Below are 482,500 nucleotides of genomic sequence, written 5' to 3' on the forward strand. Positions count from 1 at the left end.
GATGGAAAAGGATAGACCAGATCCAGAAGTTGAAGTTCTAAATTGGAGAGACGTCAATTTTGACGGTATTAGGCATGAATTTTCAAAAGCTGATTGGGAACAGATGTTCGCAGGTAAAGGCACGGCTGGAAAATGGGAAGCCTTCAGAAATGAGATAACGAGAATCCAGAGAAAGTATATTCCTGTTAGGGTGAAAGGAAAGACTGGTAGGTATAGGGAATGCTGGATAACTAAAGAAATTAAGGGTTTGGTCAAGAAAAATAAGGAAGCATATATAAGGTATAGACAGGATAGATCGAGTGAATCCTTAGAAGAGTATAAAGGAAGTAGGAGAATACTTAAGAGGGAAATCAGGAGGGCAAAAAGGGGACATGAGATTGCTTTGGCAAAGAGAATTATGGAGAATCCAAAGAGTTTTTACAAATAGTTAAAGGACAAAAGGGTAACTAGTGGACAGCGAAGAGGGTTACCACAGATTACAACAGGATCTTGACCAGATGGGCCAACGGGCTGAGAAGTGGCAGGTGGAGTTTAAGTTAGATGAATGTGAGGTGCTGCATTTTGGGAAAGCAAATCTTAGCAGGACTTAGACACTTAATGGTAAGGTCCAAGGGAGTGTTGCTGAACAAAGAGACCTTGGAGTGCAGGTTCATAGCTCCTTGAAAGTGGAGTCGCAGGTAGATAGGATAGTGAAGGCGGCTTTTAGTATGCTTTCCTTTATTGGTCAGAGTATTGAGTACAGGAGTTGGGAGGTCATGTTGCAGCTGTACAGGACATTGGTTAGGCCACTGTTGGAATAATGCGTGCAATTCTAATCCCCTTCATATCGGAAAGATATTGTGAAACTTGAAAGGGTTCAGAAAAGATTTACAAAGATGTTGCCAGGGTTGGAGGATTTGAGCTATAGGGAGAGGCTGAACATGCTGGGGCTGTTTTCCCTGAAGGGTCAGAGGCTAAGGGGTGACCTTCTAGAGGTTTACAAAATTATGAGGGGCATGGGAAGGGTAAATAGGCAAAGTCTTTTCCCTGGGGTCAGGGAGTCCAGAACTAGAGGGCATAGGTTTAGGGTGAGAGAGGCAACTAAGGGGCAACTTTTTCACGCAGAGGGTGGTATGGGTAATGAATGAGCTGCCAGAGGAAGTGGTGGAGCTGGTACAATTGCAACATTTAAGAGGCATTTGGATAGGTATATGAATAGGAAGGGTTTGGAAGGATACAGGCCGGGTGCTGGCAGGTGGGACTAGATTGGATTGGGATATCTAGTCAGCATGGATGGATTGGAACCAAGGGTCTGTTTCCATGCTGCACATATCTAAGACTCTATAACTGCTTCAGCTATATCTCTCAGGAGTCTGCTTCATATCGTTTCCATGAAATATTGTCTCTGCATTCATTTTTCATCTCCCTCTTTCTTCAAGCATGCGTCATATTCTCTGGTTCTACTTTCCAAACAGAGGAGTGGTCATATTCCACCTCATCTAGTTGTGAAACAGAGGTGGGAATTTGAAGGTTTTCTTGATCCAGAAATCTGCTGGATTTCTTGAAGGTAATACTTGAGAAAGGCATTATGAAAGTAATAAAATCAGTTGAGCGTGCACAGATGACAGTGGGAATGGAGAGAAAGAAAGGATCCAAAACAAAGTTAGAGAGGCTCCAAGCTATGATTAAGAAGGTGATCAGGGATATAATTACAGAAAAGCCAATAAAAGGTGAAATCAAAGCAGCCAAGCCTAGTTTGAAGGCTGAAAGCACTGAATGTTTGTCAAGGGTTAAGCAGAAAGTCATGTCCAGGAAAGTCAGCATAAGGATGTGTGTGTGGATGGGGATAGCCTTATCTTCCAAACAAGATATTAAACCAGGGCAAAAAATGCCTCTCAGTTAAACAAAGAATCACATAACATTATTTCAATGATGATCAGAAGAGTTCTTTTCCTCCCAATGACTCAACCAATACTTACCAGTCAAATAGTATCACAAAATAAATTCTGGTCATTATCACATGCAGTTCAGTGATCTTGTTTTGCAAGGCTGAATTATCCGCCATGCTTCTGGCATTACATTAGTTTTTCAAATAGTGAATTCAATTTTGGGATAGCAAGAGAGAGTAAACAGTTGTGATGGTTTAGAATAGAGATCAGAGTAGACAAAGTACCTCCGAGAGGAAGATGAAAGTGGTCCTGCTAGGTGAAGACAGACAAGACTACATTGAGAATCAATCTAGGAGAGTCAAGTGCAATGAAGTCCACGTGTATGATCATACATATGGTTTTTAAAACATCTACCAAGAAATTAATACAATACCTTCGCTCCCATGATACAGGATCACAATGGAGCACAGCCAGTTGAAGTGACCAACACAATACTCTACTCAATGGAAACACTGCTGTCAGATCTGAAACCATCTATACCTCGTGCACACCAGAATCCACCTTCCATAAACTATTACAGGTGCTAAACTATATTTCAACATTAGTTGTTGGATGAGTTGAGAGTACTGAAGCACAGCTCATAAACCAAGTTGCAAATAACCTAACCTATATTAGGTTGAGCACTCCAAAACCACTAACTGCGGCATGCACATTAAAGGGCATAGTGATTAGAAACACTCGAAGTAGAATATTTGCATGTACATTGATGCATCTGTCATACATTGATCTATATCAGGTTAATAGAAGGAACAGACAAAAGGAACAATTTATCCAACCCTTGGGTGTTGCATTTTGATGCGATAACTTAGTGAAATGGTTAATAAGCATGACACAGAACATGCATATAATTTGCAATGAAGATATGAATTACATGCAAACATGGCACAGAGTAATGAATTCACAAAAGAGCACACTGGGAAACATTATTGCACCTGGGTTAGTGAAGTTCCTGGAAAAGATGGCAACTGCTCAGTGGGTGGTGTGAGAGCTTGTTTTAATTGCTGATCAAGAGCTTCCGTGCTTAGCTGTTGCACCTACAAGTAATGAATGGGAACAGTAGTTGCATCAACCAAGGCTTAGACTAAATGGCTCAGCAAATATAGGTTTTGAATGATATTCTCAATTTATTGTATAAACAGCATATTCCAATTTAGAGAAAGAATTTACCATTCTATATCATAAAATCTAATGTTCAACTAAAACAAAGTGAAATAAGCAAAACAAAATGCCCAAAGTATATCCTAATCTAGAGTTTTCGTCAAACACTATGCAGTATTTTCTGGTAAAGTAATCTACCAACACATTATTTATTGCTACATTTGTGAGAGAGTTGACATTATCTTTACCATGATTTGGTAACTAATGTCAGAAGTATCTTGATCAAAGCAAACAAGGAGATACAATTTTAATTGTAAGATACAAGATGAAGTGATCTGTGCTCCTCTCATCCATTTCCTTGCTGTCGATTCAGCAGAGACTGGCAACAGGAACTATGGCTATGGGGTGAGACGGTATATAAAATAAATCAAGTAAACCAGGAAATTTGGCATGAGTTGGACTGACACCACAGACCAGTGCTCAATGCTAAATTATTATACAAATTCTCAGACAAAGGAAACTGAACTAAGTTACACGTACTTCTTTGTTTTGCTTTCTCACACACAGACTTTTAAATTATGCACTTAAGTTTCTTGAACTTCTGGTTAACTTACTGGTAATCTGCCCAGTGGTGGCTTGGAAGGTGGAGTGCCTGGCCGTCCTGCAGTTGTAATGACACTCGTCAAGGATACAGTATAACTGGCTGGAGTCAAAGGTTGCTGGACAGTTAAAGGAAGTCCTGTTGGGCCAAGAGGTAGACTAGAAGGAGGTATGACAGACCCTGTGGCAGTTACTGGGTAGGACGCGACAGTAACTGTTGAAGTTCCTGGAGCAGCAGATGCTTTTCCTGAAATAAGCAAACTATCAACCGTGGTGGATTCTGCAACCAATCCCATCTCCGAAGATGCTGAAATGTGAGCACAGCCTGCAGCACTATGCTCGCTGAACAGCGATCGAAGCTTTTCATCCAAGGTCTTAATATTATCGATGCCTGTTCCTTTGGCGTTCAAATCTACGTCCACTTCAGAGCAATGAATATGGGGTTGATTTGGAAGAAAAGCTGTTTGAGGCCGATTGTGAATCAGCGTTTGCTGAACAGAAGGAATGCTGCAAACAGGCTGTGCAGTTCCTGTGCCAGATGCAGAGGTCTGGGTTGCTAGGGGCACAGAAATGCCCACTGTTTGAGGTAGGGTGGCATTTTGTGTAGTAACTGTTTGAACCACAGGAGTTTGAGTGCCACAAACAGGTTGCAATAATGGTGGTGAAGTGGAAACTGCCAGTGTCATTATATTACCACCCACTGGCTGAATTTCTGCTTGGGTTGCACTATACAAATTTTCTTTCTGGCTCTGAAACAAGTTCAGTGAAACTGAAGATTCTGCCAGGCTGACCTCAGGTCCCCCACTGAGCTGTTGGGTTGTCGGCAAAATCACAGCTTCAGTGGAAGATGGGGTAACAGAAGTTGAAGGTCCTACGCTGATAGTTGTTTCTTCTATCAAAGCTTGACCAACTTGTGATGTTAATGGCTGCACTAACGAGCTTACGACTGAAACATTTGTGACATGACCACTAATTAGTTGCTGGCTTGACTGACAGGTCCAAGGCGGAGGTACACAACTTGAAACACTAACATTAGCAGCAAGGCCACCAACAGACAGCTGAGTTGACTGAGGGGTTGGAGGAAGCAATATGGAACTAGGGCCAATCACACCAGCAATGCTTTCACTACTTAACTCAGCTGGTTGCGACTGAATATTCTGTACCCTGGCTTGGGACACAGAACTAGCAGTTATGAGACTAGCTGGTGCTGATGATGACACTGCTGTTTGTATATGAATTCCTTGTCCAATACTGGTCATTTCTGGATGTGCCACAGTAAATGGTGCCATAGTTTGATTGAAGATTGGAGGAGCAGTATTAGGACCTTCTTGAAATGGTTTATGCTTTAAATCGGAAAAGGCTTGTTGCAAGCTCACTGAAGAAGCCGAGTGTGATAGATTTAGATTGTGACTATGGGAACCAGCTGTAAAAGAACAGAACACATCTCAATTAGAACAAACAGCATTTGACAATACAAGACCTCTAAACAGTGAATTCAATCTTCCTATGTTGTCTTTTTAAGTGAGAGTTTCAATGCCAGTTCATACCTGCATCAGTGGAAGAATGCACACTAAGTAATCTAATCTAAATAACTTCCTGAACAATCCACAGTGGTGAGATGTTTAATATATAGCCTTTAAACAACAGCAAATGTAATACTAACTTTCTTTTAAACTAAATCTTGTAACAGTGGCCATTTTTATTCATGTGTACAAGTGTTTCTCAATTATGTCCATCATAGCTGACTGCCTGAATCATGTCATTAATGATGCAAAGTCCAACTACCTTGCTTCGATTTCCCCATTAGTCAAGGATCCAACATGCTTTTTCAACAGCTTTCTCATTCTAACATCCAACGGTCTACATACATCCATTCACATATCTCTATTCCTGCATCTCTCATTTAATGCTTTATCATTTAGTTCATATGACTTCTCATGTTTTTCTAGCAAAAATGCATCACTTGGTTGATTCATTTTCTTTGCCATGTGTCTGCCAATTTCATTAGTAGGTCATTTTATCCATTGTTTAGTACATATCTAAATTTCTTCTATCTGGAAACTAGGATATTAGCCCTTGCATATAGCAAATCCTGGATATTAAAGTCCAGATCTTAAATATCAAAAAACAATGACTCCTACGGAACCAACTATTCTCCACTGCTATGTACTTTCCGTCACATTGCTAAGTTATGTCCATGCTGCATTATTCATTTTATTAGATGGCTTAAATTTTACTGACATGTCTAATGTCATAGTTGGTTTAATGACTTCTGAAAGTCTGGACACATATCAACCAAACCACACTTATCAGTGCTATTATTGCAGACAACACAGTCAAGTTAATTAACATTTTTAAAAAATAAATTGCTGTTGACTTTCACTTATTAGCCCAGACTTTTCTAAATATCAATTAATTTTATCCCTGATGTTGACTGTTAGTTTGTTGGACTACAAAGAATAGCAAATTATGTATTTGATTTTTTTTGGGAGGGGTATTCTTTGCAGGTTTTTTTTTCAAAAAAGGAGGGACACAGTGACAGTGTCATCTAACAAGCTCTGGGAACATTGGCTTAAATCCCACCTGGTAACTGGTAGAACTTAAATTCAATTCATAAATCTAGAATGAGCAGTTAGTATAAAATATGACCACAAAACCCTTGCTGTTTGTTGTAAAACTCATTTGGCTCGCTAATACCCTTCAGGAAAGAAAATCAGTCATCCTTACCTGCTCTGATCTATACAATTGAAGACTCCCAGCAATATGGGAGACTCTTAAATGCCCTCTGAATTGGCTTACTCAGATAAATCAAACTGCTAAGTCGTCTAAAGAAATTAAACAGAACAAATCAAGCAACTCATCAAGCCTCCTCCAACTTAACCTTCCATACCTACAATCACTCCTATCTAGAAGAACAAGGACAGCAACCACACTGGAACAATACCAGCTGCAGGTTCCTATTCAAGCTGCACACCACCCTTCATTGAAATACATAGTCATTCCTTCATTACCACAAGGTCCAAATTCTAGAATTGCCCACTCAACAGCTTTGTGAGGTTTCCTTCATCAAGGAAAGCAGCTCATCACAACCTTCTACAGGGCAGCAATAACTGCTGATTGAACCAGTGAGAATTACTTCAACGAATGAAAGAAGGCACCTTGTATTAAATGAAGAACCAGAAACAATATGGCAAAATCCAACTTGGTCAACTCTGCAAATTCTTCCTAAGACATGGAGGCATGCAAAGAATAAATCAAACAAAATATCACATCATCACAGCCAGAAACATACCTTACAAACAATGTCTCAGACACCATCACCAGCCAATCCCTGAGTATGAACTGCAATACAAATGGTACACGAGGAGGAGAAAGTTGACCTGGGAGTCTCAAAATTGACTCCAAACCTCATGAAATCTAACTGTGTCAAGTGAAATATGGACAATGAAACTTCCATCTCCCATCCATCTACCCCCTCACTGCTGAGTAATCCCTACTCATATTGAACACCACTGGAAAGGAGGAGAGCTAGGTCTTCACAGTACATGGAGCAGTTCTGCAAAACACATCACACCTGCAAGATGGTGGGAAAACCACAATATGCAATGAATCCAATATTTTAATTCCCATACCATGAAGGAGGGTATTAGTTAACTATGTGAGCACCCTAACAAAACAAAAGCTGGAAACCAATATATCCTTACAATTATGAACAGGTTGATCAATCCCCAGAGGAAACCCCAAGGACAATTACTGCTAAGGCAGAGAAGTTAACCCAGTTCTCCAAACAAAATGGATATCTGGATATAACAGTTAAAGTCTTTTGCAATCTATTCACAGACACAAGGAACATTAGCACAAATACATCAAATCCTCAGCAGGCAACTCAGATCATGAACATCCTCATAATTGGGACAAAGGACTCCAATGTCTGTTGCTTAGCATCACGATTCATCTAACGAACCTACTGTTTTAGTTCTTTTCAACCCATTCACAGACATGAGAAAAAAAGTCCTCTGAAACTAATCAAAAGCAAAAAAGTTTTTAAAAAGAACAGGGCAAATCCTCTGTTAGACGATGCATCTGTGTTCTGGGAGCTGCTTACAAGAGCCTTTAGATTCCTCAAAAATCACTAGAGCAGTTCAAACAACCATGAAAGTCACACGATCAGTGGGTCAAATTCCAAACATATCAACCAGGAAATGAAGTGCTTGAATTATTGCCTGTACTCAGTGAACTGCCACAAGCATGATTGTGATTCATAAAATACAGTGAAAAGGATAAATTGACTGACACCCCAAATTGCCAGAAAGAGTACAGGCAATGAACTATCAATACGTTGTGAATTAATAACAGCATCAAGATGTTTTAGATCCAGACAAACAGGATCAAAGGAGAGCACAAGTCCAGGATATGTTGGTAAACTACCTAACTTAAAGGGTCAAAGTAGTGAAGATCCCCAGTCAAGTTTTTGTCAAAACATGATCAGTCAGCCAGATTCTGCAAAGACTGCAAAAAGGTCAATGCAATAACTAGGCAGATTCTTACCCATTTCTCACTTGGAACACTATTGATAAAAATAACATGCCAGATTTCAAACTAAAATACATTTGATAACGGGATGCCAGCAGATTCCTTCAACACCCCAAGTTAAAGAGAAATATTTGCCTTTGTCACTCAAGTCTTTTCCAATACTGAGTAATGCTTTTCAGGCTAAAAGGTGCCCCTGCCATTTTTTAGAGACTGATGAATCAAGTGGTAGCTACTGCTCCGAACTACAGTTTAGGCTGTACCAGTATAAACTAAAGATTTACAAGGACCACTTGTGCCTATTTGGAAAATTACAAACCAGTCAATTCAGTAACAAACTTTGCCAAAAGTGAATTTAGAAATTTTTGATGCAAACGTTTCGTTCCCTGGCTAGGGAACATCATCAGTGCTGTTGGAGCCTCGTGTGAAGCGCTGCTTTGATGTTTCTTCCGGTATTTATATTGGTTTGTTCTTGCCGCTTCCGGGTGTCAATTTCAGCTGCTGTGCTTTGTATGTGGGGTCCAGGTCGATGTGGACAACAACTTACGAGAACAAAGGACCCAATACCCAGCATGAGCCAAACTAACTTAGTTTACAAAATACCATGCAAGGACTGCACAAAACACTATATAGGACAAACAGGAAGACAGCTAACAATCCGCATCCATGAACATCAGCTAGCCACAAAACGACACGACCAGCTATCTCTAGTAGCCATACACTCAGACAACCAGCAACATGAATTTGACTGGGAAAACACCACTATCATAGGACAAGCCAGACAGAGAACAGCCAGAGAATTCCTAGAAGCATGGCATTCATCCCCAAACTCCATCAACAGACACATTGACCTGGACACCATATACAAACCACTGCAGCTGAAACTGACACCCGGAAGCGGCAAGAACAAACCAATATAAATACCGGAAGAAACATCAAAGCAGCGCTTCACACGAGGCTCCAACAGCACTGATGATGTTCCCTAGCCAGGGAACGAAATGTTTGCAGCAAAAATTTCCAGCTCGGCGAGCAGAACCACAACAACGGATACCCGAGCTACAAATCTTCAATCAGATTTTGAATTTAGAAAAGCACAGGTAACCTACTGACAGCATAACGACAAGTGGTGCCAAGGACAAAGATACAAGTATTGGAGTTTCTTGACCTTAAAATAAATAAAACATCATGAGGTTTTTTATTGGGGGATGTGGAGCTCCTATCACAAGTTGGTATCACATCACAGTACCACAGCTGCTCCCAGTGATTGATTTGCTTCAAACAAAAACCCAGATAGTGTAGTCAGGAGAACTCAGAAGCTGGAAACACTCCTGGCAAATGAACAAAGTGCTGGCTGCTCTAAATTTCACTAAACCCTTTAAGCTAGTAATTAACACCAGTATCTTAGGAATAGATGCAATTCTGTCACAAGTTGATAAATCAGATAAGGAAATCAGTGAGGCTCTTTTCTAATAGTCCTTTCATAGAATCCCTACAGTGTGGAAACAAGCCCTTTGGCCCAACAGATCCACACTGACCTTCCAAGGAGTAATCCATCCAGACCCATTCCCCTACATTTACCCCCGACTAATGCACCAAACTGACACATTCCTGAACACTGTGGGACAACTTAGCATGGCCAATTCACCTAACCTGCATATCTTTGGATTGTGGGAGGATAACGGAGCACACGGAGGAAACCTACAATGAAACTGGGAAAATGTGTAAACTCCAGAGACAGTCAACCAAGGCTGGAATCGAACTTGGGTTCCTGCGAGATAGCAGTGCTAACCACTGAGCCACCATGCCTCCGTAAAATTTGCCAACAATGGAAAAAATATTGAATTGCCACTGCTTCTTAAACAAAGAGACATATACCACTGATTAATACTGATCAGAAATCAGTAATCATTGTGAAAATAGGGATAGACAAATTAAGTGATTGCTGGGCCTCTTACTGAGATATTTGTATCATTGATAGTCACAGGTGGGGTGCCGGAAGACTGGAGGTTGGCTAATGTGGTGCCACTGTTTAGGAAAGGTGGTAAGGACAAGCCAGTGAACTATAGACCAGTGAGCCTGATGTCAGTGGTGGGCAAGTTGCTAGAGGGAATCCTGAGGGACAACATGTATAAGCATTGGGAAAGGCAAGGACTGATTAGGGCTAGTCAACCCTGTCCCTCAGGAAATCATGCCTCACAAACTAAAGTTTTTTGAAAAAGTAACAAGAGGATTGAGGAGGGCAAAACAGCAGATGTGATCTATATGGACTTCAGTAAGGTGTTCGACAAGGTTCCCCGTGGGAGACTGGTGAGCAAGTTTAGATCTCTCAAAATACAGGGAGAACTAGCCATTTGGATACAGAACTGGCTCAAAGGTAGAAGACAGAGGGTGGTGTTGGAGGGTTGTTTTTCAGACTGGTGGCCTGTGACCAGTGGAGTGCCACAAAGATCGGTGCTGGGTCCACTACTTATGCTGACATCCAAATCACTTATAAATGAAGAAGAGGTATAGTTAGCAGGTTTGCTAACTACACCAATATTAGAGGTGTAGTGGACAGCGAAGAAGGTTACCTCGGATTACAACGGGATCTTGATCAGATGGGCCAATGGACGGAGAAGTGGCAGATGGAGTTTAATTCAGATAAATGCAAGGTGCTGCATTTTGGGAAAGCAAATCTTAGTAAGACTCATACACTTAATGGTAAGGTCCTAGGGAGTGTTGCTGAACAAAGACCTTGGAGTGCAGGTTCATAACTCTTTGAAAGTGGAGCCTCAGGTAGATAGGATAGTAAAGGCGGCATTTGGTATGCTTTCCTCTACTGGTCAGAGTACTGAGTACAGGAGTTGGGGGTCATGTTGCGGCTGTACAGGACATTTATTAGGCCAATGTTGGAATATTGCGTGCAATTCTGGAGTCCTTCCTATCAGAAAGATGTTGTGAAACTTGACAGGGTTCAGAAAAGACTTACAAGGATGTTGCCAGGGTTGGAGGGACTGAGCTACAAGGATAGGCTGAGTAGGCTGGGGCTATTTTCCATCGAGTGTCAGAGACGGAGGGGTGACTTTTTAGAAATTTATGAAATCATGTGCAGCATGAATAGGGTAAATAGTCTAGGCATTTTTCCCAGGGTAGGGTAGTCCAATGCTAGAGGGCAGAGGTATAAAATAAGGGGGAAAGATTTAAAAGGAATCTAAGGGGCAATTTTTTCATGCAGACGATGGCATGTATATGGAATGAACTGTCAGAGGAAATGGAGTGTGGTACAATTACATTTACAAGGCATCTGGATGGGTATAGGAATGGAAAGGCTTGGAGGAAAAATGGGCCAAATGCTGATAAATAAGACTAGATTAACAGAAGATATCTGGTGAGCGTGCACGAGTCTAACTGAAGGGTCCGCTTCCTTGCTGTACAACTCTGACCTCTCACAGCATCATTTATTTTACCCTCTCAGGTGATCCTGGTAGAAAAGCTACATTTCCTTCTGTCCACCTGAGTTTCTGACCAATATATTCCCTAAATTTCTGATTCAATATTCTGGATTAGTCCTAATGGTTGCAGCAAATCTTAACTCCATCCACCCACAAGCAGCTCTATTACTGACATCTCATTTCAAATGCTTCTATTTATGCCTCAGATATTTCCACCTATTTCCCTATTCTTTCATATACCCTCAATTGGTTTGCTTCAGTGTCATCCATCTTCTCTATACCAGTTTTTTCTATTACAGGTTTAACCTGTCAACAAAAAATTAATTTTCTTCTTTCCTAAACATTGTAATAATAACCAAGAACACTAAGCTCTTAAAATTAAATGCATGAAGGTAGTTTAAAAGTCTACATACTTGGGAATCATTGACACTATACAACTACCACTGCTGGGTACCTTAAGCTCTTTGAAGTATTCTTTTCAATAATCTATTTCTCTAGCACGAAACCGAAAATGTAACATCTTGCAGACAAAGTATAATATGGATAAAGGTGAGACCATCCACTTCAGTGGTAGGAACTGAATGCATAACTCAAATTAGCACCTGAATGGTAATTGGGAAAGAGAAAGGTGCAACAAGACTCGGGTGTCCTTGTACACCAGTCATGGAAGTAAGCAAAAGTAGTATTTGTTAGCAAAACTCAGTAGGTCGAGCAGCACCTGAGAAAAGAAAGCAGAGTTAATGTTTCAAGTCTGGCTCTTAACACGAACTCTGCTTTCTTCCCACAGATGCTAACACATCTACTGAGTTTTGCCCACAAATTGTTTTTGTTTTAGCTCTATCTGAATGAAGAAACTTTACAAACAATCTTCTATGACTTGCATACCATGTCTAAGAAAACCATTTTTCTTTTTTAGAAATATTGTATTCTGAGATCAGCTTTCAGGGTGGTTCAATGAACACCACACTTGTTAGCTACCATGATTTCTTAGACAGCTTCAATTTGAATGGACATTTTAGAACAAAACCTAATGACAGTTTTAAAAGTAGTTTAAAAAAATATCATGAGTTAATCTCCCTGAAGAAATGTGAACTTTACCTCCAACATTATCTTCAAAGGAAAGGGATGCATGATGTTTAGGCATTTGACTACAATGTTGCATTTGCTGAGCAAGAACTGAAATATCACTAATTTATTCACAAAATATTACTCCAAAAATCAGAAAGCAATAGTAAAGAAGGGTATTACTGCAAATCAATATTTCAAAGACCGTACCCGTTTGAATTTCTTTAATTGAAGTGACGCCCATGTTGAAAGTTGGTTCTCGTAATCGGCTCTCAGGGACGGGACTCACAATAAACCGTCTTCCAGCAGAATGGACCACCTGTGTTGCAGAGCCTGCTTGAGTACCTACACCAACAAAACAAATTTCAATGCAATTTCAGAACAATTTCATCATGCTATATTGACAGTTATAGTTGTTTTGGCAACATCTTCTTTAATGGAAGATACATTTACACTAGTCTTGCAGTGACTTCCCATCACTGCTAAGCATTCTGTTATGACATGCAGTTTAGCAAAAAAACTTTTATATCCACTACTTTATGATTTAATTGCTTTTGAAGTTGAAGTTACAGTTATTTCGTTTTGAATTGTTTGGTTAGTATCACTATCACCTGCAGATTAACCAGTGCTGTATACAATAAACTTTCATAGATGAGGTGGGGAAGGAAAGAGAAACAGAGGACACAAGAGTGAAGGAAAAAGTCTTCAAAGGAATATTAACTTTGAAGCAAGATGTACAATTAAATCACTTCACTAAATATTTGACACGTTATTTCATGACCATAATATATCATAGAGCTTACAATAGGTCAGAGACTGGTAACTTTACAGTAAGTAATTCACCAGCTGGATGATTGCAGCTTCATCTACTATCAAGATGACCACTTCAGGGTGATGTAAAGACTGGAAACTATGTTTACTAGTTTATAATGTTCATTAGGAATCAAATTCAAGCTCAGTCTTCAATTTTTTTTGGACTATGCTAACTTATGCCATGATGTTTTCGAAAGCAGTTAGGTTCAGATTCATGAGAAACTCTCTTTAACACTAGCAGCAATGTCAGAGGAGGATAGTAAGCTGACATATAATTATGTTAACCTTGGAATATTAGCAAACATAACTACCATAAATGTATATACTTGATTAAATAGATATTTTAAACCACCCTTCAAATCAAGAAATAATGTTACCTACCTAGTTGAATGGGTGCTGATGTTAGGGGCTCTTCTTGTTTATATTTGCCCTCTGCTTTCTGCACAGAAAAAATTACAAATCAGTGAGGCTGCATTTGTTTAATGAGTTACAATCAATTGTCCTTTGTGCAATATAAATGCAAAAAGCCCTCAACATTGGAAGGCAGGAGAGAGGAAAACAGTAATAAAGAAATAGAAAATGGGTGTAATAGTTTAGGAGATCACCATAATTTTGCAACTTGCAATCTCAAGTCAGAAGAGGCAAGCAAGAACTAATAATTTAGGAAGGGCAGTAAGATAGAAACCATCCTGACCATATAAATATTCTGGTTAAAAGAGCAGGTCAGAGGCAGGTAAATTTACAGCAACTAATTCACTTGCTGTCTTCCCAAAACTTGCCCACAATCCACAAGGCAAAATTCAATAGTGTGATAGAACACTTAGCTGGATAAGTGCTGTTTTACTAACACTCAAGATGATGGTCAATATCACCCAAGACAAAGCAGCCTACGTCAGCTGCATCCCAATTACTATTCCACCCACCTGCAAAGCAAAGCAGTGATTGGGTCACCTTATAACATTTCAACATTCACCAAACTTGTTGTAATGCATGGAGGGATACAAAATTTGTACAACTTAATAAAACAAGCAATATGCTTTGGCAAAAGCTTTTAGGTTTTAAACAGTCCGTCGAGTTTCGCAAGACAGCTGCCCTGCGAAGGCACTCTGCTGTGTACCCTCAAAGGGTGATGACAACCTGTTAACTTAAATGTTCAATTTCTGACAACGTGTTCCAGCTAATTGAAGAAGCTGTTCAAAAGTAAGTTGTCCCTATTTTATCAGAATTCATATTAGGAGGAGGAGGAAGGAAAAAGCAGTATGTTGACTCTGACCTTGTTTATTCTGCCACCTGCCATTTCCAAATAGTGTGGCTGTTTGACAGACTTCTGATTCATGGTCCCAAAGCATGACACTCCCACTCTCACTGCCCCTTACACAAACAGACACACTCTTGTTCTCTCTCAGACGAATAGAAAACTACTTCCAAAGCTTGAATGTTCCAAATATGAGAAGAGACAGAATAGCTAGTGTTTCTTTTCTCCTTGGAAAGGAGAAGTCTGATCAGTGACTTAACCGAGGTATACAAAATAATTTATGGTCTGCAGAGTGTTAAAAGGCAAGACCTGGTTCATAAAACGTAGAACTGTGCAGCACACTAACAGGCCCTTCAATCCATGATATTTCTTCTGCTGGAGAGGTCAATTACTGGACACATAGAGAGAAGGTGAATGGTAGAACGATTAGAGGTGCCATGAAATAAAATATTACCATCCATAAGATGGCTGGTGTCATGGTTTCACTGCCAAGTTTGGTGACTGAGGAAAAAATGCTAGTTTAAAAAGGAACCTGTACCTGCAGTGTTGCAACTTGCAAGGCCAGGATAACTAGTTTATTCAGCTGGCACACACGAAAAGCTGAATGGCTTCTTTCCATGCTGTAACATTTCTATGGTTCTATCATACCGACTACCTTACCAAATATCCCATAATTCATCAAGTGCTCAACATGTTACACACAACTACAGTGCAAATGTTAATCTCCATTTTTAGTTTATTCAGTGGACCAAGAGACCATTACTGTCAAAAGATCCATAATTCATTTGGATGCCATTCCAGGAAGTCCAAGAATTGGAATATTGGTCACTACTACTTCTCCACATTATCCCAGGTCTAGTAGTCTAGATGAACATTTAGTTCAGGAGTCAAAATTCTAATGATCAGACCAAGCAAGATTTGTAAGAAACAACTCAATCTCTGCCTGAAATTGTTACACCACTGCTAATACTGATGTTTAGCATACCAGTGGCTACTAACAGCATTGGTTGCCCATCAGTAATAGCCTTCACGCAGATGGTGATGAACAAATCTTTGGAACAGTTGGAGTCCATCAGAAGCAGGTATATTCAGACCACTATTTAGGACAGCACTCCAAGATTTTGACCTACACATAGTGACTTAATTCCAAATCAGAATGCTGATTAGCTTGGAACGTAACTTATAGGTGATGACATTTGCATGTACCTGCTGCCCTGGTTCTTCTAGATGCTAGTTTAGAAGTTGCTATCAAGGGACATTAAGTAGGAGTTGCTGCAGTAAGTCTTGTATACAGTAAATGCCGTTGCTGCAGTGCAGCAGCAAGCAGTCTGCTTTGTCTTCAAAGTTTGAGTGTTATGAGAAAAGCACTCAGCTATGTTGGTGGAGAGCATTCCACCATTCAAATGACTTGTGTAAGGCTTGCACAGGCTTTGGATATCAGGAATCAAGTTGTCATACTATGCATATTTAAATGGCTATGTTAACTACATTTCTGGTCAATAACAACAACTCCTAGGATGATGATTTTGGGGGATTCAGTGATAATCATTGAACATCAAGGGAAGATGTTTCAATTCTCTTGTTGGGAGACAGCCATGTTCTAGTACTTCTGCAGCATGAATAATTCACACTTATTGGGTCATGACTGGAAATAACCCAGTCTTGCTGCATGTAGGTAGTAGGTGCTTGCGTATTCAAGGTCATAAATTGTCCCAAGCATTGTGCAATCATCCCTAAATGGACCTAGATTATCTGAGGTTGGGCCTCAGATAATGCCTTCAGAAACTCCGCAGCAATGACCTGGCTTTGAGATGATTTAATAAGGTAGGCAAATAACCAAATCAAAATCTGAATTTTTAATTTAAATAGTAAGAAAAACTAAAAATTAGATAAAATTTTGCTCTGTCGCATTTTACATAAAACAGTTTATTCGTTTCTGGGGAAGGCATAGCTCAGGGAGGAAGAACACAAATGAAAACTAATTATATTCCTATATTTTGCTAAGTCTGCTTCCGCTATCTATTCCAGATTATAGCTCACGGCATTAAAACAAAATCAACTCCTTTCTGGTTCTTTCACCACTTTTTGTAAATTTATCTTTACTGGTTGCCAGTTTATGCAGCTTCTCTCCTGATTTAATATACTAATTTTAAACACCCATTTCATTTTCACATAAATGTCATCTCAATATGACGACATTTGGGGAGAAAAGCTTGTGTTTCTATGCAAAGACAGTAGTCTCTAAAATTTAGGTATTTAAGAAATTATTTCTGGTAAACCACCTAGCTTCCAAAAAATGATCCAGTAACCAAGCTAAGAGATAAAGAACAGGCAAAAGAAAATAACTGGTAAATTGGAATTAAATGAGCTAAGTACATGGAGGGTATGGTTATATTTCAAACAGGGTTTTTTTGTGTGTTTTGAGCAATCTAGCTGCAGAATACGAAACATCTCTTTCCAGCAAAGTTCATTTGAATTTCTACATTTTGGCTAAAAGGGTTGAAAATTATTAACTGAAGAACTCCTAACTATGAATTTTAGTTGCAAGATTGCAGAGGTGGAACACTGCAGGGGGCTACACTTAAGACAACAGCAAGGCCCATGGTGAACTGGATGATCAGAGACGTGAATTGGCAACCTTGGCATAGATAATGAGAAAGTCCAAGAAAACTTAGCCTTTAGTAGCTCTACAGCAGGACAGACAATAATCAAGAGATAATGAGGGAATGCAAAAAGAACACATGAATCAAGGATGATATTAACCTTCATGGAGATAGAGAAACACAGATTGACAGAGATAGTCACAAGGAAGAATTCAGACAGCATTCATGAGCATTCCCTCGAAGAATAGGTTATGGATCCAACCAGAAATCAGGTTATTTGTGATCTGGTGATGCGTAAATGAGGCAGATTTAATAAATGTTCCCAAAGTAAAAGATCCTCTAGAAACCGTGATTATGACATGGGAAGATTCCACAGTCAGTTAAGGGGTAAATCTTGGTTCAGAAAGAGATACTAAAAAGTTAAAAAAAGGGCACAGTCAGCTGGATTACACTGAGAAGGGAGGTCAGCAATAAAGACAGTTGAGCAACAATGAGATAGTTGTTTAAGAAAATAGTTTGCGGCTTACAGCAAAGATATATCAGTGAGCAGGGCGGTTTCTAGGAAGGGATTGGCCAGCATAATTAACCAGGCAAGTTAAGGTTAGCATCAAACTGAAAGAACACAGAACGTGGCAAAGATTAGTGAACAACCAGAAAATTAGAAAAGTTTTAAAACCCAAAACAACAACCAAAAAAAGAGCAAGAAGATAAACATCAAGAGTAAACTGCAAGCATTACCAAAGTGGGCAGCAAGACTTTCTTTAATTATGTGAAAAGGAAGAGAGTTAACATAGGCCCTTAATGAACAAGGCTAGGGAAATAATAACAAAGAACCAAGAAAATAGCAGAGAAGTCAAACACTTACAGAAATAGAAGCATTCCAAAAATAATCAAGGGATAAAAGGGTTAATGATCCCCAAGTTCTCTTGAGCTGATGGGATGCACACTAGAATATTAAAGGAAGTAGCTACAGAGATAGTGGATGCACTGGTAGTTATCTTCCAAGGATGGCACAGTGACTCAGTGATTAGCACTGTTGCCTCACAGCGCCAGGGGCCTGGAGGTTCAATTCCCACCTTGGTATGTCTGTGTGGAGTTTGCATGTTCTCCCTGTGTCTGCTTGGGTTTCCTCCGTGCTCTGGTTTCCTCCCACAATCCAATGTGGATGTGCAGGTCAGGTGAATTGGCTATGTTAAATTGCCTATGGTGTCCAGGGATGTGTAGGTTAGGTGCATTAATCAGGGGTAATGTAGAGTAATAGGGTAGAGGAACGGGTCTGGGTGGTTTACTCTTCAGAGGGTCGACGTGACTTGTTGGGCCGAAGGACCTGTTCCCACAACGTAGAGATTCTATAAAAAAGAATCCTCAGATTCTGGAAAATTGTCAGGGGATTGGAAAATTGCCAACTGAAAACCTTTATTTCAAAAGGGAAGTATAACAAAATAAAGGGAAGTATAACAAAATAAAGGTAATTATCAGCCAATTAGCTGAACTTCTATTATTTGGGAAAATGTTAGTCGATTATAAAAGATATAATAGCAGACCATTTAAAGATACATATGATCAAGCAGATTCAGCATGGCTTCACAAAGGGGAAATTATGCATTACAAATTCGTTAGGATTCTCCGAAGTAGTAACAAGCAGGATTACCAAAGTACAAGCAATGGATGTAACGTACATGGGATTTTCAGAAGTATCTAACAGGATACATGTTTGGCTACCTGATAAGAACCCAGAGAACTGGCTAACTAATGGAAGACAGAGTCATGATATGAGGAGCATTTTCAGGATGGCAACCTGAAATTAGCAGAGTGACAGTACTCAGACTAAGTGTTAAAACTTCTGATTTCAGACATTTCTGACTAGAGTTATTGGCAGTTGAAGTGAAATGGGTCTGAAAAGGAAACTGAATCAAGGACTTCAACATAAAGTAAAAGCATCTATGTTTATTTGCATTTTTAATTTGATTAATCAGTTATGTAAAAGATATTACATTGTTGTTATGAGAATTTTTTTGATTTGTGTAAATCTTTTAAAAGGAGCAAGGGGTGGATGGGGAAGGTGCGTCTGTAGAGGGCAGGTGAGACTCAGGCTCCCCAAGTCTCTCAGAATCCCTAGTGTGGAAACAGGTCATTCGGCCCACCAACCCTCTGAAAAGCATCACATCCAAAGCAAACCCCGCTACCTTATCCCTCTAACTCCACATTTCCCATGGCTATCCCATCTCACCAGCACATCCCTAGGCATTATGGACAATTTGGCATGGCCAATCTACCTAACCTACAGATCTTTGATTGTGGGGGGGAAACCAAAACACCCTGACAAAACCCAAGCAAAGGAAGAACATGCAAACTCCACACAGATAATCACCAGAGGCTGGAATTGAACCTGGGTCTGTGGCAATATGCAGCAACAGCGCTAACGACTAAGCCGTCCCAAAAGGTCTGAATGACCTTCAGCTCCTAAACAGTAAATCACAGAGAGCTACCTCTGTACAGTACAGTGCAAGATTGGATGTTGTTATCAGGGCATAAGAGATCACTCTGCATTTGCCGCAATGGTACAGGCAAGGTGGTAATGATCAATATTCACATCAATTCTCATCTTTCCAATGCAGCAGGTGATGCTGTTCTGATTTAGGATTTCTGTTGATGACTCCACAGCATTAGCACCAACCCTCCAGTTCCATAACATATAAACAGGTCATACCAGCAACAATCTGTATAAATTATTGCTAAAGTGAAAAATGACCAAGCCCCATTTCTATATCACATCACATCCTGATCATCACAGGATGGAGTTGCTGACTAGCATAGCAATCAACGTCTTACCTTGTTGAATATGTATTAGACATGAGGAAAGTTCTCAAAGCGTTGACAGCGTGAACATCCTCTATTACCACAGCTTTTCACATTCTTATTTGCCTGTCTGAATTGCCTTTTGAATTGTCCCAAGAACGCCTTGGTGGCAGATTTGGACATGGACTGCCCGTGGCTCCATCTCCAGTCATGATTACAAAAATCAATTTGAGTGCTGACTTAATGCAAAGTAAAACTAATGAGGAAAGGCTCTTCATTTCTTCCTGAATCTCCTACACTTCACCCAAGCTCTCCACTCATCAGGACTTAATCCAACTGTCATGGGAGCAACCATATGCTGTTCAGCTTAATGTGTCACCTTAATGTGAATAGACACTCTGCACATGGTACAATTGCCAACAGAAACATTGTTCTGTACACTAATTTGCTCATTTGACATTATACATGCATGTAGAGTTTGTAGGAAAAATAGCAAAACGGACAGGCTGAATTGGTTTGATTTATTATTATTACCAACACTGAAATACAGTGAAAAGTATTTTTTGTGCGTTGTTTAGGTATATCATACTATACATGCTCGGGCAGATCATTACATATTTATAGACTGGGACTTTTCCCTGGAGTGACAGAGGCAGAGGGGTGACTTTATATAAGTTTATAAAATCATGAGGAACATGGATAGGATAAATGAACAAGGTCTTTTCCATGGGGTGGTAGAGTCCAAACCTCGAAGTTTAAGGTGGGGGGTGGGGGTGGGGGAGGGAAAGGAAGAGATTTAAAGAGGACTTGAGGGGCAACCTTTTCCACAGAGGGTGGTACATTATACAACAAGCTGCCAGCAGAAGTAATAGAGGCAGGTACAATTACGACATTTAAAATGCATTTGGATGGGTACACAAATAGAAAGAATTTGAAAAAGATATGGCCAAATGGAACTAGTGCAGTTTAGGATATCTGGTCGGCGCAGATCAGTTGGACTGAAGTGTCTGTTTCCATGTTGCAGATTATGTCTATACTGAGCAAAATTCTTATACCTTGATTGTTGTAGTTTACTACTTTGTGAAAAAATAAGTTTTCTGATTCTTAAGAGGAAAAATATTTCTGATCTCTACCATAATTGTGCCACTGACTTCATGTGAGATTGTAACACCTGATGTCGTTCTGGTAAATCATCTCTGCATCACAACTTCAAAATCTTTTCCTGAGGGGCAGAATCTATTGTAAAAATTGCCATAAAGTTTTAAAGTACATTATTTATATCCAAATCTGGCACCTCCACGTGGGCACAGATGCAGTTAAAGACAATGATCTGGAAACTGCTGATAGAGATGTACTCTTCAGCATGATGCACAATAAGAATACCCTCACTGTCATGTCAACTGACATGCACTGACTTTGATTAAATTTCTGCACGTGTATGACAGTCGCAAATTCAACTCCCTACAACTTAAGGTCTGTCCACTAATCTAACAATACTTTTCAATTATGAATCTAATCAGTATCAAAATACACTTCACCCTTTTGTTTGTTCTTTTTCAAAGCAATCTCTCTTCACTTTTATTTCATTTCAGTACCCAATTTAACATTAAATTGACTTTTCAAACTTGCACATCCAGGTCAAGATCAGCAATGTTTATTAATAACTTTAACCAAGATTACACAGTTGCATCTTCTGTTCACTTCTGATCCAGATGCCACGTAAAGACAATGTGTCACTTGAATCTGACTACAAATGAAGATGGTTACAGAAATCAAATAGGCAAATCAAATTTATTACTCTTGCTCACTTCAATTTCGGTCTTCAGTCTTTGACCTCCTACAATGTTGCAGTCAAGACTGGACTGCAAGCACTAAATCTTTTCTTCAGACACATTAAAGCTATCTGGACTCTGAGTTCAACAACTTTAGATCACAAACTTTGTCCTCCATTTTATTCATTTTGCAAATGCTTCCATGTTTTGTTTTCACACAATGCCAACTTTTAATCTGCCACTACTACTTACTCTGGACCAATTCTTGGTTTCTTTACTATAAACATTAGCCCTTTGCCTTTTGTTCCATGATATCTTGCAATTTAACCCCGCTTACACACTAATCTATTCCTAATCTTCTATTTTGCACTCTCCCCTCACCCCTTTCCCAACATTAAATCCTCCATTCAACTCAAAACATTAACTGTTTCTCCCTGCATAGATGCTGCCACAGCTCCTGTACACGGACAGTAATTACTGTTTTATTTCAGGCACACACGATTTTATTTTTGTTTTACGTGTCATCCACCAACTACTTGAAATTCTGTACAATGTTCAGTGACTTTAAAGTTAAGACTGAAATGGAAAATAAGTATGTGCAATAGAGAGAGAGAAAAGTAGAGGAAAAGAATGGCAGGAAGGAGCAAAGGAACAGAAGATTTATACAGATTCTGAAATCTAAACAAATCATGTGCAAACTCAAAAGAAAAAACTTGGCTTGCTCCTTTCTTGTATATATTCCAACCACAGGTGCCATGTCTATGTATGTTGCAGAAATGTACATGGATCTGGTGAATGAAAATAGATCTGTACCTTATTTGGGCAGACTGACACGATCTCTTCTCATATACAAGACAACATCAACACAGCATTATAATTCTCAACTAAACAACTCTCTAGAATTTCAAACGTTGAAAGTCAAATGGTGAAGGCCTTCAGGCAAATCTGTATAAGCTGTTACAATTAATAGTGTGTTTTCCATTAAGTAGTAAAGCAATCACAGCATACCTGTGCTTGATTAAAGCAAGCAGCTACCTGGGCTTTTACAGTCTCCAATCCTTGATCACCTTCTGGCTCCCCACTTGGATCTTCACTCAGCATTTCATCAGCTTTCTCAATAATTTCCCTTACTTGGTCAATAAATAATTCCCTCTCAGTCTCCAGGATAAACTCGTTCTGAACCTGTATCAGAGAAGACTGTAGATTACTCTCAACTCCTATCATTAAATTGTGTATCCTTAGCAATTAAGGGTATAAAATGTTCATCAAAAAAGTTTTCTGTAGTTCAATTTTAGCGAATATAATCAAAAGCAGTTTACTTTCATAACTGCATACAGGGATACTTCTTTTACCATCATATAGATGCACAATGGAACAATTTCTCATTACTGATACCATCAAAACATTTCAGGATTTTAAAGTCTCCTCTTAAATAGGACAACCCAACATTCTCCAGATAAACTTAAGTCACTCATCTTCTTTCACATAACAAATATGTAATGAATATAATTTTGTACTAAGATGCGCAATTTATCTGTATCATATCATTTATTTTTGAGTTTGGATTTATGAATTTTGAACTGGACGCACATAGGTTTTCTCTGTGATTGAAGGGCTGAATGATTAACTTGTATTTCTGTAGCCATGGTGATTTTTTTTTTAAAAAACAAACATTGAGAGAAACACTTGAGTAACGGGTTTGTGTTTACATTGTTTGCTAGTAAAATACTCCCAAATTAAACAGTTATATGTCAGCAATTAAGAATATAAGAACTACAAGACAATTCAGCCCTTCTAACCTGCTCAGCATTCAAGAAGGTGGTTGATGCATTGAAAGCAGTTCAGAGAAGGTTTACTAGAATAATACCGGAAATGAGTGAATTGGCTTATGAAGAAACGTTAGATAGGCGAGGACTGCATCCTTTGGAATTAAGAAGCATCAGAGGTGACTTAATGGAAACATCCACGATCCTTAGGGGACTTGACTAGATGATCATGGAAATCATAATTCCTCTTGTGGAAGAATCTAAACTAGGGGCCACAGCTTAAAAATAAGGGGGTGCCAAGTAGAGACAGAACGAGGAAAAAAAACAGAACTCAGTCTCTTCGGAATTCCCTTCCTCAAAAGGGAGTGTGCAGAATCTGTAAATATTTTTAACAGAGGGGTCAACAGATTCTTGATTAGAAAGGAATGCAAGATTATCGGGGGTATGCAGGAATGTAGAACGAAGCTAAAATCAGATCAGCCATTATCTCATTGAACAATGGAGACAGAGCGGCCGGCCGGCTGGCCGACCGAGCGAACGACCGACCGCACAACCGACCGCTTGGAGTAAAAAAAACAATTAAGGTTCAGTTTCCACCACTCCACATGGTCTCGGCTTAAGCTAGTTCATTGAATCAGATGGCCCATCAAATCTACACCAACAAAAACTATAGTAAATTTACACAGTCTCACTTTCCAGCACTTAGCCAATAGCTGTGAATGTTAAGGCAAGTGCTCAACCAAACACTTTTTAAAAAGGGTGAGGTTTCCCATCTCAACTAATGTAGAGAACATTGGAACGTGTCAGTCATTCAGTTCCTTGAGCCTGTACTGCCATTCTATGAAATCATAACTGATCTGTGGCCAAACTGCATACAGCTGCCTTTGGCCCATATTCCTTAAACAAATTTTCTATCTCTTATTTAAAATTAATGATTGATTTTACATCCATTGTCATTTACGGAGAAGAGCTTCAAACCACTACCACCCTATGTGCATAGAAGTGCTTTCTAACATCTATCCTGAATGGTCTGGGCACAAATTCTCAGACTCTGTCTCCTAATTCTAGAATCCTCAACCAGTGGAAAAAGTTATTTGTCTATCCGGTCTTTTCCTGTTAATACTTTGAAGACTTTGAGCAGTTTACCCTTTAACCTTCTAAATTCTGGAAAAAACAGGCTTAATTTTGATAATCACTCCTCACAACTTAACCTCTAATTCAGCTATCGTTCTTCTAAATCTATGTTTACAGACAAATATATCCTTCTAAAATGTGATGCCCAGATCGACACTCAGTACTCAGGGGGTGGGGGGCCAGGGACTCTAACCAGGGTTTTGCACAACTGCAGTGAAGCTTCTACAGACTTGTACTCCTTGATTTGGAACATTTAGCCCATTGATCGAATAGTTGAGTAGACTCACAGTCAATGTGTTTCTCAACCCATTTCTCCTACTTTCTCCCCTTACTAAGCAAGGATCTATCTCAGTCTTAAATAAACTCGATAACTTGACCTCCATAACCTTCTGTGACAAGAAGTTCCAGAGTCACCACCATCTGGCTGAAGAAATTCTCATTTCATTTCTAATGGGTTATCCCTTCACATCTCAGGTCTTAGTCTCGCCTACTAATAGAAATATCTTCCCCATGTCTATTCTATCCAGGCTTCTAAGTATCCTGTAAATTTCAGTGAGATCTCCACCTCTTCCATCTAAACTCCATCGAGTATAGACCAAAAGTCCTCAACTGTTCCTCATGACAACCCCTGCATTCCCTGGACCATTCTTGTGAATTCCTCTGGACCCCCTCCAACATCAGCACATTTTCTTCAATACATGGCCCAAAATTACTCAATATTCCAAATGCAGTCTGACCAGAGTGTTATACAGACTCCACAGGGCATCCCTCCTTTTATATTCTAGCCCTCTCAAAACAAATACTAACATTGCATTTGCCTTCCTAACTGCCAACTGAATCTGCTTGTTAAGCTTAATAGATCCTGAACTAGGACTGGCAAATCTCTTTATGCACCAGATTTCTGAAGCCTTTCCCCAATTAGAAAAAAGTCAAGTCAAAATGCATAACCTTAAACTTTCCCACACGATATTCCATCTGCCATTTCTTTGCCCACTCTCCTAGCCTGTCCAAGTGTCTCTGCAGCCTCCCCACTTGCTCAACACAACCTGTCTCTCCATCTTTGTGCCATCGACAAACCTAGCAGCAATATCTTCAGTTCTTTCACCCAGACTGTCAAATGTATAACATGAAGAGTTATGGTCCCAATACTGATCCCTGTGGAACTCCCCTCATCACTGTTACAATTATGAAAAAGACCTCTTTGTCCACACTCTCTGCCTTCTGCCAGTCAGCCAATCCTCTAAGTATGCCAGTATCTTGTCCCTAACACGACAGGCTGTTATTTTACTTAGCAGCCTAGTATGCGGCATTTTGTGAAAAGCTTTCTGGAAATCCAAACAGATCACATCCACTGGCTTTTCTTTACCCAAGTTGCTTGTTTTTCTCTAAGAACTCTTGTCAGGCATGACTTGCCCCAAAGCCATGCTGACTTTGCCGTATTTTACTATGTACTTCCAAGTATCCTGCAATCTCATCCTTAATGAAGTCTAAAATCTTACTAACAACAGAGGTCAATCTAATCAGCCTATAATTTCCCATTTTATGCCTCACGCTATTCTAAAACAGGGGTATTGCATTTGCCATTTTTCAGTCCGCTGGGATCCTCCCTGACTCCAGTGATGTTTCCATGATCTCCTCAGCTATGTCTTTCACAATTATTCCATTAGCTTTGTTGAATATTTTCTGCACCCGTTTGTGACATTTTAGATATCCATGCAGCTGAACACCCAAGTCTCTTTGGACATCTACTGTATTTAATTTCATACCATCTAGAAAGTACCCTGATCTATCCTCCTTCAGTCCTAAATGAATAACCTCACTCTTGCTTACACTGAAATCTACCACAGCACTGCTCATTCATTTAATCTATCAAAATCCCTTTGCAATTTAATACCATTATCTACACTGTTCACAATGTTGCTTAACTTGTCATCCACAAATTTGGATATATGACTTTCTAAGCAATTATTCAAATCATTAATGCCTCTTGTGGTGCAGTGGTAGTGTTGCTATCACTGGACAGGAATCCTGGGTTCAAGACCACCTGGTTCAGAAGTGTGCAGTTACATCACTGGGCAAGTTGATTCGAGGAAAGAAATAAGTGCTCTGAAAATAATTCTATTTATACTCATGTTCTGAAATCCAAACATATATTGAGTGCAAATAAATTTTGTTTTCCGTTTTATTTTAATTTCTTTTGCAGAATAAACTTTATTGTCAAACCTGCAGCACTCTGCTTATATCTCAATGAAAGGTCACCTTACTAAAAACAAAAACAAAAAATTTTAGTTGGGATCTGAGTCGGCAACTAATTACATCAGTTGGAATCGTAACATTCACCACAAACAGCACTTTACTTGACAGCACAGATAATTGACCTCAAATCAAGTCATTGATTTTTACTCACCATAATAGAAGCTATCTCTACTGGATTGTCACCATCCAAATCAAATTTAAAAGTAACCATTTTTCGATTGTGCGTTTCCAGTTGGCATTCCACAACTCTGTCTCCTTTATTTGAAACCTAAAAAAAAGTACAATGTGTGCATTGCATTCAAGTTGGGCAAGATTTATAAAAAGCCTTCATGAAACCCTGAAACTCTTATCCTAAGTACCTAATATAATGGACGCTTACGTTTAGAATTCGTAGCTTTGGTCTTGATGATTTTTCATGACGTGAACGACTCCTTACAGATTTACGATAATGCCGCTTTGCTGATCTCCCTTCATGTCTTCCACTTGCTGGAAGGCCTTCATTACCATCGCTCATCCCAGAAGCAACATCTGAGTGAGCACTGGAAATCCCAAAATAATTAAATTCATCTTCAAACAGTTTTCGGAGTATTACACATCTACATTAGAGAATGTTCCCAATGCACAGGACCAAACATGTGAGCATCCGAAAAAGTCAATCTTTAACTTTCACGCAGACGTTTCATCGGAATGGACCATATTCTGATAAAAGATCCACATTTAAAGGCTTTCAACATCAGATTTCACTAAATGGGACCTTGAACAGCATTTCTAGAAAAGTATGCTTTAATTTCATATTCCAATTAAGTAGGTATTACCTTCCAGTTTTAAAAACACTTCTAGAAATTTATGAATGATATAGAAAGTTTCCATGGTTTTATAGTTATAAATACTCTTCCTTGTTATTTGACATTTTTTAATCTAAATGCTAATTTTCTTGCTACAACAGAAATTCACAAGTTAAATTCTACTGTTAGGCTCCTATTATGCATTAGTGGTAGGGACACTCCTCCAAGTCACTTCACAGGAAAGACCAAGTCACTGTCCCTCATAAGGCAGTGGAGGCAGCCATTTAATAATTTTAAAGACAGGTGGATTGATTCCCTTGCCTAATAAGAGTCCAAGGTTGCTTGGGTGGATGGGATTGTGGAATTTAGAGCACAAGCAGATCAGCCTTGATCTTCTGAAATGGTGGAACACGGTTTAAGAGGCAAGTGGCCTGCTTCTGCTTCTAAATTGTAAGTTCATACATCTTTCCCGAGTTGCAGTGTACAGAACTAAATGTAGTCCTCTAGATGGGATCTAATCAATATACTTTTCAACTTAAGCAGATCTCCCTCTCCTGGCATCCCTTATCTCCAGAGATAAATATTTGCTATTTTATCACATTACGTTGCCTAATATGTGCTTTGTGTAAAGCTCAAAAGAAAAATGCACTTTCATATTATGTATTCTTAATCAGAGTTTTAAAATCACCTGTCCACAGATGAGCATAACTGCAACTGTTCCGCCTGTATTGGAGCCTGGGTCCCCTAGAAATATAATTAAAATCAGTGTTAACGAGTACTAATAACCAAAACCCGATTGAACAAAAATGAACATTTTCTTCTAATAATGCCATATATTGCTTTTCCTTCTCAAATTCTAAAGCAGTAACATCACTCATGATCAGTTTTGCCTTTCCTATGCTACTGCTCAAAAGAAGCTGATGCCAAGTTTCTTACTTCACTACGATAACAGCCTGGATGTCAGCAAGGGATAAAGAAGTGGCAGGAAAGCAGACAAAGGGGCAATAACTCCTCAACCTAAGGTGAGTGGAAGCATAAATATCTCAATAGCAATGCGCATAAAACAACATTTGAAAGACAGAGAAGAACAGAGATGAAATTAGAAGACAGGCCATGCTACTTGAAAGGTGAAGACTCAAAGGACTACATAGTCTACTCATGCCCATGTAGTATACTCTTTCGACTTTGTGGAATAATGGACAGCTAGTTATGTAGTGGCAGAATAACTACATTGTTACAGGCAATTGCTTGGGCAAGAAAATGTAACAATATTTAACTCCATAATGAATGTACACATTACATATTAAAAGGATCAACTAAAAAAGGAGAGACTATAAGTGATATTTCAGAACAGAAAATACAACTTGTTTTTAACAAGAGCTAAAAACTTTTAATGCACATTAATGTGTAAATTTCCTCTTGGTGTTGTTTCTTATTTTTCCTATATTCTTCACTGTTTCTTTTCCCCTTATGCCTTTTTGGTGCATGACATGGAGGGGAAGAAATCATACCAATCAATGGCATTTGCAATAGATACAGTGGGGAAAATATAGCTTATTGTTATTTCTTTCTCCATCACTTGTCTCTTCCCCATCCACTCCCTCACACTGTATCCCTTAGTCCAAATAATACCACATCTTCTGATTATGCTTCAGGAAAATCACCAACTCATCTCTTCCCTTTGGAAAATCCAGATTGCTCCTCAATTTCTGATTTGGTAACACCCACCTAAAATCAGTTGCACTAATTTCCCCAATTTGTTTTGTAGGAGTTGGATAAATGTGTGGCAGTGACAATGAACCTGAAGCTGCACACAACTGTTCAGTCAAAGAAATTGCCAAATCACTTGTGCAAATCATGAAAGTGGAGCCAAATCTGATATTTTGACAAATAGTAGATGCACTCACTTCCAAAAATATATAAATTCAGTTAGGAGACAGATAAAGATTGCTTTCGTTTCTTTAATAATTGCATGCCCATGCATCAAAATACCTCTTGGGATGCCTGTGTCTGTAATTGTCCTGTCTGGTTCTGCTGAACAGTGGAGGTACAAGGCTGTAATAATCTTGTTTGTCCAGGTGCTGTAGATTCAATATAGGTTTGAGCCATGCCTGCAGCAAGACCAATGTGATATGATGCTTGTGTAACAGGCTGAGATACAATATCCATGGAAACTGGAAGTGGTGGTGAGACGATAGTGGACTGGACGCTCCCAGAAGACTTTACAGGGCTAGGAGTAACAATTGGCAACTGGGTGGAATAATTCTGTCAAAGATATTAAAGCAAACAATCAGAACAACTAAAAGCTTGGTACAACATACAAAGCTGCAAAATTTATTCTTCTTGCAGAGGAATAAATAGCATGAAAAACTAGCACTTAAAGCTTTCCATAGCTTAATCTTTTATTCCTTATGAAATGAAGCAAAACAAATGGCCCATATCATTGCATTTTGTCACACAACAATTAAGGACGTTGTCTCCTCTTCACACTTACCTCATCCAACTTCTGTTCTCTTGGTGCAAAAAGGTAGCTCAAAGCCTAAGTAAATGCACTTCTCTTATTTGAGTTGGCAATAAATTAGTGAATACTTAAAATTATACAAATGCAGTATTTTAGTTATCAAAGTCAAAAAAGCCAATACAAATGAGTATTTTGTTCAAGTATATTTTTTAAATGTTCCCCTACAGTAAAATATCCTCCATTATGACCATTTATCTCATTGATTACATTTTTTTAAACAACAGTAAAATTTAGATGGATAGAAGGAAACCTGTAGGTGCAGCATATGTAAATTTCCAGGATGCTTGATAAAGATGACAGGTCAAATGTCGCTGCACAAACTAAGTGCACATAGATTCATTAGATAATAGGAAGCAGAGAGTCAAAAAAGGTGAATTTTTTTGGATTGGCAAGCCGTAACAGTGAAGTGCCACACAGAGTAGTGCTGGGGCTTCAAATATTTAAATTCTACATCAAGGATTTGGATGAGACAGCAAAATGTGCAACAGCTAAATCTGCCATGACACCTGGATAGATGGGAAAGTAAGTTACCTAGAGGCAGTAATGTTTGCAAAGGGTCATGGAAAGGGGACAAAACTTAACAGATGTGGTCCAACATAGGTAAATATAAACATGTCCATTTTGGCAGGAAAAACTCAAAAAAAGTATGTATTCTTTAAATGTAGAGAGATTGCAAAATTTAATGGTAGACATGAATCTAGGTATCCTGGTGCATGAATCTCAAACCTGGCAGCAGGTATGGCAAGTGGACATACAGCATTACAAATGCAAATTGAAAGGCAGCGTTGATTGAAAAGGTAATCAAATATCCAAATCAGCAAATTCCACTGTTGTAGTACATGATAGTGGTGGAACCACATCTGGATGTGTGTGTTGTTTTGGTCTCCTTATTTAAAATAGGATATAGCTGCTTAAGATTCAGTTAACTCATTCTTGGAACGAAGGACTTAGCTCCTGAAGAACGACTGAAAAGATGTGGCGCATGTTCATTGGATGAGAGAGAAATGAGAGGATATCTAATTGAAACAAGATCTTGACAGGTCCAGGGGAACACGAGAAGCATGATTTTTATTATGGGAGACACGGATATTATGAATACAGTTTAAAAACAAAAAAAAAATTCCCCCTTTCAAGGGCCTTTAATACCATTTCCTGAAAATTGTTTACTGGCCTGAGAAAAAGACCTGAAATCTGTTATCTCATTCAGTAAATTGGACAAACCTGCTTAACAAGAACAACTATGATTCTTTGAAAGGTGAGCAAAGGATTAAAACAAATAATTAGACATACTTCAAGTTACTAACAGTTAAAGTAAACAGTTCCTAATTTAAAAGCAATTTTCATTATTTACTCAGTTGAATGCTTCAGACTGATTATTTGAGGAATCAAGTAGGTAGCATGGGAAAATATACCTTAACTTGGTCAAACAATGAAGAAAACATGATTCAGTGATTCAATGTTTTACCTGTGTTGAAGGAGGACCCTGCTGAGCAGTATGCATTTGACTGATAGGCAGAACCTGGGGTTGAGGAACTATTTGACCTGGAACTGAACCACTGGATACCATTTGTGGAACTGAATACTGCACAGGCTGCTGTGGTACCGTCTGGGTAATTAAAGAGAGAAAAATGTGGTATTTATAATATTTGCAAGCAAGTTTTACCAAATGGCTTAAGTGCATACTTTAACCAGAATGTTAATCTTAAACAGATTTAATCAAACTTGGAAAGGAGATCAAATTACAATTAATTTTTATATATGTGTGTTAAATACTGAAGCGCCAATGGGACCACTTTTCAGCAACCTTTTAACAAAACACTTTTTGCGTGGTCAGGCAACCTTCTCTATCAAGCTAAAACGCATGCAATATCAGTCTCGGCAAACTCAAGATATTTTCAGCAATGAAGGCATTCTTCCGTTTTAGCTCAAACTCCCTGACAGCAGCATCCAAATATGAAACAGACATGCAAGGGACTAAGATTGTGCACAACGTTAGAAAGTTCTACTCCTCCATTCATGCCCACACAGCAGAAGCAGAATTTTATTTGATTCTCCTCAGCAACTGTGGATCATGTGATTAGTCAAGGTTTTGCAGTCAGCAGAAAAGGGGGCTCACGGGTGAACTCAAAGCAAGTCACACACAGCTTTAGCCATCAACTTAATTTGACTTCAAGTGGCCAGGCCTACAACTGATTGCAATGTTCTTTAACAGTGATTTCTAACATCACTGCAACTTGATGTTGTCAAGCTATCCATGCAGCTGATCACCTTAAAGAATTCTCAACAAACCAGTATTCTGCATTTTTAATTCTTTCAAGTAATATGGGCTTCACAGGCTGGGCCATTATTTATTACCACCAACTAGAGATAGGTAATTAACTTTCTTCTTGACCACTGCCAACTATGTAGTGCAGGAAGACAGTGCTGTTCAGGAAGGAGCTCCAAGATTTTGACCCAGCAAAGCAGCAGTGACATCTCCAAACCAGGATGGAATGTGGCTTGGAATAGGACATGGAGTGGTGGCATTCTCTCATACTTACTGTTCTTGTCCTTCTAGATGATAATGGTTGTGGGTTTGGAAGGTGCTAAAGGAGACTTGATTAATTTCTCCCTTGCATCTTATGGATGGTGCACAATGCTGCTACAGTACATCAATGGATGATGGAGCAATTGTTTGTAGATATGATATCAAGTGGACTGTTTTGTCCTGGATTGTGTGAACTTGTCAAGTGTGTTGGAACTGCACTCATTCAATTAGAGAACATTCCAACATATAGCTGAAAATGGTGGACAGACTTTGGGAGTCCAGAGATGAATTATACACTGCAAGATTCTTAGCCTCTCACATTCTTGTAGTCAGAACATTTATTTAGCTATTCTGTTCAATAGCAATAGTCAAGATGTTGATAGTGGGGAATTCAGCAATGATAAAACCATCGAGTATCAAGCTTGACTCAATTTCCTGGATTTGATACGACTGACCAACAACCACAACTATCTTCCTTGGAGTCAGGTATGAATCCAAGCAGTAGACAGTTTTTCCACGCCAGATTCTCACTCACTAACTTTGTTAGGTTGTTTTAATATTACACTCAGTCAAATACAAATGAAAAGCATAATCAAATCATTTTCTAAAAACTGACAGTAAACAAAATAAAGTCTGGAACCCACACATGGAGTTATGTCCACAGCTAAGCTATCACAAAATGTAAACAAAAACAAAAACTTAGTCTGAAAAAGTCTAATAATAAATGAACAGATGTTTAATACATATCACAATTAAGCAGCTCATTTTCAGAGCAGATCAGTTGTTCAGCATGTTATTCAAATCAATATTAGAAGTGCATGCATACCTAATAACTGAACAACACTTAGCTTTTTTCCCTTTTTGGGAATTTTCAGCAGTAACATGAGAAAGGGAGATTTTTCACTAAATCAACAGATTCAACTTTAGCCTGCAGAAGCCACTAATGGAATTTGAGCTCAGGATGGAATCAGTAGTCACATGGAAAAAAGGTGGGTTGATTAGGAACAGTCAGCACAAAAAGATTTTTTTTTCCCAACAAGTAATAGAAAGGGGAGATGAGGGCAACACTATTCATGCGGAATACATGGATTTCCAGAAGTCATTTGATACCACACCACACAAACTGGTGAGGAAGGTTATAGGTTATGATCCAAAAGGGACAGCAGCAAAGTTGGCTGAGGAAATTGAGTAAAGGTTAATAGATATTTTTCAGGCTGGGGGAAGCTATACATTGGAATTCTCCAAGGGTCAGTACTTGGAACTTTGCCATTACTGTTATACATTAATTATCTGGATCTTGTGTGCAGAGGTCAGTTTCTAAGTTTGAGAGCTTAAAGATAGACAGTAAACTTGGAAGATTTGTAAATTGAGGAGGAGTGTGTGAAACTCCAAAAAGGACACTGACAAATTGGTGGACTTGGCACATAAGTGGCAGATAAGCCTCAATGCAGAGAAGTGTGAGGTCACGTACTTTGGTTGTCAGAACATTGAAGCACAATATAAATTCAGGGATACAATTCTGAAAGGGTTCCACAAGCACAGGGTGTATATGTGCACAGATTGTAGAAGGTGGCAGGACAGGCGGAGAGAGCAGTTAAGAAAGCACACAGTGTTCTTTGTTTTATAAACGGGAGCAAAGAATGCAAGAGCAAACAGGTGATGATCAACTTGTGCGAGAAAACTGTCAGACCTAGACTGAAATATTGCACACAGGTGTGCGTGCCATATTATGGGGAAGATGCAAATGCATTGGAGATTGTGCAGAAGCAACTTATACGAATGGTTTCTGGAATAAGAAACTTCAGTTATGAGATAGAGTGAAGAGGTTGGGAATGCTCTCCTTGGAGATAAAGCAGCTAAAAGGAAATTTGTGGAAGTTTTCCAAATCATGAGCGGGTGGGCAGATTAGATAGGAAGAAGCTGTTCCTGTTCATACAAAAAACCTACAGGACATATATTTAAAGTGATGTACAAATAAAACAAGAGTGATATGAGAAAAAAAAACTAACACAGCAATTAGTTATGGTATGCATCAAATGCACTAAATGGAAATGTGGAGGAGGCAGGTTCAATTAAGGCATTCAAAAGGGCATTGGATGATTACTTTGACAGAAGTAGTGTGCAGCGATATATGGAAAATATAACGTAGCCAGTGCAAGCATTATAGGTGAATGCCCTCCTTCCACATCAGTGATACTGGAAGTCTGTAAATTTATTAAAAATTATAACTTTCACACACTTAGAAGTTACCTAGAAATTAATGTACTTACCTGGCACGCATCCATAAAGACTGCCCTGCAATTAACAGACATTCTACAACTTGAGCCTATCAATCTGAATTTACATTCTTAGTACAGTAAACAACTTCTTTAAAACAAAGAAACTTTTGTTGTTTTATGACAAAAAGAAAATAACCAACTTGAAGCATGGATTCTATGCTGCACAGCACAAATGAGTGCAAAAACTGTGCACACATCACACAAGGGGAGAGGAATTGATCAAAAGAAGAATGAAATTCTCTACCTGTGGAAGATACGCTGGGGTGCAGTAACTGCCAAACTACAAGAAATAAACATAACAAAGGATGAGATACAGCACGAGCTAAAAGAGAGTCCTATAAATGTAACCACAAATTCAAGTTGGCTACAGAAAAAAAAAAAGTGTTTGATGAGGAAATAAAAAGCAAAATGCCAGATAATCAAAACTTCCATCACGTGATTTAATTTCTCAGGTAATATTCATCTACAAAAATCAAACAGGATGATTAGTCAACAACACTAATAATTTGCCCATCTACTACTAGATTTGCTGGATCTCAGTTTCTAGCACAAAATTCAATTTTAAACATCTTGTAATACCTGATCATTACCTTGTTTGTCTGCTGTACGGATCCTGCTGGAGGTTGAGGGGATGCCTGCTGATTTGACACAGTCAAAGGAAGACTCGTAGGTGGTGGCTGGCTCTGCATTTGCACCTGCTTGATATTTAGATATGACAGAATTAATTTATGACACAAATATTATGCAGCCGTTGGAAAAAGAAGACAATGTATCCTGAATTAAAAGTCAATCAGGCATTTTAAGTTTGTGATTTTAAGTTGAATGCAATCATTTCTTCTGATAATCATCAATATTCTACACAAATTCAGTGATTAAGTCAATTAGATTCATAGAAATAGTAACAGTTTAAATGAGCTATTGCTGATAAATAATTAAGGTATCCTCCTCACTGATGTAGCTCAAAAAAAGTCAACGTAACAATCTTAAAATATATTCAGTTCAATTAAATATTGCAATTTAAAATCTACAGAACCTACAGAAGCTCTTAAAACAAAATGACTGATTTATGCAAGTCATGAAACAACAGAAACTATTCCTAATTTGCAGGCTGCTATGCATTTTCCTTTCCAGTGATCAGTTTTGCCTTGTAAAAGACTAAACAGATTTCAGCAAAAGGCATGAACACCTGAAACTCAAGTACCAAAGGTAGACCGCGTCCATCTGCAGAACCGCGATCCAGTGCAAAGTTCTGCTGGGATGTAACAAGATGGGGCCAGGATCCTTCCGTGACTTGCTGATGCAAGCCAGCTGTCCCTGATGTTGTCAGAAAGGACTGAGTGTTGAACTGCATTAGCATGGGTGGTTGTGAAGCTACTGAAACAGGCACACTTTGCAATGTTTCATAATGCATGCCATGTTTTGGCAAAACCTGCTGCTGCTGCTGCTGCTGCTCACAATGCAATGCTAAACTGGAGTATGGCATCAGGAAACCAAAAGATGGCGGTGACTGGAATTCTCTGGTCTCCGAGGACGTAGATTGACAAGAGTCACTCGAACACTGCGGACTAAGATGCTGAGGAAATTCTTCTGACATAGGCTGCCTGCTTTGCAGGAAGTCACCTGGCAGCAGCAGAGCATCAGAACTGAAATAAACCACCTGTTCTTCAGTCACTGGTTGAAGCCTGCTGTACAATCCAGTTCCTTGAGTATCCTCTAAGCTTAAATCCACTGAAGCCCGCCGATTTCGATAAATTCTCGGAGTTAATGACGGAAGAGGAATGTGGATATCATTACCTTCCATCTGCATTGAAGGAACTTGAAAGTCAAAAATTGACCCAGTTCTACCCTCATTTGCCTGTGCAAGAATAGGTGGTGCAGACTGAGGGGCAGTCAAATGTTGAACAGTCAGCATTGTATTCACAGTTCCAACGGTATTTCTTGAGAGAATGCTAGTAATTGCAGGTTCACATTGAGCAACGTTACCATCTTGTACCGGGAGGAACACTTGAGTTGACAGTGGAAATATTGCCTGTGGCTCTCCAATCTTCCAATGCTGTTCATGCTTTTGTATCATGTCTTGTGACAGTTGGAAGTGAGAAGATAAATTTGAAACTTGAGTCTGCATTTTAGTAGAAGCCATTCGCACTATTTGAGGCACATGACCTGTTAGGTTTTGTAGTGGGCATGGCAACAAATTTCGATCACTTAGGGATTCCTCACAATCCAAGGGCTGGGAGTAAACCTGCTGATGCTTTAGGTTTACTTCTGCTAGACTTTGATTCAAAGGAAGTGCACGTGCTGGAAGGTTGCTGCTAGTTACAGCCTCAAATGGATTCTTTGTAGTTTGCTGTAACTGCATACAACATGGATACACTTTTGGATTACACAGAAGTGGAATTTCCTCAAGCTGACTCAACCTTAACTTGTTTTCAAAGGCTTGAGTTTGTTCTTGTTGCATGTGACCTTCACTGTGGATGGGTTCACTGGTAAATCGATGAGTAACAAAGCCCTTTATAGCTGAGTTTTCAGAATTCCGATTTGTAAAATCACCAGAGAAAGCATTTTGGCCTACAGTCTTTATTATTGGCTGAAAATGGTGAGTATGAGCTTCCAGGATGGAAGTACTTTTACGGCGTTGAGAATTAGCAACTTTCAGAGAAAAACTTGGTGGTGGAGAGAAAGAAAATGGTCTTTCAGGAATAGGTAGATATGAAACAGTCTCTGGTTGTGATGGAACTCCCCCACAAGGATGCACTAGAGATGGGGACTGCTTTAATATGAAGACAAAAATCTCAAATCAGAGTCGAGAAAATTAAAGATGCATCATAAAATGAGCTTTTAGCTTGAATTTCATTAAGAATTACATTACAGAATAGCAATAGTCGAAGTATCTGACAAACACAGAAGAGATTAAAAAAACTGAATGAATGCATTAAACACAGTAATGGGCACAAGTTTTACATTAAGTAGTAGCATCTAAATACTATGATTAAAGGGACTGCAAATGAAAGGGATTTACTACTTGCAAGCTCAGGTCTAAAAACTCACTATGAAAAAATATTTAAGTGATTTGATCCAGTTGCCTCAAACTGGAAGAACTAATTGAACCTCTCTTACCTCATTTTACAGAATCAAAATAAAAATTAACCTTCCTTCACTTAATTATGCACTTATCTCAAAGTCCAACAGCAATTAAAATCTGTTATCAGATAAGCATATGCTGCAAACTTTTTTAATTCTGCTAAGTGGATAATACTTATTGAAGCAAAACAATGACAACAGTACTTATGCACTGGACAAAGTTCTATCATTTTTACAAACTGATGACCGATATCTATCAAAAACTTATAGTTCAACCACAATGCAGATAAACTGCATTTCAGCTGCTAATTATTTGATAAATCTTTTGGAAATATGGCTCCAGATTAAATCAAAATATTTCCATTTTTTTGTTATTCATTCATTCATGTAATGTGGCCGGCATTTGTTGCACTTAAGATGGTGGTGAGCTGCCTTCTGAAAACTGCTGCAGAGCATTTGGTGTAGGTATACCCATAATTCAGTTTAGAAGGGAATTCCAGAATTTGGACCAAGGGACACTGAAGAAACAGCAATATATTTCCAAATCAGGTTTCCGAATCACTTGCAGGTGATGGAGTTCCATGTTTCTGCTAGCCTTGTCCTTCTACATGGCAGTGGTCATGGGTTTGGGCAGGTGTGAAGGAGCTTTGATGAAATTCTGCAGCACACGTTGTGGATGCTACACACTGTTGCCACTTAACATCAGGTGCTGACAGTGAGAGATTCAGTGGCCTGTATATCAAGGGCTGGCAAGTAACATTCACAAGGAACCTTGCAGTGAGGAACTCGCCTCCTGATTCCAAAAACCCTGATCCACCATCTACAAGACATAAGTCAGTTCTGTGAAGAAATACTTTCCATTTACCTGGATGAATGAAACTCCAACTACACACAAGCAGCTTGACACCATTCAGAACAAAGCACCCTAATAAATCAGAACCACATCCGCAAACATTCATTCCTTCCAACTCCAATGCAACACAGTAGCAACCAAATATACAATCTAATAGATACACTACAGAAAATCACTGAGGCTCCTTAGGTATCACTTTACAAACTCGTGATCATTAATCATCTAGAAGGACAAGGACAAGCCAACAAACATCTGCATGTTCCCCATCCAAGCCAATCATCCTCCTGACTTAGGATGGCGATACATTTTCTTCTCATACTTGAATTCTCTCCAGGAACTCTGTGGGTGTACCTACACCAAACAGATTGTACCATTTTAAAGAGAAAGCTCACCAACACAAGGGATGGATCATAAATGCAGTTGAAGCCAGTGAAGCCCACATTCCCTGAATGAACATTTTCTTTTAATTAGCAATATTAATGCCATTGAATGTTATGGGGAGTCTTCCTTGTTTGGAATTCCTTTCCTGGCATGTTGCAAAAGTTAGTTGATTGACACTTTCAGCTAAAGCCTGGATATTGTCCATATCTTCCTGCTTTTAGACATGGACTGCTTCAGTATCCAGTGGTCATGAATGATCTATATATGCTGCTATATTTTATGGTGGATTTGTTCAGGATCTCAGATAAATAGTTAGAAAAGCTACAAGTTTTCCAAGTAGTGAATAACTCTTGAAGGAAACAGTTGCTCCAAGTACTTTGTTTAAACGGAATAAAAATCTAACAAGACTGCTTTTTTCTTCCAGTTTAAAATTCTACCCATTTAGAAAAAATTTAATAATAGAATTCAGAAAGCAAATATACACTTCAATTTAGTCACAAACTTGCATCCACTTTCCACTTTAAAATAGCAGATTTAATAGTCACAACTGTAAGGTATTAACAAAAAATAAATCCCATCTTAACTGTAAAACTTAGTGCCCAGAATAGTTTGTATTTAATGAGAACTTATCCTCATGAGTCACATACAACATACAGGGTTGAAACTAATACACGGGAGACTGGAGCGGCGTAGCTTGCGTGGAGGAGCTGAGTGCATAGGCAGGACGCTTTCCAGTGCTTTTGACAGCTTTTCTGCAAAGGTTTCTTCAGGAACAGTCCGAACATATGGGGAGAAAGAAGCAGAGAGGACTGGTGGCGGAGTGGTGGACTGTCTAGGAATGTAGGATGAATCAGGGATGGTGGAAAGGTGGGGAACACATACAGACATGCTACGACCTCGTCGAAGCTAAAAAAAAATTAAAAGTAAAGGAATAAATAACACTTTTCAACTGACCCACAGTAAACTGGATGTCAAAACGTACACAAAAACATTTGATAATTTGTGACAGCATTCATAATGGCGCTTTGTAAATGAGAGCTAGAAAGAAATGAAATGAGATGTTTTGCTCTGTGATGGTGCACAATACATCAAATTAGAAGAAATGAAAACTAGTTGATTAAGACTTGATGCCCAGGTATACTGTGCAGTTTAGTTGCACAGGATATATGGAGGCAGCTATTTCTGCTACTATTTTCAGATTAACTGGTTAGATTTAGTACTATGCAGGTCTCAATACACCAACATTTACCCAGCAAGTGCTACTGTTAGGTTTACTACTGGTCAGTATCAGATTGTATCCAAGAATGCACAAAAAGAAAAAAGATCCAATGTACACTTCTTGGATAGAAGAATCAAGTACTGCAAGCAGCCTGCAAACTCCATACTAAAATTAAAAGGAACTTTTCAAACAAAAAATAATGCAAAGGTTCAAGGGTAGATTTCAACTTGCATGAGGATGGATGAAAAGGTTTATGCATATCAGCAGCCGTCGGAATCCGTAAAACATCATGTGTAGTCAATAATGCATTAAAATCTAATTAACATGTCAGAAGCATGTTATGTTTTTGGCAATCCAAGAAAGCTCTACATCAGGCCTAAAAGTATCTTAAATATATCTTCCTGAATTTTCCATTTTTCAACATCATGACCTTAGCGTATTCTGAATAAATTTGTAGAGAATTGGTCAAAACCATCAAAGATTTTTAAATAGCATAGGCATCCAGTGGTAACTGTGATGCAAGTTACCACTTGCATTTTTGATGTTAGTAAGCAAGTAAGTTCTAACCTCAAAAATAATCCAACCATAAATTAGATAAATAAACTGAAATAAGCTCCAGCTATGAATTTGGAAATATTTCATATCAGACAAAGAAAAATCTTCAAACAGCACCTTTACCAATGTACAGGCTAAATATGGCAATTATTTAAAGCAACTTCAAATTTCACAAACTTACTTTTAAATTGATTAACATTAATTCTTGTCTGTCATTTTTGAATGAGAATGAATGACAAAAAAATTTTAAATTGTTAATTTAACCCTGTTGAAGGTTCTTCTCATTAAATTCAATGTTCAATAAATGACCAAAGCTCTTCAAATACATTTAATCAATAAAATCTCTCATTAAAAGGTTTCCTCAGAGTATGAGGTTATAAATACTGCTTACAAAAAAGTACCCAGCCCAATATACTTACTCCTGTAGAATGCTGCTGATGGCTACAATGCTGTTGTGATACTGCCTGGATATTTGAAGGAGTCTGGCTTGAAATGTGCTGTTCTTGAGCAGAACCATAGGAAACAGTTTGACTGCCATGAGAATCTGAAAATCCAGATGAACTCTGGCCACTATCAAATGTGCCATCAGCTAAAAAAGAAAAAAACAGTTTTGCATCAAAAATGAACTTCCAAAAAGTGTTACAGTATAAAAAGTGTAATATGTTTTTAACAAAATATTTTTCATTCATCTGCACAGCATTACAAACTGATGAAACCCACAATAAATGCACAATCCAGGTTGGACTATAGTTTTGGATCAGAATTTCTGATTTGAAATTATGGCATCAAGTCATCAACAGAACTAAAATTCAACTCTCAAATTCCTGAAATCTAATCATATTCAACATCAATAAGCAGAATGCACTGATCTTCAGTTTTATGGTGTTTACATTCCTTTCAACTCAAGGTTAAAAGACAAGCACCCACTCCACTCTGACTTCTTGAAAGGTTTGGTCTTCAATTCTACACCTTACAGATGATCACACATGGATTATCATAATACAGAGATAGATTCTTGATTAACATGAGAATCAAATGTTGCTGTCAACAGGTGAGTGTGCACAGTTCAGATGACAATCAAATCAGCCATGATCGATTTTGAGGAGTGCACAGGGCAACCTCGATTATCTGAACATGATGGCGGGCACTATTTAGTTTGGATAATTGATTATTCGGTTAATCGATTAAATGCCTTTCCTCTGGGGCTCAAGAGTTTTTAAAATCTGCTCCCCGTTCAGGAGACTGCAGCAGCATACAGCATGCGTTCACTGATGGAAACACATCTTTGATGTAATGCTTCCATCAGGGCCTTGAGATCCCCTTTGGATAATTGGTATTTGGATAATAGAGGTACCTCTGAAGTAGGTTCAAGTTACCTATTTTGTCCTTAATCATATCTTTGCACTGAGAAACCCATTACTACTATACATTACTTGAATTATATTATTTTGACTAAATGACTAAAGCTAGTTACAAACTATATCTTTTTGCAAATTTCAAAGCTACAATATACTGTATTGAAAAAATTAGACTGGGGTTCTATTAACCTTATTCTTACCCCTACTTGGGTTCTAGTGACTATGACATATGTCAAAGATTTTATTACACCTGTAGCCCATACATTCAGCTTATGGTAAAAAAAAATCTAACAACAGTAGTGGTAAACCTCCAAGCATATCAAACAACTGAGTGTTAAACTTTTGAATGGTTTTAAAATTTAACACACTCAAACAAGGTGGTTTTTGCTGTCCCCTGCATACACCAAAAAAGAAATCAATTTTGGGATCCTGCCAAGTGAGAAACTTATTTTAGAGCAAATGAGATAAGCACTTAACAGTGTGTTTTGCTCCCAAGTTCCTTATATTATTGTTAATATCTTTCGCTCTGCAAACTAGTCAATATTGTATCTTCCAAAAATCTCATGAGCAAAAGCAATACCTTTGTAGGTTGGAGTGTTACCTTATTCAAAAGACAAAGTTAGCACTCTAAATAGCAAAAAATATGCAACTTCCTCTATGAGTTAAGAGATAAAAGGTTAATATTTCTTCAACTTCAGCAGTAAAGATTGTGTACCAAACATACACAGTGCACCACACAGTATACAATCCTGTGTCTAAAAGAGATCGTTAAAAGCAAAATCTTAAATCAGAAGGTAAAAATAATAAGCTTGAGACACAAATGTACCCAAATCCAAACTCAAGAACAAAAAGGAATAAATTAACAAAATATTTTCTAGTCTAAAATTTATATTTATCAAGTTTTGAGAATAGAGTTGTTTTTAAGATAAACTCCCTAATCACCACACCTTGCTATCACAAGGAAAGCTTACCAGAAGAACCACTTGTTGCCTCCATCAGTCTAGCAATCACTTCTTTCTTACTATTGCACAAAAATTGCAAAGTAGAATTTCTCCCGTTGTCCAAGTTATAAATGACTCAAAATCACTGTTTTGAGCAAGGCTTGAGACAAGCTGATTTAATTCATTCAGTCGTTTTCTGACCACTCTAATGTTCAAGACCAAGAGTGTGTTCATGATGCACAAAGTCTACCGCTGTTTGAAAACAGATGGATGCATGAACCATGTATTACACTGAAGACTTCAGAATTTATTCAGGTGCCTTAAGTCTGGATCTAGTACCCCAGGGAAATTGTTCCCAAAAGGGAAGATAGCTGCTGAAATGTGTTCCCTAACAAAAAGATAACTTCTGGAACATGATCATGGAGCAATAAGAAACCAAATTCTCAGCATCCATATTGAGCAGTATGCCAGGATGTGCTATCACATGCAACAATATCTAGTAAAAAAAAGTGTTTGAATGACAACCACAAGTATTCATGCTCTGGCACTTCATAAACTTGGCACAAAGGCCCTGTTTACAGTCAGCTTTTCCCAACTATCTCTTTCAAAGACTTTTCACAAGCACAATTTATCCATGATTGATTTCCTTTAATGGGTTAACTTATGTTCTTGTATGTACACATGTTACACAAGAGATTTACTTCAGGCTATTTAAGTGAGGGCTTTATCATAGCTATAGGAATGGTCAAGACTGTCTTATGTAATGCTGTCGTGACAAAATAAATGAGGGGTGGGTGTTAAGAATCGCAGGAACGTCTTTAAAGTGAAAAATTGCTGCCAAAAGTGGGAGGTTAACTTGCAACGTTGGGGGCAAGGATTTTATTCTTCCAACTTCTTAATATCCTTATAATGCCAAGTGATTTCAGATTTCTTAGCAGTGACCGGTATATAGAATTTAATTAAAAGACATCATGTCAAAGCAAACAGGTTTCAGGTTTGATTATTTTTCATAATTTGCTTTTTAATCTGCCAGCACAGGCATGAGTACACTTGGGTTCTCACATGCCTATGTGCCCAGCCTTCAAAAGAAACAGTGATAATTAAAAGAGTAAAACCAGAAACAAAGCTCTACCGAATGGACATAGCTGACTTAATAAACAACTGAGCAGTTTAGGCAGGGTTAAGCAGGTTTTAGGTTTCTTTCACAGGATTTTGTCCCCCAGTTACTTCAGCAGTGATAGTGGTAGGGGAGGTATGACTGGCTTCATGACAACCAAATGAAAAAAAGAGGACAGAGTGAATAGTAAAAAGCAATTGCAAGTGTCAAACAGTCCCTGTTAGAAGTACAGGTGGGGTTCTTCCAGAGATTGATTCAACTTGTGGAGTCTGCTTTCACAAGGAGTAGTTGGGTGAGTGTCACAGATGTGTTTAATTAAAGCATACAAAAGTAGAATGATAAAAACTGGAACACCTCGACAGAACACACAAACTCCCAACTACAGTAGTCACCCGACGTTGGAATAAAATCCATGTGCCTGGCAACGTGAGGCAGCAGTACTAACCACTGAGTCACCATGCCACTCTAGAATCAGACTGGTTTAGTCCATTCAACTGAATGAGGGTGCAAAGGAGAATCTCAGAGAAATCAAAAACACTAAGCAATGAGCTTCTGCACCTCCAGACACTGCCTGGCTTGGTGTATTCTTCCAGCCTCCTACCGGTCTACTTTGCATTCCAGCACCTGCAGCTTTTTTATCTTTAAATTTTAAAGTACAAGCTGGAATAAGCCATTTACCCAATCAAACCTACTCCACTATTCAATTTGATCAAGTCTGATCTTTCTCAACACCATATTCTTGCTCTTTCCTCAACAACTTTTACCTCCAGACATTTATTTAGCAAACGTATTCAGTAGCTTGCTCTCCAAAGTCTTCTGTGTCACAGAACTCCACAGGATCACCACTTTCAGTGAAAAATTTTCTTCTCATCACTGTCTAAAATGGCCACATATTGTGTGTCCATGATACCTTGTACTCAATCCCATGGCCAGGAGAAATAATGTGTGTCTTGCATTCAGTCTGTCCGGCCCTGTTATAACTTTTGTTTCAATGCAATCTCCTCTCATTCTAAGCTTGTGAATATAGGCCCAGTCTCCGCAAACTCTTCTCCTACGACAAATCTGCCATCCCCGAAATCAGTCTAGTAACTAATTGTAAATAAATTTGTTTGGACATGCTATGGCACACCTCCAGGGCAGGTGGGACTTGAATTCTTACCTCTGGTCCAAAGATAGTGATGTTACTACTGCATAAGAAGCATGACAAATTAAGTTACACTGTTTAGGGTTAAATGAAGGAAGGAAGGGAGCACATATGAATTATAAATCCTGGCACAGACCTACTGGGCCACATTAAACACTATGAATTAAGTGATTAATTGTGCTCCAGTTCATCATTACCACAAGATGATTTACCAATTCAAATCCCCCATCTAAGGGAAAAAGAATTGGGAGAAGAATTATTCCAATCATAACAGGTTTCTATGATATGTTCCAAATACTGATAATCATAATTTAACAGACAGATGGTCCAAGTGGAAGCTTTTACTACTAAAGGAAGCTGAACAATAGATCTAAAGGCACCATCAATTAAAATGTATGTTTTCTCTAATGTATTTATTTTCTATAATACTTCCTAAACACAGTATACCTGTATGATCAGGCTGTGTATTGTGATAAGCTGTACCTGTAAAAATACTAATCATAACTGCATGTCCTGGCATCACTATCTGGCAAGTCAAGAATTGTCTTCACAGGATGCAAGTCCCCATAGCTCCACCATATGTTGCAAGTACATATACAATTATTATACCATACCTATAGGCCTAGTGCACAAAATGAGACTAGTGTAGGTAGCAGCACATTTTTGGTGGTGCAGACTCGCTGGGCCAAAAGGTCTCTTCAACACTATATTTTTTTGTTTTTATGTTTCTATGAAGTGACTCAAGCCTTCCCCAAAGGTTTTCAGTATTTTATACTCCATGTTCTAAAATACCATTTTAATTTTACCTTAGGTTTTAAAACTTAACTTGGTATTCATGGAATTTTCTGCTTCCAATGATACTGTAAATCTACACATGTCCAAATTTACACCGAGAGCTATACGAATAGCCAAGATTATGAACTCTGCTGATGGAATCAGTATTTCCTTAATTTTCATAGAAGAGCTCTCAATCATTTCAATCTAAAGTGGCCCACATTCTAAGTTTCAGCAATGGAGTAGAATATAATCACCAACTTGAAAAAAGTGTTGCAAACACTCCTTTTTGCTGATATTCAGTTCACCTAAACACAATAAAAAAGTCTTACAAAACGAACTTAATCTCAAATGCCCGATTCTTTTATAGTCTCTTGATATATGAAAACTCAAAATTAATTCTCCCTCACATTGTGGTGGTGGTTTTTGCATCGCACAATTTTTGACTAACTCCACAATATTTTGGACTGAGCTCAACAATTTCAGGCCATAATCTCCTCGTTTATTTTGGAGAAGTAGTGCTAATGATGACTTTTTCTCCATTTACACACCCTCTGAACACATCCTTAACATTCTTTACTTGTCCCATTACCACCTCCTTATCATCTTGCACCCCTCACGTTATCACGGACATTCCCTTTTGTTCCTTCCTCCCCAGTTCAATGTGTTACATCTCAAGTTATGACAAAAGACAAATCACCTATTTTTACTCTCTGCAGAGGTGTTTCCAGATCTGTATCCAAACGTCTGGACAAATTCGCTAATGACAACACTTGGCAGAGACAGTAACACTTCTTTCATCGGGGATAAAAAATTCAATATTACAATAAGACCATGAGACCATGAGACCATAAGACATACAAGTGAAAGCAAGGCCATTCGACCCACCGAGTCCACTCCACCATTTAAATATGGCTGATGGGTGTTTCAATTCCACTTACTCGCACTCTCTCCGCAGCCCTTGATTCCTTGCGAGATCAAGACTTTATCAATTTCTGCCTTGAAGACACCCAACGTCCTGGCTTCCACTGCGCTCCGAGGCAATGAATCCCATGGGCCCACCACTCTCTGGCTGAAGAAACGTCTCATTTCTGTTCTAAACTGACCCCCTCTAAGTTTAAGGCGGTGTCCACGGGTCCTAGTCTCCCCGCCTAACGGAAATAACCTCCCAGGGTCCACCCTTTCTAAGCCATGCATTATCTTGTAAGTTTCTATTAGATCTCCCCTCAACCCTCTAAATTCTAATGAATACAATCACAAGATCCTCAGTCGATCATCGTACGTCAGGCCTACCATTCCAGGGATCATCAGTGTGAATCTCCGCTGGACACGCTCCAGTGCCAGTATGTCCTTCCTGAGGTGTGGGCCCCAAAATTGGACACAGTATTCTAAATGGGGCCTAACTACAGCTTTATGAAGTCTCAGAAACACATCACTGCTTTTATTCTCCAACCCTCAAGATAAATGACAACATTATATTTGTTTACTTAATCATTGACTCAGCCTGCAAATCAACCTTTAGAGAACCCTGGACTAGCACTCCCACATCCTTTTGTACTTTGGCTTTATGAATTTTCTCACCATTTATAATAGTCCATGCCTATATTCTTTTTTTCCCCAAAGTGCAAGACCTCACACTTGCTCATAGTGAATTCCATCAGCCATTTCCTGGACCACTTTCCTAAACTGTCTCAATCTTTCTGCAGCCTCCCCACCTCCTCAGTACTACCTGCCTGTCCGCCTGACTTAGTATCATCGGCAAACTTTGCCAGAATGCCCCAGTCCCTTCATCCAGATAATTTATATATAAAGTGAACAGCTGCAGCCCCAACAGTGAACCCTGAGGGACCCCACTTGTCAACAGCTGCCATTCCGAAAAAGTACCTTTTATCCCTTGTCACACAGCCAACCCCAATCCATGGCAGTAGCTCACCTCAAACATCAGGGACCCTCACCTCATCAAAGGCCTTTTGAAAGTCTAAATAGATTACATCCACTGGGTCTCCCTGGTCTAACCTACTTGTTAGCTCTTCAATGAATTTAACAGGTTTGTCAGGCACGACCTCCCCTTACTAAATCCATGCTGACTTGTTCTAATCTGAACATGAATTTAGAAATCTCATCCTTAACGATTGATTTGACAATTTTACCTACAACTGAGGTTAGGCTAATCGACCTATAATTTTCCTTCTTTTGTCTGGGTCCTTTTTGAACAAGGGGGTTGCAACAGCTATTTTCCAATCATCTGGCACTTTCCCAGACTCCAGTGATTTCTGAAAGATTACAACCGTCTCTGCTATTTCTTCAGCCACCTCTCGCAGAACTCTAGGATGCAGCCCATTCGGGCCAGATGTAGTATCAAGTTTTAGACATTTTTGCTTTTTTAGTACTTTCTCTTTCTCTTTTGTATGGCTACTATACGCAACTCAGCCCCCTGACTCTCCTTAAATTGTTGGAATATTGCTCATGTCTTCCACTGTGAAGACTTACACAAAGTACTTAAGTTCTTCAGCTATTTTCTTATCTCCCAACAATAGCCTTCCAGCATCAATTTGGAGCGGCACAATGTCTACTTTTGCCTCTCATTTGTTTCTTATGTATTGAAATAAACTCTTACTATCATTTCTAATATTACTGGCTAGCTTACCTTCATATTTGTTCCTCTCCTTCCTTATTTCTTTCTTTGTTATCCTCTGCTTTTGTAGTCTTCTCAATCTTCTGATTTCCCAGTGCTCTTGGCCACTTTATAGGTTTTCTCTTTTTCTTTGATACATTCCCTGACATCCTTTGTAAACCATTCTGCCTAACCTCTGCCCAGATAATCTTTTTTTTCTCTTTGGAATGAACCTCTGTACTGCGTCCTCAATTACACCCAGAAACTCCTGCCATTGTTGTTCTACTATCTTCCCCGCTAGGCTCTGTTTCCGATTGATTTTTGTTAGTTCCTCTCTCATGCTCCTGTAATTACCTTTATTTAAATGTAACACCATTACATCTGATTTTGCCTTCTCTCTTTCAAACTGCAGACTGAATTCTACCATATTATGATCGCTGCCTCCGAAGTGTTCTCTGACTTTAACATAGTTCTACATAATGAGCCAGACTTTATAAAATAAGTCCAGAATAGCCTGCTCTCTTGTGGGCTCCATCACAAGCTGTTCCAAAAAGCCATCCTGCTCTCTTGTGGGCTCCATCACAAGCTGCTCCAAAAAGCCATCCTGTAAACATCCTATGAAGTTCCTTTCTTCGGATCCACTAGCAACATTATTCACCCAGATCCCCTGCATGTTGAAGACTCCCATGATCACTGTGACCTTTTTTTTTTTGGGGGGGGGGAAGAAGAGGTAATATAGCACTCCCATTATGGTCTTTTTACCTTTGTGGTTCCTCAACTCCACATCATCTGACCCCATGTCATTCAATGCCATAGATTATTTAATCTCATTCTTAAGTAATAAGGCAACCCCCTCTGCCCATCTCCTTGCCTTTTCAATATGTTGTAAATCCTTGGATGCTTAACTGCCAGTCCGAATCCCTTGCCACCCGTCTCTGTGGTGCGTGCCACATCATAATCTTTCACGATTTGTGCCATTAATTCATCTGCTTTGTTACGAATACTACGAGCATTTAGATAAAATGTCTTAATGCTAATTTTCTTATCCTCATGATTTCCAACATCTCTGGCAATATGTCCTAAGTTATCATTCCTTTTTGCTTCATTCTTAGCCTGCCTTGAACTTAAACCCTGCACACATGCTAACCTGATCTTTCTACTTGACTCTGCACTCCCTGTTGCTTTCCCTTTCACTTCCCCTGATTCACTAGTGTAAAGTCTTACTAACCACCGTATTTATCTTTTTGCCAGAACACTGGTTCCAGGTTGGCTCGGTCTCCACCTGAACCATCGGTACAGATCCCTTTGGTTTCAAATCTGATGCCAATTTCCATGAAATGGAATCCCTCTTTTCCACACCAATCTCTTAATCACGTGTTTACTTCCGTATTTTCTTATCCTTATGCCAATTAGCACATGGCTCAGGCAGAAATGCAGAGATTATGGCCCTTAAGGACCAGTTCTTCAATTTCCTTCCTAGTGCTTGAAAATCTCCAAAACAGGCCCTCCTTCCTAGCCTATGTTGTTAGTGCCAACGTAGACCACAACAACTGGATCTTCCCCCTCCAATGTCCTTTCAAGATGGTTGGAGATGTCCTGCACCCTGGCACTGGGCAGGTAACACACCACTTGAGACTCCCAATCCATGTCACAAAGGATGCTCTGTCCCCCCCCAATTGCAGAATCCCTGATAACTTGTCTTTTTGCTCCCCCTCCTCCTGAAAGGCCTTCTGCACCATGGTGCCATGGTCAGCTGGCCACAGCCCTTTACTGCATCCATACAGGGAGCAAAAATCTCATACCTGTTGGACAAGATCAAGGGTTGAGGCTCTTCCATTCCAAAACTCAGAATTCCCCTACCTGCCTCGCTTACAGTCGCACCCTGTTGTCCCTGATCATTAACCATGTTTGAATTACTTAATCTACCGGGTGTGACTGCCTCCTGAAACAAAGCATCCAGATAACTTTCTCCCTCCCGGATGTGCCGCAGTGTTTGAAGCTCTGATTCCAGATCATCAATTCTGATCCGCAGTTCTTCTGGCAGATAAAGATTTCTTAAGATGGGAAATGGGAGAGTTATTACTCAGATTTAATGTAAACAACATACATGTAACAGAGTTTCCAGCTGGCTGGTACTGCAAACGATGCTGATCTGCCTCAGGCTCTTCTGGTTCAACTTGGGTTGGTAGGGTTCCAGTAAGGGCAGAAGGAAGTGCTGTGGCAGGTAACTGGGAAGGATGTCCCCCTCCAGTTTGAGAGATACTGGCTCCTTGTTGAGTTTTCTGGTGCTGCAACTGATCATGCTTCTTCTGCTGTTCCTCTAACTTTTCTTGTTTCTCTCTAACCAACTGACGTTGTTCTCGTTTCCTTTTGATCAGAGATACACGATCTTTAATGGCTTTAGCCATGGTCTTATGATCTCCTTCAGATACAAATCCAGATTCCACCTGAATAAAAAATAATACTAAGTCAAAAATGCATCATATTTTCCATTTAGAGCAAATCAAGATAGTAAACCCTGAAGATTGAGAATAATGTTGTCTTTGGTACATTTCTTTCATGCAGATTATTTGTCTTGCAAAAAATGGCATGTGAGTGAAAACATTTCACTTTGTTATCATACAGTCATTGAGATGTACAGCACGGAAACAGACACTGTTGAGAAATGAGAAGTATACATTGCAGTTTCCACAATATCAAATTCTTGCACATGCTGTGGTCCACAAACGTGGTTGAGACTCAAATTCTAACATAGTAAATAGGTTTGCAAAAATACAATAACCTACCATTTCCTGAGCCACATCCTCCGGAACATCTCTTTCCAAGTCAAATGAGAATTCTATGGCTTCGTTATCCTTATACTTTCCTTTAAGTTTCTTAATATCTTCAATTCGCAGCCAAAGCTTAATTGCAAGCTTTTCTCCATCATCTTCTTCTGCCAACTCTACACGAACACCAGTATCTTCCTGAAAAAACGCATGGCTCAACAGATCCTTAATTGCATACCTAAACCAAATTCAAACAAAATATGAACAAAGTTGTTATTGTACTCCTTAAATCTAATGTCGATGTTGGGGCACTTGGAACTCTGCTTAATTGAAACAGCCAGAAACATCAAGTAGTTCTGAAGAGTCAGATCAGACTCAGGACATTAACTCCATTTCTCTCTACACAGATGCTGCCAGACCTGTTGAGCTTCTCCAGCATTTGCTGTTTCTACTTCAACATTGCATATTAGGTACATCTCAACCTGACATTAAGTAAAACTCTTTCCAATCACATGCCTCATTTCCAACTGCAGAATAGGAGTTTTTTTTTTCCCCTGGAGTAATTACATTGATTTCCAATACCAATGACCCTGTTTCCTCTTAAAAGATTTTGTCAATCAGAAACAGAAGTGAACTATTCTCCAATCTAGTTCTCTGTTCATAGCCCCAAGAGTCAGCAAACTAATGGGATTTTCAAGCCATCTCTGGACTAGATGGAACCAAGTCCTGGAGGTCAAATGTTTCCCAAGTATTTAAATATAGCGAATGAGAAGGCTCTCTGCCACTAAGTTTTCTTTAAGGCAAAGTTGCATTATTACTTAAGTAATTTAGGCTGTAAATAAAGTATAACAGTGATGTGCATACCCCCTGTATTATATTTCTATTATTTAGTATGCGTTTTTTTTTACATTGATTCTGTGGACCTCTTGATCAACCTGAATATTTGATCAATCGGAATGTTCCTGGCTCCATGTGCTCTTGTTAATTAAAAATTTGCTGTATTTACATTCACAACTACCTTCTATAAGCAATATAGTTTGAAACTTTTTCATTTTTCACAATTCCTCTGTCCCTTATTTTGAAAAGGAGCATCATATTTCAGTTTGGAACCTAAAATGAACATTGCCAAAACTGCTTCAGTCAGTCATGAATTTCACTAATTTTCGCCTCGCAACGTAACTGCTTTTGGAAATAGCTGACATCTCAGAAAGCTAACTTTTTATACAATTGCCAGATTCAGATTTTAATTCCCACATCATTTTAAAAGCAAGCACAGATATTCACCGTTCATCTTTATTCTGCCGAATACATCCTTCAATTATTTCTTTAACTTCAGGGATTGCGACCTTGTCAAAGCTAGCTGGTTTCACACCCTAAGGAGCAAAGAGAATTAAATGTTGAACACAAAAGATAAAAACCTGAAATTAAGATGTGAAATGTTTGGAATATACACAAGATTAAGTCAGCACTGAAACAGAAATATGGATTAATTTTTGGGTACAAACTTTCATTGCAACTGACTTAATCCAAAATATTAACCTGCTATCAATGTTAATTTTATCCAATGTGGACTATCAATTTTTTTGTAAAAACCAAAAAATGTCCTTCTGTTGGATAATTACAAAACTAGTTCCTCTTAATCTCTCTGTATGCAAAATATGTCAAATTGTCAGTAAGAATAACAGCAATAATGTTAAGTCAAACTGTCGGCAAGAATGAAGATAATAACAAAGGCAATACGTATTTTTTGAAGTGTATGTGCAGCTCAGCAATGAAACTGGGTACTAGAATTCTATGAAAACAAATGGAGGATAACCAGCATCACATATTTGTTCAAAAAACAAGTGATAATAATAGTTATTAGCGAAGTTACATAATTTCTGCAGGAGATAAACTGCACCTCAGAGGAAATGAGTGAACATTTGAGGATCCTGCTCAAAGTTTAGCATCAATGCATGTAACTTGCAGAACACATTAGGAGACCTGGCTGATAGGGATTGAATACAGTACAGATCCATCCATGCAAGTTATATTCCGTGATAATTTTCTGTAATGCAATAAGATAAACATCTGTACCTGTGCTTTAATGCGTACAGTTCTTTTTTCAATTAATAAGATAGTGTTGCATGAGTAGTTTTACAATACATTCCTGTATGACTCATTAGAAAACTCTATTAAACTCTGATTATATAGTGAAATACCCCAGTCAGAGATTCAAAACCAGCCAAGAGATGGCTATTCAAAGTTAGTGCAAAGGACATCCTACATACATGCACAAACAACAGATGACCATAACTCTCACTCAAACAATAAAGATTCTAACTGTGGCAATTTTCTAAGTTACATGGATGGGTTTGTTCCACTAGACTTGTGCTTAAAAGTTCTATGAGAAACAAATGAACATTTCTGGTTGCCTCATTAAAGAAGGGTTTTCAGAGAGAGACCACCATTTAGCCATCTTATCAGTATTAATATCAAACTGGAGGTCCCTTTTATAATCTTTGCTGCCCTTTGCTCATCACTTAGCTACATTAATCTTGAAGTTGTCATAAAACTACATCCTTTACTTTCTGAAGAGAAAATTTCAGAATCTTTCAACTGGTTAGAACTGGACTGAATTAACACAATGTGCTTTACAAAACAGGGACACCTTCCAAAGTAGAAGTGAGAAAACAAACATGTCGCCTTTAGGCTGTAACAAACATAAATCCAAACTCTACATGCAAAGAGAAGGATTGACTCACCACCCCAACTTATCTCAAAGAACCATAGTTTAAACTCTGGATGAAGCAAAGTTCCTTGTAAAAATGGATTACCCACATTCCAGACCAATGGACATTTTTGCCAGATGCTGCCAGGCTTACTGAATTTCTCCAGTAATTTCGATGTTTGTTTTACATTTACGTTCTTCCCTAAACATAGAACAAAACTACATGGACTAATGAGATGGGGTCTCACGAATGTCCTGCATTATTGGAGCAACACATACTTTAGTGTTTGGTCCCTCTCGTAATAAAGGATAGTATTCCATTAGACTATTTAATTATTGCTGTACCTGCAGAAAGCAGAGCTAATCTTCTGATTAAGAATGTTAACACTGCTCTTTCTTTCACAGATACTGCCAGATCTAAGTTTTTCTAGCAATTTCTATTTTCATTTGAGATCTTCAGCATGTGCGGTTCTTCTGGAAAAAAGTGTAGCAGGTCAGGCAATATCTGAGAAGCAGGAGAGTTGATATTTTGGGCATAAGCCCTTCATCAGGAACGTGCAGTTCTTTATTTTAGTTAAGAACATACATGTGTTTGAGACAGTTCAGAGGAGGTTTACTAGACTGATAGCTGGATTGAGCTGTACCTGCATACTAGCCTTTTACGAGAAAAAATGTTTCTCAACTAATGGGACAAAGTTAAGGTCACCTAGGTGGGCGATACAGTTTCAAAACTAAGAATTTTGAAGACAAGCATTGAGATAACAATTAAGATAATAACAGTTTATACAAACAATTGCTACTCAGCTGAGCTGATACAGGCAGAGTTATGGTTTGGAGAGCACATTTCTAGAAAAGGTGGGTCTAGACTCAAGACTCCATGGTAAGAGGTGGGATATTTGCACAGAAATGGCACACACCATAGCTTCAAGGTAAGATTTTACAATTTTTGATTTTCCTATGAAACACTGACACGGTCTTTGTAAGCTCCAGCTTTGTGAATATGCTATTACGCTCACAACACACAGCAAGACTTTAACAAATAAAGATCTTGCTATAAGAATCTTATAAATGTAAATCTCTTCTCTAAAATTACCAACAGAGTCACATTTTTTTTAATCGACCTTATGATATGATGTCCACACTAACAATGGACTCACCACACTATTGTTCTTCAGAAGCATTGCCTAACTGAATAAACTTAATTCAAGCCCCATACTGATCAATTTTATTGAACAAGGAATTCCATTCCATCTTACAATGAATCAAAAACAAAACACGGAGGGCTGTGGTGACAATCTGAGAAACAAAGTAGACACATATTTACAATCCGAAAATAATACTACAGGGTACTAGTATATTTAGCTTGGAGAGGGTAAAATGATCAGATGGTGCTCAGGTGCTAATTTAGTTTCCAAGTTCATGTTTTTCGTCACAAATTCCTTTAAAGACATGTACGCTATGATGAGAGCTACCTTTGTTGGTCAAAACTGTTTTGTTCTACAGAATTTTTAATTTTTAAATTATAAATACAAATATTCCTGGTTATTTTAAAATTGAGTTTTTTCTGCGTTATATGCGTACACACACAAAATATTTTTCCATGGACCAACTATCTATGTCACACCAGTATTTCCAAATTAGCCGTGTATGATAATATAGGAGAATACGAAAAACAACTTTACATATAATGCCCTCGTGATCACAAAGATACTGGTAATATGTGTCAAGTTGATCTTCATATAAAAACTTCCTATGTTATTGCTCAAGGGAGGCCGGTTGAAAATGCTGGCTTGGATTGATGTCATTGGTCCTTTAATATAACGGATGTGTACATTTATTTTTTGACCAGGTGCTATATGCCTAAGAATGAAAAAGGTAAGGGACTTTCAGTTTCATCTCTTCAGATTTTTTCAATGTTTTCAAAGGATTCTAACCTTGACAGACTGGGACGTTTTTCACTGGAGCGTAGGAGGTTGAGCCATGACCTGAAAGTTTATAAGATAATAAGAAGTAGAGAGAGGGTTAATGGTGGTTGCCTTTTCCCTTTGATAGGGAATTTCAAGACTAGGAGCACATTTTTAAGATGACAGGATTTTAAAAAAGACAAGAGGTAATTTTTTTTAAAACACCGTGGTTCGCATGTGGAATGAACTTCCTAAGGAAGTGGTGGAAACAGGTATAATTACAGCACTTTAAAGACATGAATAGGAAAGTTTGGAGGGATATGGACCAGGACCAGCCAAGTGGAACTAATTTAGTTTGGGATTATGGTCGGCATGGACTGGTTGGACCGAAGAGTTTGTTTCCATGCTGTACGACGCTATGATTGCTAACGCAAAGTATGACAACAACTACATTATGAATTCTCAGTGTAAATGATAATGTACTTATTCCACATGCCTTATGTTATAATTGTGGAGAAAAATGCACGACACTGGAATGTAACCTCACAATGTGAAGAGGCCTTTGGAATTAAGGTATGCTTACCTTAAGGATAACTATCAATTACTTCCAACAACTAAAAGCAGCAATGATGTGTTTGTTTTGATGAATATCGGCACCATTGCCAGTCAAGCATCAGTCACAAAGGACAATCACATCTGCTCCAGTCAGAAACAAGCACCTAAATATTCAAACTTCATTTTTCAGCATCACGATAAAGACTGTCTGATAATATTGAAGCTAAACGCATTACCTGATTGAAAAATATCAAAGGTAATCGTACTTCAATTAGATAACTCAACAGATTTCTCCAGTAGTGAAATATAGACAGAACTTCTTCCCTATGTTGAAGACAACAAATGCTCAACGAGGTTTTTATGGTTCAGAGTATACCCAGACACTAACACAGCAAGTTCAGAGGCATTCCATGCTATCGATGAGTATGTTTCAAGAACAGCCTGGATTAGAAATGCACAGTTGGTCTTAGATGGAGCTGGGGAAAAAAGGTGGTGATCAACAGGAGCTTCCCTTAGCCTTGTTTAACCTGATGCCATGAGACTTCATGATACCAATTGAGGACACAAAGGACAACTCTCCTGACTGTATACCACTGTCCTGCCACATTTAATGGATCTGTCTTGCCAGTGAGACAGGACATACCCAGATGTGGCAACTGTGGTATCTAGAACATTGCCTGCAAAACAAAATTCCTTCAGATTAATTGTGTCATCCTAGTTGCTCAATTAGTCTGAGGAGACCTCTCCTAATGCTGGCACAAGCCCTCTGGAAATTAGTGAGCATAACTTTACAGGGCTGACATGGGTACCATAATCACTTCTGGTGTTTGGTCGATATCAGACTGTTCAATTTGTTTCACTCCTTTTATTTAATTTCTGTTACAGACATGAAGAGTGAAACTGAAGTAAATGTAAGAAGTGCATAAAACCTCCTTGTAAACAGCAATGAAGCATTTAAAATTAAATCCAAGTTTTGCATTAGCGCCAGAAGGTTTACCACAGACTTCTTTCCAATCCTGAACTATCTCCTGTAATAAATTTCAAATACAAATAGACAGAAACCCAATGACTTCACAATTTCACAACAAAAATAAGGAACTTAAACAAATAAGCTGATTGAACAAGTCACTTTTTAGTTGATGAGTACACAAGTCACTGTAACTTATACCAATATATTCAACAGTGGAGTATTTTTAATCAAAATGTAATGCCTGCCCACAAATAATATAACATTAGAGATAATCTATTAATAATGATGCCCAATACATGAATGCGACATTATATTAATGTCATATCACACTTTAGTAAGAATCTCTATTTACAAGAGGGCGGGGGAAATACATGCAAATGTTGATCAAGTAAATATACACTGCTTGGAGACAAAGTTTAAAACATGATGTGATTTTTCTAATTCTGAGAAATCTTTTAAAAAGACACTTTTAATCTGGTGCCACCACATAACATGCATCAAAGTGACCTTTTTGATCATAAACATTCAATGACTTTTGCCACATTTCTAATAAGCAGTGCCATTACAAAAGATCTTCAGTTTCCAGCTTTGGAATCAAACGTCGCACAATATAGTAGAGGATATTGTAGTTCATAAAACTTAAGAACTAAGAGGAGTAGGCCATTGGCCCTTCAAGCCTGCTCTGCCATTCAATAAGATCATGGCTGACCTTTTTGTGGACTCAGGTCCACTTACCCGCCCACCTCACCATACACCTTAATTCCTTTATTGTTCAAACAAAATCTGAGCTTTAAAAACGTTTACTGAATTAGCATCAACTATTTCAATGGGCAGAGAATTCCACAGATTCACAACCTTCTGGGTGAAGAAACTCCTTCTCAATTCAGTCCTAAATTTGCTCCCATAATTTTGAGGCTATGCCCTCTTGTCCTAGTTTCACCTGCCAGTGGAAACATACTGCTATCTTATAAAATTATGAAGGGAATAGATATGTTTCGATAAACACCCATCCAATTTCTGTTACTAAGAGTCCCAAATTCCATACACTTACAGACACAGAATTCCAGGTTATTACCCACAAGTACATGAAAAGATTTCTTCATATCCCTCCTGGATCTCTTGCACCAAACTGGATAATTATGTCCCCTGATCCCCGTACAAATCAGTTAACAGGAACAGCTTTGCCTGGTTATCTTGTAAAACCTGTTCTTAATCTTGTATAATTTTTTGAAATCATCTTTTAATCTCTTGCTCAGAGAATAAAAACCCAGCTTTTCCAATCTAACCTTATAGATAAAAACCTGACTCCATCACCAATCTAGTAAACGTTCTCTGGATCCTTTTAGGGACATAAGAGATCCTTTCCAAAGCCTGGTGAGCAAATTAACACAAGTGGACACATGTATTTGTGGTCTAACCAGATCTTTTATAAAAAGGTTCAACATAATTTCCTTGCTTTTGTTCTCAATACGTCTATTTATGAAGCCCAAAATCCGGTATACTTTATAAGCTACTCTCCCAATGTCATTCCATCTTGTTCACGTTAATCAGAATCCCTCTGATCCTGTGCATGTTTTAGAACAGTGTAGCGAAGTCTATATTGTCTCTATGTATCCTTGGTGCCAAATTTAGAAAAGTAGAGAATTTACAATCAAAAAAAATTGTTCAAAAAGATTTTATAGTCAACTGCTCAGTTGCAAAATCTTGTATATTTGCAACTGACATAAATGTTGCTCTTAATGCTACAAGTGGTCTGAAGCCTTAAAATAGCAATCTCTAGAATGCAGTTGGTAAAAAATAGATTTTTCCATGTTGCAATTTGGAACTATTGATCTTTATTCATGCATGTACTGTTGCTTGCATTCGAAGCATCTGACTGAATCCTACCTTCCCAAAAGTGATGTTGGTCAGTTACAGGCTAATGGAAAGATCATGTGCACAAGTTAAAGATGACTGTTTATCCCCAATTTGCACAAGTTCAGCTCCAGAATAGCTGAGCAAAGGACAGAATGATTACCTCATCCAAGCAAAGACACCATTAAAAGAAGCATATCTAGTGAATTTTAACTGCTATTCCTCCTCCCAAATTCCAGCTCTGTACTCAGGTTAAAATCACTTTGATTGAAAATGTAACACTCAATATTCTTGATTTTTCTGACTAAAAAAATCCTGGCAAACTCTTCCACAAAGTTTGTTCTAAGAGTTATTACCATACTAGAGAGAGAAAAAAAGTCTTGCATGACCCTCACAAGACAGTATCTATTATTCATCCTAGCCACCCTGATGGTTTCAATTTTAAGATTCTCATCCTAGTTTTCAAATCCATACACAAGCGCTAATCTTCTCCAATTCTGTGCCCACCCAAAGATATCAAGAAACCTGACCTCTTAAAATCTCCAATCTTAAACTATTTATGACTGCAGCATTCACTGCCGGGGGCAAGGAGCAGAGTTCTCTCCACAAAATGCCCTACCACTCTTTCTCCTTTCAGATACCCTTTAAAGTTTACTCCTTTGACCAAGGTTTTGGTCATCCGTTGGAATACAGGTATATCAATGGCCTGGGTATCAGATTTTGTCCAGTAGTACTTGTGAAGAGCGAGTACTAAAAGCAATACATTGTTCTTGTTAAGGGCCAACCACAGTGTGAGATATAAGTTTCAAATAGATAAATTAAGCAAAGGAAAATCCTACCCTTGGGTAATTAGGAAATAGTTTTTTTTTAACAAAGTCATTGTGACCGTGACTTTTTTTCTCCAGTACTACTCCATAAATCACCTTTTCAATGAATTCAACGTGTACTTCAATACAGTAAGATCAGAGTTTTCAAACGAGGTTCTACTTTAGATCTGCCATGACTGTACTAATTATACCTTAAAGTAATCACATCTTTTAACTCTACAAGTCGCTTTCGAACACAAACTGTCAATACTACTCAGATAAAGCTCAATAGGCCTATAATTTTACCACTCTTGGAAATATACAATACCCAAATATACAAGAATCAAATATCACTAGGGTCAATCATATCTCTAACCACTTTCTCCTGTTAGATCCTGATCAAAAAGGGAGACATGTTACTTGAGCAATGGAATAGCTCAATATGCAGAAATAAAAACTGAAAATAGCAAATGAATCTACTAGTTACTCACCTCATTAGATCAGGTTTCTAGAAAGACATTGAAGGAGAGACAGTCTTTCAAAGTGGACTTCTCTGAAGTTAGATCAAAAAAGTTCTACTCCCCAAAGTAAACACTGGAGAATTTAAAGCAATATTAAAACTCTCATTCTGATTCAAATTAAATGTTTAGTTAAAAAAAAGTCAGAGTATTTGATTGTTGCAAACAAGGCTGTCTCAAATGCATTGCCCTCATTTTATTAAAAATGAGGCCTTTTTCACCTGTAAACTTTCTTTTAAATCAAAAGCAGGCCTATTAAACACTTCAATATTTCAGAATCCCATGTTCTTCCTCCACGATTCTCTGCAGTAGTAGGTGGATAGAATAGGAATAGCATCAATGAAGCTTTTCAACAATACTCTCATTCAGGGTTAACCATTCATTGGTACGAACATCAGCTTTCCTCTAAAAATTAAGGGCAAATTGTGAATTATCAACCTACCTTAAACGACAAATAATTTTTAGCTTTCAGCATTTGTTTTACTAATGATAAAAGTTCGATGAACTTAAACATTCAATATGCCAATTACAAAAACAGCACTGTTAACAAACTTCATGAATGTAGCTATCACTCACCTCATCAACATGGACAAGATCATTTTGATAGGAGCAGCAACAACAGTGGGAATTAATAATAAAAAACACTGGGGATCTCCCTCTATTCTCAGAATCCATCTGAGAACTTGAAAGTAGTCTAACTGGTCATAAAGAGCATTTTGACAAAAGAGACTACAGAAAAGAAATATGTAGTAAATCAATAGGCATTACATTTTCACATTGCTAATACTATGATTTTTATGCCCCTTTCGGAGTAAAGAATAAATTTAAAACTTGTCTCATCAATATACCTTTCCTTTGCAACAGCAAGCAAAACAAATACACTGCTTATCTAACCAAATGCCAAGTACTATGCTCTGCACCTCCTTTAAGGTTATTCAGTCACATGACCAAATTTAATTAACAACTTAAATGCCCAGTGCCTCCTGCAATCTTTTAATTATATTTTAACAGAGGCAGGATCAACTTTGGAGCAGGTTATTCAAGAAAAGGATCCTCCACGTGCATTAGGTTCCAAAAGATCGAGGAAGGAGATCACGATCCATAATTTTTCTCCACAGTAAAAATATTAAAATAATTGAAAAGAATTTCATTACTGGCACCTAAATCAACTTCAACAAATAATTATCACTGAATGGTTGTACGGCAACCAGTTTATTCTGGATTATTGCTAATACGTACTTGTTTGACTTCACAATTGTAGTAAATAACAAATTCTGAGATAGCGAAATTTGAAAAGCATTGTGAAGACAATTCTATCTCAATTTAACCTTCCAGGCTTAATGCTGCAAAACAGGAGTTCCATGCACTGAGAACGGGTCAGAGAGCCAACAGGACTTCTGCTGAATTCAGACATTGCCATTCATCAGAGAGGAGCAAAGTTTACCTGGACACTTCGTTTTAGGAAGTGGTCAAACCTCTTAGGATGGGATTAACTAATATATTCAGGGACAGGAGGATGCAACTACAGATGATGCAGGTATGGGCACTCAGAAGGTAGACATGCATAAGACTCAGCCTTTGCAAACTGTTAAACAGATCTGAGGTTCTTGCAAGTTATAAGGATAAAAAAGTGTGGCTACGCAGTAGGTGGGCAAATGGCACGGTAGAGAAGACGACTTAAAAGTGGGAGCTAATAGGAATGCAGCGATAGTAATGCAATTGCAATAGTTCTTTCCAGCCAAGAACATGAGTCCAAATGGAGTACTGCCTGAACCATACCAGAGTTGAAGCCAGTTATTCTGGGCTGGAAGAAACTTTTAATGGGAGAAGCAGAATCCAATTATCATGATTCACGTTGATACCAATTACACAGATACAACTAGGAAAGTGGTCCTGCTGAGGGTGTATGGCCAGCTGGAGGCTAATTTGGAAGTAAAACTAGATATTATTGTGGAACAGGGGCTGAATTCATACAGGTAAGTTAAAATAGAAAGATGAATACATGCTTCAGATTAGTGAGGGAGAAATGGATTTTGATTCCTGCCAGTTCTAGAGTAAGTGGGGGAACTATACCATTGGAATAGCACATATCTGTTCAAGTGGCAGGTAAACTCCAAAGTGACCAAAGTAGAGCCTTGAGCTCTAACATGTGGCTGATCCATCTTTAGGCCATGACATATTGGTAAAGAGATTTAAGCATGGCTAAGGTGCAAATAGTGGCAACAGGTGTAATGTTGATTAGAAGTAGATGAAGATTGTGAACAATTGATCAGTACACAACATCTCCAGTATAGACCTAGATTCATTCTGGTGCCAAATGAAGCTATAATCCTATAGATTCCATGCCATCTCTTCACAGAACAATTCAGTCAGTTCCATTCCCTTAGCACACCATGAATGATTGAACTGAAGAATTAAATTTGCTCCTAACACACACCAATGCACATTACATTTTACTGGCTGGTGCTTCTAACAGTAAGCAGCTGAAAAGTGAAGACATGTTGGTCAAGTTGGCAAATGCTAATTAAGTCATGCTCAGTTAATTGAGAGGCCTGGTCTCAACATTACTCTGTACAGTTGAAGAATTAGCTCCCTAATTTTAGATTCGATTCACTTCTCAATACATAACATTTTATTCTCCTTCCTCATGACTCACTGCACTTAGATGCCAACAATTCATGCACTGAGGCACCCAGAACCTTCTGCAATTTCTCATCATTTAGACTTTTTTTCTTCTTCCTGCCAAAATAGAAAGTGTGGAGTTTGCACGTTCTCCCCGTGTCTGCGTGGGTTTCCTCCGGGTGCTCCGGTTTCCTCCCACAGTCCAAAGATGTGCGGGTCAGGTGAATTGGCCATGCTAAATTGCCTGTAGTGTTAGGTAAGGGGTAAATGTAGGGGTATGGGTGGGTTGCGCTTCGGCGGATTGGTGTGGACTTGTTGGGCCGAAGGGCCTGTTTCCACACTGTAAGTCTAGTCTAGTCTAATCTAAACAGTCTGGAACTCTGAAGACTTCGGCACTCAGAAATAACTTCCCAAACTACTCGAATACCACTCGGAAATGGAACCTACTAGATTGCTCTAGAGTAAGCCAGCATACACAACATGCTGAACTGCCTCCTCTTGATTGAATGCTTTCAGTTGGTTCTTGACTGGGACAATGATGCCCATTAGAGGAAAAAAGAATTGAACAAGAGAAGAGGAGTAGACCATTCAGCCCCTACAGCTTACTCTTATCATTCAATGGATCATGGCTGATGTGACTGTGGCCTCAACTCCAAATTCTTGACAAAGAAATTTACAACTAACTTGAAAGCACTTAATTCCCATCTCTAGCATTTTGGAAAGAGTTCCAAAGACTCTCTGCCGAAAGAAAAAACAATTCCCCCTCATCTCCACTTTAAATGGGATAGCCCTTTTTTTTTTAAAATCTTGTTCCCTAATTCTAGTCTCTCCTACAAAGGGGTAATGAGTTGGAAATCAAATCTTCGTATTCTTGGCATCACAACAAATGTGAAGATTTAATGAAATTACTGCAAATCACAATTTGCCTCCAACCCACTGCTATCTAAGAAAGAAGTAAATCACCAACCTTTCCCCAGTAATAGTTAAAAAAAATTTAAAACACTTCACTTTAACCAGACCAGTAAAAAAAACAGGATTCTAATTTATGTGGATTAAACTTCATCCCTCTCAAAAATACTTCCTACCCCTAGTACACACAAATATTGAGTTGAGAGAAGGAAAAATAGTCAAGGGAACAGAGTTCTGTTCACCAGTCTAAAACGACCAAACTGAATGAGTTGGTTTTACAACTCTTAATTTCTTTGATGATGCTTTAATGTTATCTGATTTTAACTGGCTTTGGGTTTATTGGGTATTTGGTTGGATGGACGTCTTTGTCGCTCTGAATCAGAAGCAAGGTGGTTTCCTAGCTTCTCTGGTTTACTTCCCTCAGTGAGACAAAGTTAAAGTGCAACTTGATCAGATGGTTGTTGCTATGCTGAGCTCTCCTGAACCCATATGTCCCCAAACCACAACATTTTTGATATGCACGAGTTAGTTTCATTTGGTTTCTCCCACCCTGCCCCCACCAAAACTGCAAGCTCCTACTTGCACTTTCCATCTTCATTTCCAGTCCATAGGCCAAATAAAATGCAGTTTTTTAAAGCAGATGGAAGCCTGCAGATACATCACTACACATTTCACTGAAAACTTCAGTGTCATTGTCATCATCAAATCAAGATTTGGTTGAAGGTAGCGTGCCTCCTCTGAGATTTCATCTTCCCTGGAACACACCTGATATGCTTGCCTGCACTGTTCAGTGCACTGAGTACAGGAATTAGGTGGTCATGTTGCAGCTAGACAAGATACTGGTTAGGCCACTTTTGGAATACTGTGTTCAATTCTGCTCTCCCTGCTAAAGGAAGGATGTTGTGAAACTTGAAAACATTCAGAAAAGATTCACAAGAATGTTGTCAGGGTTGGAAGGTTTGAGCTGTAAGTAAAAGCTTTTTTTCCCTGAAGCTTCGGAGTTTTATAAAATCAGGAGGAGCATGGATAGGGTGAATAGTCAAGGTCTTTTCCCTGGGGTGGCGGAGTCCCGAACTACAGGGCATAGGTTTAGGGTGAGGGGGGAAAAGATTTAAAAGTAACGTTTTCACAGAGGGTGGTGTGTGTGTGTGTGTGTGTGTGTGTGTGTGTGTGTGTGTGTGTGTGTGTGTGTGTGTGTGTGTGTGTGTGGAATGAACGGTCATAGGAAGTGGTGGAGGCTGATACAACTATAACATTTAAAAGGTATCTGAATGGGTATATGAATAGGAAGTGTTTAGAGGGGCATGGGCCAAATGTGGCAAATGGGACTAGATTAAATTTAGGATATCTGATCAGTATGGACGAGTTGGACCAAAGGGTCTGTTTCTATGCTCTACACCTCTATGACTCCATGATTTTATATTCCACATTAAAAGAAACCAAAATAAAACCACAGATAGTTTTGTTGGATAACTATTTTTTTAACAAAAAATATTTGCATGTCTATGGAATATTTCCAAAATGGGGGAGGGTTTCTGAAGCAAGATGGTTAAGAATGCCTGATGCAAAATGCAAGCAGATTTTGTTTCACAAAAAGTTGCATCATTATAATGTACTGATGACCTTCTTTCAAAAAGTAATGACTTCAGAATACTGTTGAAGTTCAGTGTAATATGCTATTCCAATACGTTGTTTGGAAAATAACTAGTTTAAGCAATACATTTTCCCTCTGGTATACTGTAAACATTTCATTTTATTGCTATGAAACCTTCGCTCGTGACTTGGAACTATACCCACATGAAATAATTACTGAAGAAAATGCAGAAGAACTCACGTAAAATACCCCTTTAGGACCAAAGTCATTAACTTCATAACCTTACAACTTCCTTATGTATAAAACTGGTTTTGTACTGAAACAGCATTAAACAAATAACTTATTTGAACTTCACAAACCTTGAGTGAACGCAAAATCAGTCACCCGATAAATCAATGCACAACAGAAAACTAACTACCAGCAGCAAAAGACTAATTGAAACCAAAGTGCACAAAAATAGAACAAGTTCATGTGAAAGTCAGAACTGGAGTGTAGGAGGTTGAGGGGTGACCTTGAGGTTTATAAAATCATGAGGGGCATAGATAAGATGAATGACAAAGATGTTTTCCTTTTGGTAGGGTGTTCAAAACTGGAGGGCATATTTTGAAGATGAGAGAAAGGACATGACCGGCAATGTTTTTTTAAACACAGTGGTTCGTGTGCAAAATAATCTGCCAGAGACAGTGGTGAATGCAGGTACACTTACAACATTTACAAAAAACATTTGGATAAGTTCACGAATAAGAAGGACTTGGAGGGATATAGGCTTAGTGCAGGCAGATGGGGCTAGTTTAGTTTGGGAATATGGTTGGCGTGGACTAATTGAACTGAAGAATCTGTTTCCATGCTGTATGACTATATTTAACAGGTGATGTCAATAATCACCAAGTAGCAACAATCAACGTTATCTTTTGATTAAAAACAACTGGTTTTCAAAACGGAGAATTGGACGATCACCTCAACAAAAGTAATTGGCAGAATAATAGGGAAACAGGTTAGCAGAGTTTCTTTTGCAGAGAGCTAGCTCAGACATAATGGATTAAATGGTCACATTGTGCTATAATCATTGTATGATTCCTAGTCATCATTTTCCTGTGTCAATTAAAACACTTCTTTTTATTATTAAAATTTTGGCTTCTGTTCCAGAGGTTTCAGGTGGTCAACAACGGGGTGAAAGAGATTAAAATCAGCCAAAAGGAGGATGCAGGCACATTTATCCTTAATGACTTTCTCTCATTTTTGATTAATAAATACTTATGCAATGCATGTATGAGAACAGGGAGCAAGAATAGGCTATTCGGTTCCTCAAGCCTGCTCTACTAGTTAAGATCATGCCTGATGTGCTTGTAACCTCAAACCCACGTATCCACACAATTTTCTCTCCAACCCAGAGGCTCCCAGCCTCATTCCTGTAGAAGGGCTCCGCCCGAAACGTTGATTTTCCTGCTCCTCGGGTGCTGCCTGTCCTGCTGTGCTTTTCTAGCAACACACCCTTAACAACGATCCAGATACATCGCTTCCCTTTGCATCCTATAATCTTTCAACCTTTGCAAGGGTTTAACCCAGCTGTTTAGAAATTTTGAAAGCTGTTTCCATTACCTTTGCAAGGAAAGCATTCCAACGATTTTCAACCCTCGACAAATTTCACTTCACCTCATGTTTAAATAGAGGAACAATTATTTAGAAAGTGACCCCTAGCTCTAGACGCTCTTGGAGGAAACATTCTCTCCACATCCAAGATACTTTAAGATCTTACATGCTTCAAATCAAGTTGCCTTTCTTGTAAACTCCAGACATGGACCTTGCCTGCCGAATCTTTCTTTAGAAGATAGTCTGTTCCATTATAAATATCAAATCTGATAAATCTGCTTTCAATGCATTTACATTCTTCCCTAAAGGTGACCAATGCAATACACAGTACTTGAGACCTGGTCTCAACATTACTCTGTACAGTTGAAGAATTAGCTCCCTAATTTTAGATTCGATTCACTTCTCAATACATAACATTTTATTCTCCTTCCTCATGACTCACTGCACTTAGATGCCAACAATTCATGCACTGAGGCACCCAGAACCTTCTGCAATTTCTCATCATTTAGACTTTTTTTCTTCTTCCTGCCAAAATAGAAAATTTCACATGTTCCCAGACTATATTTCATTTGCTGGATCTATGCCCACTCAATCCTTTGTTAATTACCTTATGTACTCTAAGTTATTTTCCTATCTATGTCACCAATAAATTTGTCAACCATACTTTGCTTCCCTTCATCCAAATCATTTGTACAAATTGTTACTAGTTGAGACCTTGTGATGAACAATTTCTTAAGTCTTGCTAACTTGCAAAAAACCCATTTCCATATCCTGGTTTCTTGTAATTTGGTCACCTTTCAAAATTTTATTAACATTATTTCATCTATCATATCATTCCATCCTGTAACATACTGCATTCTTCAAGATTCAGATCCTAATCTATGCCACCTGCAGCCATGCCATGTCTCTGCAACAGCTATCAGATAGTACTTATTTCTATTTGTGCAGTCAGTTCATTTATGTTTTGGATTTACTTACATTCAGATACAGAACCCTTAGTTTTATTCATTTATTCTTTTTGTAACTTCCAGCTGGCTTTGGCTCTGCTCTGTTTTATTCATTTCATGTAGGCATCACTGGCTGGGCCAGCATTTATTGCTTATCCCTAGCTGACCTTGACAAGGAGGTGGTGAGCTGCTTTCTTCAAGTGCTGCATTCCATGGGTAGACCCACGATGGAGACTGCAGGATTTTATACAGCAACAGTCAAGGAATGGCAATATATTTGAAGAGAGATGGAGGGAGGCTTGGAGGTGAACTTGCAGGTGTCAGTACTCCTATGTATCTGCTGCCCTTGTCCTTTGAGATAAAAGTTAACTTGGGCTTACAAGGTCTGTCTAAGGAGCTTGGGTGAATTTCTGCAATGCATCTTGTGGATGGTACTTACTACTGCTACTGAGCATCACTGCTGGAGGAAGGAGACGCTTGCAGATGTGGTGCCAATCAAGCAAGCTGCTCTAGTGACAAATTACCTGCATGTTGGTGGAACTACACTCATCCAGGCAAGGAGGAAGTATTCCATCACAGTCCTAGATAGGGTCTTGTAGATGGTGGAAAAACTTTGGAGAAGCAGATGGAGAGTTACATGCTGCCGCATTCCTAGCCTCTGACTTGCTCTTGTAACCATTATATTTATACAGCTAGTCCAGTTCAGCTTCTGGTCAATGCTAACCACCAAGATATTAATAATGGCAGAATTCAGTGATGGTAACACTATTGCATGTCAAGGGGTGGTGGTTAGATTGCCCTTTATTAGAGATGCTCATTGCCCATAGCATGAACCTTACTTGCTACTTTTCAGCTCAAATCTGGATACTATCCAGGTCTTACTAGATTTGGACGTGGACTGCTTCAGTATGATTCGTCGCAAACATTATGCTGAGCATTGTCCAGTCATTGATGAACATCACTGAGGAACACCTATAGAGATATAATGGAACAAAAATGACTGACCTCAAACAACCACAACCATCTTCCTGTAAGCCAGGCATGACTTCAACCAGCGGAGGTTTCTTCCCAGTTCCTACGGATTCCAAATTTCCTAGAGTTCCTTGATGCCACACTTGGTCTAATGGGGCCTTTTTATCAAGCCTCTCAAATCTGGAATTCTTCTGCCCATGCTTGAAACCGAGGTGTAATCAGATCAGGAGATGAGTGGCCCTGGTAGGATTGGCTGAAGCCTGGCATCAGACCTCTAGAGTAGGCTGATCTTATTTATTTACATCGTTCCAAATTAGATCCCATGTGCCTATTACTCAGTTTAAAAATCTGTAATTCCATAGTTATGCAATTCATAAGAAAACTGACCAGCATGGTTTGGGTAGAGACTAGGTACAGACGCCACTTCCCTCGGCATGAGTACCACCACAAATGAGAATCTATTTCTCCCACACCATACTTTGAGCCACATGTTCATTTCTAATCTGATTTGCCACCTGATAATTTGCATGAGGCTCAAAGAAATAACCTGGAGATTATGATTTTTTTTGATATTCTGCTCAATTTTATACCTAGCTCCTCACAACAACTTTGTAGAACCTTCTTCTTTATCCTAACTATGTCATCAGTATCTAAGTGGACAATGACAATAGGACCCTCCACACTCCCACTGAAAATTAAGGGAAAGTACCTTAAACAGAATAACCAGGAAAAAAATAGACAGATTTAATATAGTTAAAGATGTCACAGGTCTTAAAAGGAAACGTATATCATCGGTTTTACCGTCAATTAATCTCAAAAGTAATTACACTGAAATTTCTAACTAATCTTTCTGACCTTCAAATGAAACAGCTGAATGTTGTTAGTTAGCGAAGCAAATCACATGTACATGCTAACTTATTTTGTTCTTTTCCACATTTAGACATTACAAAATGGCAAGAACAATGGCTATAAAGAGAATGCCCTTGAGAGGAAAAAACAGGTTACAGGTGAGACGCTAAATACTGATTTAGTTTTTTTAGGTGACCACAGGGTCATGGAACAAAGCAGGTAAATTGGTTCTCAGTACAGTTCACCTGACCTAAAGGCAGACAGGCCAAGGGTTTAAATAGCCAACAACTGTTCCTGGATTGAGTAAAATCTAATTTTATTGTTTGATAATACCATTCAATCTTTTATTTTAAAAGCTCCCCCTAACTAGGTTAGGATATACAGAACTCTAAAAAGGTGCCGAATATATCATTCCATTACATTTGCACATTTAATGTAACTGTGCAAACAGAAAAGTGAAGTGACTACATGATCAAGTTTAACGGTGGCTTCTGAACATTCCCCTGTGCCTCACCACCCACTTCATTACCTCCAGGCTGAAAATAATCTAACCTGCATTTGGATCATGGTCCACCGCACTCATACTGTGATCTACAGTCAAAAGGTTAAGGGGCGGCAACGGAACAAGTTGTTTTCTACCAAAGAGATCAGCATTTTTTTGCCAACGCACAAAAGCACAAGATGAAGAGCTATGGAGACACCATTAAGACTTTTATGCAGTAGTATCGTGGATTCAGAGCACCACAGAGTTTAATGATCACGAAAATGAATCTGGCAAGAAATCTGCAATAAATTCAAAAGGTAAGTTCTGAAGTTTTCCCAGTCTTGTAATCCAAGACTGAAAGTAAAAAATCAGGAAAATTGCTGTTGGAGTTACACAATTGGGATTAATGCGTACTGAATTTTCATGCTAATATTATACAGCCAAATGGTATATATCCAACAAGGGAGAAGCCAGTCAAATCCTATTTCACTCTGTCTGAACTATAAAAGAAAGAAAAACTCAAAAGCAAAGATCTTAGAGAAGGTAACATTAATGATTATAGCAAAACACATTTTAATAGTTATTTACAAAGAATGTTAGTGGAAGCTCTACCTCAATTATAATCAACATGGCAGGCAGAAAAGGGATATCTGCAAAGATCAGAAACTGACAGCAGGTATGGCATTGGAAGTATTTCTTATTAGCCTTAACATAATTAAATGTTGGAGTCTATCATGATTTTATTTCCTTGTTTTCTTGTTGCGAAGAGAGTAAAGAGTAAGAAATCTGGAGCCATGGTCACAATTTTTCACTAATCCAACAGAAGAAACTGGGAGCATTTCGGGTGCCACCATGCCGCCCCGAAAGTGGGCGGCATGGTGGCACAGTGGTTAGCACTGCTGCCTCACAGCGCCTGAGACCCGGGTTCAATTCCCGACTCAGGCGACTGACTGTGTGGAGTTTGCACGTTCTCCCCGTGTCTGTGTGGGTTTCCTCCGGGTGCCTCCCACAGTCCAAAGATGTGCGAGTCAGGTGAATTGGCCATGCTAAATTGCCCGTAGTGTTAAGTAAGGGGTAAATGTAGGGGTATGGGTGGGTTGCGCTTCGGCGGGTCGGTGTGGACTTGTTGGGCCGAAGGGCCTGTTTCCACACTAAGTAATCTAATCTAATCATTTTTTTTAAATGGAAATACAGAAGAAACAACTCATTTAACATCATCATGTTTTAATAATCTTTACAAAGGAAAAAAAAAGCTAAAAGTTAGCTTGCAGACCTTGAAAACCTGCAGATATTTTCTCCAGCACCTGACCCAAATCAAACTGAAACCAGAGAACTGCTAACAGAACAGAAAATGACCAAAACTAACTCTGAAATCAATATATGTAAACTAAAGCACAGAAAAAAGGCCACTTGGTCAAATAAGTCTTTTTTTTAATTTTAATTTCTCCATGGGAACCAACTTTCACATGAAAAGTCATCTTTTGCGGCTCACTTTGATTGCATTCAAGGAATTGGTGGTGAACATATTTGGTGGACAGCTGGAAATCAACTGGTGGGGGTGCAAAGGGAGGGAGACGGAAGAGAAAGAAACACAAAGCTGAGCATGTGGAAGGGAGGGAAGACAGACAGACCGACAGAGTGCACGTGACAGACACACATCGACTGAGCGTGCGTGCGTGCGCGACAGACACAGACACCAAGAGACAGACAGAGCGCGGGCGGGCAGGGGAGCTGGTGGGTGCGTTGGGGGGAGGAGAATGACAGGGCCCGCGCGTTGGGGGGGGGGGGGGGGGGGGGGGCGCCAGTGGGTGGGGGGTGGGTGGGAGATAGTCACTGATAGTATGTTGGGGTGTGTGTGTAGTGGGGAGGGGGGCCAACTGGATCAGACGGATGTGGGATGGAGTGACATCTGACACAAGCAGGCTATGGAGAGACCAGAGAGTGGGATTTGGGGGGGGGGGGGTGGCCTCAGATCTGGGGAAGGTTCCCGGAGGGGGAGATGGAGGAGGGCCAACTGTAGGCAAGGAGGGCTGGCTGAGGCAGAGTACTCTCACATGAGACTGGGGGTGGGGTAAGCACACAGACAGCAAGCAGAAGATTGGGCATGCAGAGGGGATGTGATAGGCACAAGGAATGCTGGAAGGATTTAAACCAAGTCACATATACCAGTGTGAAACTTCAGCTCAAAAACTTTAAATTTTTCATCTTGGTTTTTTTGACAATCAAGTCCAAAAGGAAGTCCCTTTCCCGTCAAAATATCAGCCACAACAAACCTACACACAAAGAACTGTTTCTCGTGAAACCTGGTGTGCATCACAGTTTTTTGTCATCAAACTTACATATATTGGGGCGCGGGGGAGTCTTTGCTACATTTGCTTAATCTTTCTTGCTCCGACGTTTTCTGAAAATGTTCTGAAGAGTCTAAGTTGAGATCCATATAACAGATGAAGGAAGCTCAATCATTTGTCTTCTCAAGTGATATGGGATACATGGAACAAAGAAACTAATCCACCTCATCTGTACAACTGGAACACAGATTGCATTGAATTCAGCATTTGATGAAATATAATTAGATAGCAATGGTATCATTCCAGTGGAATCTTAACATACAGATGCTCTTCCAGGAATGTATAAGTGATTTTCATGTTCAATTGTTGAAATCACAAGAGCCCACAAATAGGGATCCAAATCTTGTGAGTGGTGATACTTGAAAGTAAGCCTATTGTTTTGTATCTTTCACTTGACAGGACTAGTCGTTTTTTTGGATTTCACTATTTTGCTGTGTCTTTGTTTCACGTTGAGAGTGTTCAAATCAAGTCCTGTTATAATCGACACTTGAACTTGTTTTGACTCATTCAAGGAATGTTGGAATTGTTTGTTCATTCACTATTTAGTGCTTATTTCTAACTGCCCTCAAGTGGTGGTAAGCTGCTTTCTGGAAATGTTGCAGCCTATGTTGTGTAGGTGAATCCATAATGCTCTTTGAAAGAGAGCTCCAGGATTTTTGACCCAAACTGTATTTACTAACTTATGTGAAATTATACAGTATATTCCAAATTGGTTTGATTCATTTCAGGCATTTAATCACTCCTTAAATATTGCATCCCATGTCATGAACTACTTATCACATTGAGTTCCCTGTTTAATAATTGGGTGAAGGAAGGTAGCTATGGATATACTAACATGCAACAATTTAAAACCCTAATCATCGAGGAAGAAAAAGAATGTGCAAAACTGGTCAATTATGATACCTAGATTTCACATTTTTTCAGCTTGGCTGAGGGGTCTGGAAATGAATTGGAATAGCTGTCAAAAAGTAGAAAAAGTGAGGACTGCAGATGTTGGAGATCCAAGTCAAAAGCGTAGTGCTGGCAAAGCCCAGCAGGTCAGGCAGCATCCAAGGAGCAAGAGAATCGACATTTCGGGCATAAGCCTTCTACTCTTCTCTACTCTAAATGTCAAAAGGTACATATTTTTATGTGCCACAAGATCATCCTGCACCACCTTTGATCTAAGGATCGAGACAAATGACGATGACACCAGAGGAAAATTAAGCATAAATAACCCCAGTTGAAATGGAATCAGATGCCTGGATCGGACATTAGAAGTTCAGTGCAAGGGAGAGGGAAATTAAAGGGGAGATGATGATAGAAATTCATTACAGACAAGACAACATTATTAAACAGACATTACTCAGAGTAGTAGGGGTGTGGTACAGCCTGCCTGCAACATCAGTAGACTTGTCAACTTTAAGGACATTTAAACGGTCATTAAACAGGCATATAGATGAAAATGCAATCGTGTAGGTTAGATGGGCTTCAGAATAGTTTCACAGGTCAACACAATTCACTCAGATTTTTTCTTGTCTGAAAGTAGCAAGTAACAGCAACTTCATCTGTTGGCTTTTCCTCTTTATAGCAAAATACTGTAGAACAACTTAATTCAGCATCATCACTCAAATAATGCTCACTATTAGAAACTCACCACACCACTTTATTTCAGAATGCATCTTTTTCATAGAATCCCTACAATGTGGAAACAGGCCCTATGACCCAACAAGTCCACAGTGACCTTTCAAAGAGAGTATCTCAACCAAACCAATTTCCCTACCCTATTACCCTGTATTTACCCCCTGACTAATGCAGATAACCTACACATACCTGAACACTCTGGGCAATTTAACTTGGCCAATTCACCTAACCTACACATCTTTGGATTGTGGGAAGAAAACAGAGCACCCCAGTGGAAACCCACGCAAACACAGGGAGAATGTTCAAACTCCACTCAGTCGTCTGAGGTTGGTATCGAACCAGAGTCCCTGGCGCTAACCACTGAACCACCATGCCACCAGTGTTTCAACATGATTTTTCAATTGTGTTTCTTTGCGGGTTACAGGAACAGAGTTGAGTACCATAAACAACAAATCAATTCATGCTTGAGTGAATTTCATTCCAGTTTAGCAGTCTTGCTAAAAATGATACCAGCGCACTCTAACAATTACTGCTCGCCTCATACTTTACCACAATATACCAGAGTATTTCATTTCTAGAAAAATAATTTAAAATATAGCATTACTATTAGAAGTAGCCAAAATACCACAAACCTAGCTTGTACTTACACTGGTTACTCTACGATAGATCTGAGCAGCATTCTGGCATTCCGAGTATGGGTATTCTGAGGTTGCCATCTCTAGCATACACATCCCAAAAGCGTAAACATCAACAGACTCGTCATATTTTTCTTCGTACATCTCTGGGGCCATGAACTCAGGGGTACCTTAAATTAAAAGAACGTTTCAGACTCTAACAGACTGTCTCAGTGAGTAGAGGCTGTCGGTACTCACCGATGGCTGACGATAACCTGTGGGGGAAGACAAAGCGGAGGCGAAGGAGAGCCCTTCTCAGTTACTCAGCAACCTATCAACTCAAGCTTTCTTCTGCAAGGCATCCTGTATGGTGTACACCACAGAGTTGATCTAATTAATCTTTTACAACTGAGCAAAAGTATCCAAATTCTCTTTACCCAGGAAAAAAAACTCATGTTTTAAGTGTACTTTATACTGGAAGCAGGTACTTAACAGTTAAATGCAATTTTGTTTTTAATTCCATCTTTAAATCCATTGAGTTGCACTTTGTACAGGACAGTACACCAACTTTCCAAAACTCCATGACTGTTCTAGCACCTTAGATATCCAAATTATTTCCACAGTAAATTGCAACAAACTCAATATGGTTAAATACTAAAATAACACAGATCGTCCAGTTTTGTTTTCAGGTCAGACTTAATAGACGAGAAGAGACCAGATGAGGTTCCAAAGAGGGAAAAAAGGAAATTAAGTAGGACTATAGCTAGCCTCTGACTGCATTCTTTTTTAAATACAACCCTGTCACAGTAAACAAGTTGCCTTGCAAATGAAAACTGGCATATAATCAAGCAACTTAAAACATTTAATAATTTTGATCTTCAAATCATCAGAAAGGCAACTCACCACAGCCTTTATCTATAGCACTTACCGTTCAACTGCAGTACTGTTAGATCTACTGCAGCTAGGAAAAAGTAGATGTCCTACAGTTGAAAATACTTAGAATACAGAAAATTGAGTAAAGAGGGCTCAACATGATAACCAGACCAAAAAGAGACCCTGCTTATAGTTTGATATTCTGCAATAAGTTTTCATGTCAAAGACCTGAGAGCAGATGAATGTTATTATGCAGCACAGTAGGCCACAGTTTTGTTAAATCCAATATTTCAAAATTATAGCTGTAACACAAAAACTTCAAGTTCATTTTCCAAAGCAACAACCCACAAAGCAAACTTCAATGACTTTCAACTTACCTATAACGCTTTTTGCGAATGATGCCCTTTTAAGTGTAGCTAGGCCAAGATCCCCAACTTTAACTGATCCAGTAGGGCCTGTAATGAAGATGTTGTCACATTTCAAATCTCGATGGATGATGGGTGGTGTACGTGTATGAAGAAAATGAAGACCCTTTAAAATTTGACGACACCAACTTCGAAGCACCTTGATTTTCATTATCTTAAATCTCTTCAAATAACTGAAATAAAGATGGAAAGAAACAATGGTTACTACAAGAAAATGCTACTTAATATGAGCCATCTTGATGCCTTTTCTAGTAGTTCTGCTCCATAAAAGTTCAAGATCGATTTTCTTTTAAGAAGCTCTCCAAACCAGCTGTTCAATATCAATGTTTTGTTGGTGTATTCGATATGTCACAAGATACTACGAGCACTTACACATGTAGACCAGCACTTGACTGCTTTGCAGTTTTTAAAGGCATAAACAAAACTGATTGTAAATATTGGGAGAATGTTTTGAAATGTTTTTATGAAGGCTAGGACAACTGGAGTCAGGGCCAGAATGAGTTGAAATCCACATGTATACTTCTGGAGTACACACAACATAGAAGTCTGTCAGATTTAAAAGTCAAAATAAACACACAATCGCGAATTTCTACAGATATAGGCATACAAAATATATTTTTCACCATTAGCAATCGCATTAAGCTGCCATAAGGACAGCTCCTGAGTATTGTTCTGATAAAGATGACTGTGCTTTAAACTGGAAATATTTTTGAATTAAGTGCATGGAATAACTTTCACATTCTCTCGGTCTGAATTCCTTCACACACACACTGCCCCGCTTGCCCAAATAAAATAGCTATCATTAAATTAATATAACAAATTGCTTTCAACTTTAGGGATGAACTCAAAATGAGAAGTTAGAGAAAAGCCATTATGCTATCCTGCTCAAACATATGCAAATATTCTTCTGTAGGAAACATTAAAAACACATGTAAATATACATAATTCTAAGTAATCAACAATATGGTTCATAAGCGATATTCATTTTTTGACAAAATCACTGAAGCTTGTGTGTCAATAGATGTGGGCATCCAAGGATTTTTAAAGCTTTCACAGAATCGTCTATAACCCCCATATACATTCAATAAGCTAGTCACAATCCAGATTAGAGTTTACATTTTATTTGAAAAGTATCTGCAAAGTCTTATTTACCTGGAGCAGGATACACTAATGTGGGCTTAAAAACCTTTCATTTGATGCACTTCCCTCTAGAAAAATGATTACGCCCAGGTCTAATGGATTTGCAGCCATGCAAACTCAAAACCTGAATATTGACATTGTACATTTATAACTAAACTGTGACGAGAAGGAACAAATCAGCACGACAATGCACCAGCACTGTCAGAGCATGAAAATATGGTTTCAAAAGAAAAGAGCATTAAAGGCTCATTGTTCAAGCACAGGTAACATACATAGCAAAATAGATTAATTAAAAGGACAAATCCAAATAAATTACAAATTAAATAAGTGCCAATCATTACAGATATAGGCCACATACTGACCGCAGCAGAGATCTGAATATTCATGTCTTTCTGACATTTTGGAAGGTTAGGAGTTAAAGAAAAGGGAGGTGGAGTACCTCTAATGATGAAAGTTGAGATCAGCACGATATTAAGTATCCTAGCTCTTAACATCAAAATGTCACATTTATCTGGATGAAGATTGGATAAAAAAAAAATCAAAAATAAGTTATTGGTAGAAAGTTTTATGAGCTCCTCACAACAACTACACCTGTGGATGGTGTGAGAAGAAATAATACAAATTTGTAACAAAGGTACTGCAATAAAAGTGTGCCATTTTAATGTTCCTATAAAGTTGTGACGAGGCTGTCATACCACAGAGATATTTTGTCTCGTTTCTGTTTTGAAGAGAGGTTGTAAGACAAAGGTGAAGTGCTGTTTCTAAGAAAGTAAACTTCTGAGGCCTTGAGGTTTCTTTTACATTGAAACAATGGAAGCAGCCCAAGTGTGGCCAGCTTTCTACTTTTTTTAGGTTTAATTTCAAGCGCAAGCCTTTGAGGTCTCAAGAGTTGGAGCTTCAGTGTCTCCCAGCTGTTCCTTTCTCTGAATTATCTCAATGTTTTTTCTACTCCTGAATTGGAGAAATGCATTGGGAGAACCTGTATCTGAATTTACCTTTTTTGCCAAGAGGTGTGTTTATGGGATGTTACTATACTTCAACAGTTAATTGGTAATAGGTATCGTACCTATTATTCAGTTAAGTGTTCAGATAGTTAAGTTACTCTAAATTCCTGTCTTCTGTTTTCATTTTAACTATAGTGTTTAAATAAATTGTGCTTTGCTTAATGTCGAGTAGCTGAACCAGTCACATTGCATCTGGAACACAGCACTTCACATCTACCTTTACAAGAAAAAGTTATGGTCTAGGCTATCTTCTTAAAATATATTGAGGTGGTCTGGTCTGGTCTGGTCCTTAACAGATTACACAAATTGTGCAAAGACCCTAACTTTAATTTCTCTGTATATCCAATCATGGACTGAAATGAGAATTTTTTTTAATAAATCAAGGATTATGGAAGCAGCTGCTGTACTTTTGAAAAACAAGCTGCGAACAGTTATTTAAATGCTGCTTAAACTGTTGTTTGCTCACCAGTGCAGAAAGATTAGTTGCAGGCAAACTGTCACCAGGGAGTGTGTACAAAACAAGATTCGGGTGGCAACAAGTAGCTGACTGACAACTGGTTACAAATTCACAGGCCAATGACAAAGCCCATAGGCCTACCAACAACTATATGACTGGCTTCCTGGTAGTCGAATAGCTGTGGGAACAAATGCTTGATCAAAAACAGACATCCAGAAAGGGAAAGTTACGTTTTTTTTTCTCTGCAGTAAAAAAACACCCAAAGCCTGAAGGCAACCAGCTTATTTTATTTCTCAGTTGCTGGAAGCTGTTGTTTTTAAACGAACAAGTCAGAAACTTTATAACTAATCAACCAGTCATCATGAACATCCAGTAAAAGTACCTGGAGCACCATTTATTTGTAATAAATTCTTATTCCTGTTAAGCACATTATGCCAATCTGTGCTTTCTGTTAAGAAACAGGTAAATTGGGGATATTGCATACACTTTCATAAAATCTTTCATTTTGATGACACCAGGATTGAAAGGGCTTGATTTCCAGCTCACCATCACAGTGAGATATGACAATTGGCAAAGAGAACTTGGAGGATGAATTCATTCTGGGCAGCGTCTTAGAAGGATACAGACAGGTTGGTAGAGTGGGCAGTTCAGTGACAAATGAGTATCAATGCAAAGATGTTTAGGTGCTGCTTTACGGTAGGAAAAACATTCAAAGGTGATATAAAATATGGGTTTTACATTTTAAGGGAAAATGTAGGATCAGAGGGACCTAGGAGTGCACAGAACATTGGAAGTAGGAGGACAGGTACATATCAGTGAATAAAACATACAGTATGCTGCTTTATTAATAACAGGGTAGAGTACAAGGACAAGGAGGTGATGTTGAACTTGTACAAAACAGCTGTTAGATCTCAGCTACAGCATGGTGTACAGTTCTGGAAGCTCATTATAGGAAGGATGTGAACACAGTAGAGAAAGTGCATAAGAGGTTTACAAGAATGCATTTAGAGATGAGGACAGATTCAAGAAATTGGGATTACTCTCCTGGAGAGATGACGACCAAGAGGAGATCTGATCTAGCTTTTCAAAATCATGAGCAGCTGAACATGATAGATAGGGACAAAATGTTCCCACTTGTAAAATGAACAAGACAGCACTGACAAATTGATTTGCCAAAGAAACAAGTGTGAAGTGAAGATCAATGTTTTTTTTGCTGGGTAGTTAGGGCATAGAATGCATTGCTTCAAAGTGTAGCGTGGGCAATTTCAATTGAGATATTCAAGAGGGCATGGGATGTTTTGTTCGGATAAAAAAAAAACATGCAGGAATATGGGGAGAAAGAAGAAATTGATATAAAAGGTAAAGACATTCAAATAATGAGCCAGTGCAGACGCAATGGCTTCCTTCTGCGCTGTAACACTTGTGATTCGTGAACAATTGATTCTGGAAGCCACCAGGGAGCACACTACTTTAAGCTGAGTAATGAGATAAGATTAGTTAATGACCTCATAATAAAGTATCCTACAAAAAAAGACCAATCAGATTTTGATTTTAAGTATTAACAAATTTTACATTCAAGTTGAGGTTGAGAAAATTGAGATTGAAAGTAGAGTCTCAACCTTGAATAAAAAGAGCATACAATTATATGATGACACAATTGACTAAAGTGAAAAAAAGTTAAAAGGCAAATCAGAGAAGCAGTGACAAACATTTTAGTAGCTATTTCATAATTCTGTTGAGATATATGCCATTAAGATTAGATTAGATTACTTACAGTGTGGAAACAGGCCCTTCGGCCCAACATGTGAGGTAGCAGTGCTAACCACTGTGCCACCGTGCCGGCTACAAAGAACTTGTGAAGGGTACACCCTCTGTGGCTAAATAAAGTTAGGAATGGTATCAAACCCAAGGAAAAAAACCGTACAATTCTGTGAAGATTATTGGGATGTAAAATGATTGGGATCATTTAAAAAGTAGCTATTAAATTAATAGAGGGAGAAATTGAAGAATGAGAGGAGACTAACAAAAAAAAACAGATGGCAAGTGATTCTACAAGTACATTATGAGCAGCAAAAATGAGCATTTGTCCCTAACAGTGTGAGACTGAGGAATTAATAATGGAAAACAAGGAAATGGCAAAAACTTAAAGAACATTTTCTCCACAGTAGAAAACAAATCGCACCCTGAAATAGTAGAAAAACAAGTGCGACGAAGGAAGAAGGAACCTAAAACAAACAAACAAGATCAACTAGAATACGATTATTTGGAAAACTAAGGGGAAGAAGGGAGCTAAGATCCTCTGATCTAATGGTCTACATCCTAAGGTCTTAAAAAAAGACTACAGAGATGCGCTGGTTGTAATGATACAAAAATCCCTAGATGCTCAAAACACCCCACAAATTGGAAAACTCCAATCACAGCACTGAGTAAGATGCACATCACGGAAACAGAAGGAGATAAACTAGACCTCCTTTTGAGAATAAGAACCAGCAGAGGACTGAAGTAAAAGTAGGGAACACTTTGGGTCTAGTGATCATAATTTAATTAGATTTAAAATGATTATGGAAAAGTTTAAGCCTTCCATAAAAGTTAAAGCTTTTAATTGGAGTAAGGCAAAATTTAATGGCTGAGACAAGAACATTCAACAGTTGATTGGAGTTGACTGTTCGCAAGTAAAAAGACATCTGACAAGTGAGACTTTCAAGAGTGTGATGACATGAGTTCAGAGGCATAATGTTCCAGTTAGAGTGAAGAGTAAAGCTAGTAAGATTAAGGAACAATGAATCAATAAAGATACTGAAGTTCTAGTCAATAAAAAGAACTTTATTTGAGAAAGATACAACTTAGTTCAATTGAATCTCTTAAACCAATATTAAGATGATGGAGCATTCTTAAAGAAATCATGAAAGCAAAGAAGGGAGATGAGATAGCATTGGCAGTTAAGGTTAAAGGATAATCCAAAGAGATTCTACAAAAAGAAATTAAGAGCAAGAGGGTAACTAGAGAAGAGATAGGGCCTCTTAAAGATCAAGGAGGTCATCTTTGTGTTGAACCCCAGGAGATGGGAGAGATACTAAATTGATATCTTGCATCAGTTTTACTATGGAGAAAGAAATGGAGACTAGAGAATACAGATAACTTTTTAAAACATCAAAATTTATTTAACACTACAAGAGCGGAAATTCAAGAGGTCTTAGAGAACATAAAGATGGACAAATCTCTGGGCCCTGATCAAACGTATCCCAGAATGTTGGGGAAGGGGGAAATTGAGAGACTGTTGCAGAAAGATGTGCAACACCTATAACTACACGTGAGGTGCCTGATGACTGGAGGGTGGTTCATACTGCACCATTGTTTAAAAAAGGTTTACAGAGAAACCAGCGAACTATAGACCTGAGAGTGACTTCTGTTGGGCCTAAATTGTTGGAGGGGATTATAAAATACAGGATTTATGGATATACAAAGGGCAAAAATTGCTTAGAGAAAGTCTGCATGGAAAATAGTGTGTTTTTTTTTTGAGGAAGTTACCAAAAAGATTGAAGAGGGCAGAGCAACAGACATTGTTGACTTGGACTTTAGTAAAGCCTTTGACAAAGTTCCACATGGTGGACTAATTAATAAAGTTACGTCACATGGAATTCAGGTTGAGCTTGCCAATTGGATTCATAATCGGCTTAACAAGACGAGACAGAGCAGTAGGGTTGCTGTTCAGACTGATGGCCTGTGACCAGCAGTGATCTGCAGGGATCAGTTCTGGGTCCTCTTTTGTTTCTCAATTATTTAAATGATTTGGATGAGAATATAGAAGAGGCCTCAGCAGAGGCCTCACCTTCATTCCCCTACGCCCTCGGATTAATGAGTTCAACACGCGGCGAGATATTGAACAATTCTTCCGCCGCCTTTGCCTCCGTGCCTACTTTCACAACCAAGACTCCCGCCCACCCTCTGACGACCCCTTCTCCCGCCTCCCCATCCACCTGGACACCCCGTGCTGGCCTCCTACCCGCCCTCGACCTCTTTATAGCCAACTGCCGCTGTGACATTAATCGACTCAACCTGTCCACCCCTCTCACCCACTCCAACCTCTCACACTCAGAACGTGCAGCCCTCCACTCCCTCCGCTCCAATCCCAATCTCACAATCAAACCCGCAGACAAGGGAGGCGCGGTGGTAGTTTGGCGCACTGACCTTTATACCGCTGAGGCCAAACGCCAGCTCGCGGACGCCTCCTCTTATCGCCCCCTTGACCACAACCCCACCTCCCACCACCAAACCATCATCTCCCAGACCATCCAGGACCTCATCACCTCAGGGGATCTCCCATCCACCGCTTCCAACCTCATAGTCCCACAACCCCGCACCGCCCGTTTCTACCTCCTGCCCAAAATCCACAAACCTGACTGCCCCGGCCGACCCATTGTCTCAGCCTGCTCCTGCCCCACCGAACTCATCTCCCAATACCTCGACACGGTCCTGTTCCCTTTAGTCCAAGAACTCCCCACCTACGTTCGGGACACCACCCACGCCCTCCACCTCCTCCAGGATTTTCGCTTCCCCGGTCCCCAACGCCTTATTTTCTCTATGGACATCCAGTCCCCGTACACCTCCATTACCCCATCACGAAGGGCTCAAAGCCCTCCGCTTCTTCCTTTCCCACCGCACCAACCAGTACCCTTCCACTGACACCCTCCTTCGACTGACTGAACTGGTCCTCACCCTGAATAACTTCTCTTTTCAATCCTCCCACTTCCTCCAAACTAAAGGAGTTGCCATGGGCACCCGCATAGGCCCCAGCTATGCCTGCCTCTTCGTAGGATATGTGGAACAGTCCATCTTCCGCAACTACACTGGCACCACCCACCTTTTCCTCCGCTACATCGATGACTGTATCGGCGCTGCCTCGTGCTCCTACGAGGAGGTTGAACAGTTCATCAACTTTACTAACACCTTCCATCCCGACCTTAAATTCACCTGGACTGTCTCAGACTCCTCCCTCCCCTTCCTAGACCTTTCCATCTCTATCTTGGGCGACCGAATCAACACAGACATCTACTATAAACCGACTGACTCCCACAGCTACCTGGACTACACCTCCTCCCACCCTGCCCCCTGCAAAAACTCCATCCCATATTCCCAATTCCTTCGTCTCCACCGCATCTGCTCCCAGGAGGACCAGTTCCAACACCGCACAGCCCAGATGGCCTCCTTCTTCAAGGACCGCAGATTCCCCCCAGACGTGATCGACGATGCCCTCCACCGCATCTCCTCCACTTCCCGCTCCTCCGCCCTTGAGCCCCGCTCCTCCAACCGCCACCAAGACAGAACCCCACTGGTTCTCACCTACCACCCCACCAACCTCCGCATACAACGTATCATCCGCCGTCATTTCCGCCACCTCCAAACGGACCCCACCACCAAGGATATATTTCCCTCCCCTCTCCTATCAGCGTTCCACAAGGACCACTCCCTTCGTGACTCCCTCGTCAGATCCACACCCCCCCACCAACCCAACCTCCACCCCCGGCACTTTCCCCTGCAACCGCAGGAAATGTAAAACTTGCGCCCACACCTCCACACTCACTTCCCTCCAAGGCCCCAAGGGATCCTTCCATATCCGCCACAAGTTCACCTGTACCTCCACACACATCATCTATTGCATCCGCTGCACCCGATGCGGCCTCCTCTATATTGGGGAGACAGGCCGCTTACTTGCGGAACGCTTCAGAGAACACCTCTGGGCCGCCCGGACCAACCAACCCAACCACCCCGTGGCTCAACACTTTAACTCTCCCTCCCACTCCACCGAGGACATGCAGGTCCTTGGACTCCTCCACCGGCAGAACTTAATAACACGACGGCTGGAGGAGGAGCGCCTCATCGTCCGCCTGGGAACCCTCCAACCACAAGGTATGAATTCAGATTTCTCCAGTTTCCTCATTTCCCCTCCCCCCACCTTGTCTCAGTCGGTTCCCTCAACTCAGCACCGCCCTCCTAACCTGCAATCTCCTTCCTGACCTCTCCGCCCCCACCCCACTCCGGCCTATCACCCTCACCTTGACCTCCTTCCACCTATCCCACCTCCATCGCCCCTCCCCCAAGTCCCTCCTCCCTACCTTTTATCTTAGCCTGCTTGGCTACTCTCTCATTCCTGATGAAGGGCTTATGCTCGAAACGTTGAATTCCCTATTCCTGAGATGCTGCCTGGCCTGCTGTGCTTTGACCAGCAACACATTTTCAACTGTGATCTCCAGCATCTGCAGACCTCATTTTTTACTCGATGAGAATATAGAAGGCTTGGCTAGTAAGTTTGTAAAGTCAGCATGGTTTTGAAGTTTATGTAATTCTTTGAAGTTTACGTACGTATAAATAGTGGTTAAAAAGGGTGTTGGCATGCTTGCCTTCCTTGCTCAGTCCTTTGAGTACAAGAGTAATGTTGAGGTTGTACAGGACATTGGTGAGGCCTCTTATGGAATTCTGTGTCCAGTTCTTGTCACCCAGTAAAAGGAAGGGTGTTATTAAGCAATGCTATAGGAAGGATAAAAAGGGTGTGTGCGCGTAGGGTTGGGGGGGGGGGGGGGGGGGGGGGGGTGGAGAGACAGGAGGGGAAGTGGTATTTTTAATAAGGGAGAGCATTACTGCTGTACATAGGGAGGATATTCCTGGGAATACATCTAGCAAAAAGTTATTTGGGTGGAACTGAGGAATAAGAAAGGAATGATAACTTTATTGGGATTGTACAATAGACCCCCCCACCCCAACAGTCAGCTGGAAACTGAGAAATAAATTTGTGAAGACATTTCAGTTATCAATTTATTAGAAGATATGTAGCTCAGGTTGATAAGTAAGTTAGCTCGCTGAGCTGGAAGATTTGTTTTCAGACATTTCATCATCACACTAGGTAACTAATATGATTAGTGAATGTCTCCGGTGAAGCGCTGGTGATATGCCCCGTCTCTCTATTTATAGTCTTGGTTTCTTAAGGTGGATGATGTCATTTCAATTCTTTGTTTTCCCCAAGGGAACAGTGATAGGATCTAAATCGATGTGTTTACTATTGGAGTTCTGGTTAGAATGCCATGCCTCTAAGAATTCTTGTACATGCCTTTGTTTCGCCTGTCCTAGGATGTATGGAAACTAGGATAGATGTACTCAGACCCCTTGGCATCATGATAGCCCACAAAGCTGCCAACACACTTAAACAGTGACTAATGAAACTAAAGGATCCATCAGATACTACCAGCTAACCTAACATCATTTACAAGATACCATGCAAGAACTGTAAAAAAAACTCTACATTGCAGAAACATGCAGGAAACTTGGAGACACAAACACCAACTGGCCACCAAAGGACAGGACCCACTACCACTAGTTTCCATATATACAGACAAAGAAGGACACCACTTTGACTAGGACAGGCGAAACAAAGACACGCACAAGAATTCTTAGAGGTATGGCATTCTAACCTGAACTCCAAAAATAAACACATCGATTTTGATCCTATCACTGTTCCCTTGGGGAAAACAAAGAATTGAAATGACATCATCCACCTTAAGAAACCAAGACTATAAATAGAGAGACGGGGCATATCACCAGCGCTTCACCGGAGACATTCACTAATCATATTAGTTACCTAGTGTGATGATGAAATGTCTGAAAACAAATCTTCCAGCTCAGCGAGCTAACTTACTTATCAACCTGAGCTACATATCTTCTCAAAAATTGATAACTGCTTTCCCTTGAAACAAAGAACTGAAATGACATTACCCACCTTAGGAAACTAAGACCTATAAATAGAAAGGCAGCATTTCACCAGAGTCACTCACTGATGTTACCTTGTATGGTGACTAAATATTGTAGTTGCAAAAGTACGATTGCAACATTTAAAATGCATCTGGATGGGTGTATGAATAGGAAGGGTTGAGGGATATGGGCCGGGCGCTGGCAGATGGGACTAGATTGCGTTGGCATGAACAAGTTGGACCAAAGAGTCTATTTCCATGCTGTACATCTCTAATGACTAAGATAGGAAAGTGAGCTGTGAGGAGGACTTACAAAATCTACCAAGTTAGCTACAGTACCTTCGATCCCTTCATTCAAATCATCGATATAAAGAGTTGAGGCCCCAGCATGATTCACTAAATTCCTGAAATATGATTTGCCTTTGACAAATCCATGTCAGCTCTGAGTAGTTAGTTTGTGCCATGTTATAACGTCTTTTAATAATAGCTTCAAATGTTTTCTCTATGACAGATGTTAAGTTAACTGGCCTATCGTCTCCCGATTGCTGCTTCCAAACCTTTTTGAATAAAGGAGTTACGTTGGCTATTTTGCAATCTAGAGGAATCTTCCTGAATCTAATGTGATTTAGAAAATAATCCATCAGGACCTAGAGACGTGTCAATATGCAGATCCAAACATTTACTTAATACCATTCCTTGGTAATTGGTAACCACTGCATTTGTATTTTTCTCTTCCAGTTTGTATCTAAAGTCTATGCGTTGTTATGTCTAATACCTATGTAAATTCATTCAACATTTTTTTAAAAAGTTGGAAAATTACTTATTGAATATGAAACTATTTTAACTGATGAATGAATGCTGCCTTTTTAAAAAAAGTTGGGTGGTGTAATTTGATTATGTGAATATGAAATATGGATTCCAAACATTTAAGCCAAGTATGTACCTAAAATCATTCAGCCGGCTGCTAATCTTCTATTAATAAGTATTCACATAACATGTTGTGGTTCTGCTCGCCGAGCTGGAAGTTTTTGCTGCAAACGTTTCGTTCCCTGGCTAGGGAACATCATCAGTGCTGTTGGAGCCTCGTGTGAAGCGCTTCACACGAGGCTCCAACAGCACTGATGGTGTTCCCTAGCCAGGGAACGAAACGTTTGCAGCAAAAGCTTCCAGCTCGGCGAGCAGAACCACAACAACGGATACCCGAGCTACAAATCTTCAATCAGATTTATTCACATAATATATAACCCAACGAGCAGCTCTCATTCCATGCTGATGGAACAGCAAGAAACTATATTATGGACCCACACTGGATATTGAGCAATTATTCACAGGGTTGTTGCAGTGAAAAAGAACATTTTCAATTTATAAATGCCAGTTTTTCTGTGTACTGAAGTATTTATATAGAAAATTGCAACAGAAAAGTTGGATATTCCTTGAGCAAAAATTCTGAGAAGTAATACTGAAGAACTAAACTGCATTTATTTCAATGTAACGAGTCTTCGAGGTAAGGCTGATACATTCAAGGCATATTTGGGAGCATGGGATTAGGGTGTCATGGCTATCACTGAAACTTGGCCGAGGAATGGACAGGACTGGCAGCTCAATATTCCAGGTTTCAGATGCTGTAGGAAGGATAGAAAAGCAAAAGAGGAGGGAGAATGGCATTTTTGTTTAAGGAAAAGATTGCTGCTGTAACGACAGAAGATATTTGTGAAAAATTGTCCAGTGAAAATATATGGGTTGAAATTAGCAATAAAAAAGGAATGATCACCTTGATGGGATTATACTATAGGCCCCCCAATAGTCAGAGGGACATTGAGGAACAAATAAGTAGAGCGATCTCTAATACATACAAGAATTGTGGGGTTGTAATAACTGGTGATTTTAATTTTCCAAACATTGACTGGGACTACGATAGTTTTAAAGTCTTGGATGGTGAAAAATTTGTTAAATAGGTTAAAGAAAGATTTTTTTAAAAAATCAATGTAAATATTCCTAGGAAGGAGCAAAACTCGACCAAGTCTGGGACATGATCTACTGTGGGGGGGGTCCCTTGTAGAGATATTTGTATCTACGGGTAAGGTGCTGGATGACTGGAGAGTGGCTAATGTTGCGCCTTTGTTTAAAAAGAGATGTAAAGAGAAGCCCAGAAACTGTAAATCTGAGAATCTGACTTCAGCAATGGATAAGTTGTTGGAGGGGATTCTAAAAGATTGGATTTGTGTGTGTTTTGAGAGGCAAGGAACGATTGGGGATAGTCACCATGATTTTGTGCAAGGGAAATCATGTCTCACAAACTTGATTGAGTTTGAGGAATTAACCAAGACGACTGATGAGAGCAGAGTGCTAGATATTGTAAAGCTTTTTCACAAGGTTCCATGTGGTGGACTAATTAATAAAGTTAGATCATGTGGGATTCGGGATAAGCGTGCCAATTGGATACAAAATTGGGTTAATGGCAGGAGATAGAATGGTGGCAGACTGGAGGCCAGTTACCAGCAGTGTTCTTCAGGGATCAATACTGGGTCCACTTTTGTTTGTCATTTACATAAATAATTTGGATGAGAATATACAAAGACATAATTAGTAAGTTTGGATTTGACGCCCAAATCGGTGGGATAGTAGCCAGTGAAAATGATTTTCTAAGATTACAGAGAGATCTTGATCAGTTGGGTCAATGCATTGAAGATCAGCTGATAGAGCTTAATTTGGCTAAATGGGAGGTATTATATTTCGGTAAAACAACCAAGGTCAAGACTTACATGATTAAAGATAGGGCCTTGGGTGGTGTTGTAAAACAGAGGTACGTAATTCTTTGAAGTTTGCATCACATGAACAGGGTGGTTAAGAAAGCATTTAGCACACTTGCCTTCATTACTCAGACCTTTGAGTATGGGAGTTGGGTCAGCATAAGAAAAACAGAAGAACTAGAAATGCAGCATTGAGAAGTGCAAAACATTTTTTAAAAACTGTACTTACGTTTTCAGAGTACCTGATGTCATCAGTTCTGTCACCAATACTATGCACTTCTTTCCCTTTAAAGTTGATTCCCAAGAGTCATAAAATCTGACTATGTTTGGATGCTGCAAGCCCTTCAACATTTCAGCTTCTTCTTTAAATCTTTGCCTTTCTGACTTTGACAACTTTCGATCCTGTTAATGATACGATAGTGATAATGAAGGCTGTGTTGAGAAGCAATTTTCTTTAAATCTACATGTAAATTTAATTGGATCTATAATTTTTAAGTGCTTGACAATCAATAAGATGCAATATAGACAAGCAATGAATGGCAACCACTGAAACAAACAAACATAATTTGCAAGTTTTTTAAAAAATTCATTCACAAGGTTAGGGTGCACTAGCTAGGCCAACATTAAATGCCCATCCCTAATTGAGTCAAAAGGCAACCCCATTGCTGGAGTTACATTTCAGCTAGTTTTCTTCCCTGAAGGACATTAACAAACCAGATAAGGTTTTCCAACAAGTGACAATAAATTCATGGTCATCATGAGACACACACTGCCAGATTTTTCAAATTAAACTAAACTCAAATTCCACCATCTGCCATGGCAGGAGTTGAACCTGGGTCCACTGAACATTATGTGGATATCTGGATTAAGAATGCAGTGATAACACCACTAGGCCATCATCTCCCCTTAATAAATACATCAGTTAAACCATTCAAAAGGTCCAACCACGGTCAAGAACAACAGTTAAATACAGTCAATAGATCAAAACAAGAGATGTTATAAAGGTCAAGGAATTGATGCGGAAAGTAAAAGAAATCATGAGTAGACTTACAAAAGAATTAGTCAACTTTATCTAGGGTCTGACATACAAAAATATGAGTGAAAGTAAACACAGGCACATTATAATTTACTTTTTTCTACCTCTAATGAGGCATAAGGAAATAGCAAATATATTAAACGAATATATTGTGTCTCTTCAAGGTAGAAGACAAAATAAAAATACAGATTTGGAACTGAGAAGTGAGAAAAATTTAAACAAATCAATATGAATAAACAATACATACAGGGCAAAATAAAGTACAGTGACCACAGTCCCAGAGGATCACGGAGCTGCTCTTTCACCAGAGTACCAAGGTCCTAATTCTACAATCAGCCACTTCAGAGAAAGTCTGTGCATTAAGTTTCATTTTTTAATCTTCTTACATTGCAAGACAGTTCCCAAGGAATGTAATGTAGGAAATGTTACATCAATATAACAGGGAGAGAAAGGAAAAAACAAAAAGCCATAGTCAGTACACCTCGTCACTTGGAGGCAAAATACTAGAATCTATTAACAGGTGTAAGTAGCAGGGAACTTAAATGCTTAAGCAGAGTCAAAACAGATTTATGGAAGGGAACTTAAGTTTGGCAAAACTTTGAGGATTAACTTTGAAAGGGAAAATAGATTTAATAAGGTCCACATTGAGTTCTGCTCAAGTGCAGTGTGCACACAATGGGACCTTTTACGAGTAAGGGAAGCCAGTGAAATTATAAATTAAAGAGAAATGTATATCAATACAATAAAGATGGTAGGAAAGGTGATGTATCACCACTGCAGCATGTGCAAGCTCCAAGTTGCCACTGCAATTTATGGCAACTACTCTGATTTAAGTGTCTGCAGTTTGAGGAGCTTCAGCTCAAAGTTAATAAGCTTGAAGGCCAAGCTGCAGGCATTGAGAAGCATCAGTGAGCAGAAAGTTATCTGCATACTTTATTCCAACAGTCAGTCACCTGGGCACTTATTCCAGCATTATTCCTCAGATTAGCACTGTTTGATTTGGTCAGGTTTCCTAAATTATAAATTGATTATACTTCCACTTTTTTTTTAAAAAAAAGGTCAAGGTAGGGCTTGCATTGCATGTCTTGATTTGACAATACAATCTGATATTATAAATGAACAAGTCATGAGGCACAGAGGATAGGAGATAATTAATTCTGTTAAGTGAGACAAAATATTTGTACTTCATTCAAACCAATATATTGTAGTCGCTGATTACAAAATTGTGCCCTCTTTTTTGGACAAAAAAAATTGCAGATGGGATGATAGCTTTACGTACCTGCCACAACACAGTAAAGCTTTTGGCCCTATGCCACTTGAATTCTCGAAACTACTTAGTCCCTTACCCCTCTCTGCCTTTGACCACTCCACTAATTTAATTCTTTTCCAATGTCAGAACTAAATATTTGTATTAAAGAATTAATTAACATATTCAGAGAGTTTGGTTAACTTTATTCTTCAGCTGGCTATACTTTGGTAAGAAAACAAACCACAGCTGCCTGCAACGAAATCTATTTCTAGTCTCCGTCTCATAATGGTGGTGAGCACACTTTTAATCAACTACTTCCACTACATTGAATATAAATCCAAAACTCCCTTTTAAACCACAGTTTGCGTCATAAAGGTCATAATTAGAAAATACAATCACATTTTTCGTGCTAATTTCCAATGTTTGTGTTCATTTTTGTGTTCTATGTAATCTAATTGCAGTGCTTTAATTGTCTTTACAAAACTGGAAAGCTGATGAAATATCATGCAAGACCATTACTGTATCATTCAAAACCATTTTTCATTTTCCTAAAAATTAAAAAAAACTACAATTGAAATCAATATTTCTAAACAGTACTTCCTTACTAGAGCTCCACTCTAATACAGATTATGAAATCTTTTTCAAGGATGACTAGGAACCAGCAACAAACAGTAGCCTTGCCAGTCAAGCCCACGTTGCATGAACAAAATACAATTAATGTCAATTATTGGGCTGTCTCGCATTATTCACAATCAAGTTCTTCTTCAACATTACTTCATGTCCCACCTAAAAAATCTATATAGATGAAAAACAGCTTATTGTATTCTATCATTCCTTCCTTGAGAAAGGAAATTCCCAACTGAAAACAGATGTTTTGATACTCAGTTCAGTTTTCTTGAGAAAAACTTACGACAGGAATACTGAAAAACGCTGAAAACAAAATCAGCAAGTAAATCTGTAAATTATTTGCAATGCACAACATAGCTAGTCAGAAGAAAAATGTCTCCTCAACACTAGTTCTTGGTTTATTCCCCTTCATTTAAGTGTGCCCAGCTGAATGCCAATAAAACTGCTGCATGTTGTGATCCTGGTAATAAATGGTAGACCAAATGATTATAGACTGTATAAACAATGACTAGGAGCAGGATTCAGACATTCAGTCTTTCAATCTTGCTCCACAATTCAAGAAGATCATGGCTGATCTAGAGGTGGGTCTCAACCCCACTTTCCCGTCTGATAGATCAAAATTAATAGACCTTGGTTAAATAAGGATATCATGGGATTTGCACAGATGACAGGAAAATTAGAGTTATGGTACTGATAAGCCAGAGTTCATGGATTCAACCAGAGCTCAAGATTGCGGACACAATGGTGGTTTGCATACTAAGTTACTACGTTGTTTGAAGGGACAGTTTTAGACACAAATGTCCCCCCGTCTCCTTGGCAACCTTTATGCAGCAAAGAAAAACAAGACTAAATGCTACCCCATTGTAAATTATGGGAGTTTGCTTTCTGCAGATTGGGATGCTGCATTTCATACATTAGAACAATAACTGCACTTCAAAAATACAGGTGCATTATAATAACACTGACACACAATGAACGAAGAACCAGGAGGCTACTCTGGAGTAGACAAAAATGGGAAAGTAAGGATAAAGGGGTGGAAGAGGAGGCAATCATTCTCACCACTGATGCCACCCAAACCCAAATCATCTTATCTGACTCAAAACTCTTGAAAACACAGAGGCCACACTATTTCACTTACTCCACTCCTTGAGCCCTTAGACCATGCACCTGTCAGAGCCTCCACCTGCTGACCAACCTTCGAGGAGTCCGTCCCCAAAATAGTTCCCAAAAGGGTTCTGGATGAAGAGGCCACGAGATTTGATTCAGCAAAGAACACTCTCCACCCCAAAAACTTCTCCGCACATAACAGCATTAACTAAAACCACAAAGATGATCCATCATGTTTGTGACTATAATGCATTCAACCTATCCCAAATTATGTCCTCCCAACTTGCACCAAGTTAACAAATAATTAGGAAGATAAATGGAATGTTAACCTTCATTTCAAGGATGTTGGAATATATAACTAAGCAAAAATGTATAGGTCATAAGTCATACAGGACAGAAACAGATCCTTCAGTCCAACTCATCCATGCCAAAGTTTCCCAAACTCATCGAGTCCCTTTTGCCTGCGTTTGGCCCATTTCCCTCTGAACCTTTCCTATCCATGTACTTGTTCAAATGTGTTTTCAAATTTTATAACTATACATGCATCTACCACTCACACTGGTAATTCATTTTTGTTATTTTTTTGTATTTTTTGTTATTGACCCTGAAAAGGAAGAGGACTGTCTCCTTTACCAATGACTGCAGAAGGAATTCCTACACTTTTTAAAACCAAGTTATCCACACTAGCTGTTAACACTGCTGTCTGTGCAAGCAGCAATTGGCAGGGGTAGGGGTGTGCGCGAGAGACGCCACACTGCAGATAGTTGAGCCTAGCAGGTGTCTAGATTAGATTCACTACAGTATGAAAACAGGCCTTCGGCCCAACAAGTCCACACCGACCCTCCAAAGAGGACCCACCCAGACCCATTCCCCTACCCTATATTTACCCCTAACTAACGCACCAAACATTATGGGCAATTTAGCATGACCAATTCACCTGACCTGCACATCTTTGAAATGTGGGAGGAAACCAGAGCACCTGAAGGAAACCCACACAGACACTGGGAGTACGTGCAAACTCCACACAGGCAGACAGTCACCCAAGGTAGAAATCGAACCCAGGACCCTGATGTTGTGAAGCAGCAATGCTAATCACTTAGCCACCACGCTCTCTACAAAGGCAGGATTTTCCACTGACACATAGCTGATGGGTCTGTGGAGTTGAGAATGTGTATAGGTATAAACAAGCAGGTCTGACTTTTGTGAAACAAGCATGACTCCGATCAAATAAGAACTCACAGTTAAGGAAGTAAAGCCATACAGTGTCCGAGTGTTTTGTTTCAACGGGGCAGGGGGGTGGGGGGGGAATGGGACGACAATATTGGTGTAGTTGGCAGGATCGTTACAATTGGATGGTGTCAGCCGCCACCCGGGACATCGGTGTCTTGAGACAGACAGACCAACAAGGTAAGACTTTGAACCTTGGTCCCTCTCGATATTCCTGTGTGCTGGAGATGGTGTCCTTGTTCAATCACCTTCTACTCTACGGATTCCTCAAATGGCAATTAGGTCGGTCAAGAGACACAGTTTCAGAAGCATGCTGGCAGGCAGAGGTTCAAGTCCTCTCTTCTGTGGTGGGGCGGTGGGGTGGGGTGGGGTGGGGGGGGTGGGGGGGTGAGTGATTGAGGTTCAACTCCTCTGAACGGCTCGAGCCCCCGATGTTCAAGCTGGGCTCGAGCCTCCATGAGGAGTAAAGTGAGAAAGGGGTTAAAGTTACCAAGTGACGAAATTTGAGGCTCAGAGTGTCTTCGTTCTGGGGAAGAGTGCAGCTCGGATTGTGGTGCCATGTGGTCTGCTGCGAGAGCTTCCTCTTTTTAGGAGTGTAATTTCAGTGAGAGAATGCAAAAAAAAGAGAATCGCCGAAATTAAGGTTGTATTAATACCTGGGTTGAAAAAGGAAAGTTTCCATGTAAGTTGTGCCATGCTGAGATTGTTTGAGGTTTAAACATTTTGGTTTGTTAAAATACTGGCTCGGAAAATCTCTCTCAGTAACTGTTTTGCCTTGTTTGAATCAGGATCTCAATTCAGTGTTTTGTGGACCATGTAATGGGGCAGATTTTGTTTTTACTTTTAATGATACAACATATGTCCTTTTTAAAATTATCAGACTTGCAACTTTAAAACAAATTGATTAAGTGCCTTGAGCCCCTGTGTTTGAAATTCTACAATGCCTGCTTAAAAAACCACAGTTGGATCAGTGGTCATACTATAGCCAAATGAGAGTATTGTATTAAGAAATCTTTGCTGCTGTGCTTTTAATGCAGTGTTCACAAAAAGAAGAGTGCACTTTTAGTTTGATGTTTTGTTAAGATTTTCTAAAGAATATTAAAACTTGAGGCTGAGCTGCTTAAATTCTGTTGATTATTAAGACTTCACTGGCCCCCTTCATATTGCAAATTCAAAGAATGTTGATCTCTACTAAAACTGCCACCATAAAATTTCAGCTTTTATTTGGGAAGATTCATTTGGAGAACATATTTTAATATATTCTGCATTTGTTTCCCATGAATATTTGAGATTTAAATCAGAACTGAAACTGCCTCTTAAATGGCTACATTTCTTTTCTTGCTGTTCCAAACTTTTGAAATACTTTTCCTGACAGCTTTCACATTAGCCAAGTATCAATTTGTTAAAGGAAACTAAATTTTGAAGAACCTAATGGAGTTTGATTTTAGGAGCACTGCTTGCGGTATATAATCAACTGAATTATTTAGGCAGTACAATTTAGAAGTTTATGGATTGCATAAAACTTGATAATGTCATAAACAGTGAACAGAATAACAGATTTCAAGAATTCAAAGGCTGAAATCGGCAGACAATTTAGCGTAATTAAATGTGTGATTGTCTTCATACTGATAACCACCTTGGCAAGGAGAGGGGAGATGCAAAGATGCTTTCGGCAGCTAATGTCTTCTCTTGAGTTTCTCCATTCTCAGGTAAAGCATGCCTTCGGACTACCCCACCCCTCCACAAACTGAATCTGTTGGATCAATCAGCTCCCTAGTTATGAGCATGAGAAAAGTGAAGGAATTAACAACAATGAAGACGTCTGTATGCTTTTTGTTAGTAGCCTTCCTATGGATATTAAACCATGTGAGCTTTATCTTGTCTTTCAATCATTTAAGAGATATGAAGGTTCACTGATCAAGCTAACAACACAACAGCCAGTTGGCTTTGTTACACTTAACAGCAGAGCAGGAGCAGACACAGCAAAGAATGCTGCCTTCACCTACTCTGCTACTTCAGCTGCTGCACTCTTCGATGCGCTAGTATCCTCCATCTGAAGCATCTTTGCAAGGATGGAAGTCTCGTCAGTTTTGTGAAGCATTTAACTGCCCTTACCCAAGAAATCAGATTTCTCCGAGTGAAGCAAGAGCAGACTGAATTTGGTTTTTACGTTGGACTTTACGAAGAGGTTTTGGAGAACTGACTCGTTTCCACTCAGCTTGGAGGGGATAGAGTGGTCACTAAGAACTGTGAATTTAAGAACGTTACAGGTGAATTTTCTTTCCACATGGGAGGACTCTTCAAATTCTATTTACTGTAAAGGACTAGTAATTTTTGTTATTATAATCACTGCTTATTTTATATCATTTACTTGCTTAAATACTAGCTGTCAGAGTCTTATGAAAGCTGGTAATGCCATTAGTTAACAGGAAATGATAACAGGAGGGAATGAGAATGTAATCAGGTATAAGTAGGCAGGGAAAGAGTGAAGATCTGAGTTTTGTGAAACAAGAGGTTCGGCTGAGCATAACTCAGATCAGATAAGAACTCTTAGTTAACAATGGGGTGCTGGAGGGAAGGGTAATGGGTTAACAAGGTGGAAAAACAGTCATTATGTAGAGCCATTTAACAATATTGGAAGAATTCAGTATGCAAGGTCAGCTAACAAGGGGAAAATTATCCATTGCATGAATCCACTTAACAAGGTTAAGAACATTCATTACATAACAATAAAGGGCTTGGCCTCTGCTATTGATACTCATTGATTATAATGGTCTCCCAATTAATATGTATGCTGCCAACATCTATTTGAAGGGTTCCTAGGTGGCCAGGCAGCTTGTCAATATTTGGTCAGAGGCCTTCATCCCTCCAGAGGAGATGGAGTCTCTGTTTTTTTCTCAAAGTCTGAAGAAAGCCAATTTATTTTTACCATCAATTGCTGCAAGGTATTGTTTTTAACCAACAAGTCAGAGACTTTAAGTTGTGCATCAGTTATTCTGCACCTCCATCAATAAGTGAAAATACATGGAGAAGAGAGATCACATAGCAACAAGCCCTGGAAAGCCAAAAGAATTGTCTGAGCAAACCCTGTGGACAGGGACCATTGAACCATTTTCCCCAGTGTTTCCCTCCACCCATAACACCAACGTTTTTAGTCTGTTAGTATATGCCCAAATGCACGTGTAGGGGTAGCTTTCCAAACAGTTTAGAGTTTTAACTAGCTGAATTTATTAAAGTTCATAATTGTTTACCTGTAGCTAAAATATGTATTAAATAGAAATTCTCATTAGATACTGAAACTTGGTCTATGTTTTCTGTCAATCTGGCTCAAAAAAGGCAGGTAAATAGGGGAATTTTAATAAAATTTAATTTTTGTGACAATTCTGGAATAGGGAGATTAGTTTTCTAGTGCACTTACTCCAGTGAGGTATGACACAGGAAGGAGGAGTTAAGGCTATCAGCTTAGTCCTGATCTCATTGAATGGCAGAGCAGACTCAAAGGGCCAATTCCTGCTCCGACAATATTCATAAGGCTGCTATTCAAACTTCAATGCTTGAATCACTCAAGTTAATACAAATGCCTCCGAAATAAACAAAAATTCTTTTTTTTAAAATTACAATATATGCTGTATTGTCAGAGTTGCTTCTCATTTGATACTTTAAACCAAGGCCTTTTCTCCCGACTCATGTGAATTTCAAAACCTACCATGACAATTTTAAGCTCTCCCAATGTACAATTAACATTTATCTCTCAACCAAAAGAAACTATCAGTGAAGCTTTGACACCATGGCACCTGTAAATTAGCTGCCATGTTGACCTGCAGAGTAAATAGTCAATGCAAAAAAAGTAATTCACTACCTGCACAGTACTTTGAAACAACCTGAATGGGTCAAACATACTAAAGTGTAAGTTTCATTTTTAAAAATGTGTCCAAAGCGGAGGCTAAACATGTTAGTTTACACATAAACCAAAACATTATTTTTACTGACAATGGCCACACTCTTGGTGACTCCACTGCAGAAGTTCCAAGTTGAACTTCAAGGAAACCTGGCTTTTCTATTTCTGCTCTTCAGGTCAGCAATTAGATAAAATCATCCAACATTTAACCCACGTCTAGCAACGAAGCATACAGAACAATTAATATTCTGAATCTGAATTACATATTAAGTCAGAATAACTTTGAAAAGACATTAAACCAAGCTAGCAATGAAACTGTGAATCGCTATTAGCAAGGTAAACAGCATGCAAAATGGAGATAACATTTTGACTTTGAGTAAAGTCTATGCTACAGTGATGAACTCACTTCATTAGATCAGTGGAAGTGTTAGAATATTATTTTAGCAAGAATAAATACATACCCTTTTAATATTACCAAAATAGTGATGGAAAAGGATAGGCCAGATCTAAAAGTTGAAGTTCTAAATTGGAGAAAGGCCAATTTTGACGGTATTAGACAAGAACTTTCAAAAGCTGATTGGAGACAGATGTTCGCAGGTAAAAGGACGGCTGGAAAATGGGAAGCCTTCAGAAATGAGATAACATGAATCCAGAGAAAGTATATTCCTGTCAGGGTGAAAGGGAAGGCTGATAGGTATAGGGAATGCTGGATAACTAAAGAAATTGAGGGTTTGGTGAAGAAAATGAAGGAAACATATGTCAGGTACAGACAGGATAGATCAAGTGAATCCTTAGAAGAGTATAAAGAAAGTAGGAGTATACTTAAGAGGGAAATCAGGAGGGCAAAACAGGGATATGAGATAGCTTTGGCAAATAGAATTAAGGAGAATCCAAAGGGGTTTTACAAATATATTAAGGACAAAAGGGTAACTAGGGAGAGAATAGGGCCCATCAAAGATCAGCAAGACGGCCTTTGTATGGAGCCACAGAAAATGGGGGAGATACTAAATGAATATTTTGCATCAGTATTTACTGTGGAGAAGGATATGGAAGATATAGACTGTAGGGAAATAGATGGTGACATCTTGCAAAATGTCCAGATTACAGAGGAGGAAGTGCTGGATGTCTTGAAACGGGTAAAGGTGGACAAATCCCCAGGACCTGATCAGGTGTACCTGAGAACTCTGTGGGAAGCTAGAGAAATGATTGTTGGGCCTCTTGCTAAAATGTTTGTATCATCGATAGTCACAAGTGAGGTGCCGGAAGACTGAAGGTTGGCAAACATGGTGCCACTGTTTAAGAAGGGTGGTAAGAACAAGCCAGGGAACTTTAGACCAGTGAGCCTGACCTCGGTGGTGGGCAAGTTGTTGGAGGGAATCTTAAGAGACAGGATGTACATGTATTTGGAACGGCAAAGACTGATTCGGGATAGTCAGCATAGATTTGTGCATGGGAAATCACGTCTCACAAACTTGATTAAGTTTTTAGATGAAATAACAAAGAAGATTGATGACGGCAGAGTGGCACATGTGATCTATATGGACTTCAGAAAGGCGTTCGACAAGGTTTCCCCTGAGAGACTGATTGGCAAGGTTAGATCTCATGGGATACAGGGAGAACTAGCCATTTGGATACAGAACTGGCTCAAAAGGTAGAAGACAGAGGGTGGTAGTGGAGGGTTGTTTTTCAGACTGGAGGCCTGTGAGCAGTGGAGTGCCACAAGGATCGGTGCTGGCCCTCTAAATTTTGTCATTTATATAAATGATTTGGATGAGAGCATAAGGAGGTACAGTAAGTAAGTTTGCAGTTGACACCAAAATTGGAGGTGTAGTGGACAGCCTCAGATTACAACAGGATCTGGACCAGATGGGTCAATGGGCTGAGAAGTAGCAGACAGCGTTTAATTCAGATAAATGTGAGGTGCTGCATTTTGGGAAAGCAAATCTTAGCAGGACTTATAGACTTAATGGTAAGGTCCTAGGGAGTGTTGCTGAACAAAGAGACCTTGGAGTGCAGGTTCATAGCTCCTTGAAAGTGGAGTCGCAGGTAGATAGGATAGTGAAGGCAGCGTTTGGTATGCTTTCCTTTATTGGTCAGAGTATTGAGAACAGGAGTTGGAAGGTCATGTTGTAGCTGTACAGGACATTGGTTAGGCCACTGTTGGAATATTGCATGCAATTCTGGTCTCCTTCCTATCGGAAAGATATTGTGAAACTTGAAAGGGTTCAGAGAAGATTTACAAGGGTGTTGCCAGGTTGGAGGATCTGAGCTACAGGGAGAGGCTGAACAGGCTGGGGCTGTTTTCCCTGGAGCGTCAGAAGCTGAGGGTAACATTAGAAGTTTACAAAATTATGAGAGGCATGGATAGGATAAATAGGCAAAGTCTTTTCCCTAGGGTTGTGGAGTCCAGAACTAGAGGGCATAGGTTTAGGGTGAGAGAGAAAAGGTATAAAAGAGACCTAAGGGGCAACTTTTTCATGCAGAGGGTGGTACATATATGAGGATGTGGTGAAGGCTGGTACAATTGCAACATTTAAGAGGCATTAAGATGGTTATATGAATAGGAAGGGTTTGGAAGGATATGGGCCGGGTGCTGGCAGGTGGGACTAGATTGGGTTGGGATATCTGGTCAGCATGGACGGGTTGGACCGAAGGGTCTGTTTCCATGCTGTACATCTCTATGACTCTATTACCATTTGCTTTTAAAGACTCATTCACCTTACTATTCCTAGTCCCTAACCTATACATCCTTGCTGAAAATTGTCTTTGCTTAATCAGCTCTGTGAGGAACAACTCAATTCAGAGCTATTCAAATTTAATGACCCAATTCCGCTGAACAGTAACAGCTTACAGGATGCGAAATTAAATAACACTCTTATGCTGGGGATGTGAGTGATGGTAGATTACCACAGATATCATCTCCTTTCCCATTTCCATTATATATGCTTTTAACATCCCAGTTTCGACACCACTAAACTCCTTCAGCTGCTGCCAAAAATAACAACACACTCTGCCACTAGATGGAGCCTGGTCACAAATCAGGAAGCTGACTGAATGTGCTTCACCAGCATTACTGGCATTCCAACTTACACTCAGTTCTTACATCTAAAAATTTTATTCTAAAAGCTATTTCCTTCAAGAATGTACCAGCTCAACTTTCTTTGGACAGGAAACATACAATGGAATCTAAATTAAGTTTATGCATTGTCATGAGAAAATCTGATTTGCTTCACTGTTTTCCCTTAAAACGTTGGACTTGTCAACAATGCAAGTACAACCTTAAGTGAGGAATCAGTTTGTGTAACTTTGCCACAATTTCACTGGTAATGTAACTTTGAGAGCAAAGTGGAGACTTGGAGAAAAAAATAAATTGGCAAAGTCTGAAACACAAAGTCTACAGAAGAAAACAAGGTGGGGAGCCGGGAGAGCAGAAGGTTACACTCAAAGAAAATGTGGTGCAACTTGAGCCACAACTATCAAGAACAGAAGCAGCAAATGCATGCTAACAGCACCAAATGAACTTCCACTCCAATCTGTACAAAATCCTGCACCACATTTTAACAGAACTGCAAATGCACCTAGATCATATGAACTGCAGCAATTCAAGACAACTGCTCATCACCATCTTCTGAATGGCAGTGGGATGGACAGTAAAATGTTGACCTCACCAAAACCACCCACCCCATGTCTAACAGTACCTAGGAATCATACTTCACAGGACATGTCAAAAGGATGAGAGTAGTTTTCAACTATGCTGCCATGTTTAACTCTACAGAAAACCTTTCAAGGCTCACATTAATATTATCAAATTTCCAACATGAATTTTGTCATTACTACAATCTTTTATGAGAGATTACAGCTTTGACAAAAAAAACTGAATCCACTTAAAATCTTCCATAATCACAGCACATCCTAAAGTGCTTTAGAATCAATTTAAGCATAGCCACTGTCACAACAAATGCGAAATAGCAACCAATTTACACGCTCCAAGCTCTCACAAACCATGAATTGAAATAGGCTGAAGCTTAACAGTAAATATTTTAAGGCAATCAAGAAAGAAATTACAGACAGAACTCTGTTATTTTGCCAAAGCTATCCTTGTGTTTATACTTTGTTTAAAACCCATCACTTTCCTGATGATCAAGAAATTTTAAGAAGTTTGATTTGTCCATTTAATTTAACTTGCATTTTGGGGACAGGATAACTTCCCACTTCAGAAGTGCCAATATTGTAGCTGAACTGGAACAGCTTAGTTAGTGGCACAGATTTGATGCAGCTCAAATTTGTTGAAATATACCCAAGATGTTCTTATACCCTATGGCCTTTGCCGCATCTTGATATCTTGTGGAGTGAATCATAGTGGAGACTGGCATCTTTCGTAGTGGTGACTTTGAGAAGATGCCAAGATAGATCATCCAATAAGCATGTCTGGTTGAGGAAACATCTCACCTTCTCTTGTAGTAATGTGTTGGGTCCCTACCCCATCAAGCATATGTTGTTTGTGGTGTCTTCTTCTGCAGTTAACTTTCAAACTGCCCATCATTAACCAGAACTTGATGTAGATTAATTGTTAGAGGGAGCAAAAATTAGTTTTTTTTTCTCTTTACATTCATTAATTCATTTTTGCCCGTGATTCTTCTAACTAAAGATTTACAATTGGCTTTTTCCACAACATTTTTAAAATTGATGCTCTTGTTAACTTTCTCACCAATATACATGCTTCTGATTTGATTGGTCACTAGATATTTAAGTTCTAACCTGCTGTTTTCCAATATGCTGAACCATAAAAACTGTCAAAGTGGAGGGTTACATTTACTTGAATGTAGTAAACACAGAACTAAATAGCAAATCTTCTGTGGCCTGATCATGTTGAGACAAAGACTCTGCTATTTCATACCAGATATTATCAGGACCAGAGGCATAAGTTAGCAATGTTGAAGTTTTAAATATAAAGTATCAAACTGAGTGATAAGCTCAAAAAATATTCACAGGTAATGTGCATTTAATAAATACCTATGCACTTAATTTGATGCTTTTAAAAAAGGTGTGGACTTGCAAAACGGCACAGACAGCAGTAAAGGCAAAGATCTTGGTCCAGAAACAAAAGCAGAAGCAGAAAGAGCTGTTCGAATGTTGGGAGATTTTGGGAAAGAGGTCCTTGGGTGTTGGGATAGGAATCCCTAACTTAGTCATTTTATTAAGAATAAAATTGATTTTAAAAAAAAAAAGAGGCAAGCGCAATAAGTGAGATTTGAAATTGAAAAATGAAAGGCGACACAGGGTACAATTTAGAAAAACTCTGTACAGAGCAATGGGGAAGCAGCTGACCACTCATGGCCATACAGCATCAATGACTTGAGAGGAAGCTGAGATTCCCTACAGTGCGGAAGCAGGCGATTTAGCCCATTGAGACCACACAAACTCTCCAAAAAGAGCATCACAGCCAGACCCTGTAATCTTACATTTCCCATGGCTTAATCACCTAGCCTGCATATTCCTGCACACCATGGGCAATTTAGCATGGCCAATCTACCTAACCTGCACACCTTTGGATTGCAGGAGGAAATTGAACCATGAGGCAACCCACACAGTCACCCAAGAATGGAACTGAATCCAGGTCCCTAGCAAATGACCAGCAGCAGTGCTAACCACTGAGCCACCATGCTACGCTAAAATTCTTAGTAAATAAAGAAGGGAATTTTCACGTTCTGACATACATGAGATACGCGTGATTTTTTTTCAATTCATTCATGGGATGCGAGGTCACTGGCTGGACCAGCATTTACTGCCCATCCTTAGCTACATTCAATATGGTGGTGGTGAGCAGACTTCTTGATCTGCAGCAGTCCATTTGGTGAAGACATGGGAACAACACTGTAAAGATCAAGTTCCAGGATTTTGACCTTGCGTCATTGAAGAAACTGCAATATTTCTAAGTCAAGATGGTAGATGGCTTGGAGGGCAACTTGCACATGTTGTGCGCCCATGTATCTAATGGCCCTGTATCACGAGATCGCACTGGTCTAAAATTTGGAAGGTGCTGACCAAGCAATAGTGATGAATTCCTGCAGTGCTCCTGTAGGTGCACTACTACAATTTACAACACGTCAGGAAAATAAATATTTACTGATATGTTGCCAAGTAAGTGGGCTGCTTTCTGAATGGTGTCAAGCTTAGAGTGTTGTTGGAGATGCATATTATTCTTCCACATGATGTATTTGTGCTTTCTAGATGGTGAACAGGCTTTGGGGGTCAGGAGAGGACATACACACTGCAGGATTCCCAGAAACTGACCTCCTTTGTAGTCACAATATTTATATGGCTAGTTCAGCTTAGCTTCTGGTCAACGGTAACCCCATGGAGGCCGATAGTGGTGGATCCATCAATAGTCATGCTGTTGAATGTCAAAGGATGATGTTTAGATTATTTTTCTTGGAGATGGTCACTGCCTAGCTTTCTTGTGGAAAAAGTCCCAGATGCTGAATTGCAGGGAAACAGGGTAATGGAGAAAGCATTTGGTACACTTGCCTTTATAGGACAGTGCACAGAGTACAGGACTTGGAAGGTCATGGTGCAGCTCTACATGGCATTGGTTCGGCCACTTTTGGAATGCTGCATTCAATTCTGATCTCCTTGCTACAGAAAAGATGTCACAAAACTTGAAACAGTTCAGAAAAAGATTTCAGGATGTTGCCACTGTTGGAGGGCTTGAGCTACAAGGGGAGACTGAAAAGGCTGTGACTATTTTCCCTGGACCGTCAGAGGTTGAGGGATGGCTTTATAGTGGTATATAAAATCATGAGGGGCAAGGATTGGATCAATAGCCAAATGTCTTTTGCCCAGAGTATGGGAGTTCAAAAATAAATGGCATAGTTAAGGTGAGCAAGTAAAGATTCAAAACAGACCTAAACGACAATATTTTCAAGGTGAGGGTGGTACATGTATGGAATGAGCTGCCAGAAGAAGTGGTTGATTACAATTACAACATTCAAAAAGCATCTAGAGGAGTGCATGAATAGGAAGAGTTGAGGGGGATATGGGCCAAACGTCAGCAAATGCATTAGATTAATTTAGGCTATCTGGTCGGCATGAACGAGTTGGACTGAAGGATCTGTTTCCATGCTTACAACTTTTTTTATTAAGGTCATCCTATCTGATCCACTGAGATGAGTGCAGTATCAAGTTCAAACAGATACCGTGTTGGCAGGAATGCATTTTAAATTTCTGTACTCAATAATACAACCTATATAGTCTTTTCTGTGCCTATCAAAGACTTCTGTTTACAACTATGTGTTAGCCTAACAGAGTACATTTTGCTTGCTTCATAACATACAAAGATCAAAAAAGGCAGTCGCCATATGGAGTTTAGTGCAGAAAAGTGTGAGGGGATTCACTTTGGAAGGAGTAACAGAAATACAAAGTACTGAGCTAATGGTAAGATTCTTGGTAGTGTGGATGAGCAGAGAGATCTCAGCATCCATGTACATAGATCCTGAAAAGTTACCACCCAGGCTGATAGGGTTGTTAAGGCAGCTAATAGTGTGCTAGTTTTTATTGGTAGAAGGATTGAGTTGCAGAGCCATGAGGTAGTGTTGCAGCTGTACAAAACTCAGATCTGATCGCTGCATTATGGGAAGGATGACGAAGCATTGAAAAGGATGCAGAGGGGATTTACAAGGATTGTCTGGTATGGAAGGGAAGTCTTATGAGGAAAGGCTGAGGGACTTGAGGCTGTTTTCATTAGAGGGAAGAAAGAAATGGAGACATACAAGATAAATCAGACGGTTAAATAGGGTGGACAGTAGGTCTTTTTCCTCAGATAGTGATGGCTAGCACGAGGGGACATAGCTTTGAATTGAGGAGTGATAGATATAGGACAGATGTCAGAGATAGATTCTTAACTCAGAATAATAACGGTGTGGAACACTGCCTGCAACAGTAGTGAACTAGCCTTCATTAAAAGGGAATTTAAATGGTCACTGGATAAACATATGGATGATAATGGAATAGTGTAAGGTTAGATGGGCTTCAGCTTGGTTTCGCAGGTCAACGCGACATCAAGGGCCGAAGTGTCTGTAATGTTCTGTATCTAACACTTTACAAATGCGACTTTTACACTAAGTACATACAAGTAATCAAGAGAATTTCACTCCACACAGTTGTATTTGAAGGAAACAACATACCTCTTCAGCGACAGTTTACTAAACTAAATAAAAGTTGATGTGTAAATAAGCAAAGACTGCAACTGCTCGACATAGGAAAATCTTGATAACTGGACAAAGATTACTGGCAATAAATGCTGATAGATAATTTTAATTTATGATAATTCCCAGCCTAGTTACCGCTCAGGTCAACTACTCTAATGTCGCCAGCTGGCTTCAGACTTCACAACCTACAAAACTTTAAGCTCATCCAAACCTTTTCCATGTCCTAATTTCAATCAGGTCCCATTCACCTTGTTCACGGATTTACAATATCTCCCTTGTCAAGTGTCCTCATTGGAGGTTCGCGTGCAAACCAAGCACAGGAGGCCTCAGATATGACATGCTCATGAGCAAAGAAGAAAATTCAGGTCCAGCACACTTAACTGTATAAAAAAGCATTGCCTACAATGTCAATATGTAAATGCATTCCTAAAATTCCTCAAAAAACCATGCTCTTACCCCACTAGTGACAGCCATTATGTCATCTATCTAGCTCTGAAATCTTTAACAGGCTTTGTCAAAGTCTTCAAGATACGATTCACCTGCCCAACACTGCTCGCATCAGAACATTAAACTATACTTCAGAGTCTTATGGCAAAAAAGCAAGGGTACAACTAGAACAAGAAAGAAAAGCAGAGAAAGGGGGGACAAGACAACAAGAACAATTCAACAAAATTGAAAACAGGAGAAACCATCTGGCGTCGTCCCAGGCGCTGGAAAAGACAACAGCAGAAATAGCCCTCTTGACCCTAAACGTCCTCCTTAACATCCGGGGGCTAGTGCCAATTATGGGAGAGCTGTCTCAGACTCGTCAAGCAACAGCCTGACAGTGCTACTGACCTGACCAGACCAAACCTCCTCAAAATATTCAGTAGTCAGTCTAGACCCTAATGATGTCTTATTTTGAAGGTAAATGTAAGATGTTGTATTCCAGATGTAACTCAATTGATCAAACTACTGGATTTCAAAGTAAAACACACTTTATTCATCTGCTGCAGTTAAAATACAAACAAAGAAAGGAATTGGAAAAACCTCTCTTGGAAAATGTAACAGAATAATAATACAGCAACTATTGCTAATTAATTGTTCCAATGCAACAAACAAGACTGCAGATGCTGGAAACCAGATTCTGGATTAGTGGTGCTGGAAGAGCACAGCAGTTCAGGCAGCATCCAAGGAGCAGCGAAATCGACATTTCAGGCAAAAGCCCTTCATCAGGAATAAAGCTCTTTGGATGCTGCCTGAACTGTTGTGCTCTTTCAGCACCACTAATCCAGAACCAATGCAATAACATCCCAGAAACACACCCTTACCAAAAGACAAATTCAGAATACAGATGTCTCACATGCAGCTCCCACAGCAGGCAGCAAATCCCCAGCTTTTGGCTGTAACTGAGAGAAATAATAGCTTTTACTTATTCAGAGACCCCAACAGCAACTGCTGAAAGCTAACAAAAAATCCTGGGTCTGAGTGAGGTTGACCGAATGATCCAACGTTAAAAAAGCTCAAGGCCTCACAAACTATTTACTTCACAGACTTTCCAAATAGACTGCTCAATACCAACCTTAAAACCTCAAAAATAAACCCAGAACAAAATAACCTCAAAGCCACGGCATTGTCACAACAGTCATTTATGGAATCATACCTTAATGCAAAGATCTGGTTTACTTATCTTGTTCATGCCCTCATGATTTTTATAAAGACCATCACCATCTCTGGTGAAGTCCTGTCCCACAAGCACAAAGAGGTGAGAGCACAGTAGTGTACATTTGGGAGGGAGTTGCTCTGCAACTCCTCAACATTGACTCCAGACCCCATGAGGTCTCGTAGCTTCAGGTTAAACATGGGCAAGGAAACCTGCAATTTGAGAAGATTTGTAGCTCAGGTTGAGGTGCAGATTGTAAGCTTGCTCGTTGAGCTGGTAGGTTTGTTCAGACGTTTCGTCACCATGCTAGGTAAACATCAGTGAGCCTCCATTGACATGCTGCTGTTCTGTCCCACTTTCTATTTGTGTCTTGGTCTGTTAAGGAGGAGGTGATATCACTTCCAGTTCTTTTTCTGAGGTTAGTAAATGGCCCAAATCGGTGTGTTTATTGATGGAATTCCCGTTTGAATGCCAGATCCCTAAGAATTCCTGTGCATGTCTGTTTAGCCTGTCCTAGGATTGATGCGTTCTCTCAGTCAAAGTGGTGCCCTCCTTCGTCTGTGGTGTAAGGATACCAGTGATAGTGGTTTATGTCTTTTGGTGGCTAGTTGGTGCTCGTGCACCCTGGTGGCTACTTTTTTGCCTGTCTCTCCGATGTGGTATTTGTTGCAGTCCTTGCAAGGTATTTTGTATATGACATTCAATTTGTTGGTTGGTGTTGCAGGGTTCTTTAGGTTCATCAATAGCTGTTTCAGTGTCTTGCTAAGTTTGTGGGTTACCATGTTGCCAAGGGATCACAATAGTCTGGTAGTCATCTCAGAGATGTCTTTGATAGATGGTAGCGTGGCTAGACTCGCTGGGTGCATTTTGTCTTCTTGTTTGGGTTTGTTGCTTAAAAATCGGCAGACTGTCTATCAGGTACGCATTGTTCTTGAATACGCTGTATCGACTTTTTCTTCTGCTGCTCATAGTTCCTTTATACACTCCGGGGGGGCATGAACAAGTAGACAAGATCTTTCCCCTGGGTTAGCAGAGTCCAGAAAAGGGCATAGGCTTAAAGTGAGGGGAAAGACTTAAAAAGGGAAATGATCAGCATGGACAAGTTGGCCCAAATAGTCTATTTCCTACATCTCAATGACTGACTAATGGTTGACAGCTTCAACCTTGCCAAATAGTTACACCTATATTTTAAAATGTACATTTAACATTTACTGTACAGTCAAAATCCAGACTGAAAGAGAGGTCAAAACTACAGTGACAGTAATAAAAGTGTAGTATTGCAATTATTTTCCTTCTGTGTAGGTTCATCACTGGCTGAAAATAACATTTTTTGTCACAATGTACTTACGAGCAGGATCTCACGAAAAGTAATTAGAGTCATAGAGATGAACTAACACGGAAACAGACCCTCTGTGTAACGCGTCCATACCGATCATATAACAGAAATTATTCTAGTCTCATTTACAAGCATTTGACCCGTATCCCTCCAAACCCTTCCTATTCATACAGCCATGCAGATGCCCTTTAAAAGTCACAATTGTACCAGCCTTCACCACTTCCTCTGGCAGCTCATTCCATTCACGCACCATTCTGAGAGAGAAAAATTGCCCCTTAAGTTTCTTTTATATCTTTCCCCTCTCACCCTAAACCCACGCCCTTCGGTTTTGGACTCCCCAGGGAAAAGACCTTGGCTATTCACTCTATCCAAGCCCTTCACGATTTTAAAAACCTCTACGGTCACCCCTCAGCCTCCAATGCTCTAGAGGGTAAAAAAAACACAGCCTAATCAGCCTTTCCCTATAGCTCAAACTCTTCAACTCAGGCAGCATCCTTGCAAATCATTTTTGAACTCTCCCAAATTTAACAACATCCTTCCTAAAGCAAGGAGACCAGAACTGAACACAAATATTCCAAAAGTGGCCTAACCAATGTTCTGTACAGCCACAAATCATGACCTCCCAACTCCTGTATTCAAATGCACTGATCAATAAAAGGGAAGCATACCAAACATCATCTTCACTATTCTACCGTGATGTTTTATAAATTGTGTATCCTGTCACAGTTCTCCATCCTACTTACATTTGTATAAAAACACTCATGTCATGCAACGTACCACAAGAGTTTAGAAATGTAATTGTCTGATCAACATTTGTTTTATACAAGTAGCTGAACAGCAATTAAACTCCATGAACACAAGTAACAGTCATTTAGTGGCAACTGGAATTGGTGGCCTTAAATGGATCAAGCAACATAATGAATTATGCATCACATGCCACAACATTCCTGTCCTTGTAAAACAACCAATCCATAACAGATAATAATTTTGTCCATAACCTGGTTCCCAAGAAACAGAAGCCAAAACGTACTTCAGCATTATTCACTTTCCCAGATAGGTCAAATGTCTCTCACCACATATTCAGTTACAGGTAGTTATTCTATAAGATGAAGAATGCATTGTTGTGCAAACACACGTGACAGCAGAATGGCCTGTACACAGAATCCTCTAAGCCATCACAAGAAATATTATAAGAAAAAAAAGGTAGTGCTTGCATCATAAATATCACAGAGCACTACTTTTTAAAGGAAGGAGGGAGGGACAAAGCATTGAGCTACAGGTAGTATGTAGGGCTTTTGTCAGTGGTAATGACCCTAACTGAACTACAAGACCTAGTTTCAAGTCCCATCTGTTTTACAGTTGTGTAATAACAACAACATCTTTGAACAGGTTGGTTCAACATATCAAGACTCACCAGGCATTCAGAAAATGCTAGAATCTTTGGTTAAAGAAATATAGTATGCTTAGAACAAGTGAACATGGTTTTTACTAAAGAGAAGTCCTCTTTATCAAATTTAGAGTTCTTTGATGATTTAACTACTCCAGAAGATACAGGGAAACTGATAGAGGCTAATATCTATTTTTCAAGATAAGGGGTCATGAAGCTGGGGGTTAAAATATATTAACAGAGAAAGGATACATTAACAAGCAAAGACAGAGAATGGGCATAAACAATTTTAGGTTCATGGACAATGAACAGTGGAATGTGGCATGGATAAGTGTTGGGACATCAACTACTTACAAATGATATTAAAGATTTGGACAAAGGCAGAATAATGTCAAGATTTAGACTTTAAAATCTTACTTGCAGACACTGGCGATCAGACCTGATTGGCTGAATGGCCTTTCATATGAGATCATGTCTGATCCGATAATCCTCAATTCCACTTTTCCCCCGCAAAACCTTCGATTTCCTTGTATGATTAAAATGCTGTCTCAGTCATGAATAGACTTAATAACCCAGCCTCAACAGACCTCTGTGGTAAAGAATTCCACAGCTTAACTATTACCCCCTTGAAACCTTCCCCACCAACTCCAGGATGAAATTCCTCACCTCTACCTTAAATGTGGCCTCTTTTTTGAGATTGAGATTATACCTGATAATCCCAGACTCTCCCACCCGAGGTAACTATCTCCACATCTATCCCTGTCAAGTCCCCTGAATAACTTAAGTTTCAATAAGGTCAACTTTTATATTCCAATAAGTACAGGCCCAGCTTATTCAACTTCTCCTTGTAACAGAGGCCTTCAATATCTGGAATTAGTCTGGTGAACCTTCTCTTTGATTTATTTTTGTCGCATGTAACTAGGTACACTGAAAAGCTTGCTTTGCATGTATTACAAATAAATCATAACATACAAAGTGTATCATGGTAATAGATCAGAGTGAAGAATATGATGTTACAAATGCAGAGAAGGTGTGCAAAGAGCAGCATCAACATTCAAATTTTAAATTTAAGAGGTCCATTCACAAGTCTAACGCTAGGAAAGTAGTTGTTCTTGAATCAGTTGGTATGTGTTTAAGCTTTTGAAAACACTGCATGACAGTAAAGACTGAAAGAGATTCTAACTGGGGTGAGGAGAATCTTTCATTATGGTGGCTGCCTTTGAGGCAGCAAGAATTATAGTCAACAGATGGAAGGTTGTCTTCGTGATGGACTGGGTCGTGTTCACAACTCTGTAGTTTCTTAAAGTCCCGCGCAGAGCTATTGCCATGCCAAGCCATGATGTTGCTGGATAGAATGCTTTCAATGTGCATCTACAAAAACTGCAGAAGTGTCTTGACAGGCATGCCAAATTCTCTTAGCCTCCTGAGAAAGTAGAGGCGTTGGTTTGCTTTCTTGACCATCACATCAACATGGGTGGACCAGGACAGATTGTTGATCATCATTCCTAGAACTTGACACTCTCGACCATCTCCACCTTAGCATCATTGAAGAAGACAGGGGCATGCCCTCCACCGTGCTGCTTAAAGTTAATGACAAGCTCTTCCATTTTGCTGACATGAAAGACAGATTGTTATCTTCACACCATGAAACCAAGCACTCTCTTTCCTGTGTTCTGACTTGGCATTGGTTGAGATCTGGCCTACAACGGTCATGTCAGCAAACTTGCAGATGGAGTTAGGACAGAACTTGGCTACACAGTCATGAGTGCAAAGGGAGCGAAGTCAGGGGCTGAGTACGCAGCCTTACAGGCAGCACTGTTGAGGATTACCACACAGAGGTGTTATTACCAATTCTCACTGATTGCGGTCTGAGCCAGGAAGTCAAGCCAGTTGCAGAGGACAGAGCAAAGACAGAGTTTGGAGATTAGTTTGGTTGGAATTATGACATTGAAGGTGGAGCTGGAGACAAGTAGGAGCCTGACATAGCTATTGTTATCCAAATGTTCCAGGAATGAGCGTACGACGAGGGAGGCGCCATGGATCTGCTGCAATGGTAGATGAATTGCAAGGGACCAAAGGCAGGCTGGGAGGTGAGAGTTGATGTGAGCAGTGACTAACTTCCTGAAGCACTTCATAATTATGGGGATCAGTCACCAGAAGGTAGCCATGAGGCATGCTGCATGAATTTTTTTTTGGCACCAGGATAATGGTGATCTTCTTGAAGCAGGTGGGGATTTCAGATCGTATTAAGCAGAGTTTAAAGATGTCAGCAAATCCCACCAACTAGTGCCCTCAGGATCTGAGTGCATGACTGAGGACTCCACCCAAGGCAGTCACTTTGCATGGGTTCACTCTCAAAAGCAGATCCAATGCCTGCAGTGGTGACAGACAATAAGTGCATCTAAGGCTACTGGGGCAGGTGACAGCGTTTCACTGATCTTCTGTTCAAAACGAGCATAAAATGCATTGGGCGCATCAGGGAGGGAAGTATTTATGTCCACTATTCCGTTCAGCTTTACTTTGTAAGGACTGCCTCTCATGGCAGTTCATCTTTCCATGGATAAGGGGTCTAAAACTATTCACAGCATTCCAGCTAAAACGTCCCTTTTATACTCCACCCCGTTAAAATAAAAGTCAAAATTCCATTTGCTTTCACTATTACCCACTTGTATTTACTCACTGAGCTCTTCATAATTTATGCACAAGGACTCCCAAATCCCTATTTTGTAGCTTTCTGTAGTCTTTCTCCCTTTAAGTAATATCCAGTTCCTCTGTTCTTTCTGTCAAATAAAAGAACCTTATTTTCCCACATCTGCCAAGTTTGTGCCTACTCACTTCACCTGTCGATATCCTTCTGCAGATTCTATCACCCTCACCACTTGCTGTCCCACCAACTTTTGTATCATTCACAAATCTAGCTATAGTACGATGTTCACTTTTCTCAAAGTCATTAATATTTATTGTAAATAATTGAGGTCCCAGCACAGATCCTACAGCACTCTACAGACTATCTAAAAACGCTCCTTCTAGCTGATGATGCAAAGCTAGATGACGTGTTTTTTTAATTGGGGGGGCACGAACATAGAGGCAAAGTGGATATAGACTGATATGGCGAGTAACCATTAAAGTGGCTGATGGAGTATAATGTAGAGAAGCGTCAGATTGTTTGCCTTAGTTTTAATAATAGATCAATAGAATTTATTTTTTTTAAAAAGTTTGAAACTTTAAAGCGTTATGTCCAAAGCCACAAGAACCAAAATTAACATGCAAGTGCAGCAAACTATTAGTAAGGCAAAAAGCATGTCGACCTTCATACAAAGGTACTGGAGTGCAGGAACAAAGTCACTTCTAAAACTATAGGATTCTATTGAGATATCTTGAGTACTGTATGCACATTTGGTCTCTATACGGTCATAAAATTCACTGAACGTGGTCCAGCGAAGGTTCATTACTCTGGTCACTAAGATGATAGCATTGTTTTATAACAAAAGGCTGAATAAATTGTACTCCAATCCACATTCCCCCTGCTTTGCGAAGTCAGTGCCACAGCGAAGAACAAGAACTGCAACTGTTCATGGACATCAGCGGTGGCAATTCCCTAGACCACACTGAGGTGGAGCTCTTTGCTGACATGGTTCCAAAAACTGCTGAAAATTTTTCTGCACTGGAGTAGGGGTTTGGTGACAAGAACTCAATATACCACAATCATTCCCCAATTCATGAGCTTTAACCACGATGGCACTGGTGGAAAATCCATCCCTGGTGTGAAGTTTGCTGATGAAAATTTCCAATTCAAGCAAACAGGACCTGGTATCCTGTCTATGGCCAATGCCTTGCCAAATACAAATAGACACCATTACTTTATATATACAGTTAAAACTGTGTTTGGATGAAAAGTATATTGTATTTGGCAAAGTTAAAAAGGGCTATGCTACTGTGCCAAGGATGGCAAAATTCACAATACAGTTTGCATTGTTAAATGTGGACAATGCAAATAAAATTTGGTCAGTTTAAAACTTGATTACTTGAAATTCTACAAAACAAAGGCCTATATTCTCTGGAATTTAGAAAAATAAGTAACACTCTCAATGAGACAAACTAGATTATAAAAGGGTCTAACAGGATAAATGCTCAGATTGTTTTAGTTGGAGAATTTAAAACACTGGGGCAGAGTCTGATCCGATCAAGTGGCCAATCATTTAGGACTGAGATAAAGTTACAAAAGGTTGCGAATCTATAGAAGGTTGCCACCTCAGCTGTAGATCTCCCATGCTGACTACATTTAAGGCTGGAATCAATTGGCATGCTCTACGCAGAGGGTGTTACCTCTCAACTACCAGTAAAGTAACAATTTCTCACAAATGTATGAGCTGGAAGACATACAGCTCTTAAGAGCCTGCTCTGCCACAGGATCACAGCTGACCCGATTGTGACCTCAGCTTCACATTCCCACTATCTACTGCTAATCAAAGCTCCCTTGTTAATCAAGAATCTATCAACCTCCATCTTAGAAATATGTAATAACCATAGCTCCATTGCTCCCTGGGAAAAGTTCAAAGGCTCAAAGCATTTCCCCTCATTTCAGTCTCATACAGAAGGTTTTTTCACCCCAAAACTGTTTCCTACATTTATATTTTAAGAGTGCCAACTTGGTCACCTGGTGTGAATGAAGTTACATATCCAGTCTTGCAGGGTTCTTCCAAAGTTTTTGGCCTTCCTCAAACTTTCCTCTTAAATATGAATCAAAAGTTTGTAGGTGCAAGTGTCAATCCAGAGATGACCACATAATCCACAATGACACCTCTGCAGTGCTGCAAATTGGGAGAGATCACCTTTTGAACAAGACATCAAACAGAGGCTTTCTGGTACAAGGAGATTGTAAAACATCACATGCCACCACTTGCATTCAAAAATGAGATCTCTCTCCAGTATTCTGGTAAATATTTTTCCTTCAACATTACTAAAACAAATCATCTGGCCCTTACATTATCACATTTCTTTAAAACACACAAAAAAAGAACTTTTTTGCCATTATACATGTATTAAATTAAAATATAACTTACTTAGAAACACAAATATACATAAATTCTATGGCATGGTTTATCAAAAAGTTTCACAGTTGAAACAATACAATCAAGTATCCAATGAAGGAGAAAGTTGGGGCACGCATGCCATGGTGTTGGAGGCAGGGAAATGATGCTGTTCAGCATTAATGATCAAAGGTGTCAATATTGAAGACCCATACCAAATCAGAACAAGTTGGAAAGAAAAATCAAGCAGCAGGTTTTAATGGAACACAAGTTGTCAGTGCCTTCAGAAGCAAACCCTCTTTAAAACTGAAAAAGTTTCACATTTTTGAATTATGTTTCTATTTAGCAAGTGTTAGTGAATTAAATTGCCACCTTTTAGGTTTAAAGTCTGCCCTTCACATCACTTCTTTCAGGATCACAGTTGATATGGTGCAGGAAGAGGCCACTCAGCTCATATCAAACTATCCTTTGGTAGTTAAATTCCTTTGAAAGACAGACACTAATGCAACAAGGATTTAAATGAAGTGGCCAATTTTCCAAATGAACACAAACATACCTACAACAAAAGTAGGCAACTTACCTGTAATTCACACCAAGCTACTTCCACTGTCGTTTCTGTGTCTAGACCTTTATAGACGGTTTTGAAAGATCCTCTCCCAATTTCGATATCAAACTTCAAAAACCTCCCATCAGGAGAGGTTGCCACAGCCTTGGTCTCTATTTCTTCATTATCTTCCTGCGCCTTCCTCTCTTGATTTTTTGCCTCTTCCGCTTCTTTGCTCTCTGAACTGTCATCATCGTTAACTTTCAACTCTGTTTCCTCTTTAATTGGAACAGTTTTTTGCTTTTTTCTGTCTTTGCCACTACTGGTCGTGGTCCCCGCGTGGTTGCAAACATCGGCATCGGGCGAACGGACGGCGGCCCTAGGTCGTTCATCCCCAATTCCAGCGACTGTGCTTCCGTCTTTCGTATTGCCATCAATGCACTTTTCACATTTTTCTCCGGCAAATACAGGAATTGCCACAGTGACAGAGTCAACTGTCGTTGCTTGTACTGGAGGTTGCGCTTCGTTATTATTAGTAATACTGCTTATTAATGTAGCTGCACTATCCGATTCGGGTGGCGAAACGATAATGCATGTCTTACTGGGCAGATGGTCCAACGCTGTAACGTTGGAATCACAGATTACACTCCTCCTGATAAAACGTTGGTGCTCTGCTTTGCTGTCCTTATCCATAGTATGTCGCCGCCTCCTGAGAGCCTTAAACTCTTCTTTTTTTCTTAAACTTACTCCAAAACGCTCCCCTATCGTCGTATCTGAACTGGAATTGGTACCATTTTTAGGGGGGCGCAGTAAAGACCCAACATTGTCTGCGTTTTCCGACATTGCTACAAAAATTCAATTCTCAAAAGGCTTCAAATTAAAAGGTTTTTCTCCAAACAAGATGTCAACGCGAAGCACACAGCCAGTTGAATGTTTGAAATGGAAAAAAAAGTACCAAGTATGCGTAGAGACAAATGCAAACCGATTTTCTTTAAAGGAGTCAAAATAAATCCATGCTATGTTTGTGCAAAGGGTCGGGTCCATAGAACTGAAGCGTTCCGGTACGAAAAGTGAGATACGCAATATTGTCCAACTCAATCAGTTGTAACGCAGCGACATAAACATGGACCATCTGTTGTGATCCATCCATCCTTGATTAAAAACTTCGAACAATTTTCATCCAGTCTTCACTTCTCAAAGGGGCGATAAAGAAATTTAAAATGAAAACGAAAATCAAACCGATATAAACAAGGCCAAAATAGTTCCTTGTTCCCGAATGAGCTCCAAAAATAATATAGTTAAAAACGGCCAGAACAAAAAAAAGACAATCAACGTAATAATCCCTTTCAGCGATGCTAGTTTCTGTTCTCTCAACAGAACAATTCCACTGTTATGGAAAACGTCGTTTTTTTTTCAGCACAGATAATATACAACGCCACGACTGTCCCGCCGATGCCATAAGGTTCTGCTCGTCCAAGCTTTCAAAATGGATGCGATGCCTATGGTTTAAAAAAAGTCAGCAAAATTCAAATAAGCAACTGAAGTCCAGGCTGCCAGATGGACTAGGCCAGGATGCTGCAACAATAGAAAACCCCAGGGTAAGGTCGAACTGCCGGGGGAGAGGCTCACTGCAGAGCTATCCATATACGTAACATCCCGGCTTCTTCCTTTCACACTGGAATCGAGTTTTCGAGTAAAAAATATCTCTAATGGGTATCCTTTACGAACAACGATCGTGGATGCAAGCCCGAGCCCCCCACGCAGAAAAAGGGAGTGGGGGGAGGGGGCAAAGCGAGTAAATCAAGCGAATCTCTCAGCTCGAAAATAGACACGTTCCTCCTCCCAACTGTAAATGGCGGACACACTGCCTTTCGCTCACTTACTGGCACTTACCAAGAAGCTAAGCGCTCGAGCTCAAGGTAACCCATTCACATGCGCAACATCCACCGCACAGCCAGTTGGGAAGCGTAGTTTTTCCATTACAATTAATGGCGTTGGCGCGCCACACGATTTGAAACACGCAGAAAAAAAGAACTACAGTTCCCATCGTGCTACGAGAACATTTCGGTTGGTTGGCGTTTATTTACTCCACCCACATGGCGTCACGGCGGGCACGTTAGGCCGAGCACGTGATATGGACAATAGGAGGACGGAAAAGTTCGGGGTACCCAAGGAGGCGATGGGGATGGCTGTGGAAGTTTGGGTCATTCATCGAAGGGGAAGGTTTATTTTTGGAAATGTCCATTGATCTTCTCCAACTTCACTTTCCTTCTGAAATACACAGGACTTAAATTAATGAATCGTATATCATGGCGTGGTAGATTCTCTCCTGATTCTTCAAACAAAATAAAATGAAATAAAACCTCCGTAAATAATTCGAGTTGACTGTTCCAAAACAAATATACATCTGAATTAACATATAATGTAATGGCAGGATTCAGAATTTAGAATGAGAATAAAGCTGATCAAGCATTCTGCATAAAATTTATCAGAATTAATTTGTTTGTTCAGGGACACGTTAGGCCTCGTTATAGCCACCACTCTGGATATTGCACCATCACAGTGAAGAACGTGAAATACCTATTTCTCTCGTTCATTTTCGTCCAACTAATATGATTTCTTTGGTTAGCTTAAATGGTTTCAGTAGCCAGCATGACGATGGACTAGTTCGTGAAGGCAAACACTATACATGCAATGTATATGTACACTAAGGTATCACAATGAGAACCTTTTTTAAAAAGAATCTACTGATCTGCTTCAATTCTAAACCTAGTTAAAAGATTATGTCAATGGCTTTGTGCCAGGCCAATATTTTAGATGGAAAAATTGAAAATAGCAGCAGGAATAGGTTGTCGGGCCCTTCAAACCTACTCTGCTATTTAATATGATCATGGCTGATCATCCAAATCAATACCCTATTCCTGCTTTCTTATACACAAAATTCCACAGGCTATGTGAGGAAATTTCTCCTCATCTCAGTCCTAAATGGCTAATCCTATATACTTAGACTGTCACCCCGGTTCAGGATTCTCCAGATGTTAGAGATCTTTTTATCATTTACTCTTGGGATATGGATATTACCAGCTGGCCAGCATTTATTGCCCATCCTAGTTGCCCTTGAGAAAGAGTGATGCGCTGCCTTCTTGAACCGCTGCAGTCACATGTGGTAGGTTGGCCAGGGAGGGAAGACAATGATTTTAAACCAGCAACAGTGAAGGAATGGTAATATGTTTCAAACTCAGGATGATGAGTTGTTTGGAGGGGAACTTGCAGGTGACACTTTACAATATATCTGGTGACCTAGATGGAAGTGATTGCGGTTTAGAATGTACTGTCTAAAGAACTTTGGTCAATTTCTGCAGTAGATAGCACACACTGATGCTGTGAATGTCAGTTGTGGAGGCAGTGGATGCTTGTGGATGTGGTCCCAATCAAGTGGGGTGCTTTGTCATGGATGGTGTCAAGCTTCTTGAGTGTTGGAGCTGGATCCATCAGGTAAGTGGGGAGTATTCCATCACATTCATGACTTGTGGTTTGTAGATGGTGGATAGGCGTTTGGGAGTCAGGTGGTGAGTTACTCACCACAGTTATAGCTTCTAACCTGCTCTTGTAGCCACTGTGTTTGTGTGGCGAATTCAGGTCTATTTCCAGTCAACGGTAACCCCAGGAATGTTTGATGTAGGGGTATTAGTTCAGTGATGGTAACACCATTGAACATCAAGGGGCAATGGTTAGATGATCGCTTATTGGAAATGGCCGTTGTCTGGCATTTGATTAGTGCAAATGTAACTTGCCACTTGTCAGCCCAAGCCTGGATATTGTCCAGATCTTGTAGAATTTGAGCATGGACTGCTTCTGTATCTGAGCAGTCGTGAATGGTGCTGAATATTGTGCAACCACCAGCAAACATTCCCACTCTGATCTTATGATGCAGAGAAGATAATTGCTGAAGTAGCTACAGATGGTTAAGCCTAGGACTACCTTAAGCATCTCATGCAGATATGTCCTGCAAATGAGATGACTGATCTCCAACAATTGCTTTTCATCATTTACATGGATGATTTGGATGTGAACATAGGAAGTATAATTAGCAAGTTTGCAGATGACACTTGAATTGGAGGTGTAGTGGATGGCAAAGAAGGTTACCTCAGAGTACAACGGTATCTTAAACAGAGGGGCCAATGGGCTGAGAAGTGACAGATGAAGTTTAATTTAGATAAATGTGAGGTGTTGCATTTGGAAAAGCAAATCTTAGCAGGACTTATACACTTATTGGTAAGGTCCTGGGGAATGTTGCTGAACAAAGAGACCTTGGAGTGCAGGTTCATAGCTCCTTGAAAGTGGAGTCGCAGGTAGATAGGATAGTGAAGGTGGCATTTGGTCTGCTTTCCTTTATTGGTCAGAGTATTGAGTACAGGAGTTGGGAAATCATGTTGTGGCTATACAAGACATTGGTTAGGCTACTTTTGGAATATTGCGTGCAAATTTAGTCTCCTTCCTATCGGAAAGATGTTGTGAAACTTGAAAGGGTTCAGAAAAGATTTACAAGGATGTTGCCAGGGTTACTCCCTAGGACTGCACCATTAAGTGTATAAGTCCTGCTAAGATTTGCTTTTCCAAATGCAGCACCTCACATTTATCTAAATTAAACTCCATCTGCCACTTCTTAGCCCATTGGCCCATCTGATCAGGATTCCATTGTAATCTGAGATAACCTTCTTCGCTGTCCACTACACCTCCAATTATGGTGTCATCTGCAAACTTGCTAACTATACTCTCATTTTCCAAATGCAGCACCTCACATTTATCTAAATTAAACTCCATCTGCCACTTCTTAGCCCATTGGCCCATCTGATCAGGATTCCGCTGTAATCTGAGAAAACCTTCTTCGCTGTCCACTACACCTCCAATTATGGTGTCATCTGCAAACTTGCTAACTATACCTCTCATGCTCACATCCAAATTATTTGTATAATGACAAAAAGTAGTGGAACCAGCACCAATCATTGTGGCACTCCACTGGTCACAGGCGTCCAGTCTGAATAACAACCGTCCACCAACTCCCTGTGTCTTTTACCTTCAAGCCAGTTCTGCATTCAAATGCCGAGTTCTCACTGTATTCCATGAGATCTCATCTTGCTAATCAGCCTCCCATGGGGAACCTTTTCAAACACCTTACTGAGGTCCATATAGAACACGTCCACCGCTCTGCTCTGATCAATCCTCTTTGTTATTTCTTCAAAAAACTCAATCAAGTTTGTGAGACATGATTTCCCATGCACAAAGCCATGTTGACTGTCCCTAATCAGTCCTTGCCTTTCCAAATACATGTACATCCTGTCCCTCAGGATTCCCTCCAACAACTTGCCCACCACCGATGTCAGGCTTGTCCTTACCACCCTTCTTAAACAGTGACACCACATTAGCCAACTTCCAGTCTTCCAGCACCTCACCTGTGACTATCAATAATGCAAATATCTCAGCAAAGGGCCCAGCAATCACTTCCATAGCATCCCGTAGAGTTCTAGGGTACACCTGATCAAGTCCTGGGGCTTTATCCGTTCTCATGTGTTTCAAGACATTCAGCACTTCCTCCCCTGTAATATGGACATTTTTCAAGATATCACCATCAATTTCCCTACATTCTATACCTTCCATATCCTTTTCCACAGGAAACACTGATGCAAAGCAGTCATTTAGCATCTCCCCCATCTCCTGCAGTTCCACACAAAGGATCTTTGACAGGCCCTATTCTCTCCCTAGTTACCCTTTTGTCCTTAATGTATTTGTAAGAACCCTTTGGATTCTCTTCAACTCTATTTGCCAAAGTTATCTCATGTCCCCTTTTTGCCCTGCTGATTTCCCTTTTCTCCTAATGCCTTTATCCTCTTCTAAAGATTCATTTAATCTATCATGTCTATACCTGACATATGCTTCCTTCTTTTTCTTAACCAAACCCTCAATTTCTTTAGTTATCCAGCATTCTCTATACATACCGGCCTTTCCTTTCATCCTAACAGCAATTTACTGTCTTTGTCCTGCTTTTTGTGTATAGGGCATTATTGGGCAATTTTCCGCATTGTCAATTGGATGCCAGAATTGTAACTGTACTGGAACAGCTTGGCAAGGAGAGTAGCAAGTTCAGGAGCACAAGTCTTCAGTACTATTGCTGAATAATCCATCTCGGCCTCCTCCAGTAGTCCCCAACATCACAAAATACCAGTCATCAGTCAATTCGATTCACTCTATCAAGATACTAAGAAACAGTTGAGGGCATTGGAATCTGCAAAGCCAACGGCTGGCTTGATGTCAAGGCCTTTGGCTTTGCAGATTCCAGTGCCTCCAACTGTTTCTTGATGTTGCATGGAGTGAATTGCATTGAGTGATGACTAGTATCTGTGATGTTGGGGACTACTGGAGGAGGCCGAGATGGATTAGCCACTCAGTATGTCTGACTGAAGATTGCTGTGAATGGTTGAGCCTTACATTTTGCACTGTTTACTATGTATAGTCCTTTAGAAATTTATAGGTTTGTATAAGATCTTCCCATCATTCTTCTAATCTCCAGTGAATTTAGTCCTAACTGATCCAGTCTCTCTTCATGTGTCAGTCCGAACATGCTAGGAATCAGTCTTTGCTGCACTCCCTCAATAGCCAGAACATTCTTCCTCAGATAAGGAAACCAAAACCTTCTACTCAAGGTGTAGTTCGTGAAGGTTCGAGGCTGAATAGGCTGGGGCTGTTTTCCTTGGAGTGTTGGAGACTGAGGGGTGACCTTATAGAGGTTTATACAATCATGAGGATCACGGATAGGGTAAATAGACAAGCTCTTTTCACTGGGGTGAGGCAGTCCATAACTCGAGGGCATATGTTTAGAGTGAGAGGGGAATAACTTAAAAGGGACCAAAGGGACAACTTTTTCATGCAGAGGGTGGTACGTGTAAGGAATGACCTGCCAGAGGAAGTGGTGGAGGCTGGTACAATTAGAACATTTGAAAGCATCTAGATGGGGATTTGAATAGGAAGAGTTTAGGCCAAATGTTGGCAAATGAGACTAGGTTAGTTTAGGATATCTGGTCAGCATGGATGAGTTGGACTAAAGGGTCTGTTGCCATGCTGTACATCTCTATGATTCAAATTCCAGCAAAATATCTGTGCTCCTGTACTCAAATCTTCTTGTTGTGAAGGCCAACATACCAATTGTCTTCTTCACCACCTGCTGCAGCTACATGATTACTTTCAGCAACTAGTGTACAGATGCACACAGGTCTTGATGCATCTCCCCCTTTCTCAATATGTTACCATTCAGATAATAAACTGCCTTCCTTTTTTTTGCTTACTCACGTTACCTCACATTTATCCATATTATACTTCATCTACTCACTCAACTTACCAAATCAGACTAAAGCATTTCTGCATCCTCCTCACAGTTCAACCCCTTTCACAGTTAGTTGCCTCATCTAAATCATTAATATATATTGTGAATAACTGGGATCCTAGCAATGATCCCTATGGTACCCCACTAATCACTGTCTGCCACTCTAAAAAAGTTTATTCCTATTCCTTGTTTTCTGTCTGTCAGCCAATTCTCTATCCATGTCGGTACACTACCTTCAATCGCATGTGTTTTAACGTTACATGTTAATCTATTATGTGGAACTGTATTGAAGCCTTCTGAAAGTGTAAGTAAACCACTTTCACTAGATCCAACTTTATCATTTAGTTATATCCTCAAAACATGCCCAGTAGATTTATCAAGTATGAGTTCCCTTTTGTCAATCCATGCTGATTTTGTCTGACCCTGACACAATTTTCCAAGATCTTTACTATTAAATGTTTTCTGACATTTTGTCTAGTACTGGTGTCAGGCTCACTGATCTATAATTCACCATTTTTTCTCAATCTCCTTTTTTTAAATAGTGGGGTTACAATAGCTACCCTCAATTCTTAGGAACTGTTCCAGAGTCAATAGAATCTTGAAAGGTGACCACCAATGCATTCATTATTTCAAGGATGTAAATTATTGGGCACTAGGGATTTATTGGCCTTTAATCCTAATATTTTTTCCAACAGCATTTCTCTACTAATACTGATCTCTTTCAATTCATCCATCTCACCATACTCTGTGACCCCAGCATTTTTGGAACATTAATTGTGTCATCCTTTATGAAGACATAACTCAAATAAGTATTTCCTTGTTCTGCCTTCTTTTTGTTCCCCATTATAACTTCCCCTGTTTCTGACTGTAAGAGATCTATGACGTATTCACTAAACATTTTCTCTTCACATACCTACAGAGGCTTTTACGAACAATTTGCATATTCTTAACAAACTTACTCTCATACTCTATTTTCCCCCTCATCAATCCTTTTGTCCTCTTTTGCTGAAATCTACACTGCTCCCAATACTCTGGTCTGTTGCTTTTTTGGCCAATTTGTATGCCCCTTCCTTAGATCTAACACTATCTTTAATTTCTCTTCTTAGCCATGGTTGAGCCACGTTTTCCACTTTTCTTTTGTGCAAAACAGGAATGAACAATTGTTGCAGTTCCTCCATGCACTGTTTAAATTTTTACCAATGTCTATCCATCATCATATTATGGTCATCTTCCCCAAAGGATTACGACAGTTTGATTATGATGTATACCGGGCGGCACGGTGGCACAGTGGTTAGCACTGCTGCCTCACAGCGCCAGGGACCTGGGTTCAATTCCCGCCTCAGGCGACTGACTGTGTGGAGTTTGCACGTTCTCCCCGTGTCTGCGTGGGTTTCCTCCGGGTGCTCCGGTTTCCTCCCACAGTCCAAAGATGTGCGGGTCAGGTGAATTGGCCATGCTAAATTGCCCGTAGTGTTAGGTAAGGGGTATATGTAGGGGTATGGGTGGGTTGCGCTTCGGCAGGTCGGTGTGGGCTTGTTGGGCCTGTTTCCACACTGTAAGTAATCTAATCTATCTATCTACCTTTCTCATTACATCATACCTAGTCTAGGATGACCTGCTGTCTAGTTGCTTCCTCAGTGTATTGATGCAGAAAACTATCTCATAGACACTCTAGGAATTTTTACTCTGGACTGATTTGATTTGCTCAAAGTATAATACTGATTAATTTGTCCATAACCGCAACTGTATCTTTATTGCTTGCACTTCTAATTTCCTTTTTAACCCCTTCCTAGTGTTGGTGGATTCTGCAGATAATGATGCTGGGGTGAGAAGAGAATCAGATGCATTGGCTATGATTAGATAAGGGAGTGAGGATATAAAGTGGAATAAAGTGAGGGTAGACCGACTAAACTAAGAGGCATGTTAGGGCACATAGTACAAGTGCCCATGACAAAAGCTGAAGAGAAGATAAGCAGGATGAAGAGGGATAAAGCACACCTTCACATTAACATAGGATGCGATTGGTGCCAAGGTTAATGCTGTTAGGAATTCTGTGGGCAGAAATCTGATTATGGAGATTTGAACATGGATTTATGCGAAATAGAAGCAAAGACTTGGAAAACCCAGTAATCTCCTGTCCAGTGACAGTAGTAATACAGATGTAACTCAATAATCTCAGACTGACAAAAGAATATGTTTTTTGCCGAAGGATTGTTTTAAAATTATAGCTTCTGATATGTTTGTTCATTCTTAGAAGAATTACAAGGTTGGGTAAATAAATATTATTGTTTTCAATTTGAGCTGATTGTTACAGTTTTCCATTAACTTCTATAATACTATAGTCGTAAATGGAAACTGCTTCTTTAAAGAACTTATTGTGAAGAAAATGCTTATGGCATGTATTCACAGCAACCGTTACAATGTCCCATTTAAGTATCGCTCAAAATGTCACGAGAAAACTCAAGAAAAAGAGGTCAGAATGGAATCACAAATACTATACAATAACAAGGAAACAAAAGCTATTGTTCTAAAGGAAGGAAAAACAAAAAGCTGAACAGACTAATGCATATGCTTGAACCACATACTTCCTGTGCGAGTGTAGCAGAAGTCCACCATCTTACAGCAAAACACTTGGTCTAAGTTGCTGTACTGTAGTTTTACATAATGTGCATTCCTCATTTAGTCCAGATGTGTTATCAATCTTAGCTTTTAGGTAATAGATTGGACAAATTTTAATTGATAAAGAATTTAAACCAGTGTAATATATTGAATTAAGTAGAACAGCCCAGTTAATACTCACAACCATCAAATTAAAATATGACTTTTTTTATGTTGTCCTGTCTTTCAAATTGATCTAGGTGAAATCTATCCAGGGCCAGATTTATTTGATCTTAGTTGTGCTGCATTGTATGTCAAAAGAAATGATTCTGGAAAAGCACAGCTAATCAGATAGCATCCGAAAATCAGAAGAGTTGACGTTTTGAGCATAAGCTCTTCATCAGGATTGTGGGGAAGGCCCAAGGGGGCTGAGACATAGATCCCAGGGGAGTAGGGTTGGGATAAAGGTAGCTGGGAATGCGATAGGTGAATGAAAGTGGGGGTAATGGTGATAGGTTGGAGTGGAGGGTGGAGCAGATAGATGGGAAAGAAGATGGACAGATAGGACAGTTCAAGAGGGGGGTGCTGAGTTGGAGAGTTGGATCTGGGATAAGGTGTGGGAGAGGAGATGAGGAAACTTGTGAAATCAACATTGATCCAGTGTGGTTGAAGGGTCCCAAGGCAAAAGATGAGGCGTTCTTCCTGTGGCTAGAATTTGGCGGTGGAGGAGGTCCAGGACTTGCATATCCTTGGTGAAGTGGGAGGGGGAGTTGAAGTGTTCGGTCACAGGGTGGTGGGGTTGTTTAGTGTGTGTGGATGCATTTCCGTATTTCTCTGTTGTTTTAGTTACTGATAATCTGAAAATCTTGTTAATCAGTGGAGCTTTGTAATCGGAAAAATGGTTTATTGTAACAATTGTTTACATTTATAAAGTTTTAAGATAGAAATGGATTTTGAAGAAGTCTTTGAAGCAGAGAGCGGCAGAGTGAAGTTCAAATAAGGCTTGAGACAGTTTAAATGAGGTAAAGGAAAGAGAGCGTGACAGGAAGCCAGTGTCAGAGAACTGAAGACCAGCCAGGTCTGGAAAGGGATCTCATAGACATCACATGTAGCTCAGTGGCACCTTCTTTTTTAGCAGGTTATATTCCCACATCCAATTATTGAACGCAGAATTCAGCTGAACTGAAAGAATTTTACTTTGATGCAAAATGAGGCCCGTTTGCCTTCCCTTTGGGTATAAGAGGTCCTATAACACCACGCTGAAGAAAAGTAGTGGAATTGTCTCTGGTATTCTGGTTGATATATCTCCCTCAACATATACAGTATAGTTAAAAAAAACAGACTACACATTCATCACGTGAATTGCTATTTGTGGGAACCTGTTCTGTACAAATTAACTGCCAAATTTTCTATATTACAGAAACATTTCTGACTGCAAACGTCACAAAATGGGCTACATAAAGGCATTTTTTTCAACATTCTGTTACATTTCAAAGATTGTATATAGCTGCAGAAATGTCAGATAGAATGGAGTAGATTCAAGGTGGGTGGGTTGAGGGGAGGATAATTAGCATAGCAAATTTTGAGATGCCTCATTTTGTTAAGATGAATAAAGTTAATTCTAACTAAGGTTAATAACTTAATCCGTCAAAGGGTAAAATAAACCAAATAAAGTAGAGAAGCAAAACACATTCGAAAATACAGACTTAGTTGTAAATTAACATAATTTCTGAAGGAATAGAATACAAAGAAGGAAAACAATGTTGAATTTGTATGGAACTTCAAATAAACTACAATTGAAATACTATGCCCAGCCAGGGCTCCATAGTATAAAAAAGAATTATGAAGCTAAAATAAGCACACAGAGGCTGGTATCCCGTCATCATGTCAGCCAGCTCAGAGCCAATCTCCAGAATGGGGAGATGCTCTGAATCCTCTGTCTGTATCAACTAACAACCCCACTCAAGTAACTCATAGTCAATGAGATCCACCTAGCCCTCATTCCAATCACTATAGAAGCATCAGAGAAAGTTGAGAAACGATATATAAGTATTACTAAAAATGACCAAATGCAATTTTCCCATAAAGCAGGCAGAAGGGTTTGAGCTATAGGGAGAGGCTAAATAGGCTGGGGCTATTTTCCTTCATGGTCAGAGGTTGACAGGTGACTTCATAGAGGTTTATAAAATCATGAGGGGCATGGATGGGGTAGGGGAGTCCAAAACTAGAGGGCATAGATTTAAGATTAGAGGAGAAAGATATGAAAGGGATCTAAGAGACAACTTTTTCATGCAGAGAGTGGCGCATGTATGGAATGAGCTATCAGAGGAAGTGATGGATGCTGGTACAATTACAACATTAAAAAGGCATTTGGATGAGCACATGAATAGGACAGGTTTAGATGGATATCAGATGCTGGCAAATGGGACTAGATTAATTTAGGTTATCCGGTTGGCATGGATGAGTTGGACCAAAGGGTCTGTAAGAATCTTTCTTTGGTTGTCAGAAGATCAAGAGGGGAGTTGCTGGATATGTTTAACGGAATAAATCTATGAAAGTGATTCCACTTCCATTGACATTCCAGAAAGTTGGGGTATCAATATGTGATTGTCATTAACAGATCAAATAAAGTGGGGATTAATTGATTGTCATCAAATGGAATTGTTCAAACAGAGATACATAAGAAAAATGGAAAATCCAAGTTATTTACAAAAGTAAAAGGTAACAAGTCCTCAAACACCTAGAAGTACAATGGCAACAAATGTATTGAAACATCATCAAGAAACACACTGTCCCGACTTGAAACTATGTTGCCATTGCTTTACTGTCAAACTCCTGAAATTCCTTTCTAGCAGCACTGTTGTATATTGACAGCCCAAGGACTGCAGCAGTATAAGAATACAGCTCACTACCACCTTCTCTACGGCAATTGTGAAAAAGCAATTAATGCTGGCCATGCCACTGATACTCATTCCATGAATGAATGAAATAAATATCATTTCTACCATATAAGCATCAATAAAGTAAACACTAAATACTACCTATTTTATGCTCTAGTATCTAGAATTAACATGAGTTAAATGGCTCAGAGTCATTTAACTTTGCACCATAAAATTGTTATGGTGCAAAAAGAGTCCATTTCTTCCACTGTGTCCATACCAGCAGTTTGAACGAGCACCATGACTTAGTGTTATTCTTCCCCTCTAGCCTGTTAATTGACATTATTTCTATTTAAATAATTATTTCACACCCTCTTGAATTGTACAATCGGATTTGCCTCTGCACATTTCTAGGCATTTCAGATCTAAGCCACATGCAGTGTGAAAAAGTAATTCTTGCAACACATTTACTTATTGCACAAATCACTTTTGTTCTTCATGCTTTTATGAGAACAGTTTAGTGCGAATGCTCTGTCCTGATTTTGAAAATTTCAGTCAAATCTCCTTTTAGCCTTCTCCTCTCCAAGAAAAACAGTCACAACTTCTCCAATTCGCCAAACTATCTGCATAACTGAATCTTTCATCCCTGAAAGTATTTTCATAAAACTCTTGTTCTGTCTCCAATGCGTTCACACCCTTCCTAAACTGTGGCATCCAGGCTGCTGCCAAAGTCTAACTGTGTTTTATATACGTTCGGCGTGACCAACCTGCTTTTCAATTCTGTGCTGTCAATTTTATATACAGGTCAGAACACAATGCAGGACAATAAAAAATAGCCACTCATATCCAAAGAAATAGTTGCATGGCAGATCTTTAAAATTATCCCTAACATACATCTTATTGGGCTGTGTTCCTATGAATTAGCATTGGTAAGTCAGATGTTAGAGGCAGCACAGGTGACACAATGGCTAGCACTGCTGCCTTACAGTGCCAGGGACCAAGTTTGATTCCATCTTCTAGTGACTGTGATTTTTGCATATTCTCCCTGTGTCTGCGTAGGTTTCCCCCCACAGTCTCAAGATGTGCAAGTTAGATGGATTTGCCACGCTAAATTGCCCATAGTATCCAGGCTAAGTGGGTTAGCCTTGGGGAAATGCAGAGTTACATGGATAGGATAGAGGGTGGGTTGGGTGGGATGGTCTTCGAATTTGATCTTGGGTTGATGGGCCAAATGGCCTCCTTCCATATTGTAGGGGTTCTATATGATTGTGGTTCTATACTTTTGTCACTTGGGGAACCCCTGTATAGACACATTACTCTGTTTCTGCGCAACCTTTAGAATAGTGCCCTTTATTTTCTACTGTCTCTAATTTTCTTACTGTCTTTCTACTAAAGAAAGACCTCACACTTCTCTGCATTGAACTTTGTCTGCCATCTATTCACCCACTCCACCAAAGTGCCATTTTGGAGTTATATAAAGCTGTTCTCAAAGTTTACAATGCTTCCAAGTTTTGTATTGTCTGCAAATTTTGACATTTTACCCATGCACTCCAAGAGCTCAAGAGTTTTTAATGTAATCAGCATCCTCCATCAACAAAAATGTTGTCACAATCACTAATTAAATAACTTATTGGTGATATTTTTACTTTGACCTCATTATAACTTTTTCCTTTGTTCCTTTTTCTTCCACAGAACACTGAAAACATATAGTGCACCCTAACCCATCTTCTATCAGGGCACCATAGATTTAAAACAATGTATTAAGTGCAAATGGAAGTGCATAACCAAATGTCAGTGTTTCAAGTGTGATGAAACTGCTCCTTTATCAAGGTTGTGCAGTCCTTGGCTTTTTTCAGAGCACTCCAAAAAGTCTAGAGTTTGAATGGTTTTAGGGCCAATTTGATAAGAGCTAACAGAGACTGCACCAGACAGAAGACTTTCGAGTTTTAAATAAAACACTTGTAAAATGAAAGGAGTGTGGCCAGTTCTCCCAGCTCAGCTTTACTCAGTTTTTTTTTAGCAGCAGTGGTGGAAAAAGGAGCTGCTGGGCCCACAAAAGCAGGTCCAGATTGGTACTATCTCTCTGACTTCTATCCTGTTTGATTTTACCTTTTGTGCCAAGGGGTGTTTATGGGGATTGTTGCAAGTATTTGGAACAGCATCATTAAGTTGGGATGATCTGTTGGGTTTTCGGAGAGGATAAGTTATTCGGTAGTCTGTTTTCTGTTGTTTGTGTGTCATTCAGTAATATTGTAAATAAATTCTGTTTTTTTTCTCAACTAAGTGGTTTGACCAGCTAATTCTCTCCTGGAATATCCACTTTACACCTGCGTAAAACAATTAGCAAAGTTAGGGTCTGGACTACCTTCTTGAAACGATTTGAGGGGTCTGGCCTGGTCCATAACAAATTGGGGGCTCTTTGTGGGATTCGTTTTGTAGTTCCAAATGGGATTAGAGTTGATGATTTGGAGATGCTGGTGTTGGACTGGGATGTACAAAGTTAAAAATCACTCAACACCAGGTTAGGGATTAGGGTTGTTGGACTTACAAGTGGCAGCAAGTGTTAGATATTTGTCTCTGTTATTCCAGGTGTTGATTTTGATTGGTTTAAACCGTGCATGGGATCGCAATGGCGTTTTCAGTCACCAAGAGTTTTCTGGGTATGGAAGAAGTGACCTTGGGAGTTTTACAAAAGATGATTCAGGCCAAACCGGTGGCATGAGCAGGCAAGCTGGGATTGGAGCTGCCTCCTTCCGTGAAGATTGGAGAGATAATTACAGCAGTAGCTTAGCATTTAAGTTGTCTGGAAACGCCATCAGAATCTTTAGAGATGGCGAAAATTCAATTAAAAATGAAACAGCTTGAGTTGAAAGCAGAAGAGAGAGAAATTGCATGAAAGTTTGGACTTCAGAAATTGGCACCTAGGTAGGAGTTCAAAATTTCACTTTCTGAAGTATTGCGGAAGAGCAGAAGTTAAAACAGCAAGACTAGCAGCTGAAATGGCTGACAATTATGAGTTAGCCCGAAAAGCAAAGTTTGGCTTCCAGAATCAATTTCAATCCATGAGGGTTAGAAATTGTAGAAAAGAGAAATCCTCAATTGGAAAGGGAAAGATAGATCTTGGTGAAGATCATAAGGATAACGTACCACAGAGTAAAGAGGAAACTCTTGAAGGGGACAGAGAAGTGAAATTCTCACTGCAATAAAGTAGGCCACATGAAATCACAGAGGATACGTGCAGGTACCTTTGTCAGAAAGAGCAAAGACAATTTCACCTTTCTTAACATTGAATGGACTGTATTAGTTTAATTTGGTATGAAAAATGTGCCAGCCACATTTAAAGGACTAACCAATAAGGTCAATGCTGGATTACCTAACTGTGTCATATATTTTGATGTCCTGGTGATTTTTAGTCACACATGTAAGGAACATTTACAACATTTATCAGACTTGTTTGATTGACCTCAGAAGGCAAGCTTGGTGATAAACCTGACTAAAAGTGAATTTGCCAATGCCCAAGTCACCTCACTGGGCCATGTTATTAGACAGGGAGAAATGACCCCACAGGATGTAAAAACAAAGATAATTGGGGAGTTTCCCATGCCATTGACATAAAGAACAGTACTTTTGGTTCCTGGGATTGAGTGGATTTTGTTGAAAATTTGCACCAAGTTTTAGCAGTGTGGCTGTTCCACTCACTGAATTGCTAAAGTAAAGCCAAGAAGTTTCAGTGGACAGCAGACTGCCAGAAAGCATTTTACAGCCTAAAAGTTGTGTTAACCTCTGTCTCTGTATTATCCACACCTAATTATGCAAAGCCATTCAAGGTGGCTATCAATGCAAGTGATTTGGGTGTCAGTGCAAGAAGACAATGAGAAGATTGAAAGATCTATCGAGTATTTCTCCAGGAAGTTGAACATTCATCAGTAGAAATATTTGATGGTCGTGAAGGAGACTTTGAGCTTGGTGTTGGCATTACAACATTTCAGTGCTTCTATTATAAGTAACGTATCTGAGACTATCATAAACACTGATCATATCCATTGAGGTTTGTGAATACATTTAAGGACTATTTAGATGCAGTTTCTTATTACAATCATTCAATTTGAAAATTGTACAGGTGGCAGGATGAGAAAACGTGATTGCCGTTGCATTGTTGAAATTTGAATGAGAAACGGAGGCATTTGGCGGCTGGAGTACACCAGAGTGAAATGGATTGTCTTGTGCATGTTTGCACGTTGATAGTCATTGTAATTTAAATATATGTTTTAGAGTACTAAAAAATTTTTAAAGTGGCCTTAAAATGAAGCCATCTTTGGATATTGATCATTCTTTTTTTAAGGGAGGAGGAATGACAAAGCTGCTCCTTTATCACAGTTATGCAGTTCTTGGTTTTTTTTCAAGAGGTCATAAATGACACAGACTCCGAAAGGTCTGGGGGCTGAAGGGTTTGAGGGCTGATTTGATAATAGCTAACAGACTGCCTCAAACAGAAGGCTTTGAAGTTTTAAATATCATGAAAGGGGTGTGGCTGGTTCTCCAGCTCAGCCTTACTCTGGTTTGGATTTTTTTAGCAACAGTGGGGGGAAAAAAAAGAGTTGCTGGACCCACAGAAGCAGGTCCAGGCTGATACTACCCTTGTTTGATTTTACCTTTTGTGCCAAAGGCTGTTTATAGGGATTGTTGCAAATGTTTGAACCTGCATCATTAGGTTGGGATGGTCTGTTGGGTTGTCGGATAGGATAAATTATTCGGTATTCTGTTTTCTGCTGTTTGTGTTTCATTTCGTAATCTTGTAAATAAATTCTGTTTTGTTTAAACTAAGTGGTTTGACCAGCTAATTCTCTTCTGGATTATCCACTTTACACCTGCTTACAACAATTAGCAAAGTTAGGGTCTGGGGCTCCCTTCTTGAAATGTTTTGAGGGGTCTAGCCTGGTCTACAACACAATTTAGAGGATAAAACTTATTTATTCTTCCTATTTGCTATGACTGTTTAGTCAGGGCAAGTTATATCCATACATTAAATCAGGTAATGTTGGAAATACTCCACAGCTCTATCAGCATCTATGAAGACAGAAACATATTTAACTTTCCAGGTCAGTGACCTTTCCTTAGAACAGCGAAAAGTGAAATATGTTATTGTTTAAAGCAAATGAAAAGGTGAAAAGTGGTAGTCAAAAGGGAAAGTCTGTGATACGGTGGAAGGTAGGAGAGGTTATTTAACAACAGGCTTCGTGATGTAAGACTAAATGAAGCGATAATGGTTTACATAAAGAAACAAAATAGGTACCCAGACAGGGAAGTTGTGAGTGGCCAAATCATGAGATGTTTCTATGCAAATATAAAAAAAAGAAAAACAAAACAACAAGGAAAAACTAAAAGCCAGCAAAGAAAAGAAACAAAATGGGAACAAGTATTATGATCGGACATTATTGAGCTCATTGCTGAGTCTGGCAGGCTGTTGAGTGTGTGACCAAAAAGATGTGCTGTTTCTCAAACTCATGGAACATTGGAAAACTATAGCTACGGTCGCATTCTTGTACATCATTAAGGTGGGTGAAAAAGTTTTCATCTCGTGCTATTTCTTATTCATTACTTTGAGTATTAGGATTACTTATTGATTTATTTTTATTTAATTTTAATATCATTTATGAATTAGTATAATATATTAATATATGTGCTTTACATATATATAATAAAATATTATAATAATATAACATTTATGAAATAGGGTGAGTGGTGGGTCAGTGGTTCGCACTTAATGCCTCACCGTGCCAGGGACTCAGGTTCAATTGCAGTTTTGGGTGACTGTGTGGAGTTTGCACATTCTCCCTGTGCCTGTGTGGGTTTCCTTTGGGTACTCTGGTTTCTTCCCGCAGTCCAAAGATGTGCAGGTTAAGTGGATTGGTCAGGCTAAATTTTCATATTGTATCCAGTGGTGTGTAACTAAGTGGATTAGCCATGGTAAATGCGGGGATAGGGTGGGTCTGGACTTCTGTCTGCATTGTAGGGATTCAGTGAAATGTATGTCTCAAATTGTGAATCCTATGGTTTTCTTACTTTCCACAGTTAATTTACTCAATCTTCAGGAAATGTGAACAACTTAGTATTTGTCAACTGTATAGAACAGAGACACTTTTTGCTTGGTAGTCGTTTATTTATTGTATCATAAATTTTGATACTCTGAATAGCACTATCCTCACATTTGTCAAGGAAGTGGGGGATAACAGGATATCTGATCTGAATTTATGACATGTAAGATCTATTGATTGGAATAAAAGTTTGCAAAGAATTGAAGAATTTTGTTAATTGTCATAATCTAACTTAATCCCTTAGATTTATTGAAGTAAATTGAAAATTGGACATTCTAAATATACTGTACACTTTTATGCAACAAACAGTTAATTCTTGAATTTTGCAAAATGAAACACTAACAAAGGATCTATACATCCTATTGCTATCAAGGTCATTGAAGATAATTTGATGATGACTGCAGTTTCAGTGAGACCTTTCAAGGTTGTAGAATAATGAATGGAGTAACGTATTGTGTCTTGCAAAATGAGCAGGAAGAACTTCGCAAACCATTATAAATGATTTAGATGTAAACATATGAGGTATAGTTAGTCAGTTTGCAGATGACACCAAAATTGGAGGTGTAATGGAGTGAAGAAGGTTACCTCAGATTACAACAGGATCTTGATCAGATGTGCTAATGGGCTGAAAAGTGGCAGATGAAGTTTAATTTAGATAAATGTGAGGTGCTGCATTTTGGGAAAACAAATCTTAGGTGGGCTTATACACTTAATGGTAAGGTCCTAGTTGCTGAACAAAGAGACCTTGGAGTGCAGGTTCATAGCTCCTTGAAAGTGGAGTCGCGGGTAGATAGGATAGTTAAGAAGGCTTTTGATATGCTTTCCTTTATTGGTTAGAGCATTGAGTACAGGAATTGGGAGGTCATGTTGCAGCTTTGCAAGTCATTGGTTAGGCCACTTTGGGAATATCGTGTGCAAATCTGGTCTCCTTCCTATCGGAAGGGTGTTGTGAAACTTGAAAGAGTTCATAAAAGATTTACAAGGCTGTTGCCAGGGTTGAAGGATTTGAGCTATAGGACGAGGTTGAATAGGCTGGCGCTGTTTCTCCTGAAGCATCAGAGGCTGAGGGGTGACCTTATAGAGGTTTATAAAATCATGAGGGGCATGGGTAGGATAAATAGACAAAGTCTCTTCCCTGGAATGAGGGAGTCCAGAACTAGAGGGCATAGGTTTAGGGTGAGAGGGGAAAGATATAAAAGAGTCCTAAGGGGCAACATTTTCTCACAGAGGGTGGTATGTGTATGGAATGAGCTGCCAGAGAAAGTGGTGGAGGTTGGTACAGTTGTAACATTTAAAAGGCGTCTCTGTTTCCATGCTGTACACCTCTATGGCTCTATGATTCTATTTGAGCAACAGGTTGCTGGCAATAGCATAAGGACCAGCAAAAGCAATATAACTTTTAAGAAACTTATTGACATCTGGACTTTCAGGCTTGGATACAACTTCAAAATTGCATTTCTGGGGGGAAATTGCTGGATATGGCTTCCTCTGGAACAATTTGCAACTTTCAAAGGGCCTATAGTGAGGAGAAAATGGGAAAGCCACTAGTTGGCAATTAACATCCCCCATAAAGATCCTTAAATTAAGAAGCTAGCCCAGAAGAAAATGGAAATTTCAATTTTTTTTGGACAAAGCTGAACAGTCTGATAAATGTTAATACAAAGTTGCTAAAGTCTCTGTCAGGCAGAAGACAGTTTATTATTATCTCTGATTGTTTTATGAAATTTCAGCGATTAGCTAGTGCTGGAATGAATACCGTACCTCAGCTTACTGCCAATGGTCATTTTTGCACCATCTTTATCCTTCTATTTTTTCAACTGCCTATTGTCCTCAGCAAGGTAGTTGTAGCCCTCAGCATGGCTGCTGCCTCCTTATGCTGCTGGTCAAATCCTGGAGATGCTTGGCCCCTCTAATTGAGCACTGAGGTCAATTGCACCCTCTGTTTATTCAGTTCTTCCTATTCAAGTTACTATCAGCATCCTTCAGTTTGCATAAGAGGATGACAATACAGCAAACCAAACCCACTGGGATTACACTTGAGAAGATGGTGGTGAGCCACCTTCTTATTTTTGCTGGAATCCATGTGATGTCAGTACACTCAGAACATTTAGGAAGGGAATTCAAAGATTTTAATACAGAAATAGTAAAGGAATGGAGATGTAGAACTAAGTCAGAATGGTATGTGGCTTGGATGGGATCTTACAGGCCCTAGTTCCCATGCATTCATTTACTTTGTCCTTCGAATTGGGAGAGGCTGGGAATTTGGAATGTGCTGTCTAAGAAGCCCTAGGGAGTTTTTGCAGCCCATCTTTTAGACAATATATATTGCAGGCAATGTAAATGGGTTGTGGAGGGAATGGACATTTAATTTGGGGGGTGGTGTCCAAACAAGCAGTTTGTTTTGTCCAAGATGACATTGAAGTTCTTGAAAGTTGCTGGAACTACATTCATCCATGCAAATAAGGAGTATTCTATCACTGTCCTGACGTGCTCTTTGTGGGTAGTTAGCAAGTTCTGGAGAGTCACAGTATTGCTAGACTCGGATTTCCCTTTGTTGCTCTATCCTTACATTACTGATTCAGTTCAGTCTCTGGGCAATGGTATCTGCCAAGAGGTTAATATGGGATATTCACAGTGACAATGCCATTGGATTTCAAAGGAAAATGGCTGGTTTCTTTCTTGCTGGACATGATTATTGCCTGGCACTTGTGTGGTGTAAACATTAAGTGCCACTTATCAGGTCAATCGTGAATGCTGTGCAGGTTTTTCTGCATATGGGTTTGAACTGCTTCAGCATCTGAGGAGTCATGAATGGTGCTGAATATTATGCAATCACCAGCAAACATCCTCTTTTCTGACTTAGTAATGAAGCAACTGAAGATAGTTAGACCAAGGACACTAACCTAAGGAGCTCCTACACTAATGTACTGAGGCTGAGATGATTGACCATCAATAACCAATGTCCTCCTTGTGCTGGGTAGACTCCAACAAATGGAAATTGATCCCCTAATTTCCATTAACTTTATTTTTACTAAGGCTCCTTGATGCCACACTCAACCAAATTCTGCCTTGATGTCAACGACAGTCATTCTTACCTCCCCTGTTAAGTTTGGCTCTTTTGACCAGGCTGATGGTTCTGTCAAATCTCAGTGATCAGGTTATTGTTGATTAACTGCTGCTTGGTGACACTGATGACAATTCCTTCTACCACTTTGTTCACAATCAAAGCTAAACGCATTGTGTGGTAGTTGGCATGGGTTGGATTTGATCTGCTTTTTGTGAACTGGATATACTTCTACAATTTTCTCTACGGATAGAGGCTAGTGTTGTTGTTGCATTGAAACAATTCAGCTCAGAAACAGTTCAGCTAATTCTAGAGCACAAGTTTTTGGTAGTATTACTGGATTGCTGTCAGGTCCCACAGCCTTTGCAGTATCTAGTGCCTTCAGCACTTTCTCACATTGAGTGAATCAAATGGCTGAAACTCGCCAAGTGTCATGTAGCCTCGCTATTTATACCTCACTTTTAGATCTGCATCGGGCTGCTTCTGGTATGCCCTTCTGCACTCTTCATTGAACCAGGGTTTATAGTAGAAAGAGAGATATGCATGTCCATGAGGTTACAGATTGTGGTACAAAATAATTCTGCTGGAGCTGATAGTCCACAGCACCACTTGGACACCCATTTTGAATTCCTTTGTAAAAGTTATTGTTTCCCAGGAACAAGATCCAATATTTATGGTCTTCATGTCATGCTTACAAGCAGCTTTGAAGTGAAGCTTTGTGTGTTCTATTAGCGTTTTGGCCATCTCACTTCACAAACAATACTTTTGTGTCTATTTTTCACCCTACCAATATGTCTGGTCCAGTGAAGTCATCTCTGTTTAATAATTGCCAACATACCTGGTGTATTTGTCTTTGAGAGAACTGTCATATTCATGATTTTATCCTTTCATGAGACTTCCAGAATGTGACACAAATAGTGAACATTTTTGGGCTTCCTTTCTTGATGTCTGTCAAGTGCCATGTTTCACTGTCATACAACCAGGTTCTGAGAACACAGGTCTCTTTAACCAACATCTTGTTCCTAAGAGTTATATTGAAGTTATTCCGTGCATAATTCATGGGTAAAGTGGTAAGTTCTTGCTCAATGGGGTTATCAAGCTCTGCATCAATACATGGGTTTTCTGTCACCACAGACCAAGGTTGCAGAATTTACTCACATTTTCTGTGCAGTGATATTGAGTGTGATCTGGGTCAGAAGAAAGTGAGGACTGCAGATGCTGGAGATCAGAGCTAAAACATGTGTTGCTGGAAAAGCACAGCAGGTCAGGCAGCATCCAAAGAGCAGGAGAATCGACGTTTCGGGCATGAGCCCTTCTTCAGGAACGAGGGGGGAGGGGAAGAGAGCTTCTTCAAGGAAGGCATCCTTGCAAGAGGATTCACAGTAGGTTAAATGAGAAAGTGAGGACTGCAGATGCTGGAGATCAGAGCTGAAAAATGTGTTGTTGGAAAACATTCCTGAAGAAGGGCTCATGACCGAAACATCGCTTCTCCTGCTCTTTGGATGCTGCCTGAACTGCTGCACTTTTCTAGCAACACATTTTTCAGCTGTGATCTGGGTCAAGCAGGTGACACCCTGTTGCATGATCACAGTTTGATCAATGTTTGTCATTAAGGTACAAGCTATAAGCGTGTAAGGGACAACCCATGAGTCTTTGGTAGATGAGTTTCCAGGTAAGTGTTTAGCATAATGTCATCAGCCAGAAGGAGTTCTTAGTCAAAGATATGCTGCATCTTTGTCTTCTTTTTCAATCAGGATGAAAGATAAGGTTTGCCATTAGACTTATTATGCAGGGAGAAAGTGAGGACTGCAGATGCTGGAGATCGGAGCTGAAAATGTGTTGCTGGAAAGGCGCAGCAGGTCAGGCAGCATCCAAGGAGCAGGAGAATCGATGTTTCGGGCATTAGCCCTTCTTCAGGAATTCCTGAAACGTTGACTCTCCTGCTCCTTGGATGCTGCCTGACCTGCTGCGCTTTTCCAGCGACTTATTATGCAGACAAACTTCTTTGTAGGGAAGGCACTCCATTCTTGAAACTATTGGAAGTGGTGCTGTCAGACTGCAGAGTACAATGCATACTACCATGAAAGAACTGATAAGACTGAGCAGCTTTGGTGGACAACAATTCCTCTCCCAAATCTTGTAGAATTCTGTTCTGCTGATGGACATGCTACAGAATGTACATGGTGCCAAGGGCATTACATTACTTAAAAAGCAAAAGAGGGGACAGCTACTAGGACATCTCACTTCTCAAAATGATTGGGAGGTATTCCTTAAGATCATGCTTAACTGCAACTACTTGTAGACCAAGAACCACAGTATAATTTCTGTGTTGGTAATTTTATGGTCGGCGTGATCTCGATATGCCTTTTACAGGAGAAGAGTAGGAAATTAGATTATCTCCATTCTCTACTTTCATAGAATCACTAGCTAGTCCACTCCCTTTTCATTAGTAATCTGCAATTTTAACAAGATTCTTGCTGTGTTTTGCATTTGGTTATTTAAATGGATGAGAAATAACAAAGGTCTGAGCACTGGTGACTGAGGTATTCCTCATTAACTCCTCCCATTAAAATTAAGCTTCTCATGGTGCTTTATTTAATTGTTGTGGTTCTGTTCGCCAAGCTGGAAGTTTTTGCTGCAAACGTTTCGTTCCCTGGCTAGGGAACATCATCAGTGCTATTGGAGCCTCCTGTGAAGCGCTGCTTTGATGTTTCTTCCGGTATTTATGGTGGTTTGTTCTTGCCGCTTCCAGGTGTCAGTTTCAGCTGTAGTAGTTTGTATGTGGGGTCCAGGTCGATGTGTCTGTTGATGGATGTTCTTGCCGCTTCCGGGTGTCAGTTTCAGCTGTAGTGGTTTGTATATGGGGTCCAGGTCCATGTGTCTGTTAATGGAGTTTGTGGATGAATGCCATGCCTCTAGGAATTCCCTGGCTGTTCTCTGTCTGGCTTGTCCTATGATGGTAGTGTTTTCCCAGTCAAATTCATGTTCCTGGTTGTCTGAGTGTATGGCTACTAGGGATAGCTGGTCGTGTCGTTTTGTGGCTAGCTGATGTTCATGGATGCGGATTGTTAGCTGTCTTCCTGTTTGTCCTATATAGTGTTTTGTGCAGTCCTTGCATGGTATTTTGTAAACTACGTTAGTTTGGCTCGTGCTGGCTATTGGGTCCTTTGTTCTAGTGAGTTGTTGTCTGAGTGTGGAACTGATGATGTTCCCTAGCCAGGGAACGAAACGTTTGCAGCAAAAACTTCCAGCTCAGCGAACAGAACCACAACAACGGACACCCGAGCTACAAATCTTCAACCAGGCTTTATTTAATTACTTAACTCTGTCTTTTTTTTAACCAAAGGTCCTACCTTTCCCTTCACCTTATCTATTAAGTCGGCCCAAACATATTGTATCCTTCAATACTGCTGGCAATGTCCCATAAATCGTACACTCTAGTTTTCTTCAAGATTCTACAAGGTGTGCTGTTATGTTGTTTTAACCTTCAGTGTTTTAACTGATAATCATTCTCATTGACTTCAAAAGATCTATTATATTCATTTTACGAGATATTTTCTTATTCAGAATTAGATTCAACCCTAGATTGCATTGGAGTTCAATATAATTAATGGTTCACACGCCTATTTATCATCTGTTCAATGTCATCATCATTAAATCCACCAACTATCAATATCCAGGAGCTCCATTGACCAGAAATCAAACTAGACTCTTCATACAGGTACAATTGTTACCAAAGCTAGGAGGACTGCAGCAAATAATTCATCTCATGACTCCCCAAAGACAGTCCATTATCTACAAGGTCATAGAGTCATAGAGATGTACAGCATGGAAATAGACCCTTCGGTCCAACCCATCCATGCCAACCAGATATCCCAACCCAATTTAGTCCCACCTGGCCCATATCCCTCCAAACCCTTCTTATTCATACACCCATCCAAATGCCTCTTAAATGTTGCAATTGTACCAGCCTCCACCACTACCTCTGGCAGCTTATTCCATACATGTACCACCCTCTATGTGAAAACATTGCCCCATAGGTCTCTTTTATATCTTTCCCCTCTCACCCTAAACCTATGCCCTCTAGTTCTGGACTCCCCCACCCCAAAGAAAAGGCTTTGCCTATTTATCCTATCCATGACACTCATAATTTTGTAAACCTCCACAAGGTCACCCCTCAGTCTCTGATGCTTCAGGGAAAATAGCCCCAGCTTGTTCAGCCTCTCCCCATAGCTCAACTCCTCCAATCCTGGCAACATCCTTGTAAGTCTTTTCGGAAACCTTTCAAGTTTCACAACATCTTTCCGATAGGAAGGAGGCCAGAATTGCGTGCAATATTCCAATAGTGGCCTAACTAATGTCCTGTACAGCTGCAACATGACATCCCAACTCTTGTATTCAATACTCTGACCAATAAAGGAAAGCATACCAAACACCTTCTTCATTATTCTATCTACCTGCGAATCCACTTTCAAGGAGCTATGAACCTGCACTCCAAGGTCTCTTGGTTCAGCAACACTCCTGAGGACCTTACCATTAAGTGTATAAGTCCTGCTAAGATTTGCTTTCCCAAAATGCAGCGCCTTGCATTTATCTGAATTAAACTCCATCTGCCACTTCTCAGCCCATTGGCCCATCTGGTCAATATCCTGTTGTAATCTGAGGGAACCCTCTTCGCTGTCCACTACACTTCCAATTTTGGTGTCATCTGTAAACTTACTAATTGTATCTCTTATGTTTGCATCCAAAAGTAGAGGACCCAGTACTGATCCTTGCGGCACTCCATTGGTCACAGGCCTCCAGTCTGAAAAACAACCCTCCACCACCACCCTCTTCTACCTTTGAGCCAGTTTTGCATTCAATTGGCTAGTTCTCACTGTATTCTATGAGATCTAACCTTGCTAATCAGTCTCCCATGGGGAACCTTGCCGAACGCCTGACTGAAGTCCATATAGATCACATCTACCACTCTGCCCTCATCAATCCTCTTGTTACTTCTTCAAAAAACACAATCATGTTTGTGAGACATGATTTCCCACGCACAAAGCCACGTTGACTATCCCTAATCAGTCTTTGCCTTTCCAAATACATGTACATCCTGTCCCTCAGGATTCCTTCCAACAACTTGCCCACCACCGACGTTAGGCTCACTGGTCAATAGTTCCCTGGCTTGTCCTTACCACCCTTCTTAAACAGTGGCACTACGTTAGCTAGCCTCCAGTCTTCTAGCACCTCACCTATTACTATCGATGATACAAATATCTCAGCAAGAGGCCCAGCAATCACTTCTCCAGCTTCCCATAGAGTTCTCGGGTACACCTGATCAGGTCCTGGGGATTTATCCACCTTTACCCATTTCAAGACATCCAGCACTTCCTCCTCTGTAATATGGACATTTTGCAAGATGTCACCATCTATTTCCCTACAGTCTATATCTTCCATATCCTTTTCCACAGTAAATACTGATGCAAAATACTCATTTAATATCTCCTCCATTTTCTGTGGCCCCACACAAAGTCCGATTTGCTGATCTTTGAGGGGCCCTATTCTCTCCCTAGTTACCCTTTTGTCCTTAATGTATTTGTAAAAACTCTTTGGATTCTCCTTAATTCTATTTGCCAAAGCTATCTTATGTCCCCTTTTTGTCCACCTGATTTCCCTCTTAAGTATACTCCTACTTCCTTTATACTCTTCTAAGGATTCACCCGATCTATCCTTTCTATACCTTACATATGCTCCTTTCTTTTTCTCAACCAAACCCTCAATTTCTTTAGTCATCCAGCATTCCCTATACATACCAACCTTTCCTTTCACCCTAACAGGGATATACTTTCTCTGGATTCTCGTTATCTCATTTCTGAAGGCTTTCCATTTTCCAGCCATCCCTTTACCTGCAAACATCTGCTCCCAATCAGTTTTTGAAAGTTCTTAACTAATACCATCAGAAGTCACAAGTAAAATGGAATACTTCCTCCTTTCTGGATAAGTGCAGTTCCATGAACACTCACCGTTCCTTTACTGTCACTGAGACAAACGGCATTGTGGGTCTACCACATGGTTTGCAGCTCACCACCACCTTCTCAAGGGCAACCAAGAATGGGCAGCCATGATGCCCACGTATTACAAGTGAGTAAAAAAAGTCTAAATAAACTATGAATTTGAGAATTCATGCTTTGTTTCACTCATGATATCGCTAAAGTTATAAAGAATTTTTGTCAAAGATTTCCTCTTTTAATTCAATGTTTTTGCACCTGAAACTATTATTACAGTTCTCTCCCTAACTGCTTTTAACCTTAAAAATCACACAACACCAGGTTATAGTCCAACAGGTTTAATTGGAAGCACTAGCTTTCGGAGTGCTGCTCCTTCATCAACCACCTGATGAAGGAGCAGCACTCCGAAAGTTAGTGCTTCCAACTAAACCTGTTGGACTATAACCTGATGTTGTGTGAATTTGACTTTGTACACCCCAGTCCAAAACCAGCATCTGCAAATCATGCTTTTAACCTAGCTCTATCTTTTTAACCAAAAATCCTTTCATTCCCTTCATCCAATCTATTAAGTCATCCCAATCATATTGTATTTTTAATTATTGTGAGCAATGTCTCATTGGTGTATTTCCTAGTTCCCTTCAAGATTCTAAAAAGTATGCTATTAAGTCTATTTTAACTTTCAGTGCTTTAACTGACAATGATCTCATTGGTTTCAAAGGATATATCATATTTATTGTACGAGATATTTTCTAGTCAACCTGTTCAAAAATGTTATGATATACCTCTGGGGTGGGTGGGATTTGAACTTCAGCCAAATGGCTCAGAGAGAGGGATACTACCACTGTGCCACAAGAACCCTTCCATATTCATTATACTACATTAATTGGGGATATCTTAGGCAGATCGGTTCATTATAATGTTAATAAATTGTGCCATTCTTGAACTTTCTCCATAATTAGAAAATATTGACATGTTTTAGAAAGCTGTTTGACCATTATCAGTCCCTCAAAGCTATGAAATGATGCATTAATACATGTACTTTAACTATCACTGTCTTTCAGGTGAAGTATGGTACAAAGTGTTTTATGTCATTTTTAAGAGACATTATGGAGTGCTATATGCAAGTCTTTCTTACCAAAATTTGGTAACCCAGGCTGTCCTTCTACCTCCAGGAGAATATTATTAGTAAGTAGCACACAGTTATCTGGATGGAACATGGTATGTATTATGAACAACGTCAGTCACTTACCGCAAACCATTAATATAGCATGCTCTGAAAAGAAAGATTTTTTCAAAGAAGTTCTAAAATAGTATTTTGGGACACATATTCAAATTGAAGAATCAAAATTTGAATCGATTAAAATTTGGGTTACAGTTTTCTTTATTCTAATTTCCAAATACATTAAACTGTCTGAAAACCCCAGCAAATGTTCACTAACTAGATCTCCAGCTCTTTATTGAACTTCGAATTACAGGTAAAGATACAAGCCATTAAAATTTAACTTAATCTGGATCTGTGTGCAAATAGATGCAACAAGTTACCATCTTAATGTTTGATGAGCCCTCTGGTGACATAGTGGAGTAGATACTGCCCATCATAAGTATATTAGTCATACATTCATGAAAGTTGCAAGTTCAATCCTGCATGCATTGTTCACTGATTTCAGCTGCAGTATTGGGAATAAAGCCAAGTTTTCAATCTCTGCTACAGTATCTAAACTGTATTTGTACTTCGTGGATAAAAACAGGTCTTGGTTGTGGTGTAATTATCTTCAGTTTTGCCACAAACTCCATCCCTCTAGAATCATAGAATCCATAGAGTGTGGAAGCAGGCCATTTGCCCATCAAGCCCACACCAATCTTCCAAACAACATCCCACCCAGACCCATTTCCAGCCCTATTCCCTGTGACCCTGTATTTCCAATGGCTAATATACCTAGCATGCAAATCTTTGGACTTTGGGAGGAAACCAGACCAGCTAGAGGAAACCCACGGAAACACAGGGAGAATGTGCAAATTCCATGCAGACAGTCACCTGAGGGTCCCTGTGAGGCAGCAGTCTAACCACTGAGCCACCATGCTTTCTCTCTCTGGTAATTGTTTACAACTAGAATAAATTGTTTCTAACATTGGTGTCTTACTTGACCTCATAACTGACCATCATTAACACCATCTATTTCTACTTATGTTATTAGTACAACACTGATAGAGTACACATAGTCAGAGATGTAATTTCCACATCAGTTATGAACTTTAAACTTGGTTTGTGCTCGTAGGGGGATGCAAAAGTTCTCATCGTAGTATGTTGAAGAGGAGGGCAGTTATACTTGATCAATGCTTATCCCTTACACAATTTTTTTTAAATTTGGGTTTTATACTACTCTTTGATGTATGGAAATTAGTTGGTGACTGAAAAGAAATGATTGTCATTGCCTTCATTTAGTGAAACAGAAGAATTAGCTGTGATTTCTTTTTTGTGTTAATGCTTGCATAAGTTAAATAAGAGTGCATGCGAGTGCAAATCGTGTTGTATGTACATAGATTAATATAAATTACGTGCAAAGATCTTCAAGTTTTCATTTTTCACTTTGACAACATTGTTGAGTTGTGTATTGATTTGGTGGATAGTTTAAGACATGCCCCGGACAGGCAGCAGAAACGCTACAGAAAAATTGAGAAACATTATTCCAGTTTGCAGAACTTTATTTTGGGCTTTACTGTGACTTGTTAGGTTAGCACTGCAGCCTCACAATGCCAAGGACCTGGGATTGATTTCAGCTAGGGCCAATGGGAGAACTACCCATTTGGATACAGAACTGGCACAAAGGTAGAAGACAGAGGGTGGTGATGGAGGGTTGTTTTTCAGACTGGAGGCCTGTGACCAGTGGAGTGCCACAAGGATCGGTGCTGGGTCCTCTACTTTTTGTCATTTACATAAATGATTTTGATGCGAGCATAAGAGGTACAATTAGTAAGTTTGCAGATGACACCAAAATTGGAGTGTAGTGGACGGCGAAGAAGATTACCTCAGATTTCAACAGGTTCTTGACCAGATGGGTCAATGGGCCAAGAATTTTCAAATGGAGTTTAATTCACACAAATGCGAGGTGCAGCATTTTGGGAAAGCAAACCTTAGCTGGGCTTATACACTTAATGGTAAGGCCCCAGGGAGTGTTGCTCAACAAGGGCACCTTGGAGTGCAGGTTCATAGCTCCTTGAAAGTGGAATCACAGGTAGATAGGATAGTGAAGAAGGTGTTTGGTATGTTTTCCTTTATTGGTCAGAGCATTGAGTACAGGTGTTGGGAGGTCATTTTGCAGCTGTACAGGACATTGGTCAGGCCACTGTTGGAATATTGCATGCAATTCTGGTCTCTTTCCTATCGGAAAGATGTTGTGAAACTTGAAAGGGTTCAAAAAAGATTTACAAGGATGTTGCCAGGGTTGGAGGAGTTGAGCTACAGGGAGAGGCTGAACATGCTGGGGCTGTTTTCCCTGGAGCATCGGAGACTGAGGGATGAACCTATAGAGTTTTACAAAATTATGAGTGTCATGGATAAGATAAATAGACAAAGTCTTTTCCCTGGAGTGGGGGATGTCCAGAACTAGAGGGCATAGGTTTAGGGTGAGAGGGAAAGATATAAAAGAGACTTATGGGGCACACAGAGAGTGGTACGTGTATGGAATGAGCTGTCAGAGGAAGTGGTGGAGGCTGGTACAATTGCAACATTTAAGAGGCATTTGGATGGGTATATGAATAGGAAGGGTTTAGAGAGATATGCGCCGAGTGCTGGCAGATGAGACTAGATTGGGTTGGGATATCTGGTCGGCATGGATGGGTTGGACTGAAGGGTCTGTTTCCATGCTGTACGTCTCTATGACTCTATGACTCTAATTGCCTGTGTGAAATTTGCTCCAGCTTCCTCCCACAGTCGAAAAATGTGCAAGTTAGATGGATCGGCCATGGGAAATGCAGGGTTGCAGGGATAGGGTGGGTCTGGGTGGGATGCTCCTCTGAGGGTCACTGTGGACTCGATGGGCCGAATGGCCTGCTTGCACACTGCAGGGATTCTATACTTCTAACTATTTTAAATTAAACGCAATCATTCTGAAAGCGAATATGTGCATGGAGTTGAGAGATGCCATCAGCTGAATTTTTTTAAAGCGTGCCCACTTTATTGGAATAGAACTAATAATAACTCAATTGTACACATAACGAGATTAAATTCTTTTTTTTAGACAGAGTTGGGCTGAGCTGTTTCTAAAGCACTGATTATTAATTACACGAGAGATAATCGTGGAATTGTGAACTTAGATTTATGTCAAAAAGGCATTTATTCATCGAACCTTCAGTTTAAATAAAAAGCTATATTTATTACTGAGTAAACCCCCTCCTCTTTCCTCCGGAGAATCGCCCTCTGTTGACATTGGATTCCATTGCATCAATCACAAAGACACTTGTTCAGTCGCTGGTCCACTGCCTCGAAGGGCAGATATATTTAACGGAATTCACTGCCGGGCCCGCTAACCGAGCAGAAGAAGGGGATAAAAGAGGGTGGGGGGAGAAAACGTCTGAAAGAAACCATGAGCACTTCGTCGCTTGGGCCCCATGAGCGCACAGTGAGTAACCACTCGGCACGCACTTCATTCATGTACTCGTTTGTCCCTTCCATCCATCTCCTGCAGCTGTTGAAACTGTCACAGATGTGATAGTCTCCGTTGTGTAATTTGCAGACGTCCACCATTTCCCGAGATCTCGACAAGGGAGTGCCCGCCAGCCTCCCAGGTCTGAGGAAGATCGGGGGATGGTGATGTTCATACTGGGAGAGAGGACGAACGACCACTCTACTCACTTTCCTGGCGACGTGGCAATAATTTCAACCCCTCCCCCCTCCCTTATCTCAACCATTTATTTATTACCAGCATGTGGAAAGACTGTTGAAGCAGCTTTTTAAATGAGGGCTATCAAAGGTGATTGTGATGTTTTTTTCCCCTGTTAAATGACCTCGGCGGACGAGCGGGCAATGTTAACAAACCTTTACATTTGCACTTCGCCACGCCCCGTTTTGTTTGCGTCTGACAACATTTAGCTGCACTTTTCTCACCGTTAACCAAAAGAACAGCCTGACAAACAATGACAGCATTTTCAGGCATGTCCGGAATAGTTTGGGCACGTTGGGTTTTAACCTGTCATGTGCTATCCATCAGTGTCTTCAGTTCAGGCGTGGGAATTTGCCACAATGTCGAAATATGACTAAATCGATTTCAATTTGACATTAAATTCCAAATGAGTTGGGAATTAAAGCTTTGTAATTATCCCGCGTTACAACTTATAGTTGTTATCATTTTCATTGTGAGCAGGCGCACGATTCACTTTCAAAGCGTTTGTACTCGGTGTCCCTCTAACCAGTTTAAAATCACACAACACCAGGTTATAGCCCAACAGGTTGAATTTGAAGCACTAGCTTTCGGAGCGACGCTCCTTCATCAGGTGATTGTGACCCCTCTAACCAGTTACAGTACCAGAAGGGAGATTCAGACGAAACGCTTCTTCCTTTTTCCTACCAGACAGGAGGGACTCGCATATCTGAATAACGATATAACAGAGAAGATAAACGGGCGTTTGAAGTGTGTACCGTTGCCTGAGTTTTGTTTTCGCATGCACGATTCGTTATGTCAATCATACGAAATATGATTAATGTTTGTTCAATACTGAATTAAAGCGCTGTCTTTGGGTTTGTACGCGTTGATCCTGCCTGTGAGGTATCGTTCTCCATCACACTTTCTATATCAGTCTGAGACCTGGATTTAAGAGAACTCGGCCGTGCACCAGAGCCAAACAAAACACATTGGAGACTCATTGGCTCTGGGGTTGTTGCTGGCGTGGCCACGTTGCCATATTTGCGATGTGTATTTTCTCTGTGCCATCGTTCTGTGAAGCTTTTGGTGGAGATCTGCAGTTAACTGTGATGTTGATACTGAAAGTAGAACGTTCCCCATGGTTCCCCCCAAGGGAACCACGCAGTAAGTTAGGCGGCCGCGCATCAGTAAATTTCTGAATCTCTACTTTCTTCTTAGGACAAGATTGAACTATCCTGAAGCAAACTTTAATGTTTTATGAGTGAAACCTCTGCGTTCATACACTGCCAGGATAGGTGTTGGCACAGATCTACGCCAACAAATTATTTAATGAAGAATACATAAGATTGCCAACATAATAGAAGAAAGGACAAAAACACCTCTAAAAAAAATTCTACAGATTTATTTGTGCAAAAATACAAAAGCAAAGTTTAGCAATGCAGAATTCCAAAATAACACTCTCAAACTTACATTACTTATGAATTGCTTTAAATGTTTAGAAAATAATAGTCAGAAATTAGGAGAGATGAATTCTCAAAGTTCCTTTCACAGCATATTATTTCCATAGACTAATGATGAAAACCAGACTACCTCAAATGATGAGAATGACTTCATTTAATGTAAGCTAACAACCCTTGTCAATGACATTGCTTGCCAATGTTGTTGCTTCGATGGTTAAAATTAAACCATTTATGCCACCCCACCTGCCATCGCCTGCTAACCAATATTCACATATCGCCTTTCTCTTCGCAATTCTCAAATGACAATATTGCACAATCTCTTGTTTGAATCCGTCCAGCTAGGTTCCCTTTATCTTTTTTTAAAGAACTTCCTTTACACAAACATTTTTGATTAAGCTCACACTTACTTTCTATCAATCCTTTAGCATAATAGCCATTTTTCTTCCATGTTGGGAAATAGATGGTGACATCTTGCAAAATGTCCAGATTACAGAGGAGGAAGTGCTGGATGTCATGAAATGGTTAAAGATGGACAAATCCCCAGGACCTGATCAGGTGTACCCAAGAACTCTGTGGGAAGCTAGAGAAGTGATTGCTGGGCCTCTTGCTGAGATATTTGTATCATTGATAGTCACAGGTGAGGTGCCGGAAGACTGGAGGTTGGCAAACGTGGTGCCACTGTGTAAGAAGGGCGGTAAGGACAAGCCAGGGAATTATGGATCAGTGAGCCTGACGTCAGTGGTGGGCAAGTTGTTGGAGGGAATCCTGAGGGACAGGATGTACATGTATTTGGAAAGGCAAGGACTGATCAGGGATAGTCAATATGGCTTTGTGCGTGGGAAATCATGTCTCACAAACTTGATTGAGTTTTTTGATGAAGTAACAAAGAAGATTGATGAGGGCAGAGTGGCACATGTGATCTATATGGACTTCAGTAAGGCGTTCGACAAGGTTCCACATGGGAAACTGATTAGCAAGGTTAGATTTCATGGAATACAGGGAGAACTAGCCATTTGGATACAGAACTGGCTCAAAGGTAGAAGACAGAGGGTGGTTGGTGGTGGAGGGTTGTTTTTCAGACTGGAGGCCTGTGACCAGTGGAGTGCCACAAGGATCTGTGCCGGGTCCTCTACTTTTTGTCATTTACATAAATGATTTAGATGCTAGCATAAGAGGTACAGTTAGTAAGTTTGCAGATGACACTACAATTGGAGGTGTCATGGACAGCGAAGAGGGTTACCTCGGATTACAACAGGATCTGGACCAGGTGGGCCAATGGGCTGAGAAGTGGCAGATGGAGTTTAATTCAGATAAATGCAAAGTGTTGCATTTTGGGAAAGCAAATCTTAGCAGGACCTATACACTTAATGGTAAAGTCCCAGGGAGTGTTGCTGAACAAAGAGACCTTGGAGTGCAGGTTCATAGCTCCTTGAAAGTGGAGTCGCAGGTAGATAGGATAGTGAAGGCGGCGTTTGGTATGCTTTCCTTTATTGGTCAGAGTTTTGAGAACAGGAGTTGGGAGGTCATGTTGCGGTTGTACAGGACATTGGTTCGGCCACTGTTGGAATATTGTGTGCAATTCTGGTCTCCTTCCTATCGGAAAGATGTTGTGAAACTTGAAAGGGTTCAGAAAAGATTTACAAGGATGTTGCCAGGGTTGGAGGATCTGAGCTACAGGGAGAGGCTGAACAGGCTGGGGGTATTTTCCTTGGAGCTTCAGAGGCTGAGGGATGAACTTATAGAGGTTTACAAAGTTATGAGGGCATGGATAGAATAAATAGGCAAAGTCTTTTCCCTGGGATCGGGGAGTCCAGAACTAGAGGGCATAGGTTTAGGGTGAGAGGGAGAAGATATAAAAGAGACCTAAGGGGCAACTTTTTCACACAGATGGTGGTACATGTATGGAATGAGCTGCCAGAGGATGTGGTGGAGGGCAGTACAATTGCAACATTTAAGAGGCATTTGGATGGGTATATGAATAGGAGGGATTTGGAGGAATATGGGCTGGGTGCTGGCTGGTGGGACTAGATTGGATTGGGATATCTGGTTGGCATGGACGGGTTGGACCGAAGGGTCTGTTTCCATGCTGTACATCTCTATGACTCTATGTCTATGAGTATGAAACATTGCAGTATTTTTTTTTGCTTAAGGATACTTAAGGGGAGATCCAAGATGGCGGCGACTCAGCAAGTCTGAGTTTACAGTGCTCTTCCCAAAACCTGGGTAAAGTGAGTTACTCACCCCCACCACACTTACCAAACCACCCAAAAAAAATTTCTAACCTTAATTAGCTGCTTACTATTATATTTAAGCAGTTTAATATTAAGTGGATAATGAGTAAACCAAAGGGATCCCGCAGCTCTCAGAAAACAAAGACCCCTCCCCCACCCTCCTCTCCTCCTCCGGCTGCAGCTGATGTAAAAACAGGCCTTGAAGAGATGATTGCCAGGCTGGAAACGACACTCGTCAATTTCATTGTAGAATCCAGACAGAGATGGAACTCATTCGAAGAAAAGCTACAAAAGCACAGCCAGGCTCTCGAGGAACTGCAGGGCCGCGTGGAGGGGGCGGAGCTAAAGGCCACGACCTCCGAGGCTACAGCACAAACAGCTGCAGAACAGGTGCGAGCTCTGGAGCAGAGAGTCCGGGCCTTTGAAATCTACATGGATGACCTGGATAATAGAAATCGGAGAAAGAATATCCGTCTTCTGGGCCTCCCTGAACAAGAAGAGAAGGGACAGTTAGTAGTATTTCTGGAGCGATGGTTGCCCCAGCTTTTAAACCTGGGGGCTGAAACTGACCGGGTAAGGGTGGAGTGGGCCTACCGGGTCGCAGCACGCTGATCTGGCCCAAACCAGCGCCCACGCCCGGTCCTGTTCCGGCTGCAGAGTTATAGGGAGAGGCAGATACTCCTGGATGCCTCCAGAAAGCTTGGAAAGGATCCTAAAGCCATGATCCATGAAGGATCCAAGATTATGTTATTTCAGGACTACTCCCCGGCTTTGGCACGAAGGAGGAAGGCGTTTGATGAGGTGAAAAAATGTCTAAGGAACTTAAATATTCAATACACCTTACGCTACCCAGCGACGTTATGCTTTACCCACGAAGGATCCGAGTATAATTTTAGATCACCAGAAGAGGCCAAGGAACTTTTAGACTCGTTTAAATAAATCGTAAGAGACAATTAATGTTGGCTTGCCTCTTCCACACTCTGTGGGGAGAAGTGGATACTTTACTCTACTTTACTTTTGCTTCTGGGAGCAGGGTTGTCTTCCCTTGCTATTTTATGTTATTATACTTAACTGTAATCTGCTGGAGTTGGAATTTTATAGTTATGTGTGTTTGTACGTGGCATTGATGCTATCAGATATACTCAGGTATGGGTGGGGAGGGGTGGGGGTGGGACGCTTACTGTTAACTCTAGCTCGGTATTATATCTAAATCCTATTAAGGAGCACCCGGGTCAAGGGTGGGACACTGTTTGGGAGAGGATATGGTGGACCTTTAGAAAGGAAGTAAGGCCCCCTGAGAACAAGGGGGGAGGATCTCCATTCAAACATGTTTTTTTTGTTCTTATTGTTTGGAAATAGTTTCCTTTTTATTATACTGTTATGAGTGTATTAGAGAACATTTTCTCTTGTTTGAAGGATGTAAGTGACTCAATTATACACTCTGGATAATTGTGGATTAGATTAGTAGTTAACTGAGTTTCATTGTTTTTCTTTCTTCTTTAGTATCATTCCTTTGAATTTTGATGATTATATATTTAAGATCTATTTTTATATTAATGTTTGTGCTTGAAAGTTCTGTTTATTTTTGTAAATCTGTCAAAATATTAAATTTCTAATAAAAAAAATCTTTAAAAAAAAAGGATACTTAAGGATAGCTGTGACAATGATGTCCACCCAAAATCATACTTTTATGGTAGGTCTTTGAATTGCTATGTGTAGCCTATTACATAATCAGTTCGGGCAGCATCCAACGAGCAGTGAAATCGACGTTTCGGGCAAAAGCCCTTCATTAGGACTTTTGCCCGAAACGTCGATTTCGCTGCTCATTGGATGCTGCCTGAACCGCTGTGCTCTTCCAGCACCACTGATCCAGAATCTGGTTTCCAGCATCTGCAGTCATTGTTTTTACCTATTACATAATCAGTGTCAGTCCTTTTATTGTATTGTTTCATAAATTGGTAATAGTTTATGGATGAGAAAAAGCCAGCATATTTTTGTATAGTAATTCAAAAGGATTTCTTTTCTTTCACCCAGGAGGAATGCAAATAACAAATCCCATTAAGTCAGGTGAGGTGTCCCTGCATTGCAGGAACATTTTCATATGCTACATGGACTACTTTTTCTGTTGCTGTCTCAAATATGAAATTATCTAGCCTGAAAACACATGTCATGAAGGACAAAAACTCTCCTGTTCTATCTGCTTACCAAAAATGTGATTAAACTTTGGGTCCAGAATCCAAGTTTTAAGCCTTAAAATCCAATTATTTATCCTTAACTGTTGTGCAAGATCAGATACAATGCAAGCACTATTACATGATCATCTGATATACTGAAGCTGGAAGGACTTTCCAGTTCAATACTGCTGTCCCATGATCATTTGAAAAACTCAGGTTTGTTATATATACACATATATAATATATTATAGTCGGATTTCAATTAGCCATTTTAAAAAAAATCCAACTTATGGCTTACTTGTTCTGTTAAAGTGGGGGTTCAGAGAGATACTTGCCAATTATTAACACAAATTCCTATATGCAGCACCATTAGATGACAGTTCATAAGAGGTGTTTGGACACAATACATGGTTTGACACCTAGTGTCTGAACAGGACTTTTCCATGAAATAAGTAAAATGGAAGTTGTTATGATAATCAACAATTTTTAATTGAGAAAGTACTTTGGCTTAATAATAATCCATATTTTGACAGGTTGTCCACAGAAATCTACATCTGTATAATGATACAACACAGTTACATAAATTCAACCCAATAATTTGTGTTCTTCCAATAAGCTGCCCAATTTATTGAACCAACAGTCATTTTTTTCCAGGATTTTAGAACAACTTGCAGGCTTTACTGGAGTAATGTGGAAAGAATCCCAGTCATGGGTGCCAAATACTCAGTGATGCTATAAAACATTATGGACTCACCTAATTTGGATATCAAATTATCAAGTCTGTCGAACTGGATCCTGTTGCCATAAACTTCTGTCTTTGCTCGTCATCTTGGAGTCATATCCACTAATGGAAACCTCACACTGACAGGTTTGATTATTCAACATCTGACAAGTGTGAGTTTGTACCATCACAAGTCAGTAGGTGTCATGAATGAATAACATGGAATGTGCAATTGTATGACCACGATCCTCTTATTTGGACCCTGAAAGAGAGGCCCTATGTTTTGAGATGTGAAGTGACTGTTTCTTGGGAACATAGTTATTGTGGACATCAAGCCCTTTAAATATGAGCAAGTGTTATTTGGGTAAAGTCTTTGAAAAGCTGTAACCCCAGTCTCTGACTTTTTTTTTACCTTCCTTTCAAGTGTAGTGGCAGGATTACAGGTACCTGGTTTATTGGCAGCAACACCTTAATCTAGGTCTTCATACATGTGCCTTTGCAATAAGATGTGCTGCCTATGAATAGCTTGCCAATGTACTCAGTGACAGAATTGTATAAATTGGGGTCTTTCCTTATTGTTATTATTTCCTTAATTGCTATTTTAATTATTGCCTGTTTTTACAGAAAATCAACCCCACTAGATGATGTACATGGGTGAAGAAATATTATTATAAATGACTGGGGATCTAAAATATGACAGGGACCTGTCAGCACATGTTTTATTTGCCACAGGATTACACTTCATTAGAAATTTACTGCTGAGAAAGGAAGGGTAGAAAGATATGAGAGCTCTCTTCTTAGCCTAAATATGGTTCTAAAGGACTGTGTCCAGTTTGACCCTGATATTCTCCATGGGCCAATAATTGCCCCCACAATCAGTTCTTTTGGAGATTTAATCTTTTGTCATCTAAAGAAATTACTTCCTGTTTATTGATGCTAACCACCACATCCCATTGTTCAAGATGTTGATTGGCTCACCTGGGATCTATTCCATTTCCAATCAATAACAAACTATATTCTGTAAAAAAAACAAACTGTGTAATTCTTAAAATAAAACTGGCCACAGATGATAATCTCTTTTAAAATGTGAAAGGAATTGGTGTTTGGGGAAAAATCTCAGAAGCAGTTCATTCAAAACATATAAATTTGATGGTTGAAGTGGTAGGTGTTGATTAAGTTAATTGAAAATATGCAATGAATACAATTTTCATACTACTTAATAATTTGCTACTGACAGTGGCTCCAAACTGAATATAAATAAGATTTAATTGTGTTGCCAGACACGTGGTGCTTCACCAAATTAAAGTATTAATTCAGGCAAAGTGACTTGGAAATTAGAGGTGAGGATAAGGTGACACAGGTTGCTTGTGCATGTCGATTATCAACAAACTAAACAGCTGAAATGTCTCTGCTCATATTTGTACTAACTAATGAAGTTATTTTGCGGTCACTGCCCCTTGTATAGAATCATAAACTCTGTAAAGGTATCAACTTCACTGACAATAAAAACATCAAAACATTTAGCAGTCGGAACAATATCTGGAACTCAAAAGCTGCATTTCTAATATGAATACATTTTCAATACACTGATTCACCTGATGATAATGCAGTCTTTATGAAGGGTGTTACTACCACTTGATGTAATCTTTGCATATTGTTGTTTTTAGCTTTATGTTTGCCTGCTGGATTGGAATCTCTCCCTAAATGCTTCAATAATGTGGATGTTTTGTCTTCGTTTTGTTTGAGGGAGTGGAATTTTATTAGTTCCAGAATTATGCATGTTATAAGGGTGTGACTATCCTATAAGTAGATTGATTTAAGTTAACTACTCCTGTGACATGGCCACATAATCCTGCCTCACATTGCATAGAAACCTACAAACATGGAAACTAGGAGTAGTCCATTTAACTCTTTGAGCTTGCTTTGTCATTCATTTGGACCATGGCTAATCATGTATCTCAATGCCATATTCCTCCTTTTCCCATTACCCTTGATACCTTTAAAATCTAGAAATTTAGCAATCTTTTTCTTGAATATATTCAATGACTTGGCCTCCACAGGCTCCCATGGTAGAGATTTTCACAGGTTCACCATGCTTTGAAATATTTCCTCATTTCAGTCCTCAATGGCCGAGCCAGTTTCCTGAGACTGTTTCGTCTGGTCTAGATTTCATAGCCAGGGAAAACGTTCTTTCTGCAGCTAAACACTCCAGTTCTGAAAGAATTGTATACTTTTTAATCAGATCCCCTATCATTCTTCCAAATTTTAGTGAATACAGGCCCAGTCAAACCAATCTCTCCTCATAGGACAGTTCTGTCATTCCCAGTATCACCGCTTCACTCTATGAGAAGTAAATCCTTTTCAAGGCAGGGAGACCCAAATTGCATGCAGTACTCTGGATGTGGTCTCACCAAGGCTCTTATAACTATAAAACAGAAAAGATTACTTAATTGGTGACATATTGGGAAGTGTGGGTGTACAAAGAAATCCAGATCCCTTTGTACATCTACACTTCCCAATATGTCACCAATTAAGTAATCTTTTCTGTTTTACACACCCAAATGTTAATGTGGACAATGTGTTGATATTTGCAATGTCACGATGTCAATAAAACAGAGATATATAAAAATGACTATAAATGACAATAATAATATTTCAAGTTTTGTTTTGCAATCTCACTGTGAAAATTAAGGGAGATGGAGGTATTTGGGGGCAGTTATGTGGGGGGGCGCGCGGTTGGCGCGAGGCACTTGTCATAACACAATTACAAACTCCAATTTTTGAGATATTTACCTGATTGAAACATAGGCTGGAAATTAATGTATTTGAGGGGGTCTGTTGCACTAGCTGGAGAAATGTTGAGAACCCAGCATCACTTTCTCTTGGAGGCCTGATACTTGTATATTCCAAAAACGTACTTAATGTGAGTTACATTTCTCCTCTGTAATTGAACCCCCAGTTCAGCAAAAATTTCACCCATGAGAGCTGCTGACCAATCAGGTGTTGGCAAATTTCCAGTACCAGCAATATCGCTAGAAGTGATAACAACTGGAGGTATTACAGTGACCTCCTCACCAGGATCACACATGGATCATTGAAGAGAGGTGAATGTGGTTAGGTTTGGAGTTATGAGGTTGAAGTAGGGAGTGTTGGAACCAAGAGCATGTGGATAGCTTGCTGCTGAGCTCCTTCTTCCTGGTACTGGTTTCCTCGGTCAAGTGAATGCAGAGTACTGTTGAATGCGCTACTCAGCCCTCAATCTTGTAGCTGACTGGCAAACCTGACAAGTTAGCTGAGTAGTCCCCTCGAATAATTAAGTCATCTCTTGTATCTTCTTATGCAAATTTTTCACCTTTCTATTTCCCAACTTCTCTCTTCAAAGGCTTTTAAAAAATCCATTTGTTTGACCAATTTTTGTCATTGCTTCTTGATCTTGTACAAGGCTTGTCTTTTGTTTATTCACCTTTCTGAAAATTTACAGGCAATTTTTCAAAATTTAAAATAATTATATAGGTGAAGAGGGCACTCAGTCGACTGTGTTAACTAAATGCTATACCAACACGTAGCATTTTTATTAAAAGTTTCCATCTCACTGAGGAGGATTCTGGGTAATCCATCTCCAATAACTTGCTCTGAAAACTCTGATAACATTTTGATAGGTGTAACAGATTCCACCACAGCAGTTGAGACAATCCACAACATTTAAATAGAACAATACATGACATTCTTAAAACAAACTCAATTCACTTGATGTGAACAAATGCTTTAAAGAGTTCCAGTATTTAGGTCCACATTATTGCCAAAACTAATCAGTTCTTCCTTGGGATAATTGATCTGTGTACAGCATTTTGTTGAATTCTATCCATTAGTTTTATTAATAGATTGTTTACAGTCAAACAGACTAACAAATGGGTGAAAACATTGCTTTTTCCCACTTTCAGTGGTGAAGATAATAAATGGGAGCAGTCTATGAACAAGCTTTATGAATGCTCTAGAACATGAAACTTTAAATTGACTAATATAAATTCTGATATATAATTTAAATACTGTGATACAGACTGACAATGTAAAGGGAGAGAAAATGAGGGACTGCATATGCTGGAGATCTGAATCGAGAGTGTGGTGCTGGAAAAGCACAGCCGGTCAGGCAGCATCCGAGGAGCCGGAGAATCGACATTTCGGGCATAAGCCCTTCATCAGGAATGAGGCTTGTGGGAAGGGGGCTGAGAGATAGATGGGAGGGGCTGGGGCTAGGGGGAAGTTACCTGAGAGTGCGTTAAGTAGGCATAGGTAGGAGTGAAGGTGATAGGTCAGAGAGGAGGATAGAGTAGATAGGTGGGAGGGAGATGGGCAGGTTGGATAGGTCAAGAGGGCAGTGCCGTGTTGAAAGGTTGGATCTAGGATACAGTGGGGGGAGGGGAAATGAGGAAACTGGTGAAATCCACAATAATCCCATGTGGTTGTAAGGTCCCAAGGCAGAAGATAAGGCGTTCTTCCTCCAGGCAGCGGTGGTAAGGTTTGGCAATGGAGGAGGCACCGAACCTGCATGTCTTGGGGGAGTGGGAGGGAGAGTTAAAGTGTTCGGCCATTGGGTTGAGAGGTTGCTTCTTGTGTGTTCTCTGAAGCGTTACACAAGTAGGCGTCCTATCTCCCCAGTATAGAGGAGACCTCATCAGGAGCAATTGATACAGTAAATGATGTGTGTGGAAATGCAGATAAATCTCTGACAGATGTGGAAAGCTCCTTTGGGGCCTTGGATGGAGTTAAGGGGGAGGTGTGGGGAGGGGAGAGTGGGTTGGTGAGGAGTGTGGACCAGACAAGAGAGTCGTGGAGAGAATGATCTTTACAGAATGCAGATAGGGATGGGTAGAGCGTGGGTGGTGTCCCAAACGTAGGTGGGGAGTTCCGAGTACCAAACTCATCTCCACATACCTTGACACCATCCTCTCCCCCCTCATCCAGGAAGTCCTCACCTACATTCGGAACACTATGCATGCTCTGCACCTCCTCCAGGACTTTCATTTCCCTGGCCCCCAAAGCCTCATCTTCACCATGGACATCTAGTCCCTTTACACATCAACCTGCCATGACAAAGGCCTCCAAACCCTCTGTTTCTCCCTCTCCCGTTGTCCCCACCTGACACTCTCATTTGTTCAGCTGAATTGGTCCTTACCTTCAATAATTTCTCCTTTGAATCCTTCCACTCCCTCTGATTCCTGGACTTTCCATGTCCATCAATGGTGACTGCCTCAACATGGACATATTCTACAAACCCACCAACTCCCACAGCTACCTAGACTACCCCTCCTCCCACCCTGCCCCCTGTAAAAATGCTATCCCTTATTCCAATTCCTCCGCATTTGCTGCTTCTGCTCCCAGGAGGACCACTTTCACCACACAACACACCATATCTCCTCTTCTTCAAAGACAGCAATTTCCTCTCCCTTGTGGTCGATGATGCCCGCCAGTGCATCTCATCCACTTCCCACTCCTTCATCCTCGGACCCCACCCCTCCAACTGCAACAAGAACAGAACCCCTTTGTCTTCATCTTCCACCTCACCAACCTCCGGATACATTGCGTTATCCTCCGCCATTTCTGCCACCTACAAACAGACCCCACCATCAGTGATATATTTTCCTCTCCACTCCTATCTGCTTTCTGTAAAGACCATTTCCTCTGCAACTCTCTTGTCAGGTCCATGCTCAACGCACCCCCAATCCCCTTAACCAACCCACCCTCCCCTCCTGGCACTTTCCCCTGCCACTGCAAGGATTGCAAAACCTGCGTCCACATCTCCCCCTCCTCACCTCCATCCAAGGCCCCAGAGGAGCCTTCCACATCCATCAGAAATTTACCAGCATTTCCACAGACATCTTTGACTGTACCCGTTGCTCCCAATGTGGTCTCCTCTATATTGGGGAGACAGGATGCCTACGTGTGGAACGCTTCAGAGAACATCTCCGGGACACATACATGAAACAACCCCACTGCCTCATGGCCGAACACTTTAACTCCCCCTCCCATTCCCCCAGGGACATGAATCCTCCTCCATCACCAGACCCCTACTACCCGCCGCCTGGAGAAAGAACACCTTATCTTCCATGTTGGCACCCTCCAACCACATGGGATCAATGTGTATTTCACCAGTTTCCTCATTTCCCTTCTCCTCACCGTATCCCAGATCCAACCTTACAACTTTGCACTGCCCCCTTCACCTGCCCTACCAATCCCTCCCACTTCCCATCTATCTGCTCCACCCTCCTCTCCAATCTATCACCTTCACCCCCACCTTCATCTACCTATTATACTCTCAGCTACCTTCCCCGGCCCCACCATCCTCCCATTTATCTTTCAGTCCCCTTGACCCACAAGCCTCATTCCTGATGAAAGGCTAATGCCCAAAACATCAATTCTCCTGCTCCTTTAATGCTGCCTGACTGACTGTGCTTTTCCATCTCCACACTCTCAACTCTGATCAATATAAAGTCAGCTTCCACAGATACGCAAATTTTCTATGAGCAGATCTTTAATGAGTACCAAATAACTTGGAGAGCAGATCTTTGGGTTAGCAATGAACTCTCTAATTATGAGATACTACAATGGAAGTAATGCACGTAAGCCCTGTATAAACCCAATCTTGCTGATGATCAAAAATCCACAATGTCAGATGAAACTAAATGAGTTATTAATATTTGTTAGGATGTAAGATTAAACAAAAACAAGATGAATCAACAGTTCAGATAGTTAAAACCCTTTATTTAATTTTATATTATCCTTCATCTGACCATAGACTGTGGTAGCAATTGTGAAAAGTGCAGAGAAGGCAGGAATTTGTAGAATGTGAAAATATAGCAAGTAGTTAAGCAGGTGATTGAGGTTAATTGATTGATTAATTAACTAGGTAGATGTGAAAGTGGAATAGGGCCCAGACACGCCTTAGCTTGCCCATTTGCCACCGGGCGGTGGGGTCCCCAGTGGAGGGCTATCTATGCGAGAGTCCTTCCCCTTTCGCTCAGGGATCTGGGGTGGAGATATTTAGATCTGAAACTGGATTGTGTTTTGTCCACCTTTTCCCAATGCAAAACAAATCACTTTTGAACATGATTATGCTGGAGTAGCAACTAAATTCAATTAAGATCCATAATTTTGAGGTTCTAATGGTCTGAAACAGGATAAATTCTCTGCAACCATCACATTAAATGGAATCCAATTTTGTTAGAACTATTGATTTTCTTTTTTCAGTGCAAAGTATTTGGCGTTAAAGCTTTAATGTTTAGTACAAAAACAAATAGGTCTTGTTCGAACTACAAAGGTTAGATGGACAGATGAGGAAAGAGGAGACAGAGACTCTAGCATTGGATGCCTTATTTACTTAATCATGGCACTGCTGACAGCATTCTGAATAGAACACAACTCAGAAGCATTGCTGCTTTTGAAGATTTTGCAAAAGTCTTCATGAACTCACCTAACAAAAATTGCAGTTTTGCAATACAGATTTTATCTTTTCAGTGCATTCTTTAACCAATGCTTTCTCTGCAGAGTATCAGTATAATGTTCTCATTTTACAAATGAAACCAGCAAACTTTTTGTTTTATTTCATGTACAAAGTGCTCCCTCTTCTTCACTCTGTCTACCTGAACATTCATTTATGTGAATGTGGTTACTTCCAGAATTGTTATATAGGCTTATACACAACTGTGAAGAGGGTTTATGCCTGAAATGTCGATTCTCCTGCTCCTCGGATGCTGCCTGGCCTGCTGTGTTTTTCCAGAATGACATTTTTCAACTATGATTCTTAACAAACAACATAGTTGTTTTCTACTTTTCAGAAAGAACACAGGTGATAGGACAAACAATGGCTTGCACATTGGAACATCAACACTGGAATAGTGGTGCTTTGCCTTACAGTTGACAGATGGGTTTTTGGCCCTACTCGTGTTGGATTTCCCAATACTGAGCATGTTATAGGAAGGGGTAGAAAGCATGTCCTTCATCAGAAGAAGAATGGCAGAGAATCTCTGGTTGGTTTCTCTAGAAACTGGCCAACAATCACACCATGATGTTGAGGTGCCAGTGTTGGATTGGGGTGGACAAAGTCAGAAGTCATACAACACCAGGTGATAGTCCAACAGGTTTACTTGAAATCACAAGCTTTCAGAGCGCTGCCCTTTCATCATGTAGAGTAAGAGAGAAACACACAGACACAGAATTTATAGGCAGAGGGATCAAGGGCAGAGAGATCAAAAGATCATACAAAAGGTGTGAGTGGAATGTCGAATAGTAAGTCTCACCTGCAGAGACTTATTATTCGACATTCCACTCACATCTTTTGTATGATATTTTGATCTCTCTGCCCTTGATCCCTCTGCCTATAAATTCTGTGTCTGTGTGCTTCTCTCTCACTCCACCTGACAAAAGGGCAGTGCTCTGAAAGCTTGTGATTTCAAATAAACCTGTTGGACTATAATGATATGGAGTTGTGTGAGTTCTGACTTTGAAACAATCACATCAGCAGAAGACTTCAAACAGTTTGCTCATTCTTCTGTTTAACAACAATAGGTACAGGGTCTCATGGAGGTGAATAACATTTGTAAATGGGGAGGAGAGAGTGTATACTATTATAAGAAAATACTCAGGTTCAATGCATGGCTAGATGCAGCAGTAACTAAAATTAAGTACTGTGGCAGACATATCCTGAGTTTTGAACAGCATGAAAAAATTATTGATTCATTGGAAAATGGCTATGGTTAATGTAAGGTATGCTGGACATTGGAAAACTTTTCAGCCTTAACATCCTTATCATACTGTATCCTATTGTCATTTCAGAAATGGAGTAAGACTCCAGCTTCATGCTAATAATATGTCAAAATGGTGAAAGTACTCACGCATACAGATGTCAAAAGTATCTTTTCTGCACCTAGAATATTTCAATTTTCCACATCAATCTTTTACCATGAAACTTGTGAGTGGTAGGAAATAGGCTGAGACTAGCTTAAACACATTTCATGTATGACTCACAGTTGGCAAAAGATAGAATTCCACTACTCTTTTGAATTCAGATCTATGTGTTTGTGGTGAGAGGTCAATGTGCTAACCTGTTATACCACCCAGTTGCTAAAAAAGAAAACATAATTGCAAGTTACATTCTGTTGCATTTAACAACAAATAATTCTATCTCTGTCTGAATTAAAAGTAAAAATTCTGCACGAGGAACAGCATTTAACAGTGTCTGCATTTTTTTCTTCACAGCAAAACTAAAACAATTACTTATTTAAGCAGTCTAGGAGGTCTCCTCCAAATGAGGAATTTCTCCTTTTGCAAAACTAAGAGGCTAACTTAATCAATTACTTTAGTTTAGATTCCTTACAGTGTGGAAACAGGCTCTTCAGCCCAACAAGTCCACACCGACCCTCCGAAGAGCATCCCACCCAAAGCCATTCCCCTATCTTTACCCCTGACTAATGCACCTAACACTATGGGCAATTTAGCATGGCCAATTCACCTAACCTGCACATCTTTCGACTATGGGAGGAAACTGGAGTACCCAGAGGAAAGCCCCGCAGACACAGGGAGAATGTGCAACTCTACATAGACAGTTGCACGAGATGGGAATTGAACCCGAGTCCCTGGCACTGTGAGGCAGCAGTGCTAACCACTGAGCCACTGTGCTGCCCTTATGCAGATTAATTTGTGATTATAATTTTCTATTCAATAGAATTCAGTTTTGAAGGGACATTGGTTCCCAGGTGGGGAGTGGGAGATTATCTGGCACAACTTCATGTTAGTTTAAGTTACTGCAATTTCTGACATGCTAGTGGATTACAAAGCCAGGTCTTTGTTCTCATAAGTCCTAATTTATTTCAAGACAAGAATATAAAATAGTTCAAACCATGTGATCATACTAAAGCTTCTGATTAAACAAGTCAGAAACTGATTATTGAAGTGACACTGGTGACTTGTAACATATTGTCAAGTTGGATTAAACAAATTGATTGCAATTTAGCATCAGTACCTGGGTAGGCTTTTACTTTAATATGAAAGATGCTTTTAACACAGAGAAGATGGGCATCTTAGTCACCAGATGGAGAGCCAGTGAGAGCCCCAAATCAACTGTTTTAACTGGAAAACTGTGTGACTTTTCTGAGATCAAGTTCCCGCGGCTGGAAGTACAGCCCATCTGAGAGTTAAGTGTTAAACAAGGGCCAGCAGTTTTATTATGCGGCAGAGCCATTGGAGAGATGGTGGCTACTGCAAGCATGAAACCCATCCATAATCTAGTGTTGTCACTAAATCTCAGGTCATAGGCTGAATAATGGCAGGAGAGGGGACATTGGGGGAATGGTTGGTGGGGTGGGGGGGGGGGGAGGGTGAGGGGAGCAGTGTGTAGTGATGAGATGTATGCAGTAAAGACAGTGGAGTGGCTCTCAGAGCCCAATGCTCCCTTCCAAATACATTGTCCTTCAATCAACACTGAATTCAAAAGAAGGATCTCCCTGTAATCATTCAAGCAACCTTGCACAGATTTACGTACATGGTGAATCTCCTTTCTAGCAATGACTTAATGATAATGACTCAGTGATAGTGGGATGAGGTCCTTAAGTTATCATTAACAGTCCAGCTGTGGCCAACAGTGATGACAGGCTACCTTCAAGTATCTCCCCGCTAGAATTTAATCACATTGGAGGTAGGAAAGCAATGTGGTCTGTTACGACATGGGGTAAACCCTCCTGTTTAATTTACTTCACCAACACAGAAAAGATTTATCCTGTGCAGTAATGTGTCAAAATTTGAGAGACCAAGAGCTATTTAAAGTAAAATTTAACACATTTGTTTCTTAAAGTATAACAGAATAATTAACTAACAACTATTTACAACTCCTTCCTCTAACCTATATTTTATGTTCCCTTCTATAATAATAGTCTCATAAAACACCCTAATTAAGTTTTACCAAAAATTCAAGTTTTCAAAACCAGCCAGCTGTCAAATCTTCTATTTGGGTCTTCCTGTGTTTTCTTCTTTTTCGGGATTATGCTTCACACATCATGAATTGATAAATGTACCTTTAAGAGAGCTTTTTTGGGTAATCCCTACATGCTGGTGGCGTCACATTTCTAATCTCAACTGTTCAATTTTCCCAGTCTTATACCCCCAAAGCATTGGATTGTGTCATTGGTTTTAAAGATTGTCAATATACTCAATTCAAACTTGATTAGAATTTGGTATTGTTTGGGGGTATAATTTGAACTGATTGACCTAATTTGAATCTGTTTTTGTCTCCAGGCAACCAGCTACACTAACTGCTGGAACACATGCTATATTGTATCTTGTTGAGCATACTTGGTGCTGTTAGGTAGTTCTGCTAGTTTTTAACTATCTTAAAGATACAGTGCACCCACATCTTCATAACATCTTCCCCTGAAGAAAAAATGAATCATCATAATAAAAAGATGGCTTCATTTGTTCCTTCTGTTTTTTAAACACATTACCCTAACATGCAGACAACTTTAATGTAAGTTCACCTTAACTTCTTCCCATATACCTGTTTATATATGTAAGTGTTTATATATATATAAGTGTGATATAATTAGATTAGATTACCTACAGTGTGAAAACAGGCCATTTGGCTCAACAAGCCAACACCGACCCTCCGAAGAGCAACCCATCCAGACCCACTTTCCTCTGACTAATGCACATAACACTATGGGCGATTTAGAATGGCCAATTCACCTGACTTGCGCATCTTTGGACTGTGGGAGGAAACCGGAGCACCCGGAGGAAACCCACGCAGACACGGGGAGAATGTACAAACTCCACACAGACAGTTGCCCAAGGCTGGAATTGAACCTGGGTAGCTGGTGCTGTGAGACAGCAGTGCTAACCACTGACACTACAAATCTCATCTGAACTTTATCAGCTGAATCCATGATAATGCATTTGCGGTTACATTCTCACAATCCACAGCATGTACGATTTTTAAATTAAAAGTCTGGAACAGAAGACTCCAACGAAATAGTCTCATATTCTTGTCTTTAAAGTGTGCTTAGAATCTAAGCGAATTGTTATCCGTGTACACAACCACCTCCGACACATTGTTCGAAACATACACATTAAAATGTTGTAAGGCCAGTACCAACTCAGTAGTTCCTTTTCGATTGTGGAGTATTTCCTTGATCTTCTTCGAAACGTAACCAGCTGGTGGTTCAATCCCATCCTCATCTTCCTGTAGGAGTACAAGTCCAACTCCAAAGTCATTAGCATCGATGGCAACTTTAAAAGGTTTTGAAAAGTTTGGTGTAGCTAAAACTGGTGTGGTGGTTAATATTGATTTCAAATGGTTGAATGCCGCCTGGCATTGTTCTGTCCACCAAAACTTTGTGTTCTTCTTCAGCAAATTGGTTAATGGTGCCTCAACACTGCCGAAGTTTGGAACAAATTTCCGATTGAAGCCACTGAGTCCTAAGAATTGAAGCACCTCTTTCTTTGAGGTTGGTCATGGAAATTCCTCGATGCCTTCATCTTTGCATTCTGTGGGCTTAACCTTCCATGACTGATATTATGTCCCAAGAACTTCTCCTCCGCTTTCATGAATTCAGTTTTATTTAAGTTTATCACCAGTTTTGCTTCTCGTAGTCGTTCAAAGAGCTCTGCAAACTGTACCGTGTGATCTTTCCAGGATTTACTAAAGATCACTACATCGTCCAAATAGACTGCACAATTTGTTAACCCAGCCACAACTCTGGTCATGAGTCTTTGGAATGTGGTGGGTGTGTTGTTCATTCCAAAGGATATCACTTTAAACTGATATAGTCCATTTGGGGTTACAAATGCAGAAATATCTTTCGCAATCTCTGTTAAAGGTATCTGCCAGTAACCACACATTATGTCCAACTTGATAATGCAACTGGTTTGTCCAACTTTCTCAGTACAGTCCTCCAATCTGCGAAATGAATAGGAGTCTGATTTTCTAACGATGTTGACCTTCCGACAATCCATGCAGAATCATTGAGTGCCATCCGGTTTGGGACCTAAGATGATCGGCGAACTCCACTCGCTCTGGCTTGGTTTGATGATGTCCTCGTCAAACATGGCCTCCACTTCCATCTGGACCTGTCTGGCTTTGAAAGGATTAAGCCAATAGGGGTGTTGTTTTATCGGAGCAGTATTCCCACCGTGTACTTCATGTACAATAGCATTAGTCCTCCCCATCTGATTCTTACATATGTCCTTATACTGCTGTAACAAATCTAACCTATCCCAATCCTCAAGGACTTCTTCATTTTTAAATCTATTTTGAGGCACATCACAATCCACACCATATCGATTTGATTCCTCACTCTGCAGGGCAGTAACTAATACCTGCTTGTCCAGTTTTTTCTCTCTAATATAATAGTTTCAACATGTTCACCTGACATACCTTTTCATTTCTATTTGGCATCTATACTAGATAGTTCACCTGACTCAACTTCTTTTCAATTTGATAGGAACCACCAAATCTGGCTTTGGAGGGATCTCCTATCATGAGTAACAGTACTAACATGTTATCCCGTTGGGAACACGTTCGAGTTTCAAAGCTTTTATCTGCCACCTGCTTCATTCTATACCGTGTCCTCTTTAGATGCTGTTTAGCTAACCCACCTATTCGATTTAGTCTCTCCCTCACCTCCGTTATGTAGTCTAATTGTGAGATCTCTGACTTTGGTCCAGTCAATTTTTCTTTAATTAATTTCAAAGGGCCTCTCACGTCATGACCGAACATTAACTTGAACTTGAACATTAACTTGATTCTTCATTTGGGGCATTTCTAATGGCAAACAATACGAATGGGATATTTTTATTCCAACCATTTGCGCAGTCCTGACAGTATGCTCTCAACATGGTCTTCAAGGTCTGATGCCACCTTTCTAGAGCTCCCTGGGATTCAGGACGATACACACTGGATTTAAAGTACTGTATACCAAAGCTATCTATGACTTCCTTAAACAGCCTAGCAGTAAAGTTTGACCCTTGGTCCAACTGAATCTCTCTGGGTAGCCCATACTGTGTGAAGAAAGCTACTAACTCCTCTACCACCTTTTTTGCCTTGATACTCCATAATGGAATTGCCTCCGAAACCTGGTAGACTCATCCATTATGTTTAACAAGTACTGGTTCCTACTTTTAGTTCTTGGGAGGGGACCTATACAATCCATTATAACCTGAATGAAAGATTCTTCAAATGTGGAAATTCGCAACAAAGGTGCTGGTTTTATTACCGCCTGTGGCTTATCCTACCATTTGGTATGTATGCCACATATGACAAAAGTTAACTACATCCTTGTGCACTCCAGGCCAATAAAAATGTTTTTGTACCTTAGCCTGAGTCTTTCGTACACCTAGGTGACCTCCTACAGGTAGTTCATGTGCTACCAGTAACTCCTCCTGTCTGTATGCTACCGGCAACACAATCTGGCGCAGTTCGGCCAATTTCTCCTCTGCACAAACCTGCCCTGGTCTCTATTTCCATCTTAGGATTCTACTATTCAGATAATAACCTTTCGGAATATTCTCTGCCTCCTTTTCGGAGTACGCATCCACATATATACCTTTAATCATCTTGTCTTGCTGTTACAAGTCTCTTAGTCTTTCAGGACTAAACACTTCTGTCTGACCCTCTGCCTGTTCAGGTTTTTCCTGCACCATTACTTCAAACAGGGTTTGCACTAACTGAACCTTAAGTCCTTCATCTTTCTCTTTATTTTTCACTTTGTACTGTGACTTATGATCGTGGAATCCGGTTACCACTCGGTCTGGGAAAATACCAGGATAGTTCAGTTTTAACTCCTCAGTTTCTTGGTCTTCCTTGGGCTTCTCCACCACAAGGGGTATCATTCCCACCTTGGATCCTGCCAAGTCATTCCCAAGAACAAACTGAACTCCTGGAACTGACACTCTGTCAATCACTCCCACTGTAACTTCCCCAGTCTTAAGTTGAACTCCAACCTGATCTTACATCGGGGAACACTAAATTTCTGCCCATCTATCCCACAAATTACCATAATCTCAGATAACAGATGAGAAAGAGTGTATATTTGCTCATTAGTGACTGGTTAGATCCCATATCTCTCAAAATTATAACTTATTGTCCTTCTCCCCCTGTTCTTTCTGAGTAAGCTTTATTCACAGAGGCAAATTCTTTGTAGAGATCAGATACTAACTCCATACCTAGCCCCTGCTTAGGTTGTGCACTCTCCTGCAGCTCCTTGGCTCTTCTTGGGGTCTCCTTTACCACCTTCACTAATGCCACTGGCTGAGCTTCTTTTACCACATCTTTTCCCACAGTGCCTTTCTTTAATGACCAGCACTGTGACTTCATATGTCTCACTTTACCACAGTGGAAGCACCAGAGGCCTTTCACCTCCTTTCCACCCTCTTGGGCTTCATTTTTATCCTGTGGTAAATTCTTACCAGTGCTCTCTACTCTTGGTTTCACAATGTAGGATCTCCTCTTCTCCCAACTTTTTTCCCTCACAGAACAAAGTTCTGGCCAAAAGTTTGTCTTATGCACCAACATGTACTCATTTACTAATTCTGCTGCCCTTCTCACTCCCTGATCTTTCTGCTCCTCCACGTGAATTCTTACCATCTCTGGAAGGGAGTTTTTAAACTCCTCCAGCAGAATAATCTCTCTTAGAGCCTCAAAGGACCTATCTATTTTCAAAGCACGCACCCATCGATCAAAATAACTATGTTTAATTCTTTCAAACTCAACATAAGTCTGACCTTGTTCTTTCTTTATGTTTCTGAACTGCTGTTTATATGCTTCTGGTACCAATTCATAAGCACTTAAAATAGCTTGTTTAACCTCTTCATAATCTCTTGACACCTCATCGGGCAGCGCAGCAAATACCTCACTAGCTCTGCCTACCAGTTCAGACTGAATTATCATTAACCATAAATTCTTGGACCACTCCATCTGCCTAGCCAATTTTTCAAATGAAATAAAGAAGGTTGCAACATCTTTCTCATCAAAATGTGGCAGAGTTTTAACATATTTGTATATATCACTACCTTCCCTTTTAATCTCCTGTTAACTTGACTTTGCTGACTAAGTCGCAACTTCTCAAGTTCAAATACTCTATCTTTTTGCTCAGCTAAGAACTTTGTGTGTCTTTCTTTTTCCTCTCTCTTTCTCTCTCCCTTTCTTCTCTTTCTCTTTGCTCAGCTAAAAAACCTTTCTCCCTCTTTCCTCTCTCTCCCTCTATTTTCTAATTCCATTTTCCTCAATTGTAATTTCAGTCTTTCTACCTCTACTGCACTTGTCTCTTTCTCTGACACACTTAAGTGTTTAAGTAACTCCCTTACAATTTGAGCTTTACTTTTGAGCTTGGTTAAATCCAAATCTAACTTATTTGCTAATGCTAAAAGTATGGCCTATTTCTTTCCTTCTAACGTCCTTGGCAAATTTGAGAATCATCTTCAAATGCCAGAACCTCTTTAGTAATTTTAAGAGCCATTTCTCTCAATTTTAATTTAATCAACCACAAGTAAACAAATTGTCTCACCTACGTTTTATTTTAAAATCTAGGACACTAAACTCCAAGTGTTTAAATCTTCTGGGATTCTTCGTAACCCCAAATCTATTCAAATCTCTCTAAATCGGTTCAAATAACCCTAAATAGTTACAACACAGGATACCCTCCTGCTTAATTTACACCAGCAACACAGAAAAGATTTATTGCATACAGTAATCTGTGAAAATTCGAGAGGCCAAGAACTATTTAAAGTAAAATTTAACAAATTTATTTCTTAAAGTATAACAGAGAATAATTAACTAACAACTAGTTACAACTCCTTCCTTTAACCTATCTTTTATGTTCCCTTCTGTAATAATAGTCTGACAAATCATCCCCCATTAAGATTTACCAAAAATTAAAGTGTTCAAAACCAGCCAGCTGTCAAACTTTCTATTTGTATCTTCATGTGTCTTCTTTTTTGCCTCTTAGGGATTATGCTTCACAGGTCATGGATCGATAATGGTACCTTTAAGAGAGCAATTTTTTTGGACACACTCTACATCCTAGTGGCATGGCATTTCTCCTCCTAAGTGTTCAATTTTCCCCAGTCTTATACCTCAAAGCATTGGATTGTGTCATTGGCTTTAAAGATTGTCAATATACTCAATTCAAACTGGATTGGCATTTAGTTTTTTGGGGGTTTTTAATTTAAACTGATTGGCCTAATTGAAATCTATCTTGTCTCCAGGCAACCACTTACAGTAACTGCTGGACCACATGCTACATTGTATCTTGTTGAGAACACTTGGTGCTGTCAGGTAGTTCTACTAGCTTTTAACTTTCATAAAGGTACAGTACACACCACCCTCCTGTCTGATTAAATGCTCCTTTCCCATCAAATTCGCCATGAGGCAAGCTATTAAATCCCAGCCAGAGTGTAGGAATTTAAGTCAGAGAGCAGTGAATTCCAGAATCCAGGGCCTAGTAGAAATCACCAGGCCTTAATATTCCCTTGATAAAACAATGACTGCAGATGCCTTAATATTCCCTTACTGGAGGCTTTTATTACCAGTTGTAGTTTTGTGGCTGAAATTGGAATTCCAGACAACTGGCTATATTCTAGCATCTTTGGAAAGACAGAACTCTTGGATAGATATTGTGGGGTTTCTTGTGTTTGACCTGGCACTTGGATGATGGAATGATGGGCAGTGTTTTGCCAGTTCCCTGCTTCGATAAATTCTGAGGTGAAGTTGTCACATTTGGGCGGCACGGTGGCACAGTGGTTAGCACTGCTGCCTCACAGCGCCTGAAACCCGGGTTCAATTCCCGCCTCAGGCGACTGCCTGCGTGGAGTTTGCACGTTCTCCCCGTGTCTGCGTGGGTTTCCTCCGGGTGCTCCAGTTTCCTCCCACAGTCCAAAGATGTGCGGGTCAGGTGAATTGGCCATGATAAATTGCCCGTAGTGTTAGGTAAGGGGTAAATGTGGGGGTATGGGTGGGTTGCGCTTCGGCGGGTCGGTGTGGACTTGTTTGGCCGAAGGGCCTGTTTCCACACTGTAAGTAATCTAATCTAATCTAAAATTTGTTTGATGTTCATTTTCATCTGTGTTTGCTGCTGAAGGGTGTATTTGGGTAACTTCCTTTCCTTATCATCCTATTGTGATAACAAACTCTGTATTAGTTTCATATTTCCAGGATCCAGTGAATTTTGCCAATATTGTATTACAGTATTTGGCTCTGACATATTGGAGGAAGATATCGGCACCTGTTGGTAAAAGACTATAAAATTCTCTTAGTTTCCATGCTCTGTTTAGTGTCACACGTGTTACAATTCCAACTCTTTCATTTTCCACGTTTGTCTGGGTCTGCTTTTTGTTGGTGTTGATAGTAAAGTGACTGCTAGGGATTATGAGGGAGATCTAGGTTTCTGGTTTTTGAGGTGAGCTTGGTGTATGACAAGAATGCCAGGTCACTGAGGGTAATGAAATTAAGGAGACAATGTCTGGAAGAGATGCTTGTTAGTTAAGCTGAATTGAATTTTATATTGGACATGGTTTGAGATGGATCCCTTGATCTGAGCTCAGCATACTGTGATTCCTTAAGGTAGAAGTTACTTCTCAGGTATGTCTCGTAAAAGTTCAAGTTCAAGTGCAGAGATTGTCTGATATCCATGAGCTCTGGGTTAACTCAATGTCACAGTCACTGCGGTTTTAGCTGTTTCTCCTTTGTGCACTGTATGTGAGTTTTGATTATAAAATTTAACTTTGAACTTTTGAGAATTATTAATGCATGAGTTTTTGCTGCATTTTTGTTTGTACCTTTTGGTTTGTAACATATCTGAAAATCTAGGAATGAGAATTATTTAGAGTACCTCACATGCTTAAGGAAAAAAAATGGTGTGGAGAGAAATACTGGGAATTCACTTCATATACCAGGACCTTTTTATCTGCACCTGCCTGTTCCAGACAACAATGTGTGTACCTGTTTGGGAATATCTGTATGAGAACTGTTCCAACAGATTCACTGGGGATTCAAAATGTCTGCTGGAACATGTTCTGCTGGCAAATGCCAATGCCAATGCTGGTAGACTATAGAAATAAGGTACTACAATCTGCCACATTAAGCATATGGCTTATTCTATGCAATCACACAGAACATCGATCCATCGTATCAATTGTCCATATCACCCTCACTGTATTTAGGACATCTCTGGCATATTGTTCTCTTGGGAAAATAAACATTCTTGTTCTTCTAGAAAACTGGTAACAGATTGAAAATGCAATGTATTTTTCTGTATTTAGGATATTTATGCTTGGCACATCTGTGATCCAAACACAACATCATGGTCTTCAGCTGCAAGAGCCTCCACTCCATTAAAGTATAGAGATCCAGTCAACAATTATACAGAATCATGTAGGTCAGAGTTTGATTTTTAGGTGACAATCATGATTCCTTATTTTAAGACAATCTTTTATGCCTTGGTCATTTGAAGAAAGTCACACAGATGGATGTAGCTTTTGAAACCAAGACGCTATTGTTACAGCTACAAAACACAACAGAAAAAAATATAGAAGGTATGTATAGTTGCCAGGATACTCAATGCACATGCCACAGGCATGAAAGTAATCTAAAACAGTGATAGGAACAGAAACTGAAGAAATCTGAATCTAATTCCATGTTTTACTTGTACCTATTTACAATTCAACAAATATTTCAATTGCTAATATGTGTAAAGGTAACTGGATGCTTAATAAAAGCATATATTACATTTTGTACGGATAAATATCCATTAGTCATATTATTTGTGTTTGACCCCTGTGTGTCCTGTGTGTTTGAAAGTAAGGGGAAAGGAATTGAATGGAACTAGAAATATCCTCTCCCCTTTTTTTTCCTGAGGATGCTTGTAGGTTTCTGGACCTGGTATGCTGCATCTGGTTACATATTCTTTTTTTAATCCCTCCCCATGACTTTTCACAGGTGTATGTTACCCTCATCACTTAAGCATTGACAGCAGTAGAACAGCACTGTCTCATAGTGGCTAAATATAACTGGTGCTGGTGGTGGGAGGATTGGTCTCTACCCTGACATTGAAAAATCACTGTACACTGCTACTTTCACAGCTCTGGTGGGAATGTGCGGGTTGCTCACAAATTGTACAAAATGATGCAAGTCTTACATTTCGATATCCAATGACTAAAATGATGAAGGCATCTAACTTAGAAAGCCCATTTTTCAGATAGAGAGTTCAGTAAGTTTACGAAAGATATTCCCCATTTTGGGTCTGTTAAATTCACTTAAATTTCAGTAACATTAGTTCATCAGAAAGCACACTCTTAGGATCTATCTATCAATACTATCCTGAAATTTCCCCTTGGACAATTAGTCAAAAGTCTCAAAATACGTGAAAGTAGTAAAAATATTATAAACATGGTGATAAAAAATTTCAAAGTATTTTTTAAAAAGTTACTGAAAGACAAAGGGAATGACGGAGAAAATAAGTGAGTCCTTAACCACAGTTTTAACAGAAGTATGTTAGTGGGAATGAATTGGTACAGGAGGAGGAAATGCAGCAATTAGATCAGATAACTACAGATAAAGAAGTAGCACTGATCACAAATTTAGAAACAGAACTGGGCCCTGATGGGGGTTTGCATTTGAGAATCATGAGGGAAGACTTTCAAATATCCTTGGACAGGGAAATCATACCAGACCAAAGTTACCTGACAACAGCTGCAAGGGTACAAATGCGGGCTAGTGGATTAGTCTCTGCAACACAGAATTCAAGTTTGTCCTGAGGCAGGAGAAGTCAGAAATAGAAATAAGGTTAAAAAAATTCAGTAACACAGTGTCAAGGTTAGATTTGAGTAAAACTTATATCTGTCTAAAAATACATTATTAGTTATATTCCCTTTTGCAGAGTTGTTAAAGCCAGCATGGAGCACAAACAGCTTCTGATAAATAATTCCAACATTGGATGGGGGCTTAATTCAACAGCATCTAAAAATGTGAGCAAAGGTCATGACTTACAATTCATGACAATTAGTTCAATAATTTAAGTCTGTACCAGTGCTGACCATGCTGTTTTTTCATTGTATCTGTTAGCAGAGTGCCAGTAATTGAGTGGTTAGCGTCAAGTAAACGTACCTTGAACTGTTAAAAGCCAGTTTCTAGTTCTCAAAAAGGACATACATTATTTCTAGAATGGGCAATGGCAATTGTACAGTCAGTGATTCTGATCTGGGAAACATTGAAGAACATCGCAACATGAGAGAAAACAGGCTCCTGCATTGGAAGCCTTGATAGAGCATGTGTCAAGGAGGAGAAGTGACATCTACCTGCAGGGGACAGAAAGCCCTTCAGACTCATGAAAAAGGCAGTTGAAACAAAATTGTTGCAAATTTCAATGTCAGGATTCAAATCTCAATGCAAGAAGTTCAATAACCACATACCAACATTCAGAATCTGTAAATTTACCTTCAGATGTCCTATTATTTCAACTGTACTACTAGCTTCAGACATTGGTCAGTTTATTCTCATGTCAGGGCCTGAATGTATGTCCTAAGCCCTATAGAAGATGTAGTTCTGCTAGATGCCCATTACTGAGGCAGTGGCTAACGGCAGACCAAAAATCGCTAAAGATGTCAGTATTCCTACATCTAGTCTTCCATTTTCGATCCTAAGTCAGACTGATTTCACACTCTTCTGATTTACAGAATGCTGATGATGAAAGTATGCAACTGTTATTTTTCATGCTTGGTGTCCCCTATGCCAGCCCTGCACTACAGCCCTTCTCTTGTGCCTTTCAGATACTTCAGAAAATTCTTAAAATCAGTCAATGAAGAACAGCAAGGAGACAAGAAAAAAATGGATCTATCACTCAGTTCCACACTTGCACCTTAGATCGTGACACTGTGTAGAGGTTACCATAGAGGCAGGATTTGTAGTTGGCGAGATACTAAGCAAGGGTACACAGCAGTTAAGGCTGGAGATAAGGGTGGTGCGGGTTCCAATTCACTGGAGATCAAGGGCACATAGGTGTTCTGCTCCAGAGGGCTCAGATGAGCAATTTATGTGGCAGAGAAGAAGGCTGAAGAGTATCTAAAATGAAATGTTTTGTGTTTTGGGAAGCCTGCTAAAAAGGCTGTGATCATATCAAGGACGGTAAATGTGTCTAATATCAACTTCGCACAGGACTTGAATCCCAAAATTTCCATGATTGAAATGATGGCCAGCTCGACGTATACTTGTGCAGATTCAACCACGATGCAGTGTCTGATGGCCAATATTACAGGCTTCCATTGTAGTACAAGTAACAGACATCAAATATCTTGGGTTTTCCAATAAAACAACCATGGTTGTGAATTTGAATTTGCAATGGTGCTTACAAGGTGTCACCGCAGTCCAGCAATTAATCCTCACAACAGATTACTAAGATTATTGAAATGCTTCCTCAGGGGATTGGCAACATCTCGTTAGAGCATGAACTGTTGTCTTTCTTCAGAAGGCAGGCAGTTGTCCTTTCACTCCTGCCAGCCTATATGGTTGCTCTCCATGTTGAAATGGTGCAGTCCACAACTGGATATTCTAGACCCAGAGTTGCTGATGGTCACTCTCAAGATATCTGTAGACTCCTCAATTGGAAACTAGCTGCCTTGTACCAGCAAGACCATCCTGCATAGGAGCACGAATACAGAAAAACACTCATGGAATGCACAGGAGTGATTAGTTTCCTTTTGTATGTAATAAGGGTGGTTTCTTTTATAAGTTTGTTTTGACATTTGTTTGGTGATTTTAGTTTTGCATTATGGACAAATGGATGTTGTGATGGTCAATGATAGAAATAATGTGAGATCTCAAACTCTGACTGAATAGAAGCCCTCATAAAATCACAAATGTAACAGTGCAAACTGTTGGAAGTTATAAATATCTGCAGCTCCAGACTGGAAGGAGCCAGGCATAAAAAGGTTCCTCATAACTCCTACCTACACAGCCACCAGTTGTACAGTTCTTTCCCCATTCTGTCTATTTAGTTCTGACTGCAGCAAGTGGCATATTCCAGTAAGGGCATCTTTGTTGAATGTGTTTTAAATACTGCTCCTCTCTGAACGTGAGATACTATGATTATTCCCCGGACCCTGTTGGTGAATGTGGTCTGCTGTGGAGAACTTTCACTTGCACCCCACCTGTCTGTTAGCAGCTTGATCTGCTTTGCATTCGTTCTTTTTATTCTCAAAGTCATGCTGCATTCCATATCTGGGAGCAACTGGTTTATGCCAAAACTTTGAAGTCAGCAAAAACTCCTTTAGCAGTTGCCGCACCACTCCCTGCAGACTTGTGCAATTTGAAACAACTTTAGAAAGTACCAAGCACTTGTAGAATTGAAGTAACACCAGTAGAAATGAACAAGTAACCAATGCACAAGTACGTATATCCCTTTCATATAGTGTTTGGTCTGTCCTTGCTGTTGAGTGTGAGATCATTTGTGCAAGGCTGAAAGAGAATATTAATAGGAGCATTGAGCTCCAAATGATGCCACTGGTGTTAAATCAGCATTGAACACTGACAGGTCTCATGACTGTCTGCTCTGCATATTTCTTGTATGTGTGCAAGCATCCTTACCAAATGACTTTGGTCTGGCTTTGACTTCATTTTTACTTCTGTCAGTAATACTGCATACAGTGTACCTGGTGTTGAAATGTAGCACCTTAAAGAAGATTGGTAATGTAATCCAGAGTGTCTGGTTAATCCTCTGTGGGGTCATGAGTTCAAATTTTACATGGCATCTAGTGGAATTTAAATTAAATGAATAAAATCTGGAATTGGAAACTAGTCTCAATGATAGTGATATGAGAACACTCAATTGTTGTAAAGACCTATTTGGTTCACTAATGTGTTTTAGGGAAGCAAACCTTCTTTCCTTATCTTGTTTGGTCAACATACAACAGGCCCACAGTAACGTGGTTAATTCTTAATCATCTCCTGAAATGGTCTAGTAAGCCATTCAATTCAGAGCATTAGGGATGGGCAATAAATGCTGCCTTTGCCAGTGACACACACATCCCATCAAAGAATATAAAAAATAACTCAACTAACTTAAGTAATACTTTATCTGAAAGATTGTCCAATTACAACATGCACCCATTTTACACATACTGTTTAGATACTGTAAATTTCCAGCTTAAAAGGCAGATTCCATAATTGTTTCAAGATCCATATTGTGACAAAACAGCAGTGTTGTAGCACCCCAGTGACCCAAATCAGTAATTTAGCTAATTTAAATAAAGAAATTAGTTGTCTCGAGAAGAAAATTCTCATTTTTATATTTGCATCCAAAAGGTCCATATCTACAATGAGGGATATGAAAATAGCTGATCCCATTTGAACCTGTGTTTGTGCTTGTTACTTTTCTCTCTCTCCTTTATGTTTTCCCCATTTCAGGGTCTGAAATCAGGGACCCACTACATCTGGGATCATTGGTAAACATTGATGTACACCAGCATGTCACGGTATTCTGTTTTCCAAAATTTTCGCTCTTGTAATTGTGTAATTGACAAATATTTTTCTCACTAAAATAGGGTCTCTTTAAATTGCATTGATAATAAAATATGTGATTTTAAGTTGTTTAATTCCTTGCTTTAAAGATCTTTATTCTGGGACCTTCAAAGTTAGGCAGAAGAAAATAACATTGAGTTGTGTATAAACATGGATCAGAATCTTGTGCTTCAGAATCTGGCAGCAGCTGACAAATGATTCATGCGACTGCTGTTTTTTGTTTGTTGTTTATGTATCAGTAAATCCCAGAAGTTTTTACAGTACTGCACTTTCCATTCAATTAGGTTAACAGATGTACCCCAAGCATTGATCTGTCCATCACTTTGGAAGATGTTTGGGATAAGGTTATCTTAGACATTTGCAGTCCTGTATTGTTCACACCCACAGATGTGAGCAGGGAGAGTGAGAGAACAGAAGAGAATTATTTTTAAAAATTGAATTTAAATTTAAGATTGTTCCCAAATTACAGTATTCAAAAAGCCATTGAGAACAAGAAACAGAATCCCTTTCTTAACAATATTTAAATGACAAAATCAATTACAAAAGAGTTAAATATTTCACAAATTACAACCTCAATTTGATTCAAAACTTTTTATGTTTTGCAATTTTGCTATACAGAAAAGATATACTTATATTTAAGTTGAGTTATGTCAACATAGATTTGGATATATTTTCTTATTTATTTTTCAGCCAAGATCAATGGTTTTCACTGAAAATTAGTGAATCTTGAATAACCTGCTCATAGTTAGCTACGAGTTATGGATAGAAAAATTCGATCAACAATAATTTCTCTTTTCAGATAATCTTTCACTCTGAAAACAAATAACCTTGGCTGACAAGGATTCAGCTTCAGTTCTTCCACATAACCATTTCCATTTGGTAAAGCTCGCATGCTGAATTGCTGAAAAATATAGAAGGTGATATGGACACAATATGTGGAGAGGTATACATGCTTTCCCCACAGGGTGGATTTTTGATTGTTCACTTATTGCTTGAAGAAGGCAACAAACAGTATTTGCCCACAGGGAGGAGAATAATATTACAGTCTACTCTTCTATATCCTTGTTGATTTCTAAGATTAGCATTGATAGGTTTGAAAACAGGTTATGTATTGCTAATTCAAGTTACAATATTATCCTGCCTTTGAGAAGATGTTGAAAGAAGATATGGAAAGGAACAAACTAGCACTTGTTCACTTTTAGTAAATAGCCTTCTTCACAAATCATCTTGATTTATATTTATGTTAGTTTGTCCTCACCTGAATCTTGTGTCTTGAAAATGCTTGCACACAAGCAGTACAGTTCCACATCTGTCAGCAAGACACTAATACCGTACTAAGTTGAAAGTTTTTGCAGGGAACCTTGAGAGATTATTCAGTCAGGATGAGCACCCCAGGTGACTTTGATTCCTCTTCTGAGCAAATGTTCACACAAATTTTTTTTTCTATTCATTGATGCTGTCAGACTTTAGATTAGATTCCCTACAGTGTGGAAACAGGCCCTTCGGCCCAACCAGTCCACACCAACCCTCCGAAGAGTAACCCACCAGACCCATTTCCCTTTGACTAATGTACCTAACACTATGGGCAATTTAGCATGGCCAATTCACCTGACCAGCACATCTTTGGATAGTGGGAGGAAACCGGAGCATCCGGTGGAAACCCACGCATACGGGGAGAATGTGCAATCCCCACACAGACAGTTGCCCGAGACTTGATGAGCTTTTCCAACAATTTCTGTTTTGATTACACTGGATGTCATTGAGTTCTTCAGTTGACCGCTGAAGCCAGTATTACTGTTCTAACTCAGGAACTGAGGATTACTATTAGGACCTCATTGGCCCATGTAGTTCCACACTACATTTAGTGGTGCTTCTATTTACTACGAAAGTAAGGAATCCTGTGGCCTTGGATTCTTCATAAAGTTTGTTTAATATATAAAGTTTTAAGAAATGGCTAGAGGCAGATCTATTTCACACATGCTATTACCCCAAAATCTGGCAATTTGTCACCTCCCCATTCTGTTTGGAGAATGATGCCTGTTAAGAAAAGTTACCTTATATCTCCTCCTGAAGCTCATAGCCATTTTGAAGTTTTGAAGACAGAAGAAATTCACCATAGAATTTTAACCTTCTATGAAAGAAACATAATGGTTTTATGAAAAGGCCACAAATATCTGCTGCTATAGATTGAATTGATCTGCAGAAATGGTTAGCACTGCTGCTTCACAGCACCAGGGTTGCCAGGTTCGATTCCAGCCTCGGGTGACTGCCTGTGTGGTGTTTGCACATTCTCCCCGTGTCTGCGCGGGTTTCCTCCGGGTGCTCCGGTTTCCTCCCACAGTCCAAAGATGTGCAGGTCAGGTGAATTGGCCATGCTAAATTGCCCATAGTGTTAGGTGCATTAATCAGAGAGAAATGGGTCTGGGTGGGTTACTCTTCGGAGGGTCGGTGTTGGGCCGAAGGGCCTGTTTCCACACTGTAGGGAATCTAATCTAAAAATCTATATATAAACAATGAATGTGACTAATACATTGGGCTCCAGACTAAAGTTTATATTTACCTTCCCTTGGGTGCTTAACATTTGAAATGTGTCTATTTACTGTTGATTAGAACATTTAAAAAGTAAACAATTCCTCACAAATTTGGGTTTGTTCTTCTACCTATAGATAAGGTTCCATGATGAGTGACAGTGTGAACTGATGATATGCCTATTAGTCATAACATGCTTTTTTCTGAGAGGGCATTGAACCTTGCAAGTAATGGAAAATTCTGAACCTTGCATATATGCATGAAATTCCCTAGCTGACAGTCGGTATCTGGGAAAAGGCTAACTGTAATCTTTAGGTCTGTTCCCATTGCCAGGCCTCAAGTAATCCATTACATTAATAATATATAGATTCAACTGTGATGATGGAGGAAGTTACTGTCAGCACTACAATTTGCTTTCATTCAAATTTGTAGGTGAGTACCAGAAAGTTAGTGCTTTGTAAATTAAGTGAATGAAAGTTGATAAAGCGTTAAAAATGCCAAGACCATTTTAGGTTTCATAAACAGTATAGAATAATACTGAAATAATTAGGAGGTGGTTAGGGATGGGAAACACCAGACAAAGTGTCTACATAGCCTCTTTAGTACTTTACTAAAAGGGAATAGAGTTCATGATTAAAGAAGTCTTGCTACAATTGTTTACAGCTCTGGTGAAAGCACATCTGAAATACCATATGCACTCTTAGTCTTCAAATTCAAAGAAGATATGCTCATATTTGTAACACCATAGCAATGGCTCACTACTTTGATCCTGGTAATGAGGGGTTTATCCTATGTCCAGATTCTGAGAAGATTGGACACATATTCTCTTAAGGTTGGAAAAATGAGAGGTGATCGTAGTTAAATAGACAAGATTCTGAAGAGGCTTGATAAAGTAGATGCGGTGGGGGAATCTATATCTTCGGGGCACAGATAGGGAACCAATCATTTAGAATTGAACTGAGAGGAAACTCTTTGAAACTTTCTACCCAGAGGGTTATGGGTGCTGCATCATTGAATGTGCTGAAGACTAAAATGGTTAGCACTGCTGCCTCACAGCACCAGGGTCCCAGGTTTGATGCCAGCCTCGGGTGACTGCCTGTGTGGAGTTTGCACATTCCCCCCGTGTCTGCGTGGGTTTCTTCCGGGTGCTCCAGTTTCATCCCACAGTCCAAAGGTGTACAGGTCAGCTGGATTGGCCATGCTAAATTGCCCATAGTGTTCGGTCAGAGGGAAATGGGTCTGGGTGCGTTACTCTTCGGAGGGTCGGTGTGGACTGGTTGGGCAGAAGGGCCTAATCTAACTTAAAATAGACAAATTTTTGGTTTTTCATGGGGAAGTTGAGTTGAATTGATGATTAGATTAGATTCCCTACAGTGTGGAAACAGGCCCTTTGGCCCAACAAGTCCACACTGACCCTCCGAAGAGCAAACCACCCAGACCTATTCCCCGACATTTATCCCTGACTAATGTACCTAACACTATGGGCAATTTAGCGCAGCCAATTCACCCTAACCTGCACATCTTTGTGCCTGGGGAAGGAAACCCACGCAGACACTGGGAGAATGTGCAAACTCCACACAGACAGTTGCTCGAGGCAGGAGTTGAACCCGGGTCCCTGGTGCTGTGAGGCAGCAGTGCTAACTACTGAGCCACCGTGCTGCCCCAGTTATTGTATTGATTGATGAATGGACTGTATGGTCTAATCCTGTTTCTATTTCTTGTACTCCTCCATCAAGCATCTCTCCATTGCTTCCTCATCCTGTAAGGTATCTTGCCTTTCAATGACCACACCAATCAGAAATTAATTAATTTGGGCGGCACGGTGGCATAGTGGTTAGCACTGCTGCCTCACAGCGCCAGGGACCTGGGTTCACTTCCCACCTCAGGTGACTGTCTGTGTGGAGTTTGCACGTTCTCCCCGTGTCTGCGTGGGTTTCCTCCGGGTGCTCCGGTTTCCTCCCACAGTCCAAAGATGTGCGGGTCAGGTGAATTGGCCATGCTAAATTGCCCGTAGTGTTAAGTAAGGGGTAAATGTAGGGGTATGGGTGGGTGGCGCTTCGGCGGGTCGGTGTGGACTTGTTGGGCCGAAGGGCCTGTTTCCACACTGTAAGTAATCTAATCTAATCTACTTATGTTTATGGAAATATATCCTCAAAGATACTCTGATCAAGAAACTGAAATAATGTCATATGACAGTTGGTACTTTGGATCTGGACTGGGGATTGTTTCATCAATTTAGGGCACATACTCAAGCCACATTCAATTAACTTACTAACAGTGACAGAATTTGCATTTCTTATCTTTATTTAATCAAAAATTTTTTTTGTAAGGACCGTGCATTTTTATTTTGTGTTTTGAAAAACCGGGGACTGAAATAAGAAAGCTGTTCTAAAAGAGTATTTGAAATAATAACTGCAGGTAAGCAATTTACCATGGTGCCAATAATAGGCATCATGCAACCAACTGTTCGAATAAGCAGGAATTGTAGGATTGCAAGTGGTTTGGATGAAGGGGGAGTACTGATGCAGCTTTTGCTAGCAGCAAGAAGTTGGTTGGTCTATGGACTAGTGATAGATACCTTTTTGCCTCCCAACAACTGTACAATTGGTTCTAAGGTAATTGAACAGCTTGGAGCTGGAAACAAGTTACACAGAGAGAGTGTTCAGTTCTTCTGAGTTCAGGAGCAGCCTCAACGAGAGAAAGACAACTGAGGCAACATACTAATCAGTGGTAGAGTCATAACAATCATCTCGACAACAATACCAGAGAATGAAAAATTACTAAAATGTCCTATTAGTCTTTAACCTCTGTCCATAACCTATTTACTCCTACCTGTTTGTATGTGTGTGTGTAAGGAGGAGTCTATAAGAGGATTGAAATTTCAATTAACAGAATTACATGCCAATAGTTCATAACAATTGACCTGTGGCTGGAGTTAAATTACTTGTAATGAATGGTAATTCTTGTTCAGTACAGAAACTTGATGTCTGCTTTGTGCCAATTTGGGTTTAAAAGCCAGGTAAATTGGAGAACTTTGCACACCTCATAAAACCTGCAACATTTGTGACAATGCAGGAAAAGCAGGCCTCAATTTCCAGTGCCTCATCCTAGTGAGTTGTCTCATTGTGATTCTTAAACTCCATGAAAGTGCCAATTACTGGATCTAGAATTAAGTGCATCATTTGTGATCTTATAACATTTTAAATATTTTGGAATGTTGTACTGTTACAATTTGCTGTGTTCTTGTTCTTATTGTTATTATAGCTGAAATGATATTGGAATTATATAATTTTGGCTGACAATTATGTTATCCTCCTAATTTGGTCCTCACAAGTCTGAGAAGAATGCCAACTCTGTTTATCATGAAAGAAGCTGGGAACTAATATTTAATTGCATAAACAAGTCAAGGTCAGTTGTCTGAATATGACACTTTACTTCTAGAATATTGTGTGCAATTCTGGTCATCTTTCTATAGGAAGGATGTCGTGAAACTTGAAAGGGTTCAGAAAAGATTTACAAGGATGTTGCCAGGGTTGTAGGATTTGGGCTATGGGGGAGGCTGAATAGGCGGAGCCTGTTTTCCCTGGAGCATTGGAGGCCGAGGGGTGACCTCATAGAGGTTTATAAAATCATGAGGGGCATGGATAGGATAAATAGACAAAGTATTTTCCCTGGGGTGGGGGAGTCCAGAACTAGAGGGCATAGGTTTAGGGTGAGAGGAGAAAGATATAAAAGAGAACTAAGGGGCAATTTTTTCAAGTATAGGGATCCAGAAGGTAGAACAAAGGAGTTTCCACTTTTGCACTCATCCTACAGTTTGTGTTGATGAGGTAGGCATTATAGAGAGAATGATTAAACTTTCCACAGCTCTATGGGAGTAAATAAAGGAGTGTGGTTCTATTAATGACTAGTAGGGAAATAGTACAGGGTGGGGAATAGATACAGTTCACCTCAATCAAGAACATGAATTCCAAAGTCTATGTTCTGTGCCTGGTGTCAGGATTAAGAACATTGCCTTGATGCTGGAGAGGAACTTGTGTTGGGAGGGAAAAATCAAACTGTCATTGTCTGCACAACTACCAACAACATAGCTAGACCAAGAAAAATGTTCTTCAAAAGGTATACAAGCACTTAGGGACCAAATTAAAAAAGCAGAATCACAATGCGAACTATCTTTGGATGACTATCTGAGCCACAAACAAGTTAGCCGAGCTTAAATAAGATAAGATAATTAATTGAATGTGTGGCTCAAACATGGTTGTGGAAGAAATGGGTTTTGAATTATGGTGTACTGGCACCAATATGGGGGAAAGAGGAGCTGTACCTTTGGGACAATCTTTTTCTGAACCACGCTGAAACCATGTTTTGGTGAATCAGAAAAGTACTTTAAATAATAGGGGCATGGTGGGTCGAGGGAACATTTGGAGAGTTAACAAGAAAGGACAAGGCAACAGTACAGGATAGCAATACGAATAGCTGGAATGTGACAAGATAGGACAGAACTTTTGAAGAGAGCACAAGCATATAAGGTCAGGGTTAGGAAAAATGTTAAAAAGATAGAGTAAAAGGCTGTTTATTTAAATGTTGGCATTTAAACTAGGTTGGAGGAGAGGCAGGTGTACCTCTGTCTCACCTGGAAGGACTGTTTGGGGTGCTGGATGGAGGTGACGAGGGTGGTATACTGCAGGTTTTATATCTTTTCCAGTTGCAGGGGAATGTACCTGAGGGTTCACCTGCCTCTCCTCCAACCTAATTTACTGCATCAGGTGCTCCCGATGCAGTCTTTTCTACAGTGGGGAGACCAAACATAAACTTAGGGAATGGTTCGCTGAGCTTCTTAGCTGGGTCTGCAGGGGCCGACCTGACCTCCCAGTCACTGCCCATTTTAATTCCCCTTCCCACTCCCTTTCCAACATGACCATCTTTGATCTCCTCCATTGCCACAATGAATTAGACCACAAATTGGAGGAACAACACCTCATCTTCTGCTGAGTGGCCTACACCAGCCCAGAGGAATCAACATTGAGTTCTCCAATTTCAAATAACCTCCCTTCCTAACTCCCCACTCCCTTCCCAGCCCCCTTCCTCCACTTCCCTTCCACTCCTTCCAGCTACCAACTGGTTTCATTCCTCCCATTGTCCAACCAGCTCATACCCTCTACCTGCCTTCATCTATCCTCACTTCACCACCCTGCCCCAGCCACCCCCTTTATTTGCAGCCTCCTTTACATCCACCCACAGTCCTGAAGAAGGGTTACACCAGAAATGTTGACTTCCCCATCTCCTGATGCCATTTGGCTTGCTGTGTTCTTCCAGCCTCCTGCTTGTTTACCTTGGATTCCAGCACCTGTAGTTTTTTTGTCTCAAAATATAGTTTTAACACACTTTCTGCAATATAGAAAAGGAGGGTTCCAACTCTCTATATTTATTTTTAAAATTATCACTAGCTATTTAATACATGGTGGCTCAGTGGTTATCACTGTTGCCTCACAGCACCAGGGACACGGGTTTGATTCTAGCCTCAGACGCCTGTCTGTGTTGAGTTTGCACATTCTCACCGTATCTGCATGGGTTTCCTCCAGGTGCTCCAGTTCCCTCCCATAGTCGAAAGATATGCAGGTTAGGTGAATTGGCTATGCTAAAACATTGCCCATAGTATTCAGGGTTGTGAAGGTTAGGCATATTTCTCAGTGGTAAATGCAGGGTGGTAGTGGGATGGGTCTTGGTGGGCTACTGATTGGAGGGTCGATGTGGACTTGTTGGACCAAATGGCCTGCTTCCACACTCTGGGAATTCTAAAAAAGTTTTGTCAGTGAGAGTAGGAAAAAATTCTATTTCATCTCTCCTTTCATTTCTACAGCACTTAACCATTTTGACTCACTCTGTAATTCAAAGTTGCAGACTGTTCCTTTTACTACTTCTTTGCTGTTCTTTCAATATCTGGCTCTCATACAGCTCTGAAAGTCCACACATTTTCAGCAGTACCACTCCTAACACCATCTTACAAGTGATGTATGTTTAATAGCTACCACAGTGTACCCAAGGACAATAGGAGCAGTGGTCACTTGACTGTTGAAAGCCAGGTACTATAGTAAGTGCAATTGTATTTCTCTAAACACTGACCTTTCATGGTGGTGATGGTGGTAAATAAGGTTAACACTTAAAATATTAAGGAGAGGAATTCTTAAAAACAAACTTACTTATAGATTCAGTAAATTAAAGCCAACTTGCAATTTAGTTTGGATTGTCTACTTTCAATATTTGTTCACAAAAAAAAATAAAAGAGGTTTTCACTTGAATGTAGTTGTTGTGGTTCTGTTCGCCGAGCTGGGAGTTTTTGTTGCAAACGTTTCGTCCCCTTTCTAGGTGACATCTTCAGTGCTTGGGAGCCTCCTGTGAAGCGCTTCTGTTCTGATTCCTCCGGCATTTATACTGATTTGAATCTGCCGCTTCCGGTTGTCAGTTGCTGTCCACTGCAGTGGCCGGTATATAGGGTCTAGGTCGATGTGTCTGTTGATAGAATTTGTGGATGAGTGCCATGCCTCTAGGAATTCCCTGGCTGTTTTCTGTTTGGCCTGCCCTATCATAGTGGTGTTGTCCGAATCGAATTCGTGTTGTTTGTCATCTGAGTGTATGGCTACTAGGGATAGCTGGTTGTGTCATTTTGTGGCTAGTTGGTGTTCATGGATGCGGGTTGTTAGCTGTCTTCCTGTTTGTCCTAAGTGGTGTTTTGTGCAGTCCTTGCATGAGATTTTGTACACTACGTTGGTTTTGCTCATGCTTGGTATCGGGTCCTTTGTCCTGGTGAGTTGTTGTCTGAGGGTGGCTGTTGGTTTGTGTGCTGTTAGGAGTCCTAGTGGTCGCAGCAGTCTGGCTGTCAGTTCAGAAATGCTCCTGATGTATGGGAGTGTGGCCAGTCCTTTGGGTTGTGGCATGTCCTCATTTCGTTGTCTTTCCCTAAGGCATCTGTTGATGAAATTGCGCGGGTATCCGTTCTTGGTGAACACCTACACACGCAGAAAACAGCCAGGGAATTCCTAGAGGCATGGCACTCATCCACAAATTCTATCAACAGACACATCGACCTAGACCCTATATACCGGCCACTGCAGTGGACAGCAACTGACAACCGGAAGCGGCAGATTCAAATCAGTATAAATGCCGGAGGAATCAGCACAGAAGCGCTTCACAGGAGGCTCCCAAGCGCTGAAGATGTCACCTAGAAAGGGGACGAAACGTTTTCAACAAAAACTCCCAGCTCGGCGAACAGAACCACAACAACGAGCACCCGAGCTACAAATCTTCTCACGAACTTTGAATGTAGTTTTATCCAATCATACAATGTAGAAAATGTGGATTACTTCCTCCATAACTGGCACATTCTGTGATTGAAGATGGCCATGGTCTCACAGACCATGCAACATGGCTGTGCACATTGCTCGGTTGGGGTTCTGTAAGTGTGCTTGGCCTTTGGGTAAAGTGCCTCACATAAGCTGAAAGGACTCTGGGGCTTGGCATATTTTCTACAACTTGTCCTTGTCTTCACAACTGATATGGAAATTGAACAATTATTCCACCAAATGACTCATCTCAATCCCACCAAATCTCAATCACTATGCGAATCATGTGACCTGATGTACCAACCTTTGAGCAGGTGATGCTATTTGGTCAACTATGTGATGTGTGAACCCTCATCGTGGGATATCCAGCATCCTGATCAATAGATATGTTCTTTGGATGAAAAATAAATCATTGTACGGTTAGTGCCTTTTGCTTTCCTTCATATACTAAACAAAAACTTCAACCAATTCCACTTGTTTCTTGATGACAGCCTGTGATGATTTGATACCTCTGTTTGCATTTGGTGTGCTTGGGAGTTATTGCTGTAGGCTACCAATATATACACAACTCAGCAACAAGCAAGTTGTTTAACTCTGTTCAAGTTTCAAGTTAATCTCACCTCTGCCACTTTCCAGTGCTGCCAGTAACCATTGCAGCCAACTATAGTGTCCTAACAGGTTTAGATCTGTATTCAGCCTCAGTTTGTCTCCTATTAACTACACAACTAGAGACAAACAACCATTCAAATTGCCCACTGACAGTGAATCATGCTAAAACTCTAACTTCTTTTGTACTCAATTAGCTTGGACAGTCAAACTATTTGTTTAGCCAAGAGCACATACTTTCCTCACAATGCTATAAATAAGAAAATTCCTTCTCTCCTAAAAACTGACCACAAATGCAGGTATGTCAGTATCAGACTGTATCCCATATCCTGCTAGACTTCTTTTAGACACTCAGTTATCAAGTTTGGTTCTACATCAAATTCAGTCAGTACCTGCCTACTCCTAATAATCTCATATCACTGAGGCTAGTTTGTCTTCTAAAATAACACTCAAAGAAGATGCAATGGAAAATCAAGGAAAATTCTGTTGAGGAATACTTAAAGATACTTGGTGAAACTTGCTGAGTATTTAAAATGAAATTCTGTATAGTGTTCTGATAATGAATTTTTTTGTTGTGGTTCTGTTCGCCGAGCTGGGAATTTGTGTTGCAGACGTTTCGTCCCCTGTCTAGGTGACATCCTCAGTGCTTGGGAACCTCCTGTGAGGCGCTTCTGTGATGTTTCCTCCGGCATTTATATTGGTTTGAATCTGCCGCTTCCTGTTGTCAGTTCCAGCTGTGCGCTGCAGTGGACGGTATATTGGATCCAGGTCGATGTGCTTATTGATTGAATCTGTGGATGAGTGACATGCCTCTAGGAATTCCCTGGCTGTTCTCTGTTTGGCTTGTCCTATAATAGTAGTGTTGTCTCAGTCGAACTCATGTTGCTTGTCATCTGAGTGTGTGGCTACTAAGGATACCTGTCATGTCGTTTTGTGGCTAGTTGGTGTTCATGAATGCGGATCATTAGCTGTCTTCCTGTTTGTCCTATGTAGTGTTTTGTGCAGTCCTTGCATGGGACTTTGTATACTACATTGGTTTTGCTCATGCTGGGTATCGGGTCCTTCGTTCTGGTGAGGTGTTGTCTGAGAGTGGCTGTTGGTTTGTGTGCTAGTGGTCGCAGTAGTCTGGCTGTCAGTTCAGAAATGTTTTTGATGTATGGTATTGTGGCTAGTCCTTTGGGTTTTGGCATGTCCTCATTCCGTTGTCTTTCCCTTAGGCACCTGTTGATGAAATTGCGGGGATATCCGTTTTTGGCAAATATATTGTTATAGGTGTTCTTTTTCCTCTTTTTGCAGTTCTGGTGTACTGCAGTGTGTTGTGGCCCTTTTGAACAGTGCCTTGATGTGACTTCTTTTGTGTGTGTTGGGGTGGTTGCTTTCATAGTTTAGGACTTGGTCTGTGTGTGTGGATTTCCTGTATACCTTTGTGGTGAATTCTCCATTCGGTGTTCTCTGTACCATCACGTCTAGGAATGGGAGTTGGTTCTCCTTTTCTTCCTCTCTAGTGAATCGGATTCCTGTGAGTGTGGCATTGATGATCCGGTGTGTGTTCTCTATTTCTGTGTTTTTAATGATTACCAAGGTATCATCTACATATCTGACCCAGAGTTTGGGTTGAATTTGGCTAAAGAACTACAGCAGAAACTGTAACACCTGATCAGCGGATCCAGACACTCTGTATTGGCAATGCAGGAATTCTTGGACATCATCTGAAATATACACATAGACAAGGAAGAAACTATGGTCTCATTCGATGTAGCGGCACTGTTCACCTCTATCGACAAAACCCTAGCCAGAGAAACAATAGCCAACCTGCTGGACATACAGAACAGATAACAAGATGGGGAACCTATCAACAAAGACTGCATACTCAAACTACTGGACCTGTGCCTCACAACACACTTCACATTCAACAACCAAATATATGAACAAATCAACGGCATACCCATTGGCTCACCCATCTCTGGACTCATAGCAGAAGCGGTAATGCAAATGTTAGAACGAACAGTCTTACCGCAAATTCAACCCAAACTCTGGGTCAGATATGTAGATGATACCTTTGTAATCATTAAAAACACAGAAATAGAGAACACACACCGGATCATCAACGCCACACTCACAGGAATCCGATTCACTAGAGAGGAAGAAAAGGACAACCAACTCCCATTCCGAGTTGTGATGGTACAGAGAACACTGAATGGAGAATTCACCACAAAGGTATACAGGAAAGCCACACACACAGACCAAGTCCTAAACTACGAAAGCAACCACCCCAACACACACAAAAGAAATCGCATCAAGACACTGTTCAAAAGGGCTACAACACACTGCAGTACACCAGAACTGCAAAAAGAGGAAGGAGAACGCCTATACAATATATTCACCAAAAACAGATACCCGCGCAATTTCATCAACAGATGCCTAAGGGAAAGACAACGGAATGAGGACATGCCACAACCCAAAGGACTAGCCACAATAGCATACATCAAAAACATTTCTGAACTGACAGCCAGACTACTGCGACCACTAGGACTCACACAAACCAGCAGCCACTCTTAGACAACAACTCATCAGAATGAAGGACCCGATACCCAGCATGAGCAAAACCAATGTAGTATACAAAATCCCATGCAAGGACTGCACAAAACACTACATAGGACAAACAGGAAGACAGCTAATGATCCGCATCCATGAACACCAACTAGCCACAAAACGACATGACAGGTATCCTTAGTAGCCACACACTCAGATGACAAGCAACATGAGTACGACTGAGACAACCCTACTATTATAGGACAAGCCAAACAGAGAACAGCCAGGGAATTCCTAGAGGCATGTCAGTCATCCACAGATTCAATCAATAAGCACATCGACCTGGATCCAATATACCGTCCACTGCAGCGCACAGCTGGAACTGACAACAGGAAGCGGCAGATTCAAACTACTATAAATGCCGGAGGAAACATCACAGAAGCACTTCACAGGAGGCTCCCAAGCACTGAGGATGTCACCTAGACAGGGGACGAAACGTCTGCAACGCAAATTCCCAGCTCGGCGAACAGAACCACAACAACGAGCACCCGATCTACAAATCCTCTCCCAAACTTTGAATCCATATTTTGTGGAAGAGGATATGGAGAAAGAAATTATGGAAGCCAGGAGCTGCATTCACAGACAGCAGCCAACTTTCAGACTTTAAGCTACAGGTTTTCCAGAGCACAGAGAATTTATCTTGATTTTTCTAAATGAAAATGACTTAAGGCTGTACTTGCTTTCCAATATTGTCATGGAAATGTGTCAGCTGTTGAAAACTGATACGTAGTCCCTTATTTCCAGCAGTGCAACCTTGTCTGTGGCTGCTAATGTGACAAAGTAACTTAAATTACATGCAGCTTGATACTTCCCTCCCATTCCTGGTGCCTTGAGGTTGAAATGAACAGCTGATTGCTACATAGGTTTTATTTGTTGCATGCTCCATATTACCAATTGGGCCGTAGCTGATGGTGTGGATTTCTCCAAGTTTGCCACCATCTGCACCACATGAGAGAAGATTGGCTTCACTACTTGTACATGAGATTCATGCTCCTTGATCCTTAATCTGTTTTGAAAAAATCCTGACCTTTTTGTTCTTGAGCAGTTCAGGAAACTGCTGTTTTCTCATCATTTCTTCCTAGCTCCTCCTGTTCATTTGTGCTCTGTCGTTCACTCACGATATCCCTGTAATCATAGTCATGCCCTCAGCCCTAGAGATCACTGTGGATTTATCTAGTTTGCTACCTTAAGTTGTAAGATAGATTTGGTTGCTCCAAACCAATTTGGTGGCTCCAATCCAATGTTCTAGCCTTGCCAGGCAGTCATCAATGTTGTAATGGAGTTCAAGCCTTTTCTACCTCTGCATTCATCTCTCAATGCTCCCTTCTCAGTGGCTTGCTGTGTGTATAGCTGCTTATCTGCAGCAGTCTTTAATAGCTACTTGCTGGTTTAGTAATCCTCTGTCCTAGTGATGGTTACACTATCAAGTATGGATATCACTGAAAATTTCCCCTGTGTACTTAATTACGTCCACCCCGAACGAAAATACAAACGCCACTCTGCTATTTTGTTGAAGTCATCTGGAAAATCCTTCTGAATGTCACTGTGGAAATCAAAACTGATTTGACAGCTGAATTTAAACTTTGAACTGAGGATGCATTGTGACAACAGTACTTTTATGACAAAGAAGCTTTTGATGGTGCAAATGTTAAATGGCCTTCCCTTCAAGATGACTCCCAGTGAGTCTGAATACACATAATGCATTTGCCTACTTCCGCTCTTAAGCGAACATGGCAAAATGTCCAATCCAAGCTTGCAGGCAATCGGATATAATTAATTTCAAAATTTGGGAATACATAAACAATTATACTATTGAGAATAGGTGATTCACAGTAAATTAGATGATTTAGGAAACATTTCACTAATCTTTTTACAGAAAAAAATGGACATCTGGCTACAGCAATTTTTAACTCACATTAATTTTGTTTATCTAAAATCATATCAAAAGGCATTGTGCAGAAATGTTTTCTACTGGCTTCATTTTAGACACCCTACTTTCAGCACGGAATGTTATTGCCAATAGGAAAATAGCACACTTTTTCAAATATTTTACAGAGATGTCAGATGTAGGTTTTTTTCTCCCTAAGGAACTGAACAATTTCTCATGCAACTGTACCATGAAATCCAGTGCTTACATGGTGTATCCAAACATCAGTTTTCCAACAATGTTGATGTTTGCCAACTGAAGATCACCTAGTGCCAATGGTCTTTGTTGAGACTACATCTGAGAGTTCTATAGAAAGGTAATTAGGCCTCTCATGCTTTGCACATCTTTCAATGAAACAGTGATTAAAGATAAAGCCAGTTAAATTGGATAAATAAAATGCTGTCAGTATGGTACTATTTAAAATTGTGCTTAGAATCCACATGTAGTCACTTAGATGCACTGTCAGTCTAAATCATGGAATAGCAGGGTCTCTTTCTCCTCCCTTTTCTTCCTCGAGATTTGTCTTAGGCTACTTGTCTTGTGCAATGACTTATTTGAAATGTGCAATGATTTACTGAATAGGTAGAGGCAACACCACAGAGAATGAGCAAAGTGAACATAATCTATCCTTTTGAAGAGACTGGATAATGTAGACTGTGACAAGCTGTTCTATCTTGTTTATAGTAGTACAGCCAGAGAACATGGCCTGCATTTGAAAGAGAAAAACATTGAAAATTAATCTGCAATAACCTATTTTCGTTGCATCACATGACTACCAGGATGATGAGCTGAACAAGATGGCCCTTGAATTCATTGAGCAATGTCTATGTTGCTAATTTTTTATACAAGCCAGCATCAAGAATGTTGTGACTGAGGTGATCATATATCCATCCTACTTTCGAATTTGCCATGCCAACTGCTAACATCACCAAACTCTGTGTACATGGTTGTGATCCAATATATCAGCTACTTTGTGTGGCTGAGAGATTGTTTGGCAGCCATTTTCTGTATGTTAATTTGTTTCTTGTTGTTTCATGCAGAGACTTACTTGATGATGAATATTTAATTTATTTCACTCGTGTTTTATTGTTCCACTTGAAATGTGACAAAGATTGTTGGCCAAAGTTTTATCTTGTAAGCTGTAAACAATAAATGGAAAAGCGCTGCAGTATTGCTATTTGCTTTTGTAATATTCTTACTTGGAATGAAGTGTAATTTCCCTTTATCCACATAGGACAGGTAAATATTGGAATACAAAGCATTAATGAATTGGGTTAAAAAAAGTCACACGACACCAGGTTATAATCCAACAGGTTTATTTGGAAGCAGTAGCTTTCGGAGCGCTACTCCTTCACCAGGTGGTTGTGGAGTATAAGACCATAGGACACAGAATTTATAGCGAAAGTTTACAGTGTGATGTTGCTGTGTCCTATGATCTTATATTCCACAACCACCTGATGAAGGAGCAGTGCTTCGAAAACTAGGGCTTCCAAATAAACCTGTTGGACCTTAACCTGATGTTGTGTGATTGTTAACTTTGTACACACCTGTCCAACACTGGCACCTCCAAATCATTAATGAATTGGATACAACATGACCTAATGACCTAAATTTACTCACAATTTGCATTAAGTTTGAGGTGTAAATTTAATATGCCAGCAATTTTGTGGTGTGGGACCAATTTCCACCCTGTATTTGCTCTACCAGGATTTAATCTGGAGTTTTGTATGATTTTCATGTACGTACTGATGCTGCTATATAGTTCAATGTATCATAATGATGACAATGAGGGTAGGAATAACAAAATATTTAATATTAGTCCAAATAAATTGGAGCTGCTTTAGCTTGAATACGAGTGTGTGTTGCACATTCCTGATGAAGGGCTTATGCCCAAAATGTCAACTCTCCTGCTTCTCGGATGCTGCCTGACCTACTGTGCTTTTCCAGTGTCACACGTTTTGGCTCTGATCTGCATCTGCAGTCCTCACTTTCTCCTGTATGTTGCAAATGTTAACTGTTACTGGTAGAAATGCTATACAATCAGCCACTGGATTTTCTTGCTTTCTATTTTCCTAGAGAAGAAGCTGTACATAGGGAAGGAAAGGATAGTAAGGCAGCAACTGTGGAGAATGCACCTTGCATGATACTTCTCTTTATGGGCCCCATTTCATTCCTGAAAAAGAATTTATTAACCACATAGCCTTGAGGAATATCTTCATGTGGAGCTCTGCATGAAAGGATATCCTTCACCAAAGTGTCTTTCAGAATACTGTGCTAATTCCCACATTATATTCAAAGGCCAAGATCATTTATCTTTGGCTATAGGTTGGCACTGTGACCTCTCTAATCATTGTGAAGGCTTCCTTCACTTTAACACCAGCAGTGCTTCTTTCCTTTGCTACATTTCAACCAGGAATGCCTGAAGGTCTGTCTCATTTATATTTTGTACATCTGTTTGCTATTTCCTTCCTGTTTCTTCCTCCTATTTGTGTGCCTTTTTAAAGATGCTGTTATAGACCAGACAAACCCCGTCCAAATATATGAAGAAGGTAGTATATCACATACATTTTAAAGGTAAGTGTCAAGTGTTGCATTCCAGATGTAATTTGATTGGTTAAACTATTCAAAGTTAAGCAAAACACACTTTATTTTTACAGTAAAATACAAACAAAATAGAAATAAAATACAAACAAAATAGAAATAAAATAATTAGCTTAACTGCAACTATCCAAATGCTTAACTATATATACCGCTAATTAACTGATCCAATATAGTAACATTCTGTAAACAATTCATGATAAAGACAAAGTTAATAAAATAGATTTATGTCACATGCAATTCTAATCTCAGGAAGAGAACACCAGTTTTTAGCTGTAACAGAGAGAGGAATAAAAACTTCCACACCACATCCAGCTTCAAGACCCCAGCAACTGCAGAAAGTGAAAAGTAAAAATTGTAGTTGTGTGTAGTTTCCCCACTCCTCCCCCCCCCAACCCCAAAACCACCACCGCCACCAAATTCAGGCCGCTTCTATTGTTCCAACTTTTTTTTTAAAACCAAGACATCACAAACTGTTTATATTATTGACTTTGTGCAGCTTGGTACTTCTGTTTCAACCTTTCTTCATTAAAAAAAAGGATAAAATACAACTCTTAAAGCCGTAATATTGTCACAGTGCTGCTAAATTTTATGTGAGTCATCTATATTATGATCCCAGCTGATGTTATTGTTGGACAAGTCAGTTCCTAAGCTGAAACCTTGCTTGATAGATGTTTTTAAAACTTTATTGATATGGTGTGGTAGTCTTTCCCTGAAATATAAGCATTTAATGCTACATATTTGGTTTTAATGATAAAACAGAATTTTATTACAGAAAAGAAGTTAGGATAAAATAGGATAAGCCAGGCTCTCAACATAACATAATTGAAAAAAATTTCAAAAATGTGACAGAATAAAATCCCACCTATCCCAACACCATTGTTTTACACTACTCAAATATGAGACAGGCTTCCCTTCTTTATCACATCAGTCAGTTTGTTTTAACTGTTTCAACTCTTGATCTTGAGAGCTTGATCAACTCTTGATTACTCAAACAACTAAACTTAAACTTTATTATCAAATATCCAATATGACTAATGTGTCCAATATAATTCTGAAGAAGTCATATCAGGCTCAAAATGTTAAGTCAATTTCACTTTCTACAGATGCTGCCAGATCTGTTGGGTTTCTCCAGCATTTTCTCTTATTTTACATTTGAAGATGAGTCTTACTGACTGTATTCAATATGCTCACTCTTCTTCCTGCAACCCATCAACTCATGATTTAACTGGAACACTTAGCATTTGGATACGATGTGTGATTAGCCCTCTTCCATTTGCTCCTCTTCCCACTTGCTGAAGTGAAACAACCCCATACTGTGTACCATTTGGTACTGTCTCTCAGTGGAAAATTTTTTCTTTGCAGTATGTAGAACAAAATCGTAAACATGTTTACAAAAGACAAGTTTATGAATGTGTCACACCATGCAGGAAAAAAACCTCTTCACTGTGGAGAGCAGAGCGAAACTAATATTCCAATGAGATTATAATGTCCACTGAATGGAACTTTGCAAATTATATAGTTGTTAGAGTTATCACCTTATCAAGGTGTGGATGATACTTTTCATGTTTGATATGTCTTATAAAAAAAACTTGGTAATTCATCTGTCAAACCCACTATGGAGAAAATTGGGGAAGCAATGAGTAATTTTGTGAAAAGATTTTCTTAAATCAATGTTTTAATATACAAGATGTAATTACTGAAAAACAAATTAAACGTCAGTCTCATCAAACCTTGAGCACAAAATTCAAAGTTGATTCTTCATAGAGTGCTGACTTTCAGATGAGATATTGAATTCAGACCCCATTTACCTGCTTGATTGCAACAAGTATTATAGCATTATATAGAGAGGGGAGTTATCCCTAATATCCTGACCAACAATTATCCCTCACTGACAACTTGTTATTTGTGGGAGCTTGCAGAGCCCAAATTGGTTTTTTAGTTTCCTATGGTTTTACAAGGAGTAGACTTCAAAAGTACTTAATTGGCTGAAAACAATCTGAGACATCAAGTTGTCACAAAAGACATTATATGATTGCAAGTCCCTCTTCCTCCAATCTGACAACTCAGCATTATCAGGTGTACAACCAAGCCTCACTCAGCGTCTTTTGGACACAGATCTCAAAAGGTATTGAAGATCTCTAACTCTATGTGAAATCAGCAATTACACACCTTGTCAGTCTGGAAAATATTCCAATCATCACTGAAGACAAATCAAAAGCTAAAACTCAGCAAAACCTTTTGAAGGTTGTCCAGGTGAGGAGGGAAGTGCTTTCCCCTAGGGATGGCAACAAGAGGTAATCCTGCTTACCGAAAGTGATTGGGATAAAGGTGGCTTTTGAAGTCTGTGCTATTGGGCAGTTCAAGAGGGCCAGGCTCTTGTGCTGCAGGAGGATGAATGATCTCCCGCACTCTGTCAGGGTCTACTCAGTGTTTCATGTTCATGAGTTAGCATTATAAGCTTGCCAGTTCACAGGGCTGTCACAACAATATGGTCAAAACTTTTGGTGGTGGAAAAGCACAGCAGGTCAGGCAGCATCCAAGGAACAGGAGAGTTGACATTTTGGGCATAAGCCCTTTGTCAGGCATCTTCATAAGAGGCCTCAAATACAATCGGTGTCTTTCTTTTCATTTCAGCTATAAAAGCAAAAGAGAAAGCATACAGTGTGGTGAAGGTTACAGGGAAGCTAGAGGAATGGGAAGCCTTCAAAAACCAGAAGAGAATAACTAAAAAGCAGTAAGGGGGTAAGAAGATGAAATATGAGAGTCTGCTAGCTAGTAGGAGAAAAGAAGATTGCAAGAGTTTTTTTAGATAACTAAAAAGGTAAAAGAAAAGCAAGAGTTGACATTGGTTCACTGGAAAATGAGGCTGAAGAAGTAGTAATGTGTAACAAAGAAATAGTGAAGGAACTGAATAGGTACCTATTGGCAGAATACCAGAATTTGAAGAGAGTCGGGGATGGAGGTGAGGGAGTGCAGTGGCCATCATTAAGGAGAAGGTGCTGGGGAAGCTGAAAGGTCTAAATCACCTGGATGAGATGGACTACACCCCAGAGTTCTGAAGGAGATAGCTAAGGAGATCGTAGAGGCATTGATGGTGATTTTTCAGGGAGGGTCCCAGAGGATTGGAAAGTGGCTAATGTAATACCTCTGTTTAAGAAGGGATGGAGTAGAAGACAGGAAGCTATAGGCCGATTAGCCTGACTTCAGTCATTGATAAGATTTTAGAGTCCATTATTATGCATAAGATTGCAGAGTACTTGAAAGTGCATGGTAAAATAGAATGGAGGCTATTTTATAGACTCAGCTTCATCAAGGGGAGGTCATGCCTGACAAATCTGTTAGAATTCTTTGAAGAGGTAATGAGCAAGTTAGAAAAAAGAGCACCAGTGACTTCCAGAAGATAAGGTGCCACACAGTAGGCTGCTATATAAGACCCTCTGGTGTTAGGGGCAAGGTACTGGCATGGACAGAGGATTGGTTGACTGGCAGAAGGCAGAGTAGGGATAGAGCGGTCTCATTCTGTGTGGCAACCGGTGACTAGTGGAGTTCTGCAGGGGTCAGTGTTGGGACCACAACTATTCATGTTATACATTAATGATCTGTACAAAGGATCTGAGGACATAGTTGCTATGTTTGCAGATGGTAGATGGAGGGACAGGTAGTATTGAGGAAGCGGGGAGACTGCAAAAGGACATGTTAGGAGACCAGGCAAAGAAGTAGTAAATGAAATATAATGTGGCAAGTGTGAGGTTATACATTTTATAGTAGGAAGAACAGAGATGTAGACTATTTTATAAATGGGTTGAAAATTGTGGCACTGGAAAAGCACAGCAGATCATGCAACATCTGAGGAGCAGTAGAATTGATGTTTCTGGCATAAGCACCTTAACAAAACAAGGGCTTGTGCCTGAAACATCGATTCTTCTGCTCCTTGAATGGTGCCTGACCTGCTATGCTTTTCCAGCACCACACTTTTCATCTCTGATCTGCATTCCTTACTTTCTCTTATTTTCTAAATGGGGAAAGGCTTTGGAAATCAGAAAAACAAAGAGACGTGAGAGCCGTAATTCAGGATTCTCTTAAGGTTAACATGCAGGTTCAGTTAATTTTAGGAAGGCAAATGCAATGTTGGCATTCATTTCAAGAGGGTTAGAAAACAAGAGCAGAAATGTAGGGCTGAAGCTATATATGACTCTGGTCAGACTGTATTTGGAATATTGTGAGCACTTTTGGCCCTGTGCCTAAGTAAAGATGTAATGATCCCGGGAACGAAGGACTTGTCATATGAGGAGCAGTTGAGGACTCCAGATCTATACTCGATGGAGTTTAGAAGGATGAGGAGGGAATCTGATTGAAACTTAGAGAAGAACAAGAGGCCTATATAGAGTGGATGGGGAGAAGATATTTCCGCTGGTAGGAGAGACTAGGACCCAGGGCACAGCCTCAGAGTAAAGGGATGAACCTTCAGAATTAAGATGAGAAGAAATTTCTTCAGCCAGATGGTGATGATTCTGTTGAACTCATTGCTGCAGAGGGCTGTGCATTTAAGACAGAGCTTTTTAATTAGTAAGGTGATCAAGGGTGATGGGGAGAAGGCAGGAGAATAGGTTAGAGAAACATATCAGCCATGATCAAATGGCAGAGCAGACTCGGCGGCCCAAATGATCTAATTCTGTTCCTATATCTTATCATTTAACAATGTAGCACTACTTGCAATGCAATGCTTCTGGCTGTCATACATTTCTGGGATTTACACTTAAAACATAAAAGGAGCTATAACACTCAGTAGCTCAGACCATTAGCTCACTGACCTTCCTTCACAAATAGAGAATATATACATCTGATGGCTTTTTACAAAAGGCTTGATAGGATAAGGACATAACCACAAAAGCCGGCTTTAGGATGAACACTTCACAGATAACTCAGGCACACGATGTGGTTGTGCTGCGCAGGAACATGTCCAAACGGATTTGGGGTCCCTCCCATTTGCACTGTGCATTTTCTGAGAGGCCTCATTTTGAAAATTGATTAAGAGAAAGATGACAATAAATTTTAACTGTTGCTCATCCTCTCCCATCCCCCTTTAGAAAAGTTTATTCATCATAAATGCAGTGGCCTTTTCCGATCCTCCAACTTCCCTTTGTTCTTCTTCAATTCCTCTATGTCTATTGACCTTTTCACAATCTCTCTCAATATCCTGCTCTTCACAGACCCCACTTAAACCCCAATACCCATTGCCAGCCTTACCTTACATTGCATGTATCTTCTTCATCCTTAGTTCACCCTAATTAACCCATGAATTTGCAGCTTCCAAACCACTTTGTTTCATTTTTATCCATCTCAATCTTCCCTCTGCTTCATAGTTTGCTCCCTCAATTTGCTGGGTTCCTTCTAGTGCCCCTGTCAAATGATGCCTTTTAAATACCATTCTCTACCATGCCTTTTCACCAAGCCAACTCTTCTATGGACCATTTCTTGTTCTACCAAAACCAAGGGTCATAGTCAGAGGAAATGAGGCAGGCCATTTAGGCCTGAGATAAGGAAAATATCTTCATCCAGAGAATAATGAGCCTGTGGAATTCTCTGCCTAAAGAAAGCAATTGAAGCCAAATATTGAATGTTTTCAAGAAGAGGTTAGATATGGTTTCATAGCTAAAGAGATCAAAGTGTAGGGGAGAAAACAGGAACAGAAGACTGAGTTAGATGATCAAAGGGTCGAATCCTGCTCCAAATTCTATGTTTCTATATTTGAAGCTCTGCTTTTCAGTAAAGTACACTTTTCATTCCAGACTTTCTTTCAATTATATCCTGCTTACTGCTCTGGTCAGGTTTGCTGGTGTCAACTATTGAGGCTGCCTCACTTGGATCGGCTAGAGGGCCTGGTCAGTGTTCATGGGGAGAAAATGAGGACTGCAGATGCTGGAGATCAGACTTGAGGCTGAAACATCGATTCTTCAGCTCCTTGGATGCTGCCTGACCTGCTGTGCTTTCCCAGCACCACACTCTGGTCAGTCTTCACCCCTTAGTCAGCCAGCATTTAAGAACTATAACAAGCAAACTGCACATGACTGAGACTTCTCATGAACTGGTCGACCTGGTAATGTAGCAGCCCTCACACGGAAAGCATTTGCACAAAGAAATAAATTGGTTATGAGGGCAACAAGTAACAGAATAAGTTCGTTCTCAGTGGAGGTTGGAGGAAGAGCTTCCTTACAGATTTGTGAACATACATTTCTAGTTTTTGATTCACAAGATTGTGCCAATACAAGTAATTCTAATGGGCTGGAGGGATAATAAATATTCGTGGCATTCTAGTCAATGCAAAAGAGATTACCAAATATGAAGGTTAGCAAAGCCAACCTGCTTGAAAGAATCTGAGATCTCAAATAACAACTTGTAGTTGTGAAGTTAAATATTTACATCCCACCAAATTAAGGCCCCCACATGCACTTATCAAGGCTCCTGATTTTGCCCAGGGAAAATAGAAGACCTGCTAAATTTAACAGCAGAACTTTCTTTAAATTTTGGTCTCAAACAGAAGGTGCTGGAGAAGCTTTACTGGAGAGTCATGATGGATTGAAAACCATAACATGCCACTTTCTCTCCATAAATGATGTCAGTCTTGCTGAGCTTCTCTGCAGCAACTGGATTTCACTCAATTTCATTTCACTGATTCTAGCTCAGCAAATGACAACCAAAGATTCCTAATGAAGGGCTCCTGCCCAAAACATCAATTTTCCTGCTGCCTGACCTGCTGTACTTTTCCTGCACCACTCTAATCTTGACTCTGATGTCCAGCATCTGCAGTCCTCACTTTTGCCTAAATGACAACTAAAGACTGTAGCTGAATGATAGCCAAAGCAATCATCTCAAAAAGGTTAGAAGACAATAGCAGGGATCTGCTGCTCAGCCTCTGGTGCGTCTGCATTTGGAATACTAAGCAGTTTGGGGCTCTGTAACTAAGGGAAGATGTGCTGGTGGCCTTGGAGAGGATCCAAAGGGGTGTTCCCAGGAATGAAGGGCTTCTCATATGAGGAGTGGTTGAGAACTTAAGGATCATCAAGTGTCCTTAGACAGAGATAGATATGTTTTTGACTGGTAGGGCAATCAAGGTTTACAGGGAAAAGGCAAGTGAATGGAGTTGAGAAACATATCAGCCATTATCGAATGGCAGAGCAGACTGGATGATCTAAATGACCTAATTCTGCTCCAATATCATATGGTAGTCAGGGACCTGACAGCAAGAAAGATCTTGGGCTGGGTTATGGTTGCTTGAAATACCAATCATTGGGATGCCAAATTGTAGGCTGGATGGCAGCCTCTTTGGAGTAGTCCAAGGACAGAGTAGACGACTGAAGTGCTTATGGCAGGTTGGGAATTAATAATGAGTATACGATAATTTAAAATCACCACCATTTGGAATTGCCTTAAGAACTGGATGTGAAAGACAGCTACAAAAAGAAGTGAATCAAAGAATCCCTACAGTGTATAAGCAGGCTATTCAAGTCCACACCAACTCTCCAAAGAGTTACCCACCCAATCCCTACCTTTCCCATGTCTAATCCTCCTCTCCTGCATATCCCTGGACACTACTGGAAATTTCGCATGGCCAGTCCTCCTAATCTGCACACTTTTGATTGTGGGAGAAAAGTGGAGCAACCTGAGGAAACCCGTGCAGACACAAGAAGAATGTGCAAACTCTAAAGAACAGTTTTCTGCGGCTGCAATTGAAGCTACTTTCCTGGCACTGTGAGGTAACTGTGCTAACCACTGAGCCACCGTGCCACCACCTCAGTATTTTAATCAAACACTTTTGAACAGGAATTCACCCTGATGTTTTCCCACATTTTCACATATTGGATACACTTTGATATTGATTTCGCTTTAATCTCTTTGCTCAAGAGGTCTACTTTTGAATAAGCTGACTCACAAATATTACTCGCCATTAAAAAAAGGCGAACCGAGCTGCAAAATCAGATTCACGACAATGTATTTATCAATTAACGTAGGGGTTTTTAATCAGCCTTTGTATGCCTTTAGTCACGTTTAAAATATTTGCAAGTTCAAATTCGGACGGAGTTGAATGTATTCAAACGTCAATTAAGTTATAATCAAAATGTGTCACATAGTTTTCTTTAAGGGACATATTTGGGTGCGCGGCCTATGACTGTGAAGTGACGATATACCTGTATTCTAGTCATTGTCTAACCTGACTTGCCCGATGCGGCGTTAAAATAACACGACGCAGACTTTGAACCACAGAATTTGTCAACAGACGTTCCTTGAAGCAACAAATACCTTACAACAGCGAGTAAATAATGCTAAGTGCGTAAAAACCAACCAGTCCTTGCACACACACCCCAAGTCGATATGTTTTGTAGATTTGAAATGTTGTTTCAACAGGAACTTCAGTTCATTAACAAGCTTCGGGTCTGATGAGTTGCTGTCTTTAAACACTGCAAATGGTGGAGTGAGAGAGATATTAAGGGACATGTGAATCCGTTGTGTGTTTTTTAAATTATTCTAACCTGGTGATAGATAAGTCTAATACTTTCAGTGGCACTGGGTGAGAGAACTCGCAATGCATTCATTTCCTCGCGACCTTTGTACTTTAAACTGCACTGATTGACCGTCCGCTGTGTGTTTGGGTTATTCGGATCAAGGAAGCCATAAGAACTAACTGAGGGAGAATAAATTAGGAATAAAAAGGGACCAATAGAAGGAAAGAGAAAGGGTGAATTAAATTGATCTTTAAAAACAAAATCTCCAAACAATCCTGAACCTCATTTCCTCTCTTTCCTTTTGATGGTGGGCAGTGTCAATTACATGACCCTCTTATCTATCCAATGAGTGTGGGTGAGCCATTTCACCATCAAAGATGGAGATCACATTTCAGATTTCCTTAGCTCACAATATCATGCAAACCGGCTTCTCCAATCTTTGTCTATGTGGAGTGTCCACATTTGAAATGCTCTCTCACGTAGGCTGGGGCAAAGATTGGTGAGCAAGTTTCAAGGTTTTCCACAACAGAAAATATGAATTACAGAGAGAAAAAGATCCGAAGTGATCACTTCGAGTCATTGAGTCATAGAGATGTACAGCATAGAAACAGACCCTTCAGTCCAACCCGTCCACGCAGAACAGATATCCCAACCCAATCTAGTCCCATCTGCCAGCACCCGGCCCATATCTCTCTAAACCCTTCCTATGCATATACCCATCTGGATGCCTTGTAAATGGTGCAATTGTACCGGCCTCTACCACTTCCTCTGGCAGCTCATTCCATATATGCATCACCCTTTGCATGAAAAAAATGCCCCTGAGGTCTTTTTTATATCTTTCCCCTCTCACCCTAAACCTATGCCCTCTTGTTCTGGACTCCCCCACCTCAGGGTAAAGACTTTGTCTATTTATCCTATCCATGCCCCTCATGATTTTATAAACCTCTATAAGGTTACTCCTCAGTCTCCAATGCTCCAGGGAAAACAGCCCCAACCTATTCAACCTCTCCCTATAGCTCAAATCCTCCAACCCTGGCAACATCCTTGTAAATCTTTTCTGAACCCTTTCAAGTTTAACAACATCATTTCCTTCCATTAGGAAGGAAAGCAGAATTGCACGCAATATTCCAAAAGTGGCCTAATCAATGTCCTGTACAGCTGCAACATGCCCTCCCAACTCCTGTACTCAATACTCTGACCAATAAAGGAAGGCATACCAAACACCTTGTTCACTATCCTATCTACTTTCAAGGAGCTATGACCTGCACTCCAAGGTCTCTTTGTTCAGCAACACTCCCTAGGACCATACCATTAAGTGTAGAAGTCCTGCAAAGATGTCCTTTCCCAAAACGCAGCACCTCACATTTATCTAAATTACACCCCATCGCCCAGTCCTCAGCCCATTGGCCCATCTGATCAAGATTCTATTGTAATCTGAGGTAACCTTCTTCACTAGGCAAAAGTGAGGACTGCAGATGTTGGAAACCAGAGCTTAGATCAGAGTGGTGCTGGAAAAGCACAGCAGGTCAGGCAGCATCCAAGGAGCAGGAAAATCGATGTTTCGGGCAAAAGCCCTTCATCAGGAATAGAAGCAGGGAGCCTCCAGTGTAGAGAGAAAAATGGGGAGAAGGTAGCAAAGAGTACAATAGGTGAAGGGGGGTGGGGATGGAGGTGATAGGTCAGAGGGGAGGGTAGAGTGGATAGGTGGGAAGGGAGATTGGCAGGTAGGACAGGTCATGAGGACAGTGCTGAGCTGGAAGGTTGGAACTGAGGTAAGGTGGAGGGAGGGGAAATGAGGAAACTGGTGAAGTCCACTTTGATGCCCTGGGGTTGAAGTGTTCCGAGGCGGAAGATGAGGCATTCTTCCTCCAGGCAGTGGGTGGTGAGGGAGTGGCAGTGGAGGAAGCTCAGGACCTGCATGTCCTCGGCAGAGTGGCAGGGGAAGTTGAAATGTTGGGCTATGGGGCAGTGGAGTTGATTGCGGGTGTCCAGGAGATGTTCCCTGAAGCGGAGACCGCATCGGGTACAACGGGTACAATAAATCACATTGGTGGATGAGTGGGTGAAACTTAGATGGATGTGAAAGGCTCCTTTGGGGCCTTGGATGGAGGTGAAGGCGCAGGTTTTGCAATTCTTGTAGTGGCATGGAGGGTGCCAGGATGGGAGTGTGTGTTGTTGGGGGACATGGACCTGACCAGATGGTCACGGAGGGAATGGTCTTTGCAGAAAGCAGAAAGGGGTGGGGAGGGAAATATATCTGTGGTGGTGGGGTCCATTTGGAGGTGGCGGAAATGTTGGCGGATGATGCAGTTTATGCGAAGGTTGGTAGGGTGGAAAGTGAGGACCGGGAGTTTTACTTAGTTTAGATTAGATTACTTACAGTGTGGAAACAGGCCCTTCAGCCCAACAAGACCACACCGACCTGCTGAAGCGCAACCCTGGCAATTTAGCATGGCCAATTCACCTAACCTGCACATTTTTTGGACTGTGGGAGGAAACCGGAGCACCCGGAGGAAACCCACACAGACACAGGGAGAATGTGTAAACTCCACATAGTCAGTCGCCTGAGGCGGAAATTGAACCCGGGTCTCTGGCGCTGTGAGGCAGCAGTGCTAACCACTGTGCCACCGTGCCGCCCACTGTGGTTCTGTCCTTGTTACGGTTGGAGGGGTGGGGCTTGAGGGCAGAGGTGCGGGATGTGGATGAGATGCGTTGGAGGGCATCTTTAACCATGTGGGAAGGGAAATTGCAATCTCTAAAGAAGGAGGCCGTCTGGTGTGTTCTGTGGTGAAACTGGTCCTCCTGGGAGCAGATACGGCGGAAGTAGAGGAGCTGGGAATATGGAATGGCACTTTTGCAGGAGGTAGGGTGGGAGGAAGCGTAATCCAGGTAGCTGTGGGAGTCGGTGGGTTTCTAAAAAATGTCAGTGTTAAGTTGGTCGTCATTAATGGAGATGGAGAGATCCAGGAAGGGGAGGGAGGTGTCAGAGATGGTCCAGGTGAATTTAAGGTCGGGATGCTACACCTCCAATTTTGGTGTCATCCGCAAACTTACTAACTATACATCTTATGCTCACATCCAAATCATTTATATAAATGATGAATTAAATGAGTAATTAAAAACTGCCAAGCAGTAGTTCATTGGCAGAATTCTCTCTGTCATCTGGGTGGATTGACTGTGATTCCTTTGGCAGTTTCTGTGGGACTGCAATGGTGCTCAGTCCTCTGCTTAGCCAGGTCTGGGTTCAAGGCCCACCTCAGCATGTCATGGTCACAGAGGTGTCATAAAACATCCAACTAAATTGTTTAAAAATATTAAAAGCCAAGCAAAAGTGCAAAATAATAAAACATAAACTCACTCTCTCATTCAGTTATTCACTAAGTTACCCACTCAGACTCTCAGTCACCCATCTATTCACTCAACTAACCAACTGTTAGTCAGTCACTGACCCAGTCAGGCCTCCCCATCACTCACCACCACCCCCAGTCACTCACTCCTCTAATCTCCCAACCTCCCAGTTACACATGTAGCCCAAGAGGTTTGCTGTTAATATCACCTGGGAGCAGTATGGAGGCCTCTACAGGTACCAACCCACACTCCTCCTTCCGAACATTTCGGATGTCCTGGGCTGTGCTGCTGTTGTTTTCTCCACCAAAGGCAGACCCAACCCTCATTAGCCTCTCCCCATGATGGCTCACTAGGATCTCAGACTTTGCTTCACCTGCTGAGGGGCTCACCTAGCTATCATGCATGCTCTTGTGCTAATACTTGCCCCACCATTACCCTATACACTAAACCCAGCTGTCATTTTCCTCATTTCCAAGCAGCTAACTTCCAAGTGCAGGCTCCTGGCCTACCACAGCAACAAGTCTCTGGCTGAGTGAACACACTTATGTTGTGCTGCCCACTGCACTTTCAATTAAAATTTCTCTCCAGCATTTTCTGCACATCTTTATTTTGAACACTGGCTTGACAGGCAACACTAAGCCACAAGCTGCCTGTTTTTTCTCCAGCCTCAAGGAAGCTATATTTCATGTTCATATAGATATGAGAGGTTGCAGCCTCTTTTTCAAAATTATTATTTATAGGGGTGGGACTCCCCTCAAATTTTGATTACGCTGATGCTGCATGCCTCTGTTCTTTACCAGTTGTTGCAGAGGGGAAATGTGTGTTGTGTGTGTGTGTTGTGTGTGTGTTGTGTGTGTGTTGTTGTGTGTGTTGTGTTTGTTGTGAGTGTGTTCTGTGTGTGTTGTGTGTGTTCTGTGTGTGTTCTGTGTGTTGTGTGTGTATGTTGTGTGTCTTATGTGTGTGGTGTGTGTGTTGTGTGAATGTTGTGTGTGTTGTGTGTTGTGCGTAATGTGTTGTGTGTGTGTTGTGTGTGTGTTGTGTGTGTGTTCTGTGTGTGTTGTGTGTGTTGTGTATCTGTGCATGTGTGTGATTTGTCTGTGCTGTGTGTTTTGTGTGTGTGTTGTATGTGTGTGTTGTGTGTGTTGTGTGGGATGTGTGTGTGTTGTGTGTGATTTGTGTGTGTGTTGTGTGGGATGTGTGTGTGTGTTGTGTGTGAGTTGTGTGTGTGTTGTGTGTGATTTGTGTGTGTGTTGTGTGTATGTTGTGTGTGATGTGTGCGATGTGTGTTGTGTGTTGTGTGTGTGTTGTGTATCTGTGTCTTGGGTGTGTGTATTGTGTTTGCTGCGCGTGTGTTGTGTGTGTGTTCTGTGTGATGTGTGTGTTGTGTGTGTGTTGTGTGTGTGTTTAGTGTGTGTTGTGTGCATTGTGTGTGTATTGTGTGTGTGTTGTGTGAGTGTTGTGTGTGTGTGTTGTGTGAGTGTTGTGTGTGTGTGTTCTGTGTGTGTTGTGTGTGTTGTGTATCTGTGCATGTGTGTGATTTGTCTGTGCTGTGTGTTTTGTGTGTGTGTTGTATGTGTGTGTTGTGTGTGTTGTGTGTATGTTGTGTGTGATGTGTGTGTGTTGTGTGTGTGTCTTGTGTGATGTGTGTGATTTGTGTGTGTTGTGTGTGTGTTGCGTGTGTGAGATTTGTCTGTGCTGTGTGTGTTGTTTTTGTTGTGTGTGTGCTGGATGTAGGTTTGCTCGCTGAGCTGGAAGGTTCATTTTCAGACATTTCATCACCATATTAGGTAACATCATCAGTGAGCCTCTGGACAAAGCACTGTTGATGTTTCCTGCTTTCTACATATATATTTGGGTTTTCTTGGGTTGGTGATGTCATTTCCTGTAGTAATATAATTTCCTATGGTGACATCATTTCCTGTTCTTTTTCTCAGGGGGTGTTAGGTGGGGTCTAAGTCAATGTGTTTGTGGATAGAGTTCTGGTTGGAATACCATGCTTCAAGGAATTCTTGTGTGTGAACCCCACATGCACGAGAATTCCTGGAATCCTGGCATTCCAACCGGAATTCTATCAACAAGCACATTGACTTGGACTCCACTTACCACTTCCTGAGAAAAAGAACAGGAAATGACATCACCTTAGGAACTGACGATACTATAGGAAATGACATCACCAACCTAAGAAAACCCAAATATAGATGTAGAAAGCAGGAAACACCAGCAGTGCTTCGTCCAGAGGCTCACTGAAGATGTTACCTAGTTTGGTGACAAAACGTCTGAAAATGAACCTTCCAGCTCAACGAGCAAACCTACATCCAGAACCTCAACCTGATCTACAAATCTTCTGAAAACTTGCTAAGATCGGAAGAACCCTCTGCAGCCTGCTCTTGACTCTGGCTAAGGTGGCCACAATCAGGTAGAGGCAGTGTGTGATTGAGGGGTTACTTGACCTGACTCCTAGCTTCTCTTCTGTAGTTACATCTGTGCTCAGGTGTTCTGGATAGAGAGCATACGATGTCCACAGGTACTTTTGAGAGGATTGCAACTGGTGAGGACTGCAGGAACTGGAGTGCATTATCACTGCTTAAAACAATATATTAATTTGATACTTTTATATTAAAATTATAGTGCTCAGGGCATTGTTCATGGTTTATTTGTTTTAGGCTATGGGTCCCTCAGTATGTATTGTATCTAATGACACTGGTGGTGAGTTGTTGAATTAGGAGCTATACATTTATAAAGTCTCACTTATGAAAAAATGTTTTAAATGGATAAAGATTGATTTCTAATCTCCTCCTTCACTAACTGGCTATAAGAATTTTAACATACCTGGTGTTAGGATAACACCAAATTACACACATTCAACAGTCTCAGGTGCATCCCTTTAAGAGCTCTAATCTAGCAAAGTCAAAGTAAGTCATAAGAAATACAAGCAAGAATATGCCATTCAGCTGCAGGAACCTATTCCACTTCTTATTAAGATCATGGACGATCTGATTATTACCTTAACTTCTTTACCTACTTGTCTCCCATAACCTTTGACTTTACTGTCAATCAAAAATCTGTCTAAACTTAGCCTTGAAAATATTCAATGCCTTTATTGGTGTCTGGGAAAATAAATTCCAAAGATTAAGGACCCTCCAAATCTCTCCGCAGCTGCATCTTAAGTGGGAGACCATTTGTTTTTAAACCATGCACCATTGTTCAAGATGCCCTGCTGAAGGGAAGCATCCTTTCAGCATTTATCTTATCACACTCTGTCAGAACACCTATCGGAAGCTGTTAGTAGTCTGGGGCATGGTGGCTCAGTGGTTAGCATTGCTGTCTCACAACACCAGGGATCTGGGTTCACTTCTGCCTTTGGGTGATTGTCTGTGTGGAGTTTGCATATTCTCCCCATGTCTGTGTAGGTATCCTCCAGGTGCTTTGGTTTCCTTCCCTAGTCCAAGATGTGCAGGTTAGGTGGATTAGCCATGGGCAATGCAGGGTTACAGGAGTGGGGTGGGCTGTTATTTGAAGGGTTGGTGCAGACAGTATGTGCTGAATGGCCTGTTTCCACAGCGTAGGGATTCTATGATACTACAAAAGTGGCACAAGGTCTCCACAGTGTACACTCAAGGATGATGTCATGATGGCTAAATTTGTGAACAGTTAAACTTGACCATCATATATTCTGTCAAAAACAACTGCTCATTCCAAAACAAAATTGCAACTTAAAGGCACACAGTCAGTATGCAAAAGATAACAGATTCCAAATAGATTTGAAAAGAAATCTATTCCTCTTTTGAAGAATTAAAATATCATAATTCACAAGATAGTGGGCATATAATTTAGGAGGGGTGGTGGTGCAGGGGTCAGTTACTGTCTTTCTAGTTACTGTCTTTGTTCAGTTTCTGACCATCTGATGCTTTTATTAATTGTAGTACCTCATCAAACCTTGTTCCTTATGATTAACATACCAATATCAGCCTAGAAACTCCTACTCCTGCACCAGAACTTCAGTAGAGCTAGAATGTCATTCACCACATAGCAAAAAAAAGCATTGAATTTATAATGTATGAGGTAGGGGTCATTCTATCTAAAAGAACAAAGAACAGTACAGTACAGGAACAGGCCCTGTGGCCCACCAAGCTGACACATGACACCTTTCTAAAGTAAAACCTTTTGTCTTTACATGATCCATATCCCTCTATTCCCTGTGTTCATGCAACTGTCAAGATGCTTCTTCAATGTTGTTATTGTACCACTTCTATCACCAACTCTGGCAGCACATTCCAGGCACTTCATACCCTCTGTGTAAAAAATATAATGCCTCTCACATTTCCTTTAAACTTTACTCCTATTATCTTAACCCTATGTCCCCAAGAAAGTGATATTTCCACCCTGGGAAATGACTGACTATCCACATCTATCAATTTTTCTACTGGGGCCTGACCCCTGCACCACCACCCCTCCTAAATTATATGCCCACTATCTTGTGAATTATGATATTTTAATTCTTCAAAAGAGGAATAGATTTCTTTTCAAATCTATTTGGAATCTGTTATCTTTTGCAATTATAACTCATACTGACTGTGTGCCTTTAAGTTGCAACTTTGTTTTGGAATGAGCAGTTGTTTTTGACAGAATATATGATGGTCAAGTTTAACTGTTCACAGATTTAGCCATCATGACATCATCCTTGAGTGTACATCTGTTTCCTGGTTGACAGTAATTTCAAATCAACTGTGTAAATTAGTTCTATCCTCTGTTCACAAACATTGAAAGTAGACCATAGTAAGCATTGTAGAGTAAAGTTGTCTTTGGGAACATACATGTGCTAAAATGTAGCAAATTGTAAATTATTGTCCCGAGAAAGAAGACAAAAATTCCTGAATAGAAAATAACAGCTGTAAAAATGTAGACAAACTGGCAGCTGGTGGAATTAATTATAAGTGTCATAAAGAGCATTTTACAGAATGAATTTTGCTCTCTTACAGTGAGAGTTGAAGATTGAAATCGGAGTACTTTGCACATGTTGGCAATCATTATTCACACTGAACACTAAAGGAGAGTAACATTCCATATTAATTATTCAAACAAAGAATCTTAACCTGAACCTAGAAGAACAGCCATAAGGGCAGTGGGACTGTGCCCACTGGCAGTTTTACTGTTTCATATAGCTTAGACATTCTATTCGTTCTTTGCCAGCTTTACAGTTTTTCAAATTTATTAGTATGAGTTGGCATCGCAGGCTCGGCTGGCATTTGTTGCCTATCCCTAATTGTCCTTGTAAAACTGTTGCACTTCTTCAGGAGCAGATACACTACTGTGTTGTTGCAATCTTAGAAATGTTATTCCCTCTCCCCTTTGTCTCCAGCTAGGGAGAATGAAGTATTAAAAAGAAGTTACATTTCAGAATGCAAGGATACTATTAAATCTATTTAAACCAAAAGATTTAGGGAATGTGCCAATACTAACATCTCCAATGATTGAAATTGGAGATTGCACTGATAGGGGATGAATTGCAGAGGCCTTAAAATCTTCAGTGTCCTACAAAGCTTTTGTTTGCTTAAGTCCTACAAAGGATTTCTGCTCAATGATGATAATGTATGTGGAACACTTCATCTTGGGCTGAGTTTGAGGTCAAGTCTTTGGGAGGTGAAATAAACCCACTGTGGTAGCAAATGGTCATAACTAAAGAGAGAGAAAGAGAGACAGGTGTCATCTGGACTCGAAACATTCACTTGCTTTCTCTTCACTGATGCTGCCTAACCTGCTGTGATCTCCAGCATTTTCTGTTTTCAGGGACAGAAACAGACATACTGCTCACTCATTTGAAAATGATCAATTTCAAATTACTAATTTCTTTAGTGGAATATCTTTATTCATTCCAAGGAAGGAAGGACAATGGGGCTGGGGTGCAGTGAAAAATGCCTATACTGAAAAAAGGTCTATTGGAGTACTGTGCAACTGGGAATAAGAGTTCTACTTTTCCATAATCCACGTAAAATATGTATTAGCAAAACCTTTGCTGTTGGTAACTGCTTCTTAGTTGCTGAGACAATTGAAAATTCCTTAGGTATGGTGCTTGCTCTGCACAACATCAACCAATTTTCAAGTGGTTCTATAACAAAAATTCACTTACTTCTGGAAAGAGAAAAGGATCGAATACCAGTATCAGGCATCTTTCAGACCCACCTCAACAGTGGCACCAGATGTGTTTCCAATGCTGTTTGGACACATGAAGTGAGAACTACATTTGTCCACAGTTAATATTTTAATGGAAAATGAAGCTTAGTTTGGGGTTTCAGAGGATGCGTGCTTGATTTGAATTTAGATGTCTGAAAAACATACAGTTTCAGAGCTGCACTTTGAGATTTGGAGTTACGAATGTACTCATTGGGACAGATCCTCCTGTCAAAGTATTAAAGAGACTCATGGGTCTTGGCGTTCTTCATGACTAAATGGTACGACGACATCAGGTGAGGGGCAGATGAGTGGTTAAGTTCAAAATTACAAATGTTGATGGCTTTGTTTTGACTGCTCTATTGTTAGCTTCATTAAAATGGTACCTGGATGGTGTGACACTTGTATATTTGTGCAGTCAGTGCAGACTCCCATTGCAATATAAAGTTATCCAGTTGCATTTTAATGATGTCATTATGGTGCATATTGTCAATTTTTCTGGCACTGAAGATTAACTTACAGTTATGAAACATTTGTTTTAATAGTTAATTTATTTTCTCACTTTTAATGCTCTAATTCGATATTTCTTTCATTCTCTTTCTGTACCTGACTTGACATTGAACTTACACCAATATGCACTTCCTCAGTTTTTCTGTTGTTAATTCCATAATCTTTCAATCTGATTGGTTAAATATATACATAGTTGCTTGCATTGTTCACTCAGGTTCCAGAAGCTTGTTGTCTTCACTGTAATGTTATTAACTCACACAATGAGCAATTAGGCATAAAAAATTTTAAACTCTAACATGCAAGGACATGTTGAACAAATGACAGATGCTAATGGATGTACTGCTGCAGCAGCAGATGACTAAATCTCATCTCTCCAGCTGAGAAGACAGGGTAGAGAAATAGATGAAAAAGGATTTGAATGATTTGTGCATACGATAAAACCTCACAAATTTGGTCCCTTATTTGTTCCAATCTAGTAATTGCTGCAAGAAATCCCCACTTTGAGGTGCTTTTGATTGGTTTCAGTACCTTGGCTGAGCAAGGTTTCAGTGGCCCTTCCTACCGTCTCTGCTATCTTTAGAAGTGAAGATGCTTTGCTAAGGCAGGGTCATTCTCAGCTGCAGTTCTCTCTATGCTAACCCTCGATCTTGCCATCCCAGTCTATATTGTGAAGTTGTATGGCAGCAGTTTGTGTCAAATGAAGAATTGTATCAACATTGAAAGTGGTAGGATACAGAAACCAGCATGACTTCAGGAAAAGAGGGACTAAAAGGGAACAAAGTTGCTCAGTAACCTTGAACACTTAAATAGTATATGTCTTTTAAGTGAATACTTACGTAAATTAAAAAGAAAGTTAAAAGAGTTTGAAGCAGCATTCTATCCATGGTGGTTGAATTCAGAAATTTTAATTTGTTTATTTTTAAGTGAATATTTTGATAGACAGATTGTATATTTTGAGGTTAGTGATGCAGTTGATTCAATGCAGTGAAAATCAACAGCATCCATAATTTTGAGTCTAGCCAACATAAAAGGGAAACAGGTGTATCTGACTGCATGTTGCTTCAGTGCCTTCTTGACTGCTAGCCTATAACTCTTGTGCAGTTAATACTTTCAGATCCATTTGAGACTGCACTCAATACACATCAGCATTAAAGAAACAACTGTGAGCTGGTTGTTACATTGCATTAACGTGCTATTCTTTTTCTTTGGGAATCCTGGGATCAAATTTCATCTGGTCTTTCTACCAGCTGTAAGGGAGCAAATTGAAAAAACAGGACCATTTCAATTCAAGTCTTGATAGGCAAGAGACTACAACACAGAGACTGTAATAATTCATGATCAAATGGCAAAAAAAAACAGATGGTCTCCTAAAATAGCCTATGCTGATGGAGCATAATAAATGGAAATGGCACATTGCAGTTGAAGGAAACTCCTAAGGTTGCAGCTGGGACAAGTGTAGTGATCTTATACTGGAAATACCTAAGCAGGTAACGCAGCACCTGAGGAGAAAGGTGCAGAGTAAATGTTGCAGGTCAGTAACTGGAAATGTTTAGAAATATAATGGTTTTTGACTAAACCTAGAGGCAGATATGGAAATATTTCATTGTCAACACTTTTTTTGTTGTATGAGCTGAGTATATTATCAGTTCATAAAGTTCAGTTATTAATACATTTATGTATAAAACAAAAACTGCTTGCCAATCAAGTCTGAAACTTGACAAAGTATTAGGCTTTTTATTACTATGGTACAAGTGTCAAAAGTTATGGTGGGAAGTCTGGCATACTGTACTAATAAAATAGACCTAACTTTAAAATGTCAAAGATGATCTTTATTACCTCTGTTTATAAAGGAGAGTTTGATGAAGTTCACATTTGCATTGAAGTCTCAATGTAAATTGAATTCCTGTATAATCTAAAGTTGTGCATTCCAGCACATATAGACTCAAATCATTCTAGAGAACAGTAGAATCCTTTCATGTTCAATTGGTTTCTCAGGAGCTAGTTCTCAGAATTCTAAAATAACAGTAGAAAATGAAAACCACAGCATGTGGGAAGGTGGCATGCCAGTGAGAGGTCAGAGTTCAGGAATTTCATTCAGCATTCAGATGTGTCACAATGATGGCCAACAGTAAAATTGATGATTTTAAAGATAAAATTTCAAATAAAGATTGCCTTGAATTTTATTTATTTATTTTCTTAGTGAAATAAACCCTCTGTTTCCAAAACGGGGTATCTGAATCAAAAGTCTGTGACTAGTGGGTCTTTTATGTTCAGTTTGTAATTTGGATGCTGGTAGCTGGATATTTTTGTGTTTTTGAGCTGGCTTACTACAGTAATGGGCTGTTTGTGATATGATATTCTGACACATTCAGTTCAAACTGGACATTTAACTTTACAGCAGCATAAATGCAGGGAGCGTTTCAGATAATTCATACCTAGAATCTAAATGAAGAGACCACCATTCAGGCAGTTTAATTTTGTGGAAAAACATCAGCAAGCTCCCATGCTTTTACTAATGCTGCTCTTAAACTATCCCTTTGCAAATTCAAAGACTGGAGAATGATTTGCCTTAGTTGACCTCTCTGTAGGGAAGAACTTGGCCATTTCTAATCACCTCCCATAGAAAAGTGACTGAACTCAGTTATACAATGACATCTAATTAAACAGCACATCACTGCACTCAATCTTTGAACTATTTTCAACTGTTTCCTTATCCACATCCATCAATTGGCTACTAAATACATTCATACTCACCCAATTAAATTCAACTATTATTAATACCATGCTGATGATCAGAAGGAGTGTGATGACCAGACAATCCCATTTTGCCCCAGTCTTGCCTAGGTTTGCTGGTCTCACGAAGGAAAATGTCTGCTAAACATGATCCTAGTGTGGCTGGGCTGACAGAAAATCCTAAGCTTTTTCATGCTCCTTAATATCTCTGACAGGAAGTACCTTTGTGTGACAGTATGATTAACATTTAATAAAGTTGGTTACCTCTCAACTTCTTTCACCCTTAATTGAAAATTCTCCTGACACTGACAATCAATATTATCCTATGACCTATCAGATAAAATATCGATGAACTGTCTTTACCGAAGTAACTGTTGACACAAAGCGACATATTAGTTAATGATCTTCAACTATTGTGATGTGCTGCTTTTGTTAATTCCTTTAACATGTAGTGCTTTTATTACAGTATCTTGTATTTATATACATACACTGCAATCACTTGTATAACTGGGCTCAAGCTAATGAATTTGGATGATTGGATGTACTGTAACACATTTCCCTCAGGTGTACACTGCAAGACGTAGGTGGGAGACTGAGATCTTTATACCATTAGACCAGATACCATGATACAGTAACAATAGCTTGAGCATTTCTCTTAAAAGTACTTTGCACATCTGCTGTGAGACATAACAATGACTATTTCCTTGCATGAGTCACAACTGACAAGAAAGAGAAAATTTGGACATTATATTTAGTTGAATAATAACACTTTTCTGATGTAAAACAGTACACTTTGAATATGTTGGTCCATTAAGTACTTTGGGCAAACACTATTGTAGCTTAGGAAAATGATCTGAAGTAGTTGACTTTACCGCTGCTCAGCTGGAAGCATGAGTAAATATGATGGCAGCACTTGGTGAGAATAGAATAAGAAATCAGTTGAATCTTCTTCAGCAAACATACTGTTAACTGCAATTCTGCAAGTAAGAGATGTTATTAAATATTAGATTCACCAATATTCTCCAGAGGATAAGGAGAATATTGTGGAAAGTTTCAAAGCATTATTTTCAACGTCAGTACAGGTGTCAGAGTGTTATGCTAGTGAGAAGGTCTCTAACCTAATCATCCACCAGAGGTCTTAAGGTTAGCTCAAATTATCACTTAAACTTGCAAATATCCTTTTGGATCAGGAGTTTGTGCAACTAACACTGACTTCCATAAGTGAATCAAAATATTGTTTATGCATGTCTATTGGGATTTTTTTTAATAAACATTTGCTGTCTCAAAGTGATATAGCAATCATGAGGCACCATCTGGACACCTGCTACAACTGGAACTAATTTGTATATCCAACATTTAATTGTCATGTTATCAATTCTGAGTTAAGTTTAACTTAATAACAACATTTTAATGCAAAATTGTTGCTACGACGAAACTAAATGCATACCATGTAGATGGGGCAAAGAAAAGTCTTTTGGGTGTAAGTAATCTCCCTTCTACAGATGTCGGCAAGTGTTCAACTGAATTCTCAGTGAAATTGCTGTTGATACAAATCTCACTGCTGCATTAGAGCACAAACCTTTCACTTAGTTTAATAAAGAATTGTCTTCTGTATATGCAGTTCACCATATAATGTTTCCTTGATTTGATAAGGCCAGAGGAAATGAAATCTCATCAGCTGTTCCTCAGCACCAACCTCTGTAGATGTGACAAATTTACTTAAGCTTTGTCTCCAACTGCAGCCTCCTACTCCATTAAACCAAATCCAGAAGTGATTTAGATGAATCTTCAGATTGTATGTTGAGGGAGTGCTGAATTGTGTTGCCATGATCATTAAATTAAAGCATCTTTTCTTGATCTCAATAGGAAGTCTTTCAAACTCACTTGGCACTGTTTGGCAGAAGAGTGTTGATTACCCAGACAGTTGTTAGGGTAGAGGTTGAGGTATTAACTTGTAAACTTTCAATTTGAAGTCCTACTATAAAAGGGAGTAAGTAATAAGACTGAGATAGTTGGTTCAGCTGTTTGCAACAATCCTTACGTTTTGTTCAGTGGGTTCTGGCTCCCAATGCACAAGTTTTTATAGCCATTGGCAAAGTTAAATTCATTAACATCAGTTGAAAAAAATGCAGTGATAAATTAGTAGTTCATCTGTACTCATTTCCCTTGTGTTTCATTGGTAGCAGAGCTTTTGGCATTGTTTTCAAATTTCATTCATTTTGCTTTGTTCTGCTCTTCAATAGATTGTTGTAAAATCCATGTCTTCACCAGTGTCTTTGGTCACCTGCCTGAGTTCTCCTCCTTCTGTTTTAATTCATTCCTGAATAGAATCATAGAGTCATACAAAAGGGAAACAGACCCTTCAGTTCAAATCATCTGAGCCAGCCAGACATCCAATTTGCACTAATCCCATTTTCCAGTATTTGGCCCATATCTCCCCCTATTCATATACCCATCCAGATGCCTTTTAAATGTTGTAATTGTACCCACCTCCACCACTTTCTCTGGTAGCTCATTCCACACATGCACCACCCTCTGCATGAAAAAGGTACCCCTTGGGTCCTTTTTAAATCTTTCCCCTCTCACCTTAAATCTATGTCCTCTAGCATTAGACCTTCCCACCCTAGGAGAAAGATCTTGGCTGTTCACCCTATCCATGCCCCTCATGATTTTATAAACCTCTATAAGATCACCCCTCAGTCTCCAATGCTCCAGGGAGAAAGCCCCTGTCTATCCAGCCTCTCTCTGTATCTCAAACTCTCCAGTCCTGGCAGCATCCTTGTAAATCATGTCTTTGGATATATAGTATAGGGAAATATAAACATGCAAAATTAGGAGAATGAATAGTTATGATTACTCCATCTTCCTGCCTTTCACCCCATTGTTTATCACAAATGTATGTACTTCTGTCTTAAAAATGTTTGGAAACTCTGCTTTCACCACAGTTTGGAGAGACTTCTGAAGACTCATGACCCTCAGAGAGGGTAATCCTCATCTGTCTTAAATTGGGTGACTCTATTTGTAAATAGTGATCCTTTGTTCTAGATTCTCCCATCATTTTATCAAAGAATTTCCACATTTATTAAATTCAAGATTCCTCAGGACAGTATGTACACTTTGCCATGAAGAATTGAAAGGCAGCATGTTAAATATCGGAGGTTTTTGCAGCATTTGAAGGTTGATAGGGAACTAATACATGAGTCACAAGGTTAGTACGCAGGAAGAGCCACACCATTGAAAATGACATTAAACTTGTTTCTAAGGTTGATTTCACCCTCATCTCATATTCTTCCGAATGACAAGCTGACGTTTATAGGAGGATGGATCTTTTGCTTCCATCCTCCATCAATTCCCTCACCACAATTAAATACTTGGGCTTTTGTCCTGTCATGAACCAAAGGAACTGCAATCTGCAGTAAGTGATGGAAAAGAACAATCGAGATAGCAAAGTATGATGGCAGTGACAAGAAAACAAGCTGCAGCTGCCAGGACAGATACTGACTCAGTGCAGACTTTAGATATTAGCTCAAATGAAGATCTGTTCCTGGAAATTGTCTGGCACTCCAATCATATCTCAAACCAATTTGGACATGAATGGTCTAGTTTCCATTGAACAAAGCAATGCATCATAGATTCTTGACAATATCCAGGACACAAATTGAAATCTTATCTACTAACTCAATTTTAGTGCCGTACTGAAATCTTGTTGATTTACCACTGACGAGTGATCAGATTTTGGATTTATTGGTCACTGGATTCACCTTTATCAACAAATTAATAAAAGCTGCAGGTATGATTGAAGACGAGAAAGGGTTAGGGCTCAAGCACATTGCTCTTTTTGTTAGTAAAGCAACATAAAGTATGATGGAAACTTTGAGGTTGTGATGTACTACATTTTTAAAATTAAGCTGGTCTCTTTGTAAATGCTATGAAAATGGTTTGGTTATTTGAGCAACTCACTGGGCATTGCTCAACACCACACAAAAATATTTTTTGGTTACAGTTTTGAGAGGGTTACAATAATTTTACATGGAATGAATGTGTATGAGTACATTTCACTGTGCCAAAGCACACTCTAGGAATTTGGATGAAATCATAAATTATGAGGAGTTGGAGCAGTTAATGAATTTTATTCAACCCCAGAATGTGTCACTGCCTTAATACATACCAGACATTTTTCATCTGTAATTCCTTTGTGTGGTTTTCCTGTTTCAGTATGAATGCACCAGAAAAAAAACATGGAATCACTTAAGATGTTTTCTGTAATGTTCATGATGTGTTTTCAATTGTCAGTGTGTGTTTCTGGGTGGAGGAAAAATGTTGATGCTCAATAATCATCAAGCATTTCAGTTAGTGGCTAGTTGGCTTGGTATATTTTACTCCTCCAGTTTTTCTCACTTTCTGCTATTAATTTTTATTTTATCTATTTCTTAAATCAGTCCCATTTACTCAATCTTTGGTTTATCCATCGGAGAGGTGGTGGTTAGGGAGAGGAAACTAGAAATATTGAAAGTGATGTGAGGATTTATTTGTACTTCTTTCAAGTTAGCATATGGTGAGCAACAAATACAATATGGTCTCCTCTACCCTGGGGAGACCAAACACAGCCTGGGTGACTGTTGTGTGAAACATACCTGACCTATCCACAACCATGATACTGAGCTTACAGTTGCTTGCCATTTTAATTTGTCACTTGCTCCTGTGCTGACCTGCTGTAGTGTTCCAGTGACCTTTAACAAAACTTGAGAAAACAGTACTTTACCTTCCAACTCAACACCTGACAGCATTCTGGATCCAATACCGAGTCATAACCTCTGCCTCCATTTTTTAAATGGGTTTTAGTTTTGTTTTTTTTGCTGGATCAGTCTTGCCTGGCTTCTTTCTTTATCCTTTCATATTGTATATATGTTTTTATGTAACAACTCATATTTCATTTGGACACAACCATTGTTTCATCACCATAATCCATACCACTCTTTGCCTGCTACTTCAAGATCTATTTTGTTATTTAATCTCTCCTGCCCTGCAACCTATCATAGAATCTCCCTTTTACAGTTTCTGTAGCATCTCACCACTATAAACTGGTTTAAATTCTGATCAAAGATAAATTGATCTGAAACATTAACTGTTTCTCACCATAGTTGCTGCTTGACGTGATGAGTGTTTTCATCTTTTTATGACTTTATTTCAAATTTCTAGAATGCAGTGTTTTACTACTGTAAAAATGTGGAAATATGGGGGTTTGGAAAGAAATTCTGCAAGTAGACACAGGCAACTGAAGACTCTTACTAATTGAAGGGAGAAGGGAACGGGTATACACAAGAAACCAGAGTTACTTGAATAGAAATTTTGAAAAATAAAGGGCAGGGGGAGATGTGACGATAGAGGCTATGGAATTTAAACACTAAGATTAAAACTTTTAAAATTTGAGGAATTTTGGCAATTAGTATGCTAGCAGTCAGTTCTCAGTTCATTTGAACTTCATAGTCTTTATCTTGAGCAAACACTTTTACTCATACATACTCAGGTCTTGTAAATACATGCTCAGTTTTTCATTTTATCTCACACATTTCAAAGTTGCATTCATTTTTGCATTGTATAACAATTACAACTAGGATAAGAGGTTTTCTATAAGCTCACCCACATTCCTCTGTTTAAAAACTTATGCAAGCAAATTGTTATTCTTCACAATAAATTTTGGAACACTTTGGGACTGTCTAAAGATGCTAAGGTTATAGGTCCTCAGACAAAGCTTTTTTTCACCTCTCTATTTCTTTGATTTTATTTTCTCTTCAATTCTGTTTTTCTGCCTTCCCTCTCCATCTCCCTCCCAGCTGCTTGCCTTATTTTACTTTATTTGTGTTTTGTTTTCCCATTTTTGTTCCTCTTCTTTCGTCTCCCTCCTCTATTTTTCTCTTTGCTCTCTCATTTTTTCTCTCTCTGATCAACTTTGCTTTTCTCTTTCCCTATTCCTAACTTTACCACTGACAGTTTTCTTTATTGTTCACCTCTTAGAGTTGGAGTTGGTGAATGTGTGAACCAGCAGTGGGTAGAAGGTAAAGGTAGAAGCAACTGTTAAGCAACCAAGCACCAGGGTTTTAGCTACAGAAAGAGCTTAATTACAATGGAACAGAACTTGTCCAGGTCAGGTATGGATGGAATTTCCTAAAAGCTATTAGTAAATCAGTTGTCTTTTCACAGAAATCTAACAAATTCAATTGTCAATTTTTCTCACTAGCCCCCAAATTGTGATACTTACCAAATCCATTTTAATTATCTATGCTGGTATTTACAGTCATACCATTTAGGTTAGTATGCCAGCACTATAACTTCAAAAACTAGTAATATCATGAATTTGAAGTGCTTTACAATTCGAAATTTAACTTACCAGTCTCCTGGGGTGTTAAGTTTGATGTTACGTGTGAGGAATTTCTGTGAGAGTCCTCCAGAGCCTCATTGGATGGAAGATTGAATAATAGAGTGAGACAAAGAACTTCAAAACTATTTCTTTCAATCTTTCTAATTCAGTTCATTCCTTCTACAGTGATAATAAAATCATTTTTGTGAATATTCTAAGCAAAAGCAAATCCACACTTCTTATGTTGATTATACTCAGCGCCATTTTTATGACTATTTTTTGAAAGAAAGTAGTGAGATAATCTGCAGTGCTGATATTGCCACTTAAATTTTCTGTGTATTCTTTTGCAGTGAAACGTTAAAATGATGGCAGGTTCCTTCAGTTACTGTCACATTATGCAGTAAGCAATAATTATTCCTCATGCAATAGATAAAAATAACTCAGCAAACAAGCTGTGGCTTAAAACATAAAATCACTGATCCCTGTGACACTCTTTGTACAGACCACTTCTTGTACCATTCAAAAGTCACATGAGATGCTGCAGAGGATTTTTGTGCAGTCCTGATCTTGCCCCTCACACAGCTGCTCTTCTGGCATGTTTTCGGACATCTTTACTTCTAAGAACCGGTTACTTTGAAATTTACTTTTGGATAAAAGGAACTTTTCCTGTGATAACTCTTTTGTCCTTATCCTCAACCAGCATTTCATAGTTACTTAATTGCTGCTGTAAATGTTGTTTTGCACACAAAGTCCCATAAACTTGTGAATCTTGTATTTTTAAAGTGACATGCAATCCACTTACATAATCTAGGTGGCAAATTTGAATTTTCTTTGTTTTTGTCCACATTGTATTGTGTTTGGTGACTATTTCTTCCAGTATTGCAGAGTTTGTACCAAAATATGAAAAAGTTCAATTCAGACTATTCCCACAGCTGCAGAACTGTTCATGCCATAAAATGAACTTCATTGTTATCAGTAAACAAAGAAATAGCATTGATATTATCCTGCATCATTTGCTGGTTGAAATTATGTAATATTTGAAATAATTAGCTTTAATTGCAGTTGGAAACCAATTGTTTGCGAAGGCACTTTCACTCAGCCTCTCATTGATTTGTGACTTGACTGTTGGTCCCAGAGATGGTTTGTGCCAGTAACCGATGTTGGTGAATGTAAGGCATTGTCCAACTTCTGAATTCAGTTTGTAGTTGGTAAGTTAAATAACCGACTGGCTTGAAAACAAGTGTTCCACAATTTGCTTTCAGGAAATGAGATCAATTATATAACGTGATACAATGGCTAATCATGTTGAAAAAAGACCTTGTAAGGAAAAAATTCAAATTTGAGCTAGATATTAATCGTGTTAGTTAGCTAAGCTAATACAAGACACAGCTTGAGCTCTTTGGTCTCTTGATCCTGCTCTGCCATTCAATAAGACCATGGCTGATCTATTGATCTTAACTCCACTTTTCTTCCTGTCCCAAACCCATTGCTCCCTTATTGAAAATCTGTCAAATTTTGCTGAGAATATAATCAAGTTGCCACTGTTCTCTGGAGAAAATAATTCTAACAACTTAGGGTAACAATCTAAAAATTCTTCTTCCTCTGATGTGAATGGGAGACCTGTTATTTTTAAACCATGCCCCTCCACTCTAGATTCCCCAAGGGAAAACATCTCCCAACAGCCACCTTAACAAGTCTGCTCAGAATCTCATGCTTCAACCTCTCATTCTTGTAGCCTCCAATGAGTATAGGCTTTCATTACCTGGTCAGCTGTTCTTTGTGAGGCAACCCCTCCATGCAAGTGAACATCCAAGTGTGTCCAATGCAATTGTATCCTTAAGCAAGGAGACCAAACTTGTACACAGTACTTCAGCTATGGTCATTAAGACTCTGTAGAGCTGTAGCAACACTTGCCCATTTTTTGAACACCACTCCCCTTACAATAAAAGCTAACATTCCATTTGCATTTCTAATCACCTACACGATAGCTCTGTGATTTATGCATAAAAGCAAACAGATTTCTTTGCACCTCAGATTTCTGCAGTTTCTACTTATAAATTTTTAGCTTTGTATTCTTCCTGCTAAAGTGGTCAAGTTCACATTTTCAGACTTAACTTACTTGCCCTTTGCAGACACCCTACCTCCTCATGACTTATTTTCTTTCCCATCTTTGTCAGACATTTATCTCTTATGTTCTTCAAAGTCATCATATAGATTCTTGAGAGCTCTACTAAACACAGTTTTCTAACCATAGAACAGCTTATTTTAAGGACAAAAGGGCAACTAGGGAGAGAATAGTGCCCCTCAAAGATCAACAAAGTGGCTTTTGTGTGGAGCCGCAGGGGTTGGGGCAGATACTAAATGAGTATTTTGCATCAGTATTTACTGTGGAAAAGGACATGGAAGGTATAGAATGTGGGGAAATAGATAGTGACATCTTGAAAAATGTCCATATTACAGAGGAGGAAGTGCTGGATGTCTTGAAACGCACAAAAGTGGATAAATCCCCGGGACCTGATCAGGTATATCCTAGAACTCTGTGGGAAGCTGGGGAAGCGATTGCTGGGCCTCTTCCTGAGATATTTGTATCATCGATAGTCACAGGTGAGGTGCCGGAAGACTGGAGGTTGGCTAACGTGATGCCACTATTTAAGAAGGGTGGTAAGGACAAGCCAGGGAAATATAGACCAGTGAGCCTGATGTCGGTGGTGGGCAAGTTGTTGGAGGGAATCCTGAGGAATAGGATGTACATGTATTTGGAAAGGCAAGGACTGATTAGGGATAGTCAATATGGCTTTATGCGTGGGAAATCATGGCTCACAAACTTGATTGAGTTTTTTTTGAAGAAGTAATAAAGAGGATTCATGAAGGCAGAGAGTTGGATATGATCTATATGGACTTCAGTAAGGCATTTGACAAGGTTCCCCATGAGAGACTGGTGAGCAAGATTAGATCTCATGGACTACAGGGAGAACTCACCATTTGGATACAGAACTGGCTCAAAGGTAGAAGACAGAGGGTGGTGGTGGAGGGTAGTTTTCAGACTGGAGGCCTGTGACCAGTGGAGTGCCACAAGGATTGGTGCTGGATCCACTATTTTTCATCATTTGTATAAATGATTTGGATGTGAGTATAAGAGGTATAGTTAGTAGGTTTGCTGATGACACCAAAATTGGAGGTGTAGTGGACAGCGAAGAAGGTTACGTCCAATTACAACAGGATCAAGATAAGATGGGCCAATGGGCTGAGAATTGGCAGATGGAGTTTAATTTAGATAAATGTGAGGTGCTGCATTTTTGGGAAAGCAACTCTTAGCTGGGCTTATACACTTAATGGTAAGGTCCTAGTTGCTGAACAAAGAGACCTTGGAGTGCAGGTTCATAGCTCCTTGAAAGTGGAGTCGCAGGTAGATAGGATAGTGAAGAAAGCATTTGGTATGCTTTCCTTTATTGGTCAGAGTATTGAGTACAGGAGTTGGGAGATCATGTTGCGGCTTTACAGGACATTGGTTAGGCCAGTGTTGGAATATTGCATCCAATTCTGGTCTCCTTCCTATCGGAAAGATGTTGTGAAACTTGAAAGGGTTCAGAAGAGATTGACAAGGATGTTGCTAGGGTTGGAGTATTTGAGCTGTAGGGCGAGGCTGAACAGGCTGGGGCCGTTTATCCATGAGCGTCGGAGGCTGAGGGGTGACCTTATAGAGGTTTATAAAATCATGAGGGGCATGGATAGGATAAATAGACAAAGTCTTTTCTGTGCAATGGGAGACTCCAGAACTAGAGGGCATAGGTTTAGGGTGAGAGGGGAAAGATATAAAAGGGATCTAAGGGGCAACTATTTCACTCAGAGTGTGGTATGTGTATGGAATAAGCTGCCAGAGGAAGTGGTGGAGGCTAGTACAATTGTAACATTTAAGAGGCATCTGGATGGGTATATGAATATGAAGGATTTGGAGGGATTTGGGCCAGGTGCTGGCAGGTGGGACTAGATTGGGTTGGGATACATGGTCAGCATGGACGAGTTAAACTGAAAGGTCTGTTTCCATGCTGTACATCTCTATGACTCTATAACTAACTCAGATTCCTGGCCAATCCTTTATTCATGTTAATGTTATTGCCAACACTGTCAATTTTTAAATTTTGTGTATGTGGCACCTTATCAAATGTCTTTGGCAATCAAAATGCAATACATCTCCTGATCCCCCACTATCATCCTTGCTGATGATTTCTTCAAAAAAAACATATAAGTTATTTGTGATTTCCATTTCACAACACTATGTTGACTCTACTTGATTGCATTCAGACTTACTAAATAGCCTGCCAGTACTTTCTTAATAACGGATTTTATCATTTGCTCGTGACATGTGATGTGAACAATAGCATACAACTTTGGAGTTGTGTTGAGATTTTAGGTTATGTAGCTTAATAAATTCTCTTGCAATATCTCACCAAAATTACTGAATTAAGTTATATCTACACCACTCCCATGGCATTTCTCACATTGAATTCCAGCCTCATCTTACTGTGCGTTGTTCCCAGAACAGCTCACTGCTCAGTGCATATCCTGGAATTCACCAGCATCCTACCTGCCCAAACCATATTTAAAAGCCCGTTTTACATTTGAAGCAAGCAGTCAGTTTCGAGCTTCTGTTCATGGTTCGTGACATTGGCCCAGGTTATGGCAGGCAGAGTAAAAGAAATTGACCTTCTACTGTGTGGTCAGGGACCTGGAGGTCCTGCTGGAGGTGATACTAGACAGGATTTCCTCTTTTCACCCCACTGCATTTCAAAGTCAGGAGTGGAGGCCACAACATCAGATTGTCCACTCCTGTCCGAGACTGCTAGCTGGAATGATGCAACCTCAGTCTTCTGAAGAAATGGTCAACACTGTGGGAAGGACATATATCACAGAATGTGTTACTCATATCCTGGTTCAGTTTTGGAAGGTACTGTGTTATCAGTGCCGTGTTTCCTTACCATCAAGTCCCTCTTGTCCTTCATTTTTGTTTACAGTCATTATTATGGAATAAAATTCATTTTCTGAAAGTCTGAGATGAGTTAAGGGTAAGAGGAGCCTCCAAACTGCTGGGGAATACTTCAGTCTTTGATAAGTAGAGTTAAATATGAAGTCTATGATATAATTGGCTTCTAAATGTAGGGAATCAAACCCTTGGGCAAGCTCAGGCCTGGATTCAGTTTTGATTGAATGTCTGTATTTAATTTGATCATCTTGAGCCAAAGCAAAGTGCACACGTAAAAGTGGAAAGTAAATGGAAAGCTAAGTTTTTCTTGATCTAGCAAGTGGAAATATTAATAATTAGATTTTCCTTTCGTGAATACTCAGATCATGCATTACTGCTGTAGATTGATGGCCCAGCAAAATATTTAACCTTTCCAAATCTCTGGTGTTCAGCCAAATGGTTTCATTTACCACATTGATAATTTGGAACAGACTTCAGCCTCTGATCTCAGAGGGAAACTCTTTACAGTTGTTGCTATATTTCTTTAAAAACTAGCTGTAATTTTACAGAATAATTCTGTAGAAATCTTAGGAATTCATTCCAGTAGAAACCTTTCACCAATCATTTTGCTGCTCCTAAACATATTATACATTGTCTATTGTTTGTTTCATGTAAACTGAAGAGTTTTCTAAGATACTTGTGTGTCGATGATGGTGGGCAATCATTGTTTGGAGCTTTGCTGCTGGTGGTCTTTGTAGCTGACCACCAGGAGGCACTAGAGACTGCAGATGTCAAACGCCTCTTGATTTTTCTATCACCTGCAAGCAGACACTGCAGTCTCTGCTTGGCATCTTCACACACTGTGTGGACTTTGCACATTACATGACATAATGAAGGATTTAACAGAAAAATGCTCAAACCCATGTTCAACTCCTCTGAGTGTTACATCACTCAATGCAGATGTGATGTGAGTTTTTTTTTTCGTCTTAGTAAGTGTATGATTGTTTTTAAACACACTGGAGGCTTGGATAAATTTTTCGCCAGGTAGGTTTTAAAATGTCAGTAGTTCTGAACTATCAACAAGCAAATCACAAATTTCCAAAATATTAAAATGCATGCTTGAATCATGGACAAACATTGCTCATGTTGACTATGATGTCACAAGCAAGCAAGGTAAAAATTGATGACAAATTTTTGCTATAAATTGTACTTTGCTATAAATTGTACTTTGAAAAAACAGTCCACCTGTCGAGGTTAAGGGCCTAGACTACTACTTTAACCTAAGAAGTTAAGAAAAACAAGATTTAATTGAAATATCCATGGGATTGAGAAGTTGAAGTTAGTCTTGTTATTGAGAAGGGATGTTTCAGGTTAGCAAAATCATCCAGATTCATTGTTTCTAGCTAATTTGTTCTTATTTGTAAAGGAAAATTCATTGTTTCTCCTTCAGCTGTTACAAAATCACATCTGTCGGTCCAGGATGGAAGTTCGTTATCATGGGAAATGCCCACAAAATCTGTTGGTGTATTTGAATTTCTGATCAGTTAAAATGAGAAATTTTTGAGACTGTTTGCTGCAAGTGTATCTTTGCACAGCTTTATTGTTGCCAGACTGACAATATATTTTAATGATTACACTTTGAGTAAAATTGACCTGTTGGCAAGGCTCTATGAATTGAATAATGAAAAATTGGCATTATGTGGTATCGTAAAAAGGGTGCAATTGGAGGATGAAGCTTTGTGCAGTTATTCCCAATGGTTTTGGAGAAGCGCAGGAAGATTGTAGGTGAAAAGGCAGGTTGTGAGTTAGTGGGCGGCACGGTGGCACAGTGGCTAGCACTGCTGCCTCACAGCGCCTGAGACCCGGGTTCAATTCCCGACTCAGGCGACTGACTGTGTGGAGTTTGCACGTTCTCCCCGTGTCTGCGTGGGTTTCCTCCGGGTGCTCCGGTTTCCTCCCACAGTCCAAAGATGTGCGGGTCAGGTGAATTGGCCATGCTAAATTGCCCGTAGTGTTAGGTAAGGGGTAAATGTAGGGGTATGGGTGGGTTTCGCTTCGGCGGGTCGGTGTGGACTTGTTGGGCCGAAGGGCCTGTTTCCACACTGTAAGTCTAATCTAATTTAGCAAGAGATATTGATAGGTTAAGTGAGTGGGTAATAAGTTGGCACAGGGAGTAAAATGTGGGAAAATGCAAAGTTGTTCAATTTGGAAGGGAGAATAAAAGAACAGTATGATTTAAAATGGAGAAAAATGTGCAGAAAACTGCAATACAAAGGACTTGGGGGTACTTGTGCATGAAACACAGAAAGCTACCTGCTGCACTTACATGCTAATCATTAAGGCTAATGGAATGTTGGCCTTTATTTTAAGAGTAGGCGAGTCTTACTGCAACTGTACAATGTGCTGGTGAGACCACATTTGGTCCCTAATTTAAGGAAAGATATCATTTCTTTGGAGGCAGTTCAGAATAAGTTCATTAGGATGATTTCTGATATGAAACACAGTTAACTTGAATGCAGATCATAAATACTACAACTCCTGAGATATATTGGGACTTCACTGTTATGCTTAAATACAAAGTTCTCTTTATACAACTTGACTCTAATACAAGTGATTGTCTTAGGAAAACCTAAACAGGTTGTAACGCTACCTACTGGAGTTTAGAAGAATGAGAGGTGATCTCTTTGAAACATATAAGATTCTTAAGGAGCTTGACTGGGTAATTGCTGAGAGTATGTTTCCCCTCATGGGAGAATCAAGGACCAGAAGGTATGGTTTCAGAATAAAAAGGCACCAATTTAAGACTGATATGAGGAGAAATTTCTTCTATAAGAGGGTTGAGAGTCTTTGCACCTCATTGCCACAGAGAGCTGTGCACTCATTGTGTATATTTAAGTCTGAGATAGATAGATTCTTAATCTGTAGGAGAATGAAGAGTTATAGGGTAAGGTGGGCAGGAAAGTGGACAGTTGTCGGATCAATCATGATCCTATTGAACGGTGGATCATATTTGAAGGGCTGAGTAGCCTACTCCTGTTCCTACTTCTCATGGTCTTACCATGTAATGTCACATTGGATGAACAATAAGCAAGACATAGCCTTCAAAGATCTTCTACAAGGTCAGAGTATAAACTGCTTTTTAAAATTGAAGTGTACAATGACTGAGCTGCACCAACACTGGGGTGCTGAAGGAGATGATGTGTGAGAGCATGGACCCTGTGCAAACTCAAATTGAATACTGAATGTTGAAATGCTGCTACAGTAACTCTCAAGCACCTGATATATATATTTGGATGTCTGACTTTCATCTTAACTACTATGGTTCTACAGTGTTGAAAACCTTGAGGAGATCAAAACTTCAGGCTGTGTACAGCCATCATCCCAAATCTTAATGCTTCCACATCAGAATGAGCATCTGTCTTCCATATGACAAATGGACTTAGTTGCAGAAACTTTAAAATTACCAATTTTCTGGGATGTTCTAAATGCCCAGGTTGTGTCCCCTACTTAGAGTCATAAGAGTTCTACAGTTCAGACCTCACTTTTCCTGCACTTGGCCCATATTCTTCTGATCCTTTCCTGTCCATGTATTTGTACAAATGTCTTTTACATGTTATTAATGTACCTGCCTCAACCACTTCCACTGGCAGCTCATTCCATATGCTTACCACTCTCTGTGTTAAACAGTTGCCCCTCAGATTCTTTTTATTCTTTCCCTCTAACCTTATAAAGATGCCCTCTAGTCCTCGATTCCTCATCTGGGAAAAAGACTAGCATTCATCCTATCCACGCCTCTCATTATCTTAGCCACCTCTATAAGGTCTCTGTCTCAATTTCCTACGCTCTGAAGGAAAAAGTCCTAACTTATCCGACCTCTCCCTATAACTCAGACCATCAAGTTCAGTCAACATTCCAGTGAATTTCTTCTGCATTCTTTTCAGTTTAATAACATCCGTCCTATAACAAAGTGACCAAAATTGAACACAATACTCCACCAATGTCCTGTATAACTGCAACATAACTTCCCAACTTATAAACTCAGTGCCCTGACTGATGAAGGCCAATGTACCAAAAGCATTCTTCGCTGCCCTGTCTACCTGTTACTCTATTTTAGGGAACCATGCACCTGAGCCCTAAGATCCCTCTGTTCCACTACACTCCTTAAGGCCCTACCATTCACCATGAATCTTCTACCTTGATGTGACTTTCTAAAATGCAAGCCCTCACACTTATCTATATTAAACTCCATTTACCATTTCTCAGCCCACTTCCCTAGTTGATCAAGGCCCTGCTGCAGTTTCTGACAACCTTCCTCACTGTCCACGATACCGCCTGTTTTCGTGTCATCAGCAAACTTACTAATCATGCCTTGTACATGCTCATCAAAATCATTGATATAGATAACAAACAGTAGTGGGCCCAGTACCAACTCCTGAGGTACTCCACTAGGCCTCCAGTCCGACAAGCATCCTTCTACTATTACCCTCTGCTTCCTACTATTAAGCCAATTGTGTATCCAATTTATCAGCTTGTCTTGGATTCCATGAGATCTAATGTTCCAGAGCAGCCTACCATGCGGAACCTTATTAAAGGCCTTGCTGAAATCCATATAGACAATGCCTACCGTCAACCTTCCTGGTCACTTCATCAAAGACCTCTAACAAATTTGTGAGACATGATCTTCTCTTCATAAAGCCATGCTGACTACTCATAATCAAATCCTGTCTTCGCAAGTGCATGTATATCTTTTTCCTCAGAATCGTACCCACCACAGGTGTTAAGCTTACTGGTCTTATAACACCTGGGCTTTTCTTTGCAGCCCTTCTTGAATAATGGTACAACATTCGCTACCCTTCAGTCTTCCACGACTTCACCTATGGCTAATGATATTGCAAATATATCAGCCAGGGCCCCTGCAATTTCTTCTGTAGCCTCTTGCAGTGTTGTTGGATCAGGAGACTTATCCACCTTCATTCTAATACATCCAACACCTCCTCTACTGTGATATGGACTGTTCCCAAGAAATCACCACTAACTTCTCCAAATTCCCAAGTCTTACATAGAAAATAGAACATAGAGCAGTACAGCACAGTACAGCCCTTCGACCTTTTATCCTACTGTGATGTCAAATTAACCTAAGTACCCTTCACTGTACTATTTTCCTTGTACCTATCTAAGAGTTGTTTAAATGTCCCTAATGTATCTGACTCTTCTACCACTGCTGGCAGTGCATTCCACACACCCACTGCTCTCTGTGTAAAGAACCTACCTCTGACATCTCCCCTAAACCTTCCAACAATCACCTAAAAATTATGCACCCTTGTGCTAGCCACTTCTGCTCTGGGAAAAAGCCTCTGGCTATTCACTCTATCTATGCCTCTCTTCATCTTGTACACCTCTATCAAGTCACCTCTCATCCTTCTTCTGTCCAATGAGAAAAGCCCTAGCTCCCTCATTCATCATAAGACATGCCCTCAGTCCAGACAGCATCCTGAGAAATTTCCTCTGGACTCTCTCTAAAGCTTCCACATAATGAGGTAACTAGAACACAATATTCCAAGTTCTTCATGTCTTTCTCCATGGTAAACACAGAAAAGGAAATATATGTTACTTCATCTAGCTTATATGACAAACTTTGGGAAAGTGAACTCACCCCACTCACTGACTACAAGATCATTAATTTTCACTCCAGTGTACTTCCTATTAGGTCAGTGTAAGCAATAGCCACTTTTCTACAAATCCACTCTACAGTTTGGTCTTGGATCCTGTAAATGTGATGGATAAAGCCATTTCACTGCATAGCTAAGAAATCTGAACCATGCAAGTAGACAACTTTGATGCAGATCTTAAATACTACAAATCCTGAGTTACAAAGGGTCTTCATTATCATGCTTAAAGATGAAAGTTCTCTTTGAGCATTTTGATTCCAATTCAAGAGATGAATTATTTCTGAATCCTATCAAACAAGGGTTCTGTGTTCCTTCAACAATTTATTAAAAGGTTTAAAACGTGAAATTTCCTGCAAATTCCAACATTTCCCAGATCTTTCCAAACTAACTTATCACTTACTAATTCTCAGTGTTGTGACTGCAATTTCCATGGTGTTAAATGTTTTTAAAGTCAGTAACCTTACAACATTGTGATGGTTGGACAACCTCACAGAATTTTATTTCCCAGCATTTTGATATAGTTTTTTGAAAGCTGAGCTAACACATTGAAGTAAACAATAGGATGGCAAACATTGTTACAGCATTCATGTCAGCTGATATATTGGATGTTGTTTCACATGGATGTAATAATTCTTTATCTATATCCTACACTATATTACTTGTCATGCAAGGAGCTCTGGATTTGTTTGCCTGGACTTTGTGGGAATATTTCATGTTTAAGTTTAAACTACTTGTTCTCTAAAGCCAGCCCATTGTTCAGATTCTATTTTGCTTGCTAATCTTTGATTCAAATTAATCTGGAGCAGATCAATTCTCATCCCACTGAACTTAATTCCCCCTCAGTTAATTATTCTTACCCTAGAATATTCTATGTGCTTTTCCATAAACAACTTAAAACTTATGATAATTTATCACACTTCATCTACTTGCCTCACCTCATTCCCATTACCAGGTTTAGCAGTATTGAAAGAAAAGACACCAAGAGCTTGGCAGCAGGTATTTCAAAACTAATTCAAGTCCAACTGAACAACAGATCTGGACATCAGAGAAGTCAGACAATAGGCAGCATCAGTTCGAGAGTACAGATGGCCACACGATCTGTAGGTAGGGCATTGACCAACCTGAGAAGAGCTGATTTTCTACCAAGTAATATCTAATTTCCTTCAAGATACAACATGTATTGTAAGGGTCCTTTTACTTATAAAAAAAGACTGAAGTTATTATTACAAATACAAATAATCTACTGACCTGTACCAGCAAGTTCTGTCTGTCTTAAAACAAAATGAACCAGTGACCTGCAGTTCCAATTTTAAAGAAAGGTAGTTAAGTAGTCCTAAAGGTACAACTGTGCCAGAAGGAAAAACAGCTTTTCTACACTAAGGAGTCTTTTACCTCTGTCTAGACTTCAATAGATTCCGCCATCTTCTTATTTCAACTCAGTGCCAAATGTCTGCATAACATTGTTTGCCATAGACAGTATCTAGTTTGTAATTCTCAAAAACAACACTGTTACGTGAACAAGACAGTAAAGGAGCTGCAACAGGCAACAAAAAAAAATGGAAGCAGAAACAAAAAAGATTGAAAAATAGGGAAGCAAAAATTAGTGAAAAGAAATTAACAAATACTACCTTGCACTCTAAAAAGAGAGAAGACTTCCGAAAGAACAATGGAAGGCAAACATTTACTTATGGATTGGACTGCCAGTAATATTTCACTAAATTATAGTTGTATAAACAACCAACAGTTCTATCTTACAGATCAAGTGACAAATAACATTGACAAAAGAGCCCTAAAGACATTGCTTGCCACTGACAAGGAAAGACTCCACAGAATTAACACATCTTGTTTTTCCACAGACAGGAAATCAGAAAGATCCTGAAAGTCTATGAAAGCCCATCACATTGTTAGAATTAGCATATCTCAAACACCACATTTATTATAAGATACCACTAACAGGGATACATGGGTGTGATTTTTTTCTGAAGTGGACCATCTGAGGGACTTAGTGATTGCCTCCACACCAATTAAAGACTTCAGGAAACATAATCTTGGTGAGAACAGGGCCATACATTTGATGCATTACGCAAGAATGGATGCAGGTATGAAGCCACAGTGGTAGTTCAACAACAATTACATATTTTAAGTGCAACCAACATCATTAGTACGGTAGGCAAAGTGTACCAACCAACAAATCTGTAGCAGATTTGTTGTACCTATTCAAAAGTTGACCAGTTTTTCTTGACACCTTTATAGCATGTGGCACCAAGGGTGTGTATGTGAAGGAAATCTGGTTCTAAAGGCCAAGCCAGACCACAGAATAAAAACCAGTTACCAACATCACACTAGCAACAAGTGCTAAGAAGGTGCACAAATGCAAATGCATCAACGAGTTTCAGAGTCAACTGAGTAAAGGCCAAATTTCAGGAGATGACCAAACATTTCATATTGCTAACTTTATATAGTTAACCACGACAGCAGAGGTTATACATTTATATCCACAATCTTCCATCCACTCATTGAGTGAAAGTAGTAATAGATCTGTTCACAGTGCAGTGGAAGATTATGTACATGTGACATAGAGATAACTTCTCCAAATTTCCCATTGTTCAGCAATTTAGCAACACAATGATCTTGACCAGTGCTGACACAATGACCACAGTTTTCAGTTTTCTGAACAGATAGTGTCTGACAACCAACTTGTTGCTGGCAACTGTTTCAAGTCAATTCACTCAATGGAGAGTGAGCCATATCATCTCAACACCCCACTACCTGCGCTCAAACAGTTTAGCAGGATGAATGGGATGTACCAGCAATTTAGTGATCTTAAAATATCAAACCATGAAACAAGCTTGTCACATTACAAAAACAGAAATTGCTGGAGAAACCCGACATGGCTGGCAGCATCTCTGAAAAGAAAATATTAACTTATGCTTGGAAGGCAAGATACTCAAATATCTGGACTGGAGCTTAAATCAAAACAGTCAAGTCTCTAACAAGAGAATGTTAACATTGTTAGGAACACAGGAACAATGGTGGGACATTTAGCCCTATCATTCAGTACAAATTATGACTGATCATATACTTCAGCGCCTCTTACCCTTTGTGTGTTGGTAATCAGAAATGTATCAATCTCTAATAATGCTCAAAAAACTGAGCTTGTACAGACATCTGTGTAAATAATTCACCCTCTGTACACCACTTGAGTCAAAGTTATAATTGTCTTGATCAACTTTGATCTCATTAACAAATGGTCTTACAGGTTATACAGGAGTGAAATCCTGTGCAAGTTATTTCATTGCTGCCCTTATTATTTGCAAGTTTGCATAACAGGAATCATCTGTCTGCTTATTATCATTTTAGCCAACTATTGTCCCTACTCCTGGGTTTTTAACAGTTAAAAAAAATCTCATAGTAATGGCTTACAAGAAGACACAGTAAAACAGATGTTTGGAGCAGTTATACAATATATTGAGTCAGTCAGGAAATGGTGGGAGAGACATCAGGAAATTTGAGTAATGGAGTTGTAATGGAAATGCAATGTTTTGTGTTTGCCTTGCAAGAAAAATTTGTGCTAAGGAAGTGTTGATAAAATATGTCTGCTAAGACAATTCCCAGAATGATTGTAGATTTTCCAAGTAAATAACTGTGTCATTATTGAAATTCCAAAAATACATATTCCTTACATTTCTATTCCCTTGTCCAGATATTTCTTTGCAGTGTCCCATATTTTAGGGAAATGAATCAACTAATCCACTAATGTGGCAAAAATGATTATTGTCCCTTTTCTTCATTTTAGTCTAGGTGCAAAACAAATTGTTTGAAGGTGGTTGTATCAGACAGTTTTGGGGCTTAGATGTAGTGCTGCAAAGAGTTCAATAACCTCAAAAATGGGCAAGGCCAATGAATTCATCTTCAAATACAATGTTTTACCAACTGTACCACCAGGCTCTGATGCCACTCAGTTCACTACACCATCACTTCCTGAACTCAGTAACGTGAATTATGGTCAGATCATATATACCAGAATGCTGCTCTTTTTTTCCATACACATTGTTTTTGTTTGATCAGTTCAAAGGGACACATGGTGTTTGGAAATGTTCTTGTTTGGTTTGGGTAAGATCCCAATGTCACTTTTCAGGCACAAGTTTTCTGAATGCATTTTAATCAAATTTATTTAATTTCGCAATGAATTAATTTTATAAATTACACCAGGTTTGCCTAATACCTTTTGCAAGAGGATGACAAGTTTTCTGCATTGCACTTTAACTCTGATTAAATAATTAGAGAATATAAATCATGTACAAATGTCCCAGCCTTACTACCAGCAATGGCATTAGTTTAGTGGTAGCAGAACCTGTTCTGCCATCGGCATTGATTCTCATAAACTGCTCTAAACATGCTGTGTGTTTGTTGATGAAAGTTGACAGAGAGATTATGCAGTCTCTCACATGGTGGGTGGATGGGGGTAGAATTGGGACAAAGGCCAAAAAGACAATGTAAACAAACACAAGCATCATGTGATAGTGCAATGGGGCACATGTGAACTGCTTGTTTTGAACGATGTTGCCTATTAAAATAGGAGCTGATGTTTGCACAGCCAGGAAAACACCACGTGGATAACCCGACCTCTGATAATGTGCTATTCGTAGATTGAATTAAGTAAATAGAGAACTGGCTGACATGAGTTTAAAAATGAAAAAGAGGAAGCTTTACAGGGTCCACCTCTTGTGCACTAAAAAAAATAAAACAGGAAAACTGTTTTCAGAGCAGTTCCAGATGTTTTCCGTACTTTAGTATTGAAATAAATGCTAACCCGTGGAAGTGGTTCCACAACCAATTTCGTATAATGTCCCTCAGGGTGTGGGGATACCATAGCAACAGCACGTGCCTCATGGTAAACTTCATGTTGCATGCTGGTCCTCAGTGAAAAAACTTCCTCAAAGCAAAGCTATACTTACTCCGCAGGGATAATCTATTTTTCAATATTTTGGAAATCTGGCATTTCTCAGCACTTTGTGTTCGGTGGCAGGCCTTGCACCCAGCAGTCACTGTACTTGTGAACAGGTACTTATGTTAGTAAAGGTGGCCATGTGTTAGCAAAATTGCTTCTGCCATTGTGGAAAGATTAGCAATTGTGCAACAGATTGAGTCTTCAAAAAAGAGTTTGCAGAAGCAATTGCTTCTGCACAAAATTCAAAAACAACCAACTCTTATACAATATCCATGTCGCAATATTCACTGGTGAAATGTCAGGATTTCTGACTGGTTTTGCCTGCCTTCAGTAGGAACATTGGGTTGACTTTTATTGGTGGAGAAAGGAGCTGTAGACATCTGCTCCTCAGTAGGAGATAAAGTCACTAGATGTAGGAATCCCAGCAGTGCTGGAGCTCAGGAGTGGGCATGGTTAAAGCTGCAAACAGTCCCCAGGGTGAAGTTGACACAGTCACCAGAGGGGCAAATCTGGAATTTTGGACAGGAATGAATTGAGGAATCTAGATTTTGGGAGTTTGGAGACTGAACTTGAAAAGTGGAGAGTTAAAATCTTGGAGACAGCACTCTTGAAAAGATGGGGCCCCTGAACTCTCCTGCTTTTTTAACACTTTTTTTTAAAAGAGGTTTTCTCACTCCCATCTGGCTGCCACTTCCCAGCAGTGGAGGCAGAAGGAGGGCCTTAAATGTACTGAAACTGGCCAATTAAGGGTTTTAAAGGCCACACCTGGAGTACTGTGTGCAGTTTTGGTCTCCTTACTTGAGAAAGGATGTAATGACACTAGAGGGGTTGCAGAGGAGGTTCACTAGGTTGATTCAGGAGTTGTGGAGGTTGGCTTATGAGGAGAGACTGAATAGACTGGGATTATATTCATTGGAATTTAGAAGAATGGAGGGGATCTTGTAGATACATATAAAATTATGAAGGGAATAGATAAGATAGCAGTAGAGATGATTTTCCACTGATGGGTGAAACTAGGACAAGAGGACATAGTCTCAAAATTAGGGTGAACAGATTCAGGACTGAATTGAGAAGGAACTTCTTCACCCAGAGAGTTATGAATCTATGGAATTCTCTACCCAGTGGAGTGGTTAAGGCCTCAGTAAATGTTTTTAAAGCTAAGATAGATAATGTTTTTGAACAGTAAAGCAATTAAGGGTTACGGTGAGAGGGCGGTAAGTGGCGCTGAGGCCACGAAAAGATCAGCCATGACCTTATTGAGTGGCAGAGCAGGCTCAAAAGGCCAGATGGTCTACTTCTGCTGCTGGATCTTATGTTCATAAAAGGTCATTGGGCACCTTATCCATCACTGGTATTATAGGGACAAAGCTGTAGCTTACCCTCTTTCCACAGGATAGCTTTACTGAATGAAATAGGATCCATTTTCTTATCCATGATTTCCAATGTATATAAGTTCCTGAGTCATTACAGAAGAGAAAATATGTAAAATAGAACATTGAGTTTGTAGAGGAGATGCATTTCTGGCAAGCAATAGCAGGTGCAGGTAGCTTCTGTCTAAAGCAAGGAAACACTTGTTTTCATGCTTTAATGCCATTCGGGTTTCTGTTTTTAAAAAACATCCCTGAAAATTATCTGTATTTCTGGCAGACAGCAGCTTCTGGAATCCTGGACAGGTCCATTACCAATTCTTTGTGACTGGGGATTATTTTGTTCTCACTAGAAAGGTGGACAAATTCAGTTTTGCCTGTATACTTCACACACTATATTTCTTTGCCTCCATTTCAAGTAGCATAGAATTCAAGGTACAAATATTGTCTGCCTCTTGGCCACACCATTTAAATTAGCATAATTTGGAAATCCAATTGAATTCCATGAATTTTGGTGGATGTGCTCAGGTAATGAATAGCATATGTTTAAACTGATGTGCTGAACATGGTGAAAGCTGAGTTAACTACAAAAAAAAAGACAATCAAAATAAATTTTGTTTTGGTTCCAACATGCATCCTTTGGTATCTTAATTGTCTGTTATCATTGTCATCCAGCCCTTGGCCCTGCATTTATCTTGAAGCAATAATACTGATTTAGTGTCCTGTTCCCTTTGTCATTTTTGTTTATGCTGTGCAGTCCGAACTCTTCTGTTCCTTACCTTTTCTTTCATTGCTCATTTCCAATTCAATCTCCTATTTGATATCCAGTGCAATTTTGCTTGCCGCCAGCTCTCTTTATTTACCCTTTATTTTCCTTTTTCAGAATATCAAAAGGAATCCTGTTTGGAAAATGTTCTTGGCAATTGTTTTTGTTCACTTGCAGAGTCGTTATTTAAATTAAAATGCATCAATGGTATGAAATGTCATCTCGTTGAAACTGCGAGTCTTTATTTTCCCAGCTCCACTGAATTGTTTGGTATTTTACACTGTTATCTTTTGGGTTTGTAAAAATATAATTGTCTTAAATGTTATATGTTTTCCTTTACTTGCATCATAACTAATCTGGGAAAGTAAATGGCAAATAAAAAAATTCTATGTAGTCGGTTGCAAGGAATAGGTTCTAGAATAGTACCAGCCTATTTGGATGTGTGGTGATAATATGGCTTTCAGTTGTGTATTTTGTCCTTTTTGTTATGAAGAGAGATTGAGACAGAAGTGTTTGAACGAGCTGGTCAAAGCCAATAAAGTAAGCAGCTTGTGAGGCCTTGAAGCGTTTTCTCTCCCTCTCTCTCTCTCTCTCTCTCTGTCTTTGTTACAGCTAAAAGCTTGGGTTCTCCTCCTGCTGTTAGATTTGCATATGAAACAATCTATGTTACTGAATTTGCCTTTGCCAAGGGAGTGTTTATGGGATGTTACTATAATGGAACAGTTAATGAGTTATTTGTTTTGTTAAGTATTTCAAGTTACAGTTCAGTCAATTATTTTCTTTTATTTTACCTGCATTTTAACTATATTTATGAATAAAGTGTATTTTACTTTAAGCTTGATAGTTTGACCAGTTGAATTGCATCCAAAATGCACATTGGATCTTTAAAATTAGAAACAGCTAGACTATCTCCTTGACATGTTTTGAGGGGGTTTAGTCTGACCTATCACAAATGTTTCACCTCTGGGGCAGGCAGAAGTTGTACTCAGATTTTTTGGCTCAGAGATAGGGACACTGTCATTATACCACAGGCTGAGGTAGAGGTTCTACCCTGGGTGGAATAAGCTTTTCCAATTTGAATTCCTTTACATTCTTAGCACTCCATCATCAGGTGAAGCACTGCACAAATTATATGCTATTTTGAGTTTCCTTTTTGCTATTTACAATTCATTCCGCATTATTGCTATAAGGTTCTTATATCTGCGATAGTAAATCTGAACAATTCTATCCTTAACGAACTGAATTTGAGTGAATGTGTAGGCTTTTAATAACCTGGTCTAAAGTAAATAATTATTACTTAACCCAGAGAAATTAGTGGAATTAAAAACTTCTCATAAGTACATTCTGTGAATTAATCTAAAATCATGAAACATTTCATTTCAGAAGTAAAACATGAGTCCCAGTTTGTTTGCTTGCTATCTTTTAAATTAGAGTTTTGGTTCAAATTGTGTGTTTTTTTTATTCCCACAGCTATAGTATGAAATGAACTTTTAGAAGGTTTTACTTCCACTATAGGAACATGAGGGCAAATTTAATTTAAATGAATTCCAGTAGCTAAAGTCACTGGAGAGTAATATTATTTGGTGTAAAAGCAGCATTCCACTAGATTTTGCTAGGTTTCTAGCCCGATGAGTTGTTTTAGATTTTCCCCAGTGGGAATTTTGCAGTCCACTACCAAACCTGTGGGGATGTGGAAAAGACAATTAGTGAAATAATGGCAGTGTGCACTAATACTCAAATACAATGTAGAGTGCATTGATAAGACTTGTGTTTACTTCTGGTAAGACTATAACTGTTTATATATCAAGTTAAGTGATATGTTTGTGCCCAAAGCTCCTAATCTATCCACCTCCCAAAGATAGTGCCTGTCCCAAAGTAAATTTCACTCACATCAATGGCCAGGAAGGTTTAGTGCAGATTCTTCCACATGGTAATTAGCATAGTCAGATTCATTTTAGAATAACAACCGTCTTTAGAAACCCCAGTCATCAGGACTCAGTAGTCAGAGCACAGATCTGAGACAGTGTAATTAAACTGAGGTTTCCATCATGACAACTACATCACAATGAAACCAATCTTCTGCCTTTGAGGCCTGACTCACACTCTAACTGTTTAGCTTCTCTTCCTGGGTCCTATTTTAGTTGTTATTGTGAGTGATACTTCCCTAAAGCACTCTTGCCCTTTTTTTCAAACCCAACATCAACCTTCTCAAAAGAAACCTGCTGACCCCTTTCATCTCTACAAAGTGTCACCTCATATCCAACCTTCTTTTCCTCTTCGTCAAGGGAAGTGATGTCATCTGTCAAATGCTTGCCAATTCCTCCCCCAGAACCCCGTGCTTGAATTCCATCAACCAGTTTTCACACTTGCCGCAAAGTATGGAAACTTTTAAAGTCATAAATTATATCCAATATGACAATTATAAAGATAAACCTTCCCTCCTCATCCTGGCTGACTTATCTGTGAGCCTTGGATCATAGATTGGTCATCATAACCTTCTCCATGCCTCTCCACTGTTGTTCTGCTGGAGTGTCTGGAATTTTCTAGTTCCATTTATTTTCCCAAAGATCAATCTTTGGCTTCCTCCTATAACTCTTCAATCCCTCAGCAACATCATTTGAAAGTACATTATAATTCCCTCAAATGGAAATCACAGTTCCAAGCATGACATGGCCACCAGTTATTAAAATTGGAGATGAGTGATAGACCAGAAGGAAAAGTGCAGATTGAGTTATTGAATACTGTCAGAAACTGTGGAACCAGAATTAGATTGGAGGAAGTCCAATAATGTGTCTCAGCTCAGGTTTGGATGAGCGTTCTGTGGCATAATTCTAATATTTCCATTGACTATCCCAGTCAAATTGGTGCTGTTTTCCATTGTGCAGTTTTATAGTGGTAGAACTCTGTTATCTCTCATTTGAATTTCATCAGTTTGAACTGGATTCAAATTCCAAGTCTGAGTAGGGTGTCATGTTATCCCTGCTTACATACTTTTTGATGACATAGTCTGAATACCAAGAATGGAAATACCACAAAGAACCATTGGCATCTGTCTCCATTAGATAGGGAGAATTTGTTGTATATTTGAGGGGGGCACCACTCAACATCAAGGGTGGGAGAAGGTTAGGAAACAGGCATTTTATAATCAATGTCTTTGGATTCCCAGTTATCTCAGTTAGTGAGGCCAATTGACATACAATTTACAAGGATTAATGGGCAGCATGCCAGATCTGTTCAATTATACATAGCATTGATAAATTTAAAGTATGCAAAGAATGTTATCTCAAACTTCATGCAGGTAGCTTTGAATCTAAATTATGCTCTGCAAACTGGAGTATCTATTTTCAAATAAATAGATGGTGTACTTGTTTCTCAAGTGGGAAATACAAAGCCACAACAGCAGCAGGAATTAGCAGAGAGGATAGCATAATAGCACAATCTTAGAGTCCAATGTCTGAAATATATCTCAGTAGATCCATCCAAATCAATACTTCTAAAGTGAAATAAACAACTTGCTTGAAAGAATAAAACATTTCAGTCCAATCTCAAACTGATTGGTTGTTTGAAAGAACCGTAATGAAACCTGAGAATATTCACTGCTTTGATAAAGGCTAACTTATTGTTTCTTTATCACCATGTCTGCATAGCCCTCCCATTGCACTTGAAACTCATGACAATCTTTTGCCCCTCTAGTATTCCCATTTCAGTTCTGTCTCTGTTTTCTTCAACTTCCCCTTTTTACATTCTGAGAATTCATGGAATCACTACAGTATGGAAACAGACCATTTGGCCCAACAAGTCCACACCGACCCTCTGAAGAATATGCCACCCAGACCCATTCCCCGATCCTATTACTATACATTTCCCTTAACTAATGTGTCTAGCCTACTCATCTCTGAACATTATGGGCAATTTAGCACAGCCAATTCACCCAACATCTTTGGATTGTGGGAGGAAACCAGAACACCCGGAGGAAACTCAGACAAAGGGAGAATGTGTAAACTCCACGCAGACAGTTGCCAGAGGCTAGAATTGAACCCAGGTCCCTGGCGCTGTGAGGCATCAATACTAACCACTGAGCCATCATGCTGCCTAGCCCATTGAGCCGCTGTGCCACTAGTCCACTGAGCCACCGTGCCACCCAGCCCACTAAGCCCAGTGCCACCACCATTCTGCCCACATTGATATTCCACCCAGTGTTACTAATCTTGTACCTTTTTTGAGCTAGTGATTTCCAACTCTTCCCTGTCCTTCCCACTCTTTCCATCCTTTTGGCACTCGCTCTCTAAAATCTCAAACTCTCAACACGCATCTCCAGCATTCCCATTTTGCTACTGTTTTCAGTCTTCCCAGCATTGTATTTTCTTAAGTTCCATAATCTATGCTTCCTCACCCTGACTCCATCCCTAGACTCTTCAGCTGTGTTCTCCTGGGCTCCTCATCTTCAAGTTTGCCCAAGGCCCCATGATTCAGGTGTTAATTTCAATTAATTGCTCTGGGACAAGTCATAATGCAGATTTTAAATACAAGAGGGAAAGAACAATGCAAGAATGGAAAAAGTCAAAAGAATAGCTTGCTTAAAAATGATGCTCATTAGCAAACTGGTTCTCAGAGGCCAGGAACTGCTCAATTACACAGACCTCATCCTGTTTTTAAAAACCATTCCCTGGCCTTGCCCTTCCCCATCTCTAATGTCTTCCAGCGCTATAACCCCTTGAGATCTCTGCTCCTCCAACTCTGGTCACTTGCACTTCTGATTTTATTTGCTCCATCATTTGTGGCCTTCAGCTGCCTAAGCACTGACCTCTGGAATTCCCTGACTAAATCTTTCATCTGTTTAGCTGTCTCCCCTTTATGAAGATTCGCCACTTGGCAACAGTTTGTAACAAACAGCTTTTGTGCTTTGCTTCTGCTCCTTAAAGTAAGGAGGTAAGGCCAATAGCATATGGTAATATTTTGCCAGAAAATAAAATGTAGAATTGTTAATAATATTACCAAAGGGATGAAAAATTATTGGAGGTGTGCAGGAATTGTAAAGTTGAGATTAAAATCAGACCAGCCATGATCTTATTTCTTTTGTAAATATATTTATTAGCAATTTTTTTTAACTTTACAAACATATACAATTATTGAAAAAAAAACAATCACAAATATCAGCATAATAAAAAGAAAAAAAACACAAATTACAATACAACTACTATCTACTAACCACTAACCTACTCTGTAACACAAAGCAAACCCTAACACTGTGCAAAGCAACACCAAAAAAAAGAAAAGCAAACAAAAACCAAAAAAACCACAAAATACAGAGCAGCTATGCTCAGCGCAAAGCTCCCAAACAAAGGAACTGGAGCATTGTATACATACCCTTATTAACTCGGGAGACCCCCTCCAGGACCCAGGGCTTGACAAATCTAATCATCCTGGTTAAACAAATGCCATAGTTAAGATAACCGATAAATCTATATCCAAATAACTCAAGTAGGGCTGCCATGTCTTATAAAAATTGTCTGTTGTGGTGCACCATGTTTGTGAAAAAGTCCAAGGGAATGTGCTCCATAATTAATTTCTGACATCCCAGCAAGCCCAGTGGGTTCTCAGACACCCAGTTCATCAGAATGTTCTTCCGTGCACAGTATGCAAGAATATTAAATAGTTTCCACCCATGCCCGTCTAAAGATGGTAAAGTTGGTAGACTTAAGAAGAGAGATATCGGTTCTACTTTGACTTCAGTCCTCAATACCCTCCCTATCTCTCCTGCCACAGTACTCCAATAAACACGGAGCCTGTGGCATGTCCAGAAGTAATGGGTAAGAGTATCTACACTTATTTTACATTTGGGGCACACTGGAGATGCCCCTTTTGTAAACTTCGCCAGATGGTCTGGTGCCAGATGAGCCCTGTGCAGAACTTTTAACTGCGTAGCGCATGTCCTATTACAGATTGAGATTTTTTGAGTATTCTCCCATATGTTCTCCCATGTTTCAGAAGAGATCTCCACTCCTAGCTCTTGCTCCCAGCCCTCACATAACTGGTTAATATCCTGCCAGGCCCTGCCACCCAGCAGGCGATAGAGGGCACTAACTGAAACGGTGCTTGTGGAACATAGCAACAACCTCTCTGTAACGGGTTTATAGGGTTTAGTGAGAAGCATAGTCTTCTTCTGGATGAAATTCCTAACTTGAAAAAAATGGAAAAGTTCTCTGCTGGGTAACCCATATTTGTGGCTCAGTTGCTCAAAATACATCATAACCTCCCCCTCAAACAAGTCTCCCAAACTAGAAACTCCTCTCGCTGCCCATAGTTTGAACCTGGAGTCCATCATCCCTGGTCGGAACCCTGGCATGCCAACTATAGGTGTAAGTGACGAAGTCTTGGATAAACAACCCTCACTCTGATACATTGCCCTCCAAGCCCTGACTGTACTAATGACAATGGGATTCCGGCAGTGGTCCATAACTGTCCTCATCTTATCCATGAACAGCAGATTAATAAGAGGGCACTTTGTTTGGGAGCCTCAATATCCAGCCATATTGAGTTTGGATCGTTACCTACCCAATCACAGACAAAGGACAGCAGGGAACTCAATTGATGCCTTCTGATGTCTGGGAAATCAACTCCTCCCCCTCCATGAGGCAACTGCAATTTAGTAAGTTTAATGAGGGGCCGCCCATGATGCCAGACAAAGGAACCAAACCACCCCATAAGCATCCGCAACGTTGACCTGGGAAACATTATAGGGTGATAAAGCAAACGAGGACGAACATTCATCTTAATGAGAGATATTTGGCCCAGCCATGAAATTGGAAGAGCTTCCCATCTCTGGAGATCTCGCCTAATATTGTTGAGCAAATGAGCAAAGTTAGTCCGAAATAGCAGATCAAATTTGGGGGTAATAAAAATGCCTAGGTACCGGAACCCTGCCGGTGACCACTTAAAATGGAACTTAGAGCCACCTTCAACTTCTGGCACATCCTTAAGGTTCCCCAAAGCATAACCTCCGATTTTGCAAAGTTAAGCTTATATCCTGAAATAGCCCCAAATGAATTGATACATTGTATCAAATGGAGTATGGAGGTCATCGGGTTCAATAAAAACTGAAAAACATAATCCGTGTACAATGTAATCTTGTGTGCTCGCGATCCCACTTCCGGAGCGGTTATGTGGATGTTCTGACGAATACCCTCTGCCAGCGGCTCTATCACCAACAATGGTGAGAGGGGGTAGCGTTGCCAACTACCCCTACCAATTGTAAAATTCCCAGACTTAAGCCCGTTGGTGATGACTGCGGCCAGAGGGTGGCGATATAAAACCTCCGCCCACCTAGCAAAGACTCCACCCAACCCAAACTGTTCCAAGACATAAAAAAGATACAGCCATTCCACCTGGTCAAATGCTTTCTCTGCATCTAAAGAAATCACCAATCCCTGACAAGCTTGCACCACATTCAGCAACCTTCTAATATTTTTAGAGGACCTACGGCCCCTTATAAAGCCTGTCTGGTCCTCTTTAATAGTATGGGGCAATACCCTTTCCAATCTCAGTGCCAGGATCTTGGACAGAATCTTAATAGAGAGATGGGCCTGTATGAGGCACAGTCCTCAGGAACTTTCCCCTTCTTATGAATTAGGGAAATATTAGCTTCTCTCAAAGATGGCGGTAAGCGTTCATGCATATAGGAGTGATTGTACATCTCCAACATTGGCCCTGACAGAATCCCTATAAACTCCTTATAAAACTCACCCGGGAGACCATCAGGGCCAGGTGCTTTCCCACTCTGAAGTTGCCTAGCTGTCAAAGGGGCATTAAGGAGAGAGGCCTGTTCCTGGAGGTCAAGGTTCTTAAAAAAAATCTCCATTTTAGCCCTTCTGTCTTCGCAACCTTCAGATTGATACAATTCAGAGTAAAAGCTCCGAAAAGCCTCATTAATCTTTTTAGCATCATATATAAGGACCCCGTCGCTGTGTCTGATTGCAGTAATGACTTGGGGAGCACGCTTTTTCCTAGTCAGGTACGCTAAATACTTCCGTGGCCTATTCCCATATTCAAACAGCCTTTGTCTAGCAAAACTTTCTTTGCGTTTTGTGTCAGTATTGAATTCAAGGCAGCCCGGAAGGCCATGATCCACTGTAGCTTAGTCACCAAAGGCCGCGCAAAATGTGCTGCCTCAGCGGCTTTCAACCGTGTCACAAGTAGACGCTGCTGTTCCTCCTTCTGTCGTTTCCGGCTAGCCGAATAGGACATAGCTAAATCCCTAGCAAAGGCCTTAGCAATGGACTACTAGCCATGCCTGAGTTGATAGTCAAGAATTCCTGAAACTCCTTTAAAAAGTATTCCACAAATTTGGAAACCTTAAGGAGAAAGGGGTCCAAATGCCAATGCCGCAAAACTAGCCCTTCACTCTTGGCCTTAACCTCCTAATATACTGCCGCATGATCAAGGACAGCTATATTCCCAATTTTACAACCCATAATCGAACCCAGAAGGGCTGAGGGAGCCTGAAAGAGGTCAATCCTTGTGTGACATTTATGTGGGTTTGAAAAAAAGGTGATGTCCCTGCTGGTAGGTTGAAGACATCTCCAAATATCCACCAGCCCCAACTCCTCGCATAAGTCAACCACCTGCTTGGCCTGCGAAGAAATAGTTGTGGGACCACAAGGCATCCTGTTCACTGTCAGATCCAAAAGACAATTAAAATCCCCCGCTATAACAATGTGCCTTGTTCCAAAAGCACTCAACTTAGAGAAAGCACTATTCAAAAATTTGAGGGGATGCGCCGGAGGACAGTAGACATTTAAAATGCCATATTCCTCTCCATGTGTCAGGACTTTGAATATCACAAACCATCTCTGCTCATCTTTCACCTGCTCTGATAATGTAAATGGAAGATTTTTCTGGATAAGTACCGCCACTCCCCTACTTTTGGTAGTAAAGGATGAAAAGAATACCTGGTCATAACCCCCCTGTTGTAATTTCAAGTGAGTTTCCTTTCCCTCTTAAGGCTAGAAAGCACTTTTTTCCTTTTAATAGGTGAGTGACTTCCCTTAATGTTCCAGGTGCACCATTTAATAAGACACTTAGCCATATCCCCTTTCAGACACCCTTGAACCCCTTAGATGGAGAACCCTGCTTATAACCCTGCTGCCAAGCATAAGTAAATAAAGACTCATAGAATCGAAAAACTATACATACAAAAGCTACTCTATCATAACTATAAACAACTATTACTACCAAAAAACTACAAAGGAAACCAACGATAGAACCTTGAATGGAAGACTCTTCCCCCTGCCCATAGGGGGCACTCACACTACCCATCCCCTTCTTCACGGCTCCTTCAAACCTGGACTGTGTCCCAGCCTTTGTCCAGGAAAAAAAAACAAGGAGATCATCCTTAAATCAAAGGACAAAGTCAGGATGAACATTCCACCCATCCCTGGCTTCATGACACCCCTATTTGTGACTAAAAGAGAAGCAGAACAAACAAAAAAAAGGGAGAGAGACAACAAAGAACATCCACAAAATTTCCTATCAGAAAATCCAGTTATTAAAAAAAAGAACAACTTATTCCAAAGTCTTTTCCCCCCTTTCCAAAAAGGAAATTATTAGGGAGAAAGAAAGGAATAAAAAAAGGAAGGGAAAACATAGGGAAAGATAGAAACTAGAACAAACATTAACCATATTTTTCAGGCCAGTCTGTCTATTTTAAAGTGTCCACAAAATTTTTAGTCCTATCCGCTGAGTCAAATGTATAAACTGAGTCCTTGTGGCTGAAATGGAGCACTGCGGGGTACATGGAGTACTGGATACCCAGGTTCCTCAGCCTCTTTTTAACTTCATCGAAGGACTTCCTCTTTTGGATTACAGTTGCAGAAAATCTTGGAAAAACATGATTTTTGACCTCTTGTACAGCAGCACCTGCGGGTTTTTTTTCCCAGGGATCTGGAAGCTTCTATGACTTTTTGCTTGTCCTTATATGATTGGAAGTGCACTCGGACCAGGTGGGTATGCTGCACCGGCTCTGACCTGTGCACTGTAACCAATACGCCCTTTCAATCTGAAATCTGCTGGACTCGATGTGAAGGCCCAAAAACTTCAGCAGCCAGTTTTCAAAGAAGCTGACTGGCTGCTGAAGGTCGTCAATATGGTTTTGCAAGGCCCGCACCTCTCGCTCCAGCATTTGGATTTGACTGGATGAGGACTCCATTCCAGCTTCTGAGGCCTTAGTTTGACCCTCCACCTCCTCCAGCCTCTCCCCGAGGCCCTGAATCTCCTGCTCGCGCTTCTGCAGCATGGATGCGATAGTTTGGACCTGGGCACGAATCTTCCCACGGATTTCCTCAATCACAGCCGCAACTTTCAAGGTAAGTCTCTCCATCGCCACAGCCAATTCCTGTGATTCTGTCAGGTCCCCGGGGGGTTCAGGAGAGGCTGCTGCTGCTGCAGTCTCTGGTGTTGTAGGTGTTGCAGGGGAGTATCCTCCCTGCTGCTGTTTGCTTGCTCCATTTCCCTTTTCCCTTTGACGTTCGTTTTAAACGAATATTTCCACCACATAAGTTGGCCAGGGATGGCAAAAAACATCGTTATGCCTTGGCTGTTAGGCAGAGCTGTCCACAGCAGTTCTACAGAGTCGCCGCCATCTTGCCGAATCAGCTATGATGTTATTAAATGATGGCACAAACTCAAAGGCTGAGTACCCTATTCTTGTTGCATGATTGTATGTACAGATAACTAGAAAAGGAATTGGTTTTAAAAACAAAGTAATCAGAATTCATTAGGTCACCAGGCCCTGACAAAATGTCTGTTGAAGATCTCGGAAGTGAATTTACACCCTCTTCAATCTCTGATTGCTCCCTTCCTGAACATTTGCTTCCATTTCTGGAGATAGGCTCGCCAGTGATATTCATTATAAACCCACTGACTCCCACAGTTATCTGGACTACACATTTTCACACTGCCTCCTGCAAGGACTTCACTCCATTCTCTCAGTTTCTCCAATTCCATCGCATCTGTTCTGATGATACCACCTTCTGCAAGAAGGCCTCAGAAAAAGCCACCTTTTTCCTCGACCAAGGACTCTGCCACCATAGTTAACAGAACCCTTACCGTTGTCTGACCTGATTTCTGCACTTCTGCCCTCACCCCTCCCCTTCTCTCCCACAACACTGATAGGGTCCCCCAGGTTCTCACTTTCCAACCCAGCAACAATGGCAACCAAAGAATCAAATGCTGGTATTTCTGCCATCTCCAGTGAGATGGCACCACCAGACACATATTCCTCTCTTGTCAGCATTTCTCCTTGACCATTTCCTGTTGGACACTCTGGTCCACTCCCAACACTTCCTCACACCCCCCCATAGCACCTCCCATGCAATTGCAGAAGGTGCAACACTTGCCTGTTTACCCCCTGCTTCTTCACTATTCAAGGCCCAGAAACACCTTTCAGATGAAGCAGCAATTTACTTCATCGTGTCTACTGTATTCATTACTCACAATGTTATCTCCGCTACTGATAAGAGCATAAGAACCAGGAACAGAAGTAGGACATATAGCCTTTCGAGCCCACTCCACCATTCAATAAGATCTTGGCTAATCTTTTCGTGGCCTCAGCTCCACTTAGCCACCTTCTCACCATAACCCTTAATTCCTTTACTAATAAGAATATATATTGGGGAGACAAAACAAACTAGACAACTGCTTTGCAGAACAGCTACATTCTGTATAAATAAATGACCCTGAGCTTCCTGTTGCCTGCCACTTCAAAACATCACTGTGTTCCCTGGCCAACATTTCTCTCTCAGGCTTGCTGCAGTGCTCCAATGAGGTTCAACGCAAGCTGGAAGAACAGCATCTTGTTTTCTGTCTGGGGACCTTGCAGCCTTTATGATTCAATTTTGAGCTCATTAATTTTATAACCTGAACATCATCTTCTATGTCCTTTATCCACCCCCACATTCCATGCCATATCATAATACAGGCAGCTTTCCGGACAACCACAGCATTTCTACTGACTTATGGTCCCCGATATCAGCTTTTATCTTTCCCCTGGCAGATTATCATCTATTCCTTCACCTAACTGTTATTCTCTCTGTCTAGGCTTTATCTGTCTATCCACTCACTGTTAACCCCCAATTCCAGATTTCCAGTATCTGCAATTTTTTGTTTTATTTGAGTCAAAGATAAGTTGTATTTGACAGATTAATTTTTTTTTGGGAGATGCAATGTGATGAATAGTGGAATGTGTTAAATAATGTTATTAGGAATTTTCAGAAGACAATCATTAATGTAATAAGGGTTAAGGGTTGTTGGTAAAAGATTGACAAGCTATTTATGAATTTTAGTATTAAATCTTTTTCAACAATTCAATTTTACCTTGTAGCTGGACAATTCAAATATGAATGACCATCTTCCATTCATGTGGGCTGGGTCTGCTAGATCATTCTGACTCTGCAATTGGGACAGATGTTCATGATACTTTACACTGTATGCAGTGGCTGTGATCAAGCCTTCTATAGGCCAAAATAGGACATAATATTAATTAATTTAGTTTATATGCATTCAGGCACAATGGTAGAAAAGCAAATGTATTTGTTTCTGCAGCACTCTTATTAGATCATGGCATACTGACAGTTAAAAAGATTTTTGGACAATGCTTATTTTGTGTAAGTAAATGCAAGAAAAGAAAATTTAGAGTAAAACTTTATTACAATCTTTCCAGCCTGAAGCTAAAATCTTTTAGAGTGAAGAGATATCAAAATATATGTTTAATAAAGCGGAGGACAGGAATGAAAATAAAAAACAAGAACAAATCTGCAACAGAAACTGAACAAAGTGATAATAGTAACTGAAATTCTTCAGTGAAGCTTTATGAAGATGGTCACACTCAGGGCACACCATACCAACCTGGTTTATGATAACTATATATTGACTAATTTACATCAGAAATCCTGCTAAATGAGTAACTTGACACATAAGTTATGATAAATATTTAACAGCAAAAATCAGATCGTGCAGTTAGGGAGTGTGTGCAAATGAGATTTTTAATAACAGGATGTGGTTTTGACGGTTGGATTCAAATTGCTATTTGTAACAAGTCACAAACCTTATCACCTTTAAAAAACAAAACTAAGTTCACATTTTAAGATGTTTAATGTACCATGCTGGAAGTAAATTTTGTCATCTGAAACAGGTTAAAAATAGGGATTGTGTTTAAATATATCCAACAGAGAGACACAGTTTAGTGTTATGAATTAAATCTGGACAGGAGAAAGGAGGGAACTAGGAGGATAAATTACAATTGAATATATAGATTTTTAAGGTGGCTTCTGAAAGTTGAAAGACAGAGAGAGAAATGTGTTGGAACAGGGAATGGGGGTTAAATAGCTGAAGAGTCTGCACCAATGTGAAGAGTGAAATGTGGAAACCTTAGAGTTTGTTTCTCCTGCAGTTTGAACAGAGTTGGTGCTATACCCAAACCCAAACAGTATTGAGCAAATAATGCTTCTTTATTTGCCTGAATTCCAACAACTTTTCTATCAGTTTATCATTTACTTAAACACTTGCTGATACATTTTTTTCCAAATTACTTTCTGTCCGTTGTGGTGAATAATTCACAATAAATACAGTTGATTACAAATATTCCAGTAAACAAATCCATTTTTTCTCATTGCTATAGTCTCTCCTTTCATAGTGTCATAGAGCTATACAGCATGGAAACAACTTGTTCATGCCGACCCAATATCCTAACTTAACCTAGTCTCATTTGCCAGCATTTGGCCCATATCCCTTTAAACCTTTCCTATTCATATACCCATCCAAAAGCATTTTAAATGTTGTAATTGTATCAAGCTACACCACTTCATCTGGCAGCTCATTCCATACACACACCAACCTCTGTGAAAATGTTGCCCCTTAAATCCCTTTTAAATCTTTCTCCCTCACCTTAATTCTATGCCCTTTAGTTTTAGACTCCCCCACCCCAGGGAAAACACATTGGCTACATACTCTATCCATGCACTTCATGATTTTATAAACCTCTGTAATATCTTCCCTCAGCCTTCAATACTCCAGAGAAAATAGCACCAGCCTACTCAATCTCTCTCTATAGCTCAAACTCTCCAACCCTGGCAATATCCTTATAAATTGTTTCTGAACACTTTCAAGTTTCACAACATCTACCTATAGCAGGGAGACCAGAATTGAATGCAGTATTCGAAAAGTGGCTTAACCAATGTCCTATACAGCCATACATGTCCTCTCAACTTCTAAACTCAATGCATGAATCAATAAAGGCAAGTATACCATATGCCTTCTTCACTACCCTGTCTACATGCGACTCCACTTTCAAGGAAATATGAATCTTCAATCTGAGGTCTGTTGTTCAGCAATGCTCCCCAGGACCTTACTATAAAGTGTATAAGTCCTGCCCTGATTTGGCCTTTCCAAAATGCAGCACCTCACATTTATCTAAATTAAACTCCATGGAGACATAACCCTCTCTCACTAGTATCCTTACACACAGATAAGAAAGGACACCACTTTGACTGTTTCAGATTTGTTCTCGTTTTTATTTTCATTCCTGTCCTCAGCTTTATTAAACATATATTTTGATATCTCTTCACTCTAAAAGAATTTAGCTTCAGGCTGGAAAGATTGTATAGAATTTTACATCTAAGACTTTGACTGGGACAACATATCCATCCCAGGACGAGCCAAAAAGAGACACAGAGAAGAATTCCTAGAGGCATGGCATTCCAACCAGAACTCCATCAACAAACACATTGACTTGGATCCCATTTACAACCGCCTGAGAAAGATAACAGGAAATTACATCACCACAGGAAATGACACCACAATAGGAAATGACATCACCAACTCAAATAAACCTAATCATATGAATAGAAAGCAGGAATCATCAACAGTGCTTTGTCCAGAGGCTCACTGAAGATATTACCTAGTATGGTGACAAAACATCTGAAAATGAATCTTCCAGCTCAGTGAGCAAACCTACATCCAGAACCTTAACCTGAGCTACAAATCTTTTCAAACTCCATCTGCCATTTCTCAGCCCATTGGCCCATCTAATGACCATCCTTTATGCTCTGAGGTAACCTTGTTCACTGTCGAGTACAGTACCAATTTTGTTGCCATCTGTGAACTTACTATCCATACCTCCTATGTTCACATCTAACCATCTTCAGAATCACATCAACAATTATAACAGGAAAGGGAGCAAACTCTTCATTTCCAGAATAGAAACAACATCTTCATCAGTTCAGTAATACAGGAGTTTCAGATTTGTATTCTGGTGACTGGAGTCAAGAGTAGAGTGGTGCTAGAAAAGCACAGCAAGTCAGGTAGTATCCGAGGAGCAGGAAAATTGACATTTCAGGCAAAAACCCTTCATCAGGAATCTGATGAAGGGCTTTAACCTGAAATGTCGATTTTCGTGCTCCATGGATGCTGCCTGACTTGCTGTGCTTTTCCAGCACCACTCTTATCTTGACTCTGATCTCCAGCATCTGCAGTCCTTACTTTTGCCTTGTTCTGGTGACAGGAGTCAGGGGAATGGTTAGAATAGAAGACAGAGAAATCCTTTGCAACAGGCAGGTTGTTGGAAACATACTTTATTCAGAGAGAGCGTTTGATAGTTCAGTTTCAAAACATTGTTAAAAGGACATGAACAGTTGAAGGTTGTTGTCTTGCACTCAGAATACCAAGAAATGGACTTTGGGAAAAAAAAGACTCACCAATTTAAATGGAATGAGGAGGGTGTTGATTGGCTGGGCTATAGCAAGAACATTTTGTGAGAACTAAGATTGATAGTTAATTGGAATGTAGCACCTCCATGTCAAATGTGGCCTAATGAATAGCATTGTTTCATTCTGAGTCTGTTTCTTGTGTCCTAATTCTGACACAAAGCTTCAACATCTGGCTTCTTTTAAGCAAAGTTTTGTCTGTACTAACAAGCATTTAAGTTACAAAAATTGGGATAATTTGAGATGTAGGAATGTTGAGTCAGTTGAATAAGGGTAACTAGGGGGGGAAATAGGGCCTCTCAAAGATCAGCAAGGCAGCCTTTATGTGGAGCCGCAGGAGATGGGGCAGATACTAAAGGAGTATTTTGCATCAGCATTTACTGTGGAAAAGGACATGGAAGATATAGAATGTAGGGAAATAGATAATGACAGTTTGGAAAATGTCCATATGACAGAGGAGGAAGTGCTGGATATCTTGAAATGCATAAAGGTGGATAAATCCCCAGGACCTGATCAGGTCTACTCTAGAACTCTGTGGAAAGCTAGGGGAGTGATTGTTGGGCCTCTTACTGAGATATTTGTATCTTTGATAGTCACAGGTGAGGTGCCGGAAGGCTGGAGGCTAGCTAACGTGGTGCCACTGTTTAAGAAGGGTGGTAAGGACAAGCCAGGGAACTATAGACCAGTGAACCTGACGTCGGTGGTGGGCAGGTTGTTGGAGGGAATCCAGAGGGACAGGACGTACATGTATTTGGAAAGGCAAGGACTAATTAGGGATAGGCAACATGGCTTTATGCATGGAAATCATGTCTCACAAACTTGATTGAGTTTTTTTGAAGAAGTAACAAAGAGGATTGATGAGGACAGCGCTTTAGATGTGATCTATATGGCATTCGACAAGGTTCCCCATGGGAGACTGGTGATCAAAGTTAGAACTCACCATTTGGATACAGAACTGGTTCAAAGAAAGAAGACAGAGGGTGGTGGTGGAGGGTTGTTTTTCAGACTGGAGGCCTGTGACCAGTGCAGTGCCACAAGGATTGGTGCTGGGTCCACTACTTTTCATCATTTATATAAATGATTTGGATGTGAGCATAAGAGGTTAATAAGTTTGCTGATAACACCAAAATTGGAGGTGTAGTGGACAACCAAGAAGGTTATCTTTGATTACAACGGGATCTTGATCAGATGGGCCAATGGGCTGAGAAGTGGCAGATGCAGTTTAATTTAGATAAATGTGAGGTGCTGCATTTGGGAAAGCAAATCTTAGCAGGACTTACACACTTAATGGTAAAGTCTTAGGGAGTGTTGCTGAACAAAGAGACCTTGGAGTGCAGGTTCATAGCTCCTTGAAAGTGGAGTCACGGGTGGACAGATAGTGAAGGCGGTGTTTGGTTTGCTTTCCTTTATTGGTCAGATATTGAGTACAGGAGTTGGGAGGTCATGTTGCAGCTGTACAGGACATTGGTTAGGCCAATTTTAGAATATTGTGTGCAATTCTGGTCTCCTTCCTATCGGAAAGATGTTGTGAAACTTGAAAAGGTTCAGAAAAGATTTACAAGGATGTTGCAGGTTTGGAGGATTTGAGCTATAGGGAGAGGTTGAACAGGCTGGGGCTGTTTTCCCTGAAGTGTCAGAGGCTGAGGGGTGACCTTATTGAGGTTTATAAAATCTTGAGGGACATGGATAGGATAAATAGGCAAAGTCTTTTCCCTGGGGTGAGGGAGTCTAGAACTAGAGGGCATATGTTTAGGGTGAGAGGGGAAAGATATAAAAGAGACCCAAGGGGCAACTTTTTCACGCAGAGGGTGGTACGTGCATGGAATGAGCTGCCAGAGGAAGTGGTGAAGGCCAGTACAATTAAAAGGCATCTGAATGGGTATATGAATAGGAAGGGTTTAGAACATAGAAAAATAGAGTGCAGTACAGGCCCTTTGGCCATCGATGTTGCGCCGACCCAAGCCCACCTAACCTACATTAGCCCACTATCCTCCATATGCTTATCCAATGCCCGTTCAAATGCCCATAAAGAGGGAGAGTCCACCACTGCTACTGGCAGTGCATTCCATGAACTCACGACTCGCTGAGTAAAGAATCTACGCCTAACATCTGTCCTATACCTACCTCCCCTTAATTTAAAGCTATGCCCCCTCGTAATAGCTGACTCCATACGTGGAAAAAGGTTCTCATTGTCAACCCTATCTAATCCTCTAATCATCTTGTACACCTCTATCAAGTCACCCCTAAACCTTCCTTTCACCAATGAAAACAGCCCCAAGTGCCTCAGCCTTTCCTCATACAATCTTGCTACTATATCAGGCAACATCCTGGTAAACCTCCTCTGCACACATTCCTGTGCCTCTACATCCTTCCTATAGTATGGCGACCAAAACTACACACAATACTCCAGATGTGGCCACACCAGAGTCTTATACAACTGCAATATGACCTCAGGACTCCGGAACTCAATTCCTCTACCAATAAAAGCCAGTACACTATATGCCTTCTTCACAGCACTATTTACCTGGGTGGCAACTTTCAGAGATCTGTGTACATGGACACCAAGATCCCTCAAGGTTTGGAGGGATATGGGCCAGGTGCTGGCAGGTGGGACTAGATTGGGTTGGGATATCTGGTTTGCATGGACAAGTTGGACTGAAGGGTCTGTTTCTGTGCTGTACATCTCTATGACTCTATGAATCAATATATACTGCAGTTGAAGGAGACAGGAGGTGCAAAACAGAGGTGCTGCTGTGTAACCACTGGCTGGATGGTGGAATTATGGGATGGTAATTCCCATGAAAAATGTAGATGTAGGAATTTGGAATTGAAATTGCGATGAAATTTAAACAGATGTAATTTTTAACCTTTTAAAAACAGGTAGTTTGTTGTAGGTGAATTCAAACACGTGCAGGTGGAGGTGAGTAACAAATAGGAAAACTAATGACCTGAATCAAAACCTAATCTCAAATCAGAACTCGGTGATAGTTGGTTGCTGGGTTTAACATTCTTGATATTACATTGGGTAATGAATGGGCAAATTAAAAACTCCCTACAATGATATTCTTCACCAAACCTGATTCACAAAATTATAGTTTTACATATTTGATGAATAAAGTTTACGGTGACATAAATGGAGGAAGAAAGTTACAGAGGAAATGGTTTTGAGTAACACTGCTATGATTCTGCATAATGACTGATACTGTTTGAGTTGCTCGAATTAAATGCAGTTTTAGTTTTCAAAATGTACTTAACTTAGCCACATTCTTTTAGGATGGGATTTGCCGTAGACCATGCAGTCCTTATTCAGTTCACTTTTTTTGTGGCTTTCAATTCTATCGACTCTCAGAACTGGAGGTTGGTTTCCTCTGGTAGGAACAAATAGAAATAGAATCCTGTTTATGCCATGAATATAAATAGAAATAAATACATTGTACTGCAAGGATAAGTTTGTAAACAGCAATAAATGAAACCATGGGCAGTCCAAATTCCAAGTGGACAAGTCAACCCCACAAATTGTCCCATAATTGGCAGTAAATGACCAGCTTCACTCAGACAGATGATATGAATGGCTGCTATAGGAAGTGGACATATTACCCTGGTACAATAGAGGATGTAAGAGATCCTGTGGCTCAATCTGGCCAGAAGCTCTGGAATTGAGAGAGTTTATGACCACCATCATAAACTAGCTTTCACATCCAGATTTGTTAATTGAATTCAAATTCCACCAGCTTTCATGATGGGATTTAAACACATGTCCTCAGAGCACTGGTCTGGGTCTCTGGATTACTGGTCGAGCTATAGTATTGAAACACACCATCTCCCTGAACAGATTGATCATCAACTTGCAAATCCTTTCAAAACATGACCAAATCAGACTGCAAGAATAGGAGAGGATCCTGGCTGGCCAAATGAGAGAAAGGAAGTTGGCACCTCTGCTATCACTATTGCCAGGCCCGGTGGTCTCCTGGCCTGGCGTGGCAGTCTCTTGGCCTGGCGTGGCAGTCTCATGGCCCGGCTTGGCACTCTCCTGGCCTGGCGTGGCAGAATCCCGGCCTGGCATGGCAGTCTATTGGCCTGGCGTGGCAGTCTCATGGCCCGGCTTGGCAGTCTCTTGGCCTGGTGTGGCAGTCTCATGGCCCAGCTTGGCACTCTCCTGGATTGGCGTGGCAGAATCCTGGCCTGGCGTGGCAGTCTCATGGCCTAGCGTGGCAGAATCCCAGCCTGGCGTGGCAGTCTGCTGGCCTGGCGTGGCAGTCTCATGGTCCGGTGTGGCAGTCTCCTGGCCTGGCGTGGTAGTCCTTTGTTGGTTTGTAGTGGTGTTCTGGCCCGAAGTATCCACAATATGGACCTCTGGCCTCAAGATGATTCCAGAGCAGGCTCCCGCCCTCACGAGCATCAAAGGGAAGCCTGGCATGGTCTGGAGTCAAGGATCAATGTGGACTGGATGTGAAATGCTGGCATGGACTGGGTTGGAAAGATGGTTATTGTGAACTTTTTATTTTCCTATTTTCTCATTTATTCCTACAATCTGTTATGCTGTACTTCTTATTTCTTTTTTTTAAATTTTGTTTTCCCTAAGAACTTGTACTGAAGAATCTGTGCCATACATAGTGCCATACACTAAACAAACAGTTCTTCCTAGCCATATCGGAAATTAAACATGCCTTCCCTGAAGATTCTGTACCTGGGTAGCTTGTATCCAAGATGGCACTGTAAACTTTTCACTGTACTCATTTGAGTACCTGTGACAATAAATTGATTCAATTTAATTCGTAACTTTAGATTTAAACATGCATATAAAAATTGTTTATAGCCACAGAAACAGACTCCCACTGCCGCACAATACATCACTACTGCACAATAAAGTGTGCTTCCTGAGGTTTGGGATATGCATTGTCATTGAAGGCAAATGGAATGGTTTGCACTTAACATGTCCTATGCAATTTGTATGTGACTGATGTATTTTGGCTGGCATTACCAGTCAGATATGCACCATTAAGTAGAGCATCGCTTGTCTATATTACTGTATCTGCATCATTTGAAGCTTCACTCATCAAAAGCTGAAGGATAGACTCTAATGAACAACAGAAGCAAAGTGAAGAAAAAAGTACAAGCACCACCTAGCATGAATTAAATGGAACAAAGAATAATCTGACATGAGTACAAGTAAAAAGTGAGGTCTGCAGATGCTGGAGATCAGAGCTGAAAATGTGTTGCTGGTTAAAGCGCAGCAGGTCAGGCAGCATCCAAGGAACAGGAAATTTGACGTTTCGGGCAAAAGCCCTTCATCAGGAATGAGGAAAGTGTGTCCAGCAGGCTAATATAAAACTTAGCCTGCTGGACACACTTGGCTCATTCCTGATGAAGGGCTTTTGCCCGAAACGTTGAACTTCCTGTTCCTTGGATGCTGCCTGACCTGCTGCGCTTTAACCAGCAACGCATTTTCTGACATGAGTACAAGTCAAATAATTCAAGCAATGGGTACTACTGACATAAAACTGTCCCCTCTAATATTGCCTTGTAACAATTCTAACTTAATCTTCTGACTTATTCCTGTAATATTCCACTATATTATTCCACATTAACAAATATTACCCCATTCTTATTCCACAGCTGACATACTCATGATCCCTGTAGTTTGGGAGATATTCTCCATAGCATGTTTGAGCATGCCTCTCCAAATTAGACATTTAAACATTCAACCTTTTCAAATTTGTAGGTGAGGTTTGAATCTTGAGAGTGCTAATTACTTTGTGAGTGTCTCTTTTGTCTTTCTATCACTGTTCAAAAAATTATTTGAAAATTACTCTGCCATGTTTCTGTGAATCCTCGTATTCTAAGTTAGTAAATATGCTTCCTTTTATATTACCCATGTGTTTCAGCAGTTGGTATGAAGCTGTACAAATGATGTTAAATTGCTGAGCTTGAAATGGCCAAATCTCTAAAAATGGTTTCCCTTTCCATTTCCTCCAGAGCTCATTTGGGTTTCATTATAAGCCCCTTATTTTCTCTCATTCATGTTGCCCATGGTGACAATATCAGTGCATATGGGCAAGTCTTCATGTGTGCGATGACGACACCTGTCCATACGTTTCACTCTATATCTAGGTTCCTTTATTGTTTGTGCTGTCAGACATCTTGTTCATTGTCCGGACTTTGAGCTATAATTTTCTTAAGCTAAAATATTGGGCAGGGTTTGCCCACCACCTTTGGTCGGGCACAGACTTTGTGTTCTCACAAAGACATCCTCTCTTTCATCATTGGCTTAGATTTGATCACATTTGAAAACTGACGGTCCTCTTTGACCCAGAGCTGAGATTTTGTCTCATCATCACACAAACTACCTATTTCCACCTCTGGGGCATCAACTGCTTCTTCTCACATTTCAACCTATTTGCAAGTACAATCGAATCTATTCCTGAGCTCTCCAGACTTAGATACTTGAATACTCTCCTGGCTGACCTTCCATGAACAACGTTACCACATGTAGCTTAATCATGAGTGGTTTTGTTCTCCCATTAGATTTCCATAACTGACCTCTCCTGGCTCCGTTAACCAAAGTTTATTGAAAACACTGCTCTTTGTGTTTCAATTAACACACAAAAATTCTCAGTGCTCTGTAGCTTCCTGAATCAGGTTCTTAACCATCTTGTCCACATGTTAGCAGGTAGGTCCATCAGCACCAATCTTGATGTTTGTAAAAATATAGCTCAGAATCAGGACAGAATTGGGAACTCAAATGTTAGTCGATAGAATTATTTTAACTTTCTGCCAGCCTCCAATTTTGGCCCTGGTTATGGCTGAAGATACTGCTTGGTAACTATATTTCTTGCATAGATACTGCAAGACCTGCTGCATATTTCCATCATTTTCCATTTTAATTTTAGACTTCCAGCATCCACAATATTTTTCACTTGTGTTAATGATTAGTTCATGGACACAATTCTTCCACAAACTGCCACCATGAATAGATTTTGCTCCACTCACCCACAGAAGTTCTATTTGTCTCTGTTCTGATAAATGGTCTTTAGGCTGAAATGTAAACATTAACTCTCCTTCTGTAGAAACATTGCCAGGCCTGAGTGGTGTGGGGTATCTTCTGTTATTATTTCAGAACAGGCCATTTATACAACTGCTCTATGTCAGTGTTCTTATTCCATATAAGCCTCCTCCCACACGGCAATATCTAACCCCAGAGCATTTGCTCTGTTTCTCCCCGCCTCGTGCATTTATCCAGATTACTCAAATGTATCAATTGGTAACATTTCAAATACCCATGTTGAAATGCATTTCAATTTTTAACCAAATTCTGGGCTACTTGTTTTATTTTCGTTTAACAAGGAATAAAGAATTGTAGATGCTGGTGAACTGAAACAAAGTCAGAAATGGCAACATCTGTGGGGAGAAAGCAGAGTTAATCCTTCGAATCCAGTAACTCCTTGTGAAAACAATTCCTTGTTGAAGTTATTAGTCATTATCTTAGACTTGTAATTCCCAGTTTTGGACTTCACCAAATCTTCATCTACTCCTTTAAACCCCTTCACAGTTTAAAAAAATCCTTCTTTCTGCGAGATGTTCAATTTGAAAGTGCAATCTTTCCTATTCTAGAATCATAGAATCCAACAACAGAGGGGAGCTGTTCAACCAATTCTGCCAGAGCTGACTCTTTGAAAAAGCTGTCTAACTCCCTGTTCTTCTCCCGTAGTTCTGTGAACATGTGCGCAGAATAAATGACAGCTATTTATCTTCAGGTTGTAATTACTAAGTACAAGAATCTACTCCAAAACCAGAGGTGATAAAGGGGTAAGTGTATCATCTGCATTAAATGTAACTTATCACCTAATTAATTTGTTAAGATGACTAGAAGATAAAAAGGGTAAGTGAAAATTGATAATGTCTTCTAAGTGAATGCCTGAAATGAGAGCTTTATTGTCTAAATCATCGAATGGAAGGTTTAGAACAGAGCTCCAAATAGTAAATCAAGCAGTGACAGCTATTGTGAAGACAACTTTCGATCAGCCCTTGAATTGACTTTTTATAATTGTGACTTTTCAAAGAATAAAGGAATATAGTCACATTGTTTATTTTCTTGACACTACCTTGACTCATGATGATCAGAAGTGATGTCAGGTGACGTGGATCCAATAACCTAAACATTTAGATTTGTTTTTAAACATAGTATAACATGGAAAGTACAGCACAGAAACAGCTCCAGCCAATTTATTTTAAAATATGTTTGTATTATAAATGACTCTGGGGCCTCAGAGAGTTAGAAAATTTATTTTGCAGCATCATTAAGAGTTTACTGTAGGTATTAGGTTACAACTGAACCTCCAATCACAATGTTTATTTGCTCAATCTGGATTTTGACTATTTATGCAACATGAAATATTTGGGCAAGTAACACTGAGAATTAATTTATCAATACATAACAAAGCAATTTCACAGGTTTAAACAGGTTCTTGCTCCCCGGTTTAGTTTAGGTTACACTCCATCTCTGGATTCTCTCTAATACCTCTGGATCTTCTTCTGTCAGGACAGGAGATTCTACAAACATAGTACACCCATTTTGGACAGCTCTGGATGACCTTGGTAAAGTTCAACCAGTATCTATCAGTCACCTTTACTCGGAACAATTGTCTTCAAATGCAGAAACCTGCTCCTTATTGAATCTTTCCAAACAACAACTCAAAGTCATTGCATTCTGATTACAATATGTGAGGTAAGAATCATTCTAATAGGTTCAAGGGTGATCAATCCGCGATTAGCCCTTGAGGTGATTTTGTTTTAATTTCAAAAATATGCTTTATTCATAAAAAGTCTTTATATACATATACAGTCGCAAGAGCAATTTGATTCCTTATACAGACTTTTCATATCTAAAACAAACAAACCCAAGGTTTGTTTCATACATTGAATGATGTCACTCCCTAGTATCCCCTAATTGGTATCTAAAATATCAATCACTCACAGGACTATCCTTCTCAACACGATAAATATCTCTGTTAACTTATGAATCCTTGCTGAGAAAAAATATTTCACAATAACTTCTTTTTCCATTTACGTGGGATATGGGACTAAATGCTGTCTGAAATGACTTGAGACATCCTAGTATCCTGTCACCAAATCACCCTCTATTCACATGTGCAAAGTACATGACACTGGTCCAGCTTCCTCAGAGCCACTTCTCAGTGAACAGAATTTCTGACACTCCTGTTTGTATCTGTCAGCCACAGCTCCATGACTGGGCCAGGTTAATAGTCCCAATCTGGGGATGTAGGCAACATTCACTGTGTCCATCCCAGACTCAGGGGTTTCTTCAATGTTTGATGGAGGGGAAGAACCCATGGGTTCTGACAGTCTTTCCAGTTGTTCCGAGGGGCTAGATATGTTTTGCGCTTGTCCTGTTTGAGAATTTGCAGCTTTCATGTGGTCCACCTTACCTACCCAAACATTATTTGTTAATGGACCTGACATGTCAACCATGCCCCTTACCCATGCAAGGCCATTTCTGTGGTTTTGGCACCAACTTTGTCACCTGAAGTGAACTGTCTCTCTTGCTTAGAAGAGTTATGTGCGGCATGAGCGTTCCTAATGCCATTTCACCACACACACCCCCGCCAAGTGCAGCAAGATCAGATATAACCTGGTACAGAGGCTTCTCTCCATTAGCAACTCTGCTGGAGCTATCTCTGGAGTTGCATGAGGGGTGGTCCTGTAATCAAATAGGAACTGGGACAGTTTGGTATCTAGTGAAGCAGTAGGCTATTTCATGAAATTTGCCTTCAAAATTTGGGCTGCTCTTTCTGCCACAATGTTGGACAATGGATTGTGTGGAGCTGTCCTTATACAATGAATGCCGTTCAACTTTAGGAAATATTCAAATTCCATGCTGGTAAGTGATGGCCTTCTGTTTGTGACCAACACTTCCAGGAACCTATTTATTTCAAAACATAATTGCAGCTTTTCTATCATGTGTGTTATGAAGGTGCAGGTGTGTACTGTATCTTTCAGAGAGAAAAGAAGCTTACACTGACTGACTGAGCGCAGAGTATGCTGAAAATTTTTAAAATGTAACATTTGGTTGAAACAAATAGCTAGAGTTGTGTTGTCATGGAACAAAATCAAATTCAAATTTGAATTAGTTTGAACTATGCCCCAGATACCAAAATCCAATCAAATTTGAATTTTATTGTTTAGGATGATGTCAAACCACTGAACTGTTCCAATGTTTTGGGGTATAAAACCAGTCATTTTGAATAGCTAGGGAGAGAACAGCAAGGAGCACCAACTAGTACAGACTGCTAGCCGAATAGGTCTCTGAAAGGTACCTGTCCATAAGAATAGTTACGCAGCTGAAGACCAATGAAAAGATGACTCAGGAAATACAGAGGAAAATCTACAAAGGAGAATGGACAAAGCTGGCTGATTTTGAAATATGATTTTTGTTTGTAAATCTTAATTTTTTTTATCAGACCAGTATTGTAGAGTGGGAGGTAAAGGATACATTTAAGAGAAAGGAGTTCTAAATAGTTGTTGTTTTAATGTTCTCCTATGGACTTAAAGAATAAAACTTTTAATTTTTACTTTAAATTGTGAAATCTGGGATAGTTCTTTGCCTCTCAAAATTTACCAGATTACGGTGCATTATGAGCTTCTCTGTGTGTCGGCTTTAAATTAGCAGAGTGGTTTACTCTGTGTCGTAAGTTTGGGGACTCTCGTCCGTAATTTGAACAGGTTTAGACAGATCCAGTCTGAGATTTGGACAGATTTGTACAGATTTGGGGTACAAAAAAGTCCAGTAGATTTAAACATTTGCTGGTTAGTGTCGTAGATCTTGAAATAAAATGTAGGAAAGACCATTTGTTTAATTTCAGTTACTTGCGGTTGGTTAAATTAAATGCAAAAGGAATGGCTCTTAAAAATGCTCGAGTTTCAGGGATTTACAGACAATTCCCAAATTTGCCAAGAAAGTTTAGAAAGAAAAGGAAAAATCATACTCTTAGAATTAGCAAAGAAGTTAGAATTGGGTTTAACCAAGGACCAAAGTAAAGCTGAAATTGTAAGGGAATTACTTAAATACTTAGTTGTGTCAGAGCAACAGAGAAGTGTAGAAGAGTTAGAAAAACTTAAAATACAAGTTAGAAGATAAACAAAAGGAGGGAGAAGAAAAAGAAAGAGAGAGAAGGTTCTTAGCTGAGCAAAAAGAGAGACAATTTGAACTTGAGAAGTTGCAACTTAGTCAGCAAAGTCAAGAGGGTTGGAATATAAAAGCACCATTGTGCTACTGAGACTTTATAAAGCTCTGGTTAGGCCCCATTTGGAGTATTGTGTCCAGTTTTCGTCCCCACACCTCAGGAAGGACATACTGGCACTGGAGCGTGTCCAGTGGAGATTCACACGGATGATCGCTGGAATGGTTGGTCTAACATACGAGGAACGGCTGAGGATCCTGGGATTGTATTCATTGGAGTTTAGAAGATTAAGGGGAGATCTAATAGAAACTTACAAGATAATACTTGGCTTGGAAAGGGTGGACGCTAGGAGACTAGGACCCGTGGACACAGCCTTAGAATTAGAGGGGGTAAATTCAGAACAGAAATGCGGAGACATTTCTTCAGCCAGAGAGTGGTGGGCCTGTGGAATTCATGGCCGCGGAGCGCAGTGGAGGCCGGACGCTAAATGTCTTCAAGGCAGAGATTGATAGATTCTTGATGTCACAAGGAATTAAGGGCTATGGGGAGAATGCGGGTAAGTGGAGTTGAAATGCCCATCAGCCATGATTGAATGGCGGAGTGGACTCGATGGGCCGAATGGCCTTACTTCCACTCCTATGTCTTATGGTCTTATGGTCAAGTTAGCAGGATGGAGATTAAAAGAGATGGTAGTGATATATATAAATATATCAAAGCTTTGCCATCTTTTGATGAGAAAGATGTTGAAGCCTTCTTTATTTCATTTGAAAAATTGTCTAGGCAAATGGGGTGGTCCAAGAGTTTATGGGTAATGCTAGTTCAGACTAAACTGGTAGGCAGAGCTGGTAAGGTATTTGCCGCACTATCAGATGAGGTGTCAATAGATTATAAAGAGGTCAAACAGGCTATTTTAAGTGCTTATGAATTGGTACCAGAATCATATAGACAGCAGTTCAGATACATAAAGAAGGAACCAGATTAGACTTACGTTGAGTTCAAAAGAATTAAACATAGTTACTTTGATAGATGGGTGTGGGCCTTAAAGATAGATAACACCTATGAGGCTCTAAAAGAGATTATTCTGCTGGAGGAGTTTAAAAACTCTTCCAGAGATGATGAGAATTCATGTGGAGGAACAGAAAGTTCAGGAAGTGAGAAGGACAGCAGAATTAGCAGATGAATACATTAGACAAGCTTTTGGCCAGAATTTCATCCTGTGAGGGATAGAAGTTGGGAGAAGGGTAGATCCTACATTACAAAACAAAGAGTAGCGAACACTGTAAAAATTTACCACAGGTAAAAAAGAAGCCCAAGAGGATAGAAAGGAGGTGAAAGGCCTCAGGTGTTACCATTGTGGTAAACTGGACAATGTAAAGACACAGTGCTGGTCGTTAAAGAAAGGCACTGTCAGAAAAGATGTGGTAAAAGAAGCTAAACCAGTGGCATTAGTGAAAGTAGTAAAGGAGACTCCAAGAAGAGCCGAGGAGCTGCAGGAGAATGCACAGCCTGGGTAGGGGCTAGGTATAGAGTTAGTGCCTGACCTCTATAAAGAATTCGCCTCTGTAGGTAAAGTTTACTCAGAACGAATAGGGGGGTAAGAAATTACGGCACATCTGGATAGTTGTGACAGGATAGGACAGAGTCAGCATGGATTTATGAAGGGGAAATCATGCTTGACTAATCTTCTTGAATTTTTTGAGGATGTAACTCTGAAGATGGACGAGGGAAATCCAGTAGATGTAGTGTACCTGGACTTTCAGAAAGCTTTTGATAAAGTCCCACACAGGAGGTTAGTGAGTAAAATTAGGGCGCATGGTATTGGGGGCAAAGTACTAGATTGGATTGAAAATTGGTTGGCTGATAGGAAACAAAGGGTAGTGATAAACGGCTTCATTTTGGAATGGCAGGCAGTGACCAGTGGGGTACCACAGGGATCCGTGCTAGGACCGCAGCTTTTTACAATATATGTTAATGATATAGAAGATGGTATCAGCAATAACATTAGCAAATTTGCTGACGATCCAAAGCTGGGTGGCAGGGTGAAATGTGATGAGGATGTTAGGAGATTACAAGTTAGGTGAGTGGGCAGATGCATGGCAGATGCAGTTTAATGTGGATAAATGTATGGTTATCCACTTTGGTGGCAAGAACAAGAAGGCAGATTACTACCTCAATGGAATCAATTTAGGTAAAGGGGCAGTACAGAGAGATCTGGGTGTTCTTATACACCAGTCAATGAAGGCAAGCATGCAGGTACAGCAGGTAGTGAAGAAGGCTAATAGCATGCTGGCCTTCATAACAAGAGGAATTGAGTATAGAAGGAAATAAGTTCTTCTGCAGCTGTACAGGGCCCTGGTGAGACCACACATGGAGTACTGTGTGCAGTTCTGGTCTCCAAATTTGAGGAAAGATATTCTGGCTATTGATGGAGTGCAGCGTAGGTTCACGAGGTCAATTCCGAAGGAATGGAGGGATTACCTTACACTGAAAGATTGAAGCGACTGGGCTTGTATACCCTTGAGTTTAGAAGACTGAGAGGGGATCTGTTTGAGACATATAAGATTATGAAAGGATTGGACACTCTGGCAGCAGGAAACATATTTCCGCTGATGGGTGCGTGCCGAACCAGAGGACACAGCTTAAAAATACGGGGTAGACCATTTAGGACAGAGATGAGGAGAAACTTCTTCACCCAGAGAGTGGTGGTTGTGTGGAATGCTCTGCCCCAGAGGGCAGTGGAGGTCCAGTCTCTGGATTCATTTAAGAAAGAGTTGGATAGAGCTCTCAAAGATAGTGGAATCAAGGATTATGGAGATAAGGCAGGAAGAGGATACTAATTAGGAATGATCAGTCATGATCATATTGAATGGCGGTGCAGGCTCGAAGGGCTGAATGGCCTACTCCTGCACCTATTGTCTATTGTCATAACAAGAAGTTATAATTTTGAGAGATACAGAGTTTGCACTCTTTCTGATCTGTTACCCAAGACTGTGGTAATTTGTGGGATAGATGGGCAGAACTCCAGTGTTTCCCTATGTAAGATTAGGTTGGAGTGCCAACTCAAGACTGGGGAGGTAACAGTGGGAGTGATTGACAGAGTCAAGATTACAGTAGTGCTGGAAAAGCACAGCAGGTCAGACAGCACTAGAGGGGCAGGAAAATCAATGTTTCAGGCAAAAGCCCTTCATCAGGAATGAGGCTGGGAGCCTCAGGCGTGAAGAGATTGACAGAGTGTCAGTTCCAGGAATTCAGATTTATCAGGGTCAGAGGTGAACTGACACCCCTTGATGTGGAGAAGCCCAAGGAAGTTCACAAAACTGAGGAGTTAAAAGAAAAATATCTTGGTATTTTCCCAGATTGTATAGTAACCTGATCCCACTATCATAAGCCACAGCACGAAGCAAAAACTGAAGAGAAAGATGAAGGAGTTGAGGTTCAGTTAATGGACACCCTGTTTGATGTAATGATGCAGGAAAAACCTGGACAGGCAGAGGGTCAGACAGAAGTGCTTACTCCTGAAAGGCTAAGGGAGTTGCAACAGAAATACAAGACGATAAAAGATTTATATGTGGAAAAGGAGGCAGAGAATATTCCTGATGGCTATTACTTGAAAAATAGAATCATAAGACAGAAATGGAGACCACGTCAGGTTAGTACAGAGGAGAGATGGCTGAAGTGCACCAGATTGTGTTGCTAGTAGCATACAGAAGTGTTATGGGTAGCTCATGAACTACCTGTAGGAGGTCACCTAGGGATACAAAAGACTCAAACAAAGATACAAGAACCTTTTTATTGGCCTGGAATGCACAAGGATGTGGTTAACTTTTGCTGCATGTGTCATACATACCAAATGGCAGGTACACCACAGGCAGTAATAGAACCAGTACGTTTGTTGCAAATTCCCACATTCGAAGAAACTTTCACATGGATTATAATTTATTGTGTAGGTCCCCTCCAGAGAACTAGAAAAGAAAAAAGAACTGGAGAAACAAGTATTAGTTATTGCCCAACAGAGTGAGGAATCAAATCCAGATGATGTGAATTTTGAGTCCCTCAAAATATGTTAAAAAATGAAGAAGTCCTTGAGGAATGGGATGTGTTAGTAAACTATCTGTCTCAGGAGCAAAGAACACAGTTGAAATTGATTAGTACCCACAAATAATGGTTACATCATTAATTCCACCCACCAAATGGTCTTTCAGCATCTGATTAAGGGTTAAACTAAAATGTTACAGGCCTCTGCCAGTCGTTGTCATCTCAAAAAATCCCGACACTGATTTGTTTGTTACTGCAGTATGAGGACATATGTAGGAATCAGATGGGGAAGATTAATGCTATTATACATGAAGTAGTGATAAAACAACACCCCTATTGGCTTAATCCTTTCAAAGCCAGACAGGCCCAGAAGAAGGTGGAGGCCATGCTCAACGAGGACATCATTGAACCAAGTCAGAGCGAGTGGAGTTCGTCAATCATCCTAATTTCCAAACTGGACAGGACTCAATGATTTTGCATAGATTATCAGAAGGTCAACACTGTTACAAATTTGGACTCATATCTAATCCTGAGATTGGAGGGCTATGTAGAGCAAGTTGGACAAGCCAGTTACATCACCAAGTTGGACTAACTGCGTGGTAATTGGCAGGTATCTTTATCAGAGACGGTGAAAGAAATTTCTGCGTTTGTAACCCCAAATGAGCAATATCAGTTTAAAATGATGCCCTTTGGAATGAAGAACACCGCCCCCCACATTCCAAAAACTTATGAACAGAGTTGTGGCTGGGTGAACAAACTGTGCAGTCTCTTTGGACGATGTAGTGATCTTTAGTAAGTCCTGGAAGTCCCAGCTACCAGATATAACCTCTTGCCAACATCTTCATTTTGGACAGCTTTGGATGACTTCCATAGAGTTCAACCAGTATCTGGCAACGACCTTTGCTCAGGGCAATCATTCTTGCTCCCCATAATAAAATGCAATCCTCTACAGTGATCTGATCTTACCAAGTCCAGAAAGATTTCAGTTCTGGTCGTGATGACCCTTTTGTTTTCCCCATCACCACCAGCTGTTTTAGTTTGGCCATGACTATTTTACACATAAGACAAATGGCACTGGGCAGACCTTGCTGAACTGTGGAATTGCTTCCTGGTCAACATGCAAGGTGTTCTTGGCTTCTTTCATCGTCCCTACACTTTCCTGAAAAAACCTCTGGGTATTTAATTAGGACCTCACTCAGGCAGCCATTTTCTAATCAAGAAATATTGAGCCTATTAAGGTGAATCTTTCTCAAACAGTTTTGCCTCATCAGGCTTGGGCCTGAGTTTTTTACTACAATCAGTGATCACTGAACCAGACCGGAACCCAAGTTGTATCCCTATTCTGGAAAGGTTCCCCATATAGATTCTCATACCAGACCGGAACCCAAGTTGTATCCCTAATCTATAATCAAGATTCTCAGTCTAACCAAGGTCTTAGGCAAACATAAGGGTTGGAGTCCAGAGCGAATTTTATTAAAGACTGGTTCTGCATTCACTGAGGTAGCTGTGCTGATATCAACCTCCATTAGAACCAGGCGACAATTTAATCATATATTTATTTTGATTGGTTCTGTCACTAAGCAATTTAACTGTTCCAAGTCAGATGTAGGTGGGCTTTCCAGGGTGTGCACAGTCCTGAATATTAGCCCATGAGTTTGCTTACTCAATTCAGATCTAGTCTAGACAGCAACTACAATGACTTGCCAACTCGGATCCTGAACAAAGTTTTAACTACTTGGCTGAGGCTTGGGTTTATTTCAGGGTTTTGCTGTAGGTCCCGCTGTTCAGGATATGTCCTGAGTGAGACTATACAATTGCCTTCACTCAAGTGATATTCTCAAACTCAGGCAGCCTGGCGAGGGTATCCATTTCCATCGGCATGCCCGATAAGTCATGTTCTCCACTTGTCACATTTTCTAATGAAAAAGCCAGTTGCAGTACCTGTTTGAAGTCTAGTTGGGTTTCAGCTAGTAACCGCTTTCGCATGGTTACATCATTAATTCCAACAACCAAATGGTCTTTCAGCATCTGATTAAGGGTTAAACCGAAAAGCTACATGCCTCTGCCAGTTGTCATCACCTCAAAAAATCCCGACACTGATTTCCCTAGTTCTTGAATTGCTGAGTAAAACCGATCACATCTCAGAATCAGGAGAGAATTGAGTTTGTAATATTCCTTAAATAAATCTGTCAACTGTTGAAAAGTTTTAGTACCTGGTGCCTCAGGCAATGTTAAGCTCCTAATAACTGAAAAAGCTGTGGGTCAACAAGCAGTCAGAATTTCTCATTGCTTTTCATCAGCCCCATCTGATTTGCCTGGAAAAGATAACACATCCTTCCCACATACAGGGCCTGGTCTTCAATGGCAGGATTGAATGAGGCCTCCCAAATAACAGCATGATGCCAGAAATGCTTACGCCAACTCAAAAATGATTGTTGAGAGCAGGTTTTTCAGGGGCGCATTTTTTTTCTCTTGTTGCCACTGAAATAACTACAGAAGCCAGTATCCCATCACCAATTCATCCTTTATTCACATATGCATAGTACTTAACACTGGTTGGATTCATTCAGGACCAGCTGTCAGAGTGACCAGAAGGTCTGGCACTCCTGTTTAATTTTTTTTTCTAAATCTCCTTTCGTTATTTTAGTAAACAGTAAAATACAATTAACAATAAACAGAAAGCAGCAGTTCACAAAAAGACCGCTTTCTACAGGGAAAAGGGCAGCAAAGCCAAACCCCAAACCCCATTGTTCAACCAGTTTTCAAGGAGATGAGGACAAACCTCAAATCCCACTTCCATTCGTCACAAAGGTAACAGTAGCAAACACTGGCAAGACAGTGCAATCAAATCAGAAACAGTGCATAGAACACAGACCCAATATAGCTATAAAAAAGATACCAGACACCTGTCTGCAGTGCATGCTGATCAGACCGTTCTTGGCTAGCTTTCCTGCAGGACAGTAGTTGGCCTTCTGGTCTTTGGCTGCCCTGCGTACTGACCGCCCCGCCCCGGGCCTGCTTTTCTCCAGGCTGGTCATTGACCACCCAGCTCCCAATCGCCCCACGTACTGACCAGACTACCCTGGGCCACTTTCACACGGTCTGGTTGTTGGCCTTCCGGTCTCCGGTCACCCTGCGTACTGACTGACTCTCCCCAGCCTGCAGTCCTCTAGTTCCCAGTCACACCACGTACTAACCAAACCACCCCCGACCTCCTTTACGACAGTCGGGCTGTCAGCTTTCTAGCACCCGGCCGCCCCGGATACTGACTGACCCTTTCCCCTGGCCAGCGTTCCTATGGACTGGACTGGCCATCAGCTGTCTGGCTCTCGGCCTCCCTGCACACTGACTGGGACACTCCTGTTAATTTTTTTTCCCCTTTTTCTTTATTTTTCCCCACACTACTGCCTAACAGTGGTGGTTCTTATTTTTACCCAGCACCCAAGTCTTGTGTGTGTAGGTTTCAGACACAGTGAAGAACAACCAGTGTGTAAATCTTTATTTATATTCCACCACCAGCAAGCAAGTAATCACCAGAGTGGCCAATGACAAGCAGTGCCCTCTCGACAAAGGGCAATGCTGCGTGATCAAAAAGTGAAAGGGAGGGCAGGGATTGCACCTAGTATTCCCAGGCGGTCTCCCATCCAAGTACTAACCAAACTCAAGTCTGCTTAGCTTCTGAAATCAGGTGTTTTCAGACTAGTAGATCAGTAAGTAACACTCCTGTTTATTGTTTTTCTTTCTTTTTGGAAATAACCAGAAAGAAAACCCAGAAAAAACAATCACAACAAACAATAAAGAAAAACAAAAAATCAAAACAAAGTCTACCTGAAACAAGGGGAAGAGACAAAAGGGAAAACTCTCTTCCTCTGTAGGAAACACCAACAGCAGTAATGAATACACTGACTGTGTGGTCCAGGCAGTTCAGAAGTCATGCCCCCTCCTTAATACAAAATGTAGAATCCTTCACACACTGACCCAGCTCCCTCAGAGGCAGCTCTCAGAGTGAACAGGATGTCTGACCCGCCTATTTATTTTTGCTTTTTTTTTGTCCCCCACACTACAGCCTAACAGTGGTAGTGCTTATCTTTCCCCAGTACCCATGTCTTGTGTGTGCAGATGTCGGACACAGTGAAAAACAACAAGCGTGTAAATCTTTATTTATATTCCACCACCAGGAAGAAAGGAAACATCCTAGTGGCCAGTGACAAGCAGTTCCCTCTCAACAAAGGGCAATGCTGAGTGATCAAAAGGTGAAGGGGAGGGCAGGGATTGCACCTAGTATTCCCAGGCGGTCTCCCATCCAAGCCTGAGCCTGCTTAGCTTCTAAGATCAGACAACATTGGCCGTTTTCAGACTGGTATGACTGTAGGTGACACTCATGTTTAATTTTTTTTAAAGTTATTTTTCTTTTTTCCTGTTTTTTTTAACCCCCACACTACTGCCTAACTGCGGTAGTGCTTATTTTCTCCCCCAGCCCCCATGTTGTGTGTGTGCAGGTGTGGAACGCAGTGAAAGACGCAAGGTACACAAATCTTTATGCGGTTTCCACCACCAGGAAGAAAGGAAAGACCCGAGTGGCCAGTGACAAGCAGTGCCCTTCACAAAAGGGCAATGCTGTGTGATCAAACAGTGAAGGGGAGGACAGGGCACCTCTCCCTGAACAGCTCCAGGGTGTTGATGGACACCACTTGCTCCTTCTCTAAGGACACCCGGGCTCTAACGTAACCACGGAAGAGGGGCAGGCAGTCGGCCCTAACGACCCCTCCACGGCCTGCTGCCTGGACCTGTTTATGGCCAGTTTGGCCAGGCGCAGAAGCAGACCCATGAAGAGGTCTTCAGACCTGCCCTCCCTCCTCCGTACAGGGTACACTCCTGTTTAATATTTTTTCTTTCTTATTTTTCTTTTTTCTTTTTTTTGTTTTTAAAAAATTTAACCCCCACACTACCACCTAACTGCGGTAGTGCTTATTTTTTCCCCAGCACCCATGGTGTGTATGTGCAGGTGTGAGACACAGTGAGAGACACAACGTGCACGAATCTTTATTCAATTTCCACCACAGGAAGATAGGAAAACACCCGGGTGGCCAGTGACAAGCAGTGCCCTTTACATCAAAGGGCAATGCTGTGTGATCAAACAGTGAAGGGGAGGGCAGGGACTAAATCAAAATAGAGTTGGAGGGGGAAATGATGCACTCCACTCCCTGCAGCGCCCACCTCTCCCTGAACAACTCCAGGGTGTTAGTGAACACCGCGTGCTCCTTCTTCAAGGACACCCAGGCTCTAACATAACTGCGGAAGAGGGGCAGGCAGTCGACCCTAACTACCTCCTCCACGGCCTGCTGCCTGGATCTGTTTATGGCCAGTTTTGCCAGGCCCAGGAGCAGACCCATGAGGAGGTCTTCAGATCTGCCCTCTCTCCCTCCTCCGTACCGCGTACACCCCTGTTTAACTCTGTCAGCCAGGGGTCCCCGATTGGACCCGGTAAACAACCCAATCAGGAAACTGGTATTCAATGAGGTTCACCTGGTTGACCTTGTTATAATCACTAGACTGACCTGTCCCCATGATTGATACGCTAAGCTCATCATCTCAGTTTTGCTTAATTGGTACAAGTTCCTAATTAAATCAAACACCTATCAATGACTGTTTTAGAGACCATATGTAGATACTCTTTTACCTCTTTTGTTTGTGAGTGCTTTGAATTAGTTACTTGACTTTTGAAACAAGGACATAACGGAAATGATGCTTGTAACTGTAAACCTAAATAAAATTAATACAAAAGATCACAAATGACTAATAAAAACATGTTTCAAAGTAGGTAGTACTTAAACATTATTAAGAAATGGATGAAGTGTAAATGCATCAGAGATGGTGAGGTAATGAGCTGTCCTTTTAGATATAGTCACTACAAATACATGAATAATAAAAGTCTAAAGAATTAAAGTTACACTTGAAAACATATGTTTGGAAGCACTAGCTTTCAGAACGCTGCTCCTTCATTGGCTGGTTGTAGAGTATAAGATTGTAGGACACAGAATCTATAGCTAACATTTACAGTGTGATGCAACTGAAATGATATATTGAAGAAGACCTGGATTGTTTGTTAAGTCTCTCAACTTTTAAAATGACCATGTTGGTTTCGGTTCTTTCATATGTAAATCCCAGAACTTTTTTAAAGTTAAATTCGCAAGTGAACTTGAACACTAGGTGCCATGTCAGCTCAGATAATGCATTGAAGGTGTAGGTTTAAAATCTGTCTATCTGTGTCCCAATGTTCAGGCTGATTCTATTTCTAAAAAAAAAGGATTTACAGAATTTTACATGGATTCATGCAGTTTTTGAGCAAAATAAAATATAATTTTGCAAGTACAAATTCACCCCACAAATTTATGTGCTCACACGTGTGTGTGTGTGTGTGTGGGGGGGGGGGGAGAAGCCTGTGAATGTCTGTGAGAGAGTGTATGTATATGCATATGTGTGTGAGTGTAAAGGGGTATAAATCTGTGAAAGGGAGAGTGTGTATGTGTGATCGCATGGGAGAGAGCTTGTGTATGGGAGTGGGTCTGCGTGAATGTATGGGTCTGTGGGTATGTGTGCGTGTGTGCACGCTGTGTGTGTGTGAGAGAGTGTGTCGTGCATTGGGGTCACCTGTGGTGTGACAGGATCCCAAAGTCCCAGTTGAGACCATCCCCATGGGTATCAGAGTCTGCTCAGCCACTTTGCATTGTTGCCTGTCCCGAAGTCTGCCTTGGAGGATGGTCACCTGAAGGTCCAAAGGCAAATATCCTAGACTGCTGAAGTGTTCCCCAATTGGGAGGAAATACTCCTGGCCAGTGATTGTTGTGGGGTGTCCATTTATATGTTGTTTTAGCTTCTGCTCAGTCTCACCAATGTGCCGTGCCTCAGGGCATCCTTACCTGCAACATATGAAATAGACAATGTTGGCCGAGTCACATGAGTACCAGTCGTGTACATGGTGGGTGGTATCCCCACGTGTAACGGTGTGTCCGTGTCGATAGTCTGAAACGTCGTGCAGCGTCTGCTGTGACAGGGTTGTATGGTGTTGTCCTGAACGCCGGGCAGTTTGCTACAAACAATGATCTGAGGTTGGTGGTTGGTTAAAGGTGAGAAGTGGAGATGTGGGGAAGGTGTTGGTGAGATGCTCATTCTCATCGATAGTGTGGCTGCAAAGAACAAAGTTTTTGGCTCCTGGGAAGTACTGGACAAGAAAAGGTACCCTGTCGGTTGCAGCTCGTGTCTGTCTCCTGAGGAGGTCATTCCAGTTTCTTGTTGTGGCACTTCAGAACTGCCGGTTGATGAGTTGAGCATTGTACCCCATTCTTATGAGGGCATCCTTGAGTACTGCCAAGTGCCTGTCATGTTCTTCCTCATCTGAACAGATCCTGTGTCTGTGTAGGGCTTGTCCGTAGGGAATGGCTGTTTTAATAAGTTTTGGGTAGAAGCTGGGGAAATGCAGCATTGTGAGGTTATCTGTGGGTTTGCAGTAGAGTGAGGTACAGAGGTGCCCATCGTTGATGGAGATGCATCTGTCCAAAAATGAGACAGATACTAAAGAGTAGTCCATGGCAAGATTACCTACAGTGTGGAAACAGGCCCCTCGGCCCAACAAGTCCACACCGACCCTCCGAAGAGCAACCCACCCAGACCTATTCCCCTACATTCACCCCTGACTAATGCACCTAACACTATGGGCAATTTAGCATGGCCAGTCCTCCCTAACCTGCACATCTTTGGAGGAAACCCACACAGACTTGGGAAGAATGTGCAAACTCCACATAGACAGTTGCCTGAGGTGGGAATTGAACCTGGTACCTGGCACTGTGAGGCAGCAGTGCTGCCCCCAGTTTGATGATGAAATGAAACTCGTTGATATCACTGTTTTTAACTAGGTATATTGAAGGCGTTTTCTTCCTCATAGACACATGGCGAGGAGTCACTGAAACAACTACGTAGTGATATTAATGAGTTTTATCCCACCAACAAACTCACCCTGGACTACTCATTAGTATCTGCCTCATTTTTGGACACATGCATCTCCATCAAGGATGGGCACCTCAGCACCTGAGTCTACTGCAAACCAGCAGATAACTTCATGATGCTACACTTCTCCAGCTTCCACCTGAAACATATTAAAACAGTCGTGCCCTACAGACAAGCCCTATGCTTGCAGGTCTTGTTCAGATGAGGAGAAAAGTGACAGGCACTTGAAAGTACTCAAGGTTACCCTCATAAGAATGGGGTACGATGCTCAACTCATCGACCGTCAGTTCCGATGTGCCACAGCGAGAAACTGAATGACGTCCCCAGGAAACAAACACAAGCTGCAACCAACAGGGTACCTTTTGTTGTCTAGTATTTCCCAGCAGCCAAAAAATTATGCCATGTTCTTCGCGGCCTGTAACACATTATCAATGAGGATGAGCACCTCACCAACACCTTCCTCACACCTGCACCTCTCACCTTTAAACAACCACCGAACCTCAAACAGATCATTGTTCGCAGCAAACTGTCCGGCTTTCAGGACAACACCATGCAACCCTGTCATGGCAGACACTGCAAGAAGTGTCAGAGTGTGGACACAGATACCACCAATACCTGTGGGGACACCACTCACCGTGTCCGTGGCAGGTAATCATGTCTATCCTTTGTGCTGCAGGCAAGGATACCCTGATACATTGGTGAGACTGAGCATACGCTACAACAATGGACACCACACAACAATCACTGGCCAGGAGTTTTCTCTCCCAGTTGGGGAACATTTCAGCAATCCAGGATATTCGGCTTTGGATCTTCAGATGACTGTCCTCCAAGGTGGACTTCGGGACAGGCAATAACGCAAAGTGACCAAGCAGAAGATGAAAGCCAGGTTTGGTATCCATAGGGATGACCTCAATCGGGACCTTGGGTTCACACTGCAGGTGACCCCACTGCACTACATACTATCTCAAACGTGTGCGCGTGCACGCACACGCACACACACACACACACACAAACACACACACGAACGCACACGCGAACACACACACACACCCTCTCACAGGCTTATACCCCTTTACACTCATGCACATACACATATACACACACTGTCACAGGTACTCACCTCCCCCACCCCACCCCCCAACCTCCCACACACATACAAGTTTGTGGAGTGAATTTGTACTTGCAGAATTACATTTTATTTTGCTCAAAAACTGCAAGAATCCATGTAAGATTCTGTAAATCACTTTATTTAGAAATAGAATCAGCCTGAACATTGGGATACAGACAGACAGACTTTAACCTTACACCTTCAATGCATTATCCGAGCTGACATGGTACTTATTAGTCATAGAGTCATAGAGATGTACAGCACGGAAATAGACCCTTCGGTCCAACTCGTCCATGCCGACCAAATATCCCAACCTAATCTACTCCCACATGCCAGCACCCAGCCAGCAAATCTTAAAAATGTTTAGCATAGCTAATTCACCTAATCTGCACATCTTTGGACTGTGGGAGGAAACCGTTGTTATAAAGTCATGACTTGGAGATGCCGGTGTTGGACTGGGGTGTACAAAGTTAAAAATCACACAACACCAGGTTATAGTCCCGCAGGTTTAATTGGAAGCACTAGCTTTTGGAGTGCTGCTCCTTCATCAGATGGTTGATGAAGGAGCGTCGCTCCGAAAGCTAGTGTGCTTCCAATTAAACCTGTTGAACTATAACCTGGTGTTGTGTGATTTTTAACATTGTTAAAAAGTTTAGCCATATGTAGCTACTTCTTTTTCAAAGCACTATAAGTTAAATACAAAGCTGATATAGAACATAAATGCTATTTCCTTTTTCTTCATGCATGCAGTCAGTAAGTCCTTCCTAGCCTTCCTCTGTTGATAACACGAGGTATTTAATAAGGATTTACTGGGTTGAGAGGATATAAGCTCTCACCATCCAACCTTGAAGGAGATTAGTATGTTACTTTTATTCTGTTTAAAATCTGACGGTGCATTTCTCAATCAAAACAAGTTTAATCACACTCAGATGATATTAGACTAAATGAGTTAACAAGGGCAGTGAACTCAGAGGGCTGGGGCAAATGAGTTGATTTGATGTAGTGTAGAATAAAGTAATTTTATTTGTCATCCTTTCCTCCAAGATCAAGGTGCTATATGAACACACAAGCTACATAAAAGTACAGTCATACACGGGGCAGCGTGGAGTGCATAGAAAAGTGCAAAACATGCAAGACAGCACAGTAATTTCTGACAAGGCAAAACAATAGGCACAGTGGTGGAGAAATTATGATGAACAGCAATTCAAATGTCGTCCGAAAATTGCAAATGGAATAGAGTGTGATCATATAATGTTAAGGAGCCTGATGGTTTGGGGGGAGAAACTGTTGCATAGTCTGGCCGTGAGAGACTGAATGCTCTGGTATCTTCTGCCAGATGACTGGAGGTAGAAGAGTTTGAATGAAGGATGTGTGGGGTTGTTAGCCTTGCGGATGCAGCGTATGGTGTAAATATCTGTAATGGAGAGAAGAGAGGGATGTTTAAAAATAATGGAGAAACAGTAGTCACTGTTTGCAGAGGCTGAAAGAGAAAAGATATCTTAGTGAAAAAAAAACTGGGAGGTGGTTTGGTCTCACACAGTGACAGCATGGTGGTTCAGTGGTTAACACTGTTGTCTCACAGCACCTGGGGCCTGGGTTTGATTCCAACCCTGGATAACTGTCTGTGTGGAGTTTGTACATTGTGCCCATGTCTGCATGGGTTTCCTCTGGGTGCTCTGGTATCCTCCCACAGTCCAAAGATGTGTAGGTTAGGTGGATTGGCCATGGTATCCAAGTATGTGCAGGTGAGGTGGAACAGCAGTTGGAAATGCCGGGTGACAGAGATGGGGTGGGTCTGGATGAGATGCTTTTCAGAAGATTGGTGTGGACTTGATGGGCAGAATGGCCTGCTTGAACAATGTAGGAATTCTATGAGTTAGGATTTTAAAGAAGAAGTAAGAAATGTGGAATAATGTAAGATACAGAGACATTGAGCAAGTTCCATAACAGTATTGGCAGAGTCGAAGCCAAGAGTTGAAGGTGAGGCCCTCACCACCGCCACAGTAGTTTGGGTTGAACAGATGAAAGGTGGTAGAGTCAGTTGAGAAGGCTTCAGTAAATTGTTGTCTCAGGCATGATGTCAATCAAATCAACTTCAAGAAGATCACTGTTGTTAAGAGCCTTGTTCATGCGTAAACGTACATTTTGGAGAGAGGTGTGGGAAGGGGTGATGTTTATTGGTATACTGACAGAGACCAAGGAGACAACAATGGGTGAGGTGAATGGAATTAGTGAGGAAATTAATGAGATCAACCCTCAGCAAATCTTTGTCATACTGCTGAAAATGTCTCCTTCGCAAAGATGGACAGTAACCTTAGCAATTTATATGAAATCTACAGCAACCTCATCTCTTCCCCACTGTCTACATTTAGAGACACTCAGTCCAACAATAAAAAACTTGTTGTTCCAAGTCTTAATTGAAGCATTGTCATGCCTAAGTTAGCAATTATTGACCCTGTTGTGGTTCTGCTCGCCGAGCTGGAAGTTTTTGCTGCAAACGTTTCATTCCCTGGCTAGGGAACATCATCAGTGCTGTTGGAGCCTCGTGTGAAGCGCTGCTTTGATGTTTCTTCCGGTATTTGTATTGGTTTGTTCTTGCCGCTTCTGGGTGTCAGTTTCAGCTGAAACTGACACCCAGAAGCAGCAAGAACAAACCAATACAAATACCGGAAGAAACATCAAAGCAGCGCTTCACACGAGGCTCCAACAGCACTGATGATGTTCCCTAGCCAGGGAACGAAACGTTTGCAGCAAAAACTTCCAGCTCGGCGAGCAGAACCACAACAACGGATACCCGAGCTACAAATCTTCAATCAGATTTTAAATTATTGACCCTGTTAATGAAGTGGCTGTGTCTGACCAGAAACCCAGTGCCATTTAAGTCAAATCCCACCCCAGAAACTGTGAAATTGAATCTAGTAAAGCTATTGATTGGCTGCTGCAGCATAAACACAAAAGCAGGAAAACTAATTGTCATGACCTGATTGATATCAACAAAAGGAACTTGATACCCCGGTTTTGTCTACCTTATGTGAGACTCAAAACCCACACATGTAATATGATTAGCTGTTGATATCTTAGGACTGGGTGGTAAAGACAAGCCAGGGAACTATAGACCAGTGAGCCTGACCTCGGTGGTGGGCAAGTTGTTGGAGGGAATCCTGAGGGACAGGTTGTACATGTATTTGGAAAGGCAAGGACTGATTTGGGATAGTCAACATGGCTTTATGCTTGGGAAATCATGTCTCACAAACTTGATTGAGTTTTTTGAAGAAGTAACAAAGAAGATTGTTGAGGGCAGAGCAGTAGATGTGATTTATATGGACTTCAGTAAGGTGTTCGACAAAGTTCCCCATGGGAGACTGATTAGCAAGGTTAGATCTCATGGAATACAGGGAGAACTAGCCATTTGGATACAGAACTGGCTCAAAGGTAGAAGACAGAGGGTGGTGATGGAGGGTTGTTTTTCAGACTGGAGGCCTGTAACCAGTGGAGTGCCACAAAGATTGCTGCTGGGCCCTCTACTTTTTTGTCATTTACATAGATGATTTGGATGTGAGCATAAGAGGTACAGTTAGTAAGTTTGCAGATGACACCAAAATTGGAGGTGTAGTGGACAGTGAAGAATTACAACAGGATCTGGACCAAATTGGCCAATGGGCTGAGAAGTGGCAGATGGAGTTTAATTCAGATAAATGTGAGGTGCTACATTTTGGGAAAGCAAATCTTAGCAGGACTTATAGACTTAATGGTAATGTCTTAGGGAGTGTTGCTCAACAAAGAGACCTTGGAGTGCAGATTCATAGCTCCTTGAAAGTGGAGTCGCAGGTAGGTAGGATAGTGAAGAAGGTGTTTGGTCTGCTTTACTTTATTGGTCAGAGTATTGAGTACAGAAGTTGGGAGGTCATGTTGCGGCTGTACAGAACATTGGTTAGGCCACTGTTGGAATATTGCGTGCAAATCTGGTCTCTCCTATCGGAAAGATGTTGTGAAACTTGAAAGGGTTCAGAAAAGATTTACAAGGATGTTGCCAGGGTTGGAGGATTTTACCTATAGGGAGAGGCTGAACAGGCTGGGACTGTTTTCCCTGGAGTGTCACAGGCTGAGGGGTGACCTTATAGAGGTTTACAAAATTATGAGAGACATGGATAGGGTAAATAGGCAAAGTCTTTTTCCTGGGGTCAGGGAGTCCAGATCTAGAGGGCATAGGTTTTGTGTGAGAGGGGAAAGATATAATAGAGACCTAAGGGGCAACTTTTTCACGCAGAGGGTGGTATGTGTATGGAATGAGCTGCCAGAGGCTGTGGTGGAGGGCGGTACATTTGCAACATTTAAGAGGCATTTGGATGCGTATTTAATAGGAAGGGTTTGGAGGGATATGGGCCAGGTGGTGGCAGTTGGGACTAGATTGGGTTGGAATATCTGGTCGGCATGGACGGGTTGGACTGAAGAGTCTGTTTCCATGCTGTACATCTCTATGACTATGTCTGTATGACTATGACATGATGCTGCTTTGTCAGTATCACCCATCTTAAAGGAACAAAAGATTACACATGGAATGTCATGTGGTCCACATTGATATTCATTCCAGAATAACTGATTTCCTAGTTTGTCCCATTGCACAATATGACATTGAATTCAAAATCCAGTTTGTTGCCCTTTCTGTTTCCTATCTCTGTGAATCTCTAGACTGTAGTGTCCTTGTTTCCACCCTCCAACCTTCCACCCCATCCTACTCTAACTGGTAAAGAGCCATCAAGTATCTTACTGGACCTTTGTCTCAAAATTATTCTGCTTTACTTTATCACTCTTAACATTCCAAAACTACCTTAAAACCAACCTCTTCAATCATTGGGTTGCCTTCCCAATTCTCCTCTTTTTCCAGCTGAGATCTGATTCTAAACACTGAGGTGCCACAGGTCATTTATTTAAATAATTGTTGTTCATAAAACTTACCTTGGGTACATTACTTTGAAAACCTTTCAAATGTGCATTTTATATTTCTTTTTGAAAGTTGATGTTGTATGGTTTGTGGTCTTGTTGCAGGTGCCATCGTGTATCAAGTGTTTTGAAGCATATAATGGTGTTTTTGTATCATATAATAAAGAAAATAATTTTGAAACCTCACAGTTCGCCACAGTTTCCTGTCTTTCAGTCTGGTTTGAATGGTACCTGGATCCAAATGGTACTTCCAACTGGTATTCTCTTTCTGTTCTTTCCATAATTTTCCTACTTATTTGTGACTTATATAATCACATTAATATATTTGTTGTTGCTTTCTACTCAGATGAATGATCCACAAAAAGATACTACTGACCATAAATACTGAAAATTAAAGCGACTGCTTTAGTTGTTGCAATTTTCTTCTCTTTATCTTTAGAATGACACCTACAACCATAACAGGAAAGGGTTTCACTTCCTGAATCAGAACAAATCTTCATCAGTGCAGTCACATGAGGAGTTTCAGATTCATATTGTAGAAAAAAGGAGAAGATTTAGAAATGGTTGCAGCAGCAGATGGAAGTCTGTTTTGTAATTGTCTGTGTGTTGGAGACAAATACATTTTACAAATAAATGGTTTGATAGTTAAATCACAAAGGTGGCACAATTTTGAGGAGTAGGGAAGTCAAGTCATTTGGAGAAAACTAACACAGCCTGAACGGATAGGAAATGTAAAACTGAGGTGTTACTGTGCCAAAATTTCTCTTGTGGTTCAATTTTTTTGACAACTATTCTGGCATTTAGGCTCAGTAGCAGACTCTTTGGCATACAATGGTAATAGGCTCTGTTACCTTTTACTGTGCTGCAAACGTCAGTGATGCTGTGTATTTGGCTTTAGGCCCAGTCTTAGTGCTTCATGTGGAGACTGAAATCAAGAAGGAAGGCCCAGCAGCACTGAGCAGCACCCAGATGGAACAAAGCACAATGGTGTTCATTATACTGGCTTGTTAAATCTTCATGCTATATGGCAATCTCACGCTGCTGTTTCTGCCTGCACATTATTAGCAACACCAAGAAAGTAGTATTTTCAGGATGTGGATAATCCGGGTTTACACCCAAATTTATAAAATAAAATTCGGCCTGTTAATGGCCGCCTTCGATAGATCTTGACTGTGTCATTGCATTGTAGTGCTGCCCAAAGACAAATTATTGTTTACAAATATGAATATTATCGAGCAGATTCAGGGAAATCCAATGAAGTTCAAACATGGCTAAACTCATTAACTACTACCAGTTCAGAGATTTTACTCTGAAGGTGCAAATTCAGGTAAGATTCTGTAATATTAATCTGTTCTAGGTGATCACTCAATGTCTGACATCACATCCTCTGCCTGGACAATGTCATGTTTCAAATTCAGTCCCATCAACTTCAAATATTGCGCAGGGAGAGTATCGGCAAACAAAAGTAATGTAGTTTGTTTTACAGTGTTGAAAAATATGAATTTTTACCTGAATTTATATGCAAAGTATTTTGCTTAAGGTAAGTTTTATGAACAACAACTATTTAAATTTATGCAGTCCTTTGAATACCCGAGTATGTTTCTACCATTTAGGGGATTTTCTTTTTCGTGTCTTATTTCTGTTTAACTTTTTTGAAACATTAACTGTCCTGCTCCTCAGATACAGCCTGACCTGTTGTGCTTTTCCAGTGCCACCCTTTTCGACTTTAACCTTTCTTCACCATTTATAGCTTTTGGTAGATGGACCAACAGTTTTGTAATTCATTATAGTTTCACCAACAATACCTTTGAAACAAAAGGATGAAGATCTTCATTGTGTGAACGGAGTGGTGCTTTTTCAAGAGGTTGAGTTCCAGAGAAGGTGGCTTGAGCTGTTGTTCATTCAGCTGTCTGCCAGAGAGATTGAAGTGGGAGCAGGTTACTACTGTAACTATCTCCAATTTTGGCAAGGAATCTTTTTTGAAAGAAGGCTTGATGAATGAAGAGTAAAAGGTATTCCATGTTCTTATTATGTTATTGTACGTTTACATGATCATTTTATCGCTGTTGTAGGATTAGACAGTGCAGTAAATGCAGTGAATTATCTTTACATCTCAGGAACCCAGATTTGAACCCAGAATGAGAAGGTCCTCCCTCTTTCCGGCTGTCGCAAGTCCTACTGTGTGTTTTGGACTGTGTCAATCATTTCCTAGGCGATATAGTATTGTAGCACACAACTATCTTCAATTTCAAGTATAAAGGCATGTTGGGAGTTTCAATCAGTGTGCCATAAGGGCAAATGTTACACTGGTGAAGAGGAATGTACTTTTTTAGGTTACTTAATGCGTAATTTAATGTAGAGTTTAATGGATTTTACAGTTCACTGCAGGATACTACAGGGAGGACTCAATGTTGTTATAGGTGTCCAAAATGGAAAACCATTTCTTCGTAACCCTGACATTAATCAATCCGAGAAACACAAACTTCCAAAACATATTGCTACTTAAGGAGAAATGTAACTGCAGAATCAAAGTATTCAAGTTGAAGTAGTGCTCTGATTGTAACCTCGTAAATTTTAATGGTTATGAGTAAACTTTAATTGCTGATCTCAAGAACTACAAAGTCTTTCAGATTACATATTCCAGAAACCAGAGCATTCAAAAACATTAACGCCGACCACACCCACAGGCCGAGGTATGTAATTATAATTCAGACGGACATAAAAGCATTGATGGGGGATTACTGGCTCACAGAAAGCATCAAATGTGCAAATTGCTTGTAGCTCGTTGTTCCTTAAAATTAATCCATTCTAATTCCTAACAGTTTAATTATCTGAAGACATTCCATTAAAGGGGAAGTTTAATGCTTTTAAAAGACTAGGAAAGCAATTTTTCATTCATTTCATTCCTATTTACATCTGCACTGAGCCATGAAAGGAATTGTGATTCATGGTGTTATCTCTCTTGGGTGGGTGAATTGGGATTAGAAGCAGTTCAGATAGCAAACATTGAGCTGTAGAAGAAAAACAGCAAGGGAGAAGTGAATGGAAAACATCCCCATATCTTGTATACCAGTCTTATCCAACAGAAGGGTCACTGAACTGAAAAGTATTAACTCTGTTTTCTCTCCATAAATGGTGCCAGACGTGCTGAGTATGTGCAGTACCTACTGCTTTTGTCAAACAGATGTCGAGAGAGCCACAGTAAGGCTCACTGATGGTTTCCAAGATAGCCTGTCAAGCTGTTGGTCAATATACAGTTTAGTGTAACTGGAAGTTTTTGTAAGGAGCTGATGTTGGAAAAAGAGGCAGCTTCTATCTGCTGATTGGAGCCTATGAACAGCAAATGTGGGAGAGAAAGAGTCTGTGATTGGAGGAATAACGAGTGGCATACTGTCAGTGGTTCTAACCTGAAGTCTGGAACTCCAATGGTTTTAGGGTGACATTGGCTTGGGTAGGGGGGGGGTGAAAGCTGAAGATTGAATTGCTGTACTGGGTGAAAAGGAAGGCAGAATGAGAGCCATTCTGTTGAAGGAATGGGATGGGGTGGTTGTGAGGCATGAGAACGTCAGGCCACAGGAGTTTGAGGATCATTGAATGAGAGTGGAGCTGCTAGGGATGGGTAATGGAGAACAAAAGTTGGATCATCAAGGGACATAGTGGAATGTTTGTGCACGTGGGTGATTAGGTGTCTCAGTTGCTCGTATATCTACCTCTTCCTCTTCCTTATCAAAAATATATTCACAAAGCCTGAACAGCAAATATATCCACAAAGCATGAGTTGCATGGAGTGTTCCTCACAAGGTGAACCGAGGTCAGCATTACTTAAATATGTCCATAGCTTGGCCCCGGTCTGCACCTTGCTCCCTGGTGATAAGAATGTGGGCTGAAAAAGTGTTGCTGGAAAGGCGCAGCAGGTCAGGCAGCATCCAAGGAGCAGGAGAATCGACGTTTCGGGCATGAGCCCTTCTTCAGGATAAGAATGTGGGGCCAAGTCAATCTCTCTCTAGCTCTAGTTGTTAACGAAAAAGGCAAAAATTATTTTATTAGTTAAGCATTTTGCACTTTTAATAGTGACCTTTAAAAATATTCATTTTAAATAACTATTTATTGCTTTAGAATTTGTTTCTCTGAAACTCTCATTACTGGGGTGCCAAACCCCATCTTTGCAAAATTTAATTACTGGTCACCTTATGAAGTCAGCTTATTCTGAAGTAGTCAGTGCCTCAGTCATGAGATGGAACCAAGCTGAACAAGAGCTTTGCAAAATGCTGTTGGAGCTATGCAGATGTAATTTGTTGTTGATGCTTGGGTTCATTATTTGATATTTAAATAATTTAGCTTGGCATTTTAGTAAAGTACATTGGAGGTGCTACCATTGGCTAAGATGTTACGGTTCCATCTGCCTGTTTTAGTCAATTGGTGGATGCCAAACAATCTGCAGTGATTTTAGGAAAGGATTAGAGTTTTCTTAATGATTTGGCATTACTTTTCCATCAAAATCACGGATGCAACATTACAGGATCATTCATCTGATTGTTCCACAAACAACAATTGTGTGCGAATATGGCTTTAATTTAGTCAGCACATATCGAGTGCAGAATGTTACTCATTACTATGACATAAATACAAAAGCACTTTCTAAGTAGGCCCAGGTGGGGTGGAAGGATTGGGGGAATTGCATAGGCAAAACCAGAAATCAAATGATTACATTCATCTGAAGTGGAACTCTGATGTGGTGGAAGCACTTAACTTGGTGGTTAAAGCTGAGGTTTTGTGATCCATATTTTAAAAATGACTTTTAAAGCTGCCTGAGTTCAGTCGGGGGAAGCAGCAAGATAGAAATTTTTTTTTAAAAAACATGGTTTATACAAGTCCCAGCCCTTCTGAATCAATGGGACTCACACTTCCATGACACCAGAGCTCCAGTTTTGGAGTGAATCTGGATCCTGAAGGGGAAGGCAAATCCAGGAGAAGAAAGATGCACAAGGGTGGGTTAGGGAGGAGGGGAGACTAAAACCTGAATGTTTGGAAATGGGAAAGAAGCAATGATGAGTCAGAATACAGGAAGGAGATAGAGTGCTTGGTGTCATGGTGCAAGTGTCAAGTTCCTAGGAGTGACGATAACAAACGATCTGTCCTGGACCTCCCATGAAAGTGTAATGGTTAAGAAAGCATAACAATGCCTCTTCTTCCTCAGGTGGCTTAGGAAGTTTGGCATGTCCATAAAGACCCTCACCAACCTTTACAGATGCACCATGGAATGCATTCTATCCAGGTGCATAATGGCTTGTAGAAGTATGGCAACTGCTCTGTCCAGGACCATAAGAAAGTACAGAAAGTTGTGATAGCCTAGACTACCACAGAAGCCAAACTCCCATCCATGGACTCCATTTACACTTGTTGTTGCCGAGGAAAGGTTGTCAACATTATCTAAGACCCTCTCACCCTGGTAATACCCTCTTCCAATCTCTTTCGTCAAGCAGAAGATACAGAAGCTTGACCACATGTACCATCAGGTACAAAAACAGCTGCTTCCCTGCTTTTATTAGACTGCTGAATGGACCTCTCCAATATCAAACCATATGTGGTTCTTGCTTTGTACACTTACTGTGTAGTCGTAATGCTGTATGCCTTACTCTGTCTGAACACTCTATGATGATCTGGATGTCCTTGCTTGCAGTAATCTGCTGGTACTGCTTGCAAAACAAAACTTTTCACTGTACTTAGATACATATGACAACAATAAACCAAATCAAGATACCACAATATGGAGGGTCTGACAGTGGGAGATTAGGGAAGTAGGGTTGTCAATTATAGGAGATTCTGTAGCAGGTTGCATTTTTTCCCTATTTTTAAACTTATTTTATTCTGTGTCATTTCATGTCCCAATGTGGAAATTTACCAGCGTAAAATGTTTCAACTTGTAGGATATTCTGTTTAATGTTGCTTTCTGATAAGGAAGGCCTAAAAAAATTTAACCACTGGTTGAAGGGGCTGAATTTTATGTTTCTGTGACTACTTTGTATTGAGTTTTTATGTGGAGAGTTTGTTGCCATGAGGCTGAGTGAGTTCTATCATTCTGTGTTGCTTAACTACCTATGACATCCTCGACTGTGCCTCTCACATCCGATTTCCATCCTAACTTACCACACACCATTCCCTGAACAACTCACCATTCAGAGGATGTTTACCCAAAAGCCAGCACCCCTTGTATCTGCACCATCTGTAAAAGTTAGTTGTAAACCTGGACAAGCACTGTCATTCTGGAGCTACCATGCACAGTTCCTGATATTTGCCTTGGACACGGCAGACAGGGAGAGATCAGAACACCACTGTGTGACCTGGAGGTTCTGCTGGATAGGTTGGTACAGATACAAGATTTCCCCCTGCTTCCTGGTCTGTCATTTACACCCAGGTTAAAGCAATCTGCAGAAATGCCCAGGACTGGATGAAGGAGGTCAATTCCTTCTCCTCTCTCCAGGGCAAGTGTCACTATCTTTTCTCCAATACTTAATTCTATTTCTGCTACTGCACCAATCACCCATCAAGCTCATGCTCTACCATTCTCACGATTGCATGATTCCTATCGTCCTGTGTTCTTATTCTTGAGAATTAATTTTTCCTCTCTTGGTGTGACTGAAGCACTTTTGGTATTTCTGAAACGTAACAAGATATTATATAAATTCAAGTTTGTAGAACTTTTCCTGTCCATTAGAATTTTGAATAGTATTAATGATGTTATCAAATTGAACTTTGTCAGAAGGAAGTTGTGAACAGATTCCCCCCTATATCACTGCATTTACTTTTCTGAAGGAGTTCTAATTGTCTCTGATTCGCATAGTAACTTCTGAGTAGGATGTTGTCATTTTGGCTGACTTTGCTTTTAGGCAATACTATATTACTGAAAGTTTTTTTACTTAATAAAGAATAATGACAATTTCCCAAACAAAAATGAACAACTTGTTACAGTGAAGCATGTCTTCCTTTGAATCCCACTTGTTGACCCATCAGCAGGAATGCCAGGATAGAGTCATAGAGTCATACAGCACAGAAACAGACCCTTGGGTCTAACTCATTCATGTTTCCCAAATTAAACTCGTCCCACATTTCTGCATTTGGCACATATCCCTCTAAACCTTTCCTGTTCATGTTGTAACTGTACTTGCATCTAACACTTCCTCTGGCAGTTTATTCCACATATCAACCATCCGTTGTTATCCCTCGGGTCCCTTTTAAATCTTTCTCCTTTTAGCTTAAAAATATGTCCTCTAGTTATGAAATTTCACACCCTGTGGAAAGACCTTTGCTATTCATCTTATGTATGCCCATCATGATATTATAAACCTCTCAACCTCCTATCCTCCAGTAAAAAAAATTCCAGCCTATCCAGCCTCTTTTTATAACACAAGCCCTCCAGTCGCACAACACCCAGGTAAATCTTTTCTCCAGTTTAATGATATTCTTCCTATGACAAGGCAACCAGAATTGTATGCAGTACTCCAAATGTAGCCTCACCAATGTACTATACTCAATGGTCTGAGCACTGAAGGCAGGCAGGCTAAATGTTTTCTTAAGCGCAACTTTCAAAGAACTATGTACCTGAACCATTTGGTCTCTCTGTTCAACAATACTCCCCAGGGCCCTACCATTAACTGTATAAGTCCTGCCCTGGTTTGCCAACTCACATTTATCCAAATTTATCTCCTCCTTCCACTCCTCAGCCCAATTGATCTAGATTCCTTTGTAATCTTAGGTAATCTGCATCACTGTCAACTACACTACCAATTTTAGTGTCATCTGCAAGCTTACTAAACACTCCTCCTAAATTGTCATCCAGATCATTTGTATAAATGACATAGGTTGCAATAAAAGTCTCTTTTATAGGCTTTCCAGTTGAATGTTTATTTATATTTGGGGCAGATTGTGTAATTACCCTATTTCCTCACTTCTATTTTTTCCTTCCCCATCCCAATTTTTTTCTCCTCTATTCTAAGTACATTGACAAGAAAACGAATTCCAAAGCATCACTGGCTTTTCCTGATGATTTAACCAGTGCTGCCTCAAATTTCATCTTAACTTTGATGAATGATTGGTGGCAATCTCACGCAGAAAAGGAAGCAAGATTTCCGCTACCTCCTGATGAAATTCCCAACATATTCGTCAGTTGACTATTGGACCTCAGTTGGCATTCTGGATACTATTTTAGGTTTTTTCCCAACAGAAGTCATAGGAAAGTGATCATGACTAGCAATCTATAGTTAATTTTACTCCTCTTGAAGTGTGTACCATGAGACTTATCATCACATTCTTGGAAATCCATTGGTTGAGGTCAGTCACGCAATTCTTCACAGAGCAATGCTTTTATCAACTGAACTGTTGGAGGAATGGGGAAACTTTATTTAAGCTTGTATGTCAGCTTTGGGCTGAATCACATTACATATTACAATGGAGGATCTGCAACCATGTAAATGGTGGACCTTACTCAGCTCTATGTTGTTAATCCGTTTAAAATACTTAAGTACTTTATGACTTCTTTTGCCAATGCACATGTTGCCATTGGAAATCATTGAACATGCAATCTCTAGTATCTTCATGGCCCTTGAAATTGCGCACAGGTCTTATGATGCATTGTTGACCCACACTTATGAATTGGAATGCAGGGATTCTACTGCCTGCGCATTTGGATTGCTGCCATGTTCAGCCAATGCTAACTGTACCATTCACTGACTGGGTGCAGCAGGAAGCCCCAATAATATGAATGGCTTTCACCCTTAAAGTTAATCTGAAATTTTTGAAAGCTTATTTCTTTGTGGTTGTTCAAATGCATTTAAAACAGTAATCTGCTTTAGATTAAAAACATCACGATTATTGTCAGCTTTTAGGACAATGACTTGCGCAATTTGCTGTTTATGGTTGAACACCAAGTGAATGTTAAAGGAATAGAATCCCTTTCAGTTACAGTGTAGGGCAGAGTTGACATGTGAAGACTGCAAGGTGAATTTGAAGTCAATGGCAGATTGAGAAATCTGCAATCCGAGCTAAGCCATGTGCATGCACCACCTGTTTGTCTATAGCAGAAGAGAAAGAAATGAATGTCTTTTTTTAAAAGGAACTCTTGAGTGCAACAATGGACATCAAATTGCAAAATGTTGCTTCAGCCTGGAAAGATCCAGGCACAACCGTTTATCACTATGACTGTCTTCATAGCTGCTTGCAATGCAGTCCTTGTCCTGCTTTGAGATAGCAGTTGTAATTGCAGAATGTGTCCTTACTAACATGGCATATGGTTAGGGATACATGCACTGCATGTACAATTTTAAGTCAAATGATCCTTATAAAAACAGCTTCTGTGGAGCACAGACTTTGGCCTGGCTCTCAAAATCTAAGTTCAATATTGTCATCTAGTTTGGTCTGAAGAAATGCCTGAGAGCTAATGGAATGAGAGGATATGTTATGGGTTTATTCCAGTTTAAGTAGGTGAAAATTGTTTTTTTTAATATGAGGAGTTGTAATCAGTAGAATGTGAGTTTTATGGATTATGGCTAACTGAAATAAAGCTCTTACTAAAAATATGGACTTGGACCCTGTTTAAATGCAGTCATCTTTCACTATCTAACAAACATGGCCTTGGGAGATTGTTAACATAAACATTTGGCACATTGCAGCACTCATCAGGGAACAATGCTAACACCTACACAGTGCCATATAGTAATTAGTTCCCTCACCTAAGCTACTGTGTTAAAGTCTTATGATAAAACCAGAATGTCTTATCATCTAATTCATGGCCCATAATCTTAAATGTTATAAAGTAAGATATCTTCTCATGTATAAGGAATCCTCAAACATTTCAGTCATATGAGACTTACAAATTTCACTTGAAATTTCAGGTTTTGTTTATACAGTCATAGAATGTACATGACATTCATTATGCCAGTATTTATTGCCCATCCCTAGTTGCTTGTAAAAAGGAGGTGATGAACTGCCTTTTTGAACTGTTGCAAGGTGTTTGTTATAGGTAGACCTGCATAACTTTTAGGGAGGGAGTTCCAGCACTTCGACCCTGCGATAAGTACTTGGGGGAACTTGAAGGTGACAGTGTTCCCATATTTCCGCTGCCCTTGCCCTTACAGATGTAATGGTCCTTGCTTTGGAAAGTGTTAAGGCTCCTTGGTGTATTTCTGCAGTGCACCTTTTAGATGGTGCTACTGTGCTGCTGCTGGTATGAGTGAATGGTGGAGGAAGTGAATGTTTGTGGATGTGGTGCCAACCTTGCAGGCTGTTTGGTCCGAGATGGTGTCAAGTCTCTTGAGTGTCATTGGAAGTGCACTCATCCATGCAAGTGGGGAGTATTCCATCACACTCCTACCTTGTGCCTTGCAGATATCGACCGGGCTTTGGGGAGTTAGGTGAGTTACTTGCCATAGTACCCCTACCCTCTGATCTGCTCTTGTAGCCACAGGATTTATATAGCTGGTCCAGCTCAGTTTTGAACAATGGTAACCCCCATGGTATCGATAGTGGGGGATTCAGTGATAAACATGCCATTGAATATCAAGGGTGATAATTAGATTCTCTTTTGCTGAAGATCATCATTGCCTGGAACCTACGTGAAATGAATATTATTATCCACGTCGGCCCAAACCTAGAAATTGTTTGGGTCTTGTTACATTTAGGCATGGACTGCTTCAATAGTTGGAGTTATGAATGGTGCAATCATCAGTGAACATACACTCCCTTGAGGATCACCTGCTGAGATGAGTGACTTCCACTACCACAACCATCTTCCTCTTGCGCTAGCTGTGCTTCTAATCAGTGGAATGTTTTCCCCTTGTTTCCTATTAACTCCAGTTTTGCTTGGGTGCCTTGATGTCAAGGACTGTCACACTCACCTAACTTCTGATATTCAGCCTCTTTTGTCCATGTTTGAACTAAGGCTGTAATGAGGTGAGGAGCTGAGACGCTGCCAAACTGTGGGTCAGTGAGTAAGTTATTGCTTAGTAAGTGCTGTTTGATAGCATGGTTGATGGCACCTTCCGTCACTTTACAAATGATCAAGGATTGATGGGGTAATAATTGGCTTGGGTGGTTTTGACCTGCTTTTTGGTTATGGGAATTGGTTGAGCAATTTTCCACATTGTTGGGTAGATATAAGTGTTGTAACTGTATACAAACAGCTTGGCTTGGGGCATGGCATGTTCTAGAGCACACATCTTTAAGAATATTGCTGAAATCTTGTCAGGCCCACAGTCTTTGCAGTATCCAATACCTCCAGTTGTTTCTTCATATCATTTGAAGTGAATCAATTGGCTGAAGACTGGCATTAGTGATCTCCAAAGTTTCCTGAGTATGAAGTTAGTTTTGTGTCACATATGAATTTATATTATTATTTAATATTGAAAATAATTTAACTGTGATGGGAATTTCCTGTGTCTAAGATCCCAGGAATATTGCCAAAGGTTGCAACCACTAGGTGGTACTATGGAATAAATGTCTGAAATCATCTTCCAATTTTACTGTCATCTTGCATAACAAAAAATGTATTTTTTCTTTAATTTAACACAGGGACTTTTTTACAGATATGTCAGAACATGGGAATTGCAAGATGAAGATAAACCATAGTTATTGTAGATCACCTAGCAGTCATGTAAAGGAAATGTTGGCTAATCAGGACAACGAATCTCCATTTATAAATCCAGGCACAGATTCATGGCGCCACCTCGTGCTCCCGCGAGGAGGTTGAGCAATTCATTAACTTCACTAACACATTCCACCCTGACCTTAAATTTACCTGGACCATCTCTGACACCTCCCTCCCCTTCCTGGACCTCTCCATCTCCATTAGTGACGACTGACTTGACACTGACATTTTTTACAAACCCACTGACTCCCACAGCTACCTGGATTACACCTCTTCCCACCCTACCTCTTGCAAAAATGCCATCCCGTATTCCCAATTCCACCACCTCCGCCGTATCTGTTCCCAGGAGGACCAGTTTCACCATAGAACACACCAGATGGCCTCCTTCTTTAGAGGCTGCAATTTCCCTTCCCACATGGTTAAAGATGCCCTCCAACGCATCTCATCCACATCCCGCACCTCCGCCCTCAGACCCCACCCCTCCAACCGTAACAAGGACTGAACAGCCCTGGTGCCCACCTTCCACCCTGCCAACCTTCGCATAAACCAAATCATCCGCCAACATTTCCGCCACCTCCAAAAAGACCCCACCACCAGGGTATATTTCCCTCCCCACTCCTTTCTGCCTTCCGCAAAGACCATTCCCTCCGTGACTACTTCGGGCCAGGTCCACGCTCCCCTACAACCCATCCTCCCATCCTGGCACCTTCCCCTGCCACAGCAAGAACTGCAAAACCTGCGCCACCTCCTCCCTCACCTCCATCCAAGACCCGAAAGGAGCCTTCCACATCCATCAAAGTTTTACCTGCACATCCACTAATATCATTTATTGTATCTGTTGCTCCCGAAGCGGTCTCCTCTACATTGGGGAGACTGGACGCCTCCTAGCAGAGCGCTTTAGGGAACATCTCCGGGACACCCGCACCAATTAACCACACCGCCCTGTGGCCCAACATTTCAACTCCCCCTCCCATTCTGCCGAGGACATGGAAGTCCTGGGCCTCCTTCACCGCCGCTCCCTCACCACCAGACGCCTGGAGGAAGAACGCCTCATCTTCCGCCTCGGAACACTTCAACCCCAGGGCATCAATGTGGACTTCAACAGTTTCCTCATTTCCCCTTCCCCCACCTCACCCTAGTTCCAAACTTCCAGCTCAGCACTGTCCCCATGACTTGTCCTACCTGCCTATCTTCTTTTCTACCTATCCATTCCTCCCTCCCCCCGCCCCCGACCTATCACCTCCATCCCTCCCCCACTCACCCATTGTACTCTATGCTACTTACTCCCCACCCCCACCCTCCTCTAGCTTATCTCTCCACGCTTCAGGCTCTCTGCCTTTATTCCTGATGAAGGACTTTTACTGGAAACGTCGATTTTACTGCTCCTCAGATGCTGCCTGAACTGCTGTGCTCTTCCAGCACCACTGATCCAGACAACTCAGAAGGAGACCATCTAGCCAAACATCCTTGAACTGGCTCTTTGGCAGTTCAACACATGCTTTGCAAATTTTGCACCTTCAATATTTTTTCAATTTCTGTTTGAAGGGAGTTTATTCTAAATAACATCTCGCTTTTATTAATTCCACCCTATTTATCCCTCACATATCCTTTTCAGTTCTTCCCCTCTCTTGCATTCAGCTTGGATCTCCACTGAAGTATGAGCCTGAAGTTTACCATAAATTGCTTCATTTTTATCATCTATATATTCAGTGATTAAGGAAGGTAGTTAATTTACCCTTCTGGGAATAAGTCTCATCTGTGTGCAAGAAATCCTCCCTTTAAAGTCCTCTGTTTACCCGCATGTGTTTGATTCAAGTTCACCTGGCCATATCACCTTTCAACTCATTGAAAGTTGCATATTTTTACATTTAATTTTCTCTTGACCGTATTCAAAATTGTTCTGAATCAAATAACATTGCAATCTTTCTTCACAATTGCTCCCATTGAATCATGTTCAACTTGCCAGTCTATAGAGGATAACTGAAGCCTCTTTAGCACCACAATTGTTCATGCAGTTTTCTGTAGTTTACCTGCAAAAATTGCTCATCTATCTCTTCACCACTCTTTGGTGACCTTAGTATCATTATCCTTCAGTTGTCTAATATGTCCTCTAATCTTTAATTTTTACCAAGTGGATTCTGTCTTTGAACTCTGAAGTCCTGCATCCTTTTCCAGTGCTGTAACAGTATTAGATTAGACTTACAGTGTGGAAACAGGCCCTTCGGCCCAACAAGTCCACACCGACCCGCCGAAGCGCAACGCACCCATACCCCTACCCCTACATTTACCCCTTACCTAAACACTACGGGCAATTTAGCTTGGCCAATTCACCTGACCCGCACATCTTTGTGACTGTGGGAGGAAACCGGAGCACCCGGAGGAAACCCACGCAGACACGGGGAGAACGTGCAAACTCCACACAGTCAGTCGCCTGAGTATCTTTCATCACTGTCTGAATCTCACATCTCCCTTCTTTGTCTTTCCTAAGTGGATGGTTTTTATTCTTTCATTCAATGTTGCTGCAGCATTTATTGTCATCCATAATTGCTCAGTTAACCAAAAGGCTGATTTGTAATGCAGAGTGACAAGAACAGCATGGGTTTAATTTTCGCACCAGCTGAGGTCATCATGAAGGATTCTCCTTCTCAGCTTCTCTCATTGCCTAAGATATGGTGACCCTCGGGTTAAACCACCTGCAGGTTTCTAATGAGAGAACAGTCCTGTGGTCTGGTAGGACCGGGGTGGCTTTACATACAATATATATCTTCTAATGTATATATCTGTCTGCCCGATATATATGGTTTAGTTTAGTGTTCCCTTAACTCCTAGTTATTAATTTTGTAGTCAGTTGAGGGGAACACGATAGTAGAAAACCTTGCGAACTGTTGGTGCAAAATCAACTGTTCCTCCCAATCTTGCTACACTTACCAGATCATGTGAATAAAATTACTTTTTATCCCAACATATTATTCTTGAAAAGGTTTAACTGCAGGAACAAAGACTGGTTAGACTGGATTGTTTTTAAGAGTAGTAGAAGCAGAAACCTTCATAACATTTTGGAAGTATTTATATGTGCACTTGCAATGCTAAGGCTTAGAAGCCTATGGGTCAAGTGCTGGAAAATGGGATCAGAAATTTAGCTGGTTATATTGACGACCTGAAGGGCCTTTTTCAGAGCCGTGTACTTCTATATCTCTATTGGTTCTTTTGGCGTTCTCGAAGCAGCAACCATACCACACCTCAATCCTCTCTGTTCCAGTTACTTTATGCCCAGTTTATGTAATTGCTCATCATAATCTATTTCCCTTTTCCACAATCATTAAGGCTTTTCTATTATGTATTATTTCAGTACCTGCACAATCCTTTTTAGTATCCTGGCAAGTAGAAATTTACACAAGTGGCTGCATCAATAATTTATAAACTGGCAAGATGCCTGTACTATTTTCAGAGCACTATAGAACTTGCCTGAATTGGTGACACTAGGTATGTTGTTTTAGTTCTGTTGTACTGGCTATCCTTTATAATTTTATTTGTACCCAGATCCAGATCGTATCTTCAATAAGATTTTCCATGATTTTACCAAAATGGTGTCAAAGTCTATAGATTACATGCAGATGTATTGGCAAGGCTTCATGTCGGTGAATGATAATTTTGCGTGATGAAGGGAATGCAATCAACTCTGTTCCTACACTTTCATTTCATCATCCCTCAAATATTTAGCAGCTTTTCTCTCCTAAGCCTCCTATTGTCTCCCTCTGAGGACTATAGATCTTGTAAGGGAAATAGACAGTTGATACATTTTAGGTACTTCAGTAAACTGGACACATTTCATGTTCAACTGTAGTGAGGATTGACATGCTCTCATTGGTGTCACAGGTGAGTCTGATCCTGTCTTCAGCTGATGTTTAAAGGGCATTGCAGTTGAGATTGTTCCAACTTGGTAATATACCAAAGTAAGATTAGGTCAAGAGTTTGATTCATGGATGTCAAGCATATGGACAGGAATGTTCTTTTAATTCCATTGAGAATCAGTGCAGAGCTCAACCACAATGGATTGGCTGAGAGAAATGAAGATGATAAATCATTCAGAGAACACTCTGGCTTTTGGTGTTTGTAGATGAAAAAATATGAAGACTACTTTAATTATTAACAAATGTTAGCTTTATTACCAAAAACAGAAAAATATTCATGTGAAACTGATTTCTTGATCCTTGAAGAATTATCTTATGAATAATGTATATAATTTACAGACATGCTTCTGCCCTCTTGTGACCATAAAAAGTAACTGCATGACATTCGTGCCTAACCTATCCCCTAATCTTTGTTTTGAGAAAGTAGAGACTGACATGGTATGCAAGCGACTCAAGAATGTTACAGTGCAATTACTGTGCACTCATATGTTGGTAAACAATCAAAGCAAAGGTTACACAGTCAAAGCTTAAAAAATAAAGTGCTGCCCATTTAAGATAGAGATGAGGAAACATGTTTTCCCAAAGGGTTGTGAGACTTTGAAATTCTGTTCTTCAAAAGACTCTTTAAATATTTTAAGGCAGATGTAGATAGATTCTTGACTGCCAAGGGGATGAAAGATTTTAAAGGAATTTAGACTTGAGGTTAAAATCAGGTCAGCCATGGTATTATTGAATAGTAGAGCAGTTTTGAAGAGCTGAATAGCCTACTCTTGTTCATATGTTTACACACATTTCACACAGATTCATCCATGTTATCTATAGATAAGGTGCAATTATATACAAGGGTCCAGCAGTTTAGGCAGGCATAACATCATAGCTGGATAAAATCTGCTTGGATCACTGCTCAATGTCACTGTGGGAAGACCCTGGTTGGGAAATAAAATTGTCCAAATATTGGTAAGCACAGGATTCAGCTCATAAATATTTGTGGATATTGAATGAGGATCAGTGCTTCAGGTTGGAAGAGAAAATGAGAATGTTGAAATAATATGAGGGAAAGCAGTAGAAAATGATTCTCACTATTCCCTTATATGTGAAGCAGTGGTACTGGGCACTGATGCAGAGTTCAACCACAAGGGGTTGTCTGACAGAAAAGAAAGATAATAAATCATTCTGAGGACTCTCTGGCTTTTGGTGTTTGCAGGCCTGTCATGGATTGTCATTGTGATACATGCACAGTTGAGATGTTTGTTTTAGTTTTCTAAGAGCAGCAAGGCTGCGTCATTTTGGCCATTTATAACAATTTGCTTTCAAACAGCAATAGGACTTTTTTGGATTTCAGTTCTTGACAATCAGCAATTCTTCTGTCTAATTGGAGTGCGACAACACAAGAGAGCTAGGTCAGAGAACCAAAGAGAACAAAGGCTTAATTCACAATTACAGTGTGAGGCTGTAAACATAGGAATCAGCCAGCAAGCAAAGAGAAAGACAGGGCAAGAAAAAAATGCTAAATATTCCCAATGAATCTCAACTAGCTGCAAAAATGCCTGAATCAGAAAAAGCATATTATTAAATCTAAATTACTGTTGTGTTCTGCAATGAAACACAAATCCAATATGCAGCAATTTTTAGCTCAGAAAAAGAACAAAAGTAAGTTGTTTAAATGTTTTTCCATTCTTCAGTTTCTCTTGGTATCATGTATCCTCACGTTCTTGTGATTAGTCTATTAGGATTGCATGAGCAAAGAATTTTCCATGACTGCCTTCTTATGTTGTGTGTGAAGGGTTTTTTTCTTATTCTCATCTCTATTCAGTATGTGGAATAACCGGCTGGCTGCTTTGACTCAGATCTGATGGAGCAGGCTCATGTGTAACAGGAAACCCACAGAGCACAATCGACACCAACAGCAGTTTTGCAGTTGCAAGTCAAACATTTAACAAGTTGTTTATTCATGATGAAGAATTCATAGAAGTTTCAATTATGTGTTTACCTATTGATTTTTAAAACAGTGCTAAGAATTAACAATGTCTGATTAAAAAGATAGATGGAAAGACATGAATAGTTACATATAAAGAACTGATATTACCTTTCACCCACAATCTTGCTGATTCTCCTGCTAAAGGTTCTGGCTTATACTGGAGAATATTCTACAGCATTTCATTTTTTGCAAACAAGCTAAAACATTGAGATTTTGTATGCTATTTGAGCATGAAGGGACAAGCCCAATCCTGTCCTGACCTAAATTCCATTTCATACACACACATTCACTGTCTCAGCTCACTCAGCGCATACCAAGGGAAATGTATATTGGGCACCTTCAGCACAAGAACACAGAAATGCAAAATTGAGGATAAGCTTTTGCTGCAGTGTACCACTTAACATTTATCATTCTTATATTATTTTACCAGCTCTATAAATCGCAGCAAAATTTTATAAAGCTAGTGTTGATTTTCCTAACCCATATCCCTCCCTTATAGTTGATCATTAATACTGTTCCTACTCTTAGAAGAACCTCCTGTCTGAAACAGCACAATTCTTTGAGGACACCCATCAGTGAGAGGAAGGAAAAGGAGCCTGTGAAAGGAATGTCAAAGATCTTGAGTCCAAGGATCAATTCCACGTCCCGGAAACACCTGCCAAATATGCAGTCAGAGATATGGCTCCAGAATTGGGCTCGTTAAGCCTTTCAAGGTCCAACAGAATTCATGATCAGTAACATGGAACTTCATAGGTGCATAACCATGTCTGTTGGCTAGGGATTACTGCTGATGACTACAACAGAAGTTAAGAAAAATAAGCTAAATAATTTGCTCTGTTTGGTTTCATATTTTAAAAAGTGCTTCTGTCATTGAATAGGAGAAATGGTCATTTAGAATCTTTACACTGAAACCAATTTGTAATCGTTACCACATTCTGAAATTACTGCTTCAAAATAAATTTCAATACTGTCATTAGTAAAATTCTATGTTGAGCAATTAATGTCATCACTTTAGTCAGTCTTCTAGTTTCAGGTGGCTAAATAAAACAAAAACAAGATTATGATGGAGAAAGGAAGATTAGAAGTGAACAAAGGGTGAGTGGTCAGACAAGAAGCATTTTCTTACATTGGTTCAAGAGAGAGGTGCATGGTGGGTTACTTTTTTTTCCCATTTAATGGAAGACCATTCAAAATCTGGACAGGTTTGGACAGTCTGCGTCAAAGTGGGGTTTGAGTGGAAAGGATGTTCTGGTAATGAAAAAGATATGGGAAATCTATTTGAGATCAATGCCTATGGAAATGTAAAGTGTCTCAGTAGATTTAAAATTTCTCAGATCATGAAGCATTTCATATTAATATGCAATGAGACCAGAATTAGGCTGATGAGTGGCAAGTAACATTCATGACACAGAAGTGCCAGACAATGACTATCTCCAAGAGTGAATTGTTCCTTGATATGCAATAGCTGAGTGCCCAACTATCAACTTCCTGGGGGTTACCATCAATCAGAAACTGAACTGGATTAGCCATACAAATACTGTAGCTACAAAACAGGTCAGATCTTGGATTTATTCCCTATCCTCACTTTTCCAATTAAATGATTTACGAGATTATTTTAGTGTCATTAGGAGACAACAATTTTGAGTAGACAAGAATCATAAGTAGACCAATCCTAGCAGGCGTGATGATCAATTCCTACCCAGAAAGATATATATTGATTAGATTTTGCATTGAAGAGCAAAGCATTCACCACTTATCTCGAAGGAAGTTATCAACACAAGTCTGGCAATCTCCCTAGCTTGGGACTTCCCCTTTATCAATGGTTGTTTAAAGTCAAATGGCTTCAAGCAGCAATGGGCAGCAAGCAGCAAAGCAAGAAGTTCACGCAAACAACAAAGCAGGAAATTGAAAAAAAACCATTGAACACCTTAACTTTGAGCTTGTGCTTTAAGAAAGCTAAAACAAAGGCAATTAAACATTTTTAAGTGAATACTTTTTAATTTTTTTTAACTTATGGAGACGTTTGACATTTCACAAAAACATAATCAGCTAGTGAGGATGTTTAGCAATAATTATGAAGTTAATATACCATTAAAACTCACTTTAAATGATTTCCTATTGATTACAGTCTGGGGTGTGGCTCAACATGGCACCCTGTGGAGAAATATAGAATCCCTGACAGCGAGTACGATACTGGATTCTTGTACTATTTTGCACATGTGTTATTTTCAATGGAGTAATGGTAGAAAATGCTGCATTTTGTAGTTATTTTCACAAAATATGCTGAAGCTGAATACTGGGACCAGCAAGATTTTTACTGTCCCACTTAAGCTGTTGAAGGTTACAAGAGGCATATAAATAGTTTACAGAGAGATATTGATAGGTTAGGTAAGTTGGCAAAAACTTGGCAAGTAGATTATAATGTGAAAAAATGTGAAGGTGTTCATTTTGGAATGGAGAATGAATGAATTATGAGCAAGGATTAAACAGGTTGGACTCTATTCAGTGGAATTCAGAAGAATGAGAGGTGATCTTATTGAGACATATACGATTCTTAAGGAGATTGAAAGGATAAGAGGATGTTTCTCCTCTTATGGGAGAGTCTAGGACCCCAGAAAGCACAGTCCTGAATCGATTTAAGACTGAGATGAGAAATATTTTCTCTCAGATGATTAATAGTCTTTGGAAATTCTTGCCACAGAAAACTGTGGGGCAGAGTTCTTGTATATATTTAAGGCTGAGACAGATAAATGTTTGAACAGTAAGGGGAATCAAAGCTTATGGGAAAGTGGATCTGAGGAGTTTTGAATTAGCCACCATCCTATTGAATGGTGGAGCATGCTCAAGGGGCTGAATGACATATACCTGTTCTTATTTCCTGTGGTCTTATGAAAAGAAGTACTAGTAAATTGCTGCTTCATTTGGAAGGAGGGTATGGGCCCTCAAATGATGAGGAGACAGAACATGAAAGGGCAATTGCTATATTCACTGCGTTTGTATGGTAAAGCTGTTGTGCGAAGGAAAGATTATTGGGAGTGGCTGAGAGTGGGCCAGACTGTTGTAGAGGGAATGGTCACTTTGGAATGTTGAAAGGGAGGAGAGGGCCAGTTATGTTTAATAATGTATCTGTTGGAGGTAATGGAAATGAGGAGAATGATGATTTGTTATGGAGGCTAGTGGAGTGGAAGGTGTGAAGGAAGGGGCTCCTATTGTTTTAGGGTTGAAAAAGTGGGAAGGAAAAGCATGGAAATCAAGGACATTGTCAACCACAGTAAGATAATTAATGATTGAGGGTAAATGAATATATGTTTACTGATGAAGGTTGTATCATCAGAATGGCTGAGAAAAAGCTGAAACTGGGATGTTAGAAAAACATTTCTGCAGGAATTGGGATGGTGTTGAGGCAGCTGTGGGTGTCAGTGAACTTCTCATGAATGTATACTATATTTAAGCAGTCAGTATGTATTTTGCATTACTTAATTAGTATAATATATACCTTCCATAATTTGTTGACAGATAATTAATAATTTTGAAATATGTATTTTAATTCATAGAGATTAGTTTTTTTATTAAAACTGAGGATCATGATCAATATTTATGCCTATTTTAAATTGGTATTTTAAATCGCACTAAGTTACAAGCAAAAGCAGCAGGTGCACGTTAATGCAGTACTGCAACTCATTCAACTCCCTCAAATAACTGTTTCCCTCACTGTTAGGGGCATTACCAGGGAGCAGCTGGAAAAGATTAACAACTAATGCTGCTTCAGCATTCTCCTTATTGCTGATTTGTGACACCAGGAACAAGTTGCCTTATCGTCCATTTCCTGCCCTGGATCAGGAATACAATATGGCCAGATACCATGAGCTATGTCATCCAACAAATATGAAAATGGGTCATAGGCCACAGGGATTAATGAATTTCCATGCACGATCAATTCTTGATCTTGGCTATGTAACTAGGGGAGCTAGACAACTGACTCAAGGTACTTCATCCATCTCACTCGGGAAAAGATACTAGACAAAAATCATTCTATTGTTCCTATTGCTTTTCCAGTTAGAACAGCAAACAGGAGGTCAGGAAAGTCAAATAAAACAAAGAACTGTGAATATTGGGGATCTGAAACAAGCAAAACAGAAATTGCTGGAGAAACTCAGCAGATCTGGCAGTGTCTGTGGAGAGAGGAACAAATCCAGTGAGTCTTCTTCAGAACAGGAAAGTCACCTGCTCCCATTTTTAGTTAAGGGAAGCTTTCTGGAATGGAGACAGATTCAAGGAAGAAAAAAAGGGATAACAATGCAAAGTAAATTGCTTCCTCAAAATGTTATGCTGAAATCATTTATGTCACTATAATTATTCAAAGGCTAAATCGTAAAAACATCTATTCATGGAGATGTGCTTTGATAATTGCAAACTGCTTCAGGTAACCAACCTGCACCCCAGGGATCAATTACGAATCAGTGCTGCAAGATACAATTTGATGCTGGATATAATTCCTCATGGTGTTACAGCGTGGTCTAAAAATACCCTTTTACAGCTCGCAATTATCTCTTTGTTCTTCCCATATTTAGTTGAAATATCATAGTTTGAAATCAAGGGCAGCAATGTAGTCATAAAGTCATAGAGACTTAGAGATGTACAGCACAGAAACAGACCTTTCACTCCAACTCGTCCAGATAACCCAATCTAGATTTGGAGATGCCAGTGTTGGACTGGGGTGAACAAAGTTAAAAATCACACAACACCAGGATATAGTCCAACAGGTTTAATTGGAAGCACACTAGCTTTCGGAGCGACACTCCTTCATCAGATGATAGTGGAGGGCTCGATTATAACACAGAATTTATAGCAAAAATTTGCAGTGTGATGTAACTGAAAATAGACATTGAAAAATTGATTGTCTGTTATGTCTTTCATCTGTTAGAATACAGTGATAGTTTCACTTCTTTCATGTGTAAATCACAAAACCTTTTTCTTAAAGTTGCATTCTCGGGTTAGCTGTTAACAATGGTGATAGCTAGATAATATGTTGAAGGTGTTAGCCCACTGTGTTCTCTGTCTATGACCTGATGTTTAGATTGATTCTAATCTAAAAAGTGAGATTACAGAGTTTTACATAAATTCATGCAGTTTTTGAGCTCAGAGTTCTACATGAATGTATGCAGTTTTTGAGCAAAGTCCAATGTAACCCTGCAATACAAATTCACCACACAAAATATACGTGTGCATGAGGGTTTTTGTCTGTCTGTGTGTGCGTGTCTGTCTGGGTAGGGGGTTGTGAGTGTGAGAGTGTGTGTGTGTGTGTGTGTGTGTGTGTGTGTGTGTGTGTGTAGTGAGTGCAGAGTGTCTTAAGTCTGTGAGGGGGTGCATGTGTGAGTGTGGGAGTGTGTGTGTCTATAAGGGTGTGTGTGGGTGTGTGCGTGTCTGTGTGTACCTGTGTCCGTGTGTATGTGAGAGTGTGTGTGTGTGTAGTGCAATGGTGATCACCTGTAAAGTGACATGTACCCAAGGTCCCTGTTGAGGCCCTCCCTATGGGTACCGAACTTAGCTATCAGCCTCTGTTCGGCCACTTTCCTTTGCTGCCTGTCCCGAAGTCCACCTTGGAGGATGGTCACCCGAAGGTCCAAGGCTGAGTGTCCTGGTCCACTGAAGTGTTCCCCAACTGGGAGGGAACCCTCCTGTCTGTTGATTGTTGTGCGGTGCCCATTCATCCGCTGTCGCAGTCTTTGCTCGGTTTCCCCAATGTACCATGCCTCCGGGCATCCTTGCCTGCAACGTATAAGGTAGACAATGTTGGCTGAGTCACATGAGTACCTGCCATGTACAAGGTGGGGGAGGTGTTCCCATGCATAATAGTGGTATCTATGTCCACAATCTGACATGTCTTGCAGCATCCATAGTGACAGGGCTATATGGAGTTGTCCTGAGAGCCGGGCAGTTTGCTACGAACAATGATCTGCTTGAGGTTTGGCGGTTGTTTAAAGTCAAATAGTGGAGGTGTGGGGAAGTACACCAGATCACGAAGAACATGGCGTAATTTTTCAGCCCCTGGGAAGTACTGAACAACGAAGAGTACCCTGTCAGTTGCAGCACATGTCTGTCTCCTGAGGAGGTCATTACAGTTCCTTGCTGTGGCACGTCGGAACTGGCGTTTGATGAGCTGAGCATCGTACCCCAATCTTGTGAGGGCATCCTTGAGTACTTCCAGGTGTACGTCACATTCCTCCTCATCTGAGCAGATCCAGTGGATGCGTAGGGCTTGTCCATAGGGAATGGCTGTTTGGCTGTTTTAATATGTTCTGGGTGGAAGCTGGAGAGGTGTAGCATTGTGAGGTTGTCTGTGGGTTTGCGGTAGAGTGGTGCTGAGGTGTCCGTCCTTGATGGAGACACACGTGTCCAGGAATGAGACAGACAGTCAAGAATAGCCCATGGTGAGTTTGATGATGGGATGAAACTTGTTGATGTCACTGTGTAGTTTTATCAGTGACTCCTTGCCATGGGTCCAGAGGAAGAAAATGTCATCAATGTACCTGGTGTACAATGTTGGTTGGAGATCCTGCATAGAGAAGAAATCTTGTTCGAACCTGTGCATAAAAATGTTGGCATATTGGGGTGCAAATTAGGTCCCCATGGCTGCTCCCTGTGTCTGGATGAAGAATTGGTTGTCAAAGGTGAAGACGTTATGATCGAGGATAAAGTGGATGAGTTGTAGGATGGTGTTTGGAGACTGGCAGTTGTTGGTGTTGAGTACAGAGGCTGTTGCCACGATGCCATCCTTGTGGGGGATGCTGGTGTACAGGGGATCTCCAGCTTCTGTCGCGACACTACGGATTTTTTACAGAAAATCAGCACCCACGGACCAGCTGAACCGGAAAAATTGCTCGTCACAATGGACGTTTCCGCACTCTACACCAGCATTCCCCACAAGGATGGCATCGCGGCAACAGCCTCAGTACTCAACACGTGGGGTCTGAGGGTGGAGGTGCGGGATGTGGACGAGATGCGTTGGAGGGCATATTTAACCACGTGGGAAGGGAACTTGCGGTTTCTAAAGAAGGAGGCCATCTGGTGTGTTCTGTGGTGGAACTGGTCCTCCTGGGAGCAGATACTGCCCCACGTGGTTAAAGATGCCCTCCAACGCATCTCGTCCACATCCCGCACCTCTGCCCTCAGACCCCACCCCTCCAATCGTAACAAGAACAGAACGCCCCTGGTGCTCACCTTCCACCCTACCAACATTCGCATAAACCAAATCATCTGCCGACATTTCCGCCACCTCCATAAAGACCCCACCACCAGGGATATATTTCCCTCCCCACCCCTTTCCGCCTTCTGCAAAGACCGTTCCCTCCGTGACTTCCTGGTCAGGTTCATGCCCCCTTACAACCGACCCTCCCATCCTTGCACCTTCCCCTGCCACCGCAGGAACTGTAAAACCTGCGGCCACACCTCCTCCCTCACCTCCATCCAAGGCCCTAAAGGGGCCTTCCACATCCATCAAAGTTTTACCTGCACATCCACTAATATCATTTATTGTATCCGTTGCTCTCGAAGCGGTCTCCTCTATATTGGGGAGACTGGGCGCCTCCTAGCAGAGCGCTTTAGGGAAGATCTCCGGGACACCCGCACCAATCAACCACACCGCCCCATGGCCCAACATTTCAACTCCCCCTCCCACTCTGCCGAGGACATGGAGGTCCTGGGCTTCCTTCACCGCCGCTCCCTCACCACAGATGCCTGAAGGAAGAATGCCTCATCTTCCGCCTCGGAACACTTCAACCCCAGGGCATCAATGTGGACTTCAACAGTTTCCTCTTTTCCCCGTCCCCCACCTCACCCTATTTCCAAACTTCCAGCTCAGCACTGTCCCCATGACTTGTCCAGACTTGTCCTACCTGACTATCTCCTTTTCCACTTATCTACTCTACCCTCTCCTCCCTGACCTATCATCTTCATCCCCTCCCCCACTCACCTATTGTACTCTATGCTACTTTCTCCCCACCCCCACCCTCCTCTAGCTTATCTCTCCATGCTTCAGGCTCTCTGCCTTTATTCCTGATGAAGGGCTTTTGCCTGAAACGTCAATTTTACTGCTCCTTGGATGCTGCCTGAACTGCTGTGCTCTTCCAGCACCACTGATCCAGAATCTGGTTTCCAGCATCTGCAGTCATTGTTTTTACCCTCAACATATTGTCTAGCTATCACCATTGTTAACAGCTAACCCGAGAATGCAATTTTAAAAAAAAGGTTTTGTGATTTACACATGAAAGAAGTGAAACTATCACTGTATTCTAACAGATGAAAGACTTAACAGACAATCAATTTTTCAATGTCTAATTTCAGTTACATCACACTGCAAATTTTTGCTATAAATTCTGTGTTACAACCGAACCCTCCACTATCACCTGATGAAGGAGTGTCGCTCCGAAAGCTAGTGTGCTTCCAATTAAACCTGTTGGACTATAACCCGGTGTTGTGTGATTTTTAACCTAATCTAGTTTCATTTGCCGGCACTTGGCCCATATCCCTCTAAACCCTTCCTACTCATATATTCATCCAGATGCCTTTTAAATGCTGTAATTGTATCAGCCTCCACCACCTCCACTGGCAGCTCATTCCACACACACACATCACCCTCTGCATGAAAATGTTGCCCCTTAGATCCCTTTTAAATGTTTCCCCTCTCACCTTAAACCTATGCCCTCTAGTTCTGGACTCCCCCACCCCAGGGAAAAGACCTTACCTATCTACCATATCCATGCCCTTCATGATTTTATAAACCTCTATAAGGTCACCACCACACCCCCAAGCCTCTGACGCTCAAGGATAAACAGCCCCAGCCTATTCAGCCTCTCCCTATAGCTAAAATCCTCCAACCCTGGCAGCATCCTTGTAAATCTTTTCTGAACCCTTTCAAGTTTCACAACATCCTTCTAGTAGGAGGGAGACCAGAATTGCATTCAATATTCCAAAAATGGCCTAACCAATGTTCTGTTCAGCTGCCAACTCCTATACTCAATGCTCTGACCAATAAAGGAAAGCATACCAAACGCCTTCTTCACTGTTTAAGGAACTATAAACCCACTCTCCAAGGTCTCTTTGTTCAGCAACATTCCCCAGAACCTTACCATTAAGTGTATAAATCCTGCTCTGACTTACCTTTCCAAAATAGCTAGCGATGTTTCACTGTCAGATCTGTAGCACTTCACTATTATTAACTTATGCGGTGCTTTAATAGTCTCAGCTTACAAGATATACTAGAGTGCTTGTTTGTAAAATGATTTCCACTAACCACACAATGCTTAGCTTTAATCACCTATTATTTTTCTCACATTACCTATTTCAATCATGATTTAAAGAAAATCAATAATAAATGATTTAAAATATAATAAAATACCTGCTAAACATTGGCACATTTTTTCTTTGTACAATATCTTCTAAAGTTTTGCATTGAACCAGTCAGGTAAATCTTTTCCTTTTTGTGTTGAAAAAAATTGATTGTAACAGAGCACATTATGTTTGTTCATCCTTAAATTTTGCAACAAACTAACTTTTTAATTGTGATCAAAAATGCAGATTCTTTTGAAGCAAAGGAAATCCAAGTGAAAAGTTGAAAGTGAAAGAAAGATGTACTTTAAACTAACTCATCTTAGGACCTAAAAATGTTCCAAATTGCTTCAGTCAATGAAGTACTTTTAGAAGTATTACTTTTGTATAGTGACAATCAATTTGCACATAGAAAGGTACTACAAACAGGACTGTTTCAATATTTGTACAGTGGTCTTCACTAATACAAACTGGAATAGTATTTATAATGCTAAGTCCAAATGAGCTAAGTTCTATGAGGGTAGCATGCTTTTAAACTCAAATCCTTTTCATAATATTATGATCTTAAGGAATCCATTGTAGCTTAAATGTATCAGATTATGCAAAAATGACCGAAAAATGAGGAAGTGCACTCAGTGTACTTGAATCAAAACCCTGAAATTCCCTTCATTATAACGCTGCAGAATAACAAGCATGGCATACTACATATATGAAGTAAGGAAAAGGATTTATTGAGAAATAAATTCTAGTGACTATTAACCATATCAACTTGGGAAGAGGAAATCAAGGTTAAAGATAGGGAAAAAAAATTGTTTTGCAGTTTGTTTATAGAATTTAGGTTGCTGGTAAGAGTTAGAGTAAATTAAGTTAGCTTGTGTTGAACTAGTTCATTGTAGCTAAAGGATACCAATTGCGTATTATAAATAATTTTAATGGGCAGAGTTTTTAGTTAGCTGTGGGTAAGGATCAGAGGCTGTGCCTGCAAACTAATGTCACCAGCTTTCATGCTGGTTCAGTGCCATGACTCTGGCCCCAGCCCTTTTCAGAGTCATAGAGTCCTACAGCATGGAGACAGACCCCTCAGCTCAAACTGGTCCATGCCGACCAAAATGTCCATCCACACATCCATGTTAAGGTTGAAATGGCTATCCCTCTTTTAAAATCCCTTTGGTGTGGAATATGAAGTTTATAAAAAGAGGAATTCTCAATTAATCCTGAAAGGGGTTATTTCCCCACCCACACCCACACCCATCATGGTTTCTACGCTGTAGCTGCTAGCTGTTCTGCATTGAGTGGGCCTCACCATCACAATAACTATCTAACTGTGGTTGCTTTAAACTTTAAAATGTCTGATCTTTTCTTCAGAGGAAGCCTCCTTACTCAGGCATTCCCCCCTCCCTTCTTCTTCTCGCTCTCTCTCTTTATGAATCAATTGCTCTCATATTGGCCTGTGGTGTAGCTGATGTATCAGTGTTGGTTCTGCAGCTTCTGGTGTCTCTCTGCTCTCCGCATTGAATGGTGTGCCTGCAGTTTTGGCATTAGTTAGCTAGCATTTTAAAAATTGAGGTATCAAAAACACTCACTGAAGGGTTGAGAGGTGGAGCTGATCCTAATGTCATGTTTTTGACCCTGTAGCAAAAATATAACCCAATAAAGAAGTGGCTCTAGAAATAATGGATACATTGGTCATTTTCCAGGATTCAATGGACTCTGGAACAGTTTCTATTGATTGGAGAGTAGCTGATGTGACTTTTCTATTTAAGAAGGGAGGCAGAGAGAAAAATGAGGGTGAGAGACCAGTCAGCCTGACGTTGGTAGTGAGGAAATGCTCAAGACCATTATCAAAGAATTAATAGCTGAGCATTTAGAAAACAGTGGCAGGATCAGACAGGGTCAGAATGTATTTATGAAAAGGAAATAATGCTTGACAAATCTACTGGAATACTTTGAAAATGGAACTTACAGAGTTGATGAAGGGGAGCCAGTGATGTGGTTTATTTAGACTTTTGGAAAGCTTTCAAGAAAATTCAACTTAACAGATTACTGTGTAAAATTAAAGAGCATGTGATTGAGGATAGTGTCCTGAAATTGTTAGAAAGCAGGTTGGCAGCAGGAAACAAAGAATATGAATAAATGAGTCTTTAACCAAATAGCAGACAGACACTAGTGGGGAATCCCAAGGATCAGTGCTAAGACCCGGCTTTTCACAATATGAGGGAACTAAATGTAATATCTCCAAATTCGCAGATAACACAAAGCTGGGTTGATGGGTGAGCTGTGATGAAGGTGTCAAGTTGCACTTTGGACAAGCTGAGTGGACAAATGCACGCCAGATGCAAAATAATAATAGCTGAGAGGTTATCCACTTTGGTGCCAAACACAGGAAGGCAGATTGTCATTTGCATGGTTATAAATTGAAATGGGAATGTGCAACAACATCTGGTGTCTTTATATTGCAGTCACTGAAGGTAAGCAAGCAGTAAAGAAGGCAAATGGTATATTGGCCTTAGTAGTGAGAGGGTTCGAGTACAGGAGCAGGGATGTCTTGCTACAATTATACAGGGCCTTGGTGAGACCACATCTGGAACATTGTCTGCAGTTTTGGTTTCCTTTTATGAGGAAGGATGTTTTTGCTGTAGAAGAAGTGCGGTGAAGGTTTACCAGCCTGATTCCTGGCAGGCTGGGACTGACATATAAGGAGGGGTTGAATTGTTCAGAGTTATATTCACAGAAGTTTAGAAGAATGAGGGGATTTCATAGAAACTATAAAATTCTAACAAGATTAGACAAGGTAGATGCAGGAAGGTTGTTCCTAATGGAAGGGGAGTCCAGAATCAGACATTACAGTATTGGGATATGGAATAAACCTTTTAAGATTGAAATGAGAAGAAATTTCTTCAATCAGAGAATGCTGAGCACTTGGAATTTGCTACCACAGAAAGCAGTCAAGGCCAAAGCATGGTATGATTTCAGGAAGGTGTTGGAATTAGTACTTGGGTTAAAAGGATCAAAAGAAAAAGTGGAAAAGCAGGAACCTGCTATTGAGTTGGACGATCAGCCATGATCATAATGAATAGTAGAGCAGATTGAAGGGCTGAGGCCTACTCCTGTTCCTATTTACCATGTTTCAATGTTTATCTCTTAATGAGAGAGCAGACTTATAGTCCTCTGGGACTATGGCAACTTTACCTTTACACAAGGAATTGTAAGAGAGAAGATCTTCTGGAACCTGACAGACTCATGTTGAGGCACCATTTAACCTGAAAGCACTGTGACATAGCTCTTTTCCACATGCACAGAAGTCATTCTTAGGGTAAATGTATGGTTAACCCTTCACTCCATAACCTGTGAATGCATCAAGTAAACTCCAAGAAATAGCTGTGACCCATACTACTAATTTCAGCAAGTTCTAATTTGCCTTCTCGACGAAAAATGGATAAAAACTTGATAAGGGGAAAAAAAAAATTGCAAGACAAGGAGAAAGCACAGGGAAGCAGAACTAATTGGGTAACTTTTTCAAACAGCCAGCGTAACCTAAATAGGCCTAATTGCTGTCTTCTGTGCTGTTTGCTTGTATGATTCTGTGAACTAGAGATATGCTGTATCTCAAGATCAGATCCCACTCCCTTTAAAAGGCCTGTAATGAATCCTTACCAAACATATATTCTGGCAAGGTAGTCTCAAGTTTGAACACTCTTTGCAAAAATAAATATTTCCTGGCGTCCAGGGGTCTGTCACAAAGTGAAGCGTTGTTGTTACAGCTTTATAGAACCATTCATGAGGCACTGAGGAAATCTCTTGATTTTCCATATGACCTGTCTGCCCCCTCTGACATTCAACCCATTTCAATACTTTTGAGTTTTGTTCAAACATTATTTCATCCTCACTTCCCTATTTTGATCAAATAAACTGCTGAGCTAAAGAATATTTCACCTAACAGTTTACATTACTCCAGTGAGAAAATCAATATTTCCCTCAGCATTGGCTGTTAACTAAGAATTGAATGACTAGATATTATTCTGGTGGCTTTCCTCCAGATTCCTTAGGGCCTCAATATCCCCAGTGGAGTAAGGACCAAAACTGGGCTGTTGACAGAGGGACAGCATCACAACCTGAAGGAAGGAACTTTGCCTTGGCAGTGGTGGGTTTCCAGATGAATGCAAATTGTCTTTTTCACTGGTTTGTGGAAGGGAGCAGTAAGAAAATGATAGAGAAAGAATAAACAGGAAAAGGAGCCTCAAAAGTGGAAAGGATTGTTGAATTCTTCTCACCCATAAACCTGGTGGTTTGAGAATTTAAGCATAATCAGAGGGCGTTGCAATAGAGCTTTTATCTTATGACCTGAAATGTTAACTTACAATCCTGCCACTGTACAGCAGAAGCAACCAAAACGTGTCTGTATTGAACATTTTTCTGCCTGTCACCATCTTACTGAACTGGATTCTAGGAATCATGGATTGCTCCTTGATGTACTGTTTCTGTCTTTGTGCAGTTATTTTACATTTCATGATTATTCATTATTTCCCCAGCAGCGTTAAGTCCTGTTGAAGAATACATAACCTGATCCCAGCACTTGGTCTTGCCAGTTCAGTTTCTGGAGCATTTTTGCCTTCAGGATCATTGTTGCAACCATACAAACCCTACTGACTGGCAGCCTTTGTTTTCATGATAGTTAGTGTCATTGTTCCTGAACTGTGGGATCATCCTCCAAACAGCATTTAAATAGCCTCCAGCTCTGAAAGGATGGCAGCTGTGGTCACAATGCCTCTGCTTGTTTGAAATCCTTGACCTTGTGGTGATGTCATGCATGCTTTATTCCTGACATCACCAGAAAAGTTTAAATACTGATCTGAATTGTTGGACATTTGTTTTTGGTTGAGGATTTATTAGTCATAGTATATCAGTTACAGCATTCTACCCCAAGGGCTAAAAGTAACTTGAAAGACTAGTACAAAGCAGTTTAGTTTGCAGTATTCTTTATTCTTTTTCATTTTCCCCAAATGCTGTTTAAAACAAAGTGTGACATCCTGGCTATTCTGTTGCACATTACCAGGGGTGTAAGTTTTCCCCCTGTACTCCATAAGGTGGTAACTTATAGGGGACATAGTTCCATGGTGTTGCTGGCTCTTTCACATCTTGTCATACCATTGGGTAAATTTTATTAATTGTGCTAAAGCTGCTATTTTGCAAGCAGAGCAAATCTATTTTCAGGTGGAGCACTGAACAGATGAAATGGGTTGAATCTTTGTCTGGCTTGTAATCGTCACATCAACAACATGTAATTTTTGTTTTTTAACACCAGGCTCAGGTTCATAGTACATTTTACCAACCATGATAGAGTGAATGAGGAGCAAAGTTTGGAATAGACCAATTTAGAAGGCCCAGTCACTTCAGCTTTCCAGCACAACAACCAACTCCCAAAATTGTTTAAGGGCTCCTTAAACCTTACCCCCACAACCCCATCTGCCCTAGGCCCCTCAGATCACCTGTGCCCATTATATGCATGCAATGTATCCTTCATGCTCCCTCAGATCACCATGCCACCCCACATATCCTCCACAGTCACTCTGCCATTATGCAATTTGTAACCTCTTCAGAAACCATTTAACAACAACGGGAATTCTTTTAGAATCACTACAACCAACATTATACCTTCAACGATCTTAGAAAATCCTGAATACATATACACGTTTATTGGGGAAAAAATCCGAGGGGGAGACAACTTCCAATCTTTTAATAGCTTGTATTAGATTGTAAACAAACAAGAAACCAGACCATAGGTACATTCTGTTATTATAAACTTGTCATAGTTTCAATAGATCTAAAATCACTGAGAGGCTGAAGAACAAAGAACAAAGAACAAAGCAAATTACAGCACAGGAACAGACCCTTCGGCCCTCCAAGCCTGCGCCGATCCAGATCCTCTATCTAACCCTGTCACCTAATTCCAAAGGGTCTGTATCCCTCTCCTCCCTGCCCATTCATGTATCTGTCTAGATACATCTTAAAGAGATGCTACCACTCCACTGGTAACGCATTCCAGGCTCCCACCACCCTCTGTGTAAAGAACTGTCCACGCATATCTCCCTTAAACTTTTCCCCTCTCACTTTGAAATCATGACCACTTGTCAATGAGTCCCCTACTCTAGGAAATAACATCTTGCTATCCACCCTGTCTATACCTCTCATGATTTTGTAGACGTCAATCAAGATCCCCCCAGCCTCAATCTTTCTAATGAAAATAATCATAATCCACTCAAACTCTCTTCATAGCTTGCACTCTCCATACCAGGCAACAACCTGGTGAACCTCCTCTGCACCCTCTCCAAAGTAGCCGTATCCTTTTGGTAATGCGGCCACCAGAACAGTATGCAGTATTCCAAATGTGGCCAAGCCAAAGTCTTATACAACTGTAACATAACCTGCCAACTCTTGTAGTCAATACCCTCTAATGAAGGAAAGAATGCCGTATGCCTTCTTGACTACTCTATTGACCCGCGTTGCTACCTTCAGGGAACAATGGACCTGAACACCCAGACCTCTCTGTACATCAATTTTCCCCAGGACTTTTCCATTTACTGTCTCAGTCACTCTTGAATTGGATCTTCCAAAATGCATCACCTTGCATTTGCCCAGATTGAACTCCATCTGTCATTTCTCTGCTCAACTCTCCAACCTATCTATATTCTGCTGTATTCTCTGACAGTTCCCTTTGCTATCTGCTGCTCCACCAATCTTAGTGTCATCTGCGAACTTGCTAATCAGACAACCGATACCTTGCTCCAGATCATTTATGTATATCACAAACTACAGTGGTCCCAGCACAGATCCTTGTGGAACACCACTGGCCACAGTTCTCCATTTTGAGAAACTCCCTTCCACTCCTGTTACCCAGCCAGTTCTTTATCCATCTAGCTAGTACACCCTGGACCCCATGCAACTTCACTTTCTCCATCAGCCTACCATGGGGAACCTTATCAAATGCCTTATCAAACTGAGGTCCATGTATATGACATCTATAGCCCTTCCCTCATAATCAACTTTGTCATTTCCTCAAAGAATTTTATTAAATTGATAAGACATGACCTTGCCTGCACAAAACCAAGTTGCCTATCACTGATAAGCCCATTTTCTTCAAAATGGGAATAGATCCTATACCTCAGTGTCTTCTCCAGCAGCTTCCATACCAGTGATGTCAGGCTCACCGGTCTATAATTCCTGGATTATCCCTACTACCCATCTTAAATAAGAGGGCAACATAAGCAATTCTCCAGTCCTCCAGGACCTCACCCATGTTCAAGGATGCTGCAAAGATAGAGTCGTGGAGATGTACAGTATGGAAACAGACCCTTCGGTCCAACCTGTCCAAGCCGACCAGATATCTCAAGCCAATCTCGTCCCACCTACCAGCACCTGCCATATCCCTCCAAACCCTTCCTATTCATATACCCATCCAAATGCCTCTTAAATGTTGCAATTGTACCACCCTCCACCACATCCTCTGGCAGCTCATTCCATACACGTACCATCCTCTGCATGAAAAGGTTGCCCCTTAAGTCTCTTTTATATCTTTCCCCTCTCACCCTAAACCTATGCCCTTTAGTTCTGGACTCTCTGACCCCAGGGAAAAGACTTTGTCTATTTATCCTATCCATGCCCCTCATAATTTTGTAAACCTCTATAAGGTCACCCCTCAGCCTCCGACACTCCAGAGAAAACAGCCCCAGCCTGTTCAGCCTTCCCTGTAGCTCAAATCCCCCAACCCTGGCAACATCCTTGTAGATCTTTTCTGAACCCTTTCAGGTTTCAAAACATTCCGATAGGAAGGAGACCAGAATTGCACGCAATATTCCAACAGTGGCATAACCAATGTCCTGTACAGCTGCAACATGACCTCCCAACTCCTGTACTCAATACTCTGACCAATAAAGGAAAGCATACCAAATGCCTTCTTCACTATCCTATCTACCTGCGACTCCACTTTCAAGGAGCTATGAACCTGCACTCCTAGGTCTCTTTGTTCAGCAACATTCCCTAGGAACTTACCATTAAGTGTATAAGTCCTGCTAAGATTTGCTTTCCCAAAATGCAGCACCTCGCATTTATCTGAGTTAAACTCCATCTGACACTTCTCAGCCCATTGGCCCATCTGGTCCAGATCCTGTTGTAATCTAAGGTAACCCTCTTTGCTGTCCACTACACCTCCAATTTTGGTGTCATCTGCAAACTTACTAACTGTACCTCTTATGCTCGCATTCAAATCATTTATGTAAATGATATCTGTTAAATCTTTGAAATCCAGACTAGCATTAAAATTAGAACAAGTATCATAATAAAACATTGCAGTTCCCTTGGCAGAACAAATGTTCATTTCTATTTCAAAGCAGAGTGGTGTTTCTGTGTATCTGTTACCCTTGCTATTGCTGGTTTGGAATTTTGGAAATATCCCATTTTAAGTGATGGATGAAAATCTGATTTCCTTTCACACACCACTTTCACCTGATAGTGCACTGTTTTTGAAGCTCATTAAAAGCTTGCTGACTTTAAGATTAATTTGCTTGGCCACTTCAGTAGGCACATAGGTATTAGTCAATTTGGAAATTAGCTGCATTTTATGACAACCTGGCAACATTATGGCCACATTTATGGCCACCAGCTTTTCATTTTCAGACTTTAGAACCTGAATTTAAATTTTCAAACCACCAGGTTTATGGAGAAGTCCAGCAACATTACCACTGTATGGCTCAGATCAAATCTCTACCCCTCTTCCTATTTCTGTAAACCTCACCAAGTATGAATGCACTCTAGCTCCTGTGTTTAACTGGATGGAGGTACTGGGCATCAACTGGGAATTCATTTGGGCTTTTATAAATGGGGACTGACTGGAATTAAGTGTTGGATTTAGGAAATCCTCATTTGTAATATTTATTTCTGTGAATAAATACTGTCAGAAATGTGTCAAGATTGGCTCCTGTTTTATATTCCGTCACTGGGCTTTCAGGATAGTGTCACTCCATTCCAGATTAGAGTGGTGCTGGAAAAGCACAGCAGGTCAGGCAACATCCGAGGAGCAGGAACATTGACGTTTCGGGCAAAAGCCCTTCATCAGGAATAGAGGCAATGTGGCTGCAGAGTGGAGAGATAAATGAGAGGTGGGTGGGGGTGGGGAGAAAGTAGCATAGAGGATAATAGGTGAATGGAGAAGGTGATAGGTCAGAGAGGAAGGTGGAGTGGATAGGTGGAAAGGAAGATAGGCAGGTAGGACAGGTCATGGGGACAGTGCTGAGCTGGAAGGTTGGAACTGGGGTGAGGTGGGAGAAGGGGAAATGAGGAAACTGGTGCAGTCCACATTGATGCTCTGGGGTTGGAAGTGTTCCAAGGCGGTCCTTGTTTTTACCTCACACCATTCCATTCTACCCCATTTTCTCTTCCTCCAATTCTGGCTACTTGTGCCATCTCTCCTTTTGCTGCACTATTAATTCAGCTATGCTTCAGCTGTCTAAATCCCACATTGTGGAATCATCTTCTAAAACTGCACTTCCTGTTCTCTGCTCATAAAATCATCTCTTTGGCTTTCTGCTTCACCTGTTTCTTTGACTTCACATTCATTTTTATCTGATTGCAGCCCTCTGAAGCACATTTGGACATGATTCTATGTAAAGGGCCAATAGAAAAATGTAAATTATTGTTAGGAAATACATCACAAGCAGACTTGCCAGCATCACAATATGTCAAGTAAATGGATAATGCATGCAAGCAACTTTTCCAATCATTTACAGACTCATCGAAGAACCAGTTAAAGGATATATCTTGAAGTGAGAAGAGCTAGCATGATTATTTTAAATCAAATAGCCATTGCTTAGAACTACACTGATAGTGTCTTTGAGTTGAGCTAGCTTACTGATAGATCAGCTAGCTCTTCTCTGGAGGAGATGCTGGAGATGTGGCTGGAGTTAGCAGACAGAATCATCAGCAGGAGCACTGCCCCTCACAGGTAGAGACAGTGCTAGGTGATGTTGAATGATGTCATGAAGACAGAAAGGAAAGATGAATGCTGTAAAACCTCCCCAGCCTTCTTCTCCATTATATTTCTCAGACCAACTCATCTTAAGTTCCACTCATTCCGCCCTCGCCAGACACTTTCTTACATTCCCTCTGACAATCACCACACACACTCAATCCTACCCCTCAAATCACCCACCAAAAAAAAGGCCAACATCTCCACCATGCTACATAACTCATTTTAACACAACTCTTTCTCCCCTCTTCTTGTAATGAAGAGAGCACATAGCTCCAGCCTGAGACAGACAATTGGGGTTGGACTTGCGTTTGTGACCACATTGACCACAGTGGAGGAGCAAGTGCTGAACAGGCATTGGACCAAGGACAATCTTAGGGAGACAGTATGAATGGGAAGTCCAATAAAAACAGAAAATATGAGCAATACTAAGTAGGCCAGGCAGCATTTGTGAAACAGAAACAGAATTAATATTTTGTTTTTTATTTTATATTTAAGAATTAATATTTCTTCCATGAAAGAAGTGAAACTATCATGTTATTGAAACAGGCGAAAGACTCAACAGCTGCAAATGTGTTGCTGGTCAAAGCACAGCAGGTTAGGCAGCATCTCAGGAATAGAGAATTCGACGTTTCGGGCATAAGCCCTTCATCAGGAATAAGAGAGAGAGAGCCAAGCAGGCTGAGATAAAAGGTAGGGAGGAGGGACTAGGGGGAGGGGTGATGGAGGTGGGATAGGTGGAAGGAGGTCAAGGTGAGGGTGATAGGCCGGAGTGGGGTGGGGGCGGAGAGGTCAGGAAGAGGATTGCAGGTTAGGAGGGCGGTGCTGAGTTGAGGGAACCGACTGAGACAAGGTGGGGGGAGGGGAAATGAGGAAGCTGGAGAAATCTGAATTCATACCTTGTGGTTGGAGGGTTCCCAGGCGGAAGATGAGGCGCTCCTCCTCCAGCCGTCGTGTAGTTGTGTTCTGCCGGTGGAGGAGTCCAAGGACCTGCATGTCCTCGGTGGAGTGGGAGGGGGAGTTAAAGTGTTGAGCCACGGGGTGATTGGGTTGGTTGGTTCGGGCGGCCCAGAGGTGTTCTCTGAAGCGTTCCGCAAGTAAGCGGCCTGTCTCACCAATATAGAGGAGGCCACATCGAGTGCAGCGGATGCAATAGATGATGTGTGTGGAGGTACAGGTGAACTTGTGGCGGATATGGAAGGATCCCTTGGGGCCTTGGAGGGAAGTGAGTGTGGAGGTGTGGGCGCAAGTTTTACATTTCCTGCGGTTGCAGGGGAAGGTGCCAGGGGTGGAGGTTGGGTTGGTGGGGGGTGTGGATCTGACAAGGGAGTCACGAAGGGAGTGGTCCTTGCGGAACGCTGATAGGGGAGGGGAGGGAAATATATCCTTGGTGGTGGGGTCCGTTTGGAGGTGGCGGAAATGGCGGCGGATGATACGTTGTATGCGCAGGTTGGTGGGGTGGTAGGTGAGAACCAGTGGGGTTCTGTCTTGGTGGCGGTTGGAGGAGCGGGGCTCAAGGGCGGAGGAGCGGGAAGTGGAGGAGATGCGGTGGAGGGCATTGTCGATCACGTCTGGGGGGAATCTGCGGTCCTTGAAGAAGGAGGCCATCTGGGCTGTGCGGTGTTGGAATTGGTCCTCCTGGGAGCAGATGCGGCGGAGACGAAGGAATTGGGAATATGGGATGGCGTTTTTACAGGGGGCAGGGTGGGAGGAGGTGTAGTCCAGGTAGCTGTGGGAGTCAGTCGGTTTATAATAGATGTCTGTGTTGAGTCGGTCGCCCGAGATAGAAATGGAAAGGTCTAGGAAGGGGAGGGAGGAGTCTGAGACAGTCCAGGTGAATTTCAGGTCGGGATGGAAGGTGTTAGTAAAGTTGATGAACTGTTCAACCTCCTCGTGGGAGCACGAGGCAGCGCCGATACAGTCATCGATGTAGCGGAGGAAAAGGTGGGGGGTGGTGCCAGTGTAGTTGCGGAAGATGGACTGTTCCACATATCCTACGAAGAGGCAGGCATAGCTGGGGCCCATGCGGGTGCCCATGGCAACTCCTTTAGTTTGGAGGAAGTGGGAGGATTGAAAAGAGAAGTTATTCAGGGTGAGGACCAGTTCAGTCAGTCGAAGGAGGGTGTCAGTGGAAGGGTACTGGTTGGTGCGGCGGGAAAGGAAGAAGCGGAGGGCTTTGAGTCCTTCGTGATGGGGGATGGCCCTCCAACCACAAGGTATGAATTCAGATTTCTCCAGCTTCCTCATTTCCCCTCCCCCCACCTTGTCTCAGTCGGTTCCCTCAACTCAGCACCGCCCTCCTAACCTGCAATCCTCTTCCTGACCTCTCCGCCCCCACCCCACTCCGGCCTCTCACCCTCACCTTGACCTCCTTCCACCTATCCCACCTCCATCGCCCCTCCCCCTAGTCCCTCCTCCCTACCTTTTATCTCAGCCTGCTTGGCTCTCTCTCTCTTATTCCTGATGAAGGGCTTATGCTCGAAACGTCGAATTCTCTATTCCTGAGATGCTGCCTAACCTGCTGTGCTTTGACCAGCAACACATTTGCAGCTGTGATCTCCAGCATCTGCAGATCTCATTTTTTACTGAAAGACTCAACAGACAATCAAGGTATTTTTCAATGTATAATTTCAGTTACATCACACTGTAAATGTTTGCTATAAAGTCTGTGTTTTAGGATTGAGTCCTCCACTATCACCTGATGAAGGAGCGACACTCCGAAAGATGGTGTGCTTCCAATTAAACCTGTTGGACTATAACCTGGTGTGTGATTTTTGGCATCAGAGATCCTAAGTGTAGCAAACATTTCATATAAGACTCTGACAGCTGCCTATGTTCATTGACAAAAATAGTCAATAATAATAAGACAAGACTGTCCATGAGCATAAATAAGTTTGTTGTCTCTCGTTCTAATAGTCTGGTGGGGAAGGTAGTGGGAATCAGCTATTCTTGCTGTTCATGTTGGTAGCTACCAACCTGTCAATGGAGGCAGAGAGGCATGATTTGCTGCAGTGACGCACTTGCTGCATCAAACAGGATTCTTTTCTCTCTTTTCAAGTTGTTAAGCTATTCCTTTTTTCCTTAGGAAACCCTGACTGTATTCTTGCTCCTTTCCTTCACTTACTCCTTACAGAGTTCCATCTACAACTATTTGCTCAATCCGTTCCCCTACCACCATCCCCTGACATCAGCTTAAACACCATTTTTGCTGAGCAATTCTGAAGAATAGAAACTCGACTCAAAATGTAAACTTTGTTTTTTCTCTGTAGATACTGTCAGGGTTTATCCAGCAATTTCTGATTTTATTTAAGGTCTTCAACATCTGCATTTCTTTATTTTGTTTCTTACAGTACCTTCTTTACTAAGGTCTCTGGCCTTTTTTTAAGTGTGACTGCCTTTCTCTCTCTTTTCCTAGCTCACACTGCATATTTTTACCAGCTTCTTGATGAAGGTTATTTGTGAAGTGCTGCGATTGCTTTGTTTCTGCTTTCACTGCTGCTGCAGTCTCTGTTTGTTTGCGAACATGTTTCAGCTGCTGATTGACTGTGTCTTCTTAAAATGGTAATGGTCTCTTTTCAATACATTCATTCTTATGGTTCGTTTGGAATTTTCTCCACATGATGGGGTCTCTGTGTGGAATTTAAATCTGTGCCACTGCAAACATGTGGTATTCACCTGTATACCAGTACCACTGACAATATATGAACCTGGATTTAGGGGTAGTTGAGCTTGTTTACTAACTTTGTTTTTATTTTGTCTAGGGTCAGTTCAATTATTAGTGGTAGAGGATAGACCATTGACAAGTCAAAATGGAAGATGTACTTATCTTGTTTAATAAGACGGTTTATTATGTTATAGCTTAGTTTATATTAATCAGGCATAATTACTAAGGACTCTCAGGAGCTGTTCGTTCTGAAGGCCTGTGTTGTTTGGTTTATTATTATATTTTGAGAGTTCATGAGTGCACTAATAGCAAGCTTCAAGCAAAGGAATATAAGTAATTTCATATAGTACCTTTCATGAACTTGGGATAAGCACTTCACAGAAGTCGATGAATGCCTGGACAATTGTATTCCAGTATATGCAATAGGACCTTGTTGAAATCAGTTCAACTTTCTTTTAAGAACCTGCAATATTAACTGGTTGAAAGGGGCTCAAGAACTAGTTAGAAACAAAGATGATCAAATGTTCAGTAGAGTCCAGTTTCTAATAGCTTTGAATGCAACTTGTCGCTTGAAGTTATCTTGCAAGTTTGAACTCTTTGCATCATTTAAAAGTTGCTTAGACCAGTTCTAACTTGTCCACAAGCTTTGCAGAAACCAAGAAAAACAAGTTATAGCGTTTTCAAAAAAGCAAAACTTCTTAAAAGATATATAGACTTACACAAATCTTTATTTAAAAGGACCAAGAGGCCCGTTGAGTGATGTTTGTGTTGTGAAATGTCCTCAGCAATTTTACTTACAGACCTGTTGATGGGTAGAGAGAAGTGGCTGAAAACATTTTGTCATTTTACTTGTGCACATCAAGGTTATTAATCGAGAGTTACCCAGAACTTAAAATACCTGAGGACTATAGGCAAATTTACTTCTGAAAGTACATCAAAATGTTCAGAAAAATGCAGTCATGGGGACAATAAATTAGGAAAAAAGAATCCCTTTAAATTACGTTAGTGAGCAGCTTCTCCTCCAACCACAGGTTGTTTCTCTCCTGTACTTACTGCTGATGGGAGGAGCAGTGAACAAGTACTGACAGTGAGAGAGACATCAGGAAGCACCTTTGGTGAGGTCAGGAACCAGAAAGAGGGCTGGGAGCCATGAGGAAGCTTGGATAGGTGGTGGGGATTGGGACCAGGATCTTGAAGGGCCCAGGAACCAGGAGCTAGTGAAGGCTGGAAAAGAACTAGGAGCGGGTAGTACCTGGCAGTTGGAGCCTGGGAGCTGGGATGAGGCCAAAGCAAGGTTCAGGGAGCTGCCTTTGGCCTAAGTTTGAATGGGACTGTCTTTTGCTGAGGCTGACCATGTGAAACTTTTGCTGGGATGATCACACACTCAGCAAAAGTGTGTAGGAAGGTGAGGAAGGGGGTTGTGAGGAAGAAGGAGGCTCCAAAGAGGGTTCTGAGGGAGAGGATGGTATGTAAAGGAGGGTATGGAGAGTAAAAGGCTTTAAGGGGTAATGGAAGAGAAGGAAGCTGCAAGGGAGTTGAGGGATTAAGGAGGCTGTAGGGGTTTGGGGATTCAAAACTTGCTCATGTTAGTCTGCTAAGGTGACAGAGGAAAACCAGGGAATTATAGACTCCAACAATTTCCCCACCACAGATGTTAGGCTAACTGGTCTGTGAATTGAAGAGTGTGGTACTGGAAAAGTCAGCCAGTCCAAGCAGCATCAGAGGAGCAGAATCCAAGAATCCTGTGCCTCGGAAACTGCCTGACTGGCTGTGTTTTTCCAGCACCACACTCTTCAATTCTGATCTCCAGCATCTGCAGTCCTTACTTTCTCCTAATTGGTCTGTGAGTCCACAATCAAGGATAGGATAACTGATCACCTTGAAAATTTTTGATTAATCAGGGAGAGTCAACATGGACTCATGAAGGGTAGGCCATGCCTGACAAACCTCGTTGAGTTGTTTGAAGAGGTGAAAAAGGTGGTGAGCAGAGGTAAGTGGATAAATGTTGTTTACATGGACTTTTAGAAAGCTTTTGATAAAATCCAAGAGACTAAGGTGAAAGCCCATGGAATTGAGGGCAAAATACTGTTATGGCTAGGAAAATGGGTAGTGTGGCAGGAAACAGAGACTTGGAATAATGGGTATGTACTCAAATTGGCAGGACATGACTAGTGGTGTCCTGTAGGGATCTGTATTGTGCCTCAATTATCCGCAGTATTCATTAATGGATAATTGAATATTCATAATTGGATATTGGCATAAAAAGTCAACTATCCAAATCTGCTGGCAACACAAAATTGGTTTATAGACAGTATTGACAACAGCAAAAAATTACAATTGGACATTGATAGATTTGGTAAATAAGCAAATCTGTGGCAGATAGATTTTAATGTGAGCAAATGTGAGGTTATCCATTTTGGATCAAAAAAGGATAGATCAAGGTCTTCTTTTAGAAAGTACAAAGTTAGCTACAGGCAATATCCAATGAGATTTGGAGTTTCAGGTGCATAGCTCTTTAAAATGTCACAAACAGGTGAAGAAGTAATCATGAAGGCTAATGGAATGCTGGCTTTCATATCTAAAGGGCTGAAGTATAGGGACACAGATATTATGCTTCAGTTATACAAAACCCTAGCTAGACCCTCTTAGAGTACTGTCAGTAGATTTGGGTATCACACTTTAGGAAGGATGTTAAGAGCCTAAAGGGAGTTCAACACAGGATTACAAGGATGATACCCAGACTTCAGGCATTATGTTGAGAGATTAGATAAATTAGACCTTTATTCTCTAGAATTTAGAAGGCTAAAGGGTGATCTAATTAATGTCTTCAGGATATTGATAGGGAAAGACAGATAGACAAAGATAAACTATTTCCACAGGTCAAAACTTCTAGAACCAGGGGCATAGTCTAAAGATTAGGGCCACCCCATTCAGGAGAGATGTTAAAAAGGCACTTCTACACGCAAAGAGATTTTGAACTCTCTTCCTCAAATGATGCTCAATGTTAATTCAATTGTTAAATTTAAATCCAAGAAAAGACAACTTGTATTAAGCAAAGTCTACGGACCTAAGGCAGTCTTTGGGAGTTAGACAATTCAGTCATGATCTTATTGAATGGCAGACTAGGCTCGAGGGGCTGAATGGCCTACTCCTGTTACTGTGTTTCCAAGTTGGAAGCTGCAATGGGGAGAGAACAGTTTTAAACAGGTAATACTCAGCCAACTAGGAGCAAGGAAAGCTTGGAATCATTGAGTAATTCCTTGCTAATAAATGTGGAATCTCGGTGACAAGGCTCCATATGTTCAGGAGATTCTTACAGCAACAGGTTGCAGTGGATGCTGTTGTGATTGTGTCAATTGTTAAATTTAGATCTGAGATAAAGTAAAAATAGCATTGACTGACTGATTAAAACGTTCCAACTTGATGTGTATGCAATAGAAATGCATTCACTGTGACATTACCTATGTGTGGAAGGCATATTTAGGGTGATAACTTTTTATGTACAGAAGCATGTCTATTTTATTTTGAAAATAACTTATTAAAATTATCGAAATCAATCAGTTCACATCAAAAAATCTTTACCATTAATTATGTGATATTCTATAAACAATTGAGTCCACAATGCCTATGCTATTCACTTTGCTGAGTGATAGATATTCAACTAATTGCGATACTTTCAGCTTGGTATAATCAGTTTACTGAATCATAAATTGTGTATTATATACAAGCAAACTACAGACATTTTCAATCTGGACCAAATTATTGGGACCATCCTGTGGTTGCTAGGGTGCTGTAAGACATCAGTGACTGTTTGGATATTATCCTTCCTGGTGAATACACTCAAAATAGATGAAAATTTCACAATATCTCCTTTAATTGAATTTGCAAAGTTTTCAAATTGTGCTAACTTTCATCATTCGAAGATAAGTCATTTTGTTCTCTGCAAAAAGCATTCTGTTCAAGGAAATGCTTTTTGTGTAAAGCAGTAATGGATTTGTTTTCAGAAACAAAAACAGAAGTTGCTGGAAAAGCTCAACAGGTCTGGCAGCATCTGTGCAGAGAAATAAGTTAATGTTTCAGGTACGGGAACCCTTCCTCAGAATTGTTCTGAGGAAGGGTCACTGGACCTGAAACATTAACTCTAATGCTGCAGACCTGTTGAGCTTTTTCAGCAACTTCTGTTTTTGTTTCTGATTTACGGCATTCACAGCTCGTTTGGTTTTTAATGGATTTGTTTTGTTAAGGAGTAACATCTAAGAATACGTATATACTTTGTTGATCTCTTTATAGTTAACGTGCCCAAAGATAATTGTGCAGTACATTGTGGTATTGCTGTGGGATAGTGGTCTCAATCTTAACTAGGACAGGTTTTATAAAGTAGTGAAGAGATTTGTTACACAAGCCCTAGAAGTCTAGGTTTCAATGCACACTGTAGAATCTTGTTTTGAATAGTGATGGTTGCCAGTTGGGAGTCACATACTAGGATGGAGGTGATCAATAATCTGGAGATGTGATTATATATATTCACTATTACTCCCTAAAGTTTTAGTCATTTATTTTTTAAAATAAAGTTTGAAAGCTTATGTTGCATTTTGAAGAAAACTTTACACTTTATTGGAACCATGGGGTGTCATTCCTAAAATTTGTTTGAAGATCTGGGACCTATGATGGCCATATTTATTTCTTATACATAGTTGTCCTGAGAAGGCAATGGCAAGTATTGTAGTCCTTATTTCAGTGATGTATCCATCTGTCAATATACTTACTGACTTGAATGATAGGATGCTTTAGAAGTATCCCATTTGACCCATCACGTATATGCTGGCTCTCTTTAACAGCAGTTCAACTAATCTTGCATATGTCTCTTTTAGGTGTAGCTCTTAATTTTTTTTCTGTTTAAGTGCTTCACCAATTCTGTTTTGAAAACCCACAATGAATCTATCTCCATCATACCCTCATGCACTAATTCCAGGTCCTCACTTGTCATGTGACAAAGATGTTCTTTCTTATATCACCATTGATTCCTTATCCTTCCCAATCACTTTTAATTGGTGTCCTTTTGGTTCTTGACTTTCACTAATAGTACCAGTTTCTGTCCATCTGCTCTGTCCGAACCCTTCATTATTTTCAATATGTTTATCAAACTTCCTCCTCAATATTCTCTTCCATAAGGAAACAAAATTATCTATATAACCGAAGCCCCTCAATCCAGGAACCATTATCATTAGTCTTTTCTGCCCCTTCTCTAAAATCTTAGAAGTAATCCTTAAAGGTGTCCAAAATTGGACACAAAACTTCAGTTCAGGCCAAACCAAAGTTTTAAAAAGCACAATGTCTTTGCTGTTGATTCTATCTCAGGTGAATTTTTTTTTGGCTAAGTGTGAATTGTGTCAAGTTTTTTGTAAAAATTCTAACGACAAGGCTTAGTGTGATTTCTTGCCATATGCTCACCAGACACACCTCACCCTTATGACGTTCTTCAGTCTGATTTTGATCTCCATCTTACTATGCACTATTCCCAGAACAACAGAGATTCATAAAGTCATAGTCATAGAGTTATACAACACCGAAACAGACCCTTTGGTCCTGGGGTTCATGGTGTATCATTCTTTGAAATTTGCATCGCAAGTAGACATGGTGATTAAAAAGGCATTTAGCACACTTGCCTTCACTGCTCAGTCCTTTAAGTACAAAAGTTGAGAAGTTATGTTGAGATTGTGCAGGGCATTGGTGACACCTCTTCTAGAGTACTGGGTCTAGTTCTGGTTGCCCAATTTTCGGAAGGGTATTATTAAGCTAGGGAGGGGTCAGAAGAATTTACTAGGATGTTGCCAGGTCTGGAAGATTTGAGTTATAAAGACAGACTGGATAGACTGGGACTTGTTCCACTGGAGCACACAAAGTTGGAAGGTGACCTTATAGAACAAAGAACAAAGAAAATTTACAGCCCAGGAACAGGCCCTTTTGCCCTTCAAGCCTGAGCCGATCCAAATGTACTGTCTAAACCGTCGGTCAATTCCTAAACGTTTGTATCCCTCTGCTCCCCACCTACTCATGAATCTGTCCAGATGTATCTTAAATGATTCTACTGTGCCTGCCTCTACCACCTCTGCTGGCAACGTGTTCCAAACACCCATCACCCTCTGTGTGAAGTACTTGCTGCGTGTATGCCCCTTAAACTTTCCACCTCTCAACTTGAAAGCATGACTTCTGGTTATTGAATCATTCATCCTGTGAAAAAGCTTGTCTCTATCCACCCTGTCTTTTCCCTTCATGATTTTGTAAACCTCAATCAGGTCCCCCCTCGATCTCCTTTTTTCTAGTGAAAATAAACCTAACCTACTCAACCTCTCTTCATAGATAGCACCTTCCATACCAGGCAACATTGTCGTAAACCTTCTCTGCACCCTCTCCAAAGCATCCACATCCTTTTGGTAATGTGACGCCCAGAACTGTACACAGTATTCTAAATACGGCCGAACTAATGGCTTTTACAATTTTAACATGACTTGCCAGCTCTAATACTCAATACCCTGTCCAATGAAGGCAAGCATACTATATGCCTTCTTGACCACTCTATCCACCTGTGCAGAGTGGGCGGCACGGTGGCACAGTGGTTAGCACTGCTGCCTCACAGCGCCTGAAGACCCGGGTTCAATTCCCGACTCAGGCGACTGACTGTGTGGAGTTTGCACGTTCTCCCCGTGTCTGCGTGGGTTTCCTCCGGGTGCTCCGGTTTCCTCCCACAGTCCAAAGATGTGCGGGTCAGGTGAATTGGCCATGCTAAATTGCCCGTAGTGTTAGGTAAGGGGTAATGTAGGGGTATGGGTGGGTTTCGCCTCGGCGGGTCGGTGTGGACTTGTTGGGCCGAAGGGCCTGTTTCCACACTGTAAGTCTAATCTAATCTAAAAAAAAGTCTAATCTAATCTAATCTTCAGGATACAATGGACCTACACTCCCAGATCTCTCTGCCCATCAACTTTTCCCAAGGCTCTTCCATTCATTGTATAATTCGCTCTAGAATTAGACTTGCTAAATGCATCACCTCACATTTGTCTGGATTGAAAGCCATCTGCCACTTTTCCGTCCAACTCTCCAGTCTATCTATGTCCTTCTGTATTCTCTGACAGTCCCTTGTGCTTTCTGCTTCTCCACCAATCTTTGTGTCATCTGCAAACTTGCTGTTCATGCCAACAGTGCCCTCTTCTAGATCATTTATGTATAGTTTAGTTTATGTATAGTGGCAAGAAGTTTATAAAATCATGAGGAGTATTGAGTTTGGTAGATGTCTTTGCCCTAGAATGGGGGATTTCAAGACTGGGGATACATTTTTAAAGTGAAAGTGATTTAAAAATGACATGGGGAGCAGATTTTTTTTACGCAGAGAATGAACATTGTGTGGAAGTGGTGGATGTGGAAATAGTTACAATCTTTAAAAGACACTTAGATAAGTACATAAATAAGAAAGTTTTGGGGGGATATGGGCAAGAGCTTCAAAGTCCTCAACTTTCTCCTCGGATGGCTCCTCCTGTTCCATCTGTTTTGACACTGAAGCAATTTCAGTGAGCAGTTTCAACTCTAGCTACCTGGCTCGGTTGTGACATCTGGCCCTTGATCTATGTGTTTATTTTGAAGAGCTTAGGCAGCATCATTTAACATAATTTCAAAGTCGAAGAGGTTGAGACAGAGGTTGGACATGGTCTGTTTCAAGCCAATAAAGTAAACAGCTTGGGTTTTTTAAAAGATGGAACAATAGAAGCAGCCTGAATAGATGGGGTCAAGCTCCCACATATGGGATTTTTAGTTTAGCTTTCAGTAGTTGTCGGGGTTGTGAAAACTGCTTCATCTCTCTCTCTCTCTCTCTCTCTCTCTGTCTCTTTGCTACAGCTAAAAGCTTGAGTTCTCTTCTTGCTGCTAGAATTGCATGTGAGACAATCTACTTTACTGACTTTGCCTTTGGCATGGGTGTGCTTGTCAGATGTTACTATATTAGAATAGTTAATGATTAATTTATGATTTTGTTAAGTATTTCAATTGAGTTACAATTAAGCCAATTGCTTTCTTTTCTTTTTGTTGTGTCTATATTTTAACTACTGTGTATGAATAAAGTGAGTTTTACTTCAAGCCTGTAGTTTGACCAATCGAATTGCACCTGAAATGCAATGCATGCCACTTGCCTTTAAAATAAGATAAAGTTAGGGTCTAGGTCATCTCTTGACATGTTTTGAAAGGGTTTAGTCTGTTCCATAATCTAAAAATGTTCAATCAGAAGTTGAACTAGAGTTCTTTTGTCGCATTACTTTTGACCTTCTTGCTGGGTTTAGATGACGTGATTAGCTCATTCAAAAAGAGAAGCAATTCTACCATTTTGTACACCTTGGAGATATACAGACAACTTTAGTGTCATTTTGATACGATGAGTCATCCACTATAAAATGAACATTCATCAAGAATTTAGCATTTCATCAATTGAATTCTCATCCTGCTAATTCTACTATTTTCCTGCCAACTGTGATTTAAAAAAAAAGTGAGTGCAATGCCGAACATTTATTTGGAAGCATATTTAGTTTAACATCAGATTCAATTCCATGAAGCATTACAACTACTCAGAGTGGTGATAGTAAAATAACAAAAATAGTTAATGGTTAAAATTGATCTTCGAACCATATTAATAATACATACGACATTAAAGGCAGTAATACATTACTGTATTTAAAGAAATATTTCTTTACAAGGAAATACATAGCAAATATTGAAAAAGGAAAGCTTGCTGTATTTGTACAGGGCTTTGGTGAAACCACAGCTGGAGTACAGTACAATTTGATCTATGCTCCTAAGAAAGGTACTGTTTTTGAGGGAGTACAAAGAGATTACATTAGATTGAAACCTTGATTGAGAAGGTTATACAAGGAGGAGAGATTGATTGGAATGAGCTTTTGGAGAAGATTTCTGTTCTCATTGAAGCATATAAGATTCAAATAGCTTTACAGGATTGTTGCTGTATGGCTGTTTCCTCTTCTGGAGGATCTAGACATTTTATCAGGATAAGAGACAGGCCATTAGAAACTGAAATAAGGAGCAATTGTGTCACATAGAGGATTTTCAGTCTTTAGGATCCCAAACTCAATGATGGTGGCTGTTTAATCTGCTGTTTCATCAATGACCTTCCTCCATTATAAGTTGAGAACTGGGATGTGCAGTTATCAGTGAATAATGTTCAGCACCATTCATGACTCATCAGATACTGAAGAAGGCCATGTTCAAATGCAACAAGTTCTTGACAATACCCAGGTTTGGGCTGACAGTTGGCAAATAATATTCACGTCACAAATGCTAGGCAATGACCATTTCCAGTAAGAGACAATCTAACTACAGGCCTTTGATATTCAATAGTGTTACCATCACTGAATGCCCCACTTTTAAAATCCAAGCATTTGCCATTGATCAGAAACTCACCTGGACTTGCCGTATAAAGACTGAAGATACAAGAGTGGATGAGAGGCAAGGAATATTGCGGTGAGTAACTGACTCCCCTGACTCCTGTCTCTTGCCTCTCCAAAGCGTCTCCACCACCTACAAGACACAAATCATGATTGTGTTGGAATACTCCCCATTTGGTTGGATGTGATCAACTCTAACAACACTCAAGAAGTTTGAAACCATCCAGAACAAAGCAGCCTACTTGATTAACATTACATCCACTACCTCCACAACTGACACTAGATTAGATTAGATTCCCTACAATGTGCAAACCGACCCTCCGAAGAGCAACCCACCCAGACCCATTCCCCTACACCTAACACTATGGACAATTTAGCATGGCCAATTCACCTGGCCTGCACATCTTTGGACTGTGGGAGGAAACTGGAGCACCAGGAGGAATCCCAGGTAGACATGGGAAGAATGTGCAAACTCCACACAGACGGTTGCCCGAGGCGGGAATTGAACCCGGGTCCCTGGCGCTGTGAGGCAGTAATGCTAACCACTGAGCCATCGTGCCACCTAGTAGTGACACTATCTACAAGAAGCACTGTACAAGTTCATCAAAGATTCCTCGACAGCACCTTCCAAACCCATGATCACTTTGATCCAGAAGGACAAGGGCAGCAGACAAATTGGAATACCACCAGCTGCAAGCTTCCCTCCAAGCCACCTCATCATCCTGACTTGGAAATATAGTGCTGTTCCTTTATAGCTTGTTGCTCAAAGTCTTGGAATTCTTGGACTGCAGTGGTACAAAAAGGCAGCTCTCTACCATCTTCTCAAGAGTAACTATGGAGAGGCAATAATTGCTGGCAAGCCAGCAAAGTCCATGTTCCATGAGTGAATTAAAAAAAACTTCCTGACTGTGAATCAATTATAAATTTTCCCAAGGGTATGAAAGGTGCTATGTAAATGCAAGTTTTTCTTCCTTCTTTCCATTCTTTCTTTCCTTCCTCTCCTCTTTACCTCCCTACCTCCATTGCTCCCTATGCTCCCTCTTTCCCGATCTCTGTCTTCCTCCCTCCTTTTCTTCTTTTGTTCTTTCTCAAAACCTATATTTGACTACAGCGTCATTCATTTCCACTAAACCTTTGAGTTTTTTTTATATCTATTCACACATCTGTAAAGCATCTGAGTCATGTTGAAGTCATTATACAAAAATGCATGTTATGATGCCTGGCTTGTGAAAGATGAGGAGACACAAATGTGACCCTCAAGTCACAAAAGATTTTCTGTCTATAGTGTCAGTTGTTAATTGATCACTATGCTTGCCCCATTGATATTGGACCTGCTAAGAAGACAAATGAAAGGGAAACAAGTACCTGTATAAGGAACAGTTCCAACTCTTTCTTCCTCTTGTGGCCCTTACTCAGCATCTGAATCCTCCATCCAAACCTAAAACAATCACTCATTCTACCGCACTACACTGGAGCAGAGTGTATTATATTCAAGATGCACTGTCACAAATTGCTAAGGTTCCTTTCACAGCATCTTTCAAATTCGCGAGGTGAACTACCTAAAAAGAGAGAAGTAGGATGTGAGTAGAAATAGCATCACTTGCAAATTCCTTTCCAAGTACACACCATTCTGACTTGGAATTGTATCAGTGTTCCTTCACTGCCACTGGGTCAGATTCCCTTGCTAAAAGCACAAAACAACTGCAGCAGTTTAGGAAGGTGGCTCATCATCACATTTTTGAGGAAAGTTAAAAATGGGCAACAAATGCTGGCCTTCTCAGTGACATTGTCATCCAAAGAATGAGAAAAAGAAAATCTGACCACAGAAGTAAAATGAAGATCATGGACCATGAGAATACCTTGCTCCACTGTTAAGGTGAAGTGGTGGATATTGCTTGTTTGAATGTACAGAAGCTGAATTTTACCAAGAAGTTTTGGAATGTGGAATTCCATTATCTTTTTGAACACTACTTGAGTTTGAATCCATTTTTAAAAACAAATTCCTGTTGAAATTACAGTTTAGTTAATCTCCAGAATCTTTGGGAAAAGGTTGAATGATGGTGCTACTCCAGCCTGTATCCTTCTTCTTTGACTATGAGGTATTTCCAATATCAAAGGGAAGACAATTTATCAGGCGATTGCTACTAGAGGTGAAGAACATTTGTTGAAACATTAGATGATGCTTTTCAGACAAAGAGCAAAAGCCCAAGGGAAATGTATTTATTCCTTAGTGATTCTGACTATGAGATAATACTGCTGCTGCCTTTGTGGGCTAAATGACAAAGGAATAAATTAACAGGCACACCAATGGAAAAAAAATGTTACAATTCAAAGGATATAGTGATTACTTAAGAGCAAGCAGTTTAATGAGTAAAATTGCCATATAATTGTATGTGGATGGGAATATTTCAATGATGACAGATTATAATACATAGAGCCATAGAGTCATAGAGATGTACAGCACGGAAACAGAACCTTCGGTTCAACCCGTCCATGCCGACCAGATATCCTAACCCAATCTAGTCCTACCTGCCAGCACCTGGCCCATATCTTTCCAAACTCTTCTTATTCATATACCCATCCAGATTCCTTTTAAACGTTGCAATTGCACTAGCCTCCACCAGTTCCTCTGGCAGCTCATTCTATACATGTACCACCCTCTGTGTAAAGACGTTGCCCCTTAGGTCTCTTTTATATCTTTCCCCTCTCAACCTAAACCTATGCTCTCTATTTCTGGACTCCCCCACCCCAGGGAAAAATCTTTGTCTATTTACCCCATCCATGCCCCTCATGATTTTATAAACCTCTATAAGGTCACCCCTCAGCCTCTGATGCTCCAGGGAAAACAGCCCCAGCCTGTACAGCCTCGCCCTACAGCTCAAACACTCCATCCCTGGCAACATCCTTATCAATAATTTCTGAACACTTTCAAGTTTCACAACATCTTTCTGATAGGAAGGAGACCAGAATTGCATGCAATATTACAAAAGTGACCTAACCAATGTCCTGTACAGCCCCAACATGACCTCCCAACTCCTATACTAAATACTCTGACCAATAAAGGAAAGCATACCAAACACTATCCTACCATTCACTATCCTATCTACCGGTGACTACTTTCAGTGAACTATGGACCTGCACTCCAAGGTCTCTTTGTTCAGCAACACTCCCCAGGACCTTACCATCAAGTGTATAAGTCCCGCTAAGAGTTGCTTTCCCAAAATGCAGCATCTCGCATTTATCTGAGTTAAACTCCATCTGCTATTTCTCAGCCCTTTGGCCCATCTGATCAAGATCCCGTTGTACTCTGAAGTAATGTTCTTTGCTGTCCACTACACCTCCAATTTTGGTGTCATCTGCAAACTTATTAACTATTCCTCTTATGCTCACATCCAAATCATTTATATAAATGATGAAAAGTAATGGACCCAGTACTGATCTTTGTGGCACCCCACTGGTCACAGGTGTCCAGTCTGAAAAACAACCCTCCACCACGACCCTCTGTCTTCTACCTTTATAGATTAAAAAAGACTATGACTGCAAATACAGCAAGTATGGCTATGAGAAATAATAAGTGAATATGTAATATAAAGATTAATTTAGTAATAGGTAGTAAAACTGTTCAGATTCCTGATATTACAATGTGTTCAGTCAAACAAGCCAAACACAAGATGTTGAGGGTCTGATAGAGAGAAAAAAGGAAGCATATGTTAGGTACTGAGCATAAAGAACAGAGGAGGCCCTTCAAGAGTATAGAAAGTGGAGGGGATTGCTTAAAAAAGAAATTAGGAATGAAAAGAGGGGCCACAAAATATCTTTGGCAGATAGGATTAAGGAAAACCCCAAGGCATTTTATAAGTATATTAAGAGCAAGAGCACAAGGGAAAGTGTGGAACCTATTACAGACTAAAGGGGCAATCTGTGTGTGGAACCAGTGGGTGTGGACGAGGTCTTAAATGATCTTTTCTCATCTGTACTCATAAATGGTAAAGACATTGTAGCTAGAGATTTCTGAGGGATGATGAATTCTAGAGCATGTTAAGATTAATAAAGAGTGGGTATTAGATGTTTCAGTGGGCATAAAAGTACATAAATGCCTGGGGCCTGATGCGATGTTTCCTAGGTGCTATAGAGGCAAGGGAGGAAATTGCTGGGGCTCTGGCAAAACCTTTTATTTCTTTAAGCTGCAAGTGAAGTGCCAGCTGATTGGAAGATAGTTAATGGGGTTCCTTTGTTCAAGAATGGCAGCAGGGATAGGCCAGTTAATTATAAACCAGTTAGACTAACGTAAGTAGTAAGAAAGAACAGCATTAATCAAAAATTGGAAAGGCAGAGATTAATCAGGAATAGTCAGCATGGATTTATTGGAGGAAGGTTCTGTCTGACTAACTGACTAGGTATTATTGATGACAGTAGTGCAGTTGATGTCACTTGACAAGGTCCCTCAAGAAAAGTTGGTCCAAAATGTAAGAGTCCATGGATCTAAGACAAGTTGGCAAACTGAATCCTTCATTCCTGAAGAAGGGCTTATGCCCGAAACTTCGATTCTCCTGCTCCTTGGATGCTGCCTGACTTGCTGCGCTTTTCCAGCAACACATTTTCAGCTCTGATCTCCAGCATCTGCAGTCCTCATTTTCTCCCCAAACTGAATCCAAAACTGAATTGAAAATAGAGACAAAAGGTGAAGGTGGAGGGTTTTTTTATGACCAGCCATGTACGACAGGAATTGGTGCTGGGACCGATTCTGTTTGTTATGTATGTTAGCGTCTTAGCTGTGAATGCAGAAGGTATAATTAGTAAGTTTTCAGATAGAACAAAAATTGGTGGTGTTGTGGATGACGAGGATAGTCCCAGGCTGCAGGTTGATATTCATCAGCTGGTAAATTGGGCAGAGCAACGGCAAATGGCATTTAATCTTGATAAGTGTGAAGTGATGCATTCTGGAAGATATAATAAAGGATGAATATACAAAATGGATGGTAGATCCCTTGAGAATACTGAGAAACAAAGGGACCTTGATGTAAAAGTCCATAGATGCCTGAAGCACAGGTAAGCAGGATGGTAAAGAAGACATATGGAATGCTTATAATGTAGTGGGGCAAGATAGTCTTGTTGCAATATTATAACTTCAGAAGTTATGCAATACCATGTTATAGCCAAACAGGTTTATTGGAAATCACAAGCTTTTGGAGTGCTGCTCCTTCATCAGTTGAAGACTCTTCTATAACATGGTGTCATATGACTTTGACCACACCGGTCCAACACCAGCACCTCCACATCATGACAATTTTATAAAACATTGGTTAGGTGACCATACTAATGGAAGGACATCCTGGCACTGGAGAGGGTGCAGAGGAAATTCACCAGGATGTTGCCTGGGATTGAAAGTCTCAGTTATGATGAGAGACTTGACAGTCTAAATGATTTAGCAAGCTACTCAGTCGTATCCTCTGAAGTATGGATAAAAGAGTAAAATTGGCCACATATCTGGCATAGACTTAGACACTACAAATGACAACAACAGTCACAGGCAGTGTCAACCCTTCAAAGTCCTCCTTACCAACATCTGGGGTCCTGAGTTAAAATTGGGAGAGCTGTCCCACAGACTAGTCAATTCATATCCATGGAATCATATTTTACAGACAATGTGCCAGGCATCACCATCACATCTCTGCTTATGTCATGTCTCACTAGCAGGTCAGACCCACCAGAAGTAGTACCGCAGTGGTACACAGTCAGGAAATAGTTGGCCTGGGAGTCCTCAGCATTAATTTTGAAATCCATGAAGTCTTGTGGTATTAGATCAAAATGTGAAAGGAAACCTAATGCTGGTTACTGTTTACTCCACCTCTCGGCTAATGAAAATCTAGTTGAACCATCATGTTGAATATTATTTCGAGGAAGCACTGAGGCTGGCAAGGGAACAGAATATACTCTGGGTGGAGGACTTCTAAATTTCTTTAAAATGTGAGGTTTTCTGGCCATCCCTATTGCACTTGGTGACAAAATGTAATGTCCATCAACAAAAGTATCTCAGTCGTGTTTCTAATGACTGAGATGGCCCACTCCCTGAAATAAATAGCTGCTATTTTAGATCTGCAGCAGGTAATGAGGGTACCAACAAGAAGAAATAGATCTACTTGACCTTAGCCTCACCAATCAATTTGTTGCAGATACATCCGTATGTGACTGTATTGGTAGCAATGACCACTGCACAGTCCTTCTGGAGACAAAGTCCTGTCTTTGTATTGAGTGTCATGTGTGTGCCACTGCCATAGTGCTGAATGGGACAGACTTCAAATAAGCCTGGCAACTCAAAACTGGGTATCGAAGGGCACCGTGGGACTTCAATACAGCAGCATTGTATTCAACCAAGATCTAGAACCTCACATCCTATTTTACCATTACCACCAAACCAGGAGATCAACTTAGTTTAATGAAACTAAGAAGCAGCACCAGCCGTATCTAAGAATTAAGTGTCAATCTGGTGAATGCAGAACTCCTTATGTGCCAAAGAGTGGAAGCAATGTGTAAGAGACAATCACAGCAGAAATCCCTCAAGCCCAACTGTCTTTAGCTGCTTCATCAATGAAATTCCCTCCCTCATACAGCTAGAAGAGGGGGCACTCACTGATGGTTGTACAACTTTTAAACTGTGACTCTTTAGATACTCAACAAGTCCATGTCCATATGTAGGAAGACCTTGACAGCATCTAGATTTGGGCTGATAAGAGGCATGTATTATTTGCACCACTTGAGTGCAAGGTGGTGACCATCTCCAACAAAAAAGAATCTAACCATCACCATTTGATATTAAATGGCATTAAAGTCGCTGAATTCTCTATCACAAACAGACTTAAGGGGTGCTAGTTTGGTGTGGTTAGACTGAACTTGACTAGCCATATAAATGACCTGCTGTAGCCATATAAATGATATGGCTACAGCAGGTCAACATCAAAGAATTCTGTTGCAGGTAACTCACCTTCTGTCTCCCCAGTGCTTGTCCACCACCTACAACTCAAGAATAAAGAATGTAATAGATTATTCTCCACTTGCCTGGATGAATAACACTCAAATAGTTTGAAGCCATCCAGAATAAAGCAACCTTCTTGATTTGTTCCATATCTACCACCTTCTACATTCAATCGCTTCATGCACAGTGGCAGCAGAGTACAGGCATACTATCTGTCTTTTATGACTGATCCAGATCATTTTTTGATCATTGGTACCTCCCCCAGGATGTTAATAGTGGGATATTTGAGAGAAAAAATATAATTCTAATAGCATGAAAAGTTGTGTAAAAATACATACCGAAACATGGAGATCTTGTTGAATTTGACCCTAATTAGCAGCTCCACTCCTCAGAGAACAAATTAAATCTCCTGATAGACCAGCTTTGCTGATACATTTGCTTTATAAATTAGTTGCATGGCCTGCTTTCTTTCAGAAATTTTTGCATGGTTAGTTTTCTTGGTATTTGATCTATGATCCATGGTTTAGTTGGTGCTTCATACCTTGAGCCAGCATCTGGCCAAGATATATAGTTATTAATCTATATTAGGTGTATTACTACTGTTAAAATTCAATAGTTAGCTCATTAAAACTTATGTAAGACAGAGAGAAAAACACCGGTTCAGTGCATGCATTGAAATCTTTTAGCCTTGCAGGATCCACACAGGAATGTCCTTGTCCAAAAGGCTGTGGTATTGGAAAGTAGTCATGCAGTTTAATTCAGATTCTGGAGTTATCCACACTTGAAGTAGTGAATTACATTTATTAGTTCATTATGGAAGCCTGATTTCTAAATTAGGGTGGCCTATTGGCTGAAACAGACAGGCAATCTAACCACATCTTAGTTGACCTCTTTCAGGATTGCAGCAGCCAAAGCACTGATGGGAATAGAGCAATAAGTTTTATGCAGCTATTTTAACTTTGTAACTGTCCATTCATATCAAGTGGCCAAGGTTAAAATCTACCCAATTATATGATAATCTATGGTGGATTAATAGAAATCCAACATTGTTCATAAATATTTTATTTTATGTATTTACTGTACATAATCATAATGGCATTGTTTAGAGATTATCCATTATTTCTTTGATTTTTCCCTGTTCTCTTATTTTTGTCACCTAACCATTTCCTATTTTTCAGATACACACTTAAATTTTATTGTATTTTTATGTTTGTTTTACTCTCTCAGCTTCTTTTATCTAGTTCCATCAACCTTGACAAAAATATTCATATCCAAATGCTCAACTCATCTATTCTCTCGATAAATTCTGTCCAACTTGTAGAACATTTTCAACATCTTGTTGCTTGATGCTTAGTTGAGGTTGTGTGCTTGTGTTTCTGTTGATTTGCTTGTTGTCTGTTAAATAGGGCCAAACTTGTTCAAGAAGTGTGTAGTGATTGGAACAGGTAGAACCTATTAACTACAAGGTCCTTGATTGGGGTTGTTAACTTGGGTCAATAGGGAGCCCTGGCTGACAGATACAAACAGGGGATTCAGAATCGTACCACTTCAGGAGACTGACTCCAAGCTGGCTGGCCACATCCAGTGTACTGTGTATGTGTAAATAAAGGATGACTTGTTGACAGGATATTGGCCTCTGTGTAGTTATTTTACAGTGATAGTCGTTTGAGTGGGTTATAGATTAGTACATTTAGGTTGTAAAAGCAGTCCTCATCCTGTTAGTGTTAATTTCTGATCATTTGGAAAATAGCTTTAACTCTAAAGGAAAGTAAGGACTGCTGTTAAGTTTGTGTGTCACTGAGGACTTCAACTCCTCAGACTTATTTATTTTAAACAATTCTAGAAAGTTTGTGTACATTTCACATAGCTTAGAAAGGATGCCAGAGATTCACTTTATTTTTAACCTGATTTATTTTCTACCAATTCTAAAGAAGCTTGAGTTAAGTTGTAAAATTTCCAAGTTTGACATAACCACAGTGCATTAACTGTTGAGAACCTTGTTCTATCTTCCAATTGCTATTAATAACACATATAAAATGTGTATAGTAAGAGTATGGTCAATTGGTAATTATTCTTGTTCTGATGACATTTAATGGAGTTCAATGTTCTGTCTGCAATGTCCTCCTACATCATACTCTCCTGTTATTCCTCCTTTTGTACTCATAATACACTTAAAAATAAAGAGAAACACAGAACAACAGCATTTAAAATAAATAAAATAATCACTGCCATCTTCAATGAGGACAGCAGATATTTTTTCTGAAGACATTAAAGTGACAAGAAAGTACTTTGATTCTCTCCATCTTTTGGCAGGCCAAGGGAGTTGAATTCTCTCTAAAAATAAAAAAAGGAGCAACTACCATTCACAGTCATATTAGAACATTCTAACCTGTATCTGTCCATGAATTTTCTGAGTCCTTATTTCTCAAAATTTCTCAACATGGAAACTGTTTACGATAACTAAAGAGAAAAATATGAACATATACATTGACATCTTACATGTTCATTTGTTACTGGTTACTTCCCTGAGGTAATTTTGTTAGTTGTAGGATTCGATGATATGGTTTTTTTTAGGAAAGATTGTCTCAAAAAATTAATTCACCTTTTCTCATTCTTATAAACTGCTCTCTTTTACCATTCAAATTATTCTCTGGCCAGGGAAACACATTTACGCTGGTATCCTACCTTATGACATAATTGAGAAAATATCTAAGTCAAAATATGAAGAGGCAAATATATTTACAACTATTCCATATTTAAATAATTAAATTCCCTCATTTGTTGCATAATTTTGTATACACTTGAGCATTCTGTAGAAATGATGGAAGTAGTCCAATAATCCATAGAAACTAAACAGTTTCTTGTACATACTTCTTTTGACATTAAGAGCCTTACCAACCTTACAATAAACAGTCATGAACCATTTATCAGACAAAATTGTTCCTGTGCACTGATGGCACTCCGGGAGGACTGACCGTTCAGTTACAATGCAATTGATGAGTTTGTACCTCGTAGGCATTTTGTAAATCAGATTAAGCTGCTTAGATAATGAATTACATTGCAGTCTGGAAAAAAAAACAACCTTGCAGAAACGGATTAATTGATCTGTAGCCAGAGTCTTGCTCAAACTGTGATGCATCTGATTACAATTAAAACGATTATGTGCACAATTTTTTCAACAATGTGTATGTAGATTTTACTTTTGTGTTTTTGTTCCTTTTATAGCTTGAGGAAGGTGCTAATGCAGCAAATACATACACTGTTCCAAATCTCTCCTAGCTTGTCACTATATCATAACTAATTCCCTTTGCAGGGTTCAGGTATTTTTTTTAAGGATTGGAGAGTCTCTGCAGATCTTTAAAAATGCTGTGCAAGACCTGTCTCCTGGATTGCCAGTCCCATTTTGGCACCCCAAATTTTGTCAGCAATGGATACAGGTGTGGGTTGGTGTGATATACTCCAAAAACCGCTTACCTCCTTCATGGGGACAAGAATTTCCTAGCTTCAAGCAAGGTTTGTGGAATTGGGCCATCTTGCCAAGGACCCACAGTCCTTCTGAGCTGTATTGAACTATAACCTGGATGAGAAAACCTGTTGAAATGGAAGTTGAAAAAGTCTTGTCCATACGCTCTTGTGCCTCTCATTCGTTTCATATCAACCCATCCGTCTCCACTCAGGTCCAATGGCCCCTCATACCCTCTAAACTAACCTACACTTAAACCAGAACAATGGGTGTCTGGGCTCTCAGCCAAAAGCACAGAATTACATTTGGCTGAGAGTCCAGATAGCTATTGTTCGGTTGAAACAGCTGAGCCCAGGAAAAACACTGCTTGATTGACAACTTATTCTCCTAGATCTATTCTGTCCATTGCACACTATTGATTTAGGAGAAAGTGAGGACTGCAGATGCTGGAGATCGGAGCTGAAAATGTGTTGCTGGAAAAGCGCAGCAGGTCAGGCAGCATCCAAGGAGCAGGAGAACCGACGTTTCAGGCCCGAAACGTTGATTCTCCTGCTTCTTGGATGCTGCCTGACCTGCTGCACTTTTCCAGCAACACATTTTCAACACTATAGATTTACACATGATAAAAAGGTATCAAGTGCCCATATCTTCTGCTGTGATACCTTAAAGATCTGATGATCAAGACGTTTAAAGTATTTTTAAAAGAAAGTTATGCATTAATGAACAACTTTTTCAGTAAATATTTTAATTACTACCATTATTCTCGTGAGGTTTATTGGTTTAGTAAAGAGTGCACAGAAATGCTAGAGGTTGATAAGGGAGATAGGAAGTATATTGGGAGATGGATACAGAAGCATGAGTTGGCATGAGTGAGATGTATTTGGGAAGGTGAGAAGTTGTAAGTGTTGAATGCTAGCAGGCCCTATATTAATTAAAATAACTGAAGCAAAGTCCTAAAGCACCATGGTAAGCCATATAACCAGTTCACCTCAGCAAATAGCCCTTGTTGCTGTTTCCAAACTCTTTCTAGGGGCAGCAGATCTGACTCCAATTAGGCCGCACTCCACAGATTCTTTTTGCAGATTCTTTTGCACAAGGTGAATTGGCTTCACATGGACATTTTCTAACTCTTGCTACCCACCTCTCGGGTACAAATGCCTCCTTCAGCTTTGGTTTATTTCTTCCAAGTCACTGCACCTGGTTAAAATGCTTTATTTCACTATATTTGCATTCAATGTACAAAACCCATTTATTTCTACTAATATACAGCATGGAATTTCCTCTTATTTTACCACAACTGAAAAATAATGAAAGTTCAAAGCACAGAAATACTCATTACTAAAATGCTTAAGTTACTGTGACAAAATTCACACATAAAGTTTTGATACAACATTAAGAAATTGGGATTGTTTAATTTTACAAAGAAGGCCCTCTAAATTGCTTAAGTTAAATGTTCAAGATTATAAAGAGAATTATTAGAAATAATCAAGACAGATTTTTACCTATAGCAAAGGGTTCAAATGTCAGAGGGCAAGGAAAATTTAGTAGAACTTTTTAAATCTAAAGTATGAAAGTTACCAAGAATATAATTGAATCAAGCAACTTAAATATATTAAAAACATAAATAATGTGTATAAGTACAGAAACCATGAAGTTTGGGTTGATCTATGAGAATTGGCCTTTACCTCTTTTTAAGGCCTTCAATATTATGATTCAATGTAAAAAAAAATCCAATGCTTTCAAGGGCTGTTTCCCAAAATTTTCCAGAAAGCCCTCAAACCATATCAAAACAAGATATTAGTCTTCGTGTAATCTGCTGCACAAAGGACTACTTGCAATTTGAACAGATGTTGTAAATTGCTTTTTGATTTGGTTCTCTGAGCCAGAATAAATTAGTACTTCCTGAATTTACTGCCTCTTTTCAATGTCTAACCACAACATAGAACTAAGTTTCTATTAGAAAGCTGCCTATTTGTAATTGCCAGAGGTAATGCCTGTGACATATGTAGCATATTCCAGCATTCTGTGTGAACCTTTCGCCTTCCTCATTTAGGAGAAAGTGAGGACTGCAGATGCTGGAGATCAGGGTCAAAAAGTGTGTTGCTGGGAAAGCACAGCTGGTCAGGCAGCATCCAAGGAGCAGGAGAGTCGACGTTTTGAGCATAGGCTCTTCATCAGTAATGGGGAATGCCTTCCTCATTTACCATACATATAACGGATAGGAGATTCTGCACAAATCTAGTGAAACATCAGATGATGACATTAATTGTGGGTGGAAGAAATGTGTACTTCCAAGTGCAGGAATTTTCATAATTTGCCTTATTAATGGAAATTTTCTAAGTCTGCTTCACTCCTGCTGACCTTTAAAGATCAAATATTAAAGTTGCGCTAAAGTTCCTCTTGCGCAAGGCTAACTTCTTGATTTTTCTTTGGTATCACTTTTTCTGTGTGTTTGGTTCTTAAGATTTGATTTAGTTCTTGTCCTTTAGAAAACTGAACTCCAGGTGTGGTTGCAGCATTAGCTATTTCTGTTGTACTCCTTTAGATTTGATTTGATCCAATGTACTTTCCTGCCACTTTTGGGATGATCCATGTGTTTTTGGAGGAAAAACTATCTTTTACATAAGGGTGATGGTCCCTTTAAAGGCTCGGTTTCTTTGAAAGAAGATTTCTATTAAAAAGTAACTTGCTTCTGGGCAAAGTTTGGTTGCAATTTTGTGTGATGGTGAAAAAAGTTTAAATCTCTTGTTAATTGAAGGACTCCTAACAATGAATTAAACTTAGGGAGAGTGAAAGCGACAGAGAGAACAATTAGATGGAAGACTGCAGAGTCAGAGAATCTTATTACCGGGAGGGTTTTGATTAAGGTGGCAACACTTAAGATATTAGTGACACTTGTACTTCACAGAGAATCTACACCATGAGCACTAAATAAAAGGGGCAAACCTCAGATTGAATGGTTAATCTTTCAATTTCAGTGAGTGTCTGACTGAAATTTTGGGAAATATATTCTCAGCCAAATGGATGTGGAAGGAAAATTGAGTAAGGAAATTTAGTTTAAATTGCAAGTAGTTTGCACCCCTAACATATTTGATGTAATTATTTCAGATAGAATGTAGCTAATAGTATTCAAGCTCTTGGAATTTTGTTAAATTCTTTTGCTTTAAGCAGTGAATCGTGACTTCACTTTTTAGGTAAATCCTTGGGTCTGTGGACTCTAAGAAGATAAATAAAACAATACTGGTCTCAACTAAATCAGTACATTGTAGTGAAGTAGATTTCTTTTGTTTAATAGCAAATGAGGATCTAAGTACTCAAAACAATTCCCTGCGACACCAGCTTTGCCTAACTCAAACACATAGGAGTCTAATCTTCTTCGCCTCCAGAAATTATTGTGTGGTGGGGGAGGTGCGGATGGGGGGGGGGGGGGGGGGGGGGGGGGGGGGGGGGGGGGGAGTGGGGTGGGGGAGGTGGTGATGCACATTTAACCTGTGCCTGTTAATTAAAATATAGGCAGAACACGAGCTTTGTCTGCTTGCCCATTAGAACAATGCTGTGTGCAGCCAAATTAACCATCATCATCATTGGCTGCTTTGCATCAGATCTCATTACAGCCTTCATTCAAACAAGGACAATAGAACTGATTTTCATAGGTGACGTGTAAGTAGCTGCTCATAGAATCAAGGCAGCATTTGACTGAAGATGGCATCAAGGAACTCTTGTAAAATTGAAACATCTGAACCTGACTGCAGCAAGATGCAGAGAACATTTAGCTTTAGGCTGCCAAATGGCAAGTGACAATTGTGCTACACAACTGTCAGGTGATGACCATGCCCTGGAAGAAAGGGTTTTACAATTATAAGGTTTATAAGATTATTATCTTTGGGACTGTAGCTTTAAAGTTAAGGAAAAATAAAGTGTAACTCGTTCTGAAGTCTGCCTGACAGAATTGATGAAAGGCTTTGATTGGTTACTGAGATGAAGTTGTAGGACATTTATATTCAGAGCTAATGGCAGCTGCCTGTGAGTTTGCAATTTGCTCTGAGTCTCCCAAAATCCCAAAAAGGATTTATTAGCATCAATTTGTAAGCAGTTTTTCTGTAAGATGTCCATTTACTTCCAAGTTGAAAGGGAAAGTTTATAAAAGAAAGCTAATTAGTATTTCTATTTGGATTCAAAATTAATGTGTTTCAGATTCCATTGGGAAGAGAACAGATGGAGGTTCATGCAATTGCAACATTTAAAAGGCACTGGAGCAGGGTTTACTGTGGGGACTGCATTTACCAGACTTTCCAAAAAGCGATGAAAGCATCTAGAGCTGGTCACTTGGTATTGCTACTTGGTGAAGTGGAGATACAAGAACACATTGAGTGCAACTGTAGGTTGTTTGTAAATAGGCTTTTAATTCCATAGATAGTACAATATGCAATAAAGATTAAATGTTCCTTTTTGTGGCTTCAGGCACAAGTTGCCACAAAAATCATAGTGTTTAGTCAAAAGTGCTTTCTGTCATTTGACATTATCTTAGCTACGAACTGAACGTTCAAACTTCTTTTTAATTGTTATCAGTCATGATTAACATTGCAACAGGAGTCTAACTACTTCACCTTAGCATTCACTGAGATTTCCATAATTCAATCACCCTAGGTCACACAGGAACAGAAATTTAACTGGATGGATAGTGTAATTACAAAGGCTGGGTATCCTGCAGTGAATGACTCAGTTCTTGACTCTTCAAAGCCCCCCACTGATGGGGCTGAAATCAGGAACGCAATAAACTACTTGTATGGATGAGTATTGTACCTACAACACCTAAGATGTGTGACCTAAGCACACTTGATGTGCAATTCTTTTATATTCACAAACAGCACAGTGTGAATGGCAATCATTAAAGGGGAAACAGAGAATCAGAAGTCCTAAAATTAATCCTCAGGCTGATAAAGACAAAACCCATACTTAGGATTTCCATTCCTTATTTTTGCTTTATTTGCGCTAAATTATTTTTTAAAGAGATGTTAGTGTTGTTTTCCCTGGCATCTAATGACAACTTATTAATTTTTATTTGAACTGTGAGATGATTTTCAAAATTTGGCAAACTTAATTTATCTTGACTTTATTCTCACCTCTGAGAAAATGCCCAAATTTCTGCTTTGAGTATGTTTTCTACTTTTGTTGATGTGACTGAAGCCAAAATATTGGCATGTTGGCATGCACTACATGAAAGATGTGAACAGGTTTTATATTTTTGCAATATTCAATGGGCTGAATATATTCAATTAGGTACGTTTCCAATAGGCAAAGAGGTGCAGTGCAGACCTGAGTATTAAAGAGCCTGTAAATGAGATGAATACAATGTTTTTGTGTTTTGTAAATGATTTTAACGTTACGATGTGATGCTAAAATATATGGAGGTAAGATACGTTTTAAGACATATTTGATGACCCTCCACCAGAAAGCTTTAATAATAAAGCTTACATCTTCACAGTCATTTTGACGTGCTTTTGTATGTAAAAATTTATTTTCCATAAATGCTTCAATAGAACCAAAAGAAATTCATAAAAGTGAGCACAAAGAGACTACAAGGACTAAAAGTAGCTAATTATATAGATTTAATTTTACAATGAATGAATTTATTTGAAGCTTACTTCATAGATAGCATCAGAGTCATAGAGATGTATAGCATGGAAACAGATCCTTCGGTCCAACTCATCCGTGCCGACCAGATATCCCAATCCAATGTGGTCCCACCTGCCAGCGCACAGCCCATATTCTTCCAAACCCATCCTGTTCATATACCCATCCAGATGCCTTTTAAATGTTGCAATTGCACATGCCTCCATCACTTCCTTTGGCAGCTCATTCAATATACATACCACCCTCTGTGTGAAAAAGTTGCCCCTTAGGTCTCTTTTATATCTTTCCCCTCTCACCCAAACCCTATGTCCTCTAGTTCTGGAATCCCCCATTCCAGGGAAAATACTTTGTCTATTTACCATATCCATGCCCCTCATTATTTTATAAACCTCTATAAGGTCACCCCTCAGCCTCCGATGCTCCAGGGGAAACAGCCCCAGCCTATTCAATCTCTCCCTGCAGCTCAAATCCTCCAACCCTGGCAACATCCTTGTAGATCTTTTCTGAACCCTTTGAAGTTTCACAACATCCTTCCAATAGGAAGAAGATCAGAATTGTACGCAATATTCCAAAAGTGGCCTAATCAATAAAGGAAAGTATACCAAACGCCTTCTTCACTATCCTGTCTACCTGCGACTCCACTTTCAAAGAGCTATGAACCTGCAGTCCAAGGTCTCTTTGTTCAGCAAAACTCCCCAGGATCTTACCATTAAATGTGTAAGTCTTGCTAAGATTTACTTTCTGAAAATGCAGCACCTCGTATTTATCTAAATCTCCATCTGCCACTCCTCAGCCCATTGGCCCATCTGATCAAGCTCCCTTTGTAATCCGAGATAACCTTCTTTGCTGTCCGCTACACCTCCAATTTTGGTGTCATCTGCAAACTTACTAACTGCACCTCTTATGCTCACATCCAAATCATTTATATAAATGATGAAAAGTAGTGGACCCAGTATTGATCCTTGTGGCACTCCACTGGTCATAGACCTCCAGTCTGAAAAACAACCCTCCACCACCACCCTCTGTCTTCTACCTTTGAGCCACTTCTGTATCCAAATGGTGAGTTCTCCCTGTTTCCATGAGATCTAACCTTGCTAACCAGTCTCCCATGGGGGACTTTGTCGAACGCTTTACTGAAGTCCATATCGATCACATCTACTGCTCTGCCCTCAACAATCGTCTTTATTACATCAAGATTGTGAGATATAATTTCCCACACACAAAGCCATGCTGACTATCCCCAATCATTCCTTGCTTTTCCAAATAAATGTACATCCTATCCCTCAGGATTCTCTCCAACAACATGCCCACCACTGATGTCTGGCTCACTGGCCTATAGTTCCCTGGCTTGTCCTTACCACCTTTCTTAAACAGTGACACTTCGTTAGCCAACCTCCAGTCTTCAGTCACCTCACCTGTGACTATCAATGATACAAATATCTCAGCAAGAGGTCCAGCAATCACTCCTCTAGCTTCCCACAGAGTTCTAGGGCACACCTGATCAGATTCTGGAGATTTATCCACTTTTATGTGTTTCAAGACAGCCAGCACTTCCTCCTCTGTATTATGGACATTTTTCAAGATGTCACTATCTATTTCCCTACATTCTATATTTTCCATGTCCTTCTCCATGGTAAACACCGATACTCATTTAGTATCTCCCCCATCTTCTGTAGCTCTAAGCAAAGGCTGCCTTGCTAATCTTTGAGTGCCCTATTCTCTCCCTAGTTACCCTTTTGCCCTTAATCTATTTATAAAAACCCTTTGGTTTCCCCTTAACCCTATTTGCCAAAGCTATCTCTTGTCCCCTTTCTGCCTTCCTGATTTCTCTCTTAAGTATACTCCTACTGCCTTTATATTCTTCTAAGGCTTCACTCAATCTATCCTGTCTATACCTGACATATACTTCCTTTCTTTCTTAACCATACCCTCAATTTCTTTAGTCATCCAGCATTCCCTATACCTACCAGCCTTTCCTCTCACCCAACAGGAATATTCTGTCTCTGGAACCTCGTTATTTCATTTCTGAAAGCTTCACATTTTCCAGCTTGATGAAGGGCTTTTGCTTGAAACGTCGATTCTCCTGCTCCTCGGATGCTGCCCTACCATAACCATCCTATTATTCTTACGGATAACTGAGATCTACTTACAAATTTGTTTTGCAATTTTCCACTGACTATTGGGGGGAGGTCTATAATGCAATCCTAATAAGGTGATCTTCCCTTTCTTATTTCTCAGTTCCATTCAAATAACACCCCTGGATGTATTTCTGTGAATGTCCTCCCTCTGTACAGCTGTAATCCCTTATCAAAACATTACTCCATCTCTCTCTTGCCCCCATTTCTATCCTTCCTGTGGCATTAAGCTGCCAGTCATGTCCATCCCTGAGACATGTTTCTGTAATTGCTATGATATCCCAGTCCCATATTCCCAACCATGCCTTCAGTTCATCTGCCTTCCCTGTTAGGCCTCTTGCATTGAATTAAATGCAGTTTAATTTATAAGTCCTACCTTGTTCTCTGTTTTGTTCCTGCCTCCCTGACGGTTTGACTCGCTTCTGTTCTCAACTGTACCAGTCTCAGATTGATCTCTTTCCTCACAATCTCCCTGGGTCCCACCCACCCCACTTTACTAGTTTAAATCCTCAACAGCAGCTCCAGTAAATTTCCCTGCCAGTATATTAATCCCCTTCCAATTCAGGTGCAATCCACCCTTCTTGTACAGATCACTTCTACCCCAGAAGAGATTCCAATGATCCAAAAATGTGAATCCTTCTTCCATACACCAGCTCAACCATGCGTTCATCTGCTCTATCCTCTTACTTGTACCCTCACTAGCTCATAACACTGGGACTAACCCACATATTACTACTCTCGAGGACCTCCTTTTTAAATTCCTGCCTAACTCTCTATATTCTCCCTTCACAATCTCTTTGTTTTCACTTCCTATGTTGTTGGTAACCTGTAAATGATTTTTAACTGAAAGTTGTCTATCTGAACCAGTCATTATAATTTCCTGTTAACTGATTGTTCTTTGTTACAGATTCCTGGGGAGTGAGATATATGTGGAATGCATTGGTGCTATGGCTGCAGGTTACGTAATATACACTGGTTGCACACGCCAATTATATCAGAAATCTTTGAGCGATTTTTACCTTGTTTTTCTTAATTCAGTATTTGTTGTTTATGTCCTACAGGATGACAACATTTAGAGAAACATATGAGATAGTCTGAGTGAAGTAATATTCAATAATATACATTATTTTAGTGGTTGTTCTATCTGAGGGTATTACCTCTCCCATGCAGGGTCTTGTGTAGTTTCTTATCAAATCCTGTAATCTTGCCACTGATGTAATTTTTATGGTATGCTTCCATTGAGATCCAACCATTAATATGAATAATATTAATATTGAGACAGATACAGTCCAGCTATTGGAACTGACATAGAGACTATTGAGCATAGGAGACTTCTGCCTCCTTTGTTTGCACTTCATTAATTTGTCAGTTTAAACATTGTCTTGCATCATGTTCAGAATCACAAAAGTGCAATATAGCTAGAAGGGACACTTATGTTCTGCAGTTTCCCTAAATTGCTGGGCCATGATACAGGTTGTGGCTAATAGAAACTTTGAAATCCTATCATTTTTCTCTTAAAAATCTCTGAAATCTTAAAAATATTTCAACACAGATTTATAGTGAAATTATTCAGTTGATGCATTTTATTGTTTTGGAACAAATAATGTAGTGTTAGATCTTTTAAAAATATCAATCTGATGAAATGTTCTTGTTTTTATATAATAAGCCTGAATGCTAAGTTCAGATTGAATGCTTTGTGGCCTTAGTATTAGGTAAGGCCTCCTCTATATTGGGGAGACAGGCCGTCTACTTGCGGAACGTTTCAGAGAACACCTCTGGGTCACCCGGACCAACCAACCCAACCACCCAGTGGCTCAACACTTTAACTCCTCCTCCCACTCCACCAAGGACATGCAGGTCCTTGGACTCCTCCATCGCCAGACCATAACACGACGGTTGGAGGAAGAGCGCCTCATCTTCCACCTGGGAACCCTCCAGCCACAAGGGATGAACTCCGATTTCTCCAGTTTCCTCATTTCCCCTCCCCCCACCTTGTCTCAGTCAAATCCCTCGAACTCAGCACCGCCTTCCTAACCTGCAATCTTCTTCCTGACCTCTCCGCCCCCACCCCACTCCGGCCTATCACCCTCACCTTGACCTCCTTCCACCTATCACATCTCCATCGCCCCTCCCCCAAGTCCCTCCTCCCTACCTTTTATCTTAGCCTGCTTGGCACACTCTCCTCATTCCTGAAGAAGGGCTTATGCCCGAAACATCGAATCTCCTGCTCTTCGGATGCTGCCTGACCTGCTGCGCTTTTCCAGCAACACATTTTCAGCTCAGTATTAGGTAAGGCAATTAATTCCTTATCTCCACCAAGACAAAATCTCCCCAAATCAAGCACCAATTAGATTTTTAATGCTATTTGATGAGCTTCTTGTAAACTCAAAAGTCTTGCCAATTAATAGACAGTGAGGACTGCAGTTGCTGGTGAAATCAGAGTTGATAAAGCGCGGTGCTGGAAAAAGCACAGCAGGTCAGGCAGCATCGGAGGAGCAAGAGAGTTGATATTTCAGGCAGGAACCTTCTTCAGAACTGTGGTGGGTGAAGGTGGTTGAGAGATAAATGAGAGGAAAGGGAGTGGGACCAGGGGATAAGTAGGTGATAAGTGGGTGAAGGTAGAAAGTGATAGTGATAGTTCGGTGGGAAAGGTAGAGCGGATAGACGGAAAGGAAGATAGATAGGTCAGGTCAAGAGGGTGGATCTGAGTAGGAGGGTTGGATCTAAGATAGGGTGGGGGAGGTGGGATTTGGAAAATGCCGTGTGGTTGTAGGCAGAAAATGAGGTGTTCCTCCTCCAGTTTGTGGGTGGCCCTGTATAGGCAATTAAGTACTATTCCACATGAAGTTGCTGATCAATCAGGAGGCAGGCCCAGGCTGCATAGTGATGAGGAACTGCATTGGGGATTGATCATGAGGTCAGGATCAGGGAGTTGCAGTCAAGGACACAGGATTGATGCAAAAGGAGGTTCCCCCTAAATGTACCAGGTAGGCTGGCCCAGATTGCCAGGTAAACAGACAATTTTCTATCCTGTCAGGGCGGGAGGTAATCGGGGCTAGTGGAACATGGAAGCTCTCAATTGAATGACCACTTAGGGTCCCTAATTGGTGGCAGGTCGAGATGGTTGTCCATGGATGTTCTTGCTCAAAACCTAATTGCTAAGGTGGCGGGAGGAGGTTGAGCATCTCTCTGGGACAAAACAGCCAATTACTTGCCTTTCCTTACCATCTCCAGAGATACCTGTAGTTTATAGCTTTGGCATAAGTCATGTTTTCCAACAGTTGGAGGCATGGCAAGTGTATACCCCAGTGATTCCTTGTTCTTCTGAGGAAACAGTATCTAGATATTTCAAGCACAAGGTTAAGCTTCAGTAAACCAAGCTTGTCCATTCAAATTAACTTTTGCATTGAGCACAGACCAAATAAATTGGGAAGGATCTCCAGTTTTAAGGTTTGTCTTAAGATGCCATTGGCTTGTGTTTATTAGGTAGTCAATTAGGTCAGTTGGCTAGATGGCTAGTTTGCAATGTAAAGTGATCCCAACAGTGTGGGCTCAATTCTCTGCACCTGGAGAGATTCTTATTCAAGCACTCCCCTTGCCCAAGGAGATTGTCAGGTTAAACCCAGCCAGTCTTTCTCTAATGAGGGGGGTGTCTGGAGCATCTTTACCTTTTTCTGTCATCACCACAGAAGACACTAAAAGTATCCCAAGATTGGTAGAAAATCTAATTGGAGGAGAAGTATTAGGAAAACTAATAGAACTAAAAGCCAACAGATCTCCTGGATCTGATTACATGAATCCTAGGACCTTAAAACTATGGCTACAGAATGTGGGTTCATGGATTATAATGATACCCTAGAGTTTGGAAAAGTCCCAGCACATTGGAAAACTAAAAACCCTACTGAAAAAAGGAAGGAGGCAGAAAGCAAGAGTTAAAGAAAGGTAAAAAACCATTGTTCTCGCAGACCTCTCATTAGAGAGAGAGAGATGACTGATGATGGTTTCACCTGAGGGTTACTATGCCTCAGCTGATACAGAAATTGAATGCATGCTGTTGGCACTGCTCTGCATTGCAAACCAGCTGTCCAGCCAACTGAACCTCAGGGAGAGATGTTGAGTGATTACTGGTGTTTAAAAAAGTAGCAAGTTATTAATTAAAGTCTTTTTAAAAAGCTTTTTCACATATACTATTGTTGCTGTAAGGTTAATTCATTCTAAATACTGGTCGAATGGACATAGCAATACCATAACTTGGTATGATTTGGAGATGCCGGTGTTGGACTGGGGTGTACAAAGTTAAAAATCACACAATACCAGGTCATAATCCAACAGGTTCAATTGGAAGCACACTAGCTTTTGGAACGTCGCTCCTTCATCAGGTGGTAGTGGAGGGCTCAATCCTAACACATAGAATTTACAGCAAAAATTTACAGTGTGATGTAACTAAAATTATGCATTGAAAAATTGATTGTCTGTTAAGCCTTTCATCTGTTAGAATACCATGACAGTTTCATTTCCTTCATGTGTAAATCACAAAACCTTTTTTTAAAAAAAGTTGCATTCTCAGGTTAGCTGTTAACAATGGTGATAGCTAGACAATATGTTGAAGGTGTTAGCCCCCTGTGTTCTCTGTCTATGCCATGATGTTTAGATTGATTCCAAACTAAAGTGAGAAAACGGAGTTTTACATAAATTCGCGCAGTTTTTGAGCAAAGTACAATGTAACCCTGCAAGTACAAATTTACCCCACAAAATATATGTGTGCATGTGGGTCTTTGTCTGTCTATGGGTGTCTGTCTGTCTGGGTTGGGGGTTGAGAGTATGAGAAAGTGTGTGTGTATGTGTGTGTGTGTGCGTGCGCGTGCGCGTATTGAGTGCAGAGTGTCTTAAGTCTGTGAGGGAGTGCATGTGTGAGTGTGGGAGTGTGTCTGTAAGGGTGTGTGTCAATGTCTGTGTGCGCATCTGTGTATATGTGTGTCCATGTGCATGTGTGTATAGGAGTGCCAGTATGCGTGTGAGAGTGTGTGTGTAGGAGTATCTGTGTGTGTGTATAGTGTAATGGTGGTCACCTGTAATGTGACATGAAGCCAAGGTCCCAGTTGAGGCCCTCCCTATGGGTACCGAACTTAGCCATCAGCCTCTGCTCGGCCACTTTTCGCTGCTGCCTGTCCTGAAATCCACCTTGGAGGATGGTCACCCGAAGGTCCGAGGTCGAATGTCCTGGACCACTGATGTGTTCTTCAACTGGGAGGGAACACTCCTGTCTGTTGATTGTTGTGCGGTGCCTATTCATCCCTTGTCATGTTGTCCAAACACCATCCTACAACTCATCTGCTTTATCCTCGATCACACATCTTCACCTTTGACAACCAGTTCTTCATCCAGACACATGGAACAGCCATGGGGACCAAATTTGCACCCTAATACGCCAACATTTATATGCACAGGTTCGAACAAGGCTTCTTCTCTGTGCAGGATCTCCAACCAACATTGTACACCAGGTACATTGACGACATTTTCTTCCTCTGGAGCCATGGCGAGGAGTCACTGATCAACAAGTTTCATCCCACCACCAAACTTACCATAGACTACTCTCGACTATCTGTCTTATTCTTGGACACATGCATCTCCATCAAGGATGGACACCTCAGCACCACACTCTACCGCAAACCCACAAACAACCTCACAATGCTACACTTCTCCAGCTTCCACCCGAAACATATTAAAACAGCCATCCCCTATGGACAAGCCCTACGCATACACTGGATCTGCTCAGCTGAGGAGGAACGTGATGGACACCTGGAAACACTCAGGGATGCCCTCACAAGAGCGGGGTACGATGCTCAACTCATCGACCACCAGTTCCGACGTGCCACAGCAAGGAACCGTAAAGACCTCCTCAGGAGTCAGACACGTGCTGCAACTGACAGAGCACCTTTTGTTGTTCAGTATTTCCCAGGAGCTGAGAAACTATGCCATGTTCTTCGTGAACTGCAACACATTATCAATGAGGATGAGTACCTCACCAAGACCTTCCCCACACCTCCACTACCTGCCTTGAAACAACCGCCAAACCTCAAACAGATTGTTGTTCGTAACAAGCTGCCCGGCTCTCAGGCCAACTCCATATAACCCTATCACGGTAGGCGCTGCAAGATGTGTCAGAGTGTGGACATAGATACCACCATTATGCATGGGGACACCTCCCACCTTGTACAAGGCAGGTACTCATGTTTTTCAGCAAACATTGTCTATCTTATTCTTTGCAGGCAAGGATGCCTGGAGGCATGGTACATTGGGGAAACTGAGCAAAGACTGCGACAAGGGATGAATGGGCACCACACAACAATCAACCGACAGGAATGTTCCCTCCCAGTTGGGGAACACATCAGTGGTCCAGGACATTCAACCTCGGACCTTCGGGTGACCATCCTCCAAGGTGGACTTCGGGACAGGCAGCAGCGAAAAGTGGCTGAGCAGAAGCTGATAGCTAAGTTCGGTACCCATAGGGAGAGCCTCAACCAGGACCTTGGGTTCATGTCACATTTCAGGTGACCACCATTACACTATACACACACATAGATACTCCTACACACACACACACTCTCTCTCACACACAAAGGCACTCATATACACACATACACATGGACACATATATACACAGATGCGCACACAGACACCGACACACACCCTTCCAGACACACACAAATATTTGCTATAAATTCTCTGTGTAAGGATTGAGCCCTCCACTACCACCTGATGAAGGAGCGACGCTCCGAAAGCTAATGTGCTTCCAATTAAGCCTGTCGGATTATAATCTGGTGTTGTGTGATTTTTAACTTTATAACTTGGTATGCAGGGTATGAAGAGCCATGGTAAGTAGAAGTGCGCACACGTTGACATGAGGGTGTGAAGAAGAAGTTGGGCGTTGATTTGGGTGTGAGTAGCTGGTCAGGGGTTCTGAGTCTGTAGGAGGCTTATGGGGTTTGTCAAGTTGCTGAGGGATTGGGAAGGGGTGTGTATTTTATAGTTAAACAGGAGGTTGGTACACATTTTGATTCCTCCAAATTTTCCTGACTAACTATTAAGGTAAGAAGGTCAGAAGCCTTCAAACCTAACTCAGGCTTTTCCAGAAGGTTCCAGACCCTGGGTAATTGCAAGAGGAATTGGCTGTGCTGAGATGTCTGCATGGTCTAGCACGCAGCTTCTGTCTATTCTGATGTAAGGACTATCTTGGTATTGGAAGATCAGGGCAAAACTGTTTGCTGGCAAAGCTGGCATAATCATCACAATTCTTTGCTGATTTAATTCCAGCAAAACACTTACTGTAATAGATCTGGAGCAATATTCACTGAGAACGACGACAAACCTCAAACTGAAGCATTTACAAAATACAAAATACTGGAAGAATGGGTTACATTGATAGTTCTTGTGAGTGTGCACACAGAAAGTACATTATGGGCAAAGCATTAGGAAACTGCATGATTTTCCAGATATTAACCACTATTTCAGCCATAAATCAACTTGACTTAATATGCGAACAGAGTTTTATTTCACTTCTAGCCAAGGGATTGCAACTTGAAACTCAGAGGCATGAAACAGTCAACAACACAGCCATATTGCAATTGATGCATAAATTTAGAAATTGTTGTTGCCTCAAAAGCAAGGTTGGGTTGAAGCAGTTGGATGAAGGTGGTGAGGAAACCTGGAAACAAACAGCCTTAATCAATAGTTTCTTATTCTAGGATTTAATGTTCTGTATAAAATGTATAAATCATGCTTGTTGTAATGCTTACCTGGAAAAAGAACCTTGTTTTTTTTTGTGCGACAAGCTAATGATGAAAGCCCTACAGGTTGGAAACTGAGATTTTTTCAAATTATTTGCAAGGTTTCATTTCAAATCCTATGGGACTCAAGTTATAAAGGCAATTTCAAATTATTTTCTTCTTAAACATATGAAACAGACTGATCTATCATAATTTATTTTAGACCCCTGGCAGTGCAGCACGTTGATTCACATTGTGCTAAAGTAAACAAAGACTTGACATGTGAAAATATGTTTATTTTTGGTTATATGTAACAAACCCATAGCTTTGTGTCTTAAATTGCAAGACTGACGCTGTTGCATTTGACTGCTTGGTCAATATCCAAATGGATATACTTATACCTATACATTCTCTGGTTTAGCATCAGGAAGGCAGAAGTAATCCTCTGACACTTGCCAGAAAATTCAGTTCAGCTGAAGATTTCACCCCATCTGAACTGTTATATGAGCAAACTCAGAAATGACTTTGAGTTCAATTTTAAACCTTAAATTTAGTCCAATATATTGGAACTACACTTGAAAAAATTGTAAGAAGTTATAATTAAAATTAAACAACATGTTTTACCATGACACTTTGCGGTGTTACATTGAAGGTATTTTCCATTTACAAGATATGAATCATATTCCAAAAGAATGTTCTGTCTTCGAAAGAATTGACCATTGTAGCGTACGAATTTCAGTGATGGTGTGAAGACAGGCTTGTAGGTACTATATCCCAATGATTAGCTGATACACTCTATTTGATTCTATCTTTGGTTGTTTGTACCAAACCAAATACATGCTGTACAAAACCCGAAACAGATGTGATTCTGTGCAGAGGCAGCACTTGCTGAACAATCCAGAGTGTGTTAATGGTTCCAGCAGAACCATTTAAGATATTCAGTTCAGCTTTTAACAAGACACATTTACACTCGCCACAAGTGACAGACACGGAAATGATTTCCCTGCAAAGACGAAGGTACATTTAAATGCCTTGCATCGCATTCTATTACCTGAGAGCCTTTTATTTCCCCTTTGAATTCTAAATGGAAATGCCTTATTCAATTGGTATTGCCAATTAATCAGTATATTTTTCTTCTGTCGTATAAGTTATTGTGATCATTTAAAATTTGGCATTTTCATTTTTGCGGTGATGAGTACAAGATGAAAAGTATTGGCATCACATCTCTCCTTTCAGCTACCTTTATGATAAACTGATGTTGTCATTGGACTGAATTACCACAATACTATTTATGTATGACACATATTTGATTAATTTCATATACATTTTGCACCAACAAAAAGGGTTTGCTGAATAAACATAATGTTGCATAATTTTTAAAACTGTTAAGATGTTTAATTATTTTTTTAATTCAAGAGTTTTTTTGCCTGCTTTAGAGTATGATTCACAATTGTATTGGGTTAACAGCTTGGATGAGTTGTAGCATGGCAGCAAATTTCAACGTAGGATGCCTTCAAAATACTTCTCATGCACCGAGCAGTTACAAAATCACACAATACCAGGTTATAGTCCAACAGGTTTGTTTGGAAGCACTAGCTTTCAAGGCGCTGCTTTTTCATCAGGTGGTTGTGAAACAGGACTGCAAAACACATAATTTACAACAAAATATTACTGTAAAAGAATGATACATTGAACAAACGTAAATTGTTAAGTCTTCCATTTTTTAGAATGGATTGGCTGGTTTTGGTTCTTTAATATTGAAATTCCAGAATTTCTTTTAAGTCACATTCTCAAGATAATTTAAAGTTTTATAACAAAAGGTGACATCTTAGCTCAGACAATGCCATAAAGGTGTGAGTCAGACCAATCCTGAGTCAGACTGGCTCTATTACCAAAGAGGAATTTATAAATGTTATATGGATTCACTGCCTGCATTGATTGTTTGCAGGTTCTGCATTTGGCCTCTGACCTTTGGGTGACCATCCTCCAAGGTGGACTTCGGGACAGGCAACAACGCAAAGTGGCCAAGTAGAAGTTGATAGCCAAGTTCAGTACCCATGAGGAGAGCCTCAACCTGAATCTTGGGTTCATGTCAGACTGCAGGTGACCCCACTGCACTACACACACACACACACACACACACACGCAGACTCTCTCTCATACACAAGCTCTCTCTCATATGCACACGCATACACATCCCACATTCAATAGCCACACATGCACCCACTCACAGGCTATGTCCCATCACACTCACACACACACACACACCCTCCCAAGCTTGTCCACATGCAGACACATACTCTCTCATGTGCACTCACACTCGCATGCACACACACTGTCTCTCCCTGTCCTGCAAGTACGCACACATATAGCTTTATATGCAGCATTTGCAGAATTTTATTTGCAGACACATTGTATTTTGCTCAAAAAATGCAGAACATCTAAGTTTGCTCAATGTATAATTGTATCAATGTAATCTTTTGCTATAAATTCTATGTTTTATGTTCTGTTTCACAACCACCTGATGAAGAAGCAGCACTTTGAAAGCTAGTGCTTCCAAATAAATCTGTTGGACTATAACCTGGAGTTGTGTGATTTTTAACTTTGTCCATTCCAGTCCGACTCGGGCTCCTCCAAATCAGAACTTAGGAGTATTTGAGGTAAATGAGATCTAGGTCTGCCAATTTGTCCACTGGATCTCAAAAGCAAACAAGAATGCCTGAATAATTAATGTATGAATGCCAAATATGTGTTGACATGTGAATTATTTATTCATTATCTTACTTTAAGTAACCAACATGAAATAATAAAGCAACATGTGTTGTGAATAATTTAAGACTGTAGGCAATTTTTTGTGTCCCAATGGGGCTTAGAATCTGGTTGGGAAATGTAACATTTTGTTTTTTCTGGTTGCAGTAATCAATTCCCTTTGCATTGCAGTTGTAGACTTACTTTTACACAATTGAGGAATTTCCCCTGCAGTAAGCCTCATAGCGTAAGGAACCAGGGTTCGATTAGGTGACAGTCTGTATGGAGTTTGCACATTCTCCTTGTGTCTGCGTGAGTTTCCTCCAGGTGTCCCAGTTTCCTCCCACAGTCCAAATAGGTGCAGGTTAGGTGGATTGGCTGTGCTAAATTGACCATAGTATCCAGGCAGGTGCAGGTTAGGTGGGTTAGCCATGAGAAATGCAGGGTTACAAGGATTTGGTAGGTGGGTGGGTCCAGGAGGGATTATCTTCAGAGTGTCGGAGTGGGCTTTATGGGCTGAAAGGCCTGCTTCCACACTGTAGGGATTCTATTATTCTACTGGCTTTGAAATGTATTGTTCAATATGTAAACCATCTGATCGTTTGAATAGATTCCAATCCTTTAATTACTTTTGGATGTCCATCTCTCTCTGTTTCATTGAGCAGAATTGCTATGGATATGCTGGAAGCATCTATGGAGAGGGAAAGTTTATCATCCATTACCAGTTTGCTAATGGTTGATAACATCCCCATTAAGACCCATGGGAATCACAAATTTTCTGCCTCGGGAGCTTGTTGAGTATGAGCTCGCTTTGTAACAGCCCACCTGGAGCTCATCACCCGAGTTCTTTACCAAGCAAAGCCAGGGAGCTATGGTGGTGTGGTAGTAGTGTCCCTGTTTTTGGGTTAATCGTTTTGTGGGTAAAAAGTGAGGTCTGCAGATGCTGGAGATTAGAGCTGAAAATGTGTTGCTGGTTAAAGCACAGCAGGTCAGGCAGCATCCAAGGAACAGGAAATTCGACGTTTCGGGCCAGAGCCCTTCATCAGGATTAATTGTTTTGTGGTTCAAGTCCCATCTGCTCTTGAGTTGTGTAACAATGTCTCTGAACAGGCTGATTCAAATGTAAATTAAGCAGACTGTACTGCCTCCATGTCTACTTTGATTTAGGTCCCTATCCTGTTCATTTTGATGGCGTGCATAGCCCATAATGAGCTTTGCATGTAAATATTGAAATGGCTACATGGTACTTTCATTAGTTGTGGATTGTAGTTTAAAAAATGCAAAAAAAAGTCATGGTAATTTTGGTCACTCGGTTCTGGCTATTTCATTTAAATGGCACTTATTGTGCAGTAATAGTGTCTGTACCTCTGGACCAGGAGGTCCAGGTTCAAATACTACCTCCTTTAGATGTGTGTAGTAACATCTCTGAACAGGTTGATTAGAAAATGTATAAAGCAGACCCACTCAGGTACCTGGACCAGATTGGGCTCACTGTAAACTGATCCTGGCAGCATCTGTGGAGGGAGTTAAAGCTGCCAACTATCTGCTCCTATTCCAGGGTTATGTTTGAGCCTGTGTGTCATTGGAGAGAGAGAGAGAGAGAGAGACAGCACACTGTGTCCAACAGCACATTTGATGCCTTTAGACAGAGGTAGGTACCGCGGGGGATACTGTCCTTCATCTCTCCCTCAAGCTTCATTTTGATTTAGTCCTCATCCTCTCTCTCTACACCCTCCCTCACTCCCTACGCCCTTTCTCACCTTTTGACATTAGCATTGCCCATAATAGGCTTTGCTTGTAAATATTCAATTGACTGTGGTGGTATCCACTAGTTTTGCAAGACCATGGATCTGTGCCTGGGAAGTTTTGTTTCAATCTTTGTTAGTAAAGCGGCGTCTGCTGTGGCTGTCGAGACCCACATGGGAGTGGCATCCTCGGCTGAATTCTCATGAAAAGGAAGTCATGATGATCTGGTGGTGGGAAAGTTGGTTGATTGTGTGTGATAACACTTCAGAATATATAAGAAAATAAAGCAGAGCCTTAAGACCGCTTGTGGTGCAGTGAGTAGTGTTCCTATTCATAAACAATGAGGCATGGCTTCAAGTCCCACCTGTTCTAAAGGTGTACAATGGCATTTATGAACTTGTTGATTAGAAAATATGCAAAGTATGATTATACAAATCTTTAAGAGATTATACTTTGACTGGCTGTAAATGAATTTTAATTTGGTCTGAAATGCTGGGGATAAAGGATAAGGTCTTAATTTACCCTTTTTTCTGACTTTGCTATATTGCACACACCTAGCTGAATTCATGATCTCGGCATGACTCCAACAAACCTGTTCTTTCTTCAAACCTGAGTAGCCAGTAACGTTACAATGAATACCCCTAAGTATCTTGGGATTGCGATCCTGATTGTCAACTGGGACAGAGGCTGGTAATGCCAAATTTCCCATCTAACTGCTTTTGACCTTATCCTTGACTCATTTACGAACAGTAACTAAAAGACGAAGAATAAATTAGAATATTTAATTAATTGTAAAGTCATATACTTCTTAAAAAAAATCCAAACTATAATTACATTCTGAAACAATGAGACCCCACATATAAAATTAAATTCAAGGATTAGCAAAATTGGCGGTAATAATTCATTTACCCTTGAATGCACAAGCCCTGTATTTTTCTGGTATGATTAGTCAGTAATTAGTGAGTCTGGAAAGGTATTTTGATAGCACATCTTGTGGGGTGCTTGAAAAAAATCAGCAATTTCTGTATTTTTACCTGCTGAAGGTGATATCCAACTTATTTCATAACAGCAAAGCTGAATGCCCAGCCATCATCATTTTTATCAGCCTATTTTGTGCAGTAAAGTCTATTCCTCAATGATTTCAACAAGGTAAAATTTACAAAGCAGGGTCATGAAACAGCACCACTTTTATAAAATCTCTCAAACTACTGGTGTTACATTAATCATGGGGGTTAAGTGCTTCTGTTATCACCATCAACCTTTTTAATATGTGAACTAATACATTTTGCAATGGTATCGATTGTTCTGAGTTCTTTACATTGACTTGTTTGCTATCCTTAGTTGTTGCTGAGATTTATATATACTTGTGGCTTTGGTTGTGATGAGCTAAAATGAGAGCACTAAATGAAAATGGATTGCATCAAGTCTTAACTTGTTTCATCTAAATAGAAGTGAAAGATATGGGTTTAGCAAACATTTGTGGAATTACATTTATAAAGTTAAAAATCACACAACACCAGATTATAGACCAACAGGTTTATTCAGAAGCACTAGATTTTGGAGCGCTGCTCCTTCATCAGGTAGACAACCAAATAAATCTGTTGGTCTATAACCCAGAGTTTCTATGAGTTTTAACTTGTACACCCTGGTCCAACAACAGCACCTCCAAATCTTGTCATTTATAAGGTAGTGTAATACATGATTTTCTTTAAAAATCACACAAAACTCGATTATAGTCCAACAGGTTTAATTGGAAGCACACTAGCTTTCGGAGCGACGCTCCTTCATCAGGTGAAGGACTGTCGCTCCGAAAGCTAGTGTGCTTTCAATTAAACCTGTTGGACAATAACCTGTGTTGTGTGATTTTTAACTTTGTACACCCCAGTCCAACACTGGCATCTCCAAATCATGATTTTCTTTGTTTTTTTAATGTAACCAGTGCCATCTAGTGGAATTACTGGAAATTCCTTTCCAGTCTTGGCGTTAACAGTTTCCACTGAGACATGACCAGCAAGTAATATTGGCTAGATAAGGCCTGGATTATATCAGACAGCACATGTAATAACTTGCGATGACAACCTACTCAAAAAAGAATTCTCATTCTTATCATATTTAGGCTGATCACAAATTGCACGAACTAGCTTGGAAGTCAGGGTTGACATGCGCAGAAACTCTGTTCACACATTCAGATCTCATGTTTGTCTCTGACTTCTTTGGTATAAACTTGTCTCATGTATCACCCATTACTGAAACTACATATATCCCCAGCTTGATTTGTCTGCTGAGATGAAAGAAAGGGGAATACTACATGGATGATGAAGTGACTTGTTGGACAGAAAATGAAAACATTAGTTTCTTTCAGGAATGACAGTGGCTGAAAACGAAAAGGTCTGAAGATGGTTAGTGATAAGGAATCGTATTCATATTATATTATAAAGCAGCAAACTCACTGCAACACAAGCAGTTGTTAAATTATAGCACTTTTTATCTTTAATTGTGATATGCATTTTTTCTAGGCAACTTAAAGTAGATGGAATTGTAAACAAAGTATGAGAACAATGCAGTTTTATCATGTTTGAACTCTAACCTAATAGCCACTTGACTTCGCCAAGATGCTGACTTTCTACTTACCATAATATAAAGGAGCTGAATATAAACCATGCCAAAGATTTAACTGATACCTGAGAAGGGACTGGGGGGAAGTTAGGGTAGAGAATAGGTGAGAGGAGCAGCAGGAAAAAGAGATAGGAGACAACTTAGAATTAAACATTCAATTAATGAACTGCACAGATTTCGAAGATACGTTATCAAGGAATGAATGGGTGTAAGGAGCACCCACCCCATTCCATTACCTTTATCTTAATTTTAAGAATGCAGTGGCAACAGTCAGATGCAATGGATGAGGAAGATGAAGGAGAGATTGAATAATGTGACCATGGATGAGGCCAGGAAGTGATGTTACATGTGGAAATTGCTGCTGTCACCTATTACCTGACCATAGATTCCAATATAAATGGGATCCATTTTCATCAGGGTTGCAGAGGCTACATATGGAAGTTAGCCTAGTTGGTTGTTGTATAAAGCAATATCAACAGCACAGGTTCAATTCCTGCACCAGCTGCTTCCATGAAGAACTTTCCTTTTCCATAAAAAGTGATGAACAGGGTAATCTATTTGCCTCTTTGAGCCTGCTCCACCATTCAAGAGGATCATGGCAGATCCAACATTCCTCAAGTCCATTTTCCTCTGGGTTTTTGCCTTAATCCTACTGATCAGTAATCTAGCTCATCCTTAAATATACACAAGGTCTCTGCTACTACAGTTCCCTGTGACAGGAAGTTCCAAGAACTCTGAACCCTTTGAGAGAAGATATTCCTCATCTTAGTCTTAATCTGATGCCCCTTTATTCTGAGAGTAGGGCATATAGATCTAGAACCACCTCAAGTGGAAACATCCTCTCAGCATTTACCTTTTAAGCCCTTAAGAATCCTCCATGTTTTAATGAGACCATGTCAAATTCTTTTATATTGCAATGAATAGTGTCCTACCTTGTTTAATTTATAATCCCTCCATTTTGATGATCATCCAAATGAACCGTTGAATCTCTGACCTGCCTCCAATGAAATAGCATCTTTCCTTAAATAAGAGGATGAAAACTGTTCACAACAGTCTAGGTGTCTCACCAGCAACTTGTACAGTTGTAGTAGGACTTCCCGACTCTTATACTCCAACTCGCTTGAGAAAAGGGCCATTATCCCATTAGCTTCCTGATTATCTGCTGCATCTGTGTGCTAGGTTTCTATATTTTGAGTACCAGTACTTGCAAGTCGCTTTGTATTGTAGCTATCTGCAGTTTTTAAAAATTTGATTAATACTGTTCTTTGGTTTTCCCTTGCAAAATGAACAACTTCACATTTTTCCACTTTATACTCCATTTGCAACTCATTGCCCGCTAACTTAACCTGTCAAAATCTCTCTGTAAACTGTTTATGTTCTTCTTGCACTTGCCTTTCCTCCACTTTCACCTTACCTTTACATTTGGAGCTGGAAGGATTTACCTGGTTAGCTGTTGTGGGGAGGACAATAGCAGCTCTCCACCAAGCTCAAAGCCGTCATGGTAACTGGTAGCATTCTGACTGAGATCCAGAGAGAGAAGAAACTCTTGTTCAACATTCTCTCTGCTCACAATGTCCTCAACAACCAATACACGCATTAAATTATCCCCAGAGGAAATCTCCTTCACTCAAGTTGATAATCCTGAGAGGAGGATGGACTGTTTGCTTTCCAATGTCCCTTATGTTGAAAATTTTATTGACAGTACCTGCTGGACCTTCTTTCTTTGTTGCTGGTGGTCTCTTGTCACTCCTTCCCAAATGTTTCATCACTAAGTTTGGCTGCTCCAGCACTTCCAAAGATGGAGTCTCTTGCTGCATTCTTTTTTGTTGTTCACTCATGGTCATGGGCATTGCTGGTTGACCAGCATTTATTACCCAACCCTGGATGCCCTTGAGAAGGTGGTGGTGAGCTATAGTCACAGATGCTGTATCTGGAGTAGTAGTGAGATTAGGAGAGTGAGAATCTACCATTGGTGTGGCTGAAGCAGCTCGTTTAGGAGAGATGAGAATCTATAATTGGATGAACAAATTTTGTCTCTCTCATGCTCGTTGCTTCTCCAAACATGGCTGTGCAGTCAGTTTCCATTCTTGCAACAGAAATGAATTTTTTTCAGCTCTAGTATGAGGTTTGTGGCAGATATATAAAATGGCAGATTTCCAAAATATAAACACTGGGAATCCGCCAAATAGCAGACATTTATCATCTCTGCGCTCCTCATTCATCTTTTTCAAATTTGTTCCTTAAATATGAAGTTTGCTGGCTAAGTGAGCATTTATTGCCCATCCCTAATTGTCCTTGAAATGATGGTGGTGAATTGCCTTCTTAAACTGGTGTATTTAATGTGGTGGAGGTAGACTCACAGTGCTGTCTCAGGGAGTTCCGGGATATTGACCCTTGTTAAATACTTTCAAGTCAGGATGGTCTCTGATTAGGTATTGAGCTTGCAGGTGGTAGATTTCCCATCTGTCTCCTTTTCTTGGTAGAGGTTATGGATTTGGAAAATATTGTTGAAGGAGCATTGTAGTCCTGCTGATGTACCTGTCGCAGATGGCTCATGCTGCTAGCACTGTGGTGGAGTGAGTGAATATTTAACCTGGTGGATGGGGTGCTGATCAAGTGGGCATCTTTATTGCAATTAGTTTCAAGCTTCTTGAATGTTACAACTACAGTCTTTCCAGACAAGTTGAGATTATTCCAACCCTCCCTTAATTGTTTTGAGTAGATGGTGGAATGGCTTTGAGAATTGGGCATTGAGTTATTTTTTGCAGAATTCCCAGCCACTCACCTGTTTTTATAGCCACCGTACTTATATGGCTGGCTTAGGTTTTTGGTTAATGGCCACTCCCAAGATGTTGACGGTGATTAATTTAGCTGTCAATGCTGATCGATGTTAAAGAGAGATGGTTAAATCTTTCCTTATTGGACAATGTTATTGCTTGACAATTATGTGTACAATATTTGATGCCCCTTAGGAATCCAAGCTTCAGCATTGTCCAGGTTTCTTCAGTACCCTGCATGTTTGCAAATGGTACAGAACATTATAGAAGCATCATTGAATATCCCCACTTCTTACGTTGGAGGGAAGGTCATTGGTAAAGCAGTTGAAAATGATTCAGCTGTAAATTCTATCCTTAAGAACTCGTACAGCAATGTCCTGGGATTAGGATAATTGATCTCCAACCATCTAACCTGATACTGGGTTTAGTTTGAACAAGTGGAGAGCTTTGCCCCGACTCCCATTGACTTCAATTTTACTGAGGCTCCTTGTTCCAAGATACAATCAAATGCTGTCTTTAGGTCAAGGACAGGCAGTCTCACTTCATTACTGGAATTCAGCCATTCTGTTCATGTTTGCACCAAGTTTGCAATGAGTCTGATGTTCAAAAGGTATTGTAGAAACCAATTTGAGCATCAGCGAACAGCTGAATACTGAGTGAATGTTTCTAGGAAGCATTATGAATGGCACCTTTCATCACTTTGCTGATACTAAAATAGACAAAGGGGACGGTATTTCGGCAGGTTGGATTTATCCTTTTCTTGAGGTCTGAAAATAACTAGACAGTATCCCACATTGTCATGTAGATGCTGATCTCTCAGTACCATTTGCTTTGGATTCTCCTGAAAAAAATTATTATGTTATGCAAATACTGTGATTCCTGTTGAGCACCAGAAAGCATTCGCATTTGATTCTTTACCTAATCTGTGTTTGTCTTGCTCAGCCAAGAAGAAATAACGACCAACACAACCAGTTTCAAACAATCAAAAATCATCCAGTGTTTCAACTCCCACATGTTAGAATATAGAACATAGAACAGTACAGCACAGAATAGGCCCTTCAGCCCACGATGTTGTGCTGATCATTGATCCTCATGTGAGGTAAACCTAATGTATGAACTCTCAAATTTCTGTGACCATATGCATGTCCAGCAGTCTCAAATATCCCCAATGCCCTCGCTTCCACAACTGCTGCTGGCAACGCATTCCATGCTCTCACAACTCTCTGCATAAAGAACCTGCCTCTGACATCCCCTCTGTACTTTCCGCCAAACAGCTTAAAGCTATGACCCCTCGTGTTAACAATTTCTGCCGTGGGAAAATGTTTCTGGCTATCAACTCTATCTATGCCTCTCATTATCTTATATACCTCAATTAGGTCCCCTCTCTTCCTTTTTTCCAATGAAAACATCCGAGCTCAGTCAACCTCTCTTCGTAAGAAAAGCCCTCCACTCCAGGCAGCATGCTGGTAAACCTCCTCTGAACCTTCTCCAAAGCATCCACATCTTTCCGAAAATAGGGCGACCAGAACTGGACACAGTATTCCAAGTGCTGTCTAACCAGAGTTTTATAGAGCTGCAACAAGATCTCACAGCTCTTAAACTCAATCTCCCTGTTAATGAAAGCCAAAACACCATATACTTTCTTAACAACTCTGTCCACCTGGGTGGCAATTTTAAGGGATCTATGTACCTGCATTCCAAGATCCTGCTGTTCCTCTACACTGCCAAGAATCCTGTCTTTAATCCTGTACTCAACTTTCAAGTTCAACCTTCCAAAATGCATCACCTCGCATTTATCCATCTGCCACCTCTCAGCCCATCTCTGCATCCTGTCAATGTCTCACTGCAAGTAAAAAATGAGGTCTGCAGATGCTGGAGATCACAGCTGCAAGTGTGTTGCTGGTCAAAGCACAGCAGGCCAGGCAGCATCTCAGGAATAGAGAATTCGACGTTTCGAGCATAAGCCCTTCATCAGGAATAAGAGAGAGAGAGCCAAGCAGGCTAAGATAAAAGGTAGGGAGGAGGGACTAGGGGGAGGGGCGATGGAGGTGGGATAGGTGGAAGGAGGTCAAGGTGAGGGTGATAGGCCGGAGTGGGGTGGGGGCGGAGAGGTCAGGAAGAGGATTGCAGGTTAGGAGGGCGGTGCTGAGTTGAGGGAACCGACTGAGACAAGGTGGGGGGAGGGGAAATGAGGAAACTGGAGAAATCTGAATTCATACCTTGTGGTTGGAGGGTTCCCAGGCGGAAGGTGAGGCGCTCCTCCTCCAGCCGTCGTGTAGTTGTGTTCTGCCGGTGGAGAAGTCCAAGGACCTGCATGTCCTCGGTGGAGTGGGAGGGGGAGTTAAAGTGTTGAGCCACGGGGTGATTGGGTTGGTTGGTTCGGGCGGCCCGGAGGTGTTCTCTGAAGCGTTCCGCAAGTAAGCGGCCTGTCTCACCAATATAGAGGAGGCCACATCGGGTGCAGCGGATGCAATAGATGATGTGTGTGGAGGTACAGGTGAACTTGTGGCGGATATGGAAGGATCCCTTGGGGCCTTGGAGGGAAGTGAGTGTGGAGGTGTGGGCGCAAGTTAGTCCCACAACCCCGCACCGCCCGTTTCTACCTCCTGCCCAAAATCCACAAACCTGCCTGCCCCGGCCGACCCATTGTCTCAGCCTGCTCCTGCCCCACCGAACTCATCTCCCAATACCTCGACACGGTCCTCTCCCCTTTAGTCCAAGAACTCCCCACCTACGTTCGGGACACCACCCACGCCCTCCACCTCCTCCAGGATTTTCGCTTCCCCGGTCCCCAACGCCTTATTTTCACTATGGACATCCAGTCCCTGTACACCTCCATCCCCCATCACGAAGGACTCAAAGCCCTCCGCTTCTTCCTTTCCCGCCGCACCAACCAGTACCCTTCCACTGACACCCTCCTTCGACTGACTGAACTGGTCCTCACCCTGAATAACCTCTCTTTTCAATCCTCCCACTTCCTCCAAACTAAAGGAGTTGCCATGGGCACCCGCATGGGCCCCAGCTATGCCTGCCTCTTCGTAGGATATGTGGAACAGTCCATCTTCCGCAACTACACTGGCACCACCCCCACCTTTTCCTCCGCTACATCGATGACTGTATCGGCGCTGCCTCGTGCTCCCACGAGGAGGTTGAACAGTTCATCAACTTTACTAACACCTTCCATCCCGACCTGAAATTCACCTGGACTGTCTCAGACTCCTCCCTCCCCTTCCTAGACCTTTCCATTTCAATCTCGGGCGACCGACTCAACACAGACATCTATTATAAACCGACTGACTCCCACAGCTACCTGGACTACACCTCCTCCCACCCTGCCCCCTGTAAAAACGCCATCCCATATTCCCAACTCCTTCGTCTCCGCCGCATCTGCTCCCAGGAGGATCAATTCCAACACCGCACAGCCCAGATGGCCTCCTTCTTCAAGGACCGCAGATTCCCCCCAGACGTGATCGACGATGCCCTCCACCGCATCTCCTCCACTTCCCGCTCCTCCGCCCTTGAGCCCCGCCCCTCCAACCGCCACCAAGACAGAACCCCACTGGTTCTCACCTACCACCCCACCAACCTCCGCATACAACGTATCATCCGCCGCCATTTCCGCCACCTCCAAACGGACCCCACCACCAAGGATATATTTCCCTCCCCTCCCCTATCAGCGTTCCGCAAGGACCACTCCCTTCGTGACTCCCTCGTCAGATCCACACCCCCCACCAACCCAACCTCCACCCCCGGCACCTTCCCCTGCAACCGCAGGAAATGTAAAACTTGCGCTCACACCTCCACACTCACTTCCCTCCAAGGCCCCAAGGGATCCTTCCATATCCGCCACAAGTTCACCTGTACCTCCACACACATCATCTATTGCATCCGCTGCACCCGATGTGGCCTCCTCTATATTGGTGAGACAGGCCGCTTACTTGCGGAACGCTTCAGAGAACACCTCCGGGCCGCCCGAACCAACCAACCCAATCACCCCGTGGCTCAACACTTTAACTCCCCCTCCCACTCCACCGAGGACATGCAGGTCCTTGGACTCCTCCACCGGCAGAACACAACTACACGACGGCTGGAGGAGGAGCGCCTCATCTTCCGCCTGGGAACCCTCCAACCACAAGGTATGAATTCAGATTTCTCCAGTTTCATCATTTCCCCTCCCCCCACCTTGTCTCAGTCGGTTCCCTCAACTCAGCACCGCCCTCCTAACCTGCAATCTTCTTCCTGACCTCTCCGCCCCCACCCCACTCCGGCCTATCACCCTCACCTTGACCTCCTTCCACCTATCCCACCTCCATCGCCCCTCCCCCTAGTCCCTCCTCCCTACCTTTTATCTTAGCCTGCTTGGCTCTCTCTCTCTTATTCCTGATGAAGGGCTTATGCTCGAAACGTCGAATTCTCTATTCCTGAGATGCTGCCTGGCCTACAATGTCTCACTGCAGCATACAACAGTCCTCTATACTGTCACTGACACCTCCAACCTTTGTGTCATCTGCAAGCTTGCTAACCCATCCTTCACTCTCCTCAGCCAAGTCATTAAAAAAAATTACAAAGAGTAGAGGCCCAAGAACAGAGCCCTGTGGAACACCACTCACCACTGACTTCACCAGGCAGAATATTTCCCTTCCACTATCACTTGCTGTCTTCTGTCGACCAGCCAATTCTTTATCCAGTCAGCTAAACTTCCCTGTATCCCATTCTTCCTGACCTTCTGAATGAGCCTACCATGGGCAACCTTATCAAATGCCTTACTGAAGTCCATATGCACAATATCCACTGCTCGACCCTCATCAACTTGCCTATAACATCCTCAAAGAACTCAATAAGATTTGTGAGGCATGACTTGCCCATCACAAAGCCGTGCTGACTGCCTTTAATCAAGCCATGCTCTTCCAGATAGTCATAAATCCTATCCCTCAGAATCCTTTCTAACACCTTGCAGACGACAGACATGAGACTGACTGGTCTGTAATTGCTGGGGATTTCCCTATTTCCTTTCTTGAAGAGAGGAATTATGTTTGCCTCCCTCCAGTCCGCTGGTACGACTCCGGTGGAGAGCGAGGATGCAAAGATCTTCGCAAGCGGTGGAGCAATCATATTTCTCGCTTCCCAAAGCAGCTGAGGACAAATCTGGTCTGGCCCTGGCATCTTGTCAATCTTAATGTTTGTCAAAAGTTTCAACACATCAACTTCCTCAATCTCTATCTGTTCCAGCGTGCTTACCTGCTCCTCAATGGTTTCATTCACTACAAGGTCCTTTTCTTTAGTAAAGACAGAAGCAAAAAACTCATTTAGGGCTCCCCCTACCTCTTCAGACTCTATACACAAGTTCCTTATGCTATCCCTGATCGGCCCTACTCTTTCTTTGATCATTCTCTTATTCCTCACATACGTGTAAAATGCCTTTGGATTCTCCCTAATCCTTCCTGCCACGCCTTTTTCATGCCCCCTCCTGGCTCTCCTCAGACCATTTTTGAGCTCCTTCCTCGCCTGCCTGTAACCCTCTAGAGCTAAGCAAGACCCTTGCTTCCTCCACTTTACGTAAACTGCCTTCTTTCTTTTGACGAGAAGCTCCTCCGCTCTCGTCATCCAAGGTTCCTTTATCTTACCCCTTCTTGCCTGTCTCAGAGAAACACATTTGTGCATCACTCGCAACAACTGTTCCTTAAACAGTCTCCACATGTCTATAGTGCTCTTTCCATGGAACAATTGCTCCCAGTCCATGCTTCCCAACTCAAGCCTGATAGTATCATAGTTTCCTTTTCCCCAATTAAATGTCCTCCCATTGTGCCTGCTACTCTCCCCCTCCATAGCTATGTAGAATGTGAGGCAGTTGTGGTCACTATCCCCAAAATGCTCTCCCACCGCAAGATCTGACACCTGCCCCGGCTCATTGCCGAGCACCAAATCCAAAATGACCTCTCCCCTCGTTAGCCTGTCAACGTACTGAGTTAAGAAACCCTCCTGAACACACCTTACAAAAACAGCTCCTTCCAAACCATCTGCTCGAAGGAGGTTCCAATCAATATTGGGAAAGTTAAAGTCACCCTATTACATTCACACTTTTCCAAAATCTGCTGACCTATGCTTTCTTCAATCTCCCTGCTGCTATTGGGGGCCTGTAGTAACCCCCTAATGAGGTGACTGCTCCCTTACTGTTCCTCCCATACTGACTCAGTAGGCTGACCCTCCTTGACAATGGTAACTTCTGTAGCTGTGATACCCACTCTGATTAGCAATGCTGAACCCCCTCCTCATTTTCCCCCCTCCCTATTCTTTTTAAATGTTCTAAACCCTGGAACATCCAGCAACCATTCCTGCCCCTGAGAAACCCATGTCTCTGTTATGGCCACAACATCATAGCACCAGGTACTGATCCATGCTCTAAGCTCATCACTTTTATTCCTGATACTCCTTGTATTAAAGCAAACACACTTTAACCGATCGCTTGGTTCTTTCCCAGAAAATTCCTTCACACTGGCTGCGCTACCTCTTGTTATTGACTCATCTCCATCAACTCTCACCACCGGTGTATAGCTCAGGTTCCCACCCACCGGCCATACTAGTTTAAACCCGAGCAAACCTTCCACCCAGGACATTGTTCCCTTTCCAGTTCAGGTGCAACCTGTCCTTCTTGTACAGGTCCCACCTTCCCCAGAAGGCATCCCAATTATCTACATATCTGAAGCCCTCCCTTCTACACCAACTGTGCAGCCACGTGTTAAGCTGCGCCCGCTCCCTGTTCCTCGCCTCGCTATCTCGTGGCACCGGTAGTAAACCTGAGAACACTACTCTGTTCGTCCTGCTTTGCAGCTTCCACCCTAACTCCCTGAAATCACTTTTTATATCCTCAATCTTTTTTCTGGCTATATCATTGGTGCCAATATGTAACACGACTTCTGGCTGTTTGCCCTCCCCTTTCAGAATCTTATACACCCAATCGGAGACGTCCCGGACCCTGGCACCAGGAAGGCAACAAACCTTCCGGGAATCCCGATCCTGACCACAAAATCTCCTGTCAATTTTTCTAACAATTGTGTCCAACATCTTGCTCAAATGTAAATGTATGAACATCACATGAGGAGAAGTCTGAGCTTGATTGTGAGGTCTTTAGTAAAAACTAATTGAGAACAAACAGTACCCACCTTCATACATTGTCATAACACTAAAGGGCGTTCAGGCTGATGGATTATAGCCAAAGTTATCTCAGCATATAGGATCAAGGTCATATGTGAACAAAGTGACTCTTGTTCAGGATATTAAAAAGTACCAACCATTGTGGAAATGTATCCAGCAAAAAATTATATGACCTTCAGGAGAGAAATGGGTAAACATTTTGAAAAAAAGAAGCAAAAAATGAAGCGGAAGAAGGATGTATTTCAACTCCAAATGAAAATAAATTGCAATTTCTGCCTTGCAAGAAAATAGTGTTTTGAATTTGAACATGTGAGCTGACTTTACTTGAATGTCTCCAAATGGCTGTAGACTTTCACCATTTCATACATGGAACCATATTGACATGCTAAAACATTTTGTAATTTCAGTTAAATGTAAGAAGCAGAATTGGAATGCACCAGATGCACTGTTCTTTGCTTTTAAAATGGCACAAATACATTGCATAAAAAAAGACAAAATCCTACCCTTGCATGAAAAAACTTTAGTGTGAGGATTAAGGAAAACGCTGAGGCATTTACACTTATGTGAGGAACAGGAGGATGGCCAGAGTGAGGGTAGGGCTGATCAGGGATAGTGGAGGGAACTTGCGCCTGGAGTTGGAGGAAGTAGGTGAGGTCCTTAATGAACACTTTGCTTCAATATTCACTGCTGAGAGGGACCTTGATATTTCTGAGGACAGCATGAAACAGATTGATATGCTTGAATAGGTTGATGTTAGAAAGGCAGATGTGCTGAAAATTTTGAAAAATATAAGGACAGATAAATCCCCTGGGCCTAACCGGGTATACTCAAGGTTACGACAGGAAGTGAAGGAAGAGATTGCTGCATCTTTAGCAATGTTCTTTGCATTCTCACTGACCACTGGAGTAGTGCCAGATGATTTGAGGGTGGCAAATGTTATTCCCTTGTTCAAGAAAGGAAATAGGGATAATAGTGGGAATTACAGACCAGTCAGTCTTATGTCAGTGGTGGGCAAAATATTGGAGAGGATTCTGAAAGACAGGATTTATGATTACTTGAAAAACCGCATTTGATCAGAGCTAGTCAGCATGGCTTTGAGAGTGACAGGTCATGCCTCATGAACCTCATTCAATTCTTTGAGGAGGTGACAAAACAGATTGAAGAAGGTAGAGCTGTGGATGACGTGTGCATGGATTTTAGCAAGGTGTTACCCCATGGTCGGCTCATTCAGAAAGTAAGGAGGTGTGGGATACAGGGAAACCTGAATACAGAATTGGCTGACCCATAGAAGACAGAGGGTGGTGGTAGATAGAAAATGTTCAGCCTGGAGCTTGGTGACCAGTGGTGTTCCATAAGGATTGGTTCTGGGACTTCTGCTCTTTGTGAGTTTTATAAATGACTTAGATGGGGAAGTGGAAGGGTGGATTAGTAAATTTTCTGATGAAATGAAGATTGGTGGAGTCATAGATAGTGTGGAGGGCTGTGGTAGGTTGCAACAAGACATTGGTAGGATGCAGAACTGGGCTGAGAATGGTAGATAGAGTTCAACCTGGCAAACTGTGCAGTCATTCACTTTGGAAGGTTAAATCTGAATGCAGAAAACAGGGTTAAGGCAGGATTCTTGGCAGTGTGGAGGAACAGAGGGATCTTGGGGTCCGTGTCCATAGATCCCTCAAAGTTGCTACCCAGGTTGATAAGGTTATTAAGAAGGCGTATGGTGTGTTGGCTTTCATGAGCAGGGAGATTGAGTTTAAGAGCTGTGAGGTTATGCTGCAACTCTATAGAATCTTGGTTAGACCACACTTGGAATATTGTGTTCAGTTCTGGTCGACTCATTATAGGAAAGATGTAGAAGCTTCAGAGAGGGTGCAGAGGAGATTTACCAGGCTGTTGCCTGGACTGGAAGGCAAGTCTTATGAAAAAAGGTTGAGGGAGCTAGGGCTTTCCTCCTTTGAGCGAAGAAGGATGAGAAATGACTTGGCAGAGGTGCACAAGATGTTGAGAGACATAGATAGAATGGATGGCCAGAGACTTTCTTCCATGGCAGAAATGTCTATCATGAGGGGGCACAAGTTTTAAGGTATTTGGAGGAAGTTTAAGGGGGATGTCAGAGGTAGATTCTTTGCACAGAGAGTGGAGTATGTGTGGAATGACTGCCAGCAATGGTGGTAGAGTCAGATACATTAGGGACATTTAAGTGACTCTTGGATAGGCACATGGAAGTTCGTGCAATGAAGGCTATGTAAGCTAGTCTGATCTTAGAGTAGGCTAAAAGGCCGGCACAACTTCGAGGGCTGAAAGGCCTGTACTGTTCTATGTTCTATGTATTTTCTAAAATAAAATCAATGTGGTTAAAAAGTCAGGTGACTCTGAAGAAATGTTGCTTCAAATGAATGCTGACTAAACAATTGCATTTCCAGTAGATTATATTTTTAGTTTTCATTTCCAGCAGATTTTATCTTTAAGTATTAGTCTTGTGATATTTCAAATTAGCTGATTGTTACATTCTCGATGTAGTACTTCACAGGAAGCAAGCTGATAAACCATGCCCATTGAACAGTAGACTCAGATACACTGGTGGAACTTTAAAGGGGTCTGTGTGATGTTTACTGTGGTGAAATGTGTAGCAGAATTAAAGGAGAGTTCGGCAAAGCCCAACTTGATGTTGAGAGCAACCTGCGTTATCTTCTATGCTGTAATTGCAACCAATACCCCCTCTAATTTTCTTTCTGGTGTGTGGAAACCTAAGGTCTGTGTCCAACTTTGAATTAAGAATCCAGAAGTCTGTGTAACAACTTTAGAAAACCAGTCATAGATCATAGAATCCCAGTGTGGAAATAGGCTCTTTGGCCTAACAAGTCCACATTGATCCTTCAAAGAGTAACCCACCCAGATCCATTCCCCGACCCTGATATTCTGTATTTACCCCTGACTAATTCACCTAAACTAAACACCCCTGAACACTATAGGCAATTTAGCATGGCTAATTCACCTCATCTGCACATCTTTGAAATGTAGGGGGAACCAGAACACCTGGAGTAAACCAGTGCAGACACATGGAGAATGTGCAAACTCTACACAGACAGTTGCCTGTGGCTGGAATCAAACCCTCATCCCTGGCGCTGTAAGGCAGCAGTGCTAACCACTGAACCCCCATTAAAATCTTAGAGAAATTTGGAGTGGCTTAGAGGGAACGTTGTTGGTGACTAACGTGGAAAGGCTGCAGCAAGGGCACTTTACATGTAGGCACAAGCATCCAGCTTAAAGGTTGGACTAAATTGCATACCTGAGCTGTTCACTTGCTCTTATAGCACTTAGTTACATGCTCACAGCATTCATTGCCTTGCTATGCCATGTTAGTTAGTACATTGTCACCAGCCAAAGCCAATCCAAAGGGATTGTATTCATTGGAGTTTAGAAGATTAAGGAGAGACTTCATAGAAACTTACAAGATAATACATAGATTGGAAAGGGTGGACGCTAGGAATTTTTTTCCGTTAGGCGAGGAGACTAGGACCCGTGGACACAGCCTTAAAATTAGAGAGGGTCAATTCAGAACAGAAATGCGGAGACATTTGTTCAGCCAGAGAGTGGTGGGCCTGTGGAATTCATTGCCGCAGAGCGCAGTGGAGGTCGGGACACTAAATGTCTTCGAGGCAGAGATTGATAGATTCTTGATGTCGCGAGGAATTAAGGGCTACGGGGAGAATGCGGGTAAGTGGAGTTGAAATGCCCATGATTGAATGGTGGAGTGGACTCAATGGGCCGAATGGCCTTACTTCCACTCCTATGTCTTATGGTCTTATGGTCTGTCAGTCGTGGCCAGGGGATGCCTGTCAAAGACTGTCACAGGTCTGGGTTGATCACAGTCCTCAGCGATCTGTCTGTCTTTCATGAGGGTCTGAGGGGCCAGTCCTTAGGGGCAGTGGGGGAATCATTGCCAGAAGGGGTGTGGAAGTCAAGCCTGCGGGGAGGAAAGCAGAAGCATTAATAGAGATGAGGATAAGAATGGTGACAGAGAGGGAAACCTGAGGTGAATGAGGATGAATATATGGAACAGCATTCAGGCCACACCTGAACTGACTCGCACTGTAATGTTCACAAGAGAGACATAGAGGAGTAAGGTGGGCATGATCAAGATGCAGTATTGGGTTTCAGAGGGCAATGTGGATAATTGAAAGTGAAGAACAACTTGGTGAGTCTCCACATGGAGGGATGGGTTACAATAAGTTGTCAGGATAATGACAGGAAACAGGGGATATGGATACTTTGGAGTATATCTGATGACCAGGTGGGGCTCAGTGCTGATACTGTCCACGATCATTCCTTTCCATCACCTATCTTTCTCTATATGCGATGCTGCTAGAAAACGTTAATGGATGAAGCACAGGCTTCACGTTTGCTGGATGATAGGACATGTAGCAACAAATATATGGAACAGCCATTTGCAAAGCCCAGCTAGATTTAGTTTGCAAACATTTATTATATATGCAGAGTGAGGGTGTTTAAGCGTCACGCGTTGGACAATGATAATTTGCTATCTGCCATTGATGCTTATAAATTGAACTTGGGCATCTCAATAATGTGGAAATTAGCAGCAATGATGCTACAAAAGGCTAATACTGACTAAAGGGGGACCACAATACATTCAACTTCCATGCTCATATGTGAGTCACACAACATTGCTTCCTCATTTATCATGTAGCGATGGCGTGTACTGAATGCAGTGATACACTGAACATTTGATGTGTGTTTGGGATTGGGAACATGTTGGCATGGTGCAGGTACTCCCTCTTGATGACACTGGTTGGCTGGCTCGGCATCTTCACCAAGCAGCTGGACATACTGAGCCTGAATATGGTTATATGATGCAGATGTGTCCTCATTATTTCCTACACCCAGCATGACTCACTATAGTGAATTGTGCTTAGCCCCCAACTGCATATTCCTGACAGCAATTCTGATGAAACGTCCTTGGATTCAAAACATTAACTGTTTTTCTCTCCAAAGATGCTGCCAGACCTGCTGAGTTCTCCAGCACTTTCTGTTTATGGTTTCAGATTTCTAGCAAAGCAGTTTTTTTTATCTTATTTAATGGAAAATATTGAAGTTGGATGACAGAGTCAAAAATGTGCATTTCAATGCACATTACCCTCACTCATTTGTACTAGCAAACAATGTACTGTATCAATATACCTTTACTGAACAGGAATTCCTAACTGATTCCTTTATGCAAGATTAGCAAAGCTTTAACCTTCTCCTTCTCCAATGCACAGGAATTCAGCTGTTTCCATCACTCTCAAAACCACAAACAAGACTTTGACCATCTTCCCAACAGTTCATTCCCAAGTAAACACTCTCCCACCTTACCTCTTAGCTTAATTTCTAAATTCAAATCACTACTGGTTTCCACCTCTTCCCGCAACTCCTTACTAGTGGAATTTATGCCATATGGACAACTCCTACCCTCATTTTCCCTTTTTCAGTTATTCTCCTAAATCTATTTGTAATCCATAGCAATGCTCATATAAATTCAGAAAATGTTTTAGTAAGCTGCAGTATTTGGACTTTCCATCATTTCTTCCCACCTGAGGTACTGGCAGACATACTGTTTAATACCAATAAATTTGCAGAGTACAAGCAGCACATGCTAAACAAAAACCTGCTCACTGACGCCCTGTTTGGGTTCCATTAGACCCACTCAAGTCCTGACCTCACACAGCTGTGAATTTCAGGGGTGAGGTGGTAGGGACAGCCCTTGACATCATAACCACATTTGACCAAGTGTGGTAATCAAAGAGCCCTAGTAAAACCGGAATCAATGGGAATTGGTTGGTGGGGCGGGGGGCAAACTCTCTGCTGGTTGGCGTCATACCTGGCCCAGAGGAAGATGGTTGTGGATGTTGGGAAGTCAATCATCTCAGCTTTACTTCGTCTCTGCAGGCGTTCCTCAAAGGAGTGTCCTCGGCCTAACCATCTTCAGTTGCTTCATCAATGACCTAGTTTCCATCATAAAGTCAAAGTGGGGATGTTCACTGATAATCACAGTATGTTCAGCATTTGCAACTCCTCAGGTACTGAAGCAGTCCATGTTGAAATGCAATGAGTTCTGGACAATATCTAGCTTGGGCTGACAAGTATCAAGTAATATTTATACCACACAAATACCAGCAATGACCATCTCCAATAAGAGACAATCTCATTACCACCCCTTGAGATTCAGTGGTGTAACCATCATTGATACCCTGCTATCAACTTCCTGGGGTTACCATTGACCAGAAAGGCAACTGGACTCACCATATAAGTATTGTGGCTTTAAGAGCAGATCAGGGGCTAGGAATACTGTGGCAAATAACTCACATTCTGACTTCCCAAAGTCTGTCCAACATCTACTAGTACAAGTCAGGACTGTGATGGAATACGTCCCACTCGCCTGAATGAGTGCACCTCCAACAACATTCAAGAAGCTTGACACCATTGAGAACAAGGCAAACATGAGGACTACAGATGGTGGAAACCAGAGTTTAAATCAGAGTGGTGCTGGAAAAACACAGCAGGTCAGGCAGCATCCGAGGAGCAGGAACATCGACATTTTGGGCAAAAGCCCTTTATCTGGAATAGAGGCAGGAAGCTTCTAGGGTGGAGGGATAAATGGTTGGGGTGGGGGGGAGTGGGTGATGCTGGGGAGAAGGTAGCAAAGAGTACAATAGGTGAATGGGGGTGGAGTTGGGGATGGAGGTGATATGTCAGAGAGGAGGGTGGGGCAAGGTAGCAAAGAGTACAATAGGTGAATGAGGGTGGGGATGGAGATGATAGGTCAGAGGGGAGGGTGGAGCGGATAGTTGGGAAGGGAGATTGGCAGGTAGGACAGGTCATGGGGACAGTGCTGAGCTGGAAGGTTGGAACTGAGGTAAGGTGGGGGGAGGGGAAATGAAGAAGGTGGTGAAATCCACATTGATGCCCTGGGGTTGAAGTGTTCTGAGTTGGAAGATGAGGCGTTCTTCCTCCAGGTGTCTGGTGGTGAGGGAGAGGCGGTGGAGGAGGCCCAGGACCTGCATGTCCTCGGCAGAGTGGGAGGGGGAGTTGAAATATTGGGTCACGGGGCGGTGGGGTTGATTGGTGCGGGTGTCTCAGAGATGTTCCCTGAAGCGCTCTGCGAGGAGGTGTCCAGTCTCCCCAATGTAGAGGAGATCGCATCGGGAGCAACGGATACAATACATGACATTGAAGGATGTGGTTAATCATCCGCTGACATTTCCGCCATCTCCAAATGGAGCCCACTACCAGGGATATATTTCCCTCCCCACCCCTTTCCGCTTTCCGCAAAGACTGTTCCCTCTGTGATTATCTGATCAGGTCCATGCTGCCCAACAACGCACCCTCCCATCCTGGCACCTTCCCCTGCCACCACAGGAATTGCAAAACTTGCACCCACACCTCCTCCCTCACCTCCATCCAAGGCCCCAAAGGAGCCTTCCACATCCATCAAAGTTTCACCTGCACATCCACCAATATCATTTATTGTATCTGTTGCTCCCGATGCGGTATCCTCTACATTGGGGAGACTGGACACCTTCTCGCAGAACGCTTCAGGGAACATCTCTGGGACACCCGCACCAATCAACTCCACCGCCCCGTGGCCCAACATTTCAACTCCCCCTCCCACTCTGCCAAGGACATGCAGGTCCGGGGCTTCCTCCACCACTGCTCCCTCACCACCTGACGCCTGGAGGAAGAATGCCTCATCTTCCACCTCGGAACACTTCAACCCCAGGGCATCAATGTGGACTTCACCAGCTTCCTCATTTCCCCTCCCTCCACCTTACCTCAGTTCCAACCTTCCAGCTCAGCACCGCCCACATGACCTGTCCTACCTGCCAATCTCCCTGCCCACCTATCCGCTCCACCCTCCCCTCTGACCTATCACCTCTATCCCCACCCCCATTCACCTAATGTACTCTTTGCTATCTTCCCCCACCCTCTTCTCTGACCTATCACCTCCATCCCCACCCCCATTCACCTATTGTACTCTTTGCTATCTTCCCCCACCCTCTTCTCTGACCGATCACCTCCATCCCCACCCCCATTCACCTATTGTACTCTTTGCTACCTTCTCCCCAGCCCCATCTCCCATTTATCTCTCCACCCTGGAGGCTTTCTGCCTCTATTCCTGATGAAGAGCCTTTGTCTGAAAAGTCGACTTTCCTGCTCCTCGGATGCTGCCTGACCTGCTGTGTTTTTCCGCACCACTCTGATCTAAACCATTGAGAACAAGGCAGCCCATTTGATTTGTACCGTATCCCTCCACCACTGATGTTTAGTAGTTACAGCTCATGCTATCCACAAGATAGATTGCAGAAATTTACCAAAGACAGCATCTTCCAAACAAATGATTGTTTTCACCTAGAAGGACAAGGGCAGCAGATACATGGAAACACCACCACCAGTAAGTTCATCTCCAAGCAACTCACCATCCTGACTTGTAAATATAATTGCTGCATGCTCATTGTTGCTAGGTCAAAATTACTGGAATTCCCTCCCAATGGGCATTGTGTGTTCAAGCATAGCACATGGACTGCAGCAATTCAAGAAGACAGCTCACGACAATGTTTTAAAGGGAACTTGGGACAGGCAATTAATGCTGGCCAGCCAGCAGTGCCCACATCTCATTAATGTAAAAAAGAATTGCCACGTGAAAATAGTTCAGTTGTAGAGTGGTATAGAATGTCCTGAAGATTTAATGTTGTGCAAGAAATGTCCTTTCTTCTTTTCACTTTCTTATGCAGCATCTCAGAGCAGCAAAGAAGTGTTAGAGGAGTTTTAAACATGTTTTTAAAGTTCATTTTTAATGGAATTTGTTTCTAGTTTCACAGTCATGGAAACCAGGCTAGAAAATCATTATTGTAGATAAGTTGACTCGTTTTAAGTCAAAGTTGAAAGAAATAAAAATTAGTTTAATTTGAGATTGTTTACTTATACTTGTTTAATTAAAATGCTTGCCGAAGTATGTACATCCAGTAGTGAGTACTCATTGGATATTTGAAATGAAATGGATCATTAAAGATCCTAAAGGCCTTTTCATTAATGCATCCTGGTACTCACCCCTGAAAAGGGATACTAATTAAAAGTTTGCAGCAGGGTTCATTGCAGTAATGGTGAAAGGAGACACTGAGGAAGACCCCACTCAAACTCTCCTGAGGGGTTCCATCTGTTGCAAAGCCTCAAGTACCAAAAATAGCCACAGATCTGTTCCTGCATCATAGCCATCCTGTTGAACAGGACTGATACATTTTACTTATCACGACTTTGTTTTGCTGTTTAACCAGTAATGCTATTTCCCATCATAAACATATTGAATTGAGTAATTGGAAAATGATAGCTCTCAAGAAACTTTCTAAATTCAATTCAGAGTATCTTTTAAAGATTAAAGTTCTTCCATTTCCTTTGTGATGTAACCATTCTATCTATAATAACTCACAATGTAATTCTGATTTTCTTTGACTTGCACATATGAGCTGCCTGACCTGCTGTGCTTTTCTAGCGCCACACTTTTCGACTCTGATCTCCAGCATCTGCTGTCCTCACTTTCTCCTTGTGCAGGTAGATGGTTACTAAGCTGTGATGTAATATAATGCTAGCTGTTGCTACGATGCTTTATGGTAGGTTGGGCCTAGCAGTTGACAGCTAGGCTTAATCTTGGCTGGAGATGGGAGGCTGGAGCTGGGAACATCAAAGAAATCTAATGATGAGAAAGAGGTCTCAAATAGGCGTGGGTAAAAGATGCATCTTTCCTGTCCAAGCCCTTACTCTCAATGACACAATTTCTAGCCTTGAAGAACAATTGGTGTGTGGACCAATTTCTCGGCTAGAGAGTCATGTTGGTCACTGAACTTTTCATTATTTAAAAAGTTTTTACATCATATTTATTCTTATTTATGTTCTGTAGGATGAAAATTCTACTACGACACAGGTGTCTTCAATTAACTTCAACGACTACGCCACATTAAAAAGCGTGGCAGAGAGCATGCTGGATGTTACCTTACTCATGTCTAATACAACACAATTGGTTGGAGTTCTCGAACAAGGACCTGAATTTAAGTACTACATTCCTCTTATTGTCCTGATTAGTGTCTCTCTTATACTTCAGATTGTGATTTTTATCCTGCTTGTTTTTAGTGGTAAGTAAATCTATTTCTCTTATTTACTTCTATATATTGACAGCTGATTTAAAGAACTGGCTGTTTACCATATCTGATTATGTGATGATCCTGCAATATTATCAGTTGAGATCAGGTTATCAACCATACTGCAGTTAAGCAAGAACACAATGTCAAACCATATAGCCCTAGAATTTGTTTTGGGCCTGATTTTAGTTGTCAGTGCATGTCAACCAACTGTTTTTTCTGCCACAAATTAAAATCACTTCAAATACTGTGACGCAAATTAAAATGAGAACAGGACACTGCACAGAGAAATCCTTTATGTATGTACACTCAGTCATTAGCTTAAAAAGAGTGCTGACAAGCTTTCGCAGATAGAATGCAATGAACAGTGGACCCTTTTGATGCTGATGTCTATGGAATTTAGAATTCATAAGTGTTTGTATTGAGGACAAATGAAGCATTTCACAGTTTAACCAGTAATAGACCCATATTTTGGATTTGTTTGTTCCTGAACAAATATATTGAAATAAAGGTTTGTAAATATATGTTTTATATTATGATTTGTGCTATATAGATAGATGTACGTAGAATGTGCTGTCGTGGAAACAATTGGTACTTTTGATTGATATTGATTAATATCTATTACTACTAATTTTTGCACAGCAAAAACCAATGTGACTGAAATCGACAACCAGAAATCATTGAACAAATGCAACAAAATTACCATTATCCTTGTGGGGGCCATTCTTCTTATAAACGTAGTCATCACTTCACTTGATACACAGAAAGTAAATTCTTGATGAACACAGGAATCCAAACTCCTACATCTTGCAGGTGAACCGAAGGAGCAGCAGAATCTGCAAGATTACAGCAGCATTCCAAATTAACTCTTCCACATTGTGTCTGTTGGTTTGTAATTCACTTTTCAATAATAAATTTTGTATTTTAATTTCATATGCCCACTTGGCTTATTAGATTAAGATATACAGCAACTTTACAAGGCAATGGCCAATATACTGTTAAAGCAAATACTCGTAATCTTAAGCTTTATGGTTTAATGTTATACCAGCACTGTATTAATATTTATTAATGTAAAGGCTTCCATTGTAATAGGTACAGAGTTAGTAGAGTTTCATTGCTTGAAGTTGACATTTGCTTTGTTCACATTGATCATTTGACACTAGGGGATGTATTTTTTTCCATTCAGCTTGTTTACTGTTAACAATTTTTGCTTATGTTATTGAGAAGCAATAAAATAATTGAGCAAAATTGAAAAATACATCATTGTTTTGCAAAGCAATATAGATCAAGGTGGAATGCTAAAAGGCAACTAAGATGTTCTACTTCTACCCAAATGTGCTTGGAATGAATGTGAATCAGGGTTAAGTGAACGTCCTAACTACTAATGGACAGTCTTATGTATAATCACGCAGCGTCTACTTATTTGTAACTAAATTTATGCCTTTGCCCATTGTTACACACAATGGAGAAATAAATTCCACAGTCAAACATATTAAAGCCTGATTGTAACTTGGACAGCAGTCTTGCAGGTTGAGGATGAGGTAGCAACAATCTGTCCTAACTTTGACAGTGCCCAGGAGATTAAACCTGCAGGCTTCAAATGTATAGATTTATTCAGAATTTTTCCTAATATCAGTGTGAAGTGGCATTTGAGTAGTAGATGGAAGCCAGATGTTGTGTAACTGAAAATCAAAAGAACGCTCCACAGTACTCATAAATTGCTAGCAGGAGATTTACCAGGTGGAACAGAGAAGGCTGCAAGTTTCTTTGTTTGGCTGGGTTGAATACCTTTCTTTCTTCTGCTCACAAGCAAAGGCAAAAAGACTATTTTTTCCATTAAGTTACTTTGGCAGGTAAACCACTATGGCTTCCACATTCTGCAAAAACACAGCAATTGGTATAATTAATGAGTCCCACTGACTTTGAGCAGGTATCACTCCAGTTACTTTGGCATTCCATGTCAGTGTTAATTATTCATCCACCTAGCTTCTTCCTGATGTGTTTTCAAGTTTGGAAAGACACATATTGAACATTGAATAATAAAGAGATTATATCGGCAGAAATGTAATGGATTCAATAAATGTTAAAAATTAATATTGAAGTCCAAAGTTTTGACTCTGATCCTGAAATGGCTTCAGCATTTCAGTGTTTCCATACAATATACAATGCTCAAAAGAGAGATGGGGCCAAAGTTTCTTTGACTTCCACGAATTTAAGGTAATCTGTAAATAACAATTCCTCTAAGATGTGCTGCCCAAAGCCATTCTGATGGTCTGTACACGGTAATCAGCATGTCAACATTTTCCCAGCATTGACTTCTGGTTTTCAAGGTTGCTGCTGACAAGGACCTCAGTGATCCATGGAGAAAAACGGAAAATCTGTGGGACCATCGTCAATAAGGTTCATAATGTGGCTCATTTCCACTTTTTGAAGTGACATACACAGGGACCCACTCTCTGCAAATGAAAAGAATATGTTCAAGCAGAGCACCTCATTTTAATTACCCAGAAACCTGGAAGTAATTGTTCCCTGTTGCTTTCTCAATGGCAATGTCACAGTCAATCTGTTAACTTGTCAAATAATTTCTCCCTTTTCTCATTGTTGTTTAAATTTTTGTGATCATTTAAAGTTGGCATTCTTGTATTTGTCCTGAAGAATACAAGATAAAAAACTTTAGCAAAATGTCATGCTTTTCAGTTTTACAGAATCATTATTCACATATTCTTATTCTTATTCTTTCTCTTACCACACATGGACTGCTCATATATTCCATAGGTTGAATCATGCATGCCCTCCACCTTCAAACCACTAGTTGTCTGCATAAAATCCAGCAGGTGCCCTTCTTGTTGTCTACCTGTTCACCACGGCCTTGTTGAAATTTTATGTAGTGCGTGCACGTCAGACCCAATTAATGACGAATTAAGGTCCCTATCTATTATCTTAATACTTTATCTAAAACTGGGGAGAACCATGCGATACAGAACATCTGACAACTTCAAATGCATGGGCTGGTACCAGACAGTGCAGGAGGAATCTGCTCTGCAAATTCCAGACCCAGTTAAGACACCCCTTCTTTAATATTTCCCAGTGATCTCTTGACCCTGGTCCACCAACAACATCAATCAGAACCTTAATTGAGGACTTATATATGGAGAAATTGGCATCCCCAACAGTGGTTACTACTTCAGTCATCCACTTGGCTCCATAAAATCTTCACCAATGGTAATACCTTCATAATTAACATTTAGACATTGTGAAATATTAATCCCTGCAAAAATAGATTTGGAGCAGGGTGTGTTTTTGGCAATCTATATTTTATTTTGTTTGCTATATAGTTGCTTAGCTAAGAGTTATAAAGGTACCTGATTTATGGTGATGTACTGTCACTGTGAAAAAGATAAATGAATAAATAACAATGAAGCTGGGTGTTGTAGATGGTTTAGACAGTTATTACATCTATGATTACTATTTCCCTCTGCTCACCCACTGCCTCTTTCACCCTGCCCCAGGTGTATATACCAATACTATATTGATTGGATACAATGGATAATCAGGACTCCACCTAATTTATGTACAATGCTGTATAATGAGGAGCACTACAACTGTCTAATGTCTGCTAGCTCTTCCATTCTTACAACAATTTTTATTTCCTCACTCAGTTGAAGAGCATTTGAATTTTTTGAGGTGGGGTGGAAGACCCATGTTAAAATCCATGGCATCCCTTACACAAAAATCCAACTACTTGCATGCAAAAAATATCGCAAGACACTTCAGGGGAAATAAGCGTTGTGGCTGCTTAGTTGTAAGAAGTGGTACAGTGATTGAATATTCTTTGAATATCCTTTGTTGTCACTTGCATTCAATATAAAATACAGTGAAAAGTGTTCTCGTACATAAGCACCATACACATTAATTTAGAATAATTTTAAAAATAATAAGTTAAAGAGAGTCCAACTTTCCTTCTTCACTGCTACAGCAAACCACTGCCAGAGTCCCACTCCGGGCGTCCCAGCCTCTGCTATATTGTCAAGAGTGTCCTGCTCTGGGCTTCTCAGCCCACGCCATGCTGCCAAAGAGAGTGTCCCACTTTGGGTTACACCAGACCACACCATGCTGCTGTCAGGGACCCACTCTATGTGGAAGCAAGAGTCCTGATCCAGGCTTCAAAGGGCAACTGACCAACTCTGTAGCTCCGCTGCCTGTGAAAACACTGCCGCTACCTCCCACAAACAAAAGATAAGATCTTTATATTTCTTACATAAAAACGTAAAACGTTCATTGCACTGGTCACACAAAAGTGATTAAAAACATATTATAACACAAATGTGAAAATACCTATACACAAAATTTCCAATCTCCTACCGCAAACAATAAATTTCTCCCTCAGTTCTTCTTTTCAAGGATTGAAAATTAGGAACTTCTAAAGTTAGAGCTTGATACATTACAGGCTGGAGGAGCAATTGGTACAAAAAGGCAGTTCCATTTTTTATTCATCAACCTTTTCCATTCTCTTGGCAGGGGAGTTTAAAGTGTTGTTGCTGGAATGTTCATTTAGCTTCACTTCTTATCGTGTAAATTGCAAAATGTCTGTTTCAAGGCAGTTAGTTTAAACCCCCAATGCAGCATGGCATCATTGAAATCTGCTTTGTGCACTGCAAAAAGTTGGTACTGAATTGTGAAAGCTTAAATGATGAAATTGGCCTGCAGGCTGCCCAATGAACATAAATACAAGACATAGAAGCAGATGTAGGCCATTTGGCTCATTGAGTTTGCTCTGTTTCTCAATGAGATCATGGCTGAACAAATAATTCTCAACTGCACTTTCCTGCCTTTTCCCATGACCCTTGATTCCCTTCTTGGTCTGAAATATACTTTATGACCCAGCTTTTATAGAGCTCTGTGGTAAAGACTTCATTACCCTCTGAAAGAAGGAAATCTTCCTTATCTGTCTCAACTGGGTGTCCCCTCGTTCCAGGGGAGATTATACCTTTCGGTTCTAGACTCCCACAAGTGGTAACAACGTTTTAGCATCCACCTTGTCAAACCTCTTCAGAATCTTACATGGTTCAATAAAACTGCCTCTCATTCTTCTAAACTCCACAGAGTACATACTCAACCTCATAAGAAAATCCCTCCATACCTGAGATCAACTTTATGAATCTTTTCAAGACAATCCATAATGCTACTCTTAGATAATGTGGCCAAAAATGTTCACAGTATTCTAAGAGTGGTCTAAGTACAACCTTGTATAGTTTTAGTAAGTCTTCCCTGTTGTTAAATGCTATTCTTTTTTAAATAAAACCAATATTCCATTTGCCTTCCCTGTTACCTCTGAACTTCCATTCTATATCACTGACCTCATTCCTCGTGGACTTTTTACTTGTTTGGTGAAACTGAAATACAGTGTCAGTTAAAATTTGAGTTTGAATTTGAGAACTTGCTGATTTTGAGCCACAGAAAAATTCTTGATTCACTGAGATGAATTTTGATTTTAGAGCAGAGGGTCACTCATAGAACATAGAACATAGAAAAATACAGTGCAGTACAGGCCCTTCGGCCCTCGATGTTGCGCGGATCCAAGCCCCCCTAACCTACACTAGCCCACTTTCCTCCATATGCCTATCCAATGCATATCCAATTCTATCATCGGGACTTTCCTCCCCATCCCTCCCTCAAAAAGACATGCAGACAGGTTCTATGTTCAATTAAAAGAGTAGGTGGGCTCCTGAAGATGTACAATCAATTAGAGGCCAGCTACTTCTCAATCTTTTTTTAAAAGAAATAAAGCACTCAGTACACCAATCTTGGAGTTAGGGGCACGGACACAATTTTAGAGGTCAGCCTTTGGCTGCAACTCCACCTTGATAGTTGGGAAGGACCTATAAATCTGTCGACAGGCAGCTAAACCACTTCCCTCTGCATCAGAAAATTGAAGGCTGACTGGAAAATTCCAGTTGGTCTCCATTGCCCATATTTACCAAAACTGTTAACAAGCACAGTCATCTGCCCAAAATGTGGAGCAGGTGGCTTGAAAGGTGTAACCTGTGCCTGTATTAATTAAAATAGTTGATATTCAGAATGGGGAATTCAGGAAATCAGCATGTTGGCTAGGCTCCCCACCGTCTTCCTGACCAAAGTGGGATCTCAAACTCCTTCCCTTTGAGCAGTGTTAAGGCAGATATTGTGGATAATGTGAAAGAAGGATTTATCCTTCACCTGACATCTGATATTTAAATGTTTGAATCCTCAAAATCACAAACAAAAACCCATCTAGAATATAAATCTTTTCAACATGTTAAAAAGGAACAAGGCAAGAAAAAGTTTCATAATAATGAGAAAACTGATATTTATTGACAAGACGAATACCACAGTTCATGTCAGCTCTGATGAAGAGTCATCTGGACTCATATTAGCTTGCACTCTCTCCACGGATGCTGCCTGACCCATTGTGATTTCAAGTATTTTCTGTTTCCTGTACCGATTCCAGCATTTGCAGTAATTTGCTCCTACAGTGAAGGATATAATGGTTTTCGAAAGGCAACAATTGCTTTGGTTTCATTGACAGGATTCATTATTAAAAGAAAGTGATGTTGTTTTACTGAAACATTGTTCAGTGAGAATCTTGCACACTATAATCTTGTTTACAACTGACCAACCAGACTAACACGCATAGCTATTGAATATACCAGTGTAGTGTTAAAAGACCATTTTGCATGCAAGGAAACATCTTGCTATATTTTCTAGCTATTAAGGTGCACTAAATGATACTCCAGTCCAGATAGTGTACATTTTCAAAAAATTCACCGATTAGTATTAATATTTTGTTGTTTATCTAATTAGAAACATATCCTAGCTGTTGTTAGATTCTCACTGTGGTACAGTTATACTTTATTCTGTAGTTTTTACCTGGAGCCATTAAAATAGATTGTTTACATGTGCCTATTAACATTTTATTGTTCTCAATATTGGTAAAAGTTGTATTAAAATTCTCCAAATAAAATAATTTGAGATGAATTGTTGTGATCATTCAGTTTCTTCTTGGGTGCTCACAAATCAGTCAAGATTTAGGGCTTTACATTATCAGCATCATCCCCTCATAAACCTGGATGGACTTTCACACACAAAACTGAACAGAATATTAGCCAATAATTTCCTCAGATCTGCTCCCACTTCACTCAGGTAACTTTGTCATAATTTTGAGAACAAATCTAGTACATATCCAAATTCAGTGTCTAAAATTGTCAACTGTGCATTATCAACTCAATATCATGATAAATTAGTTACCAGTTTTTGTCCTGTTATCTTTTCCCACCACTCATAAGCATTGTGTAGAAATATCATCCCACCCTGACTCAAAACACAAAATGGAAGCAATTTTTTTCAACAGAATCCATTTTCTAACTTTCTCTGCTTAAAAGCAAAATTTTTAAGGAAGCTTTTATTGTGAAAAACAACATTTTAAACAAAATTTTATGCCTTCTAATTTTTGTCTTCATGGTTCAGGAATGTTTATGTTTATTTGGCAACTACTTTGGGACATTTATGCTAAATGAAAGTTAATTTATTAAATCTGTATATGACAGTGAAAAATTGAGTTTTAGATGAGCTAACTATACAGGAATAAACTGAACCCTTACAGGAAGATAAACTCTGTAAATTCTATGCAGTTGTCTTAGCACATAAAGTACCCATGCCAGAGCGGTAGGTTTCAGCATACAGGTCATTCTGCAATAAAACACATTTTGTTAATGCCATTACCGAATTGGGGACACTGCTTATCAAGTGCAAACTTTTAAAATGAGTTACATAAGAACGCAATGATTGCTCTTAAGAAGAACAGCCTGTAATATTAATTTTAAAACATAATGGACAACCCCAACAGATTATCTTCAACTGTTTCATGGTCGTCATTAGAATCTTACATGGGTTTCTGGATATATAGTCTCGTGACAATACCGCGGACTGTCACCTCTTTTTCGATACTACTGCACATGTGTCTGGTCTCACAACACAAAAGCAGAACAGATGATGGTGGAATAGTCAGAATCCAAATGTAAACAGTCAACTCCTCCCAAACTTGACTTGCATAGAACCAAGTGATTACTGGGCTTGGTAAAAACAAAGGCAAGGGATAATTAAATCCAGAGATTCAAAATTTTGATTTTTAACCCATGGCTTGAGGGCTCAATAGCATAGATGATAATGTTCTTGTTGTACTTCCCCCTTAGCTTGTCAGTTCTCCTCACCCCTTGACCTTATTTGCTTTTTATATCAGACATAATAGGTATATACAGAATGAGAATTAAGAACTTCATTCTTCTAGTGAATTAAATTAGTTGCTGCCACTTAAAACCACCAACAAAGTATTTGGTGACAACTGTTGTTATCACATCCCGAATTAAGTATTGATAAGCATATGTTCTTACTCTATTGAAACTGATCCTATCCCAAACCCAATTATCTCTGGCCTTCCACCTTCAGAACATGATGAAAACTGATTTTTGGGGTTGTATGAAGCTCAAATGATGTGATAATTAATATTCAACATTAACATATCAAGGGTAAGAGTGCACATATGTAGGTTTTGATGATTTAGATGGATTTGCATTATTATAATGAACTGAAGCAATTCTGCACACATTTTAAATTTTTTGAGTAAAATCTAATGGGGAAACAGTGTTTAGACATTACTATGACTCGTCCCGAGTAGACAAGCAGGAAGCTGGAAGAACACAGCAAGCCAGGCAGCAACTGGAGGTGTTGCTGCCTGGCTTGCTGTGTTCTTCAGGACTAGTCCTCAGGCAAAGTTTGGATGTCAACTCGCAAGCATAAACCACTTCAACATGTCTACCCTCCTCACCCACTCCAACCTCCTGCCCATGCAACGTGCAGCCCTCCGCTCCCTCTGCTCCAACCCCAACCTCACCATCAAACCAGCAGATAAAGGGGGTGCAGTGGTAGTTTGGTGACCTCTACTTCACCTCGCAGACACCTCCTTGTACTGCTCCTTCGGTCACGACCTCAACCCCATCACCAAACTATCATCTGCCAGATCATCCACAACCTCATCACTTCTGGGGATCTCCCACCCATAGCCTCCAACCTGATAGTCTGAGAACCCCGCACCTCCTGAGTCTACCTCCTAAGATTCACAAACTTGACTTTCCCAGTTGACCCATTGTCTCAGCCTGCTCCTGTCCCATTGAACTCATCTCTGCATACATTGACACTGTCCTGTCCCCCTTAATCCAGGAACTCCCCAGCTATGTTCAGGACACCACCCACGCCCTTGACCTCCTCCAAGACTTTTATTTCCCCAATTCCATATGCCCTCTATTTCTTCCTCTCATGTTGTCACAACCAGTACCCTTCCACTGACACCCTTATGCACCTGACTGGACTGGTCCTCACACTTAACAACTTCTTCTTCCAATCCTCCCAGTTCCTCCAAACCAAAGGGGTAGCCATAGGCACCCACATGGGCCCGAGCTATGCCTGCCTGTTTGCCGGGGAGATGGAACCATCCATCTTCCTTGGCTGCACCAGCACCACCCCCCCAGCTTTTCCTCTACTGCATCAATGACTGTATTATTGCTACCTCGTTCTCCCACAAGAAGGCTGAATGATTCATCAACTTCACTAACTCGTTTCACCCCAACTTCAAATTCATCTGGACCATCTTGGCCACCTCCTTCCCCTTCCTGGACCTCTCCATCTACATTTCCGGAGACCGACTAACCACAGATATCTACTACAAACCCACCAACTCCCACAGCTATCTGAACTACAGCTCCTCCCACCCTGCCTCTTCTAAAGATGCCAACCTCTATTCCCAATTCCTCTGCCACATCTGTTCTCAGGACGACCAATTCCACCACATAAAATCCCAGATGGCCTCCTTCTGCAAAGACTGCAATTTCCCCTCCTACATGGTTGATGATGCCCTCCAACATACCTCATCCACTTCCCACACCTCCGCTCTTGAACCACACCTCTCCCAATGCAACAAGGCCAGAACCCTCTCAATCCTCACTTAACACCCAATATCGCATCATCCTCCGCCACTTCCGCCACCTACAAACAGACCCCACCACAGGGATATATTTCCCTCCCCTCCCCAATCAGCATTTCGGAGAGCAATTCCCTCTGCGACTCCCTTGTCAGACCTAACTCCCTCACCAGCCCACACCGTACTCCTGGCATCTTCCCCTGCCACCGCAAGAAGTGGAAAACCAGATCCCACACCTCCCCCCCTCACCTTTGTCAAAGGCCCCAAAGGATTCTTCCACATCCTTCCATTCCACATAATTTGCCTGTTACTTCCACAAATGTCATCTATTGTATCCATTGCACCCAATGTGGTCTCCTCTACATCAGAAAGACAGGACGCCAACTTGCGGAAGGTTGAACACCACTGAGACATCTGCACGAACTAACCCCACCACCCTGTGGCTGAACACTTAACTCCCCCTCCAACTGCACCAAGGACGTACAGGTCCTGGGCCTCCTCCATCATCAAACCCTGTGTAGCACCCATTGTTACAGCCAACCTGAGAATGCAACTTTTAAAAAAAGGTTTTGTGATTTACACATGAAAGAAGTGAAACTATCATGGTATTCAAACAGATGATAGACTCAACAGACAATCAAGGTATTTTTCAATGTATAATTTCAGTTACATCACAATGTAAATTTTTGCTATAAATTCTGTTCCTTAGAATGGTGTCCTCCACTATCACCTGATGAAGGAGCGTCGCTCCGAAAGCTAGTGTGCTTCCAATTAAACCTGTTGGACTATAATCTGGTGTTGTGTGATTTTTAACTGATAGCATTGACATTGATAGTCAAACAGACAATTTTGTGATTCTTAACTTTGCAAGTTGCTTTAAATTGGGTTCTAATTAAGAATCAATCACATTGCTGTAGGACTAGAGTCAGACCAAGCAAGGATAGCAGATTTCCTTTCCTGAAGACTATCAATGAAGCAGATCAGTTTCTCCCCAACAATTGACAATTATTCCATGGTCATTAGATTCTTAATTCCAGATTTTTATTGAATTCAAATTCATCCACGGCATAATTTGAACCCAGGTTCCCAAGAACATTACATGGATTTCTGGATTAATAGTCTAGTGACAATGCCACTAATCCGTCACCTCCCCTTGTTTGCATTGACTAGTCAGATTAGGGGGTTCACTGTGGGGACTTATATATGTCCACTCCAATTCAGTTCTGCCACTGTCCTTTAGCAGTAATTGAACAGACTAATACCTGCTTTATCCCCTTCTCAGGATGGTATTGCTTTGTCACACTAACACGACAGAGCCTTTGCTTTTCCCTCAGTGACTTGAGTTCGAAATCATATAATTCACTTCCCCAAACATCTTGGCTACTCTATATTGGTCACTGAACTGGGACTTTATAGGTTCACATGATGTCAGTAGGAGCTCTAATACATTGTCTCCTAGCTTAAAGGTTTAGATCCTGGCATGCCTGTCTGCCCGTATTACCATCACTGACTGGGGGATTTTCAAGTGTTCATAGATCACTTCACAGGCTTGCAAGTGTCACTTTTGCAACTCTGACATGTAGTCTAACATTTAGGATTGACAGAAGGAGGATTTTCTTTTCTCTCAGAACATTATGAGTTTTTGGAACAGAGAACTTGTCTATATATAAAACTAAGATACATTTTTGATTAGTATGGAAATCAAGGGTGATGGTGAAAATGCAAGAAAGTGGGCATGAGGAATGTCAGATCAGTCACGATTGTATTGAACAATGGGGAGACCTAAGGGGCCAAATGGCTTTCTCCTGATCCTATTTCTTAATATCTTATGGAGACTTCCCCCTTCTGTTCTAAAAATCTCTCATTAATTATTTCAGAGGCCCTTGCACTTGGTGTCCTGTAAAATAACACAGATAGAGCAAAACTGATGAATTAATTGGATAGATCCTGGTGGCGAATGAAGAAAACCCAGTCATGGCAGCTTTAACAGTATGCACTGATCATTGTTTTTAGAGTCTGGTGTCACCATTCTATTGCCCTTTGACTGTGGGTGATATACTGAAGACTTCCTCTGGATTATGCCCTTTGATGTGATTGGAAGGTCATGTTGTGGCTTTAACAGGACATTGGTTAGGCTACTTTTGGAATATTTTCTGCAATCTGGCTTCCTTCCTATAGGAAGGAAGTTGTGAAAATTGGAAGAGTTTAGAAAAGATTTACAGAATCTTTGCTAGGATTGGAGTGTTTGAGCTACAGGGAGAGGCTGAATAGACTGGGACTGTTTTCACTGGAGCATCAGAGGCTAAGGGGTGACCTTGCAGAGGTTTATAAAATCATGAACGGCATGGATAGAGTAAGTCTTTTCCCTGGATTGGGAGAGTCCAGAGCTAGAAGGCATAGGTTTAGGGGAAAGATTTAAAAGGGATTCAAGAGGCAATCCTTTCATGCAGAGGGTGGTACATGTATGGAATGAGCTACCAGAGGAAGTGGTGGAGGCTGGTACAATTACAATATTTAAAAGGCATCTGGATGGGTATATAAATAGGAAGGGTTTAGGGGGATATGGGCCAAGTGCTGACAAATGGGATCAGATTAGTTTAGGATATCTGGTCGGCTTGGATAAGTTGGACTGAAGGGTATGTTTCCGTGCTGTACATCTTTACGACTCTATGTTCTTGAGTAGTTTAGAAATGAGATTTAAATCCTGATCTAACTGGATTTCAGTTAGCAGACTAAGTTGGGTAAAGAACTGGATTAATTCTGTCACCACTGTTTTGGCAGATACGGTTCTCAGAGAATCAGCCTCTGGGAAGTTGGTAGCCATGTACATATTATAAGGATATCCTGGAAGTCTCCTTCTCTTTTGGGCAGGAATGTCATAGTCCACTAATACCTTGCTGAATGGTTCACCAAACATTGGCACAGGAATTATAGGTGCAGGTCTAATTGCAAATGAAAACATTCCCACAATCTACAGGTGTGACAGGTTCTAAAAAACTTCACTACATTCTTATGGAGTTGTGGCCAGTAAACATTTTGGCCAACTGGATTTTACATGTAGTGACATGTTAAGCCATTGGACTTTTGTGAGCAAGTTGAAATGTTTCTCGACAGTGTCTTGACAGCATCACTCCAGAGTGAATCAATGTCCATTCTTCATTTGCAAGTATAGGAGGGGTCTCCTAATTTTTAATCTGATAGCATTTAGGGATCACTTCTGCCTCATCTTCAGTATGAACAGTCTGAGCTAATGCTAATAATGAATCAGTTGGTTTGGCTGTGACCATGTTCTATTTATTAACTCCTTGGGATGTTCTATTCTTCTGAAGAAGGTTTTAGATAACAAGACTGAAGAATCTCCTGTTTACAATTCTGCCTCAGTCTCCATTAGCTAAACATGTTTGTCCATAGACTGCGTGACCACACTGTGAAAGAAAGTGCCAGGCATCTTTCCCTGCAGTAGATAAGTTCTCTGCAGGCTTCTTGGAGACTCTTAGGGATGCTGCTACCTTTGATCCCAGAGAGCAAGTTAACCCTTTCCATAGGCACAGGGATTTCTATGGTCACTGATCTCAACACATGTGGTGTTCCAAAGGCACCCATTAGTGGGGAATGTGGACATACTCTCCTTCAATAACTTTTCCCTACAGTAGAGTTTGACTGGCCCTAGTATCCCTCAGTTATCATGACAGAATTGCTCGTCTCACCCTGGGGAACTGTGGACATCTTTCCTTTATGTACAAAATCTCATATACTCTTAGGGATTTGTTCAACCCCATCCACACTCTCAGATGTGGGTTCACATCTGCAGGCAAACCTGTACCCTAATCTGCTATGCTTTCTGACTGACTCTCATTCTCTACCTGGACTGTATGTAATTTGATAAATCCCACTGTGCAGCTCAAACACATAGATATCTTGGCCTCACCTCATTAAGCACCATTTTCTATCCTGAAGATTCTTCCAAAATTTCCATTTCTCCCATGGGTCTCAGGTTCCTATCACTCCCCCCACCTCAATCCTTTCTAGTTGATGAGAGTGACTAGGGGAAGAATTCTTCAGAAACAGGGCTTGTGGATCAAATCAATGACCAACCAGTCTTCTTGCCTGACCAGATCCTGTCGGTCTCTGTTCCTAAAGGTGCATTCTTATTGGGAAGGAGTTGCAGTTCTTGAACTCCTCAAGAATAATTAGTTCATGCAGTTTTTCAAAAATGTTTTCTGTTTTAAGTACATGTACCCACTTGTCGAAAGCAAACTGCTTAAGCTTTTCAAATTCCAAGTTATTAGGCCAGTTCCTGAGAGTATGGAGTTTTTGACAGTATACTTCTGGAACTAACTTGCATGGACTAAAAACCTTTGTTCTCAGTTGCACTTTCCTCAGGCAAATAGGTGTAAAGCTAATGAGTTTTTTCAGAAAGCTTATTCTGTAGCAATAACAACTGACAACGAGCAGACCACTTGAACTGCTGTGCTTTCTGGGGAAAAGAGATAAAGTAGGCTTTCACCCCGGCCTCACAGAACCTAGGAAATAATAGCAAAACAAGTTTCCTCCATCCTTTGGTCTCAACCAGTGGTGACTTCATGGAGCATGTAGGATTTCTGCTCCTTAGCTCAAGCTGTCTTAGTTCAAAACCCCCTTCCCTGATGTTATTCCGGTTTGAAATTGTCTTCTCTCTTTGCTCTTCCCTTTCTCCTTCTTCTCTTTTGCTTTTCATTCTCTTTTTCTTGAGGTTCAAATTTCTCCTGCTCCAGTTTTAATTTCTTGACCATTATAGAGTCATAGAGTCATAGAGATGGACAGCATGGAAACAGACCCTTCGTTCCAATTCGTCCATGCTGACCAGTTATCCCAACCTAATCTAGTCCCACCTGCCAAAACTTGGCTCATACCTATCCAATTCTTTCCTATTCATATACCCATCCAGATGCCTTTTAAATGCTTCAATTGTACCAGCCTCCACCACTTCCTTTGGCAGCTCATTCCATACAAGTACCACCTTCTGCTTGAAAAGGTTGCCCCTTAGGTCTCTTCTACATCTTTCCCCTCTCATCCTAAACCTATGCCCTCTGGTTCTGGACTCCCCCACCTCAGGGAAAAGACCATGTCTATTTATCCTTTCCATGCCCCTCCTGATTTTGTAAAGGTCGACCCTCAGCTTCTGACACTCCAGGGGAAAACAGCCCCAGACTATTCAGCCCCTCCCTATGCTCAAATCCTCCAAACATAGCAGTATCCTTGTAAATCCTTTCTGAACCCTTTCAAGTTTCACAACATCCTTCCGCTAGGAAAGAGACCAGAATTGCACACAATATTCCAAAAGTGGTCCAACCAATGTCCTGTACAGCCACAACATGACCTCCCAACTCCTGTACTCAATATTCTGACCAATAAAGGAAAGCATATCAAACGCCCTTTTCACTATCCTATCTACCTGCGACTCCACTTTCAAGGAGCTATAAACCTGCATTCCAAAGTCTCTACGTTCAGCAACACTCCCTAGGATCTTACTATTAAGTGTATAAGTCCTGTTAAGATTAATCTCTCTGTTTCATTGTCTTTAGTTTCCATCAGTAAACTGGAGGCCACCCTTTATAAAATTTTGAGTTTCTTGGCTTTCACGTGAATTTCTAATCCAAAGTGCTTTTCAACTGTTTGAGAACATTTAAATCCTTGAAAATAACACCTCATAATTGTATTAGGAATATATTGGCATTGAATTTCTAGAAAGCAGTATAAACTTTTGGAAATTGTTTACACATTAAAACAAATATTTATTTGAATTTTCAAAGTGACAATTTACCCATTCTAATTTTTTTTGTCTGGGTTCAAACTGTGCATACATGCCCTGAATATGTGGTGACCAGTTCCCAGACTTCCCCAGTTTGATACTGTTTCAGATGAGGATATCCCCAAATCATTAAGCTCCCAGGTGAGAATGGATAAACAGACTCCTCATCCTTATTTATCCACCTCTCAGTCGCAACAAGATTAATTTAGAAAGGAGCCCTTCCCTTATGGATACTATTCTCCCAAATTAACTAAATTTATGTTTTAACAGTAGCTGATTTCACCAGACTTTCTTGATTCAGTCGACCAGATATCCTAAACTGATCTTGTCTCAGTTGACAGCATTTGCTGGGACTTATGGGTTTGCAAATGATGTGGATGATAATATAGGTGGTTTGATTAGTGTGCTTGCAGAGACAAAAATTAGGAGAGTTGTGAATAGTGAAGCAGGTTGCCAAAGAGTACAGTTGGATATAGATCAATTGGATGGAGAAAGTATACAGTACAGAATTGGAGGCTGAGGGACAAATTGATGTAAGCGTCTAGAGGCACGGATAGGATAGATAGTCGGAGTCTTTTTTCCCAGAGTAGAAATATCAAATACTAGAGGCCATAGGTTTAAGGAAAGGGGGAAAAGTTTAAAGGAGATGTACGAGGCAAGTTTTTTTTTACACAGAAGGTGATAGGTGCCTGGCTTATGCTGCTAGCGGTTGTGTTAGAAACAGATAACGTTTAAGAGATGTTGAGGCAGACATATGAACAGGCAGCAAGTAGACGATGTGACAATGTGCAGGCAGATTGGATTGGTTTAGAATGGCTGCATGATCAGCATAGCCATAACAGGTTGAAAACCCTGTTTCTGTGCTGTATTGTACAATGTTTTAGGTTTTAATAGGTTATATTAATGTAGCTCCATCAATTTAGAATAATATCTCAAGGTACTTTATGAAGGGGAAAAATGGTTACTTAAACAAATGAGAGATGGTGATAAGTAACTAACCATTTGGTCAAAGATATGAGCGTTAAGGAAGACTTTAAAAAAGGTGTGGCACACAAAATGTCACTGAGGCTATAAGGAAGAGGGATGAGGGGCCTACACAGCTGAAGGTATACATGTCATTGATAGCAAAAGGGAAGATATTTATAAGAAATCACAGTAAGCCAAATGCCAAGTTTGGTGTGAGCGTGCTTTATTTGCTGGTCCTTGAATATGTGCAGCTACCTTTCAATTTGTCAGAAATGCCCAACAGTCAGAACCTCCTTCCCAAAAAATTGTGGTCAATGGGTAACACTGGTTGAATTCTTGAGTACTGATAATGAGAGCTGAAAATGTGTGCTGGAAAGACGCAGCAGGTCAGGCAGCATCCGAGGAACAGGAGAATCGACGTTTCGGGCATAAGCCCTTCTTCAGGAATGAGGAAAGTATGTCCAGCAGGCTAGGATAAAAGGTAGGGAGAAGGGACTTGGTGGAGGGGCGATGGAGATGTGATAGGTGGAAGGAGGTCAAGGTGAGGGTGATAGGCCGAAGTGGGGTGGGGGCGGAGAGGTCAGGAAGAAGATTGCAGGTTAGGAGGGCGGTGCTGAGTTCGAGGGATTTGACTGAGACAAGATGGGGGGAGGGGAAATGAGGAAACTGGAGAAATCTGAGTTCATCCCTTGTGGTTGGAGGGTTCCTAGGCGGAAGATGAGGCGCTCTTCCTCCAACCGTCGTGTTGCTATGGTCTGGCGATGGAAGAGTCCAAGGACCTGCATGTCCTTGGTGGAGTGGGAGGGGGAGTTGAAGTGTTGAGCCATGGGGTGATTGGGTTGGTTGGTCTGGGTGTCCCAGAGGTGTTCTCTGAAATGTTCCGCAAGTAGGCGGCCTGTCTCCCCAATACAGAGGAGGCCTACTGATAATAAGAAGCAGCATAAATATTAGTTGCTACCTAGGAGTGATGAATAATACAAATTAGGTTCATTCTCTCCAGGTACTCATTTTTAGACATTATTCAATTTCTCGATCACTGTCCTTCACAAGAGGTCTATCTGATCTCTCATGGATAGAAAATAATGTAAAGGTAGCACATGAAAAAGCGCATGGAAAGTTTTTCATGACCTGACGAATTCACATTTTAATTTTTTTTTGTAGAGTTCAGTTTTGCTTAAACATGTGGGCCCCTAAATAGTTTTTGGTGCTTGCATACTTTTTGCTTGGTTTACGGAGGAAGCTGGCCATTTAAATCATCAACCGTCTCCATATCTGCCTATTTTTGGTAATGCAGGAATGTGTAGCCCGCAGAGCAGACCGACAGGACTGAATTTTGTGCATTTATTCAGATAGCCAGAGTACTCCTTTGACAGATAAGACACCTTTTGGATATGGACCCAGTATATCTTTGTGGGACATCAGGTGACTCCAGAAAAAGCTAGGTACCCTTTGTAATGAAGTAGGTTTCCTTTGGAGGTGATAAAGCGATCTTTGGAATGGTTAAAAATAAAGCACGTATAAAGTGTAATACTTCAAGTTCACTGAAACTGTTAACAGACCTGTCAAAAATCAATTATAAAAAGTGTCAAAATACACTATATGGAGGCCCTCCATCACTCTGATTAAAATTTTGACTTGCTGGATCACTTTCTTAGTTAGGTTAGGTTTGTGGAGCTGGGAAATGTTCTGGTTTTGTGCTCCTGATCCTGGATCAAATATTCAGATTTATATCTCCCATATTCAATACTTTGCAAAAGAGATTGTTAAGGTGGAGTGGACCATTGTTGGGTTGTTATGTGAAACTGGTCAGGCAGCATCCAATGAGCAGGAGAATCGACGTTTCGTGCATGAGCCCTTCTCCTGTAGAAGGGCTCATGCCCGAAACGTCGATTCTCCTGCTCCTTGGGTGCTGCCTGACCTGCTGCGCTTTTCCAGCAACACATTTTCAGCTCTGATCTCCAGCATCTGCAGTCCTCACTTTCTCCCTGTTATGTGAAACAACTATTTAGCCAACAGCAACAACTTAAACAAAAGTATGTTAGAAATTTTCTCAAATTTAACCAAGAGCAAGGACACAGCAAATTACAATATAAATAATAGCAATAAAAGCCATTCTGATACTTACAGTGTGGAAACCAGCCCTTTGGCCCAACAAGTCCACACTGGCCCTCCGAAGAGCAACTCACCCAGACCCACTCCCTTACCTTTACCTAACACTATGGGCAACTTACCATGGCCAATTCACCTAACCTGCACATTTTTGGACTGTGGGAGGAAACCAGAACACCCGGAGGAAATCTATGCAGACACAGGGAGAATGTGCAAACTCCACACAGACAGTTGCCCGAGGCAGGAATTGAACCCAGGTCCCTGGCGCTGTGAGGCAGCAATGTGTGCCACTGTGCCACCCTTAATGAAATAAATGCTTATGCCAGCACTATATGGCGGAAATACTCATCACATTTGGCAGCATCTGTGGAAAGAGAAACAAAGGGTAGAATTTTGTTCCCTTGAGTGCTGCAGGTATGGCACGAAAATTGGGAAAATAGGGTGAAAATTAGAAAATCAGAATTTTGAATTGAGGAATGTTGAGAAGAAAGTTTAGATTTTCTCCTGAAATTTGCTGATGAACGGTGACTAACTTATTTCTATTATTTGCATTTTTTTACTTTTAGTATATTTCTTTTAATGTTGTTTTTACTAACTTTCTGGAGAGGCAGAGGTGGCACTGAGCTCTTTGAATTTGGCAGTTGGCAAGATGTGCCTGGTCCAGGAGTCTCGGTGAGTTCACAATGCCTGGCATGTAGACTGAAGGTGAGGCTGAGGGCTGGCACAGATGGTGACTGGATCGGGGGCTTTGGCAGTCCGGCTGAAAGCATGGATCAGTACTTTGGCAAACTGAGATGCCAGGAATGACCCCAACATGGCAATGGAGGACCATAAGACATAGAATTTATAGCAAAAGATTACAGTGAAAGAATGATACAATGAACAACTTGTTAGGTCATTCATCTTTTAGAATGCATTTGCTAGTTTCAGTTATTTAATATGCAAATTCCAGAACTTCTTTTAAGTCACAGTCTCAAGATAATTTAAGGATTTATAACAAAAAATGACATCTCAGCTCAGACAATGCCTTAAAGGTGTGAGTCAGACTGGCTTGATTTCCAAAGGGGAATTTACAAATATGTAATGACTGTTTGCAGGTTCTGCATTTGGCCTTGGACTTTCAGGTGACCATCCTCCAAGTCGGACTTAGGTCAAGCAACAACACAGAGTGGCCGAACAGAGGCTGATAGCCAAGTTCAGTACCCATAAGGATAGCCTCAACCGTGACCTTGGATTCATGTCACACTGCAGGTGACCTCACTGCACTACATATATAACAGTTTATGGGGTGAACTTCTATTAGCAGGTGCATTATATTTTAATTAGAATCCTAGTTTGAATCCCCACAGTGTGGAAACAGACCCTTCAGCCCAACAAGTCTACACCAAGCTTTTGAAGAGTAACCAACCAAGCCCAATCTTCTACCCTATATTTACCCTTGACTAATGCACCTAACCTACATATCCCTGAACACTATGGGCAATTTAGCATGGCTAATTCACCTAACCTGCACATCTTTGGATAGTGCGAGGAAACTGGAACACCTGGAGGAAACCCGCACAGACACGGGGAGAATGTGCAAACTCCACATAGACAGTCACCCAAGGCTGGAATCAAACCCAGGGACCTGGCACTATGAGGCAGCAGTGCTAACCATTGAGTCACTGTGCTACCCAAATTTTTGCTCAAAAAATGAAAAACATCTGGTTTGTTCAATGTATCATTGTTATCAATGTAATCTTTTGCTATAAATTCTGTGTTAATGGTCCTGCTTCACAACCGCCTGATGAAGAAGCAGCACTTTGAAAGCTAGAGCTTCCAAATAAACGTGTTAAACTATAACCTGGTGTTGTGTGATTTTTAACTTTGTCCACTCCAGTCCAACACCGGCTTCACCAAATCAGAACTTACGAGTTTTTGAGCTAAATGAGATCTATGTCTGCCAACTTGTCCACTGGATCTCAAAAGCAAGAATGCCTGAATAATTAAGGTATGAATGCTAAACATACATTGACATGTGAGTTATTTATTCATTATCTTGGTTTAAGCAATCAACATGAAATAATAGAGCAATATGTGTTGTGAATAATTTAAGACTGTCATCAATTTTTTTCTGTTCCAATGATGCTTAGAATCTGGTTGGGAAATGTAACATCTTAATTTTTCTGGTTGCAATAATCAATTCCCTCTGCATTTCGGTTGTCGACTTACTTTTACACAATTGAGGAATTTCCCTTGCAGTAATCCTCACAGTGCAAGGAACCAGGGTTCGATTTGGCAACTGTCTGTGTGGAGTTTGCACATCCTCCTCGTGACTGCGTGAGTTCCCTCTGGATGCTCCGGTTTCTTCTCACTGTCCAAAGATGTGCAGGTTACGTACGTTGGTCATACTAAATTGACCATAGTGTCCAGGGAGGTGCAGGTTAGGTGGCTTGCATGAGAAATGCAGGGTTACAGGGATAAAGTCTGGGAGGGATTATCTTCACAGGGTCAGATTGGACTCGATGAGCAGAATGACCTGCTTCCACACTGTAGGGATTCTATTATTCTACTGGCTTCGAAGTGTATTGTTCAATATGTAAACCATCTGAACCCTTTGAATAGATTCCAACCTTTTAATTACTTTGGATGTCCATCTCTCTCTGTTTCATTGAGGGAAATTGTTATGGATACTGGGGATGCTGGAAGCATCTACGGAGAGAGAAAGAGAGCTACCAGTTTGCTCATGGATGATAACATTCCCATTAAGACCCATGGGAATCACAAATTTTCTGCCTCAGGAGCTTGTTGAGCATGAGCTTGCTTTGTAACAGTCCACCTGAAGCTCATTACCTGAGTTCTTTACAGAGTGGTGCAGTGGTAGTATCCCTGCTTTTTGGACTAATAGTTTCCTGGTTCAAGTTCCACCTGCTCTTGAATTGTGTATCAGTGTCTCTGAGCAGGTTGATTCAAATGTTAGTTAAGCAGACTGTACTGCCTCCACATCTACTTTGATTTAGGTCCCTATCCTTTTCATTTTGATGGCGTGCATTGCCCATAATGGGCTTTGCATGTAAATATTGAAATAGCTACATGGACTTTTACTAGCTGTGGATTGTAGTTTAAAAAAAGGAAAAAAAAGCGTCATGGTAATTTTGGTCACTTGGTTCTGGCTATTTCATTTAATGGCACTTATTGTGCAGTAATTGTGTCTGTGCCTCTGGACTAGGAGATCCAGGTTCAAATACTACTTCCTTTAGAGGTGTGTAGTAACATCTCTGAACAGGTTGATTAGAAAACATATAAAGCAGATCCACTCAGGTGCCCGAACCAGATTGGGCTCACTGTAAACTGGTCCCAACAGCACCTATGGAGGGAGTTATAGCTGTCAACTGTCTGCTCCTGCTCCGTGGTTATGTTTGAGCCTGTGTGTTATTGGAAGAGAGAGAGCATGCTGTGTCCACCAGTGCGCTTGTTTCAATGTTTGTTGGTAGATTGTTGTCTGTTGTGGCTGTAGAGACCTACATGGAAGTGGCAGTCTTGGCTCCAGTGACTGCTCTTGAAGGCACTGTCTTCTGGTGTTGTCTTGGTGCTGTCTTTTTGGTGGGTGTGCTTTTCTTCAGCCTCAGCTTATCTTCTTTTTTTAAGACCTCTATGCAATTGACTAACTGGCTGTTTATAAAAAAAGAAGCATTACGGTGAATTGGTGGTGTGGAAGGTGCTGAGTTTAATCTTATAGCATTCTGGGTATAAAAAAACGCAGACTGCTCTGTTGGTGGTTAATAGTTAAAAACAAAAAGACAGTCATGATAATCTGGTGGTGGGAAGGTGGGAAGGTTGGTTGGTTGTGTGTGATAACACTTCAGGATATATAAGAAAATAAAGCAGCCCCCCAATAAGGCCTCTTGTGGTGCAGTGGGTAGTGTTCCTATTCCTAAGCTATGAGGTATGGCTTCAAGTCCCACCTCTTCCAGAGGTGTCCAATTGTATCTCTGAACAGGTTGATTAGAAGATTATGCAAAATTTTAAGAGATTATACTTTGACTGGCTGTAAATGAATTTTGATTTGGTCTTAATTTACCCTTTTTTCTGACTTTGCTATATTGCACACACCTAGCTGAATTCATGGTCTTGGCATGACTCCAACAAACCTGTTCTTTCTTCAAACCTGAGTAGCCAGTAACGTTACAATGAATACCCCTAAGTATCTTGGGATTGTGATCCTGGTTGTCAACTGGGACAGAGGCTGGTAATGCCAAATTTCCCATCTAACTGCTTTTGACCTTGTCCTTGACTCATTTAAAAACAGGAACTAAAACATGAAGAATAAATTAGAATATTTAATTATTGTGAAGTCATATACTTTTTAAAAAAAATCCAAACTATAATTACATGCTGAAACAATGAGACCCCACATACAAAATTAAATTCAAGGATTAGCAAAATTGGTGGTAAAAATTAATTTACCCTTCAATGCACAAGTTCTGTTTTTGTGGTATGATTAGTCAGTGATTAGTGAGTCTGGTAAGATATTTTGATAGCACAGGTTGTGGGGAACTTGAAAAAAATCAGCAATTTCTGTATTTTTACCTGCTGAAGGTGATATCCAACTTATGTCATAACAGCAAAGCTGAATGCCCAGCCATCATCATTTTTATCACCCTATTTTGTGCAGTAAAGTCTATTCCTCAATGATTTCAACAAGTTAAAATTTACAAAGCAGTGCCATGAAACAGCACCACTTTCTCTAAAACTACTGGTATTACATTAATCATGGGGGGTAAGTGCTTCTGTTATCACTATCGACTCTTCTAATAGGCAAATGAACATGTTTTGGGTGGCACAGTGGTTAGCACTGCTGCCTCACAGCCCCAGAAAGCTGGGTTCAATTCCCACCTCAGGCAACTGTCTGTTTGGAGTTTGCATATTCTCCCTGTCTGCATGGGTTTGCTCTGGTTTCCTCCCACAGTCCAAAAATGTGCCGATTAGGTGAATTGGCCATGCTAAATTGCCTGTAGTGTTAGGTGTAGGGAATGGGTCTGGGTGGGTTGCGCCTCAGTGGGTAGGTGTGGCCTTGTTGGGCCGAAGGGCCTGTTTCCACACTGTAAGTAATCTAATTTTGCGATGGTATTGATTACTGAATTCTTTACATTGACTAGTTTGCTATCCTTAGTTGTTGCTGAGATTTATATATACTTGTGGCTTTGGCTGTGATGAGCTAAAATGAGAGCACTAAATGAAAATGGATTGCATCAAGTCTTAACTTGTTTCATCTAAATGGAACTGAAAGACATGGGTTTAGCAAACATTTGTGGAATTACATTTATAATATAATTTGTAAGGTAGTGTAATACATGATTTTCTTTGTTTTTTTAATGTAACCAGTGCCATCTAGTGGAATTACTGGAAATTCCTTTCCAGTCTTGGCCTTAACAGTCTCCACTGAGACATCACGAGCAAGTAATATTGGCTAGATGAGGCCTGGATTATATCAGACAGCACATGTAATAACTTGCGATGACAACCTATTCAAAAACGAATTCTCATTCTTATCATATTTAGGCTGATCACAAATTGCACGAACCAGCTTGGAAGTCAGGGTTGACATGCGCAGAAACTCTGTTCACACATTCAGATCTCATGTTTGTCTCTGACTTCTTTGGTATAAACTTGTCTCATGTATCACCCATTACTGAAACTACATATATCCCCAGCTTGATTTGTCTGCTGAGGTGAAAGAAAGGGGAATATTACATGGATGATGAAGTGATTGGTTGGACAGAAAATGAAAACATTGGTTTCTTTCAGGAATGACAGTGGTTGAAAGTGAAAAGGTCTGAAGATGGTTAGTGATAAGGAAGTGTATTCATATTATATTATAAAGCAGCAAACTCACTGCAACACAAGCAGTTGTTAAATTATAGCACTTTTTATCTTTGATTGTGATATGCATTTTTTTCTAGGCAACTTTAAGTAGATGGAATCGTAAACAAACTGTGAGAAAAATCATTTATATCATTTTTGAATTCTAACCAGTAGCCACCTGACCTAGCCAAGATGTTGACTTTCTACTTTTCATAATATAAAGGAGCTGAATATGTACCATGCCAAAGGTTTAACTGATACCTGATTTGGGGTTGGGGAAAAGTCTGGATAGAGAACAGGCGATAGCAGCAGAAAGAAAAAGAGATGGGAAACAATTTAGAATTAAAAATTCAATTAATGAACTGCACAGTTTTAGAAGATACGTTACCAAGGAATGAATGGGTTTAAGGATCACACACCCTATTCCATTACTTATATCTTAATTTTAAGGCTGCAATGGCAATGGTCAGATGAGGAAGATGAAGGACGGATTGAATAATGTGACCATGGATGAGGCCAGGAAGTGATGTTACATGTGGAAATTGTTGCTGTCACCTATTGCCTCACCATAGATTCCAATATAAATGGGATCCATTTTCATCAGGGGTGCAGAGACTACATATGGAAATTAGCTTAGTTGGTTGTGGTACAAAGCGATATCACAGCACAGGTTCAATGCCTGCACCAGCTGCTTCCACAAATGACTTCCCTTTTCCATAAAATGTGATGAACAGGGTAGGCCATTCACCCCTTTGAGCCTGCTCCATCATTTGTCAAGTCCATTTTCCTGTGTTTTTGCTTTAACACTTAATTCCCTATTGATCAGTAATCTATCTCAGCCTTAAATATACACAAGGACTCTGCTACCACAGTTCTCTGTGACAAGAAGTTCCAAGAATGTTGAACCCTTTGAGAGAAGATATTCCTCATTTTAGTAAGTCTGTAAATCAGCAAGCTAACTTGCATACTTTCAATCAACCTGAGCTATAAATGTTCTCAAAAATACTCATCTTAGTCTTAATCTGATGCCCCTTTATTCTGAGAGTAGGCCTTATAGACCTAGACCTTCCTAGAGGGGAAACATCCTCTCAACATTTATCTTTTACACCCTTAAGAATCCTCCATGTTTTAGTGAGGCCATACCAAATTCTTTTATAATGTAACAAATAGTGTTTCTAACCTGTTTAAATTATAATCCCTCCATTTTGAGGGTCATCCAAGTGAACCATTGAATCTCTGATCTGCCTCCAATAAAATAGTGTCTTTCCTGAAATAAGGGGACCAAAATTGCTCACAATAGTCGAGATGTCTCACCAGCAACTTGTACAGTTGTAGTAGGACTTCCCTCCACTTATACTCCAACACCCTTGAAAAAAGGACCGTCATCCCATTAGCTTCTTGATTATCTGCTGCATCTGTGTATTAGCTTTCTGTATTTTTAGCACCAGTACCCACATGTCTCTTTGTATTGTAGTTTTCTGCAGTTAATAAAATTTTGAATAATACTGTTCTTTGGTTTTCTCTTCCAAAATGAACAACGTCACATTTTCCCACGTTACATTCCATTTGCAACTTGTTGCCCACTAACATAACCTGTCAAAATCTCTCTGTAAACTGTCTATGTCCCTCTTGCACTTGCTGTTCCTCCACTTTAACCATACCTTTACATGTGGAGCAGGAGGGATTTACCTGGTTAGCCAAAAGGAGTGGCTGAAGCAGCTAGTACAGGACAGATGAGAATCTACAATTGGATGAACAAGCTCTGTCTCTCTCCAAACATGGCTGTACAGTCAGTTTCCATCCGCAACAGAAATGAATTTTTTTAAAACCTTAGTATTAGGTTTGTGACAGACATATAAAATGGCAGATTTCCAAAACATAAACATTGGGAATCCGCCAAATAGCAGACATTGATCATCTCTGCGCTCCTCATTCATCTTTTTCAAATTTGTTCTTTAAATGTGAAGTTTTTTGGCTAAACAGCATTTATTGCCCATCCCTAATTGCCCTTGAAATGATGGTGGTGAATTGCCTTCTTAAACTGGTGTATTTAATGTGGTGAAGGTAGATTCACAGTGCTGTCCAGGAAGTTCCAGGATATTGACCCAGTGAAGGAATTGTAAAATACTTTCAAGTCAGTATGGTCTCTGACTAGGTATTGAGCTTGCAGGAGGTGGACTTCCCATCTGTCTCCTTTCCTTGGTAGAGGTTATGGATTTGGAAAATATTGTTGAAGGAGCATTGTAGTCCTGCTGAAGTACCTGTCGCAAATGGCTCATGCTGCTAGCACTGTGGTGGAGGGAGTGAATATTTAACCTGGTGGATGGGGTGCTGATCAAGTGCTTTATCTCAATTAGTTTTAGCTCCTTGAATGTTACAACTACAGTCTTTCCAGACAAGCTGAGGTTATTCCAATCCTCTCTTGATTGTTTTGACTAGATGATGGAATGGCTTTGAGAATTGGGCATTAAGTTATTTGTTGTAGAATTCCCAGCCCCTTACGTGTTTTTATAGCCACGTACTTATATGGCTGGTTTAAGTTTTTGGTTAATGGTAACTCCCAAGATGTTGATGGTGAGCAATTTAGCTGTCCATGCTGATCAATGTTAAGGAGAGATGGTTAAATTCTTCCTTACTGGACAATGTCATTGCTTGACAATTATGTGTACAATATTTTATGTCCCTTAGGAGTCCCTGCTTTAGTACTGTCCATGTTTCTTTAGCACCCTGCATGTTTGCAAATGGTACAGAGCACTATAGAAGCATCATTAAATATCCCCACTTTTTATGTTGGAGGGAAGGTCATTGGTGAAGCAGTTGAAGATGATTCAGCTGTAAAATCTTATCCTTAGGAACACCTACCGTGATATCCTGGGATCAGGATAATTGATCTCCAAAGCTACGACCATCTTAACTGATACTGGGTATGGTTTCAACAAGTGGAGAGCTTTGCCCCTACTCCCATTGACTTCAATTTTACTGAGGCTCCTTGTTATGAGACACAATCAAATGCTTTAGGTCAAAGGCAACAGTCTCACTTCATTACTGGAATTCAGCCTTTCTGTTCATGTTTGGACCAAGTTTGCAATGAGTCTGGTGTTCAATAGGCTTTGCAGAAACCAATTTAAGCATCAGGGAACAACTTAATTCTGAATGAATGTTTCTTGGAAGCTCTATGAATGGCACCTTTCATCATTTTGCTGATATTAAAACTAGACAAAGGGGGTGATATTTTCGCAGGCTAGATTTATCCTTTTCTTGAGGACAAAATAAATATACAGTATCCCACATTGTCATGTAGATGCCAATGTCTCTGTACCATTTGCTTTGGATTCTCCTGAAGAAAGTTGTTATTATGTTATGCAAATACTTGAGCACCAGAAAACATCCACATTTGATTCTTTACATAATCTGTGTTTGTCTTGCTCAGCCAAGAAGAAATAATGACCATCACAGCCAGTTTCAAACAATCAAAAATCATCCAGCATTTCAACTCCCACATGCTGTCCAACAATATCCTGCTCATATATAAATGTACGAACTTCACATGAGGAGAAGTCTGAGCTTGGTTGTGAGGTCTTTATCAAAAACTCAATGAGAACAAACAGTACCCACCTTCATACATTGTCATTACACTGAAGGGCATTCATGCTGATGGATTATAGCCAAAGTTATCTCAGCATATAGGATCAAGGTCATATGTGAACAAAGCTACTCTTGTTCAGGATGTTGAAAAGTACCAACCATTGTGGAAACATATCCAGCAAAAAAATAATGACTTTCAGGAGAGAAATTGGTGAATGTTTTGAAAAGAAGAAACAAAAAATGAAGCAGAAGAAGGATGTATTTCAACTCCAAATGAAAATAAATTGCAATTTCTGCCTTACAAGAAAATAGTGTTTTGAATTTGAACATGTGAGCTGACTTTACTTGAATGTCTCCAAATGGCTGTAGACTTTCACCATTTCATACATGGAACCATATTGACATGCTAAAATATTTTGTAATTTCAGTTAAATGTAAGAAGCAGAATTGGAATGCACCAGATGCATTGTTCTTTGCTTTTTTAAAATGGCACAAATACATTGCATAAAAAAAGTAAAAAGTTCTACTTTTGCATGAAAAAAGCTCCTGCGGGTTGGATTAAGGAAAACCAGAAGGCATTTACATTTATGTGAGGAACAGGAGGATGGCTAGAGTGAGGGTAGGGCCGTTCAGGAACAGTGGAGGGAACTTGCGCCTAGAGTTGGAGGAAGTCGGGGAGGTCCTTAATGAATACTTTGCTTCAATATTTTCTACTGAGAGGGACCCTGATGTTTCCGAGGACAGCGTGAAACAGATTGATTTGCTAGAATCGGTTGATATTAGGAAGGAGGATGTGCTGAAAATTTTGAAAAACATAGCATAGATAAATCACCTGGGCCAGATGGAATATACAGGAAGCCGAGGAAAGCGATTGTTGCGCCTTTGGCATCCTCACTGCCCACTGGAGTAGTGTTAAATGATTGGAGGGTAACAATTGTCATTCCCTTGTTCAAGAAAATGGATAGGGATAATCCTGGGAATTATAGAACAGTCAGTTTTACTTTACTGGTGGGCAAAGTACTGGAGAGGATTCTGAGAGACAGGATTTATGATTCCTTGAAAAACCATAGGTTGATCAGAGATATTCAGCATGGCTTTGTGAGGGATAGGTCATGCCTCATAAACCTTATTCAATTCTTTGAGGATGTGGCAAAATATATTGATGAAGGTAGAGCAGTGGATGTGGATTTTAGCAAGGCATTTCATAAAGTTCCCCATAATAGGCTCATTCAGAAAGTAAGGAGATATGGGATATAGGGAAATCTGTCTGTCTCGATACAGAATTGGCTGGCCCATAGAAGACAGAAGGTGGTAGTAGATGGAAAGTATTTAGCCTGAAGCTTGGTGACCAGTAACGTTTTGCAGGGATCAGTTCTGGGACCTCTGCTCTTTGTGATTTTTATAACTGACTTGGATGAGGAAGTGGAAGGGTGGGTTAGTAAGTTTGCTTATGACATGAAGATTGGTGGAGTCGTGGATAGTGTGGAGAGCTGTTGTAGGTTGCAACGAGCAGTCGACAGGATGCAGAACTGGGATAAGAAGTGGTAGACAGAGTTCAGCCTGGCAAACTGTGAAGTCATTCACTTTGGAAGGTCAAATTCGAATGCAGAAAACAGGATTAAAAGCAGGATTCTTGGCAGTGTGGAGGAACAGAGGGACTTTGGGGTCCGTGTCCACAGATCCCTCAAAGTTGCCGCCCAGGTTGATAGGGTTGTTAAGAAGATGTATGGGGTGTTGGTTTTCATTAGTGGGGGATTGAGTTTAAGAGCTACGAGGTTATGCTGCTGTTCTAGAGTGGGTGCAGAGGAGATTTACCAGGATGCTGCCTGGACTAGAGGGCATGTCATATGAAGAAAGGTTGAAGGAGCTAGGGCTTTTCTCATTGGAGCGAAGAAGGATGAGAGGTGACTTGTTAGAGGTGTACAAGACATTGAGAGGCATAGATTGGAGAAAAGTTTAGGGGAGATGTCAGAAGTGAATTCTTCACTCAGAGAGTGGTGGGTGTGAGGAATGCTCTGCCAGCAGTGGTCGTCAAGTCAGATACATTAGCGACGTTTAAGTGACTCTTGGATAGGCACATGGAAGTTAGTGCAATGAAGGGTACGTGCGTTAGTCTGATCTCAGAGTAGGATAAAAGGCCAGCACAACATCGAGGGGTGAAGGGCCTGCACTGTTCTATGTGCTAAATATAAAAAGTACTGGGGTTTCAATGTAGTTTCTAAAGTAAAATCAATGTGGTTAAAATGTCAGGTGACTCTGAAGAAATTCACATTCAATTCAAATGAATGCTGACTAAACAATTACATTTCCAGCATATTGTGTTTTTAGTTTGATTTCCAGCAGATTTTTTTCTTTGAGTATTAGTTTTGAGTGATTTCAAATTAGCTGATTGCTACATTCTTGATGTAGTACTTCACTGGAAGCAAGCTGATAAGCCATGCCCTTTGAACAGTAGACTCAAATACACTGGCAGAATTTTAAAGGGGTCTGGGTGATGTATACTGTGGTGAAATGTGTAGCAAAATTAAATGAGAAGTCCGGCAAGGCCCAACTTGATGTTGAGACCAACCTGCATTATCTTCTATGCTTTTCTCAGGCAGCATGGTGACATTCTTGCTTGGCAGTGACCAGTTGCCCATTGGCAGTGATCATTGCTAGTTAAATGCTTGCTGGCACAACTCAGCTCAGTTCACTGCTTGCTTCAAATGATGTTCACTTAACAACTCCTGATGATCATCAAGGTACCTCTTCTATACAGGCAGTCCTCTGAGGAAGCACAGATTTGTATTACCAGCTGTAACTGCAACCAATACCCTCTGTAATTTTCTTTCTGGTGTATGGAAATCTGAGGTCACTGCACAGCATTCAATTAAGAATCCAGGAGTGTATGTGTCAACCTTAGAAAACCTTAGAGAAACCTGAAGTGGCTTACAGGGAGCACTGTTGGTGACTAGCATGGAACAGCTGTAGCAAGAGCACTTTACATGCAAGCACAAGCATCCAGCTCAAGGGTTGGACAAGATTACATACCTGAGCTGCTCACTTGCTCTTATGGCACTTAGTTACATGCTTGCAGCATTCATCCATTGTGCTGCCTTGCTATGCCATGCTTGTTAGTACATTGCCACCAGCCAGAGCCCAAGCCTGTCACTACTGCTAATTTGAAATGCTTTTAAGGCAAACATCAGATGGGTTGCTTTTCATGCAAGGATGCCTCATGCTGTATGGGTCATACAGCATGTATCAGCTACGTGCAAGGTGAACAAATTTCTCATTAATTCAACAAAAAGACCATGCCAGAAGTTGGGTCAGTTTCGCTCGCCAGTCCAGTCGAAGTGATGGGGTTAGGGGGATAGAGCTACGTACAGTCTCAGTCAGGAGAATCTGGTACAGTCATCTTGGGGCACAGTCCATGGGCTCCACATCATCAGTTGACCGCTTGGGATACTCAAGTTCAGTGGATCTCCTAAGTACAGTCTGGTCTGTTTAGTGGCCAGTCCTTGTAAGGTCAGCACAGGCAGACAGCCCTATTGCATATCATTAGTTGGGAGGCTGAAAAGACAGTGGTTGAAGTCTGTCAGTCGTGGCCAGGGGCTGCCTGTCAAAGACTATCATAGGACTGGGGTAATCACAGTCCTCAGTGTCCATTCATCTGTCTGTCTTTCATGAGGGTCTGAAGGGGTTGGTCCTTAGGGGCAGTGGGGGAATCATTGCCAGGAGGGGTGTGGGAGTCAAGTCTGCGGGGAATAAAGCAGAAGCATTAATAGAGATAAGGATAAGAGTGGTGACGGAGAGGGAAACTTGAGGTGAATGGGGTTGAATATATGAAACAACATTGGAAGTATGGCAGGCCACACCTGAACTGGCTCGCACTGTAACGTTCACAAGAGAGACATAGAGGAGTAAGTTGGGCATGATCAAGATGCAGTATTGGGTTTCAGAGGGCAATGTGGATAATTGTAAGCGAAGAACAACTTGGTGAGTCTCCACATGGAGGGATGGGTTACAATAAGTTGTCTGGATAATGACAGGAAACAGGGGATATGGATACTTTGAAGTTTATCTGATGACCAGATGAGGCTTAGTGCTGATACTGTCACGATCATTCCTTACCATCACCTATCTTTCTCTATGTGCGGTGCTGCTGGAAAATATTTCTTGGATGAAGCACAGAATTCATGTTTGTTCGATGCTAGAATGTGTAGCAACAAATATATGGAATGGCCATTTGTAAAGCCCAGCTAGGTTTAGTTTGCAATCATTTCAACTCATATTTGTTGTGCATGCAGAGTGAGGGTGTTTAGGGGTCAGGCGTTGGACAATGATAATTTGCTATATGCCATTGATGTTTATAAATTGAACTTGGGCATCTCAATAATGTGGAAGTTAGCAGCAATGATGCTACAAAAGGCTAATACTGGCTGAAGGGAGACCACAATTCATTCAACTTTCAAGCTCATGTATAAGTCACGCAACATTGCTTTCTCATCTATCATGTAGCGTTGCCTTAAATGCAGTGAGACACTGAACATTTGATGTGGGTTTAGGATAGGGAACATATTGGCAGGTACTCCCTCTTGATGACATTGGTTGGCTGGCTCAGCATCTTCACCAAGCTGCTAGACATGCTGAACCTGAATATGGTTATATGATGCAGATGTGTCCTGATTATTTCCGACACTCAGCATGACTCACTGTAGTGAATTGTGCTTAGCCCCCAGATGCACATTCCTGACAGCAATTCTGAAGAAAGGTCACTGGATTCAAAACATTAACTGTTTTTCTCTCCATAGATGCTGCCAGATCTGTTGAGTTTCTCCAGCGCTTTCTGTTTATGGTTTCAGATTTCCAGCATCACAGTTTTTTTTGTCTTATTTAATGGAAAATATTGAAGTTGGGTGACAGATTCAAAAATGTGCATTCCAATACACATTACCATCACTCATTTGTACTAGCAGGAATTCCTAACTGATTTCTTTATGCAAGATTCGCAAAGTTTTAACCTTCTCCTTCTCCAATGCACTGGAATTCAGCTGTTTCCATCACTCTCAAAACCACAAACATCACTTTGACCATCTTCCCAACAGTTCTTTCCCAAGTAAACACCCTCCCATCTTACCTCTTGGCTTAATTTCTAAATTCAACTCACTACTCGTTTCCACCTCTTCCCGCATCTTCTTACTAGAGGAATTTATACTGTATGGACTACTCCTACCTTCATTTTCTCTTTTTCAGCTATCCTCCTAAATCTATAGCAATGCTCATTAAAAAATCAGAAAATGTTTTAGTAAGCTGCAGTATTTGGACTTTCCATTCATTTCTTCCTACCTGAGGTACTGGCAGACATACTGTTTAATATTAATAAATTTGCAGAGTACAAGCAGCACAAGCTTAGCAAAAACCTACTCCTGACGCCCTGTTTGAGTTCCGTAGAGCCACTCAGGTCCTGATCTCATACAACCATGAATTTCAGGGGTGAGGTGGTAGGGACAGTCCTTGACATCATAACCACATTTGATCAAGTGTGGTAATCAAAGAGCCCTAGTAAAACCGGAATCAATGGGAATTGGTTGGTGGGGCGGGAGGCAAACTCTCTGCTGGTTGGTGTCATACCTGGCCCAAAGGAAGATGGTTATGGATATTGGGAAGTCAATCATTTCAGCATCACATCATCTCTGCAGGCATTCCTCAAAGTAGTGTCCTAGGCCTAAGTTGCTTCATCAATGAACTAGTTTCCATCATAAAGTCAGAAGTGGGGATGTTCGCTGATAATCACAGTATGTTCAAGCATTTGCAACTCCTCAGGTACTGAAGCAGTCCATGTTGAAATGCAATGAGTTCTGGACAATATCCAGCTTGGGCTGACAAGTGTCAAGTAATATTTATATCACACAAATGCCAGCAATGACCATCTCCAATAAGAGTCAATCTCACCACCACCCCTTGAGATTCAGTGGTGTACCCATCATTGACACCCCGCTATCAACTTCCTGGGGTTACCATTGACCTGAAAGACAACTGACTCACCATATAAGTATAGTGGCTGTAAGAGCAGATCAGGGGTTAGGAATACTGTAGCAAATAACTCACATCCTGACTCCCCAAAGCCTATCCAACATCTACTAGTGCAAGTCAGGACTGTGATGGAATAGTTCCCACTTGCCTGAATGAGTGCACCTCCAACAACTCTCAAGAATTTGACACTATTGAGAACAAGGCAACCCGTTGATATGTACCATATCCCGCCACCACTGATGCTTAGTAGTTGCAGCACATGCTGAAATTTACCAAAGATCCTTAGACAGCATCTTCCAAACCAATGATCGTTCTTACCTGGAAGGACAAGGGCAGCAGATACATGGAAACACCACCACCTATAAGTTCACTGACAAGCAACTCACCATCCTAACTTGTAAATATAATTGCTGCTTGCTCACTGTTGCTGGGTCAAAATTCCTGGAGTTCCGTCTCTCAGGGCATTATGTGTTCAAGCATTGTAAATGGATTGCAGCAGTTCAAGAAGACAGCTCACAACAACATTTTGAAGGGAACTCAGGATGGGCAATTAATGCTGGCCAGCCAGTGATGCCCACGTCTCATGAGTGAAAAAAAAATCCATGTGAAAATAGTTCAGTTGTGGAGTGCTATAGAATGTCCTGAAGATTTAATGTGGTGCAAGATAAGTCATTTCTTCTTCCCTCATTCTTACACAGCATCTTACAGCAGTATTAGAGAAGTTTTAAAAATGTTTTTAAAGTTCATTTGTAATGGAAATTGTCTTTGGTTTATGAAGTATTATGAAGATGTGGATGAACTATATCTCTTAAGAGAGTTAAAAGCTAGCAGCGACAGTACCAAGTGTTCTCAATAAGACACAATGTAACATGTGCTCCAGCTACTCCAGTAGCTAGTTGCCTGGAAACAACAAAAATCAGATTTGAATTGGGCTAGCAGTTTAAGTTATACTTTGAAAAAAATACAAAATTCCAATCAAGTTTGAAATGAGTATATTGACAATCTTAAAAGCCAATAATACAACCCGATGCTTTGGGAATATAAGATTGGGGAGAATTGAACATTTGAGAGGAGAACTGCCAAGCCCCAGCATGTAAACAGACTGCCTGAAAAACAGCTCTCTTAAAAGTTACCTATTTTGATCAGTTACCTGTGAAGCAGAAATCCCGGAGAAGAAAAGAAGACACAGGAAGATCCAAATAGAAGAACCGAAAGCTGCCTGGTTTTGAGGTAAGAAGTTTTGTTTTGTAAATCTTAATTGGAAGTCTTATCGGACCAGTATTATAGAAGGGAACGGAAAAGATCATGAGAGTAAGGACTTGTGAATACCTGTTAGTTAATTATTCTCTGTTATACTTTAAGAAATAAAGTTGTTAATTTATACTTTAAATAGGTCTTGGCCACTCGAATTTTTACAGATTACTACACGGGATAAATCTTTTCTGTGTTGCTGGTATTAAATTAAGCAGGGGGGATTACCCCGTGTTGTAACAGTTTGGGGGCTAGGGTCCTTGATTTGAATTAGTTTAGACAGATTTGAATAGATTTGTGGTACAAAAAGTCCCAGCAGATTTAAACACTTGCAGGTTAGTGTTCTAGATCTTAAAATACAACGTAGGTGAGACAATTTGTTTAATTTTGGTGACTTGTGGTTATTTCAATTAAAAGTGAGAGAAATGGCTCTTATAATTGCTAAAGAGGTTCTGGGATTTCAAGATGATTCTCAAATTTGCCAAGAAAGTTCAGAAGGAAAGGATAAGGCCATACTTTTAGAATTAGCAAATATGTTTAACCATGGACAAAAGTAATGTTGAAATTGACAGGGAGTTATTCAAACACTTAGATAAAACTGAGAAACAGACAAGTGCAATAGAGGTAGAAAAACTTAAATTACAATTGAGGAAAATGGAGTTAGAAGATAAACAAAGAGAGAGAGATTGAGAGAGAGTGAGAGCAAAAGGGGAGAGAGAAGGTTCTTAGCTGAGCAAAGAGAGAGAGAAGAAAGGGAGAGTCAAAAACAGAGAAAATTTGAACTTGGGATCTTGCGACTTAGCAAAGTCAACAGGATGGAGATTAAAAGAGAAGGGAGTGACATATATATAAATATGTTAAAAATCTCTGCCACCTTTTTGATGAGAAAGACGAAGCCTTCTTTATTTCATTTGAAAAATTGGCTAAGCAGATGGAGTGGACCGAGGATTTATGAGTAATGTTAGTTCAGAGTAAACTGGTAGGCAGAGCAAGTGAAGTATTTGCCGCACTGTCAGATGAGGTGTCAAGAGATAGTGAAGAGGTTAACAGGCTATTTTAAGTGCGTATGGGTGACTCGGCAAGATGGCGGCAATTCTGTAGAACTGCTGTGGACAGCACTGCCTAACAGCCAAGGCATACTGGTGTTTTTTGCTATTCCTGGCCAACTTATGTGGTGGAATTATTAGTTTAAAACCTTACATAACACATTTTTGTTAATATTTGGGAGTGGGAAGGATGCCAAAGGGAAAAGGAGCAAGCAAACAGCAGCAGGGAGGACACTCTCCTGCAGCACCAGGCACACCAGATACTGCAGCAACAGCAGCCTCTCCTGAAACCCCCGGGGACCTGACAGGCTCACAGGAATTGGCTGTGGTGATGGAGAGACTTACTTGAAAGTTGCGTCCGCCATTGAGGAAATCCGTGGGGAGATTTGTGCCCAGGTCCAACCAATCGCATCCATGTTGCAGAAGCATGAGCAGGAGATCCAGGGCCTTGGGAAAAGGCTGGAGGAGGTGCAGGGTTGAACTTAGGCCTCGGAAGCTGCGGTAGAGTCCTCATCCAGTCGGATCCAAATGCTGGAGCGAGAGGTGCGAGCCTTGCGAAACCATATCAACGACCTCGAAAATCGAGGTCAGAGGATACATCTCCAATTGTTGGGCTCCCTGAAGGTGAGGAAGGTGAGCAGCCAGTCAGCTTCTTTGAAAGCTAGCTGCCGAAATTTTTGGGCCTTCACATCGAGTCCAGCAGATTATAGATTGAAAGGGCATATTGCGTTACAGTGCACAGGTCAGGGCCAGTGCAGCGCCCCGCTCGTTCCTAGTGCACTTACATTCATATAAAGACAAGCAAAAATTCATAGATGCTTCCAGATCCCTGGGAAAAGATCCGCAGGCACTGCTGTACATGGGGTCGAAATCATGTTTTTCCAAGATTTTCTGCAGCTGTAATCCAAAAGAGGAAGTCCTTTGATGAAGTTAAAAAGAGGCTGAGGAACCTGGGCATCCAGTACTCCATGAGATACCCCGCAGTGCTCCATTTCAGCCACGAGGACTCAGTCTATACATTTGACTCAGCGAACAAGGCTAAAAACTTTGTGGACACTTTAAAATAGATGGATTGGCCTGAAGAATATGGTTAATGTTTGTGCTCTTTTCTATCCTTCTCCATGTTTTCCTTTTTTTATTCCTTTCTTTCTCCCTAATAATTTCCTCTTTGAAAAGAGGGGAAAAGACTTTGGAATAAATTGTTCCTATTTTTTTAAATAACTGGATCTTCAGATGGGAAATTTTGTGGATGTTCTTTGTTATCGCTCCCATTTTTTTGTTTGTTCTGCTTCTCTTTTAGTATCAAGTAGGGGTGACACAAAGCCAGGAGTGTTCATCCTGACTTTGTCTTTTTTTCTGTTGATTTAAGGATCATCTCCTTGTTTTGTCTCTGGCCTGAGGCTGGGGCACAATCCAGGTTTAAAGGAGCTGTGAAGGTAGGGTGAGTCCCCCCTATGGGCAGAGGGAAGAGTCTTCCATTCAAGGTTCTATAGTTGGTTTTCTTTATAGTTTTTTGGTAGTAATAGTTGTTTATAGTTTTGATAGAGGAGTTTTTCTACATATAGTTTTTCGATTCTATGAGTCTTTATTTACTTATGCTCGACGTTTTGTAAGCAGGGTTCTCTCTCTGAGGGTTTCATGGGTGTCTGAAAGGGGATATGGCTAAGTGTCTTATTAAATGGTGCACCTGGAACATTAAGGCAAGTCATTCGCCTATTAAAAGGAAAAAAGTGCTTTCTAGCCTTAAGAGGGAAAGGGTTGATATCGCTTTGTTGCAGGAAACCCATCTTGATGGGGAACACGTGAAATTACAACCGGGGGGGTGGGGGGTTATGGCCAGATATTCTTTTCATCCTTTACTACTAAAAGTAGGGGAGTGACAGTACTTATCCAGAAAAATCTTCCTTTCACATTATTAGAGCAGGTGGAAGATGAGCAAGGACGGTTTGTGATACTTAAAGCTCTGATACGGGGGAGGAATATGGCATTTTAAACAACTACTGTCATCCGGCGCATCCCCTCAAATTTTTGATTAGTGCTTTCTCTAAGTTGAGTGCTTTTGGAACATGGTACATTATTATGGGGGGGGGGGGGGGGAATTTAAACTGTCTTTTGGATCTAACAGTGAACAGGATGCCTTGTGGGCCCCCAACTATTTCTTTGCAGGCCAAGCAGGTGGTTGAATTATGTGAGGAGTTGGGGCTGGTGGATATTTGGAGATGTCTTCACCCTACTGGCAGGACTTCACCTTTTTTTCAAACCCACATAAATGTCACATGAGGATTGACTGCTTTCTGGCTCCCTCGGCCCTTCTGGATTCGATTATAAGCTATAAAAATGGGAATATAGCTACCTCTGATCACGCAACAGTATATTAGGAAGTTAAGGCCAAGAGTGAGGGGCTAGGTTTGCGGCACTGGTGATTGGACCTTTTTCTTCTTAAGAATTCCAAATTTGTGGAATACTTTTTGAAGGAGTTTCAGGAATTCTTGACTATCAACTCAGGCATGGGTGGTAGCCCATCCATGCTATGGGAGACTGCTAAGGCCTTTGCTCGGGGATTAGCTATTTCCTATTCGGCTAGCCAGAAACGACAGAAGGAAGAACAGCAGCATCTACTTGAGACGCATTTGAAAGCTGCGGAGGCAGCACATTTTGCGCAGCCTTCGGTGACTAAGCTACAGTGGATCACAGTCCTTCGGGCTGCCTTGAATTCAATACTGACACAAAACACAAAGAAAGAACTTGCTTTTGCTAGACAGAGGTTGTTCGAATATGGGGATAGGCCAGGGAAGTATTTAACATACCTGACAAGGAAAAGTAATCTCCCCAATCCATTACTACAATCAGAGACAGCGCTGGGGTCCTTACATACGATGCTAAAAAGATTAATGAGGCGTTTCGGAGCTTTTACTCTGAATTGTATCGGTCTGCAGGTTACAAAGACAGGAGGGATAAAATGGAGACCTTTTTTAAGAACCTGGACCTCCCAGGTTCCTTGTAACAGGCCTCTCTCCTTAATGCTCCCTTGACAGTTCAGGAAATACAGTAGGCAGCTAAGCAACTTCAGAGTGGGAAAGCGCCTGGCCCTGATGGTCTTCCAGGTGAGTTTTATAAGGAGTTTATAGGGATTTTGTCAGGGCCAATGTTGGAGATGTACAATCACTCCTGTATGCATGAATGCCTACCACCATTTTTGACAGAAGCTAATATTTCCCTAATTCTTAAGAAGGGGAAGATTCCTGAGGATCGTGCCTCATGCAGGCCCACCACACTATTAAATTCAGATTTCAAGATTCTGGCACTGAGATTGGAAAGGGTGTGCCCCATATTATTAAAGAGGACCAGACAGGCTTTATAAGGGGCTGTAGGTCCACTAATAATATTAGAAAGTTGCTGAATATTGTCCAAGCTTGTCAGCAACGATCGATTCAGAGGTTGGTGATTTCCTTAGATACAGAGAAAGCATTTGACCGGGTGGAATAGCCGTATCTTTTTTATGTCTTGGAACAGTTTGGGTTGGGTGGTGTCTTTGCTAGGTGGGTGGAGGTTTTATATCGCCACCTTCTGGCTGCGGTCATCACCAATGGGGTGAAGTCTCGGAATTTTACGATTGGTCAGGGTAGTTGGCAAAGTTGCCCCCTCTCACCATTGTTGTTTACATTGGTGATAGAGCTGCTGGCAGAGGTCATTTGTCAGAACATCCACATAGTGCTCCGGAAATGGGATTGCGGGCACACAAGATTACACTGTATGCGAATGATGTCCTTATGTCTTTATCGAACCCCTTTTGATACAATGTATCAATTCATTTGGGGCTGTTTCAGGATTTAAGCTTAACTTTGCAAAATCGGAGGCTATGCTTTGGGGAACCTTAAGGATGTGCCAGAAGTTGAAGGTGGCTCTAAGTTCCCTTTTAAGTGGTCACCGGCAGGGTTCCGGTACCTAGGCATTTTTATTACCCCCAAGTTTGCTCTGTTATTTTGGACTAACTTTGCTCATTTGCTCAACAATATTGGGTGAGATCTCGAGAGATGGGAGGCTCTTCCAATTTCATAACTGGGCCGAATATCTCTCATTAAGATGAATGTTTGTCCTCGTTTGCTTTAACCCATGCATATGCTCCCTATAATGTTTCCCAAGTTAACGTTGCGGATGCTTATGGGGTGGTTTGGTTCCTTTGTCTGGCATCATGGACGGCCCCTCGTCAAACTTACTAAATTGCAGTTGCCACACAGAGGGAGAGGAGTTGATTTCCCAGACATCAGGAGTTATCAATTGAGTTCACTGCTGTCCTTTGTCTGCGATTGGGTAGGTAATGATCCAAACTCAATATGGCTGGATATTGAGGCTCCCAAACAAAGAGCCCTCTTATTAACCTGTTGTTCATGGATAAGATGAGGACAATTATGGACCACTGCCGGAACCCCATTGTCATTAGTACAGTCAGGGATTGGAGGGCGATGCGTCAGAGTGAGGGTTGTTGATCCAAGACTTCACCACTTACACCTATAGTTAGCATGCCAGGGTTCCGACCAGGGATGTTGGACTCAGGGTTCAGGATATGGGCAGCAAGAGGAGTTTCTAGTTTGGGAGACTTGTTTGAGGGGGAAGTTATGATGTGTTTTGAGCAACTGAGCCGCAAATACGGGTTACCCAGCAGAGATCTTTTCTGTTTTTTTCAGGTTAGGGATTTCATCCAGAAGAAGACTACATTTTTCACTAAACCCTATAAACCATTTACAGAGAGGTTGTTGTAACGTTCCACAAGCACCCTTTCGGTTAGTGCCTCTATTGCCTGTTGGGAGACAGGGCCTGGCAGGATATTAACCGGTTATGTGAGGTCTGGGAGCAAGAGCTAGGAGTGGTGATCTCTTCTGAAACATGGGAGAACATATGGGAGAATGCTCAAAAGATCTCAATCTGTAATAGGACATGTGCTTCGCAGTTAAAAGTTCTGCACAGGGCTCATCTGGCACCAGACCATCTGGCGAAGTTTAAAAAAGGGGCATCATTAGTGTGCTCCAAATGTAAAATAAGCATAGGTACTCTTACCCATTGCTTCTGGACATGCCACAGGCTCCATGTTTATTGGAGTGCAGTGGTGGGAGAGATAGGGAGAGTATTGAGGACTGAAGTCAAAAGTAGACCCAATATCTCTCCTCTTAGGTCTACCAAATTTACCATCTTTAGACGAGTATGGGAAGAAACTATTTAATATTCTTGCATATTGTGCATGGAAGAATATTCTGATGAACTGGGTGTCTGAGAACCCGCCGGGCTTGTTGGGATATCAGAAATTAATTATGGGGCACATTCCGTTGGACTTTTTTACAAACATGGTGCACCACACAACAGACCATTTTTATAAGACATGGCAGCCCTACTTGAGTTTTTTGGAAACAGATTTGTCAGTTGTCTTAACTGGGGCTTTTTTTTAACCAGGATGGTTAGATTGGTCAAGCCCTGGGCCCTGGAGGGGGTCTCCCGAATTAATACGGGTATGTATACAATGCTCCCGTTCCTCTGTTTGGGAGCTTTGCATCGAGCATAGCTGTTCTGTATTTTGTGGGTTTTTTTGCTTTTCTTTTTTTTTGGTGTTGCTTTGCGCAGTGTTAGGGTTTGTTTTGCATTAGACGGTAGATTAATAGTTAGGAGACAGTAGTTGTAGTGTTTTTGTGTTTGCTTCCTTTTTATTATACTGATATTTGTTATTGATTGTATTTTTCAATAATTTTATATGTTTGTAAAGTTAAAAAAAATTGCTATTAAATATATTTACAAAAAAAAACTTATGAATTGGTACTAGAACATATAGGCAGTGGTTCAGAAACACAAAGAAGGAACCAGGTCAGACTTATGTTGATTTTGAAAGAATTAAACATAGTCATTTTGATTGATGGGTGCATGCTTTGAAAATAGATAGGACAATTGAGGCTCTAAGAGAGATTATTCTGCTAGAGGAGTTCAAAAACTCACTTCCAGAGATGGTAAGAATTCATGTGGAACAGAAAGTTCAGGAAGTGAGAAGGGCAGCAGAATTAGCAGATGGGTGCATGTTGGTGCATAAGGCAAGTTTCCGACCAGAATTTTGTCCTGTGAGGGATAGAAGTTGGGAGGAGGGGAGATCCTACATTACTAAACTAAGAGTAGACAGCACTGGTAAGAATTTACCACAGGATAAAAAAGAAGCCCAAGAGGGTGGAAAGAATGTGAAAGACCTCAGGTGTTTCCACAGTGGTAAAGTGGGACACATAATGACACAGTGCTGGTCTTTAAAGAAAGACGCTGTGGGAAAAGAACAAAGAACAAAGAAAATTTACAGCCCAGAAACAGGCTCTTTGGCCCTCCAAGCCTGAGCCAATCCAAATGTATTGTCTAAACTTGTCGGTCAATTCCTAAGCATTTGTATCGCTCTGCTCCTCACCTACTCATGCATCTGTCTAGACACATCTTAAATGAATCTACCATGCCTGCCTCTACCATCTCTGCTGGCAATGTGTTCCAAACGCCCATCACCCTCTGTGTGAACTTCTTACCGCGTGTTTCCCCCTTAAACTTTCCACCCTCTCACCTTGAAAGCATGACCTCTCGTTATTGAATCCTTCACCCTGGGAATAAGCTAGTCTCTATCCACCGTGTCTATACCCTTCATGATTTTGGAAGCGTCAATCAGGTCCCCCCTCAATCTCCTTTTTTCTAGTGAAAATAAACCTAACCCATTCAACCTCTCTTCATAGCTAGCACTTTCCATACCAGACAACATTCTCGTAAACCTTCTCTGCACCCTCTCCAAAGCGTCCACATCTTTTTGGTAATGTGGTGCCCAGAACTGTACACAGTATTCTAAATGCTGCCGAACCAATGTCTTGTACAATTTTAACATGACTTGTCAGCTCTTATACTCAATATCCCATCCAATGAAGGCACTATATGCCTTCTTGACCACCTTATCCACCTGTGCAGCAGCCTTCAGGGTATAATGGACCTGCACTCCCAGATCTCTCTGCCCATCAACTTTTCCCAAGGCTCTTCCATACATTGTATAATTCGCTCTAGAATTAGACTTGCCTAAATGCATCACCTCACATTTGTCTGGATTGAAAGCCACCTGCCACTTTTCTGCCCAACTCTGCAGTCTATCTATATCCTCCTGTATTCTCTGAGAGTTCCATATACTTTCTGCTACTCCGCCAATCTCTGTGTCATCTGCAAACTTGTTGATTATACCAACATTGCCCTCTTCTAGATCATTTATGTATATTTCAAACAACAGTGACCCAATACTGATCCCTGTGGAACACCACTGGTCACCTTTCTCCATTTTGAGAACCTCCCTTCAACTACTACTCTTTGTCTCCTCTTGCTCAACCAGTTCTTTATCCACCGAGCTAGAACACCCTGCATACTGTGTGACTTCACTTTCTCCATTAGTCTACAATGGGAAACCTTATCAAACGCCTTACTAAAGTCCATGTATATGATGTCAACAACCCTTCCTTCATCTAACAACTTGGTCACTTCCTCAAAGAACTCTATCAAGTTGGTAAGGCACGATCTCTCCCGGACAAAACCATGTTGCCCATGACCAATAAGCTCATTCCTTTCCAAATATAAATAGATCTTATCTCTCAGTACACTCTCCAGCAACTTCCCTTCCACCGACGTCAGGCTCACTGGTCTGTAGATGTGGTAAAAGAAGCTCAGCCAGATACATGAATGAAGGTAGTAAAGGAGACCCCAAGAAAAGCTGAAGAGCTACAGGAGAGTGCACAGCTTAGGCAGGGGCTGCGTATTGAGCTAGTACCGGATCTCTACAAAGAATTCGCCTCTGTGGGTAAAATTTACTCTGAAAGAACAGGGAGAGAAGGACAAGAATTTATCAGTTTGAGAGATACAGGATCTAACCAGTTGCTGATAGTAAGAGATGAGCAAATATCCACTCTTTCTGGTTTGTTACCTGAGAGTGTAGTAAGTTGTGGGATAGATGGACAGAAATTTTGCATTCTCCTATGGAAGATCAGGTTGGAGTGCCAACTTAAGACTGGGAAAGTTACAGTGGGAGTGATTGCCAGTGTTAGTTCCACAAATTCTGTTTGTCCTTGGGAATGATTTGGCAGGATCCAAGGTAGGAGTGACACCCCTTGTTGTGGAGAAGCCCAAGGGAAACTAAGAAACTGTGGAGTTAAAACAGAAATATCCTGGTATTTTCCCAGACTGTATGGTAACCAAATCCCACTATCATATGTCACAGCACGAAGCAAAAAGTACAGAGAAAGATGAATGAATGGAAGTACAGTTAGTGGATACCTGGTTTGACATAATGGTGCAGGAAAAACCTGCACAGGTAGAGAGTCTGACAGAAGTGTTTACTCCTGAAAGACTAAGAGACTTGCAATAGCAAGACAAGACAATAAAAGCTGTATATGTGGATGCGTACTCTGAAAAGGAGACAGAGAATACTCTGAAGGGTTTTTATTTGAAAGATAGAATCATAAGATGGATTTGGAGACCATGGCAGGTTGGTGCAGAGGAGCAATGGGCTGAAGTGCACCAGATTGCATTGCTGGCAGCATACAGACAGGAGATTAGATTCCCTACAATGTGGGAACAGGCCCTTTGGCCCAACCCAGTCCACACCGACCCTCCGAAGAGTAACCCACTCAGACCCATTTCCCTCTGACTAATGCACCTAACACTATGGGCAATTTAGCATGGCCAATTCACCTGACCTGCACATCTTTGGACTGTGGGAGGAAACCAGAGCATCCGGAGGAAACCCACGCAGACATGGGGAGAATGTGCAAACTCCACACAGTCGCCTGAAGGTGAAATCAGACCTGGGACCCTTGTGCTGTGATGCAGCAGTGCTAATCACTGAGCCACCCTACCTGCAGGAGGTCACCTAGGGGTACAAAAGATTCAGGTACAAAAACATTTTAATTGGCCTGGAATGCACAAGGATGTAGTTACCTTTTGCCAACATGTCATACATGCCAAATGGTAGGGAAGTCACAGGTGGTAATAAAACTAGCACGTTTGTTGCCAATCACTACATTTGAAGAACCTTTCACTCAAGTTTCGATTGATTGTGTAGGTCCCCTCCTGAGATCTAAAAAGTGGGAACCAGTACTTGTTAAGCATATTGAATGTGCCTACAAGATTTCTGGAGGCAATTCCATCATGGACTATCAAGGCAAATATGGTGATAGAAGAGTTAGTAGCTTTCTTCACATGTATGGGCTACCCAGAGAGATTCAGTTGGACCAAAGGTCAAATTTTGCTGCTAGGCTGTTTAAGGAGATTTTAAATAGCTTAGGTATATAGCCCTTTAAATCCAGTGCATATCGTTCTGAATCCCAGGGATGTTTTAGAAAGGCGGCATCATATCTTGAAGACCATGTTGATAGCAAACTGTCAGGATTACCCAAATGATTGGGATAAAGATATCCCATTCATATAGTTTGCCATTAGAGATGCCCCAAACAAACCTACTCAGTTTACTCCCTTTGAAATTAATATACGAAAAATTGATAGAACCAAAGTCGGAGATCTCACACTTAGATAATGTATCAGAGGTAAGAGAGAGATTAAACTGAGTAGGTGAGTTAGCTAACCAGCATCTAAGGAGGTCACAGCATAGAATGAAGCAGATAGCAGATGAAAGCTATGAGACTCGTATGTTTTCTTGAGGGGATAATGTGTTAGTACTGTTATCAGTGAGAGGCGATCCCTTCAAAGCCAGGTTTAGTGGTCCCTATCAAATTGAGTAAAAGTTGAGTCAGGTGAACTATTTAGTAAAGATGCCGGATAGAAAAAAAGATATTGAGTATGTCATGTGAACATATTGAAACCGTGAGAAAGAACTGGAGAAACAGGTGATAATTACTGCCCCACAGAGTGAGAAATCAAAGCCTGATGATGTGGATTTTGAGGTGCCTCAAAAGATTAAAAACTGAAGAGGTCTTTAAGCAGTGGGATAGGTTAGTATGCCAACTGTCTCGGGAGCATAGAATGCAGTTGAAATATTTGTTACTGCAATACAAGGACATATGTGAGAATCACATGAAGAGGACTAATGCTATTGTACGTGAAGCACAGTTAGGAAATACTGCTCCGATAAAACAACATCGCTATAGGCTTAATCCTTTCAAAGCCAGACAGGTTCAGATAGAGGTGGAGGCTATGCTTGATGAGGACATCATCGAAACAAGCCAGAGTGTGTGGATTTCGTTGACCATTTTAATTCGCAAACCGGATGGGACTCAAGGATTCTGCGTGGATTCTGTGGAAGGTCAACGCCGTTATAAAATCAGACTCATGTCCAATTCTTAGACTGAAGAACTGTATTGAAGAAGTTGGACAACTTTCACAAGTTGGATTTAATGCATGGTTATTGGCAGATACCCTTATCAGAGTTGGTGAAGGAAATTTCTGCATTTGTAACTCCAAATGGGCTATATCAGTTTAAAGTGATGCCTTTCGGAATGAAGAACACGCCTGCCACATTCCAATGACTCATGAACTAAGTTGTGGCTGGGTTAACAAACTGTGCAGTCTATTTGGACAATGAAGTGATCTTTAGTAAGTCCTCGAAAGATCACATTGGTACAGTTGGCAGAGCTCTTTGAATGACTATGAGAAGCATAACTGCTGATAAACTTAAATAAACTAAATTCGCGAAAGCAGAGGTGACATGCTTGGGATATAACGCCAGTCATGGAAGGTTGACCTCACGGAACACAAAATTTAAGGCCATCGACGAATTTCCACAACCAATCTCAAAGAAAGAGGTGCTTCAATTCTTAGGACTCAGCGGATTCTATCGGAACTTTGTTCTAAACGTCAGCAGTGTTGAGGCACTATTAACCGATTTGCTGAAGAAGAACATAAAGTCTTGGTGGACAGAACCATGCCACGAGGCATTCAACCATTTGAAATCAATATTCACCACCAAACCAGTTTTAGCTACACCAAACCTTTCAAACCTTTTAAAGTCGCCTTCGATGCTAGTGACATTGGAGTTGGAGCTATACTCCAACAGGAAGATAAGGATGGAATTGAACTGCCAGTTGGTTACTTGTTGAAGAAGATCAACATCCACCAAAGGAAATACTCCACAACTGAAAAGGGACTATTGAGTTTGGTACTAGCCTTACAACATTTTAATGTGCATGTCATAAATAATGTATCATAGACGGTTGTGTACACTGACCACAATCCGCTTACATTCTTAAAACATTTCAAAGATAAGAATATGAGACTATATCGTTGGAGTCTGATTAGATTCCCTACAGTGTGGAAACTGGCCTTTCGGCCCAACAAGTCCACACCGACCCTCCGAAGAGCAATCCACCCAGACCCATTCCCCTACATTACTAATGCACCTAACATTATGGGCAGTTTAGCATGGCCAATTCACCTAACCTGCACTTCTTTGGATTGTGAGAGGAAACCAGACTACCTGAAGGAAATCCACACAGACACGGGGAGAATGTGCAAACTCCACACAGACAGTCACCTGAGGCTAGAATCAAACCTGGGACCTTGGTGCTGTGAGGCAGCAGTGCTAAGCACTAAACCACTAAGCCACCATGCCACCTTTATGTTACAGATTTTTAATTTAAAAATCATGCATGTAGTGGGTCGGAAGAATGTAATCGCAGATGCATTATTGCAGATTTAACTGATAGAGTTTAGATGAGATTTGTATTTATGCATTTTTTATATGTATATAGGTATTTGGGAAGAGGTTAAGGTGAACTTACATTAAAGTTATCTGTATGTTCGGGTAATGTGTTTAAAAGGTAGAGAAAAAAATGAAGCCATCTTTTCATATGATGGTCCATTTGTTTCTTAGGGAGGGAGGTGTTATGAAGATGTGGGTGAATTTTAAAAGAGTTAAAAGCTAGCAGTGACAGCACCAAGTGTTCTTAATAAGATACAATGCAACATATGCTCCAGCTACTGGTGTAGCTGGTTGCCTGGAAATAATACAAAAATGTGAATTAGGCCAATCAGTTCAAATTGTACCCCAAAAAGGTATCAAATTCCAATCAAGTTTGAAATGAGTATATTGACAATCTTAAAAGCTAATGGCACAATCCACTGCTTTGAGGGTATAAGATCGGGGAGAATTGAAGAGTTTAGATGAGAACTGCCAAGCCCCAGCATGTAAACAGACTGCTTGAAAAATAGCTCTCTTAAAAGGTACCGATTTTGATCAGCAACCTATGAAGCAGAAATCCCCAAGAAGAACAAAAGAAGACACAGGAAGATCCAAATAGAACCAAAAGCTGCCTGGTTTTGAAACAAGAAGTTTGGTTTTGTAAATCTTAATTGGGAGTTTTATTGGACTAGTATTATAGAAGGGAAGGTAAAAGATAGGTTAGAGTAAGGAATTGTGAATAGTTGTTAATTAATTGTTCTCTGTTATACTTTAAGAAATAATGTTGTTAATTTTTACTTTACATAGTTCTTGGCCACTTGAATTTTTAAACTTACTGCACAAGATTAATCTTTTCTGTGTTGCTGGTTTTAAATTAAGCAGGAGGGTTTACCCTGTGCTGTAACAACAGTCATGGAAACCATGTAGAAAATCATTATTGTAGATAAGTTGACTAGTTTTATGCCCAAGTTGAAAGAAATAAGAAATGGCTTAAGTTGAGACTTTTTACTTATTCTTGTTTAACTAAAATACTTGCTGAAGTATGTACATCCAGTAGTAAGTACTCATTGGGTATTTGGAATGAAATGGATCATCAAAGAACTCAAAAGTCTTTTGAATAATGCATCGAGGCATCCATTCCTGAAAAAGGGTATTAATTAAAAGACTGCAGCAGGGTACATTGCAATAGATGGTGAAAGGAGACTCTGAGGAAGACCCCAATCAAACTCTCCTGAGGTTCCATAAGCCTCAAGTATCAAGAATAGCCACAGAACTGTTCATGCATCCTATCCGTCCTGCCGAAGAGGACTAATGCATTCTACTTATCATGACTTTACGTTTTGCTGTTTAACCAGTAATGCTATATCCCATCATAAACAAATTAAAATTCAACATTCTACCATATTGAATTGATTAATTGGAAAATGATAACTCTCAAGAAACTTTCTAAATCCAATTCGGAGTATCTTTTAAAGATTAAAATTCTTGCATTTCCTTTGTGCTGTAACCATTCTATCTATAATAACTCACAATGTAGTTCTGGTTTTCTTTGATGCACATATAATATTCATTAGTTATTGTGAGGTGATATACTTGTACAGGTAGATGTTGAAAAGTGTGGCGCAGGAAAAGCACAGCAATTCAGGCAGCTCCTTGGATGCTGCCTGACCAGCTGTGCTTTTCCAGTGCCACACTTTTCGACACTGATCTCCAGCATCTGCTGTCCTCACTTTCTCCTTGTACAGGCAAATGGTTACTAAGCTGTGATGTAACATAATGCTTGCTGTTGCTATGTTGCTTTATGGTAGGTTGAGCCTCGCAGGTAACTGCTGGGTTTGATTTTGGCTGGAGATGGGAGCATCAAAGAAAACTAACAATGAAAAAGAGGTCGCAAATAGGGGTGGGTAATAGAGGCATCTCTCCTTATTCCTTATGACATAATTTCTCACCCTGAAGAACAATTGGCATGTGGGCCAATTTCTTGACTAGAGACTCATGTTGGTCACTGAACTTTTCGTTTTAAAACGTTTTTACAATATTTATTCTTATATATGTTCCATAGGATGAAAATGCCACTGCAAGACAGATGTCTTCACTCAACCTCAACGACTACGTCACATTCAAAAGCGTGGCGGAGTGCATGCTGGATGTTACCTTATTCATGTGCAATACAACACAATTGGTTGGAGTTCTTGAACAAGGGCCTGAATTTAAATACTATGTTTCTCTTATTATCCTGATTAGTCTCTCTCTTATACTTCAAATTGTGATTTTTATCCTGCTTGTTTTTTGTGGTAAGTAAATCTATTTCTCTTATTCACTTCTATATATTGACAGCTGATGTAAAGAACTGGTGGTTTACCAAACCTGATTATGTGAAGATCCTCAATGTTATCAGGAGAGATAGAGTTATCAACCACATTGCAGTTAAGCAATTACATAATGTTGAACCATAGCCCTAGAATTTGTTTTAGGCCTGATTTTAGTTGGCATGTCAACCAGCTGTTGTTTTGTGCCACATATTAAAATAACTTCAAGTCACTGTGCCTAAAATTAAAATGAAAAAAAGGACACTGCACACAGGAATCTTTTATGTATGTACACTCAGTCATCAGTTTCAAAAAAAGTGCTGACAAGTTTTCAGAATGCAATGAACAGCGGACCCTTTTGATACTGATGTCTATGGAATTTGAAATTAAAGGCAAATGAAGAATTTCACAGTTTAATTAGTGATAGACCCATATTTCAAGTTTTTTGTTCCTGAACCAATATATTGTAATAAAGGTTTGGCAAATCAGAATTAGTGTTTTATATTATGATTCGTGCTATATAGATAGATGTGCTATGTCGTGGAAAGAATTGGTATTTTTGATTGATATTGATAAATATCTATTACTGCTAATTTTTGCACAGCAAAAACCAATATGTATGAAGTTGATAACCAGAAAATATTGACGAAGTGCAGCAAAATTACCATTATCCTCGTAGGGGTCACTCTTCTTTTAAATGTTGTCATCACTTCACTTGATCCACAGAAAGTAAATTCTTGATGACTACAGGAATCCAAACTCCTACATCTTGCAGGTGAACATAAGGTGCAGCAGAATCTGCAAGATCACAGCAGCATTCCAAATTAACTCTTCCACATTTTGTCGGTTGGTTTGTAATTCACTTTTCAATAATAAACTTTGTACTTTAATTGGATATGTCCATTAATATTTATTAATGTCAAAGCTTCCACTACATTGGGTACAGAGTTAGTGGAGTTTCATTGCTTGAAGTTGACATTTGCTTTGTTCACACTGATCATTTGACATGAGGGTATGTATTTTCTTCCAGTCAGCTTGTTTACTGTTAACAATTTTTGCTTGTGCTATTGATAAGCAATAAAATAATTGGGAAAAATTGAAAAACACACCATTATTTTGCAAAGCAATATAAATCAAGGTGGAATGCTAAAAGACAAATAAGATGTTTTACTTCTACCCAGATATGCTTAGAATGAATGTGAGACAGGGTTAAGTTAACGCCCTAACTTCTAATGTACACAGTCTCATGTATAATCTCACACCTTCTGTTTATCTGTAACTAAATTAATGCCTTTGCTTATTGTTGCAGACAATGGACAAATAAATTTCACAGTCAAACATATTAAAGCCTGATTGTAACTTGGATAGCAGTCTTGCAGGTTGAGGAGAAGGTAGCAACAAACTGTCCTAACTTTGACAGTGCCCAGGAGATTAAACCTGCAGGCTTCAAATGTATAGATTTATTCAGAATTTTTCCTAATATCAGTGTGAAGTGGCATCTGAGTGGTAGATGGAAGCCAGATGTTGTGTAACTGAAAATCAAAAAAATGCTCAGCAGCACTCATGAATTGCGAGCAGGAGGTTTGCTTGGTGGAATAGTGAAGGCTGAAACTTTCTTTGTTTGGCTGGGTTGAATATCTTCTGATCACAAGCAAAGGCAAGAAAGGCACTCTTTTTCCATTAAGTTATATTGGCAGATAAACCACTATGGCTTCCACATTCTGCAAAAGACAGCAATTGGTATAATTGAGTCCCACTGACTTTGAGCAGGTACCACTCCAGTCACTTTGGTGTTCCATGGCAGTGTTAATTATTCATCAACCTGGCTTCTTCCTAATGTGATTTCAAGTTTGGAAAGACACATATTGAACAATGAGTAAAAAAAGAGATTACAATGGCTGAAATGTAATGGATTCGGTAAATGTTAAAAATTAATATCGAAATCCAAAGTCATGTCTCTGATCCTGAAATTACTTAGGTATTTCAGTGTTTCCATATGATATACAATACTCAAAAGAGAGATGTGGTCAAAGTTTCTTTGTCTTCCATTAATTTAAGATAATCTGTAAATAACATTTCCTCTACGGTGTGCAGCCCAAGTCTATTCTGATGGTCTGCACACGCTAAACAGCATGTCAACATTTTCCCAGCATTGACTTCTGGTTTTCAAGATTGCAGCCAACAAGGACCTCAGTGATCCATGTAGAAAAAAGAAACATCTGTGGAAACATTGTCAATAAGGCTCACGATGTGGCTCATTTCCACTTTTTGAAGTGACATACACAGGGACCCACTCTCTGCAAATTAAAAGAATATGTTCAAGCAGAGCACCTCATTTTAATTACCCAGAAACCTGGAAGTAATTGTTCCCTGTTGCTTTCTCAATGGCAATGTCACAGTCAATCTGTTAACTTGTCAAATAATTTCTCCCTTTTCTCATTGTTGTTTAAATTATTGTGATGATTTAAAGTTGGCATTCTTGTATTTGTCCTGAAGATTGCAAAATGAAAAGCTTCAGCAAATTTCATGCTTTTCAGCAATATTCAAGTTCTGTTTTACAGAACAGTTGTTTACATATTCTTATTCGTTTCAGTTTAATTTGCAGCAGACCCATATTTCAGGTTTATTTGTTCCTGAACCAATATATTGTAATAAATATTTGGCAAATCAGAATTGGTGTTTTATATTATGATCTATGCTATATGGATAGATGCATGTAGAATGTGCTATGTCGTGGAACGAGTTGGAGCTTTTGATTGATATTGATGAATATCTATTGTTGCTAATTTTTGCTCAGCAAAAAAAAACATTAGAATGAAGTCAACAACCAGAAAACATTGAGCAATTACCATTATCCTCATGGGGGCCACTCTTCTTTTAAATGTAGTCATCACTTCACTTGATACACAGAAAGTAAATTCTTGATGATCACAGGAATCCAAACTCCTACATCTTGCAGGTGAACTGAAGGAGCAGCAGAATCTGCAAGATCACAGCAACATTCCAAATTAACTCTTCCACATTGTGTCTGTTGGTTTATAATTCACTTTTCAATAATAAATTTTGTATTTTAATTGGATATGTCCATTTTGGGACTTGGCTTATTAGATTAAAATACACAGTAACTTTACAATGCAATGGCCACCACACTTTTAAAGCAAATACTCATAATCTTAAGCTTTGCTGTTTAACATTATATCAGCACTGTATTAATATTTATTAATGTGAAAGCTTCCACTGTAATAGGTACAGAGTTAGTGGAGTCTCATTGCTTGAAATTGACATTTGCTTTGTTCACATTGATCTTTTGACATTAGGGTATGTATTTTTTTTCATTCAGCTTGCTTACTATTTACAATTTTTGCTTATGTTATTGAGAAGCAATAAAATAATTGAGCAAAATTGAAAAATACATCATTGTTTTGCAAAGCAATATAAATCAAGGTGGAATGCTAAAAGGCAACTAAGATGTTCTACTTCTACCCAGATGTGCTTGGAATGAATGTGAATCAGGGTTAAGTGAACGTCCTAACTACTAATGGACAGTCTTATGTATAATCACACAGCGTCTACTTATTTGTAACTAAATTTATGCCTTTGCCCCATTGTTACACACAATGGAGAAATAAATTCCACAGTCAAACATATTAAAGCCTGATTGTAACTTGGACAGCAGTCTTGCAGGTTGAGGATGAGGTAGCAACAAACTGGCCTAACTTTGACAGTGCCCAGGAGATTAAACCTGCAGGCTTTAAATGTATAGATTTATTCAGAGTTTTGCCTAATATCAATGTGAAGTGGCATTTGAGTAGCAGATGGAAGCCAGGTGTTGTGTAACTGAAAATCAAAAGAACGCTGCACAGTATTCATAAATTGCTAGAAGGAGGTTTGCCAGGTGGAACAGAGAAGGCTGCAAGTTTCTTTCTTTGGCTGGGTTGAACATCTTTCTTTTTTTTACTCATAAGGCAAAGGCAAAAAATGACACTTTTTCCATTAAGTTACATTGGCAGGTAAACCACTATGGCTTCCACAATTTGCAAAACACAGCAATTGGCATAATTAATGAGTCCCACTGGCTTTGAACAGTTACTTTGGCATTCCATGTCAGTATTAATTATTCATCCACCGAGCTTCTTCCTGATGTGTTTTCAAGTTTGGAAAGACATATATTGAACAGTGAGTAATAAAGAGATTATACCAGCAGAAATGTAACGAATTCAATAAATGTTAAAAATTAATATCGAAATCCAAAGTTATGACTCTGATCCTAAAATGACTTCGGCATTTCGGTGTTTCCAAATGAGACACAATGCTCAAAAGAGAGACGGGGCCAAAGTTTCCTTGTGTTCCACTAATTTAAGAGAACAGTTCTTCTAAGATGTGCTGCCCAAAGCCATTCTGATGGTCTGTACACGGTAATTAGCATGTCAACATTTTCCCAGAAATGACTTCTGGTTTTCAAGGTTGCTGCTGACAAGGATCTCAGTGATCCATGTAGAAAAATGGAAAATCTGTGGGACCATCATCAATAAGGCTCATAATGTAGCTAATTTCCACTTTTTGAAGTGACATACACAGGGACCCACTCTCTGCAAATGAAAAGAATATGTTCAAGCAGAGCACCTCATTTTAATTACCCAGAAACCTGGAAGTAATTGTTCCCTGTTGCTTTCTCAATGGCAATGTCACAGTCAATCTGTTAACTTGTCAAATAATTTCTATCTTTTCTCCTGTTGCATAAATTGTTGTGATCATTTAAAATTGGCACTCTTGTATTTGTCCTGAAGAGTACAAGATAAAAAACTTCAGCAAAATATCATGCTTTTCATTAACATTCTAGTTCTGTTTTACAGAACAGTTGATCACATATTCTTACTCTTATTTTTATTCTTTCTCTTACCACACATGGACTGCTCATATATTCCATAAGAATCACACATACCCTCTACCTTCAAACCACTAGTTGTCAGCATAAAGTCCAGCAGGTGCCCTTCTTGCTGTCTATCTGTTCACCACAGCCTTGTTGAAATTTTACGTGGTGCATGCACGTCAGACCCAATTAATGACGAATTAAGGTCCCTATCTATTATCGTAACACTTTATCTAAAACTGGGGAGAATCATGCGATACATACAATCTGACAACTTCAAATGCATGGGCTGGTACCAGACAGTGCAGGAGGAATCTGCTTTGCAAATTCCAGACCCAGTAGAGACACCCCTTCTTTAATATTTCCCAGTGATCTCTTGACCCTGGTCCACCAACAACCTCACTCAGAACCTTAATTGAGGATTTATATATGGAGAAATTGGCATTCCCAACAGTGGTTACCACTTCAGTCATCCACTTGGCTCCATAAAATCTTCACTAATGGTAATACCTTCATAACTAACATTTAGACTTTGTGAAATATTAATCCCTGCAAAAACAGATTTGATGCAGGGTGTGTTTTTTGGCAATTTGTTTTTGCTATATGGTTGCTTAGCTAAGAGTTACAGAGGTACCTGATTTATGGTGATTTACTGTCACTGAGAAAATGATAAATGAATGAATAACAGTGAAGCTGTTGGTATTTATGATGCTGGATGTAGTAAGTGGTCTAGACAGTTATTACATCCATGATCACTATCTCCCTCTTGCTCACCCAAACACTGTCTCTTCACCCTGCCACAAGTGAATATACCAATACTATATTGATTGGGTAGAATGGATAATCAAGACTCCACTTATTTTATGTACAATACTGTACACTTGGAAATACTACAACTGTCTAATATCTGCTTACAACAATTTTTATTTCCTCAGTTGAAGAGCATTTGAATTTTTTGAGGTGGGGTGGAGGACCCATGCTAAAACCCATGGCACCCCTTACACAAAAGTCCAATCCCTTCCATGCAAAAAATATTGCAAGGCTCCACAGGAAAAATAAGTGTTGTGGCTGCCTAGTTGTAAAAAGTGATGCAGTGATTGACTATCCTTTGAATATTCTTTGTTGTCATGTGCATTCAATATAAAATACAGTGAAAAGTGTGCTCTTACGTAAGCACCATTCACATTAATTTAGAATAAAATTTTTTAAAAATATCTTAAAGAGAGTCCAACTTTCCTTCTCCACTGCTACACATACCACCGCCAGAGTCCCACTCCGGGCTTCCCAGCCTCTGCTATGTTGTCGAGAAAGTGTCCCGCTCTGGGCTTCCCAGCCCATGCCATGCTGTCAAAGAGAGTGACCCACTCTGGGTTACACCAGACCACACCATGCTGCTGTCAAGGGCCTACTCTATGTGGAAGCAAGACTCTTGATCCAGGCTTCAAAGGCCAACTGAGTAGCTGCGCTGCCTGTGAAAACACTGCCACTACCTCCCACAAACAAAAGATAAGACCTTTATTTGCAATCTGATAAAAGCAATGTTTCTTACATAACAACATAAAAGTCTTCATTGCACTGGTCACACAAAAGCGTTCAATACATAGATAAAAACAGAGTTTAACACAAATGGGAAAACACCTATATACGTTTCCATCACAAAAAATAAATATCTTCCTCAATTGTTCTTTTCAAGGATTGAAAATTAGGAACTTCTAAAGTTAGAGCTTGATACATTACAGGCTGGAGGAGCAATTGGTGCAAAAAGGCAATTACATTTTTTACCTATTATTCAACATTGAGGTAGCAGCCTTTTCCATTCTCTTGGCAGGGGAGTTTAAAGTGTTGTTGATGGAATGTTCATTTAGCTTCACTTCTTACCGTGTAAATTGCAAAATGTCTGTTTCAAGGCAGTTAGTTTTAACCCCCAAAGCAGCATGGCATCATTGAAATCTGCTTTGTGCACTGCAGAAAGTTGGTGCTGAATTGTGAAAGCTTAAATGATGAAATTGGCCTGCAGGCTGCCCAATGAACATAAATACAAGACATAGAAGCAGATGTAGGCCATTTGGCTCATTGAGTTTGCTCTGTTTTTCAATGAGATCATGGCTGAACAAATAATTCTCAACTGCACTTTCCTGCCTTTTCCCCATAACCTTTAATTCCGTCGGTCCTGAATATACTTTATGATCCAGCTTCTGCAGCGCTCTGTGGTAAAGACTTCACTACCCTCTGAGAGAAGGAAATCTTCCTTATCTGCCTTAAGTGGTTGACCCTATACTCCAGGGGAGATTATGCCTTTCAGTTCTAGACTCCCATAAGTGGTAACAAATTTTCAGCATCCACCTTATCAAACCTCCTCAGAATCTTACATGGTTCAATAAGAGTGTCTCTTATTTTTCTAAACTCTACACTGTACAATACTCAACTTCATAAGAAAATCCTTCCAAACCGGGGATCAACTTCATGAATCTTTTCAAGACAGTCCATAATGCTACTCTTAGATAATGTGGCTAAAAATGTTCACAGTATTCTAAGAGTGGTCTAAGTACAACCTTGTATAGTTTTAGCAAGACTTCCCTGTTGTTAAATGCTATTCTTTTTTAAATAAAACCAATATTCCATTTGCCTTCCCTGTTACCTCTGAACTTCCATTCTATATCACTGACCTCATTCCTTGTGAGCTTTTTATTTGTTTGGTGAAACTGAAATACAGTGTCATTTAAAATTTGAATTTAAATTTTGAGCCACAGAAAAATTCTTGATTCACTGAGATGAATTTTGATTTTAGAGCAGACAGTCACTCATTGGGACCTTCCTCCCCACCCCTCCCTCAAAAAGACATGCAGACAGGTTCTATGTTCAATTAAAAGAGTAGGGGTGCTCCTGAAGATGTACAATCAATTAGAGGCCAGCTACTTCTCAGCCATTTTTTAAAAGAAATAAAGCACTCAGGACACCAATCTTGGAGTTAGGGGCACGGACACAATTTTAGAGGTCAGCCTTTGGCTGCAACTCCACCTTGATAGTTGGGAAGGACCTATAAATCTGTCGACAGGCAGCTAAACCACTTCCCTCTGCATCAGAAAATTGAAGGCTGACTGGAAAATTCCAGTTGGTCTCCATTGCCCATATTTACCAAAACTGTTAACAAGCACAGTCATCTGCCCAAAATGTGGAGCAGGTGGCTTGAAGGGTGCAACCTGTGCCTGTATTAATTAAAGTAGTTGATATTCAGAATGGGGAATTCAGGAAATCAGCATGTTGGCTAGGCTCCCCGCCGTCTTCCTGACCAAAGTGGGATCTCAAACTCCTTCCCTTTGAGCAGTGTTAAGGCAGATATTGTGGATAATGTGAAAGAAGGATTTATCCTTCACCTGACTGTATTGGCGCTGCCTCATGCTCCCACGAGGAGGTTGAACAGTTCATCAACTTTACCAACACCTTCCATCCCGACCTCAAATTCACCTGGACTGTCTCAGACTCCTCCCTCCCCTTCCTAGACCTTTCCATTTCTATCTCGGGCGACCGAATCAACACAGACATCTACTATAAACCGACTGACTCCCACAGCTACCTGAACTACACCTCCTCCCACTCTGCCCCCTGTAAAAACGCCAACCCATATTCCCAATTCCTTCGTCTCCGCCGCATCTGCTCCCAGGAGGACCAGTTCCAATACCGTACAGCCCAGATGGCCTCCTTCTTCAAGGACCGCAGATTCCCCCCAGACGTGATCGACGATGCCCTCCACCGCATCTCCTCCACTTCCCGCTCCTCCGCCCTTGAGCCCCGCCCCTCCAACCGCCACCAAGATAGAACCCCATTGGTTCTCACCTACCACCCCACCAACCTCCGTATACAGCGTATCATCCGCTGTCATTTCCGCCACCTCCAAACGGACCCCTCCACCAGGGATATATTTCCCTCCCCTCCCCTATCAGCGTTCCGCAAATACCACTCCCTTTGTGATTCCCTCGTCAGGTCCACACCCTCCACCAACCCAACCTCCACTACCGGCACCTTCCCCTGCAACCACAAGAAATGCAAAACTTGTGCCCACACCTCCTCCCTTACTTCTCTCCAAGGTCCCAAGGGATTCTTCCATATCCGCCACAAATTCACCTGTACCTCCACACACATCATCTATTGCATCTGCTGCACCCGATGTGGCCTCCTCTATACTGGGGAGACGGGCCGCCTACTTGCGGAACGCTTCAGGGAACACCTCTGGGACGCCCGGACCAACCAACCCAACCACCCCGTGGCTCAACACTTTAACTCTCCCTCCCACTCCACCGAGGACATGCAGGTCCTTGGACTCCTCCATCGCCAGAACATAACAACACGACGGTTGGAGGAAGAGCGCCTCATCTTCCGCCTGGGAACCCTCCAACCACAAGGGATGAACTCAGGTTTCTCCAGTTTCCTCATTTCCCCTCCCCCCACCTTGTCTCAGTCGATTCCCTCGAACTCAGCACTGCCCTCCTAACCTGCAATCTTCTTCCTGACCTCTCCGCCCCCACCCCACTCCGGCCTATCACCCTCACCTTGACCTCCTTCCACCTATCACATCGCCATTGCCCCTCCCCCAAGTCCCTCCTCCCTACCTTTTATATTAGCCTGCCTGGCACCCTCTCCTCATTCCTGATGAAGGGCTCTGGCCCGAAACGTCCTTGGATGCTGCCTGACCTGCTGTGCTTTAACCAGCAACACATTTTCAGTTGGCAAGATATCCAGAGTGAGGCAGTGGCTGGAGGCCTGGTCCAGGAGACTCGGCGAGTTCACAATGCCTGGCATGTAGACTGAAGGTGAGGCTGAGGGCTGGCACAGATGGTGACTGGATCGGAGGCTTTGGCAGTCCAGCTGAAAGCATGGATCAGTACTTTGGCAAATTGAGATGCCAGGAATAACCTCAAGGCAGAGATGGAGATCGCCTTGACATCTGTAGCAATGACACGAGCAGGGAAAATTGAACCAGTATGGGGAAAATGTGCCAAAGCGGAGGAGATCCAGCCCTTGTAGGAAATGCAGTTATAGCATGATGAAGCACTTAAGAAAGACTGAACTGGCTGAACTTTTAAGTTTATTTCTTCATTTTTCAACTTAATTCTCAGAAGGACTGTAATATTTAACTTTTATTTATTTATTTCTTTGTTTTACACTATAGTAAGAGTGACTGTAATGTTTAACTGTTAACTTTGTTCATTATTTCTTTCTACCTTGTTCTTAAGTGTTTCTACCTTGGTACTTTTACCTAAGATGGCGCCATGCATGGCAACTTGAAAATTTTTCATGTACTCCTTTACTTTTGCACTTGGAGTACATGTGACAATAAAGTCTAAATCTAAACTGATTTTGATTGAGAATGAAGGATACTGATTGAGGATGATCAGCCATGATTATAATGAATGGTGGTGCTGGCTTAAAGGGCAGAATGGCCTACTCCTGCACCTATTGTCTAAACCTGAATCATTAATTGCTCAACTCACCTCATTTCAATGCAGCTTCTCATTTTCCATTCTTTCCTTGAGAAACTAGGAGGTGCTAATCTAATAGGAAAATCAGAATGATTACTTGGTGATAGCAGCTCAGTGTTTGCCTCTTCAGATTTTCATTCAACTCTGTTTTCACCACAAGGTCCTTTCCATATCCATCACACCTTCCTCCTGCTTTCATCAATACAAGTTGGCAAGAGCAAACCATAAGTCTCAACATATCATCATGCTTGCTCTTGGCCAAAATCACACTCCATTTCAGTCCTCCAAGGACTTCATTTTTTTTTCATCTATGACTAATATGTTTCTGTCAGGTCCCTTTGCACATAGGAATAAACACAAATCTAATGCATCTACACTGGATGCATCTTATAGTCCTTAATTCCTTAGCTCTCATTCATTTTGCCCTTACATGGACACTGCCAGCCTCAATGGCTTGAATTGCTTTTTAGCGCACAGGCTCTTCTGTGCTTAGTTACACCCACTAACTTCTGTGGCTTTCTTAACTTTGTAGAAGGGCTCTGGCCCGAAACGTCGAATTTCCTGTTCCTTGGATGCTGCCTAACCTGCTGTGCTTTAACCAGCAACACATTTTCAGCACAGAGAGACAGACTTGTCACACCTAGGAATATAGAACAGTCCAATGAGTGGACATGGCATTATACTACATATTAGACACATTACTGACATACCTACAGCATTTGCCAGCAGCTTACGTGGCAAATGCAGTGCATGTGCTTCAATGGCATTTCTGAAGTCAAAGGGGACTAATGCCTAATCAGGTCAAGGAGGACCATGCTCAGTCAAGGGACTTGTCTGATTTCAAGCCAGGGGGTTAGTCACAGTACGTCCAGTATTAAAAAATTCCTAACTCCAGACTAGGTTTTCCCTCAAGAATAAGGCTTCTCTGAAATGCTCTGAGATCTACCAATGGGCCTGATTGAATGGTGTTACAACATGGGGTAAATCCCTCTGCTAATTTAAACATGACACACATAGAACCTCACCTCACACCGTAATCTGTTAAATTTCAAGAAGGAAAGAACTATCCCAGAGGTCACTATTTAAGGTAAACATTCACAATGTTATTCTTAAAGTCCAAAAGAGAACACTAAACAAATATTTACAGCTCCATTCTCTTAAACATATCTTTTATCTCCCATTCTACAATGCTTGTCTGATAAAAGAAACCTGATTAAGATTTACAAAAAGATTCAACTTTTAAAACCAGCTAGCTGTCGAATCTTCTCTTTGTATCTTCCTCTGCAGATTTTCCTCTGTCACCTTTTCTTCAGTATTCTGCTTCACAGATCTTTCATATGAACAGGTACCCTTCAAACAGCTATTCAGCTAGCAGCATGTACATGTTGGTGCTTGGCAGTTCTTTGTAGTTCTCCCACTAACTGTTCAAAATGTCCAGTTTTATACCCCAAAACATCAGATCATTTCATTGGTTTTGATGTAATCAAAAAGATTATATTTCAAATTCGATTGGATTTTGATATCTTGGGTCATCATTTAAACTGAATTTGAATTTGTTTTTGTTCCATAGCAACAAATAGCTGGAGTTGTGTTTCGATCAAGTGTTACATTTTTACCTTGTTCAGGACACTCTGAGCTTTCAAACAGTCCTTGCTAGCCTTTCAACTCTCTTAAAGGTACAGTACGTACTCACACCTTCATATAAATGAACATAAATCTAGCAAGTTGTAAACATTTCTTAAACATTATAAGTCTTACAGGACTACTCCTGACACAGAATGGGAACGCATTTCCTGAAATTGGCCAGTTCTTAAGATGCCTAAGAATATAGGAGGTACCATCAGTAAGTTCACAAGTACAGTGATAGAGCCACAGATTCATACAACATGGAAACAAACCGTTCGGTCCAGTTGGTCCATGCTGACTATGTTCCCGAACTAAACTAGTTCCACTTGACCATATTTGGCCCATATCCCTTCAAACCTTTTCGGTTCAAGTATTTATCCAAATAACTTTACAATATAACAGTGCAAATATCAATTGTTCAATATGCATAACTCTAGCCAATGCATTACAGTCGGCCTTTAAAAAGATGTATAAAACCACAACTGAACCAATAATAAGGATTAGGCAACTGAGGAATGAGGAAAGACTGAGGAAGCATAATTCACGGAAATTATTTCAAAACCTTGACCTTGTAGCAAACTACGCAAAAGTGATGACTGCAGATGCTGGAAACCAGAGTCTAGATTAGAGTGATGAAGGAATGATGAAGGGCTTTTGCCCGAAACGTTGATTTTCCTGCTCCTCAGATGCTGCCTGACCTGCTGTGCTTTTCCAGCACCACTCTAATCTAGACACTTGTAGCAAACTACTACCAGAATGCGAGGGTCAAGTCCAGTGTAGAAAAGAAAGCTGTAAACTTGGATTCAACTGGTTCACATAGAAAATAAGTGAGTGTTTGGATTAGAGATATCAGACAGAGAGTATCAGGAAACCAGAGAACAATCTGGAAAGATCTGAGGGTAGCACGGTGACTCAGTGGTTGGCACTGCTGCCTCAGTACCAGGAACCCAGGTTCAATTCCTGCCTCGGGCAACTGTCCGTGTGAAATTTGCACATTCTCCCTATGTCTGTGCAGGTTTCCTTCGGGTGCTGCGGTTTCATCCCACAGTCCAAAGATGTACAGGTTAGGTGAATTGGCCATGCTAAATTGCCCATAGTGTTAGGCGCATTAGGAGACAGTGAAGTCTGCAGATGCTGGACATCAGAGTTGAGAGTGTGTTGCTAGAAAAGCACAGCAGGTGAGGCAGCATCCGAGGAGCAGGAAAATCGACATTTCGAACCAGAGCCCATTATCAGGAATGAGGCTGGGATCCTCAGAGATGGAGAGATAAATGGGAGGGGGGATGGAGGTGGGGCTAGGGAGAAGGTAGCTGAGAGTTCAATAGGTGGTTGGTGGTGGGGGTAAAGGTGATAGGTCAGAGAGGAGAGTGGAGCAGATAGGTGGGAAGGAAGATTGACAGGTCATGAGAGCAGTCCTGAGTTGTGAGGTTGGAACTGGGGTAAGGTGGGGGAAGGGGAAATGAGGAAACTGGTGAAGTACACATTGATGCCCTGGGATTGAAGGGTTCTGAGGCAGAAGATAAGGCGTTCTTCCTCCAGGCATCGGGTGGTGAGGGAGTGGCGATGGAGGAGGCTCAGGACCTGTATATCCTCAGCAGAGTGGGAAGGGGAGTTGAAATGTTCAGCCATGGGGTGGTGGGGTTGATTGATGCAGAGCACTTTAGAGAACATCTCTGGGACACCTGCACCAACCAATCCCACTGGCCCGTGGCTGAACGTTGATGTGTTATTTGATACAATAAATGCACCATTTTGCACTGGGATTGATCCTTAACTGCATGTCACATTGGGCGATTTATCTGATTTGCTGTCATCAGATCTATGTACAAGTTTGTCGGCTTTTATAAATGATGTGACAGAAATCACTCTGTCCCAGTTCCATATTAAGTTAATGAAACAAACATAAGTATATAAGTTTAATTGTATAAACAAGTTATATGCTGAAAGAGCATTTTTAGGACAGTGGGCTGAATGGTACATTTTCATGATAAAATTTGTAACTTCTATCAGTGACAGACGTTAATGCTGAATATTTATTATAAGTTCTGATATCTAATATTTTATTGTAGCATTTTGTAACTATTTCAACCAAAATATTTTCTCATGATTGAGCTACGTAATATTTTCAATATGAAAATTAATACATTAGTACTAATTTAGTCTATTTCCATGTGGGCGATTAAAAGTAAAGGAGCTAACTGTGAACTTACCATAAGCTAAAACTCGAAATGTTTGAATAGGATGAAATGAGATCATCAAGAAAAACGATGCAACTGCAACATCCCCTCAAACCTTTCTTTTAACTGTTGACTTTTCTCCAAGGCTGGTAGAGGAGCAGCGGAACCTTTTTTCTTGGTTCAATTTACTCTCCCGCGCCGAAGGGTGGTTAGGCGGACGGCATTTGGGTGAGCACTCGCCGGGTGATTTAACAGAAAATAATCGAGAATCGTTTGAAAAGAGCTCTGCGTGACAAGTGACGTTTGTTTGCTTGTGTCCTCGCGCTGGTGCTCGGGAGTGGGGGAAAGCAACCGCTGTTGCTCGAGCGGGGCAGGGGACTCAACAGCCGGTTCCCAAACAGCGTACAGCCTGCTTTGGACACTTATACCGGGTTTTAGAGCAGCCGACAAGAACACGCACTCAAGTTGCTCTGTCACTTTTGTTTTAGTTGGCAATACACTTCGTATTTCTCTTGTGGAGAAACAGGGAAAGGGCAGCACAAGGCTTTGCAACTGCTTTGTTCGTTTCTTCGAGCTTCCGCCCTTCCGAGTTCACACTGCTGATTCCGAGGAAGGAAACAAATGCAGGTAAGAAATGTATATATTTTTAACACGCACCAAAAAAAAAGGTTTTGAAAATCCAGAGGCCTCTCAAGTACTGGTGAATAATTCTCCTTTGAAGTGCTCCTTCAACGATTTTGGTTGCAATAACTTAAAATTGTGTCATTTTAATTCATTTAAACTGTGGCATTTAGGTAGTTCTTAAACTTTCCAGCAGATCCCATTGTAAAAAATCTACCTCTCTGGATTATTTATATGGTTTTAGATATCTTTAAGTGGAGATAAAACTCTTTGTCAGCTGAAATTGTTTTTTGTCCTGTTGAATGAACTGGTGTTCAGTGTTGATTTACGGATCAGTACTTATGTAGGAAATTGATATGGCAGTATCTTATTCTAAAATTTATTTATTTTTGGCATTACTGATAAAGACCGCAGTTTTTGCCAATCCCTCGAAGATTAGGTAATCTGCATTCCTTGCAACCAAAAAAGCTCGCTGGAATCAGCACTGTTGCTGTGGTTTGGAAGTCACCTGTAGCTTAGACTGGATAGGCTAGATTCCCTTCCCTATGCCACTGTTGTCCAATAAGGTTTTGATGCTGCCAAATTTGTCGTCATGTATGCCATATGATAGTTTGTTTTCAATATTAATATGTAAAAAAAAATTTTCTTTTTTTTAAAATTGTGGACTGAAATGAGAACTGTTTTAAAAACTTGCTGCATGATTTGAGAACAAGTAACCTGACACTCATGGTGAGTGTTTTGTAAACAGTTTTTCGAAAAAAAAGTAATTGAAATTTCGGTTGTAGGTAAACTGGAGCTCGGGTTATGTGCAGATACAAGTCAGTGACAACAATAATTTGATTAATGGACTAGTTATTCATAACAAAAGCCTTTTGCTTGACAACATCCTGATTCTCAGATAATTGAACATTTGGAGCTGGGAATAAGATACCAAGTGAAGTTATTTGATCCCCACTGGCCGAGAAGGTGTGTATCTGTTTTCTGCAGTAAAAGCCATTTTTAACTGAAGAAAACTAGTTCACCTTTCTTTCAGTTATAGTTAGCTGTGACTTTTAACTGATAAGACAGAGAACTTGGTAATCAGCCGCCTTGTGTCTTGCGAACCAGTGGAAGCAGCCAAAAAAAGACAACTGAAAAACAATGTTCTGAGCAGCATAAGAATTATCTCTGCAAACAGTGAACAGAAACCATTGAATTGTCTCCCTGCTTTTTTTGTTCGTCTATGTAAGAGGAAGTTTTTAAGGGATTAGAAGCCTTAATTTGAGGGAAGATGATATTATTGTTGGGCTGTTAATCCAGAGACCCAGTTAGTGTTCTGGGAACCTGGGTCAAATCCTGCTGTGGCAGATGGTGGAATTTTAATTCAAAACAGTCTGGAATTAAGAGTCTAATGATGACCATGAGTCCATTGCCATTGTTGGAAAAACCCCATCTGAGTCGATTGGAGGAGGAGAGTCGACGTTTTGGGCATAAGCCCTCCATCCGGAATGTGAAGGGGGAAGGGAGATGAGCAGTAAATAGGGGTGTGGGGCTGGAGACAGGGTGGGTGGTAAGGTGATGGGTGGATGCAGGTGGGGGGTGATTGTGATAGGTTATTGGGGAGGGTGGAGCGAGTAAATGTGAAGGAAGATGGACAGGTCAAGAGGGCAATTCTGAGTTGGACGGTTGGATCTGGGATGAGGAGGGTTGAGGGAGATTTGGAAACTAGTGAAGTTGATGTTGATGCCTTGTGGTTGAAGGGTCCCAAGGTGGAAGATGAGGCCGCCTTCCTCCAGTTGGCAGGTGGCTTTGATTTGGCTGTAGATGACGTTCTTAGGGGGGAGTGGGAGGGGCAGTTGAAGTGGTTGGCCACAGGGCGATGGGGTTGTTTGGTACGTGTGTCCCAGAGATGTTTCCCTGAAACACTCTACAAGTTGGCGTCCTGTCTCGTCAATGTAGAGGAGACCACATTGAGAGCAACGGATACAGTGGATGAGTTGGGTGAATGTGCAGGAATATCTCTGCCACGTGTGAAAAAATCCCTTGAGGTCTTGGATGGAGGTGAGGTGGGGGGGAGGTGCGGGTGCAGGTTTTACACCTCGTGGTGGCAAGGCAAGATGCCAGGTGTGGAGGCTGGGTTGGTGGATGGGTGCATGGACCTAACAAGGGAGTCGCAGAGGGAATGATCTGTGCGGAATACAGATATTGGTTGGGAGGGAAATATATCTCTGGTGGTGGGATCTGACTGTAGGTGGCAGAAATGGTGGAGAATGATGCATTGTATCTGGAGATTAGTGGCATGGAAGGTGAGGACTGGGGGAGGGTTTCTATCCTTGTTGTGGTTGGAGGAGGGGGATTTGAGGGTGGAGGTGCGGGAAGTGGAGGAGATGCGCTGTGTCTCAGTTAGAAGCTGCTGTCTGTCATTGGCCCCTCAAGTTCCTTGACCATATGTGCGAGTGGCATCCTTGTGCTGTCATCATGGACTGATGGCCCTCAACCACAGGAAGCATGGCTTGGATTAGGAAATGAAATACTCTTGAAACTTGCTTGTTGATGTTCTCGTACAGGTCAGGATTGCTTTGTGGCTGGAAAAACTGAGGCACTTCTGAGGAGGAAGGATCCTCCGATCCAATGTTATGTCATTTCCTGCACTTTTTACCAATGCAGATATTCTTATCTTGGGGTATGTGCTCTTGATTAGATTTGAGGCTGTGGTTTAGATGTGTACAAATAACTGGAAGAGGCTTTGACAGTTGAGGCCACAGACAGTCAAAGGATTCAGGGAAACTAGGTCCATGCAGATGTTCAAGATAATATGCTTTGGATTTGGCTGCAATGCAACAACAATACACTTAAATGGAAGTGATGTAACATTTTCTTTGGAGCTGCTGGGGGCTGTGCATTCCCTGTTCACATTGTGGAGAAATTAGTCCAAGCAATGACTGTTGCCATTTCTTCAGCCCTGCTGCTGCTTCTTAGTGACTGGTGAGTGAAAAATAGCTCCAGTGATTGGTGTGGGCCTCCATGTATATATTTCCCTCCCCTCCCCTATCAGCGTTCCGAAAAGACCATCCGTCCGTGACTCTCTCGTCAGGTCCACACCCCCCACCAACCCAACCTCCACTCCTGGCACCTTCCTCTGCAACCGCAAGAAATGCAAAACTTGCGCCCACACCTCCTCCCTTACTTCTTTCCAAGGCCCCAAGGGATCCTTCCATATCGACCACAAATTCACCTGCACCTCCACACACATCATCTATTGCATCCACTGCACCCGATGTGGCCTCCTCTATATTGGGGAGACAGGCCGCTTACTTGCGGAACGCTTCAGAGAACACCTCCGGGGCCCGAACCAACCAACCCAATCACCCCGTGGCTCAACACTTTAACTCCCCCTCCCACTCCACCGAGGACATGCAGGTCCTTGGACTCCTCCACCGGCAGAACACAACTACACGACGGCTGGAGGAAGAGCGCCTCATCTTCCGCCTGGGAACCCTCCAACCACAAGGGATGAACTCAGATTTCTCCAGTTTCCTCATTTCCCCTCCCCCCACTTTGTCTCAGTCGAATCCCTCGAACTCAGCACCGCCTTCCTAACCTGCAATCTTCTTCCTGACCTTTTATTTTTAGATTAGATTACTTACAGTGTGGAAACAGGCCCTTCGGCCCAACAAGTCCACACCGACCCTCCAAAGAGCAACCCTACACTTAACACTATGGGAAATTTAGCATGGCCAATTCACCTAACCTGCACATCTTTGGACTGTGGGAGGAAACCGGAGCACCTGGGGGAAACCCACGCAGATATGGGGAGAATGTGCAAACTCCACACAGACAGTTGCCCGAGGTGGGAATTGAATCCAGGTCCCTGGCGCTGTGAGGCAGCAGTGCTAACAGCTGTGCCACCGTGCTGCCCTGACCTCTCCGCCCCCACCCCACTCTGGCCTATCACCCTCACCTTGACCTCCTTCCACCTATCACATCTCCATCTCCCTCCCCCAAGTCCCTCCTCCCTACCTTTTATCTTAGCCTGCTGGACACACTTTCCTCATTCCTGAAGAAGGGCTTATGCCCAAAACATCGAATCTCCTGTTCCTTGGATGCTGGCTGACCTGCTGCGCTTTTCCAGCAACACATTTTCAGCTCTGATCTCCAGCATCTGCAGACCTCACTTTCTCCCCCATGTTATTGCATTGTCAGTGAACCTAGTATGATATTGGCAAGGTGAGTGGGGACTGAGATGCCTGGAATCATTCTTGCAAGTCCCTGTCCTTCACAGATGCAGGGAGGTAGGTGTGTGCCCATAGGAGTGGCTGTTTTCCATTTCTAGAATATAAGGTGGAGGGCACTCCTCATTGGACAGTGGCTCCAATCCCTTAGACAGTCGAACCATTCCCTCAAAATGATATGATGACAGAAGAAGGTCTTGCAGAGGACGGCTATCAAGGCAGTTTCAACCCACAAGGCGAAACAATTACCCATCGGCTTGCTGTTCACTTCATAGGACAACTGTATATGGAGAGTTAAAAAGAGCACCTAACTACATTGTGATTTGTGATAATTAAATATTTTAAAGTTTCTTTTCAGATGAGCCCCTCAAGTATTTGAGAAGGTAATTTGGATTGTAATTTGATGTACTCTATAACTTTACAAGGGCATTTAACATGTTAAACACATAGTTAATTAAATTCAGTGGTATGGAATTCAATATAAGATCTAAGAATGGTTTAAACAGCTAACTAAAGGGTAGCAAAGAACAAGTATTAATTAGTCAAGTTGTGAACGAGGGAGTGGTAGCTGAGATTACTGGGTTCAGACACCTGAGTATGCAGAGACTCGGTAAGTAGTTAATTCCAAAGAAATGTATTTTTCTTCATACAGAGGAACCTCAATTATTCGGCATTCAGTTATCCAAATTTCAGATTATCCGGCAAGATTGCAAGGTCCCAATGCTTGGTTAAACTTGTTATCTGACATTCGATTATCCGAACATTCAATTATCCGAACAAAATACCGCCTGTGTCGGTCAGATAATCAAGGTTTCTCTGTATAATATTTTGTCATGCAAAAAGTGATCAAATGTAGATTGTGGAATAAATTTCCTGATAGAATAGAGAAATCAAATGCCTAAATCATTAGGCAAGCCATTCACTGTTATACTTGCATATATTGACATCTTTTTGAAGAGATGAATCAAAACTGATAAATGACTTTCCTCATCTGTAAATATCTTTTGACTTTTGTACAGGGATAGAAAAAGGAATAGGGATAAACTGAGAACCACAGACACATACAAAGATTAAGTAAGTTCTGTGTTTTTGACTGTCAAGAATGGCCTTTATATTCTTATAAGTGAATAGAATGTAAAGATGATCTTAGAATTTTTTTAACTAACTTTTACTCCAGAAAATGTGTTTTTGTCATGTATTTCATCTTTGGATTAACACCAATGTAGAGGTGTGAGTACAGAGAAGTTCACTATAGTCCATTAGTTATACAAGTTCACTGAAAAGTTCAATTATGGGTGGGAAGGAAAAGTGACAAATAAAATTGAAACCTGAGTTATTGGGATTTCTTAAAACCAAATCATATACTTGTATTAAAGAAAGAATAAAATGTGCTTGGATGTTCTTAAATTCTACATAAAGTAGTATCCTTAAGAATTGTCTTTTTAAGGGGCTGTCAAAAGTAAAAAAAAATGAATGGGGCAGATTCAGCACGTGTTTTGGAGTGTTGATTTGTATCAATCTTTTACTTTTGATAGCCCCTTAAAAAGACAATTCTTAAATTCTGCATAAAGTAGTATCCATAAGAACATCCAAGCATGTTTTACTCTTTCTTTTATACAAGTGTATAATTTGGCTTTTAAGAAATCCCAAAAACTCTGGTTTAAATTTTATTTGTCACTTTTCCTTTCTCACCCATAATTGAACTTTTCAGTCATCTATCGAAATGCCCAGGAAAATTCAGTCATTAGGCAATGGCACAAGGTAGTAATCTGGGAATGCTAGCTGTTAATGGGATACAAGTCTAGCCTGTCCAACCTATCCATGTCTGGTAAACCTTCTCTGAACTGCTACCAATTGCTTCTATATGGGGCACTATTGGTCATCTTATTTAAAGAAGGATGACATTCATTGCAAGGAGTTCAGAGGTTTACCAGACTAATACCTGATGTGGACAGTTGGACAAGATAGGCTTGTATCCATTAAAAGTTTAACAGAGGAAGAAGCAACCAGATGAAAAAATAAGATCATAAGGGGCCTGGCAGTGTAGATGCGGAGAGGATGCTCCCTTTTTTATGGGAGATTCTAGAACTATGGATCACCATTAAAACATGAGATTGCCCATTGAAATGAGCAGAGGGACAGTTATTTTTCTTTCTCACCAGGGTTGTCAGCCTTGAACTCGTCCTGAACAGGAACAAATATTTGGGCACTTGATTGAACCCACAAATGAATGAGTGTAATCAGAAGTGGGGATTGAGTCAATCCTGATTATATAATCCTGAGGTATCTTGTATACTACAGTGCAAACAAATGTTCCCTGTCAAGGCTAATAGACTTTTAGAACAGAGTGAAATAAATTGGAACAGTATGCAGACATTGTCCTCTTGAAACTGAAAACAAATAATCTTCACATTTGAATTTGGAGAACAGCTGCATTTAGAACCAGAAACAGACAAAGGTAGCCCTCGCAAACATTCTGCTCAAATAGAAAAGGTGAGAATTAGAATTTCAAGCATAAAAGGGTAGGTAGAGAGGCAAGTGAATGAAAGAAGGGAAAAAGAGAAGTAGAAGAATCTTAATTTAAAAAGTTTGAACAAAGTGAAGGTACTGATAGGAAGAGATCTGCCCCGATTTAAACCACATGCACAGCTATTTAAATTTGCTTTAGCCATCCCAATATTTGAGCAGAGGGAGATGGAGAGTAATTTTGAATTTAATTGGGAAAAACTTGGAAAACAATGAGGTCGCCCACATAAAGCTGAATGCTACTAATTCAAAGCAGTTTAAACAGACAAAACCCATAAGATTTCTGCCACAATTTCTGAGTAGACTTCCACGGATTCTCAAAGGCCTGAAAGTTTATCCTCGGTGCTTATGAGTTGGTTCACTGAAGCTCAGAGAATAAACTTCATAACTGTTAAAAACAGCCTGCAGCTTCATATATAGTTTGAAAAGATCAAGTAATGTACCTTTATACAGTTGGGTGCAGGCACTATCTGTGGAGGCCTCTAAGCTAATTCTCTTTGAAGAATTTAAAAACTCACTCCGTACGTCAGGACACTTGGTGAAGAACCAAATGTTTCAAAGCTGGCCAACCAGGTGAGATGGCTGATTGAGTCTATCCACAAGCCTTTACTCTAAGGAAGCCCTTTTTTTAAACTAATTAAGTGATGAAGGATTAGGTACGAGGGTGAAAGAAGAAGAGGCAGCTGAGAATGCAAAGGCTAGAAAGGAAGCTTTTGATGATTCCAGAAAGCCCATGTGTTTCTGTGTATTTCCTCCACCACCCCCGACTTTCTCTCTCTCTGCATTGAGTGTCCCACGTGTCTGTTTTGATTTCAAATTTTCACCATCTGCATTTATTTATTTGTAATACTGGGCCAATTTTTGTGTTGATATGTGAACAAAATATTTTTTCAGGTACGCATGGATTTAGTTAATCCTTCTCGAAACTTTGAGCAGAAGTCCAGGTAAATATCCAACAATGGAAATGAATGACTTTCAGCAAAAGTACTTATGTGACTAGTACAAAACACAATATTTAAAAAAAAATTTGTCTTGGTGAAGTAGCCAAAGCCTGTCGTGCATGACATTATTAAAGCTAAAAGAAGATCAAAGATGTAATGCTCAGATCATGCTAAATTAGATTTTATATTTAGAGTTGCATAGCTTTTTGTTCTGGAAATAATTAAGTCAATTAGGAAACTGCAAAGTAATGCTAACTGAGTATTGGGTAAAGAACCAGGAGTGCTTTGTAGCAATGTGCATAATATCAAGAGTTAAGAATACAATTTCCTAAATTGAAAGAGGTTTTAAATTCATTCGTGGGTTGTGGGCATCACAAGGTCAACATTTATTACCCATCCCTAATTGCCCAGAAGGTAGTTAAATATCAAACATATTGCCGTGGTCTGTAGGTAAGGGTGGCAGATTTCCTTATCTAAAGATAATTTGTGAACCATAGAGTCGTAGAGATGTGCAGCATGGAAACAGACCCTTCGGTTCAACCTGTCCATGCCGACCAGATATCCCAACCCAATCTAGTCCCACCTGCTAGTACCCGGCCCAAATCCCTCCAAACCCTTCCTATTCATATACCCATCTTTTTCCTGACAATCAGCATTATCATCACCATCAGACTCTTATTTCAGGATTATTATTGAATTCAAATTCCACCATTCACTGTACAGGATTCAAACCCAGGTCCCCAGAACATTACCTGGATCTCTGGATTCATAATCTAGTGAAATTACCACTAGGTCATCGCCTACCCTTGTTTAAAGCTGAAAATAGTAAAGGATAATTAATCAGATGACTGGCTTTCCTTGTACCAGGTGCTAAATTATGTGAGGATTTTTTAAAAAAAAATCCTTTTTGGGTTGTGTGCATTGCTGACAAAACCAGCTTTTGTTGTCTGAACTGAGTGGCTGGTTAGGGTAATTAAGAGTCCGCCACATTACTGTGGGTCTGGGGTCACATGAAGTCAGATGAAGTAAGGGTGACGGGTTTTCTTTGAAATGACTTTATAGCAATCAATGACCATTATGGGGAATTTTGTTTTGGCCACATTTATTAACTAACTTTAAATTATACTAGCTGCCAGTGTTGATTTAAACTATGAATTAGTAGTCCTTTGACATTTCCACAAAGACACCATTACCCCACTGCAGCATATATGTATAATGTTGATGTTTATAATCTGTGATGAAGCTTTACTTTTAATTTGAATTCGACTACTTGGATACAATGCCAACTGAAAATATAGAGAAGAATTGTTGGTTCTTGACCATTTGATAAAGTTTTCCTTGTTATAATTGGAAAAGTGATATCTTGGTGTAAACATTTTTGTCACATTTGTTACATTTATTCTTTTCTTGAAACGTGTCACAACATGAAGTAATTAATGTGAGCAAGTTTGATGCACACCTAAAGTTAATTATTGGGAATGAACATGAAGTGTCATCAACAGATTGTCAAGACTTAATTTGCTGAGAAATTAAGTTACTCATATTACTGAGTTTATTCCTTTATTCTTGCCTTCAAATGTGAGTATGGAAAAAAGATGAAGATGTGAAAGTGCTTTTGATAAATTTCTCTGTCCTTAACTTTTCTGACTCTTATGATCTCAGGTGGTGTTAATACTTGACAAGTCATATCCCAGGATGGGTAATGTAATGACATGGGGTAAACCCTCCTGCTTAATTTAAAACCAGCAACACAGAAAAAATTTATCCCGTGTAGTAATCTGTAAAACTTCGAGTGGCCAAGAGCTATTTAAAGTCAATATTAACAACTTTATTTCTTAAAGTATAAATGAGAATAATTAAGTCAAAACTATTTACAATTCCTTACTCTAACCTATCTTTTACCTTCCCTTCTATAATACTAGTCCAATTAAAACTCCCAATTAAGGTTAACAAAACAACACTTCTTATCTCCAAAACCAGGTAGCTTTCGGTTCTTCTGTTTGGATCTTTCTTTTGTTGTCTTTTCTTCTTCTTAGAAATTTTTTGCATCACAGGTTGCTGATCAAAAAGAGAGCTATTTTAAGAGAGCGATTTTTCCAGCAGTCTGTTTACATGCTGGGCCTTGGCAGTTCTCCTCTAATTCTTCAATATTTCCCTGGTCTTATACCCCGAGATCGGATTGTGTCATTTGGCTTTTAAGATTGTAAATATACTCAAGTAAAACTTGATTCGAATTTTTCGGGGTACAATTTAAACTAAATCGATTCTGTTTTTTTTTTTGTGGTTTCCAGGCAACCAGCTACTCCAGTAGCTGGAGCATTTGTTACATCCTATCTTATTGGGAACACTTGGTGCTGTCACTGCTAGGTTTTAACACTCTTAAAATGTATAGTTCACCCACATCTTCATAACAACTCCTCTTTCTCCCCCCCCCCCCCAGAAAAAAATGAACCATCATAATAAAAAGATGGCTGCATTTTTATTCTCTACTTTTTAAACACATTACCCTAACATACAGATAACTTAAATGTAAGTTCACCTTAACATCTTCCCAAATACGTGTGTGTGTGTGTGTGTGTGTGTGTGTGTGTGTGTGTGTGTGTGTATATAAAGACAAACCTCATCTAAACTCTGTCAGTTAAATCCGAAATAACACATCAGCGATTACATTCTTCTGACCCCAAACATGTATGATTTTTAAATTAAAAGTCTGTAACATAAGACTCCAATGAAATAGTCTCAAAGTCTTATTTTTAAAATGTTCTAAGAATGTAAGTGGATTGTGGGCAGTGTACGCAGCCGTCTACGACACATTGTCCATGACATGCGTTAAAACGTTGTAAGGCCAGTACCAATCTCAATATTTCCTTTTCAGTTGTGGAGTGTTTCCTCTGGATGGTGATCTTCTTCGACAAGTAACTATCTGGCAGTTCAATCCCATCCTCATCTTTCTGTAGGAGAACAGCTCCAACTCCAGTGTCACTAGCATCGAGGGCGACTTTAAAAGATTTTGAAAAGTTTGGTGTAGCTAAAACTGGTTTGGTGGTTAATATTGATTTCAAATGGTTGAATGCCTCCTAGCATGGCTCTGTGCACAGAAACTGTGGAATTCTTCAGAAAATTGGTTAACGTGCCACTGCACTGCTGACATTTGGAACAAAGCGCTGGTAGAATCTGCTCAGTCCTAAGAATTGAAGCACCTCTTTCTTCGAGGTTGGTTGTGGAAATTCGTCGGTTGCCTTAATTTTGTGTTCTGTGGGGTCACCCTTCCACGATCGAGGTTATGTCTCAAGAATGTCACCTCTGCTTTCACGAATTCCTTTCCATTTAAGTTCATGACCAGTTTTGTTTCTCGTAATTGCTCGAAGAGCGCTGCAAACTGTACCATGTGATCTTTCCAGAACTTACTAAAGACCACTACGTCCAAAGAGACTGCACAGTTTATTAACCCAGCCACAACTCTGTTCGCGAGTCTTCGGAATGTGGCGAGTGTGTTAAACTGACAAAGCCCATTTGGGATTACAAATGCATAAATTTCTTTCACCATCTCTGATACCTGCCAGTAACCATATATTAAGTCCAACTTCGTGATGCAACTGGCTTCTCCGACTTTCTCGATACAGTCCTCCAATCTGCGAATTGGATAGGAGTCCAATTTGTAATGGCGTTGACCTTCCGATAATCAACGCAGAATCATTGAGTCCTGTCCGGTTTGGAAACTGAGATGATTGGCGAACTCCACTCGTTCTGGCTTGGTTCGATGATGTCCTCATCGGGCATGGCTTCCACCTCCATCTGGACCTGTCTGGCTTTGAAAGGATTAAGCTGATGGGGATGTTATTTTATCGGAGCAGTATTCCCTATGTCTACTTCATGTACAACAGCATTAATCCTCCCCATCTGATTCTTACATATGTCCTTGTACTGCTGTAACAAATTTTTCAACTGCATTCTATGCTCCTGAAACAGACAGCTTACTAACCAATCCCACTCCAAGGCTACTTCATTTTTAAAAATCTATTTTGAGGCACCTCAAAATCCATATCGCCTGCATTTAATTCCTCACTCTGCGGGGCAGTAACTAACACCTGTTTCTCCAGTTCTTTCTCTTCAGTATAGTACGGTTTCAACATGTTCACATGACATGCTCTGTATCTTTTTTTTTCCATTTGGCATCTTTACCAAATAGTTCACCTGACTCAACTTTTTCTCAATTTGATAGGAACTACTAAACCTGAATTTGAAGGGATTTCCTATCACTGGTAGTGTACTAATACATTATCCCCTCAGGAAAACATTCGAGTCTCAGAGCTTTTATCTGCCACCTGCGTCATTCCATACTGTGCCCTCTTTAGGTGCTGTTTAACAAACTCACTTACTCTGTTTAATCTCTCCCTCCTCTCTGATACATCATGTAAATGTGAGATCTCCGACTTTGGTTCTGTCAATTTTTCTTTCATTAATTTCAAAGGGCCTCTTACTTCATGACCAAATATTAACGTAAAGGGAGTAAACCGAGTAGATTCATTTGGGGCATCTCTCATGACAAACAAAACGAATGGGATACCTTTATCCCAATCACTTGGACAATCCTGACAGTATACTCTCAACATTGTCTTCAAGGTCTGATGCCACCTTTCTAAAGCTCCTTGGGATTCAGGATGATACACACCGGATTTAAAGTGCTGTATACCTAAGCTATCCATAACCTCCTTAAGTAGCCTAGCAGTAAGATTTGACCCTTGGTCCAACTGAATCTCTCTGGGTAGCTTATACTGTGTGAAGAAAGCTACTAACTCCTCTCCTACTCTTTTTGCCTTGATACTCCATAATGGAATTGTCTCCGGAAATCTGGTAGACACATCCATTATGGTTAACAAGTACAGATTCCTGCTTTATTTCTTGGGAAGGGACTTGCACAATAAATTATAACCTGCGTAAAAGGTTCTTCAAATGTGGGAATTGGCAGCATAGGTGCTGGTTTTATTACCGCCTGTGGCTTACCTACCATTTGGCATGTATGATATGTACAGCAAAAGGTAACTACAACCTTGTGCATTCCAGGCCAATGAAAATGTTTTTGTACCTTTTAGCCTGAGTCTTTTGTACCCCTAGGTGACCTCCTACATGTAGTTCATGTGCTACCCTTAACAGCACCTGCCTGTATGCTACCAGCAACACAATCTGGTGCACTTCAGTCCATTTCTCCTCTGCACTAACCTGCCATGGTTTCTATTTCCTTCTTAGGATTCTATCTTTCAGATAATAGCTCTCCAGAATAGTCTCTGCCTCTTTTTCAGAGTACACATCCACAATATATCTTTTATTTTCTTGTCTTGCTGTTGCAAGTCTCTGTCTTTCAGGAGTAGACACTTCTGTCTGACCCTCTGCATGTTCAGGTTTTTCCCGCACCATTACATCAAACCAGGATCCACTAACTGAACTTCAATTCCTTCATCTTTCTCTTTTACTTTTTGCTTCGTGCTGTGACTTATGATAGTGGGGTCTGGTTACCAAACAGTCTGGGAAAATACCAGGACATTTCTGTTTTAATTCCTCAGTTTCTTAGTTTTCCTTGGGCTTCTCCACAACAAGGTGTCACTCGCACCTTAGATCCTGCCAACTCATTCCCAAGAACAAACTGAATTCACAGAACTGACACTCTGTCAATCACTCCCACTGTAACTTCCCCAGTCTTGAGTTGGCACTCCCATTTTACCACAGTAGAAACACCTTTCAGCTGCTTTTTTATCCTGTGGTAAATTCTTACCAGTGTTGTCTACTCTTGGTTTAGTAATGTAGGATCTCTCCTTCTCCCATCTATCCCTCACAGGATGAAATTCTGGCTGGAGCTTGTCTTATACACCAACATGCGCACATCTGCTAATTCTGCTGCCCTTCTCACTTCCTGAAGTTTCTGTTCCTCCATGTGAATTCTTACCATTTCTGGAAGTGAGTTTTTAAACTCCCCCAGCAGAGTGATCTCTCTTAGAGCTTAAATGTCCTATCTATTTTTAAAGCACACACCATCGATCAAAATGACTATGTTTAATTCTTTGGAACTCAACATAAGCATGACCGGTTCCTTTTTTTTGTTTTTAAATTGCTGTGTATATGCTTCTGGTACCAATTCATAAGCACTTAAAATAGTCTGTTTAATCTCTTCATAATCTCTTGACACCTCAGCTGACAGTGCTGCAAATACCTCACCAGCTCTGCCTGCCAATTTAGTCTGAACTAGCATTATCCATAAACCCTCGGACCACTGCATCTGCCTAGCCAATTTTTCAAATGAAATAAAGGCTTCAACATCTTCCTCATCAATATATGGCAGAGATTTGAAATATTTATATATATCACTACCTTCTCTTTTAATCTCCAGTTCTCCAATTCACATTCTCTCTTTTTGTCTCTCCCTTTCTTCTCTCTCTGCTCAGCTAAGAACCTTCTCCCCTTGCTCTTTTTCCTCTCTCTCTCTCTCTCTCTCTCTCTCTCTCTCTCTCTTTATCTTCTAACTCCATTTTCCTCAATTAAGTTTTTCTACTTCTATGGACTTGTCTGTTTTCTCAGATACACCTAAGTGTTTGAGTAACCCCTTTGCAATTTCAGCTTTACTTTTGGTTAAACCCAAATTTAACTTATTCGCTAATTCTAAAAGTATGGCCTTTTTCTTTCCTTTTAAACTTTCTTGTCAAATTTGGGAATCATCTTCAAATCTTCAAATCTCAGAACCTCTTTAAACCATTTCTCTCACTTTTCATTGAACCAACCACAAGACATTGAAATTAAACAAATTGCCTCACCTACGTTTTATTTGAAGATCTAGGACACTAACCTCTAAGTATTTTAAATTTTCATACTCCCAAATCTATTCATGTCTGCCTAAACCAGTTCAGATCATGGACCCGAGCCCCCAAACAGAATGAACCCTCCTGCTTAACTTTAAACCAGCAACACAGAAAAGATTTCTGTAAACGTTTGAGTGGCCAAGACCTATGTAAAGTAAAAATTAACAATTTTATTTAAGTATAACAGAATAATTAACTAACAACTATTTACAATTCCTTACTCTGACATAACTGTTACCTTCCTTCTATAATACTAGTCTGATAAAACTCCCAATTAGGATTTACAAAACAACACTTTTTAATTTCAAAACTAGACAGCTTTTGTTCTTCTATTTGGATCGTCCTGTATTGTCGTTGTCTTAATAATTTTTGAGTCACAGTTCACTGATCGAAAAGGTACCTTTTAAGAGAGGTTTTTTTCCAGCAGTCTCTTTAAGTGCTGAGCTTGGCAGTTCTCCTTTAATTGTTCAATATTTTCATGGTCTTATACCCTGGAGATCAGATTGTGTCATTTGGCTTTTAAGATTGTCAATATACTCAATTCAAACTTGATTCGAATTTGGTATTTTTCGGGATATAATTTAAACTGATTGGCCTAATTCAAATCTGTTTTTTGTCATTTCCAGGCAACCAGCTACTCCAGTAGCTGGAGCACATGTTACATTGTGTCTCATTGAGAACACTTGGTGCTGTCACTACTAGCTTTAACTCTCTTAAAAGGTATAGTTCACCCACATCTTCATAACTGTAAACTGTAACTTTTTAACCATGTCAGTTGCTGAATGCATTTAGTGTTCAAGTCTGCAAGTGTTTTTTGAATAAAGTGAAAAAAATTGAATTGTACTAAATTAGCCAAAAGTTTTCCAGTGCAATCACCTGCAAGAAGTTCTGAATTCAAGATATTCCTTTTAACCCAGCAATATCCTTACAATATCAAACCTCAATGAAGATTCAGAACTATTTCCATAATAAAACATCTTTCCAAAGCTGGCACAGCTGCATCTAGTTTTCTTTTGGCAAATTCCCGCACATTTTTGGATGTTATTCTTCTGCTGCCTCTTTCTGAGGTCACTAGTGATGGTTTAACCTGAAGGTCACACATCTCTGGCAAGGGGAGAGAGAAGGAGAGTCCTTCATGGTAACCTCAGCCAGCACAGGAGTCGAATCATGTTTGGCAAAATCTGTTTTGCTTATGATATTTCTGTTCCTCCATGTTTTTCATGGTATTTATTCCTTATTATTTAGAATTCGCTTTATTTTCATACATACTCAGTATGCACAGTGAAAAGTTTATAAGTTGCCACTTGGATACAAAGGTACAAAGTACAATACTAAGTTGCAGAATAGAGAAATGGAAAAAAAAAGTTGCATAACAACAGTTATACACACAAAGGTCAGAAAAACAGGAAAGTTCAAAAGACAAGTATCACAGTCTTTCTCAAGTCTCTCTGCAGCAGACCAGTGCAGGAGGCCCTCACGTGATCTGACTGCTGGCCTGCCACCCTGCTCCAGGCTCCTGGCCTTTCTGCTGACCCTGCTTTGGAGGCCAGCGCCGTGTCTGAGGCTGACAGAAGGGAGGAGAGAGGAGAAAAGAATAAAAAGAACAGGTGGAGCAGAGAAGCTCCAGCTGGACCATCCTATTATGCTGCCATCTTACCAGAAAGAATCTGCTGTATTGTCTTTTTGTGCCACGTGAAAGATTTTCAAATAGTATGGTTTTAGCATTAAACTCATTAAACAGTACCAAATTTTGATATGTAACTTTGCTAGAAAGTTTACAGGATTATGTTCCAGACAAGTAACAACCTTGGCAGCACCTGTCATTACAGATTTATTCAAAATTAATGTTAGCAATGGAAAAATGAATTTTAAGATTCTTCATTGTGAAAATAGTGTTCTATCTTTGCTGAGGTTTGATGTTGTAAAGGTATTGATGGGATAAAAAGGAGCATTTTGATTTTAAAGCTGTTGCAAGTATTTGATTTGCTGGTGGGGCAAGTGGTGAATTGTAATTTCCATGTTTGCATATTACAGCAGTTCAAAAGTGCTTAATTGATTGTAAACTGTTTGAGTTACCTGAACATCTTATGCTTTTAAGTCACTTTCAAATTAAGTGGACTTGTTTTTAATTATTCTTGCTCTTGCAGCACCTCACCTTATGAAGAACCATGTTTTTAATACAAAATTCTAAAAATCCACTGGTAGATTACCCTGAGTTCATTTCCGCAGCTTTGTTTAGAATTAACCATGCTTTCAACTTAATACATATTTCAATTGATCGCTGCCTGGATGTTGGTATATCAGTAGTGTCCTGCCTGAATACATTTGTGCTGTTTAGTGGACATAAAAATCCTGCTGAAATTGTTCAGAAGTACCACTATTTAATATACATATATCATTGTTCCTTGTAAGAGAGGGGAAAAAAAGCTGGAAAAAGAACAGCAGGTCAAGCAACGTCAGAGGAATGGGAGGATCGACGTTTTGAGAGTCCTGATGAAGGGTCCTGCCCAAAACTCTCCTGCTCCTCTGCTGTTGACCTACTATGCTTTTTCAAGCTCCACATTTTATCAACTCCAACTTTCCAGCATCTGCAGTCCTCACTATTTCCAAGAGGGGAAAAAATGATTAGGCTTTTCTGTACCTTCTCAATACTTTTATACAGCATTTCAAACTCAACCACTGAAGCTCTTTTGAAATGTTCCTGAAAATGTAAAAAACACAGCCAAATTGAACCCAGCAAGATCCCACAAACAGCAAGATCCCACAAACAGCAACATAATTATGGCCAGTAAATTTGTTTTAATGATTTTGACCCACGGATAAATAGTCTTTAAGTATAGGCCAAGTAAAATGGACTGAATGCTTTTTTTCATCCAAATTTTTCTTGTAATATTGAAAATGATCTTAAATTTTAGTGTTTTGGGGGATATGAAACTAGAGCCATCACTAGCAATGATGAACGATGGGAGACCGTAAGAGCAGAAATGAGGCCATTCAGCCCATCAGGTTTGCTCTACCATTCAGTCATGGCTGATAAGTTTTTCAACCCCATTCTCCCACTCTCTTCTTGGAACTCTTGATTGCTTTGATACTCAAGACTGAGATAGGTAGGTTCTTAAATATACTCAATGACCTGGCCTCCACAGACTTCTGTGACAACACATTCCATAGATTCACCACTCTCTCGCTAAAGAGGTTTCTCCTTATCTCCGTTCTAAAAGGTATTCCATTTATTCTAAGGCTGTGACCTTGTATCCAAGTTTCTCCTACCGATGGAAACATTCCGTATTCTGTAAGTTTGAATTAGATTTCACACCCCCCCCCCCCCCCCCCCACCCGTCCAATCTTTCTGATCTTCACTAAGTATAGACCCAGAGTCCTCAAACATTCCTCATGTTAAGCTTTTCATCCTTGTGACCATTCTCGTGAACCTCCTCTGAACATACTCCAGGGCCATTACATCCTTCCTGAGGTGTGGATCCAGAACTGCGCACAATACTCCAAACGTGGTCTGACCAGTGCCTCATAGAGCCTCAGAAGTACATCCCAGCTTTTATCCTCTCAAAATAAATGCCATCATTACATTTGCCTTCGTAACTACTGACTCAACCTGCAAGTTTACCTGGAGACTAAAGCTCTCAAGTCTCTTGCACTTCACATTTCTGAATTTTCTTCCCATTTAGAAAATAGTCCATGCCTCTTTTCTTCCAAGGTACATGACCTCAAACTTTTTCCCATGTTGTACTCCATCTGCCACTTCTTTGCCCACTCTCCTAACTTGTCCCAAATCCTGCTGCAGCCTCCCTGCCTTCTCAATTCCAGCTGTCCCTCTCCCTATCTTTGAAGCGTCTGCAAACTTAGACAGAATTCCCTCCATTCCTTAATCTAGATCATTAATGTATGAAGTGAAAAATGTTGCAGTCCAAAACTTAGCCTGTGGAACACTATTTATCACTAACTTCCATCCTGAGAAGGACCCTTTTACCTCCAGACTCCGCTTCCTGCCAGACAACCAAGCTTCTATCCATTCTAGTACCTTGTCTCTGGCACTGTGGGATCTTATCTTGCTAAGTAGCCTTCTGGGCGGCATTTTGTCAAGGGCCATCTTGAAGTCCAGGTAGATAAAAAGCATTGGCTCTTCTTGGTCTTATCTGCTTGTTACTTTCTGAAGGAATTCTAGCAAATTTGTCAGGCATGACCTCCCCTTGATGAAACCATGCTGACTTTGCTCTATTTTACCATGCACTTCCAAGTATTTAGAAATCTCATCCTTCACAATGGATTCCAGGATCTTACCCACAACTGAGGTTAGGCTAGTCAGTCTATAATTTTCCATCTTTTGCCTTACTCTTTTTAAGGAGGGGTGTTACATTAGCAATTTTCCAGTTCTCTGGCACCCTCCCTGACTCCAATGATTCCTGAAAGATCACCACTAATGCCTCCACTATCTCTTCAGCTATCTCCCTGAGAACTCTGGGGTGTAGTCCATCTGGACCAGATGGTTGATTCACCTTCAGGCCATTCAGTTTTTCTAGCACCTTCTCCTTGATGATGGCCACCGTACTCAGCTCTGACCACTCTCTCTTGATTTTTGGGATGTCACTCGTGTCTTCCACTGTGAAGACTGGTGAAGTAATTATTCAGTTCCTCCGCCATTTCCTTGTTCACCTCTACTATCTTTCCAGCAGTCCAATGTCCACTTTTGCCCTTTTGTATATCTAAAGAAACTCTTACAGTTTTCCTTTATATTACTGGCTTGCTTACCCTCATAATTACTCTTCTCCCTCCTTACTTTTTTTTGTTGTTGCCCTCTGGTCTTTGTAAGCTACCCAATCCTCTGGTTACCCACTGCCCTTCGCCACATCATATGTTTTCTTTTGCTTTTATGCTATTTGACTTCCCTAGTCAGCCATGGTTGCCTCATCATCCCTGAAACATTCTTCTTTTTCCTCAAGACAAATCTCTGCTTTGTCTCCTGAATTACTCCCAGAAACTCTTGTCATTGCTGTTCCATTGTCTTTCCTGGTAGACTCTTCTCCCAGTTGATTCTACCCTGCTCCTCCCTTATGCCTCTGTAGTTGCCTTTATTCAGCTGTAATATTCTTACCACTGACTCTATCTTCTCTCTCTCAAATTGCAAAGTAAATTCTGTCATATGATCACTGTCTCCTAGGGGTTCCTTCACCTTGAGCTCCATTATCAAGTCTGCCACACTGCATAACACTAAATCCAGTATTGCCTGTTCCATCATAAGCTGCTCCAAAAAGCCACCTTGTGAACACTCCACAAATTCTTTTTCTTGCAATCTACTACCAACTTGATTTTCGCAGTCCACCTGCATATTGAAATCCCTCATGATCACTGTAACTTTGCCTTTCTGACACATCTTTGTATCTTGTACCCGAGCTTCTGACTACTGTTTGGAGGCCTGTACATAACTCCAACTATTTTTTTTAACCTTTTGCAGTTCCTCAATTCTACCCACACAGATTCTATACCATCTGACCCTACTTTGTTTCTTACAATTGATTTAATGTAATTTTACTAATAAGACAACCCCACCCCCTCTGTCTACCTGCCTGACTTTGATAGGATATATCGAATGTTCAGCTCCCAATCCTGATCCCCTTGCAGCCATGTTTCCGTAATGCGCACCACGTCATACCTGCCAATTTCAGTCTGCGCCAAAAGCTCATTTACCTTATTTCTTATACTGTGTTTATAACACCTTCAGTCCTGTATCAACCATCCCTCTTCTCATTGTTATATGTTTGTCCAGTGCTTGAAGTTTTATTGCTAACTCTTTGCAAACACTCTGTCCTCTTTGTAATGGTGCTGGAGATTTTAATAACCTCTCCTGAGTTGTGCACTCTTACCCTCCTCCTTTAATTTGGGTTTTCTAATTCCCCCTTCTCCCCCTATTTAGTTTAAAGCCCTGCCTACAGCCCTAGTTATGTGATTCGCTAGGACTCTGGTCCCTGCATGGTTCAGATGAAGACTGTCCCATTGGAACAGGTCCCTTCTATTGGTGCCAATGTCCTATAAATTCAAGGCTATTTCTGTCCCTCCAATGTTTGAACCATGCATTTACCCTCTTTAACCTTATTGACTCTGTGCCAAATAGCTCGTGGCTCAAATAGTGATGCAGCGATTATTACCTTTTTGGTTCTGCTTTTTAACATAGCTCCTAACTATTCATACTAAGACACAGGTTCTGCTAAGTTAGTTTATCTGTGTTTTTGGTACAGTACCTACGTGGGCTATGAATAACTGGATCTTTACCCTCCCACTCAAAGTTGCCTATAGCCCTGATGAGATATCTTGAACCCGAACACCTGGCAGGCAACACAACCTTGGGATTATCGATTCTGGTCACAGAGAACTGCGTCTGTGCCCCTAACTATAATATCCCCAATTATAATGACATTTCCCTACCTCCCCACCCCCAGTTGAATGTGATCAGTTAGCTCATCCTCCCTGCAGTCTCCATTTCTGTCTACACAAGGGAGTAAAACTCTTGAACCTATTGGGCAAACTCAGGAGCTGAGGCTCCTGCAAGTCTACCTCCTGCATCCCTCTACCTGCCTCACTCACAGCCACACCCTCCTGTCGCTGGCCACTAGCCAAATTCAAGTTAGTTAATCTCAGGTGTGCGGCTGTTTCCTGAAACACAGCATCCAGGTAACTCTTTCCTGTTGTGTTGCAGTGTTTGAAGCAGGTACGTATGTTAAATATTCTTGATTCTGATCTTTGGAAAAGTTAGGAAATGGGGAGAAAAAGGAAAGGGTAGTATTTTTGGTTAAAGTGGGCATTGGAGAAAAAGGTTTGGTGGCTTCAAGGAGAGATTCAATTTTGCTAGAGCTAAGGAATAAGGGGGCTGCAATTATATTGCTAGGTATAATCTGTAGACTACTAACTAGTGGGAGAGATATAGAGGAACAAATCTGCAAGGAAATCAGAGGTGTAAACATCGCAAAGTATTCCAGTAGAAACTTTACCACATCTCAGTCTACAAACAGGTAATTAATGTGAGAGGCAGGCATTGCTAGATTGCGTTCAGGAGAATTTCCCAAAGTAGTGTGTTTAAAGTCCAACAAGAAAGGAGGCAGCGCTGGACATGGTTTGTGGGAATGAGGTGAGCCAAGTACATTGAGTGACACTGGGAATGTTTTGGGGATAGTGATCGTTGTCTTTTAAAGTGTAGGATGGTGGAAATGACATTGTCAATTGATTTATTCTTATTCTGAATTGACCAGAGAGCTGAATGGCTATTCTGGAACTAAAGATTGCCAAGAGAAAATTATAATTGAATAATGGGCTATCTTTAAAGAGAGAGTTCAAGTGAGATTAAGTATAATCCTCAAAAGGGAAAGGTAGATTGAACAGATCTAGAAGTCCCTGTATGATGAAAGATAGAAGTTAATATAAATAAAAAAGAATGTTTATGACAAATGTCATGTAATAAATATAATTGAGACCCAAGCTGAAACCAGAATGTTCAGAAGGAGGTGAAAAAGTTAATAACAGAAGCAAGGAGTTCTGAAAAAAGACTGGCTATTATAAAGCGAAATCTCTTTTTTATAAGCACATTAATAATAAAAAGAGGAATAGGGATAATTAGGCAGCAAAAGTAGGGACTTGCACATAAGAGGCAAGGCTGAGGTGCAATATCGTGCAACTGTCCATATCCAAGAGACAGATGTTGTCCAGATCCTGGTGAAACAGTAGGAAAGTCAGTCACAGAAAGGGTTTAAAATGGATGAGGTGGTATTGAATAAGCTGTTAGTATTTAAAGGTAAGGCACTGGGACCCTACAAGATGCATCCAAGGACATCGAAGGAAGTGAATGGGAATTGCGGAAGCACTGGGCAATAATTTGTCAATCTTCTCCAGATTAGGGGTTGGTGCCGAGAACTTGAGAATTGTAAACATTATGTCGTTGTGCAAAAATGATTGTAAAAATAGGTGAAGCAATTATAGTTAGTTTAACTTGATGGTTGAGTAAATTCTAGAATCAGTTACTTGCAATAGGGTTATTAGCCACATGGAATAATGTGCATTAATTCAGAAGAGCTGACAGGAGTTTTTCTTTGTCCTGTTAAACTGCTGGGTGTTTTAAAGATGTACTAGAAATGAAGGCAAGGTTGTTGATCTGGTGTTTATGGACTTCCAATAGGTCCTTGATACCATGTCATATTTCAGACTGGTGAGGAAAGCTTTGGTAATGGAATAAAAGGAAGTAGCAGTATGGCTACAGAATTGGTTGAGTGACAAGAAAAAGTTCTGGTTAATGGGTATTTTACAGGCTGGAGGAAGGTATGTAGTGGAATTCCCCAGAGTTAGTGTTGAGACTTTCCTTTCCTTGATTTAGGTAAATGATCTAGATTATGCAAATTTCAAAATTTGCAGGTGACTCAAAACTTGGAAGAGTTATGCGCTTTGAAGAAGACTGTGTAGAACTTCAAAAAGACATTGACTCTGATTATCCATCCTATCCGTGCCTGTCAATTTTATATACTTCCATCAAGTTACCCCTCAGCCTCCAATGCTCTCGTGAAAACAATCCAAGTTTGTTCACTCTCTCCTTATAGTTAATATACTCCAAACCAGACAATGTCTTAGTAAACCTGTTGCATCCTCTTCAAAGCCTCCACATCTTATAATGTGGGGACCAGAACTACAGACAATACTCTAAATGAGGCTTAACTAATGTTTTATGCAGCTGCAACATGACTTACCAATTCGTATACTCAATGACCCAACCATTGAAGGCAAACATGCTGTATGCCTTTACCACTTATTCACTTGTGTTGCTACTTTCAGGGACTTGGACTCCTAAGTTCCTCTGTATGCTAATACTCCTAAGTCTGCAATTTACTGTATATTTTCCTCTTGCATTTGATCTTCTATAGTGCATCACCTCAGCTTGTTCAGATTAAACTTCATCTGCTATTTCCTCACCCAACTTTCCAACTGATCTATAGCCTGTTGTATCCTTTGATAACTTTCCTCACTATCCACAACTTCACCAATTTGCAAGTTGTCTGCAAACTTACATATTCATCTAAGTCATTTACTCATTGGAGGGTCGGTGTGGACTTGTTGGGCCGAAAGGTGTAGGGAATCTAATCTAATATATGTATTACAAATGACTGACGTCCCAACATTGACGGTTGACGAATACCACCTATCACAGACTTCTACTCATAAAAAGACCACTCACTCCACCCCCACCATCTGTCTCCTATGACCAAGCCAATGTAGTATCCAGTTTGCTATATTACCATGGATCCCATGTGACTTAATCTTCTGGACCAGCTGATCATGAGGGACCTTTTCAAACCATTTAGTGAAGTCCATGCAGGTAACATTCACTGTTGCCCATCCTCATCAACTGTCTTTGTCACTTAATCATAAAACTCAAATCAAGTTTGAGAGACATGACCTACCCTGCATAAAGCCATGCTATCCCATATAATTCTTTTCCAAATGTGAGTAAATCCTATTCCTAAGAATGTTCTCCAATAATTTCCCTACCACTGAAACAAGGCTCCCTGGCCTATAATTTCCTGAATTTTCCCTGTTATGCTTCACAAAGGAAGAATATTGGTTATTCTCGAGTCTTCTGGGATCTCACCTGTAGCTAAAGGGGAGACAAAGATCTTTGTAAAGACCCTAGCAATCTCCTGCCTTGCTTCTTTCAGTATCATGGGATAGATCACAAAACACATGGGGACTTAACTACCTCAGTATCTTTCAAGACACCTAACACCACCACTTCCTTAATATCAGCACATCAGTTTACCCCTTCCTGATGTTGCCCATAATCCTTTTGGCATCAGTATTCACTGAGGACTAATTACTCATTATGGACCTCACCCACTTCCTCTGACTCCACAGATAAATTTCCTCTTTGATTCTTTCATGGATCTTCTCTTTCCGGTTACCCTCTTGCTCATA

General features: G+C 40.6%; 3 protein-coding genes across 11 annotated transcripts in view; 2 read left to right on the top strand and 1 right to left on the bottom strand.

Annotated features, from left to right (window-relative positions):
• Positions 1-119,393, bottom strand: part of LOC132824964 (serine/threonine-protein kinase WNK1-like) — a 160,277-nt gene extending 40,884 nt beyond the window's left edge. The window contains exons 1-20 of one of the 5 annotated variants that reach the window (XM_060839885.1): positions 117,551-119,393; positions 90,454-90,626; positions 77,087-77,307; positions 75,870-76,027; positions 53,252-53,340; positions 51,986-52,205; positions 51,307-51,646; positions 41,671-41,840; positions 35,753-35,857; positions 35,407-35,442; positions 31,822-31,962; positions 29,828-30,100; positions 28,524-28,579; positions 27,430-27,589; positions 27,202-27,318; positions 22,903-23,076; positions 13,847-13,904; positions 12,863-12,997; positions 3,641-5,049; positions 2,861-2,962 (exon numbers count right to left, since the gene is read on the bottom strand). In XM_060839885.1, coding sequence (XP_060695868.1) covers positions 2,861-2,962; positions 3,641-5,049; positions 12,863-12,997; positions 13,847-13,904; positions 22,903-23,076; positions 27,202-27,318; positions 27,430-27,589; positions 28,524-28,579; positions 29,828-30,100; positions 31,822-31,962; positions 35,407-35,442; positions 35,753-35,857; positions 41,671-41,840; positions 51,307-51,646; positions 51,986-52,205; positions 53,252-53,340; positions 75,870-76,027; positions 77,087-77,307; positions 90,454-90,626; positions 117,551-118,357 — 4,944 coding nt within the window. In that variant the 5' untranslated portion in view covers positions 118,358-119,393. Of the gene's footprint in view, positions 1-2,860; positions 2,963-3,640; positions 5,050-12,862; positions 12,998-13,846; positions 13,905-22,902; positions 23,077-27,201; positions 27,319-27,429; positions 27,590-28,523; positions 28,580-29,827; positions 30,101-31,821; positions 31,963-35,406; positions 35,443-35,752; positions 35,861-41,670; positions 41,841-51,306; positions 51,647-51,985; positions 52,206-53,251; positions 53,341-75,869; positions 76,028-77,086; positions 77,308-90,453; positions 90,627-117,550 lie in introns of all 5 variants that reach the window. The other 4 variants (XM_060839886.1, XM_060839884.1, XM_060839887.1 and 1 more) reach the window with 4 other exon arrangements.
• A 30,584-nt stretch (positions 119,394-149,977) lies between these two features.
• LOC132824744 (ninjurin-2-like) lies at positions 149,978-393,877 on the top strand. 3 transcript variants are annotated; one of them, XM_060839432.1, is made up of 3 exons: positions 149,978-150,140; positions 392,413-392,644; positions 393,293-393,877. In XM_060839432.1, the coding sequence occupies exons 1-3, from the start codon at positions 150,105-150,107 to the stop codon at positions 393,427-393,429; spliced, it is 405 nt and encodes a 134-aa protein (XP_060695415.1). In that variant the 5' UTR covers positions 149,978-150,104; the 3' UTR covers positions 393,430-393,877. The 3 variants fall into 3 exon arrangements, with proteins under 3 accessions (XP_060695415.1, XP_060695417.1, XP_060695416.1); XM_060839434.1 differs by lacking the exon at positions 149,978-150,140 and adding an exon at positions 372,161-372,320; XM_060839433.1 differs by lacking the exon at positions 149,978-150,140 and adding an exon at positions 372,161-372,309.
• A 63,784-nt stretch (positions 393,878-457,661) lies between these two features.
• The window catches only part of LOC132824965 (protein FAM118A-like), a 61,683-nt gene continuing 36,844 nt past the window's right edge, over positions 457,662-482,500 (top strand). Inside the window, exons 1-4 of one of the 3 annotated variants that reach the window (XM_060839889.1) lie at positions 457,662-458,020; positions 463,245-463,299; positions 465,646-465,695; positions 473,167-473,260. In XM_060839889.1, the coding sequence (XP_060695872.1) occupies positions 473,196-473,260 (65 nt within the window). In that variant the 5' untranslated portion in view covers positions 457,662-458,020; positions 463,245-463,299; positions 465,646-465,695; positions 473,167-473,195. Of the gene's footprint in view, positions 458,021-463,244; positions 463,300-465,645; positions 465,696-473,166; positions 473,261-482,500 lie in introns of those variants that run through there. The other 2 variants (XM_060839890.1, XM_060839891.1) reach the window with 2 other exon arrangements.

Source organism: Hemiscyllium ocellatum, chromosome 19 (genome assembly GCF_020745735.1).
Source record: "Hemiscyllium ocellatum isolate sHemOce1 chromosome 19, sHemOce1.pat.X.cur, whole genome shotgun sequence".
Taxonomy (NCBI): domain Eukaryota; kingdom Metazoa; phylum Chordata; class Chondrichthyes; order Orectolobiformes; family Hemiscylliidae; genus Hemiscyllium; species Hemiscyllium ocellatum.

Coding starts and splice junctions, on each gene's coding strand:
- LOC132824744 (XM_060839432.1), top strand. CDS start 150,105: ATGAGCACTTCGTCGCTTGGGCCCCATGAGCGCACA. Junction 150,141..392,412: donor TTGGGCCCCATGAGCGCACA/GTGAGTAACCAC, acceptor TATGTTCTGTAG/GATGAAAATTCTACTACGAC. Junction 392,645..393,292: donor TATCCTGCTTGTTTTTAGTG/GTAAGTAAATCT, acceptor ATTTTTGCACAG/CAAAAACCAATGTGACTGAA.